The following is a 576,716-nucleotide window of genomic DNA, read 5'->3' on the forward strand; positions in this document are numbered from 1 at the left end:
GCTTGTACCCTGGGGTGGGGGGAGTAATACGTTAATGCTTCCCTCAAGGAGTAACCAGGAGCCTCTGAAAGAATGTGTTGGAACCCCTACAGGAGACCATTTATAAGAAAGGTTGTGAATTTGTAGATCAAGTCAGGGATCAAGTCAGACATTGTGAAGGGTAAGGAGCCTGTGAATCTGGGAGAGAAAGGACATTTTCCTGCGAAGAGTTACCCCTCCTTATCCTCTTTCGGTGACCAGACCAAGTGATGATAAATCCACCCCCTCAGCCAAAGTAGGAATGCCCAGAGCAGCAGGCAGCCTGTGCACAGAGTCCACGGTGCTGGCTGAGGGCAGAGGTGCCCCTGGAGGGGCAGGCCGGTTTCCCTGCAAAGCTGGGTACCTAAGGGTTACTGTAAGTATTTAATAAGAGTACCTTTCGACCTTGTTGTGAAAAGAAGTTAACCTTGTCAATTTGCTGTTTTCCTGTTTAACCTGAGGAGTAACTCAAGGGTCACAAAGATTTATGAGCTTGTTTTACAGAAGAAAAAGAATGCCTTCAAGGATCACCAGAACATCAGCCCCCAGCTGCTGTTGACACCCAGAAGTCAGATTGCTCAGGGGCTTATTGGCAGTGAAAGAAAGACAGATTACCTCTTTGTTTCTCCAAAACTCTTCTTGACACACCCCTTAGCTCTATAAAACCCCCTGGCTTTCTTCTCTTGATAAGGCAGGTTTGAGAGAACCCATGCTCCTGCCTTCTCATCTTGGCCAACTCAAATAAACCTTTCTCCATCTCCAAGCCCTGATGTCTCGTTGTTTGGCTTACTGCACATCGGGCACCTGAACTTGAGAATTAAGAGGTTCAGTAACACCTACCCCTCAGGACCCCTCCAGCAATCTCCACCAACATGATGAGTAAGTGCCTCCAAGGGGCTTGAGAAGGCAGAGACCCTACCCAGTCCCTCCCCTGTCCTCCGTCTTCCCCATTGCCTCTGCACAACTTTCTCCACCAGCTCCTCACACTTGGACAGCCTCTCCCACACGGAGGTGCCAATAGGGACAGCACAGGCATTCAGATTGATTCTATACTTTCTGTCCTTCCAACTAAGTTGTCCAGGACATGCTCTCCTCCAGGTCCTAAACTCCCTCCTGGCCTTGGAACAAGAGAGAACAAGGAGCTGGAAGTAGAGGAAGCCATTCTTCTGCCTTTCTCATTCTCTGGTCCTATCCTCTACTAGCAGCCTGGCCAGGTTGTGCCCCATGAGTGGCAGCATCCTGCTGGTTTCTTGCTATGAAACCAGCCTGAGGGCACTGAGTTGTGCAGGGGAGACAGCAATCAATGACCCAGATGGGGAAGGAGATCTCTCAGTGCCATCCTTGTAGGGCTGGGCCACGTGCTTCAGAGACTCCTTGGGAGAGGGGAGCACAGGATGCTCGAGCTGGGGCTGAGTTTTGGCCTGCAGACCTTTGAAATCTTTGTGAAGAGAATAGTTGACACATATGGCAAATCAATAGTAAACTCAGATTTTAAAGTGTCCATAAGTGAGCCTTGGGTTTTGCAAGAGGCAAGACTTGGATACAGCTTTAGGGCAGATGGTTACTGACCTCTGAGAAAACCAATGTAATAGCCCATTTAATTATGCAAATGTAGGGATACAGTAGCTGGAAGGGAGAAGTGCTCTGGGTGGTAAAGTGAATGAGTGTATCTATGTTGGAGTCTGATATAGGTCTCTGCTATGCTGCCTTAGGAAAAACTGGATTTGCTGAGAAAGGATTTGGCCTGTGCCAGGCTAAAGCCCCATTGAAGCTTGTGTTTTTGTATCGCTCATCGTATATGAAGATCATGCTCTTACAAGGACTTTATGGGTACCCTGGGCACAAACAACACAGAGTCAGGGAGATTCTGTGCAGGGCTCAGCCCTACAAGCTGTTCTGGTAACTCCAAGAGAGACCCCCTTGGCCAGGACATTGGCATCCCCATGATGGGCACCATTAGCAATGAGGCTCTTGTGAGGGGCTTCTCTAGCATCAAACTAGGCTATGTTCAGGAGTTCTTACCCTGAGTCTATGGCCCCCCGAGAGGTCAGTGAATAGAATTCAGAGACTATATGTAGTTGAATGAAAAAAAATTATTTTTACTAACTTCTAAATGAAATTTAGCATGTCCTTCAATAATGATGTAGGCAATAAACTACAGTAGTATTAGCAGAACCTGTGACTTTGTCACCAATAGAAATCGTAGATATTTTCATATCACTTTAGTGTTGTTGCTGTTATCTTGAAATACTTTTTATGCTCATGACTGCTTCAAAATTACAGTAACTATTAGGACCAGCCATTAGAACCTGGCAAAATTAAACCAACCTTCTAGTTGGGAGCAGGTAATAGAACCATTTGTAGGTGGCTTACACTGGACCAGACTGAATCCTTGTCTCGGGCCATCTTGAAGGTCATCAGCTACTGAACTGTTTGGGCAAAGGCACAAGTGTCTACAACATTTCCAGCCAATGCACCTTCCTTGAACACAACTTATTTTAGCAATGAAAACTAATATCTAACATTTATTATGCTAATTAACAAGCCATCTGGTGTTAATATAGATAAAGATAGTTGAAGTTGCTGTGGTATCCCTTTCTCATTAGTCTTTTTTTGCTTAGAATTCTGCTTATAGTCCTTCAGAAGCTATTCATCTCTGAAGAGTGCATCTAATCTTTTAGGGAACTCCAAATGTTAATTAACTGTTCCTACAGTGTAGATGACACATATATCGTATTAACCATGCTGAAATTTTAAAGTGAATGATAGCAATATAACACAAATCAAGGCAGACCCAGGAGTTTGGTAGGAATTGTGGGTTATCTTGCACCCAGTGAATACTTGCGCTTCTCTTGGGTAGCTAAACATCAAACTTCTCCATGAATTTGCCGTTGAAACCACTTGGGAGACAGCACCAGATACATGGGCTCACATACTGCTGAACCCCTTGGTTGTAGGTGGACTGCCTCCAGGTCAGGTTTGGCAAACTCTATAATGCCAGGTCATTAGAAAAGGAGTTTCCTAAAAGCAGGAGACCACTGTTCCATCCCCTTGCCCTTTCTTTGGAAAGAAGCATAGTATTTCACAGAAAGTCAGCAGATAAATGCTGAATGGCTGCCTTACCCTGCTTTTAGCTTTGTATTGCAAGTGTCTTATTCCCAAAGGTGCTAGATCTACCTAAAAATAGCCCAGGAATTGAATCCAAGAGCAGGGGATGCTAATCCTTCACCACCCTTGGTATAATTTTCAAATGTAAAGAGGGTCAATGCCCTTTAACAACTAGAGCTACAGGATTCAGTTTTCTCGCTTTTGAAATTGAGCTACTTTTTGGCCAGAAAGAAGTTATTTAAAACTTTAGCATTATTAATGCAGGAAGGGACTACAAACAGCATTTGGTCCAAGTTCTCCATTTAACAGATGGGGGAACAAAGGCCAAGAGAGAGCTTAATAGCTACATAGCAGGCATGCTGACCAGTCTGAGAGGATCTTCCTTCAACAGAAGATCTAGTCCCTACTGAGATGAGACAGCGGGAGATGATGAAATTGAATCTTCAAAGTAAGTATGTAGTCTATATATTAGCAATAACCACTCAGAAAAGGCAATGGGAAAAATATCTCACTTATAGTAGCAGCAAAATTGATAAAATTCTCTAGGTAGATTTCTTCTTCACATCATCCATAAAAATAAATTACAGATGGATTAAAGATCTAAATGTAAAAAAAAAAAAATGATACACGTGCTAGAAGAAAAGGTAGGAGAATATTTTTAGTAGGAATGAATGACCTTCCTAAGCAAGACACAGAACCCAAAATCATAAATGAAAAGATCTACAGATATAACTGAACAAAAATGTAAAACCACTGTAAATAAAGGCAAATGAAAAGCAACAGATTAAATGTTTGCAACATATGTAACAAGCAAAGGGTTCATATTCATAATATATAAATATATATAAAATATAATATATAAAAAGTTTCAGCAAATAAATACAAATAATTCAATAGAAAAATGGACAAAGGATATAAACTGGTTAATCACATAAGAAATACAAATCGTTGGGGCCAGCCTGGTGGCATAGCGGTTAAATTTGTGCATTCTACTTCAGCAGCCCAGGGTTTGCTGGTTCAGATCCTGTGTGTGGGCCTACTCACCGCTCATCAAGCCATGCTGAGAGACACATAGAAGACCTACAACTCTACAACTATGATGCACAACTATGTACTGGGACTTTGGGGAGAAAAAAGAAAAAAAAAGAGGAAGATTGGCAACAGATGTTAGCACAGGGCCAATCTTCCTCAAAAAAAAAAAGCAAAAGAAATACAAATCGTCATTGAGCATATGAACAGATGGTTCTAGGGAAATAGATTTTAATTGCGATTTTCAGACCACACTCAGTTTCAGAACCACCCAGACAAGAGTATTAAATCATAGGCAAGGGAAGGTCTTCAGGGAAATGGGCTATCCAGAAAACTGGAAAGGTTAGATAGAGCTACCATTCAGAGAGACCTGCCCTTGTTAAGTTTTTCCAAGAACCAAGAGAACTCAAGTTTGATAAACCTTCTCTTAGACAGAAATATAGCTTGTGTGTGTAAAGGTGACAAAACCCCTGAGTATAGTAAGATTAAGGCATAATCAGACTGGAATTTTTTCACATCTGGCCTGACTCCTCAGTGTGGCCCACCTGAGGCCTGGGGACCAGGGCAAGCTGCACTGAGACATTCACCTTTGCTCCATGTGGCCACCCCACTGCTCATAAGATTTTAAACCATTGGTTAATTAAAACCAGAACTTAACTTTTTCTACATTAGGTGTGTGTGTTTTGTGTATGTTCTCTTCTCATCAACTGGTAACTATCCAAAATGCTGCAATGTTTGTCGTAATTAAGAAATGCAGATTAAAATATGATACATCTATTTTTGTCTAACTGATAATAAAAAATTAAAATACCTATAATATCCAGAGTTGGCAGGAGGTGGGGTAAAGTACATTCCAACAAACTGTTGGTAAAAATGTTATTAACAAAGCCAGTTGGGGGGCCAGTTTGGTAGAATCTCTTTCATACAAATCTCTTACATACAAATGTGTGATTCCCTTTGACCTAGTAATTGTAATTCAGGAATATGTGCACATGCTTAAGTCACATGGGTAAAGAATTTGTTGCAGTGTTATTTTTATTGAAAATCAGAACCAGTAAATCACATTAATAGGAAAATGATTAAATAAACTAGGGCATATCCATGCTATCTTAGTTTATGTTCTTCCGGAGGCAGATCTTCTGACTAGGATTCAAGTGCAAGATGTTTGGAAAGTGTAAGTAGGGAAATGGGGAAGTGATGAAGGGAAGGGCTGACGGCCAATGAAGGGTGTGTTATTAAGCCAGCACCATGGTGAGTGACTAGAGTTTAGTCTTTCAGGGAAACTCTGAAGACAGTGTCAAGCACATGCCTTAGAATTATCCTAGACAAGGGGCCAGGGAGCTGGGGTATATTTACTCCTACAGCTTTTAGTCATTGTTAAAGTCTGTCTCCCAGAGGGGCATTAATTCCCAAGTACTTCCAGCCAACCATCTGTGGACAAGTTGGTTTCAGTGGCTGGAGGGAGCTATCTAACAAAGATGGAGGTACTGGCCATTGGAAGTCAGGCTGTTTTGTATAGAAACGATAGGGGTTTCCAAAGAGATATGAGTAGAGAATTGACAGTGTCTGCTACACATGCTAACAAATACTAAGAGGCCATTGAAAAGAAAGAGGCAAACCAAAGAGCAAACGAATATATCATATACTCTCACTTTTGTAATAAAAATACACATCACATGGTCCACAATGGTCACCTCTAAAAACAGCAGAGTGGAATAAAGGATGGATTTTAATTTTTTAATTTATACATTTCTGTTTTTTGTTTGTTTCTTTGTTTTACAACAAGCATGTAGAATACTTCTAAAATTAAGAGAAACAAGGAAAAAAATGAGGAAACTCATTCATGAGGAAACAAGGGGAAGGTGAAGAAACTGAAAAGAGTATACAGGTAGGACCAAACAATACATTTGTTAATTCAGTCACTCAGCACATTTTTATCACATGCTTTCTGTGTAGCAGGCTCCAGAGTAGATCCTGGCTAAAGAGGTCAGTAAACACTTTGCCAACTAATGTACTAAACCTGCTGATCTGAGAGTCACCTCTCAGGAGTTCTTGGCATTGGTGGAAAGTTAGTTGTTTTTTCTTTGAAACATCAATGCCATTCCCAAATCTTCTGAAGCTAAATATTTATGCTTTTGATGGGTTTCTAGAGTTGGTCCAGTTAAAAAGCAGAAAACACAGAGCATCAGAATATACGTGGATGTGCTTTAAAAACTTAAAAGCACTAATCCATAGTGAATTGTGATTTTTTTCATATGTATCCTGAACACAAGTGAAGTATTGATTGACAAATACACAGGTAGTGGCATGAGTGGTGGCTCTTTCATCCACCTGAGAATTTTAACTGTATTTTCCAGGTACAGGACTCTTGTGCTAAGTGGTTATGACATTGGAGTTAGCAAACTCTTTTCTAAAAAAAAGACCGTCTCCTTTCCCTAAAATCAGAGATATAAACTCTATGGAAAAGGAGAATGTCCACAGAGAGCCCCTTTTAGCTCCCAAACATTGACCTCTACAACTTTTGTTACTTCTTGTCTCAAACTGTAAGAACCATGGAAGAGGTGGCCTTGGTGTGACGTTGGATGAATTTCTTCAACCCCTTTGCTTTTCAGCTTCCTCATTTGAAAGGTGGGGACAATAGTAGACATTCATAGGATGTTAGAGGATCGAAGGAGGAAAGTGGAGGGCACAGGGCAGAGCACAGATAAGTACTCGATTACTGTTAGTTTCTGTCCTTTCCCCCTGGTGAGATCCCTCTCCTCCCACGCCCTGCCCCCCTGCCACCACCTTAGTGAAAAACTGTACAGAAGTAGCTGGTGAATGAATATTGTCCCATCTTCTGATGAGATCTCTGTGGCAGGCAGACTCTAAGGTGACCTGCAATGATTTCCAATCTCCTCGTGTCCATACCTTTGTGTGATCCCCTCTGCTTGAACCACAGGTAGAACCTGTGACTTACAAAGGTAATGGGATGTCACTCCCTTGATTTGGTTACATTATATGACAAAGTGAAGGGATTTGCCATGTAGTTAAGGTCCAAAGTCAGTTGATTTTGAGTTAATAAAAAGGGAGATTATCCTGGGTGGCTTGATCCAGTCAGATGAAACTCCCTTAAAGAGGGCCTGAGCCCTCCCTGAAGTCAGAAAAACTCTCTCTCCATTGCTGGCTTTGAAGAAGTAAGCTGCCGTGTGGTGAGAGGGTTAACAGAAAGGGCCACATGGCAAGGAACTGCAGGTGGCCTCTAGGAGCTGACAGCAGCCAGCAAGAAAACAGTGACCTCAGTCCTACAGCTGCAAAGAGAGAAATTCTGCCAACAACCTGAGGGAGCTTGGAAGTGGATCTTCCCCCCACTCAAGCTCCCGATGAGACTGCAGCCCCAGCCAACACCCAGATTTCAGCCTGGTGAGACCCTGAAGCAGAGAACCTAGCTAAGCCAGCCCTGAATTCCTGACCCACAGAAACAGTGAAATAACAACTGTGTGTTGTTTTTAGCTGCTGATTTTGTGGTAACTTGTTATTCAACAGTAGACCACTAATACAATCTCCCTCTAGCTCTTCTGCTTTATACTGAGATGATGAGATGATAATAAAGAGGATGATAAAGATAATGAAGGAATAGGTGGAGGAGGAAGGGAAGAAGGAGAAACATGAAACATTTATTGGACACTTATGATATGTCAGGCACATTAGTCATGGTCCCGAAAGGAGATAAATGAGACACTCAAATGGTAAAATGGAGAGAATCTAACAAAGGGAACATGCAGAAATGTGCATAGAGTTAGGATGCCCAACAAGGGATGCTGAGGCCATTAGCATCTCTAGGTATGAAGGGGTAAGGGGAGAAAGCAGAGCTAATGAAACCCTGAGAGAGCTTAGGTACAAAAGAAGGCTGCCTGACAGGAGCTGGGGATGGAGGTAGAGGTATGCAGCCTTTGTTGAAATGGTGACCCAGCACTGTGAAAGCCAGGGGAATAAATACTTTGGGCTCTTATTCCTCTGAGCAGCCAATCTTCTGCTAGCATCTTCCTTTGGCTGAATCCAACCAGAAGCCAGAGGGCAAAGGACACAGGGTGATATAGTCTTAGAGGTCAGTCTCTAGGGCACAGAGCAGGCAGCAGGGATGAAGAAAGGGATGGAGAATGGAACTGGAAAGACAAATGGAGAATAATAAACCCTCATGGATTAGCTCATTGATTTTCATGACTTTTGGTACATGAGGACTGAAGCACAGAGATGTTAGATAATTTGCCCAGGGTAAGATAACTAGCAGGTGCTAGAACAAGGGTGGGAACGTAGGCATATCTAGTCCCAGAGCCTGGATTCTTGACCACTACAGATATAGTCCTCAAGACCCTTTGAGTCTGCTGCATTTCTATTCTAGGCTTCCCTTTGGAGCCAGGAAATCCCTTCCACTCTCAGCAGCAGTGAAGGCCTGGGTACCTCTTTCTTCACAGTGGCCACCTTCATTTTTTTTTTTTTGGTGAGGAGGACTGGCCCTGAGCTAACATCTGTGCCAATCTTCCTCTATTTTGCATGTGGGACACTGCCACAGCATGGCTTGATGAGCAGTGCCTAGGTCTACACTCAGGATGAACCCCAGGCCGCCGAAGTGGAGCGTGCGAACTTAACCACTACGCCACCAGGCCGGCCCCCACCTTCATTTCATCAAAGTCAGGTACTAGCATCTTCCTTGTGGGTGACCAGAACAGGCCCTCCATGATCAACATGTGTGACCAGAAGAGAGAAGAAATAACACTTTTCTTATGAGATTTCCAGCCTCACTGCTCAGGACCAACAAGATCCAAAAATTCTCCAATGTTTTCTCTTTTTGGTGAGGGAGATTGGCCATGAGCTAATATCTGTTGCCAATCTTCCTTTTTTTGCTGAGGATGATTAGCCCTGAGCTAACATCTGTGCCCATCTTCCTCTATCTTGTATATGGGACACACCACAGCATGGTTTGATGAGTGGTGTGTAGGTCCACACCTGGGATCCAAACCTGTGAACTCCGGGCCACCAAAGCAGAGGCTCGAACTTAACCACTACGCAGCTGGGACTGCCCCTCCAATGTTTTAAGAACCACAGGTCAAAGCCTTTGACATTTCTCCCCAGTCATCCCAAATTACTTCAAAGTGTTTATTCACACCTGGCAGGAGGTAGGAGAGGGAGCTTGAATGCCATCCGTGGAGATTTGCAGCCTTCATTTTCATCCGCAAAGCTTCCCCCTCTGAAGAGGTGATGAATTCAGCTGGTTCAGGAGCAAGGCTATAGGTGTGACCCTGGCTCAGCTCTGAGTAACTGCCTCGAGTTCCCAACAACATCAAGAAGAAAAGAAATGAAAGTTAAAAAGAAAATCTCTCAGTATAGTTCATAAGCCTGCCATATGTTTGATTAGCTTCTTTATAGGTCCACAGGCCACTTTGTTCCAGAAAGCGTCTGGTAGGACAGCAAGGATATAGGATTTGGGAGGACAGAGGGCTCGGTTATAGTCCCAGCTCAGCCGCATATAAGCTGGGTAACCTTGGGCAAGTCATTCATTCAGCAAACATTTATTGAGGGCTTTATCCTTGAGAATTACAAAGATGAAAGGCAGTTTCTGCCCTCAGGGAGCTCACAGAAAATTGAGTAGAAGATGATATATAAGCAAATAACTATATCACAGAGTGATAAATGCTACGATAAGGATCCCATGAGGCGAGCCTAGAGGAGGGGTACCTCGCTCAGCCTGGAGAGGGTGGTCTCTAACCTCTCGGAGTTTCCATCTCTCTGCTGTGAAATAGGTTGTATGTATTTGTGAGGGGAGCTAATAGCTAGGAGCACACCTTGCCTCCCAAATGAAGGCCTTTCAATGACTTGTACCTGTTTCTGTTTGTGAGTGGGAAAGAGAGCCCACTGTGCCCCACCTGCTCAGGACGCTCCTGAGGAAAAGCTCTTCCCTCTTCCTGCTCCTGCCTCAGTTTCCCATACACACTTATGTCCTTTCTTGGCTATCCATGTGATCCAGATGTACTCTCTACGTAAACGTGCTAAATTGAGAAGAATGAGATTTACTGGATTGGCAGAAGCGGAGATGCTGGACAAAGGGAGTCAAAACTCAGCTGGGGGAGACAAAGAACAAGGAGGAAAGGAGAGTAGGGGGAGGGAACAGGAAAAGCTGGAGGCTGTTAGCCCAGCTCCTGCAAGAATCCCAGGAGCCTGACCTGTGCCAGGCTTTTTTTCTGCTACAACAAAAGAAACTGGATTTAAAAATATTTTTTCATAGACATCGGTGCTTGAAAAAGCTCTTTAGTTAACTGTGTATGGAAATGAAAAAAATTAATAAATAACGTTAGTATAACAGATTTCTAAACATTAATACATTGGCAAAACAAAATAGACTTAAGAGGCCAGCCAGGTGGTGCAAGCAGTTAAGTGCACGCTCTCTGCTTCGGCGGCCTGGGCTTCGCAGGTTCGGATCCTGGGGGCGCACCGAGGCACCGCTTGTCAAGCCATGCTGTGGCGGCGCCCCGTATAAAGTAGAGGAGGATGGGCACAGATATCAGCCCAGGGCTGATCTTCCTCACGAAAAAGGAAAAAAATGGGCTTTAAATGAATCTTAAAGCTCTGCTATTCTCTGTAAGAATATTTACCTTCTGTTTTTCTTATTCTTTACAGGTGAGAATGATTAAATACTGCTAAAAATAATTTTTTTCTACAGGTGAGAATGATTAAATACTGCTAAGATAATTTTTTTTTCTATTAATGACATTTTTAAAATAGTCCACAAAAATCTCATCTAAGTTTTCATTTTGTTTTATTTTTAACACTGGTATACAAATTGGGACTCTTCACTCTGGAGAAAGGACAGGAACGGAAGAAATGCTTTGATGGCTCTAGAAGTTCAGGACTGTTTAACCCTTCATGACGATGAAGGAAAGCCAGCAAAACTGTCTCTTTTTGGCAGCCAGATTAGTTTAGCAAAAGCTTTGTCTTCTAAGGGGGTAAAATCAAGATGAAATTAGGACATGAACACAGACTTCTTGAACGATTAGGGAGATGATACCACTGCTTGCAAAGGCATATGCTTCCTTCAAAGGCAGATCTGAAACTCTGCTTTTCTCATTCATCAATGCCCCTGTCATTCATTCATTTAGTGCTGGGCACTCAGGGGAATACAAAGTTGTACAAGACTCAGTTCCTGCCTTCAGTTTTATTCTAGCAAACATCTGTTTAGCATCCACTATGTGCCAGGTCCTGGACTCTATCTTAGAATTCAGAAATATATAGAGCAGAATTTCTTGCCTCAAGGAGCTTACAGTCTAGTCAATTTTCTAATACAATATCTTTGTACTTGGAATTCTTCTAAACCCTGACTTGAACAGGTATTGTATATTTTTCTTTCCTGTAGTTCTGTCGGTTCTCTGGCCCTTGGGAGAATAAATCCAGAGAAGCTTGCCAGTTCAACTCTGAGCTTAGTTATTTGTGACTGAGAGAGGAAAAAAATGGTCTGTTTCCCTATCTCTCCCCAACAGGTTTAACAATGCACCTGGCTGGATCAGGAACATCCACTTTGTTCTCCAAATGAGGTGTTATACACACTGAGTCATTTTTCTGGCTTTCTAAAAGGACTCAGTTCAGCCTCCAATTTTCCACCTTTCTCTTCCACCTGCCTTGCTTAATAATTAAGCTATTTAATAAGTACTTTTGATGAGGATGGGCGGGGGTGGGGGAGGAAGATGGTGATTGTTAGGGTTTACAAGTCCCTGGGGGAACATAGCAGCTTCCTCTGCCAGAGTCATCATGTTCTGGGTTGTTCCCCAGGCGACTTGCTGAGTGAAAAGGCCAGAGGCCCTTCCTGCATCAGGGCTCAGGTTTAACTGACCTTATGTCTCTGTCCCCAAGGGCCCTGCCAAGGATCCAGGTTTGGTTCCTGTCTCTTAGCCTCTTCATTGTTCCTGCTCCTAACTTACCTTTCGTTTTATTTATTTGGAGCTTTTACTAACAGCAGATGACCACTGCTTTTCAAGGATACACTGGGTTTGGAAGGTAGAGAGAGCAGACCAGACCAGGTGCAGGTAAGGAGAAAAATCCAGGCCAGCTTGTGACAACGCAGAAGGCAGGAGGCCACACTGGAGGAGCACGTTTCTGTAGGAGGGCACTCAAGGCATGGACTTCAGGAAAAGAAATGCTGAGTACCCACAGCTGACAAAAGAGAGACAGAGACAGGCAGACAGACACAGAGAGAGAAAGAGCACTTCATACTGAGAGGATACACAGCTAGGGGAAAAGAGCACTGGTTTTGGAGTCATAGAGATGTGGGTTCAGATTCCAACTCCACCATTTACTAACTATATGATCTTCGGCAAGTCACTTAGCCTTCTTTAGCTTCCATTTCCTCATCTATAAAATGGAGCTAAGGGCCGGCCCCGTGGCTTAGCGGTTAAGTGCACGTGCTCCGCTACTGGCGGCCCGGGATCGGATCCCGGGCGCGCACCGACGCACGGCTTGTCCGGCCATGCTGAGGCCACGTCCCACATACAGCAACTAGAAGGATGTGCAGCTATGACATACAACTATCTACTGGGGCTTTGGGGGAAAAATAAATAAATAAAATTATTTAAAAAATTATAAAATGGAGCTAATAATGCCTATCTTGCATAGTCATTGTGAGAACTGGTAATAAAATATGTCAATTTACTAGCAAGCAATAGGTACTCAATAAATGATAGCTGTAGTTATTTATTGAATACCTTTTATGTATGAAGTACTTAGCTAGGTTTGGGGGATATGTGTAGGCTTCTGGGGTTGCCTGGCAATGGGCTAGCTCCCTCTTTCTTTAACAAAATGGGGCTGGCTGTACCCAACCTCAACTTCCTATGGGACCAGGAGACCTCAGAGCCTCTAGCTGGGTATTTCAAGAACTTCCCTAAGTGGTGGGCCCTAAGCTCATATTACTTAGTGTCTGAATCCCAAAATATTTGCCCCCCCAGCAAAGCCCCTCTCAAGCTGACCTATAAAAAGGAAGAACAACAAGGGGTTCCTCCTCAGGAGCTTTGCCCTATGGTGCATCCAGCTGCACCCCAACCTGACCCCACCTCTCTGCAGGATCCAGGGAGAACCGGAACCTACACACCTGCCCCTTTTGTGAGTTTCACCTGCACCAGTGATGCTAGTAGTACTGAGTCCTTTGCCAGAGTAGAAGGCAGCCTCTCTTTAGAAAACAACAACTCTAATGCTGTGTGATAAATACTCTGATAGAATTATTTCACATGATCCTATCGGGGTGCAGAGGAGAGGCATCTAATTGCCTTTTGGAGAAGGTGCTACTTGAGCTAAGCTTTGAAGGAAGAGTTGGCTGGACAGGTGTGGGGGTGTTCATAGAGAGGGACGTTCCACTCAAAGGGAGTAGCATATACAAAGCATAGAGGTGAGAGAGGAACTCTAAGGAATTGTTTGCCCAGAGTTGCATGGGTACTGATGCGACAGGAGATGATGCTGGAAAGGTAGGCAAGTCTTTGAGGGTTGTGCTGAGAAATTGGAATTTATTTTGGAGGTAATGGAGAGTCACCAAAATACTTGAGGCAGATGTGCATTTTGGAAAGATCTTTTTACAAGCCACATGGAGCATAGTTTTGGAGGACCAAGACTAGAGGCAGTTGTAACAACCCAGGTAAGAGGTGGTGGTTGCACGAACAAGGGTGGAGCAATGGGGATAGAGGAGAGAAGATTTGAGAGAGAGGATTCTAGACATAACATGTTAGGATTAAAAGAGAATTTATGGGCCTGCCCCGTGGCTTAGCGGTTAAGTGCGCGCGCTCCGCTGCTGGCGGCCCGGGTTCGGATCCCGGGATCGCACCGACACACCGCTTCTCCGGCCATGCTGAGGCCGCGTCCCACATACAGCAACTAGAAGGATGTGCAGCTATGACAGACAACTATCTACTGGGGCGTTGGGGGAAAAATAAATAAATGAAATCTTTAAAAAAAATAAATAAAAGAGAATTTAGTCATCTTTAGTTCTTCTTTCTTTTACAGCTGAGGAAATTGAGGGCCAAAGAGACTGCACAACTTCTTGCAAATTGAATCTCCTTGCACCAAAAACCTCCTTTTTCTAAGGAATTTCCCAGGTGGTTAGGAAGACCTGTCATGTTTTCAAGATCCACTTCTCTACGTATGGTATTCTTAGTCTTTGGAAGTGTGAGGTTGGGTTAGGAGAGGGGGCCTTCTCCTAATCCTTAATAAAGATTAAATTAGAAAAGGGAAGGGAGCCAGTTGTGGGAGTCTCTTCCCATCCCCTAATGGTCTCTCACAGCATCCTTCATTTTAGAGGGATGTGGGGTTTATTTGCAGAACCACAACCTCTAGTGTGTTGGTTTGTTTGTAGAAGAATTGACAAACAATGTTATTTCTTGGCAAATAAAACACACCCAAGTTATTCATGCCTGTGAATGCCTGGGAGTGACACTACAATGTATGCAGAGAGGCAGAAATTGGATCTGGTGCAGGCAATGTGGGATACCAGCAAAGTCTGTTGGGTCACCTGGTGTGCTACCTAGCTCTGACAACCAACAGCTCAGCATCATTTCTACAGAGTGTCACTTGAGATGTGTATATGAAATAATCCTGTGATATAGGTATTACTGGTCACATTTAACAGAGAGAGAGGGCCAGCCCTGTGGCTTAGTGGTTAAGTGCTCGCGCTCTGCTACTGGCGGCCTGGGTTCGGATCCCAGGCGCGCACCGACACACCGCTTCTCCGGCCATGATGAGGCCGCATCCCACATACAGCAACTAGAAGGATGTGCAGCTATGATAGACAACTATCTACTGGGGCTTTGGGGGAATAAAAAGGAGGAGGATTGGCAATAGATGTTAGCTCAGAGCCAGTCTTCCTCAGCAAAAAGAGGAGGATTAACACGGATGTTAGCTCAGGGCTGATCTTCCTCACAAAACAACAACAACAACAACAACAACAACAACAACAAAACAGAGAGAGAAACTGAAGTCCAGAGAGCTTAAGATCACTCCCATGGACACAAGTAAATAAGTAGCAGTGCTGTGGTTCAACTGGGAAGTGCCTGATTCAAATTCCCTATTCTTCCCGCCACACCTGACCACCTCCGGGGAAGTTGGGACAGGAGTTGCCATCATTTCCAGTTTTAGCCATAGCATGTGCAAGCCCATGGCTATATGATTAGTTGGTCAGAGAGAGGGTATGTACAATCTTATACTTTTGATCCTCTGACTGAAACGTGGACTGGACCACTCATGGATAAGATTGAGTTGTTCTCAGGAACAGAAGATGTCCTTCTTCAACGACACAGCTGTCATGCTAGCCCTCGGCAAGCGTAGGGTTTGCATAGGGCCATGGGGACAAAGCTGCTAGAGTGGGGTCTTTGCTTTCTTGTCGAGTCCTTCTCACTTCTAAGGCCTGTCTCCCAAATACAGCACAACCTAGACCTTCAACAACACAATAACGATCTCTCTTCCCTTAAGTAAGGGTGAAAAAAAGAAACGCTAACACCAATTAGCTTTTTTCTCCCCTCGCCAGATTGTTTATTTATTTATTTATTTATTATTGAGGTATAATTGATATATGACATTATATTAGTTTCAGGTGTACAACATAATGATTAAATATTTGTATACATTGTGAAATTATAGCCACAATAAGCTTTTTTCTTAAATGTACCTTACTATAATGTTTTAATTATAAAATATTATGTAAATATATATAAAACAAATAACACGAAAATAATACTTTTTATAAAATTGTGTATATTTATATAAATATTTGAATGTATGTACATATACATATATCTATATATTTGTGCATGAATGTAGATACTATAAAGCTATCTCTTATATATACATATAGCCACACCCATATTTCTTTTGCACAAATGGGTTCACATTGTACAAACTATCCCACAATTTGCTTTTTTTCAGGTATCAAATAAACTGAAATTCTTTGTAAGATCATACTGTTTGTTTCCCAGACTAAAACAAGTTCTGGAGAACTTGAGTAACCTCCATGATTTCCTGATGCCTCATGGTAGTCACTCATCTTGATAAGGTTTGTGTGCAACTGGATTAAATAAGATCATGTATCTGAGAGCACTTTACAAACTGTAGGGTCCTGAACTTCTGTTAGTTATCAAAATATCATATGTGGCATGAAGACTACACTTGTTTATTTTTATTTTAATTAATTAATTTATTTTTATTGAGCTAACATTGATTTATAACATTGTATAAATTTCAGGTGTACATTATTATTTTGGGCCTTCTGCATAGACTGCATTGTGTTCCCCACCAAAAGTGTAGCTGCCACCCATCACCGTACACATGTGCCCCTTTACCCCTTTTGCCCTCGCCCCACCCATCTAGCCCCCTGTAACCACCAATCTGTTTTCTGTATCTGTGTATTTGTTTGTTTGTTTATCTTCCATATATGAGTGAAATCATACGGTATTTGTCTTTCTCCATCTGATTTATTTCACTTTGCATAATACACTCGAGGTCCATCCATGTTGTCGCAGATGGCAAGATTTTGTCTTTTTTTACAAGGACTACATTTGTACAGAAATGGATTGGATGCTTCTCATAATGTTCTTGTGCAATAGCTAGGGGGAAACGTTTGCTTTTTGGACAGCGGGAGGAGCAAACACTGCTTTTGGTAACATAGTTGGTCTTGCCTGCTGTCACGAGCTCACCGAGCAAGGACCATTAAAGCCCCACTGTGTCTTGCCTCTGGCTGCCTCTGTCCCCCAAACCACCCAGGTGATTAATCTGAGGAGGTTTCCTAACCACATCTGTTTCACCAAACCACAAGACTGTAACCACAATGGGAGCAGGGATTCCTCCCAACTTGTCCTGGGAGCCCAGAATCTTAGAGCAGCCCTCACTGCTCATAAGGAGGGTTGACTTGGTGGAGAACACGGGAGCAAATGTAGCATCTTCTCGGCTCCTTAAAACAACCCTCAAAAAACTCCAAATCTCTTTTGGGTTCAATTTAACATTTACTTCTCTTTGCTTACAGCCGACAGCTTGAGAAAAACCAAATTGGTGGTCGGCTGGTTGGGTTTTTTTAATCTAATGACAAGCCTGGCTCAGAACTATCCAGCCATTCATCAGCTCCCAATACTGTGTCTATAGATAAACAGGCATGTATATTATCTACTTTCGTTTACTTCTTTCCAAATGGAAGTCCATTAATTTCCCAATATATTTTTACAGAATGACTTGCCTATTGCCAGCATTGGGAGGATATATTAATCCTAGTCCCAAAATGTTTAAGTTAGAAAATAAAGGGAAATAGAAGAAACAGAAGGATTGAGATGACGCATTTATCTCAGATGTTCACCCTAAACTACTTCAGAAATGCCAGCAATGAATTAAAACCAGAATTCTAGAGAAATGGCCTATATTAGACTTCACCAGAGAGATTCTTCAGTTCTTTGGCAAGAATTGAACTTTATGTCTGGAATGGAGGAGCTCAATGATGGCTTGAGTCAAGTAGCATGAACTTAGCTCCAACCCCGAATGGGAAAAAGAATTACTATCGTCTCTCTGTGGGCAGTAACCACTTTAGAAGATGACAAGAGGAAGCCACAGTCAAATACGAGATACTGACATCTCGTGATATGTTAGTGCTGAGAAGGAGAGCTGGCTTGGAAAAAGAGCAAGATCTTTTCTTGCTCACTGAGTAGTAAACCACATCTGCTCCTCAGCTTCTTCTGTGGTGTTCCTCCTGCTTTAATTTTTCTGAGGCACAAATGAAGTGGCCCTACAGAGACCCGGGAACTGATTTTTCTATAAGGTGATCGGAAGGCTGGGGATTCCAGCATGCGATGGATGGTAAAGACTAGGGTTGTGACTGAGGCAAAAATAAGATGAGACTCAGGTCAAGGAACAGAAAACTTATTTGTTGAAAGTTAATAAAACTTCATATTTAACTAGCTACTGCAGGGCAGCAACTAATCTTACAACATAATAGATGTTGTTGATAATGTTAATTACCTCCTTGGATGCCACTAAGGAGTGGCTTTCAATTTTATGCATTTATTGTCCAAGTTGTAAATTTGGTCTTGGAATGAACAAATAATGAAAGACCAAGGAAGCTTAACAGGGAGGTTATTTACTTCTTGTATAAATGAAGAGAAGGATTTAAGTGAATAAAGATTATGAAAGAGAGAAAGATAGAGTAACCCTAACTCTGGGCTTGTTACTTAGGTGAACCCTCCATGGGTAGCATTATGTTGGTGAATGTGGTCTCAGATCCAGCATTGGTCCCCAGCTTTGCACATGCAGGACCTCATTTTATCAGTCCACCTGGCAGTGAGCAGGCTCTAGTAGGGTTGAGAGAACAAAGACAGAGCACTCAGTTAAGTTGGAATTTTAGGTAAACAATGAATAATTTTTTAGTATAAGTATGTCTCATGCAGTATTTGTATTTTTATTTACTAAATTTGGCAACCCTATCTAGGAGGCTTCCATTAATTAACTCATCAGAGACTTAGTTACAAATCAGAATGCCAATGTATGCATTTACAGGGCAGGGCACACCTTTCCGTGTATCAGAGCCCTTGTGCCTACAATCTGTACCACTCTCTTTTAGGTGTTTGGAAAACCAAGTTTGTCATTGGTGAATGCCAAATTCTAGTAAAGCAAGTTAAGTAGGCTCATGGACTATGTGTCCAGGCTGCAGTAGAACATGAGAACTGTGGGTGTTTGACTGCAGGGACACCACCCAGAACCGGGAATAAGGATCCAGTCAAACAGACACAGTGTCTCTCTCCCCCACATAGTGCTACAATAATGCTGGGCTTCAGCTCTCCTTTTTCAATATTTAATTTTCAAAATATTTTTATAAGTTACCAAAAACTTACTCCTCATCTTAGACATGCTGCCATTTCCAAGATATCTGCTCATTAAATCCATTTTATATTGATTATTGTGCTACTTTTTAGGGAGTCATGCTAGATATCTTGCTGAGTTTTAGGAAACTTGATAGTCTTAGTTAATAGATATTAATTTTACAAGGTAGTTCTAGATGTGTATATATGTATCTTTGAGTTTCTAAAACAGAACACAATTATCTCAGACTGCCATTCTGTGTGATGCAGAAAAATTATCTAGTAACTACCAAGGAGATTAATTCACTCTCACATGCTCTCCCTTGCTCCTACGGATGGAATCTCAGTGGTAGGAGAGTGAGAGAGGGGACCCATGTAACACCGTATGCTCTGAGTAGGTAGCTCCTGAAATAAGTAACTGCCCCCTCCTGTCTTTGATCATGGGCTCCCTCCCCACTGGCATCCAGAGTTATCCTCTAAGGTGGCTGCATGCCCATCTGGCTTGCTCAGCTCATGCTGTCATCCATGCTTGTTCCTTCGTGGCGTGACTCCTTTGGGCTGCTGGCTGTCACTCTCAGCTAACTTCTGAACCCTTCTCAGGGTATGAGGAGCGTCCAGCTACTCTCCCACAGGAGAAGTAGGAAAGAAGGCTGTCCTTGGGTTCTCTTCTCCCATCACTGCACAACTATCTTCTCTGCTGATCCCCTCTCACTGTGGCATAAGCATGTCTGTGGTGTTAGCTGCCTTCCCTAGATAAGAAGGAGACGCAGCCTCCTCCGTTCTCAGGTTCCTCAAAGCTTATCTGGTGTTCTACCCTCAACCGCAGTTCCCTCTCTTCTGAGGGGATTCACCCTCGGAAGATGTCAGGGAGCTGGAGCTTGGAGACCACACAAGCCTACAGTCCAGGTAACCCTACTAGTGCCTGAGGGTTGGTTATCTTCACTGGGGAAAAGGGAAGGAGTTCTTTTGGATCAGTCTTATTTGTCTACTGATTAGGCCCAAATAGTTCCTGAATGCTCAGAACGTCTTTTCTCCCAAGTCTTGATCTTGTGTTCAGTAATGTCATTTGATCTCAAAAGCTAAGCACTGGGTCTCTTTTTCCCAGCATTCCAGCTCTAGCAGCCCCACTTTTCCCTAGGGCCAGGCATGCCTTGGACTTCAGAGCAGGAGAGGGCAGTGAAGTGTGCAGTGTTGATGGTGGCAGGTGAAGGGGAGGAAGGGTGTGCTCTATCCACTCTGGGTCCTTTATGGCTGGGCTACAAATTAAATTGACATGAGACCGAATAGCAGGAGAAAATCAAACAAAGCTTTGTAACATGTATACATGGGAGAAACCAGGGAAACTGAGTTTCTCAACAAACAGCGGAGGTTTTCACCTTGAATAGCATATTCAGGTAGACAAAGGAGGGTGTTGGGTGTGGGGGAGTCAGCTATGGGAGATGGCCAGAAAGCACAGTAAACAAGAGTATGCAGATTTAAGTCCTCACCTTCCACAATGATAAGAGTTTCTAGAGATAAGGTCATCCCCCCTTCTTCCTGGTACAGAGAGGGAGAAGGAGATTTCCCTTAAACAGAACTTTGATAAGAATGGGCTTAGCAAGGACCTCCCAGTCTATCGCTTTTAGGCAGTTTGGGGGAAGGTCAAATGTCCTTCAGAGAAAATAATCAAGGTAAAGAGACATATTTTGAGATGGCCAATTCTCATCCCCCACACAGGGAAGACCTGGTTAATGTCTCAAAATGTCTTTCTGCTGTACTGGCAATGGGCCTGTCACTGTGCTAAGTGCCTTAGACCCATGTAATCCTCAGAACAATCCCCCAAACTGAGTACAATCATTCTTGTTTCCAAATGGAGAGATGGAAGGTCAGAGAGAGGATAGGTAACTTGTTCCACGATGCCAGTTACAAGTGATGGAGACAAAATTGGACCTAGGATAATCTAACTCCAAAGCCTTCATTTTAAATCCCAACAGTGGTCTTATTACCTTGGCAAACAACTGGCTTTCCAGGAAGTTTGTTAGAAACAGTTTTGATAAAGACCCACCTCAGGAGATCCTGATCCAACTGGTCTGTGATGGGGCCTGGTCATCTGTATTTTGAACAGTCTCTGTAGGTAGTTCAGATGCACACCAAAGTTTGAGAGCCAGCTCTGCCACTTGTTAACTGGTTGATTTAGGACAAATTACTTCACCTCCCAGTGCCTCGGTTTCCTCATTTGTTAAATGGGGGATGATAACAGTACCCACCCATTGAGTTATTGTGGGAATTAAATGAGTTTAAAATGAAAGCACTAGCAAGAGTACATGGCACCTAATAAGTGCTCGGTAAGCATTACAGATGATTACTTTTACTGCCTCTTAGCAGCAACTTACAAAACATTTTTTAGGAATGCTATTTGCTGGACAGATTACATAAAAGGGTAATTGCCTGCATTTACATAGATTTTTGATAGTTTGTGTCTCAGAGAGTGATTTTTTTCTTTTTTTTAGGCCCTTTCCCCAAATCTAGGCCTAATTTGGATCCCATGGCCTCCAGTGGTCCTAACCAGCTGGAGGCCATGTTATGAAGGTAAATTGAAATTAAGCTGGGGATGTAATGGCAATAGCAGGTCAAAGAGCAATAGATCAATAGTTCTCAACCTTGGTTGTACCTTAGAAATATCTGGAGAGCTTTAAATAATGCTCAAGTCACACCTAGATCAATTAATATCCGAATCTTTGGGAATAGGGCCCAGTTAGCAGTATAGTTTAATCTCCAGGTGATTCCAATGTGTGGCCCTTGGGCCCCAACCCAGCTATACTGAGTAGAAACTCTGGGGGTGGGACCCAGGCATCAGTGTTCTAAGAAGTCTTCTACAAACCTCAGGATCTTTGGTGTGAACCACTGCATTATCCTCCCATGCCCAGACCTCTATTTTTGCTTTGCCCAGGAGGATGTGATGTGAAGGCAAGAGTATTAACCCTTAGTTCCCTGAAGAAAGTGCAAGCAGATCAGTACCATACAGTATATCAAATGGATATTTATTTTAGCCAGACCTGCTAGACTGAGGGAATGAGGGTCCTTCAGCCTAAATGCCTGCTTCTCAAGGGACAGATGGTAGATTTAAGAGAGGACCCACTCTCTCAGAATGGAAACCCTGTGAATATTTGCCTAAAATATCTCTTCTCTCCAGTCCTTTCTCTGCCCTGGAAGCTTCAGGGAGGCCAATAATACGTAAACAAGTTCCAAAGCAACCCATCTGCCCTTCATTTCCTGTGGAATGCTAAAACGAGTCTTTTAAGTTTGCTTAAAATACGTCCCTCTCCTCCCGCCCGGCCCCCTGGGGCATTCGCTCTGCACGTCCTCAGACCCTCTCAGCCCCTGCCCGCTCCTCCACCTGGGCCCCTCTGCACAGACTTGGCTTCAAACAGCGCGCACAGTTATTCCTGGCATTTGCTTTTTTGGCTTAGCGCGCATCCAATGATATCTTTTCCTTCTTCTGTTTAAAGCACTGTCTTCAGTCTCCTCATTTGTCCCTTTCTCCTCTGGCAAGTGTAATGCTATTGACATTTGAAAGTGGCCTGGTTCCCTGGAGTCTAGTAAATGGCCTTGCTGCAGGAATTCGCGTGAGAAAACCGTGTGCAGAAGCGAGAGCTAACAGGGCCCGCTGTCCTGGGGCTCAGACGTCCCTCTTGGGACCTCCACAGCGTACTTGGAGTTTGGAGTACGCTGGAGCTGGGGTTGGGACCTGATAAGTCTGAATTTCTTTCCCAAATTTGAGCAGTGGCTCCATGTGACCTTAAACCACTCATGGCTTTGCTCTGCTTCTGTTTAGCATCTGTTAAGTAGAGACCTTTGCCACCAATTAACGAGAATGAGGCCCTATTCAGTCGCAAAGTACTGCTAGATTGTAAACAAACCTCAAAAGAGCAGTTCCAGGAGAAATTGTGGGGTAGGAAAGGCGCCCCCGTATTCTTCTTTTAAGACGGGAGAGATGCTGCCCTCCTTTTCCTCAAGGACTTAATTCAGACCCTCTGCTACGGCAGAATCCCAAACCCTGCACCCTCTCCTAAATGTGCTGGCCTGTCCTGTCCTTGTCAGGGTCCCGCCGAGAACAGGTGAGGTAAAATGATAACAGCTGTTATTGCCCTAATGTGTCTTCCCTCCAAATCTGTCAACAACATAAACTTCTGAGCGCCCTCTTTATACCAGGCATTGTGCTTCAAGACTCAGCCCTGGCCCTTAAGAAGCTTATGTTCCTGTTGAAGAGACAGGATGTGTGTCCACACAAAGATGACAGCTTGAGACCATGCCAAATGAACCAAACGATAAGAAAAGTTAAAGGAGTGTGCAATTATGCCATAAATATATATTGAGCACCTATTACATGCTATGTTTTATCATAAGTGCTGAGGCGGAACCAGTGAACCAAACAGATACAACCCCTGGCTTCATGGATTTTAGGTTCTAATGAAACAATTCAGAGTATAAACAAACATATGATACATCAACTTCGGACAAGTGCTTTGAAGGAAAATGAAGCAGAGTAACGTGATTTTTTTAGATAGGTCAGGCAAGGCCTCTCAGATAAGGTGGCATTTGAGTCAAAACCTGAAGAGAGAGAGCAAGTCATCAGAATATCTGGAAGAATTTTCCAAGCAAGCTGAATAGCAGTGCAAAGGCCCCGAGGAGGGAGTGTGCTAGGTGTGTTCTAAGAAGGACAAGTAGGCCAGTGTGGCTGGAGGGCGGTGAGCGAAAGCGCATGTGCAGGATACGAAGTTAGCGAGGAGACAGGGATGGATCACGAATGTCCGGCAGGCTGTGGTTAGGACTTTGGATTTTATTCTGAAGCCACTGGATGGTTTTGAGCAGAGCAACGACATGATCTGACCTACGTATTGGAAGGCTCACTCTGTGAGAAGGCAGATTCTACAAGTGCAAGGAGAAGCCTGAGGCCAGAGAGGCGGCTACTGCAATAACCCAGGGGTGAAATAATGTGGCTGGGTGGCTGGGACCAGAGTGATAGGACTGAGGGTGGTGAGACCAGGTGGGTTTCGGAACATATCATGAAGATAGACAAGATAGCTAAGGGGTGGGGTTATAAATAAAGAGAGAAATTAGAAATGACTCCAAAGTTTTTGGCCCGAACTCAAGGTTTTACCTTCATAGGAGGAAGTGGCTACTTTCAGTTAAGATAATCGGAGAAGGATTAATGAAAGACTCAAGATTTGAGCTGCACTTTGAAAAACTAGTAGGGTTGTGTGGCTTATAAAAATTCTCAGTGGCATATTCTGAGACTGTTCTGTCTTCCCAGACCCCATCCTCCCACCCCAATCCTACTCCTTTGTTAAGCTTCAGCAGCCTCTGTTCCGGGGGACAAGGGACTCCCCCAGCCCAAGGGAGACACATCTTGATTCTTGGAGAATCAATCCAATCATGGAGATTCCTTGCTCTTGCCAGTAATTGGTTTTGAAATGGGCTGGTTTAGGAATGGGCATGTACTACAATTCTGGGCAATGGAACATAAAAGGGAACTCTGCAGATGAGACTTCTGGGAAATTCTGTAAGTTTGAGATGCTCTGGATTTGAGATGTTGTTGTGTAAGGACAAAGTGCTTGAGCTGCCGTCACCATCTTGCAAATGTAAAGGGGGAAGCTGAGGTCAACAGCCAGCATGTTGAGGGTGGCAGAGGAGAAAGGTTGGAAACAGCACAGTTCCTTGAAGACAATGCTGAGTCACTGAGTTACCTAACCCTGGAATTGCACCATTGCTGGACTTCTTATTATGTGAAATTCAAAAAAAAAAAAACCTCTCCTTATCATCAAATGCTTTTGAGTTGAGTGGTTTGTACTTGAAGCAGAAAGTACATCATTTTAGATAAGCAATAAATACTCTAGATGGGAAGACAGAGCAAAAGCAAAGACACTTTGAGGCAAGATGTTCTTTGAGACAAGAAAACTCAAAGCATATTTGGGGAAGAGTAGGTGGAATAATTTGGCATTTGTTCAAAAACTTGTTCAACAAATCTTTGTGGAGCCCCTACTATCTATTAGGCACTGGTGATCTGGGATCACTGGTGATCTAGGATCTGGGATGCTGTGATGAACAAGATAGACAGCATCCCTCTTCTCATAGAGTTTATTACCTTGGGGAGGAAAGTTGGGTGGTAATGCAGGAAACACAATAAGAATAATTTCAGCAAGTTGTTAAGTGTGATAAAGGAAATAAAATACACTGACATGATATTGAGTGAGTAGAGGTGTCACTTTAGGTTCGGAATAGTATGTTCAGGATACTTAAAGAGGGAAACAAGTTGGCCAGGCTGAGAAAGTGATATGAGGCTGGTATGGCTGGAGCCTAGGGAGAGAGCAGAGAAAGAAGAGGCCAGAGAGAGAAGCAAGGCCAGATTCTGTGGGCTTTGGGTCCAAGGCAGGCATGCAAATTTTATTTGAAATCAGAAAGGAAGTGATTGGAGGATGTTAAGCAGGGCCATGATATGACCTGTTTACATTTACAGAACTGTCTGGTGGCATCAAGGATGGATCCAAGTGGAGGAATAGGGGGTAGAGGGACATAAGCCTGGGAAAGCAGTCACTGCCAGGTAACTTCCTTCCATTTCAACAGCCCAACCCAACATTGTGGCTCATTTGAGAAATTCAGGCAAGGGAACAAGGGCATTGGGGCAATAATTATGGCAGAGGCCCTTTCCTCTGCTGAGCCATCGACTTAGCCTTCTTCTTTTTCTAGAAAAAAAAGTTAGCCTTGACACAACACTAGATACAAAAACAGTGTTGATTAGAAATAAAGGAGAGTCTCCAAGATGCTGGTCATATTAGGTGAGGGAAATTCTAGGACAGAGCTGCCGTAAAGAAATAGAACGTGAGCCACATAGGTAGTTTAAAATGTTCTAGTAGCCGCATTAAAAAAGTAAAAGAAAGTAAAAAGATGAAATTAACTTTAATAGTATATTTTATTTAAGTCAAAATATTATCATTTCAACATGTAATCAATATGAAAATTATTAATGATCAATTTTTCTTTCTTTTTTCCCCGTAAGTCTTTGAAATTCAGTATGTATTTTATACTTATAGCACATCTCAGTTTAGACTAGCAACATTTCAAGTGCTCAGTAGCCACATGTGGCTAGTGGCTACTATATTGGATAGTACAACCATAGGAATATGATCCAGGAAGGCCTGATACTGGGAGGCATGTCAGGATGGAACCCTGGACCTTGGCAATGGCTTCATGCTTCTGCCGCTCTGCTCTGGATCCATTCTCTAAAAGAGATGTATTAGGTCAAAGGGCAGGAACATTTTTAGGACTCTTAATTATTGTCCTAATCAATTACATCCATTTATGATACTACCCACCATGAAGATAGGTGCCAATATCACCTGCTCTGGATTTGGGAATTTGTATTTTAATTTTGGGAGGATTAATTTAGTAAAAGTTAATTTAGTGCAGTTAATTGAGTTAATTTAGTAAAAGAAATACTATACTTCTTTTAATCTGTTTCTCTGATAACTAGTAAAATTGAATATTTTTTCATGTATTTATTAATATTTATTCTTTTGTGAATTGTTTTATTACAAGTCCTTGTTCAGTTATCAGCTGAAGTCTTAACGAGATTCTTATCAACTTGTGTGAGTTCTTGAGATAACAATAATATTAATCTTTTTTGGTCATGTTTTTTGTAAATGTACCTTCTATAATGTTCTTTGTCCAATATTTGGGGGGGGGCGGGTTGTGGTGAGGAAGTTTGGCCCTGAGCTAACATCTGTGCCAATCTTCCTCTATTTTGTATGTGGGATGCTGCCACAGCATGGCTTGATGAGTGGTGTGTAGGTCCACACCTGGGATCCAAACCTGCGAACCTTGGGCTGCTGAAGCGGAGCGTACAAACTTAACCACTATGCCATTGGGCCAGCCCCTATTTTGGTGTTTTTTTACACGTAAAATTTCTTTTAAAAAATTTTTATGTTGTCAAGTACTTCCATCTTTTTTCTGTAATAATACTATACTTCTTATAACAATAGTACGATCACATCCTGCTAGTGTTTTGATAAATATTCAATTCTGTTTTCTTCTGGACTTCTTAGTTTTAAGTGTATTTAAGTCTCTAAATCAAATGGAATTTATTTTGATGTATAGTGAAAGTGTGGGTCTAAATTCTTCCCTTTCAACCAAAATGCTGATCAGTTATCCCTCCACTATTTATTGAAAAAATTCTTGTTCATCTCATTGTATCTTGATATCTTCATCATCTACTAAAATTAGGATGTATTTCTGATCTTTCTATTATAGTCCAGAAATCTATTCTTTTTTTTTAATTTTTTTTTTTTTTTTGGTCAGGAAGATCAGCTCTGAGCTCACATCTGCCAATCCTCCTCTTTTTGCTGAAGAAGACTGGCCCTGGGCTAACATCCATGCCCATCTTCCTCCACTTTATGTGGGACGCTGCCACAGCATGGCTTGACAAGCCATGCGTCGGTGCGCGCCTGGGATCCGAACTGGCAAACCCCGGGGCCGTAGCAGTGGAGCGCATGCACTTAACCGCTTGCGCCACCAGGCCAGCCCCAAAATCTATCTATTCTTATACCAAGACTTAACTATCTGATTTTTGCTGTTTTATAGGTTTTTACCTTTGGTAGATCCTGTTCACTTTCCTTACTCTTCCTCCTTCACTCCTCTCCCCCAATACATTTTCTTTCTCACCTGTTTAGAATTTTCCTTTCTCTCTTTGCTTTTGTCATATGTTTAAAAACATCCTGCTGGGGTTTTTACCAAGATTCTCCTAAATCTATAACTTAAATTGTAGGAAATAGATATTTATGTAATATTTAGTCTTCCCATCCAGGAACATCTATTTTTCCATTCATTCACATTTTTTCAGACGACGTAAAGGTTTTATAGCTTCCTTTGTAAAGAAATGCATGTATATATGTATATATGTTTGCATACTTACAAAGTATCTTAGATTGGGTTCCATAGAAACAGACTCTGAGACAGAGAGTTGTCTGCAGAAGGTTTTCACAGAAGATACACCTGTAACAAGCTGACCTGCAGCGCAGTTGTAGCGGGGACCTCAGCTGATCCTATGGCCCTGGGGGTGATGGGGACTGGGGGAGATGCTTTGGAGCTGAAATGGGACATTGAGGTTTAGCAACTTACAAATAAAGTACAATCTTTGAGTGGATTAGAATGCTCACATCAGCCTGATGGTCACACTTTCTCTCCTTAGGTTGGCCTCAGGGGCAGCCAGATTATCAGGTGATGCTTAGGAAGTATGCAGTCAGGCCGAGGAGTGAGCAAGTGATCTCAAGTGTCTCTCAGCTAAGGCAGGTTACAACCCTCTAAGGCTGGAAGTGTATGTGGGAGTCTGCTTAGCAAAGAGATTCCTTCCCCTTAGCTGGGTTTAGGGGACACTGGTGTGTTTGCCTGGCTGATTAATTCCCTCTTATGTATTGGGTCTTTTTCCAGCTAAAGGGCAAGTTTCTGTTTACTGTCCTACTGTTGCATTCTTCCTCTGCCTCCCTGAAATTACTCCCAGAGCACCTGGACTGGAATACCGGCTCTTCTCAATCTCTTCAATCCCAAACCTACAATCTCCAGATTTACCCCCATATATAACTAATCATGTAGGGGTTTGTGATGTAAGTAATCTTATCAACTTAATATTGAGATCAATTTTACTTCCAGTTTCTTGGGAGGCATCTTATTACAATCTTTAAGAATTGGCGACAGCTTCTACAAAATCACCATCTAATATGATTTAATAAAAGAGTATTTGGTACTCTTTATTATGTGAAGAAGAGTCATTCTACCTCTATTAACATTTTTAAATGAATGAATACTGAAAATTTAATACTCTTTTGCATTTATAGAAATAATAAAATTTTTCTAGCTTAATATCTTGTAGTATTCTTCAATTAAGATATTCTTGTATTATTGGGATTAACCCCTCCTTCTATTAATGAATCATTTTGAATAGCTAATATACACACATGGCACAAAATTCACATGATACAAAGAGGTATATAGTGAAAGTCTGTCTTCCTTCCTCCTCTGACTTCCATCCGCTTAACTCCCCTCCTTAGGGCAACTGATGTTATCAGTTTCTTGTTTACCATTCCAGAGGTGGTTTATGCATTTTCAAATATCCCCCCAACCCCCCCCAACAAATAGCAGCATACCATTCTGTACTATTCTGCATATCGCTTTTCTCACTTAACAATATTTATTTGCTGTATTTTCATATCAGTACATATAGAATTGTTTCATATTTTTAATGGCTGCATATGATTCTATATTGGCCCCCTACCAATGGGCAATTGGGTGTTTTAGCCAATTTGCATTTACAAACAACGCTGTAACTAGTATCATCGTATGTGTCATTTTACACACATTGAAGTGTATCTAGAGGATAAATACCTAGAAGTAGAGTTGTTGGGTAAAGTCCATTTTTAGTTTTGAAAGGTATTGCCAAATTTCCTTCCATAGATTTATACTATTTATAATCCCAACAGCAACAACTGGGTATGCTGGTTTTCCCTTGACAATAATGGATATCATCAATCTTTTGATCTTTATCAATGTGGAGATGAAAGATGGCGTCTCACAGTTTTAAAGTGCATTTCTCTTTAAGAGTGAGGTTGAGTTTTTCATGTTTAACAATCATTTGTATCTCATTTTGAAGCTGAAGTTTGTAGCATAGTATGATCTGGCCTTTGCATCCCAATTCCTGCCTTGCAGAACCCAGAACATGGCTTTTATATCTCCATAGCTTTTGCATCAGTTTAGGTTCATTTTGACTGCAAGTAGCATAAAACCCTGACCCATCTGACTTTAACAATAAGGAACATCTTTTATCGTACATGACATCATGTCCTGAGATAGTTTAGGGTTGGTTAATTCAGCTACTCACTAAGGTCATTGAGGTCCCTGGTCTTTCTATCTTTCTGATTGCCACTCTCCAACTAGATTACCTCATGGTCACAAGACGGCTGCATCACAGCCATGCATCCCATTGAGACAATACAGCATCCAGCAGAAGAAGAAGTGCTGTTTCTTATCATGAGTCTCTTTTTAAGAACAAGGCAACTTTTCCTGAAGTCCCCTCCCAGAAGGTATGCCCTTGAATCTCGTTAGTCAGACCTGGGTTTTATGCCCATTCCTAAACCAATAACTGACAAGGAGTCTGGCACCATTATAATTGGCTCATGTTAATCAGGATTTTCTCCTGAATTATATGGCGTAGCAGTGGACACCTCCCCCACCGCCCTAAAAAATAACTGGGTGAAACGTGGATTGGCTGTCGGGGGACAGTCAGCTGCGACTGCCACAACCTCACACATGTTATTCTCTTTGCCTGATAGAGGCCCCCTCTATTTATCCTCTCTCTACCACTATTTCAAGTGGTACCTCTATCTACCACTATTTGTCTTTCAAGTACAGGCTCAGAGTGGCTCTGAGGAAACCATCCTTGTCTCCTCTAGGGTGGGTTGGTAACTCCTCTCCATTCCCCTGGCAGCCTGTGCCACCCTCATCCTGCTGCATGATAATTCTGGCTTCACTTCTCCATTTCCCACCACAACCCAGCTCCTTGAGGGCAGGGACTAGGTTTTACTTGTTTCTGCATCTCTAGCCCCTAGGACAGTGCACACTACAGAACAGACACTGAATTCATCCTTGTTAAATGAAGTCCATTTGCTAGTATTTTGGAGTTTCAAGTCTAGATTCACAGCAGAGATCAACTTATAGTTTTGTGTTTGTGAATGATTTGGAATTAGGATTATCTTTTCCACGTAAATCAAACTGGAGAGTTTCTAAAAAAAACTGTTTAACTTGTGGATTATTGGTTCCTTAAACGTCCAGAAGTTCAACAAGTATTTCCTGAACACATATTATGTGTTGGGCACTGCCCCAGTTGGCTCTTTATACAAGAGTAGTGTGAGAGCTTGTCTCTGAATGCCGAGTTTATGCTCTAAGGCAGCATTTTTCAAACTGCAGGTCAAGATCTATTTGAGGGTAATGAAATCAATTTTGTGGGTCAAAACCATCATTAAAAGGAAAAAAGAATATAATAGAGTAGAACAAAATATATCAGAGTGCCTCACTCTTGGTAAAGCTTTTGGCCTAGATATAGATAGATAGATAGACAGACAGACAGACAGATAGATAGCCAGATTTATGTGATATCCTGTGTCAAGAAATAAAATGTGTCTTTTACTATGGGTGATGGTCAAAAAAGTTTAAAGCCATTGCTCTAAGGGCCAGTATATTTTCTTCCCTTTTCTCTTTGAAGTATGTGTTTTTCTACTCCTAATGTCTGGGCTTCCTAAAAAGAGGGGAAGAAAAGGCTTTGAGATTCTGCATCCCACACCACCCTCCAGGCCCGAGCCAGGCCCTCAGCCTTCGTTTGGTTAGCCCAGCACAGACTTCAGCGTTAGAGGCAGAAGTTCAATCCTAGGCTCCGGGACTTATGAGCTCAGCAGCCTTGGGAAAGTCACTGGACCTTTCAGAACACCTGTTTTTCTCTTGCCAGATGGAGATAACAACAATACTCGTTCCACAAGGCAATTAAGAGGATTGAGTGCAATATGTGAAAATATTATGTTGTTTAGTAAACCCCCTCCAGTTCCTCAGAGGAGAAAAGCAAACAGCCCATGTGCTAAAAAAATTCTGTCTCCTGAGAAGGGAGGAAAAACCTCAAGGAATGGCCCCACAGAGAAAATTAAGAGGGGATCTGAACACCCAGGGGCTGCAGATATTTGAATCAAACAAAAGGGGGAAAATCAACAGGAAAAGGTCAGGGCTCTCTCATTTCTCCAATGAGCAGTTAGTTTTCATTTCTCCGTGGAGCACACTCTCTGGAGGTGCTGACACAGCACACTGCTGAGTCGGGAGGGGAGAGTTGCTGATGATGTTCTCTTTTCGTAAACTTTGGAGGAAGGACTGGGCAGTGGGCTCGGTCCTCCCTTCACCCCTCGCAGGAGGCATGGTGGGGGTCACTCAGCCTGGAGATCGCTCAGGTTGGAAATTGTGGTTGAGGGGTGAGGCGGGGTGGAGTGGGATGGGGTCAGGGTATGTTGGGGAAGGGACTCAAAGGAGAGGAAGCCAATATGAGTGCTTGGTGTTTCTTGAGGGTCATTCCTCACATATCTGAAATTCTCTCCTCTGTGGCTGTCTCTGAGCAACAGTCACAATGGACAAGTTGGGCACGGGCTATCCTGCCTGTCTACTTTGTCCAGCTATAAGCAATCAGCCTCCCTGGAAAACTCTGCAGGCTTCATGGCCTGGGTTCTCCTGTCATCAGCTGTATTAACAGGAAACCACTAAAGTACTTCCTTAAATAACAAGTTACTTTTACTTGTTTGTTGTTACCCCTGAATTGTTGAGACTTGAGAGAAAGATTCTGTAGGCGATCTTTCTTCCTCCCACCCCAAAACACACACACACACACACCCCTTGAGACAAGATAAGGAAGATGGAAAGTTGGTTTGTTTGGTCAGTAGCCAGAGAAGTGGAGGCTGGTACCTGGGCTGGGATTTGTCCTTAACTATCCCAAGGCAACGCAGAACAAGAGGAAGAGGGAATTCCAAGAGTTTTAGGTGAAGACTGGAGATCTCCAAGAATTTGATGGTTCCTTGCTTGTTTGGTTGCTTGGTTTTTTCCAAGGGCTCTGTGCTTAAGGAGTCCCATCCAGAATCTTGGCACTTTATTCCTTGCTCTCCAACACATTTCAAACCAGCCTTGGCCCTGAGGGTGCCAGGGTTGACCCGCATGCCCTGTGGAAGGAGGTGCGGAAACAGGCAGGAGCACCATACCCACTGCCAATACCAGGAGAAACAGAAAGACCTCAGCCATGTGTGACAGCTGCAGCTCAGTTAATCTCCCCAGCACAGCTGGGTGTGTCTGTTTGCCAACATTCGTTTCTTTCTTTGTTTTTTTTCTTTGTGAGGAAGATCAGCCCTGAGCTAACATCCATGCTAATCCTCCTCTTTTTGCTGAGGAAGACCGGCTCTGAGCTAACATCTATTGCCAGTCCTCCTCTTTTTTCTCCCCAAAGCCCCAGTAGATAGTTGTGTGTCATAGTTGCACATCCTTCTAGTTGCTGTATGTGGGGCGCGGCCTCAGCATGGCCGGAGAAGTGGTGCGTCGGTGCGCGCCCGGGATCCGAACCCGGGCCGCCAGCAGCGGAGCACGCGCACTGAACCGCTAAGCCACGGGGCCGGCCCCAACATTTGTTTCTAGTTGTGCTTTCTGGAAGGTCTGGAAAGTCACCAAGCCCGGTGGCCTTTTCTCAGGCATCATCTTGCAACTGACCAACCCCTCTTTCCTAAACGCTCACCCTAGTGAGCTAGTTCTCCTGCTTCTTTGCCCACTCATTCTCTGGTTCTTTTTCCTTTTTTCTGCATCCTAAATGTATGACTTCCTCAAGCTTCTGTCTTTAGCCCTTTTCTTTCCCTACTTTCCCTCTCTCTGGGCAAACTTTGATTTCCTTTGCCAACAACTAAGTAGTATTTTAGTTGCGACTTTTTTTTTTCAAGTAACGGTAACTAGCTTAGGCAAAGAGAGGGTTTACGTTACAAGGTGTCTGCAGAAGTGAGGGTGGGTCTTGGCCGGGGCTGAATCCAAGACCTAGTAGGTTCCCAGAAATCCAGGCAGGGTCTGCTGAGGCACTGGTCTCTGCCTCTCTGTCTGTCTGCTCACATTCTGCTTCCTGGATATCTCTTTATCTCGCCCATCCTCTCCTTTCCTGGGCCACCATCTTAACTGAGGCCTTCATGACCCTTTTAGTGATTTCGCTACTGTTGCTTGTATCCTCCATCCAAGTTTTTTTTTTTTTTTTTGAGGAAGATTGGCCCTGAGCTAACATCTGTTGCCAATCTTCCCCCTTTTTTCCTTTTTCTCCCCAAAGCCCCAGTAGATAGTTGTATGTCATAGTTGTGCATCCTTCTAGTTGCTCTATGTGGGATGCCACCTCAGCATGGCTTGATGAGCGGTGAGTAGGTCCGTGCCCAGGACCCAAACCTGCGAACCCAGGGCCGCCGAAGTGGAACATACGATCTTAACCACTATGCCACCAGGCAGGCCCCCATCCAAGCTATTTCATTTCGCCACTATGCGCTTCTGTGTTGGTCCCATGCTTCAGAGGGCCCCCCTCTGGCCCACCTTGGCTATACCTCTCCATGGAGTACATCAGTGGCTGTTCCCACCCAAAGCCCCTGTTACCTTTCTACAGCCTATTTCCTGGGCCTGGGCCAGCCTTTTCTCCAGGTCCATCCATCCTTATAGACCACACCACTATTGTACTTATTCCTAGATCTGAAAAGTGCCCAAGGGGTAGTTGTTTGTTGGAGAGGGGTACAGTGAGGTGGGAGTGGGAATGTGGATCGAGCTTGGACATGTCCATGTAAGTGTGCTCAAGGCCCCTTTGTCATGTGGGACAGAGCCTGGGCTGAGAAGAGAAGTGGGGATGGGCCAGGGGCTAGCTTTCCCTCATTCTACATGTCCCATCATGGAACTCAGAGAAATTCAGGAATTCTATATTTGAACCTGGCTTTCCACGTTGTTATGAAGGTTTATTTGTCAGTATAGGGGGATGGAACATATTTTATTTAATAGTTTGTTAGTTTGATTTATAACTTTTAGACATGTGGCATGTGGGCGTCCATTTGTACTCATGCCCTGGGTCTTGCAGACCTTAGGAGTAAATATGTATTTGACTATGGCCAGTTTTTAAAATATATATATATTTCCTAAACAAAGCTCTGATTATATTATCACCTGTCTCAGAGCTTTCGATGATGACTACTTCTGCTTACTGGGATGTAAGTGGCTCTGGTTGTTCATTATTCTGTGTCAGATGAAGCTGACAGGTAGGACCTGCCTTTCATCAGAAAAAGGGTTAGGCCAGGCTTGAGTCGGCAAGGGGGCAGCTTGCTGCTCGGAGCTCACTGGGGAAGCTTCAAGAACAGAAGCCAGAGCAGCCTGACAACTAGCAACCGGAGCCTCAAGCAGAGATGATGTATGTTCATGAAGACAAGTATCGGAAAATCATAGACGAGTCTAAGGTAAGCTCTCAAGAAGTGGCACTCTGAAGTTGTCGAGGAGAGCAGGGCACATGCTAAGGTAAAGGAGACTTGATTGCTGGGTTCATTTTTTGCTTCTATTCTAGGTTTTCCTATAGTTCCCATCTGCTGGAACTTGTCCTGGCCTAATCTGCGTAAGACCCTTCTAGGGGGTGGGAGTGGACAGGAACAAAGCATAGTCCTGAGCAGTTCTCAGCAACAGCTTCTAATGAGCAACTCAGAACAACGAGTATGCTATGTTTGTAATCAACCTCCTATTGAACATCTTTAAAGGGATCAAATTTGGGAAACAATCCATTTAGACCAGAGGAAAGAATAAGTGGGTAGGACTGAAGTTGGGGGAGGTGGACTAGGGCAAGAGGACGTTCCATAACCTTCTCTACCTTCTGAGGTTGAGTCAGGTGCTCGTGCTGCAAAAGAAGATGCAGGACTAAATCCAGGATAAGGCTTCTATTGGGCACGGCTCCATCTGCCAAAGCACTGCAACATGGGATATTCTCTTTCCAGGTGTGCAATGATCAAGAGCTTCTCAAGGAGCTGTTGCTGAGCTTGAGAGACAAAGTGGTAATTTTAAAAATAGGGAATATGGAGGAATGTATGTTCTAGGAAAAGCTTTGAGTAGAAGACAAAAAAAAAATCGCATGCACTGTCTTCTTGGACTTCAAAAGCAGGCTTGAAGGACAGTCTCTCCAAAATCCAGAGATCAGATTGTTCTTTTACACAAAATTGTTTTCTCTCGAACTCATTGATATGGGCCCTAAAGGAGGGACATCCTGGCACTTTGGAGGGGATGCTGCTGTCTTGAGAGGCTGCCTTGCGAGGAGCTTAAAGAGCCTACTTACCCAGTGCTTCTTAAACCAGCATGCATCAGAATCACCTGGCAGTTCTTGTTCAAAATGCAGAATTTACAAGAATTTTTTTTCTTATTTACCCAAAATTATCTCTTGAAAGCAACTATAGTAAGGATCTTACTTTTAACACCAAATCAAAAATTATTTTATATATTTAAAATTTTTAAAAAGCTTCTTTAGCTTTACTAAGGGAAATTTGTTACTAATTTTACTAAGAGAAAATAAAATCCCACTTGAAGATGCTTAGGAAATGGCAAAATTAAGTTAAAAATTTCCCCATATTATCTTAAAAATAGTAATAACAGCAAAATATTCTAAAGGTTGCATCAGTCAGGGTCCTGACAAAAAATAGCCTTATATCAAGTCATTTGAGAAGAGGGTAATAAAGGCACTATTTGCAAAGCATGGGCTGGGCTTAAACAAAGAAAAAGGGATGGTGCTCTGCTCTTGGGTTGGTAAGTGTAGGAGCCGCTACCACCACTAGGCCTGAAAGTGCCAGGGGGCTGGAACTGGTTAAGCGGTCCTAGAAAGAAGGCTGACGGTGAGGGCCAAGGGCCACCTGGCAGGAAGGAACCAGAGAAATAAATATGCCAACCTCCTTGGCCACCACTCCCAGAGGCTGGACCACAAAGAGAGCCCACCCAGGCAGTCCCTGTGGCTAAGCCTCTGGGCAAATAGAATGGTGGAAAGTGGATCACGAGGGGCAAATGGCGAAAATCCAGCATCATCAGAGACAGCTAGGGGCCTGGAGAGGCTGTTGTGTATCTTCGCAAGCACTGAATAAAACAGTTAAGCGATTTCCTTTCCTATCATCTTGTTTATATTACTCTGTAGTATGTTTATAGGAAACATTGTCATTAAGGTTATGGTCTTGTATGGGGCAGGGAAGCAGAATCCTTTGCCCAACTCCTAGACTTATAGAATCAAGTCTCACTCAGAAAGGTGCCCAGAAATCTGAACTTTAAACAAGCACTCCAAATGACGCATATCCAACTTTCAGAACCATTGAGCTACAAAATGAAAAGCTGAGTGGTAGCAGTTCTCTGATTAGGAAAGTGGTAACAGTTACCTATATTAAGAAAACAACTCTGCACAAAGTATGTTTGCATGTGGACAAAGACAGGGCCAAGGACAGGGCGGAGAACAGACGAATGAGAACAATTGGTTAGCAAGGGTGTTCAGAGTTTTAAAACCTGTTTTCCTATGATAATGTTCGTTAAGAGCTTATTAAATTAAAAACACTTCTAAGAGAACTTGGAGCAGGTGAAATAGGTCACCACAGGGTCTAACCCCCCTCCCAAGGAGTCCCTGGAACTCAACCATGGTATCTAACTCCTCTTGGTTCCTACCAGGGCCGCTCAGAATCCCAGAGTCTCCCAAGCCAGTTTAGTCCTGAACAAACAATCAGAGGGAACATCTGTGGCCTGAAAGAGGAAGGTCAGACTGTGACCCGGCTTCACAGGACCCCACAAGCCTTTTAGGTATGAATGGGCAGGCAGCCACCATTGATAAGGCTCTACCTTCCCCACTCCTAGTACTTGGGCTGGGAGGCCCCTTCTACTGGTTTCCTTGTCAGTAGTTCCCAGAAAGTGAAAGTTACCTGCTCAAGGAAACCTTAAGCTGCAATGGAAATAAACCTTGGGGCTAGAGACAGCGAGATTGTACTGGAAGTTTCCAAGGCAGCACGGACTCTTGTGGCTGTGTCCCCACAGAGGCCCTGGGCTGGGCCTTCTGCCTCTCCTTGAAGTCTTCTTTCTTGGATTGGTCTGCTGGCGACCTGTAAAGCGTGGGACAGGACAGAGGAGGCCACAGGGTCAGCCTAGTTTCCCCCAGGAGGCAAGTGAGTTGCCTGCAAAGAGGAAGTTCAGCTTGTAGGCCTCTGGGCAGGGAGAGAGGCCCTCTCTAACTCTGGAAGGCAGGAAACGCTCATTATATTCTACGTAAAGGGAGCCCCAGTGCTTTCTGGGCTGACATAGAGAGGGACTATTTATTTCTCAGCGATCTTGTCTGAATTGGCAAGCTTGGGCTAGAGCAGGGAAAAACAGATCCAAGACAATCATGTGATGGAGTTACACCTGCTGAGATAAAGAACAGTGCGGCACCCCAAGCAAACATTCTTGCAGACACTGCATTGCAAACTCTGGCTCAGGAGGTGCTGGGCTAATTTGTCTTTTGCCAACTAAAGGCAAATGGAGAAGGGCAGAGCCTGGCAGCTTCTCCAGCTGCCTGGTGATTTGAGGATCACTCTAACCACTCCCCTGCCCCACCACTGCCCTCCCACTGAGGCCTAAATAACAGGTATGAATTTGCTCCACTTCATCAGGGAGCAAGGAAATGCACATCTCTTAATTTTTTCCAAATCAACTGAAATCAAGCTCAGAGCCCCACCTTGACCTGGCTGGTGGGATCCTCGATATTAATTATTATTGAAATTCCTTCTTCCCCTCCACTGGGCAGTACTAGAATCCTAGGGGCCTACTTGGTAACAGAAAAATGGAACAGGGGTCTGAGACAGTCAATAAAATAGCCACCGTTATTAATATTGCTTCATTTGTTACGAGATGCAGCTATTGGACTAAAAGGTTTCCAGCCCTATTGTCTACTTTGCTTGCAGGTTCTGCATAGGGGGACACTTGTCCATGTTTTCAAGGTCATATAATTAGAGATTGTCCCTGAGGTATTAGTTTTGTGCCAAATTTGGGGTGAGGGGAGGGTGGAAGGAGCTTTGAGGAAACTTTAGATCTTCCTCCCATAATCTGGGTCAACATTCCCCATTCTTCGCTATAGATAATTAATATTTGCTCATTTCCATGTATATAGCCACATAAACAGCCTAGAGCATCCTCCTCCTCTTCCCAGATTGCTACCACTAAGACCCTCCTACAGACACAGTCTGGAAGCCTGACTGCCAAGCACCAACTGCCTCCCCAGAGTCCTACAACCTCCGGGGCCCTGCACAGAACAGGCACAGGTCTCCACCATTTGAGGATGCCTCCCCTTTCTTGTCCTCCCTGACTCATAGAATTCAATTCTCTCCCTCATTTAGGAAGACCTAGCTTCCCTCACCCATCCCCATCCTATTCTCTGGGGCACCTTTAGCTTAATTCCTTCTTGGGCTTGACCCCTGAATTGTAGAGAAGCTATTAGCTAACGGTTCCTACTGCCACCCCCTGATGCCCTTGCAAGACAAAACCAGGAGCCCAGACTACTGAACACAAAGCCCTGGTTGATTTGTGGGGCTAGGTGGCCAGTGAGGAGGAACAGAACTTTTTGTTTCCTATAGCAGGAAGGAAAATAGACCTCATTCTATTATCATACCTGAAATTCCGTCACCAGACAGTCACTCCTTTGGGTGGGATATTGCTGTCTCTAAGGGATCCTAAGATGTCCCCTTGGGAAAGGTGACAAAGTATTGCTGCACCCTACTGTAAGGGTTCATCTGACACTGCAGGTCAGTGGCGGTTGGGAGAATTAGGTGGGGAGGCCCAGCTCTGCCCCACTTTACAATCAGGGCCTGTGCTGGCTTTGTGGTTGGCCGTATCCGGTGCTGCTGACCTGCTGACCGGGAAGCCTCCTCTTTCTGTTGAAGATAAGCTTTCGAATTTCCTGCGGTTTGTCAGGGCTCAGCCACCACAGCCTCAGCAGGTAGCAAGGTGGGATGATTAGCTCAGATATCAAACCACCTGGGAGCTATTGCTGTTTCGTAAGAAACAAAGACCCACAAGGCCAAGTTTAGAACAAGGAAGAAATCAGAACACAGGTTCACATATCTGTCAGAGGGACTGAGGGGAGAGGCCTCCTTTAGTACCACCAGGGTAGGAGTTGGAGGTGACTTCATTAAACTCACATGGTCTGGGGAAAACACTGAGACCAAGTTCTCCCCAGGACTGCCAAGAACCATGAGGCAGCCTTCGGGTCCCATCTGGATTAACAGAAGCTCGAGCAGGTTCTGGCTGGAAATCAAGTTCCTTCACTTACTATCAGCGTGACCCTGAGCACTTAACTATGTCCTGTGCCTCGGTTTTCCCGTCCCTAAAATGGGGATAATAACATACCCACTCCATGGGGGTGCTGTGGGGATTTGTGGGTGTATTTAAAGCTCTTAGAAGAGTGCCTGGCACACAGAAAGTGTTATGTAAATGTTAGTTGTTGTTGCTGTCTAAAGCCAGGTGGATCAGAGAGCCAGGAGCCTCAGGCAAACCTCTGGAGCTGCAACTAAAAACAATTATTTACCCATGCTCTCAGCCTGCCTGGGGCTACAGATGAGATGATGGCTGTAAAACACGCCCTGGGAGGGGCAGCATCCCCAGAGTCATCACCAGAACCCAGGCAACAGGCTTTTACGTTTGGGCTCTGCAACCTAAATGGACCCTACCCCTAGGCGGTTGAAATACCCTTTTAATAGCCATGCTTTGAGGGGCTTTGAAAGGCTTTCTGGTCCCACCACCTCTCCGTCATAGGCTTGCCTCGATGCCTAAAATCATCTCCAGTGCTTCCAGTTCTGAAGAGCTAACCCAACCTGCAGCCGGACTGTGTGAATCCTGACTCTGCTCGCTAGCTGAGAATCTTGGAGAAGTTACTTAATCTCTGTACCTCAGTTTGTTCATCCGTAAAAGCGAGACTAAGGAAAGTCTTTACAGAGTCAGAATTAAATGAAATAGTGTGTGTAAAGGTTTAGCAAAGCACCTGGTACACCCTGAACACTGAGAAACTGGTTGTGATGGTGGTTTTGACTAGAGAAGTCATCAATTGGAGATTTAATACTCATCCACAAATATTCAATTTTAAACATTTTATAATAAACATTATTAAGTATACAAAAATGTTGAAAAATTAATACAATGAACACATTTATATAGATCATTTATATTCAATAATTGCTTTATCTATGACTGCCATTTTTGCTATTGTGTTTTTTGTGCAGTTATTTTGCTGTTGTGTGTGTGTATATATTTCCCCTCAATCATTTGAAAGTAAGTTGCAAGCATCATGACACTTCACCCCTCAATACCTCAGTGTGTAGCCCTTCCAAGTAAGGAGATTCTCCTACATAACTACAATACCATTAATACATCTAAAACAATTGACAGTGATGTTTAAATATTATCTAATACTGAGTCAATATTCACATATTTTCTGTTGTTCCTCAAATGTTTTTCAGCTTGTTTTTTCCAACTAGGAACCAATCACAGTTCATGCATGCATTGTGCTTGGTTATGTCTCTTTAAATCTAGAGTAATCTTTCCATCTTTTCTTTTTTAGGCGCACTGATTTTTGAAGAGGCCAGGCCATTTGTCTTAAAGAATGTCCTGTGTTCTGGATTTGTCTTATTGTTTCTTTGCAGTGCTGTTTTCAGTGAAAATTTTGAAAAAAATCCTGAGCTTGAACTGGAGTCCCTGGGTTGTCCCAAGGACATATAATCCTACTGCCCATAGGAAATTAGGGAAGAAACCAAAAAACTAAGCACACTCATTTTTTTGAAACTCTGCACCTGTCAAACCCTAACTTCCCCTTATCATCTCCCCCCAGCAACCACCATTCTACTTTCTGTCTCTATGAATTTCACTTCTCTAAGAACACCATATAAGAGGAATCACACAATATTTGTACTTTTGTGACTGGCTTATTTCACTTAGCATAATGTCTTTGAGGCTCATCCATGTTGTAGCATGTATTAAAATTTCCTTCCTTTTAAAGGCTGCCTATTATTCCATTGTATGTACATAACACATTTTGCTTGTCTATTCATCTGTTGATAGACACTTGGGTTGTTTCTACCTTTTGGCTATTGTGAATAATGCTGCCATAAACATGGATGTACAGATACATGTTCACATCACTTCTAGCCACACTCATTTTTACCTTTTGTCCTGGGGCTAGCCCTCATGTAGCCTCTAGTAACTCGTAATTTTAGAAATCATGTTTTAAATCCAATTTTCCTTCTTCATTGTCTCCATTTTACCAAAGTCTAACACAAAACTATTCCTTCAGTCTTGCCATTATGTGGAGCTTACAGCCAGCCATCTACACCAACAAGAGAAATCTGGACACTACTCAAAGTAAATATTCTACACTGCTTACTGTGGCAAGTATATTGATTATAATATCAAGATGTGAGAAGCTGAAAGCTCCAAGCTTTTAAAGCCACTAAATTTAAAAGGCCCGAGATGCCCTTTTAAATCATTTTAATGAATTTTTAATCTGTTAGGCTCCCATACTTCAGGGGGCTGGCTTACTAAAGGTTTTTATTCCAAGTTTCCAAATGAACATGTGTGATTTATATCTAGCTACCCACAAACTACAAGAGGAAGCAGGACAAAGTAGAATGAACTCTGAACTGAATGATCAGGAGGTGAGGATTCAGTCTCAGAGCTGTTGATAACCGTGTGACCCGGGGCAAAGCCTCAACTTTACTGCCTCACCTGTCAATGGGAGGTTGGTTTATAGCCTCAAATGCTATGACTGCCTGAGCTACATTCTATTTATTTGCAGAAGTCAATAATAGGGAGGCAGGTGTGAAATGGGAAAGCCCTGAAGCTGAGTTCCAGCTTCTCCGCAAGTTAGTTGCGTAAGCTTCAGCAGATCCCTTAATTTTATGAGCCTCAAGTTTCTCACTTGCAAGATGGGGCTGATAAATATTGCAGAGCGGTGATAAAGATTGTAAGTAATGAAGCATGGTGAAAGCGTTTTGTAATTTTAAGGTGCTCTAGAACCACATGAGAGTGATAACGTGGAGGATTTTAAGCCATAAAGAGCTCTACAAATGTAGGGGATTACTATTACTACAGAAGTAAGGACAATATTCTTAGTGACTCAGTTATACAAACTCACAATATTTTACAATAAAAATAGATTATAAATCCCGCTCCCCTCTTCCCGAGAATCCATTCTTCATTGCCCCAGGTATTTCCTTACATTGCTCTGGATGTTGTGGTAGATCCTCCCCCGTCCCTACTTTGTCAGCTTCCAACAGCTGTTTGAGCATGCTTGCTTCACTTTGCTCCAGAACTTGTTGCAGCATATCTTGTTTCAACAACCCTCCAGCCTGCCCATGGAGCTTTGGTTTTGCCAGTTGTGATGACTCTAAAGCTCTTTGTCAATTCTTTTCAGTCCTGGAACGCTTCATCAGCTAGCTGGGTTGCATGTTGCTTTAACCACTGAAGAGCAGATTCCCAGGCTTTGCCATGTTTTACAATCTGCAATTCAATTATGATTGTTTTAACAAGTGTTCCCGCCAGAGCTTCAAATAGCCCCATCAACGTTTGTTCCCTCCTCTCTTTACAACCACACAACCCTCTCTTCTAAGGAACTCGCTGTGTTTCCAGTTCAAAGGGAAAAAAGGAGAAAAAAAAGAAATACAGGAATAGATGAGCTCACGAGCTCAAAATCGAGCTAAAGTCTCAATGGATTATAAGTTGTTTTAGAGTTAAGGGTGGTAAGCCAGGCGAAATCATTAGTATGCATAAGAATCACCTAGAATTGGGGCCGGCCCCCTGGCATAGCGGTTAAGTGCGCGCACTCTGCTACTGGTGGCCGGGGTACGGATCTGGGGCGTGCACAGACACGTTGCTTGTCAGGCCATGCTGTGGCGGCCTCCCACATAAAGTGGAGGAAGCCCGGTGTGGATGTTGGCTCAAGGCCAGTCTTCCTCAGCAAAAAGAGGAGGATTGGCATGGCTGTTAGCTCAGGGCTGATCTTCCTCACAGAAAAAAAAAAAAAGAAAGAATCACTTGGAATTAATAATAAAAAGTGCAGATTTCTGGACCCTCACCACAGAGATCCTCTGATTAAGGATTTCTGGGATGGGTCATTAAACATGCTCCCCAGGTGATTCTCAAACAGGGGGTCCACATTTTTAGAAATCTAGTGGAGAGAGCACTGGTCCTACTGTTTTAAGCAAGTTAACTCTAGACAAGCCACAAATTTACTCTGCTCAGTCTGCATGTTTATAAATGGCCGTGAAAACAGCAACTGCCCTCCTAGCCTCCCAGGTCTGAAATGGGAGTAAAATGAGACAGCAGACCTGAAACCATTTTGGGAAGTAAAGAGCTCATTCTAGTGCTCATCCTTCTCAGCATCCTCTTGCCTCAGTGGAGCAGACCCCAGAGGGCAGCCCATCCCGCCTCCACCCCACTGGGCACTTCCAGGTGTTCACTTGAAGGGAGGGAAGCCCCGCTGACCTGCCTTCGTCTACTTGGTCCAGACAGGCTCACCTAGGTTTATGCCCTTCCCAATGGAGTGCTACAGGACCACACACATTTCTGTCTGAAATCTTGACAAAAAGGGATCTGGGATGACCCTCCTAATAGGCCCAAATTCTCCTTGAAATGTAGGTATGCCTGCATCATTACTGATCCCATTAATTTCATTTTCTACAATGTCACATCACTGCTGGGCCACACATGTCTTCCCTTTGAGCCAGGGCTTGCACCTGAGGGTTCAAAACACACCCCTTGTGCTTTGGCTGTGTTCCCAGGTACAGTATGTACCTTTTGAAGTTTAAAGTGATCAGCTTCACATTAATCTGTTCTCCTTCACTCTATCCTAATCCCTTTGGCAAGAACCTTTCCAGGGTATTCTTCCCTTCTGGGCCACATTCAGCTTGGAATAAAACTGCCCTCCTCTTTCAGATATATTGGGCAGCCTACCTGCAAGGCCTTCAACTGCCTGTGGCTTTGTTAAATATTCTGCAACTTCTGATCAGCGTCTGAGCATTCACAGCTACCCTGGCCCCCTAAAGAGCAAAGAGGGACAGGATTCCCCTCCTAAGGCCTGATAAATTCTTCTACTTGCTCATTCTCACTCATTTATTCACTCGCTCAATCAACAAACAATCATGGAGTACCTAGTATATGCCAAGCATTGGAGAGACAGCCCAAGATAGACAATATTCCTACCCTTAGGGAGTTTATGTTCTAATGGGGAAGATGGTTAATTAGTGAACAAGAAAATTTAAGGTAGTGGTAAAAGCGAAGAAAGTGACACACTGCAGTGTCATGCAGAGCAAAGGGGGCTGGGGAGTTGCTACCATAGATGGAGCAGTCAGGAAAGGCATCTCTGAGGAGGTGACATTTGACGTGAGACTTGAATGAACCAGCCTTGGAAGGACTGGGCACTGGAAAGCTCTTACACAAGCTTTTCTTCTGATGGCTTCTGTTATTTTGCAGAGAAAAGAAATCCTTAGAAAGTCTTATGCTCTGATCGCATGACGTTATTGTAGGTTACTGCTAGGATATCCACAACAGCCCACCCAAATGAGGAGTACTCAGCATCCACCCTGCCATAGCTTGGTGCCCCTTTTCAAAGCATCACTTTGGTAAGTGGTGGCAAATGAGTCAAAGGATCCCTCAGAAGAGATTCCTGAAAAGGCCCACTTTATCCAATTAAAGTAAGCAGCTTACTCAAGTGTTACACGTTTAGAGACCTGAGAAAGGGCTCCCACCCCTCAAAATTTTCCAACTACATCCTGGAGATTGAAATTCTTTTTCTTTCTTTCTTTTTTTTTTTTTATGAGGAAGATTAGCCCTGAGCTAACATCTGATGCCAATCCTCCTCTTTTTTCTGAGGAATATTGGCCCTGGGCTAACATCCACGCCCATCTTCCTCTACTTTATATGGGATGCTGCCACAGTATGGCTTGACAAGCGGTGCATCGGTGCGCACCCGGGATCCGAACCTGTGAACCCTGGGCTGCCAAAGTGGAGCATGTGCACTTAACCACTATGCCACCAGGCTGGACCCTGAAATTCTGTTGAACCAGTTTTTCATTCTACAGCCAATTAAAAGGCTTAAGATGCAATACCTTCAAGGAGAAGTAGCAAATTGGCCCTGCATATACAGTATGGTTCTGAAGGGGAGGAAGACTATCCTCTACCCACTCTGAGTCCTTTCTGGCTGGGCTACGAATTAAATTGACATGAGACCGAATAGCAGGAGAAAATCAAAGAAAGCTTTATAGCATGTATACATGGGAGAAACCAGGGAAACTGAATTTCTTGACAAAATGGCAGAGATTCTCTTCTTAAATAGATTTAGGTAAAGACAAAGGCGGATATCAGGGGTGGGAGAGTCAGTTATGGGCGATTACCAGAAAAGCACAGTAAGGTTATTATGCAGCCTCGCCTTCCCCTCTTCCACGTTGATAAATTTCTAGAGATGAGGTCATCCCCCACTTCCCAGTATAGACAGGGAGATACCTTTACAAATAGAGCTTTCCCTTACAAATGTACATGTTTGGTAAACAGAACTTTGATAAGAATGGGCTTAGCAAGGACCCTCCCAGTCTATCGCTTTTAAGTGTAAGTTTGGGGGAAGGTCAAATTTTCTTTCAGAGAAAATAATCAAGAAAAAGAGCCATATTTTGAGGTGGCCAATTTTGATCTCCCACAGTTCTAAAGAGGATACAGACTCTTTCTGTAAGGGGAAGGGAGGGGAGGGGAAGAGACATGTGCTGGAGAGAACTAGAAAAGGAAAGTCAGGGGAAAGGGAAGAGCTGAGGAAAGGGAAGTGGAAGGGCAGAAAGGCCGTGTGTCCTTGAGCAATTTATTTAATCCCTGTGGATTGCAACTTCTCTGCACTTCTCCAGAGCTTGAGGAAGTGGGGCACACTTGCAATTGGCCAGAGGGCTTGGCTATGGCTGCTTCTGCCCCTTCTCCTACCCTCATTCTGAAGACCTGTTCCTACACTTCAGAAGGTAGATTTCCCCATGGAGGAGGCAGTGTGTATCCTGGATCATTTGCCTCAGAGGAAGTGTAAAAGGAGGGCCTGAATAATTAATATATGGGGATGGTAGGAAAGTGGCATCTCATGAAGCCACTCTCTTTAAGAAGGAGCCTAGTGGGTAAGAAAGCCTCAGTGGGAGGAGACCTCCGTCAGTATGTGATCATCATTACCGGTCAATCCCACAGGAACACTGTGTGAGGTCTAACTGAGCAGGAGATAGGTGAAGTGGGGTGGGAGTGGGAATCTAGAGGGGTGCTTCCAGCACTGAGCAACTCTCCCTCATTTTGTTACCCTGGCCCGCAACTGGGAGGGTGGAAAGAACGGGGGGAAAAGGGATGGAAAGAAAAGTCCTAAAGAGCTTTGTGGACTAAGTCAATGAATATTTAGAATAATAAAGTAACCCGAATAAATCCTCAGGCCCTCAAGAGGCTCCGTTTCCTAGAATCATAATCAAAGAAGGTAATGCAGGAGCCAAGAAGAAATTAAAACTGCATTCCAATCTTCAGAGATGCAAATCTCTAAAAGAACACTAAAGGGAATCTGATTCATAACCCAGAGGACACTTCTTAAATTCTCTTTTCTCTCCCAGTTAATCTGCATCTGATAGAGACTTTTACCCACCAAATCCCCCAAATTGTTCCCAATACTCAAGCCTTATGTTTATCTCCCTCTTCATTCACCCCTTGTCTTTCCTCCCACCTCTCCAATTCCTTTCTCTTCATCTCCTGACTCTGCATAACAAAAACTTGCAAACTGACTTGGAAAAGACAGGACTATCCTTAGAGCAGTGCTGTGCAGTGGAAATATAATGTGAGCAACATATGTAACTTAAAATTTTCTCATAGCCACATTTAAAAAATAAAAAGAAATAGGTAAAACTCATTTTAATAATCATAATATAGTATGTTTAACCCAATATGTCCAAAATACTATTATTTCAACATGTAAATAATATAAAATTATTCAGGAGATAGTTTACATTTTTTTCATACTGTGTTTTTGAAATCTAGTGTGCATTTTACACTCACAGCACGTTTTTAAATGGATTAACCACATTCAAGTGCTTAATAGCCACACGTGTCTATGGGCCTTATTGGACAATGCAGCCTTTTAGGTTAGGTGAATGGGCAGAGGAAGGGGAAAGACTGGGCCCCAAATATGCAGACATGGCCTGGTTCATGAAGACATTTTTACAAGTCAGTGCAACAGCAAAATGACAAGAATAAAGACAATGTGCCAGGGTTCCTCCATTTATCTTCCAACCTTTATAGTAAATTTTTAATTTCAATAAACATATTTTCAATTTCCAGGAGTTCTCTCATTTTGTGAACTTTCTTCCTTCTTCCCCTCTCTCCCTTCCTTCCTTCTTTTCTTTTTTAACAGGATGCTGTTCTTGTTTCATGGAAACAATTTTTCTTATATCTCTCTGAAGACATTATTCTAGTTTGTTTAGTTCTCTTCTGTTTCCTTCATTGTTTCTGTTTCTTCTGAGTCCCTTCGTACCATTGGTTGGTTTTGGCCTCTGTCTTTCCTGTCAAAGGCTTTTCTCACACATCTGATGATTCTTAGCCTATGTTCCTGTATAAGACTGGGGCACTAAGAAGCCAACTGGAATTTGGGGTGGGGGATAGAGATGCCAGATAAAATACAGGATGCCCAATTCAATTTGAATTTCGGATGAATAATAAATAATTTAAGGAATATAAGTATGTTCTAAATATTGCATGGGACATATTTATGCTAAGAAATTATTTATTGTTCATCTGAAATTCAAATTTATCTGGGCATCCTGTATTTTTATTTGCTAAATCTGGCCACCCTAGGTGAGATCTTAGTCAACTGGTGGGACCCCAATTTTTCTTGGTCCTATCAGTTTTCTCAGAGAAAAGTCCTTCAGCTTGCCTTTGGGGCTATAAGCCCAGTTACTAATATGCCACAAGCCAAATGTGGGAAGGAAGCAGTGTGCAGACTGTCTTCAGTGCCACCGTCGACCCCTCTTCATACTGTGTCTGGTGTCCCTTTCCTGAACTTAATCCTGGAGGAGTGGGGGAAGGGCAGTTGCCTGGCAGGGAGAGTTGGGGGAGGAGAACTGGAAGTGATCTAAATAAGTTTTATATAAACTTTTAACCAGCCCTCCTGTTTTCAGGCCTGCCCAGTACTCCCCCCTTTGGAGGTACCCACATTCCCCAGTGTCTGAGTCTTTCTGGGATTCTGAGACTCTAATTGATTCATTTCTCCTGTAGGTTTACGTTTCAGCTTTCTATGAATATTGTTTATTTTTCTTTTGCTGTGTCTTTGTCTAGTGTTCTTTTAGTCTTTGTGAGTTTATGTCATTTAAAAATCCCTCGGCTGAATTTGTTTTGTAGGAATAGAGATAAATGTGAGTGTTCAATCTGCCATGTTTAACTGGACAATAATGATTTTTCCATTTATTTTATTGGTCGATATACCTGGAGGAGAAATTGTCTCTAATGTGTTGCATGCTCAAATGTCCTGGGAAAAAGGTGTTTGGATAAACCCAGGACTTTTTCTTCTCCCTTTTCTCCTCTGCACCCAATGAAAGACAAAAGGTGACCCTGATATGCATTCTCTGGCCTTCCAGACTTGGTACTTTGGCACTGTTGGCTCCCCAGGGAGAGTTGGACGAGAGTGCCTATAAATTTTCAGTCTCAACCGTGAGTTTTAAACCTAACCATTCCCTGCAGGTCTGTGGCTTAGAGCAATGAATTTAGATAAGGGCAAGGCTTATTGTTTATTGCTTTACAACAAGTGCTGTTTGCTCATGGTAATTGGTTTGCAAAATCCCTTCAGTCACTAATAAATAAACACCCAGGGTCATTTGTTAAATTGAAAGGTGAGAGGTCCCAAGGCTCAGCGAGGACTGAGGACCCTGGTATTTGCCTAGCTCCTTGGAGACACCCTCTGACAGGAGCCCAGGGAATTTCAGAAGCAGTCTGATTACTTCCAAAAAATTATTTTCTACCAACTCATATTGTCATAATACTAGTTGCTACATGTGGCAAATATTGTAGGCGGTAAAATTCAGGCTGATAATCACCACGGTAAGGAATGGACATGAATAGCAAGAATGAGGCAGGAGTACGACCAGCTCTCACTAGACTCGGCCCCATTTTACAGATGACAAAATCTGCCCAGAGAGCCTTGTAACACGTAAGTGCTGGCCGGCCCCGTGGCTTAGTGGTTAAGTGCTCGCGCTCCGCTGCTGGCGGCCCGGGTTTGGATCCCGGGCGCACACCGACGCACCGCTTCTCTGGCCATGCTGAAGCCGCATCCCACATACAGCAACTAGAAGGATGTGCAGCTATGACATACAACTATCTACTGGGGCTTTGGGGGAAAAATAAATAAACAAAATTATAAAAAAAAAAAAGATAAAGATGGTTATTATTTGAAAAAAAAAAACAAGTAAGTGGGGCCACTGGCATTTAAATTTATGTTTGGGGGCTGGCCCGGTGGCTCAAGCGGTTAAGTGCATGTGCTCCGCTGCGACAGCCCGGGGTTCGCTGGTTCGGATCCCAGGCGCGCACCGACGCACCGCTTGGCAGCCCATGCTGTGGCGGCGTCCCATATAAAGTAGAGGAAGATGGGCACAGATGTTAGCCCAGGGCTAGTCTTCCTCAGCAAAAAAGAGGAGGATTGGCATTGGATGTTAGCTCAGGACTGGTCTTCCTCACAAAAAAAGAAATTTATGTTTGGCAGACACTGCCTTTTAGGGATTTAGACCTTCTTTGAATTGAAGAATCTAAAAGGCCTGTATTCATTCTGGGAAAGCAAAGGGTAAAACCACAGAACTTTCTGCAGAAGGAAGTTTCCTATTCCGTTTGTCAAATATGGTTTTCTACACTCAATTACTTCTCCAGCAGATATTGCAGGGCAGTGGCACTGGGAGGACAGTTATCAGGAAGGCTTCTGTTTTGGGGGTAGTGGCAACCAAACAAAATTAGGAAGACTATATGGTGGCAAGAGGCAAGAAGTGGACATCTGTCTTGGTTCAGTCCACAGTCACAGAGCACTGATTTTCTTTCATAGAGGACAAGTTCATCTTCAGGAAAACCAAAAGACCTCTTTCCCTGCAAAAAACAACTCCATGCTTGATGAGACTCAGACCCAGGCCTATCTGCCACCTCTAGGTAGGGAGGTATTAGACAGAAACGTGAGTTCCTGTGAAGAGTTTCATGTGAGGGGGAGGAAGATGGATATGTCAGTTACTCTCAGGGAGTCTGGAAGAGTCTGGCAATGTTAGATTTTTATGTTCATTTCAATTGTTTTGATGTCTTAACCTAGTAATAAATTGTCAATCTTTTTTTTTTTTTTTTGAGGAAGATTAGCCCTGAGCAAACACATGTTGCCAATCCTCCTCTTTTTTGCTGAGGAAGCTTGGCCCTGGGCTAACATCTGTGCCCATCTTCCTCTACTTTATGTGGACGTCTGCCACAGTGTGGTTTGATGAGTAGCGTGTAGGTCCTTGCTGGGGATCTGAACCCGCGAACCCGGGCCGCTGAAGCGGAGTGCAGGAACTTAACCACTAGGCCACCAGGCTGGCCCCCCAGTTAATCACTCTTATGCAATAATAAAAGGTGCATAAAATGTCAGTGCTGCTTCCTGCTCAGGGCCCCCTCCCAGCATGGAGTGTTACTGAGGTACGTTTCATTCAGGTCTAAGTTGGCAATTTTATCAGAGCACAGAGGACACTGACAATTCCCCCACATGCTACAGCAGACAATACAAAAAGCCTCCAAGTTCTAATTCCCTCTGGCCCCAAGAACATGTCTTACAGAAGGAGCAGCTTTGGTGGCTCTGCAGAGTTTGGTCACCACATCACATTATTTTGATTGTAGAGAAAGCCCATATTTCTGCTTCAGAACTTAGAGCCTAGGGGTCAGTAGACAGGGAGATAAGTGATTAATAATTGTGATAAAATGGAAATTCTGTCTTAAGTCTAAGCTGCATGGGTTTTTAGATGAGGTTTATGTAAGACCGTTCTTGATTTTTTTCCAATTACCAGTGAGGTCAGAGTATCCATGGAAAGCTACCATGCACAGACACTGGAAAAACAGAGTCATTCCCAATTCCTGCCCTGTGGCCCCAGTGTGACCTTGCTGATGTGTTTGATTTTTTAGTCCCTTGGTTTAAGTGGAGAGGAGAACCGTCTTTACAAGGTTGCCATATAAAGCAGTAATTGTCAACCTTGATTTTGCAAAAAGCAGGGGCCTTTCTGGAGTTGTGAATTCTCAAGAGATTTCAATCTATCCGAGTGTGCCTCTCCCACCAAGTGCATGACATCAAGAAAGCAATTGTGAAATGAAACAATGATGGGGTGATGCAACTCCAAAAAGGCTGGAAATTTTTGATATAATAAGGTCGTAAAGCAACCGAGGAAAGGAATAAGTGACTTGACTTTATGATGACTAATATGACAATCTCAGCACTTCACTTGGTTGCCGTTGCCAAAGGAGGAGGGAGAAGGAAGAAAAGACAGGGAGATGAGGGGTGGAGGGAGGGCCGCCTCAGTTGTGACAGTTCTAGACCATAAATTAAGCTAATTATTAGTATCAGCTGTTACTTATATTTAATTCACCAGCATAGCTCTGTAATTCTGCAACTCTTAAGTTGGCAAAGCATTTTGTAATGGAGCTGCATGAAGGATCCTATATAAAATTAAGTTTACTATTCTTGTTATTGTAGTTTAGGAGTCACCCTACCGAGCTGGTATGATCATGAATTAAGAAGGTGAGCTGGAAAGGAAGAGGCTGAGAGAGAGCTGTTTATTTCAAGCTAGTTGTCTATTAGCCCAGCCAACAGGTACAAGGGGCCAAGGGATAAAGGTTAAGTAGGATGAAATCTGCAATAAAGCCAAAGGTGTGGGTTCTATTTCTGATTTTGTTATCATTTTGACCTTTTAGAATGGAGAGGAAATGAAAATGTTTGTTTTATATCTACTTGCCCAGGATGTAATAGAGAAGAACAAGACTCTAGGAGAGAAATGGAGACTTTCCTTAAGAAATGCATTAAGTAAATGTCAGGTGATATAACCTTGAAGGTCTTCTAGCCACAATTTCACTTGAAAGCTATTTATCTAGAAAACAGAGGACAGAAAGCCCTGGAGTTGCAGATTAATATTCCCTTAGTACACCTATGTTAGAACACTTCCAGGACGATAGGCAAAATAAGTCCACAGGAGGATCAGAAAAATGTCTGTGTGTCTACATAGTGACTCTTCCTTGTAGCATCAAAAATGTTCTCTGACTATTCCATGTAAAGAATTATGAAAAAATATAATAGAACTTTTTAAAAGACTTTACAAGGAAGTTGTTAAACAAATAAAAATAATATGTAGAAACACAAGAAAGCAGAATGATATGAGAAAAGTTCAAATATTCAGTAACTATCTAGTGAGCACCAACTACTGATGTGTCAGGCACCTCAGAGTGGTGAGTGATGTAAACCAAGATCCAGTCTCCACGGAACATAAAAATCCATGCTGTTCTGGATTTAAGAAAGGGAGGATTGACCATCTGAAATCTGTTTTTTGTAAGTAGGCTGGACATAAATAATGAATGAGATAGAGATAGAATATGGTAGTCTTTTAAGACAGGGCTCAGCAGCCTACGGCCAGGGGTCCAAGAGCGGCTTTGGAAACAATTTATAGTGGTTCAGTATTCAAGCTGGGGAGAGCCAAGTAGGGGTGCTACCCTGAGTTCATCCCAGCCTTTCCCAGCCTTCTGCAACCTCATCCTCACCTCCCCTCCCACTGGATTTCTGGCAGCTGAAGGATCATGCCTCTGTGGTCCCCAAGGCTCATTCCAGCAGGTTGGTCAAGTTTCCTGCCCTTCCTTGCAGCTATGCTCTCTTCCTAACTTGGTTCATTGGGATGTCAGTGAAGGAAATCCTTGGCAGCTACTTCTGAATTTATTGATCCCAATTTTGGAAAGAGTTTCCAAGAGAAAAGGACAGCCAATGTCACAAGTTTCCCATCCATTTGCATCTGGAAAATTGGAAGCCATCTAGCTTGCTGGCCTGCTTGCTTGTACCACATGGCATGGATAATAGGGAGGGTCTGGCAATGTAGAACAGTTCAATTCTCAGTTCATATTCACTGAGCCCACACAATTGCCCAGGCATCGTTGAAAGAGGTGGCACAGACCTAGCCCTTAATGGATTTGTAATAGAAAGTTATATTTCAAAGAAGAACTTAAAAATATGCAGGTTAATTCTACTTCCTAAATATTTATTGATTGCCATTAACTTGGACCATTAAACACTATCTTTTTGAAATCCCATCTCTCTCTGCCCTCACTAATGGAGTGTTCTCCATAATAGGCTTTTTCTCTTTCATAAGTGTTCTTCTATGGCTTTTCCCTTTAAACTAAACGAAGAAAACATTATCATAACTGAAATCTTTCCCTATTCAGCTAGAAATGGGCATTTACCTTAAAACAAATTGCAGGCCAAGCTTTAAAGGGCCATTAATCAGTAACAGTACCAGAGGAGCAAGGTGACTAGTTGGCTGAAATTGTGCAGAACAGGCCTGAGTTTTGCTTCTTTTCCCATCTGACAACTTTGTCCTTCAAAAGCACATTTAATTATTGAATGAGGTCACTTGGTAGGATTTCAGTTTGGTGCCTGGCCCATGGAAAGCTCTCAATAACTGTTCTCTGCCCCGTTTTTCTGTCCCTTCTACCTTCTTTGCTCTCACCAGTCACCCAGCCCTTCTATCCTATTACGAAAAGAATGGCTTGAACTCCCTCGACTTTTCTCAACTTAAAGCTCATCTCTTTGGTACTCCTTTCCTGGGCCGACTCCACTGATAATCTTGATGGCACCCCCTCCAGGCTCCTCTGCAGCCCTGCTCTCCCAGTAAGCCCTTCTCTCCTGTGTATCTTCATTCTCTGCCTCTCTCATTTTCCTTATCTGAGTCAACTAACGCTCTCTATCTTAAAACCCAACAAAACTTTCTCTCAACCCTTTTTCTTTTAAGTTACCGGCTGTTTTCTCCTATCTATCGCGCCAAGCTTCTTGAAAAAGTAGTCTACACTCCCTCCCTCCACTTGCTCATCTAAAATCTCCCCCTTGTCCGTTGCAGCCTGGCTTCTGCAGCTACTAACACCGCTTTCCCAGAGATCAGTAATGACCTCTTATTTACCAAATCTAGTGGCCTCTTCTCATTCCTCTTCCACCTGTCCATGGCATGTGCACTGCTCATCCACTCTGCTGATAAAATTCTTACTGCCTTTATCTTTATCTGCCACTCTTATCATCTACGCTCTTTATCACCTGCCAATACAATACTTTAAATGCTGCTGTCCTCAAGTGTCCATTCTTAGTTGCTTCTGTTTTGCCCTGAATCAGTGCTTCTCAAGCTAGATGCATATAAGAATTACCTGGGGGGATCTCTAAAAATACAAACCCAGATTAAATCCAATTAAATGTGATTAAGTACCAACCAATTAAATCTGATTTCTGACCTCATCCAGAAATTGGATTTAATTGATCTGGGGTTGGATGCTGGCATCTATTTTTTAACTGCTCCTCAGGAGATTCTCAAGTACAGCCAGGACCAAGAACCAGAGCTCCAGACTATCTACTTTTATCTCCAGTTCTTACATTATTCCTGACACATAGACCCAAATTTCCAGCTCTTTGCTGAGCATCTCAGCCTGAATGCTCCACAGCACTTCACTCTCTAGGTGGTCCGAATCAAACCCATGTTCCCAATTCTAAGAACTTTTTCCTTTATATTTATAGGGCTAACATTCTCCAAAACTGGAGACCCTAGAAGTCATCCTTAAAAATTCCTTCTGAGGGGCCGGCCCCGTGGCATAGCGGTTAAGTGTGCGCGCTCCGCTGCTGGCGGCCCGGGCTCAGATCCCAGGCGTGTACCAATGCACCGCTTCTCAGGCCATGCTGTGGCAGCGTCTCACATAGAGTGGAGGAAGATCAGCACAGATGTTAGCTCAGGGCCAGTCATCCTCAGCAAAAAGAGAAGAATTGGCATGGATGTTAGCTCAGGGCTGACCTTTCTCACACAAAAAAAATTCCTTCTGCTTTGCCCCACAATTTTCTTTTTGCCTGTAGATTTTATTGCTGACCCACTTCAGATCCATTCTCTCTACCACCATCCAATGTTCCATTTTAGGACCTTATGCAATAACATCTTACCTGGTCTCCCTGCCTTCAGTCTCTTCCCTTTTCATTCCGTCCTCCACATGCTGGTAGAAAGATCTTTCTGGAACACAGATTTGGTTGTATCCACTCAATAACCACCATTGGATTTTTCTTACTCAAGAATAAAGCCCAGGGGCCGGCCTGGTGGCATAGTGATTAAGTTCGTTTGCTTCACTTTGGCGGCCCAGGGTTTGTGGGTTCGGATCCCAGGTGTAGACCTACACACCACTCATTAAGTCATGCTGTGGCAGCATCCCACATACAAAATAGAGGAAAAAGGGCACAGATGTTAGTTCAGGGACAATCTTCCTTAAGCAAAAAGAGGAAGATTGGCAACAGGTGTTAGCTCAGGGCCAATTTTCCTCACACACAAAAAGATAAATAAAGTCCAAATACCTTAGTGAGGCCCTCACAGTCTGGCCCCAATCTTCTAAAGCCACTCTCCTCTATCCTAGATTCCCATCCCATGATGCTCGCCATAGTACAGTCATGGTTCCTGAATCATGACATGTATTCCTTCCTGCCTTCGCTTATACTGTCGTCTCTGTCCAGGACTGGATTCAACTAAGATGGTTCAATGAAGGGACTGTTTACAGAGATACAGTCAAGGTAAAGGGAAGCCACAAGAGTGTATGAGACATCCAGAGCCCAGCTGAGTGGGAAGCTCTTACTTGCCATAGACCCAAAGGGCCAAGAGGATGACATACTGTTACCACAGCTCAGGAAGAGCTAGAGCCATGGGAAAGGGGGCCATTGGTAGGAGCTGTAGGCAGGAGGGTTGCAGCCACTGCCAAACCGCAGGGCTGAAGCAGAGAAGAGACAGTGAATAAACACACCAAACTCTCTCTCCTCCTGCCCTCTAATCTCTAGCAGGTGTCTTTGTCTGGCCAAACTCAATTGGAAGCCAGCTAACCACCAAGAATGGTCAGATGAGGCAGTCTATAGATTACAAAACAGGGTAGGGAGAGCCAGAGGATGAATGGTGGTGTGAGAATGAAGGGAGGGGAAAATTAAATGGAGAATAACCACATAATTCCCATTTATATATACTAAAATCCCTTTTATCTTTTAGGACACAGTTAAAATCCCTTGTGTCTTTTAGGACACCTCTTATCTGAAGTCTTCCCTCATTTTCCTACCCCAAGATCCAGTTACTATTTCACTCCTCTATGCTCTCTTAGCTGTTGTTATGTCTACATTATTGCAGCTATCAGTCTGACTTATGATACAATTATTTATGTACCTGCACCCATCTCTTGCATCATATTTTGTGCTGCTGGAGGAAAGGGACAGCACGTCATTTGGTACAGTGTCTTGCAGGTAACAGGCACTCAATAACAGCTCGTTGAATTTAATTGCATTTTCATGTTATCTCCTTCTCAGCCTCTGTCAGGGAGATTCATATACACTTGTAAACCATAGTCCTCACATTTTTCACATTCCCACTTTTCATAAGAGTTCATTTTGGCCTTCTGCTTCTTGCTTGACTCTCCTTCTTCTTACCTACATTTCTTAGGTTAGATGCTTCAAACTGCAGCTCACCAACAAATTGTTGGGAATACTGCCATCGCTGATGCTGGCAAGGGTCTAAAAATCTCTAGCTTTATTCCATGTCCTAAGTGGTACATATAAAAATTTTTTTCTTTAATTTATGCATGCACCAAGCTTAAAAATGAAGTCACAGAACCCAATTTTTCGTCCTTCATTGGACTTTAAACGTTTCTGAATAGAAGTTATGCTTGACGACATGTTTTGCATATAGAAAAGGCTGTGCGCTGCTCCTAGTCTTTATAAATACCAATAGCAACTGCAGCTAACGTGTTTTTACCAGGCAAACACTATTCTACATTGATGGTTTTGATGCACATTGATGTGGCTTTGAGATTTTTATATGAAAAAGAATATTTTTAGACCCAATGAAAATATTATTTTACATTTGTAGTGTTGATAATGACAGAGGTAATGGCAAAAATTCTAATTCCCATAGCAGTTCTGAATTTTCATCTCAAATATTGTGTTTTTCATCTTAAGAAGTTCAACTTTGGTCTTTTTTAATATCTTTCTTTTCTCTCAACATGCTCACTCCTACTTTCTTGAAGATGTGGAGCATAATTATAATAGCTATCTTAATGTCTTTGTCTACTAATTTTATCACCTGTGTCATCTCTGGATCTGATATTAATTGATTGACTTGTTTTCCTCATTATGGGTATTTTCCTGCTTCGGTTTGCACACCCAGTGGTACTAATAAAAAAATTGGAGGGGCCAGCCCTGTGGCATAGTGGTTAGGTTTGCGCACTCTGCTTCAGTGGCCAGGAGTTCACGGGTTCGGATCCTGGGCACAGACACACGCACCGCTTATCAGGCCATGCTGTGGTGGCGTCCCATATAAAGCAGAGGAAGATGGGCACAGATGTTAGCCCAGGGCCAATCATCCTCAGCAAAAAGAGGAGGATTGGCAACAGATGTTAGCTTGGGGCTAATCTTCCTCACCAAAGAAGAAAAAAAAAGAGGATTTCAGGTATTGTGAATTTCATGGTGTTGGATACTGGATTTTTTTTTTTTTGTATTCTTTTAAATATTTTTGAGTTATGTTCTGGGATACAGTTGAGTTACTTAGGAACAGTTAGATCCGTTGGAGGCTTGCTTTAAACTCTGATAGGCAGGAGCAAAGCAGTCTTTAGGGCCAATTTGGCCTGATAATGAGGCAATCCCTTCTTGAGTCCTCAACCCGAGCCCGATGTGTCAGAAAGTTTGTCCGTTTAGGCTGTTGGGAATGTGAACTGTTTCCAGCCCCGTGTGAATGCCAGTCTTTCAGGCGTCTCTCTCTGTAGCCCCCAGTAGTTTCCTCACACATGTGCTGACCAATTGGCAGCTGAAGATTTGAAGGGAAGCCCCTGCGGCTCTCCAGAACTCGCTCTTGCTTTGTGCAGCTTTCTCCTCTCTGGTAATCTGCCCTACAAATTCTAGCCACCTTAGCCAATCTGAATTCTCTGTCTCTTCAACTCAGGAAAACTGCCAGGCTTCGTTGGGGTTCCCTTGCCTGTGCTGTAGCCCGGAATCTCTTTGGGCAGTAAGCTGGGGTGATTATAGGTTCACCTCGTTGTTTCTCTTCTTTCACAAATGACTGTCCTGTGCTGCGTGTTGTCCGATATCTGAAAACTGTTGTTTATATATTTTGTCTGCTTTTGATTTGTTTAAGGTAAAGAGTAAACCAGGTCCCTATTAGTCCATCATGACCACAATTGAATGTCACAGTTTTGATTTTCAAGTGGGGGATGGGGAGGTATATTGAACCAATTTTATATCAGAAAAATACGCTAGACTATGACCTTGGCCCAATCATTTATCCTCTTCTTAGCTTTATTTTCCTCATCTATAAAATGAAGAGGTTGGTCTATATGATCATTAAGTTCTTCTCTGGCTGTTCAATTCTGTAAGTCTATAATTAAGCACAGGTGAATCTTTGCAGAGAGAATTGATATATAGTCTCCAAAGAAATAACTTAAAGATTTGGGACTATGAAACTCCTGTTTTGCATAGTACAGTAAATTTAGAAGAGAAGATTTGTGTTTTAATAAATGAAGAAGGAGTTTTTAGTTACAAACTTGAGAGGAACAATACGAATCCCATAGCACACACATGTAAAATGACCAAACAATTTGAAGTAATTTGAACCAATATTCTTAGTTTCATTATTGATTATAGGGCCTGGGCATTGTGTATTGGATATAGTAGGTGTTCAATAAATATCTCTTGAATATCTCAGTGGTACTTAAAGCCGTTTTTCTAACAGGAAAAAGTGATTGAAAAAGCTTCCACTTTAACAAAAGTTGGAAACAAACTAAAAATTCATCAATATTGGGATTGGTTAGTGGTACATCCATGTAATGGAATATTATACAATAGTCAAAAATACTGCAGCAGAGTGGTATGCACTAATACGGAATGCTTTCAAAGATATATTGTTAAATGAAAAAAACAAGATCATTATATATTTTTATACTCATATGTATATTTCACAATAAAAAAGATTTAAAAAGGAATTGAAAAAATTTATATATATTATATATATAAATTAAATCTGTTGTAAGGCAATATATACATACATGCTTGTATATTCACAGAATGCACGTAGAGAGATATACAAACCGGTGACACTGGTGCCTCAGGGGAGGAGGACTAGGGGACAATGTGGAAGAGAGATTCACTTTCCCCTTTATACCCTTTTATATACCCTTTGAATTTTTTTATCATGTGCATGTTATCTAGTTTTAAAAAATGCTGCTACTGGATATATATATATATTTTTTCCAGTCAAGTAACTGAAGTTCTCTAAAAGGGTTAGATTTCCATAAAGCAGTCTGGGAAACTTTCCCTGTCTCTAGATTATGTGTTTAAAGGAGCCAGACCACACCCACTCTTTCTGCCATTACTCCAGGAAAGTACAGGTCACCTCCATGACTATGATAAATTTCCTATTCTTTATGAAAAGAATCATCGTACTAGATACCTAAGTGCCTGGAATCTGGAGCATAATGCTTGCTTGAATTTGGGTGTTTGAGAGAAAAAAAAAACAAGGCCATTTGTTTCTAATGATCCTATACACACTTTACGGTTTTTAATTAACCTTTATAATCTAACCTACTCACCTTTCTGGCTTCCAGAGGAGTGACCCAGAAGCACAGGGAACAGGAGCTGGACAGTAAGGTGAGGCTGTGTGATTCACAAGATGTTAACTTGTGGCCAGTTTGCTACTTTCCAATGCTACAGGTAATGTGTAAATGTGTTTGGAAGAGAGTAAAATAACACCCACCAAGTGGGGACTCTACTTTTTACGTTTTAGGGAGAGTTACACTTCTGGCAAGCTATCTCAAAAGAATGACTTCTAGCCATAACCTATGCTCCTATGAGTGTCTGATGAACCTCAGATAAAACCCAGTCAAGTATTTCCTGGAAGACCTGGGGAGATATTTGGAAATATATGTGCAAGTCCAAAATTAAAAATCCATGGCTCATTACGCAAGCCAGAAAAAGTGCTAGGATTTGCTATTATACACGTCCAAGCCATTTTCTTCTGACTCTGTTATCTGCTTTAAAATTTCTGGCGCTATTGCTGGTTTTAAATTCTTGAAATGCCAATGTAGCAAGTACATAGTCAGTGCCAGAAAGATGCCTCCAAGATCCAGCCAGCCAATGAAAGAATATGGAGAATAAGATTCCTGACTTCAAGAAGCCTATTTTTGTCAAATGGGAGATATTATTGTGTAGAAATCAGTATAACACATGAATAATAGGAAGGAAAACATTGCTGTTGAGGGGGAAAATGTTATTTAAAATGGCAGTGTTTTTGGTAGATCATGTATTGGCAGGAAGAGTCTTGCTGTCCCTCCCCCTGCCCCAAATCTGAGCCAAAGATCAAGAATTTAACAAAAGCAAAGCCACTACTAGGGGTGCCCGATTTAGCAAATAAAAATGCAGGATGCTCAGTTAAATCTGAGTTTCAGATAAACAACAAATAATTTTTTAGCATAAGTATATCTGAGGCAATATTTGGGACATACTTGTACTAAAAAATGATTTGTTGTTTATATGAAAGTCAAATTTAATTGGACATCCTATATTTTATCTGCCAATCCTAGCCACTACACAAAGTAGTAATAGATGCATTATATGTTGTTGTCTTTCCCTCACCTCTTGGTTCCCTCATGGTGAGATGAATTGCTATTGACACCCTCCACACAAGTAGGATCCAACCAGGGTTGAGAACACAGCTGAATTCTTGCTATGCTGCAGAGCCAGAATGGAGGAGCACACTATAGAGTGAATTAACTCAAGAACAAGTGTGAGACAAACCCTCTTCTCCCCCACAAAGAAACCAGATGGAGTCGCCCTTAAAATACATAGATTGGAAGTTGAGCCTTTTAATTTGGATATTAAAGGAAAAGGTGATTCCAGAAGGCTGGGGGACTTGAAGAAATTCCATACTGTGGAAATTCTTAGAGTGAGTGAAGGTGGAGGTTCCATAAGCTAGGTCAATGAATGCTGGATATGAGATGGGGTGCACCTGCTATGGAGAGTCAGGCTGAGGGAGCTCTGGCTTCATGCCATGCTAGCTTCCAGAACCGGAGAACACGAGGTGAGAAGACAAAGGTAGTGATTGGGATGCACAGGTGGATTTGTTTGATGAATTGTGGAGGGTCTTAGAGACCATGTTAAGGATTTTGGGCTTAATCCATGAAGGAATAGGGCCCCTTTGGGGGTTTCCAAGCAAGAAATGGCATGGTCAGAGTTGTGCCTTAGGAATATTAATCTGGCCGTTTTTTATGGAGGGATTACAAAGGGGGAAAAAAAGTGAAGACAGGGTGATCAATTGAGAGGGGATACAATCAGGGGCACTGCTAGTCCATATGGCATTTGAATTAGAAAAGTCATCTCCCCTGGGGGCATGCAGAGCAGGGCACTCATTTTGGCAAAAGACTGTGCCAAGGCACATGGTTTGGTAACTAAATCAGGGGCTAGACTTTAGCTCCCCATTATCCTCTCAGCAGCCAGTAGAGTAGTTGGTTAATTAACACTAGTGGCTTAATGTGATAAAGGTTTATTCCTTGCTCATGTCACAGTCTAATACCTGTAGAGTGGCTCTCCTCCTAGTGAACACTCAGAGATCCAGGCTATCTACCTCTATCTTATAGTGAGACCATCTGGAATATGTAGACTCCAAGATCACCAAGGCAGGGGAAGAAAGAGCTGGAGGTTCTTGCAGGGGCACTTATGACCAGACTTGGAAGTGACTTACATCATTTCTGTCCACATCTCTTGGCTAGAACATGGCTCCAACTTAACTACCAAGGAGGCTGTGAAATATAAAGGAAGACAGTAACTTGTGCTGCTCTGAGTCTGGGAAGCACTGGAAGGGGATTCTAGCAGTTGGAGAAGATTGTAGGGATATTAGGAGAAGTCTGATGCGTTTAATTCAATTTTATTTTATTTTTTTTTGCTGAGGAAGATTCGCCCTGAGCCAACATCTGTGTCAATCTTCTATTTTGTATGTGGGTCACTGCCACAGCATGGCTGACAACGAGTGGTGTAGGTCCATGCCCGGGAACCAAACCCAGGCTGCCAAAGCAGAGCACCCCAAACTTAAGCACTAGGCCACGGGACTGTCCCCCCTCAACTTTCATCTTGACTATAATAAAAAGAGTAATATCCTTTATCTTGTGCAAAGCAATTTAGTGACCATCCATATATAGCAGTTTGGTTTTTCTTGAACTGTCTATGTGGAAAATTATGAGTCATAGATATAGGAGGGACCTCCAGACATTATATGGTCCATGCTACTCTGTCAGAGCATGACTGATTTAAGCCTAAAACCATTAAAAATATATATATACTCAAGTTAGTGTCTACCTGTAAAAATTTGTCTTATCTCCTCGCATGTGATACTAGAGTTCGAGATTTGATATGATGAATGTATAATTTATCCCAGGTCCTTTGGTGAGCAAAGTGGTAGGTGGTAGCTGGGAGACAACGAAGAAAGGATAAAAACTCTCCTACCACAAAATCAAAATTATCTGTGTGCAACCCTGTTTACCAGAGCTCAGTTAGCCTACCTGTTACTAAATTAAGCTCACAGAAGATAAAGAATTCTTTGAATGTTCAAAATACTATTGCATGGGCTCAGAAAATCAAAATAGACCCCTGACCAATCAGAATTTTGCCATATTGGTGAATATCAGCCCTGATAAACAGCCAAGGACACTTTAAGTACAAGGTCATGAGGAATCATACCTATAATTCAGAATTTAAATAAATATTTCAGACTCATCCCTATAGTGTCTATGTGTCTTAGACTTTACAGGAAAATTCAGATTTTAAGTATTAGATTTAGTTATTAGATTTAGTTTCACTCCATTTGGTGAGAAAAATATGGTCACCACAGCCATATCTATCTGGGAGGAGCAGTAAATGCATTCACTGTAAGTTGTGGAGGAGAACTAATCAAGCACATTTTGTCTTAGAGGCACACAGAATATTAAAAGTGAAAGGGCTACATAGATTATTTTATTAGGCCCTTATTTTTAAAATGAAGAATACTCCTATAAAAGGAAAGATGAAGTTAATTGGATTTCTTCTATTATTTAGGAATGTGGACATAAGTATGGTAAGGTTTCCTACGATATTTTAAAAACAGCTATTAAAAGGTATTAGAACTTCCTGGGAAACCATTTGCAGGATCTAACAACATGTAAAGACAAAACTTCTTTTATTTAGTCAAATCCCTTCTGTTGAAACAAAGTCCACTTTCTTCATTCATTCATTCACTCATCTATTCATTCAATAACTATTCATTGAGCATCTCCCATAGACTAGGCACTATTCTGAACACTGAGGACATAGTGGTGAATCCATGTGATTCAATGATCCTTTGTTAGGATTTTGCTTTTTCGTAAATGAAATATTGAGCCTGACAGAATGAACAGAATATTGGGTTTGGGATCAGAAGACCTGAATTCTAAATGTGATTATACAGAATTATGAATTATATAAATGGGTATCAAATAACTAGTCACCCAAGCCCCAAATCTCATTCATCTTTAGTCACTTTTTCACCTAATTAGTTATCACATCCTTCACACTTTCCGAAATTCGCCTCCTGCTATCCATTTCATTTCCTGGTTATTTCTTGTTTAAATTATTGCATGCAGAGCCATGCCACCTATGATTGTGTAAGTCATCTACCACATGTGGCAGAGACATTAGTGCCCACCAAATATTCATGTGCTCCTCTGTATTTCCCACCCTCCCTTGTTGTTAATTCAGAGCTATATGACTTTTATTGCCACTATTTATATATTAGACATTCATAAAATCTTTGTTTCAACACATGATAGCATTAGCATTGTCTGGAGATTAGCTTTTAAGACGTCTATCTTTCCTATATGAAGATAGTTTTATCCCTTTATCACAAGGCTTTCACCTTTTTGCTGATTTTAAAATGAGCCATAAGTGTTGCATTTACATAGCTCATGATTTCTCCTGAGCTCACTTTGTGACGAGACCAATGTAAGGCAGGCTGAGTCATTTGGTTGGTGAGAAGCTAGATGGTCTATGTGGAGATGAACTCCAACACAGCCCACCTGACTTCATAAACAAAGCAAGACTGACATTTACTAGAAACAATGCATTGGAGAATTTGCAAAGGCCAATATGAAGGCTGAGATTGAGTTAAATTGCCAAGTACTGAGGATAGAAGGAGAGAGTGGTAAGATCTGTACGTGAATGTTGGAGGGATTAGGACATTTGTAGAAAATTGAAGGAGAAAGTAAGGGAAGGGGGTATAGCAGTGTACCAGAGATGTCAATTTTTGTGTCTGCCCACCTCCTACGTCTACTAAAGGGTCTGCCATTTTCATGCCCATAGCTCCCGCCGAAGATGCAGCCACCATCGCCTTGACACAGTAGGTAGGACCAGAATTAACACCTGATTGAAGGCCGGAAGACCTATGATGTGACTTAGTAGAGAAAGATACGAAGACCCAAGAAGATTTCTGTCTCTGGAGAATGTGAACTAAGAAACTAGGAATTTGAAAGTTAAGATTGTGTCTTATGCCATGAGAAAGATGAAATTATAAGGGAACAAAAATTATGAGCAAGCAGAAACCAAAAGGTAGAATAAAGAATGGAAGTCAGTTGGCACTGAGAGAAGAGCAGAGGAGCAGAAACGAACGAGAGAGACAGAAACACGGAGGAGCAGGTCTCCAGTCACCTCAGCATCTGACGGCAGTTCAGCTCAGGGTAAGTTTCAGTTCAAGTGACTTGGCTCCTTGCACCTTAAAGAACTCAGGTAAATTGGATGGACTTAGCTGTTTGACATGTCAGTGTAAGAGCCCAGCAGACTGGGAATGGATTTCAAACTAAATGATCAGCCTTGAAATAAATAGAAGTTAGCTCCACTTGACCCTATCTGTGAGTTTACAAGTCTACTTGTAAATTGTGTCAGCACAATTTATAGGGGGTTGTTTTTAGAACCTTGCTTTAGAACTCTTTGTTTTAAATACCAACAGTTGTGTTGTAGCCATGTACTACAGAACTGAAATGACATTCAGGAGTGGTCCAGGAAATCTTGTCAATTACCTATTTATTTTTCTTCCTGTGGTTCTGCTTTCATGTTATCTTGACTCTGGATTTAGATCAGATAATAGCAATAGCGTCCACAAAGGCTTGCTTTATCTTAGGGTTTTTGTAGAGCTATAAATAGCTAACATTTATTGTGTGCTTACTCTGTGCCAGGCACTCTTCTTAAGAGTCTTACAAATAGTAACTCATTTTACAGTAACAACAACCTGATGAGGTAGATGATATTATCATTCCAGGGCCTGCCCAGTGGCTTAGTGCTTGAGTGCGCACGCTCCGCTTCCGTGGCCCGAGGGTTCGCAGGTTCGGATCCCGGGTGCACACCTCTGCACCGCTTGTCAAGCCATGCTGTGGCGGTGTCCCGTATAAAGTAGAGGAAGATGGGCACAGATGTTATCCCAGGACCAATCTTCCTCAGCAAAAAGAGGAGGATCAGCATCAGATGTTAGCTCAGGGCTGATCTTCCTCAGAAAAAAAAAAAATAAAATATATATATATATATATTATCATTCCCATTTTACATGAATTAAAAAATGAGACAGAGAGAGGTTTAAAAAGTTTCCCAAAGTCTCATCACCATTAAGTGGCAGAACAGGATTCAAATATAGTTAGAATCTGCGTTCTGAACCACGACTTTATACTGCCTTGTTCCCATAGTAACTGTAGAAGATCCTGACTACTCAGAGGTTATGAGTTTCTTGATCCCCTTGGCAGTTATATTGCAATGAAAATTAATTAACCCATTCCAAAAATATGCTACATGGTGGTGATCAAGATAGACAGGATCTCTGCCCTTAAGGGCCTTCTGGTGTTTCAGACTTTTCTCAGTTTGGTTAGTTAGTCTTTCTCCGCAGAATCTGATTTTCCCTGGGGTGAACTCATAAGATCGAGTTTTTGCCCCTGCAAAGTGGAACATCAGAACTTTGGTGACTTTAGCAAGGCTCATTCTTACTGGAGCAAGTATTTACAACAGACGGACAGTGGTAAATTATTATTATTATTTTTTGGCTGGAATTTTTCTCTCTGAATTTTTTTTTCTCTTGCACCTATCCCATTCTTTCCCAGTCTGTATCTTCATTTTTGGTTTAAAATCTTTTAATATAGTACCATGTACTTGTCTTTGTTACATTTCTTTCAAATCTTTTTGGGTTTGTTTCTCTTTTTGTAGAGCATTAACAATCCAACTTAACTCAATATCATTTATCAAACTACTGTGGCATTGTATCAGGATTAGGTTCAGTGTCATGTAACAGAAAAACCTAGAAGATAGTGACTTAAATAAGATAGAAGCTTATTTCTTTTTCACATAAAAGAATTTTGGAGGTGAGCAGTCCAGGATTGGAATGGAGAGTCCACAAAGTTGTCAGGGAGCCAGCTCCTTCGTACTCACTATTATGCTATCCCCAGGGTATGACTGTCCTTCTCATGGTCCAAGACGGCTGAAAGGGCTCCAGTCATGACATCATATCCCAGGTAATAGGATGGAGAGAAGGGATAAGAAGAGTATATTCCCTTTCTTTTTATGACCTTGTTTCTTTAATAGAGGTCTCATGCAACATTTCTGCTTAGATCTCAACAGCCAGAATTTAGTCACGTGCCCACACCCACTGCAAGGGAGACTGGGAAATATAAGTTTTTTTTTTTTTTTGTGAGGAAGATCAGCCCTGAGCTAACATCCATGCCAATCTTCCTTTTTTGTTTTTTGCTAAGGAAGAAGACGGGCCCTGAGCTAACATCTATTACCAATCCTCCTCCTTTTTTTTTTTTTTTCCCTTTTTCTCCCCAAAGCCCCAGTAGATAGTTGTATGTCATAGTTGCACATCCTTCTAGTTGTATGTGGGACGCCGCCTCAGCATGGCCGGACAAGTGGTACCATGGTGCGCGCCCAGGATCGCGCCCAGGATCGTGCCCAGGATCCGAACCTGGGCTGCCAGTAGAGGAGCGCGCGCACTTAACCGTTAAGCCACGGGGCCGGCCCAGGGAAATATAAGATTTTAGCTGAGTGGCAATAGGACCATCTAAGAAGCAGGGTGTTAGTTATTATGGAAGAATGAGAGAATACATATAGGGGGTAATTTGAAGTCTCTGACACAGGTACTTTACATATAGTTGGCATTTGATAAAAATTTATTGATTCCTTTTTATAAACTTGATGATCATATTCTTAGAGGTATCTCTCAAGTTGTTAATAAAGATAATGAATCTAAGGATTTTCCCTCTTATTTTTTACTTTATGATAACATCATATAACATATCATTACATTAATTGCATCTAAAATAAACCCACCTGGAATTAGCTTATGCAAAATGGGGAATATATTAGAAGGATATGTGGGAAACTCTTGGAAGAGGCAAGTCTAAGCAGAAGAAAAGGCAGAGATTCTGCCAATGGTCAAGAAAACCTGGAAATGGGAATTCCAGCATAACAAAGACACTTTCTCCATCCTGTCTGCTTCCCTCTGTTCATTGACTCTATTCTCAATGCAGAATATGTTTTTCCACTTGGCAAAAAAGCATGTCCAGTGACATCTCCCAGATTTTATATCTAGGTGAGGCTTGAGATGACCTCTCTTCCAAAGTCTAAAATTCTTGGAGGAATGGCTTCATTGGCCATCTTGGGTCAGGTATCCACCTCTTGACCAATTAGCTGTGGCCAAGGGATAGTCAGCAGTAACATGGCTTCTCCTGCTGCCGTCATAAGACAGAAGTGTGGAAATGGGAGGGCCAGTTCCTATAGGAAAGTTGGGTGCTGGCTACACAATTGTATAATCTACACCATAATTATACATGATGGAAAAACACAGGCCAGTGGTCTGAATTAAATGAATGATGGAGAACAAGATCTATCCTAATGTAAAAAAACTGATTTAGCTATGAATAAACACCATTTGATAGGACTGCAACATATGGAATGTTTATGTGTCAGGCATTAAGCTAAATGCTTTTTATATGTTGAGTCATTTTTTCCTCACAAGTCTCTGAGCTAGGGATTATTATCCTCTTTTACAGATAGAAAAACCAGAGCTTAGGGAGGTTAAGTAACTTGTCCAAGATCATATAACTAGTAAGTAAGCTATATTTGTCTTAACTTCAAAATTTTTAACTACCAGGGTAATATATTGTCTCATTACTTCTCTATCTTGAGTTGGAAACTATGGTCATTTTTGATGAAGCAATTACTAGGTGCTTTTTTCCCTCAGTTCTGCCATAACAAAGCTACGTGAACTTGATAAATCTTGTAACGTGTCTGAGTCTCAATCTCTTCATCTGTAAAAAGATTGGGTTGAATCAAATTACTTTTTCCCCTTGTTAATGCAGGTAATATTTTACTTCTGAAGGCAAGAGTGTGAGCTATTATATTTTTAAAAATTTTAATTCATTCAATATTTTTGAGTGCTTCTTGAGCCAGATCTGTCTTAGGAACTGCGATGAAACTAAAGATATACAAGATGTAGTTTCTGCTTACAGTGTTATGGAGAAGCAAACAAATTATTATTTTGCAGAATTAGAAGTTCAGAGAAGAGTAGCCTTCAGGAGAGATACAACCATCAGCTCAATAATATCTTCAAGGGTTTTTCTCTCTCTCTGCCATCCTAGTGTGCTGACTTCATTCTAAGGTTAGTTCCTCTTGTGGTTGTTAGATTGCTGCCACTGGCAATCTGGGTTATAGGCTGACTTGTTCATACCTGGTAGGAAAGAGAGAATCTTCTCCCCTAAGCACGGACTAAAAATCTTTCCCTTCAGTCCGACTGTGCCAGTTTACCCCAGGACTATAATGGTTTTCAGGTGTATTAATTAGAATAATGTAGGACCTAGCATAATTTATATTCTAGGTCATACTGCAGTAAAAAAAATAACCCCAAATCTCAGTGGCTTAAACAACAAACTTGCATTTTTTACTCAAACTATATATCCATCCTGACTTGATGAGGGTGGGAGGTGGGCTGTTCTACACTGTCCTTTCTTGGGGACTTAGGCTGACAAAGGCTTTATTATCTTCAACAATATGGGTCCTGTGGCTGGGGAAGAGTAAACACTGTAAGGACTTATACTTGCAATTAAATGTTTTACCTGGAAGTGACACATATCACTTCTTCCCACAACCCACTATAGTCTATGGCTCTAGTGGCTATAACTAGTCACATGGTTCAGCCAACTACAAGGGTGGGGGTGGGTGGCAGGGATCTATGTGTGAAAATGTAATGTCTGTATATGCCTGGGTAAGCATTACAAGTCCCTACCATACCAGGGAATTCATTTACTGATTGACTCAGGCTAATTGAGTTGCCTTTCTGCAGCTGGAGGTTGGATGGTTACCTAAAAAACAAACAAAAACAAAAACAAGGGACTTGATTAATAAGGAAGGAACAGGGGTGGATGTTGAATAAGAAATTAACAGTGTGAACTATATGATACTTTACCCCAACAGAGAAGACAGAAATTTCAGCCACAGAGGCAAGTCATAGGGAGGGATGGTTTGGTTAGTTTCATCAGCCTTTAAATCAATCACTTCATTTACTCTTCTGATTGGAAAGACTGGCTCTGGCTCTTTAATGAGCGGGTGTAGATAGAGTTTCTATCTAAGGGGTTGGCTCAAAAGTGAGTTAAAACATTTATTGGATTTGAAAATATAGACTATTTTTCCATATTTCGTTGTTGTACTTACTGTCAATGGTGTGTCAAGCTGGTAGATATATAGTTTTAGAACTGGCAAACAACTAAAACTTATCTAGTCCAACTCCTTTATTTTACAGATGAGAAAACTAAGGCCCAAATGGGTAAAATGCAAGGTCACATCTTGCATGTAGCAATAACAGTGCTGTCTTTTGGATGATTTGCTGTGAAATGGAATCCTAAAATGTAGCTAGAGCGACAATTAGAAAACAAGAACAGTTAAATGTTAAGAATGTTTCCAGGGCTGACATTCAGTCGGTCCACATTGGGAGAGATGGAAAAATTTCTCAACTATTTAGTCAGTAGCTGCTGCTGATTCTCCTGAGAGCCTCCTCAACCCTTCTCTGTGACCCCACACATCTCCCCACTGTGACAATAGGGTCCACCTTAAACAGTTGATTTGAGAGTTAAATGATGGAGGTAAAGAGTTTATCATGGAGTCTGGTACTCAGCAATATTACACCTTGGCTGTTATTTTTATCACAGTCATTAATAAAATGGTAGTAAGTTTCAAACTAGTTCCTATATGAATGCTCACACCTTTGGAAAGGTTAGTATTCAAGTTCATTAACTCTGATCTAGCTAATCTCTCAATAAAATGTCTACTCATGTGCTCACTTAGCTTTCATTTTGGTCTTTTCCATTGTCTAACGGTTGACTCCTCCTTGCTCCACCCCCAATACCCCACAGCTCTGGTTGATGACTAAGAATTTGACCCAGGCTGTGTAAAAGAATAAAATGTACTAACAAGGTTCTATTAGTTCTCAGTGTAATATGTCATGAAGAATGTTCTGTACAATGTTTTGTTGAGCGGAACTTGTCTGTAAGTTTTTGGATAAGCAAAGATAGTTCTCAAGCCTAGTTGGTGAAGGAGGGGTGAAGCAAGTGGTGGGGCACTTGTACTTGCTTAAACAAATATCAGAAACCAGGAGTGATCAGAGGCAGAGGCAGGGAGCAAAGGTGAATATAGAGAGAGGGCCCAGCAGCAGTGGGGGAGGCTGGAGCTTGTGGAGAAAACATCCTTTGACAGAGATATCTTTTGGTGGCCAGTGATGTTTAGAACCTTTTGGGGATACTTTCTCCCTTAGAATTTAACCCGGCAAGAGGAAGGTAGAGTTTCAGTAATATTCCCACGTGAAGAGAGGAAAAGAAATGTATTTTTTTTTCTTCTTCAGTAATATTCCCCCGTGAAGAGAGGAAAAGAAATGTATTTTTTTTTCTTCTGTTTTTTTTTGAGGAAGATCGGCCCTGAGCTAACATCTGCCAATCCTCCTCTTTTTGCTGAGGAAGACTAGCCCTGGGCTAACATCCATGCCCATCTTCCTCCACTTTATATGGGACGCCACCACAGCATGGCTTGACAAGCCGTGCGGTGTTGCGCGCCGCGGATCTGAACCAGCGAACCCCGGGCCGCCACACTGGAGCGCGTGCACTTAACCGCTTGCACCACCAGGCCGGCCCCAAAGAGAAATGCATTTTTTAAAAGCTGGGACTGTTGTGAATTTTCTGGAAATTCATTATTGACCTGGAACTTAATGTGTAAATATTTGTTCTCAAAGGTCAGTTGTTTTAACTGATACTTCCAGTTCTGAGATGGCAGCTAAATCCTGCGCATGTCCTGGAAAGGGCTTTGATAACAGCGTTCGGTCACAGGCCAAGAAGCACGTTGACCCAACAGAGCACAATTGGAATCGCTGAAGAACTAGTTTCTGAATGTATTCTAGAGACACCAAAGTTATTTGGTATTTTAATATGTATTATATTGTCCTATAAAAATGCACTAAATTTTGGACAAACATTCTTTGGACAGATTTTTTGTTGTTGTTCAGAAGGAGGTAGAGAAGACAAGTATTTTAATTTCTAGGTTTTTGGAAAGGAAAATGAAGGCCAGATAAAAACCCAGATATTTTGAGGCAAATGTAAAGTAAAGCTTTGAACTTGGAGATCTTAAAGTATTATACAAGATAAGCTTTAGAATTAAACATGCTTGCTAAAATATTTTTTAAAATGCTGTTTAAAAAGTAAATATTCACCTCATCTCTGACTTCTAAAAATTATCTAGAGTATGACTGATAAGACTTTGGCCTTTAACCAATCTTAATGTAGCATACGCCTAAAATTTCTGTTCATTTCCAAAAACCAAAGCGTGTGGCCTTTATTGCAGAATTTTGTTCTGTTTATAAGCTTAGTGCAGAAACCTCTTCAGCGGAGGATAGCAACCATGCATTCAATAAACAATTGTTGAATGACGAAATCTAAGCTCTCTGAGCTAGAACATAATTCTGGCTCTGCTAGTATACTTTTTGTGTGACCTTAGATAAGTCACTCTACATTTTTCTCAATTTTTTCTTATTACAGGAAGATAATCATAAAAATGACTGCCAACTACTTCATGGAGAACTTTTTGTTTAAAGGCTGACAATAAACATCAGACAGAGGCACACGGTCCAGCAAACCTCCTTAGAAGAAGCTGAGCTTCTTGAGGACAGGGAACTTTTCTTCCTCTTTGGATCAGCAGTATCTTATTTGTATTTCTCTAATACCGTTCCTGGCCTATAAAAAGGTCTCAATAAATATTGTAAATTTATTAACGTTATTAGGAAGATTGCAGTCTTGGCAGGCCACTGCCTCTTAAATCTCTTCTCTGTGATCCTTTTCATACTCAGCATCTAAAAGGCCGCCGCTATTTGCTCTGGGATAAGTACTCAAGGTATTTACTTAAAAATACCCAAGACTAGAGAAATAATCCTTCTGTCTTTAGGGCACCATTTCGCTTTTCAGCGGTACAGCGCCCCAGGTTTGGGATCTGGCTCTGGAGGCTACAGGGAACAGTACGCTACGGGAAGCTCATCCTCCGGCCATCTGATTCGTCGGCTCGCACTCCACTCACGCGGCTCGCGGCTCTGATTGGTCGCTATGGCACCCCCCCCCCGCCCCCCCGCGGCCCGCGACTACTTTGTGTGCCCCGGCGGCGCGCTCGGATCCTCCGGCTCAGCTCGCCCTCTGGGCTGGTCCGATCTAGGTCTTCGGCCCACTACTCTGCACCGCGGGAGCCAGGAATTTCCCGAGTCCGAGCGGGTAGGAAGCATCCTAGGGAAAAGCTCCCGCCCCATGTTCTCTTTCCCGTACTGAATAAACTTCCGCCTCAGAGGGGCTGTCGCAACGGCGGGTCGGGGGAGAGGCCAGGCATCCAACTTAGGCCCCCGTGGGGGGTCTTTCTGCCAGGGCGAATGTGGAAACACAGCTCTCACAACATAAAATAGGGCTTTGCTAGGCGCTTGTGGGTGCGATGCCAGTCTGCGATCGCGCTGCGAGCTGCAGCCGAGCGGCCAGACCTGGGCTGCAGGGGTTGGGCAGCAGCGATCACCCCTAAAAAGTAGCAAGGAGCCTGCTTCAGATCTCCATACCAATGCTTCTTAGGGCCGCGGACCGAACCGGCACGGGTCGCTCCGCTCCCCGCGGTCGGGAACACGGCACTCCCTGGAGGTGGCGCTCCCGGGAGTGGGGAACCCGGCTCCACTCGCGCCCCCCTCAGCCTCCGGCCTGCAGGCGGTAGAGGGCGGCCTACGCTCATGTTGGAGGCGGCGCCCGCGCGCGGGGCTGCTGCCCTGCTGGAAGCCTCCCGGTTCCGCTGTGGCCCGCGGCTGTGCCTGGCGCTGGATGCTGCAGCTATGCCGTCCACGGGCGCAGCGAGAAGAGGGCGGGGGGAAGCCCTGGCACATGCCAGGGTCGCCGTAGGGGGCAGCGGCCGGCGCATGCGCGTCCTCTCCCAGAAGCCTGGAACGCTGAGGGGCGCGCGCCCCCATCCGCGCGCACGCTCGCGCTGGCCAAGGCTTCCCCGCCTGCGCTCGTTGTCATAGCCGCTCCGGCGCGTGCGCGCGTTATCTCGGGCCGACCCGAGTGGCCGGGTTCCCTCAGCTCCCGGCCCCCGCCCCCTCCCAGCCCCCAGCCAACCTGTCCCCTTCCTGTCCTCGCGGAATGGGGCCGGCGCCGCTCGGGGTCGCGCGCCGGGGACCCGGCTCGCGCTCGGTCTCGCGCTGTCAGCGACTGCCCGGCTCGCGCCGCCTCGCGCTCTCCCTCGGTCAGTGGCGCCGAAGGCTCCGTTAAGCGGCGGCGGCGCGGTTCCTGTTTCCGTTTCTTCCTCTCCCTTCAGTCGGGAGTAGCATCCTCCACCCAGCCACCCCTCCCGCTCCCCCGGCGCGGGGCAGCTGCGGCTGAGGGCTGGGGCGGTGGCAGCGGCTGCAACTGGGGACCGGCGGAGACCGCCTCTGCAACCGCTGCGGGTAAGGGGGCGTTTGGGAGCCGGGCCCCGCGCGCCTCGGGGTCTGGGGCTGGGCAAGCGCGGGATCTGCGGAGGTTGCGGGGCTGTGGCGGGGGCCTGTCGCTGCTCTTTTTCCCCAGGCGACCCCCGGGCCTGTTGCTGCAACTGCTGCTGCTTATTCAGCAGCTCCGGGAAAAGTGGGGAGGGAGCCCCCGGGACGCTCTGGGGGTGCCCGGGCGCGGGCCGGGGGTGAGGGGCGCCGCCGCTGCCCTCGGCGTCGCTCATCCTCGCATAGGGCAGGGGCCGGAGCCGAGGAGGGAAGGGATGGGGGCGGGGGTGGGAGGTGTCCTTCTTCCCTGCACCTACCTGCTCTCTTGCCAGCAACTCGGTCCCTGTGGTCACAGACTGTATGGAGGATGCCCGTGCGTTATGGGCTTTCGGGAGGGGTTCTCGGCTAGGATCAGGGAGTGGACCCGGAGGAAGATGCGCTCCCAGCGAGGGGCCGATGCCAGGGCAGTGAACAGCGTGAGTGCTGCTGCACCTCCCACTTGGTGTGGAAATGATGAGCTGGCGGCTTTTGAGCGTCTAAACTTATTTGAGAAGGTTAAATGAGTCCATATTAGTTAAAGGAGCTTTGTCCTGCAAGAGTGGGCTGTCGGGTGCAGCACCTGTTCTCTCACTGTGGGGATTGCAATCTTCAGCCACACGGAACGTCAGAGACGCAGTGTATTTCTTAAGTTAAATGGCAATGTTATGGTTAGGGTTTATCCCTGGTGAGCTTTTAGCGTTCTGCGATATATTAGCCTTTTGATTGAGGCCTCGGGTAAAGGCTTGGAGAGGTGTTGTTTTTTCTTCCCGCGTTTGAATTAATTTACAAGTTGACTTGAGCCAATTCATGAAGGTAGACCTAGGAAAGCCAGAATCTCCAGTAGACAAACCTCAAGGTAACGCAGAACAAATTTCTACAGAAGTTTTCTATCGGTTTAGAATTAAACTCATCGCAAGTAACTGAACTTTGGCTTGGCTTTCTTTAGAAACTGTAGGCAAGTCTTCATTATAGTTTAAAAAATTTTTTTTTAAATTTTATTTATTTATTTTTCCCCCAAAGCCCCAGTAGATAGTTGTATGTCATAGCTGCATATCCTTCTAGTTGCTGTATGTGGGATGCGGCCTCAGCATGGCCGCAGAAGCGGTGTGTCGGTTCGCGCCTGGGATCCGAACCCCGGGGCCACCAGCAGCGGAGCGCGCGCACTTAACCACCAAGCCATGGGGCTGGCCCATTATAGTTTTTTTTTTTCTTGTTGTTTCCTGGGGTTAAGTGCATATTCTTTTTTTCTTGATTAAATTTAAATTTCATGTTTTTATGCATGATTCTTTTAAAGGGTGCATCAGAGAGAAAACATTTTAGGAGAGAAATTATTTATGCACTACAAAGCTGTACTGAAGTAATGGTGTAAGTTGTATTCTCCCTTCTTTAAAGTAATTTAAAAGTAACCTGAAATCCTGTGCCAAATAATAAGGCCCTGTACATTGTTAGCCTTGTGAAATATACCATAAAATGTGTATAGAAAGTCTTAATTACTTGATTTACAAATACTACAATAGTAAGGATAAGGTGGGGGTTCAAGCATTTGAAATTGTGATTTTATAGCTTAGTATGTAAAAATGTAGAGAGTTAGAAAGGAATAGGCTATAAGGAACATAGAGGTGGTTTGGAGGGGTGGATTTTCCTTTTGCTGCTTCATAAATTGAGAATTCTATTTGAATTGAAGAGCTGAACAGCTGGAATGAAACTTGCATAGATTGCAGAAACAGATGCAAAAATGTATCTTTGATCAAGTAGTGAGTTAACATGATAGTGAGATAACATGTGGTTTGTTAGGATAGTGATTCAAAGTAATTTCCATAAAATATAGCACTGTATAGATTGTATTTTAAGATGTTCTTAAATTTAAAGAGTCCCTTGCAGGTGTTTTCCTACAAGTCAGTTCTATTTGAGATGTATGGAATTGAAAAAACAATAATTCTGATTACATTCTGCAGTGTTTGGTTACAAATCTGAACTAGTTATTTTAAGGAATTGGAATGTCTTTAAAAGTGGTGAATTTTGAAATTTTCTTGTGGCTTGGGAACACTTGTGTTCCTTGTTTATTTTTTTAAGTGCGGTCATGTTAGTAGGTTGGTCTGGAGGGGGAGCTAGTGCCAAAGCAAAGCATAGCTTAATATATGTTTGAACTTTTAAAACACCCCAGACCAGATTTTTATGACCAGAAGAAACATAAATTTTTAATTAAAAGAGTAAGGGAATTGACATGGGCATATATCTGCACTTAGTTATTGGTGAATTATATATATTGCGTATTACAAATTAGTTAAAAAATCTTTTCATGATCTGAAATAGCGGAAAGTAAATGCTTAAGGTTTGTTGAATTTCTCATTTAAAATCTCTGAAAATATGTCGCAAAATTTAGAGTATGTGATACTGGTTTCTTAACCTTCTTGTGCATTGTATCAGAAGGGAAGGAGTGTCTCTTGACTCTTTGTGCATGTTGGATGTTCTTAAATTTTTTCTTTATAATATTTACAGTCCTAAAATTTCAAAAAAGCTTCGGGTTGACTCTTATATGGACAAAGATATCAATTGTGTAGTAAGCTAGGTATTTACCAAAAGTAGAGATACTTTCAATAAAGAAATGGACCCTTCTACATCTGGAGAACAGGATCCCAAGGTCACTTCTTAACCTCTGTCTCCTGCAATATAGTGTAATGAGTCCAGCTGATCTGTCAAATTGTGCCTTTGAATATGAAGCAGTTTTTTTTTGGTCTATGGCACTTTATTTAGATTTCTAAACTATAATCAGTTAGGTATGTGAATTTACTTCTCACAGTTCACATATTCTTTAAATTCAAGGCTAGAAACTGATAGTGTGTATATTAAAATCATTAGAATATTTAGTTTTCTGAGGTTAGTGGTTGGGCTGTTTTAGAATCTCAATGCTGATAAAAAATAGATTCTTTGAAAGGAATGACAGTACCTGTGAGATACAGAATAGTGAGGTGTTTACCATATTTAAGGAGTTAATGCTATAAATTAAAGTTTTACAAGGCATGCCAAAATATTTTTAGGTATCTTTTTCCGTTTCTTTAATGGTTATTTTTGATTTACTATAAACTGAATTCAGTAAAGCTCTTGGTTTAATTAAATGGTAAATACACTCATTTCATATTATAGCACATTTATAAAAGTAAAAGAAAGTGTTTCCGTTTTATAATCATGAGTAAATATAAAAATAGGCATGTAAATAAGTTTCATTACTTAAAAATAAAACAAAACTGAGATTCTAAACGACTCTGAAACTAAAAGTATTACAGTTATAATACCTTTAAACCTGCATCAATACTGGTCCTGTTGGTACTTTTCAGATGAGAGATCACCTTCTAGTTTTCTGTAGTCAACAGTAGTGTAGTAGGTGTAGCATTTAGAGGACAAACACACGATTTCCTTTGGTTCTCCTCTTAGTAATTCTCTGGCTTATATTTCTGTACCATATAGTATATGGTTTCTTTGTGATTTTAATTGTTGTTACGTTGTAGTTTGCTGTAATGAGATAATTAAACATGTTTAAAAGTAAAAGATATTTACAACTGATTTTTTTTTTTGAGAGAGAGATTGGCGCTGCACTAACATTTGTTGCCAGTCTTCCTCTTTTTTCTCTCCAAAGACCCAGTACATAGTTGTCTATCATAGTTGTAGAGCTGTAGCTCTTCTATCTGGCTCTTCTATGTGGGACACCGCCTCAGCATGGCTTGATGAGTGGTGCGTAGGTCCACTCCCAGGTTCTGAAGTGGCGAACCCCGGGCCACCGAAGCAGAACGGGTCAACTTAACTGCTACCGCCACCAGGCTGGCCCCTACAACTGATTTTTAAAAAACCTTTTTAAAATTACCAACAGAAGAGTATTACATTGGGATGTGTATGTGTTTGAGATATATATTTTAACAGATTAGTCTCAAGTCTCGACCTTCCTTTCTCTCTACGTTCTACTCTCCTGCCTGCATGTCCCCTTCTTCAACCACTCTCCATCATCCCACAGTTTTCACTTTGGAATAATTAGGAATCAAACCAATAAAACAAACCATACCACTCACCTGGCATTTAATCAACATTTTTCTTCCTTGGCTAAATGACTTTATATCAATCTCTACAATATCCTAAACATATAACCCATACAAACTTTATACGATACTGTACGTTTTCCTTTTAATGGAAGAAGAGCAAATAGGGCCCATGGGATTTTGCCATATGTTTCAATATAAGAGTTACTCATACTCTTTACAGAAAGCATAGCTATAGGGTTAATTTCATAAGTTTTCTTTTAATAAAACTATTTGCCAAAACCTAATACCTCACTCATGTACTACTTTTTAAAAGTATCTTTTTGTGATAGTTGTTTTGGTCAGAAAATGACATGTGAAGGGGACATATGTTTTGAATTTTAAGTTTTTAAACAAATTGACAAATTATACCAGTATAAGGCTAGTACTGATGTGGTTCAAATTTGCCTTTGCTGTTATTCTCTTTTCTTTTGTATGGGTTCTCTAGTAACACCTCTTCACTGAAGCTCTGGAATAAAACTTTAAAGATCACTCACTACTGAAATGCGCCCTGTATTGTTGTACCTTAGACCTTAGGTTTTTCAAATTTATTTTCCAATGGGATAAACTGAATAAATATGACAACAAATTTATGTTAAGAAGATCAGACTTAACAGTTCTACTTATCACAATCTTGATGACTGGTTAATGTAAATAAAGTTCACATTAGAAAATAAATAATAAAATGTTGATATTAATCTTAGATGTAAATGAAAAATTAACCTGATGTTTATTTTAGAATCTGAGTTATGAGAAACATCATATGATATGAACTTCAAATGGTATAACTTTCTGATTATGGAAGAACAAAAGTAAAATGAAAATGAGAGATTCTTTGATTTACCTCAAACATACAACTAAACTAAGACGAACCTGTTTTATGTGTATGTAAATCTTATTCAATTAAGATTGTTAATGAACCATGAATGAGTTTTAAATTTTTACTAATTTTGTGGCTGGTTATTTATATTATATCCCTTAAATGAGATATCCAACCCCATTAATACCTAAAACCAGACTAAATTTGCCTATAGTAAGAACAATAGTTACAAACCATCAAACTGTAAAAACATACCAATGTTGTTAAATGACTTAAGTCAACATTCCATAAGCTAGTTTTTTTTTTTTTTTTTTTTGTGAGGAAGATCAGCCCTGAGCTAACATCCATGCTAATCCTCCTCTTTTTGCTGAGGAAGACCGGCTCTGAGCTAACATCTATTGCCAATCCTCCTCCTTTTTTTTTTTTCCCCCCAAAGCCCCAGTAGATAGTTGTATGTCATAGTTGTACATCCTTCTAGTTGCTGTATGTGGAACGTGGCCTCAGCATGGCCGGAGAAGCGATGCGTCAGTGTGCGAGCCAGGGGTCCGAACCCTGGGGGCCAGTAGCGGAGCGCGCACTCTTAACCGCTAAGCCACGGGGCCGGCCCCATAAGCTAGTTTTTAAAATCGTTTTTATAATTTTCAAATATAATTGATTGTAATATCTTAATTAGTGGTAAAGGTAAAACAATAAAATTTGTATCTTCTATATTATATCCATTGTTTCAGACCTTAGCTATGTTGGGACAGTGACGGGAGGGAGCTTGAGAGAGGCAGAGGGTCGTAGTAGTGGGAGATGAGCCTGTCTTATTTGGAAGTGATGGAGATTTCTTCTTGAGTTTTTCTCCTTCCTTCCACTTCTTTCTTCTCTCTGTTTGTTGTCCTTCCTCTCCCAACAGTGGTAGGAAGTGTGGGATTTGACCATCTTTATAGGATTTTTTTTTCTTAGAGTTCATAGATCATTTCCTGGTAGAACATTAGCTTTTATGTAACAATAGGTTTATTATAATGATTTCATTTCCTTTTGAGGCAGTAGACAAGAGACTGGAAGAACTTCAGTTGGTGTAAGGTTTAATATTATTTATTAAAAATGATTTTGTATCTCCATGTAAAAAGTGATATGGGAGATGTTGGTTCATGTTAAGGGTCCTATATCAGTCACGTTATTGTTCTACGTAGTATTTAATATATCGTAATCTCCTCTTCCTACTTCCTGGGATGCATTCTCGTGCCTCCTCTGTTACTTCCATCTTCATCTCTGGAGTTTCTGACTACAAGGAATTGGTTTTGAGAACATCTCTTCACCTTCTTCTTGTGCCTCATTGCAGTAATATAATGTAAAAAAAATACTGTGTCCATTGAAGAGAATAACTCTTAAACTATAATGAACAGCAGTGTTCTCCATTCATGGGAGTACTGTTAGCAGGTTTAAGCCAGTTATTGTGAAAAATTCACAAGGAGAAAGTGTGTGTTTGATAATGAAGGCCCTGATTGTTTGGGATCTAACTGATTCAGTTTCTTTAACACGTGGAATTGTACTTGTACCTAAAAGAGATATATTCACTAGAGATTGTGTTATGTTTTTCATGTCTTGAGTTCTTTGAATAACTACTTAAATCATTCAGTTACCAAATGTCAAAGGATTGTAATTTTGAGAAAACCTGTTTTTTAAAATTAGTGCTTAAGCCAGGGTAAACATTTTGGTTTCTTTTTATAAGTTTCAGATTTTTCTTTCTCTTTTAGAAAGTTTAGTGAAACTCTGGGGCTTAGGAACGTGTTAGTTGAAATTCTTTCGGCCAAAAGATCGCCTCAGCAGCATGAGAAATGCACGTTTACTGCGTAATCCCTACTGCTTCCTCTCACGTCCTTATAGACATCTGGGCCTCCATTAATTAAAACTTTATTTTTGAGGTCCAAATAATAGAAGTATCAGTTTGATACTGCTCAGAGGTGTGTAGCATTCATTCGATGAGAGATACAGTGTTATTTTTAATATGTAAGTAAACAAAGAATATGCTCTCAATGCTGAGTAAGCTGAAGAGATGTATACCTACTTAGGATGCACAAATAAACTAAAGAAAATATGCAATTAGGAATGGTTCTTTTTTTTTTGTGAGGAAGATCAGCCCTGAGCTAACATCTACCGATCCTCCTCTTTTTTTGCTGAGGAGGACTGGCCCTGGGCTAACATCCATGCCCATCCTCCTCCACTTGATATGGGACGCCGCCACAGCATGGCTTACCAAGAGGTGCGTCGTGTGCGCCCGGGATCTGAACCGGCGAACCCCGGGCAGCTGCAGCGGAGCATGCGCACTTAACCGCTTGCGCCACTGGGCCGGCCCCAGATACTTTTTGACATAATTTCCTGAGAGCTCTGTGGACTTAAAGCTAAAATCTGAGTTCCTCCTTAGTATTTCTTGAATAGGTTTATTTTTTTTAATTTTTTTTTTCTTTTTTGTGAGGAAGATCAGCCCTGAGCTGACATCCATGCGAATCCTCCTCTTTTTGCTGAGGAAGACTGGCTCTGAGCTAACATCTATTGCCAGTCCTCCTCCTTTTTTTTTTTCCCCAAAGCCTCAGTAGATAGTTGTATGTCGTAGTTGCACATGCTTCTAGTTGCTGTATGTGGGACGTGGCGTCAGCATGGCCGGAGAAGCGATGCGTCGGTGCGGGCCCGGGATCCGAACCCAGGCTGCCAGTAGTGGAGCGCGCGCACTTAACTGCTAAGCCACCGGGCCGGCCCCTTGAATAGCTTTATTGAAGTATAATTTATATACCATAAAATTCACAGTTCAAGTTTTAGTAAATTTATACAGTTTTATAGCAGTTACCACAATCCAACTTGAGAACGCTTTCATCCTCCACAAAGCTCCCTGTTGCCTGTTTGTCCAGTCCCTGCCCCAGCCCCAGGCAGCCAGTGATGTACTTTTTGTCTCTATGGTTTTGCCGTTTCTAGAAATTTGACATTAATGGAATCATATAGTATGTAGTCTTTTGTGTCTGGCTCCTTTTGTTTAGTATAATCCTGTTTAGTAATTTGAATGAATGGGTAAAGTAGAAAAGCTTTGAACTTGGAATCAGGAGACTTGGATACTAGTGTTGGCTGTGTCACCAAATGTGTAAACTTGGGTAAGCCACTTGTCCCCTCTGGGTCTCTGTTTCTTTCTCCATAAAATGAATTATTTTGATTTTTTTATTCCAATTTTCATAGCTGGGTACATGTTCACTGACCTTTCCTAGAATGTACCTTAACTCTTCCCCTTAAGTATAGTCACTGTGTTTTTTTTCTGAATCAGAAACGAGGCTTATGGTCTAATAGATGATTTAGCAGTGGACAAATTTGGGACTGTCTTGAAGAATCAAGAAGATGGCTGATTAAACTTTTCTTGGGCATTTCTTAGTTCATGTGTACAATTTTGAGAATGGGGTAATCTTAAATGCTGAGTTAATAATAAAGATTTTTGAAGAGAATAAAGGCAAAGTTGAATAATTCTTGGAGGTAGATGCTTCAAAAGTGGTTGAAGCTTCTTATGAACATAAGAAAAGACTATACTTCTTAGTTATCTTTTTGTTTTGGGAGTAGAAGGTGGAGTGTAGCGATTTTAGTTAAGTTTGAGCCAAGTTAGGCTCAAGGCAGCCAAGTGGGCTTAGACTGTTTTTCAAAGAACCAAAGGAAATGTATGGCTACCATTGGGAAGACCGTCCTGGGGCTCATCTGAAGGCAAAGCTGACAGGTAACATTCAGGTGACAAATAAGGAAAAACATACATATACAGGGAATTAAAAAATAGGAGTGTGCATGTGTATATGTATGTGTTTGTAACAGGAGTAGGTAACTAAGTAGGCTGGTATCAGGTCTCGGCCAAAGGGTTATGTTCATTTTCAGTATAGTATAAAAGAAGGGCATTGAATTACAACTAGCTAAATTTAAAAATGAGAGTGCTGTAACTACCTTCAAATATTCAATAATTTGACTCTTGGAAACCATCAGAGCTTCTTATATTACCTATCATGGTAGGAAGTATGGCTATAAAATGATTGAACTTTTATTTTTACCCAACATACAAAAATTGTGCGAGAGGTAATCCGTAGAGCAGACACTGTGGAGGAGGGAAATGTAGCTATAAATATATTTTAATGATGGTGTCATTACAGCAGCATAAGAAAATTTGTTTCATGCTATATAGTCGTACTTTTTGTTCAAAAGTGGTATGTCTAGTTTAGATAAACCACTTCATGATAACCAGAAATATACCCAAATGAAACTTATATTTAATGAATGGAGATTTGTCACTTGTGACAATAATGTAAAGATTGTGTTAAGACTTTAAAGGTGATCCAAAAGTTGGATCCCAAAGCTTTTTATGCAGTGGCAGCATTCTAGGAATAAGTATAGAGCTTTTTAAGGTGACTATTTTTATGGCAACAATACTCTTTTGAATATATGCTATGCCATATTTATTTTTAAATGTCCCACTGAATTTATAATACATATAAAGTACCTAAATATGAATTATCTAATTGGAAAAATTTCAGTATAAAGGAAGAGACACTTCTTTCTATAACTGCTGAAGCTTCAAAATATTAAAGATGATCATCATTCATATTTTCCTAGGGAATTTTTATTTTTAATCATAATAATAAATGAGCAGCTGTCAGAAGATATAGCCATTTCTAAGTTTAGAATTCCTCTTCTTTGTATAGTTCTCTCAAATACTTGTCTTTAAGAAAATAAGTATTAAGGATTTCTTGAATAATCAGATACTACTTTTATATTTAAGCAAAGCATCAGAGCAACACTAGAACCACATTAAAGCAGTAATAATGATTAATTTAAAAGTTTCATAACATAGCAAAGAAAAAATGGAGTAATACACAATGGAAAAGAAGACATACAGAAATCATTACCTCAGATCAGATATGGAAAACTGTCTTTACAAAAGAATAACAAATCAAATAGACCAAAGAATTTGTGCCCTTCTACTAGTTAAGTGAAAATGAAATGAACAATTAATTGCAAAGTGTGCTCCAAAATACTTGCTTATATTGTTGACAATTCTTTTCTAATTTACTCCCTACTGGGGCTATTTCAGACCTTTTCTACCCCCTTCCTAGCCCCCAATTCCAGTGTACTGCTCTCAGACCTTGTTAGGTCGTTTCAATTATCTTTTTTTTTTTTTTTGAAAAGAGTGAGAAGATTAAGACCATCAAACAGCAGCTTCTTCAGCTTTGCTTTTCTTTGTCTCTAAATTGTGTAATTTCCCCTTCTCTCTACCATTTGGTGTCAGGGATGTGTCCTTTAGGCTTTCATGACGACTTCTATCTCTTCTACCTGTTAGAATATATAGGTTCATTATTAGTTAACTACTTTGTCATTTTTATTTCAGTCTCCCCTAACAACATCTTTAATGGCTTAAAAAAGAAAAAAAAAACCCAAAGAACGCCTTTCCCTATTCTTTCTTCTCTCTTTCTCCTCTTTTTTTTCTTTGTATTACCCAACAGCCCAAAGGAAAAAGCAATGTATCTGTTTCAATTTTGCAATGTTCTTTTTCACTAAAACTATTTTCTCTTATTGTTACCAGTGACCTTCTGAATTGCCAAATAGGAACTTTTTCAGTCTTAATTCTTGCTTTTTAATTCTTCAGATTTGACACTGTGAACCCCTTTTCCTCCTCCCTTCTTCTTATAACTTTGTAGTCCTCCCGGCTTTCCTGTGTATTCTAGCTACTCTTCTTTTCTTTCATGGGGTCAACTTGTTTCTTAAGTACTTGCTTATACATTTTTCTTAATCTAGATTCTTTTTCTTGTAATGTTACCTGGTCCTTTGGCTTCAGCTAGTGCTTCCTTCCAGTGACTCCCATACTGTAAGTGCCTGAACTTCAGTTTCCAGCTGGAGAGCTCCATCTGCGTGTCATGCCATCGACTCAGCATCCTCAAATCTGAATTTTCTTTCTCCTGAGATGTATTCTTCTTTCTGACTTTCCTTTCTCTATTATTGCCTTATCTCTCCATTGCCCAAACTTGAATTCTGAGTCATCTTTGAATGCCCCATCAGATCCATTCACCTGTCAAACTGAATTCTGTTACTACGGTGTTTCTCTACTTCATCTGCTCTTTTTTATTTCATTTTTGACTACAGAAGTTTAGGTTCTCATTACCAGTAACATATAAATAATTATAATTTGGTAATTGCTGTGATAGAGGGAGAGGATGCAGAGGCACTTCTACTAGCGTGTGATAGGTGGGGATGGCTGTATTGAAAGGAGGTGACATTTAAGCTTAGCATCAAAGAATTAAGTAGGGGCATTCCAGGCAAACAGACTGAAGAAAGACTTAATAGAAGTTTATTATATGTTGTCAACTCATAAGACTTTTGCCTTAACCCCTACTGCCTGAGCGTGTTTTTCCTATTGGCATATGCTATTGCCTTTCCTCAGATATTGATGAAGATTGGTGAATGAACAATGTAAAGCCAGAGTGACACAAAGTAACATCTTACTTTATTACCTAGCCTTGAATGAGTAGAGTGGTAAAATGTAAAGTGCTGAAAAGTGAGCACTACCTGCATTGAAGACTTAAAATCTGACTAAAATTTACATTAAAAGCTGTCTTTAAGGTTCCTGATGCTTGGAATGTAAATCTTCAATGGGCAGCTGTTTCCAGTCTACTTATATATCGCTTATCTTTTATTTCTACCTCTTTTCACACATATGTGATTGCCCTGCGGTGGGGCTGGGTAATATCTTTATATTAATAGCCACTAATACTGAGCATAAATTAACTGAGGGCCACAGCAAGTAAAGAGATACCTTATTATTTTTTGCTGCCTTAGAGAAACAAACATGCGAACCCCGGGCCGCCAAAGCAGAGTGCACTAACTTAACCACCATGCCACTGGGCCAGCCACTCTTTGTGATTTAAAATTTTTATTTATTTATTTATTTTTCCCCCCAAAGCCCCAGTAGATAGTTGTATGTTATAGTTGCACATCCTTCTAGTTGCTGTATGTGGGACGCGGCCTCAGCATGGCCGGAGAAGCGGTGTGTCGGTGCACACCTGGGATCCGAACCTGGGCCGCCAGCAGCGGAGTGCACGCACTTAACCGCTAAGCCACGGAGCCGGCCCCACTCTTTGTGATTTTAAATTGTATTTCCCTAATGGCTAATGATGTTGACGTACTCAGGTTTTTTTAAATGTTAAATTTAATTCTACTTGTTAAAGGACTATGTTTATATTTTAGAACTCAGTGTGTTAATGGAATGAAATAGTTTTATAAACTAAACAAAGTTTGATGTCTTTTCAGAATCATTTACAACACTGAGGATTTCAAATTGCCCTCACAAGCAATAACAGAAAGTTTATGCAAACATTTTTTTTTTTTGTGAGGAAGATCAGCCCTGAGCTAACATCCATGCTAATCCTCCTCTTTTTTTTTTTTTTTTTTTTTTGCAGAGGAAGACGGGCTCTGAGCTAACATCTATTGCCAATCCTCCTCCTTTTTTTTTTTCCCCAAAGCCCCAGTAGATAGTTGTATGTCATAGTTGCACATCCTTCTAGTTGCTGTATGTGGGACACGGCCTGACCATGGCCAGAGAAGCGGTGCGTCAGTGCACCCCCGGGATCCGAACCCGGGCCCCTGGTAGCAGAGTGCACACACTTAACCGCTAAGCCACAGGGCTGGCCCTATGCAAACATGTTCAATGCATTGGATATAAAATGTATGCAAATAAAGTCTATTTGGATTAAATTGAATTTTTGTAGCTTTTTAATAAAAATTGAGAAAATTAAATAGCTTCCTCTTCAACTTCCTTCTCATCTTTCCAAAAGCCCCTTCCAGAAAATAACCTAAGTGTCATGCTGTCACTTAACAAATATTTACTGAGTGCTTATTTTGTGCTAGGCACTATGCTAGACCTTAAGTATACAAATATTATTAAAGTCAGATGACCCATCCCCAAGCAGTTTATATTATCCATAATTTTTAAAAATTAACTGTTTTCTCATTTTTTTTTTTTTAAAGATTTTATTTATTTATTTTACCCCCCCAAAGCCCCAGTAGATAGTTGTATGTCATAGCTGCACACCCTTCTAGTTGCTGTATGTGGGACGCGGCCTCAGGATGGATGGAGAAGCGGTGCCTCGATGCGTACCCGGGATCCGAACCCGGGCCGTCAGCATCGCAGCGCGCGCACTTAACCACCAAGCCACGGGGCCGGCCCTGTTTTCTCATTTTTTAAAATAGCTTTTCTCTTTTAGAATGGTTTTAGATTTAAAGAAAAATTCGGAAAATAGTGTAGACTTCCCATATACAACCCTCCCATTCAGCTTCCCCCATTATTAACATCTTACATTAGTATGGTACATTTGTTAAAAATTAATAATACTAATATAGCATTATTAACTAAAGCCCATAGTTTATTCAGATTTCCTTAATTTTTACCTAATGCCCTATTTTCTGTTCTAGGATTCTATCCAGATACTACATGATATTTAGTTGTCATATCTCTTTAGGTTCCTCCTGGCTATGACAGTTTTTCAGACATTCCCTGTTTTTAATGACGGTTTTGAGGAGCACTAGTTGATAAATTATTTAAATGTGCCTATTATTATATATGAGGACATCATCGCTCGTCAGGTGGCAAGCATGAAATGTCTGGTGTGTTTACTAGCTTGTAATCATCAGGAATTATATACCTGAGTTTGGGGTTAAGCCATGTATTGCAAATAATTTACATTTTTGTGTAACTGAGACTGAATGATAGTATTACTGACATTCTGTTAACGAATGATTGAACACTGAAACTTTTAATCTGTGTGACTTGGTAGAGTGGGAAAACTATGGTTTTGGAGTCAGATCTAGCCCCACCGTTTACTCACTGAATTTGTTTCCTCAACTCTAAAATGCAGATGAGAATTACAGGGTGGCTATGAGATTTTAAATGACTTAGCAGTCGCCCACGTAAAGCACTTTGTCAAGGCACTTGGTACACATTAAACACTCAGTAGCATATCGTTCAGATCGTCAGTTCCTTGCAGTTTGTTCTTTAGCAACTTGACACGCACAAAAGTGAGCATTTTGCCGAGCTGCAGCCCAGAACTGTTTTAAAAGGCACGGTAGTAAATAGATGTGATAATATGTGCTGATATCTCTTTTGCAATGTTAAATAAAAGATGGCTTATTTCAATTCTTCACATTTTTATAATGCTCATAAAAAACATTTATTAAATACTTATCAAGGAAAGCTCAAGCAGCAAGTAAAAACAATGAATAAAATAGTGTGCTGTTTATTCTTCAGATTATTGTTTTATATAGTAATATTTACTTTGGCAGGAAGTCTCATTTTATGGGGATATTGGCTGAACTTTTATTTCCTGTTATGAAATAGCAGACTTCTGAAATGCATATATACTTCTGAAATTCAAATGTAATTAGTTTATCAATGGCCAACACTGACCTACAAAGCTGTTTCAATGAAAGTGAAGTAGAAACCTTAGACGTAAATGAATTTGATCATTGTTCTTATGTGAACCTGACGATATAAATATAAAAGTTTAACCAAGTGTAATATGTTTACAGTCCAGTTTCAGGTTAACAAGCTAAGCACAACTAAACAAAAAGAATAATGTTCCTCGCCTTGAACACTGAAAAAGTCTAAGTTAACTATGCTTCGTTAAAGCGGCACTGTTTGGCTAGGCCGTAGTAAATGTGAGACGCCTGGAGAAGATCTGGTGATGGGTCTCATGTGCTTAGAAGGTCTAGTCAGTTTTGTGGAGGGTAGACACAGGAGGGCTCTTCCCGGCTTCTCCTCTCCTCTTCTTTCCCCTTCTCCTTGCCTTCTTCTCCTCACTCCCCTCTTGCTTTTCCCTTCCCTTCCTCTCTTTTTCTCCCCTAGTCTTTTCCCCATTTCCCTTTCCTCCAGTTGTCTCTACTGAGATTTTTGTTACCTATGAAACATTTTAGACACTAAAAAGTACAGTTAGTCATGTAGCAGACATTATCCACCACTGAAATGAGGCAGGTGTTAACTTTTTTGCAGTACTTAAATAGTTGAGCTCTTATTTTTTAAGAGGGCAGGCAGAAGAACAGGACTCCTGACTCTTGCTCATTGCAGTATCTTCAGCACTTTGAGTAATGCCTGGGTTTCAGCAGGTGTCCAACAAATATCTGTGAAAAAGATCAACAAAGGAGAACCAACATATATTCAGAGAAGAACAAAAAAATATCAAGTGTCAAGGTAGGAGTGTCCGAAGAAGAGTCATTCACAGTGTCAGGGATAACGAGAGAGTTTTGGTAAAACTTGAAAGCAGTGGTCTGTGGTCATTGGTAACCTGGGCAGTCCCTGCAAGCATTAGCTCTCACCTTAGCACACATCACTAGAGAGGCAGTGTGATCTAGTCATTTGAAGCCCAGGTTCTGGAGACAGGCTGCCTGAGTTCAAACCCCGTTTTTCCAGTTAACTGTCTGGGTCATTGGGCAAGTCATGTTTCAGTTTCCTCTTCTGTAACGTAGAGATGAATTTAGAACTCAGAGGATTGTGAGAATTAAATGAGTTAACTCCTGTAAGAAAAAAGCACTTAGAGCAATGCCTGGTACATAGTAAATGCTAAAAAAATAACTGTTGCCTTTTAATATTATTACTACCAGATAACCCAAGCACTGTACACGGCTCCTCTCCTCCTCCTCTCCTTGAATCTTCTATAGACTCTGTCTCAATTTGACAAAAATAAAGTGACCTCTTGCACACATCAGCAGTATCTGCTGGTATGAAATGTCTTCCAAACTCCATAAGTATGTAAGGATGTAAACAATCTCATTATTTGTCTTTTTCATCTCAGCACAGATAGCACTTTAAATTTTCTCTTAGTACTCTCAAATTTATTTCTTCTTTGACCTTTTAAATGTATTCCATTCCATCCAAAACCGTTGAGCAGTTTTTGACGTTAATTTTATATTAGGAATAGAGAAATTCACAATGAGAAAATATTTAGGGCTTCTAAAATTTTCTATTTGAAAAAAATAAGTTTGATTATTTACTGAGGGAAAATAATGTTTTAAGATAAATAGCAGTATTTAGTTAGTTGTGTTTTAAGAACATTTGTTTTACTTGTACTGCATTAAATGGAGCTATGCTGAAAATAATGACAGTCAATTTTTTATTTCTTATATCTTATTCAAGAGGTTAGAGGAAATTTTCTGACAAGTCAGTCTGTTACTCTCTAACAGTGTTTCTCAAACTTTTGTTAAGACCCACTTTACATTCTTAAAAATTATTGAGGGAGACTATAGGAAACTTGTTTTTTTGGGTAGTATTGGTATTTACCACATCTGAAATTTAAACAGAAATTTAACATAATTATTAATTCACTTAAAAATAACAATATTAAACCCATTACCTATTTATGTAAAGATTTTTAATAAAAAATAACTAATTTCCAAAACAAAAGTTATTGAAAAGAGGGTCATTGTTTTAATTTTTGCAAATCTCTTTAATGTCTGGCTTAATAGAAGGTGTCTGGATTTTTATATCTGCTTCTGCATGCACTATATTGCTATATGTTGTTTTGGTTGAAGTATATGAAGAAAATATGGCCTCACATACATATATAGTTGGAAAAGGGAGAAGTGATTTTAGCTTTTTAGATGGTTGTGGAGATCCTTTTTTGATACTACATCAAAACTTCACAAATGGTAGTTTTCTAAACTGTGAAACCTGAAACTGTATGTGAACCTTTTTACTTTATTACGTTAAAATCCATGCCTATGTTGTATACTTTGAATGGATCTTTAACTCATACATGATTTTGTAACATTAGGCTTGGGTCAGTTGGAAAATACTGGTTCACTGAGTTGCGCAGATCTTCCAAATGTTGACACGTTTCATTGTACAGTATCAAAAAATCACTTGTTAATATCACCAGTGATCTCATTAGAAAGGGAACATGTTAAGCTCATGGTGATGAATACATGTTTTCTTAACTTCTAATTTTTACTTAGAAGTTTGAATTTTATCATTGGCAACTGTCCTTTAAGTGATGGGCATACTATGTTCATTTTTAAGAAAATGTCTGTCAAATATCCAAGTCTGAACAACTCTAGTTCTTTCAAGTGAAAACAGTGTTTCATGGAAAGGGGCTCTTTCAGCTAGCAACTCAAACAATCCCAAGACAAGCATTGTCCTTCGTTATGCACAGAAATGCACTATGCATAGTTTCATTTCAATACACAGACTGTTAAAAAGACGTACACTCAAGGGTTGAGATTTTAAAAAATAAAAATGATTTTTACTCTTTATCCAGAATATTCTTAAGTTAAACTAGCTTCCCTCCCCCCCGCCCCCCAATTGTGTGTCAGTGAAGCATGCAATGACTACTAATATAGTTTGGTGCCAGTGCCTTGATTCATTCTAATGCACCAGCAGTTTTATCTACCTTTATTTTTGCACTGTGCATGCAAATGTCAACTCTGTGAAAAAGGCAAATACCATCTCAGTTTTATTATGAAAATAGTTTTGGCCTTGTGGATCCCTGATCCCTTGTGTGATCCATGGACCGTGCTTACATGCAATAGGCCAGTTTGTGGATATATCTTTTAGTTATTGGAGGATAGTTATTTCTGATAATTTTTTTTACCCGAATTTTCCTTTTCAACTTCTTGTCTTGAGCTAAATTTCATAGGGTTACGTTTCTGTGCATTTTTATGGAATCCAAGTAATAGAAGATTCTTGAGAAGAACCAATCTTGAATATTGATTATTTAATAGTTCTGAAGCCCTAGAAGAGTGAAAAGGAAATAGTTTTGCCTTGAATTTGAGTGGTTCTTTGGATCAAGATTTAGAAAAAGCAAGGATCTTTGGATTAAGGTTTAGAAAAAGCAAGGAAAAGTTTGTGTTAGTGGAGGCTGGTACAAGAGCTTCAAAATAAGACTATCTTTTTATCTTTAAATTATGTCCTCAGAGTTCTTGGATCTTGAGAAGTTGGTGTTGGAGTTTTGGTGCTGAAGGAACAGAAGTTGAGGGTTTTCAAAGCTTGGTCAGATCCACACTAAAACTAGAGCGACTCCACTTTCTTTTTCTGCATTGAGGTTCTATTTAAGATTTTAGTAGGACAAAGGATTCTGCTGCTAAAATATGTTTAGAAACTTCATGTTTATCTTTAGGACTTATTTCTAAATAGCTTGGTTCATTTTCTCGTGCAGATTATCATTGCTGGTTGTTGTTTATATATGGGTTCATCCATTTAACACATGTTTATTGGGTATACCCTGTGTGGCAGGCACTGGCTGGATATGGGAATGAGTAGTAAGACAGAAGGCGGACATCGACAGACATGGTTCCAGTCTCTACCCTTGTATACTACACAATTTTGGACCTTACAGTCTAGCAGAATCTTCTCTCTTCTTCAGCTGGTCCTGAGTCAGTTTCCCTGCATTTATTTTCCAATCTCAAAATTATTACCCTGGTGACCTTTAAAGTTTTTTTAAGTTTTGTATTTTTATAATAATTTCAGACTTGCAAAAATGAATGGTACAAGAATAGTATAAAGAATTCTTCTATATCTTTCATCTAGTTCCCCAAATGTTAATATTTTACATTTTCTTTATAATTTTCTTTTTATTATATACATATTATTATTGTTTTTCTGAACTGTTTGAAAGTTACAGACATGATCCTCGGAAAACCCAGTGTGTATTTTATGAAATGCAGGACAATCTCCTGAAGTAACCAAAGGACATTAATCTATCTTTAAACCATATTCATTTAGTCTACCTATATTTATTAAATATTATTTATTTAGTCTATATGAATTTAAATTTCACCAATTGACAAAATAATATAGCAAAAGAAAAAAAAATTTTCTCCAGTCTAGGATCAAATTCAGGATCATAAGTTGCTTTTAGTTCTCACTCTCTTTCATTTTCTTTAATTTGGAAAAGTTTCTGTCTTTGTTTTATGACACTGACTTTTTTGAAGAGTGTAGGCCAGTTATTTTGTAGAAAGTCCCTCAATTTGGGTTTTTCTCATGTTTCATCTTAGTAGAATCAGGTTATGCATTTTTCGCAGGGCTACCCACTAGTAATGTTGTGTCCTTCTCAGGCTGTCATATCTAGAGACACATATGTTCATTTGTCCCGTTACTAGTAATGTTAACTTTGATCACCTGCTAGTTTTCTTCACTATAAAGGTACTATTTTTTTCCTTTGTAATTAATAAGTATGTTGTAAGGAAATACTTGAGGCTATGAAAATATCCTGTTTCTCATCAGACTTTATTAACTACTTTTGCATCCCTTTAAAGAGTTTTGATTGAATCAATATTATTAATATGGTGGTTGCCAAATGGTGAATTTCTCCTTTAATGGGTTCACATTCTAACATGTACATACACATGGATTCATATTTTACTTAGTGCTGTCAAATTACTATCTTTTTTTGTTTGTTTGTTTTGTGAGGAAGATCAGCCCTGAGCTAACACCCATGCCAATCCTCCTCTTTTTTGCTTAGGAAGACCGGCCCTGAGCTAACATCTGTTGCCAATCCTCCTCCTTTTTCTCCCCAAAGCCCCAGTAGATAGTTGTATGTCATAGTTGCACATCCTTCTAGTTGCTGTATGTGGGACACTGCCTCAGCATGGCCGGACAAGTGGTGCGTTGGTGCGTGCCCGGGATCCAAACCCAAGCCACCAATAGCGGAGCGCACGCTCTTAACCACTAAGCCACGGGGCCGGCCCCAAATTACTATCATTTATTTTGATTTCTCAGATTGTCTCAGGTATGATCCCTTCAGGCTGACTCCTGTGTTCTTAAGACATGTTTTCATCATTCTTTGAGCATTTCCTTAGTTTCTGGCATAAGATGTTCTGGGTCCATCTTGTACTACCCTAGCCTCTGAGGTGGAATCAGCCATTTTTCCAGGAAGTCTTAATTCCTTTTAGTGGAGAATAGTATTTAGATAAAAGGTCTGGGTCCTAGTTGTTGTGCTCATTGTATTGGGGTGTCATTGCCTCTAGGCCCTCTCAGTTGTTAAAGTTAGGAAATACACTCACACATTCATATCTATGTATATTTCTATGTATCTATATCTATAACTGAGTTCAAGTTGATACCTCCAGTTCCAATACAGCACCGCAGGATTCATTCTAATCTTCCTTTTTCAGTATTTCTAATTTACAGTACACTTAACTTATTTAATCGATCCTAGAATGCAGAGAAGATAGTCTCAAAATTGATAACCCATACCAGTGTTAAAAACTAACTAGTGTTTTTTTTTTGTTTTCAGCTTGAAAGTATATAGACAAAACATCATGTTGAAAAGTTGTTAGTTCTTCCCAGTGGCCCTACCCCCCCTTTTAGTGTGGATATATTATTTATTTGAAATACTTTTAGGTCTGGTTCCTTCTGTTTACATACCACTTTGGGGATTAGCCCTCCTCCATCTGTGTTTATTTAATTTATTTTTTGAGTATGTGAAACATTAATATGGCTCAGGACTTAGGAGTTCATTAACAGGAGTCAGAACTATATAAGAAGGTATACTCAGAAGTGTCGTTTCCCCATCTCTTCTACTCCATTTTCATACGCCCCCTGATAGGCTGGAAAATGGCCTGGAAAAGACATGCATGTACTAATCTCTGGAACCTTATATGAGAACAGGGTCTTTGCAGATGTGATTAAATTAAATTGAGGCTCTTGGGATGGAGAGATCCTGGGTGGGCCCTAAATGCAATCACAAATATTCTTATAAGAGGGAAGCAGAGGGAGACTTGACATAGAAGCGGAGAAGGCATTGTGATCCTAGAGGCAGAGATTGGAGTGGTGCAGCCACAAGCCAAGGAATGTTGTTAGCCACCAGATACTGGAAGAGACAAGAAACTGATGCCTTGTGAGCCTCCAAAGGGAGTGAGGCCCTATTGACACCTTAATTTCAGCTCAGTGAAACTGATTTTAGACTTCTAGCCTTTAGAACTGTGAAAGAACAAATTTCTGTTGTTTTAAGCCAGCAGCTTTGTGGTAATTTTTTACAGCAGCCACAGGAAACTAATACACACCCCTTCTTGGTAACCAATCTTATTATTTTCATGTTTAAATCTTTATTTTATTCTGATCTATGGATATTTTCTTATTTTTCTTTCTTACTCAAAAGTTTACATACAATAAATACTCTTTGCCCTTTTTTTTTTTTCCTCTTAATATATCCTGTAAGTCACTGATCTTCTTCATCTTTCTGTAGGTGCATAGTACTTGATTGTGTGGATATAGTAGTTTATTCAACCACTCTCCAATTTAGGATTTTTTGCATTTAGGATTTTTCCATTAATTTGCAATTAAAAGAAATGCTGCAATGAATAACTTTGTGCATATATGTATACTATTGGGGGTTTTTTTCAGGGTAAATTTCTAGAAGGGAAATTGCTAAGTCAAAAGGTAAATACCCTATAAGTTTTATTAGATATTGCCAAATTCCCTTCCATTAGCATTGTACCAATTCATGTTCTTGCCAACAATTTATGAGAGTAACTGTTTTCCCACAGTCTTGCCAGCAGAATATTATATTTAAAATTTTTTGGGATAGGTGATAAGTGATAGGTCAGTGTACTGAGTGAGGTTGAATGTCTGTCATATGGTTAAGGGCCATTTTTATGCATTTTATTTTTTGTGAATTATCTATTACCAAGTTTTCTGTCGGGTTTTTGGTCTCATTTTCTCTCAGTTTTTAAGAATTCTTTCTCCACAAGGGATATTGGATCTTTATCTGTAATATATGTTATAAATATTTTCTCTCAATTTTTCATTTGTCTTTTGATTTTGCTTATGGTATCTTTTTAAAAAAATACTTAATTTTTTAGAGAAGTTTTAGGTTTACAGAAAAATTGATCAGAAAGTACTGAGTTCCCACATTATACCTCCCCGCCCCCAAATTTCCCTTATTATTTACATCTTGCATTAGAGTGGCACATATGTTATAATTGATGAACCAATATTGATACATTATTATGAATGTATATAATCCATAGTTTATGTTAGAATTCATTCTTTGTGTTGTATATTTTATCAATTTGGACAAATGTATAATGACATGCGTTTTATACTACTGTATCACACAAAATAATTTCACTATTTCAGTTATCTTTTCTGACCACAATGGTATGAAACTAGAAATCAGTTACAAAAAGAAAACTGGAAAATTCACAGATATGTGGAGATTAAACAGCATGCTGCTGAACAACCAGTGACTCAAAGAAGAAATCAAAAGAGAAATAAAATATTGCCTTGAGACAAATGAAAATGGAAATACCTCATAACAAAACTTAGGGAATGCAGCAAAAGCAGTTTTAAGAGGAGAATTCATAGCAATAAATGCCTACATTGAGAAAAAAGAAAGAGCTGAGATGACCTAACTTTACACCTCAAGGAACTAGAAAAAGAACAAACTAAGCCCAAAGTTAGTAGAAAAAAGGAAATACCAAAGATCAGAGCAGAAAAAAATGAAATAGAGACTAAAGAGATGATGGAAGAGATCAATGAAACTAGAGTTGGTTGTTTGGAAAGATAAATAGATAAACTTTTAGCTAAACTCACCAAGAAAACATGAGAGAAGACTCAAATAAATAAAATCAGGAATGAAAGAGGAGACATTACAACTGATAGCACGCAAATACAAAGGATCATAAGAGACTACTATGAACAATTATACACCAACAAATTGGACAACTTAGAAGAAATGGATAAATTCCCAGAAACATGCAACCTACCAAGACTGAATTATGAAGAAATAGAAAATCTGAACAGCCTGGATTACTGGTAAGGAGATTGAATTAGTAATTAAATACCTCCCAACAAATAAAACTTCAGGACCAGATGCATTCACTGGTGAATTCTACCAAACATTTAAAGAAGAATTAATATCAGTCCTTCTCAAACTCTTCCAAAAACTAGAAGAGGAGGGAAAACTCCCAAACTCATTTTATAAGGCTAGCATTACCTTGATACCAAAACCGTTAGACAAGGACACTACAAGAAAAGAAAACTACAGGCTGATATTCCTGAGGAACATAGATGCAAAAATCCTCAACAGGTTATTAGCAAACCGAATTGAACAATACAAATCTTCCTCAACTTATGATGGGGTTACATTCTGATAAATTCATCAAGTGGAAAATATTGTAAGTTGAAAATACATTTAATATGCCTAACCTATGCAACATCAGAGCTTAGCCTCGCCTACCTTAAATGTGCTTAGAACACTTACATTAGCCTACAGTTGGGCAAAATCATCTAACACAAAGCCTATTTTATAATAAAGTGTTGAATATCTCATGTAATTTATTGAATAATGTACTGAAAGTGAAAAAGAGAATGGTTGTATTGGTACAGAATGGTTGTAAGTGTATCAGTTGTTTACCCTTGTGATTGTGTGGTTGACTGGGAGCTGTGGCTTGCTGTTGCTGCCCAGCGTCATGAGAGAGTATTGTACTGCATATTACTAGCCCGGGAAAAGATCAAAATAGAAATTTGAAGTACAGTTTCTACTCAATGTGTATCGCTTTTGCATCGTCATAAAGTCAAAAAATTGTAAGTCAAACCATTGTAAGTTGGGGACCATCTGTATGTTAAAAGAATCATATACTATGATCAAATGGGATTCAAGGATGCAAATCAATAAGTTGATGCAAATCAATAAATGTGATACACCAAATGAATAGAATAAAAGATAAAAATCGTATCATCTCAATAGATGCAGAAAAAGCATTTGACAAAATACAACATTTTTTCACGATAAAAACTCTCGACAAATTGGGTATAGAAGGAACATACCTCAGCCTGTGGAATGGGAGAAAATATTTGCAAATTGTATATCTGATAAGGGGTTAACATCCAAAATATATAAAGAACTAAGACAACTCAATAGCAAAAAAACCATTTTTTAATCTAATTACAAAATGGGTAGAGGAACTCAAGAGACATTTTTCCATAGAAGACATACAAATGGCCAACAGGTACATGAAAAGATGCTTAACATCGCTAATCCTCAGGGAAATGCAAATCAAAACCACAGTGAGATATCACCTCACACCTGTTAGAGTGGCTGTTATGAACAAGTGTTGGCAAGGCTGTGGAGAAAAGGGAACCCTTATGAACTGTTGGTGGGAATGTACATTAGTAAAGCCACTATGGAAAACAGTATAGAGGGTCCTCAAAAAATTAAAAGTAGAACCTACCGTATGATCCTGCAATCCTACTTCTGGGTATATATCCAAAGGAAATGAAAACAGGATTTGAAGAGATATCTGCACTCCCATGTTCACTGCAGCACGATTCACAATAGCCAAGATATGAAAACAAACCATCTGTCAGTGGATGAATGGATAAAGAAATTGTGATACATATATACAATGGAATATTATTCAGCCATGAGAAAGAAGGAAATCTTGTCATTTGTGACAACATGGATGGACATTGAAGGCATTATGCTAAGTGAGATAAATCAGAGAGATACAAATACTGTATGATACCACTTATATGTGGAATCTAAAAAAGCTGAACTCATAGAAGCAGAGTAGAATGGTGGTTACCAGTAGCTGGAGGATGTCAGAAATGAGGAGATGTTGGTCAAAGGGTACAGACTTCCAGTTATAAGGTGAATAAGTTCTGGGGATCTAAAAAAGAAAGTTTCTGTTGATCTATCCTCAGATTCACTGACTCAGGATTTCCTGTATTATTTCTAATCTGTTCTTGTTCTAGATTACTCTTTTAATGTTCTAGAATTTCCTTTTTTTTATGTAAGCGTATGTTCCTTTATTCATTGAGCATAGTTATAATAGCTCTTTTAAAATCATTTACTAACACCAACATCTGATTCTACAAGGTTGGTATTTATTCCTTTGTTTGTTTGTTAGGTTTCATTTTCTTGGATGTCAAATAATTTTGGATTATAATCTTTATGTTGTGAATGTTATGGAATCTGTTGTATTTCTCCATAAAAGGGCTGATATCTTTGTGTTAGCAGACAGTTAATTTGGTTGTACTCATACTGCAAACTTTGTATCTTAGGAGGCAATTCAGTTGTCAAAATTTTTTTTATTAGCTGGTGTCTGTCCTGCATATATGCAGTTCATTGGTCAGTCAGTTGGTCTGCCAAAGATTTGGGCAGAGTTACACATATGATTTATGACTTCCCCTATCTGACTCTCTTCTTTCTGGAATTTCGCCCCCACTTTCCAGTGTTGGTGGTTGCTTTGACAGCTTCCTCCAGAAAAGTAAAATAAGTAAAATTATTTATAAATAAATTTTTAATTTTTTTTACTTTTTATAAGTAAAAAAAAATTTCCTCCAGAAAATAAAAACTACAAATAAAAGCTGTGGTTCTCTGCTGGAATTTTAATTTCTTTGGTGGCCACTAATTGTGGCCTGCCCTCAGTCTACAAACAATATATTTGGAAACTACCCCTGGCATTTTTTTGTTCCAAGTATATACTGCTCTCTAGAATCTGTCTACTTTTGTTCATGTTCCTGTGCCTTTAGATAGTTGTTGTTGTTTGTATTTTGTCAAATTTTATAATTGTTATCTGCAGGATGATTGGTCTGGACAAGCTTATTCTACCGTATTGGACATGGAACCTTCCCCTTCACTACTTTTTTTTAAATGCCTAGTCTCATTGATTTTAACTTTTTAAATGTTTTTCAGTCATATGGTAACTTTTTTGAATGTTCAAATTTGGAGAACAAGAGCCTCTTCAAGTTTACTTTTGTGTCTTTGTTTTTCTATGTGTTCTGTGTGTCTTTTTGATGGGCCTTTATTGGTTTTTGAACTCGGTCAGGCATAAAATGATGTCCCAGGTTCACTTTATATATTCCCTGCTTCAGATATGAGAACAAGATTTAGATACCATGATATGGGTGCTAGGTGCATTTTTCAGGGACATCATTGCTTTTAAGGCTTCTTATTGGACAAAGCTAAGAAAGAGATATTTTTTAAAAAAGTAAATTCATATATCCATTCAAATTTAACATTTAAGTCTATTTTGTCTTAACACTTTCATTTGATATTTCATGTTTTCCTTACCGTACTAAAAATCTTAGTTCCTGATAACACATTTGATTTATCCTACACCATGCAAAAAAGTTGTTTGCAAATCGCAATACCAGTGTTACTACTATCATAAAATCAAAATCATAAAACGGGGGCCGGCCCCGTGGCGTAGTGGTTAAGTGCATGCGCTCTGCTACTGGCGGCCGGGGTTTGGAACCCTGGGCACGCGCCGATGCACCGCTTGTCAGGCCACGCTGTGGGGGCGTCCCATATAAAGTAGAGGAAAATGGGCACAGATGTTAGCCTAGGGCCAGTCTTCCTCAGCAAAAGGAGGAGGATTGGCATGGATGTTAGCTCAGAGCTGATCTTCCCCACACACACACAAAAAAATCATAAAACTGAATTTCAAGATTTCTTTAGTAGTTCTTTTTTTCCTTAGAATATATTCTACAGATATACTTTCCAGCGAGAGTGCTGTCTTTAAAGTCATTTTGAGTAATTCTGTTTATGTGTAGTTATTTTACCAACTCAGTATATATTTAAGATCATTTATTTTGGGGCTTGTGTTTTTCCTTTTGATTTTATTTTTAAATATATAAAACATTCATTTAGTGCAAAAATAAAAATTAATAATATATATACTTAGATAAATCTTGCTTCCACCCCTATTTCCTCCTTCCTTGCCCCTTTCCCTTCCTTGCCTTTTATAAGTAACTATTTGTATTCACTTTTGGTATTTTCTAGTGTTTTATTTTAAAAAAATAAAATCCATCTACTTTTTTTCCTTAAAAGCTGGAATACATTGTATTCTGTGCTGTACCTTGCTTTTATTTACATAATATATCCTAGAGGGCAATATATGTATGCATAGAGATCTTCCTCATTCTTTTTTACAGTTGTATAATAACCACTGTGTTAATTTACCTTAGTTTATTTATCCAGACCCTGTGGGAGTATTTCTAATCTTTTCTATTGCAAACGATAGCTCAAGGAATAACTTTCTACATTTGTTTTATTGTATTTGTGAAGGTTTATCTTCAGGATGGCTGCAGAGTCTTGGGGGATTATTGGATCAAAATATAAATCAGTGCTATCTGATAGAAATGTAATATGAACCACATGTGACTACTAGAAAACTTAAATTACACATTAAAAAATTAAAAATAAAGTTTCAACTAATTATAATTATTTCCAAATATTATCACATATATTTAAAATATTTCAACACTCAACATCATGTTGAGTGATAATTTTTATATTAAAAATTATTTATGAGACCTTTTAATTCTTTTTTTCTACCAAGTCTTCAAAATCTTGTGTTATTTTATACTTAAAGCACATCTGAGTTTGGACTGGCCGCAATTCTGGTACCCACTAGTGCTCAGCAGCCACATATTTTCTCACTTTTTTTTTTTTTGCCTTATAGTTTTGTGGGGTTCTTTGGCCATGCATACTTTAGAAAATTGCTTTTATTGTTGAATTTATTAATTAAAAATTATATCTTTTGCCTTTGGATTTTAAGTCCCTGCTAGACTTGCCTCATTCCCAGGTTATACTTGAAATCATTTGTGTTTTTTTCTAGGACTTTATTTATTTATTTATTTATTTATTTTTTAAAGATTTTATTTATTTATTTTTTCCCCCCAAAGCCCCAGTAGATAGTTGTATGTCATAGCTGCACATCCTTCTAGTTGCTGTATGTGGGACGTGGCCTCAGGATGGACGGAGAAGTGGTGCGTCCGTGCGCGCCCGGGATCTGAACCCGGGCCACCAGCATCGGAGCGCGCGCACTTAACCACCAAGCCACGGGCCGGCCGACTTTATGGTTTTAACTTTTATATTTTGATTTCTGATCCATTTGGAATTTATCTTATTTTTTGGTGTATTCTACAATTTTGGTTTTGTTTTCCATTTCATTCAAAAATTGTTTAATAGAACATTGTTTAACTTTCAGGAGGAAAGGCTTTTTGTTGTTTTTTATATGTAGGTTTTTTTGCATTGTGATCAGAGAGCATAGTTTGTGTTATTTCTACTCTGTTGAACTTATTGAGATTTTGTTTATGACCTTATATATGATCAGTTTTTGTGACTTGACAAGAGATTGTTTTCTCTATCAGACTACAAAGTTTAATATAGTAAGTTCAATATAATACAATATAATATCTACTTTATTGATTACGTTGAAATACAAGGTTAAGAATTTTAACGGCTCCTAACAGGTGTAGTTTAGGCTCTCAATCCCAGAATTTTAGAGCTGAAAGAGACCTTTACGATTTGTTGCAGTTCTTTCATTTATAGAAGCAAAGCTAGAAGACTAGAGAAGTGATATGTCATACCCAGACTCATGTAATAAGTTGATATTCAGAGCTGAGACTAGAAGCTAAGCCTATTCATTTCTATTTCAGGATTCTTTCTTCAATGCCAGACTGTGTTCTTGAAAGTCAGGATAACCCAGATCCTGGGCTCCTCATATGCTCCTTAAAGTGTAGCTAAGGCAATGTTACATATTTATATACTGGCATTTAAAAAAAGGCACAGAAACACAAATGATTTACTCAATATCATAGAGATAATGTTAGGTCATAAGACTCTGGCTTGTAGATTTTACCTCTGTGTCTTATCCAGTAAGGGAAGGGCTAGCTAGAACATGGTAGCAAAAAGGCTAATTGCTATGAACTATAGACTGGGAGCTAGAACTGGAGCTGGCGCTGGAAACCATAAAAATGTCAGATGAATTTTGGACTTTGGTGATGGGGGCTGGGGTGATGTTAGGGTGATGAAAGCTTCTACCATGACTAAGTAGACTCTAGAATCTGTAGAATGGGGGACAGAGTAAAGCAGGCTGTGGAGCCACCATCAGTCTTGTGCTCATCACAAGGGCCATTTGTTTCTGTTCTCATTCCCTGGAGCATTCCACTATTTGCCACCTAAGATTTAGGATAATCGTAGATAATGAAATAAAATTCATCTTACGTCTGCAAAATAACTTTATTTTGCAAAATACTCTCAACAAATATTATGCTGTTTGATCCTTGCCATATCCTTGTGAGACTGGCAGAAGGGATATTGGTGAGCAGAAAATGTGAAATACTGATGTGTGTCAAAGCAGTGTGCTAGAAACCACTAAAGGATACAAAGATGAATAGACATAGTCTCAGCTCTCATGTGTTCACAATCTTGTGGGGATGAGCTGGGTGAGGGGAACAGCTAAATGTAATGTAAGGCAAGTTGAAAAAGATTGAGAAAGTTGAACTATTTCCCATGGGAATTTAAAAGGAATAATGGTATTATAACTAAAGGAAATTTTAGTATTTTGCCTTCTGATTTCAGACTAGCTGAAAGGATAACTGTAAAAGGATCTTCACTGTAATAGATAATTGATATAATTTTCTTTTCTAATTTTTTAGAAATCTTATTTTTATTTTAGGTGATTCTGTAAAGCTTATCTGAACAAGTTTATGAATTATTAAGGATGACAGAAGTCACTTAAATTTTTGTTTTAGTGATTTTTGGCTTATAGGGCTGGCTTGAGGAGGAGGAAGCAAAAAAGGGAATTGATTTTGTAATGTCAAACAGAACTTAAAAATTTAGGACAGATTTACTTAGGCCATTATGAGTAAAAATTTAAATGGGCCCTATTAATTGGTAATAAACTAGATAAAATTAATTAGAGTAAAGTTGATTCAGTACTAGTTGATGTTGACAATGTAGACAGCCTCAGGAAACGGGGGAGTAGTGTGGACGTCTCTTAGTTCCTAACTTAGTTTCTTGTTTTGCTTCAAACTAATGTTACCTTTCAGGATCACTATGGGAAATATTTGCTTGCCAATAAATATGAGTTTAACAATCTTACAATAATGAATTCATTTTTGTTGAAATTGGGGACAAAACAGACTTTACAGTTTTTTCATTTATTCCTAAAATTCATTTTAGTTATCAATTAACCCAAAATACTTTCCATTTTCCCTTAACATCACCTACTTGACTCATTTCCATTTGCCAGTATAGAAAGAATGCTAGAAGGAGTAACTTCCCTTGATGCACCAGATTCATTGGAGTATTAGTTAGTGCTCCAGGGAAGGGAGAAGGAGAGAGAGACAACATAAACAGTTTGCTCTTCTCCTTTGGGGCTTACTTTCTTGCTCCATGTGTTTTCTCCCCCTATGTTGGTCCATTGCTAAAAGACATTGAGGTCCTATCTTATTGCTTTTTAAATCTAAGCCCGCAGCAGCATGCCCCATACTTTATAGAGGTTGACAAATTTCTAGTAGTAAATTATCCATAGCCTACAGCCCAGCCTCCTGTGGGCTGTCCTCACCTCTACCCTACCCCACTTCAATCTGGTAGTCTCATATATGTAATATTACCTCCCTGTTTGGAGCACCTCCATTTTTGAAGTCCAACTTTTGGGATACCTAGAATGGTCTTAGGATCATCAGTGTTATAAGACTCTAGTGCCTCAGTTATACTTAGCTTTTTAATTTAAATGTGTTCACGGTCTTCGCTCCCTACGGGTAAATAGCTTTTTACTATAAACACACAGTACCTCTCTTAAACACACAGTACCTCTCTTCTATTTTTCTTAAAAATAACCAATTTCATCCCTGACAGTATTTCTTTTTGTCATCCGTTAAACATTTGTTGTTTTCTCACAAATTTAATTTTTCCTTCATTTCATATGTGATGATTTTATTGTGTGTGGTTTTGTTTTTTTTTTTTAGAACAGGATGTATTGTTTCTTTAAAGATGAGAATCAATGGGCCATGTGCTGGTTTTCTTTCCACTCAGAGTATATTCAGTTTAGCTCACAGTCTTCTTTCTTCTAATAATGTGGATAAAAATGACTGACTTGGTGTTCAGCAGCAGAGATTGAAAATAAAACCTGTGATTCCAGCCTCCTTTTTTGTACTTCTTTATTTAAAAATTTTCTAAAGAATTTTTCTTTCTTTCTACTTTCTTTTAGCTATCATGGGAAGAATTTAAGATGTTTCTTTAGTTCCACTATGTTTCTCCTGAAGACTTCGTGTTTGCTTTGCTTCTCTTCCTTTGGTATGTTCACCTTGGGTTAGTCTACAGCTATAACATTCGACCTGAATTCAACTGCCACTGATAAGCAAGTATAGCATTTCCTCTTAAATGAGTAATTTTCTCTATGTATTTGATTTGAGCATAAATGAAATCATAAGCTGCACTCTTGGTTATATATTTTCACATATATTTCGTTTCTTTCAGAGAAATCTTTCCTAAAATTAGTTTTTCCTTATGTTGACTTTTTATTATTTCTGATTACTGGGTACTATTTATTCTTTGCGCTCAGCTGGTATTTGCCTATTTCACTTTCATGGTTACTATTCTTTTCTATCACATATTATGCATTTATTATATACTTCAGGATAACATTAACATATGAGTGATGTTAATTGAATACATCTAATTTGTGGAAAATTTCAACATTCAGTGCTATCACAAAGTTAATGTAGCTCATAATCCCCTTTTAAAATAATTAAAATATTACTTTCAGCCAAGATGGACTAACAGGGATTGGTCTCCTTCCACCTGAAACAACTAACTGGACAAAGGATATGAAACAACAGTTCTTAAGACATTTGCCATCAGGCAACAAAAGACATTGATCCCTGAGAGACAGGAAACAAATTAGATGAGACCTACGATTGCTCTAGCCTGGAGAGAATTTCTGGGCATGACGCAGGGCGGTAGAACTCAGGAGGAGTCTAGAGATTGCCCTGAGTTCAGAAGGTGGAGGTGGGAGGCTGAGGAGCCAGGGCCACTGGAGTTCACAGGGCAGAATACCAGAGAGGGGAGACCTGCAAGAGAGCTTTACAGATCTGCAGGGGTCCCTTTCAGGAGTTCAGTTGAGTACTGATCAGTACATGCCTGTGAGGAGACTACCTGAGGCCAAGGAAGAACCACCCAAAAGGAATTGAGGAAATAGTACGATACTCAGAGCTCGCATACCACCAGGAATAGAGCCTGAATCCCTCAGACAGTAGAAAATCTCATAATTCACTGAGTATTGGTGGAGCACCTCCACCATTCTAGTTTTCATATCTAGATGTTTGATTTGGGTCTTTTTTCTCTGTCTTTACTGAAAAGGTACTCAGTCTTTCCTTTAGCTTCTAGAACATATGGAATACATTAGTTTTATGGACATATGGAATACATTAGAATTAGTTTCTTGATTCTATCAACTGTGTCATTTCTGGGTTGGTTTTGATTGATTGATATTTCTCTTCCTTATGGCTCTATTTTCTTGTCTTTTTTTTTTTTTTTTTTTTTTACCTACTTGGAAATCTGTAGATCCTTGTCAGGCATGTAAAAGATAACATTACAAATTTTACCTTGTTGGGTGCTGGATATTTTTGTATTCCTATAAATATTCTTGAGCTTTTTTCTGGAATGTATTTAAGTTTCTTGGAAAGTGTTTTGATTCTTTAAGATGTGCTTTTAATCTTTAAGTGGGACCATTTAATCTAATTTTGCCCTACTACTAAGGGGAAACCTTTCTGAATACTTTACCTGATACCCTGTGAATTATGAGGTTTTCCATTTGGCTAACCATCTGTTACAGATGCTAAGTTGAGGATCAGGTTGTTCCTTCAAGGTTTGTTTTTAAGATCTGCTGGGATCATTATAGAGTGGTCTTTATTCTAAGACTAATTGAGGCCTGCTGAGGTCTCTGCTTATTGCCTGGAGTATACGCAGTCTCTGCTCTGGTTGGATGGAATTCAGATATCTTCCACTCTATATGAACCTTGAATTATTCATTTTTTTAGCTCCCTGGCAGTTTTTTTGCCTGGCCTCCTGCAATTTCACTCTAAGTATGTGCAGGTTAGTATTAAGTCAAAGACTCAATGGACCCCTATGTAGATATCTGGAGGTTTTTTCTGCCTAACTCCCTCCTCTGGTACGTTATTCCAGTAATTCCTGCCACCTACATCTTTCTGAACCCCGATCTTTGTCTATTCAAGTTAGCGAGACTGCTGTGCTCTGCTTTGAATCTCCCTGCTTGTAGTGGTGTCTAGAATGTCTCCTGACACAAAGTCAAAGTGCTTATAGGGCTTGTCTAGCTTGTTGCTCTCTCAGACAACACAGATCTACACTAATTATTGCCCAATGTCTGGAAACTATTGTGTCATTTATTTTGTCTAGTTTTGCAGTTATTTACTGTCTGAGGATAAATCTTGTATTAGTTACTTCATAATGGCTAGAAACATAAATCCCATACTACTGGATTATTCTGGGAGGTTGGTAAAGACTTTGGGTGAAGTTATAGGAAAGAATCACAATGAGCCTTGGCTGATTTTATAGTTAATGGCCATTTAGAATTTTGTATATTTAAGGGCCCTGGGAATAGTTGACTTGGCAGTGGTTTGTTTGTCCTTTTCAACTAGATCTGTCAGATGAGGTCATGTAAATAATAAAGCATTACACAAATGTGCTTCTTATTTTTGGTTTACAGTAATTTATTGAATTTTTTTACAGGCTGTTCTGCCTTAGAATAGATTTTTGACTCTTGGAATTTAAAGTGAAAATAGTTGGATTGCCTTTGTGGTGGAGGAGTTGGAGTCGGTGATGATGCTTCTATATTATTTCTAATCGCCAAAAATTGGTTTCAGTAGGCTGTGATGTCATCGGAGAAAGACTGCTTCTCGCAATTAATAATAGTGTCAGTCTGAGAATAATCTTATGTTGTAACAATAGTAAAGTAACTGGCAGAAAGACATATTTCCATAGAATGTATTGTCTCTATATTATTTTTGAGTTTTTGTACTCAGTGACTTGCACATACATACTCAGTGAATATTTGATGTGTGAATCTTTATTAAGACCGTTTCACTTGTTGGTCAATCATAATAATTATTTTCTGTGTGTCAAACATAGTACTAGATGATGGAGAGGCAGCAATAAAAGTAGGAGATAGGATCCCTAATCAGAAGACTACATGAGATGGCACATATATAAGGCAGCAAAATATTCTAGCAAAGATGGATGGAGTACAAAATGATTATATCAGCCCTCAGGGAGGTGTGGAGGGGCTGGGTCTTGAGAAAGTTGATGGATATGCGTTGATTCACAAAGAGGATAAGTGAGAAAATTCCCTGTTCTAAAAAGAAGGAATGGTGTGTTGCAGGGTGACAGCAGAGAATGACAAAATTGTTTTGTGGAAAGCAAGCAAAATAAATTGACTTGAATGGAAGTTTGTAGAAGATAGAAATTAGGTTGTAGAGCTAATTGGGGTATGGGGGATGTAGAAGATTTTGAGCGTTAGTCTGAAAAGAAGGACATTTCTAATTGCCTTACATGTTAAAAAGTAAACAAAATTAAAGAATTTTGTGTTCACAAAGCAAGTTTTATAGGTGCCGACTTATTTTAAGATGATCTGTGAAGCAAATTAAGACACTGAGTGTTTCTGCATTTGACCGTAATTTGCAAAATGAAAACCCATTCGTTATTGGGATTTGAAAAGCACTGCTTGCCGAATGAGTGAATATACAAAAAGTTTTACATGTTATGACTGGCTACATAGGGGGGAAAAAGGATTTTTTAAAAAGTATCATAACACTAACTGAAATTTGAGTAGGGCTGAATTTCACATATTTTTCTTTTGTTGCAGGTTGCCACTTTTGCTAAGAGAGCACCCATGACCCTGATGGTGTTTTAATTTAAAGTAAAGTGCTCTATTGCCTTTATCGATTAACTGATCAAATTCAGGTTAGTACATTTTGTGGACATGATGTTCCTGTTCAAATTTAATGTTAATATTTTGAGAAATGGATAATTTTGTGTTTAAAGCTACATATGTATGTAGCAGTGAAGTAGAAAGGCCAAGTCAATCTAAACTCTATTGAATTGTGTATTAGTTAACAAACATTTTCTGACTACCTACTGTAGTAAAATGAAAAATATTTTACTTCCTATTTAATAGTTTTGTACTTTAAAGTAAGAGCCTGGATAAAACAAGTTGTGGATGAATACAATACATTGTACTTTTGGCATCATTGTGTGGCGTATTTGGTTCTGAAAAGAAACAACTCAAAATTTTTTGATTATTTTTAGTAGCTGATATTTAAAGGTTTTATTCTTGTCCAGACTTCAGCCATACATTAAAATTTTTATTTATTTCTTTTAGTGTTCAGTCTGTGAGTTTTGACAAATGTGTATTCATCACCATAATCTTGTAAATTCACTCACATTGCCTCTTTGTAGTCACCGTCTCCTTCCACCTCAACCCCTGGCAACCACTGATTTTTTTTTTTTGTCCCTATAGTTTGCTTTTTCCAGTATGTCATTTAAATGGAATCATTTAGTATGTAGCTTTTAAAATCTGGCTTCTTTCACCTAGCATAATGCATTTGGATTCATCCATGTTATGTGTGCCAGTAGTTTGTTCTTTTTTATTGCTGAGTAGTATTCTACTGTATAGATATACCACAGTTGGTTTATTCATTCACCAGCTGATGGACAGTTGGAGAGTTTCTAGTGTTTGGTGATTATTGCAGTCAGACTTTTTTTTCTGTTTTTATTGTGATAATACATATAAAATTTACCATCTTAACCATTTTTAAGGGTGCAGTTCAGTGGTATTAAATACATTCACGTTGTTGTGCAGCCATCACCACCATCCATCCTCGTAACTCTTTTCATCTTGTAAAATTGAAACTCTATACCTATTGAACAATAACTCTCCAGTCTCTGCTCCCTCTAGCCCCTGGCAATCACTATTATACTTTCTGTCTTTATGATTTTGACTACTCTAAGTACTTCATATGAGTGGAATCATACAGTATTTGTCTTTTTGTGATTGGCTTATTTCACTTAGCATAATGTCCTCCAGGTTCATCCATGTTATGGCATATTGCAGTATTTCCTTCCTTTTTAAGGCTTAATAATATTCCATTATAAATATATGTCACATTTTGCTTATCCACTCGATGGAGACTGGGTTGCTTCCACATTTTAGCTATTGTGAATAATGCTGCTATGAATGTTGGTGTATAAATATCTCTTCAAGACTCTGCTTTCAGTTCTTTTGGGTGTATACTCAGAAATGGAATTGCTGAATCATATGGTAATTCTATTGTTAATTTTTTGAGGAACCACCATACTGTTTTCCACAGCAGCTGTACCATTTTACATTTCCACCAGCAGTGTACAGGGTTCCAATTTCTTCACATCCTTCCCAATACTTGTTATTTTCTGTTTTTTTGATAGTAGCCATATTAATGGGTGTGAGGTGGTATCTCATTGTAGTTTGGTTTGCATTTCCCTAATGATTGGTGATGTTGAGCATCTTTTCATGTGCTTAGTGGCCATTTATATATTGTCTTTGGAGAAATGTCTATTCAGGTCCTTTGTCCGATTGTGAATTGGGCTGTTTGTTTTTTTATTGTTAAGTTTTAGGAGTTCTCTGCATATTCTGGATATTAATCCCTTATCAGATATACAATTTATAAGTATTTTCTCCCAATCTGTGGATTGCCTTTTTACTCTGTGGATAGTATCTTTTTTTTTTTTTTTAAGATTTTATTTATTTTTTTTTTCCCCCCAAAGCCCCAGCAGATAGTTGTGTGTCATAGCTGCACATCCTTCTAGTTGCTGCATGTGGGATGCGGCCTCAGCATGGCCAGAGAAGCAGCGCGTCGGTGCGAGCCCGGGATCCGAACCCGGGTCGCCAGCAGTGGAGCGCACTCACTTAACCACCAAGCCACGGGGCCGGCCCCTGGATAGTATCTTTTGATGTCCAAATTTTTAAAATTTTTCTGAAGTCCTGTTTGTCTACTTCTCCTTTTTTTACCTGTGCCTTTGGTGTCATATCCAAGAAATCATTGCTAAATTCAATGTCATAAGCTTTTGTCCTATGTTTTTTTTCTAAGAGTTTTATTATTTTAGGTCTTACGTTTAGGACCTTGATCCATTTTGAGTTAATTTTTGTATACAGTGTTAGGTAAGGGTCCAACTTCATTCTTTTCAATGTGTATATCCAGTTTTCCCAGCACCATTTGTTGAAAAGACTGTCCTTTTTTCCCATTGAATGGTCTTGGCACCCTTGTCAAAAATCATTTGACCGTGAGGTTTTATTTCTAGGCTCTCTATTCTGTTTCTTTGGTCTATATGTCTGTGTTTATGCCAACACCACACCGTTTTGTTTATTGTAGCTTTGTAAATTTTGGAATCAGGAAATGTGAGGTCTCCAGTTCTTTTGTTCTTTTTCAAGATTGTTTTGGCTATTTGGAGTCCCTTGAGATTCCATATGAATTTTAGGATGGGTTTTTCTGTATCTGCAAAAAATGTCATTGGGATTTTGATAGGCATTGCATTGAATCTCTAGATTGCTTTGGGTAGTATTGATATTTTAACAATATTAAGTCTTACAGTCTGTGATCATGGGATGTGTTTCCACTTATTTATGTCTTCTTTAATTTCTTTCAGCAATGTTTTGTGGTTTTCATTGTATAAGTCTTTCACCTCCTTGGTTAGGTTAATTCCTAAGTATTTTATTCTTTTTGATGTTCTGATAAATGGAATTGTTTTTATAATTTCCTTTTCAGATTGTTTATTATTTGTGTAGAGAAATGCAACTGACTTTTGTGTGTTGACTTTGTATCCTGTTACTTTGCTGAATTCATGTATTAGTTCTAACAGCTTTTTTGTGGAGTCGTTAGGGTTTTCTATATATCAGCTCATATTATTTGCAGAGATAGTTTTACTTCTTCCTTTCTAGTTTGTATGCCTTTTATTTCTTTTTCTAGCCTAGTTGCTCTGGCTAGAGCTTCCAGTACTGTATTGAGTAGAAGTGGTGAAAGTGGGCATCCTTGCCTTGTTCCTGATCTTAAAAGAAAAGCTTTGAGTTTCACCATTGAGTATGATGTTTGCTGTTGGTTTTTCATATATGGCTTTTATTATGTTGAAGAAGTGTCCTCCTATTCCTAGTTTGTTGAGTGTTTTTATCATGAAAGGATGTTGAATTTTGTCAAATGCTTTTTCTGCATCAATTGAGATGATTGTGTGGGTTTTCCCTTTGTTTTGTTGATGTGGCATATTACATTGATTGATTTTCGTATGTTGAACCATCTTTGCATTCCAGGAATAAATCCTACTTGGTCATGGTGTATAATCCTTTTAATATGCAGTCATACATTTTTAAAATAAAAATATGATTCTATATTCTTTATTGATATTACTTTATGTTATTGTTAAAGAGACCACAGTGATTTAACTATTGCCTTTTGGGGCTGGAGTTGCATTTCTTTTTAAAAAAATCATCAAAAAAGAACCAGAAAAAATGTAACAGATCTTGTGGGTAGGGGAAAAGACCTGTAATTTATGATCATTTTGAGTATAGAAAGAGAGATGATGCAAAATTATTAGAAAGAGGGTATGGGGGAACTTGTGGTATTTCCTGATTATGGAAAAGTCAGGTAGTTTTTTTGAGTATAGTGTTAGATCAGAAATGTACTGGTAGATTTGTATAGTTAACCCTTATATAGGTAGCTCCAAAAGTCACCTGTTTAGAATAGTCAAGTAATGGGGCTGGCCTGGTGGCGTAGCGATTAAGTGCATGCGCTCCACTGCTGGCGGCCCGCGTTCGGATCCCAGGCGCGCACTGATGCACCGCTTGTCGGGCCATGCTGAGGCGGCATCCCATATAAAGTGGAGGAGGATGGACATAGATGTTAGCCCAGGGCCAGTCTTCCTCAGCAAAAAGAGGAGGATCGGCATCGGATGTTAGCTCAGGGCTGATCTTCCTCACAAATAAATAAATAAATAAATAAAAATAAAGGATCTACCTTTAAAAAAAAAAAAAAGACTTTATACCTAGAATAGTCAAGTAAATTATAAGAATTCTCCTATCTTAAAAATGTACTTAAACTTAAAGAGGGCAAAGGTTGGGCATGAAAAGTCAATTTAAACTTTCTTGAATGAATATTTGAGATGAAATTGATGGAAACTTTCTATTCTTCTGCTTAGGGGAAATGAATAATATAAAAAATTAGCTATTTAGTGATCTCAGAAAGGCCATTTGAATATTTACAGTGAATATCTGGTTCATTATTTGGTACAGAAATAAAAAGACCTTCAGCAAAATATTATGCTCTGACTCAGAGAATGTTGGTTTAAATTCCAGCTCCTAAGCCTGGACACTAAGAATCACTGCAGCTTTGAACTGTTCCCTTGTTTCTGAATGTTTTTAGATAAATTATGTAACTTTCATAGAAGCTTTATAGATAAATGGTATGCTATATTGTGTTCTCAGGGAATATTTCTGAAATAGGTAAAACATTTTAGGCAGAATCAGAGCATTTTAGAAATGTTTGTGAGAGAATAATTTGTTCACTGGGCAAATGTAACATAGAGTCAAAGATGATGCTATGCTCAGAAGTCATGATTTCTTCAGGATTTGAGCTATTCCTTTCATGAGTGTCATGTTAATTATATAAGTTATTTGGCATAAGTTTGTAATGCAACATCAGAGACATCATAACTGAAAGCCAAATATTCGGAAAAGGATGAACAACTAGCATGTGGGAATATAGATTCCATTTGCTGAAGAGCATGGTATAAATTTTTAAGGCAACTGTCATGTATTTCCTGAAATTTATTAGGATTTTGTGTACATACATACTTTTGAGTTCTCAGATAGATGACTGAGTTTCTTGACGGCAATGATCATTTTAGATTTTGGTATTTTCTGAAGGAAGTATTTCTACGGCAAGTGTTACTACTTGCTGAATGAATGACAGTCTCACCCGTCAATGGGCTACTTGGAGTTCATTAGAGCACCTTGTATCTGTGGATTCTCCAAGATTGTCAGGGCAAGAAGTAGGAAGTGAGTTTTCTGAGAGCATGAGAAAATGGAATCTATCAGAACTGTAAAAGCTGGTACTTCTCATAGAATTTTTACGTGATATGGACCTTGAGGAACATTTAGTCCAGTGCCCATAGTTTTTTTGTAAATAGATAAATGGAGACCCAGAGAGGTGAGGTGATATGCTTTTAGTCACACAGCTTAGCTGGAGACATGTAGTGTTGTGTTCATTTTGCTCATCACCCTGCCTCTCTTTATCCTTGACCTAGGGTTGGGATAACATTAAATTCCTCAGTTAAAAATTGTTTACAAAACTCAGTTTTAATTTCTTTTACAATTGATTTTAAGTTAAAGCAAGTCACCATTGAAATTGTATGAGATACACTCTTAATTTTCAAACAGATGCAAAAAATATGCTGATGTTGAATATATAGCTAGAAAGATCTAACGAATTATTTTTTAACAACCTCAAAACATTTTTATGTAGCCTAATTTAAAATGTATAAAATTTAAATAAGACCCCTATTTTCTTAAATACTTTATATAAATATGGACCTTAGATTTCTGGTTTAAAATCGAAGTACCCTAAAATAATGGGTTATTTTCTGCTCTGGAGGATTTCATTTAATAAACATATTTACAGATATAATTGGTGAAGTTCAGAACTACCAAACAGTTTTCTTTTTTGCATGGGCACTTGTAGGCCTAGAAAATTAGCAAAAAACTTTTTCAAGATACTATTTTAGAAATGGAACATTTTAAAATAAAAATAGGAATCAAACATATCATAAGTATTTACCTTTGGATATTTGATATATAGGCATATTAAGAGATTCTGACTCAGTTGAAGTGGTTTTAAGTTATACAGAAAGTACACCTCTTTGCTCTAATTTTTTGCTTCTGAAACATCATCTACTAATTGTATTATACTAAACTTCATCCTGATTCCCTAAAAATCGCTTTAGCCCTTTGGGACAAAGGAGACATTTATTGAGAGATAATTCTCTAGAAGTCTCTTGTGTTTCTGCACATCTTCTGAGCAGAAGCATTGACAGCTTTTTGGGTGGGCTATCTTTTCAAGGAAATTTGTATAGCAAACAGTTTAGAAAAATAGGAATAGTGTTTCCATAAGGACAGAGGACATATTTTCTTGCTGTCCAGGATAATCAGAATAATCTCTCTTAGAAAAAGGTAGGGTGCATTTGCTTGCATCTCCTTTAAAAGATTGGGGTTTTATAAGTTCAGCTTTCTTCTCTAGTAATGCAACCCACTGTGTGTGTAGGTATGACCTGGCTCTCCTTTTATTGCCTTTTAGAAATTAGAGTTTGGGGAGCCCATACAAATAATGATACTCTGGCTACTGCTATTGTTTTGAATAGTAAACTGTTCTTTGTCTCTGGCCCAGGAGTGTCATATCTTCCTCCAGGATTATCTGATGCTGACTCACCAAATATCATTAACACAACCTATTGATAAAACAAAGCTGAATTTATTACTTATTGCAGTAAGAGGGAATACCACCTTGACAAAGCTTTTGTAATGTCTTAGAGTGGTAAGGTCAAGATCAAAATTTTAGAGTTTGAAGTTTGGTTTAATTTGAATCTTACAGTGGTGGTGATGAGGCTTGATTAGAATTAGGTAAATATCATGATATAACAGTTTAGAATTGGTGGAAACTGCAAGGCAAGGATTTTGAAAACTGTTGATGCCTCCTATTGAAGAGTTGATGGGTCTTTCCTGAAGCTTCTGTAATGAACAATCAAAGTTATCTCCCTGCAAGAGTCTCCTGGAATAGTAGAGTTATGCTGCTGAAGACATTGGATTAGCAAAGTCATGTTATTGTATGAGGAGAGATGTTATGTGTAGGTGAATTTGTAGCCTTATTTATGTTTTGTTTACTTGGGTGAAGATCATTAATGAAGATAATAGGTAAACATGGAGTTAGCTCTGATCTCTCTGATTTATTTTATTTTTCAATTTGAATAGTATTTGGAATAGTATTTGAAGAGAGACGTTCTTTAGGTCGGTTAAGTCACTTAAAGTTAGAAAAATGTGTTGTTGCTGCACTCTCAACTGAGTTCAGAAAATGAAATAACCTTTTCTGAAGTGAGTATGAGAGTGTAGCTCCCCCTTCATTGCCCACGTTTCTCTGTCATTACATTCCTGTGGTCTAGGAATCTTAGAAAAATTCTTACGAGAGAATGCTAATAGTCCCATGAGGTGGAGCATGGTGCTGGAGTTCTAGATGTAAGTGATTCTTCTCCCATTGAATATTTCTTATGTTTTGAATAAGTACTGCAGTATTGTGTTTGAATTCTTTCTTTGAATAATGTTGAAAATACATAATAATTACTTCATAGAAATATTGCGGGCACTTAAAAGGAAATTCTTTAGTAATACTAAAACCACGTGTGGTTGTGTATGTGCTTGTTCTTTTCTAGGTACAAATTAACAATGTATGTTGGTGATAAGTATAAATACAGATTGAACCAACATCTGTGGATTTGGATGGAAGTGACTGAAGTGGAGGAAAACAGGGATTTGTGATTCACAACACTTGAATTTAAGGATCTTCCAGCATGCAGCACAGACAAATTTTACCAAGCCTCAGTGTTTTCATAGTGGGTATTTGGGCAATTCAGAGACACTCACCAGATGTTGTAACAATGGTGATTTTTTTTTTTTTTTAATTTTAGAAGGCCTATTAGAATATAAAATTTGTAGTAACACTATAGCAATACCTGAAATAAAATATATTAAGATGGACAGAATGTAGAAACTAGTTTAAATAGATACCATAATTATAATAATAAAATAGACATACCTCTGGATTGTATTTGCAGTTCACATTTCCATCCTTCAGTGAAAAGAGTAGAAGAATGTGTTACTGTATTTTTTTTAATATGCTGTCCATATCAGTAAGAATAACTTGACCTTTAAAAAAGTCAAGATTTTTTGGCTTGTGGGCCATTTTGATGATTCCTGGGAAGGCCTTTTTTTGTGGGGCATGGGCATGGCATGGTGGCTGATCATTCAGGTTTGGATTCAACTTTGTTCCGTTGTAATTTTCCCTTCTCATTTTAGACTTTGAAGTTGGTCTACTGATATTACCAACAAGATAAATTTCCTCCAACTTGTAAGAAATATTTTCTAGTTTAAGAGAATTATAAATTGGCAAAGATAAAAACATAGAGCATGGATGTGTTTGATTTCTTTACTTTTATGGTTTGGAATCTTCACTTTCTTTGTGGTGTTTATTTTTTGTTGGATTCATAGATACTTGAGAAATTAGAGGAATCCTTGTCCCCCACCCCCCACTACTACTGCAGCCGCATAGGAGAAAAGAGGAAAGAAAGAAAGAAAACCACGTTGAACAATTTTTTTTCCTTGAACACCTATTCTGAATTAATGGATTAATGTGTAAGTTGTTTAGTTGGAGTTTTTTGTTTTTTAAAAATAGAATTTATTTCTTAGAGCAATTTAGCTTTATAGAAAAATTGAACACAAAGTGCAGAGTTCCCTTAGATCCTGCAACCTTGCTGTAATTGCTTATGACTTCCAGGAGTTTTTTTTCCCCCCCAATTCTTTTGGATTTTCTATATAGATGATCATGTCATCTGTGAACAAAGACAGTTTTATTTTGTTTTTTCCTAATTTGTGTATTGTTTATATTCTTTTCTTATCTTATTGCCTTAGCTAGGATGCCCAGTATGATACTGAATAGCAGTGGTGAAAGGAGAAATCTTGTCCTTGTTCCTGATCTTAAGAGGGAGGTATCTAGTTTCTTACTATTGAGAATCATGTTTGCTGTAGGTTTTTTGTAGATTTTCTTTATCAGCTTGAGGAAGTTCCCTTCTGTTCCTATTTTGCTGTGAGTTTTTATTATGAATGGGTATTGGATTTTATCAAATTCTTTTTCTGCATCTGTTGATTTCATGATTTTTCTTGTTTAGCCTGTTGATGTGATAGATTTCATTAATTGATTTTCAAATGTTGAACCTGAATTGTATACTTCGAATAAATCCCACTTGGTTGTGGTTTATAATCTGATTTGCTAATATTTTTTGAAGACTTTTGTATCTGTGTCCATGAGGCGTATTGGTCTGTAGTTTTCCTTTCTTGTAATGCTGTTGTCTGGGTTTAGTATTAGGGTAATGCTGGACTCATAAGAATGAGTTAGGGAGTACTCCCTCTGCTTCTGTTTTCTGAAACAGATTGCAGAGAATTGGTATCATTTGTTTCTTAATTGTTTGGTAGAATTCACCAGTGAAAACATCTGGGTATAGAGCTTTCTGTTTTGGACGATTATTTTTATACAATTTCTTTGGTCAATATAGGCCTATTCAGATGATCTATTTCTCCTTGTGTGAGTTTTGGTAGATTGTGTCTTTTAAGGAATTGGTCCATTTCATTTAAGTTATCAAATTTGTGGGCATAGAATTATTCATAATATTCCCTTGTTATCCTTTTAATGTCCATGGGATCACTAGTGATGGCCCCTCTTTCATTTCTGCTGTTAGTAATTTGTTTTTTCTCTTCTTTTTTCTTGAGAAGCTTGGCTAGGGGTTTATTTATTTTATCGATCTTTTCAAAGAACCAGCTTTTAGTTTTGTTGATTTTCTGTTTACCTGTTTTCAATTTCATAGATTTCTGCTCTGATTTTTATTATTTCTTTTCTTCTGCTTATTTTGGATTTAATTTGCTCTTTTTCTAGTTTCCTAAGGCAGAAACTTTGGGTGATTGATTTTAGCTTTCTTCTATTTTAATAATGCATCCAATGCTATATAAATTTCTCTCTGAGAGAGCAGATGCAATACTGCATATGCTGCATCCCACAAATTTTGATGTTTTATTTTCATTTTTATTTAGTTTAAAATATTTTTTAACTTCTTGAAACTTTTTCTTTGACTCATGTTATGTATGTTGTCAATTTCCAAATATTTGGGGATTTTCTAGCCATCTTTCTGCTATTAATTTCTAGTTTAATTCCATTGTGGTCTGAAAGCATACTTTGTATGTATGCTTTGTATGCATGTACTCTGTTCTTTTACATTTGTTAAAATGTGTTTTCTGGCCCAGAATATAGTCTACCTTGATGAATGTTCCTTTTGAGCTTGAGAAGAATCTGTATTCTATTGTTGTTGGATGAAGTGGTCTATAGATGTCAATTAGATCTAGTTGATTGATGATGCTATTCAGTTCAATGATATTCTTACTGATTTTCTGCCTGTTGGTTCTGTCTATTACTGATAGAGCGGTGTTGAAGTCTCTAAATATAATTGTGAATTTATGTATTTCTTCTTGCTGTTCTACTAGTTTTTACCTGTGTATTTTGATGCTTTGTTGTTAGGTGGATACTTAGAAGGATACAAACAAGTTATGTCTTCTTTGATAATTGACTGTCTATCATTATGTAATACCCCTCTTTATTGCTGGAAATTTTCCTTGCTCTAAAGTCAGCTCTTTCTGAAATTAATATCACTACTCTAGCTTTCTTTTGATTAGTGTTAGCATGGTATATCTTTCTTCATCACTTTAATCTGTCTGTCTTTATATTTAAGTGGGTTTCTTGTAGACAACATATAGTTGGGTCTTGTCTTTTGATTCACTCTGACAGTCTCTGTCTTTTAATTAGATCATCAATGTTTAATAATATATTGACATACTTGGACATACTTGACATACCATATTTTTTTTAACTGTTTTCTATTCCTTGCCCTTGTTCTTTGTCTTCCACTCTGTTTCTGCTTTCTCTCATTTTAATTGAGCTTTTTATATGATTCCATTTTCTATCCTATCTTCGTGTATCATTATACCTCTTTTTAAATTTTTTTTAGTGGTTGCCACAGAGTTTGTGATTATACACTTACTAATCCAAGTTCATTTTCAAATCAAACTATACTGCTTCATGGGTAGTGCAAGTACCTTATAACAGAGTATTCCCAATTCCTCTCTCCCATCCTTTATAACATTGTTGTAATTCATTTCATTTATCTATAAGCTGTGATCACCGAATATATTGTGCTACTGTTATTTTGAACAAATTGTTATCTGTTAGATCAATAAAGAATCAGAAATTATCAGAAAGAATCAGAAATCAAAAATATCAAAAAGAATAAGAAAAATAAAAGATTTAATATTACCTTTATTTATTGCTTCTCTAATGCTCCATTTCTTTATGTAATCCATGTTTCTGACCTATATATTTTTCCTTCTCTGAAGAACTTTTAACCTTTCTTGCAAAGCAGGTCAGTAGGCCTTCAGTTACCTCAATTTTTGTTTGTCAGAGGAAGTCTTTATTTCTTTTTCATTTTTGAAAGATAATTTTTCCAAATACAGAATTCTAGGTTGGTGGTTTTTTCTTTTAACACTTTTAAGTATTTCATTCCACTCATTTTGCTTGCGTGGTTTCTGAAGAGAAAGTTTGGTGTAATTCTTATTTTCCTTCTCTCTAGGTAAGGTTTTTTTTTTTTTCTCCCTTATGGTTTTCTCTTGATTCTTTCAAGTTTTTTCCATCTATTTTTCTCAATTTTATTATGATATGCCTAGGTGTAAGTATTTTAGTGTTTTTCCTGCTTGGTGTATTCTGGGCTTCCTGGATTTGGTTTGGTGTCTATCACTAAAGACATTCTTTTTCTGTTACAGTATTGTTGATTTGTAGCATTTCCTTTTGACTTTTTTCTTAGTTTCCATATCTCTGCTTACATTACCCATCTGTTCTTGCGTGTTGTTCACTTTTTCCATGAGAGCCGTTAGCATATTTACCATAGCTATTTTTAAACCCAGTGGTAATTCTAAAACCTCTGCCATATCTGAGTCCGATTTTGAGGCTTGCTTTGTTTCTTCAGATTGTGTTTTTTGCCTTTACAATCCTTTGTAATTTTTTTGTTGATAGCCAGACATGATATATTAGGTAAAGGAAACTGAGGTAAACAGGCCTTTGGTGTGAGGTTTTATGTTTATTTCACTAGGAGTTAGGCTGTGTTTACTGTTTGCTGTAGCTGTGGTGTCAGATGCTAAAATTTCTTGTAGTGTCCTTGTTTTTGTCTGCCCTGTTGTCTTGATTTTGTAGAGAATCCTTAAGTAGGGTCTGAGACTTGCATTTCTTTTACCTATAAGGCTCTGTTATTGTGTAGGAGTTGTACGGATGTCGTGGTGAGGGGGTGGGAGTTCTGTAGTCTGGGATTAGTTCTCAGTCTTTTAGTCAGCTTGATTTGGGTCTCTCTTTCCCCATGTTGAAGGATAGAGGGGGCTGGAGTTGGATGTTTCCTTTACCTCAGGTTGGTTAGACACTGTAAAACCCTGGTGGGTTAGGCTCTGTAATATTCCAGTTGGTTAGGCTCTGTTAAAATAGTTTCCTTTTCAGGAAGGCCTTTTTAAGAAGAATCAAGAGCTCTGGGCTTATTTCAAAATGATTCCTTTTCCCTTCTCCCTGCTGGAAACAGGGAGGAATTTTTCTTGGCTCTTTATGGTAAGAACCTGGTAGGGCTCCTGGAGGTAAAACTCAAGCAAGTATGGGAGCCTCTCAGAGACTGGGTCCCCTCACAGTGTTTTGCTCTAAGCTAGTCTACACTGAGCCTCCAGCAGTTGTCAGTTACTGTTGAAAGTGTTCCTACTGATGGGCTCCAGCTGAGGACTCATGTTCCTGGGCTTCTGCTTCACACACGCTGTGATTCTCTGTGTCGGCCTGTCTGTCTACTCAGTTTTCAGGGTAGTAGTTTGCCCTCTGAACTCAGTTCTCTGATGATTCTCATAAGAGTTGCTGATTTTCATTTTTTTCCAACTTTTTTTGTTGTTGTGAGGACAGGAATGTTGAATTCCAAGCTCTTTACATGTTGGATCTGATTGAAGGCTGTTTTTGACTCTTTGTGACAATTTTGCAATGGTAAAGACTTGGTATAATATCCTTTGTCTGATTTGGCAGTATTACTCATTTGGAATTTGATTTCCTTCTGGTGTACAAACCTGATGGTACAAAAGGTACAAACCTGATGTTTGTACATTTTGAGGTAATGTATTCTAATTTGCAGGAATGAATACAGAAGTTTTCCAGAGGGAAGTTGATCTTAGGACTGATTTTTGTTCTACGTGAGATAACTCATTCTTAGCCCATTTACTGTTGTTCTGTTTGCAAGTGTAGTTTGGGGGCAGCAGCACCCTTTGCTTCCTATGTTGATAGTCAAAGTTTGATTTTTTTACTCTTATACCATATGAAAATTACTTTACTTTTACAGCCTTTTTGGGTGTAGGAGGGCTATTAAAACCTTGTGTTGGGCCAGCCCCAGTGGCCTAGTGGTTAAGTTTGGCACGTTCTGCTTCAGCAGTCCAGGTTTGGTTCCTGGGCGTGGACCTACACCACTTATCTGTCAGTGGCCATGCTGTGGCAGCGGCTCACATGCAAAAAGAGGAAGATTGGCAGCAGGCGTTAGCTCAGGGCGAATCTTCCTCAGCAAGAAATATAAACAAACAAACAAACAAACCTTGTGCTGACACTTTGGATGTATGGAACCATTTAGTTGGATGACTCATTTAGATTGGGTGTCTTAATTTAATTAGTACACTGCCCTATTTTTATGAGCAGAGAATAATGTTAATTTTTACATTTTCTGTGATGTGGTAAAAAACTAATGCACATCATAAATTTAGTGCTTAGATATCTTGGTAGAAATAGAAGTGTAAAAAGAGAAATTGGTATAAATTATATGTAAAATGTAGTTTTCTTTCTTTTGAAAAACCTTCACATTAAAAAAAAATCACTAAGTTATAGAAAATGTAGACAACTTTTAGTTTTTTTTATTTTTTAATTTTTTGTGAGGAAGATCAGCCCTGAGCTGACATCCATGCCAATCCTCCTCTTTTTGCTGAGGAAGACCGGCCCTGAACTAACACCTATTGCCAATCCTCCTCCTTTTTTTCCCTTTTTCTCCCCAAAGCCCCAGTAGATAGTTGTATGTCATAGTTGCACATCCTTCTAATTGCTGTATGTGGGACGCTGCCTCAGCATGGCTGGATAAGCAGTGCGTCGGTGTGCGCCAGGAATCCGAACCCGGGCTGCCAGTAGCGGAGCATACACACTTAACTGCTAAGCCACGGGGCCGGCCCCGACAACTTTTTATTAAAAAAAGAGAATTGTCTTTAGTTTCACCAGTTTTACATGACTACGGTTACTATGTGGGTATATGTGCCTTTTAGTCGTTTTTCATATGTACGTTTTTTTTACATAGTTGTGATCATAGTTTATTTTTATTTTTATTTTTTATTTTTTTAAAGATTTTATTTATATATTTTTCCCCCCAAAGCCCCAGCAGATTGTCGTATGTCATAGTTGCACGTCCCTCCAGTCGCTGCATGTGGGACGCGGCCTCAGCGTGGCCAGAGAAGCAGTGTGTCGGTGTGCGCCCGGGATCCGAACCCGGGCCGCCAGCAGCAGAGCGTGCACACTTAACCGCTAAGCCTCGGGGCTGGCCCATAGTTTATTTTTAAATTTGTTTCTTTTTGCATTTAGTAGTGAGTTTTCTCATTCTGCATCGTTGTGTTTTTATTATATAATAATGTTTTTTCATTGAGTAAGGTACTATCATTGGTCAGACTGACAGTTTATTTTACCTATCACGTGATGAACTGTGTGTGCATTTAGCTTGTCCATGTCTTTTGATTTAGCTGTTCTGTGTATGTGCCATTTCCTCACCTGGATTTTCAGAAGTCTCAGTCTCTCTGTCTTTATTTTCTTTCTCTTTCTTTTAAGGAGTATTATATGTTCTCTTCCACAGGGCTAATTAACTTTTATTGGATCTTGAAAAATGGAATTTTTTTTAATATCATTAGAAAACAGTGCTTAATTTAAGACTTACATTGCCATGGTGATTCACACAGTTCTATTCTAAAAAATTGAAATTTAACTAGGTGATGAAAATGATCTTCTAGATGTGTCAGACTTGGTATTCTAAACTCTCACACTTAGGTTGTAAATTGTCATTAATCAAATATTTTAATATTTTGTGTTATACTTACAAGTTGAATTTTTCTGTACTGATTTCATATTTGTGGGTTTAATTTGATGTCTTTGTCAGGATTCCTTATTAGATTTCTCTGTGTTCTTCTGACTTTTCCTCTTCCCTTTCACTTGTGTTTAGAGCTGAATTGGGTCTAGCCATTTGAGTGGAAAGTCAGTACTAATAGAAACTTCTACTGAGTCTGGTAATTCTGAACTCACCTTCTCACCCATAAAAATCTATCCAAGGATTGTTTTTAAGACCTACTCTACTGCAAAAACCTTTCTTGCTTTCTAAGTTAGATATTTTATAAATGCCTTCAGCTTTCTTTTACTCTCATCTTCGAGATAGTTTACCATGATTAGAAGAAAGATCATCTTTCTACTAACCCCTTGGTGAGCCCAGGGGAAGGAAAGGATTATACAGAATCAATTGATTCATTTCATTGTAAAAGTAGTAAAATTCCTTAATTGGAATTTGTTCTTATTCTTTGTTCATGGAAGATAGGATTTAAAAAAATATATCACTTAGGAATATCTTTATTGTTATGGGGTCTAAAGTGATATATACAAGGATGCTCATCATATTTCTTTCTATCCTTCTCCTCTTCTTTCCCCTAGTCTTACTGTCCTGCCTTTTCTCCAACAAATTTAATGAACAGCTATTATGAGTTTGGAATACAAAATAATTAAGACCCTGCCTTTAGGAAGCTGATAATATAGTAGGCGAGTTGGAAATGTAACTTAAAATAATTACAGCACAAGAAGTCCCCTAATTTCCTATATAATAATGTATTCCCCAAAATGTGTTTGAAAATAGTCAGAGGAGTAGAAGTTGTTTGGGTGTTTGTATGGACAATTACTCCACAGAGCTAAAATGTATTATAAAATACCTAATTGTAATTTCTGGGCATGCTGTCTCCCTTGGGACCAGAAATCCTAGTTGGTGCATAACATCAAGTATCTGGATGGGATTGCTAGCCATCTGTGAGGCTGAGCAAATGGATCTTGGGCCCAGCCTTCTTGTAGAGGGGAGATGCGGGCTCTGGGATTTGAGCCCTGTTACTGGGGTGATACGTATATGAAGTTGAGAGAAAAAGAATCTTTCTCACGCTGCTGTGACAGTATGAGCTGGGTGCTTAACAGGTGCCTCACACTCATATATATATTTGATCACCCAGGATATCTGCTTCCAACCCCACAATACCTGTAGCTCTGTACTGTCCCTGTCCCAAGGGAGAAGTCAAGGACTGAGGTAGATTGTGGGAAGAGTTAGGCCAGACAAGAGGACACCTACCCCACAGGATATTAGAATGACAGCTTCATTTGCCCCTTCACCCTTACCCCCTCCCAGCTTTTATGTTTCTATGGCCAAGACTTTGTCTGTAGCAGGACTGGGAAATGAGGTAGGAAGAGTTAACCTTTTTTACATCATAGGCCAGGATGATAACAAGTGTTCCCCTAAATTTCAGAAAGGCCTGGCTTTACACTTCTTCTCCCAACTCCTTAGCATTGTGAGATGCCAGAGCTTCATGCAATAACTCAAAATCATCATTAATAAGATGATGTATAAAAGACTGAATTTGGTGTTCTGAAGGTAGTTTGAGGGTTAGTCTGTAATGTGTGAAATGTATTGAGCTGTGTGAAATTCAGTCCTGTGAAGCCTGCTTAGTGTGGTGAGTACAGTGGAAATATCTGTAAAACTTAGTAGTAGCACACAGAGAGGAATAGTAAATTGTGCCTAGAAGGTAATGAAAGGGTTCACAAAGGAGGGGATACTTGAATTCTTTAGTCTTCAGGTAGCTTTAAAAGTAGATGTAGTAATGAAAGGTTCTGCCTGATAATATTGAGATTTTGAAACCTTACTCAAATCAGAAAGGGCTCTGGTCCAGAATATACTATTTGGGACTAAGCTCTCCTAAATATCTTTATACCCTAATTATTTATGCACAAACTTCAGCAACTTCTAAGCTACCATTAGTAAATTTTCATTGTAAATTATACACTAGATGATTGAATGTTTTTTAAATGAAGCAATTGATAATTGAACTTTTATTATGATTCAGGTACTCTGTTGAATGCCTGAGACACGCACATGGATAAAACATAGATTAAAGTCTTAAGGAGGCAAAAGTCCAAAGGAAAGACAGAAATCGCTACAATTATGACAAGTAGGGAACTGTGCTCATACAAAATGTGCTTTGCAAGCGTAGGGAGGGAGTGATGATTCCCCCGGAGTGAAGAATTAGAGAGTTTGAGAATGGTGCTGAAAGGAGAGGACTGTTGAGTTGACAGCAGAGATGATTTTTAGAGCTAAGCTTCAAGTACCAGGTCTCTAAGGTTTCTTTAACTCTAGACTTCTCTGGTTAAATTACAGTCTCCCATAGCATTCAGTTACATATCTGTACAAAGAGAATTACTGCCTTTAATAAGGACCCTGAGATTTTGCGTGGTTCAGGATCAACAAAGCAAAATTATATTTTCTTTGGTATGTTATGCTTACTAGCAATATTACTGTAACGACTACTAAACTACCACTACTGCTACTGCAACTATTCCTACCATTTCTATTACTACTTTTGTTAGTACAATTTTCTAATGCTGTTACCTCTCCTCCTCTACCTCCTCCTCCTCCTTCTACTACTACTATTACTTCTACTAGGTAAAAACTACTTGTTTTTACCAGGAACCACTTCAAGTTGTTTACTGATTTAAGATGGGGGATTATATCAATTTTTAGGAAGGATTTTCAAGAGTGTTTATTTAAAAAAAAAAGTGACTATTTCACAGAAACTTAACAAAATTATCCCCATTTTCAAAAAATATTCTGATAATTCAAGTTCTAGTTATGAGTGGTTATCTGGTGTTTTCCCTTTATGTTTCCTGTATTATTTTATGCATGATAATAAGATTGCATTTTTATAATTAGATTTATTCTGAATAAAAATCAAGTTAGCGATAAAACTTTTCTCTACTTAAATATATGCTTTTTTGTTACTCCTGAAGATTCTGAATATTTCTCTGGGCATTCAGGTCAATCAGGCTGTTTGTGTGAGTTCTAGAATTTCTGTAGAGAGCATATGCTATGAATCTAGGCACATGTGGTCTGATCCATGACTTGGATTACCAGCTGTGCTTGAATAGTTAACTTAGATGCTAGGTTTCTGCATCTGTAAAATGCAGATAAATAATAAAGGTGAGTCTTGAGCGTATGCTTGGCATGAAGTAATGGCTCAATAAGTGTTAAAAACTTATTGCTGTTGTTAACTGGATAAGAGTTCCTTAGGCCTCTGGCTTTAAACGTATGGACCTTGGAGACTATGAATACCTTGGGGCCACCTTGAGCCAAGACTAGATTCTAGCAAGCACCTTTTTTATTCTCTACTTTTATTCGTTGAGCGTTTGTTTTTGCATTGTTTTAACTTTAGCAAAGTACCTAAGACAGTCAATTTCATTTCTATACATATACAGCTATATAGAGAAGATGGCCTATAGAATGACCTATTCTGGGTGTGCTCTTCTGACCTGAAGCTAATCAAGTGCCTACAGGCTTTGCTGAAATTTTTTTAAAGAACCCTAATATTGTAAAACAATAGTACAGAAGAAACAGGCTCTTGGTATACCTCTAAATTCTGGCATAGGATGAAGACCACAGGGTGGTTTGGTTTCCCTGTGATGTCAGCATAATCATAGCAAGAGTTGATGAGAGAACCTTTTTCACAGCTTCTAGTCTGGATGAGTTTGGCTAATTTGGGGTAAGTTAGAGGAATCTGAACTATCGAGCCAAACTGTAAGTGATGTCTTTTTTTTTTTTTTAATTTTTGTAAAGAGGTTCTAGATTTAAAAAGCACCTTGTCTTAGATGTTGTCAGGCATCAGTGATAGCTGATGAAGGCAGCAGAAAAAGAGACAAATGTAACTAAATCTATATATCTGCTGTAGGCTTTTCAGTCAGAAGATCTAGGTTCTAGAACCAGGTCTGTAAAATGTTGAGAACCTTCTAAGGGGACTCCATGATAGTCCCAAATGCTTGAGGGCTTTGATTTTTCTTTGTCTTTCTTCTTGGGCAGTGGAGGTTGGAAATCATTCACAGTCACAGAAACTTTTGTTTGTATGGCTAATGTTCTGAAAAGAGACTTTCAGACCTCCATCCCAGGTAGTAGCTATCTTAGATACTTAGATTTTTAGAACAATGACATTACTATGCTTTAGGTTCTGAGTTGCTGGCTTGAGGGCATTTGATATAGGCCATTGCAGAATAGAAGATAAATCTTATTTAAAAAATTTTGTTACCTACTGTGCCCCCCAGTTAGTAGTGACTTGTAATATGGAAACATTCTTAAAAATCCTAGGATAATTATACTTACGTGATAGTTTAATTTATTGTGTACACTTTGTATTTTGGGGGTTTTATAAAAGAGGTACATGGGGAAAGGGATGGCTTAAAAACAAATTTCATTCTTTTACACATCAGTAAGTTACTTGACAATTAGACTAATTATAATTGAAAGTAGAGTTTTTAATTGATTTAATTCTAGATTCTTGAGGATGCTTTACAAAACACCTAGTTAGTCATTCGAGTGGTACTTTTCATATGTATTGTTAAGAACCAAATTCGTAGAGTGATAGCGTTATATAATGACACTTTTATCAAGGAGATTGTATTAGTTGACAGCCTCAGGTAAGCTTTTCCTGATCACTCAGTCTAAAATAAATATATAGTTACTTTTTATCATATCATCTTATGTGTCACACTATTGTTCTGTGTGTATGTATGTGTTTGTATTTGTTTATTGACTATTTTCTTACTGGAATGAAAGTTCTATGAGGAACTTATTTTTCCTTTTTTCATCAGAATATTTATTAAATGTCTAACTGCACGTGGCCTGAGCTGTGTATGGGCTGTTAAAGGCTTGAGTGCCTGGCTAAAACCAGGAAAACTGCCGCCCGTTTGCATGTTCATAGAACAACTACTGCTTATAGTTGAGCCAGCCCTGTGGCCTGCAAAGGAGGGGCTAATTATCCCAGAGTGACATTCTGCTGAACTGGAATGGAGCCAGGGGTAAGGGCACTGAGCCAACCCTTCCAACCAACCCTTCAGGACGTATCCTGAGCACCCAAAATAGCACCTGACACATAGTAGGTGGTCAATAAATGTTTGATGAATGGAAGATTTTCTTTTCTTTCTTTTTTTCTTATTGAGGGGAGGAGTGGCAAGATTCAGATTTGAGTGAGATATAAATAGCTTGAAGTAATTCATTTTCATAAAGACTATGCCAGGAAAATATATTTGCATAATAAAGGGAAACATTTCAACACTTTAAAAAAGAAGAATTAAGAACTCAATTTTAACGCTTGCTAGTTTTCATCATTGTAATCTGTTAAAGGAAAATATAAATTGTGATAATTAAATTTAGAATTCAAGAGAAATTTTGATTGGTGAAGTGATAATACATTTGTAATAAAAATTATGAATATAATTAAAATTTTAGAAAAACTTGAATACCATGAAATCACCAAAGGTTAAAAAGTCGAACGAAGCAAAATCTCTGAAGTAGATCTTAATAAGAATCTGGAGAAGAAAAGGAATATAAATTAGGTGATAAGTAGGATGGACGTTGCCAAAGCAGGCCAATCTGAGGCCAAATGTTGTCAGCTAAGATAAATGCTCTAGAACAGATGTTAGATGGAGCAACCGGGAGGTAATACCTACAGCCTATTGTTGAATTGGACTGTATTGGATCTATCGTGGTATGTCATTAAGAGCAGTGACTACGTTCCTTTTGTTCGTTGCTATTCCCAGTGGCCAACATAGTGCCTGGCACTTAGTATTCTCTGCACAAAGCTTTTTCTTGAAAAACTGAATTAATCTGTAGGTAGTAAATTCCTGAGAGCTGACTTGAGACATTTTTGGGAATGTCTTTATTCTCAGATTACCATAGGTTTTTAGTCATAGCTACTCCTATATCGTTTTTCACTGAGTTTCTCTTGATCTTTTGGGGTGCGGGATTAGAAGTTGTGCCTATGGTCTTTGCTAATAATATACTTTAAATTATTTTCTGCTGTGTTCATTTCTTATCTACAGCTGGACCCTTATTTTCGTGAAAGATAGAGGACAAGCCTCTCAGGTTTTTTGAGTTCTCCTAGCCAAAATTTAAAGCTGTGACCAATGTGCTAATCCCAAGATAGAAAGTCTTGTATTTATTTTCTTAGTGTAGTTACCGTAAATCATATTCCAAAGGGTTTAATTGTCCTGCTAAAGAAATCTGTATTACTTAGTTATGTAAATTATGATGATTGACTCAAGGGAGTAGGAATGAGTCATGAAAGCTTCTCTCTTGCAGTCAGTGATTTCAAATCTTGTTTGTATTGGTAGCATTGAAAAATTACTGAGTACTTGCTGGATGTGAAAAAACTCAATTCATGGAATGAAAGAGGTGGATTAAATTGCCCTTTTACCAATGTAAATAAGAAAAAGACTTAGTCTAGATTTTCTTCTAGGCTTTTATTTCATTTACAGTTTTTTTTCTTTTCAAAGATATGCTCCTGTCATTTTAAAAATCTTAAAAATTGATGAGTACACTTAATATGTTAGTGTGCCTCCCCGTACCCCAAAATGCTATATTAAATCAATGATGATTTTAATCAAGAGTGTGGCATAATATTAATGGTTTTATGTATGTCAACTGAAACAATCTTCCTTGAGGAGGAGGGAGTTGAAATTTACCACATAGTGATTATGTTTGTGAAATAATAAATAAAAGAGATTAATCCTATTATCAATGCCTGTTCTAATTAAAACTAAAGTAAATATATTACTAAGAGATACTGTAAGTACCAGGTGAAAACCTTATAAGAAAAATTAACGCAAATTAAGACTAAAATATTGGGGGCTGGCCCAGTGGCGTAGCAGTTAAGTTTGTGCGCTCCACTTCGGCGGCCCAGGGTTCACAGGTTCGGATCCTGGGCGTGGACCTATACACCACTCATCAAGCCATGCTGTGGTGGTGTCCCACATACAAAATAGAGAAAGATTGGCACAGGCTCAGGGCCAATCTTCCTCACCAAAAAAAAAAAGACGAAAATATTGCCAGAGATGGTGGGATTGTTTGATAGGTCCAGGTTCGAGCTCTATAAGGATTTTGTGTTATCAGCATAGTGTTTGGCATGTAGGAGGTACTCAATAAATAATGAATGATAAATAACTGCTAGTTTATTAGTATGGGAGTTTCAGAGAAGTGGGAGAAGGAACAGAGGAATAGGCAGCAGAGGGTTGCCTGAGCTATTAATGGTTGTTAAAGAACCAGAGTCCTATAGACGAGTGCTGTCTAATATGGTAGCCACTATCCACATGTGGCAGTTTAAATTAAATCGAGTTAAAAATTCAGTCTGATTAGCCATATTTCCGGTGCTCTGTAGCCACATATGGATACCATATTGGATAGTGTAGATATAGAACATTTCCTCATTGGTGATATAGACATTTTCTCTTATAGATTTTAATGATCCAGATAATTATAATTTTTAAGATAAGATTCTCAGTGTTTTTCCGTAAGATATTTGTAGTATTAAATTTATTTTGATTATTCTTTTATATCATGGGTACTCCACTAATTTTTATTTGTTATTCTGTGTTCTTAAATGTCATTTTTATCTAATTTTGAGACTAGCTCCCATTTTGTAATATAAATTAATGGGAAATTTTGAGATGATAACTAGAAATTGTCCTTACACTTAACAAAGAACATTAATTCTAAGTGAGGTAATGAATATAACAGTGAAAATTCCTTTTAAGTCTTTTACTATCCGTATTTTAAGAATGTGGGGTCTTTTAAAGCACCCTCTCTAGCTGTTAATGTGTTTTGGTTAAACATGATAATGTATTTGTAATATAGTGCCAGGCTCACAAAAGTTGCTGGTTAGATGTTAATTCTTTTAATGCATATATTCCTTCACTGGGGCATGGTTCCCAAACTGGGTGATCATAAGAATTTCCTGAGGAGCTTTTTAAAAATACAGATATCCAAGGCATATATATTATATAGTGTATGTATTAGTACACACAAAGGATTTTATCTAATTTTTCCTTAGCATTAACTCCTTGAGATAGAATTGTTAGCTTAAAAGATTTAATTATTTTTGAGATTTTTGATTCACAGAAACAAATCTCCTTCAGATAGGTTGCATCAATTTACAAACTTTGATTCCTCACATTTTTTCTATGGTGAGTACTATTAAACTTGTAATATTTCTCAGTTGATGAAAAGGATCTCTTATTTTATTTGTATTTCTTTGATTATGAGTGAGATTTAGTATTTTTCATAATTTTTTTGATATGCATTTTTTTTCTTCCTCTCCCCCCTCCTTTTTTTTTTTTTTGGTGAATTCCCTGTTTTTGGTATCTGTTCTCTCACATACCTAAGGCTCTTACTTTGAATCAGCAATAAGTTAAATGATAGGGCTAGAAGGTGATGACTGAAAACAAGAATTGGTGTCCAGAAGGGTGGGTGAATTTGATTACTCTGCCTGGTGCAGATATGGATAAGATGTTAAACCTATCACAAATCTGCAAAATTTTTGTACATATTTCCATCTGTTCTCTCAAATGGTATCTTTCAGGAGTAGTCCCTTTCAAACTGGTCCTTCTCTCAGTTTGAGAGTAGGGGAATTGGATTTAAAATTTTCTTGTGAGAAGAAAGCAAACTCTCATTTGAAGACCCATCATTATGATTGGTTCTGGACGGTGTTGGAATCAGTTTGAAATAATGCCATTAATGATGGCACCTAACAAAACCATTTGATTTCTTGCCTGTGTATAGATATGAGTAGAACAGAAACTCCTCAATTATGAGGACTGTTTTTCTTTGTGTTCCCAGTGCCTCATAGTATCTGGCCCTGTGAAAGAAAACTCATTTCCTCTACTCACAACACTTCTAACACCAGGTGTGTGGGTTTTCCACAGCAAGCAAGTCTGTAATTCTGTGAGGAAACCAACTGAATAGTTAGTGCAGACCCCACAGGTTAAGGGCTCAGTCCCACAAGACTACCCCTCACTTCAGACATCAATTGCAAGTAGTGGGTGCCCGGGTTACCCACACTTCTGTCTGACTTGGCGACAAATTAGCAGGGGGGTATGCATAACCTCCTCCTCAGGTTTGATAATTTGCTATCACAGCTCACAGAACTCAGGAAAACACTTATGTTTACCAGTTTATTATAAAGGATGTAAGAAAAGATAAAGAACAGCTAGATGAAGATGTGTATAGGATGAAGTCTGGAAGGATCCTAAGCACAGGAACTTCTGTCCCTGTGAGGTTGGGGTGTTCAGCAACTTGGAAGCTCTCCAAACTCCATAGTTTAGGGATTTTTATGGAGGCTTCTTCATGTAGGCGTGATAGAGGATTAACTCAATGTCTAGCTCCTCTCTTCTTCTCAGAGGATAGAGGGTGGGACTGAAAGTTCCAAGCTTCTAATCATGGCTTGTTCTTTCTGGTGACCAGCCCCCAGCCTGAAGCTATCCAGGAGCCCACCAAGAGTAGCCGCATTAGAACAAAAGACGCTCCTATCACTCAGGAAATTGCAAGGGATTTAGGAGCTCTGTGTAGGATGCTCCTGTCACCCCCCATCACTCAGGAAATTATAAGGGTTTTGGGAGCTCTTTGTCAGGAACTAGGATCAAAGACCAAATATCACAGCAAAAGATGCTCTAGCACCCCTGTCACTCAGGAAATTACAAGAGTTTTAGAGCTCTATGTCAGAAACCAGGGGCAGAGACAAAATACATATTTCTTATTAAGTCACACCATGACTAGGGGCTTTATAAGTGCTTGTTGACTATGATTACTTTTTTTTCTGAGTCTGGCCCTTTCCACCCTACCCTTATGATAACATCTCCATTTTGGGACTAATAAAACTATTGCGAAGTGTGGAAATCAACTCTTTTTTTCTTTAAAGTTTATTTATTTATTTAAAATATAAAATTGAAAAATTCTGATAAATATTCATAACCTAAAATCTGCCATTTGTAACCATTTTTAAGTGTACAGTTCAGTGGCGTTAAGTACATTCACATTCTTATGCAACCATCACCACCATCCACTGACAGAACTTTTGTCATTTGCAAAGCTGTACCCATTAAATAGTAACTCTCCCCCAGCCCCTGGTAACCACCATTCTACTTTCTGTCTCTATGAATTTGACTACTCTAAGTACCTCATTTGAGTGTAATCATATAGTATTTGGCGTTTTGTAACTGGCTTATTTCACTTAGCGTAGTGTCTTCAGGGTTCATCCATGTTGTATGAGGTGTCAGAATTTCCTTCCTTTTTAAGGCTGAATAACATTCCATTGTGTGTATATGCCACATTTTATTTATCTGTTCATTTGTCAGTGGACACTTGGGTTGTGTCCATCTTTTGGCTATTGTGAATAATGCTGCTGTGAAAATGGTATAAATCTCTCTTTGAGACCTTGTATTCAGTTCTTTTGGGTATACCCGGAAGTGGAATTGCTGGGTCATATGGTAATTCTATTTTTAGTTTTTTGAGGAACCACCATACTGTTTTCCACATTGATTGCATTATTTTACGTTCCTACTAGCAGTCCACAGGGTTCTCATTTCTCCAAATCCTTGCCAACGCTTGTTATTTTCTATTTTTTTGGATAATAAACTTCTTATTGAGTGTGAAGTAGTATCTCATTACAGTTTTGATTTTCATTTCCATAACGATTAGTGATGTTTAGCATATTTTCATGTGCTTATGGCCATTTGTATATCATCTTTGGAGAAATGTCCATTTAAGTCCTTTGCACATTTTTGAATTTTTTTTTATTGTTGAGTTTTAGGAATTCTCTATATATTCTGGATACTAATCCCATGAATTCTATTCTAAGTGAGTTATAATTCTGTAGCATATACTTTATTTTTTTTTAAATTTTTTTATATCTTTTTTTTTTTTGCTGAGTAAGATTCACCCTGAGCTAACATCTGTGCCAATCTTCCTCTATTTTGTATGTGGGTCGCCGCCACAGCACAACTGCGACGAGTGGTGTAGGTCTGCAACCAGGAACCGAACCCAGGCTGCCGAAGTGGAGTGTGCCGAGCTTAACCATTAGGCCACGGGGGCGGCCCCTGTAGCATATACTTTAATTTCCCGATAGACTTCAATATAGTAAAATTTTGGGGGTGATGAGGGGATGTGGTTTTATTTTTTTTAAACAGCTTTATTTAGGTATGATTAGCATACAAAGCAATGAATATATTTGAAATGTGCAACTGAAGTTTTGACATATGTATATATCTGTGAACTCACTGCCACAATTAAGATAGTGAACATATTCATCACCTCCCCAAACTTCTTCCTGTCCCTTTGTAATCCCTTTCCTCACCCCTTCATGTCCTTCCCCCTCTTCAGGCAAGTACTGATACACTTTCTGTCACTATAAATTAGTACATTTTCTAAAGTTTTAAAAAATGGAATCTATAGTATGTACTTTTGGGAGGGCTGGTTTTTTTCATTCAGCATAATTATTTTGAGATTCATCTCTATATATTGCATATATCCTTATTTCATTGCTGAGCAGTGTTCTCTTGTACTGTGTAGCAATCTGGGTCCAGTCAGGAGATAGAAACCATGCAGTAGGTTAAACAGAGAAAGTTTAATATCAAGAATTATTAACTATAACAAAAGAGTAACTATAAGATATAAGGAAACTTGATATGGAACTCTAGGGCTGTGGGAGACTGCCTGAGGAAGACACATTTGGGAGGGATTCAGACCTCATTGGAGAAGATGTGGTTCAGTCTACTGGATAGCAGAGAAGTGTGGTTTGTAGGCTGGAGGTGGTCTGAAGTTGCTGGATAAACAATAGGCAACTCATTGGAGTGCAAGAAGAGGAGCAGGGGATCAGCAGCTGGTGGAATGGGTGTGTAGTGGGAGTCCAGGTGCCAACAGGGGCAGGAGACTAGGAGTGTGTGGGCTGTGTTGGGGGCTGCAGGAGAGGAAGCTTGGTGTGTGTCCATCTGGGCACAGACAGCTGTGTTCAGTCTGAATGGGGGCTTGTAGAGGGAGTGTAGATGCTGGCACTAGCAAGAGGCCCTCAGCGTGCGCAGGGGCTCTGGTTTCCATATCAAGAGGGATGTTGACAGCTTATTATCAGGCTGAGGCTTTAAGGTCACAGAAGGTTTGTGGCTGGGACAGCACTCTACTGGAAGTCCTCACACCCACACATCCAACCTCCACCCCGCCAACCCGCCCAAGTCCCTTCAGTAAACTGGAGAGCCTCTTTCTACTTCAGTGTCCCTTGAGTGCCCTCTACTGAGAAAGCTTAACATGGTACTCATGTTAAAGGAATTTTGTTGTTTATCACACAGCATATATTGAAGGATGTATTCAGAGCTAAGGGGCAATAAATTGATAACTGGCACATATGGATATGCTGTAATTTGTTTATCCATTCACCTGTTCATGGACATTTTGGATTCTTTCTAGTTTTTCGTGCTTATAAATAAAGCTGCCATGAACATTAATACACAAGTTTTTGTATGGACATATATTTTCTTTTCTCATAGGTAAATACCTAAATGTGGAATGACTGGATCATGGTAGGTGTGTGGGTAACTTTTTTAGGAAATTGCCAAATAGTTTTCCAAAGTGGCTATACCACTTTTTGTTCTCACCAGCAGTGTGTGCGAGTTCCTCTATATCTTACCAACATTTGGTATGGTCATTCTTTTTAATTTTAGCCATTCTAATAGGTGTGTAGTGGTTTCTCCTTGTGGTTTTAATTTGCATTTCTCTAATGACTAATGAAATTGAACATCATTTCATGTGTTTATTTACCATTTGTATATTTTCTTTGGTAAAATGTCTGTTCAAATCTTTTACCTATTATTATTTTAATTGAGTTGTTTTCTTATTGAGTTTTGAGAGCTCTTTATATATTATTGATTCTATGCTTTGCAGAGTTTTCTCCTGGATTGTGGCTTGTCTTTTCATTCTCTTAACAATATCTTTTGAGGAACAAAATTTTTAATTTTGAGGAAGTCCGAGCTATCAGTTTATTCTTGTATGGATCATGTTTTTGTTTTTGTGTCTAAGATGTATTTGCCTAATCCAAGGCCATAAAGGTTTTCTCCTGTGTTATCTTCTGGAAGTTTTATGGTTTTAGGTTTTATGTTTAGTTCTGTGATGCATTTTGAGTTATTTTTTTTTATATGGAATGAAAATTGGATAGAAGTTCATTTTTTTTTATAGTGATATTCCGTTGTTCTAGCACCATTTGTTGAAAAGGTTGTCCTTTTGACTTTTGTCAAAAATCAGTTCATCATATATGTGTGGGTTTTTTTCTGGCTCCCTAATTTGTTCTGCTGATCACTTTGTTTATCTCAATGCCATTACTGTTTTGATTACTGTGGCTTTATAAGAAGTTGTGAAACCAGATTATGCTACCCATCAACTTTGTTCTTCTTCTTCAATGTTATTTTTGACTATTATGCTGGTTATCAATTTATTGCCCCTCAGCTCCAGATTCACCCTTTTCGCCTGCTCTGTGAAAATGGATCAGGCCCTTTAAATATTTTTTTTTGCCGGCTGGCACAAGGTTAAGCTTTGTCAGTAGAGTGCTGGAGAGACATTGCAGGAGGAAAGAGTTTTGCTTTTTGGTTCCTGTGTGCTTGCTTGGCAGACTCCAGCAGTGCACTTAGCTTCTCTGGCGTCAGCCTACATGGCTTCCCCGGTGTTTATCTCCTGCAGCATATGTGGCTTTACCAGCACTTAGGCTCCTGCAGGGCTCAAAGGGCAGCAGTAACCCAGTAACCAGCACCCCAAGGCTAGCAGCTTCTCCTTGTACCTCTCCCTCATGTGGGTTTGTAGCAGAATGCCTTGGTGGGTAACTTCCAGGTGAACAGCTTTTCTTAGCACCCTGAGGATGGATTTCTAGCAAGTTCCACAAGGCAGATTTCTAGAAAGTTCTGCTGACATGGCACCAGAGCAACTTGTCTGCTGTTCGGTGAGAGAGGACTGTGCCCTCTCCAATAAGGTATTGGGTCTCAGCTCTGGAATGGTTAGGGAGTTGGGGGAGGCCTTTACTTGAGCACTCTGTCTCAGCCCTAGCAGATATTGGCTGCTCTTGTATTCTTAAGAGTTTTCTTTACTTCTCACTAGTTAATTGTCGTTACTCCAACCCCCTGTTATAGTCAATGATTCTTTATACTTAATTTTCTCTTTTCAGATTTCTGTGTGGCTTCTCTCTCCTGATTGGATCCAGACCGATGCAACAATTCTAGGTTCTTTACATTTCCATGTGAATTTTAGAAGCAGTTTGTAAATGTCTATAAAAAAAAAGCCTACTGGGGTTTTTATTGGAATTGCATTGAATCTATAGATAAATTTGGGGAGAACTGACATTTTAACAGTATTGAATCTTGACCCATGAATAAAGTAGTTCCATTTGTTTAGATTTTCAGTTTCTTTCAGGAGTGTTTTATGATTTTCAGTGTACAGATCTTTCCCATATTTTGGCAGATTTATCCCTAAGTATACATACTTTTTTTGCTGAGGAAGCTTCGCCCTGAGCTAATATCTGTTGCCAATCTTCCTCTTTTTGTATGTGAGCCACCACCACAGCATGGCCACTGCCAGATGAGTAGTATAGGTCCGTGCCTGGGAACTGAACCCAGGCCGCTGAAGCGTAGCTTGCCGAACTTAACCCCTAGACCACCGGGGCTGGCCCACTAAGTGTGTTATATTTTTTATGCTTTTATAAATGGTATTTTTAAAAAAAATTCCAATTTCCAATTGTTCATTGCTAATATATAAAAATGCAATTGATTTTTGTATATTGGTCTTGTATCCTGCAACCTTGCTAAATTCACTTTTTAGTTCTAGTAATTTTTTTGTAGATTCCATTGGATTTTCTACATAGACAATCATGACTTCTGTGAATAAAGAGAATTTTACTTCTTCCATTCCAATCTGGATGCCTTTTCTTCCTTTTTCTTGCCTGACTTCACTGGTTAGACCCTCTAATGTTGAATAGAAATGGTGAGAGTGGACATCCTAGCCTTGCTTCTGATCTTAGGAGGAAAGCATCCATTATTTCACAATTAAGTATGATGTTCGTTGTAGATTTTTCGTAGTTACCCTTTATTAGGTTGATTAAATTCCTTTCTATTCTTAGTTTGCAGAGACTTTTCAAATCAGAAATGGTTGTTAGATTTTGTCAAATGCTTTTTTTATGTGTCTCTTGAGATGAGAGTTGTTTCTTTATCTTTTAGCCCTGGCTAATGCAAGTGTCTGTTGTTGTATACAATTTTGTATTGGCAGTTTTTTCCCTCAAAATGACTGCTCCCCATTCTGAAACACAGTTATTCTGCATGTATAATACCTGGGTTTTAAAAAGTACTTTATTTCCAGTATCATTTATAATTGGTTAAAATATAAACTACATTAATACTAATGGAATCTAATTATTGAACTGTGATATGAAAAAAACAGAGAAAAACTGAGACATGTTCAGAAAACACATATCTACTGAAATTGTTATTGAGTACAATTGTTTTAACTGTAAAGTTATGTTGAACATTACTGATGGGAGATAGCAGTGAGATACTTAAGCCTCTTTGGTGAATGTTTAGGAAGAGGTGAAAACAATGAACGAATTACATGAAGAATTTTTTAAAGCATGGAGGTTAACTGAAAGGCTGAAAAAAGCAAATAAGTAGACCTAACAGAACACAAGGAGCTCTGAAGAATGCAGTTGTTTCTTACAGACAATAGTTGGAGTTAAGGCAGTGTAGCTGGTGGCTTTGGTGAAGTGGAAAGAGTTGCCCTGGGATAATTGGGTTTAAATCCTGTATTTACCACTTACTAACTAGGTAAGTTTCTTGAACTAAGTTTCTCATTTCTCATCTATAGAATGAACCTAAGAATATTTATCCCAAGGGTTTATAATGAGGATTAAAGAGAATCAATTACATGAAAGTGTGTAGCAGTATAGTTAGGTGCTTAATAAATGTTTGTCTTTGTCTTTATTATTTTTTTAAATGACCAATGGAAACTTTACTTTTCTATTACCTGTTTCCCTAGTGATTATATATGGACACAAAAGCAGTACCCATAGTTACCTTGGAACCCATCAAGAAAGTAAAAATGAAGCAAATTCCTGCTGTGTTGACTTTCTGGAACTTTTCAGTTTGAAAGACAATTAACCAGAGCACTGTTAGCATAAGACTATTATTAGACAATGCAGGGTATGAAAAGGCTCTGAAGGAGAGTTCTAACTGGGGAAGGATGGTAGAATTTTTTACAGGGCTTTAGCAGGAGAAGGTCAGGCATAGTTCGGCTAGTTTGGAGAGTAGTCAGTCAAAAGATGGCTCGCAGAGAATTGATCTTGTAGATTAGCAGCCATGGGGCAATTTTGATTTATCAAGAAGGTTAGGGAGAAGCAGTTGTAGGGGGCTAGGACGTGAGAGGGCCAATGGAAAATTCTCAGGTTTTTAGTCTCTTCACAGATTTTTTTTATCATTGACTGTTGAAGTCTTCTCCTAGCCACCTCCCCCTCAAGTAGAAAGGCCCTTTGTCTTGGTCATGATTTTAGATCCCTTCTAGCTCTTGATCTCAGAAGGCAATCTTTATCAAACTTCAAAGAACTAGGAATTAAGTATTTTGTTGTGTTGGAAAGTTCTCTTAGTCTTTGCTCCTTGCATTCTTTGCGCTGTGTTTTGGATAATGTTATGTAGGTGCTCTGCTGTAGAGGAAACAGTAATGTATCATAATGAAAAGCTTCAAAGTAGATACATGGCTGGAAGGGAGATTTGAAGAGGGTTTTGCAGCAGCTATTTTAGTTGATGACACATCTTCAACTTCTATTGCAATTGACTTTTAAAATTTTGCCTTAGCCTTCTGTGATGATTCTAGTATAAGTCAAATGAGATCACGTTTGATAGCTGGTTTGCAAACTTTGGTATGTGCAGTCAACCTTCCAAAGCCTAACTGTGCTTTTCAGGGAGCTCAGCTTGTGACTGAATGGATCAGCTGTTCTCTTGCATGTTTTTAATGCATTGCTGGTTTCTAGCAGCTGGTGCTTAACACTGTTCCTTCTTGAGTTTGGTGAATTGTTGTCTGTGTTTCATATGATTTCTTTGCCTTTATGAGGTACTTTATGACTACTAGTGGATCCAGTCTCCGGTAAATATAATCTATGCTTTGAAATTAAATTATCCTTGTCCTCTTTAAGTACGTAAATGCTCTTATTATCTGCTAGTTTGCTTCCTGCTCTGTGGGTCCCTGTGTTCCTTTTGTAATGCTTGCTTAGCTTTTAATTGCAATACAAGGCTGTGTTCGTTAGCGTCCATGGAAGACATTAGCCTATTCAGACATTAGGAAAGTATGAATATTTGGCCACCATATTTAGGATTATTAGGGCATTTCTTCCCAACTTTTCAGAATATAGAAGAGGTGAGTTTTTTCTTTCCTAATTAAGCTCACCATAGACCTTGTGCTTTTCAAATCAGCTTGAATGGAAAAAATATATAAAGAATAGTATATGTGCTATTTCTACATGGATATACTTACATAACTATATTTGATTTACTGTGAGGCTCTCAGGGTAAATGTGTCAGATGTAATCACTATTTTAGTACTGTCATGTATAGTTAAGTACTTTTCCATAAATTATGAGAAAGTTATTTATAGTTTTTTTGTTGTTCTGCACAATATCACAGAAATTTCAATACTAGTGTGGCTTTCTCTTTTTGATATTCAGAGGAAGTTAGAGAACAGATTTATGTGTAACTAAATAGTAAGTCACTGGTGAGAACTTTTCTTTGTAATATATTACATTGCTCCTTAAACCTCATTCTCCTCCACTTGTAACATTTTGTAATATGAAGCTAATGTTCACTATCCTAGCTTTAATTTTCTGGGAAGTATCTTTTTTAGTCTTGATATCTTGAAATCTTGGGAACTCTGAAAGACTTCTTTATCTTTTTTTTCCTTCTCAAGAAAGTACTTTTGTTTACTATTGCTGTTTTTGTAGAAATTCCTGCTACCCACAGATAGAAATAAAAACATGCAATGATTTTAAAATCTCAGCTGTTTTGGACATTTTTTAAATTAACAAATCAGTTATTTAAAAAGTTCTATAGATGTATGATCTTTTGTCACTTTTTTCAGCTTTATTAAGGTATAATTGACAAATAAAATTATAATATATTTAAAGTGTACGTTGTGGTGACTTGATATATGCATACATTGTGAAAGGATTTCCACTATCTGGTTAATTAACACATCCATCACCTTACCTATTTATCTTTGTGTGTGTGTATGACAACATTTAAGTTCTCTCTTAACAAATTCCAATGGTATAATACAGTGTTATCGACTGTAGTCACCATGTTTTACATTAGATGCTCAGACTTATTCATCTTATAGCTGAAAGTTTGTACTCTTTTACCAGCCTTTCCCTATTTCCCCCACGACCTAGTCCCTGGCAACCACTTTTCTACTCTGTGTTTATAGGAGTTTGACTTTTTAATTTAGATTTCACGTATAAGTGATACCACATGTTGTTTGTCTTTCTCTATCTGGCTTATTTACTTAATATAATGCCCTCAAGTTCCATCATGTTGTTGCAAATGGCAGGATTTCTTTCTTTCCGGTGGCTAAATAATACTGCATTATTTATACATGTACACATTGGGCACCCCCCCCCCCTTATCCATTCAACTGTTAATGGACACTTAGATTGTTTCCGTATCTTGGCTATTGTGAATAATGCTGCAATGAACGTGGGAGTGTAGGTATCTCTTCAAGATCCTGTTTTCATTTCCTTTGTATATAGACCCAGAAGTGGGATTGCTGGATCATATGGTAGTATTACTTTTAATTTTTTGAGCAGCCTCTATACTGTTTTCCATAGTGGCTGCATCGATTTACAGTGCCACCAACAGTACACAAGGATTCCCTTTTCTCCATGTCCTCGCGAACACTTGTTGTCAATTGTCTTTTTGATGATAGCTGTTCTAACAGGTATAAGGTGATATCTCATTGTGGTTTTGATTTGCATTTTACTGATAATTAGTTATGTTGAACACCTTTTCAGGCAGCTATTAGCCAGTTGTAGGTCTTCTATGGAAAAATGTCTATTTCTTTTTTTAAATTCCTGCTGTAATCTGCCATTCATAGAGTTTTTTTTTTTTTTTTTTGCAGGGGAAGATTCGCCCTAAGCTAACATCTGTTGCCAGTCTTCCTCCTTTTTTCTTCCCCACCCCTTGCTCCCCAAAGCCCCAGTACATAGTTATGTATAGTTGTAAGTTCTTCTGGTTCTTCTACGTGAGCCACTGCCACAGCATGGCTACTGACAGACGAGTGGTGTGGTTCCACACCTGGGAACTGAACCTGGGCTGCCAAAGAGGAGTGCGCCGGACTTTAACTTCTAGGCCATTAGGGCTGGCTCAAAATGTTTATTTTTTTAATCAGATTGGTTTTTTGCTATTGAGTTGTATGAGTTCTTTGTATATGTTTGGATATTAACTTCTTACCAGATACATGACTTGAAAATATTTTCTTCCATTCCATAGGTTGCCTTTTCATTTTGTTGATGGTTTCCTTTGCTGTGTGGAAACTTTTTAGTTTGATGTAGTCTCATTTGTTTATTTTGTTTTTGTTGCTTTTACTTTTGATGTATCCAAATCCAAAAAATCAGTGTTCAGACCGATGTCGAGGAGCTTCCCCTTCATGTTTTCTTCCAGGAGTTTTATGGTTTCAGGTCTTATGTTCGTGTCTTTAATCTATTTTGAGTTGATTTTTGACTATGGTGTAAGATAGGAGGACTAGTTTCATTCTTTGGCCTGTGGCTGTCAGTTTTCCTAGCACCGTTTATTGAAGAGATTATCCTTTCCCCATTGTGTATTCTTGGCTCCTTTGTCATAAATTAATTGACCGTATATGCATGGGTTTATTTCTGGGCTCTTGATTCTGTTCCTTTGATTTGTGTGTCTCTTTTTATGGCAGTACTATACTGTTTTGATTACCATAGCTTTGTAATGTAGTTTGAAATCAGGAAGTGTGATACCTCCAGCTTTGTTCTTCTTGCTCAAGATTGTTTTGGCTATTTGGGATCTTTTGTGGTTCCATACAAATTTTAGGATTATTTGTTCTACTTCTGAGAAAAATGCCATTAGAATTTTGATAGGGATTGCACTGAATCTGTAGATCGCTTTGGGTAGTATGGACATTTTAACAATATCAGTTCTTCCAGTCCATGAGCATGGATTTATTTGCACTTTCCATTTAATTGTGTCTTCTTCAATTTCTTTCATTAATGTTTTATAGTTTTCAGTGTACAGATCTTTCACCCCCTGTGTTAAATTTATTGCTAGGTATTTTTTTTTTTTTTTTTTTTGTGAGGAGATCAGCCCTGAGCTAACATCCGCCAATCCTCCTCTTTTTTTGCTGAGGAAGACGGCCCTGGGCTAACATCGGTGCCCATCTTCCTCCACTTTATATGGGACGCCGCCACAGCATGGCTTACCAAGCAGTACTTCGGTGCGCGCCCGGGATCCGAACCAGCGAACCCCGGGCCGCCGCAGCGGAGCGCGCGCACTTAACCGCTTGCGCCACCAGGCCGGCCCCTATTGCTAGGTATTTTATTCTTTTTGATGCCATTGTAATGGGATTGTTTTCTTAATTTCTCTTTCTGATAGTTTGTTGTTAGTGTATATAAATGCAACTGATTTTTGTATATTGATTTTGTATCATGCAGCTTTACTGAATTTGTTGATTAGTTCTTACAGTTTTTTGGTGGAGTCTTTAGGATTTTCTCTCTATAATATTATGTTATCTGCAAATAGTGACAGTTTGACTTCTTCCTTTCTGATTTGGATGCCTTTTATTTCTTTTTCTTGCCTAATTGCTCTGGCTAGGACTTTCTTTTCTTTCTTTTTTTTTTTTTTTGGTGAGGAAGATCAGCCCTGAGCTAACATCCATGCCAATCCTCCTCTTTTTGCTGAGGAAGACCAGCTCTGAGCTAACACCTATTGCCAATCCTCCTCCTTTTTTCCCCCAAAGCCCCAGTAGATAGTTGTATGTCATAGTTGCACATCCTTCTAGTTGCTGTATGTGGGATGCCGCCTCAGCATGGCCAGAGAAGCGGTGCGTCGGTGCGTGCCCGGGATCCGAACCCGGGCCGCCAGTAGCGGAGCGCGCGCACTTAACCGCTAAGCCACGGGGCCGGCCCCTGACTAGGACTTACAGTACTATGCTGAATAAAAGTGGTGAGAGTGGGCATACTTGTCTTGTTCCTGATCTTAGAGAAAAAGATTTCAGCTTTTAACTGTTGAGTATGATGTTAACTGTGGGCTTCTCATATATGGCTTTTATTATGTTGAGCTATGTTCTCTGTATACCTACTTTGTTGAGAATTTTTATCATGAATGGTTGTTGAATTTTGTCAAATGTTTTCTGCATCTGTTGAGATGATCATAAGATTTTTATCCTTCATTTTGTGTGTGGTGTATCACATTGATAGATTTGCATATGTTGAATCCTCCTTGTATCCTGGAATAAATCCCACTTGATCATGGTGTATGATCCTTTAATGTCTTGTTGAATTTGTTTTGCTAATATTTTGTTGAGGCTTTTTGCATGTGTGTTCATCAGGGGTATTGGCCTGTAGTTTTATTGGCCTGTAGTTTTCTTTTCTTGTAGTGTCCTTGTCCGGTTTTTGTATCAGGGTAATGCTGGCCTTGTAAAATGAGTTTGGGAGTGTTCCTGCCTCTTTTGGTTTTGGGAAGAGTTTGAGAGAGATTGGTGTAATTCTTTTTTAAATGTTTGGTAGAATTCACCAGTGAAGCTATCTGGTCCTAACTTTTTTTTGTAGGGAGGCTTTTGGTTACTGATTCAATCTCCTTACTAGTAATTGATCTGTTCAGATTTTCTATTTCTTTGTGATTCAGTCTTGGTAGGTTGTATGTTTCCAGGAATTTGTCCATTTCTTCTAGGTTGTTCAATTTGTTGCTGTGTAATTGTTAATAGTAGTCTCTTATGATCCTTTGTATTTGTGTGCTATCAGTTGTAACATCTCCTCTTGCATTTATAATTTTATTTGAATCTGCTTTTTTTCTCAATAAGTCTAGATAAAAATAATTGCTACCTTTGTCTATTTTGTTTATCTTTTAAAAAAACTAGCTCTTAGTTTCATTGATCTTTCTTATTGTCTTTTTAGTTTCTATCTCACTTATTTCCATTCTGATCTTTGGTTTTCTTTTTTCTACTAACTTTGGGGTTAGTTTGTTCTTCTTTTTCTGTCTTATTGACTTGTAAAGTTAGATTATTTAATTAAGCTCTTTCTTTTGTCTTAATATGGGCATTTATTTCTATGAACTTTCCTCCTAGAACTGCTTTTGCTGTACCCCATAAGTTTTGGTATTTTGTACTTCCATATTCATTTGTCTCGATAGTTTTTGATTTTACTTTTGATTTCTTCTTTGATCTACTGATTGTTTAGTAGCATATTGTTTAACCTCCATATATTTGTGAATTTTCCAGTTTTCTTCTTGTAATTGATTTCTAGTTTTATACAGTTGTCAGAAAAGATGCTTGATGTGACTGCAATTTTCTTAAATTTATTAAGATTTGTTTTGTGGCCTAACATATTATCTATCCTGCAGAATGTTCCATGTGCACTTGAGAAGAATGGGTACTCTGCTGCTGTTGGATGGCATGTTCTGTAAATGTTCATTAAACCCATCTGGTCTAATGTGTAGCTTAAGTCCAGTGTTTCCATATTGATATTCTTTCTAGATGATCTATCCATTGTTGAAAGTGGGGTATCGAAGTCCCCTACTATTATTGTATTGCTATCTATTTCTCCCCTCTAGTTTGTTATTATTTGCTTTATATATTTAAGTGCTCCTATGTTGGGTGGATAAATATTTACAAGTGTTATAACCTTTTGTTGGCTTGACCCCTTTATCATTATATAGTGACTTTGTTTCTTATTATATCTTTGGCTTGAAGTCTATTTTGTCTCATGTAAGTGTAGCTACCTTTGCTTTCTTTGGTTTCCATTTGCATGGAATATCTTTTTCCATCTCTTCACTTTCAGTCTGTGTGTGTCCTTAAAGCTAAAGTGAATCTCTTGTAGGCAGTTGGATATTGTTATTTTATCCATTTAGCCACTCTGTATTTTGACTGGAGAACTTAATCCACTAATATTTAAAGTATAATCGTTGATAGATAGGGACTTACTATTGCCATTTTGTTCATTGTTTTCTGGCTGTTGTGTAATACTTTTGTTTCTTTCTTCTTTTCTCTGTCTCTTCCTTTGTGATTTGATGATTTTCTGTACTAGTATGTTTAGATTCCTTTCTCTTTCTCTTTTGTGTATCTATTTTAGGTTTTTGCTTTGTGGTTACCTTGAGGCTCATATAAAACATCTTATATTTGTAACCGTCTGTTTTAAGTTGATAACAACTTATATGTTCAAATGCATACTAAAGCTCTATGTTTTTACTCTACTCCTGCATGTTTTATGTTTTTGGTGTCATAATTTACATCTTTTTACCTTGTATATCCATTAACAATGTATTGTAATTATAGTTATTTTCTCTACTTTTGTCTTTTAGCTTTCATACTAGATTCATAAGTGATTTATCCACCTCCATTACAAATCAGATTAATCTGAATTTAACTGTGTTTTTACCTTTACCTTTATAAATGTGAAATTTATACTTTAATGTGTTTTCCTGTTACTACTTAGTGTCCTTTGGTTGCAGCTTGCAGAAACCTTGTTAACATTTCTTGTAAGGCTGTTCTAGTGTTGATGAACTTCTTAGTTTTTACTTGCCTGGAAAACTCGTTCTCTCTCCTTCAATTCTGAAGGACAGCTTTGCAGGTGAGAATATTCTTGGTTGACAGTCTTTTTTCTTTCAGCATTTTGAATATATCATGTCACTCCCTTCTTGCCTGTAAAAATTTTTCAGATTTTGCTGAAAAATCTGATAATCTTATGGAGGTTCCCTTTTACAGAACATGTTGTTTTTGTCTTGCTGCTTTTAAGATTCTGTCCTTATCTTTAACTTTTGATAATTTAATTGTAACGTTTTTCAGTTTGGATTATTTTATTTGAAAATCTATGGGCTTCCTGAATCTGGATGTCTGTTTCTTTCCCCAGCTTAGAGAAATTTTCAGTCATTTCTTCTTCGAATAAGCCTTCTGCCCCTTTGTCTCTCTCTCTTCTCCTTCTGGCACCCCTTTAATGTGTATGTTGGTCTGTGTGATGACGTCTCCTAATTCCTTTAAGCTGTATTCACGTTTTTTCATTCTTTTTTCTTTTTGCTTCTCCGATTAGATGAATTCCACTGCCCTGTCTTTGAGTTTGCTCTTCCTTTCTTCCGCTTGATCTAGTCTGCTGTTGAATCCCCCTGTTGAATTTTTCGGTTCACTTATTGTGTTGTTCAGCTCTGTGATTTCTGTTTACTACTTTCTTATATTTTTTATCTGTTTGTTGAAATTCTAGCTTTGTACATGCATTGTTCTCCTGATCTCAGCGAGCATCTTTATGACCATTATTTTGAACTCTTTATCAGGTAAATCATTTATCTCCATTTTATTAAGGTCTGTTTCTGGAGTTTTATCTTGTTCTTTTGTTTGGAACATATTTCTTTGTTTCTTCGTTTTCCTTGCCTCTCTGTGTTGGTTCCTATGCATTAGATAAAACAGCCACCTCTCCCAGTCTTGATGGAGTGGTCTCATGTTTATTATGAATCTTATCATTCAGCTTGGCCATAGCTCTTGATTGTCTCTCAAACCTTTGTGGTTGTCTAAGCTACTTTCTTTGTGGCTGCCAATAGTTGAAGGTATGCCAAGACCTGGCAGTGTCCCAAAGGGGAGGATCAGTCAGTACCTTTATGCAGGGTGATTGGAAGATGGACCCTCAGGGAGCAGCTTTTAAAGTATACAGTAGATGTTCTTCAGGGAAAGACTGGGATCTGGGTGTTTTTGTCTCCTCCCTCTGTGCTGTGCCCTGAGGTTTAGTCACTTAAGAATCATTTTTACAGTTTTCTACTGTCTTATGGGTCTTGTGAACACAAGCCCCACTTGCTACCAGAACCAGGCAATTAAGGGATCCATCCCCTGGATGGCAGCCACAATAGTCAGGGTGCCAGATGTGTGTACAAGCTTCTTCTAGGGAGATATTCATGATTTGGAGTGCTCTACAGGGCAAATGCAGAGATAGTGTCTGCTGGCTTCCCAGTCTCCAGGGAGGATTGATATCTGTCCCTAGATATGTGCTAAATTAGAAGCCTGACCCTCAGGCAGCAACTTTTAAAGTATATAAATAGGTCTCTTTTAGGGAATGACTGGGAGATGGGCATTTCTGTCTGCCCCCTCTGTTTTGAGCCCTGGGGAGATAGCCAGTTAAGAACTATTACTTTGCTACAATTCTGCTGAACCTGCTGCTGTGAGACCCGCAGGCTGCTAGAGCCAGGCTGTCAAGGGGTGTGTTCTCTGGGTGGCAGCTGCAGAAGCCAGGCAGCAGGCACGAGAGATGTGCACAAACTCCTTTCAGGGAGATACCAGCAATCTGGAGCTGGGCAGAAGGAGAATGCAAATATGGTGCCTGCTGGCCTCCCTGGCTTCCAGAGAGGTTTGCAGTTGGCTCCTAGATTTGTATTAAATAAGAAACCTGACCCTTAGGCTGCAGTGTTAAGATATGAAAATATGCATCTTGCAGGGAAGGACTGGGAGATGGGAGTTTCTGTCTGCTACCTCTGTGCTGAGCCCTGGGGTGGGTAGCCACAGTGAGTCCTTGCAAGCTCGCCAAGAAGTGTTTCTTTGTTTGCCATAGTCTTGTGGATCTCGTGGACACAAGCCCCATTGGCTTTCAGAGCTAGGTGTTTTAGGGGCCTCTTCCTCATATGGAAGTCTTACAAGTTGGGGTGCTAGATGTTGGGTCCAAAACCTTCACTCTTCATGGAGAAGCTAGTAGTTCTGAATTCCCTCCCATGCACATATGTCACTGTGTTGGGAGTGGGGTTTATGGTGAGAGTGTGTCTCAGTCTTTCCTACCCTTTCGATGTAGGTTTTTTCTCATTCGCTCTATGTGTCTTAGTCACTCAGCTAGTTTTTGGATTTCTTTCAGAGGGACTTGTTCTATGTTTAGCTGTAGATTCAGTGTATCTGTGGGAGGAGGTGAATTCAGGAGCCTCCTATGTCACCATCTTGGACCAGAATCAGATTTGTGATTTTTAAATATTTGTTCCTTTGAATGAATAATTAACCAGGGAGTTAACTGAGATGCTGGTCATATCTAAAATATAACACAAAAATGAGTCTTAAAATGCATATGACTTCATTTGTGTTGGTGCATGATGAAACTTTGTTTTTGGTAAATATACTATTAAAGAATATATGTGGAATAATATCAAAAGGATTCTATGTTTTGTTTATTTATATCATACATATATGTAATTTGGGTTATAGACTTGCTTTGTAGTTTCATAAAATAGATGGCATGGCAAAGGAGAAGAAATATAAAAGATGAGCTTCTACAGAAATACCAAAGGGAAGAAGTGTAGTATGCTTTCTTTCTTTGTTTTTTTTTGTGAAGAAGTCTGGCTCTGAGCTAACTTCCATTGCCAATCCTCCTCTTTTTGCTGAGGAAGATTAACCCTAAGCTAACATCTGTGCCCATCTTCCTTTATGTTTTGTATGTGGGATGCCACCACAGCATGGCTTGATGAGTGATGCATCAGTCCGTGCCCGGCATCCGGGCCTGCGAACCCCGGGCTGCCGAAGCAGAGCACGTGAACTTAACCACTGTGCCACCAGGCCAGCCCTCTAGAAGTGCAGTATACTTTCTAATGTATTTTTTTAATGTTAAAAAAAAAAATTAAAAACTCTAAAACCCAAGGAAGCTGAGAAAGCTCCTTGCATTTATATAACAATTCTTATCTATTAGTTGCAGAGCAAAGACAATAGAATATTAATTACACAGTAAAAAATAGCTTTTAGCTGTGAGGACGTCTTGCTATCAAATTCTTTAGTTCATTAGATCTACTTTTGGTTGTTATTATTTTAAAAAATGTAATCGGGTGGTTCCAAGAAAAGCTTCAGAACAGCTGTAATTACAGCTGCAGATTTAGTCAAAATAGGGGTTTTTAAAGGCTCCTCACTCCCCTTTCGCATCTCTTTCCCTCACCCCAAGTAACCCAAATTTAGTTGTAAAAGTTTTGTTAAGCTTAGGATTCCCGAAACTGGAGTGCCATATGTTTAACTGCATGCAGATGTGATGATTATATATGACTCTTCATTAAGGCTCCCGGAACCTTTTAGTTCTGCTACTGCTCTATGCACAGTTAAATGATTTTTGTCAGTTTGTTTTTGCGTTGAATTTTATAGATATATGTGTATTCCAAACACAGTTTAGTGATTTTTAATCAAGATCCAGGCTTCTGTTAAAACTACTTAGAGTAATAACAGTTTTTCAGTCTAAATTTGAACTCATGTTGACATTATTACAAACTAACTGGAAATATCTGCAAAACGTTTTATCTGTGTTTTTAAAAATATTTCTTCAAATTTTACTCTGTTAAGAAAGTGCCTTTAATCTTGTCTAAAAGCAAATTTGGTAGATTTTTAAATTTTTGGAGCAAGTTCTATTATAATAAATCAGAAGTTAAATACACATCTGTGTTAGTGCTCCCCTCACTCTCCCTTTCTGTAGGTAGCTTTATGATCTAGGGATGTGGAAGTCATTCTAAGGTCTATTTTTCAGTTCATCAGTCAGGGATTGGATATAAGGGTTATGAAGAACTGTGGCTAAGAGCCAGGTTTGGGGCCAATCTCCCTCTCCCAATTAATTAACTGTCTCTTTTGCAGATGCTAGTTGTGGTGAATATTGATCAAGGCTGTAATAACATAACTTGGATTCTAACCATAATTTTACAGTGTTATCTTCTCAGAATTTGGTTCAAAACTGTAGCGATTTGCTGTTGAATCACACATAGAGAAATCGAAAGAGTCTTCTGCCAAAGCTAACAATTTAACACTTTCAAATAGAAAAGCAAATGAAACCTGCCTGTATGTTCATAGCACTGTGTTCAAGAGATAAGGGACAAAGATGTATGATTCTTACCTTCAAGTAAAATGGGTAGAAATGGTGCAAATATGTGCATTAAAATGATAAATCAACTTTTAGAGGGTTAATAAACTTGGGTTTAAATCCCCAGACTCAGGAACTCTTTACATCTAGACCAACTTTTTTATTATTACACATGAGGAAACAGATTCAAAGTCGAGTGAATTGCTTTAAGTCATTGATTAAATAGGAGATTTATGGGACATTGTAAAGATAAACTCAGGAGTAGCAATAGGTAGCAAGTTAACTTTGCTTTTGTAATCTTGGATGTCAGCTAATGTTGATTGATTGCTCACTATAGGTACTTTTTTAGAGAAACTGCTGGTTATTTTCTCTCGTGAGTCTAGTGGGATTATCAGCAGAATGTGGACTTATATAGTAGGTTATTTTTAGAGAGGGTAAAATTGAACAAAAGCCATTTTAGAGAATATTGGTGAATTCAAATGACAAGTAAAACACATTCATTAAGACAGAATAAGGAAACTATATTTACAAGATTGCTTAACTTTTAAAACATAGGTTGGTTTATAGGTGTGAGGGAAGACAGCAGGTAAAATTCAAGATGGAATATAATTTGGCTGATGAAGTTACTACTAATTCTATGAGGATAAAGGAAGAAACTTAGCAGAAAGAAACTTTTAGGAAGGGAAATAAAACTTTGAGACTTTAATAAGATAGGAAAAGTGAAATGTGAAAAGCAATTTAATTTTATTTAGGGACTGGTCATACAATTATCTCATTAACAAAACTTGTCGTCACTGTCTTCTTTCGTCGTCTTCCTTCCCCTACTGGTTCTCTCTGAGAAAGGCCATAGTGTGGTGTGATGTGATATAGTGCAATTGGCTTTGTTACTTTAGACCAGCGTGGTTTTAGACTAAAAGTTTGCTTATTAAGACGTACAAAAGCAAATAATTTTGAGTTAGTTACTTAGACTTCTGAGCTTTGGTTACTTCACAAAAAATGAGACTATGCCTTTGATGTGAGTGTAGGATTGTTGGGACAATCAAATGAAATCACATGAAAGTGTTTTAGAAACTGAAGACTTCACAAAGGTAAATAATGTTTTTATGTTATAACTGTAGATCCGATCCAGCATGACAAATATTTGAGAATCTAATATGTTAGAATCAGGGTTGTAGACTTTTGAATTCAGAAAGATGTAGTAGTCTTTGCCTTTAAGATACTTTCTGTCTAATTTAGGGAAGAAGGAAATAAAATACATAATGCAAATATCTACAGTATATGACAGAGTAGGAAAAGGGTGTTGAGAGGTTTGGCTGACCTAGATTTAGTCTTAAGGTAAAGAGCTACCCACCTAAACTTGCTCTGTGTCCGTGAGACTTGGTATGCCTCAAGTGACCAAGTGAGCGTTTTGATCTTTTCATATATATCTTCTGCTTTTTGAGCTTTTAGTTAAGAGTGGACAGATTTTTAACTTGAACCATGTGGTGAAAGTCTAAACTTGGGCTCTCCAATAGTTGCTGATAGGAGCTTGTTGATTTTTTAGGTATACAGATATGAGTCAGTAGCTGAGTCAAAGTGCCACAAAGAAAGTACAATTTTTAGATTTGATGAGTATCGTCAATTGGATAGGTTCCGGATTTTAACGTCTGGGTTGGATACCTTGACGGGGTCTTAGACAATTAAAGGGGGACTTTAGAAACATCTGTTCCAACCCCCTTGAAGATACCTTTTACTACAGAGTCCCAGAATTAGCTTGACTGTTCTCATAGTGAGGAATCTTTAATTTATTACGTGATGCTGTACACTTTCTTATGGGCCCTTATTTGGAGTTCTTTGTTTTTGTCAGCCTCAAATGACTTCCCTCTCCATCCATTGTTTTGTATTCGTTACATTTTATTGGATATGCTATAGGCTTGACTGAGGAGAGAGCCTGTTGATGGGGCAGCCAGAACCAGAAAGAACAGAATAATAGATTCAGGAAGCAGGAAAAAAAGGAAATAATGGTAACAATAATAGCTAATACTTATTAGCACTGAAGTTCCAGGTGCTGTTCTAAATGCTTTTGTTATATTATCTTACAACAGTCTACGGTGTTGATATTTTAATATTAAAAATTAGTTAAATGAAAGGTTAATTTAATAGTAAATGATAACTTAATAGTATTTACCCTTGTTGCAGACGAGGAAAGTGAGCTATAGTGCTTTGCACAGTGGGAGGCAGAGTTCATGCTAGGGCTGTTTGATTCTAGAAACCAAACTCGGTAACACCACTGCATATTGCTTCTTAGAGATAACCCGGAGGCCTCATTTGGAAAAATTCTCTCCCTCCTTTTCTCTAAGTGTGATAGCCATTAAGGATAAAAGATGAATATTTTAAGGCTAGTAACTTGGGTGAGGTAGGGGAGGTGGAGGAGGTGAAATACAGAATTTATTCAACATTTTAAGATTGAATGAAGGCATCAGAAAGAAAGGAACCTGAATATAATCTACTTTGCAAATCAGGAGGAAAGGGAATTTTGGTTAAGCTAGTGTAGTAACTAGATTTTATGATGCTATATAAGCATGAAAGCTTGGTATAGGAACAATTTAGTAAGAGCACTAGTTTATACCAGAGCTGTCCAGTAGAAATATAATATAAACTGTGCACGTAATTTTAAATTTTCTAGTAGCCATATTAAATAAGGTAAAAAGAAACAGATGAAATTAGTTTTAATAATACATTTTATTTAACCTAATATAGTCAAAATATTATTTTAACAATTAGTTAATATAAAAATATCCATGAAGTATTTTATATTCTTTTATTCCTATGTCTTTGAAATCAGTATGTATTTTACACTTATAGCATTTCTCAGCTCAAACTAGCCATATTTCACATGCTCAGTGGCCACATTTGGCTACTGACTACCTTACTAGACAGTGTATTTATATACCATTAGAAGATAAAAGATTGCTGTTGCTATGTTCATAAAAATTTCTGATTGAATTACAAATAGATGGCTTGTTCTCCCTCTGTGTATAGCAGACGAGGAGTGGAGGGCAATCTGGGACTGAAAGGCATCGCTATTCAGTTATGTCCAGAGAATCTGCTCAGGAGGGGAATGTATTTTTTATACTTGGTAAGAAGGGGTGGGGAAGCTTTACTAAATGTTTTGGCTTCCTGCTACTTGAGGTTCTGTGGGTGTTTTAGTTAGAGGGACTTCCATGGGATTCCAGAGAATTTCTGCTATCATATTAGTTCTGGGTTCTGGTTTTATATAAAGAGCCAGTGCTTTTTCTGTAGATAGAGCTCTGGAGGAGAAGCACACAATTTTTACTCTTGAAACATGATGTTTCTTGGTTCAGGAACTCTGTGTCTCTGTCTGGAACCCTTCACAACCTCCCTGATTTGCTTTTTGTGGGATTTAATATGTTTAAGGTTACATTCCTCAGGCAGGAATTTCTAAAATCTGCTTTTCCGTCAAAAACACCAACAACAACAAGTAAATAAACTTATCACGTAAAAAAACGACAATATATTTTTCCTAATTATGAAAGTGTAATATGCGTTCTTTGTAAAAATTTAGATAGTGGAGATACACTTTACATGTTTAATGAGCAGTCTCCAGCAGAAGGAAGTGTTCTCACTGTGGCTTCCTCCTGCAGTACTGGGGTTCCTTGGGCAGGAGCACTCCAGTGAATCAGAGAGCCTCTCTGGTTTGTAGCGGACAGGCAGTGAAGACTTTTATTTCCTTTAAGGAGAGACTGAACAAATGAGAGGTCTGTGTTCTTCCTGGCTGAGTTATATTTGTATATTGTTCTGTATTATGTATCATATATTATTTGGCTAAGAGCCTAATTTTAATGCATTTAATTAAAAATCTTCTTAGAGAGTTATCTGTAAAATTGTAAGATTTATAAAAACTAAATAACAGCTATAGGACTTGATTAACTTGTTGAGAGATACCACGTTAAAACGTTGAGTTCTGCTCTGTACAACTGAACAGAATAGAATGTACTTTTATCATCAGTAATTTTCATTTTCTGAATTTGTAGTTTTAGTGGTATGCTGCTGTTACCGGTATATAAATATAATCTTTTTTGCCATAACGAATTGTGTTTTATTTGATGTGAGTGAAGTCTTGGTTGAAGTGGGGGTAAAAGAGGTTTGTGGAAACCAGTGCTTATCATTTTGGGAGTGGGTATTGGGAACAGGCAAGCTAGAAATACACTTGGAAGAAAGAAAACAGTAGCCACTTGAGAGGAACTTGAGATGAGGAGAAAAACAGATGTTTTGAGAAAAGTTACAGTGTTTTAAAAAATAAATGATTCATACACAAAACTTAATAGTTAGGAACATAATCAAATTTTACAAAATTCGAGTAGAAAATATCACGTTAGAGAACTTTGAATTTCATATTTATTATATTCATATTTTGTGTGGGTGAAATATAGAAGTCTCTTAGTTGTTTTGAATTGACCTCCTTGTGGCTTCTTACACTTTTAACTAAAGATCACAGACCTTAGATGTCGAAAGTCAGGAGACTGAGTTTGTCAAGTTTTTGAGTTAAAGAGCTAACACTGAATGACTTTAGACTAGACGCCATTAACCTGTCTGTTCATATTTTCTGTTGGAAGGTTAATAGTCATATTTACCCTTGTCGTGGAGTTATTACTAGTTTATCATTCTAAAGTGCTATGAAAACATTAAACACTCTTTAAATATTGTATTTATTAGAACATTCCTTAATACAAAGTGGTTCATGCATTAACCCATACTTAATTTTTGTTATTATAATTACCTGTCCTTGGCCACCCGTCATAGTCCTATGCCTGTCCTTCTTTAATTCTTAGTCATATAGGAACATTTGTGAAAGTGTGCCTAGGCTATGATTGATTTGGGGATGACTTTACTGAATGAGGATGACTTGACAAGAATTTTCTTGTAAAGGATGGTTATGACTGTGGAATAGTTTTGTACTCACTGTTGTTGCCCTGCTGCTTCAGGAGTTAGCCTAGGTTAGAGTAAAGAGTTCAGGTTTTAGAGTTAACATGGATTGTCTTGAATCCTGTCTGTGCTCTTTAACTATCCCTGGGCAAGTTACTTGCCCGGGCAAGTTACTAAACCTTAGTTTCCTCAACTGCAACTTGGGAATGATAGCAACCACCTCTTACGGTCATTACGAGGACCCCCACAAAATAATATTTCTATTATTAGGGATAGCAGCGTACTGTTTTTTGTTTTTTCAGTAAAGACAGTTTTTTTAGAGTGGTTTTAGGTTCACAGCAAAATTGAGAAGAAAGTACAGAGATTTCCCATATGCCCCTGCCCCCACACATACATAGCCTTCTCAATTATCAATATTCCCCCCCAGAGTGGTACATTTGTTACAACTGATGAACATAAATTGACAAATCATAATCACCCAAAGTCCATAGTTTACATTAGGGTTCACTCTTGGTGGTGTACATTCTATGGGTTTGGACAAATGTATAATAACATGTATCATGTATAACATTATTATAATACCATATAGAGTCTTTTCACTGTCCTAACAATCCTCTGTGCCTATTTATCTCTTCCCCTCAACTTCCAGCCCTGGACAACGCCTGATCTTTATACTGTCTCCATAGTTTTGCCTTTTTCAGAATGTCGTATAGTTGGAATCACACAGTATGTAGCCTTCTCAGATTAACTTCTTTCACTTTAAGGTTCCTCCTTGTCTTTTCATGGCTTGATAGCTCATTCCTTTTTAGCACTGAATAATATTCCATTGTCTGGATGTATCCAAGATTACTAATCCATTCACCCACTGAAGGATATCTTGATTGCTTTCCAAGTTTTGGCAGTTATGAATAAAGCTGCTATAAACCTCCATGTGCAGGTTTTTGTTTGGACATTAGTTTTCAACTAGCAGCTACTACTACTTTTTTTTTTTTTTTTTTTGGTGAGGAAGATTAGCCCTGAGCTAACATCTGTCGCCAATCCTCCTCTTTTTGCTGAAAAAGATTGGCCCTGGGCTAACATCCGTGCCCATCTTCCTCTACTTTATATGGGACGCCGGCACAGCATGGCTTGACAAGCAGTGTGTAGTTCTGCACCCGGGATCTGAACTTGTGAACCCTGGGCCACGGAAGTGGAGCGCACGAACTTAACCACTATGCCACCAGGCTGGCTCCATCTAACAGCTACTTTTATTGCACATTTATTTGTTTTAGCCAGACACTGTGTTATGTACTTTACATGCAGTATATCCTTTAATTCTTATATTTATAATAGATTATGTAAAGTTCATGGCCCATGGTAATATATGTCCAGTAATTGGTTGCTGTTATTTTTTCTCTGTGTTAGTTCCAAGCATGTAGTTTAATCAGAAGTTGAGACTGTTAAGATGAGAGACAGTAGTGGGCATTCTGATCAGACATAAAGGACTTATTGGGAAGTTGACAGTGGTTTGAAGGTGAAGTATATATTAAAGTTATAGTTCAAGGATAATCTGCGTGGTAATCCCTTAGGAAGCTTGTTAAAATGTGGAGTTTTGGGTTCATCCTCAGAAACTCATACTTTATGAATCAGAATGGTCATGGACCCTAGAATTCTGCAATTTTATGAATTTAATACATAATTCTGATTCACTATGAAGTTTGAGAATCATCTTTTTAATTTATTCTCCCTGATGTTTCAAAAATGATTCTGGTGATTTTTAGTTATTTTTCTTTGATGTAATCAAGCTTTCTATTTTATTGGTGGTGGAAGGAGTAAATCTTTCTCATTTAAATTTTTCACATGATATATAATAAATACAATTTTTCTATGTTATGAGGGTAGGAGGAGTGGTGATATTTATTCATTCAAATAGTATTTAGCAAATATCACTTATTCGAGGTATATTTTTATTTTTTTGTGGATATATTTTACTTTATTATTCAAATAATATAGTGTTTTTGAATTGAGTAGGAAAGGAAGGCAGGTTGAGAACATACTACTATGAAGATAGGTGGAGAGGTGAAGAGAGTGGTTTTCTGTTGTTAAGTAGAAGGAAAAAATAACTACAAGTAATTTACATAACTAATGTGAATAATTAAAACCTGATGGAAATTTTCAAGGAGTTTTGGTATGGGTCATTTTGTTAGTCATGTTAGTTAATGAAAGAGTCATATCAGGAATGCTCAGCTTCTGTGTTTTTTGACAGTTGCCTTGCCTCCTAAGAACACTCTTGGGTTTGGTCTATGTGGGCTTCCTGGGAAGTCTTACTCCACTCTTTGGGAAATCAAATTGCATCCCTACAGTGCTTCACATGGACCTTTTAGATTCTTCAGGTAAAGCCTCATCCAAAGGAACCAATGAGTTGCTTCAAGTCGTAATTTTAAACCTAGGTGTGTAGAAGCTACATTTCAGTGAGTCTTTGCATTGGTATTTTTAGCCCCCAAATCTTTCTTGCTCCAGCATCCACTTTAATAACTCTTAGAGGCTAAACAGCTCTATTTTAAATATCTATAGTTTTGTTCATTCTCAGAAACTAGGTCACCAGGGCTTTGTCATTGTTAATGAGAAAGGTATTGTACACTTTTTTTTAGGCACATGCTTGGACTGAATAAACCTAACACATCTTAGAAATTGTTGCTCTGCTTTAAATACTCATAGGATATAATTTTGCATATATTGAACTCAATCTGTTTGCCAGTACAATATTATTATATATCTCTGGGAACTTTGGCTATTGTGCTATTTAGAAACCACATGGGGCTGGCCCCGTGTCTTAGCGGTTAAGTCCACGCGCTCTGCTACTGGTGGCCCGAGTTCGGATCCCGGGCGCGCACCGACGCACACTTCTCTGGCCATGCTGAGGCCACGTCCCACATACAGCAACTAGAAGGATGTGCAGCTATGACATACAACTATCTACTGGGGCTTTTGGGGGGGGGACCCTTTAGAATCCACATGGATTATTAGAACTTTCTAGTAGGCCTTTTACTGACAGCCTCTGTCTGACCTCTCCTTTAAATGTCGTCGTCAACATTTTCAAAAATTTGGGTCTTTCTGGGACTGGAATTTTTGCTTTTGTAATGACGGAAGCAGAGAGTGGACTTTCTTAGAAGTTAGGAGCAGCGGGGTACAGGAGAGGGGAAGAATCAGAGTAAATTTACATCATGCCTGTTCCATTGTGAAAACAAATCATAGCCTTATGTACTTTACTTTTTTCAGGGTGGTGGTGGTAGTGGTAGGGGCAGTTGTAGGGGTGAATCAAGGAGGCATTGAGGAGAATGTATCTCCTAACATGGGGTTTCAATTATTTCCCAAATGTAGACAACAAAGTGGTTATTATTGTAAAAAATTTTCCATAGGATTGTCTCGTGTGCGGTATTGGTATGTTTAACACTCACCCCAAAATATTGACAATATTAGCGTTAGAAGTAACCTCCTGGGTTGCTGTCTTCTCTCTCGTGTTCCTCTCTGTGTGTGGGTCACAGACCCATAACAGTGTTGATATAATAATATCACTATTATAACTCTGTTGATTTTTTTTTTTAACCAAAGAAAAGCACACTGATTTTTTCCCTTTGCTTTTTACAGTGTTTTTATTACCAATAATTATACTTTCCTCCTGAATTTGTTTCAGAACATTTTGGGATGGTATTGGTACGCATAGTATTAATTTGTGGTTAAGAGTTGAAGCTCTTAAACAGGACTCGCTGGGTTCAGTTTTCAGCTCTGCCACTTACTAGTTGTGTGACCTGGGCCAAGTTAGTTATTTTATATAACTCTTGTTTCAGTTTTCTTATTAAAACAGAGATTATAAAATTATTTACTTTATAGACATGCATTGAGGATTAAATCATTTTGTAAAGAACAATGCCTGCAAATAGTACAGGCTGAAAAAATATTAGTTTTTATTAAATATTAGTTATTATTGACTCACTAAGATAGTATTCTCAGTAAACTCAGACTTTAAAAGTAAAAAAAATTCATATTTAAAACTTTAGAAAAATTCAACTTAGAAAGTCATTTTTAGGGACACACACACACACACACACATCTTTCTCAAACTGTTGTAGAACAGTGTTTTTCTAGCTTTAATGTGCATATGGATTACTTGGGGATCTTGTTAACGTGTAGATTCTTACTCAGTAGTTGTGGAATAGGCCTGAGATGCTGCCTTTCTGACAAGCTCCACAGGTCGTCTGGATGTACTAGTCCTTAGACCCTACCTTGAATATTCAAGTTATAGAATGTTCCATTAAGTGGTTCTCAATTCCTCTGTCAGAACATTATAAACACTTGGGTGTTTTTTGTTTTTGTTTTTTTAAATATACCCAGGCTCCATCTCAGACTGGTTAAATCAGATCTCTGGCATTAGTGTTCTGGGCTTCATCATCATCATCATTATTATTTTTGTAAAAAATATTCTAGGTCATTCTTATGTGTAAATAGCATTAAGAGCTACTGTAGTGATTTGAAGAAGAGTCAGTAAGCTAAGAAGCTCCGTTTTATGTCTTCATTTGCTTTATCTTCTGTCATTTTAAACATGACGAAGGACAGCTGGTCAGAGCTCTTAACCCGAGAGGCAGCTAGCATGTTGTCCTGAAGTTTTCTTTTCACTAGACTGGACTAAAAAGTTTGAACCTTTCTTCATGGATCCGATTTTCTGTTGCTTTCGTCATTTTTGTAATCTTCTTTGGACTTTCCCTAATTTCTCAACAGCTTCCTGAAAGTATAGTAACTCAAACGCAATATAAAGCTGCTTTAACAAAACGGAACAGTGGCAGAGGCAGAAGAACAAAGTTCCTTCCACTTCTTAAATTCTGTAATTTTTTATTATTTAACGTGGAAAACTTATATTTGTTTCAGACTTTTTATTGGCCTTTTCTTTATGTTTTTGGGGGCTAAAATGTGTTTTCTACCATGATATTTCTTTTAATATATTACTTTCTTAGGTTGTGTTCCTTCTTCTTTCTTTCTCAACTGTACTTCTTGCATCCATTTCCCATCTTGTACTTATTTTTGGGGAGAGGCATAAATATTTTCTCATGGACTATCATATTTTGGGAGAATAGTTTTTCTAAAGTGATCAAGATCATGCTGAATTTTATTCTATCTAGCTATGATGTATCAGTTACAATCTGAACAGAGAAATAATCTACACTAGCTACTTCTGCCAAGAACACTTAATATAGGTAATGGGTTATATAGGTGTTGGAGGGCTGAAAAAGCAAAAGGGAAACACTAGAGTAACACAGAGACAATAGTTGCAGAAAGCAGCAACCATCCACAGGGCTGGGGGAACAAAGAACAGCTTGGAGTAGAGTGGAGGGAGTACTGCTTGGCTGTAGCTGGTACTTCTGAGGGGTACTTCTGAGACTGCCAGAAAAAACTGGTGGCTGTCACCAGCTGCTACTGCTGGGGTGGAAGGCCTATGCTGGGGCAATGCTGACTGGAAAAAGCAAGTTACTCCTTCTAGTGCCCTTATTGGCAGTCTGCGGAAGCTAGACGGCAAAAGAGAAAAGTAGTTTCCAGAGTTCTATTTTCAGCATTAAGGGTGGATTTGAGCTGAGAGACAGTAGCTGAAGAACCAGCACATATAGCTTTCTCCTCTTTTGGTTACATGATGGCATAGAGTTTTGGTCTATTGGTCTCTTTCTTAGCCACTGGGACCCCCATGCTCTTAGTGTCTAGGATTTGGAATGAAAGGAGTTATTATTATCATTTTTAAATTAACTTGTCTAGTTAATGTGATTTGGGGCATGAGACATGACTGCTTGCTCCATGATAACTCTGTCACAGCATTTCTTGGGACCTGAGATTTAATCATTAGGTGTTCATTTCTTTGGCTTTTCGAGGGGTTTCTATTTTTCAAGATCTCTTATATAAAATGCAAAAATTGTGACAGGAGTAATGATGCTATAAACCAGAGGTTAAAAATAGGTTGTTTATTGGCCAAACCGATAAGTGGGAACCAATCTTTGAACAGAATATTATACTTTCTCTCTCATTCTAATATTCTTGCTGCAGAGTGTCTCAAATTTTAATGTGTGTGTGAATTATTTGGGAATCTTGTTAAAGGGCAGATTCTGATTCAGTCTGTCCTTGGATAGGCCCTGAGATTGCATTTCTAACAAGCTTCCAGGGCAGGCTGAAGCTACTGGTTCCTACATCAGACTTTTCTTCTCCCTTCTCTGCTTTGAGAACCACTGTTCTGGCTTGGATCCACTGTTGGACCTGGCTTTGAAAAGTGGTTGAATGGTGAGTGATTATAAAGTAAGAGTTCTTGCAAGCCTGCCTGACTTTCTAGAAATATTTTGAGCAACCTTAGAGGTATTTGTGCTGTTTCTTTCCAGGTGGGACCAGAAGCGCATATGCCTCTGAATAGGTTGACTTTTCTTCCATAATTTTGATGCTACTCTGGATGCAGAGGCATGCCTATCATTTGTAGTTTTCCTGGAACATCTGAGGCTTTTCAGTAATTGTGTACATGTTTAAGGGAAACTGACTAATGAGAGATGGGATAAGAGGACAGTTAGCAAATTCATGCCTCAGATATCTTGCCTTCATTAAAGCCATTATTCTTGATTAAACAGGGCTATCTGTGGATTTCAAAAATTGCATTTAGTTTGAATTTCATACTAATTGCATTGCCCCACTTTTGAGCTTTCATTATATTTAAACTTGTCATCGAAGCGTAGGGTCTTGCCTTGAGCTAAATAAATGCTAGTCTATCTTAATGGAACTTTGACTACAACCCAAATTTATGAAGTTGTTAATTGCTCTTTACATTTGGATTTTACTTTACCAAGGCATACCTGATAACATGAATAAAAAGTTAATCTTTTACTCAGTTGCCATCCTTCAAGATCCTCTCTCTGCCTCCCTCTGCCCCCCCCCACTCCCCTCCTTCGTGGATCTTTCCTTTTGTCTTTACAGACCTAGATTTTCAAAGATTCTAGGTACTTTCTTTTTTGTCTATTGGTGCTTTATATGAATGTTATCCTTAAATTTTTAATTTGGGCTATGGATAATAATTTATGCTACAGATAGAGAAATAATTGGTCTCTTTATCACCTGAGGTAAAAGAGGTAAAATGAAAGTTAAGGATTCAGGGGATTCCTACAGAAAAGAAGGGTGAAAAAAGCTCCATTTTAGGATCCTAAACAAAGCATTTTGATTGGCATATAGAGACCCTTGCATGCACACAAACGTCCATATTTGAATATTTATAGAAGATAATCTGTCAAAATTACTGTTACTTTAATTTGCCAAGCTTGGTTGATTGCTGCAGTTGGATATTAGTTGAATTCTAGATGAGGAACTGTAACTGTGATCTGGTGTGGAACATGCTTTTTGTCCTTTAAACTGTTTGAGTATTCCCGCCGCCCCCCCCCCCTTTTTTTTTCACAGTGGGGCCTTTTTGTAATAGCCGAACTTGCTTGTTGTTTTTTATGGAAAAAAATTAAAGTAGAGTGATAATGGTAAATATTAAAAAGAAGCTTACTTTAGTTAAAAAAATCTACTCACATTTAGTGATCAGGAATTGTTTAAGTAGTTTTAACTATTTGTCCACTGTTTGCTTCGAAGGAGCTGTCCGTGGAGAGTTCAAACCTAGGGATATATATCTCATTTTAATGGCCGTTGAGGTTTTATGTGAGATATGTTTCATGTTAAAATGAAGAAAGTGTATCATTGTAGATAATTAATGTTACCACTTTCTTTTGTCTCGTTTTGAACAGTTGATAATTTTAGTGACCCAGATTCAAGCAATATTGTCTTCCTTTGGAATATCACCTGGTTTTGTCAGCTTTTTATGTTCTAGGGGAAGGAAGATAAGCCATTTTTCATGGTTAATATTGAAATAACTTTGTTAATCAAATTTTTCTCTTTTTAAAGTTAGGGAAACTTTTCTCTTTAGGTAGTGTCCCCTCACCCAAAAACACTGTATTATTTATTGATGCCGTATCACTATTCCTCAAAAGATTTCACTGAGACTACATTATTTCAGCTCTAGAGATGATATGGTAACTTTCTAAAAGTCGTATGACTTTTTTGGAGCAGGACTGCATGCTGTGCTCTCTCTGCTAGGCTATCGTGTCTCTTTTACACAGCCAGCCATTCTCACCTGAATAGTTTATTTTTACATATATAACACCTGACATGACTAGATAGTCTTAATTTTTTTTGCTTTTGATGTTTTCATTTTTTAATCTCTTGTGAACTGACATAATTGAATCCATTTTGTTGGTTATTTCTTTAGCTAGAAACTATGTCAAGTACTAAGTCTCAGTTTTACTTAGATATTGACTTTATTTTGGGGTTTCAGGAATGTGGGGTCTCAGAAATATATTTTATATTTAGCAAATTAAAAGCGGAACTTTCTTTTAGAATGTTCTTTTCTATCTTTCACAAGTATCCATCTTCATTCTCATTTGAAAACTCTTTTTTGGGTAGATTAATCTTTTTTCTAGGAGCTTTTATATAACCTTTCACTTGTTACTATGGTCCTTTTCCCAATTCTTTTTGTCCCAGTTCTTTTTTTTCCACTGTCATTTTGTCTTTTGCCCATCCTCAAATCATTTCCCATGTATCTCACCCTAATTCTTATTATCTTCCTAGGAAAATTATTTGTCCAACTCTGTAGCTATCCTCTGGCTGAAGAGCAAGATTATTAATAATTCCTTAAGATGTTACCCAAGCTCCTAATTTTGTAATGGTTCACCATCTGTTCACTGTATAAAGGGCTGAGAAATGTCTGTTGTACCTAATGCATCACAGATGTGGAAATAATAAAATAAAATTTACATATATGTGAAGTGAAGATACTGCTAATATGTTCCCTTGGGTTTGGCGCTTCTGATATTCTTACTGTGTTTGGAGGCTTATTTTGTAAGATGTTTTCAAATTTCTTAAGGTGAATTAGATATGTTCATCTTATTTAACCAGCATGCTTTTGGTTAAGTATGTTAAAACTCAGTTGAATAAAATTTGTCAGTAATATAAAAATTAATGAGCTATTTTACAGTATGGTTTGGAAAAAAAATTAGCTGTATATCTTGCTATAAGAACAGCAGACAACACTATACAGTGGACTGAGATTTCCTAAGTGAATTATTTCCACAAGGATAGCAAATGTTGGGAATTGGCATCCAAATGTCAAATTTTATGTACAAATTTTAGTTTTCTACTGATTTTTTTTCCTGAGGAGGAAAAATCTTAAATTTGTTTAGAAGGCATTATAATGCTATTTTAGGAATTAAGAAACAGGCTTTGTTTTTCTGCAAATTGAGTAGTAAGGATAACCAGTGAATTGCAGTACTTGATGGATTTTTTAAAAGCCCTTATGGAAATTTAATATTTAGGTGTTTATTTAGGAAATATTTTAGTTTGTAATAATGATTTGGGATCTATATGATCCCTACAATATTTGATTGTCCACATGTTTTCATTGCTTCAGAAGGAAAAGATGAAGTGTATTGTTCAATAATTTGCATTTTGGCATTATTTATAGGGTAAACACTATGATTAATCCTATTTTAGGTAATTTATGTGCCATTGAGACAAATTCAGATCTCCATTTTTTTTTTACTTGCCCTAATATCATAAGTGTGTTATATGTCACTTTATTAATTAGTAAAATTTGAAGGTAAAAATTGAAAATGGAGATGGTTTTGTGATTTCCAGTCCCGCACATAAGGAGCTTAGAAGCCATCACTTTGTCCGAACACCAAGTGAAAACCTGAACAAACTGAAAAATCAACAACTCTTAGATCTGTCAGAGAAGTGAGGTCATAGAGCAGACTGCTGCCCCACAGATTGGAGAGACAGATAGGCAAATACAGAGAATGACAGCTTACCCTAGCAGAAACCCAGGGCCAGAAAGCTCCAAGGGAACCAGTGCTGGGTAGAAACCGAAAGTGTAATTAACAAATTGCTGGAGGCTCTGTGTGGACAAGTCTGAGGTAAAAACTCCAGGGAGGCTCCCTTGCAGGGAACTCCCACACTTTCACGATTTTACCTCCAGGAGCTCTACCAGGTCTTTACAGTGAGTATCAGAGAAAAATCCCCTCCTGCTTCCTGCAGGAGGAGGGGAAAATAACCATTTTGAAATCTGCCAAGGCATTCTGTTTTTCTTAAAAGATCTGTCCTCCAGAGAAAGTATTTTACAGGAGCCTAACCTATTAGGGTGTTATCAGACCCTCACTGACCTGGAGGAAGGGAAATACCCAACACTACCCTGCTCTAGCCTTTCATGTGGAGGAAGGGAAATATCCAATTCTAGCCCCTTTTAGCCATCCAGTTTTGCTTAAGAGGTGGGGGCGGGACTGAGAAGAACTTGTGAAGTTCACAGCTCAGGAGCACAGGCTCACCAAAACACTAAGACCCTAATCATGGGACTGTAGGATGCTTCTGCTCCTCCTCCTACACCTTACCATGTTACTAAATGCTTATTTGCTGCAGTTGTTTTTACCCAGGGCATGATATCTGGCTTCCAACAAAAGAAATTACAAGGCATACTAAAAAGCAAAAAACACAGTTTAAAGAGACAGAGCAAGCATCAGACTCAGACTCAGGCATGGCAGGGATATTGGAATTATCAGACTGGGAATTTAAAACAACTATGATTAATATGCCAAGGGCTCTAATGGAAAAAGTAGACAACATGCAAAACAAGTGCATAATGTAAGTAGAGAGATGGAAATTCTAAGAAAGAATCAAAAAGAAATGCCAGAGATCGAAAACACTGTAACGGAAATGAAGAATGCCTTTGATGGGCTCATTAGTGGACTGGACATGGTTGAGGAAAGAATTTCTCTGAGCTTGAAGATATGTCAATAGAAACTTCTAAAGGTGACAAGCACAGAGAAAAAAGATGGAAAAAAAAAGAAAAAATATCTAAGGACTGTGGGACAACTATAAAAGGTGTAACATACACATAATGGGAATACCAGAAGGAAAAGAAAGAGAAAAAGGAATAGAAGAACTATTTGAAGCAGTAATGCCTGAGAATTTCCCCAAATTAATGTCAGACTGCAAACCACAGATCCAGGAAGTTCAGAGAACACCAGGCAGGATAAGTGCCCAAAACACGTCACCTAGGCATGTCCTATTTAAACTGCAGAAAATCAAAGATACAGAAAATAATCTTGAAAGAAGCCAGAAGAGCAAAGGTAGGAATTATATCTGACGTCTCTTCAGAAACCATGCAAGCAAGAAGAGAGTGGAGTGAAATATTTATTTATTTATTTTTGTGAGGAAGATCAGCCCTGAGCTAACATCCAATGCCAATCCTTCTCTTTTTTTGCTGAGGAAGATTGGCCCTGGGCTAACATCTGTGCCCATCTTTCTCCACTTTATATGGGATGCCGCCACAGTGTGGCTTGACAAGCGGTGGGGCAGTGCACGCCTGGGATCCGAACCCGCAAACTTTGGGCCACTGCAGCAGAGCGCGTGCAGTTAACTGCTGTGCCACGGGGCTGGCCCCTGGAGTGAAATATTTAAAGTGTTGAGAGAAAAAAAAATCAACAATCTCTGTATCCTGTGAAATTATTCTTCAGAAGTGAAGGAGAATAAAGACTTTCTCAGACAAACAAAAATTCAGAGAATTTGTTGCTAGTGGACCTGCCTTGCAAGATATGTTAAAAGAAGTTCTTCAGAGAAGGAAAATTATATAGGCCAGAAACTTGGATCACATCAGAAAAAGGGAAGAACATTAGAGAAAGAATAAGTGAAGGTAAAATAAAAACTTTTGTTTTTCTTATTAAATGATATAACATAATTTCAAAATAATAGCAACAATAATGAGTATAGCTTATATATAAGTAAAATGAAAGCAATGATAAAAGGGTTGGGAGGGAGGAATTAGGAATATTCTATTATAAGGTACTTGCTCTGCCCATGAAGTGGTATAGTGTTATTTGAAAGTGGAGTTGGATTAGTTGTAAATGTACAATGCAAACTCTAGGGCAACCATGTAAAAAAGGAGAAAGGAGAGGAAAAAATGGAATCATATAAAATGGTCAATTAAAACCACAAAAGAGAAAAAGTGGAAAACAGAAATAGGAAGAACAAAGGCAATGGATAGAAAACAGTAACAAATATGATAGATATTAATCCACATGGATCAATAACTACTTTAAATGTCATTGGTCTAAATAAACCAATTAAAAGACGGGGACTGTCAGAGGATCAAAAGACGAGACCTAACTATATGTTGTCTATAGAAACCCACTTTAAATATGAAGACACATATAGATTAAAAATAAAAGGCTGGAGAAAGATATACTATGCTGACACTAATCAAAAGAAAGTTGGAGTAGCTATATTAATTTCAGACAAAGAGACCTCAGAGCAAGGAAAATTTTCAAGGATAAAGAAGAGCATTATGTAATAATAAAAGAGTCAGTTCTTCAAGAAGACATAACAATCTTTAATGTGTATGCACCTAACAATAGGTCATCAAAATATGAGGCAAAAACTGATAGAATTGCGAAGGGAAATAGATGAATCTGCTATTATAGGTGGATACCTTAACACTCTTCTATCAGAAATCGACAGAGCTAGCAGGTAGAAAATCAGTAAGGACATATTTGAACTCAGTGGGACTGTCAATCAACAGGATATGATTGACGTCTATACTTCATCCAACAACAGCAGAATACACTTCTTCTCAAGAATGAAAATGGAATTATTGAGAAACCTCAGAGTTCTTTTTAGACTAATTTTTTTTCTGTAGTATTTACATCATAAATGAGTTATCAGAGAAAAGAAAGATGAGGAACTCATTTTAAAAAATACAACAGGGGGGGCTGGCCTGGTGGCGCAAGCGGTTAAGTGCGTGCGCTCTGCTGTGGCGGCCCGGGGTTCTCAGGTTCGGATCCCGGTCGCGCACCGACACACTGCTTGGCAAGCCATGCTGTGGCGGCGTCCCATATAAAGTGGAGGAAGATGGGCACGGATGTTAGCCCAGGGCCAGTCTTCCTCAGCAAAAAAAGAGGAGGATTGGCAGATGTTAGCACAGGGCTGGTCTCCTCAGAAAGAAAAAAATAAAGCTTAAAAAAAAAAAAAATACAACAAGGGCCGGCCCATGGCCTAGCGGTTAAGTGCGTGGGCTCCCCTGCTGGTGGCCCGGGTTCGGATCCTGGGTGTGCACCGATGTGCTGCTTGTCAGGCCATGCTGTGGTGGCATCCCATATAAAGTGGAGAAAGATAGGCACAGATGTTAGCCCAGGGCCAGTCTTCCTCAGCAAAAAAGAGGAGGATTGGCATGGATGTTAGCTGAGGGCTGATCTTCCTCACCAAAAAAAAAAATTACAACAAACTGTCACCTGCCTCCCCTCTGCCTCTTACATATTCTAGAGTAAGAATTTTAAAACTTTGGTCTTTTGTAATACTTATACATTTTTCTTGCCTCAAGTTTGGTATAATGAATGAAAGAGTTATGGGGGTCGTATACTTTTACAAATGAAACCTACCTGGCACTATTTTACTCACTGGCTACTAGGAATACCTCATACAACTCTTTGGTTCCATGTAGCAAAATTTGAAAACTGCTGTGAAGTATGAATCCCTCATGGTTTGGCCAGTATTTGATAATTATTGACCTTTGCTCCTGAATAATAGAGCTCCAGATGTATCACTGCCTTATTATTTTTTTGAGTGAGCTAGAGGAAGAGCAGAAGCAGATGAGAAAGACAGGGGAGAATTTGTAAAGGAAGAGAGTATTCTAACTGGATTTAGAAGGCTTTATAGGCTAGTAGAAGACAGATACTTTGTATAATAAATTGCTGAACTTCCTAAAGGAGAGGTGAAAATGATTTAGGTTTGGTGTTTTTGTTTGAAAGGTGGTGTTTCTTTCCCAGTCCAAGACCACCTTCTTCTTACTGCTTTTCTTGTCCTTTAGAGCTGGGCTAGTGGGGAGCAGGATCATAGGCTTAAATTAGTGGAATGTAGGGGCATTGGGTATTGCAGCTTTTTTCTCTAAACTTTAATTCCTATTCTTTGTTGCTCAAAGTGGGCCACATTTCAAGAATTGGCACCTGGTTCAAGAGGAAGCTGATTGTTTGCAAAACTATTCTAATGACAAAATGCATTTACAGTGTTTCCCCATTGGATTATTGGATTGATGTTGGGTTGACATCTATTTGCATGCTAATTGCTGTATCACTGTCGTTTGTCTGCCGGCTAGACTCATGATAGTGACCCTACAGGGATTACCAACATAGCTATGATTCACTCAAGGAATTAGAAATCCTATTAAAATTGATTCAGTGAAATGGTTCCCTTTTCTGTAGAAAAACAAAACAAACAAAACAAAAAAAATAAAACAGTACATCAAAGGAACTTCCCTTCTTGTATCACAAGTAGTGGTTTGAGGACAAAATCTATCAATGAGTAATCCCAGGGTTTCTGTCCTGTTTTATCTGCTGATTAGCTGTAAAAACCTTGATCAAGTCAAATCACTTCCTACCTCAGTTTCCTCATCTTCAAAATGGAGGTAATGCCTACCTTGCAAAGCAGTGGTAGGAATTAAATGAGGAAATGTGTGCAAAGTCCCTGGTTCATATTTGGCATGCAACAAGTGCTACTCCTCTTCCTCCTTCCTTTTGGCATCAGTGATATCTGGATTCCAGTCCTTGAATTCACTAGTTACTAGTTGTGAGATCAAATTAGTTTGTCTCTGAACCTTATTTTCTTTTAACATAAGGTCATTAATGCTTGCTTTATAAAGTTGTGGTTGGAATTCAGTTCCTAGTATAGTCTAGGAAGTTTTTGTTGAATCTTAATCTGAATATTAAACTGCTAAAAACTTAGATAAAGGTGTGAGTTTTGCTGGATAGGTCTTTGGAAACCAAAGCCACAATATTTTTTTAGGAATATAATAAAGAAATGTAAATCTCTAGTTGTTGTTTTTTTTTCCCCTCATGCGAGGACTCTGCAATAGCTTTCTTAATTTTTGCTTAATGTAATTCATCAGGAAAGTAGGGAAATTATGGATCAAAGGATTTATTTTCCCTTGAAATAGTTGCCTCTAGAAGGAGTATGCATAAGGCACTAAATTAGGAATTCAAACACTTGAATATACCTCTTTCTTTGCTTTTAGTCTTTTTATCTTAGGTGACTTCATTTTTTAATGAGACTTCTGTATACAATAATATGCTATTTTGTGGGCAGATCTTGGAAAATTAATCAGTACTAAAAATTTTCTAGTTTGTTAATTACCAGAGAAAGAGCTAATAAAGCAATATTCAAGTTTAGTTGGTAAATTAAGGTCGAGACTCATAAATGAATCATGTTAAATGAGTTACGAATTAAATCAACATTATTATTGAATGTAACTGTGTTAAATCAATATGATTTCTTTGAGATGATCACCGAATAGAAATCAATGTATGTGTGGTATATTGTGTTGAAGGGTTGCAGAGTGATGAACTAGAGAGTTTGTATTTTTAAGAATGTTATAGTTCCATGAATTTCAGTTAAATTTGTTTGAACGTGAATCACTTTTATAAATAATCAGCAGCAAAAATACCATTGCCTTTGAATTTTGTAGCAGTCGTCAGCTTTTGTATATATTCAGACGAATGTAAATTTCAACTTTTCTTACATATTTCCCAATGTTTAGGAAATAATTTAGTATACAAAGTGTTAATCACTTTTAAGAATTCCCAGTTTATCATTTTATTTGACATGATACAGCTCCTCATTAGGTGCTTGTTAACCACCCTGAAAATGTTGCACAAAGTAGAGAGTAGTCTTTACATGCATAGTCTTTACCCACAAGGAAAAGGATAAAAGAAAATAGAATCAAAACTGAATTGCAAACACATTAAGTGCAGACAAGCTTCTGCTGAGAAAATGGAGATGGATTTATGTATGAATGTTAAGAACATATGGATGTGTTGAGTATGGCCGTGTTTAAGTAGTTTTGTCATAAGGCAAAGGATTTGCAGAGTTAGAATAAATGCATTATAGGTATTACTGAGATCAAAATAACTTTATTTTTTCTTCAAGGGTGGGTTTTTACTTTTTTTGTGTTGTGTTTTTTAAAAGAAACCAGATACTTCAAGGTATAAGACTAGGTAATTATTTTTTAACTACTTTTTTCTTAATAATTTAATGTTAAAAACTACGAGACTTTTATGATTGTACATTTACAAAGTGTTGGGCAAGTCATTCATAAAGTAATATGATGGTAATATATATTTTTCTCCTCTTTTATGGTGGTAAAATTTACGTACTATAAAATTTACCATTTAACCATTTTAAGTGTACAGTCCAGTGGCATTAAGTACGTTCACATTGTTGTGCAGCCATCACCATTATCCACCTCCAGAACTTTTTCATCATCCTGAGCTGAAACTCTGTACCCATTAAACGTTGACTCCCCCTTTGTCCTTACCCCCAGCCCCTCAGCCACTCTTCTGTGTTGTCTGTATGAATTTAACTACTCTGGGTTCCTCAGGAATCGTACAAATATTTGTCCTTTTGTGACTGACTTCTTTCACTTAGCATAGTGTCTTCAAGATTCATCCATTTTGTACCATGTGTCCGAATTTCATTCTTTTTAAGACTGAATAACATTCTGTTTTATGGATACACCACATTTTGTCTATCCATTCATTCATCAGTGGACATTTGGCTGTTTCTACATTTTGGCTGTTGTGAATAGTGCTGCTGTGAACATTGATGTGTACAAGTATCTGTTCAAATGTGGTAATATATTTTTACATTTAAAAATATTTCAAGTAATAGAATTCTGTTTAAATGGACTAGATAAATGTCTGTATTTTCAGTGATATCAGCTAATATCACTGAAGATACATTCTAAGTGTTGGGGATATAAAGAGTTATGAAATCATGATGTTATTTTTAAAGAACTTACAATCTAATAAGAATTATAGGGTGTATTTATAAAAACTACCTGGTAGCATATGCTTTTTGAAGCTGAAGAAATATCTATGATTTGACCCAAACCAACATCGTCTCTTGCTAATATTTTTGCGTGTCATCCTAACCAGTTAGGGGCAAAATACATGGCCAAAATGAACATGCATATTTCATTCAAGCATATGTATTTAACATGCATTTTAACATTCAAGCATAAATTTTAGGATGATCATACTAAAATGAAAGTTGGATCATGACACTCCTCTAAACAGTCTTCTTCAATGACAACATCGTTACAGTGATTTATATTCCTTTTTCCAAACTCCCACCTTAACTCTGACCTCATCTCCTGTCCCTTCCCCTACCTTGAGCTGGATAATTCTTTGTTGTGGATACATTTCTTATGTTATGCAAACTGGCTTTAGTGTAAATGAGCTATAAGGTGGAAGGATGAACTCCATGTATATCTCAAGGTTCTTTCTGGGTTTGTGATTCTAATTTAATCTCTCCAGTGCCTAGATTTTCCAAATGAAAGAAAACAGCTTGTCTAGAGGTTTCTCAACTGACCTATTTCATAGTAATTTTAAAGGCCAAAGTTTGATTGGAATAAAAACATTTTGATATGTTTTGTTGTTTCAGTAGTCTTTTCCTCTCTCAGAGTATTTTTCCTGGAAAAGCAAAATAAATCTTTTATGAATTCAGTCATAATTTTGCAGTTTAATTGGATTTTTCGGGTTTTTCTGGTGTGCCACCTGGACCTTTTGGAGAGTATTCCTACTCTCTTTTTCCACTGAAATGTTAGGGAGACCAAAGGAATACATACAGCCAGCTGTTAGATTCACATTTCCTTTGGATGATGTTTTGAAGCTCAAAAGGAACTTTGAAAATTTTAAACACATTTGAGCAGAGGTTCCAAAAGATAACACTGTACTACCATTTTTTCCCTCCATATTTATCTGCTTGCCTCCCAGTAGTGAGCCTGAATTATGAGTGGTGAAGACATTTTACAGGCTGAAAAAATGAAAACAGAACTAATTTTAAAGTTAAAACTTAAAAAAAGAAGATTATTGTAGAAGTGAAGAAGGATGAATGAACAAGGATGATCATCCATTCATTCAACACATATATGAAAGTCTGTTATGTACCAGATATTCCATTAAACCCTGGACATAAAGCAATGAATGAAATAGAATCAGTCTCTGTACTCATGGAACTTAGATTGCTAGAACAGTGAGTGGAACATAATAGGCACTTAAAAATATTTGAATAAATGAATGTCTGTATTGTGGAGAAGGATTTGGGGTAAGGGGCATTTTAGTGAAGAAGTGTGGAGTGTCCTGTTATTTGTATTAGAGATATTTTGCTTAAAAAAATAGGAACAAATCAAATATCTATTAGTAGGAAAAATAGTTAAGTAAGGTGTGGTAATACGTAGAATGTAATACACTGGAGCCCTTAAAAATAATGACATATATAGATATATATTGGTTGACATAAAAAATATTCTTTACCTAATGTTGAATTAAACAAAATAGGCTGTAGAATAGGATGTATGGAAGGATTTCTTTAATGTAAGATTGGTTACATTTATGTAAAATGTTTGGAGAGATGGTAGACAAATGGTAACAATGAATTATTCTTCCTAGGAGAAAAGTTTCCTGTGATTTTTCCTTTTATGTATTTCTGTGATTGTTTCTTTTGTTTTACAATGACCATGTGCCACTATTTAAAAATAATTAAGCTACTTAAAAATGTTTTTGGGGGCCGGCTGGGTGGGGCAAGCTGTTAAGCGCGCGCTCTGCTGCGGCGGCCCGGGGTTCGCTGGTTTGGATCCTGGGCGTGCACTGACGCATTGCTTGTAGACCCATGCTGTGGCAGGGTCCCACATAAAGTGGAGGAGGATGGGCACGGATATTAGCTCAGGGCCAATCTTCCTCAGCAAAAAAAGAGGAGGATTGGCATGGATGTTAGCTCAGTGCTGATCTTCCTCACCAAAAAAAAAAAAAAAATGTTTTTGGATAAATTGATTTTTTAACTTAATATCTGTATCAGTAAATGTAGTTACTGGTTGATGGTCCATTGTCCTGTAAATGTAAAATGTATCTACATTAAAGAATTCTGCATTTTCTTTCTGGAAGAATATAGTTAACCAGAGGGAAATACTTACCTTTAACATTTAACACTTTTTTTTTTTTTTCGTGAGGAAGATCAGCCCTGAGCTAACATCTGATGCCAGTCCTCTTCTTTTTATTTTCTGAGGAAGACTGGCCCTGAGGTGACATCCGTGCCCATCTTTCTCTACTTTATATGGGATGCCACCACAGCATGGCTCTACAAGCAGTGCGTCGGGTGCGTTCCCCGGGATCTGAACCAGCGAACCCCGGGCCGCCACAGTGCAGCGCAGTGCAGCGCGTGCACTTAACTGCTTGTGCCACCTGGCCAGCCCCAACATTTAACATTTACCTTGAATACTCAGAGGGTATAGTTTTAAAATGAACAGTAACATATTTTAATGTGTATAATGGCAGGAAAGTATTTAATAGTAATTTTAATTTTGTTTTGTAGATACTTTCAGGAATGTCTACATAATTAGATGATGGGGAAGTGAGAAAATTCTTGAGCTTTCTCGTGTATTTGAAAACTAAGTTTGTATGTAGTTCTTAATAGATACTAGATTGAACTGCATTTTTTATCCGAAGATTTGTTTTTGTTCTCGCCTTTGCTTAGTATGACTGCTAATTTCCTTAATTGTGGGGGAGAATACATGCGTTTTGGGAGTCCTGGTTATATCTGGTCAATATTCTTAGATTTTCATAGTATAATAGGATAGATTATATTAAATTATTACCTCATGACTATTTTCTTCTTAATTTCTTGCAATAACTTGTATTTTTATAAGGAGAAATTAATGGACTCATGGAAAATGTTCCATGCTACATGTAGATTGTTCATAACAAACTCATTTTATTGGAAATATTATAGCAACTTTACTTTTTTTATCCTCTGGAAGATGATGTTGACTCTAGTTATTGGAGTTCCAAATGATATGTGATAGAATTTGAAAACTTGTGTCTAGGGGTCTGATTATCTTTTTTATTATTATATTATATTATTAATTAATTAATTAATTAATATAATTAATTATTATATTATAATATCAATATTATTGATATTAAATAATTATTTAAATTATTATTAATTTAATTTATTATTTATTCAATTATTATTTAAATAATTGTTTCAATGATAATGTTAAGCTTTAAAGGTTAAGATTGTTTAGGTATGAATAAAAGTATTATTCCTCTTCAAAATAAGAGTTTTATCATGCTATATAGTCCTTTGGACTGTGAGACACCAAATTTGAAACAATTATTTTTTTCTAGATGGTTTGCTTTAAGTGCCTTAATTGTATAAAATCTTCACACACTGAGCACATGAAGCAAAGACGTCAAACTATAAATCTTAGAAGGTGATTTTAGATCCCTTTCTCTCTTTTTCACTTTTTCATTTCTGAAAAATAAGATGCCTGTTTCAGTTCAGTAAATATGGTAATATCAAATCCAAGTAGAATAGTACATCTCATCTTGTCTTCATTTTTTAAGATGAGAGAGTTTATAGAATGGAGAATAAAATCGTTTTATTAGTTTTGTTAGTTGACTCCTTCTAGTATAAAAATATGAATCTTTTTAGCAGTAAGTCACTCTATTGTAAATCCTTTATATGTTTAAAAATAATTTATAAGGAATTATAGAAAAATGGGAAAAGATGCCTAAATTAATACCGTATACATGAATGATAACATTTATAGTTGTCATTTTAACTGTTACATGAAGGCATATATGTAAATAAAAACATTGCGTATGTTAGTCTAAATGAAATTAATGGTTTCTCCTTTTATATACTCTCACAATACTTGTACTTTCCTTCATTGCGTTCATTTATTCATTATTCAACAACATTTATTAAGTGTCTGCTGTACTACAGTTCTAGACTCTGAGTGATACCTGTCAACAAAATAGACAGAAATTAGGATCTCATGGAGCTTATATTCTAGTGGGGATGATACAGATACTAAACAAGTATGTCAGATGGTGATAAGTATTCTAGAGAAAAGTAAGTACATCAGGGCAGGTGGTAGGGAATGTTGGATTGAGGAGTGTATCATTTTTATATAGAATGGTCAGGGAAGGTTTCACTGAGAGGATGATAGTTGGGTGATGACCTGAATTTGATGAGAGACAGAGGTATGGCGGATATTTGGGTAAGTGTGTTTCAGACAAATTCAAAAGCCTTGTGGTGGGTGCTGACTCAGCATATTTAGAAACATAAGAAATTGTGTAATTATTTGTTTCATTTTTGCTTTCCTAGTAGATTCTAAGATCCACTAAAACAGTGGAGATTATCTCTGTCTTGCTCATTATTGTATACTTGACACTCAGTATAGTGCCAAACACTTGATAGGCAGTGGGACAGTGGATAAATATGGATGAATTCATGAATGATGAGGGGAAATTTTGGAGGAATCCTTTTTTTTTTCCCCTTTTTATTTATTTATTTATTTTCCTGTTTTTTTTTTTTTCAATTCACACTACTACAATATTTTGAGCTGCAAGAATTTTTTATAGGTCATAAGAAACCAAGAGAGCTCTTGAGGTAGAATGAGTCTTCCAGAAGTCACTGTTAATTATTAGTAGTGTTTTTAGGACGGCAAAGATTTTTCTCTCTTATTCTAACTATTGATAGGGAATCCTTTTGTTTCAGATGTCTGGTCTAGACATGGGAAGACACTTTATGCGGAAGACCTCCTTACAGTCCAATCTGGAATCAGATATCTGGGTTGAAATTCCTGTTTGACGCTTGTGAGCTGTGTGACACCACTCCCGCCCCCTGTTAGTTCACCTTTAAATGCCCAGGTTTTCTTATCTGTAAGGCATGTATTGTTATTCCCTTTCCAGTATTCTTTACACCATAAACATTTTCTCTTGCATAGTGGGATTTTCTCATTAATCTTCTAATATACTACTCATGTAGACTGTTCTTTCCTTTTTTGTTTTGTTCTGTCCCTTTTTTAAAAGAGCGTTATGATTAAGAACATAGAACTTTGGAATCGGACATACTTGGGTTCTACGAAAGCTTCCTTCTTAAAGTTATTTGTTAACACGTGTCAAAGTTTTATCTAACTAATGAGGGAACAATCAGGAAGACAAAAGAACTGCCTCCAAGAGTATCTGAGCTTCAGGAGTTCATATATTCATTTAGGAAAGGGATGCCGAGATAAAATTGCTAAGCTACAGAGAAAGACAAGGAATGTATCGCCTATATCACCTTTGGGGTTAATCCTCAGAAACCTTGGAATGTAAAATGCTGAGTTCAATTTAGATAGCATCGTGGTCTTTCTCATTATCTCCAGTATCATCAAACTGGATTTCATCATCCTCTCCAGCACCAAATGTATCTGTTTCATTGAGTTTAGCATGTTTTGGAAACTTGCCATATGCCTTCAGTCTTATACCTTCATCTGCATTGTATTTTAAAATTACGTCAGCTTTGTTACTTCGATAGTCTGGCATACCAACCAATATAATATCTGAGGTATTTATTCAAACCATTTTTATAAATTTTCCTTTGATAGAACATTACCACTTTACACCATTAAAACATATTGCTTCGAATCATCCGTTTTCCAACATTGGATTACGTGAGCGTACTCTTATTCATCCACTGTACACACAAACTTTTTTCAGACTCAGTCTCATTCTTACCACTGCCACTGTTTTTACCGCCTTTACCTTTATTTTTGGGCATGGCAATGCCTTGCGGCATCTTGGACTTCTTTCCTGTGGTGGCAGTGGCAGCTACTCCTCTGAGTGGCACACAAGTCGAAGTAGCACATGTTGCAAAGTGGCACTGCATGCGCAGGAGAATTTAGGGAGTGAGCTTTTCTGAGACAGCCTCAGTGACAGTGAATTTCTTTCCTTCCCTCTTCCCTTTCCATGTGTGTTAATGTTTTTAAGGTTTTCTAGGCAGGTCTAGAGTAACCTTTACTCCTGTGATTTCTTAGGCTCATTACTAGGGTGGACCTCTCTTCTTGGGTCTTGACTGAAAGTCCTAAGGATTCAGTGAGGACTCTTTACCTTGCTTGTGAGAACTTGAGTGATTCCTCGCCCTGTGTGAGCTCTGGGAATTATTTAGCTTTAGCTACCTGGTAATTTTTCTTTCCCAGAGGTTGTTTTTGCTGAGCCTTATGGGTTTTCACCCTGTGCACATGCGGGGTGATATTCAGGTAATTTAAGGGGATCTTTTTTTTTTTTTTTTTTATAAGTCTTTGTGTAGCTCTGTCACTTAGGGATTTTTCCCCAAAAATAATTGTTGCCTTGGCCTTTCTGTGCTTGGATCTCTGTCTTTTCAACTCAGCAATGCACTGGATTCTATTTGGGTTTCCCTCCTACATACTGCAGTCCCAAAAGTGCTTTCAGAAAGACATCTCTGGTAATTACAGGGCTCACCTGTTTTGTTTCCCTTTTTTTAGGAAATCAGTTTTGAGCTGCCTGTTGTCCAATATCAGATACATAGTTTGTCCAGTTTTCTAGTTGTTTACATTTGGAAGTTAATTTTCGATCTTATTACTCCCTCATAGGTGAAAGTAAAGATCTGTTAACACTTTTAAAATGGAGAATGGTATTTTTAGCAAGTGATTCATCCTGCCCATTTCAGATTGTGTTCAAATACTATTATATGTAAAAATTCGTTTTATAAATGTTGCCTAAATTAATTTATCTTAATGACAACATTTCTGTTATTTTTCCACACGTTGCTGTAAATAAAACCTGCTTTGGCTGCCTTTCATCTAATATTAGTTACCAGTCAACTGATGCATTAAATTAAAATTGGTGTAACTTTAATGATGTAATAGCTGGTTCTTTTTGGTACTTTTGTGCCTCACTGATGATCACTGGCTCTTTTATGGTACTTTTTCTTTCCCTTTAAACAGGATTCAATATAACTAAAAAAAAAAAGCTTAACATGCTCTTACTTAGTGCAAGGGCAAGTTATTTACCCTCTTTATACTAAAAAAATGTTTTTTATTCATCTATTGAGATACAGTGAAATAGTATAAGTTTAGTACTGCTCATTATTTCTTTAAAATTCCTCCAATTGGTAATTGGAAAAGCACTGGTAATTGGAAGTAGAATATAAACCAATAAATTGGTGTGAGGTTAATTGAGAAAGTCTCATTAAGTTTGGAATGATGAAAAAAGAATGTGTTTAGTGAAGAACAATACACTGAGCCTAGTTTTTTTTTTTAAAGGATATGAGGTGCTCCTGAAAGAGTTAATTACTCGCATGTTTATGGTCGATGCAGTTGGTGACATGAACTTTATTCTGTCATTAGTGCTTACAGTGTTTCAGTAACTGTACTACGTGCAAGGTACCCTATCTGATAGTCACTGTGTGCCTATGCTGTTCTGGGAAGAGAGACATGAAATTCTTAGGGGAATGTTTGAAAATGAGCTGGTAGTAGCATTGTGATTTGTATGTTGTGTGCTCCGGCTTAGTAAAGGCGTTTTGACTCTGATATCAGAATTGGACATTGTACATCTTAAGAAAAAACTACTGAGGAAATTTATAGCTATAATTTATATATCTCTCAAGGGATGCGGGTCAGGATTGTAATTATAGGTGAGAGAACTATAAATGCATTAATTCCGACAGATGACAACAAAATGTCTGAATTTGATTGTTACTTTTTATTATTTCTTAAAAAATATTTTCTGATACCTTTACAAATTACTGTTTCTAGATATATCCACTGAGTTTGGTGTAGTAAAAGGCTCTTTATTTTTGATAGCAGATGTAAAATGCAGACATCTAATTATTTAAGATCTTTTAGATACTGATGACTATTCACTTGTGAAAACATTCAAACTGATGTATGATAGTCACTAGATCTGTTTGCCAGAGCTGCTTTTTTTTTTGGTCTGTTACTGCTAAAAGAAATGAGTTTACCTGTAGTGTTGCCTAGGCAACATGGATGCCCTGCCTTTCATCCTCCTAAACTGCTCACCATTGAAATTCATGAATTATGTTTGTTATTTTGGTAGTGTGTTCCCTTGTAACTCTGCCCCTGAAGAGTAATAATCCCTTGGTCAGCCAGTCCATATTGCTTTGATTCATTTGGAGTTGAGAACAAGAACTCCGTAGTTAAATAGATCTGGCTGTGAATCTTGGCTGCTCCTGGTTTTGTGACCAGGTTACTTACCCTCTGCTGGTTTATTTCATATTAGTATAGTTTAGTAGTTAATTGAGTGGACTTTGGAGCCAGGTTGTGAGGATTTGAATCCTGGCTCTGCTACTTAGAAGCTGTGTGACTTTGGGCAAGTTACTAACTTTGCTGCCTCCTCTTTCTCATCTGTAAATTTGGGATATCAATAGTACTTATCTATAAAACACTTTGGGTAAACCTGGCACATAGTGAGCACTCAATAAATGTTTGCTGTTATTATCTTCTATAAAATGAGGATAAAAATAACTTAATAGGGTTGTTATGGGGTCTGAATGAATAAAATAAATAAAACACTTTGCACAGGGACCTAGTACATGTTCAGTAAATGATGGTACTATAATGGGATTGATGATAATTATGATGATGCAGGAGATATGTCTGTGGAATAAGCATAGATCCAAGATTTGAAACAGAAGAGACCACACTGGAGCTCCACTGATTTGCTAATTGGTCAAGAGACACAGAGTGAGTTCTGTCATTCTCTGAGGTCACTTGTTCAAAACAAATCAACTTTTCTGTCCCAGCTGGTACACAAGTTGTGGTAGATGAAAAATTCTGTCTAATAAGACTTCAGAATTATAATCTTACTTATACCTGTTGTGATATCACTACAGTTGGGATTGGCCACACTCTGCAGATGGCCAAGGAAGTAAAAGAATTTATTGGGAAAAGCTTTTACATCAGCTGTATTAGATTAAAGATACGATATAAAACTTCTCCCAATATCAAGAATTATTCAGAAGCTGTGAAAAATGGATAGGGAGTCATGATGCAGGCTGCTAGTATTCTACCTAACCCTAAAATCTGTTTTCCCCTTCTTCTATAGTAATAGAATCCTGATTTTTTTTTTAGCTAGGTAAATTGATACCTGAATGGAAAGACTGTATTTCCCAGCTATGTGACTGAGCTCTGACAAAAGAGATAAAAGCAGAACTATTATGTGTGTGCTTGTGAGGGGCACTGACTCAGCTGGAAGAGGCCCCTTTTTGCCATTCAGTTTCTCTTCTTCCTTTTGACCTGTATTGAAGACATGATAACTGGAGCTTTAGCAAACATTTTGGACCATGAGGTGATCTTGACAATGGAAGCCAGGCACCTAGAATGGTGGAAGAGAAAGTTAGAAGCTTGGGTCCCTGAGGATACGGTGCAACCACCAGGTTTACATTGTCTATCTCTAGACTTCTTTTACAAAAGAAAGAAAGAACCCCCAATCTTGTTTAAGCTAAGCTACTGCTGTGTTGGGGTATTCTGTAATGTGCAGAACCATATCTTTATACTGAGAGGAAGAAGTGTAAATAATAAAGCACCATTGAGATTTAATGGTTTGTGTATAGAGGGAAATGTGTTGGGGGGAGCGAAGATATAAGGAGAATTGAAGGAGACTAGTATAAATGGCTAAGGGATTGAGAAGATTGTGGATCTACTTTGATCATACTGGTGAAATTTTATTAGATTAATGGGAAATATGAAACTTTTATGGGAAAAAAGGAAATATTTAATAATTCAGTAAAATTACAACGAGTTATCAAATCACATTTTGTTAGATATTGGGGGTGGTTAGAAGAGCTTATGAAATCAGTTGGGGGGGCATAAGTCATTCTTGTCTTTAGGAAATTAACAGGTATTTATAGGTTGCTATTGTTAGCTTGTTATGCCATTGTTAAATGAAGTACTTATAACTGTAGTTTTTTTTTTCTGGTAAATTCCTTTTTATTAATGACACTTCATGTCTCCTCTCAAAATTTTGGATTGGCAAATATAAAAAAGATGTTAGCAAACATTGGATTAGCCATTTTCTGTGGAAGAGGTTGAAAAAAGATTATTTGGGAGCCTACACAGCAAATGGTTGATATTCTTTCACTCTTTTACATAAAGGTGATTCTAAAAAAAGTGTTTATGTATTGATACTTGGGCTCTTACTTTTTAATGGTTTCTGTGACACCAAAATAATTGATTTGACGCATTTAATTCAGTAGCTTTGGATAGACAAAGGGTTAGATACCTGACTATAGAATTTTACAATCTCTTCAAGCATGTTGCCTAATTTATGATTTGGTTTATTTGGATAATGTGGAATTATAGGCCTAGAAAGACTACAGGAGGTCATATATTTCATTGTAATTTATCAAATGTGGTTTCTATATAGTTTTTACATTTGTTTTTTCCTTGTGGATCTATTCATTACTTTCCATATATCTCTGACTATTTAAATTTTGTTGATGGACACTTAGGTTGTTTCCATGTCTTGGCTATTGTAAATAATGTTGCAGTAAACATGGGGGTGCAGATATCTTTTTGAAGTAGTGATTTTGTTTCCTTTGGATAAATACCCAGAAGTGGAGTTGCTGGATCGTATGGTAGTTCTATTTTTCATTTTTTGAGGAACCTCTATACCATTTTCCATAGTGGCTGCACCAATTTACATTCCAACCAATGGTGCACAAGGATTTCCTTTTCTCTACATCCTCACCAATACTTGTCATTTCTAGTCTTTTGATAATAGCCATTCTAACAGGTGTGAGGTGATACCTCACTGTGGTTTTGCTTTGCATTTGGCCAATGATTAGTGGTGTTGAGCACCTTTTCATGTACCTGTTGGCCATTTGTATGTTGTCTTTTGAAAAATGCCTATTCAGATCTTCTGCCCATTTTTTAAATGGATTGTTTGAGTTTTTCTCTATTGAGTTATGTGAGTTCTTTATGTATTTTGGATATTACCTGTTATCAGATATATGACTTGTAGATATTTTCTCCCATTTTGTAGATTGCCTTTTCATTTTGTTGATGGTTTCCTTTGCTGTACAGAAGTGCTTTTTTAATGTAGTTCCACTTGTTTATTTTTGATTTTGTTGCCTTTGCTTTTGGTGTCAAACCGAAAAAATCATTGCCAAGACTGATGTCAAGGAGTTTATACGATCTTGGTACAGAGTCTACTTGAATTAAGGAAAGGCTGACCATAACTACTTTATTTACTAATAAATAATCGTAGCTTTCATTTATCAAATTCATACTATCTGGTAGTCAGTGGGACTAGCACTTTACATACATATCTTAATTCAAGACTACTTTAAATATTCATTTAAACTAGCAAAAGGAAATAAATTAGAGAGACAGAGTTAATAGTCTGATTCAATCAAAATATAATAATAGCTATAATAATTATAGTTAATGTTTTATTTTATTTTTTATTTTTTTTTTGTGAGGAAGATCAGCCCTGAGCTAACATCCATGCCAATCCTCCTCTTTTTGCTGAGGAAGACTGGCCCTGAGCTAACATCTGGGCCAATCTTCCTCCACTTTATGTGGGATGCCACCACAGCATGGCCTGACAAGCGGTGCGTTGGTGCGCGCCCGGGATGGAACCGGGCTGCCAGCAGCGGAGCGCGCGCACTTAACCGCTACACCCCAGGGCCGGCCCCTGATGTTTTAATTCTGTTAGGCCCCAAATGAATATTATTGACTCTAATTTACAGAGAGGTTAAATAATTTGGCCATAGTCACACAGCTAGAAAGTAGAGGAAATGGGCAAACACTCTTCTAGTTGACTCTAAAACTCGCTCTCTATTAAACCTCTGGTAATTATATTGTTAAATGTCATTGAGTGTCTCTTTGTATAGATGTTTTAGTAGTTGCTTTAAGTATTGTGTTAAAAATACATAACTCATCACAGCCTACTCGGGTTGCTGTTTTACCAGTTTGAGTGACGGGTAGACACTACCTCTCTGTAAATCACATCACCCTCTCTTCTTTATAATATAATTGTCTTAAATATTTCCTCTACCTGTATTTAAAACAATAACAGACAGTGTTATACGTTTTGCTTCAACTGTCAAACATAATGTAGAAAACTCAAGAAGAGAAGGGAAAGTCTATTGCATTTATCCATATTTTTGCTCTTTCTATTGCTCCTTCTTCTGGGATATATGAGGAAAAAAGAAAACGGGGAGAACTCACTGCCATGTTGTTCCTTTAATCCCTAGATCGCTATCAGGTCTGCCTTTTCTTTCTACCTTTCATAGTGTTCTTGTATGTGTTTTATATAGAATGTCCAGGGTTTTTAGCTGTCCTTAGTGGGAGGGGTAGGGAGAAGTGTGTCTTCTCTGTCTTGGTCTAGAACCGAAGTCACTTCACTATGCCTCAACTGTAAAAAAATTAAGTCAAATAGAGTTGTTTTATCTAGCTTTCCTAACAATGTGCTATTTGGGAGGAAAAGTTTAAGGCCTTTATATATCTCTGAATTGAATTATACTCGACACATCCTAGTTATACATAACCTTTTCCTTGGGTTAAAAAATATGTGATGTAGAAGGAGATTTTCTAGCTTCTCTTGCAATTCTTATAGTCAGCAGATTCTTCTTAATAACAATAATAAAATAATAGCTGTCTTTGATTTTGGTTTTGCCACTTCCTGGCTTTGCGACCTTGGGAAAGTTATCTAATCTCAACGTGCCTTAATTTCCTCCACTGTAAAGTGGGGATGGTAGTACTTACATCATAAGGTTGTTGAGAAGATTAAATAGTATTATAGTTGTGAAGCAATAAGGAAAGTACTTTGCATTCAGGAATCCCTGTATAAATGTAGCTATTATCATCATTATACTTAGAATGATAGGCCCATATGATAGGAATTATTACAATTATTTCAAAGATAAAAAAATTCAGGCTCAGAGAAGGTAAGATACCCTGCCTGGTTTTTTACTTGCCCAGTTCTGTATTGGTATTGCCAGTATTTACACCAAGTTTTTTATGACCTTAGAGCTTACACTTTCCAAGGTATCATGCTACCTCTCAGGATCATCAAATCCCTCTGCATCCTGCATTTTCACCTAACGTTATATTATGTGTATTTGTCTTCATACTTAACGTTTTAAACTGAGCCATAATATCTCACCAATGGTTGTACCATAATTTTCTTAAACTCTTCTTATTTTAGGTTATATAAATTGTCTCTATGTCACCCATCTGTTTCATGTATTAGTGAATTGAATACTAGCCGGTAATATTATTATAATATTCTTCATACATGCAGTAATAAAGATTAGCCATTAAAGGGCTTTCATGCTTCTTATATGAAGATTGAAATGTGTGTTTTTTAAAAAAATATATCCCTCTAAAATTTTCAGTAGCATTAAATGTTTATTACACTTTTGAATCTCTGTTGTTCTGTAGAAACAGTTTTAAATCTGTTTGAATCTGAATTTTTGAATCTCTGTTCTTTAGAGAGGGGTCTCTACAAAGATAGTGAATCTTTATTCGTTATTTGTATTGTATATGACTTGGAATTTTTGCAATGTATCTACCTGCCCTTATTAACTGTTAAATGTAATGTTTGAGGACTCAAGCTTATCAAGAGTTGGCTTTAATGCAAGTCTTTGGTTTGAAATTATATTTGGATATATTTCTTTCTGTCTACTTTTGACATTTTCTGCATCTAAAAATGAATACACGTGAAAATGACTTTGAATCTTAGTTCTAATTCTTCTAAGTCTTGAATTTATTTATTTATTTATTGATGTTTTAATAGTTTATAACATTGTGAAATTTTGGGTTGTACCTTTTTGTTTGTCCATCACCACATATATGTCTCCCTTCACCCCTTGTGCCCACCCCCAACCCCCATTGCCCCTGGTAACCACAATACAGTTTTCTCTGTCCATGTCTTGGTTTATATTCCACATATGAGTGAGATCATACAGTGTTTGTCTTTCTCTTTCTGGCTTACTTCACTTAACATAATACCCTCCAGGCCCATCCATGTTGTTGCAAATGGGACGATTTTGTCTTTTTTTATGGATGAGTAGTATTCCATTGTATATATATACCACATCTTCTTGATCCAATCATCAGTCGAGGGACCCTTAGGTTGCTTTCACTTCTTGGCTATAGTGAATAATGCTGCAATGAACATAGGGGTGCATAAGCCTCTTTGGATTGTTGATTTCAGGTTCGTTGGATAGATTCCCAGTAGTGGGATGGCTGGATCATAGGGCATCTCTATTTTTAATTCTTTGAGGAATCTCCATACCGTTTTCCATAGAGGCTGCACCAGTTTGCATTCCCACCAGCTGTGTATGAGGGGTTCCTGTTTCTCCACGTCCTCTCCAACATTTGTTGTTTTTTGTCTTGGTGATTATAGTAAGGCTTGAATTTATTTTTAACTATAGGTATTAAATAAAAATATATGTACACCAGGGTGATATTTATGCATTCACTTTTTCATTTGACAAATATTAATAAAGGGCTTGCTCTGTTTTAGGCACTGTGTTCTGTGTCCCTGCTCTACTGGTACATACCTTTTAGTATAGGAAATAAGCCAGTTAAGTGTTATAGAGAATAGTGTGGGATGGTGAGTGCTTTTTTAAAAAAGATAATGTGTTGTAGCATTCTTGTATGGTTTTGTAGTCATTCTTTCATTCTTTCTTGCTTTCAGGGTCCCAGATTTGTTCAGGAGCGAGCCTACCCTTAGGATAAATCCTGATTAGTCTAAGCCATAATGGTAATCCCATTCTGCTTGTCAGTGATTGATTTTGCAAGGGACAGATGAGTCAATCTTGGCTGGTAAGATGTGCAAATCTTCTAGGGGAGACTTCTGTCAGTAGTTTCCTCTCACTTAAAATGAGACAGACTAGAAGAGATTACCAGTTGTTCTTTTATACATAATTACATGTGGCTGGAATTGAGGCAGGCAACTAGCTACCATGAATAGAGACAGCCTGAGGACTAAAGCTGACATGCCAAGGGGGTAGAATAGAAAGATAAAAAGAGATTTTTGACTATTTCATAGAGCTGTTGAATTAATTAACTTTTTATCAATTGAGTAATTAAAATTTCCTTATTTTTAAAGCCTTTTTGAGTTGGATTTTCTCTTTTATCCTAACATGTCATAATTGATACAGATTGTCAGGGGACTGTCTCTGAAAAGAGGTGACGTACAGATTGTCAGGAGACTGTCTCTGAAAAGAGGTGACGTTTAAGTAGAAATCTGAATAATAAGAACGAGCGAAAGGAATTGCAGTTCAGGTAGAAGGAACAGCAAGCATGAGGCCCAATGATAGGTAAGAACTTGGCATATTCTAAAAACTGGCAGAAAGCTGGTATACCTAGTTTCTAATGAGCAAGGGAAAGATAATAGTAACTAATATTTATAAATTGCATTACAGTTTACAAAGCACTTTTACATGTATTATTTCAGATAATCTTCACAATTATATAAGGATATACTATTATTCCATTTTCTGGTTTGGTAAACTGCCCGTATGTTATAGCTAGTGATTGATTTGAAATGGTTGCTCTTTTTACTATATCATACTGCTGATCAACTGTATGTTTTGTATACTTGATAACCAGAGAAAATGGTAAGGGTGTACATTTCATTTGAATTTATTAGTATTACCACTTTTTGGTAGTGTTAATTTATCCAGGGCTGAAGGTATAAATGCCAAGGCCAGATTTCTGGACCTATTTCAATAGTGTAAAGTAATTGCTTCAGTAAATACGACCTGGTATGTTATCTTGAGTTAAGGTGAGTGAGACCTGATAGAAACTTCATAAATGTGATTATGTACTTCATAACTAGGAAGATTAATTTCTAAGATATTAGCTGGTTTCAGTGAATTAATAGAGTATTTCGTGCTCATATATTCAGGATGCCTGGCATTTTAAATTCATATGTGCATATACTGTGACCTTACTGATAAGCAATGTGAAAGTATGATAGATGACTCTGTAAGTAGTGAATGAAGATTGAATTTAGTAATCTTGGTAGGGGCTGTATGAAAATTTCCTTTTCTCTCCTCTCCTGCACTTCTCTCTTCCTCATCTCTCTTCCCTCCCCCACTCCCTCTCTTTATTTTACATTTCAATTTAGTTTCACCAAGTGCTTTTACATAAATAAAAGTTGATTTCAACTAGCATTGAAGGACCATTTTATTGTGATACTATTTTTACTTGCTTTTTCCTACTTTTTCTTAAATTAATAAACACATAATTTTATAAATTACTCTTTTCCCATATATGGAGGTTGGACAGTAAGAAAGATTTTAAATAAATTCTATAACAATACTTAATTTGAAAATGAGTTGAGATCAAATGAGAAGATATTTAAAGTTATAGTCTTGGGTGTATGTTAATCTAGAATTGAATTGAATTATATATATATAGGGCTCTTTAAATATTGATATTTTATAACTGATAATTAGTTTTTCTCTAAAAGTTTTATTTATGTTTTCCTTTATCAACCTGATGCATTTAAAATATAACAGCCATGCTTAACCTCTGCTGCATTATAGTGGTCTTTCATTTAATTTGTTAAATAAATGATTTTATTATTAGGTTGAGTTTTTCAGTTCATTGTATTACATTGAATTGCCTCAAGAAGCACTCTGTAATAATGGTTTCCTTTTTACTCTTTCCAGTTATTAAGAAAATAACGATGTTATTCTTCTAAAGACGATAACTCTTTAAACTATAGTATATATTTATTATAATTTAGGGAATCATTATTGTTTGGATATTTATGATCTTTGTTTTGCTCTGAGAGAAGGTTAGGCTACTAAGAAGATTCAGCATGGTTTCTCTGTGGTTTGTTAATTATATTTCTTGTTATTTGAGTTGATTCTTACTGTCTTTGAAATATGTTGAAAATATAATTTTCACATTAACATTTAGATTGAAGTTGATCATATCTATAGAATAATTACTTTTGAAATTTTTTTCATTAAAAGTAAGAATGTACAATGATGATGATTTTGCTGAAAAAAAAAATCTCTCATTGAAACTCAAAATGCAAGCACATAATTTAGCCATTTAATGAATTAGCAGCCTTCAATTATTGACATTTTCAATTACATTCACAAAATGGAGATAAACTCTCTTAAATTTTTTTCAACTTTATTGAAGCATAATTTATATTAATAATATGTGCCCATATTAAATGTACAATTAGATAATTTTTCTCAAATCTATACCTTCATGTAACTGGCTTTACTTTTTTAAATCAGTCACCTGCTTGCTCCATGGCAAGCACTGGTCTGATTTCAGTCACTATGTATTAGTTTCTCCGTTCTAGAACTTCATATAAATGTGTGTGCTTTTTTTGTCTCTGCCATTTTTCACCAAGCGTGATTTTCAGATTCATTCATGTTGTTGTGGTTATCAGTAGTTTGTTCCTTTTTCCTGCTGAACAATATTCCATTGTGTGAATGTGTCACAATTTGTGTATCCATTCACCTGTTGGTAGACACTTGGGTATTTTCAAGTTTTGACTGTATAAATAAAGTGGCTGTGACCATTCTTGTACAAGTCTTTGTCTGGGCATATGTCTTCATTTCCTTTGTAAATACCTAAGAGTGGAATCATTGAGTTATATGGTGAGTATATATTTAACTTTGCAAGAAACTGTTAAACTATTTTTTTTTCTTTTTCTATTTCCTGGAAAAATTTATGTAGAATTACTGTTATATCTTCTATAAATGTTTGGTAGAATTCACACATAAAACCATAGGGCCCTGGAGTTTTCTTTGTGGGAAGGTTTATGCACACACATTCAACATCTCGTAGTGATTATAAGGCTATTCAGGTTATCTATTTCTTCTTGATTGAGCTTTGGTAGTTTGTTTCTTTTAAGAAATTTGTCCGTTTCAGGTCTTACTTCATATTTATTGACCCAAAGTTGTTCATAATATTCCTTTATTATTCTTTTGTAGCATCTGTAGTGGTGCTCTCTCTTTCATTCCTAATATTGGCAACTTAACGTCATCTTTGTTTCCCTGAGTTCAGCTGGAATATTATCAATGTTATTAATCTTTTCAAGGAACTCATTTTTGGTTTCATCAATTTTTCTCTGTTATCTGTTTTATATTTCACTGATAGGGTTTATATTGTGAATCTTTTACCTATTTCACCAAACTTTCATATACTGTCATACCTCTTGAAGTATAATGTAGGAAATTTAAAAGCTATCCTTCCTTTTTCTACTTGTCATCCTTTGTGTTATTATTTTCGTACATTATATGACATTGTTATAAATCCTATAATACTTTGTTATTATTTTAGTTTTAAAGAATCAAATTTATTTTAAAAAGAATCAAATTTATTTAAAATAAATTCATTTACATTTATTTTAAATTTAAAATTTATTTTAAATTTTAAAATTTACTTTAAAAAAATGAGAAAAAGTTTCATTTATACTTAGCCGAACATTTAACATGTCTGTTTAAATCCATTATTTACATTCAAGTTTCCACCCACAACCATTTGCTTTTGTCGTGAAAAGCATTCTTTTATGTCTTGTAGTGTGTGTCTGCTAGCAACAAGTTCTTTCAGCTTGTTTTCTGAAAATGTGCTTACTTTGCCTTTATCTTTTAAAAACTTATTCTGAGATAATTTTAGAATTACAGAAAATTTGGGAAGAAAGTACAGAGTTTCCAAATATTCTTTGCCCAGATTCCCCTAATGTTGACATCTTACATAGCCATGGTACATTTGTCAAAACTAATAAATTAACAGTGGTGCAATATATTAACTAAACTACAGACTATATTTGGATTTCAGTTTTTACGCACTGGCCTTTTTCTCTTCCACGATCCAGTATCCAGTCCGGAATATAGTAGTCTCACCTTATCCGAGGGGGATACGTTCCAAGACTCCCAGTGGATGCCTGCAACTGCAGATAGTACAGAACTCTATATAGACTATGTTTTTCCCTATACATACATATCTATGATAAAGTTTAATTTATAAATTAGGCACAATAAGAGATTAACAATTACTACTAATAAAATAGAACACTTGTACCAATATATTGTAATAAAAGTTACTGTAGATCTTAGCAACCTCAGCATACAGTCTTTTTTCTTTCCTTATTAAGTCGAGTACTTTCACCTTTTCACTTAGAGGAAGCACTTTACAGCTTCCCTTTGGTGTATCCAAATTGCCAGCATCACTACTCTTGCGCTTTGGGGCCATTATTAACTAAAATAAGAGTTACTTGAACACAAGCACTGTGATACCACGACAGTTGATCTGATAATGGAGACGGCTACTAAGTGGGTAACAGGTGGGTAGCAGACACAGCGTGGATGCACTAGACAAAGGGATGATTCATGTCCTGGGTGGGACAGAGCGAGATGGTGCAGGATTTCATCACACTACTCAGACAGCATGCAGTTTAAAAACTTATAAATTGTTTATTTCTGGAATTTCCCATTTAATATTTTCAGACCGTGGTTGACTGAGGGTAACTGAAACTGCAGAATGCAAAACCACTGATGAGGGGGGACTACTGTACCATGTTGCATTTAGTCATTATGTCTCTTTAGTCTTCTCCAATCTGTGACAGTTTATTTGTTGTTTCGTGTTTTTGATAACCTGGATAGTTTTGAAGAGTTTGGGTCAGGTATTTTGTTGATTGCCCCTCAATTTGGCTTTGTCTTGTATTTTTCTTGTGATTAGACTGGAGTTACAGGTTTTGGGGATGAATTCCACGAGATGATGTGCCCTTCTTCAGTACCATTTAGAATTGTTCCATCGCTAAAAATTTCCCCTGCAGCCCCTTTGTGATCAGCCCCTCTGCACCTTCAGACCTTTGGCAACCACTGATCTGTTTTTCATCTTATAGTTTTCCTTTTTCCATAATGTCAAATAAATGAATCACTTAATTTGTAGCTTTTGATTCTGGCGTCCTTCACTTAGCAAAATGCATTTAAGATTCACCCATTTTGTTGAGTGGGTCAATAGCTCGTTCCTTTCTGTTGCTGAGCGGGAGTGCTTTGTTTTTGATATACCAGAGTTTAATTCATTCACCTGTTGAAGGCCATCTCGACTTTTTTCTCCAGTTTTTGTCTAGTATGTATAAAACTGCTATAAACATTTGAGTATCAGTTTTTGTGGGAACATAAGCTTTCTTTTTTCTTGGATTGGTACCTAGGAGTGGGAATCCTGGGTAAATGTATTTTAACTTTGAAATTTAAAACTAAAACTTCTTAAAGAAAAAATAGGAGAAAATATATGTGACCTTGGATTTGATGTTGAGTTTTTAGATATAATACCCAAACCATAATCTATAAAAGAAAAAAAATAAATTGTATTCTATCAAAAAAAATTAGAATTTTTGCTGCATGCAAGACATTGCTAAGACGATGCAAAGACAAGTCACAGACTGGGAGCAAATATTTGAAAAATCACGTATCTGATAAAAGACTTGTATCCAGAATATATAAATCTCAAATAAACAAACAGTCTAATATAGAAATGGGCGAAAGATCTCAATAGACACTTCACCAAAGAAGATATATGGTTAGCACATAAGATGATCACATGTTCAATGTCATTTGTTATTAGGGAAATTGAATACAGGTTGAAACCACACTGAGATATCACTATACTATAAATTATTAGAATTGCTTAAAAAAATTGACACTGCTACATGCTGGAGAGATTGTGGGGCAACAGAAACTTGCTTTCATTGCTGGTGACAATTCAGAATTATTCAGCCACTTTGGAATACAGTTCGGCATTTTCTTATAAACATGCATTTTCTGTGTGACCCAGCAATCCCACTCCTAGGAGTTTACACAAGTTAAACGAAAACTTACATTCACAGAAACCTGCTTTTACTTTTGAAGATATTTTCACTGGATAACAAAGTGTAGTTTTGCCATTTCTTTTTATTTCAGCCCTTTTGAAAGATGTCGTTCCATTGTCCACTAAAGCCTGTACTTTTTTTTCTAAGAAGCCCCCTGAAATTCTTTTTACCATGTATTTTTTTTCCTCTGTGACTATTTTTCTCCTCCAAATTATGGTTTTATTTGTATTTAAAAGTACATTGGAAATTCTGTATATGCCTGTGACTAAGCTTATTTTCAATGTACGTCATTTCAAGTTTGATGACAAGTTTTGTTCTGAGGAATCCTTTTTCAAGCTGAATGCCAAAACGGGGAAATGCCTTTAGATTTCCAGCTGGCCCTGGAGCCAATGATGTGAACTGCTTTCTTGCTAATGATGATGGATAACTTTTATTTGAGTTCTATCACCAACGGTTTTCAGTTTATGATGATAGTTACCGTAAGGTGGTACAGCTGTGGTGAAAGCTGTAAAACACCGTACTTTCTGAAGATAAGTGCTGTTAACAGTGATTGCTTTTAAAATTTTCTTTTTCGTCAAACCTCCGTCAGATTTTTTTTCCTGGATAATTTTCTCTTTGGATAGTTTTTTTAATTGACATATAACATTATATTAGTTTCAGGTGTGCAACGTAATGATTCGATATTTGTATACATTGCAAAACGGTCACCACAATCAGTCTAGTTAACATCCATCACCATACAGAGTTACAAAATTTTTTTTTCTCATGTTGAGGATATTTTTTATTACTGTCTTCAAGTTCACTTGACTTTTCCTCTGCAGTACTTAGTCTGCTCTTAATCCTTTCCAGAGAATTTTAAAATTTTTCGGGTTTTTTTGTTACGTTAAGTTGTATTTTTTTGTTATAGTTTTACTCTTTTTTTAACATACTCATTTTTTAATTTAAACCCTAGCACATTTTTTTTTTTTCTTCAAGCCCAGGCCTAGTGGTCTAGTGGTTAAGATTTGGTATTCTCACCACTTTGGCCCACGTTAATTTCCCAGGGAACCACTTCACCCGTCTGTTGGTTATTGGTAACAGCATTAACATATATGACATAATAACAGTTTGCTACTGGTGTGCTAAATGCTTCCCATAGATTATTCTATTTAAGCCTTTCCCATTATTCTGTGGGAGAGGTAGTAGGTACTATATCCATTTTACAGCTAAAGAAATTGAAGCTCAGTGAGGTTACCTAGCTATGATATAGCAGAACCTAGACTCTAACTTCTTATGTGCCAAGCGTTATAGTAAATACTTTATATATATTAACCTCATTTAAGCCTCACAGTAACTCCAGTAAAGCTCCTGATCTTACTGATGATGTACTCTGACTTACAGATTCCAGAAATTACTTTGAAAAATTATGTGTATTTTTTGTTTCAGAGACATTAAGCAAATATAACCCAAAGAATCTGTAAATACCAAAAGAAATGAATCATTTAAATACATACTACTTTAAAAAAGTGGTATCGCTAATTAAATTTTTGGAAGGAAGCCTGACACATTTCATTCTATTTAATATTCTGCAGATGAAGGGTAGTATGTAAATCTCAAACAGGCTTGAATTCATAAATACGTGAAAAGAAAAAAACTCATTGTGAGAAGAAATCTCAACAAACACTGCTATATAAATTTTAGTCAGAAATTAGCTGATGTGGTTAATGTTGAAATATTTTTACTAATAAATTTGAAATATTTTCACTAATAAATTCTTTGACAAATAGAATCGCTTTCATATCAAAGGCTGTACATACTTTCTTCAGTCATCTCATTGTCTTTGCAAAGTGAATCTTCTAAATGAGGACAATAAGACAAAGTAAAGGTATGGTTAAAGGTAGCTGAAAGACTGCTGATCTTATGGCCTTTTAGACCAGTTTATTGTAATCATACATTCAGATGTGCTTTCTTAAGTGGGGCATGAAATGCAGCTGAAGTTGATGTGCTCAAATTCTGTCATATGTCATCCTAGCATATGTCATGTATGATATCCTTTATGACTCATTCGCTTATTCATTTATTCAAAAATATTTATTAGTGCCTACTAAGTGCCAAACACTGATTTAAGTACTTGGGATACATCAGTGAACAAAATGGACAAAAATCATGGAGTTTACATTTTAGCAGACATGGTCCAAACAATAAACAGTAGACAGGTAAGTAAGCAAGCAGGCATTCATTATGGATAGGGAAAACTTTCTATACCTGCTCTTTTAACCATACTAAGGAAAATTACATAGAAAATGACTTGTTTTTCAGCTTGGCTTGCTTTTGTTGATCCCATTTTTAAATACTGGCTAAGAACAATAAAGTTTGAGGGAACATTTTCTCCAAATATTGAGTTAAAATGATGCTGTTAATTAAGAAAATGACCATCTTTTGCTCCTACAATAATTTCTTACTTTTTATAACTCATGTAATATCAATATTGTTGTAAACTGTAGTAATTTAATATCTTGGATATTTTTTTTTTTTTTTTTTTTTTTTTTTTTTTTTTTTTGTGAGGAGGTCAGCCCTGAGCTAACATCCGCCAATCCTCCTCTTTTTTTGCTGAGGAAGACGGCCCTGGGCTAACATCGGGGCCCATCTTCCTCCACTTTATATGGGACGCCGCCACAGCATGGCTTACCAAGCAGTACTTCGGTGCGCGCCCGGGATCCGAACCAGCGAACCCTGGGCCGCCGCAGCGGAGCGCGCGCACTTAACTGCTTGCGCCACCGGGCCGGCCCCAATATCTTGGATATTTTTGATGGTGGTTTATAAAAACCTAGTAACATATAACAAAATTAATTTTTCTGTAAACTTTTGTTTCTTTTCAAGTTATATTATACTTTTGCTGGCTTTGAATATTTATGATAATTTTTTGTTGTAATTCTAAGTAAAATGTTACAGCACTTTTTATTATTTGTTAAATGACTCTTGTTTAGAAAGCTATCTTTACTTTTGTTTGTCACAGTTGTCTAACTTCTGCCATGATAGAAAAAGTAAAAAAAATTTAATATTTTATTGGTATAGCTTAGAATTAACTAGGATATATTATAGGTTCACCATATGGTATGACAGCATTTTACAGTGTTGCGTATGTTGTCACAGTATTACTAACTCAGATGTTAATATTTAACTTCTTTTGTTGACTTACTGAATTAAATCTGTCCCTTATACCGTCAGAGTGGATTCATTTTTTTGTTTTTTTAACCAGGAAGCCTTGAATGTCTGTATTTTTTCTGTATAGTATGAAAAGTAGACCTCACATGACTGAATCTTTTACCTGAGACATTGAATAGACTTTAATTATTCTTATGTTTCACTGAGTAGATAGGGGTACTTGAGATTAGAGGAGCAGGGTTTTGAGAAAGGATTTTGAGAAAGAGACAGAATGAACAGTGGAGTCAATAAAAAGAATGTTCTCAATAGACTTAAGAATAGTTATTAAATGAACAGACAAAACACTAAGTTTTCATTTGGATTATTGCTTTTTTACTTGGTTTTCAAGCAATTCTCAGTGAGTACAATTCTTTTCATTCTGTGTTTTAGCCAGTGTAAACTAGTGACAGTGAGGAAAATAGTGTAGGAATAAATGAGAAGGAAGTAGAATGTTTCTAGGACACTCATTTGAAGAGAGTTTTTTCTTTTTGAATACTTCACCATTTAAAAACAATTGAGATTTGACGTTCAAGAGTAGAAAAATAGCTCTGTGCTCTAGTTTTCAAAGCCTCTTCTCCAACTTTTCTCTCGACTCTTTAGTAACTATTTAGTGGTCAAGTGCCCGTCACATTCAGTCTTTTACGTAGAAACTGTTTCTTAGAGCTGGCCTGGTGGCACAGCAGTTGAGTGTGCATGCTTTGCTTCAGTGGCCCGGAATCCGACACACCGCTTGTCAAGCCATGCTGTGGCAGCATCCCATGTAAAGTAAACGAAGATGGGCACGGATGTTAGCCCATGGCCAATCTTCCTCAGCAAAAAAAGAGGAGTATTGGCATTGGATGTTAGCTCAGGGCTAATCTTCCTCCCCCTCAAAAAAAGAAACTATTTCTTGTCTTTTCTTTCTTGTCTTTTACAGTTAATTCTGTGTTTGGAGATACGACTTTTCTTATATAGCTCTGGAATTATGAAATGGCGTTAAAGTTATATTTTGACTACAGATTTTCTCTTTGAGGAGAAAATTTTGTTTCCAAAGGGAATTCTAAGCCTAATGATGGAGAAGTGACAAATGCAACTCATAACCAAGCCTGAGAAATTTTTTTGTATGCATTTGTAGTTTAAGATGCACAATAACTAAGATTTAACTGTTATTAGACTTCTGTTGCAATTGTTGATATTTTTTAATAAATTTTAGGAAAGAATAATCTAGCCTAATCCATATGAACCTTTGCTTGTGATGTTTGGAGTGGTTGCCAGCTGCTTAATGACTGTGATAACATTTGCTTGGCTAATATGCATGTCACTTTTAGAATTTATCCTCAAAGTGACAATTTGCTGTCACCTGCAGAGTTAAGTGGTGTAATGGCAGCCAAGCAGTGAGATGGAGGGGGATGGAATTAGATCTTGTAGCAATGAATTCACTCATACAGAAAACATGTTTTTGTTTGAGATAATAGAACATTAGCCCAAAATATGTAGTTGAATACATTTTGTTTGGTTTTGATTATTCAAAAATACCATCTTTTAATCTCCATATGTGAACTGTTGTACAATGATGTAAGAAGGAAGAATGATGATGGTGCTTAGAGGACTTGCAGGCTTAGAACTAACTAATTTATCTGGAAATTAAAGAACCCTGATGTATATGGTTGATTTTATGTGCTGATTTAAAGGCTTTTGCTTTTTTCCTTATTATTAGGCAGTTAGGTTATTTGCTAGCCTGTTGGCCAGTCAACACCAATGTGTTTCCTTCAACGCCATGAATCTCAGCATATGCTATTTTACATATCCTAAATAATTTAAATACATTTCTTACTCTTTCCACAGCATGTAGACCCCATGAAGCACAGGACAATAAAGCTTCCTACTCATACCACCAGGAGGATCACTTTGAAAGATTCACCACAGGACTACCAGAGAGACTAATTTGTCTGAAGCATCATGTATTGAAACAACAGAAGGCTACTACCTTTGCACTAGCTAGAAACAGTTACAATGTTTTCAATTCTTTGAGCTCCAGGAAGCCAGGGGAGTAAACTGAAAATCTGAAAATGCGGCCATGGACTGGTTCCTGGCGTTGGATTATGCTCATTCTTTTTGCCTGGGGGACCTTGCTATTTTATATAGGTGGTCACTTGGTACGAGATAATGACCACCCTGATCACTCTAGCCGAGAACTCTCCAAGATTCTGGCAAAGCTAGAACGCTTAAAACAACAAAATGAAGATTTGAGGCGAATGGCTGAATCTCTACGGTAGGTTCTAAAAAACTGAAGGAAGAGTGATAAAATATTGTACTTTGTTTTTAGGTGCAGGCCTTCATTCAGCTATTAAAAAATGCTTAATTTCTATAAACTGCTTTTTTGCAAATATTTAAGTATCTTAGTAAGGTACTTTTTATACTAATGATATCTCTATATATTTAGCATAGAGAATTTCTCCTTAGTGGTAAATCTTATTTTGCATATGAATTTTAATATTAAAAACCTATGCTGTCTAATTTATGTACTTATATTTTATTTATAATTATCTTCAACATTTTGATAATTTTGATACATTAAATACAAACTTTGTATGATTTAAATTAGTGTACATTTAACATTTTTATTCTGTGGACTGTAACAAAGGTATTATTGTGATTGACATGCTGAGTTAGTCTAACTATAACTAATTAAAATGAAAAAACAAAAATTCGTCTTTAAATAGAACAACTGAATCTGGACTCTAGAGGATTACCATCATTGCTACTTTTAAGTCTATTAAAAAATGTGACGTGTCTGTTAGAAGGTGTCAGCTGTTTGTAAAAACAGAGTCTTCTATTTTCAAGGAGCAAGTGAACATGGTGTTACATAGATAATCTCTATATTTGCTTTCAAAGTTAGTGAGTTTAAAAGTTATCTGGTATCTTTTAATTCCTTTGCTTTATATATGAAGGTGATCATGTATTTGTGCTTGCTGTCTCTCAAGATAGAGGTTGAAGATTTGAGAACATGAAGAGTTGAGAGTCATTGCTCCAGAGGTGGTAATTGACCCTAAGGGAAGTAGTGTAGAGAAAAAAGTTTATTTCTTTTTGAGAAACAAATAAATTGAGGAGTGGAAAGTGGAAACATCCTGTTGTGCATAGAGCCCTCAGAGTAGCTGGGGAAGGAGAGGGGAGGGAGCTGTGTTGTGGAAGCGGAAGAGCCTTCTGTGAAGGGGGAAGGTAGTTGGCAGTGTTGTATACCCTCAAGACTTGTGAGAGGACTTCCATGGTCTTCCCACCCACCCCCCCACCCCCACTGCCCTTCACTCTTTCTTTAGGACTCAGTTCTATACATTTGTTAGTTTCATAACTTTTTTCTTCACCATAATATTATTTTTGTCTTTTTATGTTATGTGGAAGACAATGCTAGGTGTTAAGAGTTTTACAACAATGAATGAAACATTATCCCTGTCATTTGTAGTAGTAGTACCATTCAGCAAGATACAAAGTAGTCAGGGATTAGAAAGTGGACAGGTAACTTTTTGAATTTGTATATCATTTTATTTCTATGTGGGAGAGAGCCAGAGAGGATCATGGAGAAGACGATCTTTCAGTAGAGTCTTAATCATTCATTATGGGAACCAAAGATTGATAATTTAGAGGTTAGTAATAATAGCTATTATTTATTGAGAGTTTATTGTATGTCAGGTACTGTGCTGAAGACTTTGCATGGATTATCTCATTGAATTCCATAACTTCCTTATGAGATGCTGGTGCTGTTTTCATAATCATTTTACAGATGAGGAATTAAAGGGATATTAAGTAATATCATTTTTCCCAAGGTCATGCTTTTCACAAGTGGTAGAACTTTGAATCTTGGCAGTATGACTTGAAAGCATGGGCTCTGATGAACTCTATTGCCTCTCTGAATAGAAATCAGAGAGAAGTCAGTGATTCAAAAATCTCAACTAAAAGTCTCATGTAGGAGATCACCAAGAGTAGCTGCTGCTCTAGTTGATTTTAGAATATGCTTTGATCGTAGTAAAATCTTGTTCTACATCATGGGAATTTTGCTTCTCGAGAAAGAATTTGCCTCTTAACAATTTACAGTTATAAATAATTGTTTACTTTTCTCCTAATTCCAGCTTCAATACTGATATTTCAATTGGCGTATTTCTGACTATCAAGTATCTTGTTTTTATTGCATGAAGGAATGCTTGCCTTTAGTATGGGTTGTTCCTTGTGCAAAATAATCTTTGGGTCTTTTTGTGAGTCCCTGCCACAGCATGGCTGACGAGTGGTGTAGGTCCATGCCCGTGATCTGAACTGGCAAATCTGGGCTGCTGAAGTGGAGTGTGCCGAACTTAACCACCCTGCCAGGGGGCCAGCCCCAATCTTTCTGTCTTTTAAGTCACTTTCTTTATATTGTTTCATGTTGAAATTAAATTCTCAACTACTACATTGAAGTGTAGCAACAATTTCTAAGAGCCGAGACACTTAATAGGTCATGTTGTAATACCATAAATACAATCTGAAAACACAGATTGAACAACTGAGCCTGTTTTTATATATAGTTATATAATTTCAGGAAAATAAGTCAGTGATTATATTCCCTCATTAGGGAAGAAAACCTCCTTAGGCCCATGTGTCAGCTTTACTCGAGGGTCATTTGTATTTTATCCAGAGGGATTTCATTTTAGAGTCCCTGGCATAAAAGGAAGAGCAGTGGACGTGCTACTGGCATTGGTGTTTTTTACCCCTTCTTGCAATATTTTGTACTCAGTTTGCTATGTCTTATGTTCGTAAGTCAGACTATCAAAGATTAATTCAGATGTCTGTAAAATTAGGTCATTTCTTTGAGATAAGGCGTATGGATTGGAATTGGAAAGTAACCCAGAAGCCTGAAACCACAATTTTTAAGATTCAGGACAGTAATTTTAAAAGCAGTTAACCAACCCTCCAGTTAGATTTTGCTATTTTTGTTGATAGTACTACAAATTTAGGAAAATAATTTAAAAATCATTACTCTGAATGATACAAATATTTGAGTACAATGTATGGGAGGTTGCTGTGTATGTGGCTCTGTGTGTTTGTGTGCATCTGTATGTGTGTTTAATTTTGACTTATTGATGAATAATTTTCATACAATAAGATTCACTCCTTTTAGCATATAAGTCTATGAATTTTGGCAAATGCTTACAGCCATGTAACCACCACCACAATTTATAGAAGAATTCTACCTCCCTGTAGAATTCTGTTGTACCCTTTTGAATCAGATTCTATCCCTACCTTCTCTCCCTGACACCCACTGATCTGTTTTCTGTCCTGTATTTTTTCCTGTTCCAAAATGTCATATAAATAGAATCATGCAGTATGTAGCCTTTTGAGTCTGGCTTTTTTCATTTAGCACAATGTACTTGAGATTCATCAATGCTATTGTGTGTATTGGTAGTTCATTTTTTTTTCAAATTCCTTTTTAATGATGAGTGGTATTCCACAGTATGGATATATCGTAGTGTTTTGTTTTTTTTTTTAATGCATTTACTAGTTGAAGGCTGTTAGGGTTGTTTCCATTTTTGACAGTTATGATATGAACAAATTGTTATGAACATTTGCCCTGTAAGTTTTTGTGTGAATGTAAGTTTTTATTTCTCCTGGGTAAATAGGATTGCTGGGTCATATGTTAAGTGCATATGTAGCTTTATCAGAAGCTGCCCAAATGTTTTCCAGAGTACCAGTACCATTTTACATTCCCATCAGCAATGCTTGAGAGTTCTAGTCGCTCTCATCCTTGCTAGCACTTGCTGTTGTCCGTTATTTTCATTTTAGCTATTTTAATAGATTTGTAGTAGTATCTCATTATAGTTTCAATTTGCATTTCCATAATGATTAATGATGTTGAGCATTTTTTTTCATGTGCTTGTTTGCCATTCATGTATCTTTTTTGGTCAAGTGTCTATTCAAATTTGTTACCTATTTTTAAAAATGGAGTTTTCTTATTGAATTCTTTTTAAAAATGGTGGTTTTGTATATTACAAAATTATATATGTATATATATATAATTTAAAATGAAAACAATAGCTTAAAACAACAAACATTTATTTGCTCTTGATTTTTCAATTTGGGTTGTTCTCAGCTGGGCTGTTTTTCTAGTTATATCTGGGGTCACTCATGTGGCTGTAGTAGTCATCTGGTTGGGCAGTCCAGATGACCTCACTCACATGTTTGGTGGGCACTGCAGATGACCTCACTCACATGTTTGGTGATTCGCTGGGGCCATCAGCTGGTTTCCTTCCATGTGGCTTCTCCAGCAGGATAGCCCACGTTTCTTCCATAGCAGTGTTCCAAGAGGGCAAGAGCAGAAACTGCAAGTCCTCTTGAGGCCAAGCATCAGAAGTCGCAGTGTCAGTTCTGCCACATTCTGTTAGTATATGTGAGTCAAAGGGGCACTCCATATTCAGGGAATGGAGGGAGGAACTGCAAAGAATTTGTAGCCATATTAACCCACCATTCTCATCTTCAGAAGAAATGTTGAATAGATTAGGTTAGGTCAAATAGTGGTGGTCCTGAACAGCCAGAGTTTAGTTTAGACTTGGTTGATAGATAATAGGGAGCCATAGTTGGGTTTTCAGCAGAGAAATGACATGGTGAAAATGGTTGAGGAAGATTTAGGTTTTCAGATGGATTTGGGGCATGTGCCTGACTGGAGTGAAATTAACTGAGAAACACAGTTTTAATCTGGACAGGAGGTGATGCTGACATAGATTAAGTTAATGATTGAATCTGTTGGCTTTGGTATCAAGGTACATGTGCTTATTTTCCCATGTTTCCTACATACTTTTATTTGGCTTGCGCCAGATATCTTTTTACTTGTTAGTTGCCAGCATATTAGGTATACTTGCCCTCTAGCTATATAACCTTCCATTATATATGGCATTTATTTTTGCAACCTTACATACATTATTCCTTATGCTATCAAGAATATCTTATTTTTCTTTAGGGGAAATATTCCTTCCCTATGTCAGAATATCTTAGTGAGATTTTTAGTCAAGATTCCTAGCCTTCCCAGTCTGACAATCAGATACTTTCTCCCTGGAATTTGTGTTAACCTTTTTATATGATGCTGGATTAAATTTGCCAATGTTTTATTTTGGATTTTTTTCTATGTTAACAAGACAAGTTTACATGTAATTTTTCCTTCTTATAGTGCCTTTTGGGTTTTGATGTTGAGGTTATGCAGGCCAATTCTATTCTCTGGAAGGGTTTCTATAAAATTGATATTTGTTCTATTTTAAATCTTTGTTAGAATTCCACCAGTGAAGGCGTATGGGCTGTAGTCTTTTTGTCGGGGGGAGGGGGTATGGAGGTTGGGTTGGGGAGGAAAAGGGGACATGTGGGAAAGTGTTAAATTCTGAATTTGATTTTTTAATAGAAATTGGACTATTCAGATTTTCTATTTTTTCTTATGTCAGTTTTGGTTTGTTTTTCAAGGAATGCGTCTATTTTATCAAGATTTTCAAATATATTATCATAAAGTTTGTTCACAGTGCCTTTTTAATTTCTTCTCTATACCTGTAATATCTGTAGTAATGTCCTCTTTTTAATTCTTGATATTGGTTATTTGTGTTTTTTCCTTTTATCTTTCTAAGAGTTTATCAATTTCATTTACTTTTCCAAAGAACCAATTTCTCATTGTTTCTTTTCTCCTGCCGTATGTCTGTTTCTATTTTATTGCTTTCTACCCTTAGTTTGATAATTTCCTTTCTTATAGTCTCTTTGGGGTTTTTTGCTGTTCTTTTTAAGGGTTTTCCAGAAAGGATTTTTATCACTGATTTTACACTTTGTTTCTTTTTCTATTATATGCCTCAAGAGCTTTAAAATTCTCTCTAAGCGCAACTTTAAGTTGCATCCCACAAGTTTTGATAATGTTCTATTTTAATTGTCATTCAATTAGAAATATTTTCAGATTTCTGTTGTGATTTTTTTTCTTTGACCGACAGGGTATTTAGGAGTGTGTTGCTTACTTTGTAAGTGGGGCTATTCTATTTATCTTTCTGGTTTTGATTTCTAGTTTGTTCTTCAACCAGATGGAATAATATTCTGTATCATTTCATTTCTTTGAAATTTATTAAATGGCTCAGCAAATGACCTATGTTGGTGAATGATTTAAGAAAAATGTGTATTCTGCTGTTGTTAGATATGCTCTTCTACACATGTCAATTAAGTTAGATTGGTTAATTGTGTTATTAATATTTTCTAAATTCACATAGATTTATTTATTTTTTTAATCTGCTTGTTCTGTCAGTTAGTGAGAAAGGTATGTTAAAATCTCCAACAGTGGTTATAGATCTATTTCCTTTCACCTCTAGCAACTTTTGTTTTATATATCTGAAAGCTATTTCATTTGATGATTGTAAATTCAGGACTATTTTATTTTCTCTGAATTGACCCTTTAATCATTATTGAATGTCTTTATTTATCTGTAGTAACACTTTTTTGGCTATAAAGTCTTATTTACTTGGTATTAATATTGCTATACCAGCTTTCTTTTGGCTAGTGTTTTCATGACAGATTTGTCCCATCTTTTTAATTTTAACCTCTATGTCTTTATTAGATATATTTAAATATAAATTCAAATATTGAAAATACTTCTTGTAAGAATAGAGTTGAATCTTGTTATATTTTGTCCAGTCTGATAATCTGTCTTTTTATTCAATTGTTTTATCCATTTAAATTTAATATAATTACTGGGTTTGTTATTTTTTTTTGTGAGGAAGATCAGCCCTGAGCTAACATCCATGCCAATCCTCCTCTTTTTGCTGAGGAAGACTGGCTCTGAGCTAACATCTATTGCCAATCCTCCTTCCTTTTTTTCCCCCCAAAGCCCCAGTAGATAGTTGTATGTCATAGTTGCACATCCTTCTAGTTGCTGTATGTGGGACGCGGCCTCAGCATGGCCAGACAAGCGGTGCGTCAGTGCATGCCCGGGATCCGAACCTGTGCCGCCAGTAGCAGAGCGCATGCACTTAACCGCTAAGCCACGGAGCCGGCCCCTAATTCCTGGGTTTAAGTCTACTGCATCGCTGCTTTTTCTTCTATTTGTCCTATCTCACTCTCAGTCTCTCTTTGTTTTTTTTTTTTGGTGAGGAAGGTTAGCCCTGAGCTAACTAACATCTGTTGCCAATCCTCCTCTTTTTGCTGAGGAAGATTTGTCCTGAGCTAACATCTGTGCCCATCTTGCTCTATTTTATGTGGGACACCTGCCACAGCTTGGCTTGATAAGCGGTGCATAGGTCCGCGCCTGGGATCTGAACCTGCAAACCCTGAGCTGCTGATGTGGAGGGTGTGAACTTAACCACTATGCCACTGGGCTGGCCCCCCATCTCTCTTTTATCCTTGTTTTTTCTTTGTTGCTTTCTTTTGGATTGATCAAGTGTTTTTTCTTATTGTTATTCCGTTTTTTCCACTTATAATAGAGTTTGTTATACATTTTTGTTTGTTCTTTTAATGGTTACCCTAGATATTATAAAATACATCCTTTTTATTGCAGTCTATCTTAAATTAATATTTTTATCATTTCTAGAACAATGTAAGAATTTTATCCTACTTAAACTTTTAACCCCCCAATTCACTTTTGGTCTTTTTGTTGTCATATATTTTAACTCAATGTATGTTATAAACTGTACATTAATGTTACTATAATTTTGATTTGTCATATTCCTTTATAACTGAACACATATTTATGCTTTCTAATGTTCTTTATTCCTTCCTGCAGTTTAATTCTTCCATGTTGAGTCATTTTCCTTCAACCTTAACAATATCCTTTAGTATTTTTTGTAGTGCAGTTTGATGGCAATAAACTCTCTTAGATTTTCTTTTTCTGAAAAATTTTTTGTTAACATTCTTTTTTGAGAGAGATTTTTGCTAGTATAGAATTTAGTTTGGCAATAATTTTTTATAGCACTTTAAATATGTCATTCCATTGTTTCGAGGCTTTCATAGTTTCTGTTGAGCAGTCATCAATTTTAATTGAAGTGTATCTTTCTCTTTGGCTACTTTTGTGCTTTAATTTTTGTCTTTGGTGTTATACAGTTGTCCATGATGTGCCTAGATAGGGCTTTATTTGTTTTTATTCTGCTTGAAATTCACTGAACTTTCTAATTCTGGGATTTGATACCTTATATCAGTTTTGGAAAATCTTCAGCCATTATCTCTTCACGTACTGCCTCTGGACCATTCTTTCTCTTTTCTCCTTCTGGAACTCCAGTTACATGTATTAGCAAACTTCCTTTTATGGTGTCTCACGTGCCTTTTTTGTGTCTTTCACAGTCTAATTGCTCTTTCCACTTCATTTTGTATATTTTCTTTTGAACTGTCTTCCAATTTATTTAACCTGTCTTCTGCTGCATTCATTCTGATGTTAAACACACCCAATTAGTAATTTTCTTATATTTTGATTCTGGAATATCCAGTTGATACTTTTTGATAATTTCTGATTTCTTTGTAAATTCTCCATTTTTATCTGTCTTGTCCATGTTTCTTGTAATTTCTTTAAATAGTTATTCTAATATAACTATTATATTGTCTGCTAATATCTGGATGATGTCTAGATCCTCATTTGATCAACTTCTATTGAGTTTTCTTTTGATTATTGGTCAGATATTTTGCCTCTTTGCATGTCTAGTAATTTTTATTTTGTGCCAGATGTGTGTAAAAGTACCATGGAGGTTACAGAGGCTTCTCTTTGTTAGAAATGTATTATTGCTGGGCTTATTATCTCAATCCAGTGCAATCAGTGGTTGAGCTGGGTCGTAGTTGCATTGTGCTTTTAGTAAAACTTAGCTCACCTCTGTTTCTTCCATGTTCCTCAGGCATAAGTCTTCCATGCTTTTGATTGAGAACTTGGTGGATTTCTTTTAAGACCTGAAATATTGTAGAAAATTTAGTCTGCCTTTTAGACGTTTTAAACTTTGCTCTTTAACCTCTTGCCCCATGTAGCATCTAAATTTGACAAATAGTGAAGAAAAGACTAGCTATGAGTTTAAGGTAAGCCTTAAGCAGGACTTTATCTCATAATATCACAATACCATGAGACATTTTAGTCAGTTTTAAAATTGCTCTCTAGCCTCTTGAAGCTCCAGAAGTCAGCAGATGTACCCTGGAGAAAACAGGGTATGTATTTAGTGCTCCTACAGTTTCCAAATTTTCACACAAGCCTTCTATGGGATCCAAGCCTGTGCCTCACACTGTACCCAGAGTCAGCAAGCACTCCCCAAGTAAGAACATGGCTAATTATAGACTGCTGTCCTCTAGAATTGTGGTTAATGTAACCCTGCACTTAACACACCTCTCTAATGGCTTTAAAAAAGGTTATATTTGCAATTTATTTATTTATTTTTATGATTATTATCATTATTACAGCAAGAATAGAGTTTGCCATTACATACTACATTCTACTTGGAACCAGAAGTACTGGATTGAAAAATGGTTGGAGTTCATTTATCTCAATGTTCCTGCCATACAGAGATCCCCATTAGTTCCTGTACCTTGATCCCTGGACATGTTCTGGTTCTTGCCCTTTTTAAGAGCTGGTTCTTCAGGTTTTCCTTTGATAAATTTTTAACTTTTTCTCTCATTGTACCCCCAGTTGGGTAGTGAAGGAAAGGAGTAGTTTCGGTAGATTGAAAGTAATTAATTATCAGAGTAATCTTTGCCTCATTGATTGATATGGTGAATCTATTAGGAAAAAGAGATCAAGATGAGATTTAGGTAGATTGAACTTGATATGGTTGCTGAATTTGTCCAGTAGAAAGTTGGAAGTGAGTCTAAAACTCAAGGGAAGAGCCAAGGTGAAGGAGAAAGATAGCTTTAGAAATCTTCCACATAGAAATGATCTCCAGAAAATGTGTTGCACAAAGTAAAAATTCCTCCCTTCACTTCAGATGACCCACAGTCATCATGGATTTGGAAAGGAAGAGGTGTGGGAATAGTATTAACCTACTCTTATTTGCAGGGCTAGCAACAATCTCACTTGGCAGGAAAATTCATTTTTTAGCTACTGCACCTGTTTTATGGATATAGCAATTGGTTATGTGGCGCAGAAACATAAGATCATACATCTTTTTCCACACTATTGTAATTACTAGTTTTTATGGGGACAGAACTTTCATAGGAGAATAGCACATTGAGAATGGAATGCTGTTTTCATCATCATTTATTATGTTGTCTTAATTTTCTTCTTCATACTCAGGGTTTTATATATATATATATATATATATATATATATTTTATACACACACACACAGAACACTCTGATATTATATTGTAACCTGCCTTTTCATATGCACTAAAAAGGGTAACACCACTTAAACTCATTATATGAAAATCTAGGTTTACACAAAAGATAGAGGGTAAAATAGGTTTTGAAAAATAGCAAACTCATAATGAATTTGGACTTAACATATAACCATCCACTTTGCTCATAGTCTTACAAGTATTTTGTAAAACTGTGTCCACCAGTGTAGAGACACAATGAATGGCTTATAATCCTGTTCATAAGAGAGCCACAACTCATAATTTCATGGCATTTTTCTTAGTGTTTTATGTGGTATTTCATTGGGTGTTAAATCACAGTGGGAAATGATTGACGTCAGTTAACTTCTGCTCTTACTCCTAGCGTCTTGATTATCCCAACAACAATAGCAACATTAGCAGCAGGAGCAGCAAGACAACAAAACAACAATAACTGTTAATGTGTATTACTATGTATCAGGGCATGTTCTAAGCACTTGATATATGTTAACTCAATCCCAACAATAGGCCGATGAATTAAGTACTAACATTATCCCCATTTTATAGATGTAGACGATGAAGCATAGTTAAGTAGTTTGCTGAAATTCATATAACTGTGAATGGTGGATCTGGAGTTCAAACCCAGACACTCTAGCTCCATAATCCAAATTCTTTTTTTTTTTTTTTTATTGATGTTTTAATGGTTTCTAACATTGTGAAATTTTGGGTTGTACATTTTTGTTTGTCCATCACCCCATATATGACTCCCTTCACCCCTTGTGCCCACCCCCCACCCCCACTGCCTGGGTAACCACTGTCCAGTTTTCTCTGTCCATGTGTTGGTTTATATTCCACATATGAGTGAGATCATACAGTGTTTGTCTTTCTCTTTCTGGCTTATTTCACTTAACATAATACGCTCCAGGCCCATCCATGTTGTTGCAAATGGGACGATTTTGTCTTTTTTATGGCTGAGTAGTATTCCATTGTATATATATACCACATTTTCTTAATCCAATCGTCAGTCGAGGGACACTTAGGTTGCTTCCACTTCTTGGCTATGGTGAATAATGCTGCAATGAACATAGGGGTGCATAAGCCTCTTTGGATTGTTGATTTCAGGTGCGTTGGATAGATTCCCAGTAGTGGGATGGCTGGATCAGAGGGCATCTCTATTTTTAATTCTTTGAGGGATCTCCATACCGTTTTCCATAGAGGCTGCACCAATTTGCATTCCCACCAGCTGTGTATGAGGGTTCCTGTTTCTCCACATCCTCTCCAACATTTGTTGTTTTTTGTCTTGGTGATTATAGCCATTCTAACGGGCGTGAGGTGGTATCTTAGTGTTGTTTTGATTTGCATTTCCCTGATGATTAGTGATGTTGAGCATCTTTTCATGTGCCTATTGGCCATCTGTATATCTTCCTTGGAGAAGTGTCTGTTCATTTCCTCTGCCCATTTTTTGATCGGGTTGTTTGTTTTTTTGTTGTTCAATTGTGTGAGTTCTTTATATATTATGGAGATCAACCCCTTGTCAGATGTATGTTTTGCAAATATTCTGTCCCAGCTGGTTGGTTGTTTGTTCATCTTGATTCTGGTTTCATTTGTCTTATAAAAGCTCTTTAATCTGATAAAGTCCCACTTGTTTATTTTTTCTTTAGTTTCCCTAGTCTGGGTAGGCATGTCATCCGAAAAGCATAATCCAAATTCTTAATCATGTTGCTGTGGTGCCTGTAGAAGTAACTGCTGTGTCACAAAAAAAGTGCCACAGTCATTTCTTTTCTAACACCCTTTGCTTGTTGTGTATGTGGGTCCAGAAGACTAGACTGTAAGCCATAATGGATACCCTTTTTCTATTAGATTCCTTTCCTCCCCGTTTACCATTGAACAGACTTCAGAATAAGGAAAATTATCAAAGATAAAGAAGAGGGATTGCATAATGATAAAGGAGTAAGTTCTCCAAGAAGACATACCAATTGTTAACATGTATGCACCTACCAACAGAGCTTCAAATACATGAGGCAAAATATGTGAGGCAAGGAGAAATATAGAATAGAAATATTTTAGCCAGAGACTTCAACACTCCTCTTTCAGTAATAGATAGATCAAGCAGGCAGAAAATCAGTAAGGATATAGTTGACCTGAACAGCATTTTATCAATCAACTTGACCTAATTGACATTTATAGAATACTCTATTCAACAACAGCAGAATACCCATTTACCATTGAAAACCCTCCTATTCTGATGTACTCTCTGTAATTTGGATGGAGGTGTTTCCTTTAAAATTTCCTGTAGGTTGTCTTTCATAACAAACAGGGAAGTCTGTGTATTTAGAGTTGGGGCAGGGGAAGGATTGGATTATAGAAGTTTCTTCTTATTTATAAGGTCAGCTGGAAGCTCATCTTGTAGAAAAAAGTTCCTTTTCCTTTTCATTCCAAGCTTTGCCCACACGCTACTGCCAACAAAGATGGTTCAATAAAAGCTAGCTTTGTGAAATATAGGGTAAGATAATGCTTTCTCATTAGAAATTATACTCACTTTCCTCACACGCTTTAATATATATATAATGTCAGAATCACCACTAAGCAGAGAAAATTCAAGTAAATCAACTTTTGGTGTTTGGAAGATAGTACATGTTTAAGATTTCTGGAGCTAGTTACATGATTTTGAAGAGCAAATAAGTCGAATTTTTTAGTTTCTAAATCAAAATGTAGACCATCACTATTATAAACAGGAAGGAAATTGCAAAGCTTAGTGAAAGATACTGGATAAATTGTGGAGTAAAAAGGGGAGTCAAATTTGGTGATTCATTCTTTTAATTATTTATTTTAGGTTCCTTAGAACTAATTAAAAAACAAAATATGTTTGATTATATGTAGGCTGTTAAACAGGGTATTAGTTATCTATTGCTGTGTAAAAAATTACCACAAACTTAGTAGTATAAAACAACACACATTATTTCTCAGTTTCTGTGGATCAGGAATCTATGCACAGCTTAGCTGGTACCTCTGCTTGGTACCTCTGCTTTGGGGTCTCACAAGAGAGACCACATGGGCAAGATGAATTTTCGTTAAATATTTTATAATCTGTGAATATTTGAGTTTAGGGGCTCGATTAAACATTCTTTACATTTTATCCTTTGTTTTTTTATCCTAGTATTTACTGAGCTGATAATGGCTTCGAGCATTTCTTGATAATTCAAGATAAATAATAGCAGGAAATATGGCCATAGTGATTCATCAATTTCAGTGTCACTTGATTTATAGATGGCACGTAATCTGCTAGTAACTGTTTAGAAAAAAACTTTCTTGGTCTATTTCCCACTTTTTTTTAGGCAAACTTTTATTTCACTATGAAGACTTGTTTTTTGTTTTTGAGCTTGTCGTATTGACATTTTATAATTCATTTAGGTAAAATGATGAAACAGAGATTGTTTTATTTGATCAGTATTCTAGACAAAGCTGTCTGAAGGAGAATAAATATAAAAAGATTTCAACATATTAGAGTTAGCCTGTGAATTACAGTGGCTAGAAGGAAGTACAGTATAAAATAGCACCCTATGCTTTTCTTGTTACTGTTGTTGCTGGTTCAAATAAAATAGTTTGATTTTAATTCAGTGCTTTTGTTCATTTAAAATTTATGCAAAAGCTGTTGCTTGGCGAGATATTTCACGTCAGAAATGCATAAGAGATTCTAATAAGGTTTGGAGAGAAACTGAGGTGCACTTAATAAATATAGAATGCTATAGCTGCAAATAAATAAAGACAAAAGGGACATTCAAAAGTATAATTTAATGTTAATTCTCATTTACATTCAATAGCACTTCAAAAGTATTATCTCTCTTGCCACATGATGTGTACAAAAGCTAAGGGACTTAGTCATTGTACTGCAAGTCAGTGGCAGAAGCAGAAATAGAATGTTCCCAGGAATTACGAAGTTGTTTCTAATTTTCAGTACACTGCCGACACTGTCATTTTTTATACCTTCTCAAGTTCCTCTTCTTTAAGTATTAACTCAGGACAATATGTTTTACAAGCCTAAAGATAATGACAAAATAGCCTATTTAATATTGCAATTACTCTTGGTAATTTAGTGTGATCAGAGATTTCCATATACCAATATTAGAAATGGCCACTTGAATCATTACATCTTTAAGTTATATAGGTCCACCTGTGTAAGCATAGAGGGACTATGTGTAATATTTATTGAACTGTGCTATGTTCAGCACTTGCAGCCTTTCATGTGGGTCATGAATCTGTGGGAGGAAACCACATGCTGTAAGTTTAGATTAAGTTCTCAGTTTATTTGGTCAATCCTACATAAGCTTATTGGAAGTGGTGTGGCCACATGGAATAGGAGTAGATGTAATATATCTAAATGTAGCTTCCCTTGGCCCTTTAGAGTCCCTGATGGAGTCATAAACTGCCTGTGCGTTTATCCACACAAGGTAATTTCTTGCCAGATCTAAGTTCATTTCTCGTTATACTGTAATCCTCTTATACCCAGGGCTAGTGTTACCGTTTTGCAAGAATGTACGCAAACAATCCATGCATTTCTGTTTAAGGGAATGTGTACAAACAGTGGGATCTGTTAGTCTTGAGCCAAACCTAAACATCAGTAAAGCCCTATTCTGATCCTTGAGAAGAAAGCTAAAAGTCGTTTCAAGGTATTTCAATAATAAATATGCCTCCAGCTTCTCAGCATTATGGAGAGTACATCTCTTCACAATACTGATAGTGCTAAATACTACACACACACACATACACAGAGAAGATTGTTGCAAACCAACCTAAGCCAGTTGATCATTCATTATTATTTGTTCATTTTTGATAGCTATTGGTAGCTTCCAAAACTAGAGGCAGGTGAGGAAGATAGGTCTCCTGCTCCATAATTTTGCTAACATTTAATATGTTACAGTGAAGGCAAAACTCAGATTGAATTCTGCAACACACGCAAACGTTAGTAAGCAGGTGCAAAAAGAGTCACACAATCTGTTCTATAAGTCTGACGAAGTCCATGCTTTCTGTCCTTTTAGGTGTTCTTGCAATATCTTATATAAAGGGTTCTCTTGAGGCAGTTGTGATGTTATTCTGACAACAAGATTTGGTCTACCTTGTGTTCAAGTGTCAAAGAATATCTGAATCAGTCCCTGGACACTGTTGGTTTTGGAACTCAAGCCTAAGGCACCATTCCAAAGATTATAGATTACTGGATTTACCAGATTCGTACACGTTCACAAAGTTGTTAACAAAGTGCTTCTACAGCATTTCTAGGTATTTCACATTTTCATATATACTGAGTTAATTTTACAAATGAAATAATATTTTTAGAGTTTACTTAGCTAATAACAAACTATCTTTGATTGGAAATAAAGCTGGCTGTTGTTGCCTTTGGGATATGGGCTTTTTCCCCCCAGCTTTACTGAGATATAATTGATACATAACATTATGTAAGTTTAAATTGTGCAACGTGATGATTTGATATATGTATATATTGTGAAATGTTTACCACAATAAGGTTAGTTAACAGATCCATCATCTCAGTTACCTTTTTTGTGTGTGTGATGAGAGCTTTTTTTTTTTTTCCTGAGGAAGATTAGCTCTGAGCTAACATTGGTTGCCAATCCTCCTCTTTTTGCTGAGGAAGATTGGCCCTGGGCTAACATCCCTGGCCATATTCCTCCACTTTATATGGGATGCCGCCACAGCATGGCTTGATAAGCAGTGCATAGGTCTGCGCCTGGGATTTGAACCTGGGAACCCCAGGCTGCTGAAGTGGAGCATGCTAATTTAACCACTGTGCCACTGGGCTGGCCCCTGTAATGAGAGCTTTTAAGATTCTAATAGCAACTTTCAGTATATAATACAGTATTGTTAACCATAGGCACCATGTTGTCCATTAGATCCCCAGAACTTACTCATCTTATAACTGGAAGTTTGTTCCCTTTGACCACCTTCACCCATTTCCCCCACCCACACCCCCCTCCCCTTGCCCCTGCCAACCATTAATATACACTCTGTTCTGTGAGTTCCGCTTTTTTAGATTCCATATATAAGTGAGATCATACAGTATTTGTCTTTCTCTGTCTGATTTATTTCACTTAGCATAATGCCTTCGAGCTTCATCCATGTTGTCACAAATGACAAGATTTCCATTTTTCTCATGGCCGCGTAATGTTCGATTATATATATATACACCACATATTCTTTATGCATTCATCTGTTGACAGACACTTAGGTTGTTTCCACGTCTTGGGTATTGTGAATAACGCTGCAGTGAACATGGGAGTGCAGATATCTCTTCAAGATACTGATTTCCTTCCCTTTGGGTATATATCCAGAAGTGGAATTGCTAGATCGTATGGTAGCTCTATTTTTAATTTTTTGAGGAAACTCCATACTGTTTTCCATAGTGGCTGTGCTAATTTACATTCCCGCCACAGTGCACAAAGGTTCCCTTTTTCCCACAGTCTTGCCAACACTTGTGTCTCTTGTCTTTTTGATAGTAGCCATTCTAACAGGTGTGCGGTGATATGTCATTGTGATTTTGATTTGCATTTACATGGTAATTAGTGATGCCAAGCACTTTTTCATGTACCTGCTGGCAATTTGTATGTATTGTTTGGAAAAATGTCTATTCAGTTCCACTGCCTATTTTTAAACCAGATTATTTTTTTTGCTATTGAGTTGTATGAATTCTTTATATATTTTAGATATTAACTCCTTATCAGATATATGATTTGCAAATATTTTCTTTCGTTTCATAGATTGCCTTTTCATTTTGTCAATTATTTCTATTGCTGTGCAGAGCTTTTTAGTTTGGTGTAGTCTTACTTGTTGATTTGCTTTTATTGCTTGTGCTTTCGGTTTCATATCCAAAAAATAATTCCCAAGACCAATGTCAGTGAAACTTTTCCCTATGTTTTCAGCTAGGAGTTTTACATTTTCAATTCTTAAGTCTTTAGTCCATTTCAGGTGTAGTGGTGTAGGATAGGGTTTCAATTTCATTCTTCTGCACATGGTTATCCAGTTTTCCCCAACACCGTTTATTGAAGAGACCATCTTTTCCCCGTTGAGTATTCTTGGCTCCCTTTTCAAATATTAGTTGACCATACATGCAAGGGTTTATTTCTAGGCTCTTGATTCTTTTCCATTGGTCTGTGTGTCTGTTTTTGTGCGAGTACCATACTGTTTTGTTTGCTGTAGCTTTGTAGTATAGTTTGAAATCAGTAAATGTGATGCCTCCAACTTTGTTCTTCTTTCTCAGGATAGCTTTGGCTATTTGGGGTCTTTTGTGGTTTCATACAACTTTTAGGATTGTTTTTTCTATTTCTGTGAAAAATGCCATTGAACTTTTGTTTTGAGTACATTGAATCTATAGATGGCTTTGGGTAGTATGGACATTTTAAAATATTAATTTTTTTGATCCGTGAACGTGGGATATTTTTCTCTTTGTGTCTTCTTCCATTTCTTTCATTAAAGTCTTGTAGTTTTCAATGTACAGATCCCTTCACTTCCTTGGTTAAATTTATTCCTAAGTATTTTATTGATTTTGTTGCTATTGTGAATGGAATTTTTTAAAATTTCTTTTTCAGATGTTTCATTGTTAGTGTAGGGTTAGAAACGCAACTGATTGTTGTATGTTGATTTTGTCTCCTGCTACTTTACTGAATTTGTTGATTAGTTCGAACAGTTTTTTTGGTGGAATCTTTAGGATTTTCTATATACAAGATCATATCATTAGCAAATAAAGACAATTTTACTTCTTTTCCTATTTGGATGACTTTTATTTCTTTTTCTTACCTGATTGCTCTGGCTAGGACTTCCCCTACTATGTTGAATAAAAGTGGTGAGAGTGGGCACCCTTGTCTTATCGTTGATCTTAGAGGAAAAGCTTTTAACCTTTCATCATTGATTATGATGTTGGCTGTGAGTTTGTTAAATGTGGCTTTTAATATGTTGAAATATGTTCCTTATCTACCCAATTTGTTGAGTATTTTTATCATGAAAATATGTATTTTGTCAAATGGTTTTTCTGCAACTATTGAGATGCTCATGTAATTTTTCTTTCATTCTATTAATGTTGTGTATCACATTTGTTTATTTGCATATGTTGAACCATCCTTGCATCCCAGGGATAAATCCCACTTCATCGTGGTTGTGATCCTTTTAACGTGCTGTTGAATTAGATTTGCTTATATTTTGTTGAGAATTTTTTCATTTGTATTCATCAGCGATATTGGTCTGTGGTTTTCTTTTCTGTAGAGTCTTTATCTGGCTTTGGTATCAAGGTAATGCTGGCCTTGTCAAATGAGTTTGGGTGTGTTGTTTCCTCTTCTATTTTTTTGGAAGAGTTTGGGAAGGATTGGCAGTAATTCTTTAAATGTTTGGTGGAATTCACCAGTGAAAAGATCTGATCCTGGGCTTTTCTTTGTTGGGAAGTTTTTGATTACTGGTTCAATATCCTTACTCATTATTGGTCTGTTCAGATTTTCTATTTCTTCACTATTCAGTCTTGGTAGGTTGTATGTTTGTAGGAATTTATCCATTTGTTCTGGATTATTCAGTTTGTTGACATATAATTGTTCATAGTAGTCTCTTAAGATCCTTTGCACTTCCATGGTATCAGTTATAATTTCTTCTCTTTCATTTATAATTTTATTTGTTCGATCCTCTCTTTTTATCTTAGTCTAACTGAAGATTTGTCAATTTTATTTTTTCAAAATACCAACTCTTAGTTTTGTTAATCTTTTTTATTTTTCTGGTCTCTATTATATTAATTTCTGCTCTGTTCTTTGTTATATTCTTCCTTCTGCTAACTTTGGGTTTAGTTTCTCTTCTTTTTCTATTTCCTTGAGGTGTGAAATTAGGTTGTTTATTTGAGATGTTTCTTTTTTTCTTAATGTAGGTGTATATTGCTATAAACTTCCCTCTTAGAACTGATATTGCAGCAGATTTTTATGTTTCCATTTTTGTTTTTTTCAAGATATTTTTTGATTTCCCTGTTGATACCTTCTTTGACCCATTAATTGTTCAGGAATGTGTTAATTTCCATATATTTATGGAATTTTCAGCTCTTCTCCTGTTACTGATTTCTAGTTTTTGTTTTTTTTTTTTAAAGATTTTATTTATTTTATTTTTTCCCCCCAAAGCCCCAGTAGATAGTTGTATGTCATAGCTGCACATCCTTCTAGTTGCTGTATGTGGGACTCAGCCTCAGGATGGACGGAGAAGTGGTGCCTCGATGCGCACCCGGGATCCGAACCCGGGCCACCAGCATCGCAACGCGCGCACTTAACCACCAAGCCACAGTGCTGGCCCCTGATTTCTAGTTTTGTACCTTTGTGGTCAGAAAAGATACTTGGTCTGATTTCAGTGTTTTTTTTTTGTGACCTATCATATAATCTATCCTGGAGAATGTTTCATGTGCACTTGAGAAGAATGTATATTCTGCTGCTTTGAATGTAATGTTCTGTATTTGTCTGTTAGGGCATTTTTGTCTAAAGTATCATTCAAGACCAATGTTTTCTTGTAGATTTTCTGAATGGATGATCTATCCATTGTTCAAAGTGAGGTATTGAAGTCCTCTACTGTTATTGCATTGTTGCCTATTTTTTCTTTCAAATCTGTTAGTATTTGCTTAATATACTTCAGTGCTTTGGTGTTAGATGCATGTATATTTACAATTTTTATATCTTCTTAATGAATTGACCCCTTTATCATTTATAATTACCTTCTTTGTTTCTTTTTAAAGTCTTTGGATTAAAGTCTATTTTGTTTGATATAAGTATAGCTACACCTGCTCATTTGGTTTCCATTTGTGTGGAATATCTTTTTCCATTGCTTCACTTTGAGCCTATGTGTGTCCTTAAAGCTGAAGTAAATCTCTTACAGGCAGCATATAGTTGGGTTTGTTTTTTTTAATCTTTCTAGTCACTCTTTGTCTTTTGATTGGAGAATTCAGTACATTTACCCTTAGAACAATTAGCGATAAGTAAGGACTTACAAATGCCATCTTATTAATTCTATGGGCCAAAATGTTGAAGAGGAAGGAATACTCCCAAACTCATTTTATGAGGCCAGCATTACCCTGATACCAAAGCCAGATAAGGAATCTACAAAAAAGAAAACTATATACCAATATCTCTCATGAATATTAAAAAATTCTCAACAACAAAATATAAGCAAATCTTGAAGTGTTTATTCCCTAATAAAGTATTTTCCTACTCCTAGAGTGTAGATTAGAATACACAGACACCAATACAGAAACACATACAGCATGTACGCAATGTTGTAAGATATTTGAAAGTATATTACTGACATTTTAGCTAAGTTGTATAGAGACTGACTAAGCGAGTTACATTTGATTTTCATCCTATTTTTGTTTCTGTTACATTTCCAGTAACATTTATATACAGAGAACTGCTGCTTCAGATCAGATGTCATATATTTGCCTGGTCTACCTCATTTAAAGGAAATCAGGTTTTGTAGAAATCATAAATTATATAAATGGTTCTTTTAATGACCACTTATCTCAACTATAGTATACAATATTATATCCATAGAACAGTCATCTGTAAAGTGATTATCTGTAGTCAGTTAAGAAATCTTAAGTTAGATGAATAATTATTACTAGTCTAATAAATGAAAATCAGCAAGCATATGCTAAATTGAATTATGGGTTATATTAATATTCAAAGATATAACAGACTTAATTTAAATATTTTAAACTCCTGTTTTTGGAGAATCAAGCAGATAAAAAAATGCATCGTGCTCTCAAGACTCAAACTCCAAGAGAATGCAGTTTCTTAATATATTGTATGCATCCTTGTATATATAAATGTGCATACATTCTACTCTTCTCCCCTCCCCTGAGTTCTCTCTGTCCATTGAAGACCTGTTCATTTTTCAAAGACTTTGTCCAAATAAGCTTCTTCCCAAAGCCTTTCCTCAGTTTCCTTCTGGTGTAAAATCAATATCTCATACTGTCTCTCATAGTACTTGTTGGTACCTCTGAGGTATTTTACTAGACATTGTATTAAAGACATTTATAGACTTGTTTTATCTTAATCTCTTCCTTCCTTTCTAACTACCTGGCAAGCAGGGGCTATTTCTTTCATCTTAGAATCCCCTGAAGTATTAAACATAGTGCCTCCTACAAAGTAAGTTTTGAGTATGTTTTTAAGAATGCATTTATTTAGAGTTCTAATACCAAAATATCCCAGAGAAATTCATTGTAAGGATAATTATGTTTGTTTTTTCTTCTTAACTGATTACTCTGGCTCATTTTTATTTTTCTTTTTGTTGAATCCAGACTGCTTCAAGGAAAAATTCTTGGAACAAATTAATTTGGGAAGCACGCTGACATTTTCCATAGATGGTATTTGGACTTTTAGAAAAAAAATTGTATCCATATCTTTACATCAAAGTGTAAAAATTGGCAAGAATTGATGGTAACTATAGGAAGATGGTTGTTTACAGTGCATGCCATGTAGGTTGCCATTGTGCGTCTTCTCTTTACTGAATTCTCCCCTCCCCCTCCCAAGTATCCAATCACTAGGAAAGAAGTAGACTAGGAGATATTTCTTTGACTTGAACTGCTAACGTTATTAATGATGTTTAGAAACTCTGTAAGACCATGGTCTGTTCTTTTAGTTGATGAATTTTTTTGTAATTTTATAAATGAGAAACTGAATGGCTTATATATTATGTTTAATGTAAAGGAGAACTTGAAAATAATTTCATACTCTGTATTTATGTTCTTTAGCAGAGTAAATTTTTTTTCTCTTTTATATAAGACAATTATAAGGAGAATGATGCTAAGATAGTTTATAAGTAGACTTCTGTTTTTATGGAACACCCCAAAGCAGTGGTCTTCAAAGTGTGGTCATTTGACATAGCATCAACATTACCTGGGAACTTGTTAGAAATCCAAAGGCTCAGGCCCCACTCCAGAGCTTTGAATCATGAACTTTGGAGAAGTGGCTCAGTAATCTTTATTTCAGTAAGCTGTCTCAGTGGATCTGATGTACACTAAAGTTTAAGAACCACTGCCCTTAAGTAAAAAATTTTGGTATTTAAATTCCTGACAGAGAAACTTTGTAACAGAAAAAGAAACAGTTACTACCAATGAGTCATCTTTGGGAGTTTATCAAAACCAGTTAGTCTCAGGCACCTGGCTGAGTTCACTAATGAAATAAATATTTCCGTCTTGTTTCCTGTCAAGTGTAGAACTTCATGCAATATGATGGAAATAAGGTTCAGATCTGTTCAAAAGCATTTATTGGGCACCTTCTATTTATTCATTTTAGGAGGACTGCTGCTTTTACAAGACTTTTATTGACTCATTTATGCAGCCAGAGTTGTTATTAATAGCGTGAGCCTTGAAAGAAGAATGTAAATAGAATATTTCTGTACATATTTGTGTCGGAGAATATAAACCCACATGTGTAAACTTTAGTTTCTCCATTCCAGCCTTGTTTTCCAGTTAAAACCTGTTTGGATCTTTTTTCATAATTCATCTATGTGTGATATGGGAGTTGGTATGTTTGTTATTAATAGATGTCAACCATTTTTACCTTTTTTCTTCTACCCATTTTTCCTTCCTTGAATGATGCCGTTATTGCTAAATCAGCAAGGATATGTTTATTTATGACTTTTCTGTTTTCAAACAGGACTTTTGCATATTTAAATAAAAATGTAGTTACAGGAAGGTATGTATTGATATTTTGACAGATTTTAATTTTCTCTGTCTTGTCGGGATACAACTTGAGACCATTAGAATCTTGTTGCTATAACTGTAAGTCATGGTGTTGAATTTGCATTTGAGTTATAGAAAATAGAACAATGTACTTGAATGTGCTTTTCCTCACAGAGGCATAGCTTGAAAGGAGCATAATGTCAGTATGGTGAGTGTAATGAGATTTTTTCCTCCTGTCCAATTAAGTAATATTTAAGGTCATGAATACCCAGTTGTGGTTGTATATCCATATTCTATTTATGATGAACCCATATGATTTCTTTCATTTTCAATTTATGTGGGTTTTTTTTTTCCTGGAAATTTTATGCTGTTCTGAAATATTTTGATATAAAATGTATTTACTTCATTATTTTTAGGTAGATTTATAATAATGTTGGTATTTTATGATCTCTCCTTACCTCACTGACCTTTACTCCTAATACTTCATAATTTTCATACTAAACTTCTCATTTATTGAGAAGCAAGTGAGTCCCTCATAAGACGCTAGAAACAGAATTGGAAAGCTGGTAGAAAACTAGACCTTTAATTTCTGTCTCTTTCTCTCTTTGTCTCTCTGTCTCATCTGTGTGTCTGTCCTTTCCTTATTTATTTTCTCCTTCTCTCATCTCTCACATCTGATTCTCTTTGTCTGTCTACCTTACTCTTCTCTCTTTCTCTGTGCAGATCAGCTTTCATTGCTTTAGTGTGCACATGGCCAAACGTTGGAGCCCCACAGCTCCTAAATTTATATAACTTCAGTTTGAGTGGCCCGCTGAGACTAACTAGTGGTTCTCGGTTTATATTCTAAATTTCCATGAGGAAGAAACTAATTAGCCTTGCTTGTATCAGGTTTATGCACCCCGTCCAATCAATTATGGGAGAATGAGGGAGGGTTACATAGTACAAACACAGCTACTCTATAGATGGTGGCAGGGGGTGGTACTAAAAGAAAGTGACTGTTGGCTCTGCACTTAATGCCTGACTCATTAGGGCTGATGTGATGATTACATTAAATAACACATGAATATCTGTGAGTTCCTAATAGGCAATGGAGCTGGTATAGTAGTTGAATACTGTGTATCACCATAAAGTGGATACCTCCCAGATATTAATTGCTTGACTTAATCTGCCTGGGCAAAAGAACAGTCATCACTCACATTTTATAGTTGGTCACGTAAATATTAAGCAACCTGCTTAATATCACAGAGTAAAGTAGTTTTAGACTTAGAAATAGAATTTAGACATGTAAGTTTTCTCTTTCTCTTCATCAAAATGCACTTATTAAAATTCCTAATAGCACATGAGGCTATGCCAAGAAAATTACTTTGACCTTTCCCTGATCTCAAAAAGCATATAATTAAGACGTGCATTAGACGTTGCAGATAGCCTATATGAAATATTAGTCAGTCATGCAAGGGCTAGTGATGCACTTACATTCAATGCAATTTTAGGGTGCATAGATATGGGTTAGAATGCAGTAGTAATATGAGAGACAACATTGAGGTAGGTATTAAATTGCAGCATGGCTATGGGAATTACATATCTCACCTGAGTAGAGTAAGGAGCATCACTGATACATACACCCTGGATTGTAGTGTGAAACTTCTTTTATATTATTAAATAGATATGGATAGTCATGTGCCGCATAATGACGTTTCAGTCAACGATGGACTGCATATATGATGGTGTTCCCATAGGATTAGTACCATATAGCCTAGGTGTATAGTAGGCTATACCATCTAGGTTTGTGTAACTACACTCCATGATGTTCGCCTAGTGACAAAATCACCTAATGATGCATTTCTAAGAACACATCCCCATCGTTAAGCATCGCATGACTGTACATATATATGTATACATATGTATCAGATTCAAAACTTGAATGATTGTTTAAAATTATGAAACCTATTTAGTTAATAACTAAGAGCTGTAGAATTTCTGAACTGCTTCATTGCCAGGAAGTCTTAAAGGAAGGAAAGATCACGAGATAGGCCTGAAAGGATATTAGATGCATTGCTCATGCTCTTCCTGTCTGCTTTATCTATCTGAAATTGGAATAGTAAACTTATAATTATAGGTCACATGTAGGCACTGTCATTGATTCTTATTAGTCATTAAGATAGTGTTGATTACATTTTATGTATTCATTGCATAAGTTGATGCATAAACTGGTGAAGGCTTAACCTTGAACATCTTTTCTCTTGGCATTTGTGATGGCAGAGAATAAATCATCAGTTATACGCAAACGTGCATGCAGCACTGGAGTAAAATCCCTTTAAGGACTTTTCCAGCGCTCTAAAAGAATTGATTAGACTTTTTTTTTTCTCTCTTTCTTTTTTCTTGTGGTAACATTGGTTTATAACAGTGTATAAATTTCAGGTGTACATCATTATACTGATTAGAGACTCTTTTAACATGTGAGAGAGTGTTATCTCATTTGTTCAAAAATATTAAGAAAATAACAGCAAATGGTGATTTCTTTAAGATGGCAAGTTGAAAAGAGACCTTGATGATTGAATTCATTAAAATGATGTGCTTTGGTTAAGTATTATGAAACAGTGTTAAGATTTTGCTGCAACAGATCTGCAAGTGACAAATTACAGAACACAGGTGAAATTATTTCATTAACTCATATGTTGCTGTTGATTGTATGTGCAATGAATCGAAGGAAAATTTGCAGAAAGATATGTGGCTCACATTCCTGGAAGGAATAAAGCCTGGAGTCAAGCTTTCCATTGATTATTGATCATTTTATACAAGACTTGAAAAGAGAGCTTATAGGTCAGAATAAAGATAAGTATCTAAGTTTTAGGTGTGATTAAAATAGAAGATAAGCAACATATTAAGACAGTGGAAAAGGAGATACTGGTTCATTATCCAAAGTTTACATTTAAAGTTTTAGGACATGTTTTCTTATGTTTTTGAATGGATTATCTATCACCTGTAGTTTTTTTCCAGTTAGATGGCATTTTGGAACCCTTTGGATGTTACATATTTGTAGCCTGATAGAAGGAATTCATATCAAGATGACTGTCAAATAAAAAAATTTGTTAATTGGTTATTTATATAAAGGAAATTAGAATACATAAATAAAATGGGAATTTGGAGGCTGGAGTAAAAATGCTATTGTAGCACTTTTTCTTCTCTATTGAAGCTCAAAAATTTAGTTGGTTTGTGAATGATTAAACAATGCATTACCTTCTGCATAAAGGGCAAATATAATTCCACCAAGTTTATAACGCAGGCAGCCCTGCCTGAAGTTAAAGACAGAATTGTGGTTTTAAGACATTAGCGTTTACAGAATACAGAGCAGCGTCAGTTGGTTGAGGTTTATGGCTCTAGTGCCTTATATCGTTTTACAGGGAATATCCCTTTAAACTTTTATTAAGAGTCTTCCTGAGCTTCGAAATGAGGAGGGGCTTTAAGGCACTCTTTTTTCCATCAGAGAAGACAAATGGAGAATTCCTTGACACGTTATCTTTAGAATTTGTTAAATCACAGACATCTGCACCCAGTGATGTCCATCATCTGAGGAGTAAAGGGCCTGTCTTGATAGTTTCTGTAAACCACATTTAGGTATTTAGTTCACCCTCATATAAATACGTTGTAACTTTCAAGATACAAGACAATCTGATACCATTTCCTACAAAAATAACTACCAAAGTTTACTTCTCAAGCAACTGTTACAATGACATATTAAACTTTTAATTCAGGCCATTTATCATACTACAGTCGTGATACTTATAATACTTGAGTCGGTTGGCCTAGTTGATGTCAAAGAGCATAATGTTAAGGAAGAGGTCATGAATTGAATCCATATACAAAACCGTTAGATTTATGTGGAGAGAAATTCTGTTTTATGGCTAGAGATAGCATTCTTCATCTTATAAACCTGTAGGTACGTGTCTTATTGATTCCTCACTACCTCTTTGAAGAGTGCCCATTTGAGAAGTAGGTTAAATTTTGCAGGAAAGAAAGGAGAATAAGCTACTCAAAGCATATGTTGTTTCATTGGCTTGGTTCATTAGTTATCTGTATCTGTGTAACAAATTATTACCCTAGAATTTTATTTGAATGTTTAATGACATGACATCTGGCTGTCCCCAGAACGAGTGATTCAAGAAAGTAAGTCAGAAGCTGCCATGTCTTATGTGACGTAGCATCAGAAGTCCCATTTCATCGTTATGCAGTGTCATATTAGTTATTGCACAGGTTGTGTCTGTTCACTGTGGGAGGGAACTACATAAGAGAGTGTATTCCAGGAGGTAAGACTCATCGGGGACCATCTTGTAGGCTGGCAACTTTACTTTGTACCGTAAATTACTTAGGTGTTCATAGAAATTAAGAACTGAAAAGGACTTTCGGGGTTTTCTCTATTAGGTCTTTCATTTTTACAGCTGAAGAAATGGAGAATTAGATGGCTTACTGACTGTTTCCCTTGAGGTGATATAGCTAGTTCACAGCAGAGTCCAGACTAGAACGCAAGCCTCCAAACTTCAAGACAACTTTGTTCTTTTAGACCTTTTAATGTCACCATTAGCTGTAGTAACATATTACAATTTGGGGATATATGTAAAGTAAGTATTTAATTGCTTTAATAGATATTCCTAACTATTTATACATTTCTTAAGTTAATTTATTTAAAACATGTCTATCTCATTTTCTCCCCAACTCAACTATTAGGATATTCTCTCTCTCTCTCTCTCTCCTTCTGTCTCTCTCAATTTTATGGTTCTCCAACCTGAATAATGATTGATTTGAAATGATAGGGTGAAGTTCTGGCTATATATAATATGAAATAATAGGGAATAATATTAACATGCACTTGTAAAAATATGTACATTTTAAGCTATTCTCCCCCCCCCCCTTTTTTTTTTTTGGTAAGGAATATTAGCCCTGAGCTAACATCTGTTGCGAATCCTCCTCTTTTTGCTGAGGAAGATTGGCCCTGGGCTAACATCCATGCCCATTTTCCTCTACTTTATATGCGGGATGCCTGTCACAGCATGGCTTGATAAGTGGCGCGTAAGTCTGTGCCTGGGATCCAGACCCATGAACCCCAGGCCACTGAAGCAGAGCACATGAACTTAACCACTACGCCACTGGCCCGGCCCCCATAAGCTATTCTCCCTTTTGATACAAGTACAGTTACTTATATTTTTTGTAGACAAGGAGCAAAAAAAAAAAGTAAACATAATTAAAAGGATTTTTCTTAAGTTGTTAGGCAGTAGAGAAAATTGAGGAGTGGTATGTCTAGTTACCATAGCTTCCTTCGGAAATAATGGCTTCTGATTTCCTCAAAGCTGACAGGACTCAGCATTTGGAAGTCAGGCTGCCTTGCCTCAGAAAGATACTTGCTACATGGTATCTTGAAACATAATTACTGAAAAAATAAATAAAATAGAAATAGCAAGGGTTAGTAACAATAGCTAAAAATTAAATGACTGACATTGAAGGAAGGCTTGACAAAGGAGAATGCAGATGTAAAAGCAAGACATTAAAACACAGAGAATATGATAGATATAGAGGACTAGCAAATATCCAGCCTTAAGATAATTGCATGAAGTAGAGAATGGAAAATGTGGAAGAGAAAAATTATTCAAAGATACGATAAAGAACTTCATTTGAAAAGAGTAAACAGTTGAATCCTCAAGTCAAAATAATATTTTGGGTCCTAGGGATTTTGATTGCTTGACTTACCTAGATTAAATGATAGAACTTTGATATTTCTTCAGGTATTCAGAAGGAAGGGCAACTCATTTCAAAAGGGGGAAAATCTTAGCAAATATTTTTCCAGGAATAGTCAATGCTGGAGACGAATGGAGCAATCTCTGTACACGTTGAAATAAAGTGTGGTCCAGGAATATTATTCCTAGCCAAGATACCATTCAAGTATAAATTCGACAGGTAGACATTCCCAAATACCCATGAGTTCCTCTTGAAAAAATATCACTTAATTATGAAATCCAGCCAATTAAAATATAAAACAAATTGGTAACAAAATTGGCAGTGACCCTATTTAATATGAAACACTAGACATTTATGCAGTTTATGATTATGGAATCTAATATATTTGTTATGAAGTTTGACAGTTTGAAAAATAACATGCCAACAAAATTTGGAGTTGGGAGGAACTTTGAGTATTCTCATGTTTCAGTTAATAACATCTAAAATTAAAAATGTACCTATAAAGACATGATTACTCCAGTGTATTAATATTTTTCACAATTTTTAACCTTAGATCTTTTAGAAAATATCCATTTGAAATTCAGAAATTCATGTATTTTCACTCAAGTTGAGCTTCCATTAAATTCAAGTAAAATTAAAGGTATTACATTTAAAAACCACAAATAATATCACCCATTTATATAAAAGCTTTTATTTTTAAAATCTATTTCCGCATATGCATTGAAATGGTTGGAATATGTTAATGTAAATGATAGCCATTTCTGTGTGGTAGTCTTTGAGGTTTTTTTCCTACATTTGTTTATTACTTTAATTCTTTCAAATTTTCAAAGTTAGTATGTACTAACTTTTACAAAAGTTAGTAAAGTAAATATAAATTTAGGAAATAGTTATTTACTGTAAAATAAAATTTTGTGTATTTAGGAAAACGTTGTGATTCTCACAGATGAAAAAAAGTGAGACCCAGAAGTGATGTGACTTAAGCTAAATATTTAGTTTGTTTTATAACTAAGCCAAGAGTCCAGGTCTTCTGATTCTTTGTCTACTGCTCTGTTTATTCTGTTACACAAGTAATAATACATGGAATTAAGATGTTTCTAGGATAGTGGTATATAAAGCCACTGTATATCACAAAGAGAACAAATAATAGGCTCCGTGTTGTTTATGTTTAAAAGGCTGAAAATTTTTAGTAAGGCAAATTGAACTATTTTAGTACATGTGCTATTAATATTTTGTGAATAAAATTATATTGTTTAGGTAGCATTTAGAAAACTTTACAATGTAGGCATAAAAGATGGCAGCACAGTCTTAACACTAAATATCATGGATTCTTGGACTGTTAAAATATTGCTAAATATAAATATCACTGGGGCTTAGATTTGCACAATTACTTTGTGTGTATGCATGCCTGATTTTATAAAAGCAAATGTGCCCGTATGTTAGTTGAGTGCTTAAACATTACTAATTTGCTTGTTTGCCAGAAAGATAATCTGAATTAATGACAACTGTGAATTGTATAACATTTGATGATAAATACAGATGTACTGCTTTTGAGTTCATGTAAACCAAAATCAGTCTGACAAACTATTTCCAAGTAGACAGCACATTGGACCTGATATAATTAATAGGTAAGGGTAATTGGTAAATAGTACCATCCATTTATACACCAATAATTAGCTTATTTGTGTTCTGAAGAAATTTGTTTTTGTAAGTTAAAATATTACTACCAACCTTCACCCCAGTGAATATTTATATATTTAATTTACTTTTAAAACAAATATTCTTCTACAGTTTAAGAAAATTGACCCTACCCACTCTTTTAGCTTAATTTCCCACTCCTCCTCCTTCCTCCTAACCTCCCTTTTCACTTTTACTTTCTATTCTCCTCTGTACCATATGCTCGAGCCATATAAAATTAGATTGATATTTCCTGATACAATATGCTCTTTCATATTGCTGTTCCTTTGCTCATGCTCTTCCTTCTGCTTGAAATGTTTTTCCCTTCATTCATCACCCAACTCTTCCTTAATTTTTAGGGTGGCTCAGGTGTGGCTGCCGTTTTTAAGCTCCTAGCTGCACCAGACATTGTCTCTTCTTGCTCTAGTCCAAACCCTCATACTGAATCATGACTGTTACTACATGTAGTATAATTCATATTTCGTAATTTGTGTCTGACTTTTCAACCAGGTTGTGAACGCCTTGAGCAAAGTAGCTATTTCTGATTCATGCTCGTGTCCTTAAGTATCTGGCATGTAACAAGCACTTGGCAAAAAAATTTTTTTTTTGAGTGAATTGTGATTCTTAGTCCTACAGAGATCATATTATCAGATTTTCTTTTTCTTTCTCCTCTCCTTTCTTTCCCTCCTTCTTGTCTCTCTCCAACCCCTCTTTTACTCTTCTTCTCATTCCCCTCCTCTGTCCTTCTCAGTTTTGTTCTTTTCTTTGGTGATATACAGAAGACAGGCAAGTTCAGTAGTAAGTGTTTGCCAGGAAAAAGGTGTCATAAAATCTGCCAATGGATACTCCTTCCTTGTTCTTAGAGATAATCTGGGTGGGTTTATTTATGAGGAAACATTATTTAGAAAAAGAATCTTGATTTCATTAGAAAATTCCTCCTTAAATATCAAAGTCTATTAATAGCATTATTTAACTGTATGCATAGAAAAGAAATAAGGCATGATGGGTCTATACAAACTTCAAAATAAGAATTTGGCAGAGAGACTTACAATTCTACAGAGAACACGATGGCACTTCCCAGATCTTTGCTTTGATATTCGCTCTTTGCTTGTCAAGAGCCTTACCTTAAATCTGTTGATTCAAGTTGGTCACCTTTACTCATTGAGTATGAAGACCTCTCCTTGTTTCTTTCCCTTCCTTTCACAGTAATAAAGGTAAATGTAACTTACTCTGATAATTTTTGACACAACAAGAGATTACAGTTTTTTAAAAGATGATCCATAGACATGATAAAACATTCAAATAGTACACAAGGGTATATACAGTGGCAAATAATTTCCCCCATCAACCCTCCCTCCAACTCCTCAGTTCCCCTTCCCATAGGCAGTTGCCTCTATCACTTTCTTATGCATCCTTTCAGAGATATCTTCCCTATCTGTGAGGAAGAAAATAAATATATGACACACCAGTGGATTACCTTACTTGTTAGAGTAATCTCCTAGCTATGTCTTTGGTTTTTGAGAGCTCTGCTTGCTTGATTCTGTCCTTATTGGTTCACATTTTTTTCTTTTTAACTGCATGAAAATAAGAACCACTTGTTGACCATGAGTTCTTGGGAAGAAAATTTAATATTTTAATAGCCACTTAAAACATGAAAAATATTAATTCTGAGACTTTGGAATTAGAAATGACTTTGCAATGAGTCTGTCTTCAACCCAACATAGCCAGTTCATTTGTCACATGAGATAAAAAGAGACAGAAAAGGGGTAGAGTTTATGCTTTTGCTGAAATCTGAACATCTTAAACTGCAGAATTTTTCTTTTATCTTTGCATCATGGGGCCAAAGAATAGACACCATTGGGATAATCCATTGAGATGTCTCTTTCTCCTCTTGAGCAAACAATAGGGAGTACTAATAATGGAAAAGGTTTCATTGCCTAGATGACAGCGTCATAGAACCCATGTGTCATTTATCCATTTCCTAAATGTGGATTAGTGTCTGGAATACATTAGGTATGTGGGAGAAGAGTGAGAACACAGTCAAAACCTGTGATTCTCGACCTTCAGACAAAAGGTTTCAAGACCTTTTGTTACTACCATGTAACTTTAGGGTTCAGTACCTCAGTGAAATCCTGCTTAAAACATTGTCTCCCTAGTCTCCTGGAATTTGTTGGAAATAGGTTTTATACTTCAGGCAAAGGACAGTAATGTTCTTTCACCTCCTTCTGCCACTCCGTCTGCCTTGAAAGAAATCTCCATGGGGGAAAAGAGGTGGTGTTAGTGCTATATTTTGGGAATTTTACACATGGTCATTTCATTATAGGGGAAAAACAAATGAAAGCATTTCTGTGTTGACTTGGGAAAATGTCATATTCTGCAGTTTGGGTTATTTTATCTATATTTTGTTAAAACACACGCACATATATAACATATAGTGTTGTACAATAAATGGAAGAAAATAGAAAGTATTTGGTTGATACTTTGGAAACAAAGCCTAGTCTTTTTGGGCAAATGATGAATTGTTCCCTCATAAGAATAGTTGTGTGAATATATTTCTGACTTGAATGTGGAGTTAGTTTAAAATTTTCGCATTTCAATATGAAGAAACTCAGATTTACCTTTGAACTTGATATTAATAGTCTGTGTGGCTTTCTATTGGCCTATCACTTGTCATTGTTTTCAGTGAACGGCAAAAAAGGTTGATATTTCAGGTTTAGATTAACGTATTTAAGAACATGAAAAGGGCATAAGATTCTGCTTCCGAAAGCTTATAATACATTATATCTTTGAACTTCAATGTCCTTGTTCTGACAGCTGTGTTATACCTCAGCCAGGCAGCAAGATGATATACAAGAAAAACCCAAGTCTTTTTTTTAAAGGACTAACCCTGAGTTGTTGATATTCTTACCTCACTGGGGTTTTGTATGGCTTAATTAGCGTTGGTAAAACAGCTTGATATCCTTGGATGAAAGGCAGTTAAGCTATTAAAGGTTAGGTAGCACTATTATTGTTGCCCCACAAAAATGAGGTTCTCCTACCCGATGCACATAAACAAGCCAATTAATTATGGCATCAGCTTTTGGGAGAGAAATCAGCTTTATTCTGCGAGATTGATCTGCAGGGAGATAGGGAGCATGTACCCTCAGATCTGTCTCTGATTCAGGATTTGGGGCAAAATTTAAGAGGTTAGAACAGGCTGACATGCGAAAATGCTGGCGAGACAGGTTTTGAATGGTGGGCTTCAAGTATTTATGATAGGGTTCTAAACTTTTATGATAAGGTCCTAAACATTTATGATAAGGTTCTAAACATTTATGGTAAGGTTTTAAACATTTATGGTGAGGTGGGGAAGGAATTTTTACGCCGGATCTTCCTGAATGACAGACCCCTTGTTTCTGATACGAGTCTGACTTTTAAGTTCCCGTCACGTCCCAGGCCCTTGTTTCTGTGGGGAGGAGAATCTTCGGTTCTGCGGTCATTGCAGGTCAAGATTTCTTCTTCTGCACATGCTCTGGCTACATGACTTTGCAAATTTTCTGAAAGACAGTTCTTAATTACTCTGTTGATAAGAGATAAGGTCAGTTGAACAGGTCCTGGAGGGCCCGTGGTTACATTATGATTGTGATTTTGCAAACCAATGATCATTTTTTCGTTGGTAGCATGAGAGGAAGCTGAGCAGAATCTTTATCTTGGTTTTGATCTCTCAGGTAGTGTAGTTTGAAGCTAGACTGTTTCATGAAGTGGTCCTCATCTTTAATATGTCAGCTGAAAATTAGTTGTTGCCTTTCTTTTAAACTATTCTGGTACATTAACCAAGAGAATTGTGCACCGTTAAAGCAGGATTTTGTGTGTGTGTGTGTGGGGCTGTGTGTGTGTGATGTATAGTCTAGTAGCAGCGTACTTTACTGATATGGTTAACACTCCAGGCAAGTCACAGATTGATTATAAGAATTCTTTGCATGACTTGGTTGTGACTAAAAAGGTGTAAAGTCTATTGCAAGATAACAAAAAACAATTTTTTTTTAAACTGGAAATAAACAAAAGGTCATTGCTTCTAGATCTTACCTCCTAGTTCTTCAGGAAGTTTCCAGTGGCTTATTAACTGAGGGATTAATTATGAGGCTTTTCTGCAGCTTTGTGCATTTGCAGCCGTATGTGCAATTGGTTTTTTGCCAGCTCCATTTTTAAAACAGGCACTGAATGCCTTTGGATAAATATGAGGATTTTTGACTTTAGTTTTGTGTCATAATTGTTTCTCTGCTGGAAAGTAGTTCACGAAAAATGATTGTGTGAGTGTGACTTGAAATAAAGTTATACATTTATAATTTATGAACAAAAGCATGACCAGGTTTGATGGAGGAGAAGGAGTGCCCTATGACCTATTTTTTTCCTTCATTCAAACAGCGACTTCTTATAGGGGATGTAATTATATTCTCTTAGAGAATAAATACACAAGTGGTGACACCTTCTTTAATTATCAAAGATATAAAGGGTTGTTCAAACTTCAGCCTTTGGTGGAAAACAAAAGAGAACTCTACCAGAGGATGGGCTTGCATTTAAGGAATGTCATTCTTTCATGCAGATAGCCTAGTTCTATCTAATAATGATACTAATGGACATTTTAATTTGTCATAGGACAATTTATCCCCCAGGATACAATCTCAAAGGTTTTTAGGCATAGTCAGTCACCTTTTCCCCTAAAATAATCCTTATGGATCTGCTATCCATTGATTTATTGCAACTTTGTTTGAACCTGAGTGGGTTGCCAGCATTAGGAACAATGCATTTCATGTATTTCTATCTTTTGTGGAAAATATTCCTCTCTTTTACTTGTTGGAAAACTATCTCTAGTCATTCTTTAATGCATCATTATTGTGATATGCTTTTCTTGAGCACATACTATATGCCAGCACTTGGGCTGGGCTGTGCCATGTTCATGGAGTTGAATAAGACATGGTAGCTGCTCTCCAGGTGGAGAATTATTATTATTTGTGGATATATTGAGAATTTTGCTCTCCTTCCCTCCTTTCCTTTGTTTTTTTTTAAAACAACAGATAAAATTTACAGTTATATTACCTTTCACATGATGCTGCAGCATATCTTCACTGTGTCTTCCAGAAATTCTTTAGCAGTGAGAAGATGATTATTTTATTGTTTATAAAGTGCTTTTTGTTTTTCAAATTAAAGTCAATCTTCTTCCACAAATTATGTTTCTTTTTATTTAACTGGATAGGAATAATGAGAAATCAAAAAACGTAAAATTTCTTTTGAGTAGTTTTAGGATACCTTTTTTGCTTTATGAGTAAATATTCACTGTTACTCCTGGTGGCTGGATCCAATCTACCAGCGCCTTTTCCTTCCTCCTAATGGGCAGATTGCCCTTTTGCCTGTGTTCCATGTCTTGTTGGCATTTACCAAGTATGTTCCAGTGCTGAGACTTGACATCCATCCCACTACTCAGAAGATGGTTTGTCTCATTTCGTGGCTCTCAACTGAGTTCCAAATAGGTCAGGCATTATGAACCACCAGTAGGTGGTATAATTAATTTAGAAGTATTATGTTAACTTGTCCCTATTTTCTTTAGCGTTTTTTCGTGTTAGATTCAGAATCAGTGATTTAAAATCTGGCTGATCATCAGAATTATCTGAGGTTTTTTTTTTTTTTTTTCTTAATTAGATTTCTGGACCATTTTAAAGAATTAATATTGTTTGTGAAGGGGAAGAACCTGATTGCTCTCCTCTTCCCCATTCATTGTTTTCCTGTAAGATTCTGTCAACTGTTACTTAAAGGTGGTATCCTTGATTCACTTAGGAATCTGATTCTCTAAATTGTTTTGAGAGGGAAGCTTCTGAAATCTCAGCTCTTCCCTTTTATTTCCTGAATATTATCTCTCTCCACTTCTATTATTTTTGATAATTTTACTCTGGACTTGTTATGGAAGTAGGGAAGCAGAAAGAGACTCTTTCCCTGATTCTTCCTATCTAGTATGCCATCAAACTCCTCAACACCCCTCTAGCCATAATTACTGTTCCCTTAGTTCCAACTCTCACTGCCATAGTTACTGATCTATTTCCCTTGCTATCTTTCATTCTCTATACTATAGCTGAAGTGAATACTCTTGACAATCTTATCTTGCCACAACTTTTTTAAAACCTTCAATAGTTCCCAATTGCTTACAATAATAAACATCTAACTTTTTTTGCGTGATGTAAGAGGTCTGTATGATCTGCCTCTTACCTACCTCTTTGCTTTCATTTATCACCACTTCCACTCTAAAATCAGTAGTACTGAACTGCTTTGCCGTTCCATTTCACACCACCAGTCCTTTGCACATGCTGTTCTTTCTGCCTAAAATGCTTTCCACTGCCTTTGGCCTAGTTCTAGTTTGTCTTTTAAAATATAGTTCATGCATTGTCCTCTCTGTAAAGCCATCTTTGCCTCTCTTCAATCTATCTAGCCACTCTACAATGTTAATCACTTTCTCCTGTCTGCTTTCTAGACCCAAATTTGCTATTGTAGTTGTTTGCTTACTTGCCTGCCCTTCCCTACTAGAGTGTGAGCTTCTTAAGGGTAGAGTAAAGGTAGGATCCTTGTCTTACCTATTTGGTATCCCCCAGTAGTTGTCCCAGCATCAGGTACAGTTAAACCCACAGTAAATATTTATTGAATAAAATTGAATTGGTATAAAATTGAATTGGACTGAAGACCAAACACATAAAGAGATTAAATTAACTCTGAAGCCGTTGTGAGGCTATATTGAGATTGTGAGTGGAGATCCCCTGTAGATTATATCAGAAAGCAGAGTGGTTGGCTTAAATGAGTGGGGCGTTTACTCTGGGATTCTACAATCTGACATTCAGAAATGTGATATAAGCGACCCCTCTTAGGGGGTCGTTAGCATTACAAGAATGCTACCATTCCTGTAAATGGTAGCATTGATTAAATCAGTGCTGCAGCAGAGTTGTGAGAGCATAGTCTCCAAATAGCAAGTTCTGTGCATGGTATTTTGGCAGTTGCTTTTCCACTTTCTTTACATGTCGTGGATCCAGCTTAGTTTCTTTCAACTAGTCTTCAGGCAATTGGTCAGTTCCTCCAGGTTTCAATGATGTTTGTGATCCCCAACATAATTCCATAGGATTTCCAATCTAATCCTATACTGCCTGTTGATCTTGACCATGTATTTTCTTGAATCGTTTACTTGAACCACCGTAAAACACAGTCACTTGCACTCCACTCCTTTTGTGAGTCTTTATGTGTCACCAATGTATACCTTTTATTTACTTTTTTTAAGTGACAAAGTAAAGAAAGTATCCACTATTTTTGATAATGAATAATATAACTTAACTACAATGAATCTTGAAGTTAAGTGGGGAATCTACTACATTTATTTTGAAACAGGTATAATTGTTCCTTTAGCAAACAAACCAGATTTTCTTTTGTTCTTGGAATGCATGGATTTTTATCATGAACACTATAGATTCTGTATTTCACAGAGTAAGGATATAGACTAAACTTATCTACCTAATATCCATGTAAGAGAATGTTATATTAATACAGAAATTAAAATAGTTGTGAGATGATGTGCTTTCCTAATGTGTGCTTTTCTAGTGAATTTCACAGTGCCCGTTTGACTTTAGAAATCTCAATTAAAAGTAATTAGGAATTAATTAAAGTGAAAAACCATTTTCAAATGTGAATTATTAAAATATAAATGAGAATACGTAATCTTTTTAATGGCATTTATCTAGCACAATATATTTATTGTGTTTATTAATTAATAACCCTTAAATCTCCCATAATTATCTGGATATCATTAACATGAGTGGATTTAATAACTAGAATTTCATCAGATTTCAAAAGTATTTAGATAGAGACTCTTCTTCAACCTTGTATCTATTTGAAAATTTTAATATGAACTAAAATATTAGAATTTCTTTTTTGAGGTGAAATGATAAAGAAAATTTGTTTTCAGCGTTCACTTCATCTTCCTTTACAAGTAAAGTATCATGTTTCCTCATTTCCAAGATATACCTCAGTCTTAAACTGGAAGTTTAAAACCAATTACGTGATTTTGAGAAGAAAGGCCACTTTGAATTAAATAGAATTGACATATATTCTTTATCAAAGAACTTGGTAAAAATGATATATTTATCTTCTGCTGCATTTTCTTCTATCAATTCTAGTCTATAACATTACTGCTGTGGCTGATAATTACTCTGTGTTTCTTAAATAATAACCTGTAGGCTAGAAAATATAAACTCATAACAGTGGAAATGAAGTTTGTAAAATGACCTGAAAACTGGTGATCTGCCATCTAAAACCTTTGTCAGTAGAATTGAAATTAATTTTTGTCCCCTTTAGAGCCTGTGGGGTTTTTTTGCCCCGTTGGAATGCTTATTTTTTTAACTGGGTTGAATAAATGTGTATAGAGATGATCACATGCACTTACATATGCAAAATGGAAAGTTATAATTTTGATGTGTTATGATTTTAACTATAGATCTACTAATAATAAAAACCACATTTTTACTTGGATGTAAGTATGCATAGTTTGAAGATTAAATGTACTTACTAATCATTGCTTTGACAGCAGCAGTGTTCAGTTAGAATTCTTGGTATTGTCATATAATTTATATAGTATTCTTTCCAAAGCTGTTAATTCATTCACAGCAGTTACCAAGACTATTGTTCTGGAGAAAGATTGTCTTCCTTTCTTATATGATAAGCTATTTTAATGTTACTGAAATTTTTAAAAGCCATCTTTCTTTCATTTTCCTTTATATTTTCTTAGGAAACTATGGTGTGGGTGTGCAGAATAGCTGGGGAAGTTACTAAATCTTAGTCTTTTGACAGTTTTTGACTAACATCTCCAAGATAGCATAATAAGGAACCAGATAGGAAACTACACAATTCTTTGATGACGTAAGAGATTCTTTAAAAAAAAAAATCATAGCTTAAAATTTGTGATTATTTTCTCTCATAGGACTTACTATATTCTAGTATATTGAATTTTCTAAGCATGACCCTGTGTAAACACTTACTTTGATATGTAGAATTTTATTAAATTTTTTCTAGGTCAGTCTTCCTAGTTAGCTCTGCAGCATAATTCATAAGAAGAAGCTGTCATCCTATTCTTTATAGTCTTTATAAACTTTAGGGATGTACCATGAAGATATTCCACAATATTCTGTGCTGTTCTACAATAGAACACAACAAAAATGTTAATAGGTAACATTTATTGAGCCCCTGCTACTTTGGAGCATTTATTCCTCAAAATGAGTCTTTGTGATACTATTGTTATTTTCATAGTACAGGTAAGGAAACCAGCCTAGAAAGGTTAAAAAACTTGTTTATGGGCCGGCCCCGTGACTTAGCGGTTAAGTGCGCGCGCTCCGCTGCTGGCGGCCCGGGTTCGGATCCCGGGCGCGCACCGACGCACTGCTTCTCCGGCCATGCTGAGGCCGTGTCCCACATACAGCAACTAGAAGGATGTGCAGCTATGACGTACAACTATCTACTGGGGCTTTGGGGGGAAAATAAATAAATAAAAAAAAAAAAAAAAAAAAAAAACTTGTTTAGAGTCACACAGCTAGTAGGACCATGATCAAGGTCTGTCTTCCTCTAAAACCTGTGGTTTTAACCTCTGTACTGCTGCCGTAGATAATGCACCTAACCAGCAGTTAAAAAGGCACTGATTTGAATGATCTTTATAGTGATGGTGATGAATTCCTTTGATTTATCCACACTTAATAGAATGATGTATATCCCAGAGTGGCTTGGTTTGGGGTAAAGGGCATGAAAGTGTAACAAAAATTTTCTTTGGAGGCCTAGAAACTCTTTACACCTATCTTAAAATAACTGAGGATAATTGGCTCTAGCATCACTGACCAATATGGATATCTAAATCAGCGTAGCCCTGTGTCAGATATTTACAGCTAATGCCATCTCACAGTGAATTTGTTCTTAAGGTGTTTTAATTTATTCTGTTAACTAACAAAAAGGAAGAATAATAAAAGCCTGGATTCCAATTCTGGCTACACCACTAATTAGCTTTGGAACCTTGAACAAAGTTGTTTAACCTCTCTGAATCTCTATTTCCGTATCTATAGGGATACCTATTTTTTCATGATTATTGTGAATTGTTGTAGATGAAATAATTATCTTAAATGCTAAACATAGTGCCTTGAAGATAATGGGAGTACTATATATGATAATAGCTATTATTACTGTATTATTATCATTTTCATTACTGACATTAGAACAAACAAGAGTAGGGAATACATTTAAAAAGAAAAGCTTGCTATGCAAACTTGAGCCCTTTGAAAACCAGCAGTTTGGTGATAAGCATTCAAATGGACTAATGGGCTCTACCCTTACATTAAAAACATTATAGTCATAGCAGTCTGTCAATTTGTTTAATTTAAAAGAGTTCTATTATGAATTTAAGTGTATGTTTCTACTTTAATATGTGTCTGCGTGTATATATATTTATTTCTATACATTGGGATTTTTTTGGAGGAAAGAGTATATGTATGCATCTATTTAAATCTAGACTAATTTAGCTTTGAGTGTTTTGTTTGGTAGAGGTCTTATCCTGATTTCTCTAATTCAACTTAGTTTATTTTCATCATTGAATTGTAGAGGGAAATAATATTATGTTTCCATGATAGTACACTTATCTATTCCAAAGACTGAAATATTATTTGAAGATATATTTTATTCAGAAGTTAAGTAAAAATTTACAAATATTTTCATGGTTTTTAAAACAATTTTTTATAAGCCTCTGAACATAAAACTTAATTTTTGCCTGAGCCCAGTTTCCCCACCTTATAAATGAGAAATAAGCAAAAACAGAATTAGTCATCAGCACTAGTAAACAGAAAAAATATGTTTTCAGAATATGATGTCTACTCTAGTATCAGGCATACAAGTAAGATAATCATTATTCTACAAAGAAATTGGAGGAGGAGAAGAGAAAACAACCTAAACTCATTGAGAATTACTTGTGTTTCCTCCTCCTTTCCACGCATGCTTTTAACATTGGTTCAACTCTGCTTTGTCTTAAAGCATTTCTTGAAAATTGAAAGAGACAAGTCCCCTTTTGGAAATTTATTTTTCAAAAAATAATATTATTTATTTTAATATATACTTAGTTTGGTATGAACATTTCCTGAAATGTTCTAAATACTTACTCATGCTAGGGAATGGCTGGTACAGGAGTATAAGCTAACTACTTGAGTTTGGGCCTGTATCTTATAAAGGTCTTACCACCATCTTGCAAGAAACCTATGCTTAGAATTTGAGGATACGTTCCTCGGCCAGACATCCAGAGATACTCGGTGGTTTGCAAGGTTTCTGAGTCTCTTCAACATTTTGTCCTAAGGGTTCTGCTTCTCTTAGTAAATTAGTAATTGTAGTGTTATTATTTTATCCTGCCTTTGAACCTTGTATCGAAAAGATTTGCAATAGTGTGAACTGGCAGACAGCCAAGGTCTTTCCATTTCTTAATGAAGCCATTCACTGCTTTTTTAATTTGTAAGACGAGATTTCCAATAATTTGTCAGTTTTACTTGGTACATAAGCTCTGGCAGAAGTTCAGTAATCTGCTGTAAATTCAATGCCCCAAAGATATTCTCACCAAAGATTCTTGCCCTTTTGAGTACATGAAAAGAATTAACAATTACTATTGAAAAATGTTGTTGGAACGTAGAAATTTCTCCAAACACCAATAGTTGTTCAAAGTAGAGTAACTTGATAACAAGGCCAATATCGGACACTTATTTTAACCAAGAAAACCTAGAATAATATGTCTAAATTTCCCACAACAGCCTGTATCTTTGGCCTTTTCTTCCTTTAAAGGTATTCATTTCTTGGGGCCAGCCCCGTGGCGTAGCAGTTAAGTGCGCACGCTCCGCTGCGGGGGCCCGGGGTTCGCTGGTTCGGATCCCAGGGACGCACTGCCGCACCGCTTGGCAAGCCGTGCTGTGGCAGCGTCCTTTATAATATAGAGGAAGATGGGCACGGATGTTAGCCCAGCACCAGTCTTCCTCAGCAAAAAAAGAGGAGGATTGGCAGATGTTAGCACAGGGCTGATCTCCTCACAAAAAAAAAAAAAAAAAAAAGGTATTCATTTTTTAATGCAAAACATGAGATTGTAAAACAGTGTGTCAGTTGGATTTTTGAAAAAGTAATTGAATTTTCCATTTAGTCATATTTCAATTTTACAGATGCTTTATTTTCATTTCTCACTGATCTTTAGGTGGCTACATGACAGAGCTTTGTTATTTTTCCCTGCCTTTGCCACCTCATTCTTCTTTTTCCCCCTGGCTCTGATAAACAGTCAATGATTTGTTTGTTTGTTAGTTCATTTATTCAAAAAATATTTATGAAGCAACTGTTATGGGTCAGAGAATATGTCAGGTGCTGGATGTAGAATAGTGCCCTCACAGATTTGAATGTGGCAGAGAGGAGAGACAAACAAGCACTTACATCAAATAAGTGGTTATAGGGCCAACCTAATTTGGCTATCAGTAAGGGATGGGTTAAATAGATTATGATATCTCCATGAAATGAATATTTTGTAGCTGTTATGTATAGCATTTCTAGAAACATGCATAAGACACTGTCAACAGTGATTGCCTTTACTGAGGGTCCATGAGGACTGGACTTGTTATTCATTTTATATATATATATATATATTCATTGTATATAATCTTGTACCTTAAAAAAGAAACAAACCTCTATTCATGTATTATATTTTCAATGAAACTCTAAGTAAATAAGATTTAAAGAAAACTAGGAGTACACTAAACAAGAAAATAAATAAGCAATTACACTTTTGTCAAAAAAAATCAGCAAGTAAAACCTTGAATTATTAAAACAATCACTTAATAAGTGATTTGTAGGTTTTGTCCAAAATGCCATATTTTAACGGGTGCTGTTGTCATGCTTGGAGTGAGCAGGGCTAACTACCAGTCTAGATTGTTCTGTTTTTGGCTACTGGATGATGAAAGAATGATCTAGTTTACACTTTTCTATTTCACTTGTCAAAATAAACATGGTCACAGATTACCTTGGAAAATTGAGCCTGAGACCTATTTAATGTTGATATCACAGTATCTTAGAGCTGAATTTGGATACAGATTATCTCATGTGATTGTTCTGTAAAAACTGATGTTGTTGCTTCACTCTTCTGCTCTTTCTTGGGCTCCATTTCAAATTTTTGCACATTAGGCAAAGTGGATAAGTATAGCCACAAGAAGCGGTTCATTTGAATGAAATATCTTTTCTCAGTAGATAGAGGACCTGGCTCTTCCATCTATTGAATTTGACAGACTCTTGGCAAAGCTTGGCATTTGAATAAATGTAATTATTTTTTGTGCTTTTGCTGGGAATATTTCAGTCCCATGAGTGGCCACTTAAAATTCTAACTGGGAAAAAAAAAAGGGCATCTATGAATTACTGAGTATAATTTCAAATTTCAGCCAGTTTAGTGCGTGTTTATAAATGGTCCAAATTTATGTTAGTCTTAGTAATTTATTGACACTATAAATAGCATGCCACTATTATAGATTCTCTTTATAGATTTTCTTTTTTTAAAAAGAAAATTCTTTTTATTGGGTGAAATGATCTTATCTTAACAGCTCTAGTCCTGTATAGCAATAACTAAAAGTGTAGGTAGATGATGAACAACTATGTTGGTTAATCTGTTCTAAATAAAAGGCATTCCACTTGATATTTTTATAGCAGTATTCTAATATGTGGTATTAGATGATGCCGGAAGTTGGGAGTTAAATAGCATTAATGATTAGCATCTACCCAATTTTCATCTAGTTTTATTAAGCGATGTCTCTGCAGTTAATTAAAGAGTATTTTTAATATGTATATGAAGTTCAGAAAGTAATATAATCTCATATCCTTATCACTTATATTGAACAAATGTTGATATTTTGCCATATTTCCTAGGAAAAAAGACAGATATTACTCCCTTCCTCAATCCCATTTTCCTTCCTCCGTTCCCAGAGATAATCACTATTCTGAGTGTTGTATATACCTCCTGTTCACATTTCTCTTCTTATATTATGTAAGTATGTATGCATGAAAGCATATTCTTATGTGTTTTTAAAATTTATATGAATGTGTCATACTACATATATATATATATATATATATTCTTCTGTGACTTTTTTTACTCAGCATTGTGATACTCATGCAAGATTATGCATGAGTGATAGTTGTAGATATATCCATTCCTCTATTGATGAATATCTAGTGTCTCCTCATGTATCTTTCTTTGAGTATGTGTGCTCAAGTTTCTCTAGGTTGATTACCTAGAAGGACGCATACTGACTCTTAATATATGTGCATCTTCAACTTTGGAGCAATTTCACAATATTTTGTAAATGGATTGTTCTAATTTTACATCCCTACCTTTAGTGTATGTTATGGGATGTATTGTGTGTCCCCCCAGTTCATACCTTGAAACCCTAACCCCAGTCGCTCAGAATGTGATTGTATTTGGAGTAGGGCTTTTAACGAGGTGATTAAGTTAAAATGACGCCATTAGGGCAGGCCCTGATCCAGTATGACTGGTGTTCTTGTAAGAAGAGGAAATTTGGACGCACAGAAGAGACATCGGGGAGTCACACAGAGGAAGGACCCTGTAAGCACACAGGAGAAGGTGGCCGGCTGCAAGCCAAAGATGGAGGCCTTGGAAGAAATCAAACCTGCCAACACCTTGATCTTGGACTTTTGGCCTTCATAACTGTGGGAAAGTAAATTTCTGTTGTTTAAGCTATGCAATTTATGGTATTTTCCTGTGGTAGCTCTGGCAAACTAATACAGTGTATGAGAGTTCCGGTTTCTCTATATCCTCACCAGCATTCAATATCACACTTTTTAGTTGTTGTCAGTTTAATAGGTGAGAAATGGTGTCTCTGTTTTAATTTGAGTATCCTGGTTACTAAAATTTTAAAGTTGATCACTTCTCAGGATTATTAATAAAGTCCTCATCTACGAATTGCTAGTTCATGTACTTTGCACATTTTTCTATGAGATTGTCTTTTTATTATAGATTTGAAGGAGTTCTTTATATAATCTAGATAATAATGTAGATATTTTCCATTATGCTTTCCCCATCTGTGATCTGCCTGTAAACTTTATTGTGTAGAAATTCCTGTTTCTGTTTAAGGCAGTCAGATTTATCAATCTTTCTTTTTATGGTTTGGGCTTTTAAGATCTTATTTAAGAAATTCTTCTCTTTCCAAGGGTCATGAAGAATGTAAAATTTCTTCTAAAATTTTAGTTTTGATTGTCAGATGGTTTAATTGTTACATTTTCCAAGTAGGAAGCCAGCTGTCTCAGTGATCATTTTTTGAATAATTTATCTTTTCCCCAGTAATTTAGAATACCTCTGCCATATATGCTGGGATCTGTTTCTAGGAGCTTTATTCTGTTCCATTAGTCTGTTTATCTGATCACACTGTTTTCATTACTATAACTTTGTGTTTTTTTATCTGATAGGGCAAATCCTCCCTCCTGTTTATTATTTTGCAAAATTATCTAGTATATTTGAGGATTTTGGTCTCTCATGTGAATTTTAGGATCACCTTGTCAAATTCAATTAAAAATCCTTTTGTAATTTTAGGGGCTGGCCAGGTGGCACAGCAGTTAAGTGCGCGCGCTCCGCTTTGGCAGCCCGGGTTCACCAGTTTGGACCCCTGGCGCGCACGAGGCGCCTCTGGTCAAGCCATGCTGTGACGGCGTCCCATATAAGGTAGAGGAAGATGGGCACGGATGTTAGCCCAGGGCCAATCTTCCTCAGCAAAAAAGAGGAGGATTGGCATCGGATGTTAGCCAGGGCTAATCTTCCTCACACAAAAAAAATCTTTTTGTAATTTTAATTAGAATTGCATCTAATTTATAGATCAGTTTGGAGAATGATTACTTCTTCAGAAAATGTATACTGTTTTTCCCCATACAAATCTTGCTGCTCCTTTTGTTGGATTTATTCCTTAGTACTTTATCATTTTGTTATTGCTGTTTTAAATGTAATTTTTTTTTAAAGATAAATTTTGTAATTTGTGGTTATTGTTATTTAGAAACATTAAACTATTTTTATACCTTAATGTTGTGGCTAACAATTTCCGTAAACTCTCATAGTGCAATTAGTTTGTAGATTATCTTGGATTTTCTACATTAGAGATCATATCATGTGTGAATAACAGAAATTTTTTCTTCCTTTCCTGTACTTGTAAATCTTACTTTTTTGTTAGACATTGGATAAGACTTCCAGCAGAGTGGTGAATAGAAGCAGTGATGGCAGACATTCCTTCTGTTGTTCTTAACTTTCAAAAGAATACTTCTGATTATTTGATCCATAGAATGTGATATTTACTATAAATTTTTGATAGCTACTTCTTATAAAGTTAAGGAGTTTACGTTGTTGTTAAGAATTTTATAATGAGTAAATTATAAATTGTCAAGTGATTTTTTTCCAGTTCCTATTGAGATTGTAATTTTATTTATTTCCTTTAATTTGTTAATGCAATGAATTTACATTAATGGCTTTTCTAATCATAAACCAACCTGGTATTCTTGGGATAAAGTCTAAATAGTCGTGATGTATTTTCTAAAACACTGCCATGTTTATTAATATATCATTTAGGATTTTGAAAATAAGTTTTTAATTGAATAGGCCTTTAATTTTCCTTTTCTTGATTTTTATTCTACTTTTATATCAATCTTAGACTAATCTTAGGAATGGAATTTTAGAACTTCCTTTCTTTTTATATTCCCTGGAAAACTTTGATTCAGATAAGTGTTTTATGAAGATTTGTAAAACTCATGTTTAAAACTGCCTGGACCTAGGGGCCATGCTGGTGGTGCAAGCGATTAAGTACACACGCTCTGCTGCGGCGGCCCGGGGTTCACCGCTTCGGATCCCGGGCGTGCACAGACGCACTGCTCGGCAAGCTATGCTGTGGCGGTGTCCCATATAAAGTGGAGGAAGATGGGCATGGATGTTAGCCCAGGGCCAGTCTTCCTCATCAAGAAAAGAGGAGGATTGGCAGATGTTAGCACAGGGCTGATCTCCTCACACACACACACACACACACACACACACACACACACACAAATTTAAAAAAAACAGCCTGGACCTAGAGATTTTTAATTCAATAGATTTTTTTTATTGATGTTTTAGTAGTTTATAACATTGGGAAATTTTCGGTTGTACATTTTTGTTTGTCCATCACCATGTATATGTCTCCCTTCACCCCTTGTGCCCACCCCGTACCCCCATTGCCCCTGGTAACCACAATACAGTTTTCTCTGTCCACGTGTTGGTCTGTATTCCACATATGAGTGAGAGCATACAGTGTTTGTCTTTCTCTTTCTGGCTTATTTCACTTAACATAATACCCTCCAGGCCCATCCATGTTGTTGCAAATGGGACGGTTTTGTCTTTTTTTATGGATGAGTAGTATTCCATTGTATATATATACCACATCTTCTTGATCCAATCATCAGTCGAGGGACCCTTAGGTTGCTTCCACTTCTTGGCTATAGTGAATAATGCTGCAGTGAACATAGGGGTGCATAAGCCTCTTTGGATTGTTGATTTCAGGTTCATTGGACAGATTCCCAGTAGTGGAATAGCTGGATCATAGGGTATTTCTATTTTTAATTCTTTGAGGAATCTCCATACCGTTTTCCATAGAGGCTGCACCAGTTTACATTCCCACGAGCTGTGTATGGGGGTTCCTGTATGGGGGTTCCTGTTTCTCCACATCCTTTCCAACATTTGTTGTTTTTTGTCTTGGTGATTATAGCCATTCTAACGGGCGTGAGGTGATATCTTAGTGTTGTTTTGATTTGCATCTCCCTGATGATTAGTGATGTTGAACATTTTTTCATGTGCGTATTGGCCGTCTGTATATCTTCTTTGGAGAAGTGTCTATTTCCTCTGCCCATTTTTTGATCGGGTTGTATGTTTTTCTGTTGTTCAGTTGTGTGAGTTCTTTATATATTATGGAGATTAATCCCTTGTCAGATATATGTTTTGCAAATATTTTCTCCCAGCTGGTGGGTTGTTTGTTCATCTTGATTCTGGTTTCATTTGTCTTGTAGAAGCTCTTTAATCTGATAAAGTCCCACTTGCTTATTTTTTCTTTAGTTTCCCTAGTCTGGGTGGCATGTCATCTGAAGAGAGTCCTTTATGACCAATGTCAAATAGTGTGTTGCCTATATTTTCTTCCATGAGTTTTATAGTTTCAAGTCTCACCTTCAGGTCTTTGATGCATTTTGAGTTAATTTTTGTGAATGGCGATAGCAGATGGTCCACTTTCATTCTTTTGCATGTGGCTGTCCAGTTTTCCCAACACCATTTATTGAAGAGACTTTCCTTTCTCCATTGTATGTTCTTAGCTCCTTTGTCGAAAATTAGCTGTCCATATATGTGTAGTTTTATTTCTGGGCTTTCAATTCTGTTCCATTGATCTGTGTGTCTGTTTTTGTACCAGTACCATGCTGTTTTGATTACTATTGCTTTGTAGTATGTTTTGAAGTCAGGGATTGTGATGCCTCCAGCTTTGTTCTTTTTTCTTAGGATTGCTTTAGCTATTCAGGGTCTTTTGTTGCCCCATATGAATTTTAGTATTCTTTTTTCTCTTTCCGTGAAGAATGTCATTGCGATTCTGATTGGGATTGCATTGAATCTGTAGATTGCTTTAGGTAATATAGACATTTTAACTATGTTTATTCTTCCAACCCATGTGCGTGGGATGTCTTTCCGTTTCTTTATGTCATCATCGATTTCTTTCAATAATGTCTTGTAGTTTTCATTATATAGGTCTTTCACCTCCTTGGTAAGATTTATTCCTAGATATTTTATTCTTTTTGATGCAATTGTAAATGGTATTATCTTTTTGAGGTCTCTTTCTGTTTGTTCGTTATTAGCATACAGAAACGCAACTGACTTTTGTAGATTGATTTTGTACCCTGCGACTTTGCTGTCGTTGTTGATTATTTCTAATAGTTTTCCAATGGATTCTTTATGATTTTCTATATATAAAATCATGTCATCTGCAAATAGTGAGAGTTTCACTTCTTTGTTGCCTATTTGGATTCCTTTTATTCCTTTTTCTTGCCTAATTGCTCTGGCCAAAACCTCCAGTACTGTGTTGAATAATAGTGGTGAGAGTGGGCAGCCCTGCCTCATTCCTGTTCTTGGAGGAATGGCTTTCAGTCTTTCCTCGTTGAGTACGATATTGGCTGTGAGTTTGCCATAAATAGCCTTTGTTATGTACTTTCCCTCTATACCCATTTTGTTGAGAATTTTTATCATAAATGGATGTTGTATCTTGTCAAATGCCTTTTCTGCGTCTATTGAGATGACCATGTGGTTTTTATTGTTTGTTTTGTTGGTATGGTGTATCACGTTGATTGATTTGCAGGTGTAGAACCATCCCTGCATCCCTGGTATAAATCCCACTTGCTCATGGTGTATGATCTTTTTAATGTATTGCTGTATTTGGTTTGCCAATATTTTGTTTAGGATTTTTGCATCTATGTGCATCAGCGATATTGGCCTGTAATTTTCCTTCTCTGTATTGTCTTTGTTTGGCTTTGGTATCAGAGTGATGTTGGCCTCACAGAATGAGTTAGGAAGTGTTCCTCTTCCTCTGTTTTTTGGAATAGTATGAGAAGGAGAGGGGTATTAAATCTTCTTTGAATGTTTGGTAAAATTCACCCGAGAAGCCATCTGGTCCTGGACTTTTATTTTTTGGGAGGTTTTTGATTACTATTTCAATCTCTTTACTTGTGATTGGTCTATTCATATTCTCCATTTCTTCTTGGTTCAGTTTTGGGAGGTTGTATGAGTCTAAGAATTTATCCATTTCTTTTAGCTTGTCCAATTTGTTGGCATATAATTTCTCATAGTATTCTCTTATAATCCTTTGTATTTCCATGGTATCCATTGTAATTTCTCCTCTTTGATTTCTAATTTTATTTACTTGAGCCTTTTCTCTTTTTTTCTTAGTAAATCTGGCTAAGGGTTTGTCAATTTTGTTTATCTTCTCAAAGAACCAACTCTTTCTTTCATTAATCGTTTCTACTGTTTTTTTGGTCTCAATTTCGTTTATTTCTGCTCTGATTTTTATTATTTCTCTCCTTCTGCTGACTTTGGGCTTTGTTTGTTCTCCTTTTTCTTTAATTCTGTTAGGTGTAATTTAAGGTTGCTGATTTGGGCTTTTTCTTTTTTGTTAAGGTGGGCTTGTATCGCTATGAATTTCCCTCTCAGGACCACTTTTGCTGCATCCCACATGATTTGGTATGGCATATTTTCATTTTCGTTTGTTTCCAGATGTTTTTTGATTTCTCCTTTAATTTCATTAATGATCCATTGGTTGTTCAGTAGCATATTGTTTAATCTCCACATTTTTGTCACTTTCCCAGTTTTTTTTTTTTCATTGTTGATATCCAGTTTCGTAGCATTATGGTCTGAAAAGATGCTTGTTATGATTTCAATCTTCTTAAATTTATTGAAGCTTGCTTTGTTTCCTAACATATGGTCTATCCTTGAGCATGTTCCATGCACACTTGAGAAGAATGTGTAGTCAGCTGTTTTTGGATGGAGTGCTCTGTATATGTCTACTAGGTCCATCTTGTCCACTTTTTTGTTTAAGTCCACTGTTTCTTTATTGACTTTTTGTCTGGATGATCTATCCATTGATGTAAGTGGGGTATTAAGATCCCCTACTATTATTGTGTTGTTGTTAACGTCTACTTTTAGGTTTGTTAATAGTTGCTTTATGTACTTTGGTGCTCCTGTGTTGGGTGCATATATATTTATAATTGATATGTCTTCTTGGTGGAGTGTCCCTTTTATCATTATATATTTCCCTTCTTTGTCTCTCTTAACCTCTTTTATCTTGAAGTCTACTTTCTCTGATATGAGTATGGCCACACCTGCTTTCTTTTTTTGCCATTAGCTTGGAGTATTGTCTTCCATCCTTTCACTCTGAGCCTGTGCTTGTCTTTAGAGCAGAGATGTGTTTCCTGGAGACAACATATTGTTGGGTCTTGCTTTTTAATCCATCCTGCCACTCTGTATCTTCTGATTGGAGAGGTCAGTCCATTTACATTTAGCGTAATTATTGATATGTGAGGGCTTAATGTTGCTGTTTTGTCGTTTACTTTCCGGTTCTTTTGCATTTCCTTTGTTTCTTGTCCCATTTGTTTTGGACTGTCAATTCAGTTTGGTTGTTCTGTCTTATGACTCTGCTAGTTTTCTCTTTCTTTATCATATGTGATTTTGTTTTGATTATTTGTTTAGTGGTTACCTTGAGGTTTGTATAAAAAATCTTGTGTATGAGATAGTCCATTATCTGATGGCCTCTTATTTCCTTATACTAAGTCAATTCAATCTCTTTCCTCTGCCTCTTCTAAGTCGTTCTTATTATACCTTATTCTATCTTGTGTTGTGGGTGTGTGTTTACAGTGATAAGGTTATATTTATTTTTGGTCAGTTCCTTCCTTTGATCTTTGATTTTGGTATTTAAGTGGTTGCTAACCTATTCTGGTAAAGATCTGCTATTTTTCTGATTTTGTCTACCTATTTTTCTCCTCACTCCAAGCTTTGTATTCCCTTTCTCTTCTTTTTTTCAGGCCCGAAGGCCTTCTTGAGTATTTCTTGTAGTGGGGGTCTCGTGGCCATGAACTCCCTTAGCTTTTGTTTATCTGGGAAAGTTACTATTTTTCCATCATATTTGAATTATATTTTTGCTGGATAGAGTATTCTTGCCTGAACGTTTTTGTCTTTCAGTATTTTGAATATATCATTCCAGTCTCTCCTAGCCTGTAAAGTTTCTGTTGAGAAATCCGCTGAGAGCCTGATGGAAGTTCCTTTGTACGTTATTTTTAGTTTTTGTCTAGCTGCCCTTAATATTGTTTCTTTGTCATTGACTTTAGCCAGCCTTACCGCTATATGTCGTGGAGTGGACCTTTTTGCCTGTTGACGTATTTAGGCGACCTGTTGGCTTCACTTACTGGTATTTCCTGCTCCTTCCCGATTTGGGAAGTTCTCAGCTATTATTTCCTTGAATAGGCTCTCTGTGCCTCTTTCTCTCTCTTCTTCCTCAGGAATACCTATAATTCTTATGTTACCTTTCCTAATAGAGTCAGATAATTCTCGGAGACTTTCTTCATTTCTTTTTAGTCTTAGTTCTCTCTCCTCTTCCACCTGGAGCATATCTGTATTCCTATCCTCTATAATGCTAATTCTTTCCTCCATATTGTCAGCTCTGTTCTTTAAAGATTCCAGATTCTCCATTATCTCCTCCATTGTGTTCTTCATCTCCATCAGTACTGATTGGTTTTTCTTTATGATTTCAATCTCTTTTGTGAACAAACTCCTAATCTCATTGAATTGTTTGTCTGTGTTATCTTGTATTTCGTTGAGTTTTTTTGTGTGTGAGAGGAAGATCGGCCCTGAGCTAACATCTGCCAATCCTCCTCTTTTTGCTGAGGAAGACTGGCCCTGGGCTAACATCCATGCCCATCCTCCTCCACTTTATATGTGATGCCGCCACAGTATGGCTTGACAAGCAGTGCGTCGGTGTGTGCCCGGGATCCGAACCGGTGAACCCCGGGCCGCCGCAGGGGAGCATGCGCACTTAACCACTTGTGCCACTGGGCCGGCCCCTCGTTGAGTTTTTTTATGATAGCTATTTTGAAATCTCTGTTGTTTAGGTTATGGATTTCTGTCTTCAGGGTTAGTTTCTGGGTCCTTGTCATTTTCCTTCTGGTCTGGTGATTTCACCTACCTTTGCATTGTGGTTCCTGTATTGGCTTTGTTTTTCCTCATCCTAGAAATATCTGGTTGCAATTTCCACGCGCCGTCACTGTGTGGGGGTTAAGGGCTGTGTAATCTGAGCCCCCTGCGCTCTGCCCTGGCTGCTCGCTGTGATCGGCCGGCTGCTTGGTCTGGTCTGGTTGGCTGAGCTGCAGTGTCCAGCATGCGGGGTGGTGGGGGGCTCTCTCTTTTGCCCGTTGGGTCCCTGGCATGGGGGGCTCCTCGTTATCCACTCTCCTGGGGTGCTCAGATGTTGATGGTACCCCTGTAGCAGTTCTTAGTCCTCTGTGTGGGAGTTTCCCACTGGCTGAGAGAGCCCAAAGAGCTATGGTTTCCCCCCAGAGGGCCACCCCTCCCCCTTCTCTGGGAGCCACGAGGACCAGGATTGCTGATCTGATGGGGAGGTAGAGGAGTTCTCCTTACCTCTCCCCACTTCCTCTGGGGGTCCCAGCATGTTCCACTCTCAGATGTGCGGCAGTGTGGATCTTTCCGATCTTCCTTTTCACTGTCTAGGAGTCCGTTGTTGGTCTGTGACTGTTCCTTTTGTTATATCTTCTCGGGGAAAGAGTTTATGGGAAAGCTCACTCCGCCATGATGCTGATGTCACTAATTCAATAGATTTTTGACTATGGATTCAATTTGTGTTTCTTTTTGAATCTATTTTGATAGTTTAATTTCTTCCAGAAATTATTTTTCCATGTTTTTAAATTGTATCTGAAAATGTTTATAGTATTTTGTGATGTTTTAAGATGCTTTATCTTTGTTGATGATTCATTTCTAAAATTGTTTATTTGTGCCTATGTTCTTTTTCTTAACTGAGACCTTGATTGTTTCAATATTGATGGCATAATTGTTGCAAGTGTTTAAGAAGGGCAACCTGTTTTAAATGAATTATTAAATATATTTGGATGATAAAAATTTAATTTCTCTGAGAGCTGTATTATCATTCCACTTAGGCTACAAATTCACTGTTTTTTTCATATTCTGACTGCAAAGCAGGAATTTACTGGTTTCATATTTTTTGATGGATTCACTGAATTCTCTGAAGAGTGGGGCTTATGTTTGGGTATTAGAAGGGCAACTTGTTTGAATAAAGATTTTTGCCAAATGTTTTATTCAGGATAATTTTATAATTTTTGAAATATACATCAGATCTCAGAAAAACCTAACATATAGTCCTTTTTAAAGGCTTTTTAAAATGGGAAATTAGGATCATCTGCAGGAAACTCTGTTTCATATTTCATGATGTCAGATATAAGCAGTGAACCAGGCCAGCCTCACAGTCTATCTTTCTTGCATTTCCCTAATGACTAATGATGTTTAACATCTTTTAATGTGCTTATTTTCTATTTTTATTTTTTTTTTTGCGAAGTGTCTATTCAAGTCTTGTTGTCCTTTTTGTGGGGAGGGGTAGGGTGTTTTCTGATTGTTGAATCTTTTATATATCATCTGCAGTAAATCTCATTGGTTGTCTTTTTCATTTCAGGCATTGTGGTTTTCATCTCTAAAAGTGCAACTTGTGTCTTTATTATATTTTTTTTCTTTTTTTTTTCGCTGAGGCAGATTCACCCTAAGCTAACATTTGGTGCCAGTTTTCCTCTTTTTGCTGAGGAAGATTTGCCCTGAGCTAACATCTGTGCCAGTCTTCCTCTATTTTGTATGTGGATTGCTGCCACAGCATGGCTGCCGACGAGTGGTATAGGTCCACGCCCAGGAACTGAACCTGGGTTGCCAAAGTGGACCGTGCCGAGCTTAACCACTACATCACAGGGCCTGCCGCTTTATTATGTCTTTAATATCTTTTTTATATGTGCCTTGTCTCTATTTAACTTTTCAACATATGAAATATGGTCATAACAACTGCTCCTTATTTGCTAATTCAGACGTCTTTGTCAGTTCTGAGTTGGTTTTGATTGATTTTTTTTCTCTTATCATGGATTATATTTTCCTGTTTCTTTGCATGTGTGGTAATTTTTTGTTGGATTCCAGACATTATGAACTTTACCTTGTTGGTTTCTAGACACAGTTTTGTTCTTAGAAATATTCTTAAGCTTTGTTCTGGGATGCAGTTAAGTTACTTGATAATAGTTTGATCCTTTGGGGTCTTCCTTTTAAGAATTGTTAGGCAAGACCCAATAATCTACAGCTAATTTCCCCACTACTGAGGCCAGATCCTTCTGAGCATTGCATGAATTATGAGGTTTTCCAGTCTAGGTGGTAGGATCAGGAACTGTTCCTAACCCTGTATGAATGCCAGGCACTGCTCCACTAATCTTTTTAGAGAGTTGTTTTCTCAGCCTTGAGTAGTTTCCTTACATGTATGTGGTGATTCTCAAGTGGTACCTCTGTGTATCTGGAGTTCTCTTTCTGTTCAGCTCTCTCCTGTATGGTACTTTGTCATCCAAACTCTAGCTGGCTTCATCCTTTTAAATTCTTGGCTCCATCTCTTCAACTCAGCAAATCCACTAGGCTCCAGCTAAGTTCTCCTTCTCTCAGGGCAATAAACTGGGACAGTAGTAGGGCTCTCATCATTCGTATTCCTTCTCTGGGAGTCACTGCCCTTTGTTGCCTGATTCCAGTATTTTTTTCAGTTTTGTTGAGATGTAATTGACATATAATATTGTGTAAGTTTAAGGTATACAATGTGATGATTTGATATACGTATATATTACAAAATAATTACCACAATAAAGGTAGTTAACACAACCATTTCCTCACATAATTACCTTTTTTTTTTCGTGGTGAGAACATTTAAGATCTATTCTCTTTGCAACTTTCCAGTATATGATACAGTGTTGTTAACTATAGTCACTATGCTGTACATTAGATTCCCCAAAACTTATTCATTTTATAACTAGAAATTTTGTACCCTTTGACCAACATCCCCCTATTTCCCCCACCCCTCAGCCCCTGGCAGCTCCCAGTCTACTCTCTGTTTCTATAAGTTTGGCTTTTTTAGATTCCACATATAAGTGAGATTTACAGTATTTGTCTTTCTTTGTCTGACTTATTTCACTTAGAATAATGCCCTCAAAGTTCATCTGTATTGTTGCAAATGGCGGGATTTCCTTCTTTGTTATGGCTGAATAATATTGTGTTGTATATGTGCTGTTTAATTTGGTTTGCTCCTATTTTGTTGAGAATTTTTTCATTTATATTCATTAGGGATATTGGCTTGTCTTTCTCTTTTATTGTAGTGTACTTATCTGGCTTTGGTAGCAAGGTAATACTGGCCTTGTAAAATGCGTTTGGGAGTGTTCACTTGAACACTACATGTTTTTACGTAGAGTTTGAGAAGGATTGGCATTAATTGTTCTTTATATGTTTTGTAGAATTCACCTATGAAGCTACCTGGTCCTGGACTTTTCTTTGGTGGGAGGTTTTTTGATTACTGACTCAATCTTCTTACTCATTATTAGTCTATTCAAATTTTCTATTTCTTTGTGATTCAGTCTTTGTAGATTGTATGTTTTTAGGAATTTTTCCATTTCTCCTAGGTCTAATTTGTTGGCATATAATTGTTCATAGTAGTCTCTTATGATCCTTTTAATTTCTGTGGTATCAGTTGTAATGTCTCTAATGTATAATTTTATTTTTTTGAGTCCTCTTTTTTCTTGCTAAATTGAGCTAAAGGTTTGTTAATGTTATCTTTTTGAAAACCAACTCTTAGTTTCATTTAGCTTTTCTATTGTTATCTTCTTCTCTATTTCATTTATATCTGCTCTGATCTTTGTTATTTCCTTCCTTCTGCCAACATGGGTTGCTTTGTTCTTTTCTATTTCCTTTAGATGTAAGTTTAGGTTATTGGAGATGTCTCTTTTTTCTTTGTTATCAACTTCCCTCTTAGATCTGCATTCCTGCATCCCATATGTTTTGGTATGTTGTTTTTCCATTTTCATTTGTTTCAAGATATTTTTTGATTTCTCTTTTTTCTTTGTTTATTTTTTGTTCAGGAGCGTGTTGTTTAATTTCCACATATTTGTGAAATTTTCAGGGTTTTTTTTCCTGTTATTGATTTCTAGTTTCATACCATTTGGTCAAAAAAGATACTTGATGTGATTTCAGTCTTCTAAATTTGCTAAGACATTTTTTGTGACCTAACGTATGTTCTCTCCTGGAGAATTTTCCATATGTGCTTCAGAAGAATGTGTATTTTTCTGCTGTTGGATGGAGTGTTCTATATATGACTATGAGGTCCATTTAGTCTAAAGTATGGTTCAAGTCCAATTTTTCCCTATTGATTTTCTGTTTGGATGATCAACCCATTGTTGAAAGTAATGGGGTCCCACAGTAGTAGTGAAGTCGCCTACTATTTTTATATTGGTTGTCTATTTCTCCCTTCAGATCTGGTAGTATTTGCTTAATATATTTAGGTGCTTTGGTGTTGGGTGCATATATATTTACAATTGTTATATGCTCTTGAAAGATTGACCCCTTTATTATTCTATAATGAGTTCTTTGTCTTTTGTTACAGTTTTTGTTACTTAAAGTCTATTTTGTCTGATATAAGTATAGCTACCCCTGCTCTCTTTTGGTTACCATTTTCATGCACTGTCTTTTTCCATTTCTTCTCTGTGAGCCTATGTGTGTCCTTAAAGCTGAAATAAGTCTCTTGCAAGCAGCATATAGTTGGATCTTATTTTTTTATCCATTCAGCCACTCTATGCCTTTTTATTAGAGGACTTAATCTGTTTACATTTAAAGTAATTATTGATAGGTAAAGAGTAATGCCATCATATTAATTGTTTTCTGGCTGTTTTGTAGTTTCTTTTCTTTTTTTTCTTCCTCTCTTGCTGCCTTCCTTTATGATTGATGATTTTCATTGGGGATATTTTTTGAGTCTCTTCTCTTTACTTTTGTTTACCTACTTTTAGTTTTTGTTTTGTGGTTACCATGAGGGTTACATAAAACATCTTAAAGATATAATAACAGTCTATTTTAAGCTGATCACAGCTTAACTTTGATCATATAAAAAAACTCTACACTTTTACTCTCTCCCCTCATTTTATGTTTTTGATGTCACAATTTACATCTTTTTACATTGTTGTAGAGATTAACAAATAATTATAGTTACAGTTATTTTTTATACTTATGTCTTTTAACCTGTATACCAAAATGAAATGATTAAAACACCACCATATTACAATATTAGAATATTCTGTATTTGTCTATATACTTTTCTTTACCATTGTGTTTTATATTTTCATGTTACTAATTAGCATCCTTTCATTTTAGCTTGAAAAACTGCTTTCAGCATTTCTTCCAAGGCTGGTCTAGTGGTGATGAAATCCCTCAGCTTTTGTTTCTCTGGGAAAGTCTTTCTCTCTCCTTCATTTTTGAAGGACAACTTTGCCAGATAAAGTATTCTTTGTTGGCAGTGTTTTTCTTTTAGCACTTTGAATATATTATCCAACTGCCTCATTTCCTGCAAGGTTTCTGCTGAGAAAGCTGCTGATAGCCTTATGGGGGTTCCCTTGTTATGTGAGCGATTTTTTTTCTCTTGCTATTTTAAGAATTCTGTCTTTGATTTTAGACAGTTTTATTTACAGTGTTGGAGAAGATCTTTTTGGTTGAAACTTTTTGGATACTTACAAGTTTTATGAATTTGAATGTCCAAATCTCTTACCAGATTTGGGAAGTTATTTCTTTAAATGAGCATTCTGTTCCTTTCTTCTTTTTTCCTTCTGGGACTTCGATAATCATATTGTTTCTCTTATGAAACCCCATAATTCATGTAGTCTTTCTTCATTCTTTTTTCTTTTTGCTCCTCTAACTGGTTAATTTCAAATGACCTGTCTTCGATTTCACTAATTCTTTCTTCTGCTTGGTCAAGTCTATTGACCTTTCTGTTGAGTTCTTCAGTTCAATCATTGTATTTTTCAGCTCTAGGATTCCTGGTGTGTTTTTTGTTAATGATTTTTATTTCTTTGTTCATGCATTGTTTTTCTAATTTCCCTTGGTTGTCTATTTGTGTTTTCTTGTAGTTCACTGAATTTCTTTAAGAGGATTGTTCTGAATTCTTTGTTAGACAATCAGTAGATCTCCATTTCTTTAGGAATTGTTATTGGAGCTTTATTAGTTTCCTTTGGTGATGTCTTGTTTACCTGATTCTTCAGGATCTTTGTATCGTTATATTGGTATCAACTCATTTGAGGAAGCGGTCTCTTTTCCAGCCTTTACAGGTTTGCTTTGGCAGGGAAAGACCTTCATTAGTCAGCTCAGCTTGGAGTTCTGGACAGGCAGCTGGTAGTAGTGTTGGGTAAGCAGTGCTTGATATCAGGGTCTCTGGTTGGATGAGGCCACTGCCTGTGCTCTGAGGTGGGTTAGGAGGGAGCTGTCATTCCACAGTCTGGTGGGCCTGATGGTTGGGCTTGTCATTCAAGCAGAACTGCTGGCTGGGATCTGTGTTGAGGCAGGGCTACTTACTGGACTGAATCACCTCTGGTCAGGCAGGGGTGCAGGCTGTGTTCCCTGGCAGGGTGGTGCTGCTGGTTGAACTCTGATTGGGCAGTCCTACGTGCTGGGTTCCACAATCGCCTCTGGTAGAGTGGGGCCCCAACCTGTGCCCCTTGGCTTGATGGTGTTGCTAGCTGGACTCTACATTCAGTTGAGGCCATACTCAGGGCTTTGTGATCAGATGGGACCTCAGGCTGTGCTCCTTGATCAGTTGCAACTGCAGGCATGCCCCAAAGTTGGGCAGGGCTACAGACTGGGCCCTGCAATTGAGCAGGCTACTGGCTGTGCTCCACTGTTGGACAATGTCTCTTGCCAGGCTTCCTGGTCAGGCAGGGCTGCCAGCTGTACCCTACAGTTAAGTGGGGCTGAGGCTGTGCTCCATGGTTGGGTGGGGTTGCTTTCTGGGCTCACTGGACTGGTCGAGACACAGGCTATGCTTTGTGCTTAGGTGGAGTGGCTGGCTGGGCGCTTTACCTGGGTGAGTCTACAGGCTGTGCTCAGCAGTTGGATGGGGCTCTAGGCTGTGCCGTGCTGCTAGATGGGGCTGTAGGCTGGCCTCTGTTGCTGGGCAGTACCATAGGCCAGGCTTTGAGTCTGCTCATGGTCACTGTTTGGGCTCCTTGGTCAGGTAGAGCCAGTGGCCCTGTTCCACAGTTGGGCAAGGCTGCTGGCTTGGCTCTCTGCCTGAGTGGGGCTGTAAGATGGATGCCAGAGCTGGCCAGGGTCTCTGGCTGGGCAATCTGGTGAGACAGGGCTAGAGGCTATGCCCAATGGTAGGGTGGTACTCAGCTCCCTGACCGAACAGAGTTGTAGAATGGTTTCTGTGGCTGCCTGGGGTCCCTGGCCAGACTTCCTGGTCAAGTGGGGCTGGAGGCTATGCTTAGCAGTTAGGTTGGGCTACTGACTTGCTTTCCCGCCAAGGCAGACATAGGATATGCTGCATGGCTGTGCACAGCTGCCTGGCATCTTTGGCCGGGCTTCTCTGTTAGGTGGTGCTGGAGGCTATGCTCAGGAGTTGGGTGTGGCCAGTGATTTGCTTCACTGCTTGAGTGGACCATAGAATATGCTGCATGGCTGCCCAGTATCTCAGGCCAGGTTTCCTACTCAAGTGGGGCTGTCTAGGCGGGGCTCTAGAATGGGGTCCTCCACCAAGAGGACCCTCAGGCTGGGGACCCAAACCAGGCAGAACTGCCAACCACTGCCAAGTTGGGGCCACTGGCTCAGCTTTGCAAATGATCAGAGTTGCTGGTTAGGATCTCTGCTCAGGCCCTACCACTGACAGGAAGGTAGTCTGCCAAGATCCGAGCACTGGTTGCTGTGAGCCCCTCCCTGCTTTTCTATTTCTGGCTGATTTCCCCAGTAATCTTCATGAGGCGGTACTTAAGTGGGCTTCCCAGGAAGCATCCAGAATGCTGGGGAAGCTTGATGTCCACCTTGCACTCTCCTTTTCCCACTAGAAAAACTGTAGGCCCAGGGAGTCCCCCTCGGTGCAGCCCTGGCTGACCTGGGAAGGAGCAGTGCAGTCAAAGTGAAACTGCTCCTCTTACCCTTCTCTTGCCTGGTTTTATGGTCCAAAGGGTGCTTCAGCCTCACCCCCGTGTTCTGGGATCTTCACAAAGGTATCTTGTCTATGGATAGTTGCTAGTAGCCCTTTCCCTGAGGGGTACCGAGGTTGGAAACCCCTATTTTGCCATCTTTCTGATGTCAATCTCCTGATTCCAGTTTTATCAAACCATTGTTTCATACATTTTGTCTGGATTTTTGGTTGTTTCAGGCATAATGGTAAATCTGATCTCTGTTACTTCATCTTGGCCAGTAGACATCCTATATATCTTTTGCGTAGAGTGTGATTTAAAAAAAACATTCAATTCCGTAAATATTCAGACAAAGAGACTGTTCTTGCAGATTGACTCTTTTCTGGAGAGGGGTTTAGAAAGAATAGTACTTATTGTGTACTTTTTTTACATTGGGCTTCTCTATTACTTGTCTTTATTTACAGTTTATCCACAGTTGGATTACTGTATATAATAATGTAATACAAGTCACTAATTCATTTATGTTTTATTAGAATTAGGTTGGATTTAGTACTTAATGGAAATCTGCTGAAAAGATATGCTATTTTTTTCATGCCTGTTTTCCCATAATGTTATTCCATCAATGTATGAAGAAATGAGATAAAAAGGAGAACCTAGACATATCTTTCTATTGTCTGAAATTTTGTATCACTAAAGTGTGTTCTGGAAAAGGACATCCTTGTCCTATGGCATATTGCTGTCAAAATAAATTCCAAGAGGTGGTAGTTTTATTCTGTTTTCAAGTTATTTCCTAGAAACCAACCATCTAATTCAGAAAGAGATTAAGAGCCAAGTTTTAAAAACTATGTACCAGGAAACGTCTCGTTTATGAATGTATATTCATTTGTGCTCATAAGTTGGGTAATTATGCACCTAACAACTCTATTCATTTTATCATTATTTACTTTGTATGTATAGAAATGAAGGCTTTTTAATTCAAAATCTGTAGCCTTCAGTCATCTGCTCATGATTGGAGAATGATTATTTTTCATTCTCTTATTCAATGTTAATGCATACAATTTCATGTGAAATTATAGAATACCTTATTTACTCGGATGTGGCTGTAACAAGAGCTTCTTTACTAAATGTGTGTTCTGAAATGGTATAGGTAATTAATAGTTAATTTAGCTTCATCTGTTATATAAAAAATATTAGAAGTATAAAAATATTAGAAGTATAAAAAAATCGATGTTAGATAGAGTCTTTGCATCAAAGGACTAAGTTAACATCTGAATTTAAGTTCTGCCTCGTATAATTTAAAAGTTAAGTTCCCTTAAAATGATTTTGATGGTAAGAATAGATATCCCAGACATTTAGAGATTACAGCTCGTCTCTAAAATGACTGAGCCCAGATACAATAGTCCTGATAAAGTTTATTGCCAGACACTGTGCTAAGTACTTTTATAACTTTTATAGATATTTTCTCATTTAAATGGATTTTGGAAGAAAAATCAGCCATTATTTAATCTTCATAATAATTTTGCAAAGGTATATGTGCACCTGCATATGTATACAACAGGGATATGTCCTGAGAAATGTTGTGCGATTTTGTTGTGCGAACATCATGGAGTGTACTTACACAAACCCAGATGGTATAGCCTACTACACACCTAGGCTATATGGTACTCATCTTATGGGACTACTGTTGTATATGTGGTCCGTCATTGACTGAAATGTCCTTATTTGGCTCATGACCGTATATATATTAGTTTCCTGTTGCTGCTGTAGCAGATATCACAAACTTGGTGGCTTGAAACAATTGAAATTTATTCTCTTACTGTTTGGGAGGGCAGAAGTCTGAAATGAATTTCACTAGGCCAAAGCCAAGGTGTCAGTAGAGCCACATTCTCTAGGGAAGCTCTAGGGGAGAATTTGTTTCCTTGCCTTTTCCAGCTTCTAAAGATGCATTCCTTGCATTTGTTGCTCATGACCCCTTCCTCCATCTTCAAAGCTAATAGCCACATCACCACCTCCTCTTTGCACAGCTGTGATTACAATTATGGCCCACCTGGATAATCCAAGACTATCTCCCCATCTCAAGATCCTTAACTTAATTACACATTTAAAGTTTCTTTTGCCATATAACATAGCATTTACAGGTTCCAGGATTATGATGTAGATATCTTTTATGGCCAGAATGGAGTTCAGAATACTGCCAAAAATCACTTAAAAACAAAACATGTTAGAAACAAGAACAGTTTGGAAAGAAGTTGTACAGATAGCTTGATAATATAAGCAAGAGATCCCAGAGTTCCTCTGCTATCTTACAACATTTTATATTATTGACTGAAACTTTACATTTCTGATGGAAACAAACAGGGCATTAATCTTCAGTTTTTTTCTGATATACTTCATCTTCTACTTTTATCTTTCCCTCCCCAATAAAACCAATGCTAAGTAATCTGAGGTTATGAGTTCGGGAATTGGAGCACAGATTTACATAGCCTGATATTATGATTAATTTAGAAACAGTTTGTATTTGGTATTTGAACATAGACAATGTTCAGATATGTGCTTTCTTGTTCCCTTTAAGCCTTTTTGTCACCCTCTCCTTCACCTTTGTTATTCTCAACATTAGTGAAGAACTGACCACTTTTCCACTGATGGTGTTATTCTAAATATGATGAGAGCTTTTAGGAGACAGTTCTAAAGGTTCCTTAATTCCTATTTCTGAGCTAGATTATTTTTTCTGCTTTTGTTCAGTATCATTCCAGTGTTTATCCTATACCTTTGGAGAGAAAATTTCATTTGTTAATTCTAATATATTATATGGTTCCGTGACTTCTTGAGTTACCAATAAATATGTTATAGCAAAGTAAGCATATATTTTGTTGCATAATTTATAAGCTAAATGTTTACATTTTTTTTCTCTGAACTACAGGATACCAGAAGGCCCCATTGATCAGGGGCCGGCTTCAGGAAGGGTTCGTGCTTTAGAAGAGCAGCTTGTGAAGGCCAAAGAGCAGATTGAAAATTATAAGAAACAAACTAGAGATGGTAAGTGATTATATAGTGTTTTTTCTCTTCAGTATATTGATATTAGCACAAATAGTTGAAAATTTCCTTTCATCAAAGTTGGAAATGCTGATATTCTCTGTTCTCTGACTGCAGGTCTGGGGAAGGATCATGAAATCCTAAGGAGGAGGATTGAAAATGGAGCTAAAGAGCTCTGGTTTTTCCTACAAAGTGAATTGAAGAAATTAAAGAATTTAGAAGGAAATGAACTCCAAAGACATGTAGATGAATTTCTGTCAGATTTGGGACATCATGAAAGGTACTGTTCTTCCTTTACATTTCATTTGGGCTTTGGTAGAGATTATAATCTAAAAATGGGAAACTGAAATTTATGTTAATTTCCCTGCTTGAATGGTAAATATCTACCATGCTTAGGAGCAGGAGAGCACCTGAGGTCTCAAAGGACAATGATTGCCAAATGTGGTTCATCAACTCAAATACATCACTAGAAAATATTATTTAAAATGTATTTCTAGAAACCTTTATACCCTAAGTGAACTCGGAAGGTAGTGGTGTCAGCCAACAATACGTTAAAATATCTTCCTGTAAATTTCCTTCGTATACAATCAATATTTGAAGTGAAGTGTACAGTTACATTACAGTACATTGGAACTCATACTGAAGCTGGTGGTTATGTTTCTAAGTCAAACACTAAAAACTTTGAAATAGCACCTTTTTAGGGTTTCTAATTAAAAGTTAGCAGGTTTTGAAGAAGGGGAGCATCCTGTTAATTGCCCTTCCATTTAGTTGCTAGAAAGAAGAACCTGAAATTTGCGTAGTTAAATTTGTTTCTCCTGTTTGCATTTCTGAAAATATGCAGTTTATCTTTCATAGTAAAGAAAACATTTTGGTGCTGGTGTGTTCCTGCAGAACAAAATGTATCTGAGAATCATTATAAATGCAGTGAAACCTGTCCTTAGGCCTGTTATTTTTATAAGTCTATATTCCCAGTAGGATTCTGATGGCAATTACTGTCTCATTAGTGAACAATAAAAGAAAATGGTTGTATTAACACAACCTACCACTGTGAAGAGGAAAAGAATTACCCCACAACCAAGCGATTCGTATATAATAACATCATCAGCAATATTGTAGTGACTTTGAAAAATTGCTCTGCTGTTTTAATTGTAGTTACAAATAAAACCTATCAGTTTATTGGAATCATTTTAGCATTAATGAATCTACAGAAATAAGATGGCATAAATTTCAAGGGGCACTGAATTATTAGACCACAGCAGTCCCTTGGAAATTTTTAGCATAGCTTTCGGTCAAGCCATATGAGTCCATAAGACCAAACACTGACTAATTCTTTCCTTAATGCTTCTCTACCCTAAAGCTGATTCTAGGCACCAAGATTCTGTTAATTAGAGCTGTGTGCTTTGCTTATTGCAATTTTATAGGAAAATGCAGATCTGAAGAGGATTTGAGTTGGGTAGACTATCTGAGTGTGGTATTTAAAGGAGAATTTTGGCTATTGACTTCTAGCGGAGCGTTTAATTTTAAAGTTTGAGTGATTTAATTAAATTACATGAGAATTTAACTTTCAGGTCTTTTCTAAATTAAAATAATTATTTAAAGAATTATTTTGTGACTATATGTAGAAATGGAAAAATATGTACAAATGAAAAAAGTTGGGCCCTGAAAAGTTGATGTAAATTAATGTTAAATTTTTTGTAAGTTGAATTCCATTTTAGATATGATTCCTGACACTACCTTTTAATATATGTTAAATAATAATATTTCACTGAAAACAAAAATGGAAGGGTACCCAAGTCAATTTCTTTTGCTGTCTTAAGCAGAAATTATAATGAATTTGGGATACAACTTCACAGGGTAGTGATTTAACTCCAGGCAGCCAGATTAGAATGCAGTGATACAAATAATGAACAAAGCACAACCAAACATTAGAGAAATAGCCTTTAAAGTGATGAATGTACAAATAAAGAGGATTAGTATGTATATAGAGTTGCCTTCTTACTGATAACTTTCAGGATCCTTAAGTATAAGAATTAAAATCAAAACAGACTTTTATGTTTGCCTCTGGTGATTTTTACATTACACAAAAATCTTCATTTCATTTTTACACTTGCCCAAATCATAGTGTATAGATTGTCTCTAGACTGAAAGCCTACATTCTCTGAGAAATCAGAGATTGAGTCAATCAGTTTCCTTATTCATATTTCCCTATGAATTACTCTTATCATTTTTTGGTTCAGAAAGACATCAATTATAGGGAAAACACTTATGGGCTTTTGTTTCTTCAGAAAGAGTTTCTTTCTTTCAGAGAACTTTGTTCTGATGGAAACATTGATCTTTTTTTTTTCCTTTCTAAATCAACTTTATTGTGGCATAATTTGTATACAATAAAATGTACATATTTTAGTCTATAGTTCTGTGAGTTTTGACAAATGCTCACAGTTTTGTAACCACCACCACAGTCAAGATACAGGACATTGCTACTGTCCCAAGAAGTTTCCTCATACCCTTTTGTAGTCAGCACCTCCCGCACCATTAGTCCTTGGCAGTCACCAGATCTGTTTCTTATCCCTATAATTTTGCCTTTTCCAGAATTTTATGTAAATGCAACCATACGCTGTATAGCTTTTTGAGTGTAGTTTCTTTCGCTTGGCATAGTACATTTTGAGATTCACCCGCGTTGTTTTGTATATTGGCAGTTCGCTCCTGTGTATCGCTAAGTATTATTCCATTGTATGGATGTACCACAGTTAGTTTCTCCATTCACCAGTTGAAGGACATTTGGGTTGTTTTCCATTTTTTTGGCTGTTACAAATAAAGCCACTATAGACATTAACATACACATTTTCGTGGAAACACGTTTTCATTTCTTTTGGATTAATATCTAGGAATGGCATCAATGGGCCATGTGTTGACTGTGTGTTTAATTTTATAAGACACTGCCAAACTGTTTTCCAAAGTGATGTTACTATTTTGCATTCTGACCAGCAATATATAAGAGTTCCAGTTGTCTGTATTCTTAGCCACACGTGGTTTTGTCAGTTTTTACATTTTTCCCTCACCGTTCTAATAGGAATGTAGCAATGTGTCATTGTGGTTTTAATTTGCATTTCCTTGCTAATGATGTTGAGCATCTTATCGTCCTTGGTAAAGTGTTGTTCAAATCACACGCTTAATTTTGGGGGGAATTGTTTGTCTTATTATTAGCAATAAGCATTCTTCATTTATTTGGGATATAAGTCTTACTGGTATATTTTAGAAAGCTCATTCTTACAACCATGTGAAGGAAAGCGTGGTGTCAGGAAATCAGAGGGATTTTGCAGAAGTCCAAGTAAGTGATAATGAGCTTCTGGACCTGTGTAGTTGCAGTAATAAATGTATGTATGAATGTATGAAAAATAGAAGCTGCAGGACTTGGTGACTGATTCGATGTGGGGAGATGGGGAAGTGAAAAGTAATTGAGGACTTGTATTTTGCTAGGAGGATAGTTTTCATAAATGGAGATCATTGTTTCTTGTATAGTAATTTGGCTTTTCTCACTGACAGATTGTAATCCGAGGACTGGAACCCTTAATTTCAACATCTTCTCTACCCCACAGTGCTAAGCACTCCCTATTTAGTTAGCATTCAGTAAGTTATCTTTTTTATTGGGTGGGGAGGCAGCTATGTGCATTCTTTGACTGATTATTCCACAGTCTACTTTGTGCCTTTTTGTAAAAACAAAATCTTATTCCATTGAAAGATAAAGAAAATTATATATCTGAGGTAAAAATATTCTCCAGTAGTTGGGAATCCCAGAAGTTGTAAAGAGAAAGTTACAGGAGATAAGTCATTTACCCCTGAATAAAACTGGAAGCTCTAGTTAATTTTTTTAACTGTGAGTTCTGCGAAAGAGAGGGTATCTGTTAGAAGTCAAGGTATGTATAGAGGAGGAAGTGGAGGGGAGGATCTGAAGCATTATTAGGGGTCATGCTGGTGGGAAGCATGGGACTAGAAGAAACCTGACATTGAAGGATTTCTGTACTCAGTGGCTTCATGTTTGATTCACTTTGGAGAATTTAAGTGATACCTGGATCTATAAGTAGTCTTAAGACACAGTAATATATGAATCCCTAAAAATATCATAGTATTTCTGATTTGGAGTGTAATTCTGATGCTAAGAAGTGGAGAATGGACTTTCTTTGAATTGAATGTGCATAATAAACAATAATGTTGCTTACTAAATATAACTAATTATTTGTTTACATTTCATGGGCTGTGTGCTCAGTAGTTTTTTAATGCATCTATAAATTTGTTAAAATTAAAAAAAAAAAAACTTTGCCTCATCATGAACTCATTAAAGTTGTAAGAGCCTGAGAATGATTTTAGATTTCATGTCTTATTCCATGGTGCTGCTGTTCCTTGAATGGAGAGAAGTAACAGTAAAATGAATATGGAACATTGTTTTCTTTTGATGACTGTGAGCTCTTGGGGTCAAGCCATCTACTTGCTTTATAAATAAAACTGGAACTTCAGTTTAATATTGAAAAAAAAAATGGATCCTAACTTGTTTTTATACATTTTTCATACTCAGCTTTCATTGCCTCTTAGGCCTTATGCCTTTATGTGAGAAGTAAAATTGCACGTTCCATTTTAATTCTTCAAAAGGTAATACACCATACTGAAAGTACCTAAATCAGAAATATTTTTTATATGTTTATCATTGTATGTTAGATTTCGCTTTATTTGTGTGAATAATATGAATAGTTTATTGTATTGTTATTATGAAAGGTATATTTTTAACTAAGTCAATTTTAAGAGCTGAACTCCTTATTTTCTAAACAAATTTCCTGGAACCCTAATATAAAAAAACTAAATGTTGAATAAATCACAAGTATTACTAATGTCCTTAATTGTCATACTAAATAGAAAAACTTAATTTCCAAACATCTTAACTCATAAAGTCTCATGGTCATAGATATATGAAGCAATTTGAAATGCAATACTTATCATCTGCTAAATAGAGGCATGTCTCACAACAGTCTCTTCCCAACGCATAGGTAAATTAGAAAGTCAGTGGGGAAGCCAAAAGTGCTATTTTAATTGTTAAGAATTTTTGTGTGTCATTGTTATTTTGTTAGTGCTCTTGAGTCAATTCCAGTTCCTAGCGACCTTGTGTACAACAGAGCAAAACCCTGCCCGGTCTTTTTGCACCATCCTCTCATCTTCCGGGGCTGTGTCAGACAATGCTCCGCTGCTATTCACATGGTTTTCATAGCCAGTTTTTTCGGAAGTGGGTGGCCAGGTCCTTCTTCCTAGTCTGTCTTAGTCTGGAAGCTCCACTGAAACCTGTCCACCATCCACCATGGGTGACCCTGCTGATATTTGAAATATTGGTGGCATAGCTTTCAGCGTCACAGCAACACGCAGCCACCACAGTATGACCAGAAAATGAACCCAGGCTGCAGTGGTGAGAGTGCCGAATCTTAATCACTAGACCATCAGGGTTGGTGTCATTGTTATTACTTCAGTGGTTTTCAGACTCCAAGATCACCTGGAGGGCTTCTTAAGACACGGATTGCTAAATCTGATCCCCAGAGTTTCTGATTCAGTAGGTCTGGAGTGGGGCCTGAGAATTGGCATTTCTAGAAAGTTCCTAAGTGATACTGAAGTTGCTGGTCTTTGAGAACTAAGGCTCTACAGAATCCCTGGTTCTCTTTATGAGTTTACCACTGACAGAGATTATCTTTACTTCCTGGAAAAAATCATATTTCTCTGTAGGTTAGTGAGCCTTATCGGAAAGCTGTGGGGGAAGACTCTTTTCCTTTGCTCCCCACTTGTTGCTGTTCCTTGTAGTGAGGGGACAGTGTTTCTCTTCTGGAATGTGGCTCCCATTGTTCATTAACTACATTAACAATGCAGTTATTGTTACATCTAGTCTGGGAGGCAAATATCGTATGTTTGAATCAGATTCAACTCACCTGAGATTTTTATCAAAACACTGTTTACCTGATTAGCCCATTACTTGGGTGCTGGTAACTAGTAGAGCCTGATCCCTGCCTGTTACCACACTTGGATGATCAACTAGCATTAATTAGTGTTATTCTTTAGCTTTTAGAGAGTTTTTAAGAATTTAGAGGGGTATAATAAATAAACATAGAATAGCATATTATTATTACCTGCTGTATTGATCTCAAGCATTAGTATCACTAGATTTTCAATTGATGATTTCATTCTAGTGATTGATATGACCATGCTTCATAGTAATACAGTCAAATTTGCCTGCTGCTTTTGATATCATGGATCATGAATTGACCCTGGCCTGTCTCTCTTAATTAGCTAGAGGGAAATCAGCAGTTTAGAGTGATTATTTTTGTCATTGTGGCTTTATTATTTACGTAGTAGTGTAGGTTCAGTGCTTGGATTTATGGCCATATACAGTTGTCCCTCCACCTCTGAGGATATCATGGAAAGTTTTGTATTATCATCCTTTGAGGTCTCCCGGAGACATATTTAACTTAATCACTCTTGTTTTGGTTCTTTTTGTCATCTTTATGTTGCCCGATACCAGTTTATGAAATAGTTAGTGGAGCTGCTTCTTTCTGATTTTTTATTTATTGAGGTAACATTGGTTTATAACATTGTATAAACTTCAGGTGTGCATCATTGTATTTTGACTTCTGTATAGACTATATCTGTTCCCCACCAAAAGTCTGGTTGCCATCCGTCACCATACAAATGTACGCCTTTACCCACTTTGCCCTCCACTCACCTCCCTTCCCCTTTGGTAACCACCAATCTTTTCTCTATATCTATGTGTTTGTATGTTTGTTTATCTACCAATTGGGAGAAGATATTTGCAAATCATATATCCAATAAGGGGTTAATATCCAAAATATATAAAGAACTCATACAACTCAACAACAAAAAAACCAAACAGCCTGATTGAAAAATGGGCAGAGGATCTGAACATTTTTCCGAAGAAGATATACAGATGGCTAACAGGCACATGAAAAGATGTTCAACATCACTAATTATTAGGGAAATGCAAATGAAAACCACGAGATACCACCTCATGCCCGTCAGAATGGCTATTATTTAAAAAGACAAGAAATAAGTGTTGGAGAGGATGTGGAGAAAAGGGAACCCTCATATACTGCTGGTGGGAATGTAAATTGTTGCAGCCACTATGGAAAACAATATGGAGATTCCTCAAAAAATTAAAAATAGAACTACCATATGATCCAGCTATTCCACTTCTGATTTTAAATTATAGCAGTTACTAAATTTCACACTGAAGGACAGGAGGGCTCACAGGGCCGAGGAGCTATTTTTCAATTAAGTTGACTGAAACTATTGAGAAACAGTCTGGTAAAGCTGCATTCTCATTGCCCCTGCCTGGTCTGCAGGCAATTATTATTATCAGTAACATATAAAGCAGCTTTGCCAAGACTGAGATCATATATTTCCCAAATAATGAAAGATACTCATCGCCAATTATGCTGATTGGCTTTTTGCTACTGTGTTTAGGGGATTATGTAACAAAGGAAAGGACTTCGAATCAGACGAGGGGTACGATAGCTGACTGGTTATAGGGGAAGGTTGATAGGTTAATAGCTTATAGATTTATTTGATCAAAATTGCTGGTCATAACTATTGTGGCCCAGTAGCTTGTGTTTTCACTCTCTTCATAAGGTAGACTCTCCTTGACTCTCTTTGAAAGGTCCAAGAGTTGATATTTCCACGCTTGAAAAAAGTTAAGTTTTGTGAACCTTCAAATCCACTGTTTTTTATTTCATACACACACACAGAGGAAGGAATGAAGGAAAATCTTACTTAAGTTCTTTGAGGTATGATTTGATTGAGACTTATATTAAACTGGTATGTAGATAGTCTTTCTGCAGTTTTTAATTCCTTTGGATAAAATGTTTCTGTATCATTGTCTTTCTACTAAGGAATCCAGGCTTCTTTTCAAGTGGTTCTAGAACATTCCTTCTAATATCCATGGACAAAGGAAGACATTGTCATATGAAGTTGTCCTTATTCTGTTCATCTCTACTAGTCTCTTTCAACCAGATTATAATTCTCCATCTTCTGTAAGGGAACATTCTCCCCTAAAATAAAGTTTGCATTGGAAGGAGAATATACAGGTGGAAAAGGGTGTCTGATCTACGGCCCTAATTCTGTTTTGCCTGCCCCCAGTTTGTATCTCTTTGGGTGTGATTTCTAACTCAAGAATGATTTTGACATTAAAAATAATCACTTACTAAGGATTTCTTACATGCCAGTCACTATGATAAAGGCACTCCATTTATTATCTTTATCAGCATAGTAATACTATGTGGCAAGCATTGTTATTTTCCCACTTTATAAATAAAGTTATCCTTAGACCTAGAGAAATTAGCTAGCTTACACAAGTAAGTGACAGAGCTGTTTTACTCCAAAATCCTTTCTCTTAATTGCTAACTACTTAGCTTCTCTGAGCTTTATTTTTCTCTTCTACGCATAGGGATATAATTCCTATATCACAGCATTGTGATGATTAAGTGTGGTAAAATATATAAAACACTTTCCACAGTGACCGACACATTGTAGATTCTGGTAGGCTCTAGTCAGATCTGCATAAGGAAAGCCCTATAAGAAGACATAAATAGAAAACTCTTGGATCCTGCAGGGCAGGCACGGATAAGGGGAGATCGTCACTGTGCTCAATGGGAAGAATTTCAAGGTCCGGAACCTAAACATAAGCCTAGCGGCCATCACTCACCAAGTAGCATAATTATTGCCTTATGTGCTCGTATAAGCTACTTTTGTTGTTGCCCTTCTGGACTTCTCCCCACCCGTGTGGGCGGTCAAAATGGGAGTGTCCTAAAATTGCTCCTTGAGACAACAAGGGAGGCAATAAAAGCATTGTCTGCCTACCGTCTCCTGGTCATTTTTATTCTTTGCACTGCGTATTTCTGCCCCAGGAGCAAACCAAAGTAAAAGCAGCCTTGGCCAAAACCCAAGTAAGTTTTTTCCCCTTGATCCAGATTTACCTATGAATTAGACTCTGTGGTATATCCTCCCTTAGTCACATTTACTTCAGTGAAATATTTATCCTTCACCTTGGGATTTTCTTGCTTGAATTACATCTGCTCTATGCTGGCACTCAGAGGGAACTTCTCTCTTTAACACTTGGTATCAGGTATAAACAAAATATTCTCCTTGTGGTTCTTCAGTGGCATAATTGAGACAGACTAAAACATTTAAAACAAGTTTTGTGAATATTAAAACATAAAAATAGGAAAATTAACAGAAAATACAAAGAACATAAGTGGGTAGCCCAGCTTTGGAAATAGAGGTTTTGATGCCTGTCATAGCAGACTTGCTCTGAGTTATAGATTCCATTCTAGTCTACCAGTTGTCTTTAGGCCTCTGTACTCTGCCCTCAAATGACTAGCACTATTCTGCTGGTACTTTGCCTGGGTTTATATTTCCCAGGCTTTGATCTGGCCTCATACCAGGCCTTTATATTCACCACCCACCTTCTATATTTTTTTGATATCATCATAGTCAAAACCAGGACAGCCAGATTCCCAGCTTTTGGGACACTGCTGGGAGGTTTGGTTTCAGAGTGGAATCACTGAAAACTCAGCATTTCTGTGGAGTGGTTTTCAGTTACCATGTTTCCCAGTAATGATCCACGACTGAAACTTTGTTTGATTATCCTCATGTCTTTGTCCAAAAAATGATGAATTTTGCAGGATGGTAACTTCTAAACATTATTGAATCAGCAAAGAACTAGTTTGAATTTAAGGTCGTTTCCTGGGCTTATCTTTGTAACATGGTATCCAATGGGGAGGTCCAAGAAAAAAAGATTTAAGAAGCAAGCTTAATTTTAGCTGACTATTGCAGTAGAGTGACTTATATTGAGACTCTGACTGCGTTATCATGAAAAATTAGTGTACTTTTTTTGTTTTGGTGTTTGGCCTTCTAGTTATAAGCTTGATTATTCTACTTTCTTAACAAAGATTCGGATGAATGTGAATAATTAATTGCCAAGACTTAGTACAGATGTAACTGGGTAAAAACATTCACTTTTATGTTTTCTAATTCATTAAAAAATACAGAGATCAGTTTTAATTCCCAGTGGTAAAGGAATGGCTTGATTACTATCACATGAAAGCATAAACCATGCCAATTTTTTTATTTCAAAGACTTTCCCCTTCCAAATTAGACCTAATGTAGTTTTTACCTGCTTGAGGCTATATAATGACTATCAATGAAATGTAGTGCTATTTGTGTATCTGTATGTTTAATTTAATGTAAAGCCATGCAGAACATATTGAATTTCCTTTTTTCCTTCAACAAGCATTTACTTATAGACTGGTTATTTATCTCACTGTACTACATCTCCAGAAACAATACTGCTCTTTAAAGTTGAGGCTCGTGACAAGTTTTGTGATCACTCCTATTTGATGGGTAGGAAAAGGCAAAGGACAACATTTGGGTATGATGAAGCCTAGGAAATATAAAAAATCATGAGTGTGATCATAGTGATGGGAAAGAGGCTTAGAAAACTGAGAAAACAGTTAAAAATAAACTTCCAGCTGAACCCTATAACACCATTATAGTTAAAGACTTCTCATGTGTTTCCATGATGAGCTTACACAATTTCACATGGGTGGTGACTTTTTCCCCAGTAACTGTAAAGGAATATTGTAGGCTATGTATTAGTCCATAGAGACCTGAGTTTTATAATCTGAAAAAACTTAAAAATTGAACGTCTGTTAAGTGTGTAAGACTGCAAGTTAATTTCTTAAGGAGGCAGTAAGTGGTAGGTTTTGTTTTTCCAACAAGAATTTCTGTTTTTCATAAAAAGAAAATATTTTGGGGGCCGGCCCGGTGGCGCAAGCGGTTGAGTGCGCGCGCTCCGCTGCGGCGGCCCGGGGTTCGCTGGTTCGGATCCCGGGCGCGCACCGAAGTACTGCTTGGTAAGCCATGCTGTGGCGGCGTCCCATATAAAGTGGAGGAAGATGGGCACCGATGTTAGCCCAGGGCCGTCTTCCTCAGCGAAAAAAGAGGAGGATTGGCGGATGTTAGCTCAGGGCTGATCTCCTCACAAAAAAAAAAAAAAAAAAAAAAAAAAAAAAAGAAAATATTTTGAATCTTAGATGAGAATAATAAATATACAAATAGATAAAGCATCACATATTAGATTCTTGCCCTGTTTAAAAAGAGTAAACATGGAAATAGTCAAGCTGCGAAGTGTCCTGTGTGTGGATAATGTTCACACATTAAACAAATGTCTAAAATGCTTCACGGATGACCCTCTTGTTTTAAAGCATTGTATAAAGCTATTCCACTGTTAGTTGGGTGAATGTTCTAAACTGTGGCTATGATTTTTAATTTTTGTTTGTATGGTATTAATAGTTTTGCTTTATTCAAAGGGGCTATTAGGGATTCTCTGTTAATTGTGTGTAGTTCTAATGGTTTTCTATGATAGTAAATAAGACTTTAGTTTTCCCTGTGGGCTGCATTTCTTTGTTACTAAATTTTAAGAACCAGGAATAAAAGAGAACTGAGACAATGTCATATACTCCAAGATAAATCACAATTGTTGAGGGCTGGTTTTGTCATCTGTTAAATGAGTCCTTGCTGATCAGTCCTTTTCTTCAGGGTGCTATAAGGCATTGGGTACTGGATCATTTTTCTGACTGGCCTTCAGTATCACATATTACTGTCACCCACACCCAAAGGATCCTTCCTCTTAGTTGTAGAATTATTAGTAGGTACTCTTCAGACACAAGGTAAAAGCTCTGAAACAACTCTCTGAGGCATTCTAGCATAAATAGCAGTCTATTCGGGCTGCTATAACAAAAATACCAAAGACTGGGTAGCTTATAAACAACAGAAATTTATTTCTCACAATTCTGGAGGCTGGTAAGTCGAAGATCAAGACACTGGCATATTTGGTGTCTGGTGAGGGGTCTCTTTTTAGTTCATAGACAGCACCTTCTCCTTGTGTCCTCACGTGGTGGAAGGGGCTAGGGAGTTCTCTGGGGTCTCTTTTTTATAAGAGCACTAATTCCATTCATAAGGGCTCCACCCTCATGGCTTAATCACCTCCCAAAGGCTCCACCTTTTGATACCATCACATTGGACATTAGGTTTCAATATATGAATTTTGAGGGAGACACAGATATCCAGTCTATAGCAGGCAGCCACCACATATATTACTACTTTGTATGTATTATCACTAATCCTTAAAAAAAAAACTGTATGGAAAGTTTCATAATACTTATTTTAAAATGAAGTAACTAAGGGGCCAGCCCGGTGGCGAATCGGTTAAGTGTACTCACTCCACTGCCGCGGCCTGGGGTTTGGATCCCGCATGCACCAACGCACTGCTTGTCAAGCCATGCTGTGGTGGCATCCCATAGAAAAGTGGAGGAAGATGGGCACAGATGTTAGCCCAGGGCCAGTCTTCCTCAGGAAAAAAAGAGGAGGATTGGCGACAGATGTTAGCTCAGGACTAATCTTCCTCACAATCAATCAATCAATGAATAAATTTTTAAAAAATGAAGTAATAAGTCTCAGAGTTATATAGGAAAAATAACTTTCCTTGGACACAATGCTAGTAAGAGGTAGAGCCAAAACTGAGAAATAAGTCTGTCTAGCTCCCAAAGCTCTTTCTCATCTGATTCAGGCTTTCTGATTGTACATATTTACATCGAACAGAGTTCACATTTTTGTTCTCTGGACCCCTTACTTTGATATTTGTTAGGGCAGTAGTTAAATGCTTCAGCTTTAGAATACACTGCTTGGGTTTAAATTCCCACTCTGCATTTCTGAACTTTGTGACTTGGAGCAAATTATTTAACCTCTCAGTGCCTCCCATTCCTTATCTAATTTATAAGGTAGTTGTAAGGATTAAATGAAATAATGTAAAGCACCTAAAATAGGTGTCTGACCCATAGTAAGAGCTCAATACCTGTTAATTGTTGTTCTTATTTAATATTACAGATCAATTTTCTCTAAGTACTTTATGAACCTCCAGCTAAATGCTTTATGGTTTTAGTTAATGCCATCATTGTAGGTGGTTTCTAGAAGTGTATGTATGATGTGTTTCATTTATATATATACTTTTTTGACAGAAATAAATTTCTAACTTTATAATTTCCACAAGCAAATAATACATATTTATAAGCATTCCTTGAGCAGAAGAGTTAATACAAAGTGTGGAGAAGGGGGGAAGCTGGAGCTGTAACCCAGTTGAGGATTATTCCCCAAACCTCTCTACCACAAAACTGGGTTTGTAAAAGGTAAAAATTATCAACATTATCTCCTCTAAAATTTTTGAAGATCTTTCTTTTGCTACTTTTTCATTCACTTGTCTATTCAAAGATATTAGTTGAACATTTTCTCTGTGACCAGCACTGTTCTAAATGCTGATTAAAAAAACAAAACAAAACAAACAGTTAAAGAACAAAAACCCTACTCTCATGGAGCTTAAATTCTAGTAGGGGGAGAAAGATAATAAAACAAAGAAGTAAATGATGTATATTAGCAGATGATAATTGCTTGGAGAAAAATGAAGCAGGGAAAGAGGAGAGAGAAAACCAAGGGATAGTGATGGTGATTGGGTGTTGAATTTTTAAGTGAGATAGTCTGTGAGAAAGCCTTATGGAGAAGGTGACATATGAGCAAAGATTTGGAGGACGTTTGGGTGAAACATGTGGATGAGTATCTGGGAAATGAGCATTCCAGGGGAGGGAAGAGCATATGCAAAGGCCCTGAAGTAGGAACATGCCTGGCATGTTCAGGGGTTAATAACAAGACTATGGGGCTAAAGTAGAGTAAGCAAGGAGGACAGTAGTAGGAGATGAGATCAAAAAGGTAATTGAGGGCCATATTGTCTGGGGCCTTGTAGGTCAAAGTAATAACTTTGTGTGCATGAAATGAAGAACCAATTCAATGTTAAGAGCAAAAGAGTAACATTATTTGACTGGTGTTTTAATAGGATCTGGCTGCTATAATGAGAATAGACTGTAGATGTAGGCAAGGGTGGAAGCAGGGAGACCTGTTCAGAAGCTACTGAAATAATTCAGGTGAGGAAAGTTGGTGGTTCAGTTGGTAGCAATGCCAGTGGTGATACGTGGTGAGAAACTGCCTAAATGTTTGCTGATAGATTGGTGGGGAGGGGGTTAGAGAAAGAAGAGTTTTGCGTTTTACTTTGTTTATTGGCAAATCAAGTCATAAATTTTATTTAATGCAATATAAATAAAACCATCTGCACCAGCCCTGAAGTTTCTCTTTCTAGTTTACTGGGTATTTTAGTTTATTTTGCAGGAAATCCAGCATGTTATAATTGAAATTACTGATGCTACACAGAGTGGGAAAGTATCTTAACAATCATTTTATTAGTCTAGACCAAGAATCGTCAAATTATGGTACAAGGGCCAAATCTGGCTCGTAGCCTGTTTTTGTGAATGAAGTTTTGTTGGAACACAGGTACACTCATTCATTTACATATTGTCTATAGCAGGTTCCCTTCTACAAAAGCAACAGAGGCCCACAAAGCCTATAAAACATTTACAGTCCAGCCCTCTACAGAAAAAAGTTTGCTGACCCTTGCTTTAGACCATTGTTTAAGAGTTTCATTAAAATTTTCTTCTGATTTTTTCCCAACCGCTCAGAGTGTTTAAGTGCGAAGAGAAAATTTAAGAGGGGCCAGGAAATGACAGTAGAGAGAATAAAAAGGCATAGTATTCAAATACTGGCACCACTTATTTCTCTCCCTCATGTTAGTCTACCTGTTTCTTTGCTATGGGTATCCACTTTCCCCTCAGTAGTTCTTTGTGTTGGGAAATAAGTGCAACTGACTGGTCTGGTAAGAAAAAAAGTGTGTTTTCTCAACAGTAAAAATTTACTGTAGGAATGAGTGTTGGATGTTAGAGACTAATTTTTGAATTTCATAGCCTTGATAGAAAATAGAGGATGAGTACCAGCCTCACTGTGAGCATCAATCTTGATGAAGACTCTCCTCTTACGACTTTGTGTAATCCTGTGATGAAGTACAAATAAGTTAGACCTCCTATGTTGTTTGCTTTTATAGGTCTATAATGACGGACCTATACTACCTCAGTCAAACAGATGGAGCAGGTGATTGGCGGGAAAAAGAGGCCAAAGATCTGACAGAGCTGGTTCAGCGGAGAATAACATATCTTCAGGTAAGAAGGTTAGGTGAGTGAAAAAAGAAGGAAAATCATAATAAAACTAAAAGTAAGAGTTGCTGTTGGTTTTTGGTCTTCCTAGCCCTTGTTTTTGAAAGTATTTTACATATTTATTCCGAAAGACACTGTTATGCCTTGAGTGGAACACAAAGATGGCTAAAACAAGGTCCCTGCCGTAAAGGGGGCTACTTCTTACACACACACACACACACACACACACACACACTACAATGCAAAACAGAAAGTGCTACATTTTCTACGAGAGATAAAGATGAAATGCTCATTGGAGGAATGAGATGTCAGGGATAGCTTTGTGGAAAAGTATTATTTGAACTGAGCTGTAAAGGATAATTGGGTAAGATTTAGATGCACAGAAATGGAAGAGAAGAGCATACTAGCTGGAGCATGTGATGTGAGTAATGCCATAGCTGGGAAAGAGCAGTACAGGAACCCAATGAGAAATGGGATATTTTAGTTTGTCTGGAGTTTTGGATTATTTGAAAAGGAGGGATGGAAAATAAGCTGTAAAAGGTAGGTTTGGGAGCCAGGTTGCAGAGGTCCTTGGGTGCAGGTTAAGCTTTATGGTGCATAAGTAGTAAGCGGTTACTGAAAGATTTTATTTACTGCATAAACATCATTACAACAACAAATAGTAAATAAAAATCCGGGGTAAACCCAGAGTCCTGGGCCCTTTTAAATTTATTCTCTCCATTTTTTTGTGTTCTCTTCTAGTTCTTATTAATATGTGTACCCAACCTTACACATTTGTGAGGATAGAATTGATTTACTTTTGAATTTTGTTTTTTTGCCTAATATGACATAAGCTTTTTTCTATTTTTGAGTCACAACCTGCTTTTGAAGGGTTTTTATGCATGAATGGCATGATGAGAGTGGTGCTTTAGTGATGATAATCTGAAAGTAGTATTTTAGTTGAACTGGATTAGTATTGGAAAAGACTAGAAGCGAGGAGACCATTTAGGATATGAGGACCATACTGCAGGTGTGAAATATTGAGGTAGGTGGCAGTTTGTGTTGGAAGTGAAAAGACAAATTTGAGAGAGATTGGGAAGATAGAATTGATAGGCCTTTCTAAGTAGATGAAAGAGCTGAAATGACGGGATAATGGGGGCATCATTAACTAACAAGGAACTTAAAGATAGAATGGTCTTCCGGGAAAACAATGAATTAGTAAGTAGAATCTTCAGCACCCAAAATGCTTGAAGTTGAAATGACCATGTCCATCCTTTTCTGATACCTTTGGTGGTATACTTTCTGTGTACAATCACTCTCCTTTCCTTTTAAGGTTAAAGTGTCTTATAAAAGCAAAATAATAGCCAGTGACTTGATTCTGTATATTTTAAGGTGCACATTTTCCTATCCTTAAATAGGAAAAAATAGAAAATCAAGTGTTTAAAGAGATCATTAAAAACCAAACTGATCTTGGCATGCTGTCTTAGTCTCATACTCCCATGGCCATTCATCAGAGGTGTCTGCAGAATGAGAAACACTTGCCTCCTGTAGGGAAGAGGTAATTATCTCCTGTCAACTAGAACCTCATTCAATGAACTATAAACAGCTGGTGGTGCAGAACTATCATCCTCATTTAAAATGGAAATAACTATGGTTTCTGAGTTTCTTCCATTTCCACATATTCATTAAATTTTCACCCAACAAAAGTTGTATTAAAACTATGAGTTGGTCACAGTTCAGCTCCCCATACTCTTACAAGTACCTGTCACTTGCTTTAGTTTCTTTTTTCCCCTTGGTTTTTAAGTGGCCAAGTACTTTATAACCTATAGCGCAAATTTGACCTTCTATGTGCTGATTTCTGTGGTTCTGTATTAGAGAATTTGACTTGTAAATCATGTAATGATTAAAACTACATTGGCTTTTTTAATCTTTCAGACTATAGCAAAAGAGTTATTCACTTGGACCTTAACTTCAGTTTCAAATATTACTGTTTAACAAATCTTTACTTTCATGCTTTTCTTTTTTTTCCATTGGAAAAGAAAAGGTAATTTTTAAAATTCAAGGAGATGGGGAAAATCTCAGTAGGAAAAAAATTTTAGAAAAATATTTTTCTTTAATTATTTAATGTATTCATAATCATTTTTTCCATCTAATCTAAAAGTTCTTTGAAGTTAGGAACTATATTTTTAACATACTATTTGTTAGAGGTTAAAGATGCCAGTCACTCACTCTTCATCTTCTCTGGATTAAGGTGAAGAAGAGTCCTTTCTCCCATTCCAACAAAATTAAACATACATATTTGCAAGGAATGCTTTCTCTGACTGGAATTTTTATTCCCAGTGTATTTTTAAGCACTAAAGCTACTTAAAAAAGAATGATTTGTGGGCCGGCTCCGTGGCTTGGCGGTTAAGTGCGCGCGCTCTGATGCTGGCAGCCCGGGTTCGGATCCCGGGCACGCCCCAGGGCACCACTTCTCCGTCCAACCCGAGGCCGAGTCCCACGTACGGCAACTAGAAGGATGTGAACCTATGACATACAACTGTCTACTGGGGCTTTGGGGGGAAAAAAAATGAATAAATAAAATCTTTTAAAAAAAATTAAAAAAAAAAGAATGATTTGTCACTGGTTTAACTAAATGGATTAGAGAGTTTAATCAGAGTTGAGCTATTTATACAGATTTTTTTTTAAGTGATTACATTTTTTTCCTGTTAGAACTTTTCTTGGTATTCAAACCTATTGGTGTTTCTGTAACAATAACTTTAAGTGAAATATTACTGTAAAAGGCTATTAAAGCAACTTAGATTCTGAAAAACTTCAACAGGGCTTAGAAAATGAGTAATATGCTTGGAAATAAAGCTAAAAAGGAGGATAAAGAAAAAAATCTTTGACTTTTGTTGCCTGTACTCAAAATAAAAATATGCAGTTCGTATAAAAGAGTAATGGAGATTTTAGAAGGCTCTCCTTGTTTATCCTTCAGCCAACAGTTATATAAAAGATGATGATAATTTGTATCTATGTAGGAAATAGTAGAGAAAAGGTACAATAACAGCAAATGTTTTTAATATTTTAATTCTGTTTGGGAAATTTTAGTCATTTAAATACCTTGTTGTAGTCCCGATAAATAATTCAGATAATTTTATAATTTACTTTCAGTGATTGGTTTGGATTATTGAAACCATTTTCAGTTTTACTAGATTTTTACTCATACTGGTGAAATTTATTATTAGTTCTATCACCAACGAGCAATTTTTAAAACCCTGATTTGTTTAAGGTATAATGTAAGACGTAGTGCAAAGAAAACAACCTAGATTAAGCCTTGTCTTAATCCATAATAGGTTTCATTTTAAATCTAAGCCTTTGTTTCTGCAATTCTCCAGTCCTTTGAATTGAGCAAATATCATTATGCCTCATGAAAATCCTAATTGACTTATAGTCATATAGTTCAGTTAAATTTCGTCTCAATTTTAGATTTCTGTTCATTTATCCTATACTTTGATTTTACTTTGGAAAAGCAGTTTCACAAAAGATACTAGAAAATAAAAAGGTTCTTAAGGCAGCTAGACTTCAATGGGCTGAAGTTCCGTGGTTGTCTTAATTAAAATTATTTTCTCTTTGGAGTTGAAAGCCCTATGGTATGGTATAAAAAGACTAAACTGACTAAAAGATTATAATAATTTGATTGAGGACAACCCCAGGTATGCTATTAGGCTCAAGTAGAATGGACCAATATTTCTCTTAAGATCCTAGTCTTTTATATGTTTATCTAAAAAATTCATCATCAGATAAAAACAACAACAAACACATAGAGACAGAGATTGGATTGGTGGTTACCAGAGGGAAGGGGGGAGGGAGGAGGACGAAAGGGGTGATTAAGCACACATGTGTGGTGATGGATGGTAATTAGACTTTGGGTGGTGAACATGATGTAATCGACACAGAAATTGAAATATAATTATGTATACCTGATATTTAAAAAAATAAATAAATAGAAAATAAAAAGTTCTTCATCCATAAAGTTAACATCTAATATTGAGTTGTTTTAAATACCATTTTGTGCTGATCTTTACTCTTGTGGTAGATATCATAACACATTGAGAAAGTGCTATTGTTGATATTTCTCTAGTTTCTGATATCGACTTCAGGCTCATTTTAAAAACTGCACATTGCTGATATTTTTATTATGAGTCCACATTTTACCATAATGTAAGTCATTTTTCTAGACTTCTGAATGACATGGAAGAGATTCCCTTTTCATTGTGGTTATTAGAATTTACTTTATGGTTTTTAATCAGCTCATATTAAATTCTAATCAGCTCATATTAAACAAATACAGTGAAAGAGTTTCAAACAACTTGTTTGAAACAGTTGGAAGTTGGTAACTATGGTGGAGGAGAGAGCTGCTAGTTAGAGCATATAGCTTGTGGTGAAAGACATTTCCTAGTTCAACTTGAAATTATCTGTCTTCTGGTACAGGATGATTTTTTTTTCCTGCCTAGCTCCAAAGTTGACATTTTGAGCAAAACTGACCCCATTTCAGGTGGAATCTAAATAAAGTATACAAAAAGTAACAATAGTGAAAGATTTTTTGTTTGCTTTGGGGGCTTTGTTTTGTTTATTTGTGTTTTGAATAGGACTTTTACTAGAAATTGGTAGGTTAATAATTTTCCTTTTTCTGAGAGAGAAAACTAAAAGATATGAAAATGGAGAACAACTATTTTACTTTTTAAATGAGGACAGAGATTTGTTTTTTTCATTCAAAAATAACAGACTGGTTGGAGAAATAGCAAATTTCTGTTTTCCAATATGGATTCCAGTGACTGTGGATGGTCTTTGAAATGGAAAGGGGCCAGGTCACACTAGGAATGCATTATTTCAGATTGTGGAGAAACCCTCTACTCCAACACAGGATGTGTCTGACCCCATTTTTCTTGGACAGGACAAATTCTTTAAAATAGATTTAAGACCAGAATATAACTATAAACTTCATTTGTCTGCTAGTGTACTGACCATGAGATCAAACCAATCGTCAGCTGTTCTCAGAGGTGTGAAGTGTGTTCTACCTAGTGATTCAGACAGCAGTTGTATTTCTGCCCAACAGGGATGAGAACCAAAATAAAGCCAGAGGTGGTAATAACGGTAACTCATTAGGAAAAGTCATTAGCTTAGCTGTATTAAAATATTTATTAAGGGGCCGTCCCAGTGGCCCTTGTGGTTAAGTTCGCACACTCCACTTTGGCAGCCCAGGGTTTGCGGGTTCAGATCCTGGATGTGGACCTACACACGGTTCATCAAGTCATGCTGTGGTGACGTCCCACATGCAAAGTGGAGGAGGATTGGCACAGATGTTAGATCAGCAGCAATCTTCCTCAAGCAAAAAGAGGAGGATTGGCAATAGATGTTAGCTCAGGACCAATCTTCCTCACCAAAAAAATATATATATACATAGATATATTTATTAAATGTTTAAAACAACTGGAATAGGGGAAAACTTTGAGGACTTTTCCCTGTTTGAAAGAAATTATAAGCTTGAGATGAGATCAAACAGGGAAAAGTGGACAATTTCTCAGAATTAAGACCTAAGAGTATACTGAGAAGGAGAATATCTTTCCCCAAATCAAAAATATGAGCAGGTTTAATGAGGAAAGAACAAGAAGTGGTAAGGGGATATGGTGGCAAATGAAAGAGGGGATTGCTCTACTAGAAGATGACTAAGGACAAAGGTGGTGAAAGGAAGTAAAAAAAGAAAATCTATTGAAGTTAATTTTCTAAGCATTATTAAAACTACATTATCTTGAATTCTTACAGATTTTACAGAGCCCTTGCATGTAGGAGCATAGGTCTGATTGAATAGTTTGTTCGTTCATTTATTCAACAAGTATTTGGATGTACCGGAGGTACTGGGCATTAGGTACGTTGCTAGAGATATAGTGGTAAACCAAACAGTTATGGTATGGTGTCTGCCCTCAGGAAGCTTCAAGTCTAGTAACATTCTCAGAGTATCTCTGAATAAATTATCCTCAAACATACACACACACAATTTTTTTATTCCTGTAATTCTTTGTTTTGGTGTTTTATTTCTAACTCATTATTTGGATGTTTTTACTACTTATCTCTAGTACACTAATTTTTCCTATAGGCTCCTTTATCACCCCTTTTTAAAAAGCTTTTATTGTGGAAAACTTCAACATATATAAAAGTGCAAGACTAATGAACCACTATGTACCCCTTACCCAGCTTTAGCAATTATCAATTCATGGTCATTTTTATTTTGTCTATACTGCCACCACTTCTACCATGTCCAGGATCATTTTGAAGCAAATCTCAGACATTTTATCATTTCATTTGCAAATATTTCAGAATGAATTTCTAAAAGATAAATATACTTTTTCAAAACATAACTACATACTATTATCACAACTAAGCATACTAAGAATAGTTCTTTAATATTATCAGATAACCAGTCATTGATCAAATATACCTGATTGCCAAACACATTTTACTGTGCTATTTAAAAACTGATTATCTGTGGAGGGATTCTGAGAGGTGGAGTAAGAAGCACCAAGAATCCGTCTCCCCACAGAGACAACAATTATACTGACAAAAACTGCCTATTGTTACTATTTTGGAACTATGGAGTATGTTGAAAGCTTGGAACTTCCAGGGGAAAGCTTGGATGGTAAATTGCAGTTAATTTTGGTCAATTTCAGCTCTTAGCACAGTAGCAATTACCCATCCCCCACCCCAGTCTATTGCAGGCAGCTGGGCACAGGTTCCTGGAATGCGAGAATGGTTCAACATACAAAAGTTGATCAGTGTAATATGCCACATCAACAAAATAATGGAAAAAACCACATGATCATCTCAATTGATACAGAAAAAGCATTTGACAAAGTTCAACACCCTTTTGTGATAAAAACACTCAACAAAATAGGAATAGAAGGAAACTACCTCAACATATAATAAAAGCCTTATTTTTGTATTGATCTCGTATCCTGCAATTTTGCTAAACTCACATATTAGTGCTAGTAGCTTTTTTGTAGATTCCATCAGATTTTCTACATAGATTATCATGTCATATGTCTTCTTCATTTTCAATCACGATGCCATTTTGTCTCTTAATACTCATTCACCTTTAATTAAATAGTATAATTTACTATTAGCATAATGTACAGTAAAACCACAAATTTAGTTCCTTCTTCTTTTACAATCCTTGCCAAACTCTGATTTGAGATTTTAGGTTTTCTTAGCAAGAGTTGAAAAACTTTTTGAGATGCCTAATGACATGGAGGAACTTTTTAAATTCCTAGCAATGCACTCACTACAACTCTGTCGGCATTTTGTCATTTTTAAGTTTACGTATTTCTTATATATTCATATTCTCCTAGTTTACAATAAAGGCTTTTAAAACATCATTCCTTATTAAAGATATATGAGAGAATGCACATGAGATTCGTAATATCTACTACCTAGAAATAAAATGAGCAACTGATGACATTCTAGATGCCATCACCAAAAAATAAATAAAGATAAAATGCCAAAACCATTTTATCTTTGATAGTAGCAGTGCCTAATTTTCTTGAATATAAGTTGAACTTAAATTTGACTCTATTTAATTTAGGTGTATCAGCTCAGCATCTGCTTGTTTTGAAAGTCATTCCATTTCCTCAGTAGTTTTCTATTTCTAGAAATATGCCTCTTTTTTCCTAAGAAATGGCAAATTTCACTATAGTTTGACTCTCCCCTGGGTCACAATACAGCTATAGAAATAATTTTCCAAATCTTAAAGGAGGTCTGGTTTCCACATAGGAATAGTGTCAGTTGGAGATTTTGATGTTGACTACCAAGTCCCAGGCTGGAGGTTCATCTTCCTGAATCCAGATCTCAATTCCAGTGAGGCAAGAATTGGGGAATAGCAAGGCTCTCAGGAAAGGAAAATGGAGGCTCCTGACCAGAGGCAGATTCAGATTTGGAGGATGGACCTAAAGTCTTTACAGTTTTCAGCACTCTCTTTTATGAAAAGGAATACAAAATTAAATATTAAAGTAAATATTTACAGTCAAGTCGCATCAGTTATGTTCTGTAAAGTCACCACGAACATTGAATTAGTGAATACTGAACCATTGCTCCTAGTTTCCTGTGAGTCTCTGGTCACACATTTTTGTCAATCGATCAGTCTATATCCTTGTTTTATGTGTTTCTGTTTAAAAACCCCTTATATAATATATACTGTTGATTCATTAACATTGAACTCATAGCTTACAACGCTATAACTCATACTTGAATGAAGCTTAGGAACACTAGACGGCACTTCAGCACTATATGTGGGGACAATTTTAACCAGTGAAATTGCTGACAAAAAGCATAAAAAATGTGGAAAAAAGTGGCACTAAATAGACCACAGAGAGGGCACTTTTTCACAGTACTAGAGCTGAAAAAAGAAGGCAAATTGCCATCTTGTTTGACCTCAGCTGAGAACTGTCAGCTTCAAGGCAGTTCGCATTTTTCACTGACCTGCACATGTCCGCCAGTGACCCTGAAAGCACCTCAAGTATTGATTTTGAGGTTACAAATAAATTTTAGCCAATAGGCAAATTTGCAAATATGGAATCTGCAAAGAGTGAGGATCGACTATTTATAATCAAAAAAGAAATCCCAACAAATTATAAATTTTATGAAATTGACAAATACTGCAAAGACAAAACTCCAGAAAACTAAAAATTTTTATTAACTGTCTCAGACTCTTTATAATATTGTTTCCCCCACATTTCTTAGCTGCTACTCTTTGATTAGGATTTGTAATATTTTCTATAAAGTGAATTGACAGTGATTTTGTAATATTTTCTATAAAGAGAATGGAAAGATTGAATCAGATTTTTCTCTAGCGTGGTTGATCAAAAAAGTTTTTTTTTTAAATTATTGATATTTATGATGCATGAGATTTGCAACTTCACATAACAGATATACCTCGTGTTTGTAGTACTGCTATAAACTTGTGCCCTACAGACAAAGGAATTTGTATAAATTTTATTTCATGTGATTCTCATCGAAAAAGGAATAAAGAATAGTACATATAATTGTTTCTGTTACATTTTTAATTGTATACACTACATATTTGAGGATATTAATGACAGAACAGAACTTCTGTGTTGACTAGGCATTATTGAAAACTGACTCCACTTCTCTTATTACCTGATACTTCCCATGCTGGGCACCGTGGGACACACATACATCACAGTACACTCTCTTGCCCCATACCTGTTTATGTCACAAAAATAACTGTGTACAAAAGCAACCATGAAACACATAAATATATCCCTCTAAATCTAAACTAAATGAATCCCCAGCTTAATTTTCCCATAACAGGATGCCAGAAATGCTGAAAACCACTTCATTGCCACCCAACACTGACACTGACACCACGGAAGTGAGATGGGAGGGAATTCCTAGTGGAAAGATACAGCTAGCTTAACTTCTCGTGGTCAAATTTTGAAAATTTCGCACAAACATATGGCCAGGTGAATACACTACAGAAGACTCTCTCCTCCCAAGGCCTTTGAAGGGACCTGTGCAAATGAGAGTCCCTGTAGCTTACGTTTCAGTAAATCCACTCTGCCCCTAAGGAAGCCTTTCTCGTTTTCCTAGGAGGGAACCTGAAATCCATCAGGGGTTCTCAGTCCTGCTTCAAAGACATGAGATAACCTAAGAGCACTAAGAGTAAAAAGCCTGAAATAAAGAAAGACATGTTGCAAAATTACAAGAAAAGAAATAGATGCTGACTGTGTAAGACTGAGTGGGTTCTGTCTCAGGTACATAGGTATAACAAAGACCAGGTTGCCTCCAGTTAGAATTTTGCTTTAATTTGATGTTAGAACAGCAGCATTCCATTAAAGAGTGCTAATCTCTGTCTAGTACTTTCACTCTCCATCACTCCCTAGAGTATTCAGCACTTTCTCAAATTGACCAGCCTATGATTGATTATCAGCTGCTGTTCACTGACTGCCTGCAACCTTTATGTAAGACCTCCATGTTCTAGATGTGAATTCTGGTTATTGTAGACCATAACTGAGGTCTTTCCAATGACTTTTTTGTGTTTGTTCAGTTAGCCTCATTACCCTATCAGGGCAGAGTATTGACTAAGAATCTAAGATCAAATAAGTCATAGATATGGCTCAGTGATAAGTCATAAAAGCATGCAACTAACATGTCCATGCAATCAATTAAAACATATAGATGTGCCCTGACCCTAGAAAATGGACATGATAGTTCTCACACATTGATTATAGTGCTGTGGTAGCCTTTCTAAAAAGTGCTTAGATGTTTGGGTGCTTGGATGTTTTATGTGGAATGTCATCATAAATTTGACTTATCGAAACAAATAATGCAAATTGTGATAAATATTTATCAGGGTGGTATATATAACTTTGCATACAGTTCAAAAACTCCTCTGAAAAAGGTTTGTACTGATTATTCTTTCTCTATGGAAAATGGAGGCATGCAAGTCATTACGTTGGTGTTGTACTGGGCTCAAGGTTTGGGTCAGTCATTTTGAAAATAGGTGATAAAACATCCAGATATCTCAAGGTCTCATTAAAGTCCTTTAGTTGGGAAGGTGAAAGGGAGCAGATATTTTTTCTTGTTCTTCAGGTACATTAAACGAAGTTGTGAGGATGAAGAATGTTTGTAAGCTGCCATTTCTAAGCACTTTCTGTATTGCTAGGTATTATGCAAAGTAATTCTTATGAATTGTTGTTATATTCAGTATGCAGGAGAATAAACTGAGGCTTAAAGAGGTTTGTATAAGTTGCCTAGTAAATGGCAGAGGGAAGAGGAAGGGTCTTAACTCTAAGCTTTTATATTCACCATTAACAAGTAGCTTGAGGGGCCAGTGTTTTTTCGTTTGTTTGTTTTTGTTTTGTTTTTTTCCTGGTGCTTTGTTGAAGGTGACTGACTAGATATAAGCTTTAGGGCTGCTTTTAATATCGGCTGGTGAAGTCTCATCCTCTTTTGCATCTGCCCATCACTAGCGACAGTGGGACCTTGCTACACAAACCTTAAACGATTAGATTTCTTATGTACCCAGTTAATAGAGGAAAGTAAGTATAACTTTTAAATAGCTAAGTGAGTAGAACCATAAAAAGTGAAGTTTCTAGAAGTAAGTTCTGCCTATGTATATGGTTTCCACCTCTTAAGATGATTTCTTCTTTATTGTCATTATAAGAAACTATCAATTGTGAAAAGACAAAAATTTGCAAGTCAGTAGGGAATGTAAAACTTTTTTTTTTCATGAATGAACAAATCAGAAGAAAAAAGGAGATTGGTGATATGGAAATCCTATGGAAAATATGTTCAAAAAGTCGTTATCTTTGTCTTTAATCATAACGGGTAGTCGTGAGAGGTGATTTTCTTTGGATTATAAAAAGTTTAACTTAATGGTGGTAGAACGTTGAATTATGTGCTAAGTAGATTAAAACTCAGAAGTGTGAGTAGAAAGCCTGATTTTTCATAGAAGAAATGTTAAACATATCTTCACCTGCCAATTATATCTATCGTACATCTTTCTTTCCAGCTGATAAGAAATAAATATCAGTTTTCAATTTTGTTCCGTACATAGTAGAGGTATCCTTCAAGATTCCAAGTATATTTATGGACTAGGTAAATGTTGTCAGAAAGATAAGTCAAGATTAGTCAAAGATAGGAAAATAATGCTACTAGTGTAAGTAGAAAGTAATGTGGGCATTGGAGAGTCTCCTTAGCTTTGTGGAGGGACTAAATCTGTGTGAGTCACTAATGGGAAAAGTTCTCAGAAGTTTTATCAAAGCAGAATACAAAACAGAACAAGACATAGATTCCTCTATCCTTAGGGAGCATGTATTCTTACCCATCTTGTCTGTTGTTGCTTTTACTTTTGCCACCCTGTTGTTACAGATTTTATTGGCTTAGACCAGAGGTCAGCAAACTACTGCCCTAAGGCCAAATCCAGCCCGACTGTTTTTGTAAATAAAGTTTTATTGGAACATAGCCATTCACCTTTGTTTATATATTGTCTGTGATTGCTTTCAGGCTACAATGGCAAAGTTAAATAATTGCGACACAGAATACCTAGCCTGCAAAGCCAAAATTACTTACTGTCTGGTCCTTTACAGGAAAAGTTTGCCAACCCCAACCTAGACAGCGATGGAAATAATTCTTAAATATTTTTGCCTTCTATTTTCCTTTGCTTCCTCCTTCCGTTCCTTCAGCTATATATGAGCCCTTGTCTGTATTTGAGATGTCAGCTCTCTGGGCATATGCCTTTGTCTGCCCCCTGCTGAAGTTCCCACCCCAAACAGTTCGCTAGTTTTCCACTTATGAGGTGAGGAATTTTTATAGGTTAGATCGTGGGACTAGATATGAAGTGTATGTAAGGACTCAGGAATATACTCTCTGCTCTGTCACGGGGTTTGGCCACTATTTGTTCACGTTAGATCATTATTAAGAGCACAGTGGTCTCCTTGAGATTTAGTAAGGAATAATGTTAATGATGGTGAAGCTTTCAAATACATAGTGATGCTTGCTTAAATATTGGGATCAAATCTTGGTTTATGCTGAATAATATCAGGTCTACAAGAGTGGGTTTGAAGCATCTATGCTAATGAAATCAGTTTTCATTTTACTTTATCTTTGATTTCTTGCATGTTGGAGGTAGGCAGGGAATGAGGGTTAGTAACAATTTTCTTTTAGTTCATAATTTTCTTCTCTTTTACTCTACAGTAAAGTTCTACTGATATATTTGGGCTGTTGTTGTCATGCTATCACAAGAGGCTCTAATAGCCAGAAAGATTAAGATGCAGATAGAAAAAGAAGTATATAGAGATTTCAATATGGAGAAATAGGGAGTCACTAACTGTATCTGAATGGATAGAGACAGGTCATTATTTTTACCATTGCTTGTTACTGTTTTCTCAACTATTTCATGTCTTTCTCATAACTATTCCACCTTTTATTCTTTTCTCTTTTCATTGGCAATGAACATTTTCATTGTTCATTTTTAAACAAAATATATCACTTATAAAAATCCAACACTTTTATATGCACACAAACTATCATTTCTTCTATCAAGTTGAAGCGTATCAGAGGCTATCTAGGATTGTTGGAAGAATTCTAGTTAATATTCTGCCAATAAAATAGCCCTGTGGCTTTGGACATTTCTCTTGCTCACATCTGCCTGAGGTTGGTGGGGTTTTTTTTTGGTTTGTTGATTTGTTTTATTTTTAATTTTGGTCTGAAACCTCTTTCCCTGGAGTGATTGGAGTGGCTGGAGTTATTGGGTTTGGAAGTGTCAGAGCTAGTAGAGGAGACTATGTCTTGAAGCTGCAAGTATCATCAGAAATAAAGAGAGAGGTTGTTACAGTATGCCATGTGAGAGAGTCGATTATGTTTAAAGGGTTAGGGACAAAACAGATACTATGTTTGGCTTTGCAACCAAAGGACCTAGTGCCCTGCCCTTTGTACTTATATAATGGATGAAAATAGCAATAAAGCTGAACGCTAAGAGAAAGCTTTTAAATATAAGGAGTCCTTCCTATGTTCAAAACCTATATTCCATGAAGGATGTATTCACTACTAGAGTTTTTTTCTTCAAACAAATGTTATGTTTTCCTTTCACATAAGAATATATAGTACCATATTGTACTCAAGATTAAAATTGTTGAAAAAAAGGTGGTTTACCATTTTTAAAAGGAACTTATATGAGCAAATGCCTCTGGAAACATAAAGTCATTAGTTTACCAGTAAATAAGTAGATTACAGATGTGAGTTAAATGTGCATTAAATGTTTGAGAATATGTTGGGCTTAAAATACAGGCTTCTATTTCTGGATAAGATATAGTAAACACATTATACCCTATTCTTCCTGCTAATTACAACAACAAAAAATCCTGTACACAGGATTTCCCATGTTGGGAAATCCCATGTTGTTTGTTTGTTTGCTTGCTTGCTTGCTTGCTTCCTTCATACCCCAGTGGAGGTGCTGGAAAATCCTCCAACGTAGAAATGCCAGTGGATGGAGCCCGAAAAAGCCCTATTTTGATTATACCTAACCTATTCTAGGTGAACATGAAAAAAGTGGCCTCTCTGGCCTCCCGGGTGCCACAGCTGTGGTGATTGAGCACATAGCCATGTCCACTATTCCTGCCCTGCAATGATGAGGGCACCCCTGCCTCTCCCAACTAGTGTTACAACTGCAGAAACTTTGGAGAAAGCCCTGTCCACCATCGCCACACTGCAATAATGAAGCAGTTCCCATTCTCCTCCCAACTAGAGTGGAGGGAGGGTTATGAAGAGGAGGAAGTTAGAGAAAGGAATTTTTAAAATCTTGTTTGAAATCCTGGGCAGACGTCTGAACATTCCATGCATGAAACTGATCAGAATCAATATAGAAAAAGGTTTGAAAACTGAACTCTGATATTATATACCACCCAGGCTTCAGACTGGCCTCTGGGTAGCCCGCAAGTGGGGCAGAACAACATAGCACTGAAAAGGCTGTAACAGTTATATTGACATTTGAGCCACAGCCCATAAAAGTGAGCTAGAAATCTAAACAGTTTGACTGCCTGCTAAAATAGATAATTTAAATAGAAAGCAGAGTCTCATAACATAATACTCATCATCATACCAAGAACCAGGAAAATCTTAATTTAAATGACAAAAGATAATCGGCAGACACCACACCCAGATGACGCAGATGTTGGAATTACCTGACAAGGATTTTAAAGAAGCTATAATAATAAAAATGCTCCAATAAGCAATCAGAGACTTGAAACAAATGAAAAAATAGTAAGTCTCTGCAAGGAAATAGATGATATAAGAAAAAACCAAATGGAAATTTTAGAATTGAAAAATACAATAACCTGGGCCAGCCCTGTGGCTTAGCGGTTAAGTGCGTGCGCTCTGCTGCTGGCGGCCCAGGTTCGGATCCCGGGCGTGCACCGACGCACCACTTCTCCGGCCATGCTGAGGCCGCGTCCCACGTACAGCAACTAGAAGGATGTGCAGCTATGACATACAACTATCTACTGGGGCTTTGGGGGAAAAATAAATAAATAAAATTATAAAAAAAAAAAAAATACAATAACCTGGGCCGGCCTGGTGGTGCAAGCTGTTGAGTGCACGCTCTCCACTGCGGTGGCCCGGGGTTCACGGGTTCTGATCCCGGGCGCGCACCAACACACCGCTTGTCAAGCCATGCTGTGGTGGCATCCCATATAAATGGAGGAAGATGGGCACGGATGTTAGCCCAGGGCCAGTCTTCCTCAGCAAAAAGAGGAGGATTGGCAGATGTTAGCTCAGGGCCGATCTTCCTCACAAAAAAAAGATACAATAACCTAAGTTAAAAACAGGCTTATAGTAGAATAGCTATAACAGGAGAAAGAATCAGTGTACTTGTTATCCAATCTGACAACAGAGAGAATAAAGATGGAAAAATAAGTAAACAGAGCCTCACGGACCTATGGGACAATAACAAAAAAGTTTTTGTGTTGTATCTTTGGAGTCACAGAAGGAGACAAATAGGAGTGAGGGATTGAAGAAATGACTGAAAACTTCCTAAATTTGGCAAGCCAACATATTCAGGAAGTTAAGCAAACTCATAAAAGGAAAAAGCCAAAGTAATCCATTCCCAGATACTTTATAAGTAATTTGCTGAAAACTAAAGGCAAAAAAAAAATTCTTTAAAGCAGTTCCTTCAAAGAGGAACAATTTGAATGACAGTGGATTTCTCGTCAGAAAACATGGAGGCCAGAAAGAAGTAGTAAGATATTTTTAAAGTGCTGAAAGAAAAGAACTGTCAACCCAGAATTCTTTGTCCAATGAAAATATAATGAGGTGAAATAAAGACATTTTCAGATGAAGGAAAACTAAGAGAATTCATTGCCAGCATACTTACTGTGAAAAGGAAATTCTTCAGACAAAAACAAAATGATGACAGAAGGAAACTTGGAACATCAGGAATGAAGAAAGTGCAAGTAAAAGAGTAGATATAGGGTAATTGACTAGTCTTCTCTTAAGTTTTTACAGTGTTTGATGGTGGAAAGCAAAATTTATAACATTGATATAGTTTTCAATGTATATAAAGCTAATTTTTAAGATGAGTATATTATAAAAGGGGAGCGAGTAAAGGGATCTATAAGTTAGTAAGGTTTCTGTATTCCACTTGAAATAGTAAAATGTTGATATGAGTAGACTGTAGTAAATAACATGTATATATATTATAATTCCTAGAGCAGCCATTAAAAATATTCTATGAAGATATGTACTTAAAAACACTATATATAAATGAGGACTGGCCTGGTGGCATAGCGGTTAAGTTTGCGCACTCTGCTTTGGTGGCCTGGGGTTCACAGGTTTGGATTCCGGGCATGGACCGACGCACTGCTTGTCAAGCCATGCTGTGGTGGCATCCCATATAAAGTAGAGGAAGATGGGCACAGGTATTAGCCCTGAGCCAATCTTCCTCAGCAAAAAGAGGAGGATTGGCATTGGCTGTTAGCTCAGGGCTAATCTTTCTCACACATGCACACAAAAGCACACAAAAAAACCCACTATAGATTAATCAAAATTGAATCTAAAAGAAGTTCCAGTTATGCATAGGAAAGCAGGAATGGGTGTTGGATTTTGTCAAATGCTTTTTCTTTATTAATTGGTATGATCATGTGGCTTTTCTTCTTTAAACTGATAATATAATAGATTACATTGAATGAATTTTGAATACTTAACCAGCTTTGCATTCCTGGAATAAACCCCACTTGGTCATGATATATATATATCATATATATAGTCATATGTCAACTATGATATATGACATCATGTATATGATATCATGTATTCATATATCATATATGATAAAATATGTTGATAAAATGATACAAAAATACGTTCACATATGATAAAAAATGTTGACAAAATGCAACAACCATTCATGATAAAACGCTCAGCAGACTAGGAATAGAAGGGACATTTTTTAATCTGATAAAAAGCATTTACAAACAACCTGCAGGTAACATCACACTTAGTGATGAGAGACTAAATGCTTTTCCCCTAAAATTGACAATGAGGCAAGGATGTCCTCTGTCACCACTCCTATTCAACATAGCAGTAGAAGTTCTATGCAGTGCAGTAAGGCAAGACAAAGAAATAAATGGCGTACATAGTAGAAAGAAAAAAATTGTCCCTATTTGTGGGTGACATGATTGTCTACATAGAAAAATCCTGAGTAATCTACCAAGCAACAAGCACACGACAATAAAACTCCAAGAACAAATGAGTGAAAAATTGCTGGATATATGATCACACAAAAATTAATCATATTTCTATCCTAGCAAGAAACAATTGGAAACCAAAAATTTAAGACATAATGCTGGTTAAAATTGCTTCAAAAAATGAAAATGCAATACTTAGGTAAAAATACTTAGAAAATGCTGATGAAAGAAATCAAAGAAGATCTAAATGAATGAATGGACATACTGTGTTTGTGGGCTCGATGACTCAACATAGAAAAGATACCAATTCTTTCCAAATTGATCCAAAGGCTTAACACAATTCCTATCAAAATCCCAGCAAGTCTTTTTTTCTTTTTGTGTATATAGATAAATTGATTACAAAATTCATACAGAAAGGCAAAGGAACTAAAATAGCTAAAGCAATTTTGAAAAAGAAAAATAATGTTGGAGGAATCATACTTTCTAGTTTTAAGACTTATAGCTACAGAGATCAAGATAGGGTATTGGAGGAGCAGTAGACATATAGATCACTGAATCAGAATAGAGTCCAAAATAGACCCACATAGGTATGCTAACTTGATTTTTTTTTTTCATTGAGGTGAAATTTACATAACATAAAATTAACATCTTAAAGTGAACAATTCAGTGGTATTTAGTGCATTGACAAGGTTGTACAACCACCACCTATATCTAGTTCCAAAACATTTCATCAGCTCAAAAGAAAACCCCATATCTGTTAAACAGTTGCTCTCCATTCCCTCATTCTCCCTTCCCCCAGCTCCCGGAAACCACCAATCTGCATTCTCTATGGATTTACCCATTCTGAATATTTCATATTAAATGGAATCATACAATATGTGACCTTTTCTGTCTGCCTACTTTCACTTAGCATAATGTTTTGAAGTTTCATTTATGTTGTAGCATGTATTAATACTTCATTCCTTTTTTAGCTGAATAATATCCCATTGTATGTGTATGCCAAAATTCGTTCATCCATTCATTCATTGATGGATGTTTGGGCTGTTTCCACCTTTTACTATTTGAGAATAGCACTGCTGTGGACATGCCTCTACATGTATTTGTTTGAGTATCAGTTTTGAGTTCTTTTGAGTATGTACCTATGAGTGGGCAGTTGGCTTTTGAGAAAAGTATGAAAGCAATTCAATGGAGGAAGCATAGTTTTTTCAATAAATGGTGTTGGAATAATTGAACATCTCATAGGCAAAACGTGAACCTTGACCTATACCTCACACTTTACGTAAAATTAACTCAAAACGGAGAGTAAATCTGACAGATAAAATAAATGTGACTTGTAAAACTATAAAGCTTTTAGAGGAAAACGTTGGAATAAATTTTTGTGACTTAGGTTAAAAGTTCTTAAACATGACACCAAAACAATGCTTCATAAAAGAAAAAAATCAATAAATTCAGCTTTATCAAAATTAAAAACTTTTGATCTGTGACTGTAACCCTGTTAAAGAGGATGAAAAGACAAGTCATAGACAGGGAGGAAAATCTTTGCAAATCACTTATCCAACAAAGGCCTTGTATTCAGAATGTGTTAAGAACTCTCTAATCTCAAGAGTAACAAACAATCCAATTAGAAAATGGGCAAAAGTTTTGAAGAGACGACTTTACCAAAGAGGATATGTGGATGACAAATAAACACATGAAAAGATGTTCAAAATCATTAACTATTAGGGAAATGCAACTTAGAGACATGATGAAATACCATTACACACCTACCAGAATGGCTAAAATAAAAAATACCAAAGATGTGGCGCAACCAGCTCTCTCCTACATTCCTTACGGAAATGTAAAATGGTACAGCCATTCTGGGAAACAGTTTGGCAGTTTGCTAGTTAAACATGCCCTTACCATATGATTCAGCAGTTACACTCCTATATATTTATCCTAGAGAAATGAAAACTCATCTCCACACAAAAAATCTGTACACTTAACATGCATAGCAACTTAATTTGTACTAACCAAAGCCTGAAAACAAGCCAGCGGTCCTGGGTAAACTGTAGTACAGTCCACATGACAGAATACTACTCAGTAATAAAAAGGAATGAATATTGATACACACAATAACTTGGATGGATCTCAAGAGCATTATGCTAAGTGATAAAAAAGCCAATCTCAAAAGGCGAACTACTGTCTGATTCCATTTATAACGTTCTCAAAATGACTAAATTATTGTCATGGAGAACAGTTCAGTGTCACCGGGGATTAAGGTTTGGGGAAGGGTGTGACTCTAAAGGGGGTAGAGTAAGAAAATTTCTTTGTGGGCCGGCCCCGTGGCTTAGCGGTTAAGTGCGCGTGCTCCGCTACTGGCGGCCTGGATTCGGATCCAGGGCGTGCACCAATGCGCCGCTTCTGCGGCCATGCTGAGGCCGCATCCCACATACAGCAACTAGAAGGATGTGCAGCTATGACATACAACTATCTACTGGGGCTTGCGGGGGGAAGGGGAAGGAGGAAGATTGGCAATAGATGTTAGCTCAGAGCCGGTCTTCCTCAGCAAAAAGAGGAGGATTAGCATGGATGTTAGCTCAGGGCTGATCTTCCTCACAAAAAAAAAAAAAAAGAAAGAAAGAAAATTTCTTTGTTTTGATACAGTTTGCATCCTGATTGTGGTGGTGGTTACATGAGTCTTTACGTGTTATAAAATTTGATATTACTATACCAAAAAAAATTTTTTTAAAAGAGTTCAGGAAACAACTGGTGAAATCCAAGTAAGGTCTATATTTTAGTTAATAATATTGTGTTGTGTCAATTTCCTGATGTTGATAATGTACTGTGGTTAAGATGTTTTCTTTGGAGAAAGCTATGTAGAAGGTACACAGTAACTCTGTACTGTTTTTGCAGTTTATTTTATATCTTAAACTATTTAAAAATAAACAGCAAAAAATACAGTGTTAAAGATTTTGAAAAGTAAAAGAAAATAACATGAGTTAGTTAGAGCACTGTTAAACTGAGGCAGTGAGAAAAGTGCTCTTAAGAGAGTTTTTTTTAATTAAAAAAATAAGGAGAAGAAGAACTGAGGATTCCAAATAAATTTATGCTCAGCTAACAGTGGATTCTCAGTGCATGGCTAGAGGCATGGAGAAATGGAACAAAGCCTCTATCAGGGAGAAGAGGTAGCATGATATAACCTCTGGTTTAATTATTGTTGATGATTTGATTTTAAGGATTTGATTTTAAGGCCAGTGAATAGACAAGTGCTATATGTACCAATACCACCCGGAAGAATGGCACTTTGCAGAATGGAAGAGCTGGCAAAACAGTCAAGTTATTCTGACCTCTATTGAAAAGAAAACAAAACATGTGCAGCAGCCTTTGCACAAGAACAAAGTTTCAACCAGGGTTTCTCTTTTGGTGTCTGCTATGTACTTCATCTTTTGATCCTATATGAGACAGGGCAGGAGCTTACTTTTACTTTTCTCCTTCTCCTGTCCTCCTCTTTCCCTGTCTCTTCTCTCTCTCCTCCTCCTCTTCCTTCTTCCCCCTTTCCTCCCTCTCTTTTCCTCTTTTCCCCTCTTCCCCCCTCCTCCTTTTTGCATACTATTTACTACTTCCTCCTACTCTCTTTTCCCTTCTCCCTCTTTTTTCTATTTTTTTTTTCCCCTGCCCTATCAGTATTTTAGTTTTGAGGCAAGAGAGCCTAATGAGTCCTGTTAAGTAAAATGATGGAGGACCTTTCTGAAATTCAGCCTTAATTTTGTAAGCATGGTATTTTTAAGCTGACCAGTTAAGCTGGTTGTGAGGTCTGGTAATCAGGCTATAAACCTATGGAGAAAAATGGAAGGTGCTTGAGGAGGCACCCCTTCTGTGCAGTTATGTAGGATTGGGAGAATCTGGCTCCTCAGATGACTTAACTTTCCTTCTCTAGCCTTGGTGGGAGTTTTGTTTAAATTAGATTCTGGAATGAGAGAATTAGACTTGGGTGCATCTCATTCTTTCTCTCCCTTTCCTTTGTGGCCCTTCTGGTAGCAGAAAATATTACCAGGGTTGCTCTGGTGTACGTGTCTCTTGAACCTGAGGGAGAGGTTTTTTAGAGACCACCTGGAATACCCAGAGATGACAGAATACTGTCTCAAAGACCTTCAGTAGAAGAAATGCCCCACATTTGTTTGTTGCTTTCTACTGGATTCGTAGAATTTCCATTTAAAAAAAATGGTTTTAAAGCATTTAATAAGACTTCTAGGCAAAGAGCAAAAGTTTTAAAAATGCATTTAAAGTTGTTGCTTTAGTTACCAAGATAAGCTTTCGTCTTCTATAGCTGTATAATAACTATCTGCCTTTGCTTCAGTCTGTCAGGATAACAGTCTGTGAACCATGTATCCTGATCTCTTTTCTCCATTAGGTTTCCACACTTAAAATTTTATAGAATACCCACAGGGAAATTGATTTCCTGAAGCACTTGGTAGCCTACTTGTGCCTCAGCTATTGTGGTGTTGTTACTACTTGCAACAGATTGTTTTTTGCTAGAGGAGTGGAAAGGACACCTCGATACTATCTGAACTTTGCTATGAAAATATTCTTGTTTAATATGTTAAGAGACAACAATTTCCAGTCTTGGCTTTTAAAAATGAGAATGCTTTTCAACTTTCTCTGTAATGGTTATTAACTATGCCCAGAGTCTTCATTTTAATTACCACTATGCAGTATGTCAATTCTCTTATTTGCTTCATTACCTTTTCTGCTTTGGTTTTGAAAATAAGTTTAGAGAAATAAAATCAAATTTTTTCCAATACAATGAAATGCTTTCAACCACACTATTAATGAATCTTTTCTTCATTACTAACTCAAAGCTAGATGTTGCAAATCTTTTTAAACAAACAAATTAAAAACTGTTTACTCTTATGATTAGAGCAAAGAGCACAATAAAATTTAACTTACCCAGCTCATTCCTTGGGTTTTTACTGACCTCTCTTCATTGGAAATAGGAGCTATCTATGGCTTAACTCCTCCCTATAAAGGAATGTTGTTAGAGAGGAGTTGGAAGGATCCCCAGGGTTCTGATTCTTAATCCTTAAATGTAAGACCAGAAACCATAAAACTACTATAAGAAAACGTAGGGGGAAAGATCCTTGACATTGGTCTTGGCGATGATTTTCTGTACCAAAAGCACAGGCAACAAAAGCAAAACTCAACAAGTGGGACTACATCAAACCAAAAAGCTTCTGCATAGCAAACAAAACAATCAACAAAATGAAAAGATAATCTATGGAATGGGAAAAAATATTTGCAAATCATATATCTGATAAGGGGTTAACATCCAAAATATATCAGGAACTCAACTCAATGGCAAAAAAAAAAAAACCTGATTAAAATGTGGGCTAAGGACCTGAATTGACATTTCTCAATGAGATAACACCTCACACTTCTTTGGATGACTATTATCAAAAAGACAAAAGGTAAGTTTTATTGAGGAGATGGAGAAAAGGGAACCCTTGTACACTGTTGGTGGGAATGTAAATTGGAAAGCCATTATGGAAAACAGTGTAGAGGTTCCTCAAAAAATTAAAAATAGAACTACCAGAGCCAACCTTGATGGTCTAGTGGTTAAAGTTCGGCGCTGTCACCGCTTCAGTGGCCTGGTTTTGTTTCCCGGTTGCGGAACCACACCACCTATCTGTCGGTTGCCATACTGTGGCGGTGGCTCATGTAGAAGAACTAGAAGGACTTACAACTAGGATGTACAACCATACACTGGGGCTTTGAGGAGAGAAAAAACCATCTGATCCAGCAATCCCACTTCTGGATATGTATCTGAAGGAAATGAAATCAGTATCTTGAAGAGATATCTGCACTCCCATGTTCACTGCAGCATTAGTGACAATAGCCAAGATATGGAAAGAACCTGTCTGTCAGAGGATGAATGGATAAAGAAAATGTGGTATATATGTATATATACACAAAGTGGAATGTTAATCAGCCATGAAAAAGAAGAAAATCCTCCTTTTGCAATAACATGGATGAACCTGGAGGACATTTATGCTAAGTGAAGTAAGACACAGAAAGATAAATACTGCGTGATCTCACTTATGTATGCAATGTAAAAAAGTCAAATTCATAAAAGCAGAGAATAGAGCAGTAGTTACCAGGGGCAGGGAGGTGAGGGGGAAATGGGGAGATGTTGATCAAAGGGTACTTGGGGCCGGCTGGGTGGCTTAGCGGTTGAGTGTGTGTGCTCAGCTGCTGGCGGCCCAGGTTCGGATCCTGGGCGCGCACCGACGCACCGGTTCTCCGGCCATGCTGAGGCCATGTCCCACGTACAGCAACTGGAAGGATGTGCAATTATGACATACAACTATCTACTGGGGCTTTGGCGGGGGGGGGGGGGGGGAGGATTGGCAATAGATGTTAGCTCAGAGCCGGTCTTCCTCGGCAAAAAGAAGAGGATTAGCACGGATGTTAGCTCAGGGCTGATCTTCCTCACAAAAAAAAAAAAAAAGGGTACCAAGGTTCAGTTGTGTGGAATGAGTAAGTTCTAGAGATCTAATGTACAGCATGGTGACTATAGCTAGTAATACTGTAATGTATACTTGAAATTTACTAAGAGAGTTGATCTTAAGTGTTCTCCCCATCAAAAAATAAATTGTAACTGTGTGTGGTGTTGGATATGCTAATTAGCTTGATTGTGGTAGTCATTTCACAGTGTATACATATATCAAAACATCATGTTATACACCTTAAATATATACAATTTTTATTTGTCAAGTATACTTCTGTAAAGCTGGGGAAAAAAATGACCAGATAAGTGCTCTGAGCCTGCACTTCTTGCTGGATCTTGTGTTGAGGACATCAGAGGGGGTGGATAAAGAACACTGGACAATGGATTGAGAGACCTGAATTCTAAATTCTGGCTTGCCACCAGTTAGTTTATTTTTGTGACTATGGACTTGATAGCACATGCAATTCAGTTGAACTATTTACTGTTTGTAAGAGATGCCTGGAGATATTATGTCCAGTTTATATTGACTAAGTGTTTTTGTGTGTTGTTGATTTAGCCTTTTTCTGCAATGTTTTGGTCTGTAGTAACTCTGGGCAGGTAAGTAAGGGAAATTACATTGTGGCTGGAAAATGTTTCTCTGAAGAGGCTTTTATTTGTGTGTATGGAAAATCTAAAATAGTCATGGCAAAAGCCTTTATCTATGATTAGTTTAAAAGCCACGGAATCAGTACTATTTTGTAGTATTACATCATTTAAGTCACAATTACTACTAATTTACTAAGTGAAGTCAGTGGAAACCTCTGAATCCCAGCAGTGCCTAAATAATATAATAATGGCTGTGGTTTACGAGTTGATTGGAAATTATTCTTTTTTAGCAAAGTAGAAATTAAGCTTGCATCCTAATTTGATATATCCAACAGTAACTATTTTCATATTTTAACCGAAGTAAAAGAGACTAAAATATTTCAGTATTATGATGGTGCTGTTAGTGAGTTAGTAGTCATTTAGGTTTAAGAGATGCTGCTTCCCTTAATATACCATTTTAGTTGAAGGCATATTGATTTAAATACACTTCCCGATGTTTATTTATAGGACAGTGAGAGCAAATACAGCTTTCAGTTCTGTTGAGATAGGATCATTCTTGAAAACTAACAATGTCAGAAGAAATGCCTCAGATAGTGTTTAAAAAAAAAAACTGAAGAAAAGGAAACTGAATACAGAAAAACCCTATTTTAAGTCCTTATTTCTCGATTTATATGTTTTATGGTGACAGCTTTGCTGCAGAATTATAACTGTAGAAATCTTACATAACATTGTTAGCTTATAAGGGCCTGTGATTGGGCCTCCTTGTAGCACTAAATGCAAAAAGTATTGCATTTATCCAGTGTGAAATAATGTCTCTTGAGATTATGAAGATAAAGGAGATAGTTTGTTTGAATTAGCTTTGTTTGAGTTAGCTTTGCGCATATACCGTGTCATTAGCCTCATAGTATCTCTGAGAAAGAAGGATGGGTGAGTCGGGAGAGGTTATAGAGGGAGGTAATTTTTGTCTCAATTTTAAATTAACAAATTGAAGCAAAATCACATGATTGAATTCATAACAGAGCCTGAATTAGAACAAAATTGTATCTTAAACCTCTCTGCAGAATTCTTTAACTAGAGCATGTGGTCTCAAGTAATTTTGACAAATTTACCTCCTATTTCTAAACCTTGAATAATCATCATCATTGCAAGAATGTATGTGCCAATTGATGAATCTAACTTTAAGAAGACCCTATATACAAAAGTGTTACGTTATAAATATAAGTTATAGAACTTATCATTTTACTTTACTCTTCACAATTATTCTTTACAATATGGACTCCCATTGAATAATGAAAAAAAGTCCATTTTCTTAGCATTTCATAAATACAATAAATTATATCTTCAAGGTTTAGCTTAAATATAGTTTTATTCATAACCCTTCCCAGTCCAGCTGAAAGTGATTTTTTTCCTCTTCTATTCCTTAACTCTTTGTTTATCACAGTCTTAGAACATTTAAATTGTCTACTATTGTAGTTATTCATATGTATTATTTCTTATTCTATTGGATTGTTGTCTCCCAAGTTTCCTTATATATATTAAGCGCTTAATAAATATTTATTGAATGAGCAAAAGTTTACCTATACTTGATTGGTGAATGACACTCAAGGCAGAAGGAGGGAGAAGTGCATGAGACTCACTCGGGGAGTCTGAGTGGGGAGGCATTTTCAAACTGTATTCCCCTGTCTTCCAGTCCCAAATAAGAAGCACTTCCTAGTGAGCCTTCCTCTGCTGGGGGTGTATCATATTCCGTGTGTGTGTGTGATGAGTAGAAGGAGTGTCATAAAAGAGGAGGAAGGGGTGCAATTGAAAGAATCACAATATAAAATAAAACAATGTATCTTCATTCTTGTATAACTGATAGAGCAATATAGAAGAGAGTGCTTTAGGCACACTAGAAGCAATTGCAAAACCAATTTTATCATCAGAAATAGCTACCCTGTTAAAGTGTTGGCATGATTAAAGTAAAGCTTCTTTTAGTAATGAAGCCCTTCTATATATTCTTGCTCATGGATGAGACATACCTTCAAGCCTTTTGCAGACATCAACATGAAAGTGTAAAACCAGGATCCATGGTAATTGACAAAGGCTATTTGGTAAGATATTTGAAGGTTACATATATATGTATAACCATGGCTCTGTTTCCCTTTTATAGACTCTCATCAGTCTTTTTTTTTTTTTTTTGGTGAGGAAGATTAGCCCTAAGCTAACATCTGTTGCCAATCCTCCTCTTTTTGCTAAGGAAGATTGGCCCTGGGCTAACATCCATGCCCACCTTCCTCTGCTTTACATGTGAGACGCCTGCCACAGCATGGCTTGACAAGTGCTGTGTAAGTCTGCACCTGGGAACTGAACCTTCGAACCCCAGGTCACCGAAGCAGAGTGCGTGAACTTAACCACTATGCCACCAGGCCGGCCCCCTGTAAATCTCTTTTTATTTGTTGTTACTTTGTGACAGTGGTAGATAACAAAGACTTAGCTCAGATAAGGGGTTTCCATAAGGTTCCTTTCTATCAGAATAAATTCCTGTCCATCTCAGAGTTATTGCTTTTTTTACCTTATAAATATCTGCTTGTTTTTTCTAGGTATTTATTCTGTTAAGCCTAATCTTGTGTTAGAACACACATAACTGTTTCTGTTTCTCTCTGTCTCGCTGCCTTTTTCTGAATCTTTTGTGAACAAGATCCTTTGAATTTTCTAGACTTTTATATATTATTTTGGTAAAAAAATTAGGATGTGGCTCTGAGCTTTTTCAGTGTTTTATTTACTGTTATCATTCCAAACGGTCATTCATGATCTCTTATTGCTAACTCGCTGCCTTGGAGTCTTCCATTGTATACCTTTTGTATGTAGACCTTTCTCTTTCCAGAACCAAACATAATGGATTTTTTTTCCTTTCTCTGTGTTACCTATGACATAACAGAAATATTTAATATATTGTGTCTGCAGCTTGATTTGAGGCACACTAAGACTCTTGAATTAAGCTTCATTTCATAAATTGACCTCTTCTTTATTTTAGGCCTCAGTTCTTGTGCTCAAAGCATTGGGTTCTAATTAAACTTTTCTCTTAAGAAGCACAGTAGATGTGCTTTTTTTAAATGCAGATGTGAGTCTTGTAAGGAAAAAATCTATAGGTTCAAAACTAAAGATCAGATGTTTCAATTATTATGTTCCCTCACTCTTTTTTTTCCTTAAAAAAAATCTGAAGACTAATGTAAGATATAATAATAGGGGAAACTGGGTGTGAGGTATATGGGATCTCTCTCCTATCTTTGCAGTAAATCTGTACATCTAAAAACTGTTCTAAAAAGAAAAGCTTATTGAAAAACTTATGAAGGACATTTTCATTCATATAAATTTTAGAGATATTTAAGTACTGTATTAGAAACCATCAAAAATCTGACAAATGTCCATGTTCTTTATTTACTCTCTTGATAAACCATTGAGTTAATAATAAAGCTTTGGATCACTTTGAGAATTATTCATTCCAAGGATCCTTGTATAATATTGTACAGAAAGTAAATGATATTGGTCTCTGAATACCACATAACATCACACCCTTCTGTTCCTCTTAAATCTTTTGTGGTTACCGCAGTTGGAGTGGGAATGCTTACTGCCTTCAGAGTCTGCTATGAGTTCAAAGTTTCAAGTGAAAAGAATCAGCAACTCTAGTACTTGATTGGGGAAACAGTATTGACCAAACCTTGCTGAATTTTACGTAGTCTCTCGGATTCATAAGGGCTCTAACTCTTCAGAAGGCTCTTGATGGTATAGGTTCTGCTTTGATCCAAAAAAAACCCAGCCTGCAGTGGCACATTTGAATATGAAAGATACCTTTTCTGAAAGTAACTGTGTTGCATTTTTCCTTCTCAGCTTTTCCTTCAGAGTCATTTTATAGCCTCACTATCCTAGCTTGTGTTTCTAGGGCTGTACTTGACAGAACAGATAATATCCCTAGAAAATAATTGTAGATTTGTTTGGCAACTACTTTGTTAAAGGCTCATGTAAATTGAGAACTGGTTATCTTGCTTCTTGCTGTGTGTGAGAAAAGATTCTGTTCCTGAAGGCACCCATCCTTTCTCGTTCCTTGCAGACAAAACAGCTTGAGAAACTTCTCGGGCTAAGGAGTCATTGTCAAAACAAATTTTTATTTGAAAAACTAAGATGCCTAGGGATAATTAGCAACAGCTCATATGAATTACAGTGGAATTGAAACTTGAGAGTGGAAAAAAAAACTTCTCACATTAGCTAACCTCATTGCACCCACTGTTAGATAATATTAAGTGTTTTAACCACTTGGTATTCATCTTGTAGCAAAGTATACAAATAGAAAAGTGGATCTCCTAATTAAAAATTGACATAACACATTCTCAAGATAGTCAACATAGAGCATGTTCTACATTTTATTGTGAAAATTACTAGTAGCTATCATCAAGATTGGTTAAAAAACAAAATCCCGTGACTGATATTTTGTAATTGTTGAATTCAGATATCCTTTTACTCAGTGGCTCTACTTCCACAATGAAAAAGTACATTTTGTTTGTGACATCTAGAACTCAGGGATTGATAGATGGAGTTAATAGGTAAATTATAGTTTTTCTTTTAAGATGACTTGAGTTTCATCAGGGAAGGTAAGCTCAAAATGCTAAGGTGCAGCTGGAATAAATGAACTATTTTACTTCTTTCATAAAGATCTCAATGTGTACAACTTTGGGTTCAGAGATGATCACACTTGTGTGTTCTGAGTAATAAAGAAGTGAAAGAGTATGTTTTAAAATGTTACTGCTCAATTTCACTTTTGTTTAGTGATGTTTCCAAAGTAACGGTTCTTTTTCACTGTTGTCTCCCAAGTATGCACTTAAAATTTTTAGTGGATTCTTTGAAATCTAATCCTTAAAGGTGGATTCTTTGCTTAGAAAGATACACTGGATCAGTTTTGGCTTATTATGTGATCTGTGACACTAGTCACCTATAAAGAGAAATTGGCCTCTGTACAGATCGTCTTCATCTTTGTTTCTCTTTGTTTTCTGACAGAATCCCAAGGACTGCAGCAAAGCCAAGAAGCTAGTGTGTAATATCAACAAAGGCTGTGGCTATGGCTGTCAACTCCATCATGTGGTCTACTGCTTCATGATAGCCTATGGCACCCAGAGAACACTCATCTTGGAATCTCAGAATTGGCGCTATGCTACTGGTGGGTGGGAAACTGTGTTTAGACCTGTAAGTGAGACATGCACAGACAGATCTGGCATCTCCACTGGACACTGGTCAGGTAAGAAGCCTGTGCAGCGTGTCAGAGCTCTGGGTTGAACCGCCGTGTAACCAAATTATCGGGTTTCTCGGTACAACTTTATGGCTCATAGTCATCTTTTTCTCTGGATCTATGAATGCTGTGCATTATCCAGGTAACATCTAGAACAGTGTTTTATTTTGAAAGTGTTTTATGATCTGTTTCATTTCTGATGTTCTTTTTTATCTGGTTTTAGCAAAATCACTAAGTTTTTTCAAGAATCATAATTTTTACTCTTTAATGATGATGACGATATACCTTTTACTTTTTAGGGCGTCTTCACATTATTGAACTCGCTTGATTCTCATAATTATCCTATTGGGTAGATTGGTGGTTCTCGAACTTCAGAACTCTCAAACTCAGAAATTGCAGCATGCATGAGAATCACCTGAAAGGCTTGTTAAAACACTAGTTTCTGATTCAGTAGGTCTGGTGTGGGGCCTAAGAATTTGCATTTCTGACAGCATTTTCAGTCTAGGTACCACACTTTGAGAACAACTGAGGCACACTGTGCAGGTACTTTTGTCTCCATTTTACAGTTGAGGACAGTGAAGCCTAATTTGTTTATGTGATTTTCATTTTACTCAGGAAACATTTGATGAGGAATAATGTGATTAAGGTATTATGCTAGGCATTATAAGAAATATAAAGATCAGCAGGAAATATCCCTTTCTTCAAGGATTTGGTGATAGAGGGAATAGAATATAAATAGAGTTTCTTACTGCTAGTCTGTTGTTCTTTCTACGATGATGATCTTTAAACAAGATCTAAAGTTGGGCTACCTTTATTAAAATCCTGGCTTTATCATTTTGTAACCTTGAGCAGGTCACTTAACCTAGGTGTTAGTGTCCTCATCTGTAAAATGAGGAGTAATAATTTACACCTCTTTGAGTTGTTGGTAGGATTAAATAAAGTAATATATGTAAGGCACTTAGCACAGTGCCTGATATATGAGCTGCAGGAATTGTTAACTATCATGAATAGCCTTTATTCATTGAGCAAACGTACATTGAGTGCCTACAGTGTGGCAGATAGTGAACCAAGTGATTAGAATACATTGTCTCTGCACTCACATCTTGTGGGAAGTCAAACATTTTTCAAAAAGCTGAGGCATTTCAGTTAATATAATTTATCGTGAAGCTGAGCACCTTTTTTCACAAGTTAAAACGCTAGATGTGGAATAGGGAACTATGTCATTGGCAAAGTGCATAACTTTAGTTCCTTTGTTTCTTTTTGCCTCATTTGGAAAATATCAGATAATACCTGACTCTTCACAGAAGTGTCAGGAAAGTTAATTGGGTGATTTCTAAAATATGCTTTAAGTTGCTCTGTAAGTCCTACGTGGATCTAAAGTATTATCTTGTGATGTGAGTTTTATCTTCCTTTTAGGGTAGTAGTCAGTTAATAGAAAAATGAAAAATTGGGGGCTGGCCCCGTGGCTTAGCAGTTAAGTGAGCGTGCTCCGCGCACTGAGGCACCACTTCTCCGGCCATGCTGAGGCCGCATCCCACATACAGCAACTAGAAGGATGTGCAACTATGACATACAACTATCTACTGGGGCTTTGGGGAAAAAAAAAAGGAGGAGGATTGGCAATAGAGCCGGTCTTCCTCAGCAAAAAGAAGAGGATTAGCATGGATGTTAGCTCAGGACTGATCTTCCTCACAAAAAAAAATATATATACAGAAAAATTGGCCTCACTAGATGTATTAAATTTAGTATGTAGTTTGGCCCTGCCTGTGTGCTACAACTGGTTATTTGGTTTGTTTGATTTTTAATCCTTGCTTGTGCATTTTGTAGTCTGTAGTAGCCACTACAGGAAATGAAGATTAAAAATGGCTTGAATTTGAAACATTCAGAATTTATTAATGTTACAATTAAACAGGTTCTAGAAATCATCGTGCCTTTATTTATGTGGAATCTAAGGCCTAGTAGATACTAAATGATTTATCCAGAGGCATACAGCTTATAAATGACAGAACTCTGGTTAGTACATTCACTTCTACCTACTTCTAGTGTAAGTCCTTCTTAGTAAGCTCATGCCAAACACCTTACCTAGCAGAATAATGATCAGAGGCATAGAAACTGTCCTGAATGTATAGGAACTAAATAAAATGACCAATTTTAATATCTCTACCTTCTTTCCTCCACCTATCCTATAACTTTTTCCAAGCCTTCTGTATAATTTCCAGTACTGAAGAGTTATCAATGGTATTTTCTTCTTAGTCATTTGCAGTCCCTAATTAAAGAAGTCATTGTGTCATGGTGACACAGAATTATAATTTTAATTAAATAGATCTTTCCTTTATCACTACAGGTATTGTATAAAATCATATATTTTTCTTCATGCTGATGAATTAAACTGCGCTTGTTTGATACCCTTAATTAAAGTAGTGATTATTTTCAACACGCTTGCAGAGCTCATTGTAACTAAAATAATTTAGATGCTAATCTTGTATCTAAAAAAGGAAGAGATTTATGTCTGAGCTTAGAATATTTTTATTTTTATGAAAAGTATGGTTACCGTCCACTTCTGTTTCTGTTTATATACATTATCTGTATATGTACCTTTTGGAGAAACCAACCTATTTCTAGAATTAGAGGAAACAGAATGAATTTTAATAAGCTCTTTGACATTAATCCTTTAGTTAGCTGTAAATCAACTACAACTGTTATTGTTCTGACTTGTACAAAGAATCTTACGATATTTCCCTTGGCACCAATGCCATGAAATTATTATTGTTCATACACACTTGACATGATGTGCCTGCAGGTGGAATTTAGTGATTCCTGTTCAAATGTGTCACCAGTACAGGAGTTAGTATGCACATCTGATCATTTCAGTAGCTAAATCATGCCTTGTTGTAGATTGAGTTATATTTTTTCCTTCATTATTGTATATTTGTGTATGAAACCATATCCTTTGTAGTAAGTAGTTTGGTTAAGTAAAGCAAAATATTAAAAATTATGCTTCCAGTTAAAAATAATAACAATCTTTTCCATCACCTGTAGATGTTTTGTCTGTTCTAAAGTTGCTGATAAAATGGTCAATTTATTTTTCTATATCACAAGATGTTTTCTAATATCTTGATGTTTTCTAGTTGATATAAACACTCTTGAATAGATGATTTAGCCATAGAGAACCTCAACCATTTAAACCTAATTCTCCACTGCTTTTTTCATTCTAAAAATTGAACATTTATTCAGATTAGCAGTTAAACCACTTTAGCTGTTTTATGTTTCCTTCTCTTGTCTTTTTCCCACTGTCTTATTAAATATTAAGTAATAAATTGAACTGAATTACTTAATTTGATAAATCTAATTGGAAAACTTTCTTTTGAATGAAAATAAATGACTAGTGACAAGCAGTGTTTGTAAACATGATAAAATTTAATGCCCTAGAGGTACCTGATTTAAGTAGATGTTTAGGTAGATTGCCATTCGCTATATTTAATTATCAAAACTGAATAGTTACCTTCTCTCCATACCTCATTCCAAAACGGTTTTGGTCAAAGAGTTTTATTTGGCATCCTTATATGGAGGCAGCCTTAAAATAAAAGTAATTTAATAAAAGCACTTGCTATGTGCTAGATACCACGCTGGACTGCAGGAAGAAGGCAGACAACTGAATGATCATAATTAAAATATATTGTGATATGGGTAAGTTAACAGTACTCTGAAGCACACGTGTAACATATATTTGAGAGTCTTGTGGAGGAAGTGATTTTTAAGCTGAGACGCAGAGTGTGAGTAGGAGTCAGCCAGGCAGAGATGTGGTAGAAGAATTTTCTGTCAGTAGGCACAACATGTGAAAGAGGCAAGAGAGCACGCGTGGTGTCGTTGGAGGAACTAGAAGTAGTTCATTGTAAAGTTTGAACATTGAGAGACTAACTGTTGTTTTGTTTTGAAAACACGTGTCACTTACAGGGTTTCCTTTTCCATGGTTGTGTGATTTTGTTCCTCCCTAAAACCCACAGGTATTAATTCAAGAGTCAAAGCTCTTTGTTTTGTTTTTGCTTCAGAGAGGGGGCAAAGTTAGAAGTTAAATTGCTTTCAGTTGGCTCTTAGTGTTATCTAGGAATCATTAAACTCTTTTTAACTAAAATAATTTATTTCATTTGTAATATTTTTTAGAGTTCACTCTGGGTAAATTTCTAAAAGCTGACAAAAACCACAAACTCATAAAATCCAGAAAAAACAACATGATATTTTTATTGTCTGCCTAAAACATTTCTATAATGCTCTGTTTTCTGCATTTTAAAATTTGGATAATCTCTATATGACAATAATTTTGCATTTTCATTTTATATAGAGAGAATTGGAAGATAATTCAGTCCTCTAGCATGGTTGATCAAATTTTTTTCCAGTTTTATTGAGATATAATTGACATATAACATGTTAGTTTAAAGTGCACAACATAATGATTGACATATATATATTGTGAAAAGATTACTGCGGTAAGGTTAGTTAACATACTCACTTCACATAGTTACAAATTTTTTTTTTGTACTGATAACTTAAGATTTACTCTCTTAGCAGCTTTCAAATATAGAATACAGTATTATTAATTATAGTCACCATGCTGTACATTATATCCCCAGAACTTATTTATCTTTTAACTGGAAGTTTGTACCTTTTGAACACCTTCACCCTTTTCCCCCACCTTGTACCCCTCCCTGCTTCTAGCAACCGCCAACCCATTCCCTATTTCCATGAGTTTGGTTTTTTTACATTCCACATATAAGTGAAATCATACAATATTTGTCTTTCTTGTCTGACTTATTTCACTTAGCGTAACGCCTTTAAGGTCCATTCGTGTTGTCACAAATGGCAGGATTTCCTTCTTTCTCATGGCTGAATAATATTCCATTGTGTATACGTCATATTTTCTTTATCCATTCATCCATCAGTAAACACTTAGGCTGTTTCCATGTCTTGGCTATTGTAAATAATGCTGTAATGAATATGGGGGTGCAGATATATCTTTGAGATAGTGATTTCATTTCTTTTGGATATATGCTCAGAACTGGAATTGTTGGATCATATGGTAGTTCTACCATTAAACTCTTTAAGCAAATATCTCATTTATGTCAAAAGGAAAATCTTTAGCAAACAGAGCACAAGTTAAATTATACTTTAAGCTTTTCCTGTGAAGTTAATATTTTGAACATTTAACAAAACTAAGATGTCTATTGGAATCATCTAAATATTCTAACCAGCTTGTATCCTTTATAATGGCTAATCTCAGGTGGACTGATTGATAAACTAATAATGTGGTTGAGAATCTAATAGATTATGGATATGCTTCTGTGTAGTATTTTTACAGTAATATTTTCACCCTTGGGTGGTTGACTAATAGAGACTTGAAATAAGTGCATATAATATTTTAGATTCCTTATGCTACAGAATCTTGATTTCTCTGTTTAGGTAATGTGAAGAAGAGGAAAGGATACTAGACTGATTTGACCATGTCTGATCTCAGTTCTGTTGTTTTTAGCTCTCTGAACTTCAGCAAAAAAAGCTCATGATTCTTAGTACCTACCTCTCTGTCCACTTTCATAGGGAAAATTGTTAAGAGCTGTAAAAGGTATTAAGATGATTTTCACATTCAGTTTATTTTCATTGTCTATGTTTGGCCCCCAAATTTTAAATCACAAGGGAAAATTGTTAAGAGCTATAAAAGGTATTAAGATGATTTTCACATACAGTTTATTTTCATTGTCTATGTTTGGCCCCCAAATTTTAAAACACAAACATGATAATGGAATATATTATTAGATTGTAACCTGCAACAACAGGAAAGTTATCCTTTTACTCTAAGATGAAAATTAGGCCTTTATAAGAGTTTCATATACAGTTTTTCCATTTTAGAGATCCAGAGAGGAGAAATAACTTCTAGACACTGGACTATCTCGGTGCTTAATAAACCCACCATTTAATCATAATAACATTCTGAACAAACAGTCTCTCTGCAGCTACCTTAAGCCTCCATCAGTTCTCAGTATTTTTTCTATACCAACATACCTAAGATAGAACGTATCTTCCCACCTGTAACAGTGGCTCACTGTAGTTAGTGATTTTAAAACTGGCTGTGTTTGAGGGGAAGGGGTAGTGGGACAGAGAGAAGATCTGGAGAGTGAGTTGGTACCATATATAGTTGAAAAGCGAGGTGTCCTTGCTTCAAGATTCTGATAGGTCTCTCTGCCCTAAACCCTACTCCCTAGAGAATTACTGACCTAAGCCAGTATCATTGCAGGTACATAAAAACTTTTGTGTAAATCTATGTAAGACTTTCGCTTCACTATTCATGGTTCGTAAAAGAAAGAGAGATCTTTGTTTCGGGAATGTAAAATACCAATTAGAATATATGTATTTGTCAGAAGAACTCAAACTACTTTTTACCATATCATCTCCTTTATCTTCAGCTTTCCACTTAAGGAGATAGAAAGAAGTCTGTGGTATCTCATTTGTAGTTATAAAATATGGGAATAGGGAGCTGAAGCTTTGTCCACACGACAGCCTTGCCCAGAGTGAGCCTACATTCTGAAACACAATCATAGATGTTTATTTCTATATTTATTCTACTAGTGCTTCTTAAGTTGAGTTATGGTAAACCTGGGGAAAGTAAGTCAGAGGTTTGCAGACTGCCAGCATAAACACGGTACATTTTTCTGGACTACCAGTTTTATTTGCTGGCATGTAAGTTAAATTATTTTCTTTTTTTTTTTTTTTAAGATTTTATTTATTTTTTTTTCCCCCCAAAGCCCCAGTAGATAGTTGTATGTCACAGCTGCACATCCTTCTAGTTGCTGCATGTGGGACGCGGCCTCAGCACAGCCGGAGAAGTGGTGCGTCGGTACGCGCCTGGGATCCGAACCCGCGCCGCCAGCAGCGGAGCGCGAGCACTTAACCGCTAAGCCACGGGGCCGGCCCCAAATTATTTTCAAATAATAAAACAAATAGGATATATAGTGGTATAAAATGAAAAATTTGGTGAAACATCAAACTTGAGCCCATTGGTTTAGTCCAGGCTTCATACTCTCAGTAGTATAAGTTTACCATTCTCTGCTGTTGGGAGCATTTTGGTGGAAAACTTTAAGAAGCACCATTCTATGTTGGAATTTTTAGCTGTTTATTTTATCTTGAAGGAGACTCCAGATGGCAGCAGGGTCTAGGTCGTCTGGGTTATTTGCACAGTGCCCAACGCTTGACCAGAGCGCAATAAATGCAATAAAAGAAACAAATAAAGCCCACTTCTTCCACATCCTGGTCCAGATCTCAAACTATTATCCTGCAAGCTGTGTGAGGCACTTTTACTAAATTGTAGATTTTGTTTTTTAAAAAAATAGTGAATATTGCTAAGAGTGAATCTTTTTAGCAATATGTTCTGTCTTTTTTAGACAAGGTTCTGGCAGAATGAGTTCAGAGATAAAAAGAGGTATGATTTAGGAAGTAGCAATACATAATTAGCATCAAAGTCATTGTGGAGTGGAAACAATTTCACTGGGAAAGTTTTTGAAAAATCCTCTTAAGTCTATTTAGACTATTAGTCTATTATCCAAGGATATAGGAAAACCTATCCTATTCCCAAAGGAAATCCTTTCATAAAAGAAAGAATCCTTTTTCTAATATGAGCTAGTGGTCCCCTGATTCATTGCTCATTTTCTCTCTCTCACTCTTTCTCTCTCTCTCCCCCTCCCTCTCTCCTCCTCCCCGTTCCCTTCCTTCCTTTATTAAATGTTTGGATTTTTCTGTTTTGCTGAGGTACACTTATGTAAGTCTTTGAGGCTCGGTCACATTTGACTTTTGATTCAAACATCAAGGTGTATAAAAGGAAGAATGCAATCATTCAGCAGCATTTTGATAAGAATCTTGTTTGTTTAAAGCCTGTAGATCACATTCAAGTTTAGATGATTCTACAAATAAGATAATTATTGAAATCCTAAAGAAAGTTAAGGATGCCTCCTAGCCCCTTTGGTTGGTTTCATATGCCAGAGCTTTGGGTATGACATAAATCTAGAATTTCCTTCTCTCTCTTCCTCAGGTTTATATAAATTTTAGGCTAATTCCATAGAATAGGAAATAAGAGTGCATGATCTTTGGTGGAATTAAACATATTCTTTTTTTCCCTCCAGTAGGATGTTGCTCAGGAAGAAAGTTCAATAGGGATTTATACGTTAGGTGACAGTATAAAATATATTTTTTATATATGTAATTTATTTAAATAATAAACTTCTCATACATTTTCCTTGCCTTTAGGGGAAGATCAAAAGCAGATTACAGAATTGTAAACATCCCTAGGTGGTACTTTAGGGATCAGGATTCTTTCTCCTGTTTTGCTTCCCAGAATTCAAAGAATAAAAATATTGCTAGCAGTATTGAAAGGATTAGAATTGAGTTCCCCACCTTTTCCTAAATCCTTTTGATTCAACTAAAGTTTTATCTACTAATATAAGTAGCCTTTCAACTTGATGCAGGTTGTATTCCCTGGAAGTAAGAAATTGGAGGTAGTAATACTATAAGTCAAATTGATTTTCTCAAAGGATATAATATTACAATCAGGGTTATTATAATTCTTGTTCAAAAGTCCGATGTCCAGATTTATTGCCACACAAATACTGTATTTATTTACAATATTTTTTATTGTAAAGTTTCTAAAAAAGTGGATCACTCACATAAACAGGGAACTATACTAGTCATCAAGTAAAAATTTCAGTGTTTCTAGGTGCTATGGGGGATATAAGGATAAGTGAGACCCAGTCCCTGCCATTCAGAAACTTGTATTGAGTATGTTAAGACCCATAGATCTGTAAATGTAACAAAGATAGGGTGTGTTAAGTGTCATAAGAAAGGTATAGAGTTCCTTGGGTCATCAGAGGATAGAGAAACTGTTTCTGGCTGGAGGAATTAAAGCCATCTCTAGGAGCATACACTGGGCCTTTAAAGAAGGAGGAAAGGCATAGTCTACAAGGACAGATCAATGTCATTGATTTGGAATCATAACTTATTAGCTGTGTGACTTTAGCTAGTGTCCCACAACATTTCTTAATACGTATTCTGTGTACCTTACAGAGTTGTTAAGAGGATTCAAGTGGGAATATATTTGACAGTGCTTTATATATGCTAAATCACCCTCTATGTTGTTATTACCACTTCAGTTTTGTGGGAACAAAGCAAAATAACAATAATAGCATAATTCGGTCATGGAATTTCAGCAGGGCTTCTTTTGAGAAACGTTAACAACCAGCATTAATGAAACTTAGAAGTACTTGATGGCTTTTTGTGAAACTCTGTCAGAAGTGTAAATGAAAAGAGAAGAGGTAAGTTATGATAGAGGAACAAGGTGAAGATAGCCCTCCTGTTTGCTTGTCTTCCCACAGAGAACCAGCTTTAGCTCTACAGCTCCCCCAGCGCACATGAGGATCGTTCTCTACTTCTCTTGGGTTTTATTTAGATTGCCCAGTTAAAATCCCAGTGTCCAGACTGACTAGGCATCAGAAATCTGCACTTGTCAAGAGAACTTTACCAATTCCCCTTAGTTTTGGGGACTGGGTTGCCTTCTTAGCTAGAGCTATCACAGACTCCAATCAGAGAACCTTCCTGACAAAGCAGTTAGTCTTGAGTTAGTTCTTGAGCTCTCCAAGCTGATAGGATGATGATTTGGAGAGGGAGGAAGGGGACTTGGAGTAAAACATGTCTTGCAGCTCTAATATGTAGGTAATACTAAGAGAAACAAGAATAAATTCCTGTGAAGGTTCTACTCCATGGGAGCTGTGTGGAAATTAATGCTTAGGAATCTGAATATACTCAAGGTGTTAATTTCCAAGTATCTTGCCTAAAAGTGGAGATAGGCTTCAGTGAAGAAGTTTTTTCAAAACACTAACAATGGAATTGAGCAAATCCTAAGGATATACATATTAGAAATACATAAAAGTGAGGGCCTTTGACTGACCATCCCTCTGGTATCTGTCAGTTGATTAGATGGAACTACATGTGCCAGACCAGCAGAGATTATGTTTGGATAAGCAACCCAAAACATAGTACTGAAGCACTGTAGCATGCCCCTCTCCTCTCTAGTTTTTGGGTACTAAACATTATATTTGAAGCTGTTTTTATTCTGGCAGAGTATAGTGTGTCTAGATTTGGGCTAGGAATGAACTAGCCTACAACACTCCAGAGGGATTTTAAGGCATGGTGGAAAAGGCAGTTGATAAAAAGGTAAATCACCAATATTTTCCTTTCTCTGCTGCCGCTGCGCATCTCGCTGTGTCCATTGAAATTACACAGTAGAATTGGGGAGTTAGGCTGTTTTAGTAGCTGCCTCTGCTGCTACCTTTGGCCAATCTTGATCCAGGCAGTTCAGAATATCCAGTAATAGGATTGGCAAAAGAAGACATTGCACTCTGTGTCCCTTTTTTCTAGGTTATGTCCGATACCAACCATGGGGCCACCCAAGTTGAGATTTTAGAATCTGTAGAGCAGTCCATCTGCATCCTTTGGAAATGTCTAGCCATTAGTACCTGGATTGATTTCAGAGGGTTAGATGGCTTTTTAAGAATATGCTATGTACATTTAAAACTAATGTGATATCTGTATTTCAGAGGAAAGATTATTAACTTAGGCTTACCGTGAATGACTGTCTTAGAGGCACCTGTTTGTATTATATGTATGTTAATAAGTGGACTTTAGTTCATTCACTAATGTATTTTGTACATCTGTGTCATGATTTATGTATTCCCTCATTGATGGATGTTTAAATTATTTCACGTTGTTGTCATTATAAACAATGATGTAATGGATATCTTTGTGCATGTCACCTTGCGCATATGTGCTAGTTTCTCTAGGGCAGTGCTTATTAAACTTTTTCACTTGCCACTGGTGATATGTAAAGGATATTTTTACTGCCCGTATTATCACCTGGGAGGTGGTGGTATATGGTAAAGCTACAGAAATCTTTATGGTAGTGTGTTACAAATAAAATCTTATGCTTTAAAAAAAGGGGCTGGCAAACTGTGGACCTCAGCCAAATTCAGCCCGCCACCTATTTTTGTTAATAAAGTTTTACTAAAACACAGCCATGCCCATTTGTTAAAATATTGTTTGTGGCTGCTTTCATACTACAGTGGCAGAGTTGAATAGTTGTACCAGAGACCATATGGCCCACAAAGCCTGAAATATTTACTATCTGGCTTTTACAAAAAAAAAAGTTTGCTGATTTTTACTCTAAAATAATAATTACCAAACAAATATAGTTTCAACCATTGTAAATCTGCGAATAGTTTTTTTTCAATTTGTGTGATCTTTTTCATGCACTTATTGATTTGAGGTAAAATTAATTTATGGTGAAATAAATAGATCTTAAATGTATAATTTAATGAGTTTTGATAATGTAACTAACACTCCTAAGTCTTTTCCTAATTTTTAAAATTGGGTTGTCTTTTTATCTTTAATTTATAGAGGAGTGTGTGTGTGTTCTGGATACAGGTTCTTTATCAGAAATATGATTTGTACATGTTTTCTCTCAGTCTGCAGCTTGCCTTGTCATTTTCTTAACAGTGTCTTTTGAAGATCAAAAATTTTTAATTTTGTTAAAGTTTACTTTATCAATTTTTTTTTCCTATAGCTATAAAAGTTAGTGCTTTTTTTTATGGTTAGCCTTTTTTTTATTGCTGTCTTAATAGTTTGTAACATTGTGAAATTTCACTTGTACATTATTATTTGTCAGTCACCATATATCTGTGCCTCTTTACCTTTATGCACACGCCCCAACCCCCTTCCCCTCTGGTAACCACTAATCTGATCTCTTTGTCCATGTATTTGTTATCTTCCAAATATGAGTGAGATCATACAGTGTTTGTCTTTCTCTGTCTGGCTTATCTGACTTAACATAATACCCTCAAGTTCCATCCATGTTGTTGCAAATGGGATGATTTGTCTTTTTTATGGCTGAGTAGTAGTCCATTGTGTGTGTGTGTGTGTGTGTGTATATATATACATATACACCACATCTTCTTTACCCATTCATCAGTCGATGGGTACTTGGGTTGCTTCCATGTCTTGACTATTGTGAATAACGCTGCGATGAACATAGGGATGCATAAGTCTCTTTAAACTGTTGATTTCAAGTTCTTTGGGTAAATACCCAGTAGTGGAATAGCTGGGTTGTATGGTATTTTGATTTTTAATTTTTTGAGAAATCTCCATACTATTTTCCATAGTGGCTGTACCAGTTTGCATTCTCACCAGCAGCATATGAGGGTTCCCTTTTCTCCACATCTTCTCCAACATTTGTTATTTTTTGTCTTGGTAATTACAGCCATGCTAACAGGTGTAAGGTGATATATCATTGTAGTTTTAATTTGCATTTCCCAGATGATTAGTGATGTTGAACATCTTTTCATGTGTCTGTTGGCCATCCGTATATCTTCTTTGGAAAAATGTCTGTTCATATATTCTGCGCATCTTTTGATCAGGGTATTTGTTTTTTTGTTGTTGAGTTGTATGAGTTCTTTATGTATTTTGGAGATTAACCCCTTGTCAGATAAATGATTTGCAAATGTTTTTTCCCAGTTGGTGGTTTGTCTTTTTTTTGTTCATGGTTTCCTTTGCCTTGCCGAAGCTCTTTAGTCTGATGAAGCCCCATTTGTTTATATTTTCTTTCGTTTCCCCTGCCCGAGTAGATACGGTATTCAAAAAGATCCTTCTAAGACCGATGTCACAGAGTACTGCCTATATTTTCTTCTAGGAGTTTTGTGGTTTCATATCTTACCTTCAAGTCTTTAATCCATTTTGAGTTAATTTTTGGATATGGCAAAAGATAATAGTATACCTTAATTCTTTTGCATGTGGCTGTCCAGATTTCCAAACACCATTTATTGAAGAGACTTTCTTTTTTCCATTGTATGTTCTTAGCTCCTTTGTCGAAGATTAGCTGTCCATATATGTGTGGTTTTATTTCTGGGCTTTCAATTCTGTTCCATTGATCTGTGTGTCTGTTTTTGTACCAGTACCATGCTGTTTTGATTACTACAGCTTTGTAGTATATTTTGAAGTCAGGGATTGTGATGCCTCCAGCTTTGTTCTTTTTTCTTAGGATTGCTTTAGCTATTCAGGGTCTTTTGTTGCCCCATATGAATTTTAGGATTCTTTGTTCTATTTCCATGAAGAATGTCTTTTGGGATTCTGTTTGGGATTGCACTGAATCTGTAGCTTGCTTTAGGTAGTGTGGACATGATGACTATGTTTATTCTTCCAATCCATGTGCATGGAATGTCTTTCCTTTTCTTTATGTCATCATCTGTTTTTTTCAATAATGTATAGTTTTCATTGTACAGGTCTTTCACCTCCTTGGTTAAATTTATTCCTAGATACTTTATTCTTTTTGTTGCAATTGAAAATTGGATTGTATTCTTGAGTTCTCTTTCTGTTAGTTCGTTATTAGAGTATAGAAATGCAACTGATTTTTGTAAATTGATTTTGTACCCTGCAACTTTGCAGTAGTTGTTGATCATTTCTGATAGTTTTCCGATGGATTCTTTAGGGTTTTCTATATATAAAATCATATCGTCAGCAAGCAGCAAGAGTTTCACTTCCTCCTTGCCAACTTGGATACCTTTTATTTCTTTTTCTTGTCTAATTGCTCTGGCCAAAACCTCCAGTACAATGTTGAATAAGAGTGGCAAGAGTGGGCACCCCTGTCTTGTTCCTGTTCTCAGAGGGATGGCTTTCAGTTTTTCCCCATTGACTGTGATGTTTGCTGTGGATTTGTCACATATAGCCTCTATTATGTTGAGGTCCTTTCCTTCTGTACCCATTTTATTGAGACTTTTTATCATAAATGGATGTTGGATCTTGTCAGATGCTTTCTCACCGTCTATTGAGATGATCATGGGGTTTTTATTCCTCATTTTGTTAATGTGGTGTAGTACATTGATTTGCGGACGTTGAACCATCCCTTTGTCCCTGATATAAATCCCACTTGATCATGGTGTACAATCCTTTTGAGGTATTGCTATTTCCAGTTTGCTGATATTTTGTTGAGGATTTTTGCATCTATGTTCATGAGCAATATTGTCCTGTAGTTTCCCTTCTTTGTATTGTCCTTGTCTTGCTTTGCGATCAGGGTGATGTTGGCTTCATAGAATGTGTTAGGAAGTGTTCCATCTTCTTCAATTTTTTGGGATAGTTTGAGGAGGATAAGTACTAAATCTTTCTTTGAATGTTAGGTAGAATTCTCCAGAGAAGCCATATTGTCCTGGACTGTTATTTTTTGGAAGGTTTTTGATTACTGTTTCAGTCTCTTTACTTGTGATTGGTCTATTCAGATTCTCTATTTCTTCTTGGTTCGGTTTTGGGAGGTTATTTGAGTCTAAGAATTTATCCATTTCTTCTAGATTGTCCAATTTGTTGGCATGTCATTTTTCATAGTATTCTCTTATAATCCTTTGTATTTCTGTGGTATCTGTTGTAATTTCTCCTCTTTCATTTCTTTCTTTTTTTTCATTTGTTGCCAATCTTTCTCTTTTTCTTTTTTCTCCCCAAAGCTCCAGTACATAGTTATATATCCTAGTTATAGGTCCTTCTTGTTCTTCTATGTGGCTTGATGAGCAGTGAGTAGGTCTGCGCCCAGGTTCCAAACCAGCAAACTCCGGGCTGCCCAAGTGAAATGCGCAAACTTAACCACTACGCTACTGGGCCAGCCCCGCCTCTTTCATTTCTAATTTTATTTATTTGAGCCTTCTCTCTTTTTTTCTTAGTGAGCCTGGCTAAGGGTTTGTCAATTTTGTTTATCTTCTCAAAGAACAGCTCTTAGTTTCATTGATCCTTTCTACTGTTTTTTGGTTTCAATTTCATTTATTTCTGCTCTAATTTTTATTATTTCCCTCCTCCTGCTGACTTGGGCTTTGTTTGTTCTTCTTTTTCTAGTTCTGTTAGGTGTAGTTTAAGATTGCTTATTTGAGATTTTTCTTGTTTGTTAGGGTGGGCCTGTATTGCTATGAATTTCCCTCTTAGGACCACTTTTGCTGCATCTCATATTAGTTGGTATGGTGTATTTTCATTTTCATTTGTCTCCAAATATTGTTTCATTTCTTCTTTATTTTCTTCAATGATCCATTGGTTGTTCAGTAGCGTGTTGTTTAGTCTTCACATGTTTGTCACTTTTCCAGCTTTTTTCTTGTAGTTGATTTCTAGTTTCATAGCATTGTGTTCGGAAAAAATGCTTCATATAATTTCAATCTTCTTAAATTTATTGAGGCTTGCCTTGTTTCCCAACATATGGTCTATCTTTGAGAATGTTGCACATGCACTTCAGAAGAATATGTATTCTGCTGATTTTGGATGGAGTGTTCTGTATATATCTGTTAAGTCCATCTGGTCTAGTTTTTCATTTAGTTTCACTATTTCCTCATTGACCTTATGTCCGGTTGATCTATCCATTGATGACAGTGGGTTGTTAAGTTCCCCTACTATTATTGTGTTGCTGTTAATGTCTCCTTTTAGGTCAATTAATAGCTGCTTTATGTACTTTGGTGCTCCTGTGTTAGGTGCATTTATATTTAGAAGTGTTATGTCCTCTTGGTGGAATGTCCCTGTTATCATTATATACTGCCCCTCTTTGTCTCTCATTGTTTTCTTGATCTTGAAGTCTACTTTGTCTGATATAAGTATGGCAAACACCTGCTTTCTTTTGTTTGCTATTAGCTTGGAGTATCGTCTCCCATTCTTTTACTCTAAGCCTGTGTTTGTCTTTAGAGCTGAGATGTGTTTCTTGGAGGCAGCAAATTGTTGGGTCTTGTTTTTTAATCCATCCAGCCACTCTGTGTGTCTTTAGATTGAGGAATTAAATCCATTTACATTTAGAATGATTATTGATATATGAAGGCTTAATGCTGCCATTTTATCGCTTGTTTTATTTTGTATTTCCCTTGTTCTCGTCCTGTGTATTTCAGACTGCCAGTTCAGTTTGTTGGCTCTCTGTGATGGTTTTCTCAGTTTTCTCTTTATTTATCATTTATATCTCTGTTCTGGTTTTTTGTTTAGTGATTACTGTGAGGTTTGTATAAAAGATCTCATAGATGAGATAGTCCATTCTCTGATAGCCTCTTATTCCCTTAGTCTAAGCAGGTTTCATCCCTTTTCTCTTCGCCTCTAAGTTGTTGTTGTCACATAGAAGTTAGTGCTTTTTGTTTCCTAAGAAATCTTTGCCTATTCTAACATTGCAAAGATATTCTTGTATGTTTTCTTTTAGAAGCTTTATAGTTTTAGCTTTTATATTTATGTCTATGATCCCTTTCATAATAATTTTTCTGTATAGTATGAGGTAAGTTTGAGATTCATTGTTTTCCCTGTATTTATTCAGTTGTTCCAGCCTTATCTGTTGAAAAACTTGCCTTTCCCTATTGAGTTGTCTCGGTGCCTTTGTCAAAAATCGATTGACAATGTATGGATCTATTTCTGGTCTCCCCATTCTGTTCAACTGCTCTATTTATGTCTATCCTTACACCTTAAATTTTTATCTGCTATTAATATTTTGCAGTATGTTGATTGGAAAGCTGTACATAAGCCTAGAAGTGGTATTGCTAGGTCATAGTAGAGTGTATATAGCTTTAACTTATCTACATATGTCTGATCCCTCTGTGGGAAAATTATTTCAGTAGTCTTATAACTATCCCCTCTGCTTTCAGCATCTATCTCCTTTTAATCCGTTCTCCACACTGCTGTCAGAATATTTCCAAAATCAAATATGGCTTTGTTTCTTAAAATCTTTCATGGCTGCTCAGTGTCTAGAGAGGTACGTATGAACTCCTTACTTCGAATAGTATAGGAAATAAGCCCCTTCTCATATACTGCCTACTTCTTACACTGTGCCCAGTAATTCTAATCTCACCAGTCCAACAACAAATTTATTCCTTGAAAGTTCTGTGTACTTTTATTTCTGTACTGGGAACGTGTTCCTTCTTTCTAGAATGTCTTTTGTCCATTTCATCCCGTGAAATCCTGTATCTTTTAATATCATTTCCTTTGTGATATTTTTCTCCAGTTGACCCTATGTTCTCACTTACAAATATACTATATTTAAATAGTTTGTTTACATGTCTCTTTGTATATTGTGAGTTCTTTGAGAAGCTTGTCCAATTTATTTTGGTCTCCTTTTTGCCTAATAGTACTGGCCAGTAGTTGTTACTCAGTGTTTTGTTTTGTTTTGTTTTGTTTTGTTAATTATATTACCTCTAAGAAAAATGATTCTTGAAAAATTTTAATCTTCATTTACAAATCTGTCATAGAAAGGAAATATAGCCTAATGTATGTGATTCACAGGTTTCCTGTGAGGAGCAAATGAGGCAATAGGCATGGAAATGTTTGGAAAATGTTGTAAAAATACGATGGCCTTATTGTTGCTTATAACAAAATTCCAATAGAACTAACCCTCTTGGTGTCATATGAGTTTTATTGTGATAGAATTTCACCTTCACATATTTGTATTAATTAAAATAATTTCTAATATTAAAAGGCTGTTTTAAAATTTATATCCCTAATATTTTCAGTAAAACTGAAAATAAATAAGTTAAAAGATACTTATTACTGAAACATACTATGTTAAAAAATAGCTAAGTTTGAAAATGGGGCCGGCCCAGTGGCGCAGCAGTTAAGTTCACACACTCCGCTTTAGTGGCCTGGGGTTCACAGGTTCAGATCCCAGGCACGGACCTATGCACTGCTTATCAAGCCATGCTGTGGTGGTGTGTCATATAAAGTAGAAGAAGATGGGCACAGATGTTAGCCCAAGGCCAATCTTCCTCAGCAAAAAAGAGGAGGATTGGCAATGAATGTTAGCTCAGGGCTGATCTTCCTCAAAAAAAAAAAAAAAGCTAAGTTTGAAAGTGCTTTATGGACTAAATAAGGCATTTTCCTATACAAAATCTCAGCTATATGTGTGTATGTCTGTCTCTAGATATCTTCGATTCAGTAATATATATCAAATACTTTCTCAGTTCAGGCATTATGAAAGTAATATTATATTATGTAATATTATATGAAAGTAATATTATATTATGTAATATTCTATGAAAGTAATATTATATTAGTGAACCTTACTATCTAATAGTGCTTAAAAACTTTGCATATGTTATCTTATTTAATATTCACAATAAACCTATATGGTAGGTGCTATCATTATCCACATTTTATATAGGTAAATAATTTACCAGAGGTAATAAGAAACCCCCAGTTTCTTCAGAACCTGATCTTTGAACATGATGTCAGGGATCAGCAAACCATAGCCCCCAAAGCCTGGTTTTGTGAGGCCAGCTACATTTTTAGAGGATTGTTTTTAAAAAAGAAAGAAGAATATGTGATAAAGATGTATGTGGCCTTCAAAGCATAAAACATTTACTATCTGGCCCTTTACAGAAAAAGTTTCCCAATCTCACTATACAGTCATGCATCGCTTACCGACGGGGATATGTTCTGAGAAAGCTTTGTTCATTGATTTCATCGTTGTGTGAACATCATAGAGTGCAGTTACACAAACCTAGATAGTATAGCTTACCACACACCTGGGCTATATGGTACTGATCTTATGGGACCACCGTCATACATGCAGTCCATTGTTGACCGAAACGTCATTATGTGGTGCATGAATAGATGATTAAGATAAAGTCCCTGTTCTCAAGAAGCTCCCAATCTAAATAGTAGATTAACACACAACATTTAAAAAATCTGTTTTGTGAGGCAAAATGTGGTTAGTGATGTTATAAAGATGTAAACAAGCCCAAGGGATTGGGAGATACAGTCATTCTAGCCAGAAAAATGAGAAGAAATGGCATTTGAACTGGTCTTGAAAAAGTTATAAATGACCAGAAATCTTAGGTTCAGAATTCTGCACACTTGGAGTGCTTGATGAATGGTGATAAAAATGCTTATGTGCCTGTCATATCTTACTTAGAGTAGTGCCAAAGTATCAGAACCCTGGGGCATTATTTTTTCTTCTGCCCCTGATTTGCTGAATTATATGGAAGAGAGCCATTAACCATCTGCTTCTCAGTTTATCCTTTAGTAGAATGTCACTTAAAAATTGGTCTGATAGCTAATTATGTTACATTTCTCAAGGGACTCCAAAACAAATCTGATGGAGGGTGCTTAGTATTTTTTTCAGCTGTAAAAGTATGAAAATGATAGTGCTTTAGTTAAATAAACCTTGCATTTTGTATTCATTCTTAACTGTCATTGAATAGGCAAAACTGAAAACCAATGTTTACATTTAGAATAATTGCAATTTTTGTGATAGGTGTCTTATTTATAGGAATTTAACGTGTAGTTCTATAAAACATTAGCAATGATTTAGGAAAAACAATAAATAAATGCAACCATGCTTTTGAAGAATGTCGGCAAAAGTAGTCAAGTTGATATAGAATTGCTTGTTAGGAAATTTTTTAAATTGTATTCTGGAAATGACATAGGAGCATTGTTATTATTACTCAACTCTTCACTGGAAACAGCGGCAAGGATATAACAATGAATGTCACCCTGAAAGATTTGTACGTTTTAAATTAAGTACACAGGAAAGTATTAAACTACGTTCGGAGACGTATTTTCTGCTAACATAATTTAGAATAGGACAGTTAAATAATTAATCAAATGGTTGGATATGAAGGGATTTTTCTCAAAGAGAGAAAAGGATAAATTTCTCCATGTCAGTTGAACAATATTCCAAACACCAAAAATAAAGGCAGGGAAGGCATAAAGATTCCCGAATCCTGTAGTTTGTGCAGTTTGGCATCCATTGTGTGAGTAATAAATGTTCTGTCTATATTCATGACATTTTTGAAAATCTCATAATAGCTTCAAGCTCGTTCTTTTCTGAATATCATTAATATTAATATATAATTATTGAATTAATTAATGTATATATGGACAAATCACTGTTTCGTGGTCTGCTGTGGATGTAGAATTTAAATGAAATGTTTCTCATTTGATTAAATGAAATCTCTTTGAAATTTTTCTTAGTGTCAAAAGAAATATACATTAGTGATAAACAGCAGTTTTGGTTTCTGTGTTCTATGGTGGTGCAGATATTTTGTTTGGAATTGATTTTATATAAAAATGTATATTTGATGGCATTTTCAGTTGTTTAACAAAAAGACTAATTAATATATGTTTTACTATAACAACTGTAATATGCCCTTAACTATTTATACATATTCCTCTCTGTTTTAGTAGTGGAATTATCTATGTAATTGAGTGAAAACAGGAGTGGCCACAGATGCATAAGAAAGCACTTTTATAAATTAATGCATTTGGCATACAATTTCTTAAAGACTGCCTTGCGGTTCTGTCTCGTTGAAATGAATTGCCTGGGTCTTTAGAGTATGCTGAGCATATTAAAGAAAAAGGGGAAAAAAGAATCATTTGGAGACGGTTTGAATGAAGTCTTTGCATTGTGGCTAAAAAAGTGGTCTGAACCCTCTGTCTGTCCATGTCATTCTTTAAAAATAACAGGGAGAGAAATGATTCAACAGCTATATTTTGATGGAATTATCTATTGTCAAGGGCAAACTAGCATTTTAAAGCTATTGCTTTTTTGTAAAACATAATATGTTGTTATCCAGTTGCATTTTTAATTAGTTTAATTTAAATTAATCAAATGTTATTTTGTATCAGGGACCATAAGTAAGAGATACTTACAGAAAAAGACTATTTAATTTGTGGATTTTTTTAAAGGCCGTTGCTTTTTCTCTTGTACTTCTTCCTATGTTTAGGCTAGTGACTACTAGAAATAAGAAGGTAAAAGCTCAGACTTTGTTTTTCCGTATTTGTCATTTTATAATCTCTTTTGTCATTGGAATGTGAAACAACACATTTTTGTGATCTGTTACTCAATTTTCCAATTCAAAAAAGAGATTTGGACACATTTTTCCCTAGCAGCTCTAAATGGAAGAATTCACTTTCTCTCAGTGGCCGTTACATAGAACCGTAAGAATGCTGTAGTCAACTCTCTCCTAAATTAATTAAAACAGATGTAATTGTAGATAATTTAAAATGGCAAGTAGTCAAAAAGTTACTTTTCCTTCACTTCAAATAGTTTTATGCCATGCTGTGGTAACTTAACCCCAGGGTACACGAATGATGTGCCGAGAGGCCATAATCCACCATGTAAGACATACCTGAAGAAATAGAGAGCTTTTGTGTTTTTGTTGCATGATGCTGAACAGCTGTAACCACCAGCGAGCTTGCCCTTTTTGACAGCTGGCTAAATAAAGCATTTTAAAAATTGCGTGCTATTTGCCTCTGGTGCCTGGCATTCTTCAATTAAAAATTTAAATGTGTTCTTATCATCCCCAACACAAAGCTCACTTACGCAGTCCCGAATCTAGCGTGAGACACCTATTCTTGAATCCATTTTTTCAGAAAAAGTTCAATATGAAAATAAATCTGTACCGTGTCATGCTGGAATAAAGGAAAGCACACAGTAATATAATGGAGCCTGATCAAGCTACTTAGAGGGGCTTAAGTGAATGGTTGAAGCCTATTAATGGATATGAGATATCCATTAATTATATCAAAGCCATTTCAATAAAAGATTAATGTTGTTAATTTTAAGAGTTATTTTTGTTTTTGTTTTGTTAACAGTCTGGAGATAGTAAATAGGGAAAGGGGCTTAATTGCATGTTGCTTTGATGTCTTTTAAGCCTTAAAATTCCATCAGTTAGCAAAGAGTAAGAAACTGTTATATATGAGGGCAAATTTTATGTATCTGTTTTCTCTATCTGAAAGAAGAGTTTGGAAAAGCTATATTTCCACTTATATCAAATTGTAGCCTTCGTGTCGATATTGACCAGAAGATTCCTACAATTGTGAACTTGAAAACATCTACACTGAACTAGAAATTAAATACATTCAGGTAGAACAAGTTTCTTCCCAGAGGAGAGGTTTCAGGTAACCTATGACTCATGCTTTATTGAATTTAAACTGTTTCTCCATATAGCCTTACAGTTGGACTGAAAAAGCTTTTAATTTAATGGAATACCTTTTGTATGTCTAATTTGTGATAAGTTTTGCCTTTGTTAGTTGGTTAGAGGTTTTATTGAAACCTTTCCAGGCCTAGCTCCCTCTTCAGTCAAAGGAAACACCTTATCTTTCCCATCATTACTGATTTTTAGCAGTTTCTTTGGTATCATTTTTTTAAAAGAGCTTTCCTCATTTATTCTCTCCAGAAAACAACCCCAAGGGGAGATAGTATGATTTTTAATTAAAATAGGCCAAAAAGGAGGATTAGAAATTGTGTTAACTGGACAAGAGTGTCAGAAATCAGAATTTTATGGATTTAATTTCATCCAGATCATATTGTTCTGTTAATGCCAAATTTATTCATTGTATTTGGCATAATTATTTTTAAATAAATTTTTGAAGTATAAAGCAGTGAATACTTATTGCTGAAAAACCCAGAAAGTGTAGAAAATATAACAAAGAAAATAAAAATGCTACTTAAATATATGTGTGTATCTGTATTCTTTTTTGAATGCATATATTTTTTTAATTAATAGACTATTTTTTAGAGCAGTTTTAGATTTACAGAAAAATTTATTAGAAAGTTATCATATACTCTTTGCTCCTCTGCCTCCTCTTCCCCTCTCCCTCCATGGCCTAATTCCTTTATTAATATTTGCATTGGTGTGGTACATTTGTTACAATCAATGAACCAATATTGACATATTATTATTAACTAGTCCATAGTTTACATTAGGGTTCAGTCTTTCTATAGTATAGGTCTATGAGTTTTGCCAAATGCATAATGTCATGTATCCACCATTACGTAATCATACAGAATAGTTTCACCCCTAAAAGTCCTCTGTGTTCCACCTATTCACCCCTCTCCCCTTCCCCGCAACCTCTGGCAATCACTACTCCTTTTTCTGTCTCCGTAATTTTGCCTTTTCCAGAATGTCATATAGTTGGAATCATACATTATGAAGTCTTTTCTGACTGACTGCTTTTTAAAAAAAGTTCCTCTATGTCTTTTTGTGGCTTGACAGCTCATTTCTTTTTATTGCTGAATGGTATTGAATTGTATGGATGTACCATAGTTTGTTTATTTATTCACCTATTGAGGGGCATCTTGGTTGCTTCCAGTTTTTGGCAATTATGAATGAAGCTGGTATAAAAATCCATGTGCACGTTTTTGTGTGGCCTTAAGTTTTCAACTCCTTAGGGTAAATGCCTAAGAGAGGATTGCTGGGTTGTGTGGTAAGACAATGTTTAGCTTTGTAAGAAGCTGCCAAACTGTCTTCCAAAGTGGCTGTCTTAGTCTGCTTGGGCTGCTATAACAAAATACCATAGACTGGGTGGCTTAAACAACAGACATTATTTTTCACAGTTTTGTAGGCTGGGAAGTCCAAAATCAGAGTGCCAGCAAATTCAGTTCTTGGTGAGGGCCCTTCCTGGCTCACAAACGGCCACCTTCTTGCTATATCCGCTATATCCTCACATGATAGAGTGAGGAAGCTCTGGTGTCTCTTACTCTTCTTATAAGGGCACTAATCCCATCATGGAGACCCCACCCTCATGACCTCATCTAAACCTAATTACCTCCCAAAGGCACCACCTCCTAATACCGTCACATTGGGGGTGAGGGCTTTAACATGTGAATTTTGGGAGGACACAAACATTCAGTCCATAACAGTAGCTATACCATTTTGCTTTATTTCATTTTATCTGATTTAAACTTCTGTCGATTTGTTCACTTGTTTTCCCTCTTTCTTTCTCTCTCGCTTTCTTTCTTTCTCTCTCCTTCTCTCCCCTCCCACTCCTTCTCCCTCACTCCCTCTCTCCCCTTCCCTCCTCTTCCTCTTCCTTCCTACCTGCTAATGTAAATGGTGGTGTCTTTTTAATTTCAAATTCCAACTGCTCATTGGTAGCATATAAGAAAGCCATTGACTTTTGTAGATTAACCTTATATCTGGCAACTTTGATATAATTGCTTGTTAGTTCCATCAGTTCTTTTGTTGGTTCCTTGGGATTGTCTACATAGATGATCATGTCATCTGTGAACAAAGATAGTTTTGTGTCTTCCTTCCCAATCAGTATACCTTTTTTTCCCTTTTCTTGCCTTATTGCATTAGCTAGAATTTCCAGTTCAGTGTTGCATAGGAGTAGTGAGAGGGGACATCCTTGCCTTATTCTTGATCTTAGCAAGAAGACATCAAGTTTCTCACCATTATATATGATGTTAGGTGTAGGTTGTCGTTAGATGTTCGTTGTCAAGTTGAGGAAATTTCCCTTGCTGAGAGTTTCTGTCATGAACGGGTGTTGGATTTTGTGGAATATTTTTTCTGTATCTTTTGATATTATCATATGATTTTTCTTCTTTAACCTGTTGGTGTGATGGATTACATTAATTGATTTTTCATTATTGAAATTTTGAATTTCATTCTTGAATATTCATTATTGAATTTCATTAATTACATTAATTGATTTTTCAAATGTTGAACCAGCCTCAAGTAACCTGGAGTAAATCCCACTTGGTCATGGTATGTAATTCTTTTTATACATTTAGATTTGATTTGCTAATGTTTTCTTGAGAATTTTTTGTCTTTGTTAATGAAAAATGTTGGTCTGTTTCCTTTCTTGTAGTGTCTTGTGTGTGGTTTTGGTATTAATGTAATGATGGCTTCATAGAATGAGTTAGTGAGTGCTCCTTCTGCTTCTATTTTCTGGGACAGATTGTAGAGAATTGCTATCATTTGTTCCTTAAATATTTAGTAGAATTCACCAATGAAACTATCTGGTTGTGGTGCTTTCTGTTTTGGAAAATTATTAATTATTTATTCACTTTCTTTGATCTATATAAGCCCATTCCAATGATCTATTTCTTCTTGCATGAGTTTTGGTATATTGTATCTTTCAATGAATGAGTCCATTTCATCTAAAAGACCCAATTTGTGGGCATAGAGTTGTCCATAGTCCTTTATTGCTCTTTCAGTGTCCATGGGATCAGTAGTGGTGGTCCCTCTTTCGTTTCTGATATCAGTGATTTGTGTCTTCTCTCCTTTTTTCTTGGTTAGCCTGACTAGGGGTTTATTCATTTTATTGATCTTTTCAAAGAACCAGTTTTTATTTTTGTTGATTTTCTCTATGTCTTCCTGCTTTCAATTTCATTGATATTTTTTCTTCTCTGGACTTAGTTGACTCTTCTTTTTCTAATTTCCTAAGTTGAGTGATTGATATTAGCTCTGTCTTCTTTTTTAATGTATGCATTCGATGCTATATATTTCCCTCTAAGTACTATTCTTGTTGCGTTCCACAAATTTTGATGTTTATTTTCATTTAGTTCAAAACGTTTGTTAATTTCTCAAGACGACTTCTTTGACCCTTGTGTTATTTATAAGTCTGTTGTTTCATCTCCAAATATTTTGGGATTTTCTAGCTATCTTTTCATTAATGATTTCTGTTTAATTCCATTGTGGCCTGAGAGCATTTGTATGATGTCTCTTCTTTTAAATTCGTTAAGGTATGTTTTATAGCCCAGATGTGGTCTATCTTAGTGAATGTTCTCTGTGAGCTTGAGAAGAATGTGCATTCTGCTGTTCTTGGTTGAAGTATTCCATAAATGTCAGTTAGATCCAGTGTTGATTGATGGTACCATCCTGTTCAATTGTATCTTTACTGATTTTCTGTCTGCTGGTTCTGTCCATTACTGATAAAGTGGTACTGAAGTCTCCAACTATAATAGTGAATTGGCGTGTTTATCCTTGCAATTCTATCGGTTTTTACCTCTTCGTTTTTATGTTCTGTTGTTAGGCACATACATATTAAGGATAGGGTGTCTTCTTGGAGAATTGACCCTCTAACATTATGTGATGCCTCTCTTTATTGCTGATAATTTTCCTTGCTCCGAAGTCTGCTTTGTCTGAAATTCATAGTGCGACTCTAGCTTTCTTTTGATTAGTGTTAGCGTGGTATATCTTTCTCCATCCCTTTTTGTTTTGTTTTGTTTTGTTTTTTGAGGAAGATTGGCCCTGAGCTAGCATCTGTTGCCAATCTTCCTCTGTTTTTTTTTTATTTTTTCTCCCCAAAGCCCCAGTACATAGTTGTATATGCTAGTTGTAGGTCCTTCTAGTTCTTCTATGTGGGACGCTACCTCAGCATGGCTTGATGAGCAGTGAGTAGGTCTGCGCCCAGGATCTGACCTGGTGAACCCCGGGCTGCCGAAGCAGAATGCGCGAACTTAACCACTACACCACCAGGCCAGCCCCTCCATCCCTTTATTTTTAATTTATCTGTGTCTTCGTATTTAAAGTAGGTTTCTTGTAGACAACGTATAGTTGAATCTTGCTTTTTTTAATCCACTCTGACAGTCCCTGTCTTTTAATTAGTGTATTTTAGGCTACTTCCTCTATTCTGCCTTCTCTGGTTTTTTTTTTCTTTTTTTTTTTTTGTGAGGAGGTTCAGCCCTGAGCTAACATCCATGCTAATCCTCCTCTTTTTGCTGAGGAAGACCGGCTCTGAGCTAACATCTATTGCCAATCCTCCTCCTTTTTCTCCCCAAAGCCCCAGTAGATAGTTGTATGTCATAGTTGCACATCCTTCTAGTTGCTGTATGTGAGATGCCACCTCAGCATGGCCGGAGAAACGGTGTGTCGGTGCGCACCCGGGATCCGAACCCGGGCCGGCAGTAGCGGAGCGTGTGCACTTAACCGCTAAGCCACGGGGCTGGCCCCGGGCCTTCTCTGGTTTTAATTGATCATTGTATGTGATCCCATTTTCTCTCCTGTCTTAACATATAAATTGTAACTTCTTTTTATGTGATTGCCCTAGAGTTTGCAATACACATTTACAACTAATAAGTCTGCTTTCAAATAACACTATAATCACTTCATGGGTACTACTAGTGCCTTGTAACAGAGTAGTCCCGATTCCTCCTTCCCATCCCTTGTAATATTGTTGTCATTCGTTTCACTTATCCATAAGCTATGATTATCAAATATTTTGTTGCTGTTATTACTTTGAATAAACTGTTATCTGTTGGATTAATTAAGAATAAGAAAAAGATTTTATTTTACTTTATTCCTTCTCTAACACTCTTTTCTTTATATATATATGTACATATATACATATATATATGAATTTCTGACCTATATAATTTTCTTTCTCTCTGAAATTGGCAATAAATTCCCTCAATTTTTGTCTGAGAAAGTCTTTATTTCCTTCACTTTTGAAGGATAATTTCACTGAATACAGAATTCTAAGTAGATGATTTTATTCTTTCAAAACTTTAAGTATTTCATTCCATCCTCTTCTTGCTTGCATGGTTTCTGAAGAGAAGGCCAATGTAATTCTTATCTTTGTTCCTCTATCAATAAGGGGCTCCCCCCACTTCCCAACTTCTTTCAAGATTTTGTCTTTGATTTTCTGCAGTTTGAATATAATGTTCCCAGATATAGATTTGAGAGGGTGGTATTTATCCTGCTTGGTGTTCTCTGAGCTTCCTAGATCTTCAGATTGGTGTCTGTCATTAATTTTGGAAAATTCTCAGGCATTATTACTTCAAATATTTCTTCTCTTCCTTTCTCTCTCTTTTTTCCTCTGTTTTTTCCATTGCGTGTATGTTCACCTTGTGTAATTGTCTCACAGTTCTTGGATATTCTGTTCCATCCTTTTCATTCTTTTTTCTCTTTTGAGTCAGTTTTGTAAGTTTATGTCGTCTTATCTTCCAGCTCACTGAAGATTCTTTTTTTGGTCATGTCCAGTACACTGATGAGCCCATCAAAGGCATTCTTCATTTTGGTTACAGTGTTTTTGATTTCTAGCATATTTCCTTTTGATTCTTTCTTAGAGTCTCCATTTCTTTGCTTACATTACTCCTCTCTTCTTACATATTGCCCACTTTTCTCATTAGAGTTCTTAGCATATTAATCATAGTTATTTTAAATTCCTAGTCTAATAATTCCAAAGTCTCTGCCATATACGAGTCTGGATCTGATGGTTGCTTTGTCCTTTCAGTCTGAATTTTTTGCTTTTTAAGCATGTCTTGTAATTTTTTGTTGAAAGCTGGACATGATGTATTGGGTAAAAAGGAACTGAAGTAGGCCTTTTGTGTGAGGTTTTATGTTTCTCTGGCTACGAGTTAGGCTGTGTTTACCATTAGCTGTAACTGTGGTATCAGATGCTAGATTTTCTTACAGCGTCCTTATTTTTGTCTCCCCTGTTGTTTTTAGGTTTTCTTAGAGACTCCTTTAATAGGTAGTTCTTTTAGCTGTAATCCTTTGTTATTATTCAACATCCCTATTGGTATGGGAAAAGGGAAGTATTCAGGGCCGGCCCCGTGGCTCAGCGGTTAAGTGCACGCGCTCCGCTACTGGCGGCCCGGGTTCGGATCCTGGGCGCGCACGGACACACCGCTGCTGAGGCCGCGTCCCACATACACCAACTAGAAGGATGTGCAGCTATGACATACAACTATCTACTGTGGCTTTGGGGGGAAAATAAATAAATTTAAAAAAAAAAAAAAAAAAAGAAAAGGAAAGTATTCTATAGTCCTATGATTAGCTCTGTCTTTTAGTGAACCTGAGATGGGTATTTCCCTTCCCCTGGGTTGGTTAGGCTTTGGTAAAACCTCAGTTGGTTAAGCTCTGATAAAATAGTTTCCCTTGAAGGCAGGTCTTGTTAAGGAGAACAGAGAACTCTGTTGCAAATAAACTAAGCTAATATGTGAAAATTCTCTGAAACTGGAAAAAGTCCAATATGTTTTATTATAATGATAGTGATGATCACAAACAGAAATAACAAAGGATATGAAAATGTTAGTTTTAAATGTAATGTTTAATTCATTTTTATATGTTCTGTTATATATAGAAATATTCTAACTGAGACTCTTATAAATTCATTTCATTATCTACTTTAAGTTACTATACAACGTGAAACCTAGAAAATTCTAAATGAAGGAACAGACTGTGTCCTGGCAATGACATGTTTAAAACATGCGTAGCATAATTTCCGGTTCCATCAGGCTCTGTGTACATCGTGTAAAAATTGACTATAAATTCTGATATTATTTAATAACTAAAATATAGGTTCTGTAGTGTTTGTCACTCTTGAAGATAATTCTTTGGCTCCAGGAAATTAGATTCAACTCCCTGGAAAAGTGTGCAGTGAAATCATAACAGAATAACAAAACAAGAATATTATCTTCTTTCCTGTCATGTCCTATTTAGGTAGAATATACTTAAAAGATGGCTCATGGGGCCGGCCCAATGGCTTAGCGGTTAAGTGTGCGCGCTCTGCTACTGGCGGCCCGGGTTCGGATCCTGGGCGTGCACTGATGCACTGCTTCTCTGGCGTGCTGAGGTCGCGTCCCACATACAGCAACTAGAAGGATGTGCAGCTATGACATACAACTATCTACTGGGGCTTTGGGGAAATAAAGGAGGAGGATTGGCAATAGATGTTAGCTCAGAGCCGGTCTTCCTCAGCAAAAAGAGGAGGATTAGCATGGATGTTAGCTCAGAGCTGATCTTCCTCACAAAAAAAGAAAAAAAAAAAGATGGTTCATGGATCCAAGGCAGAATCCCTAATATATGTCTGAAGTATTGTGTAAGCAACAGGAATAGAGGTATTATATAAATATACCTTAGCAAGTATTTATATACCACTTTCCAGGTATTTGTTATCTAAGAGACTGGTAACGTTCTTAAATAAAGGCAGTACTTGAGTAGTATTGACTACTTTGCTTCTTAAAGCAGTAAAACTGGTGATATTCTCAAATCTCCAAATTTACTCATAACATTGAGATTGTGTTGCTGAATGGTGGGCTCACCTACTGTCTAGCTAAATGATGATTTCCTATTGCAGACTGTGGGATTCATGTTAATTACAGTACTTTATATATTAAATTCATATGTTCAGTTAAGCACTTATTTTGTGCTTTTTATGTTCCTGAAATAATAGTAGTTGCTGAGGCAACAGAATGAATAGATTAAGGTTTATGTCCTCACTCCAGACTTGTGGGGAAGACAGATACACACAAAAACATATAATACAGCTTGGTAAATGCAATGTTTTAGAGATAGGCACATGGATGGCTCTTAAAATTACCCTATGTTCTGAGAGTTAAATTCCTAAAATGTTGAATTCCTGAAAGCCAAAGGTTTACTATATACCAGTTATTAACTCCCCACACCCCATCTGATGGCATCTATTTGGGGAAATACAGCCCTTGCTGTCTTGTGTATATCATGTAACCACTCCTTCTCTCCTATACACGTGCACACACACACATTCACTGCTGTACAGGCCAAGGTGATTACTTGACCCTGGGAAACTAATCCTTTAGGCCAGGCTGTGCCAGTAAGACCCCTGGTGAGAGGTAATCTAATCTTGCAATTGAGCACTCTAGCTCTGGAGTCTGATAGATCTGGATCCTAACTCCTTTACTGGTCATCTGTAAGTATTCTTGCCCTATAGGGTCTTTTTGGTTATTAAAAGAAATAATATTTATAAGCATTTAGCATAATACTCAACACATGGTTTCAGTAAATGTTAGTATTATTACAAGACAGAGACTCTAGCTCATATGAGGGTGAGATTAAGTTGTAAAATCCTGTAGACTGAAACTGATATATACAAGATGGGCCCTAAACAAGAGAGAAGTCGTTAGCAGAAAGGAGAGTGTAGCTGGCCCCCACAGACCATGAGGCCACAGAGAGATGGTAAGAATTGCAGGTTTCCCATTTCCTATAAGATACAGTTGCACTTCCTGCTCTTTGTTTCTCGGCATCTCTCTTATATTCTTTCAGCAATCTCCTTTTTACTTGAGCTAATTTGACTAGCTTTCTATTTCTTTTTTTTATTATTATTATTTTTTATTTATTTATTTTTTTTTTGTGAGGAAGATCAGCCCTGAGCTAACATCCATGCCAATCCTCCTCCTCTTGCTGAGGAAGACCAGCTCCGAGCCAACATCCACTGCCAATCCTCTGCCTTTTCTTTTTCCCCAAAGCCCCAGTAGATAGTTGCACGTCACAGCTGCACATCCCTCTAGTTGCTGCATGTGGGACGCGGCCTCAGCATGGCCAGAGAAGTGGTGCGTCGGTGCGCGCCCAGGATCCGAACCCAGGCCGCCAGCAGCTGAGCGCGCGCACTCAACCGCTAAGCCACCAGGCCGGCCTCCACTTTATATTTCTTTTAGCCAATGATCTTTGACCAAAACAGTCTCAATAAATATTTTTTGGTTGTTTGATGTTGGTGAGAAGAAATAGTCATATACAAGTTTTGTTCTAACAAAACTCAACTATGTAGTACTAACTTCAGAACTCCAATATCATTTGTTATATAAATTTTATATTCTACTCTAACCAAGCAAGCAGTATCAGCAGGCATAAGTAATATTCTATTCTCCCTCCTATTATTCTTTTCTTATTTCTATGGTATATCTACCTCTTACCTCCATACTGCAAGGAAAAGAAATAATAGTTTGTTGGTACACCAAGAAAAAGCATGCTTTAGAGCCAAAAGGTAGTGTAGTCTTATCTTATATGTGTCGTTTCCTATGCATTGAAGCCTAAGAAGGGCATTTTGAGTCATATCACTGATTCGTCCAGTTCAGTACTCTGAATTAACAGTAGTTCTCAGTGACATTTTAAAGGAGATATAGTTACCATCCATGATGTCAGAGTCTAAATATTCATATTTTCTCCCAAACATATCGTTTCTGGCTTTTATCTTCTCTTGGTATAATGAGTTCTGTAAGAATTCTAGCTGTCGTGTAAAATTAGGCTGTATTTTATGTATTCTTAAACTACTTCTTTCAAGCACCAGTGAAAGGTCCTTAATTTTAAGATTTGGTGAACTCATTCTTGAACACTTTGTCTAAATTTTTCATGATATTATAGGCTTTGAACATATCCCCTCTCACCTTTCATCATTTCAGATAGAAGAGAATCATCCTGTTTTGGTTTGGAAGATCTCCATCCTCTTAAATAATATTATTTTTCTTTATTCTTGAGATGTTGGTAGTTGAACTGCACAAATCTATTCATATATAAACACAATTGTGATTGTCCCCATTTGTGTATGTTCAACTTAGTAATCTGTTGAATTGACTGAAAAATTACTTTGTATCACCTTTAAAAGTTCTTTCTCTGATGGTTTTTAATCTTTTGGAAATTCCACTGACAAGTATAAAGTTAATTATTATAATAAGTCTGAAATTTGTTTCTGGAAATATAAAATATTTGTATTTATTTTGTGATTCATTTTGAATATCATCAGTTATTATGTTCTGAATTTTGGATCAGATCATCAAGAGTAGATGCTTCAATTTATAAGATCTTCATGAATAAATTGAAATGTATTTATTTATTTATTATTATTTTTTTTTAATAATTATTTATTTATTTGTTTATTTTTCCCCAAAGCCCCAGTAGATAGTTGTATGTCGTAGTTACACATCCTTCTAGTTGCTGTATGTGGGACGCGGCCTCAGCATGGCCGGAGAAGCGGTGCGTCAGTGCGCGCCCGGGGTTCCGAACCCGGCCGCCAGCAGCGGAGCATGTGCACTTAACCGCTAAGCCACGGGGCTGGCCCAAAATGTATTTATTTTTATTTATTTCTAAATATACCACTTAAATTATAGGAGGAAATATTTTTTAAGGATAGAAGTATTTTAGATTGCAAAATATTTTTTGCATTAATGTTTAATAGTTGGAAATAAATATATAAATAGATAATAGGGAGAGTGGTTTACAAGTTTAATACATCTCTTTATGATAACTTTGCTTCCAGATGCTTTTTTTCTGAAGTAGCCTATTTCTCTTTCATGGAAAGCTTATTCTATGATTATTAAGAAATAAGACTATCATAGGTTGGCTAATTCACATTCTCTTTTTACAATCAAATTGTGAAAGTATTATTAACTCTTAAGCATGAGCTTTAAGTTGACTAAAAAGCACCCTAATTGTTTCATACAAATAATTTAAATTTTAGATAAGCTGTCTTTAGCTATTATTTTTGTTTCTTTGGGGATCCCAATATGAACCCAAAATAACAATGAATGAAATTGTTTTCTTAAGCCACAATTCACATCTACTAATTGCTTTATTTGTGTACACATGATCAGTGTTTGAAATTTATATCCTTTACTTAATATTAAATTCCTAGATCTGGTGTACGCTGTAGGGAGAGATCTGGTCCATTGGAGTTACCTTACCTCTCCCTTTGTCTTGCTACTTAAACTCATACCTAGAGTCCCGCCCCTCCCTCTTTTTTTTATTCCATGAAGAGTCACTTTAGCTTTCTCTGAAACTTTAAGGTAATGAAGTAGAGATGGAGTAAGACTTCAAACTCTGGAATCAGAATGACTGGGTTCAACTCCCGTTTCTGACTGCAAGCTGGGCGACCTTGAGCAAGTTACTTAACCTCATCTATAAAAGAGTAATAAGAGAGTACTCACCTCATAAAGACTTTGTGGATTAATTGGGATAATGTATGGAAAATGTTTAGTGTAGTACCTAGCATATAGTTGGTGTTCAATAAATGTTAGCTGTTAATTCAACTTACTGGTAGAGAACTGGGGCAGTGAGGGGGTAGATGCAGGAGCTATTTTAGAAGTGGCTTTTAGCATGAGTCTTTGAGAAGGGATAAAGCATACGGAAAGAACAGACTCTGGAATCTCATGCCTATCAGAATCTTTACGACTTAGATGAAGATAGGATTATGGTAAAATGGTGGCCTCTGATATGGAGATCTACCAGGTAAAGACTTTGTGGCCTATTGATAGATAATTATCTACAAGTTGAAAAATATGTTGCATATGATGAAAAAGAGTAGATAACCTTCTTGGCAATGGAGTGACAGAAGTATTCCTTTGCAAATTGTAGTCCAGGTTATAAAGAAGGTTGTGGTGGTGCCGTCCCTGTTTTCAGCGTAAATGAAACATTTCATGGGAACCATAGCGTTAAGTATCAAATCTGTACAAAGTATTATCGTTTTTAAGCAGTAACAAGCAAAAGACTACTTCTCACCACCTCAGACATCTCCTCTTCGCCCTGTTTGCTACGTTTATCTTCCTCTTTCCTCCCCATTCTCTGCTCCATTAGTTAAGGTTTCATGCCTTTTGCTCATAGTTCTTTTTCTTCATTTATGGATATCCCCTGCTCTTCCCCCAGTTAAACCAAAAAAGAGTAAAATATGGCCATATTTTGAGTAATGTCTTTGGGTAAAATATAGCCATCTTTTGAGTAATGTCTTTACAGTATTTATCTCAGCTATGCCACCAGAAGCTATAGATTGTAAAGTATTACCTCTCTTTCTAGAGATGTAACACAACCCAGAAGAGGAGAAAGGGAGGGTCAGGTGACTTATACCAGATTGGCAGCAGCAGTGACAGCAGGAGCTGTGGCTTGGCACATAAAGCCATACTCCACTCCCATCTTCTTTCTTCCACAGTGGAAGTGACGGCAGCTGGGAAAGAGGATGTAGTCTGCAGTCTGAGATGGCAGCATGAGTTAAAGATGGGAATGATGGCAGGGTGACTCTTGGAGCTGCTAGTACTTTGTGGATTGGTCTAGCATATAAAATGAGGGAGATGTGCTGCTCCAATCCCTGTTTTAGTAGGTCAAGATGTTTGTTTATTTTATCAGCAATTTGTATAGTCCTTTAGCGCAGTGCTACACTTGATTAAGTTGTCTTCTCTCCTCACATCCCACAAAAGTTGTAACTGTTTTGTTGTTATTTCCTTCTTCCAACATGACTCTATATTTTCATTTTCTTCTCTCATGATATAGTCAGGATTTCTAGTTATAATCTTATATCTTAGGGCATAAGGATTGACCTTTACCCTATCATTAGGAAACCCAAATTAGGCCTTCCTGATTTAACGTAATTGAATAATTTAGCAAAAAAAATTACAGGCAGCTGTAAATCCAACATCAAACATCACATTCCTAACTCTTCAACTATGTCCTAATCACAAAGACAGCTACAAAATTCCTCCAAAGCAAAAGGAAATGAAGCTTGCCAACTGACAGCTCTGTCCTGTGAGATCCTCACAGCACACCTTTCACCTCTTTCACGGATTCTCATGGAATAAAAGGCTGTTATTACCTTGAGGTCCTTCCTCCTGGCTTTTTCTTTCAAGAAGATGTGACATGTGATGAAGGAATAAGAGGAATATTAGATAGAATTGTGATTTTTTTGTGAGAACAGGCGAAAGAGAGGTTGAGGTTTGGCTGTTTAGTAAATTTGATGACATTAAGCCTTGTCTTTGTTTTCACTGCTTTCTGTTCCTCTAGTCTCTTGTTTCTTGCCAATGAGAAAAGCTGTTCTAGGATTCTTTGGGATACTTTGGGTTGGAAGGAGGTTCTAAGTTAGGAGAAAGTACTAAATTATTAAAAAGCAAACAAAAACTCCCTTAAACCTCTAGCTGTGGACTTATACGGCCTATGCAATCTGAATCAAAGAAACTGTTGGCAATATCCCCTTTATGAGCAAGCTGTCTGTGGACTGTTTGGAACTTCTTGGCAAAGTGACTTATATATGTATATAAAAATTAATTGACTAACTTTGTTTCAGAAACATTAAGAATAACTGCAGGGAGCCTTCTGTTTAGAGGCATGAAGCAAACAAATCTCTTTGGTCTTTTTTTCTTTTGACACTGTCCTGCCTGCCTTATCCTGAACTGCATAACTCACTAAGACATTACATATTTTCCATTAGCCATTCTTTTAGCCCCCTATCCAGAGTTAAGTCTGTCAGAATATCATTGAGGTCAGTGAACCATGAATCTAGTTGCCTTTGCAAGGCATTTCTGTTCCTAGTAAAAGCAGCACACACTTCATGAGAATGCCACACAATCATCCCGATAGTGTGATATGCTAATTCTTAAGAATGCTGCTAACACTGCACTATGTTTCATATGATTGAATTTAGAACTTTTCACTCAATTGGTTGAAGGCTTCAAACTGGCAGTAATAACAGTCTTTTGAGTTGTTGTTAAGTAGAGCAGTGATGGAATTCATATGGCAGGCGACAGTTGCTCATTCAAGTTCAAGAAGAGATCTCTATCAGCCGCAGTAGTTGAAAAGCAAAAGGAGAGTAGCCCAGATGTTCACTCTGTAATAGTATATCTTTCTTCCATATTTTAAATGAGAACGGAGCTCAGTCATTAAATGAGAATATAAATATTAATGTCATCATTGTTAAAATCCCAAAGAACAGACCTCACACGTTTATGTGATTTTTTAAATGGCCATCTTTTGTGTCCAAGTAAAATCAAGAAAGCTCCCCCAACCTCTGGAGGTCTCCCCATAGCTAGTTAGCTTTCAGTCTTGATCTACTTTTCCTCTTGCCTGCTCTAACAAGTCTCAGAGAGTTTAGTAAGAATTTAATGAGAAGTCCAGATAGTCTTTGTGGATATAACTTAAGCATACAAATTCCTTGCTGTCGTGTGAGCAGGAGGTATTACTAGTTTAGACAACTTACTGCTATTCTGTGCTTTCACTATAGAACGGAATTTTGGTCAAATTAGTGATGATAGAATGTCAAAACTTTCAGATGGCTCGAGTTACTGCTCTTCAGTTTGAACATTTGTTGAATATTTTGAAAACCTAAAAGCTGCTCATTATTCTGTTGCCTATGGTATGAATAATAGTATGAATAAAATTTACTTTGGGTGTATATCTTGTATCTCCCTATATCTAGTATATTTGGGAATATATCTTTGGCTCATTGAAATGGGGCACTTGGATATATTTTTTAGAGAATATGATGTTTTGGCAAAGAATCTCTTCCTGGACCATACTGTAGCCAACTTCTTGAGAACTGTTCAGCAGAATTGATCCCAGGATAAAGAACTAAGATTTTTTTGAGAATTACTGTGTGTCAGGCATGGTGCTCAGCTTTCTCCATGCAATCTCTCATCCTTAAAATAATTTGATGAGTAAGATACTATTATTAATCCCATTTTACAGATGAGTAAGGTGCTATTATCAATGCCATTTTCCAGATGAAGAAACTGGAGTGAAGTTAAATATATTTTATCCAAGGTTACACAACTGTTAAGTGATAGAGGATTTGAACGCCAGTTTTTGTGATCCCAAAGCCCATACTCTTAATCACCACATGCTACAGTCAAGATACTGCATGAATAGGCATTTGCCTTACAATGTTTTGTTTGATGTCTCTCCCTGCTCCAGCCTCAAATAGGGCTATGAGTCCCAGCAGTTGGCAAGTCTTTGGAATGAGTGTTGGGTATGTTGGCACCTAGCAGCTATAACCATTCAAAGCTACCCTTAGAAAGGGAATTAAACTCCTTCTACCCCTCTGTACCTATTTTGGAGAAGTCCGGACCTATGTAGGTATTGAGGAAAACCTTGTTAAGAGGCTTGAATTCAGAAAGCAGACAGCTTTTCTGGTTCACCAAAATGTTACTAATAATCCCCTCCTCTCCTCAAGTGACATTTAAGTTCTAGGTAGTGCTGTCTTATTGGAGATTTTTCTCAACTGGGAACCCTATTCCAAACCTCTTTGCCTTGACCATTCTGAGCTCTCTGAGTTCTGCTTCTCTCACAAGTCAGTGTGATAACAGTTGCTAAGTAGCAACTGAAGAAAGAAGGCAGTGAATGGAGAAGAAAGCTCATGGACTGGGACCCAAAATCTTTTCCACCCTTGAGACGTTTTTCATTATAGCAGAACCTATTCATTTGTGGTGGATGTTAAGCTTCTCAAGCTCTTTCTATTGAGCCTGCTCAAGACTAATAATACTAATTGACTAGCTCCAGGACTCATGTCTCTGTCATATGTCACATGGAATGATGACAGAGTAGAGCTATTAAATGGGGCTGTTATGAATTGACTAGCAAGGAAGAGGGCTCCTCTAGAGGTACTTGCCTACAGCTATGGAGATCCTCCCTTTCAAAGAGCTATCTATGCTCCTGGCAGAGGGCTATATGTATACTAATAAGCCTTTTGAGTCTTATCTGCCCTTAGCAAAGAGAATGACCTTGTAAAACAGGATTATCAACAAGAAGAGGTAGTCTTGAATATGAGTCTCTGAAATAATTAGTAATGACTGTATCAATATAGTTGAACTGGGCCATCAATTGTATAATGCCCAGGCTAGTTTGCACTGATTCTTTACATATGAATAGTTCTGACTTATAACTTATACATATAAAACATTCTCTTGCTGCAAGATTGATGCAGAGCATTTTTTTTACAACACTGAATTCTTAATAGAATGGCAGGGCACTCTTGATTGATCAAAGGGGCCATACTTAAATCCTTTAAAAGGATTCCAGAAAGCAGAATGTAATATAAGTAATGGAGTAAACACTGAAGTCTGATCCTAGCCCTTTTATAGCTGTAGTACCTTTGAGAAGTTCACTTAACCTCTCTTAGTCTGTTTCCTCTGTAAAATGAGGGAGTTTAAATAAATCTGTTTCCCAAATTCTGAAACCTACCGCAGATTACTCGAGATGATTTTTGGTGGCACGTGAGATAATTTCAAGCAGTTTCCTGATAAAACATTAAAATAAACATTGAATCACATAGTTGAGAAAGTTATTCCTTTTTCAGTCTTTCTGATTATGTCGACAAAGTCTCAGTTTGGTATCAAGATATGTCTTTGATAGTTCTTTAACACTGGATAATTGTTTGGGGGTGGAGATAGGTGAAAAGCCTCCATTCCTCAAGAGTTTCTATAGAGGGGAAATCACTTCCATTCCTTAGAATGGAAAAGTACAGAAATACTATCTTGCTCTGTTTACCTCATTTCCCTTCCACTTGGACAGAAAGTAGTGTGTTATACAAGTGGTGAGTTCGGGAGGAGGAACCACGCGCGCGAGGCATAGCTCTAAGAAAGCTTCTCTCGTGGTGTGGCCCATTCTCAAAAGGCATGCTCCTTCTGCTCCACCGTGTCGTAGGCCTTCGTTGACAAACTGCTTAGCCTGGGTGAGAACTATTAGGAAACCCATGGGACCGTAAATCCAAACACGAAAACCACATTCTCTCATTCGTCCTTATTGGTAATCAAGCTGATATTTTGATTGCCGTTTTATTCCTCTCTCTGTTTCTCATTTGGTTTCAAACTCATAGGAGATGTAAGAGGAAAAGCAGTTATCACTCCTTAAAACCTCACTAAGAACCTCCTTTTTTAATAGAAATCTGGCTTGAGCTCAACACCCTTCATAAGCAAAGCTGTGTAGAATTTAATAATATGGTTGTGTTTTCAGTGAAGTTATATTTATAATTACCATCTATAAAATAAATTCATTTAAGTTTTAAAAAGTGAATTTTTAAAACATTACATAGTACCGATGGTACATGGGCATGGTAAAAATTACAAAAGTGATACATAAATGACTAAAGTTTAGAAAACACTGAATAAGATGATCTCTACGATCTGTTCCAGATTTAAATTCTGTTCAATGTGTATTCCAATAACATAAAAAAATGGTTATGTGATAAACCGGGTAAAAGAAGGGACCTTCTAACATAGCATGTACTATGTTATTTTCTTTCACTTTGAAATATATCATTATTGAGGAAGCTAAACTTTTATTCTATGGCAATTTGTTTATTTATAAATATCAATACCCTTTTCTTAATATTTTACTAGGCAGTTGAGTATTGATATCTTTTTGATAGCATGGTGGTGATGGTATTTTGTTTTATTTTGTTTGTTTTTCTTTCACTGAAAGCAGTCTAGTTCTGGGTGAGGTTTTTGAGCTAGAAATCTTGGAGGACAAGAACCATGTCATCACTGTCTGCTCTGCCCAGTACAGTGTTTGGCATACTAGTGTTTGATAAATATTTGAACAAGTGAATGAATGAATGAACAAAGAAGCAACAAAAATAAACTGAGTTCTTTGTCTTGAAGGTATAGGCCTAGTTTGCATTTCTTTCTGAAAGCTGTCGGTAGGGCTAGCTGTAAGGAAGTTGAGGCCTTGGGGCAATCAGACAGTAATATTTTCATGTAAGCGAAATTTGGAGCCAGTACTTGTGGAACATTTAGAATAACCTTGTTAGGAGAAATCACAAAAAGAAGGTAGCCCTACTAATTTTGCTTTTGTTTATGGTCGTATATGAGAGGCTAGGGTCTTCCTTTCTTTCCAAGCTCTTTATTTTTTATAAAAATAAGAACTACCTTTCTCTCTCTCATTCATGTACTACTTCTCTTATCATCTCCACATCAGGGAAAGCACCCCAATTTTCCTTGCCTTAGGGAGACTAATTTAAAATGCAGCTCACTCTTTCCCCAGACACTCTTAATTACAGTTTCTGTTCTGATGAAGTTACCCAACTCTTTTTTACTGGCACACTAGATGAACTGCAATACTGGTGGTAAATTTTTTTATTGCCGTTTATTCATGCAACAAATGTCATATTTCAAGGGGTTTGTTCTAAGAATCCTGAAATGAATTTTACATATCAGAGAGAGAGAATATTAACCAGACATTTTTAATTCTTAGTTATACCAACTGACGTTATAATAACCATGCTTTGAGTGATTACATTCCCAGATCATGTAATTTATTTTAAAACATTTTGCGTACATGCAGAAAAACAGAATTTGAGGACTCTGTTTCATTCTGGTGAATACATCTTAAATGTGTGCTAGGTTTATTCTCTACAAGTATATTCTTTCTTTAATGGTCCAGTGATTAACTCTGATTCTAATTCGTTATGCACAATGACAGCATCCTAACTGGAGTTATTTGGCATGTTCAGGTTTTAATATTTTCTGTTACTGAAAATTTAATTCTGTACATTTTATATTTGTGAAATCTCTCTGCCTGGTATCTTCGTGTTCTGTTTATTACTACGTGGTCTTTACTGTGTAAAGTAAACTCTAGGGATGCTTGGTATCACATTTTGGTTTATTCTTATTGTATTATAAAGTTGATAGGACAGCAGTAACATTAATGATAGCTAGAAGTTGGATTCTGAAACTAATCATCATCTATAAAAATTAGCATCTAATCTGTGTCCTAACTTTCAATTAGTATCCAGGTAAACAATCAACACAGATCTATTATTATCATAATTGAGAATATAATAGGTCTATTTTGGCCAAGAAAAAAAAGACTTTAAAATTATCTAATTTTTTTTGCTTCTAAAGATCTAGATTCTTGGCTTATAATTGTAATCTTTAGATATCTCTAGAGTCATTGTGCTCTGTCATGAAAGTAATGCAAGAGCCATTTGCTATAATGACAAGCTGGAAGTTTTGAGAACACTGTATTGTCTAGTTCAAAAACAACAACAATTACAAAAACAGAACTTTGCCTAGCTGTCTGTGTGCACTGGCAATATGGTTATTCTCTGATTAGATACTTTGACTGCTGGATACTATCCTTATCTGGGGTCTGAGGTGTTGATGTGGCAGCATATTATGATAGGAAAAAAAGGCCATGGATTTGAGAGGTAGACCAACCTGAATGTGAAATTCAGTTCTGTCTCTTTTGTGCTAGTACCTTGGGCAAGTTACTTAACTTCCTCTGTAAAGTAAAAATTATAATACTTCTTTAGAGTTGCTATGAGGATGAAAGCACCCAGAGTGAGTTCTTGTTAAATGGTAGTTGAATGAGGAATACAGTGTGGTATGTTGTTGATATTTTCTCAGGTGAAGTAAAGGACAAAAATGTTCAGGTGGTTGAGCTACCCATTGTAGACAGTCTTCATCCTCGTCCTCCATATTTACCTCTGGCTGTACCAGAAGACCTTGCAGATCGACTTGTACGAGTCCATGGTGATCCCGCAGTGTGGTGGGTTTCCCAGTTTGTCAAGTACTTGATCCGTCCACAACCTTGGTTGGAAAAGGAAATAGAAGAGGCCACCAAGAAGCTGGGCTTCAAACATCCAGTTATTGGGTAAGAATCTGATTTGTTCCTCATGAAATGATACGTAGTAGCAGGGATATATACCTTTACAATATGTTGTGAGCTTTACAATATATAGTTTAATTTTCATAATCTCACCCAAAAACAGAGGTTCCAGAGTTCACCTTAGGCCATAGGGAGATCATTCTTCCTTTGTTCGCTTAGAACAGCTGAGTCATCATACTTTGTCACCTTTATTCATTTATTCATCCAGCAAATGTATTAAATCCATGTTTCTGAAATTAACTGTCTCTCTTGGGGAAACCAGCAAAATTTTATTTTATTGGGAGTGTTTTTGGGTATTATACATGACTCCTGTCTTACCCTAACCAGGGCCATGAGATGAAACTGTTACATCTATAGCTTTTCTGTTGAACCTTATTCTTAGGCTTCTTTAATTGCCACTGGTGATTATTTCTCATTTTTGATGTTCTGGGTTTTTTTTCGGTCCTGGAAGCTACTTGGAGAATAAGAATATCATTTGTAATATAAGATAATGTTAAAATTATTATTTAAAATTATCTCTGGGCCCACTTGGGAGTTATGTACATATGTATTCAGGCTCATGCTTATGTTAAGGGAGATGTATCAGGAAATCCCAGGAGCAAGAAAAATCCAGTAGAGCATCTTTGCTCACAAGCATGAGTTCCTGTACACATACATAAAAAGTTAAGGAAAGGGGCTGACCCGGTGGCGCAAGCTGTTAAGTGCGCGCGCTCCGCTGCGGCGGCCCCGGGGTTCGCTGGTTCGGATCCCGGGCGCGCACCGACGCACTGCTTGGCAAGCCATGCTGTGGCGGCGTCCCATATAAAGTGGAGGAAGATGGGCACAGATGTTAGCCCAGGGCTGTCTTCCTCAGCAAAAAAAAAAAAGAGGAGGATTGGCGGATGTTAGCACAGGGCTGATCTCCTCACAAAAAAAAAAAAAAAAAAAAAAAAATGTTAAGGAAAGAAGAGTTTTCCGTCCCAATGCCAGATTTCACACGATGGAAATGTTCTTTGCCTAATGGAAAGAATATTGGACTGAGAGTTAAGTGACCAGGGTAATATTCCTGGCTTTTCCCTAATTCTGGGCCAAGTTTCTTAATAATAGAATCAGACTTTGATTTTCCCATCTGTAAAATAGGGAAGGTAATACCTGCCCTAAAAATGATAATGTGATCATATAAGTTTGGGAAAAGGATTTTAGTTCTTTGGAAAAAAATGCACTGTGAAACGTTATTACCTTTCAGAGAGACTGATGCTTAAATAATTCCTGAAAATAGACTTGTAGGCTAGACTATGGCATTCTATAGCTTATCCTGTTTGTAATACAGTCAGCTATTGATTAATATTAATATATGTGTTGATTCATTCACTTAGTTGCAGAACATTTATTGAATACCTGCTACTATGGAGGACAGGGATTAATTTTTTTTAAATGGCTCCTTCCAGCTCATTACAGTCTCTGGGAAGAGACTTATACAACTAATGTTATATAGATAGAATGTGATAAATACCCTGAGAAAAGCATTAAAAGTATTATGAGAGATCAGGGAAAGGGAAATGTACTTCCAGCTGGATCAGGAAAGGCTTCATAGCTGCAGTGTTTGAACAGAATCTTGAAAGATGGAGAAAGATACAGTTTAGTAGTTAAATTGCCAAAATACCTTCAACTTCATTATCTCATTGATCCTGTAACACATTCCTGTGAAGTGGGCAGAGATAACCATTTTACAGGTGAGGAAACTAAGAAAAGAAAATCTCTGCCTAAAGTTCTAGAGTTGATAAAGGCAAAAGCAGGACTTAAACCGTCTTAACTTTATTTGGATTTTCTGTACTTTTACATACTAGAAAGCTACCCTTATTAATTTTCTATAGACTATCCACCATATTGAGAATTAGCCAAATGTAGAAAATTGAAGTACCACAGACAATTAAGTTATTTGCACATTGAGGTAGTGTGCTATAATGGAGGAGAAGCGCACTAGGATTCAAGGATCTGGGGAGGTCCAGCGGCCGGCCTGGTGGCGCAAGTGGTTAAGTGCGCACGCTCCGCTGCGGTGGCCCGGGGTTCGCCAGTTCGGAACTCTGGGCGCACACCACTTGTCAAGCCATGCTGTGGCGGCATCCCATATAAAGTGGAGGAAGATGGGCATGGATGTTAGCCCAGGGCCAGTCTTCTTCAGCAAAAAGAGGAGGATTGGCAGATGTTAGCTCAGGGCCAATCTTCCTCACGAAAAAAAAAAAAAGGATCTGGGTGGGGGTCCCATCTAGCTTGCACCACTTGACAAGTTATGTGACTTTGGGCAACTTACTTGATCATTCTGGACCTTCATTAATTGCCACTCTTTCCTCATTTGTTTAAAAAAAAAAAAAAAACTAGGGTACGTGGTAGGTATCTAAGGTTTCTACGAGCACAATACCAAGCAATTAGATTTTTGTATTTACCCATCATTCATTCATTCATTTATTCATGTGTTTGGTGCAATTGGGAATAAATAAAATCAGATTCCTTGCCTCGAAAGAGCCTGATATCTAATAGTGAATATCAGGCTAGCACCCAAATAACTTTTACTTTTGTGAAGACTGGGTTAGAAATGTTTATGAGAGCAACCAGCCCCCCTTTGCCTTAATGTTGTCTTTTTGTTCACTCAAATGTCCTCAGAAGCATCAGTTTCCTTAACTGTCAGATGAAAGAGTTACATTAAATTAAATGACTTTCAATATCCTTCACAGGTCTAACATTCTCATTCTTCCATAGAGATTCCATTATGGTCCTCTCTCAAATTATTGCTTCAGGCCTAATTTCAGGAGTATTGAGAATTGCTGAGTAGTACTCTGCTGCTGTCTCAAATGCTTATCCTCTTCCTTTGATTTTTCCCTCTATTATTATAGCTCTCCTTTGTTTTTATTTTCACTTTCATATATCCCACCACACATCTTCCCTTCTGTCTTATCTTCATATGTATAGAACTTACTGACACCTATTCTAAATGTTAGAGCTAAAGAAAATACATGGTGAAATCAGAATATCAAATAGTGTTTCTTCTCATGAAACCTTTCAGTGGAATTGTTGTGTCTGTCCCACTTCATCTCTATAGAGCACAATGAACAATTCCAATTTCCCAGGAGAAGCAGTGATTAAGAAGGATGTGGGAATGAAAAGATGATAGAATAGGTGTTCATATGACAGTATTCACATCCAGACTATAGGCGGGAATGCCAAGGAAGGAAGAGGCATCAAGATGTCAGAGTAACTCCAGTGAAATCAAACCCTCACTCCAGATTCATAATAAAGGGCTGGCCTTTGGCTTGACCTAAGGCATGCCATATACTGTGACCTAAAGGGAAACAAATCTCCCTTTTTTCTTTTCCCACATATGACTAGTGGTTTAGTAATTTGGGGGGGGGGGGATGTGAGAAGGGCAAAGTTAAGGAGAGTTTTAATTTATGAAAACAAACTATGACTATTCTTATTTTTATTAAAATTATTTTGGAAGCACTAAAATGGGAGGAGAATGCTGTGGTAGTCAATGCCTTATTCAGTGCAGAACAATGTAAATCTGTGTCCCCAGTTTTATGATTTTGGAGCTTTTCTTAAATAGGACAGATGAGATCAGTATCTGCTTGTATTTGATAGAGTGAAAAACAGAGAAAGGAAATTCCTTATGCATACAACAAAATGGCAGGGATGGCTCCATGAACTTAAAATAGTAAGAACCCTTCAAAGGTTTTCCTGCCTTGATTGTGCTGTAGGAAGAATCCATGCAGGTCTGTGTTTTCCTCAAACAACTTTAAATTCTCTAAGCCGGCAGTTACAGTGACTATACTGGGTAAAATGAAGAAAAAGAAAACTTGGCATCAAAATGTTACAAACAATGTATTTAATGTTCTGTAATAACAACTGTGAATCTTAGTATCATTTGTTGTCAAAAATCTTAAAAGTTAAATCCAGTTCTTTCTGGAAGGCTGGTTGGTATTTTGCTGCCTGGTATGTAGTATAACTCTGGAATTTCCCATTTATTCCTGATGTGCCAATTACTTTCTCTATAAGAAAACATTCTTCAAAGGCTTTACTTATTTTCTAATTCCCCTTGTATTATGTTAACATGCAAATAATGTTTAGAATATATGTTTGAATTTTTTAAGTATTTTATTTTTTCTAATGGCAAAAATGAAAGAAAAATTGGTTTAAAATGTCCATGTTGCCACCATGAATAGGAGTGTAAAGTTGAATACCCTAAAAGCACCCAGGGGATCAGAACATTATCAGCAGAATCTGACTTACTCCCTCTGCCCCCCAGAGTCCATGTCAGACGCACAGACAAAGTGGGAACAGAAGCAGCCTTCCATCCCATTGAGGAATACATGGTGCACGTTGAAGAACATTTTCAGCTTCTTGCTCGCAGAATGCAAGTGGATAAAAAAAGAGTATATTTGGCCACAGATGACCCTTCTTTATTAAAGGAGGCAAAAACAAAGTAAGTTAGATGAACTAGTAATTCTGGAGTGGGACTGTCTCTTTTCAGTTGAAAGGAATCCTTAATTCCCATGACTTGTAATTCTTGTTATAATATTATTACTGATTATTGGGGTTTTTTAAATTCAAACAACTGTATACTTGTGTAATGGTTAATACAATCAAAGCATATTTGAAGTGCTGGCAAGGTGTAGATTTCATTCGGAAGCCTCTTCTCTTGGCTTATAGGTAGCCGCCATCTCACTGTGCATTCATACGACCTCTCTGTGTGCTTGGAGGAGAGAGAGAGCAAGCTTTCTGGTGTCTTGTCCTGTAAGAGCATTAATTCCATTATGAGGGCCCCACCCCCATGACCTTATTTAACCCCAGTTACCTCCCAATTACCTTCCTCCCAAAGGTCCCACCTCCAAAACCCATCACACTGGGGATTAGGGCTTAAGCATATGAATTCTGGAGGGATCCAAAATTCAGTCCATAACACTAACTAACTACACGGGACTGTTAGCAATAAAACACACCAGGTGCTTGCCCTTTTGCTCTCACTATCTTCGCTAACAGTTATGGGCAACTGAAAACATGTAAGATAGAAGTTTTCATCTTATAAAAATTTCTGGAATTTGGAAGTTATATTAAAGAAAGGTAAAGAATCAAAAAATGAGTTTTGTAAGTGGAGGAGTAAGGACTGCTAGTACGTAATGAGCAGTAACCATCATTTATTTAGCCTACCTATATTTCAGGCATTATGCTAGGTGCTGGGGATTCCGTTGTAAGCAAGATGCTCTGCTTTCTAAGAATTTCCAATCTAGTGGGGAAACAGAAAATTACTTACAGTATGAGTACTGCTACTATTGAGCTAACATAAGATGTTAGGAAAACACCTAAAGTGCTGATCCTAATTGAGAATTTAGCATAGAATCTGGATGAAACTAGAGTTGGCCTTTATTTACTATCAATAAATAAAAGATGTATTAAATATCTGTGAAAGTAGGGAATGAGGGAGAAGAAAACTGTAGTCTTAGCTCTGCTCGGATACCATTTACTCCAGAAATCATCCCTGAATCCTTGACTAAGTGTCCCCGCTCTGTGCATTCCTCCATCTTAGTGTTTAGCAGTTGCTTACTTCTGTCTCCTTCACTAGGTTATAAGCACTTTGGACACAGTACCTAGCTCTAGTAAGTGCCCGGTAAATATTGAATTATGTTTATTTCAATCCCATCAATTTGAAAACATTTTATTAAACTATTTGACTATTTAATTAATTAATTTATTTATTGGTCCCTTTTTATCACAAATGAGAATTGGGAGGAAAAACAAATTTAGAATGAGGACTATAATGCAGGTTTTTATCCAAATCATTGGATAATAATTTAAATCCTATTTCTACCTCCCAAGAATCCAAATTAACCTGATATAAATTGCTTTTTTTTAAGGCTCCCTCTATTGAGTATACACACACATACACACACATGTAAACAAAGGACCAAAAAATTCACCAGCCAAGTATAAGCCAAGTTATATACTTATAATTCTTATATAAGAGTTAGGGATTATAAATGAACATTTGGGCACAAAACACAATAAAAAAATTTCACAGATACTTTTCCAATTTGATATCCAGACCTATTAGAGAGAAACAAAGTAGAAATAGTTCACCATGCTCTTTCATTTTAAGATACCGGACTGAATTTGTAGCTTGGTTGAAAAAATATCAAAATATTAATTTCATCTACTCTTTTACTTGTTCCTGTTAGCAAAATAATTCACGCTCATTAGAAAATACAGAAGTTGGTAAGTATACAAGCAAGAAAAAAAATATTACCCATAATGCCATTACTCAGTGGCAACAACTGTTTAAATATTGACATATTCCATTCAGTAGTATATATGGGTATACATTTTAGTAGTTGATCATATTCTGTATAATTGGAACTCTTTTTTACTTAATACTGCAATAGATCCATTTTCCTAGGTCACTAAAAAAATTATTGTAAACGTCTTTTTTAATGACTACATATCCACTGTATGGATGTGCCATTGCTTACTTGACCATTCTCATAATATTGGACAGTTAGATTATTTCTAGTTTTTACTTTTATAAATAATGCTGCAGTGTGTGCCTAAAATTATCCACATTATTTTCTTAAGCTAGATTTCTGGACTTGAAAGTATTTTGATAAAAGGATGTGAATATTTTACAGCTTTGATCCATAGCACAGCATATTTTTGCATCAAGCAACACTCAAAATACAGTTGGCAGTAGTATCTACTTGGATTACAGAAATAGTCAAAATTGATTTCCTTTTTTGTGGTCAGCAGCTAGTAACTCCTCTCCCCATAGAAATCCAGGCAGCAGTTTTCTCCACATTCTGTTACAAATGTAGTAGTAGCATTTTATAAGTATTTTTTTCCTGTTTGGAAATCCTTTAATTTTCATTTTCTGAGTCATTTCGAAGATTTTTCTCAGGAATTTAAATACTGTTTTTCTCCTTCATTATTTTCCTTAAATGTTTTTTCACAATGTATTAACTATGCTTTAGACCTCTCAAGATTAGCTTTGATACCTAAGCAAATTATAAAACCTCTGCCATTGTTTTAGAAGACCAAATGCATGAATTAATCTCTCATCAAGATGTATAGTATCCAAGGTGATTATAAGACTTTTCTGCTTCAAGAGGGTGAAGAGATGAAGAATTAAATGTAAATAATGCGTAGGATTCACGCAGTCAGAGGAGAATCCATTTTCTGGGTAGCTTATCCTTGGGAAAACGGGTCAAATTAGCTTTGTATATGTGGCTTCTGTGTGAAGATGAGCAGCTAATGCTTTGCTGCTTAGTATTACACCTCAGGTTTCTCTAGGTGAAGATTGAGTTCATCCACCGAGATTTTAGTGCCAGCATCCCAGTGACTATGGCAGCCATTGCTAATGTGGATATATCTCTCGCAGGTAATTCATTGTGAAAGTGTTTAAATCACAGAATATTTGGCAGTCAAAGAAATAAGAACTGTTAAAGTTGTCTATCCAATATTGTATTCTAAGATTGTGGAGATTGGGGATAGGGGTGAAACAGGAGAAAAAACGAGCCTTTAAAAATCTCCCAGGTTAAATATTTATCAAAATGCTACATAGCATTTGCTCTTTATCAGAAATGCTGGATGAGCTCTTCCTAAAATTAGGTTCATTTAAATGAGTAGAGGCAAGAAAAATTTGTTTAAAAGTTTTTGTAAAGTATTTGGTTGCCCTGTGAAATGAAGAATCAGCAACAAAGAGTGGTAAATTTCTTCACTATTTTATTGAACTACAATATGCTAGATACAGTACAGGGCACTAGGAATACAAAGAGAATTAAAAGATAATATGTGGCTTCTTATCTCAGGGAGTCTCTAAGTGGTAGGCACCATACATGTAACAACTGATTGCAGTGTGGTTAGATGAGTGTCCTGAAGGAGTGTGTACCAGGCACAGGGAAATCATCAGGAACAGTGTCTCCTTCCCTCTGGAGAAGGACTGCAGAAAAGAAAATTTGATATTAGTTTGTAACTTCAGGTTAGTCCTTTGTGGATGATAACAAAATAAACTTTTTATAAAAGGTAGAAGAAGAAAAAAATACATTTTTATCATTGCCAATCTCTGCAACCTCACAGTGGAAGAATTCTTCTGCTGACATACTTGTGGGCAAAAGACAGGGAAAGAAGCATGTTTGTGCAGAAAGTTCCATGCTCATTATTGGAGGTACAAAATCTCCGTCTCCCATTATTCACTTTGCTTTTTCCACTCTCAGTATGCTTTTTCCACTCTCAGTATCCTTCATCAAGTGTCTTTTGCTGATAAGACCTGAGAAACTTAGGTGCCCTTTTGGTTTGATTCTGGGGAGGGGCCTTTAAGTTAGGAAGGGCATTAACGTTAGTGTCACTTCTCAGTAAAAGAATTGCTCTTTTCTTTGTTTCACTGAGCATCCAAACCATGCTGACCGAGTTAGTCCTTATTCAAGGATAAAACCTATACTGATGTCTTTTAACAATTCCCCCTCTCCTCCAGCTTCCACCCTTTTCGTATTTATTTGTTGCTGTTTCTGCCCCCGCCTGGGTATGCAGCTTCATAGGAATCACATGAAAAGTCTTTTTGGTTTTCTTTTTAGGACAAATGTGACATTTCCTTCATCTCCCTGATTCAGAGCGGAGGAGGGCAAAATGTCAAAAATAATGAGGCCAAATGGATCAGAACACTGAATACCAGTCTGAAACAGTGCTCAGAGACTTTACCTTCACACTCGTCATTAGAGGCAATGAGAGAAAGCTCTTGGGTGGCTGTGAAATGAAGAGAAATCTGAAGCAGCTATTCGAGGATTAGGAAAAAGTCCCAGACATAGGTGGCACTCACTTGTTCATGTATTTATTTACACAGTGTGGAGTGCTGGATGCTTGATGTAAAGAAAAATAAGGTAGAGTCTCAACCTTTGGGGAATACTGTGTGGGAGACAGACATGTAAACTGACTTCTCATGTTTCAGGGCTTATAAGTAGGAACTATTATTCTTTCAACAAATATTTATTGATCTTCTGTTATATTCCAGATTCTCTTCTAGGTACTGAGAATAATGCAGTGAACAAAACAGAGGAAGTGCCTCTATAGCACTTACATTCCAGTTAGGGATGATGGAGGTGAGGAATGGATGCAGGCAGTAAATAAACAGTAAATATATGTTAGGTCAAATGATAATAAGAGCCATGGAGAAAAATTAAGCAGGTAAAAGGGATAGGGATTGGGGGCCAGCCCCGTGGCTTAGCAGTTAAGCGCATGCGCTCTGCTACTGGCAGCCCCGGTTGGGATCCCGGGTGCGCACCAACACACCGCTTGTCTGGCCATGCTGAGGCGGCGTCCCACATACAGCAACTAGAGAAGGATGTGCAACTATGGCATACAACTATCTACTGGGGCTTTGGGGAGAAAAGTGGAAAAAAAAGGAGGAGGATTGGCAATAGATGTTAGCTCAGGGCCGGTCTTCCTCAGCAAAAAAAGATGAGGATTGGCATGGATATTAGCTCAGGGCTGATCTTTCTCACAAAAAAAATAAAAGGGATAGGGATTGCCAAACTCCTCACCAATAAGGCAACATTTGACCAGAGACCTAAAGGAAATAAGGAGTAAAACTAGATGGATGTCTAGGGGAAGAATGTTTAACAATCACAGCTAATATTTATTGAGAACTTACGACATGTCAAGTACTCTTCTACACACTTTACGTTGCATAATATATTTAATTCTTAGGAAATTACATAAAGTACTTACAATTATTATCCCCTTTCCACGTAACTTCCCAAAGCTCACAACTTAACTCCAAAGATCTACCTCATGTACTAAGAAAATGTATTCACTCTATACTGGAGTATAATTAAACCTCTAATTCAGAGTAGAGTCATTTGAACATATGGTAGAATTTTTAAAGACATCCTTTTGTTTTAATATTTTTAGACACGTATTCTGTCTCAAGACTACCAAAATGTTAGTTGGTGGACATCTACAAAGAATTTACTTGCATAAATTTATTAGAATGGTTTTCCATTATTGTTATTGATTAAGATGGTGCTTCAAGGATGGGGAGACAAGTCTGAATTATCACAAATTCTAAATTAAAAATTTAAATGAAGTTTAATCATGATATTTATTTTCTGAAGGAAAAGCTCATTGACCAAATACAAAAGCAGCTTGAAAAACCTCTTAGAGGTCACTCATTATGAAGAAAATAAGGAGCCTTCTGTTTTCAACTTTTTCATGAATTGAGAAGGGACGTTTTGACGTATGTATGTGTACTTTATGTGACATGCCAATAGGCACTCCAGAATGGTTTCTGCTCCACTGATGGATTCCAAGATGCTTTGTTGATTACTCTATTGAATGCCATAATTAAAACTCTCCTTACTGTTAGAAAGAGGAATTCTTGGGCCAGCCCCAGTGGCCTAGTGGTTAAGTTTGGCATACTCCACTTTGGCAGCCTGGGTTCTGTTACTGAGCACAGACCAACACCACTTGTCTATCAGTGGCCATGCCGTGGCAGCAGCTCACATGCAGAAACAGGAAGATTGGCAACAAATGTTAGCTTTAGGTGAATCTTCCTCAGCAAAAAAAAAAAAAGAGAGAGAGAAGAACTCTTGATCAAAGGAGCAGGTCTACCTTTTGCTGATGGGATACCGCCTACTAATAGACTGCTGTGATTTTAGTGACTGTGTAAATTTCTTTCTTTTTTTAGGTACCCCAGTTATGAATTTATTAGTGATAACTCTATCTCTTGGTCAGCTGGACTACACAACCGATATACAGAAAATTCACTTCGGGGTGTGATTCTGGATATACACTTTCTTTCTCAGGCAGACTTCCTAGTGTGTACTTTTTCATCCCAGGTAAGTGGTAGTAGGGCATTTTTAAATGGTCGATACTTTTTCGTCACATTGGGATCAGAAAGTTCGTGTTTTTTTTTAATGTTAGTTATTGTCTCAGGTGCAATTTTCCTAATATTTAGGAATGATCCCTTTTGTGAAAGAAGGATGAGATTCTGAAAAAAATGGCTATTTGAGTGCATTGAATATTTAGTTGTTTGCAAGCAATGGTTAAATACTTCTCCACTGAAGCCAGCTATTGGAGTTGTTTAAAGCACTTGGCTTGTTCATGGCATTTAACAGAAACGGCAAGTAATTAAGCTTATTTAATATTTTCTGATTTTTCATACTGTCAGTATGTAACTAGAATCCATCCATTTCTACACATTGATGCACTGATACTGAGAGGCTTAAATGCCCAGCATTTTGCCTCACTTGATTGCTTTATAGAAAATAAGAAAGAGTAAATGTAATTCCTGTTCAAGTCCTATTACATTTCTACCAAGCAAAAAATTGTACGTTAAATTTAAGCAATACCATATTATAATCATTCTTTGAATTTAATTGTTGCAGATAATTATATATTAATTGGTTTGGTGTATGTGTTTTTATGAATGGTCCAATCAGCCTTATAAGCCCAGTGGAATATCAGCATAGCAGTATTTACTGTGGATTTTATTCTGCTCTCCCGTTTATGTGCATATTATTGGTTAGTTCTTTCAACAAGCTGTTAATGACTATTTGTGCTCAGAATTATACTAGGTGCAGAGGGGATTTCAAAGGAGATTGAAGATATGGATCTTACCCTAGTCCAGAATCTAATGAGCAAAATACTCACATGAAAAACTAGATAATAATTACCAAGAAATATAAGTCATGTAAGATAAATGAATGCCTAAAACCTTAGAAGAAGTGGAGAAAAGAAAATATGAAAAGGAAAGCCACATCGTTTTTATGGGAATATACTGCAGAGAGTGTAAAGAAATGGACAGTTTTTTATTATGTGACAATGCACATTGTCACAATGGGATGGTGATATGATTGTTGGAAAGATACCTACTCCAGCAAAAGCTACGTAAGTTCCTTCAACATGGAATAAGAGTACACCTCACTATCCAGAGACAGCTATACAGAACAGGAGTCACATAGCAGCAAACCTAGTCACAAGGAAAAACTTCCTTGGCCTTCAGGTTCCCATGAAGACCTCCACTGCTGATGTTTCTCCCTAGTTGGGGTGAAGATTCTGTCTTTGAGAAGCTCTCTTTTCCATTCTTATGGGGGGTGCTGGGAGGAGTTATAATTACTTGGTTCCTCTCAACTGTTTTTGAGAATCTGGCTATGTGCCTATGTGATCAACAGGTGCAGATATCTAGTAACAACCTCCACACATTTTTGAATGCTTACTGTTAGAATGAGTGAATCAAGAGTCACTTTCCCAGATGTACCACCTCCTCCATAGGCCTAAATTTTAGGCCTGCCTAAAGTCTGTTCCTCTAGTCCAAGATTTCTCAGCCTAGTACTATTGGCATTTTGGGCCAGATAACTTGTTGTGAGACGCTGTCCTGTGCATTGTAGGATGTTTAGCAGCATCCTGGCCCATAGCACCCCCACCTTAAGTTGTGACAACCAAAAATGTCTCCAGACGTTGGCAAATGTCCCATGGGCGGGGAGGGAGAGGGCAAAATCGCCCTTGTTGAGAAACGCTACTCTAGTTTTAAAGCTCTAAAATTAAATAAATGATATACATGTCTAAACATTTACCAACCTTGCATGTAGGTAGGCGCTAAGATTACAGGGATGTGCTCTATGCTTTGCTTTTCCTTCTTCAGCCCTCTTTAATAATATCATTAGGCTCATTCTGGAAAGAAAATGCTTTTTTTCCCCCTTTTCAAGGGTGTGCTGTTCAAGTTTTGATCCTCATAACTCTAATTTTGACCCAGAAATCAGGACCTCTGTCATTTCATGATAGCGGAAATCTGTCCAGGCTTGAGGAGCATGTTGTTCATACTACTGTGTTCTATGTTATGCATAATATTAGCCTCAGTGTGTTCGCCAGACCTGGGGTCCAGAGAGGCGGTTCATATGAAGAAAGGGTGGTGCTGAGAGGACTTTTTGTATCCAAATGAATGAGATTCGTGCTTATATGTTATATTGTTCCTAAAAGTTCTTGGCAAATCAGACAAAGTTTATCCGAAATAACTTCCGTTCATTTGAACCAAAGCAAAACTCAAACAATATTTTCAATTTCAAAATAGACTTGAATACCTCAAAACATTTTATGTTAGGGTTCAGAATAAAAGTTTAACAGTAACAATACCTTACATTTATATAGTGAGTAGCAGTTTGCTAAATGTGATCATCTCCGTTATCACGTATGTTTCTTGATGACTAACAGCTGTAGCATTTGAGATTGTGGAATAATTCCACGTTCTGTGATAAATCTTTGGGCTCACTTGTACCCTAATATTTTTTGCAAATATTTTTAGTAAAGAGGTATTTAGTACAGTTTAATATTTTTGCAGTGTGAATAAAATTGGTTGCTGGATTGTAGAGGTTCCCTTGCCATAACCCAAAGTCGGAATTGTTTGAAAAATGCCCCAGAAATATCTCATTGTTAATGGAATGTGAAAAAAAAGTCACTGATAGCATCAAAAAAAATGCCAAGCCATTGACTTCACTAGGCAGAGAATAAGAATGTGGTAACATGGACTCTGGAGTCAGAATATCTGGATTTAAATCCAACTTTGACCCCTTAGTGGCACAAATTACTTAGCCTATCACTGACTTTTTCCTGCCTGTAAAAACAGTGATAATAATACCTACTGCATAGAGTTTTCATGAGGATTAAAGAGTTACTATATGTAAAGCACTGAGAATAGTACTTAGCAATGTGTTAAATACAATGTTAGCTGCTATTACTATTTATACAGGAATAGATATAAGAATATCTTGGCCTGTTAGAGAGATTATACAGTATTTATTTTAGCAGCTGTTTTTTACATGGCCCCATTTCCAATATATGCTCTCATGTTTTGGAAGGAGTATGAAACCTGCTATTGAAGGACTTCAGCCTCTGCTTGCAGAGTCTTTAGAGTGAGCATCTACAACCACTTCTGTAAATGAGACTCCAGAGTAATAAAAACTGGTTCCAAAACTTGATAAGCAGTATTTTCAAAAAAATCTTTGATATTTTGCCCATACAACTCAACTGTCAATAGCTGTTATTTCTCCAACTATCATTTCTTTGCTTCAGATTTAAGATGGTTTCTTAAATAAGAAAATAAATGACAAAGTAGATGCTTTGGGCATAGGCAATTTCCAGTAACACAGAATAAGAGTAGAGTATTTGGTTGAATAGTTTGGAATGTGATTGCATAGCTGTCAAAATTTACTTAATGCTCTTGGAAAATGTTAATATTGCTTCTAATTTTCAGATTAAATCCTGAGGATTATTCTCTTCAATTTATGAGGCTTTTAGGACAAATTTGGCTTTGAGAAACAGCTCTAATGAAGGGATTCAGAAAACTAAGAGCAACAATAGTAACAAAATTAGAGAGTAGAATCATTATTGGCTTTTAAAAACTTTTCATTTAAGAAGAGATAATTCTCATTTACGGATATGAAACAAAGAAAGAACAGAAGCCCTGAGACTGAGGGGAATGGACCCAAAACCTTATGAGGAATCCTGATTAAGGTGCCATGACATTCGTGTCTGCAGTTTCTCAAACATCAATCAAGCCTTGCATTTTTCCTTCTAGGATGGCATCTCATTCTTCCAGAATTGTCTACAATAGCTCATGGTTAACAGATAAACTCTTTCTCACTATTGTCGTATAGTATAAAAGTCCTCAAAGGATAGTATACAGGAGAGAGAAAGTTCACATGACTAAAATTTCAGGATCGTCAAAGCATAATGAAGAAGACAGTCAACTTTCGTCCCTTTCTAAACATCTCTTAGAATATGAGATTATCATCAAGGAAAGTTTGAGAGCTGGTTGTCCATGTTTTATTCTGGGCTGAGATTTGGTTCTCAATGTTTTATTCTTTTGTCACCTTTCTGGATGTAAGGCTTTTAGTCTTCTCTCATTTTCTAGCATGCGTGGGCATATACAGGAAAGTCTGCAGATTAATTTCCCAAAAGTCAACATATAAACAAGTTTACTTGCATTTGCTACAGCAAATACTATTACTTATCACTCACACTTTGGGAATGAAGAGCTTTTATTTCTGAAAATTTACCTTATATGGTGATGTTCTCTTTCAATAAGCTAAATAAAATAGAGTTGAGGTGATATGCTGGCACAGAGAAAATGACTGTGCTGAGTGTTACTGGTTACTCTCTTTAAGAACTGTTATCCTTGTCCAGTGCGGGTGATGACTGCGTGGAACCTAAGCTTTCCCCACGACCAGGGTAATCAACATTGTTTAAGGAGCAGTCAACATTGTTCAGTAGTTTCAACCATTAAAATCACCATAGGACAAAATTACTTTTTTCCTCCCGTGATACTTCCCTTTGTGGCACTTATACAGCATTCTCGTGGCACTCTCTCTTATCTAATTCCAAATCCATACACAACACACCTGGCCTCATTACACTTTGAATCAGATTTTGGAAAGCCCAGAGGGAAAAACCAGGTGCTACATTCATTTTATTCCAGACAGATGGCTCTGGATAGGAGTTTCCATTGAGGTATGGCTCATGAAACAACAGTGAATACTGTTCTCTCATTGAATAGCAAAACAAAGTAGTTTACAGAAGAGTACACAGATCTCCCAGCATCACCTACTGAGACAAGAACTCACTTCTACTTCTCACGCTAAGAGATCCTCCTGGCCCTGTCTATTTTGACAAAAAAACAAGATCCCATCTGCTCTGAGAAAGGTTTGGAGGCTCATGCAAACTCAGCTGGTTGCTCCTCAGGGATAAAATTCAGACTAATTGACCTTCTTCAACCCTTTTTAATTGTTGGTTAGTTTTTTTTGATACAGTCATATCTGTGTTTTATCCTTTGCCAGGAGGTTTGCTCTTACCCATTATCATGTGCTTAGTGGTGTTCTAAAAATAATATGGTGCCATGTCAGCACAGAATGAAATAAAACGTACTACATGTGGCCAGCCACAGCTTCACAAACTGTAGACCCCTCTCAGTCATGCTGTCAAGTAGTATCAAACCTGAGTACTGACATCAACTGAAAGCTTTCATTTACCTGCCATGTGATTTGATTTGTAAAGCCCAGAGAAGAAGCCTAGGGTGATTAAATGCCAACATCGACACTATAGTAATCTTTCTAGCCCTCTTCAGTAAATTGCCCCATGGTTAATATAGAGAAAAATTTTTAGTTACTCAGAATGTTATATATGAATCTTATGCGTTAAATATCATCCATAGACTTGCATCTCCACTGCTGGACTGGTATTATGCAGGGAACAGTATTAATTGAACAGATACTTATTGAGTGCCTGCTTTGTGGCAGGCACTGTTCTAGGTACTTATCCTAAGGCAGTTTAGTGTATGGTTGAGAGCCAGAAAGAGTTCTAATTGTAGCTCTGCCATTCACTAGCTCCTTTTCTCATTCTTTTATTTTTCGGAAATTTACTTAATCTTTCTGTGACTTAGTTTCTTCAACTATAAAATATGAATAATAATAGTAACCACCTCATAGAGTTGTTGTTAGAGTTAAATGAGTTGAGAGAAATGGAGTGTGTGTGCAAGCGCACTGTTAGAACATTGCCTGGACCACAATCAGTGTTCATTAAGATCAGCTGCTATCATTATCACCATTATTATGAGAAGGATAAAGGGCCCTTATATTGGCCCACCTTAGTGTCTGTAATTTCTACCATTCATCATTTCTTTGGCTTAAGAAAATACATCACCTGCAACTATTGATACCAAAACATGAACTGATTATTAGGATTATCCCCCCAAAAGAAAGCAGGTGCAGGGCCGGCCCCGTGGCTTGGTGGTTAAGTGCGCGCGCTCCGATGCTGGTGGCCCGGGTTCGGATCCCGGGCGCGCACCGAGGCACCACTTCTCCGTCCATCCTGAGGCCGAGTCCCACATACAGCAACTAGAAGGATGTGCAGCTATGACATACAACTATCTACTGGGGCTTTGGGGGGAAAAAATAAATAAATAAAATCTTTAAAAAAAAAAAAAAAAAGAAAGAAAGCAGGTGCCTAAGAGTATGGGACTGAGGGCAATGTTGTTTTTACGAGAGTGAAACATTTAATAGTAAAGAGGAGAAAACACATCAGGGTTCGTTGCCACAGTGGGCATTGTGGTCATCCCAAGGGCAATACAAGGTTTTGCATTTCTGGCTAAGGATAATTGCAGAGTGGGTGAAGGGGCCCTGAAAAGAAGACTCTCGGCTTTGCCTAAGGTTGGACTTGGCCTTATGTTATGTCTTTCTGGTGTTACAGCGTGAACATGGAGAAGAGGATCTACAAGAGAAAACATGTTTAGCAATTAACAAGTGTACTCAGACTGCCTGGGTTCAAAATCTGAATCTACCACTTGATAATGGTGTAACCTTGGGCAAACTCCTTAACTGACCTTTGACTTCAGTAAGATGAGCATGATAGAATTTATGGGGCTAGAATTTATGGGGCTACTGAGAGGATTAAATTAGATAATACCTAAAAACAATGTCAGACAGCAAAAACTCAGTAAATATTAGCCTCTATTATTGTTATTGTACTTTTCTATTATTGTTATTGTACTTTGCTATTATTGGAGCTGCTTTGTTTTAATTGTTTAGTTTCTTTGTTTTCAGAGTCTACTTGATTTTACTTGCCCTGTTTGGGCGTTTGGCTGGATTTGAAGTTCGTTCAAGTTCCAAATCTCTTTGGGCCTAGTTTTGTTAGAGTTTCAGTGTTCTACCAGTGATCTCAATTGTGTCGTGACATTCCCAATTTGAAATTAGTTTTTTTACCAAGTGGCAAACTTGAAAGCAGAGTCATTGTCTTGGTTCTATGTCTAGTTGAAATTTTAGCACTAGAATTCGGGCAGATCACTTAATCTTCTTGTATTTCAGTCCCTATTGCAAAATTAAAAATACTGTTTAGACTTAGTTTCATTTGCAAATTACATATAGCATTTGAAAAACACTCCTCAAGTTCCTGAAATTCAGATTTTTTAAGAAGTTAAGGCGATGATTACCCTAATCAGATTCCATTTGCTCATAACAGTTGAGAATGAGCATCTCCATTCGGTTTTTGATCTCGTGAATGCTGGAGTTTTAAAGAACTACTGCATAATCCTAAAGTGGTCCACTGAGCAGATTAACAATTCCTATTAGTAGTATCATTTTAAATAAATGCAAAAAGTATTGGTACAGGGACAATAAAACTTCATTAACTGAGTTAATCAGTTAAGATTTAGGAATATTTGACCTGAGTTGAGTTCTCTGTTCACAATGTATAATAGAAGAATTTTCTAAGCACAATGATAGTGTTCTCTCTTCTGTCTTCTCCTGTTCTTAGAAAAATTTCTGAAACCCATTTACTCTATAATGAATATATTTATTAACTGCTTAAAATGTTATACCTCCGTGAAGATAGTTTAGTCTAACTTGATCACCAAGCCTTAAACTCAAGGAATGAAGCTCAGATTGTGGAATTTCAGCTGCCATCCAATGGGCATGGTAGGTATTCTTTGAACAGAGGAATCATTTAAGTAGCCTTAAATGTATCAGGTAGATGCATCTTGCCCAAAGGCTAGTCCATCTTATTTCATTCCTAGAATACTACTATCTACGCAACAGACTTAAAACTCTTTGGAACAGAAATGGCAGATATGTTTTAGCCCATTTGCCAATGCTAGTTGATTGTCAGTAATTACATGAGTCTCTGTTGAGAAGAGTTCTGAGACCAAGTCCAAATTAGGTGAAAAGAGTATGCAATTGATTAGCACTGAATGAAGGAAAGGGAGCAGCGGCATTTGTGTAAAGTATTTATAATCCTAATCCTAAACCTTAAATTCTTCAAGGGCACAAACTGTGTCTTACTCATTTTTGTGCCACCAGTGCCCAATATGGAGCACTGTGTGGCTCTTAATAAATGTTTATTAAAATTAACGGATTAATATTCTTACTGTACTTTGCACTATATATGTTTTCTTTTTGTCCCCGAGACCTTAATTGTAATAATCTTCTATGTTTTAAAAAAAACAGATACAAGCACAAAGATAAAGAATGACTGGGCTGGCCCCGTGGCCTAGCGGTTAAGTGTGCGCACTCCACTGCTGGCGGCCCGGGTTCGGATCCCGGGTGCGCACCAACACACCGCTTGTCCGGCCATGCTGAGGCCGCGTCCTACATACAGCAACTAGAAGGATGTGCAGCTATGACATACAACTATCTACTAGGGCTTTGTGGGAAAAATAAATAAATAAATAAAATTATTAAAAAAAAAAGAATGACTTGTGCCATCATCCAAGAAAAAATAGACTGAAAACTTGACTAGAATCCACTACTTCTCATCCTGTCAGTCCTAGTCTAGTCCTAGTCTCTTTGGCCAAAGGCTTTCAGAGTGCTATAAAGGAGATCTTACATATGCTAACAAATTTTTTTTCATTCTTTCCCAAGGTCTGTCGAGTTGCTTATGAAATCATGCAAACACTGCATCCTGATGCCTCTGCAAACTTCCATTCTTTGGATGACATCTACTATTTTGGGGGCCAAAATGCCCACAACCAGATTGCCATTTATCCTCACCAACCTCGAACTGCAGATGAAATCCCCATGGAACCTGGAGATATCATTGGTGTGGCTGGAAATCATTGGGATGGCTATTCTAAAGGTGTCAACAGAAAACTGGGAAGGACGGGCCTATATCCCTCCTACAAAGTCCGAGAGAAGATAGAAACGGTCAAGTACCCCACATATCCTGAGGCTGAGAAATAAAGCTTAGATGGAAGAAAAGGACATCCAAACTCAGTTCAAACCATTTGAGCCAAACAGTGGATGAAGAAGGCCCTGACCTAACAATACATGGTTAAATGAGTAGATACCCTCAGCACCAGGAGCAACTGGGAACTGACGGATGCTTCATTGGTGGAATTACTCTTTAACAAGGGCTACAATGCCCTCAAACCCATGCACAATCCAATAATGTACTCACATATAACATGCAAACAGATTGTTTTCTACTTTGCCCCTTCTTTGAAGATTATGTCCCCATGAAACAAGCACTGCCACATTGTGTAATTTAAGTGACACAGACATTTTGTGTGAGACTTCAAACATGGTGCCTATATCTGAGAGACCTATGTGACCCAATGAGAAGACCCAAACAGCTCCCTACTGTGGGGAGGTTGATTCTTAGCCAGTGGTGGTATTGTAACCACTGAATTCACTCCAATCAACAGATTCAGAATGAGAATGGATGTTTTTGTCTGGAATTTTTTTTTTTAAGTAATTGTATCAGTTCATCCACCTCATTATTAATAAGTGAAGGATACATCAAAAAATAAAACATTCACACTCGATTAGGAACTTTTGTAAAACAATGCCATGAACAGATTCTTTAGTACTCAATGTTTCTGGACATTCTCTTTGATAACAAAAAATAAATTTTAAAAAGAGGAATTTTGTAAAGTCTCTAGAATTGTACATCATTGGATGCTGTGTTGGTCAGCTTTATAGTGGGGAAAAAAAAGGAGTTTTATAGTTTTTCTGCTTTACTTTTTTGTTGTTATTGTTCCTGATTGAGTGACTAATCAGATCTTAGCTCAAAGAGTCATTGGTCCATTTTAATACTGAAAACTGAGTTTAGTTGGTGCACATTACAAAGTTACCAAGAACACTCTTTGGGAGCTGTTATGCCCTTATTTTGAACATTGTTTGTTTATTTGTTTTAATTGAATTAAATAATCATACCCCTTGACCCTAGAGGAACTATCACCTCCATTTCCAAAATTAACAATTTCAGGCTTGTTGGTAACCTTTCTAATTGTGGCTTATGTCACTTTTTGTGAGTTGGGTCCTGTTGTTTTATCCAGGAATCAATTTGTGCCCTTTCCTATCACGTCCTGCTTTTGGGAGTACCAGGAGTCTTTGGAGTTGGGAAGCTGACTCTGTTTCCAAAGTACATGTCCCACAGTATGTAGAATTTGGTGAACAAAGGAGAGAGGTCCAGAGTGAGATCAAAAATGGACTTGGGATTATCTCTTCCAAATACTTCCTTTTAGTAATTCCATGTTAGAATCACTTCAGAAGATAAGACTTTGATGCTCTCTGTGCTTTCTCTCTGAACATCGCTTTTCTCCTTATAAAAACACTTTCTGTTTTCTGTAGCCTGCCTCCTTTAGATGCCTGGCAGGAGTATTTCATAGCATGTGTTCTACCTTCTGAAAGAAAAATTTGATCCATGTAGGAATCAATAGCAGGCCTAGTGTTGAATATCAGGAATCCTAGACAGAAAAGCTCTGTCCTTCACATCCTCACTAAATGAAAATACCTGCATGCAAGATCTCCCCACCAAACTTACCTAAATTCTTTATCCCTCTCCATTCAAGTCTCCCAAAGTACAAAAACTACCTACCTATAGTGTCAGTAAGCAACTTAGTTTTAGTACAAAAAAAAGTCATTTGAAACAAAAGTCTCCAACTGAGCAGAGGTACTTTTGAATATGAGTTATTTTCTAATTCCAATCTTGCTTGTCATCAGAACACCAGTAACTGCGGGTTACTGATAATACCTGCTTTATATTTCTCTGCTGCGATTTCCTGTTTCTATTCATTACCAGCATGTTTTCTTTTACTTCACTGAACATAGTTATAACTGCTTTAAAATCCTTTTCTGCTAAATCCAACATCTGAATTGTCTCAGAGTTGGTCTCCATAGTTTGTCTTTTCTCTAGAGAAAGAATCATATTTTTCTGGTTCTTCAAACGTTGGGTAATTTTAAATTGTATCCTGAGTGTTGTAAATGCTTATGTTGTGGATTCTGTTGTATTCCTCTGAAGAGTGCTGAGATTTTTTGTTTGTGTTAGCAGGCATTTAACTTCATTAGACTCAAACTGTAAACTGCGTCTTGGACAGCAGCTCAAATCTCAATTGAGTTCTTTTATCTTTGGCTGGAGTTTTTCTCACAGATGTCTGGTTCAGGAGTCAGCCAGAGATTGGGGTAGAGTTTATGCACAGAATATGGGGCTCTGTTTCTTCTGAGACTCACCCCTCACTTTCCACCAAGTGTGGTTGCTCTAATTCTGTGGTTTACTCTGATCTTCAACCAGAAAGACTGGAGTTTTCTGTCAGCCTAAAAGCTATAAAAATGAGAAACTCACCATGTGCCTTTCCCTTCTTCCAAGTTTCAGCCTTTCTCCAGAACGTGCCTGCTTTTTGTTCAGTCTCCAGTGCCATCAGGTATTTTGTGTTTTGTCAAGAGTTTATAGTTGTTATCCATTCCATTGGAAGATCTGCTGGGTAGGTGCTTAAACTGTGCTATACAGGAAGTGAAACTCTGAGGCAGAGACTTAAAATGAAAAAGAGTGGTGGGGGAAAGAGAAGCTTAGTCCTATGACAGCCTCTGTTTAGACTCTAGCATTAATAAATAGCTAAGGAGCCAGTAGCTTCAAGCAGGAAGAAAGATGAAGAACTCACCAAATTGTTAGACCTGCAGGTGTGTAGGGCTAATGAACGCTGCTGACCACATCTTCCTGAAAAGCTTTTCTGAGTCACTTTTTTGCAAATCATCATGTGTTTGTTGGTGATTTCTCCTATATGTGCTGCCGTGTTAGAAGGGCTCACATTTCCTCATCACTGTTATACTTTCTCCGTGAGGACCCGGTATTTAAAAACACTGCATGGTTTTGAGTTGAGTGACCAGTGCTAGATTAGGAAGGTTTGGGTCTTTTCCTTGTTAAAAGACCCATTTCTGAAAGAACCAAACCTAGAACCAAATTATTAGCCTGGGCTTATTGAACATCGGTACCAGAATTCTGCATATTAATGACAAAGCAGTTACAAAAGGTCTTATCAAGGCTTTCTTGCCCCTACCACTCCAGTCTGAGTAAGTGCTAAGCTGGCACTCTTTTAAGAATTCCTGCCTGTTGTGAAAGGGCTCCCACCTCTAATCCAAGGTTTCATTGTGTCCCAAATGAACAAGAGAGTAGTTGCTTCCCTCTCTGAGCTTTGTTTTTTTTTTTATTATGTAGAGCCTAGCCTGTTTCCTGGGTTCCCTCCTAAGAAAGTTGAGAACGTGAATGGCCTTAGTTTCTGAGGGTTGAGGGTTAACAGAGAAAAGGCATATTTAAAAAGCTATCTCACGGGCCGGCCCGGTGGCACAAGCAGTTAAGTGCTCGCACTCTGCTTTGGCGGCCCGGGGTTCACAGGTTCGGATCCTGGGTTTGCACCGATGCACCACTTGGTAAGCCATGCTGTGGCAGCGTCCCATATAAAGTAGAGGAAGATGGGCGTGGATGTTAGCTCAGGGACACTCTTCCTCAAGACAAAAGGGGAGGATTGGCATCAGATGTTAGCTCAGGGCTAGTCCTCCTCACAAAAAAAAAAAAAAAAAAAGCCATCTCATAGAGTGATTACTGTCATCATCATTTAGTTCTGAGAGAATACAATCACTGTATATTTAAGCAGGAAAAGTATTGGAGTGTAAATGGTGCATCTAGAAGAATCTCCTCTGCCTCAATGAGAATAAATCTTTCTTACTTGAGGGGCAACAGACACGTCCTCTTTGACCATAGCCAACTGCCTGATGTTTTATTTGTGCCCCCAAGAGGCTGTGCAACAGCCAGACCCGATAGACTTGCACAGAACAGATGTGTGGCTTTGGCATCGATGAATTTGGGAACTTGGCTGTAACACACTAATATATGCCAGATACAGACTCTAGGGAATTTTAAAAATGCAGTGCCCAGAGGGAAGCACAAAGGAGAATTTGCCCCTATATTTAACTGGTTCCTGGCAGCATTCCTCATGGAATCGTGGAGGAGCTGTTCCAGGATCCCTGGCAGGGCAGAGGCAGGCCTTGGTAAAGTCTTTGGCTTCAGCTGTCATTGACATTATGCATGTTTGAGCACTTGCTGTTTGACAGTGCATTCATTTTTGGTTCTTTATACAAGTCAGAATCTCTGACTCTGAGTACCTCCTCAGCTATGCAGCCTTGCCATCTCCAGTTCAATTCAGTTGAACCTCTCCTTCTTTCTCCTCTCCTTATCCTTAAATAAGACAATCTTGATTTTGTGTTCCTGTCACCTTTACAGAGAATGATCTCATGTGAATGGTTCCCTTGTTACTATTGGATTCCTCATGCAGTTCCTGTCCTAATTACTTACAGACTATAGTTTTGTCATTGGCATCTCCAGGATATAAAGGGAACCAAATATCCCCTTGGACAGTTTTAGGTAAGATATTCCTAGACCTGAGGTATAGTGAAGCTATGATACTGTGCATTAGTGGCCATTTAAGCTAAAGATTTTCACAAATCAATGTCACTACTCTCAAGGGGAGCATGGCTAGGGCATCCTTTGTCTAAAACTATGTCAATCCAGGGCCGGCCCCGTGGCTTAGCGGTTAAGTGCGCATGCTCCGCTGCTGGCAGCCCGGGTTCAGATCCCGGGCTCGCACCGATGCACCGCTTCTCCGGCCATGCTGAGGCCGCGTCCCACATACAGCAACTAGAAAGATGTGCAGCTATGACATACAACTATCTACTGGGGCTTTGGGGGAAAAAATAAATAAATAAAAATTACAAAAAAAACAAAACAAAACTATGTCAATCTGGACAGAGTCTGCACTTTTTTAAAAGCAATATGTTGAAGGCCATGGCCATAACCATTTGATATTTGGGGAAGAGAGCTAGGAAGAGAGTTCAGAGTTCCTACTGACCTCCTGTCATCTGTAACTGTTCTCTATAACTTCTCCTCCCACGTCAATGTCCATGGAAGCTGTTGTTCCCTAACTGCCTATGTGAGTAAAGAAAAGGCCATTAATAAAGGAAAAAGCAGCATGTTTGTTCATTACCCAGCTGGGTATGAGAGCATTTGTGGAGGCTGGGAATGCGCAGTGCTTTGTACAGAGAGCACAGATAGTTCAGACTGTGGTTGTGGTCAGCAGCCTGAGGAATGCTGGGACTCTGAGTTGCTGGCTAGTCTTAACTTCCCTGGTGGATTGCAGCTGCTAAGAATTTCTGGCCCAGAGAACAAAATGGAGGGTAGTGGGTGCAAAGGCAGAAGACCTAGTTCTCAGTTTTATTTCTCCTTGTCATAGTGCCCATAAGCAGGTAGTGTCCCTGTATCTCAGATTCTCTGGGGGAAAAATCAGTAGTACCCACTGAAGATCACTGAACTGGGATTCAGAACCCCTGGCCCTCTAATTTTGACTGCCATTAAACATGGACAGGTTAGTTTTTCAAAGCTCCGTTTTCTTCATCTGTGGAATGAATTGGTTGGATTTAATCAGGGTTTGCAGATGTTATTGTGTGGTTGGGTTCCACATGTCTAAAGAGGGTAGCTACTACTCAGCCTTAGCTGATTATTGTCCTAAGGACATAATGTGGCCAGATCTTTGTTTTTTAACAGAAGCAAAATCTATTTTTTATGCAAAATATTCAGATTTTTAAATATTAGCAGATGATTAAAAAAATATATAAAACACTAAGGGGAGCAAATAAGACATCTGTGGCTACTTTTGGTCCATGGTCCATTAGGTTACAACCTCTGGATTAGATCTAGGTTCTTTTTTTTTTTTTTTTTTGTGAGGAACATCAGCCCTGAGCTAACATCCATGCCAATCCTCCTCTTTTTGCTGAGGAAAACTGGCTCTGAGCTAACATCCGTGCCCATCTTCCTCCACTTTATATGGGACGCCGCCACAGCACGGCCTGACAAGCGGTGCCTTGGTGCGTGCCCGGGATCTGAACCGGGGCCGCCAGCAGCGGAGCACACACACTTAACTGCTACGCCACGGGGCCGGCCCCCTAGGGTCTTTTCTAACTTCAAGATTCTGTCTCTGGAAAGGGTTGGTAAGATGGGGAACAGTTATACAATGCCTTCGGGTTCAGTTGCTGCACATGTCCCAGTTTTTTGGAAATGTCTACTTGGCCTGGCTGTCATCTTGGGCTCAGAAGCAACTTTGTATGCTGAAGGACAGCTGTGCTGTGATCCTGGGCCCCACTCAGACTTGGCCTTGAGGAATCAAAGCTGCTCTCTTTTACTGTCCTGACCACCAATCTTGATTTCCTATGCTCAGCTCACAGATTGGCAATGACTCAACAGGCCACAAACTGAGGTGCCACCTTAGGGAGGTCCTGCTGTTTTTCTCCATTACACCCAAATGCCAGGATATCAGGGTATGCTTCCAATCTCTGGTTCTCAGTGTAGAGAGAGAGATCGCGACTCTTGGTAGTCTTTAAGAAAGCATGGTGAACTAGGAGGTGCTGAATGATTGAAGAGGAGCAGATATTTCTGTTTTTAAAAACAAGAAGAAGATAGATTATCAACCTATAGAATGATAAATTTGACAAATCAGAGTAAGGTTTTAGACTAGATTATTAAGAAGTTAATGGTGATAACTATGCAAGAACCAGACATACCAAGCTAATCTTATTTCTTATTTTCATGTGGCTTTAGAGTAATGAGAATTACAATAATGGCTAACGTCTATTGAGCACTTTCTATGTCCCTGGGTTTTTCTAAGCATTCTACCTGGGTTAATTTATAATTACTGTAATCATAAGGTAGGTACTATCATTATCTCCATTTTATTCTCTAGGAAACTGAAGCACAGAAGTCCTACATAATTTGCCCCTGGTGGTAAAGTTAGAGGGTGGAGGAGCCAGGATTCAAATGCAGACGGGCTGGCTGTCAACCACTTCAGGGAATACTGTGTCTGTGTATGCTGCCTCTAGGATTTCAGCATGGCATTAACTATGTTATTGTAGACAAGACAGAGCAACTGAGGCTACATGAGCATAGGTAGTTGTATTAAGAATTAGCTGTATCGGGCCGGCCCCGTGGTTTAGCGGTTAAGTGTGCACGCTCCGCTGCCGGCGGCCTGGGTTCGGATCCCGGGTGCGCACCAACGCACCGCTCCTCCGGCCATGCTGAGGCTGCGTCCCACATACAGCAACTAGAAGGATGTGCAGCTATGACAGACAACTATCTACTGGGGCTTTGGGGGAAAAATAAATAAATAAAATCTTTAAAAAAAAAAAAAGAAGAATTAGCTGTATTTATTTAAAAGATTTGATTAACTCAAGTCTCTATGGGTTTGCCATAGAGCTCTCTCCTGACTTGTTCACAAAGTTTATTAATGCTTTGAAAAAGGACATTGATGGGAACGATATGATGTAGTAGTTCAAAGTATGAGTTCTCTTGTCAGTCTGCTTGGGTTCGGATCTTGGGCCCTCTCCCTATTGGCACTGTGACCTTGAGCAAGTAACTTAACCTTTCTGTACCTTCATTTACCCATCAATTAAATGAAAATAATAATAGTAACTACTTCATAAGGTTTTTGTGAGGATTAAATAAGTTAACATGTGAAAATCTCTTAGCCCAGTATGTGTCACAAAGCTCAACAAATGTGAGCTATTATTATTATTATTGCATTGTTATCAAATTTTTTTGACTAAAAGTGACTATAGGTGAGATAATAGTAAATTATATTGTTTGAGAGAATTAGAAGATCCCTAAAAGTTGCTTAGAAATCGAAATGAAAGGGTAAATCTAGGATATACTCAGGGCTGAGAATCAACTGCATTAGATAATGAACACTAGAGAACTTACATACTGTACAGCTTACAAATGTAGTTTATTCTTAGATCCAGAAGGCCAGCTGTGCCTCACTTCAGCCTGTGGGAAATGTAACTAAAGACTTTAGAGAATTTAGTTGCCCATAAACTTAGTATTTCCAGTAGTGTGCTGTGACTCCCCCTCCCACTCTGCCCTACCCCTCAGAGACAGAAGTCTCCAGACAGGGATGGTGTTGGACTGTTGAATTTCACCTGGTACTCCGTGATAGCGTCTTCAGATATTGGTGAGGCTGCTGTGTGAAGAAGCAAGTAGGGTGGTTTTATGTGACTGCAGTGTGCAGAAGCAGGAACAATGAGAGTAAGTCTAGCTCAACATATAAAAGAACTTCCTAATAAATTGTGTTAATGATAATGACACAAGCTAATTTAGGTGACAGCCTCCTGTCCTTGCAGGGATGTCCAAGCTGAATTGGGTGTAACAGCGTGTAACATATAACGGGTTAGATAACCTCCAAGTACCCTTCTAGCCCTAAATTTCTAAAAAGCTCATGGATTTATGGTCGTGTTGTAGAGACTGAAATTCCAACAAGGTCGTAAGTGGCGGCAGCCTGAAGCTGCCTGGATTAGAAGCTGCACAGCTTGGTCTGGGGCAAGAGGAACAAGGGCCTATCTGTTTGCTAGACGAGGTGACTAGGTCTTTTTCTAGATCTCGGTTACAATTGAGTAACTTAATTTTTTGTCTAATGTAGCAGGCTTTATAAACCTACCTGTTTAAATTTGGAAACTCCTCTTTTGTTTGTTTTCTTCCCCACCTTTGTTTCTTAGTAAAGTTTCTTTCATAGAATTACAGCTTTGTTTTCATCTAAACTAGGAGAAGAGAAATTTATAGAGACAAAGGCCAAGAGAACTGAGGAGTCAGAGTTCCCTTGGAGGCCAAGAGTGGGGGTGACATCCCTCTCTGGACTAGATCTGACTTTTCCTTCCCATTCAGAAAGTCAAAACAAGCGTGAGTCCCTTCTGATCTATTTAATTATTTTTAAAGTAATATCCATAAACGATGGAAATTGTTTGCAAACATACCTCACAATTGATCACTGCATACTGGTGGAATGAGAATGAGAATATGTGATGTGTGTTAAGGTTAAAGAACAAGGGGTTTGAAATCAGCTCTAGTTTCAAGTTTTGGCTTCACACCTGTTGAGTATCAACAGCTTCAATCTAACCGAGGTAATGCTCTTTCAAGAAATTCTTATTGATAATTCAGATAACCAGAATTCTCTGTCAGTAATTGGCAGGCTGTAGCCCACTGCCCTTTTTTTCTAAGTAGAGTTTGATTGGAACCCAGCCACACCCGTTCGTTCACCTTCTGTCTGTGGCTGCTTTCAGGCTACAACAGCGAAATTGAGTAGTTGTGACAAAAACTGACTGTATGGCCCGCAAGGCCTAAAATATTTACTGTCTGGCTTTTACAGAAAAAGTTTGTAAGTAGTCCTATCTTTTAGATTCAAATTGATAATCCAAAGGGGCTTAACATCCCAAAATACTGTTTGAATCGTCAGAGAAAAACTTGGTTGTGGTAGTAGTATTCTATTAGGCCTCTGCTAATCTGTATGGTGCCTTTGTGCAACTTGGATAAAGGTGGTCCTTTGGATAATTATTGTAGTATACTTATTTTTATAAGAAAACCCCTCCTGCCGTCTGCCAGAAAATTACTTCATAAATATATAAATCTACAATGTCTGCAGTATGAATTGCACTCCCCTGTACACCCGTAGGCAGCAGCCCCAGTATGGTAATATGATCTGGTAAAAAGAACACTCTGCTTGAAGTCAGCAGACCTGGGTTCTACTTCAAGCTCTGAAACTAACCTGATACCTTGGGCAAGACACGTAATCTGTTGAGGCCTCAGTTTTCTTACCTTTATAATGGAGTTCGTTTATAGTTGTTGTTTTGAGAAATTAAATAAGATAGACATAAAATTGCTTTGTAAAGGCTTACAGCTCTGTAAAATCAGTCTCCAATCATGTTTTGGATAGCTTCTGTGGTTTTAGAACTGTAATAGGTCCTGAAGAGAATGAAATCAGTTTAAAGAGCTTACTATCTTAACTGGAAAGTTGTGCACACATGAACTGCACTGGAAGGTTACAATCTAACATAAAAAGTTATGTGCGGGGCTGGCCTGGTGGCGTAGCGGTTAAGTGTGCCGGCTCTGATTCGGCGGCTCGGGGTTCACAGGTTCGGATCCTGAGTGCGCACTGACACACCGCTTGTCAAGCCATGCTGTGGCAGCATCCCATATAAAGTGGAGGAAGATGGGCACGGATGTTAGCCCAGGGCCAGTCTTCCTCAGCAAAAAGAGAAGGATTGGCATCGGACGTTAGCTCAGGGCTAATCTTCCTCACACACACACAAAAAAGTTATGTGCAGTTGAACTACTTAGAGCACTAGCTATGCTGGTTCACGTTTACTGACCTCCTGCTATATGCCAGACGTTGTACTAAGCCCTTAACGTGCTTTGTCTCACATGTGCAATCTTCACATCAGCCATGTGAGGCAGGTATTATTATCCTCATCTTTACAAATAAGGAAAAATAATAACTGGCATTTATTATTCATATACTATGTTCTAGACACTAAGTGCTTTACATATTTTAACTCATTTCATCCTCACAATACCCTATGAGATATGTACTATTATTCCCATTTTTCATATGAGGAAATTTATTCAAAGATTAAATCAGTGCTTTCCAATCTTTTTCACATGATGGCACACATAGAAAATTCTAATATTTGTTTGGTATTCTGGGATAAATTTGAGAAGGTTGGGGCATCTATACAGGGCCAGGTGAAAAATTCAGTACATCTATATTAATTGAGTAACTGAGATGATTCAGTGGAGCAGGGGGAAAGGTGTGTGATGTAGCCACTTCAGACTGCTCTCTGGCAGTGGGCACTAGGTGTCAAGTATGCAACGAAGTAACAATCACCAAATTCAAGAAATCTCACAAGAAGCCATACAAATAATTTTCAAATGTAACTTCAACTGTTATAAAATGTTATTAAGATTGCTTTAAATATTTTATCTTTATAAAAAAATTTACAACAAATAGCATTTTGTGGTGCTCCTGCAACCTATTCGTGCTTGGCAAGCTCTGAGATAAATTACTTGCAAGGCAAGTGGCTAATGGGTGATGAGTAGAACCAAGACTTGAAGCCAGGACTGTCTGACTCTTAAGTCTGTTCTTCTAGCTTCTAAACAATCTTGCCCTTCCGCAGTAGAGAGCCAAACTGTGTGACCAGAGTCTATTTATCCTTAGAGTATTTGATTATTTGAAGTTTGATCCTCCAGGCTCACTCTGAAGGTGAATTTATTATTAACCATGGTCTTCAGTTAACCTTGTTCCCCTACCCCATTTCCCAACAGTTTTGGAACTAGTATTCCATACTTCTTTCTATTCACTCTCTACCCATGTCCATAATAGAAAATAGATGGGCAGGGAGACAAGTGAAGATTCTGTGGGTTGAAAGGCAGCAGTCTGCCCCTGTGCTCTGGAGATATCTGCTTGGGCTTGCTCCCCCTTTGGGCCTCTGCTTGCCTGCATCCGCTGGAAGGTGAGTCCTAGCAGAGTGTCCATTCCCAGCTCGACCTGCTGTGCTCACACAGAGATGCTAGATTATAATAAATGGCCACTTAAGCTATTACTTATCCAGTCTCTAAATGCAGGAGGAACTCTAGATGTGATTCTCTTTGCCTTCTGTGTTTCACAAGATAAACTTCTGAGCAGAAACAGTTTCCCCAGGTGTGCTTCAGAGAACCCACCATCTCATGCAGGTGAATATTCTGTGACTGAAGTTGATGTTGGAATTACGTATATATACCTGAGGGCACATTGTTTTAATACGGAGCTTGATATTGCATGTGTGTTTTACGTGATGATGGTTTGTCTAATTTCCCAGCCTATTTGCATTTGAATTTCATACTCCAGGCTTCTGCAGGGTGAGGAGGGCTGAAGAAGGTGGAAGATACAGATGATATTTTATTCCTGGCTTTGTCTGGCATGTTGAATGACTAGTGTGCAGACAATGATATGTGGCAGGACATCTGGGGCAAGGTTAGTGACCCATTAAGGTGTCCTGAGCTCCGATTAGAGAGACCTTGGAGCCAGTAGAGCTGTCAACACTCAGTTTCTTTTTGATTAAGATTCTGCCTCTTAAGCCCTGGAGGCCACTTATCCTTTCCACCTCCAAGAAAAAACAGAGTTAAAGCCTGAGGTCATTGCTTAGTAGAAGCCCCAGGAGCTGATTGGGCCAGAAAGGGCCTCTCTTAGTCTCTCTCAGCAGCCATTCCATTATCAGACTCTTGCACTGACAGACGAGCTCACGCCCTGTGATATACAGAGCTGCTAAGCTAAAATGGCTATCAGAGGAGCAGCTTCTCAAGGAAAAGTGAAGATGCTTACAGAAACCCACTGGTGAGGTAGAGAGGTCGGGGAGAAATAAGGTTATTAGTTATTGTGGTCACTTTGGCTATTTCAAGGGTGGTTTTTGTTTTGTTTTTTGTTTTGTTTTTAGCCCATGCTAGAGGATATATCCTCCCAAATAAGAGAGTTCTGTTTTCTATTCTCATTGTGATTCAGTCTAGCTTATCTCAATAAGCATTAGCCTGTAAGCTCCTCACTTGGCTGCAGCTCCTTAAAGACAGAAATTATACCTTAGTCATCATTGTATTCCTGGTGCATGCACAATGACTGGCACATTTCAAGTGCTTGAAAATGTACTGTGCTGAAATAAGTACAGATTTAAGTATTGTTCCCATTTTGTAGAGGAGGAAACTGAAAGAGTAAGTGACTTGCCTAAATCAAACGAATTATAAGTGGCAGAGCCAAGATTCAAATTCAAGTCTGACTCCCAAGCTCTTGTTTCTTCACCATCCTGCAGTTCTGCCTCAATATTGAGGACTTTCCTTTGGGGAGTGAATATTGGCATGAAGTAATATCTGGGCAGCATGATGTATCACCTATAGAAGCAGAGCTGGACTCCCATTCTGGGGAGGAGAACACAGAACAGAAAAAGGTCCAAAGTCTGCTCTTCCCCTGCCCTTGTAAAGGGTGTCCTAGTGAGCAGAATTTAATAATGGTATCCTTGATCATCTGGGGTAAAAGCAAGTGTGAGGGCTTTGTTCACTCTGAATGGTCCTTTGACTTAATTCTCTTCCATCTCCACTCATCCTTGGCCTCTCCTATATTTGCCACAAGGGGAAAATATCTGTCATCTGCTCCACTCACATCTCCCACTCCTCCACACCCTGCACCTAGCCCACTCTTTGTGACACCCCCTTCCCCCCGATCCCACCCCAGAAGCTATGTGGCAACTCAGAGCACATATTAGGGCAGAGAGTCATGTAAATGCTCATCAAACCTCCAAATGACGGCAGTAATTGATAACTCCCTTGCTTCCTGACCTCACTTGCCTGCTTCAAATGCTGCCAATCCTCAACAGCCAGCAGAGCTGAGGAGAGGGCCCCATCAAGATTTTTGCCAGTGCTCTACCTAGGACAGGAGTTTTAAACTGCGTTCCATGAAGAGGCTTCAGGAGCCATCTGAGAAGATAGGAGAGGATATAGAGAATGTTGTATGAGTGGGGCTCTAAAACCCCCAATCCCGCTTCTATCACAGCAGTTCTGCTTTACCTGCTCATCTAAGATTGCATTTGGAGAATTGTTTCACTCTTGAAATAGAAGAAACCCTTGCTTTGGAAGATCTTCGGAGCCTCCAACCTTGGAGCCCTTCTCTACATCTTGAACCTCTCAGGTCCCACCATTCCTGCCCACCAGAAGCACAGCTGGGAAAGAAGCCCAGCTGACTGTCCCAACTCCAAATATCCCACTCTCTAGGCTCTGGAGCCAAGAAAAATGACAGCAAAACAGAGCTCATGGGTGGAGACAGGGTATAGGTTGCTGCTCCCACCACAAGTCCCACAGTTCTGAGTCTTACATAGCCTTACACAGAGTAGGTGCTAAATGAGCATGGCATGAGTGGATGGATGATCTGATCTCTATTGGTCTGGGTGTAGTTCCAGTGAGGGGAAAAACTGGCCTTGAATCTCAGAATGGCCACCATATTTATTCTTCAAGATTCAGAGAGGGAATTTGGCATAGACATTAGGGATGTGGGATCTAGAATAAGACCCTCTGTCTTCAAATCCTGGCTTTGCTACTTTCAAACCGTGTGACCTTATCCTTGTACACCGTTAATAATATTTCCCTCATAAGGCTGTTGTGAGGATTGAATGAGTTAATATGTGTAAAGCACTTGGTGCCTGCCATGTTAGTGCTCAGTAAACAGTAATAAACGTTCGCTCTCATCATTGTTGGTACCCTGTTCAAATGCGTCCTTCTGACCCTCCAAAGAGAATTCCTTATTCTCCTCTACACTTTCACAGCACTTTGCTCAGACCTCTGATGAAACCATGAGGACTTTTTTTCCAAATCCCAAATCAAATTAGATGGTGGGGACAATAAAGCAGATTCTTTGAAATCAGGATACATAGATATTGTAAGTGAAGCTCTTGCTCCCTCCATAGCTATGTTTAGATGTCTGTCTCTCACTCTCAACTCTGGCTCCTCTGGGGCAGATTCCACGTTTTATTCTCTTTGTATCCCAAGGGCCTGGTCTACGGTAAGTGCTGACTGCAGTTGGGTTGATGCTTGAGCAGCATTGACTCTGTCTGGAGTCGAGAATAACCCTGACCGTTGTCTCCTGGCCTTCCTATTGGCCTTGCTTCCCAGAGGCTCAGCTCCTTTCTTTGCCCCAAGATGAGGATGAGGTTAAGAGTCTGGGCTAGGTCTGGGGCACCTCTTCTGAGCCTGGCTGTGAGGCTATGGGAATTCAGAGCTTGCAGAGGAAGATAACATTGGATGATCACCTACTGTATTCCTGGAACTGTGCTGGGCTCTTTACAACACTTAATTCTCACAGCAGTTTAGTGGAGGGATCTTCTTGTCAGTCCTACTTTTCTAGATGAGGAAACTGAGTTTAAGCAACTTTTCCAAGGTCACATAGCTGATGTGTCTGAGGCAGAATTCAAACCTGGGTCAGACTCCTAAGCTGGTGCTCTCCACTGTCCTTGCAGATTCCCCCTGAAGCAAGCTGAGATCTGCTCCCCGTCCCATCTCCCCATCCTACTCCCCCTCTCCTCTCTTCCTCAAGTCTTGTCTTGATTCTTCCGTGTTATCCTCCCTAATATTATTTTTCTTCTTGAGTTGGCTTATTTATCACTTGGCTGTGTCTCCTTATTGTTATAACAAGAGCTTAAACATTATGCATCCCCACTGCCGCGTTTGCCAGCGTGGTGCTGAGCACTTACGAGCTTGGCAATTAGACTGAGCTCAAAGGGGCCATAACATCTGCATCTTCCGCTGCTTTCATAGGGAAATGGGATAGAGAGGAAAGGCTGTGAGATGGGGCAGTGCAGGGCAGTGCACAGTATATGAGTGGTAGAGAAGGGAACAAGTGGGGAGAATTGGGATAATGACACCAGCAGACTTTTCTCCCTTGGTGTACTCAGCCTTAACTCAAAGTGACCTTGTGGCCTCGGGCTGTGAGCCTCCAGGAAGATCCTAAGGTGATTTCTGCCAAACAGCCCGCTTCTATTTTATTCCTATTCCTAGTATCATCATCTTCATCATAATTATTAGCAGCAGCAGCAGCAGCCACCATTCACTTATTGGGTACCTACTGTGCGCTTTACACACATCTCATTTGATCCACAGAACAATCTCACGAGCTAGATATTAATACACTTCATTATACAGATGAGGAAGCTGTAGCTCAGAGAATGTTAAGTAAGTTGTTCCAACTCACACAGCTAGCAAGTGGCAGGACGAAGAAAAAGGGCAGAGAGACCTGAAAATTAAGGCAGAGAGGTTGGGGTGAGGGGCAATTGGCCGTCAGAGTAGGCCTCTCAAAACTGCCCCTGTTTGGGCATCTGCCCAGGTGAGCTGGCAGAGTATAAGAGCAGCTGAATGCCCCTGTCAGCTCACCTCTTAGCTTGCCTGGGGAAGAAGGATCTCTGAGCTCCAAAGGTTGATTCTCTGATTCCTTCCTGGCTTTCCAAGGAGGCTGCAAAACTGGCAGAGGTTGTCCAGGAACCAGGAGGAATCATACTTCATATTGCCTGGACCAAGACACATTTATTTCCAATGGATACCTCAAGAGCTCCCCTAAAAAGATGCCTGAGGGGGCCGGCCCCGTGGCTTAGCAGTTAAGTGCGCGCGCTCTGCTACTGGCGGCCCGGGTTCTGATCCCGGGCGCACACCGACACACCGCTTCTCCGGCCATGCTGAGGCCACGTCCCACATACAGCAACTAGAAGGATGTGCAACTATGACATACAGCTATCTACTGGGGCTTTGGGGGAAAAAAAGAGGAGGAGGATTGGCAATAGATGTTCGCTCAGAGCCGGTCTTCCTCAGCAAAAAGAGGAGGGTTAGCATGGATGTTAGCTCAAGGCTGATCTTCCTCACAAAAAAATAAAAAATAAAAAGATACCTGCTTAGCCAATTGATTGTTCTGCCCCAAAACTGTTGTTTTCTGGTGGCTTTTCTCCAACTCTTTTTCTTCTTTAGTCCCGTACTCCAATCTCATGGCTTCCTGGGCCTAAGCCTTCCAAGTCCATTTGGAGCCCCTCCAACAAGTATCCCAAGACAGTTCCCTCTGAGTCATGACACAAAACCAATTCTTAAGAAAACCAGACTATCTGAGATTTTATGTGTTACCCTGGAGGTGGCCCTACCCTCCTGAGGTCTTCTAGAACCCAGCACTGGTCCAATTCACAGATTCGGACTATGCCACTTAGCCCAGGAAAGTCAATCCCAGGCATCTTTGTGGAGGCAGCCACCAGCAAAAACGTAATAGCTTTGATGGAACAATTGGGTTTTTTTTTCATTCTTAAAATATATTCTTAGTAGACTGGGATGATTAATATTTCAGGGCCAAGTCTTAGTAGCTGTAGTTGAGGCTGGCTGTGCTTGAGGGCCCAGAGCTCCTCACACCTCACCCCACCCCACCTTCCCTATCCTCCCCCTTCTTAGTTCCCCTTCTTCACATACAAATAAGTTGGTAGTTGGCAATTCCTGCTGCCAGCGTGTATGCCCAGTCAGCAGCAAAGCAGTGCTCACTGGTTTCTTTAAATGTAATGTTACCAGGAACATGGCGATAGTTGGAAGGACCTTGGAAACTATTCATTGAACAAATTTTATTGAGTACATACTATGTGCCAGACACTGTTCTAAGCCTTAGAGACAGAACAGAAGACAGAAAAAGATTCCCACCCTCCTAAAGCTTATAATTGAGGAGGGAGACAGACAATAAATACATGAAACTTATGTCAAACGATAAGAGAAGGGATATGAAGAGTGCTACAGTGGAGGTGGAGGGTTAACGTTTTAAATAGGAGGGTTAGAGAAGGCCTCACTTAGAAGGTGAGCAAAGAGCTGGAGGACATAAGGGAGTGAGGAATGTGGCTAACTATGGGAAGAGCATTCCATGCAGAGGGAACAGCAAATGCAACGGATCTGAGGCAGGAGCATGCCTGGCCTGTTCAAAGAATAGCAGTGAAGCTAGTGTGACTGGAAAGGAGAGTGGCGGGAGAAGAGGTGAAAGAGGGCATGGAAGACTGGGTGGTATAGTCTAACGGAAAGTTCTTGAAAGGTTTTCAGCAGTGGAATGACATGATCTGACTTACGTAATAAAGTGATTACTCTGGTAGCTGCCTTGCGAATAGCCTGTGGGGATAGAGATAGAAGCAAGGAGACCAGTTGGGAGATATTGCAATCATCTAGAGGGGTGATAGAGCTTAGATATTAAGAGCAGAGTCTCTGGGGCCAGGCTACCGGGGTTCAAATCCTAGCTATGCCACCTACTAGCTGCATGACCTTGGCCAAACTACATAATCTCTCTGTCTCAGTTTCCTCATCTGTAGAATGGGAATACTAAGTGTACCTACCTCAGAGAGTTTTTGTAAGGATTAAATGAGTTAATAAATGTGAAACACTTAGAACATAGAGTTGTTGTGAGGATTGAATGAGTTAAAACACTTGTAACAGCACACTGAGCAAATGCTGCTGCTGTATTTGATGTTATTGTTATCATTATTATCTTGAGTGAGAGGTGATGGTGGGTGGGGCCAGAGGGTCCTAGTGGAGAAAACATGGTCCTCTGTGGGGAATGTTTTGAAGGCAGAGCCGACAGGATTTGCTGACAGATTGGATGTGTGGAATGCAGAGGGAGTGTGCTAATCCCCCACCCTCAGATGAGGGATGAAGAAACAGAGCACAGCTGAGGCCATCATTGTTACAGGCCGTTTTTAAAGAGTCCTTGTTGCTAAACAGTTTAACATTAACAGAAATCAACATTAAAGGACAAGTTCACTCATAGTCCAACATAAAAATTCCTATGTAATATACTATTTTAATTTTTATCTAGTCCCTTCAATCCTTATCTTTATGCATGCATGATTCTTAAATAATTATGATAATTGTATTAACATAATTTTATATTCAAAAAAAGAGAAGTATGCAATACTTCACGACTCTAGCAAGTGTTCGTTGGCCAAACATTAAGGAAATTCACCTGCTCAACACCATTTATACTCCAGGATATATATAGGGCACAGAATTCCCATTTTTAAGATGAAAGAACATACAACCCTGAATTAGCTGCTAAAATAGAGCTGTGGGAGGCAGAGAGTCATTTATTCATTTATTCACTCAATAAAATTTTATTAAGTGAACCTATATACAGGCACCTAGATAAGTAGATTGATAAGTAAATCACACTCCTTATCTTTAGGAGATCAGTCTTGTGGAGACAGACCACATGGCTATAATTGGTTTTTCTATCTAAGAGCTATAGTGGAGGTATGTATGTACAAGTTACCTTGGAAGCACCATGGAGGATACGCTTAATTCTGCTTATGGAGGTAGGGAGGCTTCCAAAGAGAGATGACTCCTGGGCACCACAGAATTTTGATAGGGCGCAGAAGAGACTGCTTTCAGTTGGCTCTTACCACACTGACCACTGACTTGTACTGTTGATGCTGATTGTTCTGGCTGCCTCTCGCACTAGACTATGTGTACATCTCTGATCCCCAGCACTATTCAGATGCCTGACACTGGGTAGCTGCTCTTTTAATGTTTGTTGAAAAAAATGCAGCATATCCTTAAAAAGTGACCTGAACAGTGACAAATGAAGAAATATCACAAGCACACTAGCTTTATGTCTTTTTGTGAGGGGCAGGGGGTCCAAAAATAAGGTTCTTTCTGATTTCCAGAAGGACCATGTTTCTCATCTAAAGTCTTGCTAATGGATGGTCAGGAGACAGAAGCCACTCTTGATATTCCAAGTAGGAAGGGTTTAATAAAGGGAATTAAAGACTTAGGGAAACACTGGATAAGCTGGAGGAGTGAAGGTTAGGGAAGCCACTGTTAGAGGTTACAAAATCAAAGCGTGCTGGGATCTCAGAGAAGCCACTTTCAGTCTCAGCTGCTTGCACCACCAAAGCAGGTGACTTGCAGAAGCTTGCCAGGAAATCGATGCAAACCTTGGTTCTGCCATCTGCCTATATATTTGCCCCTAATTTCCACCAGAGAAAAATGACTTCTCTTCTGCCTTAAATCGCTCATAAGTGCTTCTCATTGGCAGCATATAACCCAGAACCATATAGAAGAAAGATCTTCAGAAATGTAGTTCCAGACTTGTCTCCTGCAATGCAGAGGAGATTTTAGGAGAGGACAATGATTATGCTGAATTGACAACAGACAGCTCAGCACAGATGGCTTCCCCAACTCTCATCTTTGAGAAGGGAGATTTACACAGCTCTGGTAACATCAAGTTTTACTTTCCCTACCTCTAGGAAGCTGTCATGTTCAGTCCAAATATTTTCCTGCTGGAAGATACTTATAACTACTATATAACTGTATATACTTTTAACATTTCCATACAACCAAATCATGAAAATTCTGCTGTTTAGTAAGCAGACTCAGGCAGTGTCAGGTGACAGAGAGAACTCCAGTTTTGGAGGCAGACATACTGAGTGCTAATCTCAGCCGTTCTGTTTATCAGCTGTGTAAACTTATACACAGCTTTAACTCTTCTGAAAAAAAAAGTGGCGATTATAAAATAATCAGGGCAATATATAAAAATACATATAAAAGAACGTTCATAACAGTATTTTTAAGTAGAGAATTCACTAAATAAATTATGATACCTCCATATTAAAGAATATCATGCATCCACTTAAAATTATCTTGTAGAATAGTGTTGACATGGAATGTTCATGATATGGTGAGAAGTGAGAAAAGCGAGTTACACAACAGTATGAACAGTGTGATTCCATTTTTATAAAAACAACTATGCAACTGAAAGGCTTTACACCAAAATTTTAACAGTCATTATCTCTGAGGGTAGTTGGGATTACAGCTGAGTTTTTTTAATATGTGTATGAGGTTCTCAGATTTTCTGCATTGAGTATGTATTACTTTTGTAAGTTTAAAAAAATTATATAAAAATAAAAAGTAGGATTCAATAGGATTGAAAGAATTAGACAAAATATGCAAAGTTCCCGATACACTTTCAGTAAATGATAGATCCCTCCCCCATTCACTTAAACATGATTTTATTTTATATTTTGAATAAATAATAGTCACATTCAAACTTTTCAAGATATGAAAGTGAAAATTCTCCCTCCTACCTCAGTCCTCCAGCCACTCACTTCCTTTCCTAGGGGCAACCAATGTTGCTGGTTTCTTCATATCCTTTAGAGAAAATGTATGCATGTATAAGCAAGGATGTAAAGTTATGCTTCTTTTCACTCCTTTTTTACATGAGTGGTAGTATATTTTACTGCCTTTATGCCCCTTGGCATTTAATTTTATACTCCTTTTATTGGTGATCTTCCCATATCAGTAAATGCAGGCACTACAATAATGTGTAGCTGTGCCATCATTTATTTAATCGGTGCCCTGTTGATGGAGATTAAACCCAGTGATATCTTCTGACGGTCGCCCCAGATACAAGGATGGCCAGCACTTTAGGAATGACCTCTCTGTCCCTGGTCTCTTCTGGGCTTGCAATCATCACCCTCTTCATATACTCCAGTCGTATCTTAGCCCCAGCTTCTGAGGCTGAGGGGCTCCAAGAGACCCTGTACTGGTTACAGTCATTTTACCTATTTCATTTTTGGCAGTGACTGGGTCTGGCATGGTTCTGAAGATATCCTTGTCTAGGATCTAAGAGCTGATGAGCCATGTGCCACGTCTCATCTGCTCCCTCTGTGCGGCTCTCTTTCTGTACCACTTCCCTCTGGAGAAGTCAGTGGCCCACTCATATTTCCCTCATCCTCTTTACCATCTTGGAGGACCTAGAAATAGGACTGTAGTGTTGTCACCTAACCTCAAGCCCAGGTGACAAATGGAGTGTAGTGACTGTGAGGAGCCAGGCCAGGGGTGCCGTGGTGACATGAGGGGGTGCTAGCTGGATCTGCTGGGCCCTGCCAGATGACTAGGAATGTGGAGGTACTGAGTGAAGTGAGGAGAACTTAGCCTATGGTAAGTCCTCTGGATGAGAATCTCTTTGGTGGTGGTTTGGGGGAGCTAGTTAGAATCTAAGCCAATAAGGATCGCCTAATCCTCTCCTTACATGAAGCCTATAAAGAGACAATCCTTTGGGTCATTGGTTAGTCTCTTAATTAAATTGATATTGATTGAATACCTGTTACATGCAAAGCACTCTATTAGATGGTTCTGCAGTCTCTATTTTATCGTTTTACACATTGTGGTTTTGCCTCTTTTACTGGGGTCACTAAATCATGCAGTCCCTTTCACTGCTGTTGCCCCAAACTTTTGTGGTCTTTCAAGACCTGCAAGTTTTTTTCTGGGGCTCAGCCTGTAAACCCGAGTGCAAGTCCTTGAAAGTCACAGTTTAAATCAGGGCAGTCACAGAAGTAAACATCTGATTGGGATGGCACATAGAACTTGCTTAATCAATGTTGTCTAAACTGAGCTGATCAGGGTCAGTGAAAGCCCTTCTGTAGAACTGCTGAGGGTACCACGTGCCCTCACTCACTGGAGATAATGGCTTTGGGAATAATTATCAGCCTAATTTCTTTTTACATCAATGTAGATTTGATGTCCAGTAATATATGTGTTGTACCTTTAATGGCCTTTTAATGATGAAAAAGATCAAAAGCATTTTAGATCTGAACCTGCACCATTGGTTTCCATTCCAGAAATCCACTGTAATTACCACAGCTGCTTCTCCAAGCCCTGCAGGAGCATTGAGTTCCTATGACGTATCTGCACAGTTAATCACAATCAGCACCCAGCCAGGTCTGATGTAGGTTCCAGGGGGATGGTTACTGAAGGTGGAGAAGGCCAGGGCGGGGTAGGGGAGGGAGTGACAATGGCAAGGAGTGAAGGACTGAGTCGTTCAAGGCCTGGAGTGTCAGCATCTCTCAGAACAGGAGTTCTCTTAGCCCTGGTCCTTTCCAATCTCCTCACAGAGAGTTTCAGATATACAGAGTGAAATATGAGTTGTTATAAAACTCTGAATTGGGTTCTACAAGTCATATTGGAAGAAACTAAGGGTTCCTTGTAACTGCATTCTCACCCATCCTATTTGTGAAGGTTTGGCAGGGGCAGGGGAGCGTGTGGGGCACGTGATGCACGGTGCCCAGGTGGGGTAAATGAATCTGGATAGGCAGAATTTGGGGGAGGGAGCACACAGGGAAGGATATAAGGGAAAGGTACTTCCCAGGGAAGGGAGATGTTGAGATGGAATGGTTTGTGTGCTGTTTATTCTTTTGAATCCTTATCCCCAAGATCCATTGTCTGCTGTTCTCTGTGCCCTGGGAGGCTGACGGCTGTGGATAGCATCACTCAGGCTCTCTAGCCCTCTGGCTTCCAATTGGCTTTGGCCATCGAGAGGCGTTGGCGGAAGACCTGAGGGTAGAAGGAGAGAGGGGTCAGGGTATTTCTTCCTCCATTCCCTTCCTGCTTTGCTGTCACAGTTCTGGCAGTGGTTGCACCCCTCCACAACTATAACTTCTGCAGGAAGCCCTTCTTACTCGGCTCTGGTAACATATTTTCCTCTTCTTACCCTTTAACTAGGGGTGGTATAAGCTTCCTGTTTCTGCTAGTCCCCAGATACCTCAAAATCCCTCATAGATTCCTTTGCCCCATTCACAACTCTGTAAATGGTACCTTCGTTAAATTCAAAATCCCAGCTAGGTGTGCGATCTGTTTCCTGCGAGAACCCTGATTGATACAATGGGTATGTCAGAGACTGACTAATGTTTGCCAATCCTATTTTCTTTTCCTGGACACACAGGAAGACTAAATTTTCCGTTCTCCCTTGCATTTAGGTTGAGGCTGGGTTCTGACCAATGGGATGATCTATGACACTTCCTAGCCTGGCCATAAACCCCTTGTGCAATTGTCCCCACCCTCTTCCTCTTCCAAGGTAACATTGGAAGTTATATGTTTAAAGTTACAGTGTCTCAAGCTGGAAGAAGTTTGGATCCCTGAGTCACTGCTTGGAGGAGAATTGCCCAACTGTATTCTCCTATGATATGAGTGAGAAATAAGCCTTTATTGTGTTGTGCCGCCAGGATCTTGAGAGTGGTTTGTTACTGCAATTAGGGTTAATTACCTTGACTAATTCAGTGGAGGTGTTAAATGAAGAGGGCACCTAGAGCAATGGAGTATTCAAGGCATAAATATAAGGAAGCGTAGAATTTTCTAACTTAGGTGAGACCACAATGAGGGTTAACAAAGAGTGTAACATTATTGCTTTGTGAAAAGAACAGGGATTCAGGTGTCAGAGTTGAGTTTAAATCCAGGCTTTGCCACTTCTAGCTATGTAATCTTGGACAAGTTACTTCACTTTTTTAAGTTTTCTTATCTGTAAAATGGGGAAAATAATGCCTATCTACAAGGTCCTTTTGTGGATAGCTGACTTATTTTTATAAGATAATAGTGGGTACTCAGTAAAAGTTCCCTCTTTTTCATCTCCCAGCTCTGAATTCTAAACTTAGTGCCTCCGGTGACTGGTAACTAATTTTAACTTTTGGGGCATCTATTTTGTAATCTCTAATGGCAGAGGACAATTCACATGATCCTGAGCATCCTGTAAATGGTTTGAATGTTGACCAGGAAAGAGAGTTTTCCTTTAGGTCTTGGACTCAGGCATTAGCTCTTTCCCTTGTCTGCCCTCCAGGGCCCCATCTTCAAATTTGCAGGCCACCTAACACATGTGTCAAGTGAAGCAAAATGGAAACTTTGGAGTCCCAGTGCCATCCTTAACTTAACTAATGAGTATGGATCCTGGGGCTAAATTGTCTTCTGAAAAAGTAGAGAAAGGACTCCCCATGGAAACATTTTCAGCATCAAGAGGGCTTATCCATTCATTCATCCATCCATCTATCCAGAAAATAATTGTTTAGTTCCTAGCATATGTGAGGAATACTTATAGGCCCTGTAGTAGATACAAAGATAGATTAGACACATCCTGCCCTCAAGAGCTTACATTCTTGCAGAAGAGAAGATAACTTATCTTCATAAATAACTATGAGACAGATCAGCATGTGTTAAGCATGGAAGGCAAGGTTCAAAGTGTTGTGGAATTCAGAGGAAGGGAAACCCCTTCTGGCTGGAAGGATCAGGGAGCCTTTGAGTAAATCTTGAAGGTAGGGCAGAATTTGAACATTTGGAGATGAGGGAAAGGTCAAACATGGGAAAGCAGAAGAGACCCCTGGGGAAATGGTAGCTAATAGTCTAGCTAGAACACAGCTGCCAAAAGGGAGTTCACGGAAACAGTTTTAGAAATGTCACCTGAGAACAGATTGTGAAGAGCCTGAATTCTAGGCAAAGACACTTACGATGAGGGCAGAGACAGGTCATCAAAGGTTTCTGAGCATTGGAGCGGCATGTGCCCTGGGAAGGTTAGCTGGGAAGCTGTGTTCAGCACCTGTCGAAGGCAGCAGGAGATGGAGATGAGGAGGCCAATTAGAAGACCTGCAGCAATCTAGGTAAACTTTAATGTGGGACTAAACTAGGATAGAAGCTATAGGAGTGTAAGGAATGTTGGAGAGAATCATTCAACATGTATTTATTATATATCTACTTGATTCTCCATCTGTCAGTCACTGCAGGGGATGAAAACTCATAAGAAACATAACTCTTGCCTCCTAGGTGCTTGGATATGACTTGAGGGATGAATCAGTCAAGGAAACTTTGTCCTTTAAACTCTTCCCTTTTATGGCCACATGGCATAAGCATAAGCTGGTTTACTCCCCCCACTGACTCTGCACCCCATCAACAGCATCCTAACTCCACCCCAACAACAACAAAGATAAGAGAGGGTGTAAAGTTTTAAATTAAGATGTGATCTGCTGTCCATTTTATTGATAACCATTGTATAGTGCTTATTATATGCCGTATACTATTCTAAGAGGTTTATAAATACTATATCATTTTATCCTCCTAACAATCCTATGAGCTAGATACTATTATCAATCCCATTTTATAAATGAGGACACTGAGGCACAGAGAGATCAAATAATTTTCCCAAAGTTGTACAGTGAGTAAACAGCAGATTTAGGATTTAGGACACAAGGAGTCTGGCTCCAGAATCCTTACTCTTAACCATTACATTATACTGCCTCCCTGCATCACTGCTTTCCCTCTGCCCACCTGCAATAAATCACAGCCAAAAAGGAATTACTCTTGGACCTTACCCATCCCCACTGAATCAGTTCTCTCTTCTTGGCTTGTGATGCTGTTCAAGGTTACAGTCATAGCTAGAATCAGCTCACTGATCTCTGATGCAGTCATAGTTACAGTCAATGCTGAATCCACTGCCCTGAGGGGTCACTGGCCAAGAGGATGGGTGGGGAAAATCAATGAATTGGTGAGGGACAGCGGTCTTATGAAAGGTGGTCCTGAACCTACAGGATCTTTCACTCTCTCTTCAGAGCCATCAAGTTAAGAGGTAGATATAATGGCAGTGCTTAGAGCATGGGCTCTGACATTTACTACCCATGGGCCCTTGGACAAGTTGTTTAGCTTCTCTAAGAATGAGTTTCCCCATTCATAAAATGGGTGTATTACATAGGAGTTCCCTCATAAACTTTTGATCAAGAGTAAATGAGACACTTGAGTCAAGTGCTAAGCACAGTGCTTGATGTACAGCAAGTGCTCAGAAAATGTTAGCTGTTGTCATCTCACCCAGTTAAGAACAAACTCTTCACCTGATCCGTGGTGCCAGACTCAGAAGTACTCAGAAGCCCCAGGGTGGCTCTTTAGGCCCTTATTCAAGAAAAGAGCTAAAATACCCTGATAGCCATTTGGAATGGAGGAACAAGCAGTTTGGGGCCCCACCACACAGAGGTGTATATTGTTGTTATTCTTATCATTGCACTGTGCCTTGTGTTGCAAGGCAGTATCAAATCATGGTTAAACCACTAGACTGGAACCAGACAGCCTGGATTTAAATCAGCTCTGCAAGTTACTAGCTTTGTGACCCTGGGCATGTTCACATCCTTGAGCCTCAGTTTCATTGTCTGTCAAATGAGATGATGATGAGATCCTCCTCAGGATTGTTGGAGGATAAAGTGAGTTAACATATGCAAAGTCTTTATAACAGACCTTGGCACATTATAGGTACTCAATAAGGATTAGGCATTATTTTTGCATTCCTTTGGATTAAACTAGTAAATGCCTTTTCTTCTAGAAAAGAAGGCTAGGGCAGATTTTTCTTCTTTAGTGGAGAGAGATAACCCACAAAATCCAGGAAAGGAGAGAAACCAGACCTCGAGGGTGGGAGTTTTTCCCCATCCCACAACTGGGAGGTTGGGGAGGAACTCATGCCTTCCAAGACTGTGTGTCCAAGTATAACCCTGGCACAAAGACCACGATTGACCCAAGGCAGCCACGTTGTGATTGGGACTCCCCTGGAAGGCTAGGGTAAAGAGGATGTGACCCCTTTATCTGAGACAACAGGGAGGCTTTGAGCTACCGGCATTCCCTTCACCTTCACACTGAGATTGGAAGGCTCCTTACATAAGCCTCTCAACTTAGGCCAATATGGCCTTCCTTTGCCCCCTCAAAGACCCTCATACAGGACATAAGGCAGGAGATGAGGCACACTTGAAAAGACCACTGAAAATCCATGGCAGTATATGCTACGTGACAACGAGGGACTGCGGGATCAGGAAACCTGGGTTCTATTCCACCTCTGCCACTAACTAGCTGGTAAGCCTTAGGTGAGTCACTACACCTTGCTGAGCATCAATTTCCTTATCTCTAAAATACTCTCATCCCAACCCTCAATGCACTGGATGATCTCTAAGTAACATCCTCCCAGCTCTGTGACCCTATAAGATTTCAGACAATAATTCCATTAGGAGTTCCAAGGAGGGACAGATCAGTGGGGATTCAAGTGGTCAGAGAGAGTTTCATGAAGACGTGAACCTGGGAGGGTTTATGTAGGCAGAAGGCAGGAAGTTCTCTTCTTGCTCCCATTGCCTTTAAACCCTGTCCTGATAGGTGGCAACCTTTCTGGGTCCATTCATCAGGCCGGAAGAATTTCTCTCCAGGGATTCCCAGGCCTTCTCACTCCAAGATGTCATACAGCCACACTAAGGGAACTAGCAAAGCCTCAAGCCGAGGTATAAGCTGACTGAAATGTCACCTGCCTCGAGGCCACCTGGGACAGTCTCCCTCCTAGTCAGAGGGATTGCTCTCCATTTGTTTCTCATCAGCTAAGCACTGCCCAGGTCAGTGGGAACAAATGTCCTCTAGACTGGAGAGATTGTTTTGAAACAAAACTGAGGCTCCTGACCAGGGTGGGATCCCATTGTTCTCTCTGAAGGATGATGCTCATTCATGAGGAGGGTTGTGGGTGGACTGTATTCACTGGACTGGACATCCCCCCTTCTTATCATCCTTCCCATGAAGACCCACCAAGAAAGCTGTCCTGCACACCAGCTTAGAAAGAAACCTATCCCTTTACAGCCCACCCCCTAAAATGGTTCAAACTGTCAAGCACTGCTGGCCTCCCTGCCAAATCCAATTTAATGATACAAGAGACCCTGGCTCTCTTTTTAAGCTAATGAGATGTCTAAGAAAGGTTAACAGAAAAGGAGAGATATCAGACCCTGACAAAATGGTACTTGTGAGAGCATCATGGGACGGTGATGGGAATTAAACTTTGTGCTGTGTGCCTTTCCTCTGACCTCAATTTTTTATTCCCAGCTCTTTTTTAGGGCCCTTTTCTGCCTCCTTGAAAAGCTGTACAGTGAGGTTATCCTTCATAACAGTGGCCATCTGCCTATTGCCTGTATTAGGAAGGTGACATATTTCCCTTTTCTCCTAAAGGTCAAGGTAATTTACTCCCATGTGGGAGAGTCCAGTGTGCTTGTCATGAGTGACAGCTGGGCTCTGATGGATGTCAAGTGGTTGCAAGAGCTCCAAGGCAGGAACCTGCCTCTTCTAGGGAAGCAGCCAGGGGGCTTGTGCTTTAGGCTGAGAGATTGAGTCCAAGTGCAAGTTCAGAGGTCCATGGTGATAACTGCCCCTCCATAAACCCTCCTGGTGATGAGTTTACTGTAATCCCATCCTTCCAGTCCTGAGTTCGTTTGTTAACCTCAGAGTCACTTGGGAGTAACCCAGCCTCATTAACCACAGTTCTCTCAGTCTCCGGACCCTGCAGCTCCCCTCAGCTTTTTCTGGCTGGTAACATGGAGGGTAATCACTTCAGATATCACATACAGAGGATTTTTCAGCATCTTTGCTTCCATTGCCACCAGAATAGACTGCAGTACGGCACAGAGGTCTCCTTCTGGGTCATTTATTTTTTTAAATTACACTTCAGAGTTCCGATCTTAGTTCCTCCCATGCCGCGTTATTTTCTAAGAATGACCGGTGATTAACGCTGACAAAACATTGTACTACAGCAAATGAGTAATGATGCCCTCTTTCTAGGACGAAAAGACTTGCTTCTCAGTTCTTTTTTTTCTGACCACTCTCTTTAAGAAAAAAGCCCACAGTCACAGAATGACACAGCTGGAAGGAACCTTAGAAATAATTCAGTGCAGCCCCTTATTTTCTAGATAAGAGAATGAGGTTCCGAGTGGTAAAGTGACTTGGACACTCAGAAAATATGGCCTTAGAAACGTGGTTCACAGTGACCCTGCTTCTCCTCCTCCGTGGCCCTAGGAAGAGTTAGATGCTCTTCATGTTCCTATTTTTGGGGTCTGACTCTGTCATCTTGGAAAAACATACACAAAACAGAGATAATGTGAAGAAAAGAGTAATATTTCCACTTCAGAGTCTCATGATAAGAAACTCCTCCTCTGTTCCCCCAAAGGCTCCACAAACTCTCCACCTCTAGTTCCTTAGGTTTTCTGGATGTCCATTTGAGCACGTGCTGTTTGCTGGCTGTACCAGGCATATCAATGTTGCTTCTCTGCCCACACTGATTGAGACCCTGGGTGCAGCCGATCAGAGCAGAGAGACACCTGACTCTAGGCAGCCCCATTCACACACTGATTGTCTGCCAACGACATGGCCTGGTTCCAAACATTGAAATTGTGGTTAGTCGGCAATAGGTGCTGGACCTGGAAGGCTGCACAAATCCCGGTACTAGGGTGGCCATGTTGGGCCTTGTGCAGAAACAGTAAGCAGAAAAGGCTAGTTTTTGAAAAGAAGCAGAAGGATGGAATCAATACAGAGACACATGGGCACAAGCAACCATGTTCCCCAGAGAGAGGGAAAGAGGGCCTCAGCTCTTAGTGATCTCTAGTATCATGAGGCTCTGCTTTACTCCATTTCCTTCCCTTGGCTGGCATGAATTTTCACACTCTCCTATCCCCTGTCCTTTATTTGTATTGACTTTAGTCCCTTCCAACCACAACACCTCTAATCAGAACATTATCTTGTACCATCTATGTGTGTAAGTGTTGTTCCTGAAACCAGGAACGAGCTCTCAAAGGCCCGAGGTTTATGTCTTAGCCTTTTGAAAAATCTGTCCAGGTAACTTGTACATATGACAGTTGTTGAAAGGTTTGACTGAAAGGCTTTCTGGAAATCCAGTTCTGTAAATCCTTTTTAACATGTACATCAATTGGCCCCAAAGAAGCCTTCTTGAGCTTTTCAACATAAAGCTGCTTAGTATTAACTGCCATTATAATTTTAAGAGAAATGAATTTCACTGTGTCTTATGTAGTTCTGATTTCCCCAGGCCTCTTCAGCTGGCAGGATGAGATGGGATTACAGGGATTGTAGTAACACAGAAGTCATTGGCTGATGTAGTGCCTCAGCTCCTGAAAGTGCCTTTCTACTATTTTTGTGGGTAGAGAGGGGATGTCTCACTTGGGTGCATGGAGAAATTTGCTCCTCCAGGGACCACTAATGGTCCACCATCTCCCACTGGTCTACCTTCAACCCATCCTTCTATTAGTTTCTTATCTCCCCATCCAGTCCTTCTTCCGTGCTGCCACCAGAGCTATTTTCCATGTGCAAATATTATCACATGGTTCTCCTGCTTAACATCCATCAGTGGCTTATACTATTATATGCACTATTATAATATGCACTAATATAATAACAACTATTATAGTTGTCTGTTCCTCAGCCATTCCCAGTATTGTTCTTCCTTGCTGGCAGAGCTGACCTCCTGTGAAAGATGCTAAAAGTGCCAAGCATTCACCCTCCCAGATTCCCCTGCAGCTAGGGCATTGGGGTCTTACCCAGTTCTGACCAACTGGACTTGAGGGGAAGATTTCTGAGGGTTTCTGGTGTAGGGGAGCAGAATTTGCCACCTTAAAACGTGTCTCTTTGGCTTGATTATTTTTAAGAACAAAAGACTCAGGAAGAAACTTTGACTTTCCTCCTAAGTGCCTAAAAGAATTTAAGATAGAATGCCTGTACCGAGAAGGAACTATCACCATAAATAACCATAGTGTAATATGAACTAGATGTGCTAGGGAGGAACCTAGCAAGGCCCATTTGATCAAAGCCCTCTCTATGTCCCATTGTCTCTACAAGGTGTGGCAAACATTTGTTTACCTAACATTTGCATTTCCAACTCCATGTGAATTGCCTTCTTCCCCTTTGAAGTCCCTAACCACTATCTTCAATATCCTCTTTTGTCTTTAGCTGAAGATGGTATTTAAGGTGGTAGCTTTGGCCATTTTGGTGAGTTACTCAGTTTTCCTGGGTTTTCCCAGGTATACATGTTATTAAACTTAGTTTGTTGTTCTTCTGTTATTCTGTCTCACATCAATTTCATTCTTAGACCAACCACAAGAACCTAGAGGGCAGAGGAAATTTCTTTCTCCCCTACACTGGGAAACATGTTCCTCCTTAATATAAAAGACAAGAGTGAGAGAAGTTCCCTTTCTCTTGCTTTGGGATTTTGTGTGTTGAAGCCATGATGCTTGGACCTGGCCTCCCATATTGTGGTAGTGGAGGGAAGCTGATCCAGAGCCCTGCATTGTTGAGTTCCTAAAGCTTTCTAATTATTATATGACAATGTTAAATAACCTTATAATTTAAGCCACTTTTAGATGGGCCTTCTTTTGTTACTTACAGGCAAAAGCAACCTAAGATCTTGTCCACAGATCTCTACAGGAGAAAATCCAAACTCCTTAGCATGGGTACCTAGGCCTTCACAGGTTTGCCCTGTATCCCACTTCAGCATCATTTTGTTTACCAAACCCATCCTGCATTCCCATTCCCCAGCCACACCCAACTTTTTGCCAAATGGGCCAAACTTTTATAAACCTCAGCCTGGAATGTCCTTTCCTGCCCTGGTTAACACTTACTCGTATTACAAAACCCAACTGAAGCTTTTCTTGGCCCTTCACACTTTTTTTTGGAGTGTTTGTCCCCCGCTTTGTGGCCCTCTGTACCTGTAAATACTTTCATAGTAGTACCTGTAACATCTCTTTTTCTTTGGCTATTTATGTGTCTGACACTCCTTCCAGCTATAAGTTCTTTTGGGGCAAGGCCGTTTTTTTCCAGCTTTATATGTCCAGTGCAGATGCTCAGTAAATGTTTCTTTTTTAATTAATAAATTAAAAAAATTGAATGAATGACTAAATGAATTAGTTGATCCCAATTCTCAACTTTCTCATATTAACTGAACCTTTTCAGGGTTTTGTTTTTTTTTTTTATGTGAGTCTGTTGGCCTGTTTTAGACTAGTGCTGCACAAACTTTAATGTGCCTGGGAACCTTGTGAGCATGCTGATAAGGACAGGTCTGAATGGAACATGAGATTCTGCAGTTCTAACAAGCTCCCAGCTGATGCTGATGCTGCTGGTCCAAGGAGCATATTTTGCATAGCAAAGTCATCAGGACAACAGAGTCCTAGAGGGCAAAGTTGCACCTGTCTGTAAGTGGAGGAAGGCCTGAAAAACAAGTGGGGACTTACTGGGAAGATGACAATTAGATGACAAAGTACATACTTTGTATCCATCATTTCCATCCCGGAGCTTTGGTCTCCTCTGGAATTCATCTTCAGTGATGGGCTGAGCTTTTCTCATTTTCTCCAGCTGGAGTCCAGCCTAGGCCACAAACATTGCTCCCTCCATGCCTTTGTGATAGTTGTCAGGAGCTCAGCTGAGCTGGGAGAGAGATCACTGAGCTCACAGGTGTTGGAGTAGCTGATGAAAGCAACAAGCCTAAAATGAAAAAGTTAAGTTTCAATCACTCACTGCGATGGTATAAGCAAGAGTCTAAAACTGGAGAAGGTGCCCATCCCCCTGTTCCCCTTCCCCAGGGGACTGCACACCAGCCCATGGTCAGGTGGATCAGCACAGATGTGGGGCTTGTCTAGCTGTTGGCGCTCCCCGATAAAAGACTTCAGTTTTGTGGATCCTGAGGTGGAGGGAGGGTGAAGGGGAAGGGCTAGGAGTGGAAAAGTACTGGGTACTGAGTCAGCAGGGAAAGTGTCTTCACAGTTTCCTCCCCACTGCCAGCCCCCATAAGGGGGCCTCAGTAGAGAGGGGCCCTGGAAGAGGACCTCTGCCCAAGACCTCAGACAGAGAGACCTGGGAAGGAAGGTGCTTCTGAGCGAGGAATGTAAATATACGAAGAGCAAGGCCAGCGAGGGGGGCTGAGTCCTTGACTGCATTCCCTCCAGAGACTGCGGTGCACGGGCTGTGCACTAAGTCTGCTGTGGGGTGGGCAGCTTCCCCCAACCCAGGCCTGCTGGGCAAAACCTTTGTAATTGCCTAGAGTCAGGCCTGAAAAACCACACAATCACACATAGATTTTTAACCAGGAGCTAGACCCCTCAGTGTTTTTCTCACCCAAATGGTCACTGGAAATTCATTCGTATTTATTCCCTCTCCCTCTGTCTCGCTCTCTCTCTCTCTCTGCCCCTCTCCCCCTCTACCTCCCTTTCCTCGCAAACCCTCCACCCCCTGCAATCCTACTCATCCTTCTCAGCTGTATTAGTTACTTATTGTTGCATAACCAATTACCCCAAAACTTAGTGGCTTAAAACAACAAACATTTATTATCCCACAGTTTCTGTGAGTCAGGAATCAAGGTGCAGCCTAGGTAGATGCCTCTGGTTCAGAGTCTCTCATAAGGTTGAGAACCTTCAGCCAGAGTTGCAGTCTTATCTCGACTAGGAGGGACCACGTCCAAGCTCATTATGTGGTCATTGGCAGTGTTCGGTTCCTTGCTGGCTGTTGGCAGTTGGCCTACCTCAGTTCCTTACCACGTGAGCCTCTCCTTAGGGCATCTTATAGCATGGCAACTGGCTTCCCTCAGAGCAAGTGGGCCAGCGAAAGTGAATGCCCAAGGAAGGTAGCGTCTTTTTATAACCTAATGCCGGAAATAACATCCTATTACTTCTGCAGGATTCTGTCTGTTAGAACCAAGTCATTACGTCCAGCCTACGTGGAAGGGGATTACCAAGGGTTTGAATACCAGGAGGTGGAGATGTTGTGGGGCTGCTTAGAGCCTGCCAACCACAAAGGCCCAGCCAATGTTGTGCCCCTTCCCTAACTATTCCTCTAGCACACTAGAGAGTCTGTTTTCCCTGTAACCAAGATTTCGATTTTATTCTATGCTGTTCAGGTGTGTTGTTACCCCAAGTGTATGAGGCTTCTCTTCTTGGTGGGACTCGGATTCCCCAGGAGCAAAGACCACCAACTCTTGTCCCCCACTTCTCTTATAGTCCCTACTGTACCCATCCCAGGACTACAGCTATAATAAATATTTGTTGATTAAGATCAACTCTTAACTTTGGCTCACTTGAACTTTTTCTCTTTCAGTCCAGCTTTCTGGGGCTCTGGGATTTCTGTGGGAGCCTTTACGTTCAGAGCCTTTTCCTGCTGAGCAAACAGACTTTGTCTGGGTCGATAATCCTTGTTGGGAGGGTGAGGCAGGGTTATTGTTTACACTACAGAGCTGTCTTCTGATGTGTTTAATGTCGGAATTTAGCTATTGAGAGAACCAGGAATGATTTGGAGCCTTTAGAATGGAGAAAAGGTGAAAGGCAAGAGAACTAGCACTTTATGTTGAGTTATCTCATTTAATCCTCCCAGTAAGTATGATGTGCAGCTTACACCCCCCGCTTTGCAAATATGGAGGCTGGGGCCCCACAGTTAGCAAAGAGCAGAGCCAGAACCTGAACCCAGACCCCAGAGTCTCTCCCTCACCTCTGTCTCATGCTTCTAGGTGTATTTCCAGAGCAATTTACCCTCCAGTCAGGGTCTTTCCTGCTGGTGCTATTGGCAGTATCCAACCCCACTCTCTGTGATTTCTGTGGCCCATTTGTGTGTCCTGAGACACCCAGTAAATACCTGATGAATGAACTCTTCCTCCTCTGGAGTGGGGAGTGGGCAGGAGGCTTCCACACTCACTCCCAAAGGCCGGAGAGAATATTAAACCGGCTCAGCCAGTGTGCCTGACCCCACAGAGTGTGGAGAGGACGAGTGAGGCAGGGAGAGAGTGGTTGGTTGGGTGAAGTGTGGCAAAGAAATCTTGTCAGAAGCTCTGACACCCCAGGAAGAGGTCACTTGAAACGTATATGTATGTAAATGTGTGACTTGCCAAAGAGATTTGTTTACCATTTTCTGACGGGTCCCTGCAGTGGCCTCAGCCCCCTGCCAAGTGAGACTCTTGGTGGAGGGTAGTGTGGCAGGGACTGAGCAGACCCAGAAAGGTATGCAGAGTTACCCCAGCAGGCCTGAGACCTCCATCTCTGAAAGGCCTGCTCACAAGGTTGGCCTCTGGGATCTTAGCTTTCTGGAGGGCGCCCACCACCCTCACTGATAGAGTTTCTCGCTGGGCCTAACCCATGCAGACAATGTGGTTTATGCTCCACACCTGCTTTCCTTCTGGGAGTCTAGAATCTTGAGATGTGCTAGGCAGAGGATGCCTACAGGACTAGCCCCCAGTACAGGCCCTGGGCGCTGAGTCTCTAACGAGCTTCCCTGCAGCGTCATATCATACGTGTTGTCACAATTAGATGCTGGGGAACTAAGTGTTTCCTGTATGACTCCACAGAGACAGGACTTGAGGAATCTCGTGCCCGGTTTCCCTTTGCTGATTTTGCTTTGTATCCTTTTGCTGTAATAAATCTTAGCCATGAGGATGACTAAATACCGAATCATGTGAGTCGTCCTGGCAAAATATGAAACCTGCGGTGGTCTTGCTACCCCTGACACACTAGGGAAGGAGGAGTGGAGGGTAGGGGTGGGGTAAGAGCTGTCCCCCCCTAGATTTCTGCAAACCCTCTTAACTTCACAACTGCCCAAACTTCCCCCTCCTGAACTTCCTCTTTCCCTCTTATGGTTTCTAATTTTCTCCTTTCCCTCACTAAATAGTCTCATTATTCAAAATAAATGTTTGAGGGTGTCCCCCTGTGATTCAGCCTAGTCTGAGCATTGATATGAGAGAAATAGACGAGGGCTTAGTAATATGAAAAAATCTTAAATCCATTAACTGATAAATGATAATAAAAATACATGTAGGCACTCCATTTAAAATTCTTCTCCTCTTTAAAATATCTGAAATGGTGTCCTTCTCTGAGAATGTAGGTGGGTGTCACCTGAAGGGTGTCGCAGAGCAGAAAGAGTGTCACTTGGCATGGACACAGAAGAAGTCTCAGCAACCTACTGCAGTGTCACCAGGCAGAGTGTTCTTGAGGTCGTTGGTGTTGGGGAAGAAGGAGAATTCTGCTCCGTCCTTTCTCTTAAGGTACTTATGGCTGGCCAAATAATTAAAAGACAGGTTAGCAGGAGAAAATCAAACAAAGTTTAATAACATGTAGGTACATAGGAGAAACCAGGGAAACTGAATTTCTCAACAAATGCAGAGATTTTCACTTTAAATAGATTTAGAGGGGCTGGCCGGGTGGCACAAGTGGTTAAGTGCGCGCACTCCGCTGCGGCCTAGGGTTCGCCGGTTCGGATCCTGGGCGCGCACCGAGGCACCGCTTGTCAAGCCATGCTGTGGCAGCATCCCATATAAAGTGGAGGAAGATGGGCATGGATGTTAGCCCAGGGCCAGTCTTCCTCAGCAAAAAAAAGAAGAGGATTGGCAGATGTTAGCTCAGGGCCAATCTTCCTCACCAAAAAAATAAATAAATAGATTTAGATAAAGACAAAGGAGAATGTTGGGGTTGGGGGAAGAGACAGCTATGGGAGATTACCAGAAAGCATAGCAATGAAGTATACAGATTTAAGTCCTCTCCTTCCATACTGATGAGAGTTTCCAGAGATAAGGTCATTCCCCCCTCTTCCCAGTACAGAAAGGGAAATACTTTTACAAATGTAAATGTTTGGTAAACAGAACTTTGATAAGAATGGGCTTAGCAAGGACCCTGCCAGTCTGTCCATACCCAGAGTTCAATTCCTTTAGGCAGTTGGTGAGGGAGGTCAAATGTCTGTCAGAGAAAATAATCAAGGTAAAGAGACATATTTTGGGGTGGCCAATTTTGATCTCCCACATTGGCAATGTGACAGATGTGAGATTTCTTCCCCAAATCTGGGAGGGGACAAAGGTGGGAGCAGGGCCAGATCCAGTGGGTGGTGGAAGCCTTTTTCAGACCTTTGAATTTCAATTCAGGGGGAGAGATACTGGGAGTTACTGGATGGTTTTTGACAGAGGACTGAGACCTCAGATATCTTTTCTAGTTCCAAGACTACATATATATGAATACCCGCATGTCTCAGACCATTCCTGAAGTACAGGGCCATTTTGGAGAAATTGGTGCCATAATTTTATGTTCTTTTATTGTAATTTCTAGGAGCTGAGAGCCATTGAGTCATCCTCAGGGATCCTGCCTGGCTTGGCACTTTCCTTTCTTCCCCTTCCTCCTTGCATTGTCTTTAAGAAATAGAGGCCTACAAGACTTGGAAGCAACCCAAGTGCCCATCAACGGATGAATGGATAAAGAAGATGTGGTATATCAATGGAATACTACTCAGCCATTAAAAAAAGACAAAACCGTGTCATTTGCAACAACATGGATGAACCTTGAGGGTATTATGCTAGGTGAAATAAATCAGACAGAGAAATACTGTATGATTTCACTCATATGTGGAAGATAAACAAACATAGATAAGGAGAACAGATTGGTGGTTACCGGAGGGGAAGGGGGTGGGGAGAAGGTGAAAGGGGTAAAGGGGCACATATGTATGGTGATGGATGAAAACTAGACTATTGGTGGTGAACACTGACAAGAGATTTTCACATATTGAGGTATATGGGGTAACTATTCGGATTCAAAACTGATTCGGCTTGAACAAAAAGCCTGACTTATGGCCTATCAAACATACATTGTACATCTGCTTAACCATTAAAGTAAAGAATACACTCTCTAAGATAAGAATGCATACTTCTCCTCCTGCGCCCTATTGGTAATGCCCTATTGGTAACACCCGATGCCCTATTGATGAGGCCCGAATTAGTCCCTTTCCTGACATCACGGTGACATTGACCTGTTAATTTGCAATTGAATACCTCTTTAAACTTTGATGAAAATATGTCGTGGGTGTGTTTAATGTACATTCTTTGTTCTAAAAAGATATAAAACTGGATCGTAAACCATGCTTCTCCAGAACCCTTTCTAAGGCCTTCCTGGGTTATAATCCTCACTCTGGCTCAAGTAAACTCACTTTATTTCTCTTATCTATAGAACCGTTATTGGTTATTTTGCATCGACATTTCTGGGCGTAGTCGACAGGATTTCAGAGAAACCCACCAGAGACCACCTGGAATCTACACTGAACTGGCACTGGGGCCCACTGAGCCCCCCTGGATCACTGCATTCTTCAGGTGACCCTAGTGAGTTCTCCTGAAACCCAGACCTCCTTAGTTTTAAGTCAACGGTCCAGAGTTTATTTGAGCTGTTTCAGACCTTAAGACGAGGTGTCTTTAAGGGGGTACCGGTACACACCCTAGGTCAGAGGAACCTCGAGGGGACTTCCTAGGAAAGAGAAACCTAGGCAGAATTTCCTAAGCCAGGGGAGCCTAGGGGGAATTTTGGAGTGAATGGGGCAGGCTGATCTTTTTAATTTGGCTTTAAATTGGAAAGAATTGTGTTTATAACGTCTGAACAAACTGCTTGATAGAGAAATGAGAGTCTGAACTTGTTCAGCTCTGAAGAGAAGGGACACCAGCTCCTCCCGGCCGAAGTTCTCAGTTGCCTGAGGACCTAGCGGGAGTGTTTGAGGTTGAGCCTCAAGACGTGTAGCGGTCCCATAGGGAACTCCACTATCATTCATGTTAATTAATTAAAGGCTTATCCGGGGAAGCGCTTATAGGGGCTGGTCACCTACCTGCTCCGAGCCCGCATGGTAGTTTTAGACTGCCGGCGGGAAAAACCGAGGCATGTAAGAGAGTGATTATGACCTTTCTTTAAGGAGTAACACTCACAAGCAGCACACTTCTGACCCACTACACAGTCCCTAGAAATTGTTCAGACTTTATAGCAAAACCAAACCAAAAGAAAAGCGGGAAATTGAGCTTCTAAAAGCCCAACCAGTTCCCGAATGGCCAGCCTCCCCTCCGAACTGCAGCGACTTGCGCAAGTGCTTAATAAAAGGAGCCTAAGACTGCAAGAAAGAAAAAGTTGGGAAAAGAATCTTTTGCAGACGCAAACTGCTACAATTTTTAAAAAAGAGGCTATAAAATCTTTGTTCTATCTATCTGTTTCTTCTGTGTCTGTGTCCATGTCTGGTCTGTAAATAGCTTAAACTTGGCTGTTTGGGGGCTGAGTTTCTTCTCAGTGATAGTAACAAACTCTCTTTAGAAATTACCTTGTTTGTTGCGGCCACCTTGGGAAAAGCCCCGTAAAATGGAGATAACTGTAAACAGCTGGCAAGATAACCTGGGATCATTTAAAATTACAGTGGCCACTTTGGGCTCCTTTTGAGCTTGGGAGCTCCCCTCTGGTTTCAGGGCCTGATCACCCCCGCAGCACCAAGTGAGGTGCCCTCTCTTGGCGATTCTGGTTTCTGGTTTCTGTTAATCTGTTTGGACACCTGAAGTGATTTCAGATGGGCCCGTGGGTCAGTCCTTTGACTGACAAGGCTGCAGCTTCTGGTTTCAGAGAGTCCGAGCTCTACCTCTGGGAGCTCTCCTCTGGTTTGGGGGCACCTGGAGTGATTCCAGGTTGACCGTGGGTCATTTGACTGAAATCTGGAACCCTGTTTTGTCTCCTGTCCAGAACCTGTGGAGCATTTTAGGTGCCTACTGAGTCAGTTGTAGGGACAGGAGGTCTGTAATTTATTCTGTAAACTGTCCTGCTGGAATTGTGTGCCCCCGGCACGGGAACTGTTGTTTCTGTGACCCTATCTTGATAATCCTTGGGAAGAGGACATGAGGGCAAGGCCTGATCACCTCTTTTCCTTCTTTGTCTGTCTCGTTCATCACCTCCTCTGTTGTCACCAAGTCAGAGTTAAGTTCAGGCTGGACCTGAGCAGAAGCTGGACTGTCTGTAACATCGAACCCTTGAAAAACTTTCTGCCAGGGATTTAACTCTCAACCCTAGCACTGGGAGCTCCAGTCCCCAGCCCGCTCCAGGCTTGTGCCTCTTGCCTCCCTGGCTTGCCTTGTGCTGGCTCAGGGACTAAGTGCCCAGGCTGAGTGGGACTTGACTAAATCTTACAGCTATATTGATGCCCTCAGTCGGGCTCTGCACCCTTCTCCGGGCCGCTGTCAGTCAGACACTGACAGTGCTTTCTCCGCCATGGAGAATGCCCCAAGCAGCCCCAGAGACTCAGCCCTTGGGTGCATTTTAACTAATTGGAAACACTTTCTATTGGATGGGTTATGCCCCAGAAACTCCATCGTGGGGAAAACTTGAGTGGTTTCTCTGTGCCTTTGTTATGTAGTTGGACAGGTAGATCAATCTATAATATTATTTGAGTTACAATCCAATTTCTGAGAAATTAAGAGCAATTGTCCTCAAAAAGAAAAATCCTTGAAAGACTGGAAATGTAGCTGTAGAGGCAGTTCAGAGTCCACCCAGGTCCTTTATCTCAGAAGAGATTGTCGCCTTGCCTCTCTGGGAAGTGTTATCTAGCTCATCACCAATTCCTAAGACTGAAGGGAAAAAAAAGGGGGGAAAAGGCCAAAAAATGGCCGTAAGAGTAGCCTTGCCAAAAATCAAGCATCTTGAGTGTCTTCTCCAAATATTAGTAAAATAGGCTTAAAACCCAATTTGGATTCGTAACTAGGGAGCTTGTATCACTGTACCTGATTCGTGGCAGTAATTTTAAAACAACAGGTGTGGAGACTCTGTGTATGTGTGTCTATCTGTATGTTACATGTGGAATATTTTACCTCTGGATGGTATGGTGAACATTAAGAGGTCTGCTTAATTGGCCTAAAGTGAGCACTTAACATAAATTCCAAATGTAATAGAAATTAACCCAAATGTCTTTCAAGTTAACATGATATAGATTAATCTTTGGTAAATGAAAGCTGGTTTAAGTTTGTTGGTTTGATTGACAATTGTTGGAAACAAATGGTTTAGATAGATGAAGATAAGTAAGAGTTTTTGGGTACAATAATTATGTTTTATGGTCTGTATACCTGAAAAAGACAGCTTCCAAATTCCTTTTGGTAACTTAAAACTTTAGAGTTTTACTAAATTAAGTTAATGATAAAAGTTTGTTCAGTACTGGGTCATTTTCAAATAAGATAAAATACTGAAACATTATTGCTAAATATATCTAATTTTATCTACTTTTGGCTTATAACAGAAAAACTAAAAGGTATTTATAAATTTGCCAAACCACGAAATGCTAATGTGAAAGAAAGTTTATAATTGCTTACTTAGTTTTTACTTAAAAATTAAAATTTCTCAGGGTTTAAAATTCTAATATGTGATTAAGGCTACTAGAAATTAATAAGGAAAACATGTTTGTATTCAAGAAAAGTAAAATTTTTTTTTTTTAGTAAAGAAGGTATGAAAAATGGAAATATTTGTGTTTGTTTGGTTAAGAAGGATAAATTTGGGCCAGCCCCGTGGCTTAGCGGTTAACTGCGCGCGCTCCGCTACTGGCGGCCCGGGTTCGGATCCTGGGCGCGCACCGACGCACTGCTTCTCCGACCATGCTGAGGCCGCGTCCCACATACAGCAACTAGAAGGATGTACAGCTATGACATACAACTATCTACTGGGGCTTTGGGGGAAAAAAGAAAGGAGGAGGATTGACAATAGATGTTAGCTCAGGGCTGATCTTCCTCACAAAAAAATAAATAAATAAATAAATAAATAAATAAATAAATAAATAAACTGTTTAAAAAAAAAAAAGATCTAAAAAAAAAAAAGATACATTTGTCCTGAAGTACTAGAAGGGGAGAAAGGCAGGCATGGGACAAATTCTGAATGTAAAAAGTAAGTGACAGAAGTGAAAGTAAAACCCTGAGGAATTTTGTACATGGTCAAGTTGGCTAAGATTAAAATGAATCTAATTAAGTAAATAAGTTTTAATGTCAAAAGTAAGCTGGTGCAAAATTAGAATTTGGTTTTTCTCTCTCTTAAAGGGATAATTTTCTTGAACTTGATAAAGAGGTTATAAAAAGTTTTTCTTTGCCTTTGAGTAAGTCTACCTAAAAGAATATTTTTGACAAGCTCCCCAAAATTCATATCCTAAGTAAAGTCTTTCTTTTGACTTTTTTCTTTTAGAAATTTCAAAGGGCCCTGAGACTTCTCAAAGAAATTTATTCTATTTCCTATAAAGAGGGAGATACTAATTAGGCTTGTTTGGTATGCTAAATTGCATGGGAAACATCAAGTAAATGATAAACCTTCTTAGGTTATATTGCATAGGTAGATATTATTCACTATTTTAACCCTGCTACCTTGCTTCCAACATCACAAAAGGAAAAGACCACGACTGCATTCTATTTAATTTGGTTTACAGATGGGTCTTACTTAAGTGGTAGGCAAGACATTATCAAGCTGGATATGCTGTCCAGCCTCAAGAATGCCTGCTGGGGCCAGCCCCGTGGTGTAGCAGTTAAGTGTGTGCACTCTGCTGCTGGCGGCAGGGTTCAGATCTCGGGAGCGCACCTATACACTGCTTGTCAGGCCATGCTGTGGCGGCATCCCATATAAAGTAGAGGAAGATGGGCACAGATGTTAGCCCAGGGCCAGTCTTCCTCAGCAAAAAGAGGAGGATTGGCATGGATGTTAGCTCAGGGCTGATCTTCCTCACAAAAAAAAAAAAAAACCACAAAAAGAATGCCTGCTACTTTGTACTAATTCTGCTAACCCCATAAAAGACTTCCTTCTACAGGCTCAAGAACTCGCCACGGAAGAAGAGAAACAGACATGACAGTCAAAAGGGGGAATTTTTGAGACCCCCCTCACAGATGTAGTTTGGACCCATTAAGAAACTCATAGTACCTATTGGAGCACAGCTGCCGCTGCTCCTAGATATACACCAATTAACCCACTGGACACCTGAAAAGATGATTTTATGGGGAAGTAATACCTTTGGAAACTTTCTCCTACAATGGCTCATAAAGCCTAATACTCGTGTTGTATGCCCAAAATATAATCCAGGGAAAATGTTTCATGAATCACAAGGCCACTTTCCCCTTGCTAAGGGACCCTTTGAGGTATGGCAATTGGACTTTTTCCAAATGCCACCATCTTGAGGATATAAATATATCTTGTAATGATCTGTGTGTTCTCACATTGGGTCGAGGACTTTCTTTACAGAAGAGCAATGGCTTTAGATAAATTATTATTGGAGAGAATAATTCCTGTTTGGGGAATTCCTACTGAGTTACATAGGGACTGGGGAACTCATTTCACTGGACAAATAATTAAATCTACTTGTAATATTTGGCCAAAAATGCAGCATGTCCATTGAGCTTACCATCCCCAATCCTCAGGATTGGTGGAAAGAACTAAAGGGCACAATCAGAACTCAATTGGCAAAGCGTTCAGAAGCATTTAATCTCTCGTGGCCAAAAGCCCTTCTGCTAGTGCTCCTCAATCTTAGATCTACACCCTTTGGTAAACATCAGCTCTTTCCTTTCAAGATGATAATTGAGCTTAGAGGAAGAAATGTATACACCAATTTTGCTTAAAGGAAATACCTTAATTATTGTCAAGGTCTCATTGAGACACTTAAAAAAGAAAAAAATGGTGAGAGATTGGTGGCCGATTCTTTTCACAGAGAGCTCCCAGACCTTAAGGATCATGGACCTGGAGAATTTGGTTATCAGAAGAGGCATCAAATAAAAGACTCTTTGCAGTCCTGTTGGAAAGAACCGTACCAGGTACTTTTAACCAATTCATGAGCTGCAGAATCGAAAGGCATAGACTCATGGATTCACATTTCTCGTTTTAAAAAGAAGCTTTTCCACCTGAGTGGGTTTCAGTTCCTATTTCTGATATCTGACTTCAACTGACCAATGCAAATATCTCCAAACCAGGATAAGAAGAAGACAGCATCTGTTGTAGACAGCTGTCCCAAGACTCTGGACAGGCCTGTATTCCCAACCTTAAATCTCCTCATTTAAACCTTTGTTATGCTTAAACTGTATACCTATTTTGTAATTGTTCCATTTAAGGTTTTCGGAATACTATTATACTTAACAGAAAGTGATTGATTTGGAACAGACTGGTCTCAAAGGCCAGGCATTTATTGGGTGGCTCCTAATAGAACTCAATGGTTATGTACAACAAATCTCTGGCCTTGGCTACTGCCTGGATGGCTAACACACTGCACCCTGAGCTTCCCGTGGATGCACGGAAGGATTCACTGAGCTAACATGTGTTGCCAATCTCTCTCTTTAAGGCCAGATGGGCTCATTCAGTGTTCCACTGGTGTGACCACCGAGCATCTAGCTATATTTGTTCCTTCTTTGGGGCTAGAGGATGTTATATCCTATACAGAAGCCCTTAACAGTTGTCAAGCAGGAATAGCCTTTTTAAATACTAAAATATCTTTAATGAGGAAGGCTGTCCTTCAAAATAAAATGGCCTTAGATATTCTTACAGCATCCCAAGGTGGTACATATATATCATTCAAACTGAATGATGTGTTTTTATACCTGATGAGTCTTCCAATGCATCATCTCTGAATGCCTTGAACGATCCTATACCTGATCTTGATTTGTTTAGTTGGCTCTCTTTCAGTATTGGCTTCTATTTTCGACCCAATTGGAATTCCTATTTCTATTACTCCTTGGAATTCTTGTGTTAGTCATTATATTCAAACCAATTACTGTTTTCTTTACTCAGTGTTGTAAGAATGGCATGCTAGCTAGAGTAACAATTGCTCAGTGATGCGAGATGGTCAATCAATCTTACAACCCTGGATGAATCTCCTTTTCTTGTTAAGGCTATGCCTAAGAATTCATTTTTAAGCTAATCATTTCAAGTATTGGATTACTTGTTCTATAATTGTTATAAACAATATAACTGTAGGAAGTCATGTAAAAGCACATGTGCAATGTTTGTACAATAATCTAAAAATAATTGACAAATTACGTAACCTATGAAACACTTCCCCTTTTAATATATATCTCTATGCTTGTCCCCTATATCTGACTATTTCCCCCCAACATGGATAACTGTGCAAATCGATGAAATAAAAGCCTGGCATCGAGGGACATGATGGACCCAGGTGAGGCAGCAACCACCCTGGCACCGAGGGACAATATTGTGATCAGCAATGCTTTCTATAGAAAGATTATTGATCAAAAGGGGAAAATGACAAGAGATTTTCACATACTGAGGTATATGGGGTAACTATTCGGATTCAAAACTGATTCGGCTTGAACAAAAAGCCTGACTTATGGCCTATCAAACATACATTGTACATCTGCTTAACCATTAAAGTAAAGAATACACTCTCTTAAGATAAGAATGCATACTTCTCCTCCTGCGCCCTATTGGTAATACCCTATTGGTAACACCCAATGCCCTATTGATAAGGCCCGGATTAGTCCCTTTCCTGACATCACGGTCACATTGACCTGTTAATTTGCAATTGAATATCTCTTTAAACTTTGATGAAAATGTACCCTGGGTGTGTTTAATGTATATTCTTTGTTCTAAAAAGATATAAGGGGCCGGCTGGTGGCACAAGCAGTTAAGCACACGCGCTCTGCTGCGGCGGCCCAGGGTTCACTGGTTTGGATACCGGGCGCGCACGACGCACTGCTTGGCAAGCCATGCTGTGGCAGCATCCCATATAAAGTTGAGGAAGATGGGCATGGATGTTAGCCCAGGGCCAGTCTTCCCTCAGCAAAAAAAAGAGGAGGATTGGCAGATGTTAGCTCAGGGCTGATCTCCTCACAAAAAAATAAATAAATAAATAAATAAAAAATAAAAAAGATATAAGACTGGACTGTAAACCATGCTTCTCCGAAACGCTTTCTAAGGCCTTCCCGGGTTATAATCCTCACTCTGGCTCAAGTAAACTTACCTTATTTCTCTTATGTATAGAACGGTTATTGGTTATTTTGCATCAACAACACGATGCAGTCTATACAGAGGCTAAAATATAATAATGTACACCTGAAATTTACATGTTGTTATAAACCAATGTGACCTCAATAAAATAAATAATAATAATAATAAAAAAGAAATAGAGGCCTAGTCTGTGATGAAATTCCAGAGTCCTCATTTTCTTCTCTATGCGTTGTCACTCAAATTAATTCGTTTAGTGAAAGGGCCTATGATTTGCATTTAGAAGAAAATTGCTATTTGAGTATTTAGAACAATTGGGTGGTAAATCAACCATCAAATAGATTCACCATTTCCCAGTGGGGTGGGAAGCCGCGCCCAGCCATGAAGCTTGGGAGCACCCTGCTGACTATGATTACTGAATATGGGCACCTTCCACTGTTGGGTATTTATCCAAAGAACTTGAAAACACCAATTTGTAAACGTGCATGCACCCCTGTGTTCATTGCAGCGTTATTCACAATAGCCAAGACTTGGAAGCAACCTAAGTGCCCATCAAGGGACGAATGGATAAAGAAGCTGTGGTATATATACACAATGGAATACTACTCAGCCATAAGAAACGATGAAATCCAGCCATTTGTGACAACATGGATAGACATTGAGGGTATAATGCAAAGTGAAATAAGTCAGAGGGAGAAAGTCAAATACCGTATGATTTCCTTCATTAAGTAGTAGATAATAACAACAATAAACAAACACATAGAGACAGAGATTGGATTGGTGGTTACCAGAGGGGAAGGGGGGAGGGAGGAGGGTGAAAGGCATAATTCGGTACATGTGTGTGGTGATGGGTTGTAATTAGTATTTTGGTGGTGAACATGATGTAATCTATGCAGAATAGAAGTATAATGATGTACACCTGAAATTTTTACAATGTTATAAACCAATGTTACTGCAATAAACAAAAAATTAAAAAAAAAAAATATGGGCACCTTCCCCGTTCAGACATTGACTTTCTCCTAGGATTAAACCACATTTGCCCTCTGGGCAAAGGTCTAGAATTGGTTGATTAATCGAGCCCTTGTCAAAGACTCATGCCATTAAAGCAATTTGAAAATGGTGAAATAAAAATCTTTCAAGAGTTTAAAGCTAAACTCAACATTTGTGATAGAATCTTCCTCTTTTGATACAAAATGACTTTCCCAGGTGAATTCCATTTCTTAAATATTTTCTTGAGTGCGTACTATGTGCCAGGCACCATTTTAAGCACTTTACCTGTGTTATTTAATTCTCTCAACAACTCTTTCTTTAGTAGGGATAATTGTTATCCCATGTGATGGTTAATTTATGTGTCAATTTGACAGGGCCATGGGGTGCCCAGATATTTGGTTAAAAATTATTTCTGGTGTGTCTGTAAGGGGTTTCTGGATGATATTTACATTTGAATTGGTAGACTAAGTAAAGCAGATCGCCGCCCTTCCCAATGAGGGTGGGCCTCATCCAGTCCCTTGAAGGCCTGAATAGAATAAAGGCTGAGTAAGAAAGAATCCTCTCTATCTGCCCGCTTGTCTTTGACCTGGGACTTTGGTCTTCTCCTGCCTTCAGATTTGGACTCAGACTGGGACTTGGACTGGAATTTACACCACCAGCTCTCCTGGGTCTCCAGCTTGCCAACTGCAGATCTTGGGGGTTCTCAGCTCCATAATCATGTGAGCCAATTCCTTATAGGAAATCAATCGACCAATAATCTCTGTCTCTCTTTGAAAACTATATCAGTTCTGTTTCTCTGGAGAACTCAGACTAACACCCCCCATTTCAAAGATGTGGAGTCTAAGGCACGGAGCCAGGATGAACACGGCTGTGGTAAGAGGATCCAAACTGATTTCAGAGTTCACAGTGTATGGTCCAGCTCACCAAATATCAAAGAAATGCCAATAACAATGAAGATTTTGTTCTTTTGCCTCTCAAGTTAGCAAATATGCAAGACAGTGAAAAAAAAACTATATCGGTGAGAGACGGGAAGATGGGTACACCTGTGCAGTGTTGGTGGGAATACCAGCTAGTACAACCTTTCCAAAGGGCAGCCTGAGGATATCTCAATGCGAAGTGTAGATCCTGTCAAAGCTGGCCTCAAATATCACCAGTGCAGCCGGTTCATAAGACAAAGCTGAGTTTATTGCTTACCACCATGAAGGAGACCACTGCCTCGGAAGTCTTTGGCAATGTCTCAGAAATGGGAAGGTAAAGTTAGAACTTACTGAGAATGGAAGTTTGGTTTAAGGCGGGTCTTTCATTGGAGGTGAGGAGGGGGATGACACTTGATAAGAGCTGGGTAAGAAACCACTCTGCAATAATCTAGGGGTGGTGAAACAGCAAGGTGAGGATTTTGAGGAGAGAGATTCAAAGAACCTTAGGGCATTCTGTCGACTGATGCTTTTCACTGAAGAGCTGATGGGCCTTGGGGAATTTCCTGTAATGAACAATCAAAACATTTGCCTGTGCAGGACAGTGAGATAAAGTTAGACCTCTGATCAACAGGGCAGAGATGGAATTCATTGCTTGTTTTGGTATAAATTATAATGAAGTTAAAGTAGATTTTTAAAGGTTGATGGAAAATAAAGATCCTTCAGGCGGTTAATTTGAATACATCACATAAACTGTAGCTCAAAACTTATTTAACGAATGTTTATCACCATGTCGTTAATAATGAACAACCCAAATGGCCAGCAATAGGGGAACTGGTTCAATAATGTGTGGCACATCAGTACAATGAAGTTTAGCCATTCAGACACGAAAGAAATGATTGTACAGGAGTGTGACTCTAATAGTATGATTTACCATCCTGCCTAGGTGTCCTTTTGTTAACCTTACAGTTGTCCAGGTTGGCACTGCAGGGAGGTACTCCCCAGGATAGCTAGAAAGTGGCAGAGTGAAGATACCTATGGACTTGGTGTGGATGGGCTTTGCTCCTGAAGCCGGGTACCTGAGGGTTACTCTAGATATTCAGTAAGTTTTCTTGTTTAACCTGAGGAGTGACTCAGGGGTCTCGAGGATTTGTGAGCTTGTTTTGCAGAAGAAAGAGAATGTCTTAGGGGAGGTTGTGATCACTGGATGACCAGCCCTAAGCTGCTGTTGATGCCCAGAAGTCAGATTGCCCACAGGCTTCTCTGGAAAGAAAGGTTACCCCTTTGTTTCTCCAAAACTCCTCCTGCCAAGCCCCTTAGCTCTATAAAATCCCCTGCTTTCTTTTCTTGTTAAAGCCGATTTGAGAGAACCCATCCTCGCACCTTCTTGTTCTGGCCAATTTGAATAGAACATTTCTCCATCTCCAAGCACCGATTGTTCAGTGGTTGGGCACACGTACTTGAGATTAAGAGGTTCGCTATCACTCCTACTGTAGGCGGCTTGGTCTAAATGAAGAGAAATACCAATTTTCTGGGGGTACAGGTGATATAAAGCCGTAGTGTTGGCAGACGTGGACTCTGACCCCACGTAGCTGCCAGGCAGTAAATGAGTGCTCCCAGCCCCCTTGCCCAGCACCTCCTGAGCAGCCTTTCCCACTCCAGGACCACTCTCCTAGCTCAGTGCCCCTTGCATCAGAACTATGTCCCTCTCTCTCCTCTCTTCTGGAATTCCTCTTTTGGTTAGTTAACTTGGACTCAGCATTCTTGAAGCTCATATGCTCTTCCTATGTGTTTATCTCTATCATAGTACTTATCATACCATATTATGATGTCTCTATTCCTCCATCTCCCATCATATTGTGAGCCACTTGAGAACAGGGTCTATACCTTGTCACTATTCCTAGTGCCTGGCACATAGTAGTCATTCAATATATTTTGTTAGATAAAGGAATAGATGAATATCTCTCATTAAATCATTTGAAGAGTTATCTTTTCCTTTTATGAATAGTTCATAAGACCGTTTCTCCTGTGTATTTTGTGTCAGATTTTTCCCTTATCCAGAGGCTATACAAAGAGGGAAGTCCGTCTGATAGCAGTTCCCAGCTGATCCCCTATGAAGAATTATCCAAGTGGCTCTGCTCGCAGGCTTTCCAGCTCTTGGGTCCCAAGGTAGCGAGTCTTCTTTGTCTAAAGCACAGGATGGCGCCTCATAACGTAGGAAAAGATTTTACTCTATGTCTGAGATGGGGACAAAGAAGATTTGGGCAGGTGCTCTGTCTTCCCTGATTTCTCTCGGAATCTTGGATCAGACGTGGGGCAACAAATCTGCCGAAAAAATTAGTTTCCTGAGGAACCTACACAACTTAGAGAGAGAAAGGCCCTTCAACAAAGCTGAAGAAGCGCTTTGGAGAAAAAGGAAAGTGATGAGAAACCTGGGAAATGGCAGTTTGATGTGCTTTATTCTTGTATGGTCTGGGGGTGGGGTAGAGGGGCGATGCTAGGGAAGGAGTAGGGGCTTGGTCCCCTGTTTGCTTTGCCATTTTGGAGGAAATGATCTCTACCTTTGAGTGAACTATGGGTCGAGGTCCAGGAGGTGAAACAGAGAGATCAGAACATTTGCCAACGTCACTGGTGAACACAAGGCAATACAAGTGGTATTGAAAAATAAGTCTTGTAAATCTTCCATTGTCATGTTTGGGGGTTGAACTTATCCTTGTTCCCTCTTCAATTCCCTTCTTTGTGGAATTTTTCTCAAAGGACAGCAGATTGAGTTGTTGGGATTGAGGTCCTTATAAAAAGGAAAAAGGAAGTTAGATTCCCGTTTCTCTCTTCTTTATTGTGCCATTTAGGAAATTTGCTTATTGAAGAGGCCTTTCATCTGTGCCTGCAGAAAATCATAGGGCCAAGTTACTTTGTCATTCTATTGTGCTATCTTTCCCATCTCTCTTCCCCTCCTCCCTTTCAAAATGTTTTGGCCAGAAGAAATTGGGAGACTGCTTCATTTGTCATAGCACACAGCAGAATTTCTGAAGCTCTAAGAAAACCCTAACCTAGCCAACTTTTAGAAACAGAGGAAACGATGCATGGAACATCACAGGGCATTACCGAGTGATTTAAATTAGGTGACTCTGAGTTTAAAATTTCCAGGAAATAGTCCTCTGTTGGGTTTGGTGTCTGCTTCTACCTATACATTTGCATTTTGAGAAAGAGTCAGAATAAGGAAATGAGAAGGCTGATATCAATGAGGAAAGCATTCAGCTGCCAGTAAAAGAAAAATCTGACTGCAATGGTTTAAATAAATAGAATAGTTTTTCTCTCAAAGAAGAAGTCTGGAGATAGCCTGTTGCTGGTTTTGGTTCAGGGGTTGGTACAGGGTTGGCTAAGGCCCCAGGGATCTCTTGGCACTTCCCTCCTGGTTGTCACACGGCTGCTCAAGCCGTCATGTCTTCCTTCAAGAAAGGAAGAAGGCAGAAGGAACAAAAAGGTAGTACTTTCTTATTGGGAAAAACAATAACCTTCCAGGAGGCCCTAGCAAACGTCATTAGCTAAAATGATGTCACATGGCCATTCCTCCATTCAAGGGAGGCTGGGAAAAAGAGACGTTAGCCCTCCCAACTTTGTAGGAGAGCCAGTCAGGAGAATGGGGCTGGGGGTGTGTATTGGTTCCGCCAACCTTTGGTTTTCCATGGGGGCCCACAGCCTTGGGTTTGAGGCATCCTGTCTACCTTCTGTTTGTGGTTCGTTGTTCTCCTTGCTAGTTGGCTTTAGTCAGTACAAACTAGTCAGCTCAGTTTTTAGACCTTGTGAATTTTATCTAATGGATTTAACAAACCTTTTGCAAAATGAGAAAGGCAGACAGTTGTGTAGGGGACGGAGGTGTGCAAAGAAGGCTGGGCAAGCACATGGAGAAAAAGCTTTGGAAGAGGATGTCCTCGGAGTACAGTTAGCTTTTGAACCTTGTCTGCCTAAAATGTCCTATTGTCACTCCACAAACAGGTGAAAGCCAGTCCTGGTGTGAACCAGACTAGGAAGCTTTTAGCTTTGGGGATGCAGTAGGAAAGGCAGTCCCCTAGGGATCTATCAGAGGAGAAATTGGGCTCCTCTTTGAATCAACTGAACTCAGAACCCTCAGAGGCAAATTGTTACTTCTTCAAGGCATCTTTGTAGGGCCCATTAGAGCATAATGGAAAAAGGACTCCACCAGAGCATGCTGGGGGTTGTGAGAAGGGCCAGGTAATGTTTAATCTGAGGATGGAGAGGCTGACTTTCCATCAGAAAGGCTTTGCAGGAGTGTGGAGAGTGCGCTGAACAAGCCAGTCATTTTCTCAAAAGGAGAGGCACTCTGGTGCTCTCTCTGCACCCGTCCGTCCATAACTCTGTGACTCAATGCTTTCCTCAGCACCAGTGGCTCCTGCACCCCATGATCAGAATTGTCCATCACCATAGCAACCTCAAGAATGGCTTCAAATGAGATCTCTTTGATCCTGGAGGATGCAGGTGTGCTTTTCTTTCTCTTCCTTCCTCTCTCCCTTCCTTCCTCCCTTCCTCCTTCCCTCCCTCCCTTGTTCCCTCTCTCCCTCCCTCCCTCTCTTCCTTTCTTCCCTCCTTTTCTTCTCTTTTTTTTTTTTCCTCCAGGGGGTGGGGCAGGGCAGAGGTGGAAGGATGATAAGAGATAGGGCTGAAATTAGCTGTCAGATTTGCCCACTCCAACAGGAAATGGCACATGCCTCGAGCAGAGGATGAACAGATGGTGTGTAGCTTGTACCATTAGCCTCTTGCAGCATCTGCCCTCATACAGATTCTCAGATCCTCACACTAGGAAAAGGGGATTTGCATTTTGGCGACAGTAAATAAGAGAAACGCAATTGCTCTCCTAGGTAGAATTTTGATACATAAACAAGAAAATAAGAAGAATGTTTTTCTGTTATTGCTCTCTCTTGTGCTTACTCATTTTTTAGAAGCAGTCTGGTTTATGTGGAAAGATTCGACAATTCAATAAATTCAGCAAACTTTTACGGAGTGTCTTCTCTTTATTTTTATTTTATCGTTTATATCCCACCTCTTCCAACAGGAATTTCAGGCAGGTTACAACCAAGCACATAAAAGACAAGACCAATAACATAGAAAATTAAGACCAAGGAAAGAAAAAAGCAAATATTCTAACCATGCAGGTTAATACAGTGGTAACTGAGGATTTAAGAATCCTGAACTCAGGGTCAAAAATAATTGTATTCTCATCAGTTTCTCTTAGAGAAAACAATTTTTCTCCTCCTAAATTCTAAAAGACAATTCTCTTGGGGAATTTGTATGTAGGTAAGATTGAGTAATATATCCTTCTTCCTCCTCCTCCTCCCCTCTTCTTTATCATCATCATCACTGACCTTTATTGAGTGACATTTATGGAATGTGCTAGACACTGTTCTAAGCACTTTAGATATACTGTCTCATTTAATCCTTGAAATAATCCTATAGGTATATGCTATCATTATTCTCATGGTGTAGATGGGAAAATTAAAGCATAGGTTGAGTCTTCCACATAACAGACTTAGCTCCTGGGCTGTTGTTCCTGCCAAGAAGTCATGTTCATTTGCTGAGTCTAACACCAACTGTGTCCTTAAGGACCAGGACTAGCTTGTGTCAGGGATTCTTCAGGCCACATGCCCCAGGAGAGCCCACGTGCTTTCTTAGGCAGAAGAACAGTGGGCTTTGCCTCAGTCAAGATGACCTTGACCTCAGCTTGATCGCCACATAGACTGTCAACCTCTTCAGCTGTTTCCTCAGCTCCTGGAACAGCTTTTTGGTCTTCACAAAGCTGGAACTGTAGACACCTAATACCCTACCACTCTATGGGATTAGGAAAGGAGATCGACGAACACTGGTCTTGCAGATGTACCCTGTGACACTGCTGGGCCTGAGGAATGCCGCGGCCATTTCCAGTATCTAATGGATGGATCATGCATGACCTTCTGGGCATCCTTTTCATTATTTTCCTGGATAACCATGATCCATTCTCTGATCAGACATCTTTTGCTCTAACTCCAAATAGTGTCACCCCTGGGTCAATATGAAGATTTGCACTTTTGGCCCACTTTTTAAGGCCAAATGGGGAGATTACAGGCTGAGAACAATCTATTCTAGGTATCCTCATGATTCCAAAACATTCAGAGGCCCTAGTGGAGTAACCAAGAATGTGTAAGCAATTCCTGAAATTCATTGACAATTATTAATGTTTCATCTCCACTTTTGTGCCCCATCTCCCCAGTATCTAAGCCCCTCAACAAAAGAGACCCTTTGGCCCCTCAGCCTGGAAGGACACACTTGATGGTAGGTGGGTCAGAGCAAGCATTAGTCTGGAGTCATTCAGAAATGGATGCATAACCTTGCTGCTACTGCTTGGTGAGCAGAAGGAGGATTGAAGTCTGGGTTCCTCTTAGCAGAAGATGTCAAAAAACATCTTGAATCTATCATAAAATCAATTCTCTTTTCCCCTTACTAGTTTTATATCTGACTTTAAGAATTCTTTTAGTTTTCTTTTCCTCATTTTAGCTCGTTCTGCATATTTCTTTTTCTCAAGGCTTTTACCTCTCTGACTGTGGTCCTCCACCGTTGCTGCAGCCTTCTTGTAGCTCAATTCCATCTAGTCCTATCATTTTCAAAATCTGATACCTACAGTGGCAGGATGGGGGTTGTTGTCGGTATCTGGAGTATAACAGGGGGCTCTTATCCAAAATACCAAAATAAGGGAAGTTAGTTTTCCATTGAGAATTAAAATTTGAAACTAGTACATAATGGAACAGCACAGAGATATGCAAAAAGATCCGTTAGATCTCAGGTCCACAAGACTCAATGGCAACGTGATTAAAAATATTAATAGGGTTAAAGAAAGGGAGTTGATGAATTCAGGGAACATAGAAAAAGAGAGTCCCAGAGGCCAATGTTGGCAGGGTCAATATAAGCATCATCCTGGGGAAGGGAGCCTTAGCTGATGAACGTCTAATATTCTGGTCCCACTGCCAAAGTTGTCCCTATTGTGGAAGCAGACGCAGGAGATTGATTCTGGCCAAGGTTGGTTATGTCCTTGTTGGAGTGAGAATGGAGCGATCAAGGCATCTTTGAGACATGTGGTCCCACCTCATGAAGACTTAGCACTCCACGACCTGCTCAAGCCAGTGAGGTCTGAACCTTCTTAAAGCACTTCAGTTTCTCCGTGATGCATCACCCTGCCTCACTTATAGACTGGGGGGCAATAGATGCTATTCCACCCCAGAAAGTCCTCTGACATGAGGACTTGCAGACATCCAGCTCCAGCCCTACAAGACAGGGTGATCTGGTACAGGTAGCAGGCTCCCAGGATGAGCTCCAGGGGGCAGAGGGGCCTGTAGCCCCGAGTGGAGAAGTCTGTCCCCAAATATTTTTGCTTTAGCCAAGATGTAACACAAATACTCTGGCACCAGTGGAGGGCTGGAGTGGCCTGAGCAACTATTCACATTTTCTTTCTCTCTCTCACTTGTACACATTTAGAGTCTGTGGTTATGTCCTTCAAAGAATTCAGCAGCCTGTCTCTCTAACTCTGTTGAATGGTACTTTCTTCTAGGTCAATACCCATCTTTCTCTTGCATTGTCCAATTTTGTAGACTCCTCCACTGTGGCATCCTCAGATCACCAGTGATCCTTCACTCTTTCCCTCCAGATACTCCCTTTCTCGCCCTCCACCACTGTCATGATTTGCGTGGGCATGTTTGAAATTTATTACATTCCTCCTCATAATAATCAGTATTGTTTCTCAAGAGCTTATTATGTGGCAGGCAGGGAACTGAGAGATTCACAAAAATTAATTCATTTAAACTTCCACTCTATAGGGTGGAGGATGATTATTGTCATTTTACATAAGACAAAACTGAGGTTCACAGAGGCCACATCACTGCTCAGGGTCCCATAACTAATAAGTGGCAGAATTGGGATTTGACCCCAAGAGACTGACTCCAAAGCCTGGATTTTCACCACTTACTGACGGCCTTCACCATATGCCATTCATTATACAGCTGTGAGGGCATGTTTCAACAAATGGAGCGCGGAAGCTGTTTTGCATACACACCAGAGCGTTCCTTAGACACACTAAAAGGGCCGTTTTTAAAATCAGCATTTTACTCAATTTTAATTATGAATATTAGGTTATATTTACATAAGTTGTCTTTTAACTGCTTATGAATGGACAGCTATTCCAGAAAATAAATCTCTTAGGACTCAACATGAAAAAAATTTTTGTTAAATATTTTGTTAAAAATCATTTTGTGTTGCTGCCAAAGCAACAGAAAATAAATTCCTTTGCATTTTATGATATAATTTACATAAGCAGTCATGCTATTCCTATCTTTAAATGTCAAGCATCCTGGTTTGGGCCCCCAATTGTGACCCGTGTTGGTGTAATTATGATTTCAGTGTTGTGAGCCACTTGGCAGTTCATTCAACACACAGGAGTCTCTGACTAATTCTTGGAAACTGACAGTGTAGACCTGGATGGGGGAAAGGTCCTGTCAGCTCTAAGAGCCCTGAGAAAATGCAAAGCAAAGCAGAGTCCCAGGCCACCTCTCATTGACTGCTGTCCCCCAACCCCTGCCTGCCCTGCAGAGTGCACAGAGCACCATCACTGCAGCTAGCGCCACACACAGCACAGTCCTGGGGAAGTCCAGCGACCCTTTCCTGTTCTATCCCTGACTCCCAGACACGACCTGGAGCTATCTTATCTTGTGTCTGTGCCTAGGTTTTTCCATATTTATAAACTGTCTCCTTTCCTAAATTAAGAAATGGCAGTTTTGTAAAAGGCTTTGCATTTGCATGAGGGAGGACACTCTTCAAATAGAAAACGCTGCATCCTTATCTATGTTTTTCTTTAGTGTCAGATACAACCAAAAGTTGTGCTTTCCATTCTCTGTATTCTGGAGGTGTGTGTGGAGGGGGGTGGGGGGGGAGTGGGAGGGAGCAGAGCCAAGGGAGCAGCCTCCAAACGGCACAAGGCCAGAGAGAATAGGACTTTCCTGTTCCCTCCTGCAGTGCTTGCAACACAGCAAAGCGTCTGACTGCCTTTGGGCTTCACGAGGGGCGCTGGGTCAGCCACACAAGCCTACTCGGCTTTATGGCTTTCATGGACCACATTAAAGTCAGTCATGTTAATCAATACCTCATTGGTATGTAGTGGAAGCTGGATTTTTTAGCGTTTTGAAAATTTTGCCAAGCCAGCTGGTGATGGCTTGACTGCTGGGGTCACAGGCCACCATAACTATGGAATCTAATAGCAGGATACTCGCAAGGGTTTAACTACTGTTATCTGCTGGGAGAACCAAGCCGCGTCCTAGAGGTTCTTAAATCACATGGAAGAAAATGTCATGACTTGGAAAGAAGACAGCGCAACCACTCTAAACCTGCTGCTTCCTATTAGGGAGAAAATGATTGGGGAACTCAGGAGCCACAGGGAAGCTTCGGTACCAATGACCATGAACCACGAGGGTTCAGCAGGAGAAGAAACAATTTCCCCAGCTCCAGACCCAGGAGAGATGGAGAGAACAATGAGGGCAAAGGAATCTAAAGAAAACCATAAAACCAGAAGGAAAATAGGAAAAGAGAAGTCCCTTGGGCAATTCATTAAAGAGGGGAATTAATTTCAGGTCACACTAAGCTGCCTCGGGTCTTCTCTATGGAAATGAGGCGGTTGCTCAGGGCGCCGGTCCACCTTTGCATGTAATTCAGGGAAGGGACTGCGTCCTGCTGAGGCCTCAGAAGACCCAGGCTCCCCGGACGAAGACCCTCACAGCCATACCCTTCAGCTAGAGAGAGCTGCAGGGGCTCTCAGAGAAGAGGAACTCACAGGGACAGGACAGCTTCTGAAGACCCACTGAGGGATCCCTTCCGAGGGTACCCAGATCTCCATGTCCCTAGTGGGAGTCTATTTCTTTCTGATAGTAATCCGACCTGAGCTCAGTTCTCTGATTTTGCAGGTGGATTACTCAGCGACTTGTGAGCCACAGGGAGAAAACATTCAACAATCAAACCCATGAACTCCAAAAAACAGCCAAGGAAAGCAAGCTAGAGTGAGACCGGGCAGGGACTTTTTTTTTTTTTTTTTTTTTGGTGAGGAAGATCAGCCCTGAACTAACATCCACGCCAATCCTCCTCTTTTTGCTGAGGAAGACTGGCCCTGAGCTAACATCCATGCCGATCCTCCTCCACTTTATGTGGCACACCGCCACAGCACGGCCTGACAAGCGATGCGTCAGTGCGCGCTAGGGATCCGAACCTGGGCCGCCAGCAGCGGAGCATGCCCACTTAACCACTACGCCATGGGGCCAGCCCCTGGGCAGGGACATTTTGTAGACTGTTTTTCTTTCCTGCGTGCTGTGAGGACAGGGCTAAGAAACGTTTGTAGTGAGCAGATGCTGTGATACCTCTTCTGAGGGCACCTGCACACCTCGGGCTGCTGTGCTGCTCAGAAGCTCTTTGGTGGTCGAGGAGATTTCTACTTGCTCTTCTCTTTCTCCTGCAGGGTGCTAGGATAGCCCTGGATGGGGGGATAAGCCAAGAGGGCAGGCCAGAGCCTGGGTGTACACATTTTAGGATGCAAGAAAGATGTGCTTGGTGTAGTTTTTCTTCCCAAGCGAGTAATCCATGATGGTTTCTTAGCTCTTAGACAAGTTACGATGAGTGTAAATGACTTACAGTGTATTCAGGTCTGTGTGAGGATGTTTAAACACATCGGTATGTCCTAAGGGCACACAGCATAAAACAAAACCAAGATGTCTGATCAGATACAATAAGGCGGTAGAAGAAGAATGGCTATTACACAGCAGATAAAAGAATATTTGAATAATCTGAACCTCTGTAAACAAATAAATCATTTTGCATCCTTGAGTGATAATAAAATTTGACGATAAACTATAGGACTGGAGAATTTCTGTGATTGCACAGGACTAAAGGGGAAAAAGGCTAGCTTGGTTTTGATCTTCATAAATGTTATTAGTGATGTATAAAATTGTAACTGAAAAACTCTACTACTGGCAATTAGGTAAAAGTAGTAAAACTAGGCAATGGAAAAAAAGCCTGGTACAAAATTTCCGAAAGACATAAGCTTTTTGTAACAGAGGCGTCTGAGAAGCTAACGGCACAGCAGAGCCAGACGACGACGTCCCAGCTGGGGTGGGTGACGCACGGTTAGAAAGGATCACTAATGGCACCGTCCAGAGCAAAGAAAAACTCTGACTCCACCACTCACGTGATTCTAGGGTCAGAATTGATTTATTCATAGATTTGCTCATTCCCCCAATATTTATTTAGTGCTTAGGATCTATCAGGCTTTGCAGTGGGCTTGGGGAACAGCAGGGTGAATAAGACAAACAAGGTCTTTACTATCATGAGGCTTTTGTTCTGTGGAGAGTAGATTGAAAGTAAGCAAATACGTCCATAAACAGGTAAGATAAAATCAGATAGTGGTAATTGCTATGAAGAAATGACAAGCGGGAATGGAGTAGATGTAACTGGGGGTGGTGAGAGGAGCAGCCATTAGATAAGGAGGTCAGAGCAGGTTCCTCTGGGAGGCAAGTGGCATCTGAGCAGAGATCTGAATAGTGAGAAAGAGATGTATGTGGAAATCTTGGGGAAAGATATTCTAGGCAGCAGGAATGGCACATGCAAAGGTCCTGGGGAGGCCACAAGGTGTACCTGTGCTTAAGAAACAGAAAGAAGACCAGCATGTCTGGCAAGGCCAAGGGAGACTGGGAAAGGTCTGAGAAGCAGGCAGGGGCTGGATCTGGATCTGGTTTGTTACCCTAAACCAGGGTAACACACATGGGTCTTAATCGAGGTGTTGTGGGAAACGAGAGAAGATGGAGCAGGCTGTGATCTGGCTTACAGTGAAAGTCTAGCAACAGACTTACACTTGGTACTTGTGAGGCCCTCTCCAGCAGGAGTCTGGAAAAGGGAGGAGCTGGCCTTGGACGTGGATCAGGCTGCAATGTGCCCATAAGGGCAGGCTGGCCAGAGGCACTTCTTCAGCAACTCGAGGTTGCCAAGAGGAGACTCAGTCACAGCCTGGATTGTTCTCTTGAAGGGAGGATTGGGAAAAGCTCTGGAGTGGTCAGCAGCTGTGTTTTCCACCTCCCAAACAAAATAGCAGGAAAAGCCGGGCAGAGAGAGAGAATATAACAACAGCTAACACTCACATGCTAAGTGCTCCTCTGTGCCATGCTAAACGCTTCACCTATATGAATGCCTTTTACCCTCACAACAACCCTATTCTCATCCCTGTTTCAAATGAGGAAACTGAGGCACGGGGAGGGTAAGTGAGTTGCCCCAAATCATGCAGATAATGAGGATCTGCACCCAGACGGGGGAAGGAGTGAAGCAGCTGGGCAGACAGAAAAGCCAGAGCACGAGGCTCCCTGAATTCCCTGCAGCCCTTCAGAGCTCGGCTTTCCTCGCTCTGGGATCCTCGCTGTTGTCCGGAAGACGCCCCTCCTCCCTTTCGCTGACCCTCCCCTTTCTGCCAGTGCTGGCCTGGGTGGGTTTCTGTTACCTGCAACGGGAAGTCCTAGCTACTGAATATTGACACTTCTGGTTGCGGGGGAGAGATAGCTTCCCTCTGAAAATAGAGTCTATGTAGCAGGGTCTCAGAGCACAAGGGACGCGTGCATCCCTTCCACAGACAATTATAATGACATTATTAATCCTGAGTCACATTGGCGGCACACGTACAGTATACCAGGCGCCGTTCTGAGTCCTTTCCCTGTACTAACGTATCCAGTCCTCACAAGCACCCTAAGAAGTGTGTGCTAGTATTCTCTTCCTTTAGGGGAGACAGAGGCACAGAGATCGTTATGGGTTGACTTGTGTCCTCCCAAAAGATATGTTGAGGTTCTAAGCCCTTAGTACCTCAGAATGCGGCCTTATTTGGAACTAGGGTGGTTGCAGATGTGATTAGTTAAGATGAGGCATACTAGAGTAGGGCTGGCCCTTAATCCAGGGTGACTGGTGTCCTTGCAAGAAGAGCAGAGAGACACCCAGGGAGCACTCCACGTGAAGATGCGGGAGAGACTGGAGAGATGCATCTGCAAGCCAGGAAACATCGGGATTGCCGGCAACCACCAGAAGTCTGGAGAGAGGCGTGGGACAGACTCTCCCTCGGAGCCCTCAGAAGGAACCAACCCTGCCGACGCCTTGATTTTGGACTTCTGGCCTCCAGAACTGTGAGAGAATAAAATTCTGTTGTTTTAAGCCACTCAGTTTGCAGTACTTTGTTACAGCAGCCCTAGGAAATGAACACAGAGGTTAAGCCATTTGCCCACCGTCACACAGCTAGTGAAGTGGTGGAGGGAACGTAAGCCGGGGCGTGTGTCTCGGAGCTGATGTCTCTAGCCTTCTTCTGTGTAGTAACAGAGAAGCATTGATCCATGGCAGCACTGGATCTCGTGTTGGAAGGGACCCGTAGTCAGATGGCCAGCCATGCGCAGCAGGCGAGTCAGAGCCCGCCCTTTCCTCTGCTCCTCTCTGCTCTTCCTCACCTTGGGGCTAAGGCAGAGCCGGTAAACAGTTAACGGTGTGCAGGAAAATCTGGATTGGGCCATTCCACTGGAGGGAAGGCGAGCCTGCCACGCTGTCTCGACAGATGGTCACCAGTGTCTCCCTATATGCCTGCTGGGAATCAGTGCCGTGGGCGGGCGTGCCGGCAGCGAGAGGGGCTGGACCTGCTCGGCCTCCCATTGGCCGGGTGACCTTGGCAGAGGTGCCCGACTTCCCCGCGCCTCAGTTTCCTTGCATAGAAGAGGAGGACGACAAGTCTGAACCCCAGTGTTGTGGCAAATGTGGCAGTGAAAGTGACCGTGTCATGGCCCGAAGCAGGACCTTGAAGACCACAGAATCAGCAGGCACTGTTCCGTCCCTCCCTGTCCACGAGGCGCCACAAGTAAAGCCGCGGGGTTTTCTTCCTTCCTCCCTCTCCTCGGCTTTGTCTGAGCCCGGCCGCCTGTGGCATCTCAAGTCTGCCTCTTAGTATGCGCAGCCCTCCCTAAGCTTCCAAGTGGGATGAGCTACATGAAAAATTAATCATGTATTTTTTTCTCCTTTTTTTTTCAAGTGGAGAAATTATTTCGGGCTTTGGGGAAGATGGGCGGCTGTTTGCTATGCAGCGGCTCGTCTCCTTAGCCATCACCCCTGCCATGTTCAGCAAATGATTCTTCTATTCTCTTCTTGGCAGGTGGTCTCCCAGCTACATGTGTTCCGCGCATCTAGCAGGGTGCTCCGGGGAATGCAACGCGGCGATGACTGCTGTTTCTAATTACTGAGGATCAGGAGGGAAGGAAAGAGACCCGGCCAGCCTGGTGGGCCGCTGCGGAAACACCGACGTTCCTGGTTACCCGGTTCCTGGGGCTGGCAGGGCCTGGTGGCCTGGCTGGTCACTTGGGAATGAGGACCCACCTTTCCTCAAACTCACTCCACGTCGGAGCAATTGACAGGGACACAGCAATCAATGTGCCTTATTTCCCGAGCGCCTGATGCACTCTTGGTTTTGTGCTAAGAACTGGGGCTGGGGGAGATACAAGCTGTAATAAACACAGCTCCATCTTTCAGAAAATTTATATGACAGCTAGGGACGAGGACAAAGAAACAAAGACAAAAAATAGCTCCATTCATCCAGCCAGCGGCATCTGCTGAGAGCTGCCCTTGTGGAGTCTATATCTAGTGGGAGAGACAGTCATCATATACCACCACAAATATGCCGCACACCGTGTCAACGCTGTGGAAGGAAACACGGGGCTCTTCGAGCATAAACGGGGGCTGGATTTGTTCTGGGGTCAGTGAAGCCTTCCCCGATGAAGCTCTATAAGATCCCTTGTGGCAATGGAATGTGGACAGACATAGGGGTGAAGAAAATGGACGTTAAAGATGACTTCTAAGTTTCTAATGAGAGTAACTGGGAGTCAGAGGCACTCTCGTCAGACGGGGCAGTTGGGAGGGGAGTCAGTTTTGCAGGAGAAGCGTGTAGAACATGACAAGTTCAGAGGACTGATGGAGGGACTGGAATGCTGTGCAAGCTGGGAAGGCAGGTGGTGGAGCCTGGTGCAGGGGTGTTTGGGGCCGTGAGAGAGGATGACTCTACAGGAAGAGAAAACTATAGGGAAGTGAAGGTTGGGGCAAGTTCTCAACCCTAAGAACTGCTCTTAGCTGGGGAGAAAGGAGATTCACATGAACGGACGTTCGTGTGCCTGGTTCTGTGATGGGTGTTTAAACACTGCCATTGTGTGGGGTCAATAGGCAGCAAGTCTCAGAAACTCACTCAAGGTCATTTCAGTAAAGTCTGTGTGTGATATGTGTGGTGGTGTATGTGTGCGTGGCATGGTGTGTGGTGTTATTATGTCCTAGGGCAGGAAACAGCTGGACCCCCTGGGACATGACCGTGGAAGCCATGTGTGGCAGCCTCTCCTTGCATCTTTCTTGGGACACATGGTCTCTCATCTCTGCCTTCTCTGTGTATCTGTTCCATTTTCCTGCTTCTCTCTGCCGACTATTGGATGTCCTCCTTGCATCCCTGTGGCCTTACTGTGGCTTCTTAGTTCAAGAGTCCAATATAATCCATCCAATCATTCATTCAATAAAATTTATTGAATACTTACTGTGTGTCAGTATTTTTAGGCTGGGGTTACAGCAGATATCAAAGCAAAGTCTCTCACATCCTAGTAGAAGAGACACATTAAACAAATAAAGATATAATATTTTAAGTGGCAATAATGCTATGAAGAAAAACAAAGCTGAGTCAGAGTCTGGAAAGTGCCTTTGGGGTGGTGGAGTGGAGAGCTGTTTTCATAACTGCTGTCTGGAAAGGCCTCTCTCTGATCCAGCAACGTTAGAGCAGAGACTTGAAGAAAGTGAGTAAGGGATCCACGCAGATATCTGAGGTAGAGTGTTTCCAGCAAAGGGGAAAATGTGGATAAAGACCCTGAGACAGGGCATTGCTCGAGGTGTTCAAAGAACAGCAAAGAGACAAGTGTGGCTTGTGTAGAGTGGGTGAGGAGCGTGACAGGAGATGAGCTCTGAGAGGTAACACAGGGACCAGTTCAGGCACAGGCTGTTGGCGTTGGGAGGCATGAGACGGAACCCTTTGAAGGTTGGGAGGAGAGGAGGGACGAGGCGTGACGTCCTGTGTAACCAGCATGCTGTGGGCGCTGTGTGGAGACAGACTTGGAGTGAGGGCCGGCCAGGGAGAGCAGGGAGGAGGCTGTTGCGGTGAGCGGGCGAGACATGATGGTGATCCCGACTAGGGTGGGAGCTGAGGGGGTGACGGGAAGAGGTCAGATCCTGGATGGGTTTGAGGGTTGAGCAACTGCTAAGGGCTCTAACTGATTAGTTTCTAGATCTTTCAGTTTCACCTGTCGAGAGAGAGAATGTCATGGGCCCAGAGCAGCCTGTGGATGACCTGACCAGAGAGGGACAAGGGTGGGGTCAAGTGGGACGAAGCAGCCCTTCAGGAAGTGAGTGAGGAGAGATTCTCCAATAAGGACACAGGCAGTCCCACGTTAGCATGTTCCCTTCACTCCTGCCAGCTGGTTTGCTGATGCTCGCAGCAGCCTGTGAGGGGGGTGTTTTTACCCCAGTCTTCTATTTAAAAACTGGGGCTCCGAGAGGATGGGTAACTTGCCCACAGCCACATAGCTGGTAAAAGGAAGAGGCTGGATTTGACCTCTTGGATTCTGTCTGCTTCTCAGGCCTGTGCTGTAACTACCAAGTCAGGCTGCCTCGGGGAATAAAGAGAAATGCTGAAGGAGGAGGCAGGGAGAGGTGCAAGGTCACGGAAGTCCCCACAGGGCGTCTGAAGAGTGAGAAAGCGGCTAAAAGTGCCCACGCGATAGAGAAGCCAAGGAGGTGAGAAGGGGGACGCTGCCCCGTAGCGGGCCGGAACGAGGTGCTGCTGACCAGGCTGGGCTGCCTGGAGACGCAGAGGAAGGCAAGGGGCTGTAGGAGTGAAGGGCGTGAGCTCTGCAGTTGGAAGGACGCTGCCACCTGCTGGCAGTGTCACCTTGGGTAATTACCCTCTCTGAGCCTCCGTTTCCCTTAGGATCGTGTCAGCTGAAGCCAAGTTCTGCCATGCTAAACCATCACCACACAAGTTGATTCTTTATCCTGTTCCATGTTCACTGTGGCTTGGCTTCAGGTCTGCTGCTCCGCGTCATGTTACTCTGGGGCCTTGGAATTTCAGTGGCAGAAGATGGGAGGAGAGAGAGAAACCCAGAGAGACAGAGAGAGAGAGAGAGAGAGAGAGAGAGGCTGTCACTGATGGCTGGCTGAGTGAGTCTGAATGCCCCCATGGAAGGGCATTAAACGCTTAAATGACCATACTATCTGCCCCAGCACCGACTTCCAAGGGTTTAAAAAGCATTTCGCGCAACGTCTTGGCACACGCGAGAGCTCAAGAAGGATAGCTGTTACTGTTATTAACAGGCTGCAGCGCCTTGGAAGGCAATTTGCCGGCTGCACCTAGGAAAAGCTCCCACTGCTCTTATTAGAGGAAGGAGTCACTAATAAGTCACTAGGAAGGAGAAAAAGCAGTTGGTTGAGCCTCGGGCTCGCTCTAAACCCAAGCCCCATGGTGGCCACATAATTCTGTCCCCGTGCCCCACACCCTGAACCCCTGGCCCGCGTCCGGTCTCCCTGAGCATCTCCTCCCCTCCTCTGCTGCCGCATCTCTCCTGTTTCCGCCTCAGCTCCTCTCCTCTGGGTGCCCCTCTCCCTTCTTCTTAATTATATATATATATATTTTTAACAGAAATTTGAGTAGAAATCATTTCTAGTTACAGATTTTGGTCAGCATTTCGAGCTAATCAAGTTGCACTGGAGTAACGATTCCTGACTTTCAAGAGTGCGGAGGGAGGGAAATTTTGCCTCCAGCTTGATTTGTAACAGGAAACAGAAAAAGCGAAGAGCTGAGGCAATTTCAGTTCTCGTAAGCCGAGGGGCATTGTCCCTCCTGGTCGCACTGAGCACGTGCCCACCTGCTGTGGTCCTGGGTAGGGTACTGTATACAAATTCACAAAGAAAAAAAAATTGGGATGAACACAGTCTAATTAGGAATTCACATTTTAAAAGAATGACACTACTGATATTTACATACATAGAGGTGCATTTTATCCCGACCTGTCACCGTGGCTGAGGAAGGACAATTGTACTTACATGGACCTCAGCACCTCTGAGGCAGGAGAAGGAAGCTGGAAGACTTGCTAAATCAGGGAAGTCAGGAGGAGGAAGAAGAGAGTAACCATGACTGGCTTTAATTTTTGCCAGATTTAACGATTCTCATGGCATTTTTTCATTTGATTTTCTAATTTTGGCCTCACACCAACCTTGAGAAGTAGAAAGAGATGCATTTTCAAGCACAAGATTAAGTGGTCGAGCTGAGGACACACAGGCAGTAAACGAAAGAGGCCAAATCGTTTGACTCTTTGCTACACGTTATTTTTATTATTAGGAGTAGCCTCTAAAAAGTGAAATAGGTTTTATAAAATGTTTGAGTAACCATTATTCCTTTCATCATTAGGAATTTTGGGTCTGTCCAAATGATTCTATTGGGGAATGGGCAAAGGTAGTGGAAAGTAAATTTAATGAAGGCCAACTTTACCGTGAGTTACAATCAACTACTTCAGTTAAGTTTAGGTTCATAGGTCCAGGGCTGCAGCTATATTCTCACAAGAGGAGATGGTGACTAGATTTATTAATATGTGAGTTTTAGGTACCAGCTAGTGTTCTTTGGTTGCAAACAACAGAAGTCAACTTGGGGGGCCGGCCCGGTGGCGTAGTGGTTAAGTTTTCTCACACTGCTTTGGTGGCCCGGGGTTCACAGGTTCAGAACCCCGGGCGCGGACCAATGCACCACCTGTCAAGCCATGCTGTGGCTGTGTCCCATATAAAGTAGAGGAAGATGGGCGTGGATGTCAGCCCAGGGCCAGTCTTCCTCAGCAAAAAGAGGAGGATTGGCAACAGATGTTAGCTCAGGGCTGATCTTCCTCACAAAAAAAAAAAAAAAGAAAGAAATTAACTTGGGTAAGTTAAGCAGACAAATCTGTTGGAAAGATTTCAGACAGCTCTCGGGGTCTGGGGAAGACTGAAGAATTAGGCTGACAAATGGCAGTAGCCTGAGCAGCGAGAGGGGTTGAGGAGGCAGGAACCAATGGGGCAGCTTCAGGGCGCTGCTGCCAGAACGAATGGAGAGGGTCTGACTGACCTCACTTGAGTGCTCTCCCCTTGGCCAGGGCCTACTTGATGTCCCACCAAGGTGACCTGCAGTCAGAAAGGAGGACAGAATTTGCAGTTACTGAAAGAGAGGGAGCTACGTGCTGGGAAGACACGCCCATCCTCGACCCGGACTACCCCAGCCCCATGCGATCCTCCAGGGAAGGAGAGATTTTGCCAGCCCCAGTCCAGGGTCTCTAGTGATGTGGAAAGAGGGAGATAAGTGAAGAGGGTCGGGGGTAGGGGGGTGATAGAGGGGTGAAGTCAATCAGTACAGGGAGTGAGAGGGAGGAGAGGAGACAGGTCTGCAGGCCTTGCCAGGTGCTGGGGCTTGAGAAAGCATTCGGGGTTTGGAGTATCTCCCAAACAGCATCACTTAGGGCAGAGAGGAGGTGCTTCAGAGACGTGTTGTGGTGAGTTATGAACTGAGTCACTTTAACGTTCCCTGTGATATACAAGTGAAGATTAGCCGTTCCCTTTTAATTACTTGTGCGCCCTGGACTGCGGGATTTTGAATGTGACTTTGTGCACAGACTGGGTAGGCCCTGGGTTTTATTAGGGTCACAATGATGTTTAGTGCTTGTCATCAAGATACTTGGAAAGTGAGTGGCCTACAGCTAGAAGGGCAGGCAGATGAATGCGGTTGAATTGATCCATTCCCTCCTTTTCTTCGTCCTGGTTCTAGAATTACTCATTTTAGTTTTTCCTTGAGGAAGATTTTAAATCAGCTTAAACTTTCCTTAAGGAATTAAAACTTGTGATGATTTTATTTTCTAGAAAGTGAATATATTTCTGGTCAGGTGTCAGGATGTACGTGGATGGGCCCTAAATTTCCATTATTATTGTTCCCTTGTAAATAGCTCTTAATTTTTATTGTAAAATAAGAACTCAGGTGCACCATTTTATAGATAAGAAAATTGAAACACATGATCTAACCCATAAAAATTTAATTAGGCTGCTCTGTAATGTTATTTGGAAGCCAACACTATTATCATCATAACTAACTTCCTGAGCAAGCATTTCACATGCATAGTAACCCAATGAGGTAGATCTACTCTTATCTCCATTTTACAGATGAGAAAAGTAAAGTCACTCACTTGTTTATAGTCACAAAGGTAATGAGAGAGAGCATCCCAAACTAGCCCCTCTGACCACAGAGCCTGCACTCTGAACACCTGCCTTGTCCTGCAGGCCATAATCCAATGAAGCCCCCATTGACCTAGACCCTGACGTGGTCACTGAACAGTTCTAGCTACTCGTAGGTCTCATTTACTACAACTGCTCTAATATTCAGAACCCAATCTATTAGTAAAATTAAGGGAACTTAAAAAAAAGGTCCATTGGTAGGTTAATGAATCAATTTTGCATTAATTAAGACTTGCTAATTAATTAATTAATTAAAAATATTTTTGGGGTATTTTCTATGTGATAGGCCCTATGCACAAAACAGTGAGTGAAGAAGACAAAATCCCTGCCTTCAAGGATCTTAGAGCCTGGTGGAAATGTCAGATGATAATCAAAAACTTGTAAAAAAACCCACATGTAATTACAAATTCTGATAGTGATAAGTGCTTTGAGGGCAAATTGCAGTGGTAGTGATGGGTGGAGAGAACACAGAGGAATGAAGGGGAAGCGATTAGATAGAGTCTGTCATCCTCCAACATTTATCGGGTGTCCTGTATTATACGACATGGCATCAACCACCATGGAGTGAGGATGAACAAGGTGTAGTCCTCGGTCTCAACAGGAACTCGAGGGAGAAAATGCACACACACCAGCAACTATAACCATGTGCCACAAGATGTGAATGAAGGTGACACAATGTCAGTGATGATTATATAGCTAACATTTCTTGGCACAATTTAAAGAACTCTACATGGATAACTCATTAATCCTTAAAAACAATCCTTTTAGGTAAGGGCTATTATTATCTCCAGATGGATGGGGAGGGGATGGGGAGGGGATGGAGAGTGGCCGGGCACTGACACATCTCAGGTTTGTGTCGAGGGGCCAGGAGACGAAGAAATGGAGGCAGAGTTTAAGAAACAGCTAGAAAGTAGAGAGGGAGGGACAAGATGTTGTGGGCATCGAGGGGGATCAGAATTGGCCACCCCAAAATGTGTCTCTTTGGCTTGATTATTTTTTTTTATTCTTTTATTTTTTGTGAGGAAGATCAGCCCTGAGCTAACATCCATGCTAATCCTCTTCTTTTTGCTGAGGAAGACCGGCTCTGAGCTAACATCTATTGCCAATCCTCCTCCTTTTTTTCCCCCCCAAAGCCCCGGTAGATAGTTGTATGTCACAGTTGCACATCCTTCTACTTGCTGTATGTGGGACGCCGCCTCAGCATGGCCAGACAAGCCGTGCGTCAGTGCATGCCTGGGATCCAAACCCCAGGCCGCCAGTAGCGGAGCGCGCGCACTTAACCGCTAAGCCATGGGGCCGGCCCCGGCTTGATTATTTTTAAGGAAAAAAGACTCTGAAAGAAACTTTGACCTTTTCCCTAACTGCCTAAAAGAATTTAAGGTAGAAGGCCTGTCTCCAGGACAGGCCATCACCATAGGTAACTTTGGGTATTGGTAGACTGGGAGGGTCCTTGCTAAGCCCGTTTTTATCGAAGTTCTCTCTCGGGTCACATTGTCTATAGGAGGCCCAGCAAACACTTGTTTATCAAGCACTTGCTTTTCCGTCTCCATGTAAATTGTCTTCCTCCCCTTTGAAGTCTCAAACCACTACCCCCAACACCCTCCTTTGTCTTTAGCTGAAGATGGTATTTAAGGTGGTGACTGGCCACTTTGGTGAGTTACTCAGTTTTCCTGGGTTTCTCCCATGCATACGTTATTAAACTTTGTTTAATTTTCTCCTGTTATTCTGTCTTGTGTCAATTTAATTCTTAGGCCAGCTAGAAGGACCTAGAGGGTAGAGGAGTAGTTCTTCCTCCAATACAGCGTTCAGAAGAGGGAGCATACATCTGGCTGGAGGAATCAGTAGAAACTTCCAGGAGGAGTGGTTATTTGATGTGGGCCTTGAAGTATGGGGAGAAATTAGCAGGCAGAGACTGGCTGTCAGTGCAGAGAGTGGCATCCACCAAGAGTGTGTGGTGGATGGTGGGGAGCTGGGCACAGGTCTCCCTAGAAGCTGTGTAGGGCAGTGGTTCCTACACATGGCTGTGCCTCAGTCACCTGGAACATTCTTTACAAACCTGGATTCCTGGGATACACCCCAGACAGTTTCAGTAAGTTTGGGTCAGGCCTGGGAACACCCTTTTCACAAAACACCTTGGGTGATTCTGATCCTTGGACAGGTGTTTGCAAGGGATTAGTGGAGGTCACAGTGTGGAGCCACAATGTAGGACAGTGGGGTGAGTCAGGGCATGGCCGGATGCCGCACAGCCTAGGGCTCAGGGTCTCGAAATTTGCTTTATTAGGTGAGAAATAGTTGAGAGGAAGCACGATCTGAGCCGGGCTTCAGGAAGGTCAGTCTGGTCCAGGATGCGGGGCTTCTCAAGACAGGAAAGCCTGGCGGCAAGGAGACTAGTTAGCGGCTAGTTAATTGTCCACGCAAGAGGTGCATGGCCTGGGGTGGTGGCAGTGGGTGTGGCGCAAGAGCCCAAATGAGTCTTGGGGGCAGAGTCAGCAGGACGTGGTACCCGAGTGGATGGGGAGGCGATGGAGAGCAGCCAGGCAGCGCCACTTCAGGACCACAGCTGGACAAGGTGGACGGCCCCACACGGTGATCTCTAGTGAAGTTTCTGCTCCACGAGGGAAGATGCTGGAAGATGTCTGGCCAGAGGCCTGACCTCCTCATGAGACAGGTGTCTGGCCTGACTCTTTCTCTCCTCACTGTCTCTAAGGATTCTCCCTGGAAGGGGTTTTTTAAGTATCTTGGAAGCTCAAGTAACATTTCACAAATCCTTCTGGCTGAAAGGACAGGTTCTTTACAGAATAAGAAAGGAAGGTGGATACAGGAACAATGAGGGCAAGACCAAGACAGGAGAGACCTGCTGGTTGAGTGATTTGTCTTGGCTCAGAGACAGAACAGTTTCAGCCAAATAACAATAAGATTAACAATCACAACAATAACAGCTATTGGGTACTCACTGTGGGATAACCGCTGTGTTAGAAGCTTCATCTGCATCCTCTCTTTGAACTCCTGCAATAGCCCTGAGGAATGCTAACTGGGCATTCTCAGCTCCAGTTAACAGATGAAGAAACTGAGGCTGTGAAAGATAAAACTTGCTGAAGGTCCCACAGCTCCCGAATGGCAGAGCCAAGACGCTGGTTGAGCAACGGTGGGGCCACACTGCTGGCAGTGGAGTGGTGCTTGAGAGGGATGCGAGGATAAGGTAGAGAGGAAAGAGCACTGGGCCCGGAGCCAGAACACCAGGGCTGAATCCCACCTCTGTTGCTCCCAGGGTCCCTCAAAATGGGGCCCAGTTCTCACCCCTGTAAAATGTTGATAGTAGTACTCGCTGTCCCAGCCTCCCTGGGTGGTTGTAAGGCTCAAATAAAACATAGAGAAGGCAGGAGTAGTGCAGGCTATCCTGCTATACCCACTGCCTACGCAGAGAGGACCACGATGCTGTCACTTATTAATTTAAAGGGCAAAGTCTCCATGGAGGGTGGAAGAGAAGGTTATACTCAGCTCCATTCAGCTCAGCAAACCCTGAGGGCCAACTCTGTGCCTGGAATTGTGCCTGGGAGGCATCAGATGATTCTTGGTGATTGGTCCTCATGTGAAGGGGCAGGAGAAGAAAATAAAAGGTGCAAGTCACCCTCCTACCCTGCCGCACAAGGAACAGTGGGAATGAACAATACAATGAAGACGTCCTTTTCCATGAACTTCAAAACCTGAGAGGTGGCTAGATCAATAGACTGTCATTCTGAAAACAAGTAAAGGGCAGCAATATGATGATAATCAGCAAGGTGAATGGATTGAACAGATACAAATGACAGAACAGTGAAACAATTTCTTTCCATCGGAAGATAACTGGCTTTGGCTCGAGGCCAACAAAAAGTGGATTTAGAGGAATGTTGAGGCTCAATGAAGAAATAACTCTTACTTTAGTTTTCTCTGAATCTTAACTTGGGAAACCAGCAAATGCACTAGTTCTAAATTGTTGGTGGTGCGGGGGACAGGAGAAGAAAAACTGCGTCTCTGTCGGAATTTGCTTATCTTGAGAACATGGCTGAGTTCACTTCCTTTCCACGGAAGGTGAAATTCTTCCACTGAGGCAAGGTTGGCCTGGGCTGCTAAGCTGTGGAGGAAGAATATTTATTGACGGAGTTCATGCATTTTATAAGGAGAGAAACAAGTTGGATGGCTCTGAATCTGTTTTATGGTGTAATTGTTTCTTACAGCAAAGTATTTTGTTTTTCAGCATCAGCTCCGCATAGCCTGGTGGCAAGTATTTTGTTTTTCTAAACTAGAAACCAAGAAAAGTTAGGGCAGACGTGCAATCCTCCCCCTCTGCAGGCTCCCTTCCCCCAGCCTAGCCCCGATCCAGGGCGAGACCTTGAGGAACATTCTTCTTCTGGGATGAAAGCTCTCTGACCCAGCTTCTTCGTACCAGATGTAGCACAGCCTCGGGGGCGCTGCGGGTGTGCGCCAGGGTCGACTGTTTAATCTTGTGCTGTCTGTCTGAAATATGAGAGGAGGATCTGTCAGATGGGGTTTATCTTGCCTCACCAATAAATGCAACAAAGCCTCTGAGTGTCATGGTTTGTAGCACTCGAGGTTGATAAAGCGTCCACGAGCCCGTAGGATCTGATCTGCACGTATGGTACTTACATGATTATTTATCATTTATGTGTGAGTCTTGTCACTCGTTCCTCCATCCAAGATTTCTCGAGCACCTACCATGTGCCTGGCACTGTGTTAGAAGCTGCTGATGTAAAAATAATCAAAAGACACCTCCAGCTCTTAAGAGCCCAGAGTCTGGAAGGGAGACTGACACATGCACGCATAGCTGTGAGACAGTGAGATGGATGCAAAGGTGGAGGTGAGGGATGGGGTGAGGGATGTCGCAGGACACAGTGGATAACTGCTTTTGAGGGTCAAGAAAGGCTCTCTAGAAGAGGAAGAAGATAGTTTATCTGGGTCTTAAAGGATTCAGGGAGCGCTTCTCAGGTGGTCTATGTTGGAAGGCCCTCCCAGGTGGGAGTTGAACCATATGGACTGAGAGGGGGGCCTTTGAGGAAAATCAGGGGGCTGCTACTAGAAGAAAGGGAACTGGATGCCAGGCAGGCAAAATGATAGCAGTTTCACCTCTTGAATTCCCAAGCAGAGGGAAGTTTGTTGAGCTGGAAACCTGGATTATAGATTTGTCTTGACTCCTCCGTGGCAAGTGGGGCTCACAATAAACACTTGCTGTGGAATCAGCCTGCTCTTCAGCTGCAGTGTGTGGCCCCCCCGGAAGCAGCTGTCAACACGGACTTGCGTGAGAAGAGGCTGGGGAATTGTCCTCCAAGTCCAGCCTCCTTTGTCCCTCCCTGGCTCTCCCTCTGGGCGGCAAGGACAGCAAGCACCTTGTACCTTTCCACCAGGGGGGCGCCCTCATGGTCTTGTTGATTGAGGGGCTGTCTCTGGAGGCCTGGCTGGGTCCACTTCCTCCTTAGTCTGGGATCCTGATCAGCTGCTCCAGCCAAACAAGGTCATACAGGAAGCATAACAATTCCCCTCACTTAGAGCTAAAACATCTAATATATGGGAATTGCTGCTATAGGGAGCTTCAGGCACGTACTTCTCATTAATTAAAGTGACAGGAAGCTACTCAGCCCTCAGCTCAAAACTGTCTCTAACTGATGATTCGAGTGTTCAGGGTGTTCACACTTCATGACTCAAGGCAGACGGGGAAGGAGAGCAGGCTGGGAGTGGGAGCAGACAAGCCCTCGGAGCAGAGGCCTGTGGAAGCAGGGCTTCACACTGGCACGGGCTGAGATCCAATGTCACAGATGACCCAGTTTCTTTGGTACCTCTTCCAGTGGTTCCTTGGCCGAGAGAGAGAGCCTGCTGCTGAGGGGAAAGAGCACCAGACCAGGGGTTGGGAGACCAGAAGTGTGGCTCCAGCTCTGCTTTGACTTGGCTGAGATGCCTGGGACAGGCCACTGTCTGTGTCGGTTTCCTTACCTGTGAAATGGAGGCTGGTCTACCCATGAGGAGTGTTGTGAGGGCCACCCTCAGATATTAGGGTCTCCGAGCTTCATCTGTTTCCTTATCTGTAAATGAGAGAATTGGGCTCAATCTCTGGGTCCCCTCCAGCTCTAAAATCCAATAGCTATTTTAAAAAATGAAAAATTATGATACAAATACTTGGTATTATTATTGTTGTTGCTATTATTCCAGATGGTAAAGATCTCACTAAGGTACTAAATAACCTGCTCTTCTCCACTGGCCTGTGCTCGGGGGTAAGGCGGCTCGGAACCTACGGCTGACCAGATGCTTCTCTGTGGAGCCACATCACTGCAGCCTGTTCAGAGAGGAGACTCCCACCGCCAAGGAAATTGTAAAGGAAGTTGCCAGCATCTCCCCCTGACAAGTTATTGAAACCCATTTAATAGTAAAAAAGATATTTTTGGTAGTGAATGTGTATTATAGTAAAAAATTAATCTGGCTTTTGGCTAGATCAATTTAAAAAATATCCTCTAGGTGTGGACCTGTGTGGGGTTACGGGGAGGAGCCAGATGAGACCCCTTGGGGAAGGAGGACATCTGAGCATGAGGCATGTCATGAGAAGTTAATGAGAATATAATGCAGAGCACACGGGGGCTCGGGGTCGTTCCGTGTTAGCTGATGAATGGGTGGCCGAGAGTGGTCTGTGAGGGGGAGTAGAGTGTTGTTGGGAGCCAGGTTCATGAAGCTTGAGGTCTAAGAACACACAGCAAGCAGCCACGATGGCAACCTTGCTGGGTCCCCCAGAAGCAGCGGTCCAGGGTGGCCGACGAGGAAGGGCTCCATTAACCACAGGCTATACTGAGGCTCTCTTGTAACTTCTGCTTCACAGATTTCGCTCGAAGAAGTCTTTCAAGAAAGAGGCCTCTGGTTTAGGAAGTTGTTTGTCAATAATGGCTTCCTCCTGGAATGAATAGGAAGCAAGAATGGATAGGGAGTATCGCGAGGAGAAGACAACTTGGGCCAGACGGCCCAACCTTTGGATCCCGGACAAGTCACTTAAACTCTTGGGGTCTCAGTTTTCCTATTTGTAAAATGGGGTTAATTCTCACAGTCAGTGGGAGTCTGAATCAAAAGGAAGAATTTTGTTAAGTTCTTATTGAAAAACTGAAAACGATTGTGTGCTGTCGCTCTCCACTTCCTAGTCCTTTGAGCCCTATTTCCTTGTCTGTGAAATGGAGATAATAACAGCACCTGCAGTGCAGGATCATTCCAGAGACGAACCGAAGTGACGTGTGTGGTGTTTAACGTGGGGCCGGCTCACGGTGCCTGCAGAGCCCGTGTTTGTTCTTCCTCGTCTTCTGGCGGTTCAAAGCTCCGTCATAAGGAAAGTTGGAAGCCTTGCTGGCAGAGACTCCATTATAAACACCTGGTGCCTGTTGCCTCTGGAGAGGATCTAAGAATCAAAACAGCCTTAGGTCACCTGTCCAGTCCAGTGATTCACAAGCAGATAGATATCTTTAGAGAGACAGCTCTTCAGCATACTGGAGTGCAGACAGCAGCCCGCTCTGATCTTCCTCTCCTCCCTTCTGGGCCTCTGATCAGGGCAAGAGAGGGCAGATTACAAATGGTGTGAGGCCAGCAGAGAGAACGCTCAGGGACTTGCCTCCCATAAGTGGCTCTGCCCACCTGTGCAAGCTCTGGTGGCCCCTCTGTGCAGAGCAGCTGCATCACTGGGGATGGAGGCGAGGCCAAGCAGTCCTGGCAGCCAAGAGCTCCGTGGTGCCCGGGTGGAGGAGCGCTGTGGGTTCCGCGCTGAGGAGGCTGTAGATCCTGTTGTGTTAGACCAGCCTCAGCACCGGGTGGTGCTTTGCACTGACTCAGGAAACCTCAGATTAGCCGACGTCGAAGCTTGATTCGCCTCTCTTGGGCACTTGCTTGGAGTCTTTGAGGCTTTCTCTGCCTTTTGGCAGCTATTCCTGATTCTACCCTCCTGGTCCCATTTCCTTCTCCATCACTCGACTGTGTGGGCTGCACTAAGAGACCCACCTGCAGCCTTTCTCTCTCTCCTTGTGGTCCACAGGCAATCCCACCACCGCCTTGGCTTCTACCATCACATCATGCTGATGCTACCTGAATTTCTGTCTCCAACCCCTACCTCTCTCCTGAGCTACATGCCTGTATTTACAATTGCCTACTAGACAGGTTCAGTTGCGTGCCCCATATGAACTTCATATCCCAAACATCCCAGACATAACTCATTGTTTCTCCTACATTTTGGTCTACATGTGGGAGCCTCATATTTTGGGCGTGGTCTGACCCTCCAATGCAGGGAGTAGAACATGGGATGAATCTAGGTTAAGCGCGCTTCATTCCCCAGATTATAGTATGTAAATCTTAGGACCTTTGCAGATCTACTAGAAAAGAGGCCGTGTCCTCACCTAGTTTTGGAGTTGTGAATGTGAGGCTGGAGCTTCTGCAGCCATGTTGCCACCAGGTGGAGAGAATTTTTTTGAGAATGGAGTCAACCAAGAGGAAGCAGGGTGAGAGATGTAAAGAGAGAAACTGAATCCCTTTGAGCTCTTGCCTTAAGTGATGCCTGAGGCCAGCTCTACTTCTAGCTTTCTCAGTTGTGTGAACCAGTAGATCCCTTTTTGCTCAAGCCAGTGGGGTTGAGTTTTCTGTCACTTGCAATCGTAAGAATTCTAACGGGACTTGTACATCAGGCCATCTAAGCCTGACAGCAACTCCACATTTGTTTCTTCTCACTCTCCTTGATTTCATTTCATTATTACCCAGCTGCCTTCTGATTACTGTTGACTTTCCAAGTGGGTCTTCCCATGGGGAGTGGATGTGCTGATCGTATATGTTCATAGACTTTCCCAGCCAAATAACAGTTTTCTTTTTAATTGTAAGGAAATAAATGGGTTTTCTGATTTTATAATTTGGTCACTGTGAGCCTGATTCCTTAGAGAAGGTACACATTGAGTTTCTGGCTTAAAAGATTGAGGGTCAGATTCTGGATTGTGGAAAATTGCAGCCTCTGGGCCTTTTCCCTTGAAGAACCACCTGATATCAATGTGTCGCTGTGTGAGGATCAGAACCCATGTACTTCCTCATCCTTCAAGAACCATCTGAAGTGTCTCCTCCTCCTCTTTTCCTGTTCATTCAATGACTATGTACCAAGCACTGGGTACACATGGTGAAAAAAACTGACAAAAGCGCCTGCTCTTATTGGGTTTACATTCTAGCAAGGGGAGGCAGACAATAAACAAGGTAAATACATAATACAGATGGTAATTAATGTTTGGGGAGACTGAGATATTTTAGATGGGTGATCAGAGCAGCAACTCTTGACCAAAGACCTAGAGAGTGAGGAAAGTAGCCGAGCGGTCATCCGGTAAGAGCGCCCAGTCGAGGGAGCAGCCAGTGTCAAGGCCCTGCAGCAATAGCTGACCTGGCAGGTTGGGTGAGGGCTGAGCTACAGGAGATGAGGTTAAAGAGAAGGAGGCCCCGGCACGTGGGCACGTGGGGTTAGAGTGAGGGTGTGTGAGGTGGGAGCACTCGAGGGCTCTGAGCAGAGCAGTAACACGATCTGACTCACATTTGTCAGGACCCCTCAGGATGCCATGTTAAGGATGGACTACAGGGGCCACGGGTAGAAGCAGGAGACCAGTTGGGAGGTGACTGTGGCCTGGACAAGAATAGAGGCTGACAAGACAGGATTTGCTGACAGGCTGGATCCAAAGCGAAGTTTGAAGGATGGCACTGAGGTTTTGTTTTGTCTTGTTTTCTTTCTCTCTTTATAGTACATAAAGTACCTTGTTAGCCTAAGTACCAATGTGTCAACTTTGTTTATGTGACAATGGGCACGTTTTGTAGCAAACTCAGTTATGTGAATGTCTGTTTCTTCCATGGGACTCTGGGCTTCTTTACTGTAGGGTGCTTTTATTTTTTCACCTTTGTTTCCCCAGAATCTGCGTGGGAGACCCTCCTGCAAGGAGAAGATTGTGTGATAAAACGGAAAGAAGCATCTGACTGGGAGCCCGAGGAACTCTCCTTTGGGAACCCCCAGGAGAGTGCTGAGCAAGGAAAGGGGGCGGTGCTTCCTCACTGGCTGGTGGCGTAGGCCAGCAGTGCGGTTGTGGAGGTAGAGCTCAGGACCAGGGCCGGGTGGGGCGGACTCTGCGGGGGCCTGGAGGTCAGGGGAGACCCGGGCTCTGGGGTGTGTGGACTGGCGTAGTGCCAGGAGCATCAGTGGTCTTGAACATGGCAGGTGACCTGCAGTAGCACAGGGCAGAGAGAGCCTTATGGAAGCAACTGGCAGTGGCAATGGCCTGGTAGAATGGGGTGCACCAGGCAGGTGTCGCTAACAAGGGCCAGCAGAGTGAGAGCAGACCGTGGAGTAGAGGAGCGGACAGAGACTGCAGCAGGGAAGAGACTCTGATTACAAGTGGAAATATGTAACCCAAAGGCCCTCCATCCTTTTGGAGGTTCTTGAGGAGATACAAGAAGGCAGAGGACTGAGATCATGCAGCGGGCGCGTGGGGGAAACGGGTCTGGAGGACATGCTGCAAGGCGTTAGAGTGACTGCCTAGGGCACGACCTGAGGGATATTTTGTTTCCTAATGTTGTCCCTCCAGGGCAGTTCTGTGGATAACTACCAATCTGCTGTGTTCTCCAGGGGTATTAGGAGTGCTAAGGGTCCACACCTTGTCTTCGTTTGTCTTCTCTTTAGCTCTCTTGTTTGTTGATGTCCCATACTGACCCATGTCCCTTGCTGGCCCTGCTGGTCAGCACTGTATTGGTTGCTCCCCTGCGTCACAGCCTGTGGAAGGATTGTTGGGTACTCTCAGTCTCTCTGTCCACAACTGTCTGTAAAGATGAGACTTTAACATACACAGACTTCTGCCTCAATTGTCTAGCCTTAATCAATTTGGCTTTCTTTATTTCTTTTTTATGAGATCTGTTGTCTTCTGATTACAAAAGAAATACATGCCCATTGCAGAAAGCAATTGATTTTCTAGAGCTTTTATTTTAAATTTGCATTCGCTATGAATGCCCATCTGGGCAATTTGGGAGAGGCTGGAGAGGCAGCTCTCCTTGAATGCAAATGAATCCTATGCAGCCTTTGCTGGTGAAAGGGCTTCCGGGGAAACGAGGCTTCACAGCTGAGTGCTGCCTGGACAACCTTTCTCGTTGTGCACACATCCTTCTCCTCTAGTTGTTTTTTGTCCCTCCCTTTCAAACACGCTTTTAGCAACAACAGCTGGAATTGAAAGGCATTTGCTTACCAGAAAACATGGTCTTGCAGGGGCTCTGCTGCTTGCTTGTTTCATGCTCTCCACTCGGACAGTTCACATGTGACTTGAAGGGCTAACTCATTTGTGTAAAATTTTGTAGTTCGTTCACGTGCTGGTTTTATTGGCTACACTCTCTGGTTTCTGAACGTGCAAGGACATTACATTCAGGTTCATTTGGTCAAAGTCGGAAGAATTAGGTAGTTAACAAAGCCCAGTTACTGCTGCACGCTACCCATTTTCTGGTACTTTTTTCCTTCTCCTGATCTCATCAAGTACTATGGGTCATGTGCATGAAAATTGTGTCTTCTCATAAATACCAGGGAGAAAAGAATAACATTTATGGAGCATCCGGTCTGTGTCACTCATGTGTCTTCCATGACTCCTGATCCTCACCGTGACCCTTTGAGGGAGGTATTGTCCCTTGTTACAGAGGTCCCTGGTACACGGATGAAGAAACTGGAACTCGGAGAGGTTAAGTACCTGCACAAGAATCTTAAGTTCGGTCACCAGAGTTGCTGTGACTTTGGATAAGTCCTTAAATACTATTTCAGGGCGAGGGCCAGAAAAATTGCAACTTGAGGAGAACAAATTAAATTGTTTAATTGTTAAATTGCAAAGACCAAAGGTGTTGACTCTCTGTCCAGATTATTTTTTTCAGCTCTATCTCTATTTTCTCTTCTTAACCCGACCAGGGCCGGCCCCGTGGCTTAGCGGTTAAGTGCGCGCGCTCCGCTACTGGTGGCCCGGGTTCAGATCCCGGGCGCGCACCGACGCACGGCTTCTCCGGCCATGCTGAGGCCACGTCCCACATACAGCAACTGGAAGGATGTGCAACTATGACATACAACTATCTACTGGGGCTTTGGGGAAAAAATTAAAAAAAAAAATAATGAAATAAAATAAACAATCCGACCAGCCACTCGCCCAGGGGTTGACATACAGCTGGAAGCAGATCTGTGTGAGCACAGACAGGAGAGCCCAAGTAAGACCTACTGGCTTGCCTGATGGGGGTGACAGCTTGGTAACGGACCTCTGAGAGTGTATATATGAATTAAGCACCTTTTATTTCCTTTGCTGCAAAAACATCAATTAAACTTGAATAATACATGGGTTTCCCCATTTTCAAATAGAAGAAAATCAGCACAAATTGGCTGGAGTGTTTCTTTCCTCTAGGCTTTGATCGTTAATGGTCTTCAGCTCTTTCCTGCCTCCCCCCTCAAAAAACCCCACAAAACAAACACCCCATGCACTTCTATTTCTGGTACCCACTGTGAACACTTACTAGGCAATTTGTTCAGTCTCAAGTATAATGAAGATATGCATTCAACGCTTTGCAGGCTGATTCTATGGAGAAGGTGCCAGTCTGTTCTGCTGAAGGTTGGTGGAGGGTTTATTCAGAGCCTTCTTTGCAGGTTGGCCAAGTTGATTGGCTCTGAAATCATGGTCTGGTCCCTGGCTGGTGCTGCCCTGCACTTGAGCCAAACAGATGTGTCTCTGCAGGCCTCTCCATCTGACGCCAGCCAGAGACAGCCTCCTTTGTCTTTGCAAGGCCTTTCTCAACCCATACTCCTATTTGCAACGATGCTGGAAATGCTGTGCTGCAAGAATTGATACCAGCAAGCGTCTTTCCCTCATTTCGGAGCCCGATATTCCAATGGTTTGGATAACTCTGGGCGCACCTGAGAGGATCCTGGCTCCCTGGGATGAGGAGACTTCGAGAGGTAATCTAGCTCCTTTGTTGTTTCTGGGCAGGGGTACACCCAAACCTTCCAACAGAATCTCTCTCCTGTCCATAAGGGCAATGGGTTACTGAGTGCCAAGTGGGTGGCCCCTTACACGTGTTCTTTCCTTTGGTGCTCACCACAGCTCTGCTGGGTCAAGTCAGATGGAACCTATGAAACTGCTGATATATGACTGCTTTTGTCCTGAAAAAAAGGCAGTTTCATAAGTTTCAACCTAATAGGTATCATGAACCCTATTTTCCACACGAAGGAAATGAGGCTCAGAGAGGTGTACAATTTTTTTTCTAATAAGTGAAAGAGGCAAGGTTTCTACTCAGAGTTGAGTGGGTCCATATCCCACTTTTTTAATAGTTTTTTAAACGTTGTGAAACATTTTAATCACACACAGAATCATGTATACGTAGACATCACATTTCATATGTAATTGGAAAAGAGGCAGAACAGTGCTGTTATTTTAAAGAGAAGATTGCATTATGTTGTTTTTTTACTATTGCTTGATTAAATTTGGCTTTTAAAGAGAGGTGGAAATATTTTATATAATTTTCATTTTTTGGTTGTGCAAAAGAAAGTTTAATTTCCTTCTCTCTCTCCCCCTGAGATGCACCATCCCGTCTGTGGTACACATCACCCCCGCGTACAACTTATACTTTCACTCTGCGTAAATGTATCCACGAACATGTGATTGCCAGGTTTTGCATTCTTAAGTTTTATTTAATTGATATCAGACTGTGATTTGCTTTTTTTCTTTTCTTTTCTTTTTTATCTTTTTATTTTATTTATTTTATTTTTTCTTTAATTTTTTGTTTATGGTGGTAACATTGGTTTATAACATTGTATAAATTTCAGGTGTACATCATTATACTTCTATTTCTGCATGGATTACATCATGTTCTCATGTTCACCACCCAAATACTAATTACAATCCACCACCGCACACATGTGCCTAATTATCCCTTTCGCCCTCCTCCCTCCCCCCTTCCCCTCTGGTAACCACCAATCCAATCTCTGTCTCTATGTGTTTGTTTATTGTTGTTATTATCTACCACTTAATGAGTGAAATCATATGGTACTTGACCTTCTCCCTCTGACTTATTTCACTTTGCATGATACCCTCAATGTCCATCCATGTTGTCACAAATGGCTGGATTTCATCGTTTCTTATGGCTGAGTAGTATTCCATTGTGTATATATACCACATCTTTATCCATTTGTTCATTGATGGGCACTTAGGTTGCTTCCAAGTCTTGGCTATTGTGAATACGCTGCAGTGAACACAGGGGTGCATGTATCTTTACTCATTGGTGTTTTCACGTTCTTTGGATAAATACCCAGCAGTGGAATAGCTGGATCGTATGGTAGTTCTATTCTTAATTTTTTGAGGAATCTCCATACTGTTTTCCATAGTGGCTGCACCAGTTTGCACTCCCACCAGCAGTGTACGAGCGTTCCCTTCTCTCCACATCCTCTCCAACACTTGGTGCTTCCTGTCTTGTTAATTATAGCCATTCTGACGGGCATGAGGTGATATCTTATTGTAGTTTTGATTTGCATTTCCCTGATAATTAACATGAACATCTTTTCATGTGCCTGTTGGCCATCTGTATATCTTCTTTGGAGAAATGTCTGTTCAGGTCTTTTGCCCATTTTTTAATTGAATTGTTAGTTTTTTTGTTGTTGAGATGCATCAGTTCTTTGTATATTTTGGAGATTAACCCCTTATCAGATGTATGGTTTGCAAATATCTTCTCCCAATTGTTGGTTGTCTTTTCGTTTTGTTGATGGTTTCCTTTGCTGTGCAGAAGCTTTTTAGTTTGATGTAGTCCCATTTGTTTGTTTTTTCTATTGTTTCTCTTGCCCGGTCAGACATGGTGCTTGAAAATATGTTGCTAACACCGATGTCGAAGAGCATACTGCCTATGTTTTCTTCTAGAAGTTTCATAGTTTCTGGTCTTACATTCAAGTCTTTAATCTGTTTTGAGTTAATTTTTGTGTATGGTGTAAGGTAACGGTCTACTTTCATTTTTTTGCACATGGCTGTCCACTTTTCCCAATACCATTTGTTGAAGAGACTTTCCTTTCTCCGTTGTATGTTCTTGGCTCCTTTGTTGAAGATTAGCTGTCCATAGATGTGTGGGTTTATTTCTGGGCTTTCGATTCTATTCCACTGATCTGTGTGTCTGTTTTTGTGCCAGTACCATGCTGTTTAGGTTACTATAGCTTTGTAGTATATTTTGAAATCAGGGAGTGTGATACCTCCAGCTTTGTTCTTTTTTCTCAGGATTCCTTTAGCTATTCGGGGTCTTTTGTTGTTCCATATAAATTTTAGGATTCTTTGTTCTATTTCTATGAAAAATGTTGTTGGAACTTTGATAGGGATTGCATTGAATCTATAGATTCCTTTAGGAAGTGTGGACATCTTGACTATGTTAATTCTTCCAATCCAAGAGCACGGAATATCTTTCCATTTCTTTGTGTCTTCTTCAATTTCTTTCAGCAATGTTTTATAGTTTTCAGTGTATAGATCTTTCACCTCTTTGGTTAAATTTATTCCTAGGTATTTTATTCTTTTTGTTGCAATGGTAAATGGGATTGTATTCTTAATGTCTCTTTCTGCTATGGTTTGCTTTTCTTTTTTCCTTCTGTGACTTGTTTTTTACTCAATTTTCTTGTTGCTATAGGTAGTTGTAGTTCATTTATTATAACTATTGAATAGTATTTTATTATTTGATAAGCTACAATTTATTTATCCATTTTCTGGTTGATGTGCATTCCAGTTATTTCCAATTTTCCAGTATTACAAACAGTGCTGCAGTGAACATTCTTATGTGTGTCTCTTTGTGTATACATTTGAGAATTTCTCTGGGAGTGGGCCATGGAGCACGAACATCTGCAATTCTCTTGGTTATTTCTGAATTGCATGCCAAAGTGCCTGCATCAATCCACACTCCTATTAGCCACATTTGAGAATTTTCTTTTCTCCACATGCTCCTCAATGCATGGTGTTGTTAGACTTCTACATTTTGCGGATATGATGGTGTAAAATGGTATCTCGTTTTCCCCACTCCCTTTCCTCTTTTCTTTAATAACTTCAGAGGAAGAGATGCCACACCTGCGAAGATGATCTCTGTGTTGATGTGATTTATTAGGAGAGAGAAGTAGTGTTGGGCGTGGGTTATGTGGTACCAGCCAGAGGGGTTTTGCCCTGCACCACGGACACTTGAGATGCATAGGACCCAGTGCTACTGTTGCCCTTCCTGTGCTTGAAGAATTTCCCATATTATGAGTCCTGCCTCTCTTGGTTGAAACCATAAACCTACTTCACAACCTCCCAAGGAACCAGATTTTAAACAGAGCTTATGAACTGTCAATCAGACATACCCACATGAGACAAATTTACAATGTGAGACAGGAGATGTTGTGTGGAATGTAGTCTGGCAAAAGGGTAGAGAGACAACCTGCCTTTCGGAGGCCACAGTGATGGAGCTCCCAATGGTAGCGTCCTACAGCCAAATTCAGCCATGACAGCTGTCGACGTAGGGTTTCCACCAGAGCAGTCTAGAGGTGCAGTTATGCATATTCCGGAATGCAGGCTTAATTCTCTGGCCCTCTTACATATTACATTCCTTTGCTGCTTAAACTTGCTGGAGGGAAGTCTGTTGTTTGCCACCAAGAACCCCATCATCCCTCTCATTTTTTGAGGTCTAGCTATTTGCCAGTGCTCGACATACTTGTCTCTGTCCCTCTCACAAGCACTCTGCAAAGCAGCTATTATCATCCCTGTTTTAGAGACGAGGAAACCATGGCACAGAAGAGTAAGTTGTCAACGGCCACGTCACTAGTGATGGTGGAGCTGGGGTTTGAAGCCGACGCTGACTGACTGCAGAGCCCTTGGGGAGGAGCTCGCCTCCTTGCCCCTCTGGATGCTCTCCTGCACATCCCCCTGCTGTTTTCCTTCATCACACTCATCGCGAGCTGGAATTATATATATGCTTACTTACGTTCTGTCTCTTCCAACTGACATATCAGTTACGTAAAGAGCAGGGACCAGTCCTTGTTCACTGTTGTGTGTCCAGCCCTGACATCACACTTAGCATCTTAGGCTCTCATGAATATTTGTTGGATGAGTAAGTGACGCGAACCAATCTACCATGATTTCTTTGGGGGAAACAATCCTACCTTCTACCAAGCTCTAAATACTTTTCAATGCTCTCTTACATGTGTTCTCTCATTTAATAGTAACAGATTATGATGCCTCATGCCTCTTAGAACTTGTAGCTGTATCTAATGCCTGCTTTTCCTATCTTCTCCAGATATTTTAAGTCCTTGCAATATCTATTCAAATGTGCACAGTGTCTGTCCCCTGGGCCTATATCCCCACAGTTAAGATGGATCCAGGGTCTCTGGGGCCAATGACACCCCCTGTGGCAGAGCTGGAGAGGACAGAGCTGGGGAGCTGCTGCAGTGGTAGATGCTCTGCCCCTCACTCATTGCATCTCTTCCGAAGCCCCACTATGAACTGACCCTCAGACCCTGTGTTGGAGTGAGTTAATAGAGCCAGATGTCCTTGGCTTGTCATCTGTGAGAAGCTCAAGGCCAAATGGCCTCAGTGAATCTGTCAGACATCTGGTAGGTGTCTTTGTCTCACGGCCATTCTGTTTCTAATCCCTTCGTTTCAGCTCAAACTTCTTCCCTTCGTTATCTTTTCCCATAAATTCTCCATTCCATGCCCTTTTGGGCTGGTGTTTCATGACCACTGTTTACAAATAATTATGAGCAAACATAATTGCTTTGTATCCAATTCCTCCTCCAATGAATTCCTTGAAGATGGTTGTTTTGAGTTGTTTCTTCTCTCTTTCCCTTTTGTCATCTTTTGCTCACTCTTACCGTCCAGAGTAGAGAATTAAGATTGTTTACTGGTGGGCCGGCCCCGTGGCTTAGTGGTTAAGTGCGTGCGCTCCGCTGCTGGCCGCCTCGGTTCGGATCCCGGGTGTGCACCGACGCACCGCTTCTCTGGCCATGCTGAGGCCGTGTCCCACATATAGCAACTAGAAGGATGTGCAACTATGACATACAACTATCTACTGGGGCTTTGGGGGAAAAACAAATAAATAAAATTATTAAAAAAAAAAAAAGATTGTTTACTGGATCCCAGAGTAAGACTCAGCTCTCGTTCCCTCCTCTTAAATCCACTCTCACAGTTAAATCTTGATACTGGAACAAATTTAATGGGTAGAGGGAACTTTGGGGAAAAGGAACCAGAAAAGGCAGAGAAATACTGACTAAATCCATTGATGTCTTAGTTTTCCCTGAACTGTTGTATGGTATGTATGAGATCCTACCTGAGAGCATGAGAGGAGTGTATGCTTTTGAAGTTATCCGGGGCTGTGTGAATCCCAGTTATTCCACTTACTGGCTATATGACTTTGGGCAAGTTACCTAGCCTGAACCTCTCTGAAACTCAGTTTCCTCATTTGTCAGCAAGTCTCGTGGAGTTGTTGTCTAGTTTAGAGATAATGTATGTGAATCACTCAAAGATCAGGCACGGTTCTTAGTGAGGCCAGATCCGGGCCTGACTCGGAGCATGGTCCTCTTCTGGCTCACTGCCCTGCCCAACACACACGTACACACACACACACCTCCTTCCCACAAACATACACTTCCCTGTACCATACAAACACACCACTCACCATACACACCACACACACACGTATACACACATACACCCCTAACCCTCACAGACATACACTCCTCCCCACACACACATAATCTACGCGGGTTTCCCATCCACTCAGCTGACGTGGTAAAAAAGGAGAATCTCTGCTATAATTTGAACACGTCAAAGCCCTTTTTGATTTCACTGAGAGAAAAAAGGCCGCCGTTTCACCACTCTACCTGAGAGGTTCAAGGAAGTAAATGGAGGGAAAGAACAAAGTCACAATTCAGGGAAGAGCTTCAGAAAACCAATAAAAACCCACCAACTTGCTCTCTGGTCGTAGTTCTGGCGAGAGGGTCTTGGGGAAGGAACAGCGGGTCACAACTGTTACCTACAAAGGTCGGGGTTCTGGGTGCTGATGTATCTGCTCTTTTCTCGGGTTAGTTGGGTTGGCTCCTTGTTCTCCTCAGGTGGACTCGCTGGGAGAGATGAAAACCACAATGGTAACATCACCTTAAAATTGTAGAGAGTGTTATAGTCTTCGGAATGCCTTGAAGGTGCGTTTTGTGACTGTGGAGTGACTCTCGGATGTCACAGCTGACGGCCATCTGCTCTGTCAAGCCTGTGAGCTGTGAGCTCGGGCAAAATAGCGACTTGTTTAGAGTCACTCACGTTGAATTACGATCTGGGCCCCAGTCATCACTCGGGCAAAGTGAAACACACACGTCAATTTATGGGTGTGTTCTGTGTTACATATTATGATATTTAGGGGGCAGGGTGAACAGGAGCACCCCCTTTCCATGGGGGAATTTAATTTCTTGAGCGCCACAAGGCTCAGCGCTGGCGCGCATTCTCTCACAACCTCCAGGGGAGGTGAGAGCTGTTATTCTCCCCCATTTTACAGATGGCAAAACTGAGCCGGGTAACCTGCTCGTGGTAACACTACTCATCAGTGGCAGAGTCAGGATCTGCACCAGGCAGCTCGACTCCGGAACCTGCGCTCTCTCCTGGGCTGTACAAGATGCCGTCCAGCGCAGGGATGCTGGGGTTTCCTGGCATCAGGGGCAAGGTCGACGGCACGCTCTCAGGAGGAATAAGCCTTCCTCATTTGAGACTAGACCGTGTTTTCTATAAGGAAAGTTAATGTTCAATTAAAGTTCATGTTGGAGAAACGTGCTCGCTTCTTAGCCAAACCACTGAGAAATTCAGCCGCGACTCTCGCTGGTGGCAATAACCTGGGTCTGGCTCCCGTCTCTGCCCTGACTCTCAGCACTCGGGCGATTCTTGTTGGGATTACTGGGATTTTGGATGGAACAAGACTGGCCTGACCATCACTGGATGTTCAGCACGCCTGGTGCCGAGGCACTAAATGCCAATAGTGTGCACAGTGATGGCGGCTGACCCGGATGCCCCGCCCCGCTCCCCAAGCCTCCCACCCTCTAAAGAGCCGATGACAGGGCATTTGCCGCAGCGCCTGGGGAGGGTCGCAGGGGATGGCACCTCGCCCTGTGGGGAGGGGTGGGGTTTCCCCCGTAAAGAAGGGGAGAAGGCTGGACTGGGGACCAGGGAGAGGGCTGCAGGGAAGGGGCGGGGAGGGAGAAGGGAGGAGAGACCCGGGTCTGGGGAAAGGAGCCTTCATCTGCGAGATCAATGTGCAGGCTGTCGTTCGTAAGTTGACGTCGTCACGTCTGCGCTCCCGCGGCCTGCTGCTCTCTGGGACCGCGGTCTGCTCTGGGCTTGACCCACCGAGAAGGTCGAGTGTGGGGAGGGACCACAGGTGCTTCCACAGCATCTGGCAGTGGCTCCAGGCAAGCAGGACCCGAGCAAGCCCCCTTCACCCTGTGGTGGGTCACCTCTCCAGAGATCTGTGGTCCTGCTGTGGCACAAGAAGACCCCTGCAAGAGAGGGGGCGGTGTAGGTACAGCTTAGCATTGGCACGAGGGATTTTAGGAGGTTGCCCCATCTGGGAGGGCATGTGAGATGGAAAGTCACATTTAACGTTGAGTTATCTGCCCCTTTCAGGCTAATCTCAAGACAGTTGCCAGAGTGATCCTACTAAAATGTAAATCAGATCACTTCACTCCTCTGCTCAAAACCCCCCATTTCACTCAAAGTAAAAACCAAAGTCCTCACAATGGCATCAAATGCTCTACACATTTTGGTAAGGATTACTTCTCTAACTTTACCTCCTTATACTGTCCCCCTCATTCACTCTGCTCCAAACGCATTCCTATTTCTCCAATAAACTGCTGCTACCTCAGGGCCTTTGCACTGGCTGCTCCTCTGCTTGGAATGTTCTTCTTCTACTTGCATGTCTCTTTCCTTCACATTTTAAAAATCTTTGCTGAAATGTCCTCTTTTTTAGTGAGGCCCACCCTGTCTACTCTTTCAAATTGCAAACAGTTCTTCCCTGATCCCCAATACTTCTTATCGTCCTTACGTCACTTAATTTTTTCCACAAGAGTTGCCACCAGAATCTAACATATTAGACCCTGTATTTATTTCATACATTCGTCCCTTTCCCCTCACGAGGACATAAGCTCACCGAGAGCAGAGATTTTGGTCTGACTTGTTCATGGATGTATCCCTAGTGCCTGGAACTGTCCCAGTAGGAGCTTAATAAATAGGTTGAATGAACTCTTTCCCTTCAATTGGAATTCCTCCGGAGAAGGGGCTCTAGGGTTGTAATTAAAATGCTTCCCGATGCTTCTCATGTTCATACTTGCTAGTCCTGCTTTCAGTAGGGATGCCTTCAGTGTGATCCTGACAGTGTGACAGCACCTGAGAGTCCAGAAGCCCTTTGCACCTCCTTGCCTGCTCCCTCTGCTTCCCAGATTGGGTGCTCTGACCCAGTGAGCTGCCCTTCAGAACTCACCTTGGCCAGGTTACACCACTGCTCTGGGGACCCTGGGATGGCCTCTCCCAGCAGGGTCCTCTGGGCCTCCTGGGTCTTCTGTCCAAGCCTCGACCTGACAGTCCCTGAAACGGAGTCCCTCTGTCCCGGAGTGGGCCTCCTCACTGCACGTGCCCAGTGCTCCTGGAGTCTGTCTCTGTTTTTTTTTTCCTTCCTTAAGCCAGAAGTTTGGGAACTGAGAGGTAGAGACATAGATGACAAGCAGGGAGTACATCTGAAGACACTTACATACAAGAGACAAGAGAGTTAAAGGATTTCTTCCAGGCTGGGCATGAGGATTGCTTTGTGTTAATCTAATGAAAATAACACAGGGAAATCAGAGTTAAGACAAAAACTCCGAAATTCTGAAAGTTAGAATTGATCAGTAGGCGAAGAATTCTTTACAATTGTAATGAGCCTTCAGCATTTGTGCTGTTTGCTGGGCTTAAAGAAACGCAAAAAGCAAAGAACAAGAGTTGCCTTTTAGGTGGGATATTAGTGTCTACTCATCTATCGCTCTTGCTGTGTTCAGCTGCCATTGCATTCTCAGACCCTACTAAAGTCAGGAGGCCTTTGGGTTTCAGCACTGCAGGGGATGATGTAAATCTAAGTAATAATAGAGAGCCACTGCTTTTATTGGACTTTTATTTTATAAGTTGATGGAAACATTTCATATACACATTGGATTTTGTAACCCAATCTTGGTGCTTGCTGAGTCCCAGAGGGGCTGTTTCTCTCCTTGGGAGTTCCCTGTGTTTGCATTAGTCCTCGTAGGCAGAGGGAGAAAATGCTTTCAGTGAAGGCAGAATAGTGTTTCTACTCGAAAGAATTCACGTTTAAGGTAGGATGCACACATTCATAGGTACACACTGAAGGGGAGGAAGAGCGTCCTCTACCCTCTCTAGGTCCTTTCTGGCTGGGCTACAAATTAAGTTGACGTTGAGACCGAATAGCAGGAGAAAATCAAACAAAGCTTTATAACATGTATACATGGGAGAAACCGGGGAAACTGAGTTTCTCAACAAATGGCGGAGGTTTTCACCTTAAATAGATTTAGATAAAGACGAAGGAGGATGATGGGGGTGGGGGAGGAGACAGCTATGGGAGATTACCAGAAAGCACAGCAATCAAGAGTATACAGATTTAAGTCCTCTCCTCCCTACTGATGAGAGTTTCCAGAGATAAACTCATCCCCCCCCCCACCATCTTCCCAGTACAGAGAGGGAGATGCCTTTACAAATGTAAACGTTTGGTAAACAGAACTTTGATAAGAATGGGCTTAGCGAGGACCCTGCCAGTCTGTCCATACCCAGAGTTCAATTCCTTTAGGCAGTTGGTGGGGGAGGTCAAATGTCTGTCAGAGAAAATAATCAAGGTAAAGAGACATATTTTGGGGTGGCCAATTTTGATCTCCCACAACACACACACACAATCTCTCTCTCCCTCCCTCTCTTACACAGGCCATACCATAAAATTATAGTTTTAGAATTGAAAGGACCTTAGAGATCATCTGTTCTAACCTGGGCACGTTACATATGAGGAAGCTTCTGCCCAGACAGGTTAAGTACCTCATTCAAGGTGACCGGCATCTAGTGGAAGAGACCAGACTACAATTCAGGTTCCCTGACTCAAGTCTAATTTTCTTTCTGCTACACCACATTGCCTCCCAAATAAGATAATGTGTATGAAATCATTTTGAAAACTGGAATCCATTATACAGGTATTGGGTGGGGAGAGGGAGTGTGATAATGAGATTTCTTTCTTCAGAGACAAACCTGATGTGCTCAGGTCTCTTTCCAAATAAAGTAAATTCCTGTTACATGAATGACACATCATATTTCTAACGAGGTTTGGGTATGGCCTCCAGTAAATGAGCATCAAAGGGGTCAAACCAAAAAACATCCTTCATTCAAGTACCTCTGTATATCCCATCTCTTTTCCTTCCTTCTCACCCTCTCCGTCTGCCTCCCTCTAGTGTCCACCTGTAGTTATTGCACATATACCAACAGGCGGCATACACTTGACAAAGTATTTATTTATTATTTATTAAAATTATCTGGCTTATTTTTTGATATCAGCTGCTGTTATCAAGAGCAAATTAGAGTCTTTTTCATATCAACAGGAATAATTGGCTAATATAAAGACTTGGATATTGTTAAGAAAAGTCTTTAAAATAGTTTTGTGATTAGAATGACAACATATTTAAAGTTTGGTTATTAAATTGTTATTTATTTATTTATTTTTTTCCCTAAAGCCCCAGTAGATAGTTGTATGTCATAGTTGCACATCCTTCTAGTTGCTATATGTGGGACGCGGCCTCAGCATGGCCAGAGAAGCGGTGCGTTGGTGCCCGCCCGGGATCTGAACCCGGGCCGCCAGTAGCGGAGTGCGCGCACTTAACCGCTAAGCGACGGGGCTGGCCCTAAATTGTTTTTAATAGACTTGAATCACATATAGTCCTTATAACCAACTGAAACATTTTAATTACAAAGAGATATAAATTTTTTAAGGTAGAAAGTCAATTAATTAACACGTGATTCATCAAAAGAATTAATTACTACTTTATTTGGATTACTGACAATTATTAAATATTGCTGCAAATGACTTCAGAGATTGAAACTTTATTTTGATACTATTAAAATATTAATTCACTAAATCATATAGTAATTATAAATAATTTTTCACTAGTCTGATGTTGCCCTCTCTGATATTTCAGCCCTCATCCATTATAATCTCTGTGTTCCCTGGAAAAAAGCATGTCTAACATTTCAGTATTCTAGCCGGGCCCCTTATTAGTGTGTAAAATATTGTTAGGAACGCCCACGACTCATTGGAAGGAGATTCTTTGGTAGTCTCGTCTAAAGGCTCTGGATGAGTAAGACAAATAGGTGGCTAACAATGTCTGTAAACTCTGGACCCCATTTCCTGACATTAAAAAATTCTTCCAAAAATCTGAATGATATTTACAAATAAGAACCTGCCACCATGTTCCCAGCTTTTTTCAGTCTGTGACAAATAGGTCAATGTGCACAGTGAGGAGAAGTGGGACTGTGCGCCTTTCTCTGCCTCCTTCCTTGATCTGCCAGCCTTTCACTGTGCTTGCACTCCCCTCCTTGTCCAGAAGCACACACACTGCACCATGCACCCACGTGCACACATGTGCACACAGTGAAGGCTGAAAGGCAGGAAATCTCCAAGGTAGACAGCTGGATCCAGGTCTTAGAGGAGATGGTGGGCACAGGCTGCAGATCGCCATGCTTGCTGGTTTACTGTGTCGCTCAGCAACAGACAGTGGTCTGAGGACGCACTCTGATTGCCTCGTCCTCTCTTTAAGAGAAACTGTCAAATAACAGCAAGAGGAAAATTAAGCTGCAAACAAACATTTTTATGGTTTTAAAATATAAAGTAAACCCTACTTTAACACTCTTAAGTGTGGTCCAAAAAATTCAATCACGTAAATTGCAGGGGTGCATATTGCCAGGTTAATGAAATGAGCGAGGTGAGCCGGCAGCCCAGGGCTGAGCCTAGTGGCAGGTGCGTGCTGTCTGAATGGGCTCTATCAGGGATGCTTGGGGGGGTTCAGTACTTCCGAGGCAGGAAGTCGAGGTGGCTACTGTCTTCAATGCCTGTACACGGCCCCCCACCGCCTTCTTCTAGTGACAGAATGTCTCTCCCTGCCTATAGCGGTGGGTGTGTGACCCAGTAGAGACCAATCACAGCCCCTCGTTCCCAGCTGCAGGGATGGGTCCAAGGGTAGACAATCAGAGTCCTTCCCTGAGCTTGTGCTCTCTTCAGGAGGCTGTAAGGGCCCAAGCCCAGAACTCTGGCAGCCAAGGGACTGCCCTTGGGGCAGGGCTGGCAGCCCCAGCCCTGTGGGGATACACAGAGAGAAGCAGAGATGGCCATCTAAGAAAGAATGTTCCAATGCTGTTGTCCCTAAGGCCAGTTGTACCCATATCATTTCCCACAGTTTAGTTTTTTTCTCCCCTTTTTGGCAGAAGTTAACTTGAACTCAGTTTCTGTTACTTGCAACTGAAAGACCCTTGAATCATACAGAAATGACGCCAGGGTTTGGGTCTGAAGATGCATTAGTGAGGTGGTCATTGAAGTGATGAAATTCCATCTTCAATGTGCTTAAGCATGAAAGGAATGTATAGCTGGTGGGACCAGAATGTCCAGGAGAGGCTCTCATTTTAGGTACTCAAATGGTAGCTTCAGGATCCCACTTTTTCTCTGACCCTCTGCTCCACCTTGCTCAGTCTTGGTGTTATTCTCGGTGTGGCTCCCTCTGCATGGTGGTAAACACCATCACACCCCACCCACCTTAGGAGCTTCAGGCTTGTGAGGTCCTTAGTTCTCACAAGACAGAAAGAAAATGGCCCTCCCTCTCCCAACACCCCCGTTGCTCCCAAAGTAAACCAGTCACTGTGTCCAGAGGAACGAGCACTCTAACTGGTCAGAACTGATCTGAGTCTGAACCGGAGGCCTGGAGCGGGGTGGGCTGAGCCACTTGCTGACTGCACAAAGAGGATTGTCACCAGAGAACAGGGAGAAGGTTGGTAGACCAAAAGCTCGGCCTGCACAGGTGGAGGGAGTGTGGCTATAAAACATTGAGCCCAGAATACAAGGAACAGGAAATGCAGATGAGCAACTGTGAAGTGGCAACAGAGGCAGCAGGGAGATGACATTCCAGGCACCCAGCCTGGCAGAGGACAAGTCCTGTGACTCCATCTGGGAAGGCTGGCCCCCAGGCGCCCCCTGTACACTCACAAGAACGCCCAGGCAATGCATATTTTGGGTGATGCGCCATCTCCTGACAGGGAATCAACGCCAGCAGCCTGGCAAAGCCACGCCGGGTAGAGCTGGGCTGTGGGGCGGGAATGGCAAAGAGAAGGATGAGGCAAACAGCACCAGCCCGCGATCCCACACACATGAGCCTCCGGCTGGGGCACCCGTCTCGGCACCGCGGATGAGAATCCTCCTGTGGGGACTTTTCCCTCTCGTCTGTTCTTCTCTCTCTTTTTTGTTTAATTGATAGCTTCTCTTTCCCTTTGGCTTGACCAGCGTGAGAAGGGAGAGAGGGCTCAATTAGTTGTAGAAAGCCTTTGCTGGGAGCCTTTTAAAAAGACACAGGTGTGTGGTGGCTACAGGGTGTCACTGGGATTTACTGCCATAAATGGGTCAGGTGTGAAAAAAGGCTATTAATGAACACTGATGAGCTGAGAATGCAGTGGGTAAGCCCTGAGCTGCTCAGCGCAGGATGTGCTGTCAATTCCAGGGCATGGAGTTATGAACTTCCTGGTCAGCCAGCGTCTTCCCGGGGATGATGCTGAAGTGCCCTGAAGACACATTGGGGAACCTGGGTGTCGTGTTAGACTCACCCTCCCTTCCCCTCAGCACATGGTGTTGGGAGAAATGGGTTGCCAAGAAATTCCAAGCTGAGAATTGAGTCAAAGGGAAAGGAGATGCCTGGCTTCAGAAGAGAGCTGTGATTTGGGACAAAGCAGATAATCTCATCTCCTTCACATGAAAGGCTTTGCCCCTGGAGGACCCAAAAGCAGAAAGGGATTCAGAACCTTGTCGAGTTCACTGTGCAAGTCCTTGGCAGGGCCATAAATCCATCCCAGCTGAGAAAACTGTTTACTTATAGCACCAAACCAAGCAAGTCAGGCCTTAATAGGCTAACCCTGGTTGGCCGCTTCCATTCTCGAATTTGGTGCTGTCCACAAAATACTGATTTAAGGCACTTTTGATTTCCCAAACTCCACTCAAACCTTGATGGAGAGGTGGTGTAACCTCGGCTTTAAGCAGGAAAGGCAAAGGAATGAGGGGCAGGCAGTGAGGGTTTGGTTCCAGGCCCCAGGGTCCACCTTCTCGGGGTGAGGGGTTTACAGTGTACACAAGGGGCTTGAGCGAGACCCACATTTAAACTGGCGTCAGCTGGAGATGTCAGTGGAGAAGAAGACATGGTTCTTGCCCTTCTGAAGCATATAGTCAATGAATGAACAATCAGCCACATCAAAAATATCTAGAAATGTTCCCAGTAACTGGCATAAGAGAATGCATAAATTAATGCAGCCTGGACAGTCCTCCCAAGGACTGAGGGTGGGAAGAGGAGAAGGAAGGAAGAGAAGTGGGGTCATCTGGGCTGGGCCTCTGGATGATGTGTGTGGCGGGCTTGACTCAGGTTTTAAAGATAGAAAGAGAAAAATTGGTTAATTCATCACTCACAACACCTGCTGAGAGCCCGCTCTGGGCAGGACTGGGCAGGAAGGCTGAGAGGAAGAAGTGAAGCCAGAACACTTCCCTGTCTGCAATTCCAGGGCCTCTCCAGCTCCCCTCCCCCCAGGCTGGCTGAGGCGCACCCAAGGGGGCGAGAAGGAAGGAGGAAGGAGGGAAGGAGCAGAGTTCAAGAAGGCAGAGTCTGATTTTAGCCTGCTGCATAGGACCGGGGTGTAAATAATTAGACCCCGGAGCTGGCCCTGTGCCGTCATGTGATGGGACATGTTGGCTGTTGTCAAGTCTGCGACTCAGACCCCGGGGGGGCGGTGAGTTAAATATCATATCTTCCCTAATTTTCCTACCGCATTCGGGGATGATTGTCACATGACTTTATTTTTCTGAAGAAAGTCAAATCTGCCTGTGAGCTCCCCCTTACCAGTGGCAAGAAGTCAAGATTGGGTGTGTCAGCCCCACCCCTCCCTTAGCGGCTTGTGGAAATCCCAGAGGCCCTAGCAGAGCATGACTTTCTGTGGCAAAGGCCTCTGGTCACCACATTCTTAGAGTCACTACTGAGGAAAGGGCTAGAGGAAGGGGGTGGCCATTTGCTTCTGGGACAAGTAAGATCTTGGCTGAGGCTCCCAAGCTGCCAGGCCTAATGTCCATCTCCTGGGCATCCACACAATGGCACCTCTTTAGAGAGAGGTCCAGCCACCTCTGGGTGCTGTATGGGAATGGGGGGCACATGTCCATGCCACTTGTGGATACTACATGCTTTCCTACCCTTCGGCCTTGAAGAAATCACCCATTTCTCTTCCTGAAATAGGCTGTTCCCCCCACTTTGCCCCCTGCACTAGCCTTCCTTTATTGGCCTAGGCGTCCAAACCAAGGCTTCCACGTGGGGGTGTTTCGTAGACGGGGGACGGGAGGAAATGTGCACATACTTGGGCGTGCACCACCGTCTCCTGGGCATTTGCAACTTCTGACTATAGCTCTGAGCTGCAAATGCCAGGAAGACTCCTCGGAGACTAGGGAGCCCAGAGGTCCAGCACAAAGGCATCTTGGGATGGGAGAGGGATAAATGCTCCTCATTCTTTCACCTCATTGAAGGAAAACCAGTGCAAATTAATCTCAGGAGGTTATTCTGCACACGCCTGTTTGCATGTGGGGCTTGGTGGAATTGCCTCTATTTGCATCTACTTAGTTATAGAGGGGCATGGACGCTTGGGAGAGAAGCGATCAGGGTCCTGAGAGTGGCCTTGTTGCTCTCAGCCCTTTACCATCATCATCAGCACACACACACTCACACACACACACAGAAGTGCAGAGACAGAAAGCCAGGTCTGACAGTTTCGGCTGACTCTAACCAGGAGATGACAAGAGGGTCCCTGAGAGGAAATCCAGCGAGGGAGGCAGGAGGCTTTACTGGCTGGGCCTTGGGAGTTGTGGTATGTTCCATGGTAGGCTTAGCAGGTGGTCCAAAATAGGTGTTAACCAGCATGTAATGACAGTAAACCCCTCCACATCTGAGGGGTTGGAGTGGCCCTGTTCAGCAACTAGCATGTGTCACAGGTGAAGTGGCTGCAGACGTGTGAAGAGAAGGAGCTGGGCCCTGATGAGTGCTCATCCTGAGCCATAGGTAGGGTCTTCTGCAGCCTGGAATGAGATGAGTGAGCAAGTCTGGGCGAGCAGTGACCCTGAACACTGCTCCTGTCTCCACAGACCCCGGTTCCCTTTCTTGCTGGGCAGGGGTGGTACCTGAGTCCCTGAATCCCTCAGGAAGAGCTGATGGGGGCAGTGCAGGGGAGTGCAGCCTCAAGGGGCCCCTCTGGGGTCTTGGCTCCCCAGCAGGCTGCAGTAGAATGAGGGACCCTCAGAAACCAGGCAAAGACTGGGGACCCTGCCAGGAGATTGGGCGGAGGTGGAGCTGCTGAGCTCTGCGGGCATATACTGTTGCTTATTTGCAATGGTCACCGCCAAATAGATCTGGTGCATGTCATTCTCAGTGGCACTGAGTTATCAACAATTCCTCACCACCCTGGATAAGGCCATGCAGCTGTAGCATCTTTTAACAGATCATGAAGATTGTATCTCCAGAGGGTTTCCTCCTAAATTGTAGGCTGTCATCTGAACTATGTGGCACATTTGGTATTGGGTTTAGCAGGTGAGCCAAATCATGTGTTAATCTAGACCATGGAGAAAAAGAAAGTAGATCCAAATAAAACATGGAGGAAAGGCGTCCCAACACGAAACTGCCGGGTATTAACTGCTCACCAAAGGCTCCCTTCTATCAAATTGTTCGATAAATCTAACAAACTGGTTACAATAATTTGTTAAAAAAAATAAAATAAACTTTGCTCCTGATTTGTGTTGTCTGTGTTCCTGTTGTCATCATCATCCTCACAGCTGTTAGTCACTTGGGAAAGCCGAGATGTAACTGTTTAGGGCATTTTCAATCTCTCCCTAGAGGACAATTGCTCCTTCTAGCGTGTTCTCCCAGGCTCTGCTAGGACTAAAAGACCCCGAAATGAAGTCTTGTCACTTCCCCTGGGAAAGATTATTCTGTGGTTAGATCTTATCCCAAAGACAATTGTTATTCTCTCCCAACTTTCTGCTCTAAATGTCATCCTGGCAATCATTAATCACAATGAATAGGAAGTTATAATTAATAAAGGCCCAAATCATTCAAGTGGAAGATTACTCTTTTGAATTCTTGTATTTTTCTTGGACGATGTCCTTCAGTTAATTATTTAGTACTGGGGATTTTTTTTTTTTTTTTTTTTGCCACAGTCTTATTTCCAAAAAGAACAAATTGATCACAGTAATGTGGGGGATGAGGGGATTGTGTATAATGTGTGCAGGAGACAGATGTTAAAAATAAAAACAAAGCTCTGGGGGCTTTGCTGCTCCCCCTGCTGACTTTTTAGAAAGGAAACAGAGAACTGCCTCAGCTGAGAGCTGCACAGATCCTAAGGATGCTCTGAGGGTACCAACGAAATACATGCCAAGAGAGACATGCCATTGTCAGGTTCCCTTAGACCCAGTGAGGGGGGGGCCCCGGCTGGGCACAGCGGCTGAGGAGAAGGGGAGGTTTTCGAGCTTGCGGGAGGGTTTGGGGGCTGCAGGTTCCCTTGAGGCCTGCCATTTGGTGCAGTGAGCAGTCATATCTTTTAGATGGAGCCATCCTGCCGCCCCAGGATTAAAAACCTCCATCCATGCTGGGAACGTGGGACATTGAAGTCCTAAACCGGAATGTGGAGGCTCCCGGTCAACAGGAGACACCGAGAGTGCACATTAGATGCCCTACAGCTGAAGAGTCTCTAGTTCTGTGGCGAGGGGGCGAGGCAGCGAGTGCGGAAGCCTCTCGAGCTCCCTACACGGGCCTCCCTCCCTGACCTGCTGGCGTCGCCTGGGCAGCTCAGCCTCTCTCCCGGGGCGAGCGTTAGGATCGTGTTCCCAGGTACAACTCGCATTTATGTTCTACGTTCTCTCGTTGGCCTCGTTGGCGCCACATGTTTTTAGAAAGGATATCGCTCTGTGTTATTCTCCAGGCTCAGCAACTGCTGGGGCTACCAAGCCCCCGGGAGGAGTCCCATGCTGCCGGCTCCGGCTCCGTGCAGTTTGCGCGTCTCCCGGCCTCGGGTTACAGCGCTGGCCCGCGTCCCTGCTGACCTGACCTCACCCCGCCGGCCGGGGGCTGGGGGGAGCCCCGATCGCCGCATCTTCACTGTGGGGGAGCTCCGCGACCGAAACCCGGCCGCTCGGGATCCGGATGGAATCCTGAACTTTGCTAGACGCTGCCGCAGCGCCGGTGCTTAATCCCAGTCTGCGGGACTGAAATTTCATTCCTTCATTCACTCCTTCACTCATCAGGCTTTCACATAATTAGAAATTCATTCTGGTAACGGCAATTTACTGCAAAGTGAGTTCATGTGGCTTTTAAAGACTATTATTTCACAGCACTGAATCTTTCCATGTGTTGGTAAAAATGGCCCCAATTCTTCCCCTCCCTGTATCCATATATATATATATTTTGTGTGTATGTGAGGAAGATTAGCCCTGAGCTAACATCCGTTGCAAATCCTCCTCTTTTTGCTGAGGAAGACTGGCCCTGGGCTAACATCTGTGCCCACCTTCCTGCACTTTATACGTGGGACGCTGCCACAGCATGGCTTGATAAGCTATGCGTAGGTCTGCCCCTGGGATCCGAACCCGTGAACCCTGGGCCGCCCAAGCTGGGCAAACAAACTTAACCACTATGCCACCGGGCTGGCCCTCTCTCTCTATTTTTTAATGTGGTTTTGCAGATTTGTCCTTGAAGAGAAGGAATCTATTTCCCCTGCCCTGGAATCTGGGCTGGTCCTGTGACTTCGTTTGACCAGTAGGATGTGGCAGAAGTGATGATGTGCTAGTTCGGAGCCTGGGCCTCAAGAAACCTTGAACACTTCTGTTCTCTCTTTCAAAATGCTGTCACCTTGAGAAGAAGCCCATAACAGTGTTGTTCTCTGTCAGAGGAATAGAGGCCACATGGAGGAATGCTCAGTTGTCCTGGCTTGAGGACATTATAGATCATCTTGTGACCTGCTGACCCCCAGAGAGTCCCACCAAGATGAGGGGAGCTGCCTACTCCAGCTGACTGCTGATGTGCGAGTGAGCCCAGCTGAGAACGGATGACTTCCCTGCCCACTCATGGGCTTGTAACCAATAATCAATGCTTACTGTTTAAAACCACTAGGTTTCGGGATGGTTTGTTACACAGCAATAGCTAAGACACACAGACACACACACACACACACACACACACACACACACACGGCAGGAATAGCTTGTATATGCATCAACACTTCAGTTGGCAAATAGAACCAAGTCCCAAATTGCCCATAAGCATGCCACATGCATTCCTAGCAATAAGCAGACAAGACAGAAGCTGTCCACCAAGCCTGGAAGAATTCAGTGGCTCTAGGAATTTTAAGGATGTCTATCAGCCAGGGCCATGGGAGATAAAGAAAGTTGTGGCATGATGCCTGAGAAACCAACCCACTTTGGATAGCCAAAATGGGGCTGGTTCCAACTGTGGCCAGACTTTCAGAAGGGGTTAGGAGTTGCTATGACAGCCAACCCACCCTCGTTATGCTGCCGAATGCTGTTTCCCGGCCAGGCCTCCATCAGACATGCCTTCAGTCCTGTGGGCAGCCTCTCTCTTCCCTCGCCCCCACTGTTCGCCTCTGTGGTCTGCACATCTGTTCTTGTAGCACAGAGGGGGGCCTGGCAGCCACCTATGAGGAGAGTTTGTAGACCCTGGTGGATAAGCTGGGGTCTCCAGGGCTTCAGGACCACTGAGGCCTGCCAAAATTGTTTGGAGCTACAGGGGGGGAGATGGGGGTGGGAAGACGGGGGTGGGGTGGGGTGGGGTGGGGAGTCACTCCTTACTTTGGGCAGGAGCTTATCGCAGCTCCAGATTGGTGGAGGGGCTCAGGAGAGCACCACAGGGAGAGGCTGGCCATGGCCCTCACGGAGGGGCGCTCTTATTCCCACGCTTGCTGCCCTGGCTGAGGCTCTTGCACCGGCCTGGGCAGAAAGGAAGCAGGGCCTTGACAATTTGGGGCGCCGGGTGAGCCACAAGGTTCCTGCTTTCTTAAACCCTGCTCAGCCCTGCTCCTCTTCTCTCCCCTGAGCTGGGCTTATGAGGCTCATATGTTGGCCTTTGGAAATGATCACAGCAAATACTTGTTAAGCACTTGTATGTGCATATATTATATCATTTGCATTTTTCTAACCCATGTGAGGCAAGTAATATTCCCACTTTTGAGGAGGATGTTGAGGTATAGGCACGTTGACTAACTGCTGTTCATAACTGACAGAGCTGGGATTTGAACTCAGGTCACCTGGTTTGAAGGGCACAGCCATCACCCACTCTGCTACACCAGCTTCACTCATGAAGGGCAGGTGCTGCCTTCAAAAGGCCACTGTGAAACTGGGAGCCATAACCAGACGGAGAGAGTGAGGGCTCAGGGTTGTATCAAGTGGTTCAAGTCAGCGTCACCTCGTAGTGAGAGCAGATGGGGCCCAGGACCCCTCAGTTGTCCAGGGTGGGGGTGGGAGCATGGGTGGCTCTGACACTGTCACATGTGCTCTCTCAGCTCCCACAACTCCATGCACACCTCACTCTACAAGGCTTCCGGCTGCAGCCCCAGTGGTGACTTTCCTGCCTCCTCTGAGACCCCTGTGAGCCTCTTGAGATGAGGATTTACGTGGGAGGGCTCAGTGACCGTGGGTCCACAGCAGGTCTGGCTCGGGGTGAGGCGTGGCAGAGGGGCTGGCTTATCAGGCAAGATAGGCCTGGTTTTGCCTAAAGTAGAGCTCCAGACTGGCTGGCCCCCCATTATTAAGGGTAATGCAAAGTCTGCGAGGAGAGCACAGATCATTCTCGAGGAGTTCAGAGTAAGAGGAGACCACTTTTGGTGGCAGTACAGAGAGAAGACCGTATGGAGGTGGCACATCGACCTGGGCTTTGAGAGAAGGGGAAAAGCCATTGTTTATCCCTGTTGGCCTTATCACCCCCACCTTGGTGGAGAGGTCTAGCAGGCTGGGTAGTTGTTGATAAGAGTGTGAGAAAGACTTGCTGCTCATCCAAGTTTCTCTCCCTGTAGGCAAAGAAATTCCCTCAGATTTCAGAAGAGAGGGCTCGCCTTGCAGCTGTGGATGCCAAGAAACCAAGACATCATAGCTATTTCTGTGATCACGCCGGCTCAGTCAGGAAGGCTCCTCTGTGTGCTGAAGGACTGGGAGGGGGCTTGGGGCCCTCCCTAAAGACTCACAGCTGGTGTGGGGCAACCCCAAAGCTAGGCTTGGACCCCACTATATAGCAGGGAACCCCTCCATGTGGTTCTTGGGCTGCTTGCATCAGGTTCCCACAGAGGGCTTGTTAGACATGCAAATCCCTGGGTCCCCAAAACCTGCTACCTCGGACTGAGGGGAGCTGAGCCTGGGAATCTGTTTGTTTAGCAGTGTCTCCTGGTGATGCTTCACTCAACTGGAGAACCACTGCCAGCAAGAGGCGGCCCCAGCCCTCCCGGGCCGGCAGGCAGTCTCACGCCCAGGCTCCAAGGCCAGCTGGGCAAGCACAGTGCTCCCTCATCCTTACAGCCCCCTCGTTCTCCACCCAGTCCCTCCTCTAGACTGTTGGCTTCCCGACAAACCCGCACACCAGAACCGCCTGAGGAGATTCTTCTAAATATGTATTTCAAGCCCCCGTCCTAGACAACTAAAATAGGGTCTCATAGGATGGGGCCCAGGAATCTCTATGTATTTTTAGAAAAAACAAATCTCCCCAGTGGACTTAGACACTCAGTCAGGTGAGGGCACCACTGGGCTCTACCCAGTCTGGGTCATACACAGGTGACATAAACAGGTGACCCGTTCTTTATTTTTATTTATTTATTTATTTATTTATTTGTGAGGAAGGTCAGCCCTGAGCTAACATCCATGCTAATCCTCCTCTTTTTGCTGAGGAAGACCCGCTCTGAGCTAACATCTATTGCCAATCCTCCTCCTTTTTTTTTTCCCCGAAGCCCCAGTAGATAGATGTGCGTCATAGCTGCACATCCTTCTAGTTGCTGTATGTGGGATGCAGCCTCAGCATGGCTGGACAAGTGGTGCGTTGGTGCGCGCCCCGGATCCGCACCCGGGCCACCAGTAGCAGAGCGCGCGCACTTAACCACTAAGCCACGGGGCCGGCCCAAGTGACCCGTTCTTAAATCAGTGCTCAAAGATCAAAATCCACCACCATCCTTTTAGTGTATTTACTCAGGGTATGCGTTTTTTTCCTTTTAATTTGGAGACGCTCTGAGGCAACTAATTTTTGAGTCTTTGAAAATCAGAGGGAGAACAATGAACATGAACTTGTAGGAGGCAAACTGAAACTACACACCATCTGCAACAAAATCAGCACAAATCCCCCAAATGGCATCATGCTGCCAAGACAACTCTCAAAGGCTTCGCTGTCTGCCTCAGTGGAGCACAGGCCCTGGAGAGGTTCAATTATCCTCCACATATGTGCTCTCAGGGAGCCCGGCAAGAGGAGGGTCTGGAATGTTCAACTACAGAGTTTCAAGGGTTTAGAATAAAGGGACGGGTAGGTAGTTAGAACTCAGTCTGCATTTCTGTTATAGCTTTGATTGCTAATAATTAGCCAATAATTCAATTGTGATACTTGCATTGGAAACCTAATTGAAAAATAACTGATGGACGGCATCCTTCTTAGGGACACATATCATTTGAGTATCCATTCATTCATTTGACAAATATTTGTCCACCATGTGCGAGATACTGGATAAGCCATATGGCGCTCTTGTTGAGTTGCTTATGGAAAAGAAGGTGTGATATCAGAGAGGGACTACAAATTAAGGAGTTTAAGGGAGATATTTTTCAGCTCAGGGAAAATAAGGGCCTTTTTAGGGAGGGGACGGAATTTGAGTTCGGCCTTGAGAAGTAGGTTGGACTTACAGATGCGGAGCTTAATGGCGGTGAGGAGGAGGAACACGGGTGAATAAGCTCAGAAGGAGGTGGGTGTACAACAGGTTTGAGGAGCAGTGCGATGCGCTGTTTTTTTAGCAAGAGATTGGAGAGCTCTAATGTTAAACAGTTGATGACGGCAGGTCAAATGATGGTGGGCCTAGAAGTGGGGTGGCCCATAGGAGGATGCATGGGTGTCCCACTGTCCTCTTCCAGTGCTTGTGAAAGACATGACCACCTGATCCTGGGAACCTCGTCCATGAACTTTGGGTACAGCCTTCAGGTCGTTTTCCACACTGTGCCACACTCAGCCACCACCCATCAACTGGGGTTGGCTCATGAGGAAAAACTCATTCCATGCCCCTCTTTGCCCTTTTGAAGGCCAAGGAATTAGCATTTATTCTGGAGACAATGACTGGAGGAAACAGTCTTCTCCCCCCAGTTGAAGGGGTGATATAATCAAACATGATCTTTTGGATGATTAATCTGACAACAGACCCTGGATAGCACGGGGATGAGGACAGGGAGTAGTTGAGGCTGGGAGACCAGGGAGGAGGCCGCTGCAATAGTTCAGTGAGAAGTAAGGACAGCCACAGTTAGGGAAGTGGCAATGCTGATGGGAACAGAAAGGAGAGGACAGAAGCAAGAGACCTGTTGAGGGTAGAATTGGCAGAACTTTGAGGCTCATCGCATTTTGGGGGCTGGGAGGGGGAGAGATCAGAGGACTCAAATTTCATAGCTGAGAGTATGATAGTTCCGGCAGAGGAAGGGAGCTCAGAGGAACAGCAGGCTTCAGAGAAGTAGATGGTGAATTTAGTTCTGGACTATTGAGTTTGAGAAGCTGGCACCACGTTCAAGGGGAGGTGTTCAGGAGAAGTTTGGAATTGTGGAACCACGGTCAGGGAGAAAGAGGAGCTAGGAATGTGCATTGGGAATCAAGTGTGTACAGATGATGTGGAAGGTATAGGAGTGGATGAGCTCATGAAGAGAAAGAATGTAGAGGAAACAGAAGGGGGGAGTGGAATGAAGGAGAGAAGGCAGAAGACGATAGCCACCTGCGTGCTGAAGCTGTTATAGAACAAACTGTGCTTGTATTTATCCACCTAAGTCTACCTCTTTCCAGCCTATTTGAAAATATCCACTTGCGCGTACTAAAAGTCTCTGGTAAATGTAGCGTCCCCACACCTCTGCCAGTCAATCAGGTTCAGGAAGTGACCTACAGCCCAGACACCAGGTGATAGACGTCAATGGCTGGTCCCTGTGGACACTTGGTTTTTGTGGCCATGCAGACACATATGTGGAGAGGTGCTAAGGAACCCCCTCCTGTATTCAGGAGCCCCGTGCTTTTTGCTTTAGAATGTCCCCTAGCCGGCGTGCAGTCTGGATGCAGAACAGGGAGGGTTTCCCAGGACCAGCCCAGCTGGGCTTCAGCACCACAGCTCTGCCTCCAGCCAGGGAGGCGGTTGACTGCCAGTCCCTGCCAGACGCCCAGGTGGCTTTGTCTCCAGAGAAGAGTGTCTAGGACGGAACTTTGGCACAGGGGCTTGCTGACTCCTTACCAGAGCATCCTCTTTGGCTCGAAGACTGAAATGGGGGTACCCAACCAGGCTCAACCCCGAAAACTGAGGGCGCCCAGAACCAAGATGCAGAGCTCTGTGGACACTGCCTGCACGTGCTCAGGGACCCCTGAACCCCCACCCAGTATTGAACCAGTTTAAGCACCTCAGTGCACCCCAGAGCAGACTGCTGATCTTAAGAAAAACATTCTGCAGAGATGTATGCTGACAAAACTGTTTAATAAACAAGGTCACACTGTATAAATTCACGGACAACAGTAAACTCCCATATCGATCGCCTGACTTTTCTTTACAGCTCATCTCCTCAGATGTCTTTGTCGTGTCCCACACCAGCCAGACTCCTCCTGTCCTCCCTTCTGCGTTCTGCAGTAAGCTCCCCCAGCGGGAAATCTCGTCCCTCTGGCTCCTGCCCATCTGCAGCTGCCTCCTCACGCCGCCCTCCTCCTCGCTCTCCCCTTCTCCTTGACTGCCTCTCCCTCTTGCCCAGGTGGGACTTCTGCTCGGCCTGGAGTGGCTGTGCATGGCCACTGCTTGGTGGGAGTCCCTTGTTTCTTGGCAGGTGACATTCCTGCCCTCCCGTGGACGGGCACAGCTGCCTTCTTGCCAGAGGTATTAACCGCACTGATCTAGGCTGATGAATACATTGCCTTCATCTTTGAATTAGCCCCAGGCTTTGCCCTTCTTCTGAGAGACAACATCTTCACTCCTCCTCGATATCAACCTAAAACGGTAATAACGATAAGCATTTTTGTGATCATAGCAGTAGTAAGAACTAATACAGACTGTACTTACCATGTGCTGGGTACTGTTCTAAGATCCTTCCCAGGAGAACCTATTTAATCCTTACAATGCCCTATAAGGTTGAGGTGGGCACTATTATTATCCCCATTTCATGGAGAGGCACGGAGAGGTTAACTAACGTGCTCAGGTTCCACGGAACGCCCTGAATGCCATGCCCGAAACATGGTAGGCTCTAGATAAACACTACCTGCCATATTATTTCTATTGTTAGTTCACATCTGCCTCTGCCTGGTTGCGATCTGGGGAAATGCACCTTGTCTTTCTAGTCTGTTTCCTCATCTGTGAAATACGAATCATCTCTAAGCTCCCTTCCAGTTGTAATCTTCATGCTTTTTGCTCATCTCATTCTTGATTTTCTGCAGAGTAAGTCCTGTTTTCCCAGGGAGTTTGTCTCTCCAGCTTTTCCTGGATTTTGCAAAGAAATAATTGCTTGACTGCTCTGGAAGCTTCAAGAAAAAAGCTTGAAATAATGCCCAGGGGGCATTCTGTGGGCTCCTCTTTCTATCAGAGAGCTGTCGGGTTGCAGCTACCTCAGTTGTCTCCAAGAGCCTTCATTAAAGCAGCCTCGCGATACTAAATCAATGTTTTCCACTCTATATTCCCTCTGGGAGAGGCAGGGGAAGAGACGTGAGAGGCTGGGGCGTTCCTCACACTTCTCCTTGGGTTTGATGTTGTGTCTCCACTGCATTAAGCAGATGAGGCTCCCGTCACCCTGGGATTTGGCCAGAACAGAGGTTAGCATCAAGGGCTCCCCCTTGCCCATCAAAGGGTTTCCTTCTCTTGGAAGAACCACAGTGACTGAGGGTGCATTGGTTTTGCTTCCTGATCTGTTGCCATTTATAGGCGATTGAAGTTCTGAGCTCTCAGTCCCCCAGAGAGACAGGCAAGCCTGCGGGCTGGTGGTGTGGGCTTAAGACCACGGTGCAGGCAGGATGTCCTCTGATCTTTCCGGTAAAGAAGAGTAAAAGGACATTACAGGTGCTCTGGAATCTCTGGCCAGGGTTCTGAAGGACAGAATGTTAAGAGGGGAAACTGTCTTTGAGTACTACAAAACACAGGGCAGTGTCCTTGCCAAAGCAACGAGGTGGAAGCCTGCTGGGTATTAATAGCAACAGTTAACATTTATGGAGCACTTGCAATGTGCCAGCTGCTGTGCTAAGGACCATTTAATCCTCACAATGACCCTCCAAAGTGGGTCTTATTATTATTATCACCGTCAACACTTTGTAGATGAGGAAACAGACTAAGAGAGGCTGAACTATTTGCCCCAGTCACACAGCAGTGCCGGGCTCTGACACCAAAGCTTACTCCCTCATCCACTGCATAGGATAGACTTAACTCCCAAACTCTCTGTAAAAGTGTATCTTGTAGACCAGAGGGATCACTTGCTCCTCTGAATGACTGCGGCCCTTTCTTCTCCACCCCATTTAGCAGGTACCTAGGTGCTGCCTTGGTGTCTCCACTAAATGTTCCCCTGATATACATCTCTCCGGAGGCCTCATCGCAGGCTTCTCTCAAATCTTTAGTAGCAGAAGGTTTGATACAGCGCCATAAGGACCTTATCATTTTATAACTGTTACTATTTCAGAAATGCTTTCATGGTCATCACCGCGCATGCTCTTCACATCAGTGAGGTGAGTAAGCGGGAAGATGTTAATATCCTCATTCTACAGACGGAGAAATGGAGGCTCCATGAGGGTAAGGGACCCAGAGTCGCCCAGTGGGCAAGTGGTGGGTCCGGAATATGCGCCACTGATATCTCATTTTCTTTCCACTGTACTCTATGCTGTCTTTCTAGGTATTCCGTTCCAAATGCAGTGGCTTTTAAATTATATGACCTTCCTTGAGAGGACTGCAATCAATATTTCTCAGAGGATTCGAGTGGGTTCTTATTATCCTCGTTGAGTGGGTGTGGGGCTCCCCCTGGTAGTGGTAAATGTTATGCTTTGCTTAGCTGACTTCTTTATTTTTCCATCTGATACCTGAGCTAGCCAAGGACTGGGGGGCCCTGTGACCCCACATTCCTGTTCTGCCAAGAGGATTGGGAGAATGGAAGCCACCCTGGGTGAATGAAGCTGCCCAGCAAACGAAGAGGGCTGAGGCCCTCGGGTGGACAGCAGCCTCCTTCGCCTCACTGGTGCTGGCTGCTGGTTGGGTTCTGCTGTTTGTTGGTCTCTGTGTCAGTTACTCTCTAGCCTTTTCGTTCCCCTACTGTTCACCTTAAGCTCTAATTCCGGGTTCACTCAGGCGATAGCTTCTACCCAAAGCCTCCTTCCCCTCTCAGTCAGCACACAGGGCTGACCTGGAAGGTGGGGACTGACTCATGCCCTCCACAGCCTGCAAATCCAGGCTCCGCCATCCCCAGGGCAGAAGCCCACTTCACCAGCCAGGAGGAGGATTTGAGTTTTTCCTTTAGGTTGGCTGCCAAGTCTCAGTCCCGGGCCCCAGCACACTAACACCCTCCTGGGAGGCCGAGAAAGGAATTGCTTCATTTCGAGGCAGCCAAGTGGATAGATGGTGGGAAGCATCTGCTTTGGAAATACATTTCTCACAGCAAATAACATTTGCATGATTGTGCCTGCAAATATCACCACGGCATTTGCTAAGTTAAATACAGTGCCTTTGTTTGCCTGACCTTCACCTTGCTCCAACCCCAAGATGCTCCTGGGGTCTGGGAGCTCCACCCTGGGGAGGGACTGTCCCCTCAGCTCTGTCCTCTGAGGGCAAGACATTTCCTTCTCGACCTGGGAGAATGCATCTCCTGCACACAAAGAATCCAGGTTTTAAGCTAATTCCTATCCGGGTGGTCCGTGATGTAGAGGCAATGACAATGACCCCCTGCAGTTTCTATTTCCTGCTTCTCAGAAGCCTACAGCACTTGAGATGACAGGCCTTTTCTATATATTTTTCACTATATCACCGTAGCACCGTACCACTCGTGTAGACTTTCCTCCTTTGTCTTGATATTTTCATATATGTACATTGTCTCCTCCCAAAGATGATAAGCTCCCGGAGAGAGAGACCATATCTTTTACTCTGCTGAGTCATCTATCCACGTTGATATGCTCTATTTAGGTGTCTGTGCATATACGTCTGTATAAGATCATAAATATATGGAAGCGTGCATGTTAGGTTGCTAGCGTGGATTATCTGGGCAAAGTGTGGCTAATATGGGTGGAAGGAGGAGCGTGGGAGGGGTGGTTAAACAAAGAAAAAGGACAAAAAGAGACTACCCTTAAAAACCACATCAATTTAGGAGTAGGGGAGAGAAAGCCAAGATGTATGTGTCAAGAAATTAGCACAGGGTACAATTAAGGAAGAGAAAAGGAGTACTATGCACACAGCATTCAACAAGTATCTGGTGAACGAATGCTGAACGGTGTGCCATATGTGATAATCTCATAGATGTGGATTTTCAAGGAGCTACTTATTTGCTGATGTTACTAGGACACCTGCAATGCGTGCAGTGTGTTCTCATAATCAGAATCACTAATGTTCTCTGGCTCGCTGGTGGGACGACCTGCCTGGGAGAGTCCCAGTCTGCTCCGTGGCCTCCCTGTTCACCAACCAGCTGAACCAGCTGAGGTCATTGCTAAAAGTGGAAGTGATGGCCCCAACCCTGCTACACTGAATCAGCATCGGTGGGGGGAGGAGCAGGGGTGGGTGGGACTGGATTTTAACATTTCTGCGTTTTAACAAGCAACCCCGGGTGATTTTTATGCTCATTAAAGCTTCAGAACCATTGCTGTAGGCATTGTGAGCTGCCAAAGTGATACATGCTTTTATAATTAACTGTTCTTCAAACAAAGCAAAACAAAGAAAGATTTATTATTTACTATATTAAAAGAAAAATCATTCCTTATTGTCTGAACTTCCTTTCTTTTACTGCCAGTATTTAAAAGACCTAATTCATGTGAACTTCTAACATGTAGATAGAACTTTGGATGAATCCATCTAACTTGGCAGGAACCAAATTCACTGAACTAAGAGTGCTTCAGTATTTGTGCCAGCTTTGTGCAAGGGTGACCTGCCCTAGTGGGAGAATCCTAGGTCTTTTGTCATTGTAAAATAAATTTCTGAAAACAAAATGCAACACATCAAACATAAAAAAAATAGGATAATACAGCAACCCTCCATGCTCTTACCACCCAGTTTCATCTAGTCTTAGCATTTTGCTATGCTTTCTTCAAGTGTTATTTTTCAATAAACAAAACATTATAGAAAAAATTATATAGCCCTCCTTTACCTGTCCTTCTTTCCTCCAAAGGTAAGCACTGTACTGAATTTAGTGATTTTATTCCCATGAATATTTGTATATTTTTACTGTATAATGTATTCATACACAATTTGGTTTGACAGAGTTTAAACTTTATATAAACTGTATCATATGGTATGTGTTTCTCTGCAAATAGATGTGTTTTGCTTGATCACTTACCAGGTTGACATACGCAGCTCCAGCTCATTTAACTACTATGTAGCACGGCGTAGTGTAATACAGTGTGGTATAGTAGAGAACGATAGTCGAATGTGAATAGTATGCTGGTGAATGTAGTGTAATACAGTGTGGTGTAGTAGAGAACGATAGTCGAATATGAATAGTATGCTGGTGAATGAATGTGGCACCAGTTTTATCTATTCTGTTTTTGATGGACATTTAAGTGGTTTTCATTTTTCAAACTTTTATGGACAACGTTGAAATGAACTTTTTTGGTGAATTTCTCCTGCTGTGTGAGGATTTTATGTATCTAGCAACGGACTTGTGGGTCATAGAGTATGTACAACTTCAGCTCTAACAGTGTGGGGGATCAGAATTTGCTACCCCAAAATGTGTCTCTTTGGCTTGATTATTTTTTAAAAAACAAAAGACTCAAAAAGAAACTTTGACCTTTGCTTTAACTGCCTAAAAGAATTTAAGCTAGAAAGCCTGTCCTAGGACAGGCCATCACCATAGATAACTCTGGGTTTGGTAGACTGGGAGGGTCCTTGCTAAGCCCATTGTTATCTCTCTCGGGTCACATTGTTTATAGAGGGCCCTGCAAATATTTGTTTACCAAACACTTGCTTTTCCGTCTCCATGTGAATTGCCTTCCTCCACTTTGAAGTCCCAAACCACTACCTTCAACATCCTCCTTGGTCTTTAGCTGAAGATGGTATTTAAGGTGGTGGCTTCAGCCATTTTGGCGAGTTACTCAGTTTTCCTGGGTTTCTCCCATGTGTACATGCTATTAAACTTTGATTTTCTCATGTCAACTTAACTCTTAGACCAGCTAGAAGGACCTAGAGGGTAGAGGAATAGTTCTTCCTCCCCTACAATAGATATTGCGAAATAGTTCTACAAGGAAATTGCACCAATTTCCATAACCACTTCTTGAATATTCCAGCAAGTTTTCTTTTCTGTGGCCTCAAATTTAAGAGCAAAAAACAGAAATATAAACCAAAGAAAGAAAATAGCTTTGAGAACACATTTAATTATCAGTGGATCTTACCTCAGACTGTTCTTTTACCAGTCTGGAGGCGTTTCTCCCATGTGACCACCTCCCTTCAAATACAATCAGTGCGTATTGGGTCAGCTCTGCTGACCAGGCATTGGGAGTGGGCATTCAATGGTGTACCTGCAAGAGGACTTATTCTTTGAGAATTTAAAGACTAACTGGGAAGCTAAGACATAAACTGCAGATAAAAGTTAATTATTTAAACAACAATTTAAGAGTAAGTGAGAAAAGATACCACTGTAGTGCTGATTCACCGTTGAATGAATTGTGCCTACATTAATTCTATAGGCGTTCTCAAGGAAGTCAGAGCTTATGTGATTCTAATTTTCCATAGAATGGTTACCTAGCAACCATCACTAGAAGAGACTAGAAAACTAGAAGAGAAGCAGACTTTACTCCGTTAGAAAAAGGAGTTAAATAAATGCCAGCTTAAGGTAGAATTTGACCAAATAAAACTATATTTGAAATATATGACTTTTGAACAAAGATCTGAAGTGATTCCTTTTGCCAGAACCTAACAAAGGTAGATGTGTGGAAACGGAATGGCACCAGATTTAGGGACTCGGGCATCTGACTTTTCCCAGGAATTGGGGTTGGACGGTGATGAATGAAGACGCACGACAGAGACAGAGGGAGGGGCAACAGAACCCCACAGTCGAATTACAGAATCAAGCAACTTCCTAGGCACATGTGGCCCAGGCAGTTTTAGAGTGCTTACAACTAAAGGAGGGGGGAAATGAGTCATTAACCCTGGAGACTTGCTCCATATCACCAGCATCTACTTTGTACTTTGTAGGTGAGCTCCAAGAGGTTACTCATCATATATTTCCTGACGTAGAAGCAAGAGCATTAGCCTGATAATCCATCTCTGATGGTGACTGTCTGATCAGAAGAGGGAAAATCTTGTGGGTGTTCCCAGGAAGAAGGTCCCCGAGGAGCTTATGTATTTTGAGCTTACTCTGCATTCGTTGCCACAGCACCCAATAGAACTTGACAGAGGAAACTCAGTTATCACTGAAGAAAAGGGTTTTCAGAGCAAACTCTTTCAACTAGTACCACGTCAGAAAGACATTTCTTGGGCCGTCAAGTAGAAATAGAGACTCACAGAGCTCTAGAGCTGGAAGAGATGTTTACAGATCAAAAATATAGAATATAAAGAAATGGACAATTCTCCCTTGTTATTTAGAGTTATATTTGTACCTGACTTCTGGAAAGAAACTGACTCTTTACCTTCATCCTTTGTACAAAAACAAATAACTGTTAGGTACTGTCAGAGACATCTATAAGAAAAGGCACAGCTTAGGGGCCGGCCCGGTGGCGTGAGCGGTTAAGTGTGCATGCTCCGCTGCGGCAGCCTGGGGTTCACCGGTTCGGATCCCAGGCACGCACCGGCACACCACTTGTCAAGCCATGCTGTGACAGCGTCCCATATAAAGTGGAGGAATATGGGCATGGATGTTAGCCCAGGGCCAGTCTTCCTCAGCAAAAGAGGAGTATTGGCAGATGTTAGCTCAGGGCCTCTGAGCTCACCTGTCTTCCTCACCAGACAAAAAAAAAAAAAAAAAAAGGAAAGTTATAGTTTTTTTTTTTTTAAAGCTTAGTCAATAAAATTGAGAATAAAATGTAAATTAAGAGCTCTTGAAAAAATTCTTATTTTTAAAAATCTCCTAAGGTTTTAAGTTAAGATAAATTTAGAGTTGAGATTAGAGTTCTGTTAATGATAGATTACTCGAGCTCAATTTTCCAGCACTGTAATTTCTACTTTGTATCAAATGTCATTGAAAGCCTTTAGAAATCAATGCTATGCCAATTTGAGAACTTTGATAAAATATTGACAAAGATTTTGTTTCAAGAAGGTTGACTAAGTCATACAACTACCCTTTAGGTGTTCTTTGACATCATTTTTGATATACCAATTTTTATTAAAAGTAATTAAGTTCTTTGAATGTAATCACGGCACCAGATATACAAAAATGTAAGATTCTACCCCCAACAAAGCTGGTGGGTCTTCTGGTTTCTGTCACCTGGATTTGGCTTGTTCTGGTGGATGCAGTGGTGTGCTGTGCTGGCTCTCTTCCCAACTCTGTGTTCAGTGATATCATGGTGGTACCTCGGCATCAGCCATGGTGGGAGTATTTGTATCACTAAAAATGACAAACACTACAAATCAGGGCTTTTATTGGAGAGCCAGTTGTTAGACATTTACCACCACACTCCTGTGGATGTCACCTCTGTCATCACAGTGAATCATGAATCCCAGGCCAACATTCCTTCCACTGCCATTTTCCACCCAGCTGATGTGTGCCCAGGGCATAGACTTAATTTTCCTATTCATCCAAGAAAAATACAATCAGAAAGGTGGTATATAACCACCTCTTCAAAAAAAATTAAAAACAAAAAACAAAAAGCCTCATAAAATCCATTCCATAATTGACTGTTAGGTATAATATTTTGCTTTGTGGGATTATCTATACCGCTAGAAACCTCTGTTCCCATAGATAATGGAGACATCTCTGGAAAGCGAATTCAGTCTTCTCGAATACTTCCTATTTACGTTTCACAATGGGCCCAGCCTAATGACCATCCTGCCTGTTGGGGAGCTCCCTTCTGCAGCAGATTTGATGGACACCCTTCACTGACCCCCAGAGGATCAGAGAGTCACATGTGCCTTTGATTCTTGCTTTTTACTAGTGGCTTAGCTCCTTTAGTGCTAAGCAGACTCCCCCCTGCTGGTTAAATCTCTTGTTTTTTCCTCTCCGTTGCACTAGGACTGTTGCTAAGAATCACATATGGGCAGTGTGCTATGTACCAGTCTGTCAGGAAAACAGGAAGTGTTGCTTTCACTAAGGCTCAGAGCCAATCCAGCATGATATGGACATAATGAGAGGTTAGAAAGAGCCCAGGAGACATGTACACATGGAGAGCTTGTCCTCGGTCCCACTGGAAGGCCCAAAGTAGCTGATACTGAGACACATGTACAATGCCCAGTGTTCTTGGTACATTTTTGTTGATGCTGATATATTCTTTAAAAAAAAACAGCAATGAACAATGTACTGTCACTTGGACTTTGGGGTTAAATCCCTTTAGACAGAATAGATATCCATCCATCCCTCCATCCCGTGATAATTCATTAAACATTACAGAAACCTAGGATCTGGGCTGCTTGGGCTCTGTGGGACCTCTTGCCTATGGGTGGACAGGGCCGAGGGGTAGGGGCTGCAGAAGAGGGTCAAGTCAGTTTGCTTCCTTCTGGGTGCTGGTTTTTGTGGGCGACACCAAAGAACAGAGGTCTTTTCCTCTGAGGAGTTGATTACAGTGGAGGAACTTGTAATCTAAGCTGTTGGCCACCAAGTCATCTGTGGTGACAGGTGAAGACGTAGATTTCATGCCTCCTGCACATGCCACTTTCTCTAGTCTCCAAACAAGGTGCCTTACAAAAGAAAAAAATTCAGAAGGTGTAGAAGGAACCACTGATATCAGCTTAGAAGCCCTTCCTCGACCTCTTTCCCAGCTTCATACTGAATCAGGTGTCCCTGTTTCTCAGGAGGGAAAAATGAATCACAGCAGAACCACAATCTCCTGCACAGCTCCGGGAATGTGCTTGCCTCTCACTTCTGCTGACCTCCCACATTTTGTGGGCACAGGGCTACACGAGCCTCTCTATCCTCCTGCTGCTGTGTCAGAGACTTTGTACTCAGCTTACTGACTCTCAGAGAAAAACCCAAGCAGCATTAGTAATTTGGTGGAAGATCACGTTCCAGTTGAGGCTCATGCTGTGTTGGTCCCATAGATGCAATTAGTTACCCAACAGCAGAAAGCTTGTTCTTTTGTTGGTAGGTACCTTGGCACATTACCCATGGAACAGATGGCTACTGGTTCCACAAATTAGATTTCCAGATGATTGTATAATAGTGTGTCAACCAGCCACTCTTGCCTTGTCCTTCCTGCCTCTCTGATAAATTGGAGTGAGTCTATGAAAATGCACTGACCTCCCACCAATTAACCATTCCTCTGGGTGGGAACGCAGTTGAGAGAGGGTCTGAGGGAGGGCAATGGAGCTTGCTCTTTAAAGACATCTAATTAATCTGCAATGTGCATATCTTCTTGTCCTTTCCCTTTAATCCCCATTCCAGCTTTCCCAAATGTTTTGTGTACTGACTTGACGGCACCTGGTCTCCCTTCCATCTACTTTGATGACCAAGTTGGGAGAGAGTCCCCTACCCTTCTGATTCATGTTGATGTGATGCAAATAAGAATCTTTCCCCATCACTAAAGGGTGAAATAGGAGGGTTCTTCTGCAGCAAAAATGCTCATCAGTCCTCTCCTGCCCCCACACTCCCTTCTTAAAGGAATTACATTGCCCCAACCCAGCCAAGTCCTTGTCCAGCGTATTCTCCCTCCCAACCCAAAGGCAGTTGACTAAGAAGGTTGGCCAGAAGCCAATCAGATTCCCTCTCTTGGAAAACGAAGAGGGAGGGATCAGGAAGCAGAACGGTGTTGATGCCCAGGCACTAGGGTGCAGGTGGAGGCACTCTTGCAGAGGCCCTCGGAATGGTCCTGGCTCCAGAGTCTACTTGGTCACCTTCTCCTTGGATCCCACTTAATCTGAATCTTTTGAATAAATTTCCCTTTATTTAAATTTGCAGGAACGGTTTCTATGCAGCCAAATGATTCCTCTTTGGTACATCTCCTTACTCCATTTCCTTCACTAAAGGAAAATCACAGAAACCGTGTCATTGTCTTGAATATTACTATCCCCCAAACCCTGAAATGTCAAGTGCCCACTACTCTGCTGGGCAACACATTCCTGAGCCAGAACCACAGTCAAGTTCAATTATGAATGAAGTGGGACCTTATCTGAAGACCTTTCACCTGAGCTCTACCCACGAGTGCAGCTCACATTGCCCGTGTCTTGAAACCATGACACCAATGTTCGTTCCTCCAATTGCCAAAGTGATGGTACTGAAGGGGCTGCACTCCTCTGTCTGGAGCTTGCCCATTCAGCGGTGTCTAGCTTATCATGCAGATTGGATGGGGTACTAATTGTACCCCTTGGTTTGCTTGCTTTTACAAGAAGGTGGTTTAGAGTAGAGAGAAGTGGTACCTTTAATGACAGAGGTGGGATGGGACATGGACTGTCCTCCAGCAAAGATGCAAGTAGGCTTGGGCTCGGGGCCAGGCTGTGGTGGAGGAGAGTACCTGGAGGCAGGCCTAGGAAACACCCAGTCAGCTGGAGAAGATGTCTATCCTTTTGCTTTTGTTTATTTGGTTTTATTGCTTTTGCTTAGTTGTTTTCTCACATTTTTAACAAACCTGTCTGCCAGGGTGTGTGCCAGGAGCCCATTGGACTCAGTCTTCATAAAGGGGATGGTTGGCACTGTTGATCTAATGAAAGTGACCTTCCAAATTCCTGCATGTGATGGGGAGGAAGAGCAGAAGCATCACTCACATCCTTACTCCAGCCTCTGGACTTGGGATCTTTGAGACCAAGCCCTGGTCAACTCAAACAGTGACCACTGTCTGTGAACTGTGTGGAGACAGTCCTGATGTGGACCACTGGGGAGCTGCTAGCAAGTCTTCAGAGGGACTTTGGGTAAAGCAATATCTCTATTGTCATACCGTATTTGGCCAAAGGACCACTAAAGGATAGTGACGGTGGGTGATGAGCCTGTCTCTCCCTCTAGCATGTTACTTTTGTGTGTTTGGGGTCTGTTAATATACCTGGTGACCAGCTAGCTGCAAGTGATGTCATTGTCAGGCACAAGCTAGGCCAAGTAAATCATCCCCTTTGGCCATAAACGTGTGAGTTTATGGTTTATATAAGGCAAGACAATGAGGTCTGGCCATAGGGAAGAGGCAAGAAAATTGCAAAATAATAATTTCCAGGTGTGTCCAGTCTTGGTATAGAGCCAGCTACCTCATGCAATTATGCTCACGCCCCCATGACACAGATTGGCTGAGTCTTCAGCAGGAATTGGCTCGTGGTCCCCGAGCCGATGATCGTTTATCTTCTTTAACTTCAAGCTGACCTGTTATTTTCTTCCTCGAAATCCCTAGGAGTTTATAACCGATGATTATGAAATTTAAATAAGCACACACTTGGAAAATGGGAAAAAAATTATCAACATTCAGACCTCAGGCACTGGCCAGGTTGCAGGCTGCCACAGATCAAACGCAGGCTTCTCTGCACTGCGTGGGACCGTCTCTGACTGGGGGCAAGTGGCTTGCTCTGCTCTGCTTCTTGGGTGAGCAACCACACTTGACCTTTTCTTGCACAGGAGGAACTTTTGGCCTCAAACCCATGACTCTTTGGAATACTAAAAATTGAGAAAGGGTTATCACCTCAACTCACTTCCTAAATGAGTAATAAAATCCTAATGGCACGATTAAAAAAAATACAGCCACAGCAAAAATACATTAACAGATGAATGAATCACAGGGTCTGCAGTAAGTGCAGGGAGAGACGGTTTGATAGGAAAGTGTCCAAGTCCAGCCCCTCTAAACAGTTCTGTTCATGCAATGCCATGCAATTCAGGACTGACACCATATTGAAATCTCCAAGGCCGCATTAGCCCATTTGGTCAGGCAATGTCTTTGGGTGTTTGCTTTATGAAAGGCATAGGTTTAGGAGCCAAGTGGGGAGAGAGAGAAAGGAATCTGAAGACCCAGTTCTTGTATTCACAGAGTTGGCAGTCTCACTGGGAGATACCCTGCAGGTCAAACAATTTAAAGGTAGTTTTCTGAAATCATAAACTGCAAAGTACCAAGGGCATAAGGAATACTGAGAAGGGGAGGGACTGAGACAGTGACGATCCATCCATCTTGTCTGGGACATTTCATAAACATAGTCTGTGTTAAGATACATCCAGCTAAGTCCTGGATCTAGCCACATGGCTGTAAATATCACACGAGGGTCTCTGATCCACTTAGCTGCTCAAATGCCAATGGTTGTTTGGTAGGTGTTCCATCAACATCACTTGGGGACTTTCACCAATGAGACTGTTAACCAAGAGCTCAGTGCTAATCACCAACTTCAATTCTCTTTGAAGTCTTATGAGGTGAGATTTTATTCCTTATGATTGGATGGCATTATTACACACCCACAAATTGTTGTCATCCTTTTACCAAAAACATGTATGAGATTAGTATTCTTGTTGGGTATAAGGGCAATCAAGTATCTGGACATATGTGTGTCGGAGAGAGTATATCTCTCCGACACACATATGTGCAGGAAAGGGCATGTATTTGAAAGCTTATGTGTGTTCTCTATGTGACAGGACAAATGACCCTAATAAAGTGTGAATGTTTTGATTTTTAACACTAGTCCTCATGTGGCTATTTATTTCTTCCTATGTTCTTGGCTGGCAATTCAAGGTAACCACACCACATGGGCATTGGCCCATTGATTCTGGCTTCCAAGTGTTTCCGTTTATTTAGCCAAAGTGAATAACATGCTTTGCCTCTTATTTTTTAAAGTACCCCTTCATTAAAACAGCTAATCACATGCATGTCCTAAAACTTTATTGCTGACTTTTAAAGATGGCTGAATTTTACAGCACTAATTAAGGAAACAATCAAGAACTTATGGGCCACGTGGTGTTTAACGAATCTTGGCATACTGGTAGGGCATACCCCGTGAAACTTGCAAGAAAAATCTAGGTCAAGTAAAAGGATATATATATCCTACAGTGGGTATATAAAGTTATAACAAACCAGAGGAGAGAGAGTAGGCTGAAGATGAGAATAACTTAAAGTTTTAGATTGGTTCTTGGGTTGAAGATAGATAGAAGGATATTGAGGAAAATGAAGATTGGACATATATGACTATAATGTTGTTAAATGAGAAAAGTACAGAGATTTCTGCATATTCCCTCTCCAGAAAAATATACTCCTTGGGCTCAAGTTGGAGAAAGAATGATGGACTGACCTAATTCAGCAGAGGAGGTCCTTTCTATGGGGCTGACAGCAGCTCTCTTCATCAAGGTGCTGTGTAATATCATGTGTGACAAGAGAGGAAACCCGGAGTGGATGGAGTGGCTCCTGCTCTGCTAACCGCCAACTCAGTGAGGACCAACGGCGTGATAGGCCTGCTGAGTTCATGGAACTTAAATGGCATTAAGAGAAGCCTAGAGAGTAGACTAAGGGAGAAGATAGTCCAGTCACATCCTCTTCTAAACAGATCACTTCTGGAATGATCTCTTTCTAGAAATGCAACTTGGGGTGCAAATGATGTCACAACTTTGAGAAATAATGCCCAAACATTTATGTATGTTTTCCCCATGCTCTAGAGTCCTCAAAGTGGCTACATTTATTATCTCACAATAAATCTATGATTTAACATTATCCCCATTTGGAGATGAGAAAACTGAGGTTCAGAGCGGGTAAATAGGCTAGCCAGGAGGCAGAGCTTCCAGAACTTGAATACAAGCTCTCTGGCTCCCAGAGTGGTGTTTTTTCTACTATGCCATGAACTGAACTACAACAAGCCCAGAGGCAGGGGGCTAGGACTGAAGATTCTGGAAGCCACATTCCAGAAGGAGCTTTTGAAGAAACCAGAGATGCTTGGCCTGAAAGAGAGATGCTTTTAGAGGGCCCATGATAGCCGTTGCCAAATATTTGAAACCTGTCATATGGAGGAGGGAGGAGACTTCTTTACAGCTCCAGAAGGCAGAATGAGGACTAATTGATTGAAATTATGCATGAAACCAGGGGGCGAATGCTGAACTGTGTCTGAAAGCGGGACAAGTGCTGAGCCGCAGAACCGTGTCCAGACAGGTCAACAAGGCAATGACCCCAGAGCAGCAGGAGCCAGCCTGTCACCTAAGCAGGTGGGAGGGAGGGTCTCAGCACAAATGTCTGCAGCTGGATTTTGACCTGCTTTTGTGGGCAGGCCGAACCCGTGGAAAGCACCACTCCTGTTCAGTTTCGATTCCACTGCCAGTTGTTTCCTCTGATGTGGGGTCTTGTCCTGGAGGGGAGCCCTGGCTGATCAGTTTGGAAAGTTCATAGTTCAGAGCTGACCACAGAGCCCGCGCACTCCCTGGCCAGATTGGGCGAAGCCCCTCCCAGTACCGGCCTCTATCCTCCACACGCCTGCAAGTGCTCCCACCTGTTGGCTACTTGGGGTTTTCCGGTCTAGGTCTGTAGTCGCCCTGTGGCTCCCTCTGCTTCCTCACAGGTGCTGAGAGCACCCAGGGCTTGTGCTGCCATGCTTTATCCCAACCTGCTTGCATAGGGGTTCGTGGGGACACCTCATCAGCCAGTTCTGTGGTGAATGTTGTCCACGGCCAGGTTTGTTGGTTTTGCTACTTAGTAGCTCTGTCTGTCTGTACGTGGGGATTCAAGAAGATCCAAAACCTGAGCTGCCACAGCACCGCCATCTTGCCAGAGTTCTCCGGCCTGCTACTGTTACTTCAAGCTCCTCTTTCTCTGGGCTCTCTGGCTGCGTATCTGCTAATTTAATTATATCCAATTGTCTCTTAGAAACTCTTATCAGTATATAGTAAAAGACAACACTTCTGTGAAGGGGCTTGGGGCTACAAAATAAGATAAGCTCTGCTAGAACAAAACTTAAAGGAAAACTCAAGAAGATTTGAAAACAGATACAGAGGATATTTTCACAGTGAGTTATGGTCCTGGGCTGGGTAAGATATGTATAGCCACATTTTGCATTCCTTGCCCCAAAAGAGAACAATTCTCACATTGTTGATGTCTGCCTCAGTAATCCTTTGGTTTTGCCTGACTAAAGTCACATCATTGCTTGATGCCAAATCTTGCTCAATTAAAGGTTCGTTTTCTTTTGGCCACTGGTGAACACAATATTGATTATGGGTTATTAGCACCCACCCCCTCAGATTTTGAACGCTCTGGGAGTGTTTGCCTGCATACCAACTACTGCAGCAGCAACAGGGCTCGGACCCACCCTTCTGTTCTGGGCCCATGGGCGCCTGCCAGTGTGTCTGACCACAGGGAGGGGACATGCTCTGTCAAGCCTTTCCTTGGGAGATTAAAAGAAAAAAAGAATCTTTACCCAATCTCCATCTCACTCCCAGCCCCCTACCTGCAAGCTAAGGAAAATGGTGATATTTTGTGATAACATTTGGGTTCTTTTTACTTGTCTCTCTATTCATTCATTCATCTGTTTGTTTATTCACTCAATAAGTACTTTTGGGAACTGGCTTGTGGGGCAAAGGAAAAAAGTACAGAGACTACAGAAACACGTTACCGAGTCTCATAAGGCATATGTGGAAGTCTCTGCTGTGTCTCAGGTGTCCCGAAGCAGAATGTGGAAACTCTGAGCCAACTGCTGCAGCCACACCTGCTCGTCAGGCCCTTTTTCTGAAGTTTTCTGAGGAGAGAGAAGACAGCAGCCCTGGTCTGCCAAAGGAGTTTCGGTTCTTACTCACCATCTTCCACTTCTGGGTGGCCCCCAACCGCTCAACATGCTCCAGCCTTATGCTGTGCCTCCATCGACTCCAAGACTTTATGAGGATGAAAGGTAGCTACTCTTCTAGGCAGGGCTGAGGCCTCCACGAGGAGCCCTCCGGCAGGCTGGAGTCGATGTCCAGGACCGGCCCTGCAGAGGTGCTGCTGCCTTCTCGCCTCCACTCCTGACTGGGTACACAGGTCTCCACCGTTACCCAGTATATTTGTGTCCTAGGGCAGCTGGAACAAATTACCACAAACTTAGCAGCTTAAAAGAACACAAATCTATTATCTCACAGTTCTGGAGGTTGGAAGTCTCACTGGTCTAAAATCAAGGTGTCAGCAGGGCTGAGTTCCTTCTGGAGGCCTGAGCGGAGAGTCTGTTTCCTTGCCTCTTCCCGCTTATAGCCCTCCTGCATTACTGGGCTCCTGGCCCCTTTCTTCCGTCTTCAAAGCCAGCAGTGTAGCGTCTTCTCTCCTCTCTGACCTCTGCGTTTGTCCTCACGTTCCCTTCTCTGACTCCCACCCTCCTGCGTCTCTCTGTTAAGGACCCTTGTGACTGGGTTCACTTGGGTAATCCAGGATACTCTCCCCTTCTCCAGGTTCTCAATCACATCTGCAAAGTCCTTTTTGTTATGTGAGGTAACATTCACAGGTTCTGGGGATTAGGATGAGGACATTTTTGGAGGACCGTTATTCTCTCTGCCATACCTAGCTCCTTTTTTGGGGGGGAAGGGGGGTTTGTTTTAATCTTTTTTACTTATTTTTTTCAATTATTTTTATTGTGGTAAAATACATATAACATAGAATTGACCATCTTAGCCAGTTTTAAGTATATAGTTCAGTGGTATTAAGTACATTCACATTGTTGTGCAACCATCATCACCATCCATCTGCAGAACTCTTTTCATCTTGTAAAACTGAAAGTCTGTACCAGCTCCTTGCGGAATTCCTCAGCACAGCTGTGCTGTCACATTTGTCAAAATGATAATCATGAGAGCTCACATTTAATGAGTGATTGCCACAAAAAGTAGTTAGATAAAAAGTAGTTAGATAGTAGGGGAAACTGAGGCATGAGAGGTTAAGTAGCGTGCTCCGTGTAACCAAACCAAGAAGCAACAGAAGCGAGCAGCCTGCCTCCATACGCATGCCGCTTCCTTGGAAAGGAGGGTGTACTGGGACACTAGGGGGGCGGACAGATAAAGAGTTGTTCCCCAGTGTTTCCTGCCACGGCGGACTTTGAAGTATCGCATATGAAAGGCAGAAGGTAAAACTTCTCAGATGCCTTTGTGGCCAGTGTCCATTAAACACTGTCGCTCTAGGAGGTTGTTAATCAGACACTTCTGTCTGAAAAAACAGTGCTGCTGAAGCAAGCAGGACGTGTCTACAAGTTACAGAATAACTGTCAAGCTGGTTAGTGGAAATTCCCCCCAGCCCTCCCCCATGCGGTTTGCTGCTGACGCTACTGCAAAAATGCCTCCCAGGGCTTTATCTAGCCACAGTCTCTAGCAGGGTCTCTCATCTCATTGCTTACTATGTGCAGTGATGCTCCTGTGGGTCTTCAGGAGTCCAATTTTCTTTTCAAAGGAGAACCAGCAAATCTTCACAAGAACTCTGCAACCCTGTAATCCACTGACTGCCGTGTGAAAGATCGGCCCGAAGATCAGAGTTCAGGGGAATGGAAAGGTCTCACAGCCACTCGCCCTGAAGAACACAGGCCCGTGGAGAATCCAGGAAATGAAAATAAAATGCCCAGTTTGGATACAGGGCCAAGGAGACAAATCTTGTCTGTAGTTCAGTGTTAAATGATGCCCTTAATCCCCAGCTCTCGGGACCTGGTATCTCTACTGAACGTTGATCAGCCTTGGCCCACAGTCTTCAAGTTCCCTGCGCTGACGGTCAGAGCTGTTTGCAGGCACAATAAATATTTGTCCTGTCAAATGGCATTTGGCTGCTCACATATCTAGTTTAAGAGATAAATGTCAGGGATTTTTTTTTCTCTCTCTCTTTTTGGTATGAACTACAAGAAGATATATATACGTCAATGTTGTTCCTACTTCCCTAACCACTGTGAATCCGCAGATAAAGACTAATATCTTCAGGGTTCTCATATCCTGATTGGGTTTGCATCAAGTCAAACTGAAGCCACCCCCACCTCAGTGATATATACGTGCCATCCAGAGCACAGCCTGTTCCAGAACAGAAGCAATTTCTGTTCTGACATGTCTCTGTTATTAAAAAGTTAAGGAAAGTAGAGAAAGGAATACAAAGATTAGATCTTTCAAAGATGAAACTACAAAGTTAATGGCACTGAGCCGTCTGTTTGGAGAAGTAAGGGAATCCACAATGACTTGAGCCAGGAGGAGAGATCAGAAATCCACAGGAAGGATCAACCCCAGGGAGAAAAAAGAAAGAAAAAAAGAAAAAAAAGAACACTTCTGCCTTACAGATGTTATGTCAAGATTACAGGGATAAAGCATAATTATCAATTAGAAGGAGGCAAGCATTGGGGTAATGAAGACCATCCTCTTTGCCATTGCTGCAAGTTAAGAGAGCATCACTGGAAACGATGACTTCACACTTTGGTAACTGCATGTTCATAAATGGCAATCATCCATGGGGAGACAGGCAAGTGGTCTTTTTGTGTGCATGCTTACAGACAACCAGGGGCCATGCTTCTGACTGGCCTCTGGGAGCTTCTCTCAGGGCTGAGGAGCGGGTGTGGTGAGAAGCAGCGAGAGATTTTTCTGATTTTGGAGGGAGGAATTATATTCTTGCAATGGTCATTCTATCCCCATTGCCAATGGGGAGAGAGTCACTCCAAGGATCTGCCCTGGTGAACGAGGTCCCGTGAAGCTTGGGACTCCAGGAAGCTTGGGAGTCTCAGTGGTGAAGATTTTGCATCCAGAATGAGCATCCTCCCCTGCAAAGATGAGAAAGTGAGCTTTATTAAAATGTCTTGTGTACCTCTGCAACCCAGGGGCCAACCATTGTGTGGAGCTTTCGAGTTTAGAAACTATCTTTCATATAACATATATGCCCTCATGCGATCCTTCCAGCCACCACTGTGGGAAATTTAGTCATTATCCCTATTTGACAGCTGGGGAAACCAAGACCCAGGAGAGTGGCACGCTTCCCCGGTGACTATTCAAAGTCACACAGTCAAGGGAGAGTCAGGGGAGGGGAGGACACAGATGGTTTGACTCCACGTCCTCTTGTTTTTCCTTTGTTTTGTTCTCCCATTCATAGCTCTATCTGGCCCCTTGTGCAGTCGGAACCTTGCACCACTTCTGTCCTTGGGGCAGAAGGAAAGCCAGAGCCTCAGTCCAGAGGCTTCATTAAGACTGAATGTGGAAGCGAAGGCTCTGGACTTCCTGATACTCTCTGACAACGACCCGCCTCTGTGCTGTTGGCATCACCCTGATCCTCTTCTGTTACGGACTGAATGTTTGTGTCCCTCCACCCCAAATTCCTGTGTTGAAGCCCTAATCCCTGGTGTGATGGTATTGGGAGGCGGGGCCTTTGGAGGTGATTAGGTCATGAGGTGGAGCTGTCACGAATGGGATTAGTGCCCTTACAAGAAGAGACATAAGGGGCCAGCCCCATGGCGTAGCGGTTAAGTGCGTGCACTCCGCTGCTGGCGGCCTGGGTTCAGATCCCGGGCGCACACCGATGCACCACTTGTCAGGCCATGCTGTGGCGGCGTCCCATATAAAGTGGAGGAAGATGGGCACAGATGTTAGCTCAGGGCCAGGCTTCCTCAGCAAAAAGAGGAGGATTGGCATGGATGTTAGCTCAGGGCTGATCTTCCTCAAAAAAAAAAAAAAAAAGGAGAGACACAAGAGAGATACTTGCTCTCTCCACCACATAAAGACACAGCAAGAAGGCGGCCATCTGCAAACCAGGAAGAAGGTCCTCACCAGACACCAAATTGGCTGGCACCTTAATCTTGGACTTCTCAGCCTGCAGAACTCTGAGAAATAAATGTTTGTTGTTTAAGCCACCTAGTCTATGGTATTTGTTACAGCAGCCTGAGCTGACTTAGACATTTCCCTTCCAGTTAATGCCAGATCTACTCTCCCTTCCTCTTTATAAATCTGGGCAGACACCCAATGACCAAAATATATAAACTTCACATAATCAACAGTTAAAAATAATGATTGTTCCTCCTCATAGGCTTTCGCTCATTCATTCACAGTTGTTTGTGGATCTCCCACCCATGCCAGGCACTGTGCTGGGCCCTGGGGAGCCAATGGCACCTACCCTCATGAGCTTATGGCCCAGTTCATGTCCATAATTTGATATTAATAATTATTTGATAACTTGATGTTAAATAATTACAGATAAAACATAATTACAAATGGAGAGAAGAACTCTGAACGAAAAGAATGCTGTGTTAAAAAAGGATAGATCAAAGAGAGCAGAAACGGTGGGGAAGGAGAGAGGGAGTGCAGGATATTCCCCGCCTGCCCCTCCAGACCCACTCCCTCCTCTTCATCAAGCTGCTCTGACCCCTACAGACTATGTCCGTGGGCTCTCTTGCCCTCTGCCTTTGGGTGGGTTTGGCCAGTGGGAGACAGTAGCAGGAGATGAACGAGTGGAAGGGGAGAGAATGGAGGTATTTATACCCTGGTGCTTCCCTGCTGGTCTGTAGTCTGGCAGTGGTCTTGCTCCTCTACATGAAGTCACAGCTCTGACAAGAGGCCCCTCTCCCACAGCCACAGCTTCATCCCTCTGCCCCTTCACACACAGGGTGGTAACGGCTTCCAGCCCAAAGGTGCTTCACCAGCCCGTATTGGTCCCTTAACCTTTCCCTCACCCTGTAACTCGTCCCTCCATTAAACTTCCTTCAGTCATCCTCTTGGAGTGTGTGGTCTGTTTCCTGCTGAGACCCTGACCAATACTAAAGGCTGCCTTGAGGGAGTGACTTTTGATTGGAAATTAATCAGGAGAAGGAATTGGGAGTGGGGAAGAGAGTGTACCAGGTAGAGAGAAGAATATGTTCAAATTTTGTTGGCTGGAGTGAGCCAGACACATTTGAGAAAATAGAATGTGGCTGAGTGCAGACAGCAAGTGTGTGACTGGCACAAGATGAGGCTGGGGAGGTAGGTCAGGGGCCAGGGTCGGTGTACAGCTGTGCAGGCTGTGTACTGCACAAGTTCAAGGGGAGCTTCCACCCAGACTATGATGTGAATAGCCACTGGAATTGGGCAACATGGTGGCAGACCCTGCTGGATCTTATACGCCAGGTTAAGGATTTGGATCTGGATTCTAAGAGTAATGGAAAACCATTAAAGAGTTTTAAGAAGTGTGAGTGTGTGTGTGTGCGTGTGTGTGTGTGAGAGAGAGAGAGAGAGGGAAAGAGAGAGAGAATCAGATTTGCATTTTAAAACATCATTCAGCTTTTATTTTTCAAATATCTTTCAACATTCATGGAGGGCAAAAGGATACGTGGGCAAGACTGGTAAGGAGGTCAATGTTGTTGACCAGGTGAAAGAAGATGGTGGCTCAGAGAGCGATGGCAGGAGGATGGAAGGAAATGGATAGACTTAGGAAGTATTTAAAAGATAAAATCAGTAGTGCTTGTTGGGATTAGATGTGGAGGGTGGGAGAGAAGGAGGTGCTGTGGATGGCTCCAGATTAACTCTGTCTTGGTGCAGCTGGTTAGATGATGGTACCACTCCTGAGCTTGGGAGTACCACATTAGCTCCAATTTAGGGGCAAGGCTAAGAATTCAGTTGCTTTGAGACATCCAAGGGAGTCTTCAAAGTATGAAATGCTATTCAGAGCTTAACTGAGATGAGGATTGAAAACTGTCCACTGGATTTAACAACATGGAGATCATCAGTAGCCTTTGTGTGAGTTGTTTGAGGGGAGCAAAAAGCCAGATTGGGGTAGTTGAGGAGTGAGTGATAGGTGAGCAAATGCAGCCAGTGAGCATAGACAGGGAGGAGAAAGGTAGAGTGTTACCTGGAGGAGGAAGCTGGGGTTGAATGAGAGTTCATTTTTTAATGGGAGAGCACTTATGGGGAAAATCCTATTGAAATATAAAGATTGCATGTACAAAAAAAAAAAAAAAAAAGAGATCACTGAAAGTGAAGATTCCTGAGAAGGAGGGAGAGGATGGCATCCAAAGAATAGTAGAGGAAGTTAGCTCAGATTGGAGGAGGGAGAACTTCTTTATTCTAGCAGAGGGAAAGGAAACGAGGATACCTGCAGGTGTGGGTGGATTGTAACTTTGAATGTGTGATGGTGAACTTTTCAGAAGATGGTACACATTGCCCATATGAAGTAGGAGACTTCACATGAAAGTCATTTGCTTAGAAAGCCATGAGTATGAGTATGTGTGTGAGTGTGTGTGTGCGTGTGAGTGTGACTGTGTGTGTCAGCTTATGTGCTCATCCAGCATTTTGAAGAAAGCCTGGAAGATTTGAAATAATTAGTATTAAATAGAAAATTCTAATTGACAGTTTTGTTTTTTGGACCAGAAGGAGCCTAGTCCCCATTGACTGCTAGGCTTACAGCGGGGTACTAAGCACCTACTGAAGAGAGTCAAGGAGGCTGGGGCTTCTTGAGCATGGGTTCCGTCTTTCCCTTTGTCTCACACTTGGTCCTTAGGGATGGTAGTTGAGGACAGAAAACCTAAGGATGTACTTTAACATGGCTGTGATATTTATAGGATTGCAGATGAAAACAGTCTGTGGATGTAGCTTAAGTTTGGGAAAGAGAAATTGATCACTCAGGAATCCTTTGCCCAGAGCACTGTGCTTCTCTAAAAGCTGATCTGTGAAGACTTTCTTTGCTAAGATGTTAACATCTGGGGGAGTGATGTAATGTTTCAGGACCTCAGGTTGAAGGGATAGAGTTTGGATTAGGAAGGCAAGACCACACATGTAATTCCATATATTATTGTTAGAAGGACTTAATTCCCTGTCCTCTTGCTTTCTTAAGGAAACCTTAGCTCCACCCCCCAGGAGGAAGCAGCACTGACACTTCCTGTCCCTGCTAATACTAAGGCAAAATGTTAGGAAGCCCATTGGCTACAGGTCAACGTTGCTGTCTCTGATCTGTCTCTAGTGGCTACAAAGCTGGTATTTTGATCTCTATTTTCTAACATCTATTTCTATATCTCAGTTGGCTCAGATCATGGAGGGGGAGAGTGGGTGATTAATTGCCCTCCCTCCAACCAACCCAGCTGCCAGCTAGGGCCTGTTAACCCAGCGTTTTCATACATCATCTCATTTAACCTCAAAACACCCTGCTAGGCAAGTGTGTTTAATCCCTGTTTACTTATCTCATTGAATCCTTACAACAACCTTATGGGGTATTTATTATTATCCTTAATTTCGAGATGAAGAAACTGAGGCTTAGAGAAGTTAAATAAATTAAGTCACTCTGCTGGTAAGTGACAGAGTCTAGTTTGAACCCAGTGTCTCGATGCCAAATAAACCCAGGCCTTCTCTGGGCCTCACTGCAGCTTCTCTGGGCCTCACTGCAGCTGCCAGGGTACATGTTCAAGTCAAAGTCTCTGTGCAGGTGTGGGACCTGGTGAGTGGAGGGCTTCCCTGTAGGTTGTGCTTGTCCTGTTCTGTGCCTGTAGGATGTCGTCTCTCTCTCTCTCTTTCCCAAGCCCTCCCTGCACAGTCTCAGACTCTTTCCAGAGGCAATTATTGAGGATGACAAGCCAGCTCTGTGACAGCCCTGCACATGGGCCCACTCCTCAGCAAGGAATTGAGGACTCCCTCCTTTCTGTGCCTGTTCCACCACAGCCTGGTCTCACAACTCAGGAAGCCAGCACTTACCCTGAGCCCCTTGGTGCAGAACAAGCGGTGAGGACCATGGGGACTGACGAAATAACTGAGGTCACAGTGGCTGCTTTGCTGAGCTTTATTTTGAGGCTTTGTCTGCACTAGAGACAGGCTCATTTTCTCACCAACACAAGCCCCTTACAGGTTTTACTCCATTTGTTCACAAATAATTCCTCAGGAGCAGAGATTGGGGCCCAGACCTGAGTCTTTGTCTTGGTATAGGTTGGGCCCCGAACGCTCTGTGATGTGATCTTGGCTTCTCCCACTTTGTAGGTCCTGCTGGGCCTGGGGAGGGATCCACACTCAGCACAAGCAGGAGTGAAGACCCATTTGGAGCCTGCTTGGCTCAGGGCCTCTGGGATTTAGACCCTTTAAGACTGGACTCCTCCCGTTTCTGTCTGTAATCTTCCTTGTAACTTTCCAATTTGAATTTGTTTAAATTGTCACTGGATTGTATAGCCTTGCTTCAAAAGACTTGTTCCATTGTGAAATAAAAAGAATTTTCTTAATATGTAAGCAAAGCATGCCTTCCCACCACCACTTCCTCCCTCCTAAGCCAATCCCCGCCACTCCGGCTGCTTTGGTGGTTCAGAGGATGTGTGAGGTCACAGAGGAGCCAGAATCTGGGGCAGATGTTACCATGACTACCACTTACTGAGCACTTACTCTGTGCCAGGAATGGTGCCAAGCCCATCATATGCATTATCTCATTTTCCTTCACAATAACTCTTAGGGTTAGACATTACTAGTATTCTTATTTTAATAGAGAGATTAACTTGCTCAAGAATACCTAGCATCTGGCAGGGCCAGGGTTGTACCCCAGCTCGCAGAACTTGAAATCCACTGCCCATGAGCACTGTGCTTTCCTATAAGATGTCTCCTTAGCCAAGTACAAGGATAATGGGGCTGGAGGATAGAAGAACCAAAAGGGGAGATTTGAGTCACCTGGATGGGATTCCCTCAGCAGACTAACAGAAGACCCAGTACCATATCCTGGGTAGTGGAAAAGGTGTGGACGGACTCTGAGGTCCGAGACTTGGATTCAATATTGCTTCTGGCACTAAGAACTGTGTGATCATAGGCAAGGTATTCAACCTCATTTAGCCTGTTCCTTACGTATCAAATGGTAATAATAATAATAATAATTTCCAACAAATCTCCTTGTCAAATTTGCTTCTCCTGTTGTATTCCTTATTTCTAGGATATGTATGAGTGTATGGCCCATGAGAAGTGCCACCAAAATGGTAGATATTATTTGCAAATAACTCATTCATTCATTCAGCTAATATTTATTGAGTGTCGACACAGTTATTTGATTGATTTTACCCCATAAGCACAGTGCCTAGAGCTTAAGAGCTTTTCAAGTGCCTACAAGAATGTTTGACACCTAAAATAAAATTATTAGCTCCAAATCATGAAGCAATTTGCTGTAGATTCAAAATTAATAAATGCTTAACTGAGTGTCCACTAATCTAACATTATGTCAACCAGTCAACTATTGACAATTCAACTCTTTTATAGTTATGTATAAATAAAAAATAGAATAGAGGTTATACTACAAGAACAAAGTGAAGGATTTAACATGTTAAAGGGTAAATATATTTAACAATAAAACCATGACTGTCATATAAATATACAAAGTGAATATGCATCAAATATTTTATTTAACTTATTAATGAGGAAATCAGTAAGATGTTACAACTGGTTCAAAGGCGAATGCAAAGAGCAGAGACACATGTAGGTCATGAAATGAATATACAAATAAATGCAAAACTGGCTTTTTCCGTAATGGAGGGGAGGAAGGGATCAATTGTTCCTCCACTAGACAGAATTAATTTGCATGTTTATAGACAATAATTATTTGCATTGCTATCATTTTTAAAAATAACTTACAGAATTGTAAAAGAGCTGAAAGACAGTGAAAGTTTTAAATTCCATAGAATCAGATAAGCCAAAATGGTGTGCTCTAGATAACACATTGGTTGCCAATGAATGCATCTAGTAATTTTTTCCATACCTTTGGATACATTTCAAAGTCTTTCATATTTTTTTCTGACAGTCTCTCCCCCTTCCCTTGTGATTACAGAATCTCAAAGAAAGATTATTCTTGATCACAAAATGAGGCTGACCTCAATTAGGTCTGGCCTGATTGTTTACATAACACAGTAAGGGTGTTTATTTAACATATAGCCTTCCTTAAGTTTGCATTGCAAATCTTGAACCATACAGTATTAAACAACTACTAATGCCACAAAATTAACTTCTGTCTGGGACTTTTCATAAAGAATCTCAGATGGATTTAAAAGCTTCTTCTATTTACTATCATCTTGAGGATAGGAAACCAATCCTGAGAAACTCTCTCCAGCAAAGTTCATCTGCAGTACCTGTGTATTTAGGTGAATTTCTCTCTTCTTAAGATCCCCAAATATTCTACAGTTCCTAGTGTGCTAGGAAGTGACCTTCCTAGCCACCTGTCCTCCAGGAACCAGGCCAGCTTTCCCGGGAGGGATTTGTAGGTGTTAGTTCTAGAAGTACAGCCAACCTTTGTTTCTTAAAACAAAGTGGTGGTCATATCCGATTAAATGAGCACCATTCTCAAATTTAACACTTCAAATAGGCCTTGATTGCACAATCAATTTGTCCAATTCTATCCTGGTAAAAATGAGGACCGATTCTTATGGAAACTATGCCAATAACTATATTACCATGAAAAGTGAGGAGACTCTAAGAGTTTCTGAGTTCTGGGGACCCAGCGAGAATCAGATATCCTTCAAAATCTGTTTCTTTTCAGTTTACAAAAGAAGAATTTACTAAATTGTTGTGGGTTATAGAAGTGTAAGAAGACAGAAAAATGGCTTTCTCATAGATCCACAATATAGAACATTTAAAAAAAATCAACAATATTCCAGATAACCACAGTAAAATTTCCATCATTAGTTTATTCAGTCCTATAATTAATTCTTGTTCCACTGGATCCTGGGTTAGCAGTCTCATGAAGCTGTCTGCTTCTCAACTAAAGAGGGTTCTGGAAATCCTGACTCAGCCCACTGATACAGTATGAGAGTTGTCTAAGGGATGTCACCTCAGAAGACTGTCCCCTGGAGTCTATTCTTTGAAATGTCGATAGTTTGAAGTACTTGCTAAAGTCCTTTTCAATGAGACTCTGAGACTGTCCTTTATTTAAGACATAAACTCTGGCTTGTGCCTTATAGCATCACCTCAGGGAACCATTGGTAAAACAAAAACCATCTGTAGATGACAAGGACTTGGAAGGCTATGGTTAATTTATGACTGATAATTTTGAAACGTAAAAGGTCTGATGACTTGCACACAAATCTAATAAAGTCATTAAAAAAATTTAGACAAAACTTCTCTAAGGATACTGATTAAACTTATTTCCAAAGAAGTCAGTGAATGCTACATTTGGTTTATAAAGATGTATGAATGTAATTTTTTTTTTTTTTGGTGAGAAAGATCGGCCTTAAGCTGATATCTGTTGCCAATCTTCTTTTTGCTTGAGGAAGATTGGCCCTGAGCCAACATCTGTGCCAATCTTTCCTCTATTTTGTATGAGGGTCACCGCCACTGCATGGCTTTGATGAGTGATGTAGGTCCGTGTCTGGGATCTGAACCTGTGAACCCCGGGCCACCAAAGCGGAGCATGCAAGCTTAACCACTATGCCACTGGGCTGGCCCCTGAATATAATTTTTATAAGAACAAAAATCAAGACAGCCAATAAGTCTGGATCTTATTTTATATTTTTATAAAATATATAAATGGGTATTTATAGTCCCATTTATATACCCATATTCCATGGGTAAGCCTGATGTATATTTCTGATTGAGAACGAATGGCCTAGAAGCCTCTAGATTCAAATTCAAGAAGCAAAGTTTTGACCAAGTAAGTATTTCAAATAATAACTGAATTTATGACTGGTAACATCATCCTACTGTGGCTGAATATCATGAGGTAAAGCATCTCCAGGACACTAATAAATATAGGAAAACTAGAAAGGAACTATTTCTTAAGAGTTTTGATCCATATTTCCCCGAGGTGAGAACACGTTACAGAAAGCGAGAACATTGACAAATTTCCAGGGACTTTCCACGAAGCATATACTTCCTGAAGTGTTTATTTTAGTACCATTTTACTCATACAAATTTAACCTAGAGCAGCCTGAATGTCTCTGCTGACAGTTCTTCCCACAAATCTCTTACAATAGTCACATATCAAACAAACCTAATTATTTCCAGTACTTCTCGTTTTATAAAGTAAAAGAAAAAATAACTTTGTGAGTTTTTCCAGGGGCTCTCTGGGAAATCTCAAAGATGGTTTTAGTTATTAAAAAAATCTTGAAAGTTTTATTTTTTCTATATTTAGGATCTCATTTTGGAAAGTTGAAATTAAAAAAGAAGTTGTCAGGGAAGTTCAGATGATTGATTAAGATAGGCTCATGGATGCCTGAGAAACAATATTTGATTGCCTATTTAATCAAACTGACAATAAAATATTTAAAAATACACATTGATGGCAATGCAATTGGAAAGAATCTCATCTCTTTCATAAATGAAGAAACTGTGTTCTTTTTTTCTTTAAATAATCAAGGACATAATAAAGTCCACAGAAAATTATTCTGGTAGGACACAGAATCTTTTCTCTCTAAACAATTTATACACCATTCATATTATAAACACAGGCATTCATCAGTAAACCGGGGAAGCAAATCCATCAAAATGGAGTGAACTTTGCTAAGATTTTAACACATTTCATAACTCCTTTTCAGACTCAGGTATTACCAACAAAGGAAATAGAATTCACATTCTGAGTTTTTTCTTTCATTATCCTTTTTCATATTCTGGAACAAACTGACATCCTGTATTAGCACAGATCTCAGGGGGTCCACAAGAGCAAAACAAATTTTCTTAAAATTCTGAGATGCTATTTATGTAAACATGCAATTTGTTTATTACTACTATCCTCAAATCAAATAATAGACCAATACTTTAAAAATTCTCAGTTTTAATTTCTAGTATGATATTGATGGTTATAACCCACATGCACAGAAGCCCCTTTGGGGTCCTCAACAAGTCCCAAGAGTAAAATGGTCTAGAGACCAACAGAACTGAGGACTACTGCTTGAGGATAAAACTACTCTTTTTCTTTGAAAAATTGAGACGTATATGCAGTTGGATTTCTCTGTCACTATTGCCCCTAAGTGTAGTTGCAACCACTCATGTTAATTATAACTTTTAACCATAGCAACTAACTTCTTATTCATAGAGAAAAGTGGGTGTGGGTTAGATAATTGAGAACTTTCTGCCATATACTAGCATTACAGCAGACTAGGAAAGCTCATGAATTTATTTTTCTATAGCCATGTACTTCTCTTTTACATGTTCTTAAAGTAGCAAAAATGAACACGTTCACTAATATGACCTATAGATATAGCCCCTCTAGAGCATATAATAAATTAATTATATGTTTCAGTATTCTATCTTACTAAGAAACTATCTAAATATTCAATGACTATATATTAATTAACTCAATTTAATACCAGTTCAGTTTTAAGGAATCTTGGAAATTATCTTCAAGCTGGCATGCTATAAAACATAATTATTCTTGAAATAAAGTTATGAAAATCATGATTCAATTCTGTTGAACATAAATTTACATTATATAAGAATAATGGTAGTTTATTTAATCAGTAACTTGTATAATTATAGGAAAAAGTATACCCCAATAGAATAAAATGTATGCTTCTATTATACTCAACACTGATAAATCAGAGCAGGCACAAATGTTCTATGAAACCAAACTTTTTAAACTAGTCATATTTGCCCAAGATTTACCTTATTTGTGTGAACTTAGATTCTGACAATGTTTCTGAGTTAGTTTCTGTAAGAATTTTTTTAGTGTGGCACATTTAAAGCATTAAAAGTTCAATCTCAGGGCTGGCCCGGTGGCGCAAGCGGTTAAATGCGCGCGCTCCGCTGCGGCGGCCCGGGGTTCGCTGGTTCGGATCCCGGGCGCGCACCGATGCACTGCTTGGTAAGCCATGCTGTAGCGGCGTCCCATATAAAGTGGAGGAAGATAGGCACCGATGTTAGCCCAGGGCCCTCTTCCTCAGCAAAAAAAGAGGAGGATTGGCGGATGTTAGCTCAGAGCTGATCTCCTCACAAAAAAAAAAAAAAAAAAAAGTTCAATCTCCTCATTTTATTAAAATTTTAGGAATATTTGATCTATATAAGTGCTTGTTTGCTTCTTTAAGTCAGTCAGAATAGAGCTTCTTTAAAATACTTGATAATCTAATTTATGAATCCCTTTTCAAGGTAGCAAAACATTTCATACTTAGACCACAAGAGGTAAAGGCCTGAATTACAGACACATAGATATACAGACACTAAGAGAGCTCAGAGCTTCAATTCTACAATTTTAGCCACAGGTTAAGAGATATAAGAGGTACAGAAACACAAGAACTCACTGGTTCAGATATCAAAACTCTGTTCTCCTTCCTGGTGGACACAAAATTCTTTGAGGTCAAAATAGACAAATAGACAAACAAATAAGACTAACCAACCATATTCTCTGTCACCTCTTTACTCAAGAGAAAATAGATTTCTATAATTTATTAATCTATTTACAGAGATCATTAAATGATCAGACTATAAAACCAAATTCCCAATCATGGCTGCCACCCTTGGGGAATAACTTCTCAGCCATAAACAAAACAAACAAATGAAGCAAAACACAGAATTGGTAGAGAGGAAAAAAAATACTAGAGAAACTGAGAGTCAACAAAGTTCTATTGCTACTTCAGGTTCCGCTCTGAGAGTCAAGAATCGACACCCTTAGGCTTTAGCTGCCCGTGGGATATGCTTCTCTGGCATTACAATTTCTCTTGCTCTGTCAGGTAAATCCACTGGGCACACTGGTGGGAGATCTCTAAAGATGATTAAGAATAACTTTTTTAAAAAGTCAAAAGCATGACTCTCATGCAAATATAAAATGAACACATCAATAATTTTATTTAACCCATTAATTAATCAGATAACCAGTAGGATGTTATAACTGATTCGAAAGAGATTTCAAAGAGCAGAGACACATATAGACATTTACATGAATTTACAAATAAATGCAAAACTGGCTTTTTCCACAGTGAGAAGGGGAAGCGAAATTAATTGTCCCTCTACTGGACAAAATATATTTTCATGTATATAGACCAGAATGCTTTGCATCGCTATCAGCTGTCTACAATTTAGAGAGTGGTAAAATAACTTAAAGATAATAAGAGGTACAACCCTATAAATCAGATAATCTGAAAGGGTGTGCTTTCGACAACATTGAATTGGAATTCGAATTGGAATTCGAATTCCATTGAAGAGATATCATAATTTTTTTTTTTTGGTCCATTTCAAAGTCTTTCACAAACAAAGTTCAAAAGAGTAAAAATTATAAAGATCACACAAATCCTCAAAAAACGTTTACAACAAAAGAGTTAAATTAAATGTGGGCTATAAGGACACTTGAACACATTTGGTTTGATGTGGAGTGGAATGGGGTCTCCCAAAACGAAAATGCTTAGGATCTATGCGGGTCTTCTTGGTGTAGATTGGGTGTTAGCACTGTGTTAAGTGTGAAGGGCTCATTGAGAAGAAGGGAGATTTAGGCCAAGCCTTCAAGGAACTTACATTCCATCATGGTGTACAAAAATCAAGTAAATTAATTAATTAATTAATTATGGATGCAATCAAGAAAATGAATTGAGTTCAGTAAAAGAGAATGGTGTAGAAGCAATGTGACGAAATACGGTGGTAGGGCAGACATTGTTGGTTGCTGACTTAGCCATCTATTACATCTAATATATCCATCTTTTTCTTGAGATCAGCTCCCCAGTTTTTTTCAGGTATAGAGTCTCAAGGTGTGTAGGGAAGGTAGACTTCTCCCTCAATCCCAGGTGATGGTCAAAGCAAGTCATGATAATTCCATCCCTGATGACTTTCTCATTACCACCAAAATAACTCTCCTCCTGGCACTATTCTCTCTTTTGGGTTGTTGCCATTCTCCAAATCATTTTCTTTCTTTTTATTAACCCATTTTAAATTGTGAAAACACACACATACGCACAATGAGAATTATAGAAAACAAAAAAGTGAAGAATAGCTTTTTATAAAATGAACGTCCATGTAACCACTATCCAGGTAATAAAATAAAATACTGTTAGCTGCCCCCAATCCTTCCATACGTCTTTGCCTGATTGTGCGCCTCCCTTATGGCCAGAGGTAATCACTGTCCTGATTTTGTGTAATCCCATCTAGACTTTTCTTTGTGGCTTTACCACCTACGTATGCATCTGAAAATGATATAATTTTGCTTTGGTTGTTTTAAACTTTATTATAAGCATCTCACTCAATATTTGTGAAATTCATACACATTGCTGGCAAAACTGTAATTTGCTAACTTTCATTGCTGTGTAGCAGTGCTTGTCAGAACATTTTGGTCTCAGGACCCATTTACGCCAGTAAAAATTATTGAGGATCCCCAATACCTTTTGTTTATGTGGGTTAAATGTTTACTGCATTAGAAATTAAAGTGTAAATTTTACAAATACTTATTTTTTAATTCATTAAAAATAACAATAATATCTCAAAAAGCTAACGTAGAATTACCATATGACCCAGCAATTCCACTCCTAGGTACATATGCAAAACAATTGAAACCAGGGATTCAAACACATACTTGTACACCAATGCTCACTGCAGCATTTTTCACAACAGCCAAAGGTGGAAACAACCAAAATGTCCATCAACAAGTGAATGGATAAACAAAATTTGGTATAGTTTACTTACAATGGAATATTATTCAGCCATAAAAATAAATAAAGTTCTGATATATGCTACAACATGGATGAACCTGGAAAACATTGGGTTAAGTGGAATAAGCCAGACACAAAAGGACAAATATTACATAATCTCATTATATGAAATATCTAGAATAGGCAAATCCATAGAGATGAAAGCAGTTTAGAGGTTACCAGGGGTTGAGGGAAGGAGAGAATGAGGAGTTATTGCTTAATGGGTAGAGTTTCTGTTTGGAGTGATGTCATTAGTGCTACTGAATTGCACACTTAAAAATTGTTAAAACGTCAAATTTTATGTTATATATATTTTAGCACAATGAAATTTTTATTCTATAAAAATAATGAGAGGAGTGGCATTGTTTTACACATCTTTAATGTCAGGTTTAAAGAAGACAGGTGAATTCTTATAATTTATTTCTTCATTCAATTTGTTGTGATACCTTGGTTTGGTTTAAGTATATGAAGAAAATCTGGCCTCACACAAAAATGTAGTTGGAAAAAGGAAGAGTAGTTTAATAGCTTTTGCAGATAGTTGTGGATATTCTTCTTTGATATTACACCAGAACTTGATAAATGGTAGTTTCTTAAAGGTTATTTGCAATGTAGGAACTGAGACTATATCCTTTGGTCTATCTTGCTCTTTGAGTGGATCTCTTGCCTATGCATGATTTTATAACCTAATGCATTGGTCATGTAGAATATGTTGGTTCACTGAGTCATGCAGATCTTCCAAATGTTGATATATTTTATTAAGCAGTGTCAAAAAATCACATCAGTAAATATCACCTAAAATCTCATCTGAAGATTCTTTAAGTTTTGGGAAACTCGCAGTGGTGGGTACAAGCTTTCAAAAATTCTTTCCTTGAAAGAAAAATTTTATTTTTGCTTGAAATTTTGGATTTTATCATTGGCAACAAAAATTGTCATTTTTCTCCCCAGGCTCATTTTGTTAACATTTGAGAAAATATCTGCCAAATTCCCAAGTCTAAATAACCATTTTTGCTATGTCTGCTGTTTTTTCCAAATAAAAAACTAGCGTTTCATGAAAAAAAGTGGATAGTTTAGCTCACAATTTAAATTTTTGCACAGGTGCTTTTCTTCAAGGCAGCCATTATACTTGGCATGCAGCAAAAGTGCTTTATGCATACTTCCTATTTTGTCACATAGAATATTAAAAATTATACATTAACTCAATTGGAGGGAAATTTGACAATACTTAATAAAACAACATATGCACGTACTTTGATTCAGCAATCCTATTTCTAGGAACCTACCCTGAAGATATGCCTTTAACAATACAAAAATGCATATGTACAAGTTTATTGCAGCATTGTTAATAATTGCAAAAAAAAATGGAAACCATCTAAATGCCCATACATAGAAGAGTGGTTGAATAAACTATGGCACATCTACAAAATGGAGTACTAAACAGCTGTGTAAAAGAATGAAGAAGAGCTATAAGAACTGATTTGGAGTGATTTCTAGGATATGCTGTTAAGAGAAAAAAGCAAAGAGCAAAACAGTATCTATAGTAAGCTACTCTTCACATAAGAAAAAAAGGATTTAAAGAACACACATATTTCTCATTATTTGTGCAAAAGAAATTCAAGAAAGATAAATGAGGTTGATTATCTCAAGGGGGTGGGTGGGAAAGTGGTGGGAAGAAGGAGGGGCTGGAATGTGGTCACAGCTTAGGAGGGAGTGACACACTTCTGAGTATACCTTTTTGTATAGCTTTGGCTCTCAGAATCAGCATATCTTGCACATACCTCAAAATATAAACAAATAATTAAAAGCAACCAGGATGTAGGAAGAACCAAAATTGGAATACAAACCATAACAAATGAACCTAACTGTTTAAAAAGGAAAAATACTGAAGAGGAAGGGGAAGAAAAGAAGTGACCTACATAGCTCTGGAAGACCATTAGGTTGACTGGATTCTATAAGGCTGGACAGAAGGAACTGCACACAGACACTGCAGTTAGTAAATCTGTTTCTCACAGGGGCATGGGTTAGCAATTCTGTAACTACTTTATGTTTATACTAGGACTGAATAAATAAATGCAGATAATGAGAACCAGATTTCTCACTGTTGGAGAAAGAAGTTACAAATAAGGAGAAATACTAGAATAAGCCTTATAGTGTTGAATTGGAATCAGAAGTATTGGCATGAACTTATAGTTTTTAATATGCATACAAATAGGTAGATAGAGAAATAAGCATAGATGTGTGTGTATGTGTAGTTTTTTTTTTTTTTTTTTTTTTTTTTTGTGAGGAGATCAGCCCTGAGCTAACATCCGCCAATCCTCCTCTTTTTTTTTTTTTTTTTTTTTTTTTGCTGAGGAAGATGGCCCTGGGCTAACATCGGTGCCCATCCTCCTCCACTTTGTACGGGACGCCGCCACAGCATGGCTTACCAAGCAGTACTTCGGCGCGCGCCCGGGATCCGAACCAGCGAACCCCGGGCCGCCGCAGCGGAGCGCGCGCACCCAACCGTTTGCACCACCAGGCCGGCCCCTGTATGTGTAGTTTTATCCAAGCTCTGTGTGCTGAAAGGGCCCCAATTCTATGCCATTCAAGGATGTAGGCATTTTTGAATTACTAGGGGTGGTAGGCAGAAAAATGCCCCCAAAGATGTCAACGTCCTTCTCCCCAGAATTTGTAAATATTTTAGCTAACAAGGCAAAGGGGCTTTACACATGTGATTAAATTAAGAACTTTGAGTCGAGGATTATACATTCTGGATTATCTGAGTGAGCCCAAGTTAATCACAAGGGTCCTTGGAATTAATGTCACATCTGTAGGTGTAACCACAGGACCAGTTTAAACTGATCCCAGCTTGTCAATACAGAACGCTAAAGATGTCTTGCAGGGGCAACAAACTAAAACTGCAAGTCATGTAGCTGGAGCAGGCACAGAGGAGAAAATCTTGACCTGAAATAACACCCAGAACCAAAGAGTCTCTCCCCCCACCCCCCGCATGGAACCAAAGGACACGGACACGAATGAAACTTGAAAGCTGGACTTCCTGCAGAAGAGAGGGGTCCATCATCCAGGAAGATCTGGTGTTGAAGCCACTTTCCATACTTTACCATAGATGGTCTTGTCTAGAGTCCTTCCAGTTGAAACATGCCCTGCCAGCACTTCCACATACCAGCCTGCCCTGCCTAGTCCCAAACTTTACCCCAAGTCCTGGATCAGGTAGACAGATTTGAGAGCCTTGCCTCCTGTCTCCTTGCTGGTTGACCTCGCAATAAAGCCTTTTCTTTTCTCAAAAGGTGGTGCCAAAGTTTTGGCTTTTTATGTGCATTGGGCAGAGGGCCCTCCTTTTGCTCAGTAACATAGGGAACTTCCTAAAAAAGTAAAAAGTAACAGGTTACATAACTAACAAATTAGTGTGTGTTGGGGGACAGTGGCACAGTAAAAGCAAACAAAAACCTCCATTAATCCGAAAGAGGGCAAAAAAGAAGAGAAAAAGGAGTATAGAACAGGTAGGGAAACTAGAAAACAGACAGTAAAATGGTAAATTTAAATCCAAGACATGGAATGAGGATGCTGAACTATGTGCATTTCTTAAGGAATTTTTTATCACTTGTCAACTCTGAGAATGTTTCTGGAAGAACATTCAGTGTTTCACTGAGGGTCTCAGATGAGAGGAAGCTTCTCTTTCATTATTTACCTTGAAGGGCAGCAGCATTTGTCACTCCAAATTGTGCCTCTTTGGCATAAGGATTATTTCAGGCTTATTTTTTAAGAAACAGCAGACATAGGAAAAGCTTTGAAAAACCGAGTAAAAGTTACCCTTTTGTAAGAGACTTTTACATTTATATGGGAAATCTCCAGCTGAATCTTACATTTATAAGGGAATCTGCATTATAACCTCCTCTGTGCCAGAAAGAAGAGGATGACCAAGTCTCTAGAGACTCTTATCAACGGAGAAGGTGCAGGACCGAAATCTGCAGAACCTCACCCTTGTTTACTGTGCTTTTCTTGGTAACCTCTCCATAACTGGCCTCCCCCCGCAACACAACATGTCTCTTTTGTCTTTAGCTGGAGACAGTATTTAAAGTGGTGGCCTGGGCCCTTCCTGGGAGTTACTCAGTCTTCCTGGTCTCTCCTAACTATACAAGTTATTAAACTTCTGTTTGTTTTTCTCCTGTTAATCTATCTTTTTTATTACGGGAGTATCTCAGCTAAGAACCTAGAAGTGTAGAGGGAAAATTCTTTTTCCTCCCCTACAACCTGTATTAGAAATTTCTGACTATGTGAATACATTACATTTTCAATTTTTAAAATGTTAATTAAATATTTGTTGAATACGTTGGCTATGAAAATGCATTGAACAGACTTATCTTTTTGGTTTAAATTTAGATTTTCTCTTCCCTTCCCCCTCATCCAATCTTCCTTCTCTTTCTTCTTTACCATGTTGTGACTGAAAGGGTATTAAAGTGGTTTAATTCAAATATTGCAATTTAAAAAGCACATATTGTAGTCCACCCTTTGTCTGAGAACTACATTTCAGCAGCTGGTCCCTGGTGGCTCGGCGCAGGAGGGCGCCTCAGCTGGAGTGAGCAGTGTCTCGGAGCGGGTGGGGACTGCTTCCTCCTTAGGATAAGCTTGAAATTCTCCTGGTTTGGGGGAGGGGTCTCTAGTGACCTTTAAGACAAAACTTAAATGTTTATATGTATTAATTTTTCATTCATTTTACTGAATGTGTACTATGAGCCATGGACATATCAGTGCTTGGAGGAGGACAGGGCAAGAAAGCATGCAGAGGAGACATTTTATAATCTCAGTTTATCAGCAGTAGGCAATCTAATAATTTAAGGCAAGTGATGTGGCAGTAAAACAACTTGCATTCCTAGAATTAATCACTTCCATCTCTCTTCCATGAGATCAGAGGCTGTAAAACAGTACTGGCAAAAGATGGCCCGTGGCCAAAGCCGACTCACAGCCAAATCCAGCTCAGGGTGAAATCTAGCTCACTGCCTCTTTTTGTAAATAAAGTTTTATTGAAACACAGCCACATCAGTTTGTTCGTATATTGTCTGTGGTTGCTTTCGTTCTAAAACGGCAGAGTTGAATAGTTACAATAGTGATTGTGTGGCTCTCAAAGCCTACAATACTTATTGTCTGGCCCTTTACGGAAATGTTTGCTGATCCCTGTCATAAACTCACACAGAGCAGGGGAGTGTCCAGCCTGTCACTTGGTGACAGAACTAAGCTTGTCATGGTAGGGATTGAGAGACAGGTGGAATTCAGGGACACGTGGTCTGGTGGTCGTTTTAGGGCACTTTTTCGAGGAGAGCTCGTGCTTTTTCGTAGTACACACCAGGCAGAGTGATGGAGTTCAGTAATGAGCAAGGGCAGAGCAGGCCCCGCCTGCATCTGCTTTTCTTGGCAAGTGGATAGTGGTGGGTGTGAAAGAGGATGGATGATTGTCATGGTCTACACCCATGGATGCAGCAGCTAGAAACGCTGGATTTGATGAGCACCTAGCTACATGAACGGACCATAAAAACGTATTGTGCGAAAAAAGTAGTGAACAGAATGAGATCTATAATGTTAAACGGTTTATGTCAATTAGAAATATATGCATACAAATCAACAATGTACATCTTGCTCTACCACTATAAGCAAAAAGATATGCATTAGACGTATTATAATTGCCTTGTGGGGAGGACCAAGGGAGTGGCTTTGGGAATAAGAATGAATGAATCAATCAGTAAGACAATTGGAACAGCCTCACATGGACAAATGATGACAATGTGCCATGAGTGGAGGAGTTTAACTCAGCCCTCAGCACCTGAGGTCCAAGGACAACAAAATAACAACTAAAAAGGAGGAAGGAAGGAAGGGAGGGAGAGAGCAAGGAAGGAAGGAGATAAGGAAGGAAGAAAGGAGGAAGGAAGGGAGGGAGGAAGGAACAAGACTGAAAGAATCTAGAAACATGTCCTGATTCTTGTGACCTTGTGATAAGCTGTCAGGATTCAGCTTCCAAATAAGCTGGAGTCTGAATGGTGGAGGCAGTGGTGGTGATGGGGTGTGTGTGTGTGTATGTGTGTGTGTGTGTGTAAGATAGGTAGGGAGGGATCAAATCTGGGGAACTCTAAGCCAAATGGGGTGCAGTTCAGCTCTCAGGGAAGGGGGCCAGTCTTGGGTAGGTAGGCTGTGAGAGTCCAGGAAATGTGGGGTTCAGAACCTGGTTGGGATCCATAGCCCGACTGAGAACCTGTTGCTCTCGTGATGGGGGTGGCATGTGGTGCGGGTCAGGGGAGAAGGCTCCAGCCCTTTGGACACTCACCTCAAACATATTAGGTCTTAAACTCAGTCCATTCTGGGGAGTGGGCTCTGAGTATCACACCAGGTTCCAATAGGCCCAGGCACTGAACAGAGGCCTTGGGCAACAGTGGATTTAAAGTCTTCAGAGGCAATCTTTGGGTTCTTTGGGCAAATGTCATCACACTTCTGTACTTAATTTCCACAACTTGGAATTGTAATACCTGGTCTGACTACCTCATTGGATTGTTTTGATAATCAAATGAGATGACATATATGGAAGAACTCTGGAAAAATAAAGGGCCCCACACCTTAGTTATTAGTATATTTAAGCAACTTCTTAGAAAATAATTCCTTTTTGCATCTACCCCATCAGCCTAGTAAGCTGGTAAAACTCCAAACAGCCAATTTGCTGTGAAAGACTTGAGAGAAAACAACAGCTTTTACGTTATTTTAGCAATTTTCTTCAAAAGCAACATGTATTATCACACATACTTTCTTTTTTTTGTTTTTTATAATTTTATTTATTTATTTATTTTCCCCCAAAGCCCCAGTAGATAGTTGTATGTCATAGCTGCACATCCTTCTAGTTGCTGTATGTGGGACGTGGCCTCAGCATGGCCGGAGAAGCGGTGCGTCGGTGCACACCCGGGATCCGAACCCGGGCCACCAGCAGCGGAGCGCGTGAACTTAACCGCTAAGCCACGGGGCCGGCCCTATCACACATACTTTCAACCTTAAATTCTCAAAAATTAAGTCAGTCCTTTCCCATAGTTTTCCAACATTTCTGAAGTGTATCTCAGGATAGCCCAGTTCACAGCTAACTCCCAGCAGGCTGTGCTTGCTGTCGACACTGGAACTTTATCCAGTCATGGTCGAGCAGCCTTGGAAAACAAGAAAAATGGAGACATTTTTGAAGTTCACAAGTCAGTGGACTTTATGTGTAAAAAAAGAAATGGAAAGCAGACTGTGAGAACTGTTATTGTTAACTCAACTAGGATCTTATTTTTAAAGAATATGATAAATATGCTAGTATCATTTTCTATTATCAAGTAATTTAGATACATTTCTAAAATAAACTTTTTCTCATTTAAAAAATAATTTGAAAATTACAACAGGGTCTAACAAGAGAGGAAAATTCATCTGTAATCCACCAAACATTTGAGGAACACACACACGTACGCGCACACACACACACACACATATTGTATTCATTTTTTGCAACATCAGGTTCAAACTACACATACAGTTCTGTGTTCTGCTGCTTTTTAAAAAATATACTATTACATCACTAACACCTTTTTATGTCACTAAATTTTCCTCAATAACACGATTTTTAAGTACAAAATAATATTCCATCAGATGACTGTGCCACTGTTTATTTGACCTTTTCTATTTTTAGGTTACTTATAATATTTTTTTACCATTATAAGTAACATTTTCATGAACATTCTTTTACATAAATCTTTAACAATATTGCTGATTGTCTCCTAGGATAGATTCACGAAATTGGAGTCAGTGGGACAAAGTATAGTAACACTTTGAAGTCTCATGATATATAGTTCCAAATTGTTTTTCAGAACCACCGTAAGACTGTACTCTGATCAGCAGTTCAAGCGAGTTTATGTTTTACCACATCCTTACCAGCCTTGAGTTGCATCTTAAAAAAAACATTCCTTGCCCATTTGAAACATACAGTGATCAAATTGTTTTGTTCTTCTCAGCATCCCCTTGGGGAACACTCCTTCCCCTATTCCATAATCATTCAGATCAGACCCTACAGGCATAAAGAGTAATCAGTGATGACATGTATATTGTGTGCCTCCATATGACGACACACATATTTTATTGCTTAATTTGGCTTTGCATTATAAAAAAGGAAAGCTCCCACAATCTGTCTTGATTATTTTGGAAAGTGTCTTATGCAAACAGCGTCTTGCATACACATTACTATTCTGGAGGCATCCAGGCTTCACTGGTGAGGGCTTCCCTTTCAGTGATGAAAAGCTCTCCAAGGTATATTTTCTTTTTGGATTTTTGGCTCTACACAGTGTCAGCCCCGATGTATCCTAGGCAAGTGATGGTATTTATAGCCCAGTGTGTAATACCTCATGGAAGGAAAGCGTGTAGAACGCACAGGCTCACACCTAGTGTGAGGGAGGGAGGGATGTGGTGGCGAGCATTGCACGATCCCACCAAAAAATGCTGGAGACGGAAATAAAGAGTGCATAGAATGAAGCAGAGAACAAGCAGCAGGAGTGGTGTGCTTTTCAGGGCTTGAGAATTAGTTTACTTTTCAACAAAAGCAGGTCCAGACATCAAAGACACATCAATGCTCACTGTCTAGCTTTGATTGGGGAGAGAGGCCTGCAGGAATGAACTAGCGAAAATAACAGAAACCTTTTGGAGAGCAGGATGAGAAACTGACATGCACAAAAGCCTGGACTCGGGGATTTGGGTTCAAGAAACCTCTAGTTAAGACTTGTGTCTCGTACTGGATGAGGGCGGGCTCCATCTAAGAGCTGCTTGTAATTTACCTGTTCACACATTGCTTCTGTTCTACGAGTCCTCAGCGGTAGAGTCAAATAGTTTTTTGTTGTTGTTGTTAGTGAGTACAGAAGTTAAATACCAACATGGTTGTTTTAACAGAGTTACAAGGTTATAGGGGAAAAAAAACCACACTTCAGTGTGGAGGAGAGTGCTTAAATCTCTTTCTGTTAGCCATTCCTGAGAAAGGGCTTATTGATAATTCAAGGCTTCATGGGTTCTCTTGGGCAGCTCCTGAAATTGTTTGCATCACGTCTGGATGGAAACAGCCAGTCTCTGTAGGGTTTGCCTGAAAAACATTACAGAATAGTTGCTTCTGAGTCACCGCTGGGAACGGATGCTGGAGGGGGAAGGAAAAGGCATAAACTAACAATTATAGGCTAAGAGAAATACCCCAATTAACTTCTTGTTTTAGCAAAAGTGAAAAGTGTGCAATCCCTCGCCACCAGGATGACAAGCTGTTCCAGGATTCAGCTGTTGTCCCTCACTCCTAACTCACCCTTCTACATAATATTTTGTGATGCTGGAGCTGGGACTCTGCAAAGCACATTTCTGCTTTGCCAGATGGTTCTCTGTTAGGCTTTCCAAGAGGGGGCACTACAGGGACACTGTGATGCTGGAGGTGGTAGAGATTGACTTGCTCCTTATTCCTGAAGGTTTCTTGTTCCTATCAGTGTCATCCCAGCCAGTGAGGTACCTAGAGGGGGCTGCTTTCTGTGGTGGCTACCTTTGTGATACCATAGAATTCTTATTGTTTTTTTAGATGCTTAGATCACTACTTTCTATCTAGTTAATAATTCTTTATATCAAATTTATTCTGTACAAATGACTAGTGTGGGTTCTGACTTCTGGCTGACCCATGAACCTACTTAGGTCTTTATATATAATCAGACAAGTGGCTGGGAAAGGTATCAATGTCTCTCCTTTTGATAGGGTGTTTTTGGTTTCTCTGTTAGTCACTAAATATTTTCTTGCTCTTACTGTGTGCCCGACATGGAACTAGACTATGGGGACGCAGTGATGACAAGACATGATCACTGCCTTTATGAGTAACCATTTACTGGCTGATGAAAGGTGATACCCATGATAAGAAGCACAGCAAGGGCAGTAGGCTTTGCATGAGTTTCTTGTCTGATGTCAAATTTCCCACACTTTAACTACGGAGTTTAAAGTCAGTCTATCATGTATCTATCTATCTATCTATCTATCTATCTATCTATCTATCTATCTATCATCTACCTACCTATCATCTACCTATCTCTCTATCTAATCTATCTATTTTTCCATCTATCTATCTATCTATCTATCTATCTATCTATCTACCTACCTACCTACCTACCTATCTATTCATCTATCTATCATCTATCTATCACTCATCTATCTTTCCCACTAGTGTGGCAGAGTGGGGGGTTAAGAGCCTAGGCTGTGGAGTGTCAGATTGCTAGTGTCCCTGCCTCACTAGTTATATGTCTAAGGATACGTTGCTTACCCACCCTAAGCCTTGGTTTCCTCTTCTATAAAGTGGTGATAGTATTAGTAGCTATGTCTACCTCTTCAGGTTGTAAGGACTGAGTGAGATAATGCATGTCAAGTGTTTAGCCTGGTATTTATTACCCACTAAGTACACAATCACCTTTGGCTTACTTTTCTTGAGGCATCTGTTGGACTGGAATAAGGCAGAGCGCCACAACCAGAGACACTGGTGATGGGAGAATGAGGAGTTAAGAGCTGGGATGTGCCTGTTGGTCATGCTGTGCTCTAAAGAAGCTGAAATTAGAAGGCTTGGGGTGTGAACTTAGCCAGCAGCTGGGAAAAGCAGCCAGTCCCAAATGAGGAGGAGCAGACTTCTTTTCAGTCCATCACTGGAAAACGTAAAAAATTTTTAAAGAATGTCTTGAAATGTATGTCACTAAGGCCTCAGAGCAGAAGTATGCAATTCTTGTCCCCAGATAGCTGTAAGTCTCAGTTTTTGTACCTTACCTGTTTGTCAGAAGGGATGTGGTAAGTCCATTTCCTTACTTCGTGCACACTCTTCAATTAAGGTTCTTTCAGTACTCTGCCATTCTTGTGCCATCTTTCATCAGGTGCCCTCTGGAGAATTTGGCAAATTGTTGATGATCAGTTCACATGGTATCCTGTGTTGTTGAATTACCCTCATTTCCCAAACAGTAAATGGAGGGTAAGTGACTCTCCCAGGATTATGTGGGAAATAGTTCTCAAGAAGCGCAGTAGCTCTGGGGTTCTCTGCAGATTACTTGGCCTGGGAGGACATCAAGAAGAGTCTCAGGAGGACTATATACATGGAACAGCGTGTTGGTGAGGGAGGATGTGGCTAGACAACAAGAGGCCGAGAGAAAGAGGGAAAATCCTACTCTCATATTTTAACAATGGGATAGATAAGGGGAAGAGTGTTTGCCTTAGCCCAGTGGTCTTAGAGTGTGGTCTCAGCATTAGCAACACCTGGGGACTTGTTAGAAATGTACGTTGCTGGGTCCCACCCCAGACCTACTAATTCAGAGACTCTGGAGGTAGGGCTCAGCAAACTGTGTTTCAACAAACCTTCCAGAGGATTCTGATCCACCATAGAGTTTGAGAACCGTGTGTCAGCATATGCATAGCCTTTACGACCAAACCTACAAAGTAGCTGAGAGGGACTTTGTGGGGTGTACTGGCATTGAAATGAAGGTGCGAGGGAAAATATCAAGCTGCCTTCCAGAGCAAGATAAGAGGGAAAAGTAGGAAACACACTTCCTCATTTTCCTCGAAATTAAAGCATAGAATTGTGGAACATGGAGGTGGAAGGGACCTTCATGGTTATGGAATTCAACTCCCTCATTTTCCTTCATGACGACGCTGAGGTCAAGCTGATGAGGGACCTGCCCGAGACAGAGCCTGAGTCAAAACCAAAACAAGAGCTCTTGACTTCTCACCCAGGGATCCTTCCCAACACCACCTTGCAGGGCTCTTGAAAGGTCACTTGGTCTTCCCTTCCCTTTCCAGTCCAGGCCCTCATCACCTCCACCTGGATTATTTCCACATCCTCCTGGGGCTGCTCTTTTCTTCAAGAGTCTCCTTGCCTTAGATATTCCTGGTATCACTCCCTTCAGGGCCATGATCTTCTGAATGTCCCAAAGTGCCTCACTTATTTCTGTCTTTTGTGCCAGGCTTTCTCAGCCTCCATAATCTGATCCCCCTCTTTCTCTTCCATTTTACATCCTTCTACAACCTGTGCTAATGCTCTTGCCCCAGGAGGCGTGCCCCTTTCTTTTATTCTAAACCAGTGGTCACTAATTTTTTTCTATAAAGGACTAGATAGTAAATATTTCAGGCTTTGTGGGTTATATGGTTTCTGTCACAACTGCTCAACTCTGCTGCCAGCACCAAAAAGGCCGCCATTGACAATATGTGAATCAATGAACATGACTGTGTTCCAATGGAACCTTATTTACAAAAACAGATGGTGGTGATAAAAATACCCAACAAACCAGGAATAGAAGGAACTTCCTTACTCTGATAAAGGGCATCTGCAAAACACTCCCAGCTAATATCATACTAATGGGGAAAGACTGAATGCTTTCCCCCTGATATCAAGAATAAGAGTAGGATGCCTGCTCTTACTTTTTATTCAATATTCTACTGGAGGGTCTAGCCAGGACAATTAGGCAAGAAAAATAAGTAAAGGGCATCCAGATTGAAAAGGAAGGAGTAAAACTATCTCATTTGCAAATGATATATTGTAAACAGACATGATATTTGCATATAGACTATCCTAAAGGATCCATTAAAAGCTATTAGAATTAATAAATGAGTTCAGCAAGGTTATAGGCTGTAAGATCAATATACAAAAATAAATTGTACTTCTATACACTAACAAAGATATTCTGAAAACAATTTTATTTATAACAACACCAAAAAAGAATAAAATACTTAGGAATAAATTTAACCAAAAGATGTACAAGACATACACTGAAAACTATAAAATAGTGTTAAAAAATTTAAGAATTTCTAAATAAATAAAAAGACATTTAATGTTCATGGATTGAAAGACTTAATATTGTTAAGATAGCAATACTTCCCAAATTGATCTACAGATTCAAAGCAATCTATCAAAACCCGGCTGGCTTTCTTTTTTGCAGAAATTGACAGGTTGATCTTAAAATTCATATGGAAACAAAAAGGACTCAGAGCCAAAACCACCTTGAGAAAAAAGAACTAAGTTAGAGGACTCACACTTTCTGATTTTAAAACTTACTAAAAAGCTACAATAATTAAGACAGTATGGTATTGGCGTAAGACATCTAGACCAATGGAATAGAATTGAGAGTCCAGAAATAAAACTATATATCCATAGTCAATTGACTTTTGACAAGGGTTCCAAGACCATTCAATGGGGAAAGAAGTCTTTTAAACAAGTGGTGCTGGGACAACCGAATAGCTACATGCAAAGGAATAAAGCTGGACCCTTACCTCACACCATATACATAAATTAACTCAAAAATGGATCAAAAACCTAGATGTAAGAGCTGAAACTACAAAACTCTTAGAAGAAAACATAGGGGCAAATCTGTATGACCTGAGATTTGGCAATGAATTCTAGATATGATGCCAAAAGCATGAGCAATAAAAGAAAAAAATAGGTTAGACATCATCAAAACTAAAAACTTTATGCTTCAAAGGATACTATCAAGAAAGTGAAAAGAAAATACACAGAATGGGAGAAAGTATTTGCAAATCACATATCTTATATCTTGTATCTAGAATACATAAAGAGCACTTACAACTCAACAATAAAAAGACAAGTAACTCAATTAAAAAGATGGCAAAGGATTTAATAAACATTTCCCCAGAGAAGATATATAAATTGTCAAAAAGCACATGAAAAGATGATCAACATCATTACTCATTAGAGACATGCAAATCAAAACCATAATGACATACCACTTCATACCCACTAGGAGGGCTAGAATCAAAGTCACATAATAACAAGTATTGGTGAGGATATGGAGAAATTGGAACCCTCATACATTGTTGGTGGAAAAGAAAAATAGTGCAGCCATTTTGAAGGGGTCTGGCAGTCTCTTAAATAATGAAACAGAGTTATACACAACTCAGCAATTCCACTCCTAGGTACACACTCAAGAGAAATAAAAACATATATCCACACAAACACTTGTACACAAATGTTCATAGCAGCATTATTCATAATAGCCAAAGGTGGAAAATCCAAATAGCCATCAATTGATGAATGAATAAAAAAAATGTGCCATATCCATACAATGGAATATTATTTGGTCATAAAAAGCAATGAAGTACTGATAAATGTTATAACATGGATTGGATCTTGAAAACATTATGTTAAATGGAAGAGGCTAGGCAAAAAAGGCTACATAATGTAATTCTACTTACATGAAATTTCTAGAATAGGCAAATGTGTAGAGACAGAAGGTAGGTTAGTGGTTGCTTAGGCTGGGGGTAGAGGGTTGGGGATGGATGAGGGAGGGGAATGGTGGTTGACTGCTAATGGGATTTCTTTTGTGCAGGATGAAAAGGTTCTAAAATTAGATTGTGGTGGTGTTTGCACAACACTGTGAATATATTAAAAAACATTGAGTTGTACACTTTAAATGAGTGAATTGTATGGTATGTGAATCATATGTCAAAAGAGCTGTTTAAAAAATCCAGGTGGCGGGAGCTATTTGGCCTGTAGGCAGGAGTTTGCAGACCCCTGCTCTAAACTCCTCCAAATTCTGTCCATCACTGAAGACTCATATAAATAAAAAAAAATAAAATCTCTAGAGGCCTATGATTATGAATACTCAGTTATAGGTTCTTAACTGTTCTATAAACATTCATTGAGACTTATCATGTGTTAGAAACTGTGCTCAGTGTCTGAAATATAAAGGTTAGTGGGACACAGTTCTCATTCTAAAGAAGTTTATGATCTGGTAACAAACACATGTGTAACCAAATAACCAGTGCAAAGTGACGTGGCGTAGATATGGTGCGTGTTCTTGGCACAAAGAGGGGATATCTGAAGTTTTCTGTGACTGCTGGATGTTGAGGGAGTGCTGATCAGAGTAAGTGGTGGAGTTGTGAGTCTTAAAAGGATGTGTAGTTCTCCAGGCGGACAGAGGAAAGGGGCATTGCAGACGGAGAGATGTGTGTGAGCAAAGCTTGGAGGCGGGAATTAGTACCACGCATCTGGGAACTTAAGAGCTTCTATAGGCAGGAGAGCAGGACGAGGTTGGCAATGGGAGGGGAGCTAGGCTTCAGCGTAGGCTCCCTGTTTTCTTATCTCAACAATCCTGCTTCTCTCTTCTTTCAAGCTGCTGCCTCTCCTTTGCCCCCAATTCCAACATAAACTTCTTTTTTAGTCCTCATTGGTCTCCTTTGCCAACCAGCTGCACTTCTTCTTTTTCCTCTTGGTATCTTACACTTGTATCTCCACCATGATGGTTTCAATAAAAATATTGTCTATTTACTCTTCTTCTGCAAATCTCTTGTTACCTTCTGTTAAGTCTTTCCCACTGTTATCATCAGTTTTGCAAAGAGTGTTCTGCCTCATCTCCTTGACTTGTTAGCTTTCTTAAACATTTTGGTGGCTAAAAATCCAGAGGTCAGCATTATGCCAAGTTCTGTTTTCTGCACTTGACCAAAGACAAGTACTTATTAGTATTCAAAAATGATACATTCTTGTATTTTCTGCCTAATGTTTTACTCAAACCAAGAGGATAGAGCAAGGGGGTACTGTCACTGGGACATCCATTAGACGTGACTATCATCCTGTGGTTCATGGAATCTCCCCAGGTCAAGTACCTTTTGCTTGGATACCAAATTTGTCAAATGAACAAAGTGGCCCTCCTGCCCAAAGCACTATTTAGATTCTACCCACAATGACACTGGTGCTTCATCATTTTAGACGCAGGAAACCACACGCCTTGTCTCTGGAATTACGAAACTAACACATCTGGTCATGATGTTCTCTCTGCCAAGGTATATTCTCATCCAGAGAGTGACCAAAATAAGAATATTTTGTGGAGTTAGAGTTGAGTAAGAAGAGAAGGGGCAGGTGGTAGAGAAGAGAAAGAGACAGAAAGTCATGGTGATCTGAGAAAAAAGGGGGGTGCGTGGGAGAGTTCAGGGATCAGATGCAAACCAGTTTATGCCAAGAATGAGATATCTGTAGTGGGGAGAAGTTTACTATCACCTTTAATGCACCACTCATTCCTAAAGCAGGTCATAAAAATTCTTGGAATAATAAGAAGAAAGATGAAGTTGTTTGTTGGGGACTATACTGGGGTGGGGTGTGGGCACCAATGTCAACCGATGTGACAGTTCCCTAGATCCCGGGACTGGAAGGCTGGTTTAGCTGACCATAGCCTTGATGCCCACGTCTGTGATGGGGGGTAAAGATGTTGGTCATGATGCCTATCCGGCTGTCTCAAAAGATGCCACTTGAGGAATCTGTGTTTAATAGCTTGCCAGTATTTTTTAAAATTTTTAATAAATATTCATAACACAATTATTATCAAAGGTTAGTCACAGAAATTAAAGTGTGTTTTTTAGTTGGCTCCCCCATGTACTTTGTCAGCAATATGAAAATGAACGTTTTTTTTGAAAACTCATTTGAGAGGGCAGTGAATGAGCCATCTCCAGGGCATGGTGGAAGCCTTACTCCAGCCTGCGTGTGGGTGTGAATGGGCCTTTCTCACTCCTCCTCCTCCAGTGAGGTGGGCCCTCTAGGGCCCACCCTGACTGTCCCTGCTTTCCTTAATTTTCTTTTTCCTGCAAAAAAGATAACTCTGACAATCTCAAATATCCCTTGGCCTGCCAGGTTTGTATTACGTTCTAAGTACAAAGACTGCAAGCAGGAACAGATATCCAGCCTTCCCCTCATCTTCCTTTCCCTTAGTCTCCTCCCTGCTCTCCCCCTGCCACCAACTCCTCCCTTTTCCCAGGAACAACAACAGCAAAGCCCTCAACTACCAAACCAGCACTAAATGACTCAAATAGCTACCTGAGTGGGGGACTTTCCAGTCAGGTGGGTCTGAACCCCCAATTCAACCAGCCAAGTGATCCGCCATATTTACCATCTCTGATTTTACTTTGCAACAGGCTTAACCATAAAATCAATCACTAGTGACAAACCTGGGTATGTCCCCAAACACAACATCAGTGTAGGGCATCAATTCCTCCCACAGCCAGGCCGATGGAGAGAACTGAAGGCTCAGTGTCCCACTGAGGCCACACCTCTTTGCTCAGGGAGTTGTTCACACAAGATTTTCTCAATGACTCTTTAAGGGCTGTAGCCTGGTGTGGCCCACGGGGAAGGTGAAAATCTTATTCTTGAATTTCTAATTAATATTCCTTCTCACCTTCTGGGGTCCTCCTCTGGGGCATCCCATCACGTTCTGGTTAGAGTGCAGCTGGCCTTGCTGTGTGAGCACTGCCTTGAAATGTGATCCCAGAACTGATGCTGGTCCAGTTTGGTGATGAGCTGAATAATGTAAAGTGCTGAATTATTCAGGAAGATTCCCTACTCACCTGCAGAAGAAACTGCGGAGGCCATCGGGAACCACTGAAAGGAAACAGACAACTGGGAAGCTAGGTTTATTTTACCTGGCCACCCCCTTTGCAGGCGCTCTGGCAATGCCTGCAGTTAAACTCCCAACCCTGTCCGCCACCCCCAGCAGGAAGGGTTCACTGTGCAGCTGTGTGGTTTTATGCGTCTTTTTTTCGTGAATCTCATCACATTTCAGATTCCTCAGAGTACACAGCACACGAGGAATGAGAGTTGCCTGCCTGGAAGATGCTGAGGTTGAACTCTGAGCAACAAAGCCATTCACAGATTTCAAACTTCTTTTTGTTGTCTCTTTGGCATTCACTCAAGGCTTCTGTGTGCCCAGTGTTAGCCAGTGGAATGTGGGGATGTGAGGACGGGGGGATTCAGGGTGGGCGGAGTGTGTGTGAAGGCTAGGGAAGGGTGGGGGAAATCGGCAGCTCCTAGCTTCTCTTTATTACAACCTCAGGACCTTGTGAGGCACATGACCAGGAACCAATGGGTGACAAAGTTGCCCCATAGGTCCTTCAGCATCTCTCTGCAGGAGGGTCTCAAAGTTGGCCTACAGGTAACAGGTGAAAAGGGACAGACTGACACTGGTAAGCTGTGGCCTGGATGTCAGGCTGATTTCTGCCAGCATCATCAGCTTTGCAGGATGAGGACTGGAGTGTCTTCTCCTGGACCCGACATGTCTAAGGTGGTGATTCATGGAGGTAGCAAGACCCACAGCTGTGAAGGTATATGGCAAGAAATTTCTTAGAACACTTATGATGAAATTTGCTGATTGTTTACTTAAAAAAATAAAATGTTTTCCATATTATTCCTAGAATATTGTTCCTGACAATATTCTAATGTTCCTGCATTTGAACATTCTTTCCTCCATAGGAGCGAGAATGGTTGAGTTATAACCTCCATACTATGTATATGATGCATGTGAGGATCATCCTTCGGGTAGAGAAGGCTGCTGATGCAAGGTAGGCATTTCACCATTGACTGCGCAGGAGGCTGAAAGCGAGAAACAACAACAGATACAACCAGACAGGCAAAGGCTGACACAGTGTGTGGGATTCTATCTCTTACACCAACTCCTAGTGGTAGAGGCTGCATGAGGAAGGGATTCCAGGGCTGTATCTGGGCTCCATTGGTGATGTGTGCTCTAGGTGAGGGTCGTGGTCACCCTCGCGTATTTGACATGTGCAAACTCTCAGATGGATTTAACCGACTCCATTTCCGCTTTCTCTAGTCCGTTTTCCTAAATCTCTCCCCCAGGAAGAAGAAAGCAGAGTGAGACTCACTAGTTCCCATTTCTGTTCCCACTGGCCCAGGAGGAAGAATTTCCATGCACTTTTGTCCTTTCTGCACTAAGGCAAGTATGACAGGTACCTCCCAGTCCACTGGGCAAGTCCCTGGGATTCCTCCCAGCCCACCTCCCGCCACCTCTGGTGGGTGTATGTATTACTTTTGTTTTGATTAATGCTTGGAAACAAGTGTATCTCCTGTTGAATTCCAAAACATCCCTTCTATCAGTGTAATGCTAAAGAAATTTCAGTAGTGACACTGGTGACAGTTGTATACCAACCTTGGAAAAGATATTTTGGTTTTTATTTATATCACACACAAATCATGTGTTTGTATTTTAGCTCCAGACTTTCTTTCCTAAATGCCCAGAGAGAGAAGTAAAAGGACAGAGAGTGATAGATTGCTTCAAATACTCCAGTACCTCCAAGTCCCTCACTAGATGAAAAGCAAATTAAGGATCCTTGACAGGTTAAAACCAAGTTTTGGGGTCACTCCACTGAAGTGAATGAATTTCCAGTTTCATAACTTTCTTAGAATGCCCCCTGCTACTCTGTACTGTGATCTTTTCAACTATTGAGCTTGTTTCTCGTGTGTGTCATGAGTTTTAAATCTGACAGTGGCTTGTAATTAAAAAACCTTGTTTATCATTCAGTTAATGGACTAAGACTAATGATGAAATGGAAAACAGGCTTTCAGTGATTTTCTCGCCCATCGTACGATACTTGAGAAAAATAATAAAGTGATTGACTTAAGAGTGAGTTGGTATAAATGCCCTTTCTCCTATTTGTTCTCTCATATGATTTCTGGAATGATTTGGGACAACCAGTCACTCTGCTTGGGAACATCAAGAAAGCACTATAAATCTGTGCAGAGGAGCTTAGAGACAGCCAGCCTCTCCCTCCAGCCAGGAGCTGCTGCTAGGTCTGGGCATGCCGCCATCTGCAATGTGATCCTTGAAATTTGAGATGACAAATCTTCAGGGTCACCTTTCTCTCTTTTTTTCAAGTGTTTACTCTGGGAACTTTGAGCACATTCCTGTTAAAGGCACACCAGCTGGCCTGATTTACCTGGTTTCATTTCCTGTGTCTGCCTTGTCCATCCCTCTCCCTCAAATTTCTCAATGGTGAATAGGATTTTGAAAGTTGGGAGTCCTAAGTTCTCTTCTCTGCAGTGAAACTACATGACTTTGGAATAGTCGCTCAATCATTTTGTACCTCATTTTTTCTGTCTAAAGAGCAGGGATAACATACTATTCTCTGAACTATCGAAATGAGCTATTGTGAGACTCAGTGATGGAAGTGAAGGTTTAAAATGAAAAGAAAAGAAACCATGAGCCTCTGACTATTCGAGGACATACTTGGACATACCTCCCCAAGCCCTGGGCAGGAAGGTGCCATGTGGATATGAGATGGATGGTTGGGACGCTCATGGTCAGTATCGTGGGTACATAGAAAACTCAATGACTCCCAGACACTGTAGTGAGGACACGTCAGAAGTTGAGCTTGCAAGTTGATCATCATGGCCATCAAAATGTTGCTAGTTCTCCTTGCTTAATCCAAGCCAGCAATCTCAAATTTCCTCACTGGTCTTGCAGGAGGGAGGTTAGAGATAAGATTGGATGCGTCTTACAGGTAGACCATTTGCCTGCCTTGGAAAAGAGGGTCCAGCCTGAGGATTTGGAAGCCCCTAGATTGAGAAGTCCTAGGTGGGTGGTCCTAGGGATTCCATGGATAGAATTCAAAGGTTCTGTGAACTTAGATGGGGAAAAAAATTACATCTTTATTTTCACTAACCTTTAACGGAAATTAACTATTTTCTTCAATTATAAGTGTGTGTGACAAACCACAATAGCAGTACTTGTGTCTTTGTGACTATCAGAAATTGAAGATATTTTCATATGATATTACTACCATTGCAATCCTTAAAATAGGATTTATGCTGATCACTGCTTTGAAATTGCAGAAGTTCTTAAACCAGCTGCTAGAACTGGTTGAGTTAATAAGAAGCACATATATAACACTATATTGCATATTTGATTAAAAATATTTTTCTATTTCAATATAGTTGGTTTCCTTAGAAACTCTGTATATTTGATCTTGTGTATTTCAAAACATTATCTTGTGAAGGGGTCATTATTATTCTGTGAAGGTTAAGACCGCCTGTCGCAGAGCCTGTCTGATGTCTCCGAGGGCCTGAGGCAGCAGCTTTGAGCAGGGGGTAGAGCCGAGGCCTTCCTTCTGAATTATAGTAAGAAGGCCCAGGGCTGAGCCCTAGGTTAACCTCTGCCTAGCTGTGGGGTCGTTTGGCTTCTCTAAGCTTCCATTTCCCTGCTGTACTAAGGAAATGATAATAATTTCCCATATGTTTTGTGGGGAGATCAAATGAAATAATAAATGTTAAGATGCTTTGTAAATTGTAAAGTGCTATGCAAATGTTAGGGATTAATATTCAGTGGTGCCAGACATTTCTTTTACTTAGCATTTCCATTCTTTTCCTTAGCATCAAACCAGTGATGAAGGGGAAATGAAAGAAAATAATCAAGGGCCAGATGTTTTGTGTTTTTCCTTCAAGATTCTGGAGGAGAAAAGTATATTTGTGGCTTGAATTATAGAACATTTATGCATATGGTTAAGAATATAATGGAAGCAGATAGATATGGGTAAAAATCTCCACTCTGCCACATACTCGCTGAGTGTCTTTGGCAAATTATTCAAACTCTCTGAGTCTCAGTTTGCTCATCTGAAAAATGGGGAAAATAGCTACCTCATGAGGTTGAGAGTAAAGATTAAATAACGCTTATTCCTGTGCCAGCAGGCAGCGCTCAAGATCCATATTTACATACTTTTCCAGACCCACTGTTTCTTAAAAATCCGAGATGGAGCAAATGAGAGAAACAGGGACACAAGAATTGTCTGTAGAATTTCCTCATGAGTGGCAAGTCCAGAAGCTTTATTTTTCAACATTGTGTTTTAGATGAGTTTTACCGAGGATATTGGCCCATTGATGAACTTGACTTTCCTCTGGTGAGCCGTAGAGGGCATAGAGCTTGCTTGATGCCATTGGCAATCTCACAACACCCTCATCCATGTTGCTGTCCAGTATGGCAGCCACGAGCCACATATGGCTATTTAATTTTAAATTCATTAAAATTAAGCAAAGTTAAAAATTCCGTTTCTTAGTTGCACTAGTCACATTTCAAGGGTTCAGTAGTCCCATTGGCTAGTGGCTACCACAGAATCATAGAACATTGCCAACATTGTGCAAACTCTATTGGACAGTGCTGTGACTGGCTGTGAAAGGCTACAACTTCCCTAACAAAGCGGCCTAGACTCCTTAGGGTAATGTATGTAAAATATGGTAACAAACAGCCTGGTACATACCCTCCCAACCCCCTGCTCCCACCCTGTCTGAATCTTAGCAGGTTCCAGTTATGCGGATGGAAAGTACCCACTAAAAACTTGTTTGCGGAGAGCATTGAGCATCTCTAGTGCCCACCACACGTGCCTTGGGACCTCACAACCATCCATAAGGGATGGCCTGTGCAAGAAAAAGGAGCATTCTTTCTGTCTACCTCTATTCTTCCTTTTCTACTCCCTCCGCCCCATTTCTTTATAATGTCTCTGATTATTCTGGCAAGGAGCCTCATCATTTGTTATTCCACCTACCTCTGGATTTCCTAGTTAGAATTTAAATTGGGAAAAGATTGTAGGAAAAATGATGATTCCAGCGTGGGCTTTGTTTTTGTGTGTATAACAGGAGAGGAGAGCCTTGTACCCACTTCCTTTGATACGGTAACATCACCGGTCTTATTTGCAAAAACCCATCCGACCAGTGGAATGGGAGTCAGAAAACCAGTGGCCCTGATTTGATGGATTTCTCAGCAAAGTTCAGAATTCATTCTGCCTCTGTTTCTCCTTTATAGCATGGGGATGTCACTTCTCACCACTGATCACCTTCCAAGGATACTGGGAGCATCATAAAGAAGTGGTTTATAAAATCACTCTTACCAACTACGAAGCTTACAATCTCTTTCAAGATTCTTTTCACCTGCCTTCAGTTTCTCAACATATTCTTGGAGGGAATAACTTTCTCTTTCACTATTTTGTCTATTTTCCCAAACCAATGAACTAATTTCTATTTACTAAGAAGATGTCTTTGTGGATTCAAGATATGGGTCATTGGAGGGGAGGAGGAAACTATAACCTAGGAAAATCTGTCACTGTCACCTCATAAATATGAAGATGCATTAGTTAAGGTAATTCTAGCTGCTGTAACAGAAAAACTCCCAAATAGCAGTGGTTTAACACAATGGAAGTTTATGCCTCACTCATGTAAAGTCTCACCTTGTGTTTTATAAGAGGCTTTCCATGGTGAGTTTTGAGGACACAGATGCACCTTCATTAGTGTCTCTACCTGCTAGATCTTCTAAAATCAGCCAGCAGATTGAGAAGCTAGAACAGAGACTGGTGCAGAAGGCTTACGTGGGCCAGGCTGGAAGTAGTGCAACGCACCTCTCTTTGCTGAATGTACTGTTTGCAGTCGGATCTACCACATGAGGACTTTTGGACTTGTGTGAACAAGTCTGCCTTTGATCCACAGTTTTCCTCTTTTTCCAGCACTGGGGATGGGAGGGCTTGTTAAGCCACCACCAACCTCGATGTCCATAGCTTATTTAGAACAGAACTTAAGGTCTTAGCTGGGTGGAGTTAATAAGATCCAGGATTGTCCCTGCAGCTCCCACCTCTACAAGGGAATCCTGGCCAAAGAGGGTGCCAAGGAGGCCCTCATCCTTGGCCTAGCACAGAAACCACATCCCAGGTTTCTATTTCTCTGTTGATAGGCTAGTCATTAGGATGTGTGAATTTGGAGAGACACCTGTCCTCAGTGAGCTACACTAATTCCCCCAAAAAGTGATGAGTGACATCTTTGCTACCCTAGAAGTACCTTTTGAGGGAGTGGGAACCTCAGGTAGCTCTCAGCTCTTTGAGGCAAGTCTTCAAGGACCACCCTCCTCTCAGAATCTCTGCAGCAGGTGCTTCCTATCAGGTCAGTTTTTCCTCCCCCTAGGACTCTCTCCCACCATCTCTCTCTACTCAAGTTGGTGTCAGCTCAGGCAAGGCAAACTAATTTTAATCCAAGGGCAAGTAAAAACATAATTAAGAAGGTAAATCTGTTTCCCAAAGAGCATACAGTTCTCTGTTCACTGTGCATGTTTTTAAGCATCTTTGAAGACAAAAGACACACATTTGTCAATACAGAAACAGCTGCTCATTTGTTCGTAGAGTCTGCAATTAAATACACAGCTTCTGCTGCCCAGTGTGATCTATTTTGGAAGGGAAGGGAGAAAAGAATTTTAACTCAAAGCATTGAGCAGAGGGAGGTAAAACCCTGCACAGGCACTGAATTCGCTTTGAATAGGAAGGTTGGCACGGAAGACCTAGGGTATAAATTGTCCCCTGGGGAGGGGTTGCTTTTTGGTTGCTGTTACCTTAGTGCCTTCACATCCCCTGAAGAAGCCAACAGATCAAGATGGATGAGCTTCCCCGTTGCCTAGATATTTAAAGCCATCAGCAGGCTCCGGCCCTTTCCCGGGGGCTGTGCTTTAACTCCTCGGCTGCAGCTGGGCGCACTGCTGTATAAACACACCTGGCCCCTTGCTTTGGCAGGTGACCACCAGCGAAACAGCAGGGCTTGGTCACCAGAGTGTGAGGACTTGCCTCCCCATCTCCCTCTTCCAGAGGGCAGGAAGCTCTTTAGTATGCCCTACTCAGCTCGCAATTCAGAGAAGGTCGCCCTGTTCCCAAGAAGCCATTCGGTCATAATAGATATGGTTAGAATGATAGCCCAGAGGCTGTGGGTTAGGAAAACATGTTCATTAGAGAAGGCCTGAGACCGCAATAATTAAGTCACACAATGAACGGGAGTTAATGATATCTCAGTCGGATCGTACGTGTTCCACCACTCCCCCAGCTCTGTGCAGCAGCCCGGGCTGGAGGAAGCATGGCCAGGAGAGGAGGAATTCTGGAAAGCGGGGCCCCCAAACTCTCCTGGAAAGTTAGTCCTGAAGGCAGGGGGCAGCCAGGACCTGGATCTGCAAGGTCCTGTCCCCAGACTCATCCGGCAGCTTTTCGTGTAACTTTGTTCAGGCCTTTTTATACTTCAGTTTCAAGGTTTGCCAGATCCGGAATCCTTATCTCTACTATATTTTGAAGAGCACAAAGTGATTCTTAAAAAAGTATTTAAACAAAAATAAAAGCACCAATGATGACTGCAATAATACACTTACAGAGTTTTATCATCCGTTCGTCCTGTTAACAAAAATTTATTGAATGCTGCCACATGTTGGGCACTGAGATGATAGCTGTAAATGATGATGAGGATGATGATAACATCAACAAGGATAATAATAACTAACTCCTGTGTTCACTGTTTTCCAGGCACTGTTCTAAGTGCATCGTGTACATTAACCCATTCATCCTCGCAGTAACCCAGTACTGCACAAGGCACAGGCTCTGCCCAGGAAGAGCATGTAGTAGGTGAGGCGAGAACTCTGCTGGGAGAGATCCAGGGCTGAGCGCACACAGCGGGCACGGCTGGCTGGGTGGCTAGGGAAGGCCTCTGGAAAAAGAGCTGGCTGGCCCATCACCAGCCGTGGCTGAGGCAGGGGGAGGTGGTGGAGCTGGGGACAAATGTCTTGAGGGGACGGCAAGGACAGTAGTTCTGCTGGCTGGAGTTTGGGCTCATGGTAAGAGGTGTTGGAAGTAGAGGACAGGGTAGGAAAACTTCCTAAGGAGGCAACGAGTGATGTCCTCCAGAGACCTGATGGGGGGCATGGGAGCTGGCCAGCCAGGGGGTGGGCGTGGCTAAGGTTCTGGAGGGTCTGAGGAGAGGCTGGACCATAGGGTGCTGAGGCACGTGTGCCTGTGGGGTGGTGGGGCACAAGAAGAGGATGGAGGGGTGGGCAGGGACAAGTCCATCACAGCCTTATTCACGAGGCTGTATTCAGGAAGTGGCATGTTATTCTGAGGGCACAGATTTCCCATTGAGGACGAGCATGCTGGCTGCAGTGTGGAGCATAAATAGCAGAGGGCAAAGGACGCAGCAGGGAGACCCAGAGGAGTCTGGGTGAGCCATGGTAGTGAGTGACAAGGGCTGTGGCAGGGGCACGGAGGTGAGGAGATGGATTTGAGAGATCACCAGAAAGTAGGGTGGGCGAGAGGGCAGGATCCAGGGTGATTCCTGGGAGCTGCACGGATGTGCAGAGAGTGACAGCGGCAGGGCTGAGGAAGGAGGCTCGGTGAGGTCTGCTCCTGCCTCAGCTCAGGTTCACTCTGCCCCCCACTTTCTGCCTGGGGTCCCAGGGGGATGGCTGCTGTGTCCTGCGCGGCCCTTCCCCTGTTGTCTCCTCCTCCCTGTCCATACCTTACTGCCCACCTTGGTCCTCAGAGTGTGGCACACACCACTGGTTTAGGTGCCCACATAACTCTATCCACAGTGGGGGCCACTTTTGGATACAAACTCCATGAACGCACCAGGTGGTTACCCTGAGAGCTTCCTCAGGAACCCAGAGCTGGCTCAGCACTGAGCATGAGGCATTTGCTTCCAGATCTTTTCTGGCATCAAGCCTTGTCAGTCTGCTGGCTTTTCTATCTCCTGTGAGAGTTTCTTAATCCGGGGTCAGACTCCCTCAGGCTCCATGGGTGGGCTTCAGGGGGTCCAGGGTCACTCTGGAATTGTGTGTAGAGCTTTATGTGCGTGTGGGGTTTTTCTGGGATGAGCACACATTACTGTCAGATTCTCTGAGAGGGTTATGATCCCCAAATCTTAAGACCCATAGGTCTGGGCTTTGATTTCAAGGCTGAAATTTTCCTGGCTAATTTTCCCTCTCATTATCACCATCACCTCCTGATGCCAAAGTCCTTTGACAGAGTTCACCCCTCTCTTCACAGTATTGCCAGGAATTCAAAATAAGCATTTGCCTGTTAGAGCTTGTCCCTATATCGCCCTGAAGAGCCTCCACTACTCTGCATTAAATATTTCAAAATATTCACCTCACATATTTATATTTTCTGTTAGGAAAAAGTCATCACCTGAGGTCCTTCTTCCCAGGTCCCCATCACTCTCAAGAGGGGGCTGGCTTGCTGTGTACTCGCCTGATTTTAGGCCCCCTTGACCAACCCTTATAATGACAGCAGCTCACTTTCATTCGGTGCTTATATGTCAGGACTGTGCTAAGCACTTCACTGGTATTATCTCATTTAAAACTCTTAACAGTGCTGGGAAACAGACACTAGAATTCTCTCAATTTTAAAATGAGGAAACTGAGGCATAGAGTAATAGCCAGATAGGAAGTAGCAGATCCCGGAGTCACACTCAGGCAGGATAATTCCAGAAGCTTTGTTGTGACCTCCCTCTAAGCCCCATCTCGCCTTCATCTGTTCCCTTGCCCCACCTGAGGAGGCCACTACTCTGACTTGCCTCCCAGCTTGGAATCAGTACCATCTGGAGTCAGACCCTAACCTTCTCACTGAAGTCCCTTTTGGGAGCAGTGGACAGAGCCATTCCACAGAGAAAGCAGAGCTTTTTAATGATAGGAATAGCCTGAATCAGTATCTCTCACCACGGGGTGATTTGAAAGGCCAAGAAAGGTTCTGCTACCCCTCAAATATTTCCCTAACCTAGAATTCCAATGTCCAAAATTCCAATGTTAAAGATTCATTCCTTTAGATTGATTTTCCCTCACTCCACTTGAGCCTTATAAAAAAATAGGAATAACCCTGGGGATATGAATTAGGGAGTCCTATGAGCTATAGTGATAGCCTTGACAGATCCGAGGGCAGAGGATGTTCAAAGAGGGAAGAGAGTACATAAAAGGACAACCGAAAGCGTTGTCAAGGACCAGCCCTGCGCACGGCCCCTCCCTTGTCACCGTGTTGGAGGGAGTTTTGTGGACTAGATTCATCACTGGATCTCCAGTACCGAACTCTCTAGTGTCCTGGCTGGTGCTTCCACAGTCGGGAGAGTCTGAGGGACGGCAGTCCAAAGCTCTTGAGGGGTCCCTTGCATTTTCCCTTTGTGAGCTTGGGGAGCAAGGGATCTGTCACCTCTCAGAAGTCAGCCAGTGGCCTGACATTACCTGATGTTAGAGGGGTCAACCTTGGTTTCTGGGAAGGGTGGTCCTACAGTTATCATAGGGGCAATATTATCCCCCAGGGGCCGGAATGTGAGTGGTCAGCTAATGACTTAAGAACAGCCCTCAAGATCCCTCACCTTGGTCCCAGTGTCAGACATCAGGCTTTCCTTTTTCCTGTGGAGGCCATTGGACTATTATCTAAAAGAAGCTCCATTATGGGCTGAATTATGTCTCCCCCAAATTCATATGTGAAGCCCTAACCCCTCCCCTACCTCAGGATGTGACTGTATTTGGAGCTAGGACCTTTAAAGTGGTGATTAAGTTAAAATGAGGCTCTTAGGGAGGGCTCTAATCCGATCTGACTGGCGTTCTTGTGAAAAGAGGGAGTTTGGACACACAAAGAGACAGCAGAGGTGCGTGCACACAGGGACCGCCACGTGAAGAGGCAGCGAGAAGGCGGACATCTGTGAGCTGAAGAAAGACGCCTCAGAGGAAGTGAACTCTGCTGACACCTTGAACTTGGACTTTCAGTCTCCAGAACTGCAAGAAAATGAATTTCTGTTATTTAAGCCGACCAGTCTGTGGTATCTTGTTGTGGCTTCTCTAGCAAACTAATACGGACCCCTTGAGATTTACAGCAGAAGTCTCCAATATGATGTGTACCTAGATCACCCTTTGAGATGAAGGAAGAAAATATTATGACCTCTATGTCTATTGATATTCACCTGATTCTATGTTAATTTCAATTTCTTAAGTACGTTTTAGAATGTACATAACAGATGAGTATGGTAGCACATGCATATAATATATAATGTATTGGGGATGTGTGCTTAAAAAATTATACAGATGGGATAAATAATCAAAAAGTTTGGAGACTGTTGAGCCAAGATAGTGGCTATCTGTGTATTTCTAAATCCTAAACACAAATATGAATAATTTCTCTTCTCATAATTTCAAGTGCCCCAAAGAGTTCATCATCTGTCCCTACTCTTTCCCCAGCTTACTGGAGATGTCTGGGGAGCTGCTCCTTGCCTATCTCCAGGAGATTTATGTTGTCATTACTGTAATTGTTGTCTATGAGTGCTTGTGAGTAACGGCTCATAGAAACATATTCTGTTGAACGGACTAGAGGCAACAGAAAATCAATCCATTAAAAACCATGCTTTTCTTAAACTTCTTGATTTGGTTTCCCCCTCTTTTTCCTTTCTGCTCATGAAGAAGAGACTCAGCATTTTAGGACCCTGAAGTTGCCAACGTTACTAAGCACTAATAATATTAGGGAAAGGCGTTGGCAGATCTCTGCAGTTTTCCCTTCCAGTGCTACCCAGTCTCGTTCAGCCTGACTTCTGGTCCCAGATAGACCTTGAGGAGCCTGGCCAGACTGAGGCAGGTGGGTCTTCCAACCCTGTCTCCAGCCTCAAGGGCTCTGCTCATGACCTCTTGAAAACCTGTCAATAAAGTGGTTTAGTGTACATACTCCCAAATTTTAAAAATGTGATTGTGGAGCTGAGACCTTGAAACTCAAAGAGAAAGCCAGCCAGTCCCGATGACCTTTTTGAGGAGGCACCAGTGATGACCTGCTTCAGGCTTCGCTACATCTTGGCCCAGTTCACTCTTTGCTTTGTGGTTAGCAGGAACCATTAATCTCCATTTAAAGGAGGAAAGATGCCCCACCGGATTCCACAGTGGCCAATGTGATCTGACTCTGGGAGGCTCAGACTCACTCAATGGCCTTGCAATTAGACAGGACCTAGAAAGCTCCTGGAAGTGACTTCCCCTGGCAGACACCGCTGAAATGTGAGAAAGACTATTTCTGGTATACATGGCGGCCCTGCATCGAATTATGCCAGCAGAACGTTTAAAGTGGAAAAAGTCAATGCTATGGTGGTGACATTAAAAATGTCTCTTTGGCTGAGTGGTTAATCTCCTTTCATTGTTTAAATGTGCCTACAGGGCCCAGGAGCGTCACAAATCTACATGAAGGGTAACCAGCCCTCAGAGTTAGCTGGCAGATATATGGCTTTCCTGCTGGCTGGTGAGGAGGCCGTGCAGCCTGCGCGTCACTTACGCCATCAGCACTCCGGAGTCACCAGGACCCGTGTCCTAGATAAGTGCCCCTTTGGCAGGAACATAAGCTTAACTGGCATCCCAGGGCAAGGCCTGGGACTCGATCTGATCAGGACATCCGTAGTTTGGCATCTCAACAGTGATATAATGAGACATCATGTCATTTTGGGACAATGTCAGTTACACTCAGAGCCATGTATAAGGTCTTCTAGCCTTGCTCAGACCATGCACGGTTAGGTTTGGTCCTCAGCTCTCTGGAATAAATGGAATGTGACCTTATAGCAAAAAAGGAGGTGGTCTGCAGGCAGACAGCTCTCGTGTGGGAAACCGACACTTCTTTTCATGAGTATGAGATCTCGGGAAAGGAATAAAATTTCTCTGTCTCTCAGTGTTCTCATCTTTAAAATGAGGATACTAAGACCCGCTCTGTAGTTATCTTTGTGGTGAGGGCTAAGTGCAACAATGCACGCAAAGCATGCAGTGCACACTCAATTGTGTGAGCTCCCTCGCTTGCTTTCTCAGCAGGCAGAGCACTGACATTCGTGGTCCTTATATTGTCTCCATGTGCAGTCATCAATGATAGCTGTACTTCCCTTCGTGTACAGTCCAACACTACTAAGGTTTGGTTTGGCTTTTTTCTCTCAATAGTATGAATTCATTCTTTTATTCAGTCATTCTGCACACATGTATTTTTCTGGTGCTATGCAAGTGCTGGGGAAACAAGTTTGAGCCAGTTGAACACTGTGCCTGCCCTTGCAGAGCCTCTGGCTCGTGGCCGAGGTGCACAAGGACCCACTGGCCTGTCTTCGCAGGTGGTCAGGGGAGGCCTCCCCCAGGAAGAGATGTGAGTGAGACCTGAAGGGAATGCGCCAATGTGGCCACATTCCCTCCTTCTGTTGACTCATGCTCAATGAGGGACATTTGTAAATTGGCTGGAAAGGAGTATTCAAGGCTTATCAGGCAGAGAGCAAACCCACAGCCCTGGTTTTGTTATTTCTGTTCTGTAACTGAGTTGGCCAGGCACATCCTCAGTCTCAAGTCTGAAGTGGAATTAGAAAGCGGAACTCAAACACAGAGTTTGGCAACTGATGATACACACATTTGGCATTGGTATTTTGCACCCTGCATGACTCAGAATTCAATTTCTGGAAGTTTATACTAAAGAACTAACAACTTATTTGTACAAAAATTTGACTACAAGGGTGGTGTTTGCCAAATTATCTGAGCACAAAATCTGAAGTAACCTAGACTCTGCAAAATAGTGGATTGGGTAAATAAATCCTGGTAAATACACTCAGAGGAATAATATGCAGCTGTTAAAAGTGATATTATAGAAAATAGGTATTGACATGCAAAGATTCTGGCAAGTTATGTTAGATGAAGAAAGAGAAGTTAGAAAATAATACATATGACATGATTTTTATATTCTTTCTCAGAAAAAAATCTGAAAAGAATACATAGAAAAGTATTATTAGTAATATTAGTATTTCTGGGTTAAAAATTAAGGTTGATTTTTATTGCCTCTTATGTTGATTTATTTTAGTTTTTCTCCAGTTACTATATATTTTTTGTGTAATCAAGGAAAAAGTTAGCATAAAAAATAGAGCTTTCACATGAAAAGATGGTCCACATCACTAGTCGTTAGAAAAATGCAAATCAAACCACAACGAAATACCACTTCACACCCACACTGGCTATTTACTAAAAAGTAAGACAATAACAAATGTCTGTGAGGATGTGGAGAAATTGGAAGGCTTATACATTGCTGGTGCAGCCACTTTGGAAAACAGTTTGGCAGATTCTCAAAAAGTTAAACATAGAGCTAGCATATGTCCCAACAATTCTACTTCTAGGTATATATCCAAGAGAAATGAAAATATACATCCACACGAAAACTTGCACACCAGTGTTCACAGCAGCATTATTCATAATAGCCAAAAAGTAGAAACCACCCAATGTCCATCAACTGATGAATGAACAAAATGTGATATATCCATACAATGGAAAATTATTAGGTTATGAAAAGGAATGAAGTACTGATACGTGCTACCAAATGGATGAATCTTGAAAACATTATGCTAAGTGAAAGGCAGCAGACAAAAGGTCATATATTATATGATTCCATTTACATAAAATGTCCAGAATAGGCAAATCCATAAAGACAGAAAGCAGATTAGTGGTTGCCAGGGGCTGTGGGGAGGGAGAGTGGGGAGTGGCTGCTAATGGGTATGGCCTTTCTTTTCTGGGGAGATGAAAATATTCTTGGTTTAGATCATGGTGATGGTTACACTTTACTCAAATTGTAAATACACTAAAAATTACTGAATTGTACTCTTACAAAAAATAAACAAAACAAAAAAGTAGTGTTTTCCCCCCTGCCATTAACCCTTTTACACAATGAAGAGTCACTGTCAAGGTCCCCCCAACATACATGAGACCAATACCCCTATAGCTCTTCCTCTGTCTCAGAACTGCAGGAAGTACAGCTTTGGCATGCATGTATTTATCATGTCTTTTTATGTTGTGTATTCTGATGCTTTGACATCTTGGGGCCTTGCTGATCCAGGAGGAACTATCCCTCCCAGGATTAGCCAATTCCTAGAGATAGTAAACAACTCACCTGTGAGTGCACCTTTCATGTGCAAACCAACCAACATAGAGCTCATACCCCAAACCACCACCTTTATCAGGCTCTCATACTCAGGGTCACTATTGCCCTGCCCTAATCACCCCAGGGCCAGGTACCAACCAACTAAGGACAGCCCCTACACCCCAGAGCCTAATGAAATTATTTCAAGTAGACAATTCTAAACTGCTTACTCTGTTTCACTCATTCCTTCCCAAGGAAACCACCGTAGAGGCTCTTGCCCACATTTTCCTCTTGCTCCCACCTCCTGACCAACCCTGGTGCTTCCCCATGTGGCCCCCCTTGTGTGGCATGCCATGCTTCCCATTCCTAGGGGTCTGTCAGTAAAAAACTTCTTCCTCCATGACAGCTCTTTCTGCATCTGTGTGTCTTACCATACCTGATTAAAACAAATCCCAGGTACCTTACAACAATGCACGTCTGGAAGACTGTCAAACACTGGCCTGACACATTGCCAGAAGTCATAAGATGATCAAAGAAATCAGTGCTTCTATGAGGTAACTAGCAGAAGAGGCAATAATTAGTGTTGTCTGAGTCTTCCTCCAGGACTCCTGGATCCCACAGGTATGGACTGATTTTTCAAAACCACCTTGTCCACGTATAGCCACCTCCCATTTCTACCCCATTATGAATTACCCATGGATACCCAGGCCTAAACGTTCCCACTGGGAACATTTATATGTGTGTGCATGTATTGCATTTTTGGCTCATCAGTCATAGAGGTCCCCCAGGTAATAAGAATTGGGTGATTTGCTAAACTTGACAAAAATTAAAGCAATCTAGCTTTTGTCCTCTTTCTTCTCAAAGTCTGACTGGCCATCTCAGACATAAAATGGATCAACTCTTTTTTTTTTTTTTTTTTTGCTGAAGAAGATTCGCCCTGAGCTAACATCTGTGCCAATCTTCCTCTATTTTTTATCTGGGTTGCCACCACAGCATGGCTGACAAGTGGTGTAGGTCAGCATCTGGGAACTTAACCCAGGCCACCAAAGCGGAGCACCCCAAACTTAACCACTAGGCTGTGGGGCCAGCCCCAGGTCAACTCTGAAGGGATTAGAGACAATCCCATGACACAGCTCCTAGTTATCCCACACGAGCAGCACACGGCCACACGTGAGATGAACTCATCTCCCCTTTTCTTAGACAACACAACAATTTGAATTTTTATTGAATGCCGTTATGTAAAAAAAAAAACGACTGAATTTATTGAGCACAAAAGTTGTAAAAGTACCCCCAAGATCTTGAATAAGTAAGTGCAGGATTGTGCACCCCCAGGAGAGAGGGAAGAGGAGAAAATAAGCTCTGACAGAGAAGACAAGACCAAATTGGGACAAGAGAAAGTCATTTCAGCCTGTATTTGTTTCTGACTTCAGCTGATGACACAAGCAGCTTCGCATCCTTCCCATTTTTTCATTGCCCTTGGAGAATCATCCTGGCTTGACCAGATCCACTAAATAGGAACCCAACCCAACCCAACCCAACACAACAGCAAAATTGGACAAGCCTGTACTGTCTTTGACCAAGAACTTTCTTCTCCTCAGACTTACCAAGTGGCTCAGAGCTGATGGAACCACAAACAATAACCAAGAGTCTCAAAGAATACGTGGTTTTCAGTCAATATCTACCTTTGGAGAACGAGATCCTTATCCGTAAAATAGGGGTGATAATAATAACATTTCACAGAAATGTTGTGAGTATTGAGAAGATAATGCATATAAAAACTTGGCACGTGCTGAAGGAAGGAAGATAATGTCCCAAGCTCATGGGACCTTGTTAGGAAATTGAGATTCTATTTCACTTATGTTCCTTTAAAACAAAATAAAGGAAGAAGAGGGTACAATCTATTTCAAAGGATTAGTCTAGTCACATCACTTTCCTTCTAAGTAGCATTTCTCCTTCTGGTCATATTTGGATCCACGGCTAATGTGCATTAGTTTCCAGTCTCCCTTCAGCCACTCTCCAGAATGCAATATTGGTTCTTTGTCTTAGGGATGTTTCATTTCCTCAATCATGTTAAATCAAACAAACCTCCCATACCAGCAAACAGAAAGGAGCATCTCTGGGCCTCTGAACTAATTTGCACTGGCAAAACTGATCAGGCCTTCCTCTAGCGTCTTAATTAGGAGTCTTAATCCCTTTGATTTAAAACCAGAAGAAATACAGGACATGGTAGGAAACTCGGAGCATATTTACTTAATACAGACAAATAGGGTTTAGAAAGTTCACTTAATATACAGTGTCAACAGAAATATATGTCCCTTCCTTTCTAATAACTCTTCCAGGATAAAGTACGGCTCTTTCTCAGTTTGGAAACATCAGTTTTCATGTTCTCTTTCATTGAAAGAGACAGTTACTCCCAACTCTATGTTGAGAATTCTGTTTCCGGAGATTTTTGACTGGTTTTCTTTAATTTCTTTTGTGACATAAGGAGAGAGTGACTTAGAGAATATGCACGATTTTGTTCACGTTGAATTTTTAGAAATGTGATGAATGGGTGGTCGTGGATGGAGGTTGAAAGTGAGAAGATGAAAACCGAATAACGATGATTAGGAAGGATCTCTGCAGACTGGGAGTAGGTCTTCCCACACAGATGCAGGAATGCCTCTGGGATTTGGTATGAGGCGAGTTCTTCTTGAACCCTATCCAAGGGGGTTTAGTTCTTGAAGGAACAAAAGGACAATGTCAGAGTGCACTGGTGTGGCTCTTCCGAAGGCTGGTGCAGTAGTTGGTTAGCACTTAGTGAGGGGCTCAGACCAGCACCCGTTGACCTCACCCACTGGTATGATCATTTAGGCTTCTGGGAAGCTTGCTTTTTACAGGACCATGAGCATGCAGGCGTTTATTAAAAACTAGGTGAGGGGGCAATCCCCTGCGGCCTAGTGGTTAAGTTTGGCGCACTCTGCTTCAGCGGCCTAGGTTCACAGATTTGGATCCCGGGCGTGGACCTACTCCACTCATGTGCCATGTTGTGGTGGTGTCCCACATACAAAATAGAGGAAGATGGGCACAGATGGTAGCTCAGGACTAATCTTCCTCAAGCCAAAAAAGAGGAGGGTTGGCAACGGATGTTAGCTCAGAGTGAATCTTCCTCAGAAAACAAAAAATGATTGGGTGAAAGAGATTTGTGGGGCCTGAGTGGGCCCAGGACCTCGCTTGGTCTTCAGGCCATTCTCTCTTACAGAAAAATGACCAGATCCTCAGAACCCTCAGCCATTTAGGAGGAGCACCTGTGATTCTGGATGCTTCTTAGCCCTGAACCCAATAGGCAGTCATCATGACCTCACTCAGAGGATGCCCTACAAGAGTCTTTGTTCTCAAGTAGTCTCAATAATCAGTGTAATTGGTGCGAGCTGCCTGGGCTTGGGTTCACACAGGAACCAAGGATTTTATGTTCCCTTTCATGTAAAAAGACAATCTTTTTAGATGTAATTGTTCATGAGGGGAATAGAGCCAAACTTAGTCTGTGTTGAGTCTTAAAAGAATTAGTTTGATCACTTTCAAGAACAGAGAGTAAATTTAAATAGGCAAAGCATAATAAATAAGCAAGTAAATAAAGACCAAAAAGTAACCACAGGTGTTTAAAATACTCTTTTTAATGTGTGAAATAATGAACTGTCATAGCATTTTTTTACACTTAAAAGTCTCTGTCATATCTTTTATTTTGTTTATTCTTACAGTATCCCTGTGAGGTTGACAAGTCATATTCCTATTTTACAAGAAAACAAAACTGACTAAGAAAGGTTACTACCTGTCCAGAGAAATACAGAGGCAGGGTTGGAGTTTGGTCTCTCAGCTCTCTAGAAGGATTTGGAATGAATAACTTGGCCATTTGTATGTGACTGGGCACTTTTAAAAGACTGACAGGTAATGTTGAAAAAAGTTAATCCTCTTAAGTATCTTAAACATTCACCCCTGCAGTTTTGTTTACAACATTAAGTTGCACCATCCTTTAGGAAAAGATCTGCTTGAGAAATAACCCACATCCCATTCAAATTATCAGTAATGCCTAAATTAGTGAAATCTGAGCCAATATGATTGGATCGTTTACTGCTCCTTGGCACATAACCATTATCCACAATCCAAAGCCTGATGTTACACTATTATCCTCTAAAGTGGGCATTTTTTTGGTCTCCCAAAAGTACTGCTTGGGTCTGCATCAGGTGGGAAAAAGCAAAAAAATAAACAGCCCATCTGACTGTGGTTAATGTCTCCCTGGAGAAATGGGGAGGCCTTTAGATGTGGGGAAGTCCATCCCCAGTCTCCCCAAAGATGCTATGGATTCATCTGCTGCAGACCCCAATCCTGGGAGGAGACAAGCTGCATAAGCATATGAAACAATTACAGATCAGCACACCCAGCCGGCTGTCAGCAGAGAACATTGCAGGCACCGCTGAATAATTACGGCTTGAGCTGTTGATTGGGACCACGGAGGAGTTTCATCCAAATGCTTTTAATTTGCCAAACAGAGGGAAGTGTGCTGCAGAGAGGTGGCTTCCCATAACAGCGGTTCTACCTCTGCTAATTAAGGGAAGAGCTTAACAAGGTGGAGGGGATTGTTTTTAAATCTTGCCAAGTAAAATCTATGCCCATTTGAAAGTTGGCAAATGAGAGATAAAGACTTGTCTTAAGAAATGGCTTAAAACAATTCGTCTTGGATGGGCTTGGGTCCTGTGGGAGACGCTAGTGTGATCAAGGACCCAAGATTCTGACTGGCCAGAGTGTTCCTGCTCCTCTGAAAGACGATGGGTCTGAGGCTGAAATGACAGCTGGAGCCAAGCAGGGCTGAGGTCTCCTCTAGGTTCACCCACATTTGCTGTCCTGCTCTGACCTCAGTGTATCTCTTTATCTCAACCCTTGGGCCCCATCCAGGATCAAGAGTGACAATATTACCTAACTGGAACTAGTGGTGACTTTTTAATAACATTATTATTAACTAAAGTCCATAGTTTATTCACATTTCCTTAGTTTTTACCCAATGTCCTTTTTCTGTTCCAGGATCTATCCAAGATCCCACTTTACATTCAGATGTCATGGTTCCTAGGCTCATCTTTCCTAGGCTGTGAAAGTTTCTCAGGGTTTCCTTGTTTTTGATGACCTTGACAGTTTCAAGCAGTACTGGTCAGGTTTATTGTAGGATTTTTTTTTATTGGAATTCGTCTGATGTTTTTCTCATGATTAGACACACAAAAAGCACAGGATAAACTTGGCCTAATCAAGGTGAGGAGGCAAAATTAACCACGTATAACAAATGTATGCAATAGTTCCCCCTTCCCCAAACATACCACCCCCCGCCACGCACACACACATGAACATATGCACACTTCGTGTTTTCCAAGTGCCTGGCACTGGTCTCCAACATTGTGATAATCTAGCATTTGAATGGACGAACACAGTCATGGATGAATACATTTTTTCTCTACTGCCATCATCCCTGCTATCCTTGTGTAACTCTATGTTAATATCATTTAAATTCTTTCAAAGGACATTCAACTACTTTTTATCACAACACAGTAAAATCCATATTGACACTATGTGAATTCACTCTTGTTTTAAGTGCCTCTCATGTGACCCTACAGGCTTACATTGGGCCCAATTGTTGTAAGACCCCAGGACTAGTGGGATCTTAAGGTTTGCATAAACTCTTCTCAGAGGTTACAGCTCCACCTAATTGTACCCACCAAGAATAGCTCATGATCTTCAAAAACTGTCACGTTTTACAAGATGATGTGCCCATCATAAAAAGAACAAAATATTAAATGAACTGGAGTTGTTTAACTTAGTGAAGAAAAGGCTATAGATGACTTAATGAAAATTTCCTAGGATTGTGGAAGAATGAAAAGAGTCACACGGATGGGTTCTAGTCCTGGCTCTGCCATAAACTCACTGTGCAACCACGGGCAAGTTACTTGATGTCTCTGTGCTTTCCCATTACAGTTTCCCATCTGTAAGATGAGTAAAATAATGCTTAGCTGGCAGAGCCATGGCAGGTTTACAGGGAGGTAATGGATGTAATGCTCTTAGCACAGTTCCTGGCACAGACCGGTTATTCAATAAAATTTAGTTTCCACCTCACCTGCGACATGATCTTACATATGATGAGTATAAAACCACTTCCTGGTTTTGTAAGTCTTTACAGCCTAGAAAACATTTCTCACAATGTCGGGTGATAAACCACTGTTGTTCTAGCCCTTCAAAGCTCAAATAAGAGAAAATGGATTTTAATTCAAGTAAGAGTGATTTTGGTTGGACAAAGCACATTTTTGGTTATTGAGAGAATAAAACTCAGAAAGAGTTATCTGGGGCGCTGTGGACTCTGTCCTTGGGGGACCTTCAAAAGGGAGTCGGCAGCTCAGAGTGCACAGCCTTGACCGCCACCCAGTAGCCGTCAAAATCCTGGCTGACGGGAATCATGTTGTGGAGTTCGGGGATGCAGGGAGGCAAAGGATTCACTGTTCATCCTCTGGACCCTCTAAACCCACCTCCTGCCTTTGGAAATGCTTCAAAGTTCAGCTTCCAGAACTCATAGTTTCCTGGAGCTAAACTTTGTGTGGTGGAAGTTAATCTCAGCATATAGCCCAGTATGCAAGAGATATCTTGTTTCTGTGTTCTTTAAAAAAATCAATTAAAATCCAACTCGGATCTTCTTGGCTGGGCTTGTGAGAAACTCAACTTCAGTCATGTATGGGCTGCTCCCCAGGGTTGTGCCAAAGTTCTGGGGTCTGAGCTGGTACCAATGTATTGGGAAGGCTCTTGGGTCCTGCTGAGCCCTCCAGGCTGTGTTAGGGGTCCCTGTGCTTATCACAGTCACAGCACTGACCACCCACATTGCAGCTGCTCCGTTAGGTGTCTGCCTCCCCTTCTGAAGAGTCAGCAGCTGGAGGGCAGGGCCTGTGTCTTTATCATGGTATCCCTGTTACTGGTGCATTGACCAGTGTGTAGCAGGGGCAGGATGAATATGTGCTAATGAAAATAAACAAATGTTTCCTTTGTAGCACGAAGTACATAAGATGATTTTTTTCTCCCCATGACTGTGAGGCCACTGAGGGAAGGATGGTAATTTTACCTCTGTTTCCTCAGTGCTTGTAGGCCCTAATAAACGTTCCTTGAGTAAATGGTTAAACGGTGCTTCTTTTATTGTGCATTGCATTGTACTGGTGTGTCTGTCTCTGCCTGTGCAAAGCCAGTGGGCAGGCTCTGAATTGGTCATTGTCACAGAGACTGTCAGTTGTTGCCACATCGGATTTCTCCTGCATAGAGCCTCTGAGTTTTAGCTGGGCACATGGCTGCCCCTCATAAAAACAGTGTTTTCCAGGCTTTCTTGAAGGATCATGTAACTAAGTTCTGGCCAAAGGGACACCAGCACAGTGATAGGCGCAGCTCACAGGAGTGAGCTCTGCACGTCCTGTTCCTTCCTCCCGCTGGCTGGAGGGCGACGGCATGGGAAGCCCTTTTTGGCCATGGGGGTGAGTGGAACACCCCAGAATAGTGGAGCAACAGGAGAAAGGAGGCTGGGTCCTCGATACTGTGGGGCCTCCACACTGGCCCCAGACTGTGGGGAGCGAGAGAAGTAACTTCGGTCTTGTTTAAACCACTGTACTTGGTGTCTTGGTGAGAGCAGCTGAACGTTTACCCCAACTAAAGCCCTCACCTCAGGACCCTCCCTTCCCGCAGCCCAGTGCCTGGCAGAAGCAGGCCGCCATTCGAGCGGGGCCCTTCCTGTCCTGTCCCTCTCCGTGTTTTCATCCCACCACGCGGAGCTCCCCAGGGAGGTCGCGCGCAGAGCCAGGAGGCAGCCCTCCTCCGCAGCTCCAGCCTGAGTCAGCAGCAGCTCTCAGTTTAATGAGATGGCACTAACGGCTGTGCCTCCTGGGATGAGAGGGCCTGTCCTCCCTGGAGACCTGTGGACGGTCCTGACATTTCCATCATCGCTGAGCTTAGAGGTCAAGGGAAAGACAGGAGTCTCAGAAAGGGGCGGGGAGGCCATGGACCTACAGAACATGCGTTTGCTGCCTCCGAACCAAGTCCGAACTTCAGTAAGAGGAGAGAGAACAGTACCTGGGCCTGCTTCACCCTGGCAGGTGGCACTGAAAATGCCCCTTCTGCCTTCCCTGGGTTTGCAGGACGTGCCTCAGAGGCACCTGAGAAGTGCTGTTTGCTTGGCTCCTAATGATCCTCACCGGCTCTCTCAGCTGTGCGGTGGTTCGGCGGCTCCCAGCAATCAGGCAGCCTTGCAACCCTAATGCCCTGGGTGGCGTGAACGGTGGCTCTTTCTGCACTCTTTCCTGCTCTGGGCTCCTTTGGGAAGCTGTGGACCCCACCCTTGGACCCCTGCCCCACAGACTTCTGCGCTATAGTCCCCTACTCCCCAACCTCTGCCCAATGAATGTGAACCCCTGCTCCTCAAACCCTGCCCCAGGGACCTGGCCTGATCCTCAGCCACGCTGCATTCTCTCAATCCATGGACTCTCCCCGGAGCTCTAGTTCCCTTTTCTGAACCCAGGTGTCCAGGACGGAGAAAGACACCATTATTCTAAACAATTTTATTTTGTATTTTGAGGGGTATATGTGGTCAGCGTCCACTTCTCACTCAGGAAGAGCAGTCAGGCCTGGGGGGCTGGATTTCTTATTTTATCTACCATTTTTGGGGTGCTTACTGCGGATCAGGTGCTCTGCTGAGCACTGACATGTAGACCAGTCCAGTGAATTCCCCAGCAATCCTATGAGGCTGGTGCTATTCTGATCCCCACTTGACAAATGATGAAGCCAAGGCTGGGGAGGGTCAGTCCTCACCGTGGTGATCCAGCTCACAGCAGATAACCTCAGAACCAGGATTCACACCCAGGGATCTGACTCAGGTGCCTGCTCTGCCAGGTGTCTCAGGTGTAGCCCTTGCATTAAAGCATATGGTCGGGACATAAATGCAAAGTATCTTCACTGAGGGGAGAAGAGGCCAGGACCAGATGAGCAGAGCCAGACAGAGTGTGAGGTCAGAGGTCAGGTGCCAGGGTGACCAGGAACAGGAATGCTGGGGCGAGGGGGAGGCGGGGAGAATGATGCAGGTTGTAGGCTGAGAATAAGGCAGAAGGCCAGGAGATCCCTGCTACTGGGTGTTGGCCACCTGGGTCAGGGAAAGGCCACCTCGGTTGGGGAGAGGCCTCCTGGGTCGGGGAGAGGCCACCTGGGTCAGGGAGAGGCCACCTTGGTTGGGGAGAGGCCACCTGGGTCAGGTAGAGGCCGCCTGGGTCCAGGAGAGGCCACCTGGGTCGGGGAGAGTCCACCTGGGTCAGGGAGAGGCCGCCTGGCTTGCAGGTGCTGGTAGGGCCCTGGGATGGGGAGGGGCTGGAGATAAATCGGGTGTTAGCCCCTCTCTCTTATCATGAACTGAGCTGCATTCCAATGCTCCTCTCCTGCAGCCCCGTCCTGCAGGTTCCAGGAAGAGGCAGGAGAAGGCGCCTGGGCTGTAGTGGGCGGGCGGTATCTCCTCCAGGGAGGAGGGAGGAAGCCCTAGGGTGTGAGCTGTCACTTTCCTGACGTCAAGCTTTTCCTCTCCAACCTCGTCTTCCTACAGCTCCCTCCCAGCTGCAGGGCCCTACAGTGACCAGCTCACGAGGAGCAGTCCTTGTCAGATCAGCCTCGCTCTGCCACAGCCCTACGCCATTTATTATCAGATTTTATGTGTTTTCAAATAGCCTTCCTGCTGGGTGCCCAAACCCAGGAGACCTGAAAAAATGCTTACTGGGAGGAAAAAAACTGAAGGACATTGGCTTCTTGCCCTCTCTTGTTCCCTTTCCTCTCCTAGAGCACATCTCTAGGCACAGAGACCCCAAAACTTTCCCCAATAACAGAATTTCTTGTAAAAACATCATAAAAAGTGGATAGAAAATATAAGTCCTAATAGCCTGGGAAGAAAGAAAACTCCATTTCCGTTGTCTGGATGCCAACATGAACCAGGCACTCGTGGGTCGGATTCACGATGAATCTGGATTCACACTGCAGTTTAGAGGCTGTGGGGAGATGAGAATCAGGAGGGAGGCAGGATGGCAGCCCAGCATCCGTTTTCGGGGCCTCTCTGCTCCGTTCCTTTTCTCCGTTGGCCCCTCAAAAGCTTCAGATGTCCTGGAGAGGCTGCCTCAGGGCGTTTACGCCTGGGGAGGTCTCACCACGTGTGATGCCACAGACTGGACCGGCTGCTTCCACTATCCGTGTAACGAACAAACAGGATACAGGCCTCAGATACTGTGCTATGTCTTGGGCCTACAGCAATATATAAAATATATAAATCATGGTCTCTGCTTTGGAGGAGAGTCAAGTAGACACAAAGTGCTGTGGATGCACACAGTAGGGGCATCTCATACCTTTGGAGGTTAAGGAAGGCTCCCCGGAGGAGGCGTCCTGGAGGCTGAGACAGGGAGGAAGAATAGGAGCTAGCTGTCAAGTGGCTGCACAATGAGTAGGGGAAGGATGCTCTGTCCAGGGGTGGGGCATATGCAGAGGCCCAGGGGTGAGAAGGAGCCAGCTGTGACCGTGAGACCAGAGGCTCGGAGTGACTGGGGTGCAAAATGCCAGAGGGGCGGTGGGGACAAACAGACTGGGAAGAAAGATGTGCCCAGAGGCTGGTGGGCTTGTGAGCAGCACCTGAAGAGTGTGGACTTCAGATGGCAGGCTTTGTTTTGTTCACTGCTGTATCCCCCGCAGCTAGATGGGTGACAGGCACAGGGAACATGCTCAGTATGGATTTATGGTTGAATAGGTGGAGAGCTCTGACAGATTTTAAGCAGGGACCAGATCTGACGCGTTCTGTATTTTAGAATCACCACACGGGCTGCAACGCAGAGAACAGATTTCGGGGCAATGACGCTGCGGCCAGAGGCAGGGACATAACAGAGGCCCTAACCACAGAGGCGGGGGTGGAGACAGGCGGACGGTAGAATCCACAGGACTTGGTGATTGGTCGAGGGGAGGGGTGGGAAGGAGGAGCCCAGATGAAGGGCATCGGTGTAGCTTCCTCTGCAAGCACTGGGTGAGGTGCAGACCACAAGGTGCTGGGGGCAGGGCAGCCCCCATGGGACATCAGTGTCCACTCAGCTCGGGGTCTGGGCTCAACTGTGATGTTCAATTCCCTCATCTGCAAAATGGACATACTCACTCTGCAGGGAGAGAGATTAGAGATTACACAAAGCCCATAGCGCAGTGCCTGGGACAGAGCAGATGCTCGGTGTGAGGCCTCTAGTACCACCTGAGCTGGACCCTGAAGGACAGGCGCCCTTCCAACAGCGGGAGATGGGGTCAGGGGAGGACATTCCAGGTGGAAGGAATGGAATGAGCAAAAAATCTCTGCAGGAAAGCGTGAGGAGTGGTGAGTCATTCCACTTGATGGAAATGTAGGCAAATGTGCGAGAGAGATGGAGGCTGCAATGACAAGTTAGAGAATGAGGAGGATCTTAAAGGCCCTCTGCCTCTCCCCACCCGCTGTGCTTCCCTAGTGCAGCCTCCGACATCCCAGGGCGCTCACCGTCTCCCACCTGCAGCCTTTCGCCTTGCATCCCTTCTCCACATTGCAGTGGGGGTCTGCATACGGTTTGGACTTGACTCCGCAGCCATGAGGAGCCGCTGGAGGTTTTGGGTAGGGGGCTGACTAGGTGGGACTGTGCGTAGGTCATGCTGCCCAGACAGCATGGCTATGGAGTGAGGGACGTGGTGCAGCTTAAGCAGTGTATCCGCCTTGTCTAGGGAGGCCGCTAGGGGCTTTCCACCGCCTGCTAGTGTTCCATGAAGCTCATCACGCTGTGCCCCGGCGGCCCTCCACCCATCTGCCCCCGTCTGCCTCACACGACACCCAAGCCCCCACTGTGTGCACACCAGGCTTCTCTTCCTTTCCTCCAGAGTACCCTGGATGGCAGATGAGAGAGACCAAGACCCCAGGATTCCTGTCTAGCGGAAGACAGGACCCCACATGCACAATACTTCTTTGAGGGCTAATGCTTCATCTTAAAAATTCATGCCAATTTTACCTTCTATTGATTAACATTCATGCTTATTTTAATTAAAAAAATACCTTTCATCTCTTCTTAGGTAGTTATTTTACTACCTAAGTAAATATTTAAGCAAAATTAACACCCTTGATAGGTGTACCACACTTATTCTGTGGCTTTGAGTGAGCCGGACCCTCGGCAGTGGGTTCCCGAGCACGTAGGTATCGGTTTGGGAGGCACTGCCTTATACTTGAGATGTGTCCTTTTGCTCAAGTTTTCTCCTGCTTGGGGTGCCATTCCCTTCTTGAGCTGGAGAACTCCTACTTATATGTCAAGACCCAGATCAAATATTACCTCAATTGAAAATTAATCCATTTATTAATTCAATAAATAAAGAGCTCACAAGAGGCTTTCCCTGCTACCCCACCGAGCCCCGCTCCTCTCAATGGAATGAATTCAGCCTTCATTTGTATTTCCATACAGTTTGTAATACCTCCATCATAGAGCTCATCCCATTGTGTTAGAATGCAGTTTTGACGTGTCTGTCTGTCTGCCCCACCAGTTCTGTGAGGGCAAAAGCAAGAGAGGATCTTAATCGTGTTTCGTACCCTGGAGCCTATTACGCTGCCTGGCACATAGCAGGAGCTCTAGTCAACAGGGAGGGAGAAGCTGACTCTTTTTGAGTGGCGTTCTGACAAGGATGGGACTCCTAGGGTCACGGCGGCTCCCTACGGCAGGGTCACAGGATGGTTTGAGTGAGGTGCCCCGCTCCTGCTTTCAGCCACTGCAGGCAGTGTGTTCACATGAGGCAATAGGGTCTTTCCTCTAACCTTGATTCAACGTGGCTTTGCTGCCAAATACGCACCACAGCCAGAAGCCTGGAGGAAAAAGTGTCTTTAACACATAAAGAGCAACATATGATTGAGAGGCTGTCCCATTCCAGGGGCGGAGAGGGGCTCTCTGGCAATTCCCTCAGCCCCCACGTGGTTTCGTCATCTTCTCGCAGCCTCCAGACCGCCCCTGCTTGGAGGAAGCAGAGAAGTCAGTTGCACTCCTCCAGCATCAGCCCAGGGACCCCCACTCAGGTCCGACCCCTTTTCCCTTTTCTTACAGGAGTTTCCCAAATCTGGGATCTCAAGTCCTTGGGACAGCACACTCCCGGCCCCCCACACTGAGGAGCCCCGCCGCCGGCGGTTGTGCATAAAGGCCGTTTGATTCTGCTACACCTTCAAGGTCTGGATTTTGACCTTGATGGGATTTACCAACTCAGGTTATCCAAGCACGGATTTCTAAAGACTGTGGGTGGGTCAAGTGGCTTTTCTGAGTGTGGCGGCCCTGCTCCTGTCCCGACTATAAAGCACCAGCTCTGGGTTCGGATGGCTCCCAACCGGGGGGTGAGTGTGGTAGGCTTTCTCTTTCCCTGTCTTTGCAGCTGCAGGAGACTGACATATTCTCTTCTTGCAAGCAGCCTACTGAGACTCGGCGCACGAAAAGGGTTGTCTTAGCCAGAGCAGTTACACTGTAGGAATCTTTGCCCGGAAAAAAGGAAACAAATCAATATTTGCTTAAAGAATAAAGACCAAACTTCTCCAGAAAAACAAAATGTGATTTTTAAATTCTCAAAGCTGGCTTTAGTAATCGCAGAGGGAACTAAACTCCTGAAGCTCTTAGCTGGGTGCCTGACGGTATCCTTCTCGGCTAATCCCAGGCCGTGAGTTGTTACCGATGCCTGCATTCCTCTCCTCCCCTTGGCGACATCCTCTTCCCGTCTGACCACAGCCACTTGCCTCCAGCCGCATCCGCATCCTTTCCCAGCAGTTGCATCTGCCACTATATTATCGCTTATACGTGGATCAAGTGGAGAGAAAAGAGGAAACAATGAGCCTCATTTTTAAGACATATATCATTTCCTGCTTCAGCATGTAAAATAGGCTCCTAACCCATCTCCCTGGCTCTGATTTTGTCCCTCTTCATCCTCCACACAGCTGCTGTCCCAGATATCTGTCTAAAATGTAAATTTGACGCTGCCTGATGCTGGAGCTCCCAGTGTCCACATTGTGCCATGCAAGCCGCCCAGGACTTAACCTGCCTCTTGCTCCTGTGATCCAGTCCACCACCAAAAAGCGCGGTGTGACCCGGGCTTCCTGCACGGAGCCAGGTTTCTAACACTGTGCCAGTCTCAAAGCTTCCCTCTGATCGGGCCTTCCAAAAGAGCTAAGATCTAAGTAGAAAAGTAAATAAGGGAGAAGGGAAAAGAGAAAAATCTACCAAGAAAGGATGTGCAATGGGAAATAATGGAGGGAAAGAAAGATTTTCTTTTCCTTCTCTGCTTCCTAAGCTGCACTGTGCAGGATGACAGCAGCAGAAGCAGCAGCACAGTTAGAATGCTGGTGAAATGTGCTTCATTTTTTCTGGGTTAAAACATGCTTTCCTGGAAGTATAAAATACATTCAGAAACATGCACAAACCCTAAGTGTACAGCTCAAAGAATGTTCATAAACTGCATACACTCATGTAAGATGAAGAAACTACATGACCAGCATTGCGAGGTCCTCCTCGTGGTCCCCGCCCTTGCAAGGGTGGCCATGTTGGCTTCTACCACCCTAGAGCAGTTCTGCCCATTTTTGAACTTTGTATAACTGTAAGCTTATGGCCTGTATTCTTCGGTGTCCAGATTCTTTTGCTAAACATTATATTGATAAGATTCAACCACGACCTTGTAGTTTGCTTATTCTCATTGCTGTATAATATTCAATATATTGTTCTTTATTTAGTCTACTGTTGATGGGCATGTGGGTAATTTCCTGTTTGGGGCTATTATAAAAACGCTGTTTTGAGCACTCTAGTTCGTGTCTTTTGGTGAACACACTTGTGCATTTATGGTGGAGTAGCCTTGCTGGGCCGTGGGAATTGAATATGTTCACGGTTCTCCAACATGTATGAATTGAACTGGTTAATAGAGTGTGAGACCTCTGGTGCCTCCACATCCTCTGGTGTGGTCAGTCTCCTTCATTTTAGCCATTCTAACCGGTGTGTGGTGGCATCTCAGGTGGTTTTAATTAGCTTTTTCCTAAAACTACTTATGTTGAGCCCCTCTTCATAAGCTTATTGGTCATCTAGACATTCTGTCTTGTGAAGTACCTGTCAGGTATTCTGCCTGTTTTTCCATGAGGTATCTGTCTATTTCTTATGGATTTGTAGGAGAAGCTGTGTCTTTTTGAGTACTCACATTCTCCACTTTGTCCTTCTTAAGTCCACTCAGAGAAATTCACTTTAGCAAGCCTTACTTGAGTGCGGTTGGCATGACTGTTAGGTGCACTGGGATACAAAGAGGAATGACGTCCAAAGCTCACTCTTTGCCCTCAAGCTTGAGTCCTTGTCCTGTAGGATTCTGGAATGTACACCTTAGGCCCCTGTGCCGGCCAGAATTCTTGACCTGTGCCTCTCACTCCCGTTGTGTCCCCACCAAAGCTTGGCTTGGTGGGGTAGGAGTTAGGTTGAATTTCTGAAGTTCAGTATTAACTCTTCTGCAGGTTTCCATAAAAGAAACAGGGAAAGAGGATCTAATGATTTGAGGCAGATGAGGAGTTATTGACACTGTCCAACTTCACAGATCTGCTAGGGAGCCACACCACAGAGCAGTCAGCTGCGGGTCTCCTTCCCTGGGAATGGACAGCGGCAGTGAGTAGCAACAAATTGATATTGATGCCGCCTTACTTCATGCCTTCCAGTAACAGCCAGTACTTTGTTTGGTTTGGAAAATGCGAGCTTTCCATATGACACCTATTTTGGAATTCTACCGCCATGCCTTAATGGATGGCTTCTATTTCTATAGAGTCCTCATGTTGCTGGACACAAACATAGGAGTCTGCTGACTGCTGGGCGGTAAATTCTTTACGGAATCCTGAGGCCTTGTAGTGGTCTCATTTTGTGACCTGATACGGTTCTGAAAGGTACTGGGCTACAATGATCAACGCATTGTGCTCGGGAGACCTGGGTCCTGATCACCACCTGACCAGGTTGCTGTGTGACCTTAGGCAAGTTGCTTAATTTCGCTGAGCCTTTCTCCCTCTGTTCATCTGCCAAATGGGAATCCTAATCCCCGACAGACCTACCTTGCCAGGTTTCTGGAAAATTAAAATAAGGTGATGTATATAAAAAAGCATTTTGAAAAATTTAAAGTGCTACATAAGGTTAAAATACTGTTGCACACCAGGTTTTGTTCCAATATAGCACTCAGAGCCCCAGGTCTTCTTTTAATCATCAATTTCCTTTTTACTTGTATTAGTTGGTGCCCAGACCTGTTAGTGACCCTTGGCTTGGAATTCTTTTATGTAAAGGGTACCTCTTCGGTCTAGATAAACCTTTGTACTTTGGCATTTCCCCACACGGCTACTTGTTTCACGACCTTTTCTTCCTTTGTTTCTTCCCAGAGTCTAGCAGACCTTTTGTCACCTGGACAGGATCCACGTAGGCAGCCTCCAAGCCACATCAAGGGATTTTAATTTCTTCACGGCTTTGTTAGCATTTCACATTGTTACAGGTCAAAACACAAGGTTATTTACTAGGAATGAGAAATGTCACTAATATGAATTATGGGAGCCCCATGATTTCCCTCCAGGAATTCAGAACAACACATGGTGCCCAATGTCCTGGTGAACTTAGCACAGGACTGACCTCCCCAGGCTCTGGAGCCCTGTGTGCCTGACCAAGGGCTGATGGGAAGGCTGGGAAATGCCAACGCATGTTAGATTTGTTCAAGGAGCCTTTTCCTTCACTGGCTGCCATTTGGTTAAAGAAAATTCTGGAAGGTTCAAAATCTATTTCCTAACCAATAAGGGAGGATAGTGAAGATATTCATTCACTCATTCAAACGTCAACCATTCATCTTTTTACTCCCTCCTTCAATGGTGAGCACCTGCTGTGCAAGTACTCATGGGGGTGACTGTGTGTAGTTGTTCATGTATGTGTCTTATCTTTTCCCATCTGCTTCATCTTTCCATCATCATAAATGTGGCAAAGAGATGAGGTAAGGGAGGCCATGATAAGCAGGGGCCCCACAAGTTGTAAAGGAAAAAGGATGCTTTTGGTAATGATCAGAAACAGAACTTTTTGAGACAGTCCCTTCTTTTGGCTTCCACAGCACCATCCTCTCCTTGTTTTCCTCCTTTGCTGTTTCCTCTCCCTCTAAACACTGAAGTGCCCCAGGGATCTGTCCCAAACCTCTTTCTCTTTTCATCAAGAAGGTCCCAGCTATTCTTATGGCTATAAATGCCTTCCGACTACCCGTATCTTCCATCTCTAGCCCTGACCTCTCTTCTGAGCTGCAGACAAGTATATCCACCTACTCACTTGATATGTCCAGTTGGCAGAATCAAAACATCTCCAACTTTACATGCCAACCGTGGAGATATCCATCTTCTTCCCACACTTGCCCCTCCTCCACTTTTCCTCGTCTCAGCAAAGCCAGAAACCCAGGAGACAGTCTTGACTGCCCCCCTTCCCATCCACACCTGCACGTGCTTCTCAAAGCAGTTCTCACCACCCTCTCTTTCCAGAACTACTGCAGTGGCCTCCAAGCTAAGTCTCCCCTCTCTTCCTCTTGCCCTCGTCCTCTCCACAGGAAGAAACAGCAAGTGCAAGTTTCTCATTTAAAAATGAGCATGGGATCATATTCCCTCCCTGTTTGACAGCCTGTGGGTGCTCCCTGCTGCACTCTAAATGAGCGGCAAGCTGCTCGTGCTACCGCAAAGCAAAGCCGGCCCCATCTGGCCCCTGCTCCTCCTTTCCCACGCCTGCCTCCCTCCCATCACAACACCTTAGCCCCTTGGCATCTCTCAGGTGCCAACTCAGGGTCCTCACTCAGGCGCTTTCCTCTGCCTGGAATCTTCCCCTCTTTGTACCTCAGACCAAACATCACTACTCAGCTGTGCCTTGCCTAGTCTCCCTATTCATTTACCTCCCTTGTTATCTCCATAGCCAATTTGTAATCAGCTTATTTATATGTGAATTACTATAATGTCTGCCTCTCATATAAGCTCCATGAAGATAGGGATTATGCCTTTTTTTTTGTACAGTTGTGTATCCCTCAGTGCCTAGCACACAGCTGGAACTCAATAAATAAGTGTTTAATAAATAGATGTCCAAACTACACAAAATCAGCTATTTATTAACATACACATTCTATTTATTCCTTGAGAGCATAAAAATTGTCACTTAAGAAACCAGTACTGGGCCGGCCCCGTGGCTTAGCGGTTAAGTGCGCGCGCTCCGCTGCTGGCGGCCCGCGTTCGGATCCCGGGCGCGCACCGACGCACTGCTTCTCTGGCCACGATGAGGCCGCGACCCACATACAGCAACTAGAAGGATGTGCAACTATGACACACAACTATCTACTGGGGCTTTGGGGGAAAAAAATAAAAAAATAAATAAAAATTAAAAAAAAAAAAAGAAACCAGTACCGCCCTTGGGCCCGGGAAAGAGTGACCCAGGGCCTGTGCTTCAGAGGCTGCACTCTGGCCTCCCTCTGGCTGTGGCCCTCCCTGTGGGGTAAGGAGTCCACGGGGCCAATGGGACAGTCCTACCCACAGTCCCCCACCCCAGCTAGGGTGGCCAGATCCAGCAAACAAAATAAAACAAATAAAAACATGATGCACAGGGAAATGTAAATTTCAGATAAACAGCCACTCAGTTTTTTTAGTATAAGTATATCCCATGCAATATTTGGGACATACTGACACTAAAAAATTATTCACTGCTTATCTGGAATTCAAGTTTAACTGGATGTCCTGTATTTTATTTGGCAACCCTAGCCCCACCTTCTAGACCGGGTGCCTGCTAATGATGAGCTGTGGAGCAAATCCGACTTACTGCCTATTTTTGTAAATAAAGTTTTATTAGAACACAGCCATGCCCAGTCATTTATGTATTGCCTACGGCTGCTGTTGTGATACAAGCTGAATAGTTGTGACAGAGATCATATTACCCACAGAGCCTAAAATATTTACCATTTGACCCTTTACAGAAAAGTCAGCTGACCTCCGTTCTAGATCATTCTCTGGGTGCCCAGGGCTTCACAAGCTCCTGCCTAGCCATCCTGAGCCTCCTTCCAGAGCATGCAGGGCCCTCTCCTCTGGTCTGGGATCTGAGGGTGGTCCGAGGTGAGGAGCTCAGGGGTGGGGACGAAGTTCAGAAGCACGTGGGCAGGGCCTTCACAGGCAGGATGGAGCTGAAGGAGGGAGGCTGGGTGCTGACCTTCCCTGAACCACCTTCTCTCTGCCCAGAACTCTGAGTATCTCAGGATTCTAAATTTGCACCTGGCCTTCCATTTCATTAGGAAGATATGTTTTTCAAGACAGGAAACAAATTTTACTTATTTTGTGTATGAGATGGATTTAACTTTTAAATAATTAAGCGTGTGGCATGCGGGCCTCCCTTTGTACTCTTGACTCGGCCCCTCAAGTGTCAGGCCTGTTTTAAACCATCAAGGCAGCGAAATATCATCAATAGTGCCATCTTGTGGTGAGATCTCCTATTACCATTTCCAAGCTGTCTGAGCTCCCTAAATATTTCAGTTATCTCCATGATCAGGAGCTTAGGAACTCTGCCTACGACTAGAACAAGCCAAGTTCAAAATCAGACTGAACCACTGGGAGGTTCTACAATGCTTTATGACATGTTTAAGAGATAGTAAATGATATTCAGAATAGTTTTCTTCAAAATTAGTAATTTACAGGTGGCCCATAATAATAATTTCTCATATTTGTACAGTGCTTTACACTTTACAAAGCATGTTCACACACGGCTTCATAGCTGAACCTCATAACCACACTGTGGATTCCGCTGAGAACAGCGACTCTGTCCACGACCTGCCCCACCTGTCCAGCCAGTTGAATGCTCTTATCGTCCTAGTGGAGCCATCTTGCTATTAACCAGATGGGGTTGGGCAGGAAATCAATCTCCCTACCCACGAAGAGAACAGAGAGGGTACATTTCAGCATACTGGAACCTTCATAACGACTTTCTCTTGGTGTTCCCAGGCGAAGATAAGGGAGAGGAAGTTTCCGCAAGAGCATCGTAATCCTTCAATACCAGAGATTTGTGACGATTTCTTACTATGCACAACAAGGAGCATTTCGCAAGAGTTGACTCTCTGACATTTCCATCATTCCTCGAACAACTCTGAAAACCCCCTTCTCTACTCTGCAGGAAGCAGCCCACAAACAAGGCCACAAGGCCTTGGCCGTGAGTCAGGGGTCATCAGCATCACCCTTCCCTGATTCTCCACTCCAGCAGAGCCAGGAAGATCTGAGCTGCCTGGAGGACTTTCAGTTCCAATCTGTCAGAGATTAACATCTTGTCCAGAGACAGCTGGGAAGACAGCTTTCTCCCAACCACCCAGCGGTGAGCGAGGGACTTCACCAGCACTGGGGCTGACACACACAGTTGAATTTCACATTACAGCTGGAAATACATGGAGGGAGTTCAGGGAAGGAGACAAGGAGCTAGAAGCAGCACTTTTGTCAAATTATACTTTTCTTAAAGATCAATAGATGCTTCAAAGCAGTCCACTGAGGGGTGTTTGTGTGGCTTTGATGAAAACAGTTGTGCTTCTTGCCTCTGGGAGAGCCAGTCTGAACCACCCAAGAGATGCTTTTCCATCTTTTTGATTGTGCCTGATGTGATTTGTGGGGAAATAAGTTTACTTTGCCTTTCATCGTGGACTTCTGGTTATGCAATGAGCTGTGGGACCAGTTTATCAGATCCAGGCTTGCCTGCCAAGCTCCAGATTTATTCATCTATTCATGCACACATTCAATAAATGTTTATTGAGTCCCGTCTATGCCTCAGACACTCTGCCTGGTATCACATTAACACGACTTGACCATGCCCACGTGGCATTCATAGGCTCGTGCTGCTGGGGACTCATATTGCAGGGGGCCAGGAAAGGCTTTCCAGGGGAGACACTTGAGTTGTGTTTTGAAGGACCAGTGTCAGTTAGCAAGACAGCTGCAGGCGAAGAAAGGGAACTCAGGCTGGCTGACACCAAAGCCCATGCTCCAAGCTGTAGGCTACACGGCCTCCAGAGACCTGCTTTGACAGAGAACATCTCAAGAAGGGACTTCACCAAGAGAAGCTCGGTCTCTAAAGCCCCCACTCCCTGGAACAGTGCTAAGATTGTGGCTCACACAAATGCAAGGGGAGGAGGGCATAGAGGCAAAACAGAAACAGCAATTTGTGGAGAAACTGAAGCAACCCCGGGAGAGTCCTGGCCAGCAGGGGGCAGTGCAGGGCTCCTTGAAGAGTTAGACTACACCTTTGGGGTGGGAAGGCCCCTAAAGGTAAAGAAAGCCAAGCCACCTCCCCGGGAAGGTCATACCCCCTTGTTATTGTCTTCACAGTGCTTAGTACTTTCTGAAATGTCATTGTTCACTTGTTTATGTTCTCATTTATTATCTTTCTCTCCCTCTCCAGGACATAAGCTCCATGAGTGAAGGCCTTGCCTGTCTTGTTCTCTGCTGTATCACAAGCACCTGCATTAGCACCTGGCATGTCTTAATTTCTCAATAAATCTTTAAAAAAATAAGTCAATGAGTGTGTGGGATCTATGTGACGTTGAGAAATGGGCCTTGTAGGACAACTAAGACATAGTGTTGCCTTATGTCCTTGAAAGGGTATCTCGACATATGGTCTATTGCACGCTTGCAAGAAGAGCAGTCAGGAGCATGGGGAAGAGCTCCTTTGCTGGTGACATAGATACCCTATGTGCACTCTGGGCTGATGCTGGGGCCAAGGTCAGCTCTCAACAGCTGGCCAGGAGGCCAAGGTCAAGGAGCAGGGGACGGGGAGGAATGGGCCAGATCCTGCCTAGTCTTGTGGTGACAGAGGGGTTGGAAGGTGCAGTGGTGATGTGAGATGCCCAGCCCAAGGAGGCCGTGCCAAGACCAGCAGCAGGGTGGGCACTCTGAGGTCCAAAGCAGAGCGGAGTGAGGAAGGAGAAGGTGAGAAAGGCAGACCTGGGTGTGGGAAGTACATGGCAACTTCCTGGGGAGGTAGTTGTCTGTGCCTGAGAAACCTTTGAAGGCCAAGCTCTCTCTCATAGGCATGCCCATGTCTGACTCCAGGTGGAGCTTTCTGATTCTGACTCCTGCTGTTATTCTGGAACTTGCTTTTGGCTTTGGCCTTATGGCTTCTCTCATTAGGGGCACCCCTTTGTCTACTAGATTTTCTATAAAAATATCTATGTGAAGGATGGAAAAACTAGGTAGATATGCCATAAAAAATGCTGGTCCAGCCAGTCAGTGATATATATTGGCCACCCAATATCTGTTTGGAGTGTGCTGGGAACTTGATGTGTTGAGAACAAAATGTTGATAGCCTTTCCATAGGACTTCAGAGAAGTAGGAAGGGTGACACGCACCACAAGTGCTGCCCTTCAAGAGTTAAGCAGTCTGGGTCACATCTGTGGCATGCTATGGGATCTGCTTCCTGGGACCAGGGCCACAGAGTCAGAAGTGGCAATTTTCAAATTTTAAATGTACTCGGCCACAAAGTGATGCCAAGAGGGCTTTCCAGGCTCTTCCCCATCTGCTCTACGTAATCGAAGCCCATGTGATGTCTACCTGGGCGACCAACCATCCTGGTTTGCGCAGGAATGAGAGTATTGCCCAGGAATGATGTGAGACTTTCAGTTTTAAAACTGAGAAAGTCCCTGGCAAACTGGGACAAATTGGTCACCCTACAACCTGCCCTGCCCTTCCCTTCACTCCCTTGGCAATATCAATAACCTTTGTCTCTTCCCTCATCCTTCAATCTCCTTTTCCCCTTCTCTTGCTTTCAGACCTTTCAGACCCTGGTTTGTGGGCCTGCCAGGTCTCTCCAGGTGTCTCAGGCACCACACTTCGACACCATCTGGGATGGGGACCCGAGAACGAAATGCGCCTGCTGGCCTCTTCATTACTTCTGAGGATCTTGCCCCTAAATTGGTTTGGGAACTGTCAAACCCACTACCAGCTCAGATGAGGCAAGAAAAGGCTGTTTCTTAATCCTCTTCCTATTATGTGAGGTGAGGCAGGGGCAGGGGATGGAGTCTTTAAGTGTTTGTGTAGTGCTTTAAGTGCCCAAACCTTCATTCACGCCTCAGGGTTCTGGAAAAGCAGGTTGTCAGCTGATGCATAAACAGGGCCAGGTGCATAGAGGCCCCGCAGAAGATGCTCACGTTCTGCCAGATATAATCAAGGGCTCGTGCTACCCATTTGCTGACTCAGCAAATTAATGAAATGACAGCAGGCAAGTCTGTCTAGATAAATCTCATTGAGATAAGCAAGCATTTAGAGAAGACATTCAAGGTGCAAGTTGCCAGAGAACATCACTAGCCTCTGCTCCAAATGTCATACCCTGGAGGGGATGAAATCTATTTTACTTTCCCCACCATGGATGACAGAATCTTTTCCGGTAAAGCCTTTGGACTTGCCCTTCAGGTAAAGGGGAATGATGGTTGTTCCTCCAGTTACACATCAGAAATAAGAGGAAGGGATGTGTGTTGAGAAGATGTTGGGCAGATCCACTGTGAGTTTGTTCTGGCAAGTCTGGTTTGAAGATGGCACTTCTGTTGACGAATCTGCCATGGCCCTTTAATAAGAACAGAAAAGCTGCAAAATGGAATTCAGTCAGGTGTGAGTGGAGGGGGGATTTTGAAATCCACTTTAGGTCTTTGTTTAACAAATTACTCATGTTCAGAATACCCCATAGCTCTAAAAGAACCTGAATGCCCACGGCACCTTTTTGTGCCATCTAAGGGTCCCTTCCCCTAAATTTATGACTTAATTACGTGAATGAAGAGGAGTTGGAGATTTTCATAAATTATATTCTTGCTATAAATCCTGGTTGAATCCATTGCTCTTCCAAATATATACAAATAAGAGGATTCATTCCTAGCCCTCAAGGAACTCTTAATTGAATGCCTTCTAAATCAAAGCCTTCATGTTCAGTTGATCAATTTCTGTAGGTGGAGATAGTACTTTAAGATGATATAGATCTTTTTCTCTAATAACAGAAGCATAGCTACGTTTATGGAAAATTACATAAAAATAGAAATAACGTAGGAGACATCTGTTCTTTGTGTCTGTCCCGTGTCTCCATAAGATGCTGGAAAGGCTGTGTGTCAGTTACAGGGCCCTGCCTGCCCTGCCTCAGGAGTGGTCTGGATCTCCCCTCTCGTCAGACAGTGATTGGTCCAGGGCTGAGCCAGGCAGATCCAATCAGAGTCCGGTTATGGATGCTGGAGGTCGGGGGAGATTTCTCTCTTTTTCTGGGATTGCTGGAGTTTCCTGCAGTTACATCGCCGCCACTTGGGGACCCAAATGAAAATGAAGAAAACAAGCAGGTGGAGCTGAGAGATTGTACTGATTGAACAGTGATACCCAAAAATGCATGTCCACCTGGAATAATCTTATTTGGAAATAGAGTCACTACAGATATAATTAGTTAAGATGAAGTCACACTGGATTAGAGTGGGCCCTCGTGACTGGTGTCCTTATAAGAAGGAAAAAAAAGAGATATAGAGACAAACACAGAGGGAGTATGCCAAGTGACAATGTAAGCAGAAATGGGAATGACCTGTCTACAACCCAAGGCATGCCAAGGACTGATGGCAACCACGAGAAGCTGGAAGAGGCAAGGAAGGGTCCTCCCCTAGAGCCCTCAGAGAGAGCATGGTTCTGCTGGCACCTTGATTTTGGACTTCTAGCCTCCAGAACTGTGACAGAATAAATTTATGGAGGTTTTTGTTTGTTTTTAATTGTTGTAAAATATGCATAGCACAAAATTTAACATTCTAACCATTTTTAAATGGCAGTAAGTACATTCACATTGTTGTGCAAAAATTTCTGTTGTTTTAAGCCACCAAGTTTGTGGTACTTTATTAGAACAGCCCTAGGAAACTAATACAGAGATATGTATAGAGAAAGAGTCCTGATAATATTATTTGAATCCCTGGATCCAGCTATGCCTGAATTCCCTTGGACTCACTGATATGAGGCAATAAATATCATTTATTTGCTTCAATTATTTTTTGAGTGGGTTTCTGTCACTTCAATTAAAGGATTCCTCACTAATACAGGTGGGGCAGGTTGGTGGCACATGTTTTTATCATTCCGTAAATGAAGGTCCTGACACTGCAAGAAAAACTGCCTCATTCAGAGTTATTCCAGCCTTATACTCATCCACTTCTCTCGTGATTCCAATTCTCTCACTATGTTAGTACCCGTGTCCAGTTGGGTATTAGCAAATAATAAAATACTTTGGGATATGAGCCAACTCCAAAGACAGAAATTAAGGAGCAGCTTGCAAAATTACAGCCCAATTAGAAGAAGCCTCACTAAAATGCTGGGTAGGGGGATGTAGAAGGGAGGTGAGAATTGGGAGTAAGGGGAGTGGACGTGGCGTATCTCAGAGAACTACCCAGAAAACTCCTCCATGCACACAGCTGTTCCAAGGCAGCTCAGGTCTTACTTCTAGGGCATGAAATTGATGATGCATAGCAAACAATTAATTTCTGTTAAATACCACCTAGTTAATGAAAAATATTTTCAGGTCCGGGACAATCCCAGGAAGGATGTACTTATAAATGGCACTGATATTTAGCCAACCAACCATATCCGTTGCAACATTTGAATTTAATGGGCCTGGTTGCTTTATATTAATTAACTGCAGATTGATTGCTACCCATATTTGTTGAGATTTCATACAGGTGATTAGCCAATAATGGGAGAGCTGTTAAAACTCAGGCCATGATTGCTCTAAGAGCTAGGTGATATTACGTGGGAAATGAATAGCTGTGCTGAAGAACAGTCAAAAAGAGTAATGAAAACGAGGTTTGGATGTAGGGGAGGAAGGGTGCGAGTCACCGCCTGCAGCTAGGGCACAGCACTGATGGATGGAGAGTGGCCAAAATGGGTTATACCTGTCTGCAGTGACACTGTGGGCTCTCAGGTCTAGGTGGGACAGGTGAGATCAGAAATAGGGTAATGGCCAACTATCAGGCCACCACCGCAAGACTGTCATTCAGCCTGTGAACCAAGAGTAATGAATAGTTCCAGCTTTCCACGTAGATTGAATGGAACACGGCGTGAATACAAACAAGGTCACAGACTCAAGATGGGATATAGAGAAAGGAGTAGGTCCAAGACCAGGCTCCAAACTGAAGAGCCCAGTGACCTTGGGCAAGTCTCTCCTCTTCATTATCCACCAGCTGTAAAATGGGGCCTAATAATAGGTTTTCGTAAGGCTGGGATATTACAGGGAACGAGGAAGGCTTTGTGAATTTGAAAGCCCTAAGCCCTGGAAGACTGGTAAACTGGTTCCTAAGGGCCGGGTGGGATTGCTCCAAGCCACAGACACGGACTGCCTGCCTGAGTCTGGCCTGCCTCCTGCAGGCACGTCAGAAGCTGCTCAGTGCCCTTAAGATGCCCCAGAGAGAAAGCCCTTGCAGCTGGGTCAACACCAGTTGGTGAGATTTGTCAAAGCTGCTCCAGTCTGAAGCCTCCTGTGTGATTTGGCCCTTCTCATTACCAACTTGGCTTCGCCCACAAGGTTCGGTTCTGTCCTCCCTTGGCTCCGAGCCAGGCCCTTCTGGTTTCTGATCCACTCTGCCCCAGACTTTGGGTTTCTGGCTCCCTCCTCAGGATGGCTGACACACAGCTCAACTCTACTCTGCCCCTTGGATGAGGACCAAGTCCAATACCCAGTTTCCCACTGATAACCCAGAAGGGCCCTGAGCTCTGTTTCTGCCAAGTCCCATCCCATGGATGGACAGACTGAAGCACATGGAAAGCTTGGCCTGGATTTCTCCCTGCTGCTGGAGGGGTAGCTCCACGTTCGTCTCCTGCTGAGAATCAGAAGCTCCATCTTCTGACATGCTCTACAAAGCATACCACACATTCAATAATGATCCCAAAAGACACTAGAGGGGAGGCGATGGGAACGGGTGGTGGTGAAGGGGACTGCAACATGGCAGGGGGGTGGGGGCATAAGTAGGAGGCCCCTTGAATCGTGGGGAGCCACGTGACCACCTGCACCTCCAGATCTGAGTTACCTGCAGGATTGCAAATGTGGGAGGATAACCCACATTTCCTGACCCAGACTCTGTAACCAAGAGTATCTGTTCACTTGGCCAGTTAAAGGCTCAGAAAATGACATCCTTCTTCGCGCAGTGGTAGGTGCATGTCTGAGCCCCCTGCCCAAGTTCTCACCTTCCCAAGTCAGGTCACGTTGCCTATGTCCTCCTCTCCTCCCCAATTCCTGGGACTCTGCTCCTCCGCACCTGGGGGTATGTGAATTTTCATCAGACAGAAAGGCTCGAGTCATCAACTGTGAAATTGCTCCCTAAACACCTCCGATACCTAGTCACATGCGGTATTTAATTTACTTTTAATATTACAGATTTTTTTAAGTGCCACAAAGCTACAGTTCAGCTAAAGATGAGTTTATATTAATTCTCATTTAGAATGAATTTTTAAAAAATTACCTTGAATATCAAGCAATTCCTCTCCAGGCAGCTGCAGGCCCCCTTGTTTGATGCTGAGCAGTTTGCTATAAATTAATGCAACATTATACTCTGCTTTTAGGCGATTCTCTAGTTATTTGATGTTTGTATTCACTTGTGGATTTTAAGATCTCTACAAGGAAGGGGAAGAGAACTCACTTTATGAACACCTGTGAGCCGGGCATGGCCCTTCACAAATCCTAATCCCAACCCACAGAGGGTGTTTACTGTCCCATTTTACAGATAAGTAACTGAGGCTCAGCAAAGTTCAGTAAGTTACCCCTGGTTACAGAGGGGAACCCAGACTCAACCTAGAGATGTTTGACCCTCTCCGTTATTTCTTTGGTTTGTGCCTTGGCGCCTAAAACCATTGACACTCAATAAATGTTGGTTAAATGAGTAACTGCAAGATTTACCAGTTAGTCATCAGTTCTGTCCAACACCCTGTAAATGCCCCATTCACAAAGCTTTCAGTTTCAGGATTCTGGAGGGGAGGCAGATTCGCCACATCCTCCCACTGAACAGTGAGAACCGGGCTCTCAGTGGGGGCTTTGGGGTGCGGTGGGATCCCAGAGCGCTTCCTAAATCCTCAAAGAAAAAGTCAACGATTTTTCAATTCAACTTGCTGTCTTTGAAATGTCTGGCAATAATGAATCCTGTATAGTCTATTGGGGAATTCTCTTCTCACTGAATTCATAAAAGGGAAAAACACCCTGTGATCATTAGTCATGTTTGATAATTGAACTTGACCATTGCCTGTTTCTTACTCTGAAGGTTCACAGGAGCTGTTACTTGGAGGAGCCAGAGGCCTTGTCTGAATCGTGAAGAAACTAACTAAACCCATGCTGGGTTGAATCAGGGCTAAGGTGAGGCTCAGGACCCAGTCCAGGCTGTACTCTCTGCTAGGCTTTCAAACAGTGTCATCTGTTAGACTAGAATTGTTAATATTAATACTGTGTAGTATTAATTACTGTTTGTGTTTATACAACATGTCAGCATGAACAAAATGTTCAGTTGACACTGACCCTCCCCGCGAAAGTAGACATTATAGGGAGAATATATGGATTAATCAACACATCTGAATTCATGACTCTTCACTGGTTTGGACACATGCAGGGCGCTGTGCTAGAGGCTGAGTGGGAGAGCAGTGGAGAGATGTGCCAGATGCAGCGTTTACCCTCAAGTGGCTTAGAGTAATAGTGGGAGATAAGACACACTGCAGTGTCTCCACTAATAAACACCAGACTTGAAACGTCCGTGTCTGCACACAAACACAGATACTCTCAACACCACTGGACCCCACTGGCCACTGTCCATTCTTTTGGAGAACATGGGAGCATGGAAGTGGAGGAGAAGGCAATTGGGGCAAACAGAAAAGGTTTAGGGAAGCTGGAGCTGCCTGAGTTCCAATCATCACTATTTCTCACCTGGGCTATTCTGCCCAGCCCTGGCCTCTGGCTGCTGCATCCCCAACCTATGCTCCAGTCTGTAAACTACTGGAGTCATATCAGTGTTTCTCTGCCCAAAGTGCCCCCATCACCTACAGAATAAAGCCCAAGTCCCTCAGTATGCCCTAAAGGCTCTCTGTCATTGTCCCCTCGCTCACCAGCACTCATCTCAACTCCCCCAGTCCCCTAGGCACGTACCTTCCCTGCCATCCAGATGCCACAGGCAGTACCTTAGGCCTCTCTGTCTCTCACACTGCTGCTTCTGCTGGAATTGCCTCCTTTCCCATCTTACCACCTGGGTGAGCTCTAATCCATTTTCCCTGTGAAGGCTTCGTGCCTGCCACCAGAGTGAGAACTCCCTTGTCTGTGCCGTACACGTGCCATACTGAGCATTCATCGTTAATCTACTCTCTTGGATCGTAAGCTCCTTGAAGACAGAGCCTAGTCATTGTTTTGTTTCCAGGGCCTATTCCAGAGCCCAGCCCATAGCAACTGTTCAATAAGTGTTTGCTTAGTTGAATATGATGGTTTAAAACAGGATTTGTGGGCTGGCTTAGGCAACGGCAGCATTTATAACATTTTTTTTCTGTGAACAGAGAATATTCCAGTGAACTTTTAGAACTCATTTAAAAGTTGTAAAATGGAAAAAATACATGAATAGGACAGATCATTGCCCTGAAACTTCAGAGAAAAGACAAATTACTGTGACCTAAGGTTCTCAGAAATGGCTTTGTAAGCAATGGGACAGAATTCACTTACTATTTACTGAGTGGCTATTGTGTACCAGACTCCATGCCAGATGTTTTGTTTAAAAGATGAATAAAAGGTGGTTCCTGAAGAAGACTCCACACTCTGGTGGACCAGAGAGATAATAAGGAGACAGGTAATTAAAATGCAATGTGATAAGTGCTCTAACAGTCTATATTTAAGTTTGGAGAGAGAACGTGAAACATGGAAAAGCCTTCGGAATTGAGGATTTGTAATGTACCTACTGCTTAGGACAGATTCAACCTACTCTGCTTAAAATTTCTTTCCTTTGGTCCCCTAGGATTAGTGATCATTGCAATCCTTGGATGATATTCATTAACCGGGGCCACCATTGTTGCTTGGCCCTGATATGTAGGATCTGTGTAATTTTGATATTCACCTGATCTGGGAGTGCTGACACGAAGCAGAATGCAACCAGCCTCAGTGTTGGGATATTTAGCGCAGCCCAGGTCCCTCCAGGCTCTAGGCGCAGGCGCACAAGCTCGGAAGATGCCAAGAGTTCACCAGGAAAAGACAGAACAAGAAAGAAGGTCACTGAGTCCGTTGGTCTCACTTGGTATTTTTTCTCTCCCACCCACTCCCTGCAACAAACTCACGCAACGAATCCACTCCTCCACCCCCACCTTCCTTATCTACTTGCAAATTTGTACTTCGGTCTCAAGATCCAGCCTAAAGAATTCAAACTTAACCTTGTCAGTGTGGAAAGTCCCAGGTTTTTGAGCAGGGATCTGACATGAGAAAAGTGGTCTTCTGGGAAGAGGAGTCTGCTTGGGTGCATAGTTGGGAGACTTTGATAATAGTCTAGGCACAAAGCGATGAGAAACTAGACCGAGGCAATGGCAGCAGTGGTAGAAATGGTACCCATTCTCGGTTCTTATTACATCCTTGACTAGTAACCAAGGACTGCCTTTTGGACATTATTAAATAGACTGGGATCTCTTTAAGTTATGTTGCCTCTCCTCCTATTATAATTGCTCTTTTATTTGTCTCTACCATTAGAACAGAGGTTCCCCAAGGCCAGGCACTGGTCTGTTTTGTTTATTACTGGCTCCCCAGAGCCTAACACGAACACCACAGATGCTCAATACATATTTGTTGACGGACCCCTGACTATCTATAGCAACATTAAGGGAGTCCTGGAAAATGTCTCATTTGAAAATCACACCTAAACTGAGAGACCTAATTTTAGAGACGTTCTAAGCCCGTCATGCCCCCATCTTTATCAGTGAGCTTCGAGCCAGGCTCTCAATTAAACCAAAGTAAGGGACAATTCAGGCAAATTTGGCTTTTGCTATTTGGATTTTCTCTCCAGTGATTTTAGCCCCTTGGTCATTTGTAGATCACAAAGTTTGACAACTTGCCCCCCTGCCTGTTTTGGATGTTAATTATATTTTTGTTTCTAATGACTTTACAATTCCTGTGGGGGCTTTGGCAGGGTTCTGGCAAAGGGTCCAAGGAGCAGACTGGCAATCAGTGTGATCATCATAATTTATTTCCTGCTCAGACTCTCAGAAAGTTCACCAGTTTCCCGAATATACAAAGTCTCCTTACCAGAAAAATGAAAGAAAATAAAAAGAAAAAAGAAACCACTTGACCCACATTGGTGTCATAGCCAAGTCCCTTCAGAGATCTAAGAAACCCGCCATTTTTTTACAATGCAAATGTTAAATTTCTCCCTGCACTTACATCTGTTGCCAGTCTTCCTCTTTTTATGTGATCCGCGCCACAGAATGGCCACTGACAGACGCGTGATGGGGTTGCATACCGGGAACTGAACCCCGGCGCTGAAGAGGAGCACAGTGAGCTTTAACCACTAGGCCATCGGGGCTGGTCCAAAGTGGCCATTTTTCAATACTAGCTTCATCAATACGTATTTCTTAAGACTCCACTTCAAGACTTGTTATTCTGAGGCTGTGGAAGCAAATGTCAGAGGAATCATGTTCTGCATGATAATAACAGCCAGCGTTTACTGGTTCCTTACCACGTGCCTGCTGATTTGCAAGCATCGACGCAATTAATCATCAAAACAACACTGGGAGTTAAGTACTATTATTACCCGCATTTTACAGTCGAGGAAACTGAGGCTTGAAAAGGTTAAGTAGTTCACCTACAGTGTCCCAGCTTGTCAAACGTGACTCTGGGATTTGAATTTAGCATTGACTCCACAAAACCCCTGTCTCTCTTATATTTGGGAGTTTTCCCAGGGCCACACATTAATTGGTCAAAATGTGCAAACTTCCCTGGCTGAGGTTCACTCTTACCTAATTAACTGCTGGAAACACCACCATAAGAAATCCTCTCGTTTACTATAAACACAGGCAGGTAGGGCTCTTTGACATATCTCCTGACTAGAGCTGCGTAGCGCCCTCTGGAATGGCCCTGGCGGAAGGCAGGAGATTCACCTATAACAGTAGGTGCTCTACAATGGTAAGTGCCCTGGAGGGTGGGCTCCTGGGTGCGGGCCTTAATGAAACACTGCCTGCTTGGCCTTTGGTTTCAGAAACTAGAATTTTCGCTGTTAAGGCCCAGCTTAAATCTGCTGGGCGCTCTGCTTTATCCCATGGATATTATTGGTCACTGCCCTGCACAAAGTCTTCAATGATTCCCTACCACCTATTAAAAATGCCCATATCCTTTTTTTTTTTTTTTTTTTTTTGTGAGGAGATCAGCCCTGAGCTAACATCCGCCAATCCTCCTCCTTTTTTGCTGAGGAAGACAGCCCTGGGCTAACATCTGTGCCCATCTTCCTCCACTTTATATGGGACGCCGCCACAGCATGGCTTACCAAGCAGTGCATCGGTGCGCGCCCGGGATCCGAACCAGCGAACTCCGGGCCGCCGCAGCGGAGCGCGCGCACTTAACCGCTTGCGCCACCGGGCCAGCCCCTAAAAATGCCCATATCCTTTTTTTTTAATGAGATATAACACACACTAGGAATTTCATGAGACATACATGTCTAGGTTATAATATCATTACAACTCAACCATCCGTGTCGATCCGTGTCACCATCACCCACATCAAGTGTCTGGGTGATGATTATCAGCATCTGCTGACATCACAGAAAGATGTGTCACTCTCCTGATGGAGGTGCCCAACTCCATCTAAAAAGGATCTTGCGAAAAACATTGAACCCAAATCTGATGAAGCAAGCTCTAGAATGAACTGCCAATTTATACAAAATACAGAGGATAGAGGAACATTAAATAATCTAGAGATGCATTCAGTGAAATCCAGACTTAGGGAAACTCTGTAGGACAAATGATACTGTTTCTTCAATGACAACAACAAATTGCAAGAAAAAATGGGAGGAGGAAACAACTTAAGAGACCTATCAGCCTAGTTTGTATCCTGGTTTGAGCAAACCAACTGTAAAAAGTATTTATGAGAAAATTGGGTACTGACTGAATATTTGATGGTATTAAAGAAATTGTTTCAAGTATAATAATTGTATTGTGCTTATATTAAAAACGATTCTTTTTTGAAGTACATTCTTATGAAATGATATGCTTTCTGGGATTTGAATGGAGATGATCCAGTGGGGCTTGTAGTGGGAAGTGGGTGGCATTTTATGTGAAACCATGTGTTGAAGTTTGAGGCTGGGTGATGTACACATGGGAGGCCATTATACAACCCTCTCTACTTTTGTATATGTTTGAAAACATCTATAATAAAAAAGAAAGAAATTCTTCTTTAAAGTGCAATTCAAAGGCCACCTCAGTCAAATCAAAGGTAATCTTTTTCTCCTCAGTTAACTCCCAGCCACTTTCTTTGTTTCTGAATCACAGCACCAGTCCTCCT

General features: G+C 40.0%; 1 protein-coding gene and 1 pseudogene across 9 annotated transcripts; one reads left to right on the top strand and one right to left on the bottom strand.

The window, feature by feature from the left end:
• Positions 1-73,616: 73,616 nt before the first annotated feature.
• FUT8 (fucosyltransferase 8) lies at positions 73,617-372,017 on the top strand. 9 transcript variants are annotated; one of them, XM_058567140.1, is made up of 12 exons: positions 74,619-74,920; positions 109,532-109,629; positions 179,438-179,565; positions 200,551-200,977; positions 264,843-264,958; positions 265,073-265,235; positions 280,032-280,146; positions 309,454-309,691; positions 351,327-351,573; positions 355,868-356,044; positions 362,288-362,438; positions 371,004-372,017. In XM_058567140.1, exons 4-12 carry the CDS (start codon positions 200,775-200,777, stop codon positions 371,319-371,321), a joined length of 1,728 nt encoding a protein of 575 aa, XP_058423123.1. In that variant the 5' UTR covers positions 74,619-74,920; positions 109,532-109,629; positions 179,438-179,565; positions 200,551-200,774; the 3' UTR covers positions 371,322-372,017. The 9 variants fall into 9 exon arrangements, with proteins under 9 accessions (XP_058423121.1, XP_058423129.1, XP_058423128.1 ...); XM_058567142.1 differs by lacking the exon at positions 179,438-179,565 and adding an exon at positions 189,391-189,518; XM_058567138.1 differs by lacking the exons at positions 74,619-74,920; positions 179,438-179,565 and adding an exon at positions 73,617-73,715.
• LOC131420847 (eukaryotic translation initiation factor 1A, Y-chromosomal-like) lies at positions 180,052-180,481 on the bottom strand (annotated as a pseudogene).
• Positions 372,018-576,716: the final 204,699 nt, after the last annotated feature.

Source organism: Diceros bicornis, chromosome 24 (assembly GCF_020826845.1).
Source record: "Diceros bicornis minor isolate mBicDic1 chromosome 24, mDicBic1.mat.cur, whole genome shotgun sequence".
NCBI lineage: Eukaryota > Metazoa > Chordata > Mammalia > Perissodactyla > Rhinocerotidae > Diceros > Diceros bicornis.

Coding starts and splice junctions, on each gene's coding strand:
- FUT8 (XM_058567138.1), top strand. CDS start 200,775: ATGCGGCCATGGACTGGTTCCTGGCGTTGGATTATGCTCATTCTTTTT. Junction 265,236..280,031: donor GATTTGGGACATCATGAAAG/GTACTGTTCTTC, acceptor TTGCTTTTATAG/GTCTATAATGACGGACCTAT. Junction 362,439..371,003: donor TGTGTACTTTTTCATCCCAG/GTAAGTGGTAGT, acceptor TTCTTTCCCAAG/GTCTGTCGAGTTGCTTATGA.